Below are 576,716 nucleotides of genomic sequence, written 5' to 3'. Positions count from 1 at the left end.
ATTTAATGTTTTACAGAATTGGAAAAAAGAAGCGTTGCAGCAGCTTAAAAGGAGGGATAAATATGCACGCCGTCATAAAACAAATGCCGAAAAGGCATTGTTATATGATAAGGAAAAACATTCGGAGTCAGTTAAAAATATGGAAAGGGCTTTCTCACTCGGTATCCAGAAAATGTATCCCTCTAAAGATTTCCATGTTTCTGAAGAATTTATTGAAAAATTGTTAAACGAACGCAGGCCTGGTGCCTCTGCGCCACCTCCGTATGATCCTCTCCCTGGTGCTCTGCCCATTCCTGCTGTTATTCCTGCTGTTATTCCTGTTCCCCCTGTACAACCTACTGTTCCTATTCCTCTAGTTGTTGTTCCTCCACCTATTCTACCACCCCTTCCTCTTGCGCCGATAGTTGCACCCTCATTGAATTTGCCCACACCTCCACTCCCGAGTGGTTCTGTATTGACTGAAGTTGATCAGGGTGCGGGGTCAAAGATTGTCACTCGAAATACTGTTTCTGCAGACAAGAAACAGGAATTATTTGCATGGGCTTAGCACTGTATGGAGAAAGGTGATCAAGTTAACGTTTTTTCCACATTATCAAATATGGACAATTTTCCCGAGAAAAATGTTTTTATCGAAGGTTTGGGGACTCATTTATGTGTAATGTGGGGTAGATTACATAATACGGATCTCCCACAAGGGGTGAGGGATCTAAATACTTTAGCACTTTCGAGGGACACAGAGGAGAAAGTACATGGTCATGTTGAGAGATTGTTTGAGTATAGGAGGGACTTTGAGAAATTACGAGATGAGGATGGTGAAGACGACAGTATGGATGTACAGAAACGGTTCCTGCCGTGTCGTAGATCGGCACCTGAGGAAGTACGAATTTGTACCAAAGATGCGATTCGATGGATGTCGGATTCATCGATACCGCCAGACGAAGTATATGACACATATAGTTAGTATACAGTAGAAATGCAGAGGAAGGTGATTCAGGTAATGGTACAGTACCTCAGGAAGAATGTGTAAGGAAGAAGGTTAGTTGTCCTATAGAGTTATTGGGAATTTGTAAAAGGGCTTTCTCGCCCGACACTTCTTTGACTGCCTTAGCGCTCGACCTGGCTCTGTTGCTTAGTAAGCGGTCAGAGTTACCTATATCTCAGTTGCCTATGAGAGAGGTTCCTCCGACATTTGTCCCAAAGGTTGAGATTCCCGCTAACGCTGGGACTGGTGCACCCGCTGTGGATATCACTGCACATTATGTATCACAATTTGTTCACGTCCCGTTTTCACAACAGGAAGTGAACACTATTAGACAATCAATTCCCGATATTAGGAAAAACCCGACAGGATTCTACAAAGAGATAGAGTCCGTTTTGCAGTCCTCTCTGTACACCTTAAGTGATATTGACTTGCTATTCCCTGTACTCCTGCCTGTAGATTTATGGAAGCAGGTTCGAACAATACACGATGTGCCAGGGTTGGGAGATACGTGGGCTAACATAACTAGTTCTTGATGGGGTGTTTACACTAGTTAACATAACTAGTTCTTGACTAGTTCCTGAGGTGGTTTCTCACCAGCTGGTGAGAAACCACCTCAGGTAATACTTACCTTGCCTGATAGAATTGTCACGAAATTGAAAACCATAATTCCTGAGAAAAGAATTATTTGGGACAAGCTTACGGCCTGTGTTCAAGGAAAAACTGAAGGGGCCACCGAGTTCTTTAATAGATCCGAACAGGTATTCTCTGACTTCAGTGGACAGGACTTGGGCACAGAGTCTGGGAAAAGGTTGTTTGTGGACAAATTTGTACGTGGATTGTTGCCCGACATCCAGTCACAGATTATGTCCTCTGAGAGCGCTTGGCAGGCGAAATCCCAATCTGAAGTTTTGCACATGGCTCAGTATTATGAGAACCGTGTTAATAATGAAAAAGAGAAAATAGAAAAGAGGAAAGGAGATTTGAAGACTAAAGTATTGTTACAACAAATTGTTAGAAATCCCAGAGGAGGTACTTCACAGATCAGAGGTCAGTATGTCCCAAAAGGAAACGCTCCTTTGGGTCCTGTGAATGTTAATCAATGTGCCTATTGCCGCCAGGAAGGTCATTGGTGAGCACAGTGCCCGGTCCTTCGCCAAAGATCAAACAATGCATTTGGGAGTATGGGTAGACGACCTAGAGGTCGCCCCGGAGCGGGGGGCCCTGATAGAGGTCAGTTCTCGCAAGATCCTCAGCAACCTTTTTCACGGGAAAATCAGACTTCGAGTGTGGACACGAGAAACATATTTGATCACCCTTCTGCTGCCTATCTTTCTGAAGAGCTTCCTTCCGACGACATTTTATTTCGTTAGGACTGCCCGAAGCAGGGTTTGGAACCTTCACCTATTCCCGTTAATCGGAAAGGTCCCTACGTTGAATTGTTAGTGGGGAATAGGAAACATCAGTTGTTGATAGACACTGGAGCAAAGAAGTGCTCCATTGATCATTCCCGGGTTCCAAACATTCCACTGTCAGGGCAAACAAATGTTTCTGTAGGGTTTTCTGGCATACCAATTGCTTGCCCGGTTTCTTCGCCGGTGTCTGTTTCTTTGGGTCCCTTCACGGACCATTGTCCCTTCCTCCTGACTTCGAACTGTGGAGAGAATTTGCTGGGGTTAAATTTGTTGAAGAAACTGAATGCAGTAATTCATTGTTCCTCTGATGGAGTACGACTGACGGTTTCACCACAGCAACTTCCCAATTCTCAGTTTTTGACTCGACCATTGCCTCCTGAGTTTAGTGTTGTTCCGGAATGTTTGTGGGCGGTTGACGATAATGATGTCGGGGTGCTACAGATCGAACCCGTTAAAATAGTTTTGAAGCATGGAGTTAAACTACCACGCATTCCGCAATATAAAATATCAGTTGAGGGCGAGCGTGCTTTGAAGTGCATTGTCTCCGATTTTGTGCATCGAGGGGTGATTGAAGAGGTTGCAGGTAGTTTATGTAACAGCCCGATTTTGCCTGTATACAAAAAAGGCGACAATGCAATCCCATACATTTTCATAATTGATCTTTGTGCTATTAACAAAGTTGTCGCCCCACAATTTTCAATTGTGCCTGATGTAACAACGATACTAACAATGATCCCTGCTACAGCTATGCACTTTAGTGTTGTGGATCTAAAGAATGCTTTCTTTAGTATTCCTACACACAAGGAGAGTAGATATTTGTTCGCGTTCACCTTGGGGGGACGTTCGTTCACATTTACTCGTGCACCTCAAGGGTATACTGAAAGTCCAAGCATTTATAGTAGAGCTTTGAAAGAGCAGCTTGATACCCTTGAATTGCCACCTACTTGTACACTGCTTCAGTATGTCGATGACTTGCTTTTGGCTGCATATTCTGAAAGTGCTTGTAAAGAAGGCACTGTATTGTTGCTTGTTCATCTGGCTAAAAATGGTCATAAAGCTTCGCTCAAAAAATGTCAATATTGTTGTCAGGAGGTCGCCTATTTAGGCTACCTCCTGTCAAAGGAGGGGAGAAGATTGACACCTGAAAGAATAAAACACATTTCTGGCATGTCTGTTCCAAATACACAGAAGGAAGTCAGAGCCATAATAGGTATGGCTTCTTACTGTAGTTTGTGGATCCCGAACTTTTCACTAGTGATAAAACCGATGTTGGCTTTGACGAAGAAGGGCATTTCTTTGCCGCTGCCATGGAAATCGGAACATCAACGATCATTTGAGCTTCTCAAAACCGCGTTATGCTCTGCACCGGTTCTGGGTACTCCAAATTATGACAAGGCCTTTGTGTTGTTTGTGCATGAATGTGATGGATGTGCTTTGGCTGTGTTAACACAGGAACACGGAGGGAAGAATAGGCCGTGCGGCTACTACTCTTCCGCCCTTGATCCTGTCGCATGCGCTTTGCCAAGATGTTTGCGAGCTGTCGCTGCTGCTGCCGCGTCTGTAAAACAGAGTGAGGGAATGGTCCTAGGCCACGACTTAATTTTGATGGTTACTCACTCTGTAGATGTCCTATTGAATAAGACTCAAACGCAACACCTCACCTCTACACAGCTGACAAGGTATGAATTAATTCTGTTTGCCCCTCACATTCAAATTAGGAGGTGTTGTGTTCTTAATCCGGCTGAACTCCTACTTTTCCCGCAAAATACTGTTTGCGGTGACGAAGAATTACATGACTGCCTGTATACTACTGAACAGGAAACGAAGGGCAGGATAGACCTTATAGATACTCCTTTGGGCAATGCGGAGGGGAAGCTGTTTTGTGATGGCTCCTGCTTCAAACTCCCAGATGGTACATCTACAGCTGCCTACGCAGTTACTACGTTGAGTACGGTTGTTGAAACTAAGAGAATTCCGCATAACTCCGCGCAGGCCGCAGAGATTATAGCGTTGACCCGAGCTTGTGAACTCTCCGAAGGGCATACAGTAAACATATATACTGATAGCCAGTATGCCTTTGGGGTGGCTCACAACTTTGGGAGGCTCTGGTCGGAAAGAGGGTTCCTAACCTCACATGGGATCAAGATTCAGCATGGTCCCCTGATAGTGCAATTGCTCTCGGCACTCTCACTCCCTAGGCAGTTAGCGATCATTAAATGTGCAGCACATCGTAAGGTCATAGATGAAGTGGGAAAAGGGAACGCTTTTGCTGACCAGATAGCCAGGCAAACGGCCACAGACCTTAGCGCAGACATGTATGCTCTAAGCGAAACAAAAGATGCCTATGTAATGGATGAGGGTATCGGGTCTTTGCGAGATATCCAAACTGATGCCACAATAGAAGAATCTAAAAGGTGGGCCGAAGGGATGGGGAAACTGGATGACAATGGGTGTTGGGTGGATACATCTGAAGGAAAATGGTTGCTCCCTGATTCATATGTACTGGCGATGGTTACGATAGCACACGGTCCTACGCATGTGTGTGCTCAGCAGATCACGAAAATGTTAGAACAAGTCTGGGTGAATGATAAAATTTTGAAGATTGCACAGCGACATGTTCAGAATTGTATGATTTGTTTACAGCACAATGTGGGGAAGGGGACAGTGACTCCAAGTGGAAGCTTTGGGTCCCCTTCTGTTCCCTTTGAGGTCATCCACTTTGATTTTATTGAGATGGAACGGTGTAACAATCTAAAATATGTTCTTGTGATTATTTGTGCCTTTAGTAAATGGGTTGAGGCTTTCCCCGTTAAGGATGCTACTGCCATGACCACTGCAAAGACTATGGTAAAGGAATTCTTTCCACGATTTGGGCTACCTAGGGTAATTTGGTCAGACAACGGTCCCCATTTTGTTGCAGCAGTAATTTTGCAGATATGCACAGCGTTACACATTGAAAAGCGATTTCACTCGGCTAGACATCCTCAAAGTGCTGGGTTGGTAGAGAGACATAATGGTATCCTAAAGAATAAACTTGCAAAAACATGTGCCGGCACCAAACTGAAATGGCCGGATGCCTTACCTATTGTATTGTTAGCCATGCGTACCACACCTCAAACTAAGACTGGGCTCTCTCCATTTGAGGTAGTGATGGCGAGACCTGCTAACATTTGGGGCCTTCCGAAGCCCAAAACCTTGAGGGAGGTAGAAAATGTATTGCTTGTAGACTACTGTAACCAGTTGACTAAAAATCTGTATCTCATTTATCATCAGGTCCAATCAGCTTTACGGTTTACGGGCCCAGGACACAACATACAGCCTGGAAGTTGGGTCCTAGTGAAGGCCTATGAAAGGTCTTCCTGTCTCGCGCCCCGTTGGCGGGGACCCTACCAGGTGCTGTTGGTCACCTAAACAGCAGTGCGGGTGGCTGGAAAGAAGCATTGGATCCACGCGACGCATGTCAAGAAACTTCCTCACCCAACGCCACACGTTACAGAAGAAGCAGAACCCCTCGCTGATGCTACAATCTCTGATCCTGGAGTAGCAAACAGCGCTGTGAGTGCGTCGGAGAATTTCTTTGAGCCCGTGGAGCTTAGGGAACAGTCCATTCCGTCTCCGCACTCTTTGAAAAGGTCACTTCCGGAAAACACTGTTTCAAGTTCTGCGACTTCCGTCGCCTCCGATACGTTGCTTCCCTCAGGAAGTGACGTTACCCTATTTCCGGATCAAACAATACTGGGTACCACCAGGTACGACCTTCGACGAAGAAAATAGAACTACAGCACGGGTCTTTCCTGTGCATCTGAAAAGAAGAAGTGATTGAAAGTTTTCTCTTGTAAAAGAAAGTTCTTTTTGAACAAAAGGAAAAAAAAGGGATTCTGCTGGCTAGGGTTGGGGAAGGACTAAGAAGTCGCACGACCATAGTGTCGCCAGCAACGAACATTGGGGTCGTCGATTGAGAAACTACGATGCCTGCCACCTCCACTGCTGCTGCTCGCATTGGACTTGTAAATAAGGGGGTGACCAACTCGGACAACGAACAATGTGCCTGGGCCCCGAAAACGTATTGCTGTGTTGTGTTAATAATAATTGGAATTTGTATAGTTACTGCTGTGGGACTTTGGTACTTCGAAGAAATTTACCCTCTAAAACCTCTACTGCCAATTGAGATTGTACCTACTGCTTTGACTCCCTCTGTACTCCTTCACACTAGAGACTCCCAGCATAGACAAAAGTACCATATTAACACTTTAATGATAATAATGAATGCAACGGATGCCATTTTTAATAAGAGTAATTGCTGGATTTGTACCCATTTACCGCAACATGGGAACAAGGGGCTAGGATGGTATATTCACCCTTTACCTTTAACGACTGCTTGCTATGCCTCTCTTAGAGCACTATTCTTTGGCCGTTGGAATGATAGCATCTCAGGGAATTTTGATGGAACTAATTTAAATGATTTTGAAAAACGTGAATTGACTCCCCTGGGATGCTCGCTTTTTGCAAATAGAAGTAAAACTAATGTTGCTTCTATTAGGCCATCTGATAAACTAACTGTTCCTTTTCAAACTCTAATTTCCTTTAAAATGGCTCCGATAGGCAATAAGGACGCTGTGCCTCCTTCCTACTCTATTAATCATAGCCCCAATTCAGTCCCCTTTTGTGTACAAAGAAATGGCACTCGGTCAATGGGAGATTTTGAAGGTTGTGTGAACATTGTAAATTTGACCGGGGAGAACAGGACTCTGTATGTAGGGGGGGTCTGTCTATTTCGTTTGTGGTAGTTCAGCATTTCCCTGGTTGCCCAAGGATTGGCAGGGAACCTGTTATTTAGGAATCCTGTTACCTGGGGTATTTATAGCTAGTACATTGGAAGTTTCTAAGGCTCGCCCACGGCGGGACGAGAACGGAGATACCCCTGGGCAAGTATTGGGAGATATAGCAAAATCAGTTGTGCCATTTTGGGGACAGATAGCAAATTCTGAAAATATTAGGGGACTAGCAAGGGTACTGGAGAGAACCATCAACCGGACCACAGATATACTCTATAATATGACACTAGAACAGAAAGCAATAAGATTGGTAGCACTACAAAACAGGATGGCATTAGATGTCATCCTGGCAGAACTTGGCAGAGTATGTAAATTAGTGGGGACTGCTTGCTGTGTTTTCGTACCACATTACTCACCGACGATTTTCAAAGCAATTCAGAACTTGCACATCCTTAGTTCAGAAGTGCATATTCCTGTGGGAGATTGGAGTATTAGTGCTTGGTTCTGGGATTCTCTACGATCCTGGGGTTGGAAGGTGCTTTCTGTTATACTGGTTATTTTGGGAATCCTGCTATTCCTTTGTTGCTGTTTCCAATGTCTACCTAGTATATGTGCAATGCTAGGGGGATGATGTGCTCAGGCAGTGAGCACAGTAGGGCTCAAAATGTATGCCCCAGATACAGCATCTAAAGAGTTTGTGTTACAAGCGGTTCTGATGAACGTCCTAATGGCTATAGACATTACAGATAATGATTCAGGATGTATGGACGAAAATGCATGGTGTTATTTACAAAGATATTAGAAATGATATTAGCACTTGGCATAGGCCAAAAGGAGGGTTTGTCGGAATTGAAACAATATTATGCCTCCTACCACAACAATTGTATGTGTATTGGCCTACGCCAAGTTGTCTAAACATCGTATGCGAACAAACTCCACGGCAAGGTCTTGACCTTAGAGAAAGTAATGTAAGTCGCCATCTTGGATTAAGCCGCCATTTTAGGTTCTCTTGTTATATGGAAGTCACCCTGAACATCAAAATGGAGGCCGAATGGCATTCTGAGTAAGATTCTGGCCGTTGTGACCTCGGTACACATGAATAATTAATATGCCTGCAGGCCACTTGTCGGGGTCGCGAACTGAGACCTTGTCCTACCGTTGACCTATATGTAAATGTACAACTATATCAGTGAAACTAATCAAAATGCATATATTAAAGGATTGACCTGACAAGGAACCCATAGGCCCGGCTCACAGAATGGTTAACCCGCGGGAGGGTTGGCCAAGGGCTGGACAAACAGTATAAAAGACCCAAGTATTCCAATGTGCGGTCTCTCTCACTAACGCATTGAACTCTCGTTGAAGTTCGTTATGTTACTCTGAGAGCCGAATAGCTATCCGTTTGTCAATTGACTTTGGTAACTGTTGTAGCTTTTAAATAAAGCACTTGTATGTTCTTTGTAACTTGTGTTGGTGTGTTTCTTTCTGGGCTTCCCGGCCTCATATTATTTTTATGTTTTCACACTATCACGTCTCGATTATATTTTTTCATCTTGGTCTCTCACTAGCACTATTATTGATTCTTCTATTTCTAACATCATTATCTCTGATCATGCCCTGGTCTCTACCACGTTTAACCTTGCTGATATTAAAAAGCCTACTCCCGATGCAGATTTAACAATAGTCTGCTACATGATCAAGAGTTTATCCAGTTGTTTCACTCCTTTCATCAACAGTACTTCGCTTAAAATTTGGACCATGATACTTCTGCTGTCATCAACTGGGACGCCTTTAAAGCGACGCTACGCAGTCAGATCATAGCTTACTCCTCTAAGAAAAGGAAACTACATAAAGCACACTTCGATGACTTGTACCTCCGGCTTTCCGAAGATGAAAAATTATTTTATCGCTCTCCCTCTGATGCTAATCTTCGGTTGGTCCTCTCGTTGCGCTTTCAGATAAATAAAGAACTCACTTATTTGGCCACTGGTGCGCTGTTAAAATATTAAACCAAAATGTATCAGATTTCCAATAAGGCTGGTAAATCACTTGCCTCATATCTTAAATCTAGAAAGGAAAAAACGTTCATATTACGCATTAAAGACAAATTTGGGACTTTTTTGACTAAATAGGATGCCATTCTCAACTGCTATAAACAGTTTTACTCGGAATTATATACCCCCGAGACTTCCGTCTCTCCTACTCGTATCAACTCCTTTTTGGAAAAAATCAATAGAACATAATATCCTAAAATGTATCTTGCCCATTTGGAGAGAGAGGTTACTCTTCCTGAGATTAACCGCGCCATTAAAGGATTAGGCAGAGGGACAGCCGCTGGTCCCGACAGGCTCTCTATTGAATTTCTCAATCACTTTTCCAGCTCCCGCTCTCCCAGATTAAAGATGCTATAATCTTATTTTTGCATCCCAGCAATGCTTGTCTGGTTCCTTTTCCGAGGCACTTATTATTCTTTTTCCCAAAGCCAACAAAGACCCTGACTCTCCCCAAAATTATCGAGCAATCTCCCTCATTAATGTAGAAAGCAAGATTTTTGCTAAAATTCTGGCCAAATCAGAATTGAATCGTCTCTTCTCTTCCCGCCTTGATCAAGTGTGATCAAGTTGGCTACGTCAAGGGCAGGAACATCTCTGTGAATGCCAGGCTTTTACTGAATGTTCTACACATGGTGTCGTAGAACAAAAAGGACAAGCCAGGGTATTCCGTCATAGCACTTGACGCTGAAAAGGCTTTCGATGGGGTCAACTGGGATTTTATGTTTCAAACTCTGAGTTTGCATGGGTGTGGGGAAAACTTTATATCCCTTGTTAAACTTCTTTATTCCTGCCCCAAATCTTCTGTATGTATTAATGGCTTATCCTCGCCCTTCTTCCCTTTACTCAGAGGCACTAGACAGGGCTGCCCTCTCTCCCCTATTCTCTACATTCTATCTCTAGAACCTCTGAAGAAATGTATTAGGGCTGATGTAAATGTGCCTGTAACCCCATATGGAACATCCAGTGCAATAATTGCGGCGTGTGCTGATGATATCTTGATTCTTATCAAACACCCCAAGCTCCACCTTCCTTGTTTGCTAGATTCACTGCGTCAGTTGTCTTTGGTTTCCGGCTACGAGCATCAATAGAGATAAGTCAGAGATTCTCCCTCTTCATAACTTTCGCCTTAAGCATGAATTGGACATGTTTGGTTTTAAATGGTGTCAGGACTCAATTAAATATTTAGGTCTACGATTTGCCTCAACTGTAGCCGACACTGTTAAAAATAATTGCAGAATCACTAATCAATAGACTCAAAGAACTCACATTGAGTTGGTCACTCCTCTATTTATCCTGGTGGGGTCGTCTTGATACCATCAGAATGATGCTGTCCCCTTTTGTTCTGTACTATCTACAGCTACACCGATCCCATTACCTTCCTCACTTTTCAAGTCCATCAATCCATTCTTCTCAATTTGCTTTGGGGATCAGGGAAATGTAAAAGAACCGCTGTTCGCAAGTTAAGATCCTCGTATGAGTGTGAAGGTGTCAGATTCCCGGATTTTAAACTATATCACTCTGCCTTCTTACTCAAAGTTGCTGGTTCACCACCTCTGCTCCGTCTCACACTCCAGTTTGGCGTACATTGGAAAAAACCCTGGTACTCCCATATGACATTACTGATCTAATGTATATCTTCAGTCATATCTGTTCTACATTCTCAGATACCATCAAGGCCTCTATCAAGGCCTTAATACTGTTTCTCTTCCCCCACTGCAGATCCCCTGCCCAGAAGCTCTCTCCATTTATATGGCATAATAAAGCCATCACCATCAATGGCAGGGCACTCTACCGCAAGTCCTGGTTAAATAAAGGCATCAGATTTTTCTAGTGATAATGGCTCTCCTCTCTCTTTCCAATAGCTACAATATCTCTTCCACATCCCCATTTCAGATTTTAACTTTTACAATAGATTGGTCAAAGCGTGTCTGGATGCTCAGCATCGTTTTCCAAATTGTATTCTCTTACCTGATGCCTCTAGACTCCTGTTTGTAACCACAGCTTCTGATACCCCTGCTGCAAAGTTTTATAAGGTTTTATGTAACACGGCTCATCCTAGTACTAAATGGCATGTGCAGGCTAAATGGGAATTGGACTTTGGCACTACTTTAGAAGATAACACCTGGTCTCTATTGTTTGCAAAGTCCAGGGGTGTGCCCACCTCTGCTAACATAAGGCAACATGCATACGTGTTTACTCATAGAGCCTTCATTACTCCCCTCAAACTGTCCAAATCTGAACCTGGGGAGGGGGACACATGCTGGTGCTGTGGTGTTGCCCCTGATTCCTATGAACATATGCTTTACGATTGTTCCTATGTACTCAAGTTTTGGAAAGAGAAAAGGCGATTTCTTCATCTGATTTTTGATGTTGATATCCGCCTCTCGTTTCTAAATATCTTTCTTGGCAGTCATGCCGTCACTACGGCCAATTCATGAGAATCATCTAAGCTCTATGACCTTTTTATTGCTCTTGCCCTTAAGCGTATCACTACTAATTGGAAAAACCTGCAAATACTTCGGCTAAGGGATGGTGGAACAACATTTGTCATGTGCAGAGAATGGAACAGTGTATGGCCAATTACCTCGATACCATCCCCAAATATAATGCAAAATGGGCTTATTTCCTTTGCTATTTTGATAATTTCAGCTTGACCTGCCACGGCTCTTTAGTTGTCCTTTGATGCGCACTTAGATGTTGCTGCACCATCCTCTCTTCCTCTAGCGTTTGTAATGCTGTAATGGTATATACTCCCCTCCCTCCCTTCCTTGCTCTCATTCTCATGTTCGTTCCCTTGTCTGTTCCCCTGTTTGTTCATTACCTATTCCTTTGTATTTTAGATACAGAGTTTGTTGCTTTTGGCTGGTACGTGACACTGTTACAACACTGATGCACTCGTTAGTTCTTTTTTTTTCTTTCGAGCACATTTTCGACAGTTTTGCCCAATTTTTGTTCGTTATTTCTATACATTTTCTGTCTATATGGTATGTATATGATCTTCATTACGCTGTTATAACCTTCTTTATAATATTATTAAAAACATTCAAACAGGGAAAAAATATATTAAGTGCATTCCAGAAACACATGTTGTGCCTGGGTCAGTGTGTGGGATCTATCAATGCATTTTAGCCTGCAATCAGTTCACACAAACCCTGTATTAACCTATATGTGTAAATGTTGAACGTATTTTATACTATCTCTGAAGCCCTCTGTTTCTGGCTTTCCAAAGTGCTCTCCCGGATGAGGCTGACATATGTGTACGTTATTTCTCTATCAGTGCAGGTTACCCCAGGTGAGTGTTTGATGTTCCTTTCTCGGCACATTCTGCCACATGTAATGTAACCGTGTCTTGTTTAGAACGATTTCTGGTGTTGCAGAGGCTTATTGGCACTCAGGTTCTGCAAATGAGAGGAGGGAGTTGGAGTTAGTGTGAGGAGACACCGAGAAAGGGAGGGAGGGAGAGAGAGAGAGAGAGAGAGAGAGAGAGACAGACAAAGGAAGGGATGGTTAGAGGTAAAGAGAGAGGGAGACAGAGGGGAGACAAAGAGAGAGAAAGGGGGAGAGAGAAATGGAGAGTGAGAGGTAAAGAGCCACAGGTAAGGAGAGAGAAGGAGATAGGGAGGGAGAAAAATAGAGAGAGAGAAAGAGAGAGCGACAGAGAGAGAGGGAGAGAGAGAGAGAGAGAGAGAGAAAGGGAGGGAGCAAAAGGGGAGACAGAGAGAGAGAGGGAAATGGAGAGCGAGAGGTAAAGAGGCACAGGGATCGAGAGAGGGAGAGAGAGCCACTGAAGGAAATGGTAGAAGGCTAGGATATGGCAAGGCAAAGCTACCGAATATAAACAATGAACCCACTAGTGCTTGACGCATCAATCTGCAGCCTTCCCATGACATACACCGGCTGGAAGAGCCACCCAGTCCACGTAGGACGGCTAGCATCATGCTCTGTAAGGCAGTCAGGTTGCTCAAAGAATAGGCATACCTCTGTATTGGATTAGATGAATGCACTATATTATGAGCGATTCGGTTACTAAACCCTGTGCTGTCAACTGACCCCTACTGTGGCAAAAGTGTACCAGTTTCAGAACTGTGCATAGGACATCCATCGGGCAACTAGGACAGGCTGAGCTGACCCCCTGGGGTCTACTTGTGCCAGCAGCCCGCTCAGTGATCTGGGGTAGCCTTCTTCACCTGTGGCCAATGAACTGCGGCCACTGGCTCCACGCATGCACTCTGTGAAAGTGTGGTACAGCTGGCTCGCTGCCCGGGCTGCTTGTGCCCACTGCGTACATTGTACATAAAGAGGGGCTGCTGCTTTGTAAAGCTCTGTTCCACTATTGTGTTACACCTGCCGTCAGCTTTGACCTTAATTACTGTGAATATATGTCTAATGCAGTATTGCCGTATTAAAAGGAATGAATGGCATGGCATGGCACACCTGGGGCCTTAGTAGATGAAAACAACCCCAAGCAGCAAGTTAGTGATCCTTCAGCAAGCTTGTGATCCTCCAGCAAGCTTGTGATCCTACAACAAGCTTGTGATCCTCCAGCATGTTCGTCATCCTTCATCAGGCTTGTAATCCTTCGGCAAGTTTGTGATCCTTCGGCAAGTTTGTGATTGTTCAGGAAGTTAGTGATCCTTCAGCAAGCTTGTGATCCTCCAGCAAGCTTGTGATCCTACAGCAAGCTTGTGATCCTCCAGCATGTTCGTCAACCTTCATCAGGCTTGTAATCCTTCGGCAAGTTTGTGATTGTTCAGCAAGTTTGTGATCCTCCAGCAAGCTTGTGATCCTTCAGCAAGCTTGTGATCCTCCAGCAAGCTTGTGATCCTACAGCAAGCTTGTGATCCTCCAGCAAGCTTGTGATCCTACAGCAAGCTTGTGATCCTCCAGCAAGCTTGTGATCCTACAGCAAGCTTGTGATCCTCCAGCAAGCTCGTGATCCTACAGCAAGCTTGTGATCCTCCAGCATGTTCGTCATCCTTCATCAGGCTTGTAATCCTTCGGCAAGTTTGTGATCCTTCAGCTAGCTTGTGATTGTTCAGCAAGTTTGTGATCCTTCAGCAAGCTTGTGATCCTTCAGCAAGTTTGTGATCCTACAGCAAGCTTGTGATCCTCCAGCATGTTTGTGATCCTTCAGCAAGCTTGTGATCCTACAGCAAGCTTGTGATCCTCCAGCATGTTCGTCATCCTTCATCAGGCTTGTAATCCTTCGGCAAGTTTGTGATCCTTCAGCTAGCTTGTGATTGTTCAGCAAGTTTGTGATCCTTCAGCAAGCTTGTGATCCTTCAGCAAGTTTGTGATCCTTCAGCAAGATTGTGATCCTTCAGTCAGAACCACCTCAAAGCTGACCAACTCCAGATAGGTGCAGCAGTAGTAGAAACCCCACTAACCCAGTGATGTCAATGCACCCAAACATCCCAGGGGCCACAAAGGTTTTATTGATGTACTGGTACTCCTCTCAATAACATTACCAGGAGTGACAGACACCACATGACCATTGGACCAGTTACTTCTCATGAAGAGGTGACAGTTGTTTTTTTGACTATGATGACATCACTGAGAGTGACTTCACTGGAGCGAAAAAAAGGACTATAACTGTAAGACTAATAACATAGCAAAAAGGTACAAAAGGTAAAAAAAGATTATGATCATTTCTAACATTATATTAGCAACGACGTTGCTATGATATGGCAGGCATGCAACCATGCTGTGCTGGGCGCACACCAGTCAAAACGCTCACAGGCCAGGCAGAGCCTCATATGCCCGGCTATACTCTAACTTGGCAAGTCCAGTATCCTCATGTACACCTATAGCCTCACAGCACTAGCTCCAGTCTTCTGTGCCCATCTGCAGTGGCTTGTACTTAGGCCCAGGTTGTCCAACTCCAGGTCTCGAGGGACGGGATCTTGATGGGTTTTCAGAATATCCCTCATTAATGTTCATGTGGAGAAATGTGCATACGTGTGAAATCATTGTATGCAAATGTATCTCATGACTATTACTGAGGGGTATCCTGAAAACCTGACATGGAACCGACCCTCGAGGCCTGGAGTTGGGCAACCCTGTAAAGTGCTACTTTGGGAGGAACAGACTCATATACCCAAGAATAACTTTAAAGGTCATGTGGCAGACTTTTTTGTCCAGGAACATGAACAGCACCATGTACTGAGAAACAGCCTAATTTCCCCAAATTGACAAGTCCATGCAGTGTTCAGTTACAGTATCATATGCCCTGGTATTGTCATTGTACACTATGCATAGCCTCCCATGCCATTGTAATGTCATGGGACTGTATGGACTCATACCACTCAGGGAAAATGATTATTTTTTATATTCAATACTCGTATGGGGATACAGACCTTCCCAGACTGAGTTTTGAATAAGAATGAATTTCTCATTGTAGTAATAGGGCTGGCGTACCCACTCTTCCTATCCTGTTGCATAGGCGGTACACCATTGCAGCCAGGGGTAAGAACGCCCCGGATTGATAGGGTGTTCTTCTGGCCAGGGTGAGATATAGGGAACACAATAATAGTCTTTGATAATCAAATATGAGACTTAACGACCGTGTACCTGTCCTTGTTTTGTGTGATACTATCAGATTGTATGGCACATGGATCTTATGCTACCTACAGTGTAATGTACCAACATCCTAGGACAGGTGTATCTTCTTATGCCAGGTACAGTCATCATATGCTAGTTACATACATCCTCACATGCCCAGCCACTGATATCATGCTTGTTTATTGCAGTCTTGTATTGTGCTACGTGCATCAAAAGGTCATTTCAGGGCACCACTGTTAGAACGGGGGTGAAGTAGGGAGATAGAAATAGAAAACGTGCGGTCAGGTACTACTAAAGCTAAACACAAGGTAACAGTTCACTTCCTGTGCAGTGAGTAGAAGTATGGGTGGTCTATACACAATAATGACAACTGATAACATTCTTTGTCAGGGAAACTATGGGTCTAAATCCTCAGCTTCCAGGCTGGACATAGGTCTAAACAGATGGCGGGGAGGTATTGCATCAACACAGGGTGATTATCATTTTTTGGGGGGAATTGCAGGTGATCTTGCTGCCTCACTACTGGGCTCAGCTAGGACTATGCCTAGGGCCCCAAGGTTCAAGGGTCTTGCATCCATATACTTTAACGGCAGGTCCTGCCTTTCATTGGTGATCTGAAAATGCATTCTTGTGGGTAAGGATGCTTAAGTATTTAGGATTGCATCATTTAATGACTGTTAGCGTTAAACAAAGGGTATTGACTCAAATTATTGGTTCAACTGGCAGCCAGTGATCAAGTGAGTCAGACCCTTTTAAGGCAAGAGTCAATCTGGCAGTTAGATTCTGGCAAGATGATGCTGATCTAGATTTCTTTTGGGAAGTCCAATATATATAAAGTTTCACTAGTTCAGACTGGGCAATAGTAATGCCTCCATTACTTAAGAGAAGAGAAAGGGGCATTGTCCCAAAAAATGACAATATATGCTATTATTTCATAGAGCTTCATATAATTTGAAAACTCATAATTGGCACTTGAGGGTGACATCAAAGGACACCAAAGCAGTTCTTCTCACCTCTAAGGTTTTGTCAGGGTCCCTTCCCAGTCTACTTATTTTCAGTATTATGAAGAGAGGTCAAAACCTCCAAACCTATCCCTAACCAACCATGCCATATGTGCATCAGGAATGCGAGGCTTTGCTCTCGCATCCATTACCCCTCAAGCACACACACTACACCACGGAACAGCATCACCTCTTACGGCTACCCCTCACTCATGTCTGACACTGATAGGCCCAAACCTACCGCAGATAAACCCTCACCGCCATGCTTACCTAGTTGCCTATTCCCAAGTCTATGGAGCAAACCCTGTGCAACTCCAGTCCGGAACCAAAGACTAGCAACCAGATGTCACCATTGGTTCTACCACCTGAACACAGACAGTAGGGATAATTCCACCAACTCTACTAAGAATAAGACCTCTGCCCCAGCTGCCCTATTATCGGTAGAGGCCTCCCCAGCCAACATCCCCAACTCCCAAGCTAAACTCAAACGGGCGCTCATTAACGCCCGCTTTGTCCCTGCTCACGCCTTAGACATCGCTGACTTCATTGTGACTGAAAACCTTGACTTTCTGGCAATCACAGAAACCTGGTTACATGCAGTGTCAGGTCCTGCCCTGACCCTCGCCATCCCCGACAGCTATTCCATCATTAGGTGCGACAGGGACACCAATCAAACTAAGGGGGGTGGATTAGCATTCATATTCAAGAGTTCTCTTAATCTAAGAGTTGCCAACAGCCAACAGTTGCCCTCCGCGGAACTACTCCCGATTAAACTCCCAATCTCACCTAATCACACCGCCTCAGTGCACCTCATCTACTGGCCACCCAGTCCCACTTCCACATTCGTAGAGGATATCTCATCCATCCTAGCAGCTAGCACTAAGCCTAACTCCCAAATCATTATACTTGGTGACCTCAATTTAGGCTAACTAGATATGAACGACACCAAAGCCTGTGACCTAGCCAGTGTCCTATCCGACTTTGGCCTCACCCAGCATGTCATTGTACCTACCCATATCAAGGGACGCACATTGGACTGGGTTTCAGACATGAATTGCGCATTAAATTTCATCTCAGTATCACCATGTGCATGGTCTGACCATCATAAAATAACATTCTCTATCAACACTTGCCCACCCATTGCCAAACCATGTACTGCGCCACCCACCTTCGCTCGCAACAAGAAGGATATCACAACTGAGAAACTACTTCCACTCATCCTCCCAATATTAAACTCGGTTTCCTCCACCTGCGCGGACCATACCGTCCTTGTAGACACCTACAATTGAGCTATGTTAAAAGCCCTGGATTCCATTGCCCCACTTAAACAGCGCAAAGAAAAACCACGCAACCACCTTAACTCCTGGTTTACCCCACACCTACGAGAACTTCGTAAAGATAAACGAAAAGCTGAGTCTCTCTGGAGAAGCTCACCTACGCCAGTAAATAAAATTAACCTCCTATCCATCACCTTTTCGTTCAAATGAAGCCATACTAGTGGCCAAAAAAGAAGTGTATAACAACAGAATCATACAAGCTGAATCCAACACTAAGGAATTAGAGTCCCCAGTTGCCGCCCTTTACACGTGTACCCCCGACACTGAATGGTGCGCCAACATACAAAAAGCACTACTAAACAAAATCACTACACTCCAAGCTAAAATCAGCACCAAAAAAACCCATCTCCTTGATTTAGCAGGTAATACCCAATCCTACAATATCCCACCCCCTAAACATTCCTTCAAACCTTTTAGCTTCTCTCCTCTCACCATTAGGGAAGTGGAAAATATCATCATGAAGTTAAAACCATCCAATTGTCAAGGTGACGCCTGCCCATCACCAGTCGTAAGGGAAGCAGCGCCTGACCTCGCTCCCTTCATCACCTCCTTCATCGACTCCTCCTTTAAATGTGGCATAGAACCGAAAAACCTCAAGGATGCTTGGGTAATCCCATTAATCAAAACACCTAACTTAGACCCTAGCAATCCCACCAACTACAGGCCTATCACTACGGTGCCTTACCTCCTTAAAATCCTGGAACGTGCTGCATATTTCCAAATTCAAGATTATCTCGATACCAACAACCTATTAGGACTTAGGCAATCTGGTTTCCGTCCGAGACACGGCACAGAGACAGCTCTAATAGATCTAAAAACTCAAATTGAGGATCTGAAAGACAAGGGCAAACAAGCGCTCCTACTCCTTCTGGATCTGTCCACTGCCTTCGATCTGGTTGATCACCAAATCCTATGCCAGCACCTCAAAACTGCTGCCCACTTTTTTCTGATGCAGCTACCTCTTGGATCAGCTCATTCCTTGCTAACAGATCCATGAGGGTCTTCTCACCTCTTGCCGCTGCTGAGCCAGCTCACGTCCCCTGCGGAGTCCCACAAGGCTCGTGCGTATCACCTACGCTCTATAACGTATTTACTAAACCACTCTTTGATATTCTTGACCATCTGGGTGTTATCTACACAAATTATGCGGACGACACCCAGATACTCATCCCTATCACTGGTGATTATGTAACCGACGTCAAAGCTCTCAACGCAGTTTACACCGTCATCCAGGCGTGGATGGCCCACCACGGTCTCTGCCTAAACGATGAGAAAACTGAGTTGCTCATCCTAGGCTCTCAGTCCAAACTCTCTAAACTTGACACTAAATATGAGGCTTTCAACATTGATGGTAACATCATCAAGGTCACCAATGCCACTAAAACCCTCGGAATTTACCTAGACTCCACCCTCTCTCTCAACAGACAAACCAACTCAGTAGTCTCATCATCTGCGTATACGTGTAAACTAATCACTGCTTGCCGTCCCTTCTTAACAATGGACAACTGCCTGATCCTCGCCAGAACCCTCATCTTATCTAAAATTGACTACTGCAACGCCCTTTACCTCGGAACGAGCCAAAGAAACATTGATAAACTTCAGGTAACCCAGAATAACGCCATCAGGGCTGCTCTTAACATACCCAGGCGCGCCCACATCTTATCCACCAGACGCAACATACATTGGCTCCCCATTTCACGGCGTATCGCCCTTAAAACACTTGTTCTAAGCCACAAAGCACAGAACAATGCGGCACCAGCCTACCTCTCAACGCGCATCACTCAACACACAGCTTCCCAACCTTTAAGATCTGCAAAAGCACACACACTCATCATTCCCAGTTTCAAGCTTCAGACTGCCAGAGGTTCGAGCTTCCCAGTCCTGGCAGCGAAGCTCTGGAACTCCCTATCCAATGATCTCAGGAATGTCCCTTCCCTCCAATCCTTCAAAAACAGAACAAAACAATGGCTCTATGAGCAAGACGATGCTCCGGCCACTCCTCTGTAACATATGCGGCCTGCTGCGCCCTCTCGATTACCTTTGTATATATTGGATCTGACTGACACCCCCTTGTAAATGTATGTATATATTTATGTTTTATGTATATATAATTTGGAATCTGCAACTGCCTTCTGTAACACTTTACTGTAACCACCTTTCCAAACATGCGCCCTGATGCCCTTGGGCAGGCTGCGCAATATAAATAAACAAATACAAATACAAATACAAATAATACAGTACCATAAAGCGGCTATATTGGGCTTGTTTTGTTCCCATACATTCTGTTTTATAACAATAACACCCGATCAAGTGGGCCAGATCACGTGGTAACGGCCCAGTGCTCTGGCCTTAATGATGGGCCCGGTCCGTTACCACCTGATCCGGCCCACTGTATTGGGTGTTACAGCTACCAGCACCCCTGGTTTTAAATCTAGAAACCTGGTTTGCTAACAGCAATGTAGTTTGTTTGAATGCATCCCGTTCATTGAAACAAAATACTTTTCTAAGATGGCTGCCATGGAGGTGGAATACGCGCTCCATGCAGAGGCCCTCTTCCATTTCCGTGGTGGCTGGCGGGCCAGGACCAAAGCTGGAGCGGCGGTTGCCGCCACCAAAATAATCAGGCGAGTGGGAAGGGGGGCAGGGAGTGGAGGATATTTTGACTGGAGGGGAGGATGGGGGGAAGATGGCAGGGTGTGGAAGCAGCCGTCAGGCTGCTCGGAACATGGGCTGGGCCATGGGATTCAGCCCGCTATCTGAGCAAACTGATTAGTTGGCTACCCCATCCCGGATGTTGATTTATTACTACCTCCTACTTCTGTATTTCAAAAGCAAATTTTGCTTGACCCAAACCAACTGCATAAAGTTGACACAGATCTCAACTGGCAGTGACCAGACTCCAAACTTCATGTTTTCACAAGAGAAAACCATAATTTTATTAATTTCACAAAAAGATTTCCTAAGTTTTGGGCATTTTGTTTTAAAGAACATATCACAAACTGTGATTGACTAATTCACATATAACAATTGCTCTCATTTTTTCTCTGTTGGAGACCACACAGATAGCGTCTTCTAATAACATCAGCTACTTGTTAATGTTCCTGCAATTTTCTACACGGCTACCTATCCCTTATCGTATCATGTGACCCTCTTTTTTCACAGCATTTTCTTGTCTCTGTGGGTACTGATTTGTAATTTAACAAATGCCCATCTTCCTTTAGGATCTGTCTCTTTATGAAGAATTTCGTAGTTCATCCCTTTTCTAATCAATATTGCAACTGCATTATGTTTTCCTTCAGCTTGATTAGCAATTACGTCCCCAACCCCAAACGTTTTCATGGCTTCCTGTAGGGACAAATGTGTTTCCTGTGTACAGTCTACACACGGTTTGAATCTGTTCAAATATGCAAGCTCCTTTTGTCTTTTTACCGGGTTGTTCAAGTCTTTGACATTCCAAGTGATGCATTTAAATGCCATTGTCCAAGCAGTGTACGAGGGTTAGTCTTATCATTAGACCTAAATCCAATCAAGCCTATCTGAACAGTATATCTGATATGGACAGCCCATTGCAGATAGACCAAAAACCTATGACAATGTAACGACACAAGAGGAGAAATAAGGGAGGAAGGGAGAAGGATTGCAATACTTGACGCCAGGGTATTAGCAATCTTCAACATTCATCCTGTAATAGATGGACAGACAACATAGCAAATAATAAGCAACAAATATAACATCTTAAAAATACCTATAAACAAGTATGCAAAACAAAATTTGTATGAGGAGGTTGGGCACACCCAAACCCAGGGTGGAAAAGCAAGCACCCACAATTCCCATGCCCGCTCTTTATTCTTTGAGTTAATAACAGTTGCCAAAAGAACCTCAAAATATGATAATAAAAATAGTAGGGTTTCAGCCCGCTCACTTGACAGATGGTTGTTGATCCTTGGTTTGGCTTGAAGTATTCGTTTATTTAATCTTACATGTCCTTTTTTGAGATGTGTAGGATCATCAAATGGAGTTGTTTTGCCCTTAATAGTAACTATGAATGCACTGGGATGTAGCAAACCAAATCTGGCATTCATTTGCTTGAGAGCCGGTCGATATAGGAGGAGCTCTTTTCTCCTCTGCGCAGTCATTTTAGATACATCCTGTTATATGAACATTCTATGGCCAATCCAAATGAGCTGATGTATTTCCTTTATTTTCTTTATGATCAGTTGAAGCTGTGTGTATTCAAGGAGTAAAAAAATCATTGTCCGTGTGCTATAGTTTTATTGAGGATCGAGTCTTTTGAAACCAATCCTATGTGCCCCTTGTATTTTCAAAACAATAGAAGAGTGAAGTTTGAGACTGTGAGGAAGCATTTTTTTGAAACAGGGCCACATCTTTTCCTTCGGCTCCCTCAGGAAGATCAAATATACGTAGATTGTTTCTGCGATTTCTATTTTCTAAATCCTCATTTTGCTTTTGCAGAGCTAGAACAGAATTTTCAAAGCATACCACGCGATGTCTAACATCTTCTGCGTCTCCAACCCTCGCTTCCATCTGTTCTGTTCTTGCTTCAAAATTAGACCACTTGTCATCTAGTTGTCGAAGTTTATTGTTTGTACTTCTCATAAAATACTTAAGTGCTCTTAATTCTAATGAAATGGCTTCCATATTGGACTCCATCAAGAGTTGAACCGGAGGAGGAGAGTCACTTTTAATCCTCTACAAATTAGAGGTTTCTGAGGGAGAGAATTCCTTGTTCCCAGAGCCTTATGCTGAGCTTATCAGAGCAGCCATTTAAAATAATACCTCTCATCCGACTATCAGCAAATTTTGGTATTGATGCAGAAGGGAAAGAAAGATGGCAAACAGGTTGAGAATAAGCTATCCAGAGGGAGATGAGAATCGTTTTGGGAGAGGTCCTGGAATGGATCGATGTGAATGTTCTATTCCTTGAAAGCTGCTAACCTGTTGATACTAAAGAAGAGAATTGAAGTTGTTATTCTAAATTTGCAAGTTACCATTGAAGCACTTTTCTGTTTTGAAGTTGAAGAGGTAGACGGCAGGTGAGTATGCAAGTATGCAAGAAGTGCTGCACAGAAGAAACCTGGTGAAGGAGTGAGGCAGGTAGTACAAGGTGCAAGTGCTGAAGAGTGGTGCTATTAGAAAACAACGTGTTGAGTTGTGACATTTAAGGAAGAAATGTGAAAGCTTGTTGAAGAAAGGTTACAATTCTTTCTGAAGTTAATATTGAAGCTGACCATCCTGATCAAACTATTTGTTGTTGCCGCAAATTATGCCAGGAGGAGTGAGAGCTTATGACTTTGTCAAGATACGTCATTGAAACAAAAGAACTTTGTGTTAAATCGGATTTGCTTGTTTTTCCTTTGAACTGTGGAGAAAAAGCTTGTTTGGATCTGGGGATAGGAAGTTCGCCCAGACCACGACAAGAAACATTGATCACACTGTGAACCAGGTCATAGTTATATCTATTTGTTGAATTGACATCCCATATAATACCTTTTTGTTTTGATTGTTGTATAAGTGTGATGGTTAGATAACCTTTGGTTAGAGTGTTCTCTTTAGTTTACTTTAGGCAGCAAAATCATTGTTAGGGTAAGGATAGTGAGGTGTTAATTCAACCTGTTTTATTTAATAAAATGGCAAAAGTTGAAAACTCTTTACAAAGTTGTCCGCCTCCCATTTCTGACCCCTCACAACTCCTTCACTCTGTACATTTCAAATTGGCACATGAAGCAGCGGTTGCAAATGTAATTCAAATTAGCACATGGAGATTATCAAGCTCTCAGACATTCAGTGTCACACACTGCCTCCTTCCTCACCAACCGGAAGCAAATAACCCTCATCTCCCTTTATGTCTCAACTGCTCGCTCAACGAACACTGCAGTACCCCATGGCGCATGCCTGTCTGCTCTCCTGTTCAACCTCTATATGACCACTCCACCAGGAATCATCCGTATGCACAACATCTCCTGTTACAACTACGCTGACGATACCCAAATCATTCTAAGAATTCCCAAGTCAGGCACCAACCCCCATCCCGACTTTGAAGCCTGCCTCTGCGATATTGATCGATGGATGACACCACCTCCTTTTGAACCCTGCTAAAACTGAAATCATGGTGTGCAGCAATACTGCCCTTCTACCACATCCGGTCCCATGGCCCCCAATCTAGGCTGTACTATGGATTCAGGCCTGACCCTGTGCCGTCAGATCAACAACGAGTCAAAATGCTGTCACTACCACCTCAAACTTCTCAGATGCATTTTTCCCTACCTCTCCTACCCGAACAGACTTGCTGCAGTTATGTCTATTGTGATATTGAGACTGGACTATGCCAACTCCTATACCTAGGAGCCCCGGCATACCAACTCAACAAGCTCCAAAAAGCCCAAAACGCTTCTGCAAAACTGCTCCTTTCCCTGGGTCAAGGAGACCACATCTCTCCAGCTCTCCGAAGCCTCCACTGGCTGCCCATCAGATGAAGGCCCACTTCCAAGACCCTATGCATCACTCACCATGCAGTGCACAAGACCGGCCCATTATACCTACAAGAAAAGATAAAACCATACCTCTCATTTTGCACCCTAAGATCTAGCAACTCTGTGGAACTCGCTCCCCCCACATATTTGACAAACCCAAGTCTATATGACGTTCTGCAAAGCTCTAAAAACGTGGCTCTTTCCGTAATACCTACCACAACCATCAGAAGCGATTGGACCTTGCAAACCGATGACTGATGATCAATGAGATCCTGAGCAATGTCACCACTGAATATGCTTACTAAGTCACAGTTAAACAACCGCACGCCGAAATCCAGAATATCGATCTCCTTAGTTCATAAATCCATGCAAACACTCTCATGCCACATCACTATGCTTACTCTCTACTCTACACCATCACACAATTAGAATGCAGCTAAACCCCTCTATCAATTCGGCTTAGCTGCTCACATACGAACATTACCCCATGAACACCTCATCATTCTAATAAAACGCAGCTATACCCCATGACAAATCGGCCTAGCTGCACACATAAGCGTCCTACAGGCCTAACGAAGCCAGAACCCAGTCTTGGTGTCCACCCGCCAGACTGCACACATTCAACCAACATCAATATCACCACACCTAATGCTAGGATGCAGCTACCATCAGGCAAATACAACAGCTGCACACATAACCGGTGCACCCAAGCACCATACGACACCCTACTCTCTGAACTGACGTTCAACCTACCAGCGCTTTGAGGGCATCCCAATGATATATAGTGCGCTATATAAATGCCAAATAATAACAATAACAAAAACTCGTCGTAAAAACAACCGTCATAAAAACGGGTGTCGATGAAATGACATAGAACCAAACAGTGACCATAACTGTTCACTTCAAGGCTGTCATAGACAGTCACATGCATTCAGCAGAAAGAAGCTTCCAGAATAGTCTGCACCGTAATAGAGTGCAGGTTGGGGAGGTACTGCAGAATCATTGCAACGGCGCAATTAGCACTACGGCACACATTGCACTAGTGAAAAGAGATGTTCGCCCTAGTCCTAGTATTTTGCTCTGATTCAGAAATGCATTTAAAGAATGTTTTTTTGCAAACTTTCTGTAATAGCGCCCCACGTCTGAAGCCTTTTAGGGCAAGTCAGCCAAGCCACATGTTAAGGACTTGAGAAAAATAAATTAAGCATTACAAGTGCAAAACGTCCAAGCCACTGCTGTGTCCAGAGTCGAAGATGAGAAATTAATTTTCTTTTTTTTTTTACATAAGGTTAAGGTTGAAGAAACTGCTATTTGCGGAATGCAGAGTCTGAAAGGGGGGTTTGGAAAGCACGAAGAAGGAAGCACAGGTTTGCGCAATGCATTTCTGTTTTATCGAGCAGACACAAGCATGCATATTTATATCTCGAAAGTTCATGGCAGGTTAACTTACCAGCATAGCCAGCTTCCTTCCTGCTTCATATCTCCGTAGCAAAACGAAAAAGACCTACTTCTAGCATTTTTTATAGTCTGTGGCATCTAATTTTGTGCACAGCATTAGGATGTTCGTGTGAGGTAGACGCCATTTGCAGCCACCCAATTTCGATCTTGTACTGAATTGCATTTATCGCTTTTAAGGGATTTTTTGCTCATTTTCGTGTTTATTTAATATTCCTTTCATTGTATTGGGCATAGGGCCAGATTTTTATATTAGTTGGTCGTGTTGTGTCATTTCATGTTATATTATGTTAGGTTTTTGTCATGTGATTTCACATGAATGTCATGTTGCTTTGTACAAGGGGCAAGAACTTTGAAGCAGCCGGAAGGTGACATGTAGCATTTCTAAATAAACACATTAATCACATAATCAGCACTCAGTTCATGAAAATGCCCTTAATGCCTGAAGTCGAACTGCAAATGTAAATTGCTCATAAGGCGCTACACCTCTGTTGGACTTTAGATTTTCCTGTTGTCATCTTTGAACAGGACAAGGCATCTTCAGCCAGGTCAAGAAGGCTAGGCAAGGCAGGATTATGAACATTGCCACTTGAAAGAGCCTAGCCTCAGCCCAAGAGGAATCTCCTCTCCCACTCAACTATAACCCTCCTCATGAAGCCCATGGCAGGGTTTGAGAACTTCTAGCAGCTCGATCCACTGCATTCTCCATGAGGAGCGACATTTCAAAGCCCACCACCATTTAAGAGAGCCCCAGGGCGCGTGGCTTGCTACAAGCCGAAGCGGTAGCAACTCTGTGGGCCTCATTACGAGTCCGGCGGTAACGAGGTGGTAAAACCGCCTGGTTACCGCTGGACTCGTATTACTATTACGGCCCTGGTGTCCCGGGAATTCCGGAGGCGGAATTCGGTAAATCTCCATTCCCATTGAGTCCCATAGGACTGCCGGTGTTTCCACGTCTGCCTGCACGCGGGCGGTGTTAAACCCGCCAGGTCAGACCTGGCCGGAACATCACCTCCCGCCAGCAGGACTCGGGATCGGGCGGTCCGGAATTAACAGTAGCGGCGGGTTTACCGCCACTGTTAATTCCGGACCACCCGACCTGTAATGAGGCCCCGTGTCGCTCTGTGGAGCTGATGGTGGTGTGAGAGGCATCCCAGGTGCGGGCCCTGCCGTCCACCACCGCAGCAGGGATGTCCCAGTGAGTCTGCCTCTCGTATACCGGAGCATTCTGTCACTCGCAGCGGCTGCACCGAGCGAATCCACGTCACAGGTCCGCATTCCAAGATGGCAGATTGCCACTACATGTAGCCATTTTTCTGGACCTATGGCCCGAGCATCGTCGACTTCCAACTGAGGGGCATGCTGAGCCCATCCTGCCCTCCCAGGAATTATAGTAGGGCTTGCCAGTGACTGTTTATCTGGTCGGAAGACTCTCTGTTTCAGTGAGCCCCTTCCCCAAATGCTTCTCTCCTCGAGCTGGTGCTGGTGGCTGGATTGGCAGGGGAGACTCATTTCTTGCTCCCCTGGGCCAGACTACCTACGGTTGCTGTGGATTAGGGAACAGTGATCCCAGGCTGACGTAGTCTTCTGCTGCTGGCTCTGCCTCCTGTCGCTCTGGAGCTAGCAGCATCCGGGGAGGCAATCCGATTGGACTCTTGCATGGTGTGCCCTTCACCTACCACCCCATCTGAGCTGAACTCTGCAGTGCTTCATTCTCTAACATGCCTGGGGAGGTGGCAGACATCGCCTACAACGGTTTATCCTGCCTTTGCCTGTAGGCACCGCCAGCAAGGGCAGTGAGTCAGTGGGCACCTGCTGCTGGGCGCCATCTTCAGGTTCTTCATCTTTGCTGCCATGGCTGGGAAGGGGATCAAAAGGGTGGCAAGAGCAGCAACATGCTAGCCCTTAGGCATTACCAGGAGAAATCTAGAACCAATGAAATATCAACTGAGGCTTTCAGCATGTCTTGGCAATGAGGGGGGCAATTCAGCGGTCCTAACGATCAGAGCGGACCTGCGTCAAATGCTTGCTGACATTAAGAAGGAGATTCATGGCGCTATTGGGGAGCTTGCACAGAAGGTCTCGGAAGTTGGCAAGTGGGTGACAGCCACTGAGTTGTGCATCGAGGAACTGGAGGCGGGTGCTTGCGAATACACCTACAATCTTTCTCAGTTGACAGGCTGGGTAGAGTCATTAGAGTCCACTAGCAAACGCTTACTTCAGCAGTCCGCTCCTGGGGAAACAACATCAGACTCCGGGAGATCCCTACCCAGATTCCAGACCCCGAGCTAGCAGAGTATGTGAAGCCTTTGTTAATGATCTGCTTCAGTGGCCTGCAGGGAGAGAGCTTGAGCTAGATCGGACCCACAGGATTTTCTCTTTGATACAAATTCGGAACAACTTGGCGCCAAACGACTTGTCTAGGGTCCACTTCTACAAGCACAAGGACGATCTCCAAGACTCAAGAAGCGATGTCCATCATGAATCCTACCTACCGTCCAGCATCTACTGATCCGGACAGAGGTGATGAGCGGAACTTAGTTCATCCGACGAGAGCAGTGACCTGGACTAAAGTGACTAGATCAAGGAATTGCAGGCACACCGCATCAGTGTTGAGCTTTCAATCCTCTGTTGCTGTGGCTTCTCTGCTCCTTTTCCTCAGCCTGGGATGGCTTGGAACCTTGTCTCTGCTCTTTTATTGTGGTCCTCGCCTGTTAGCCATCATACCGGTGGGGTTGACAATGTTCAAGCTTTGTAGGGCCCTGTCAGGGTGTTCTCCTGGACTTTGCCTCTGATGGCCTGGCGGCATGGGTCTGCAGGCTTCTTTGGGGCTGTGTTAGTGGGTGGGAATCTCTGGGGCAGGAGATGGTTTGGTGGTTTTGTTCAGATAGGGTTGTTCTATTTTCTATGGTTCTTCAGAACGAAGTGCTTGGAGGAGTCAGATCTTCTCTCTAATCACGTTGATAGTTGGGTTGAGTTGCTCTCTGTCATTGCTTGTGGGGGAAGCTGAACCATATAAATTTGCTAAAATAAACGTGCAAGGGCTGAACTCCATGGTTAAACTGACATCAATGCTTCAGAAGCTCCAGACATCCGGGATATCTGTTGTCATGCTGCAGGAGACTCACCTGCTCCCTGAAGATGAACCTCATATGAGGTACAGTTTTTTCCTTAGGCAGTTCTATGGCTCTGCCAGTGTAAAACTGTAGTATTCCTTGTTTAGAATGTTTTCCCCCGCACTGCGTCGTCTTGGAATGTTTATGTTGAAAGAGCCGGAGGGTTTGAGTCGGTTAGAGAAGTAATGAGAAGACAAATAGACGGTCGCAGTGCGGGGCGCCGGTTTATGCAATCTTGAAATAAAGATACAGTTTACAAGCACTCACGTTTGTTTCCAGTGAATACTTCAATTGGCGACGAGGATACCGGCGTCCTGAGGACCCACGGGGCGAAGGAAAGAGGAGAGCGGTCGCTCCGAGCCAAAGCACAACGCTGCGCAGGCTTGTGCTGACATATCGCCACAGAGAAACATAGGATAAACGGAGAGCGGACGCTCCGAACCAACACAAAACAGTGTTGGTTTGTGCTGCTCTGTGGTTCTGGTCTGTGGGGGGCTACAGTTAAGAGCAGGCGCTCCGAACCAACACTCAGTGTTAGGTTGGTTTGTGCAGAGCTTCCGGACATAATCCCCTGCCGGTCCGGGAATCCCTTTTGAGCCCCACGGACTTTACTTGATTGGTGGGTTGAGGGAAAGAGATCGGTCCCTTTGAACAGACCTAAAACGCTACAAACAGAACTGCATCGATACGGGTAGCGGTCACTGCTGGGCTTATGCGCGTATGATCGCATCATCGCATGTGTTAAAGAAAAGGACCTCTCAATAAATCACGGTCACGTGATCCTGCCGGATCAAAACCAGGAAGTCTGGGAAGGGTGAAAATTATACATCTTCATCCTCGTCCCAGTACTAAAAAAAAAAGAAAAAAAAATGTCCTTCCATTTATTTGCACGACCATAGTGGAACCTCATATTACTATAGACATGTGCAAATGGAAAGACTGTTTTGATATACAAAAATGCAATGCATCAGTATTCAGCCTCCTGCAAGCTTTTTGCCGACTCCAGGACAACCAGCAGTTGTCTGGTCAGTTGTGGAAGGAATTTTGGCTGAATTATATTCAAGCTGTGGATCAAGAAGAACTCACATCCCGAAAAAAGAAACTATTATTATTACATGCACTTGGATTGGAAGGCCAAAGGAAGTTTAGAGAACTTCCAGAATTGACTAGAGCATGACAGAGCCATAAGACAATTGGACAAATACTATGCTCCTGAAACTAATGTAGCCATAAATAGATATACATTTTACACCAGGGTGCAAAAAGAAAATGAAAGTATTGAGGAATATGTTTCAGCATTAAGAGGCTTATCTAGGACTTTCAATTTGGCAATGGCATCACTCTGGATGAATTGATACGAGATCAGATAATAATTCACTCAAAGGATAATATAGTTCAGGACAGGCTGTGGTTGATTGGCAATCCATCACTACCTGAAACTATAGCCATTGCTAAGCGGGTGGAGCATAGTCAATTATGCTCAAAGGAGATGAAAGACAAGAAAGAAGAGGGTGTACAGAGCATGCAACAAAACACTACAAAGGTAGTACAGGAGCAAGAGGAAAAAAGCCAAGTTAATGCACTGCGAGCTAAAGACAAGGCTGAAGCTACTCCAGGAAAGAACAGCAAAACAAAAAATCCATAGTACAGAGGAAGTTCAAGTAAAGTTCATGGAAAGAGTTGGACTAAGAATGAACCTCGTACACATTATGATCAAAGATTTCAGAATTACCAACCAAGGGATGAAAACAGGTGTTACAACTGTGGCAGATTTGTTCATTACGCAAATGCAAAACAGTGTCCTGCTCTAGGACAGAAATGTGGAAATTGTGGCATAAAAGGTCATTTTGCAGTTGTATGTAAGAAAAAGAAAAGAGTTTCTGTCATCATAGACGAAGAGGAAGAGTCAGAGGAAGAAAGGGTGTTTTTCATACAGGAATCTCCACAAGGAGAATTAAAGTGCCCAAGTTGCTCGGTGATTCTAGATAATTGGAAGTTTAGGATGAAGGTGGATAGTTGTTCACCCTGGACAATTATCACCAAGAAAACTTGGCAGAACCTTGTAACACATGGTCTAAGAAGCGAATTGAATTCATCAGGCATTAGAAATCCGGGTGGATTTGAAGGGTCGAGGATAAAAATGATTGGGTGGTTTCCCTGTATCATTCAATTTAAAGACAGACGAGCCCAAGTTAAAGTTTATGTAGCAGAAAAAGGCGTTAACATCATAGGATGGAGAGATCAAGCTGGTTTGAGAATCAGGTTAGATCCATGTACGGAAGAACAGATTCTGTTGGTCAATAGTAGTCAACAACAGAGAAACGATGTGTCAGCGAAAAAGAATGAAGTCAAATCAGAGTTGGGTTTATTAAAGAATTTTGCGCACAGAATTCGCCTCAAGAAACTGTACCAGTTAGACACACGAAGTCGAGACCGGTTCCATTTGCCATTGGTGACAAAGTTGAGCAGGAGTTGACACTGTTGGAATCTGAAGGTATCATAGAAAAAATTGAATCTTCGGAGTGGGTGAGTCCCATCGTTGTGGCACTAAAGAAGAATGGCAAACCTAGGATTTGGGTAGACTTGAGGGACGTCAACAAGAACATAATAACTGATATATTTCCCCTTCCAATTATTTCTGAAATGTTGAATTGTATTGGTGATGCGGATGTGTTTTCAAAGTTAGATCTCTCAAAAGCCTATCATCAAATTTCACTCACTGAAGATTGCAGAGACATTACGGCTTTTATTATGCCACATGGTCTGTATAAGTATAAACACATGATGTTTGGTTTAGCTTCTGCGGCTGCTGTATTCCAAAGGGTGATGATGCATGTTCTTAAAGGAGTAAGTGGGATCTTTGTATATCAAGATGATATTATTGTATTTGGAAAAGGAATTGAGGAGCATGATAACAGGTTGTAAAAGGTATTAAAAAGATTAGAAGATGTGGGATTGAAAATTGAACAGAGCAAGTGTAAAATTGGAGTAGATGAGGTAGAATATTTAGGACATACTGTAAATGGCAAGGGGTATAAACCAAAAAGGGATGCCATGGAAGCAATCAAGGAGTCACCTAATCCTAAAAACAAAGATGAGTTAAGATCATTTTTGGGATTATGTGAGTATTATAATAGGTTTGTAAGAAACTTTGCAAATGTCACAGACCCCTTGAGAAAACTGCTGAAAAAGGATGCTAAGTTTATATGGAATGATGATTGCAACAAGGCGGTACAGTGCATAAAAAGTGAAATTTGCAATTCTTTGGAGTTAGGAGGGTTTGAGTTTGGTAGAATGGCTAAAATTACAGTAGATGCCAGTGGTAATGGTTTGGGAGCAGTGTTATCACAGGTAGATGATGATGCAAATGAGAGGATAATCAGTCATGCCTCGAGAGCCATTTCAGATACAGAGAGTAGATACTCAGTGATTGAAAAAGAGTTGTTGGCTTGTTCTTGGGCGGTGAATTATTTCAGGAAATATTTGTGGGGAACATAATTTGTGATTCAGACAGACCATAAACCATTGATTGAAGTTCTAACGGTCAAGGGAATGTGCAGAGCTTCGCCGAGGTTAGCAAGACTGAGTCTTAAAATGCAGGATTATAATTTCTTAGTGAAGTATGTGCCTGGAAAAAGGAATGTTGTGGCTGACTTTCTATCGAGATTACCATTGGGAAGTAAGCAGATAGCTGTGGAGATGGATGACGAAATGGTAGCTCTTGTGTTTGAAGTTACGTCCAAGGATGTGTGGATTGAGGAGTTGGGCAAAGATGATGAGCTTCAACAAATTGGCGAATACATGAAATCTGGATGGCCTGAAAAGAAAGCAGTTCAGGAAGCATGTTTGAGATTTTGGGAGGTAAGAGATGAATTGTCAATGGAGGATGGATTTTTGGTAAGGGGAGACAAGTTGATTCCCCCACGCAAGTTATATGATGAACTTATTGAGAAAGCACACCAGGGTCATCCTGGTATTACAGGCACGAAGAATAATATAAGATTGAAATATTGGTGGCCAGGTATGGATCTGATGGTAGAAAGAATGGTTAGGAATTGTTGGCCGTGTCAGAACAGTGATAAGAGTTGTAGGATTGTAAAGTCAAAGCCTATTGACATTTACAATGGTGAAGCACCATGGGAAATGGTAGGTATTGATATTGTTGGGCCATATGAGAAATTGATTGGTGAGAAGTTTTTGATAGCATTAGTTGATTACTATTCGGGTTGGCTTGAAGTCAAAGCACTAAGTAGGATTGATAGTCATGAGATTATGAAATTCATGATGCAAATCTGGAGGAGGGAAGGATTTCCCAAAGTGATAATGAGTGACAATGGAGTTCAATTCAAAAGCAGAGAGATAAGAGAGTTTGCCAAGAGATCAGGAATTGAATGGAGGTTTTCAGCTTTATATCATCCCCAAACTAATGGGTTAGTGGAGAGATGCAATCGCGTAATTGTAGAAGCAGTAGAATTGGCATTGAGTAATAACTTGTCGGTGGATGAGGTCCTCAAAGAGAAGGTGTGGAGTAGTAGGATGTCTGTTAAGAGAGGAATGAATATTTCAACTTTCGAATTAATGAGGGGAAGAGCTCCCAATACTTTGCTTAATCCGGAATGGGTTAATCGTAGGAGAGTTGTGCATGATGAAAAACATAGTTTGTTTAAAAATCAAACTAAAGATAGCATGTCTATCGGAGAACCGTCAATCGGAGAACCCAAATTGAGAATCTAACCAGGAGATTATGTGCGGATTAAGATTGGTCACAGTGTGAGGAAGGGTGACTCTAAATACAGCAGTCCGGTTAAAGTTATAGAGGTGTTCAGAAGAGCAGTTAGAGTTGCTGGGGGAGCGGTATGGAATTTGGATAGGGTAAGTAAATGGAGATGGGGAGGTAAACATGAAGAATTTAGGTACTTTGGTAAAGAGAGAAAAGCGAATGAATTGCTTGGAGATGAAATTCTATTTGGAATGGAGAATGTAAGTGAAATGGAGAATGTTGATGGGGACGTGGCCAGACAAGATGAAGAAATGAATGTGAATGTGCGAAAAGGTAATGATGTGTCTGGACGTAACATTTTGCGCAGTTCAAGAGAAAGGAGATTACCATATTGGTCCAGAGATTATGTTATGCGTAATTAAGAAAAATATAGTCTATACTTCGTGGACATTGCCAAATTTATTCACAAACTATTTTCATTCGAAATATATATATGTATTGTCTATAGGTCTTCAAAATGTTCATATGTGTTACTTATGTATTTGTTGTAACATGTTTATTTTCCTAGTACTTTACTTATATGTACTCTACAATGTTTATCAAGTATTTTTAATTAACATTGTAAGGGGGGGGATGGTGTAGTATTCCTTGTTTAGAATGTTTTCCCCCACACTGCATCGTCTTGGAATGTTTAGGTTGAAAGAGCCGGAGGGTTCGAGTCAGTTAGAGAAGTAATGAGAAGACAAATAGACGGTCGCAGTGCGGGGCGCCGGTTTATGCAATCTTGAAATAAAGATACAGTTTACAAGCACTCACGTTTGTTTCCAGTGAAAACTTCACAAACAAAGGGGGGTGGTGACTCTTTTGGCAAGGGACGTCCCGTGCCCTTCCAGGGCTGTGCTTAGGGATCCGGATGGAAGATATGTGCTGGTGAAGGGCACTTTGTTCGGCCACCATAACTTTGGCCTCTCTATACCTCCCGAATGATCACCAGCATGATTTCCTGTCTTCTCTCCTACCTGTAATAGCAGGTTTTGTAGACGGGCGCTCCTTATTGAGGGGGATTTTAACTTTTCCCTGGATCCTGCCACAGATAAATCATTGCTGCTGGCCTCAAGTGACTACAGGTGGTCCTTGTCACTGATGCGTTTCCTAACAACATGGGTGGTGACACAATCAATGGGTGATTGCTATCTCTCTTTGATGCTGAAGCCAGGTAAGGATGACACTTCTTGCAGCTCTTATCGGCCAACAGACCTCCTTAATACAGATGCCAAGATCTATGAAAAGGTTGTGGCCTCTCGTCTAATGGGGTGTCTCCCCGCCCTGATGCACCCGGCTCAGGCGGGCCTTTTAGCAGGAAGTAGCATGCATGATAATATCCGGAGGGTCATAGAGTTGGGGAGGAAACAGCTAATCACATTTACTTTGTTAGCGCTAGATGCCGACAAAATCTTTGATAGAGTCAACTTGGGATTCATCAGACTGATCTTGCAGTGGTTTGTGTCTCACCCTAACTTTACTGCTTGGTTCATGGCCTGCTATTGTTCCCGATGGACCAGGTTCTCCAGCAGTGGCCATTATTCATGCTATATCCGCATACGCAGAGGGATTTTCCCACGTTATCCTCTTTATCCCCTTATTTTCGCACTTGTGATGGAACTCTTGGCTGCCTATATTCAGGCTAAGCTGCAAATCAGAGGCCTGTGCATTGTGGGAACTGAACAGAAGGCCACTCTGTATACCGACAATGTCCTTTTTATGTTAACGGATATTCAAACATCACTGTGGTGGCCATGAGACTTCTAGCCAAATTCAAAGCTTCCTTGGGGTTCATGATCAATGTGGAGAAATCTAAGGGTCTAAACATCACACAGCCTCCGCACTCTATGTCCCAGATTATACAAGATTTCCCTTTCCAGTGGTATGACCCAGAGCTGGACTTTCTGGTGTTCAAATTGTGGTTATGGACCTGTTTAAATCCATCTTCTAGACACTATTTAGAGCTCTGGCTGGTGACCTGTCCCGGTGGGCCACTCAGGAGATCTCCTAACACTGCTGTTAAGATGAACATTCATCCCAGAATACTATACCTCACCTCGTCCCTCCCATTTCCAGTTTCCACAGCCCCTCTTCAGGCTCAACACCAAAATGTCATGCGTTTTATATGGGGTGGTAGAAAGCCAAGAGATAGTAAGCAGGTTCTCCACCCCAGTAGGTACTGCAGTGGCCTGGGTCTCCCGATCCTTCATAACTATGTGCTGGTGGCTAATATCTCTGAGTTGTTCTCTTGGGTGTGCACTGAGGGGGCTCCACTCTTGCTAAGCACGGAGCAATCAGTAATGGAATTCCCCTTGGTTACCCTCCCATACTTGGCCACAGCAGACATGTCCAGCAGGGGTTCACTCATATCCTCTGCCAGGTCTACGCTCTCTTATTGGGACAGTGTAGTTGGGCGTAGGGGGTTCTGAGGGGGCTTGGGCCCTTTTTCTACAGTGGTGGGTAACCCTAGGTTCTCCCTGGCCATGGAACATGGACCTTTTTTCTCAGTGGGAGGAGGGTGGCTTAAAGCATCTGGCACAGCTAAATTAGGAGGGTTCCCTGTTGACCTTCGTGGAATGCACGAACAAATTTGGCCTTCCCTAGTCTGAACGCTTCAATTACTGCCAACTGCGCCACTGGATTTTCAACTCTAAGACCAATGCAGTGGAAACACGAACCCCCTGGGCTTGGAACAGACCCTTCAGGATGGCGCCACAGCCAAGACAATCTCAAGGGTTTATAGATAACTCGTTACCTCCAACTCTTCCACCCGGCACACATACATAGCCCGGTGGGAGAGGCATCTGGGGTGCCTGATCGCTGAGGAGAACTGGGCACACATCTTGAGGAGGGTGGGAACCTCCTCCCAATGTGTGACCAACAAAACAATGGAAACTCATACTCACTGCTGTACAGATGGTATATGTACCCCACCAGCCTCCATAAATTCAATTCTACAATTTCACCCCTTTGTTGGCAGGGGTGCATGGAGGAGGGCAGCTTCATTCACATGTGGTGTGCCTGCCATCTGGCTCAGTCCTTTCGGAGGGAAGCAGTAGCTCTTGTAGCAGAGATAACGGGCCAATGAGTGGCAACAGAACTTCTCTGCTCTCTCAGTTGTTCTTGGCTGCTGCATAGCTTTGAACAAATCCTGGAAATGCCCGGAGGACCCCCATGTGAATATACGGTGGTACAAAATCTGGGTGATGGCGGCAGCTGAGGAGGTGGGGGCCTGTTCCATAATAAGTATGCGACACACCTCCACTTGGCTCCCGCTGCATGAATTCTGCAAGACGTACCCAGCACGCTCAGTTAAACCGCAAATGCTGTGTCACCTCGCCCTGATATCGGTTGCATGCACCCACTGCTTCTGCTAATAGAGGGTTTATCGCATAAGCCTGGTTATCCAAAGTTAATTGACTCCACTGTCAACCTACTCATGCTTTACTTAAAAAAGTTTTGGGTTTTTTGTTACCAACCCAAATTTAACCATGCGCCTGATTTATACTTCAGTTCTCAAAATGGTGTTGCAGGTGCGTGAGGCAAACAGAGGCAAAGACCCCAACCTCTTAGCATAACCAAGTGAAGTATCTGGCCACACACATTAAAAAACTGCTCTCAATAGTTGTAACTTTTGAACTGATTCTATGTTCTGTTTATATTTTTCCCTTTTCTCACTATCCCTAAAACCTCCGCCCCTTTCACCCTTCCTCAATATCTGTGATTTCAAAACAACAAAATTGATATTTTTCTTTTTGTGTTTCACAAAAATTCTTTTTTCTTTTTTCTGTTAATACAGTGATCAATTACTATTGTAAATTGTATAGATCTCATTTGCCATGATTTGAAAAAGACACTGATGTGTTGAAACACGCTTAATCTGATAGGGCGCTGTTTGTTTTAATTTATCAAGTTATATTGAACATGACCTTAAAAACTAAAAAGGATCTCTATTCACCTGTTAAGTGTGGCGCAGTTTGTTAATGTGTGTGGCCAGATACTTCACCTACTCACGCTTTACATGTATCTGTTATGCATTGCACCTTGTAAGCACTTCTGTTTCATTGTTTTTGTTCTTTCTTGTTTTTTTTTATTGTTTTTCAGAAAAACTATAAATAAAGCCTTTCAACCAATAATAAGAGTGTTCCTAGGTCTTCTCAGGCTTCTTGGCTATAGATGCTGGCCGTTCTTGGTTGTTTGTGGCTTAGGTGTATTCTTTCCGTTTCCCATGTGTGTTGTTTGAACACACGGGGGCTAGGTGCCACCAAAGCCAGTAGATGTAGGGCACGTTGCTGTTACAGTGATGATGCCCAATTAAATTGACCTTGGTCCCTGTCTCATGGCAGGGGACAATCAAATTGTTGCCCGCCAGGCCCTTTGATCTGCGATGGCAATGATCTGGCAATCCTGTCCCTTCCCAAACTTGTTTTGAGATCCTACCTAGGAGCACAGAGACCCCCCTCTACAACTGACATAGACTGAAGCTCTTTCTAGACAGAACCAAAGTCATGACCTGAAAAGAGAAACTTTCAGGGAAAGCATTAAATAAAGAATATTATAACCTTGAATCACACCAGCAACATCAGACAGTATTTCCTCAGCTCCTTTCAGAGACAGTAGTGAACTCTGTGGAGCTGCAGAAACAGCAGGGCAGATTTTTGACTTTCTGAGCACGGACTAAGAATTTGTGGGAGTAAACGTGTCTGCAATTGTTAGGGAGAACCTACCTGCAAAGACGATCTTCAGGCTCCCTTGACATTGTGCAATTAACATTGGCTGCCCTGGCTCCCTGAGAGACTCTTCTTATCTCTGTGCTTTCTCTTTCCCCCAGGAAAAGGTCAATTTACTGACCATTGTAAGGTTTCAAAACTACTTACCTGTTTATGAAATATGAGTTAACCTTGTATTCCTCTATTCTGTCTTTTGCACCAAACTCAGTATTGCTCTAAATGTAGCAGTGATACATCAATGGCCACAGGGTCCTAGCTATTTAAGCCACCTGAGGGCGTAGGACGTGTCTGTCTGCCATCCCCAATGGGTATCATCTGATTAAGAGAAACAGAGTGTGTTTTGAAGTGTACTGTACTTGTTACATATATTGCTCCTTTCTGAAGAAGGCTTAGATAACTGACTGTTAAATTAAATTAATAGTCGTTTTATCAATAAGCCTTGAGTGTAAGTGTTTATTTGGATAACTGTACTGTGAAGCTCTGTGTCACAACATTACTGCTCACATTGACCCCTCTTGTTTGGAGAGAGGACAGCAGTTGAAAAAGCACTGACTGGAAAGACAGGGGAGAGTGGAGGTGTGGAAGAAGAGGAGAGCAAGAAGAGGTGGTAAGAGCTATCGGGTGAAGTATGGGGTCATAATATCAGAGGGTGAGAATGAAAAGAAGGAGTCGGTGAGAGCAAAGGCAGTGAGGAAGTAGTGATAACATTGAGGTGTGAGAGTGAATAACAGGAGGTGGAGTGAGTTGGAGTGAGTAGAGGAAATCCAGGATAGAGTGAGAACATCAGAGGGTGAGAGTGAACATATGAGGGTGTTAAAAAGCAAGGAGGATAAGGAGGAGGCATTACATCAGCAGGTGAGACTGGACAGAAGTAGGTAGTAAAAAGAAAGGACGTAATAGCAATGGAGGTAAAAGGAGAGAAGGAGGAGGTGGTAGCAAATAAGCAGGTGAGGGGATAGAGGGGGAGGTAATATCAAGTGGAAGAAGGTGGAAGAAGAGATAGCATGCTTGTAGGTGGAGGGGCTAGTAACCTGAGTCCAGGAAGTCCAGGACATGGGGAGACCTAATGGAAAAGAGGGGTTTATAACATCAGAGACTGGCAGTGAACAGAGGAAGTAGAATTGGGGGAGACAAACAGTGTGGAGTTTGGACAAATAATATACAGTAAGGGAGATGGAGAAATTGAGATGGTGACATCAGGCAGCAAGGTATGTCATTAGGAGAGGGTTAGGAAGAATCTAGCGAGTACGGGCAGCCAGGTTCTAGTGCGCCTGGTCAGCCCTAGGCAGGTCCAGACAGTGGACAGGTATGAGCCTATGGCCAGTTTAGAGAGGTTACCCCTGGATGTCCGCTCTCAGTCTCCCTGTTGGCCACATCCACAATTCAGCCTGATCACAAGAATCTACAACAGAGTGAGTCATGGGGTGTGGGCTGCAGAGAGCATGCATCTATATCTGACCAGGTTGACAAAGGTTTTGGGTCACTTTCAATCCTGCAATCATAGGAAGGGGTGAGGCAACCCCTCTTATATTATCTGAACTGAAACATTTGCTGCAGAGGCCGGAAAGCCCCTATTATCTGCCTCCGGAGAAGGAGAAATTCTTCAAAGGAAAGTTCCTAGTGATAAAGGGGTTTACGCCATTACGGAGAAAGCTATCTTGACACCCATTTATTTCCGGGAGAACCTCGTTCATTTGAGTTGTGCAATCTTGTACCATAATCCATAATCTTTAATAAAAAGATACTGAACAACGACACACCACTGTATCATGCAGTCCTACTTAACCCCAGGTCTAACCCGGTGGCAGGTGGTGTCAGAGGTTGGATTTAGAAAACTTAGACTGCCTAAATGAACTATTACACCAAATGCTAAGAACACACCTTCAGGGCAGGAACCATCACTCACCTCCCTAAAACTAGAAACCAAAACTTCCCGGAGATATTTTCTGGTAAAATAAGCATAGTGAATAGTACAAGCCACCATTCAGGCTAATAGAAAACCCATCCACCCTATTAGAGCCACTCCTAGCCCAAATGCAGAAAGACCCCAAGCAGTGATAGAAAAGGGCTGTCACACACCCAGACAGCATTTTCAGGTGCTCCCTTCAGATCTTAAAGGTTGAAAATCTACTCCAACTGACCAACCGATGATGCAGATTCTGATGTCAAAGTTCAGGGCCAGAAGACTTTGCCAGTATTCTCAAGTGGGAGCTCTTTGGAGCAAGATCTCTAACTAAATCAGGGCCCTCATTCTATGAAACGCAGACGACGCAGGATTAAATACCATCTCTGCACCCCACACATCTGCATCTATACAATGCAAACCCATGCTGGAGGAAGACCAAGGGGAACTTGAAGGCCGTCACTGAACCCATTCATCAGTAATATTTGGCATCAACAACTGAATGCAGACCGAAATATAATCCTCAGCTCGGAGGAGGCAAAGAGGAAACCCAAACTCTATACAAATTGGCACTGGTGCACCGGGCCCTCCTGGAACACGTCCATTGTTGCGAATCAGTCCCACAAGTATCCCTCCTACAGAAATACACAGAAGGGGAGGATACAGAGGCATTATTTCAAACCTTCCAGAGATCCATGAAGACCACACAATGAAAGACTAGCTGTCCCCATTACAAACAACACTCTGCTACTTACCAGACACCAATAGGCTGCATATTAACTTCTTAACACCAATGGTAGAACCGATTAATATACCCTTAGGAATGGTATCCTCAAGAGGATAGGCCAAGATCCAGAATGCCATTGCCGCCATCTGAGGTATCTCCATCTATCGGCCCCAGAAAGCCAGAAGCAGATGACCTGTTGGATCAAGGTCCTGGTGGGGAAGTGGATGGGAAGGAAAATTGCCAAGAAAATGAAAGAGGAGCTGTTCCTTGTGCAGTTGGTTGCCTCGCTACACATACCCCTACATAAATCGGTTAGGCATCCTCACGAATCAACCCTAGAAGTAGCTACTCACTCCGCCAAAAGCGTCCGACGGGCATGGAAGAGGAGTTCCACAGGCAGCAACTAGCTACCTTGTAGACCAGCTCCTTCACAGATAGGAGAGATAACAGGTCTGTGGGAGGATATCATCCATAACTGGAGGCCCAATCTATGAACAGGAAACCTTTGGTAGGTTAAGAAAAGGCGGGGATCAGCCATGACCAAAGTCAGCTCCAGCAACTGTGTTCAGGATGTCCAGAGGAAAAGTAAAGATCGACAAGTCAGAACCGAATATTTCAGAGAGTCCCATCTTCTGGTGTGAAGCCTGCGCTTAGCCGCGACACGTAGCTCGTGTCTGTCGTACTCTACTAACACCTGAATTGATGAACATGAGCAGATGACAAGTGTCGGCTGAAACCAGAATGAGACAGCACGAGGGCAAATTCTTGTCCAGGGAAGATTTTGGCCCCATCAGTCTTGAGGGGAAACAAGTCTGCACCATGTTGGACAGTTGAAGCTTGCAAACCGCAATCTACTCAGATTGGTGCAGGCCAAGTAATTACACCCACTATGATTGGTGCCAGTTACCTGCCCCCATGGAGACGTACAGTCAAAGGCATGCTTAAGGTTTGACACAGGAAAAGAGAAGAGTGGGACCGAAATAGCAGTCCCATCCAGGCCTGAAAGAGGAGGCCCTATTCGGAACCATGGTGACCAAATTCGACCACTGGTTCTGAATTTCACAGATTGAGGAAACAACAGAACTAGCGAAGGGCTTATTTGGTTGGGCGTTGGACCAACTACTAGCCTTTCTGCATTTTTAGTTTTCCTTGTGTCATTGTACTTTAACACTGAGTCCCGATTGGTGTTACCGACCCTTTTCATTTCCCTTGCAGTTAGTTCTTTTGGGTAACCCTTGCATCTAATCTTTCTCTTAGATTATGTGCCTCAGTTTTAAAATCTGAGCGATTGGTGCTGTTCCTTTTTAGTCTGAGAAACTGACCCAGAAACCAATTACCTCTCACAGGCCGGGGATGAAAATGTGGGTAATACAACAAAGCATTCGGTCAGTTAGTTTGTGGAAGGGTTTAACTTTTCTTTCCCCTCGTCCAATTTGATGGTGATATCTAAACATTGACTTCAGATCTAGTAAAGTTGTGTGTACATTTCAAATATCTGTCCTGCATGCTCAGATTGCATAGCTTCTTCTTCGCTACCTTTCCAGATGACTCAAATGTCCAAATCACCACCACAGTAGTCTCAGAGCGCCTAGAGGCGTTCTTTGTGCCAAATGTTTAAGGGCATGAGAACATCTTTTGGCTCAGCAATGGCCAGGCTGTTAAGCCTTCCAGAGATCCAGGGTGTCATTGTGAGCATAGGTGTGTTGGAAATGTGCACAAGAAAACTGGAGAACAAATGGTTAGGCTCTGTAGACTGGCAAGCTGGGTAGAACTATGGGCACTAATAGATGAGGCTGGGTTTTGAACCATGGCTCTGCTGGGAGCAAAGCCCGGGCACGGTTTTCCTGGAAGTATTATACCAGTGACGCTATGGGGATGGGTACACTGGTGTGAGAGGCAGGACTCCTCTAGGGTTGAGGCTGGGCACTTCTGGGAATTAATCTGCATAATCCATCCTTCTCAATCTGAGCTGCAGTTATCTTATCCTGTTGTTAGCGAGCAGCCTGCAGATCTGAGGTTCAAACAGGAGTGTAGGGTCTGTTTAGCATTTTTTATTTGCAGGTCTACTTCTGGTGTTATGACCCTTTTCATAACCTGAGGGAAGCGCATGTGCATTATTTATTTAATTGAGTATTTTGGTGAGTGCTACCTTCCACCTTGTGACTGCTTCAACATGCGTGACATTAGACACTAATGTGAAACAGCAGCACACGAAATGACAAAACGTAACATGGCCTAACAATCTACTGCACCAAATCTGGCATAATTTGCCAAAAAATGAAAAGATGGGCTGAATAAATAAATAAAAAATGAAAATGAAGAACAAGCAAAATTCCCTAACAAAACAAGAGGTTCAAATTCGGTTACAAGATCGCAATTAGGAAGGGAGAATTAAAAAATGAAAACACAATGGTGGATCACTTTCAAGTTAAAATGTGTTTGGATTTTGGAACAAAATGCATAGATAATAACAGCTAACAGACACATGCTACACTACATCAACGTACACCATAAACATGACATTGTGTAGCATAACATAACAGTGTAGCATACAAAACCTGAGGAATCATAGCATTTCAAAGCAAGGCAGAGCATAGTGAAGATGGCGTGACACATAGCAAATACATGCATAGCTCAGCGTAACAAGCAAATCATAATGAAACCTAGCACTACAAATTCAGCAGGTCTCAAATAAGAAACACACACACACACATATGCGCGCGCACGCACTAGAAAGGGACTCATCCTTCATACACATCCTTTATTCCAGCTTGTGGACACAAATCTCTTTACTTTCATTAAGAGATGTTCTCTCCTGAATACTGAGAAGAAATGGTTCTATGTGATGTTAATGAATTGATTTATAACGAATGAAATGTTTCCAAAAACAAAATATAAAATGTTCTTTTTTTAAATTTAAATTGTGGGGTTCCCCCAAACCCGTTTCCCCATGCTTGTAACCCCACTACATGTACGTGCACCATAAACATGACATTCTGTAGAATAACATAACAGTGTAGCATACAAAACCAGCATTTCAAAGCAAGTCAGAGCATAGTGAAGATGGCGTGATACATAGCAAATACATGCATAGCTCAGCAAAACAAACAAATAATAATGAAACCCAGCATAAAAGCACTACACATTGATTTACAACGAATGAAATGTTTCTGAAAACAAAATATTCAATTTCCCTTTTTTAATTTAAATTGGTGGGCTCCTCCCAAACCCGTTTCCCCACCCTGTACCACCCCCATACCTTTTAACCCTTTACTCCCACCCCGTATATATTTATTTTTTTATGTTTGTTCGGTTAACATTTCATTCATTATTTTATTTTTGGTAACATCACTGGGTACCAAAGAAATATGTGGGCCCCCTGTGGTAAGTGAGCCATGCCTCATGCTTTAAAAGAAATGGTGGCTTTCATAAAATGTTTAAATAGCAATAACATGTTGCCTTGCATGTGCTTCCTAGGGCTTCGAGACACTAGCATATTGCAACGCCTAGGGAAAATAATTGAATATGATTTTAGAGAACACATGGTTCAAACAAACAAAAAAGAAATGTGTGCATCACAGGGACTGTGACAAGGCCCCAGGCCACGAGAGAAACCCTGAGAGGGACCAATGAAGTCGCCTGCTTGGTTCTGGATATGGACAACGCAGCCACTCAGGTGACACCCGGGCAAGTGCATGCTGTGTAGGAGGATGATCCCAGAGTCACCTCACCTTGGTCTCTGCCACATATTAGAAGACAATCACATTGTTGCTCATCAGGACAGGCCTTATCCAACCCCAGGCCCAGGAGGCCAACATAGTCCTGACAATTGTATCCCTTTCCAAATTCGCTTGTAGACCCTAAAGTGTGGACACATTTCCTCCCTCAACGAACAGAGCCTGATGCTCCCTCTAGACAGATCCAAATTCATGCTCAATACCAAAGCTTAGTAAAAGCAAGCAACTTGGTAAACAAGTGTCATAGTGGACCAGATATGTGCACAGGTATTGTTTACTACAGAGTACACGAATGGCTTTTCCACAGATATCTTTTTTCCAATGCCTCCACAGGTTTTCGAGTTCCAAAACTCTTCTTCAGGGCAATGCAAATGCATGTGGTTACTAAAATATAATTGACCAATTGAAATGTTATTATTCGTTCTGAGATGTCTGCGAAAAAGAATTCCTTCTTATATCAGTGACTCATCAGTGACTCTTGCAGGGCCTGCCTTAGGGAGGGTGGGCTGGTAGACCGCCCAGGGTGCCATTAGCCTCCTAGGGTGCCAGCATGGGGGAGCCTTTCAAGGGCTACCCCTAGCTGGTGTGGTGGGAGAAGTGTACGTTTGAAATTAAATGCGCTCGCGGGAGCGGTGCATTTAACAATAGGGTGCTGGCCCCCTATTGAGATAATTACCTCCCCGCTGTGACGCGGGAACAGGGCGGTTTTCATTAGAATAGGGCGCTGATGCTTACATCAGCGCCCTATTCTAGTGATTAACTCCCTGCTCCCGTGCGGGAGAGGGGAGAAAATCATCTTAATAGGGTGCCGCAGCACCCTGTTGTTGAATTCGTCCGCTCCTGCAAGAGCATTTAATTTCAAAAGGACGCCTTTCCCACCATCGAAAAGAAACATTTGGTGGCACCAATCCCCCACCACCAATTTATCAGGGGTGCGGCGGGGGTTGGCCGGGCTCCAAATTGTTCTTTTTCTGCTCAGAGCGCTGCTGCCACTAAGGCAGCACTGGACTCTGGTCATGTTGTAGAGTGTAGCATCAGTTCACAATATCATTCTAAGCGTTTTTTCTGATCCTTTGTTGTTTCTGCTGTTGATTAATATATTGTTGTTTCTGCTGTTTCATATATTGGCTCTTGAAAACGTAAAAAATGTTCCTCTTTTTCTTATTGAAATTGTGAGATTCAATTCCAAGAAAAATGCTAAGTTAATATCATATATGAAACCCTTGTACTGGGAGGATTACGCTGAATCCTAAAGAGCAGATTCATCTATGGAAGTCTGCTGGTACTGGCTTAACCCTGCATATTAGCTTCCCAGCCAGTAGACCACACAATGGAATCGCTGCAGAATTCAGCATGGCCCAGACATCACTGAGAAAAATGATAAGAAAAGAAGTCGGACGGCTTGCCCAACAATTCTTTTTTTGTGTGTTTTTTGTGTGTCTTTTTATTAATTATATGGTTGAAAAACGTCAACCTTTAGTCAATTATATATTACATATAAACTTCCCATATGTACATTATAAAAAGTATCAAAACCTTTAAAATAAGAAATGAAAGATGCATTACAAAAACATATCTCATTCCTTAATCAATTGATAATAAAAAATAATAGAGAACAAAAATATAAAACACAAAGAAAAGAAAAGGAGTAGGAGGCAAAACAGCTATTTTCCTTTTAAAAATAGAAACATTAAAATGTCAACGATGATCAGTATCCAAACTCAGTGCCCTAATAAATCCCGTAAGAGCGACTATTGAGAAGGTGGTTCAGCCAGCCAAAAGGAGGGTCCATATCAATGGATTGCCCTCTACTGAATTCATTTCATGAAAATCGTAAGTCCTTATATATATAGCAAGTAGTTGAGAGAGTGCCCTACAATCCAGCAGCCAGTGTGTTATAGTATCCATGCCACTTATACAGAATCTACAACCAATTTGATCTTTTGGAATCATACCAAATCTTGCCAGCTGTTGTTTTGTGTGAATTAAATTCCAACGAAAACGTAGAAAGCTGAACTGGGTTTCTTTTTACGGGTAAATACTGAGAAATTGAGCTAATTTACCCAATTCTTTATGTTCCCCATGCAGATGGCGAAGGCAACTGTAGGAGTGCAAGGACTCCTAAGCTTTAATCCAGTCCCATCAGAACAATCTAGATTTTACTTTCATCGGATTATCCCCAGGTTCCTCAGTTGAGCTCCCTATGTCCTCCAAAATACCAGAGCAGAGTTGATGCATACTCTTCAAGTGTATGTAGCCTTGACATAGATATACTTTTTATCAATCTACAAATATCGAATTCACTGGGGGACAAAGGATCTTTCTTACTAATGAAAGTATCTTCCAATATGCTAATGCTGTAAGGGAGACAATGCCAAACTCGTATCTTATTGCAACCAGCGGAAGAGACTTCGGACATGCAGCAATCTTTTCCAGATTTTACCCTCAAAGAGGGGACGTAACTCCCAGATCCTGAGTGTATCTACCTCAACTCCATATCGCAATTTAGGAACTATTTTGGCTTCATAATAACATAATGCGGGTTTTAATGAACATTTACCAAATTTAGAGACCACTCTGGCCAATTTATTGGTCAGATTAGAGGGTCTAACTCTTAGCCAAGTGAATACATTTGATAAACCAGGACCAGCATTCACCTGGAACCCCAAATACGTTAGGGATTTCCCCTTCGCAATTTCCATTTTGTTACTAAACCATTTCTGGTTGAAACATTTATTTGATTTAGTCAACTGAATGATCTTGGTCTTTTCAGGGTTGGCTATCAAAGACAGATCTTTCACACAGGTCAGCAAGGTGTTAATCAGTCTCTGTAAGCCAATTGCAGTGACATCAAACAGAAGATAATCATCCACATAAGCCAGCCATATAAGGTTTAGCCCAAGGAGTTTCAGAGAGACGAGATTAACAGATTACAGGTGTTTGCCAATATCAGCTAGTTAAAGGTTAAAAAGGCAGAGTGCTAACATGCAACCCTGCCTTACACCTCTACCCCGTTAAATACTTTGAGAAAGAGCCCCAGAATGATTCAGATCTACCCTTACGTTTTTATTAGAGTATAAGGCAATAATGACTTTCAGCAAGCAATGTGGAGTCCCCCAAAGTGCCAGTTTACACCATAGTTTGCCCCTCTCAACTGCATCAAAAGCAGATGTAAAATCAAGAGAGCCCACAAATATGCTTTCATAGGTTCCATTCCAGGCACGTGACTACAAACAGTTCACTACTGTGCCATTTAAGAAAGTACCCATGTTTAGCCTGAATCCCGACAGCCATTTCTCGATTCTCCCAGATTCTGTCATCCATGATTCTAGATCGGAGCGCAGGATAGATGAAAAGACCTTACTGTCTGCATCTAGAATCAGTATCGGGTGGTAATTCAGGGGACTGGACCTATCACCTCTTTTATAGATAGGAGCGACATGAGCGCTTGACCTGGTAGGAGGATATTCCCCCATCTTTACAATATTTTGGAAGAGAGATGGCAGAACCTCTGCCCATAGATGGGCCTCTCCCTTGAACAAATAATTTGATAGGCCATTTAGCCCTGGGGCATGAGATGTACTGATCTTACGCAGGCTTTCCAGAACAATTTCGGCACTAAAGTCTTCAGGTGTTAGATCGGTTGAGTTCTCACACAATGAGAGCACATTGTTCTTTCCTGAAAGACCTCTTTCAAAGACTCTGGTAAAATAGGAGACCCACATAGCCTCTGTGACTCCATTCATCTGGACATATGACTGGGATAGATTGACTGCATTTATAATTTTCCAGAAAGCCTTTGTGTCTTTATCTTTGAGGCAGCATAGCATCGCCTCCGATTCATCCTGGAAACGCATTGCTTTCTCTCTGCTATCTTTTTCTCTACCTATGGTGAACCTCTCTCCCTGGCTGTTCAACCAATACCTGGCACTCCTTGTCCACCGCATTCCTGCTCTCTGCCCCAACTTCCAGTGCTATGCGGTTGACACCCGGCTCATCTTCAGGCTACCTTCGGCCACATCTTCCCCCTCTATCATCTCTGACTGTCTGTCTGCTATCCAGGAGTCGTGTGCCGCCAATGACCTCTGCCTTAATGCCAGTAAGACTGAGATTCTCCTCATAGGCACACCCGCTCCCTCCTTTCCTGTAGCTCTCAGGCCAGCCTCCCTTGGCCCCCTTCCTGCTCCCACCTGCAAGGCTAAAAACCTCGGTTCATCTTCGACTCCATACTCTCCTTCTCTCCTCACATCTCTGACGTCTCTAAGAAGTCACATTACCAGCTGCACCTCCTCAGAGGTATTCTTCCATTCATCTCCTTCCCCCAGAAGCTCACTGTCTCCAGAGCTCTGATTCTCTCTAGGCTGGATTATTGCAACAGACTCTTTCTAAATCTTTCTGCCTCTACTCTCCGCCCCTTGCAACTCATCCAGAACAGGACTGCAAGACTTGCCCGGTGTGCAGTCATAATGTCGACATCAATAATGTCGACAGTCAAAATGTCGACAAATTAATGTCGAAAAACAATAATGTCGACAAACAAAAATGTCGACATTTTTCTATATTTTTTCGAAATTTAATTTATTGTATGAATAAATAAATAAATATATATATATATGATGTGTTGAGTATGAGGGGTGGTTGGGGGGGTGTGGGGGGGGGTGGCAGGGGGGTGTTGGGTGAGGGGGGGTTGGGGGGGACCCCCCCATAGTAAATACTATTTTTATTTATTTAATTATTGACTAAATAAATAAATATATAATTGTTATGTGTTGAGTATGAGGGGTGAAAGGGTGGTTGGGGGGGTGTGGCGGGGTGGCAGGGGGGTGTTGGGTGAGGGGGGGTTGGGGGGGACCCCCCATAGTAAATGATCCTTTTTTAGGTTATTTATTTATTGAATAAATAAATAAATAAATAAATAAATAATTGGTATGTGTTGAGTATGAGGGGTGAAAGGGTGGTTGGGGGGTGTGGGGGGGGTGGCAGGGGGGTGTTGGGTGAGGTGTTGATAGTTTTAAGGGTTTATAGTCATAATGTCAACAAAAAAAAATGTCGACATTTTTTTTTCGAAAAAATGACTTTTTACATTATAAGTATAGGATGTCGACATTATTATTTTCGACATTTTTTTCGAAATTTTTGTCTGTCGACATTTTTTTTTCGACATTATGACTATAAACCAACTTGCCCTTGGCCTCAAACCCAGGGATCGTATCTCCCCAGGACTGAAATCTCTGCACTGCTTCCAGTGCTGGGGAGGATGAAGTTCAAAACCCTATGCATTGTCCACAAGGCCGTCTGGGGCATGAGGCCCCAATACCTTCAACTCTCTCTTCCTAAATATCTTCTTCTCGAGCTTTCCGCTCATCCGCCTCCAACTCCCTCAGGGTCATTCGCTTCTCCTAGCAAAGAGTTGGTGGTAGATCTCTTTTTTCAGCTGGGGCCTCCCTCTGGAACAGCCTCCCTGCCTCCCTTAAACTTGAGAACCCTCTCCGGTTCCGGAAGCATCTCAAAACCTTTCTCTTTGCTTCTGCTTTTTCTCCTCCTCTCCCCTGCTGACCTCCTGGCTGTAACCTGAACTGCACTAGTTAGCTGGACACCCTCTGACCTCGGGCCCAGGTCTCTCCCCAGTCAGTCTCACACACTTGCACGGCCTGCCGGCAACCCCCTCACTTGGGGACTGTTTCTGTATCCCTAAAGAGCCCCTACCAGCACTTGACACCTGATGTCTGCACTTATCCTGCACTTGCCACTTATGGCCGTTACTTTTACTTATTGTTATTATCTGTTAACTTGTACTGCACTGTCCCTTCACCCCTTCCCACGCACTTGCGCGATCTGAATGATACGTTGCCTAGTAGGATCGCTGTCTGTCCTCCCTTTGTTCCCCCTTCTTGCCTCGTCGTACCTTGAAACACCTGCGTGTAGACACATTATAAATACCATATCATATCATATCATATATCATATCATATCATGGCTCTAGACTGAACTAACCAGTTCTTATAAGTTTGTCACCCCTTTCTGATTCCCTCCACCCTTTCAAACCCAAAGATTGTGAGTGCACTTTTAAATTGAGAGATCTTTAACCTCATTTGTTTTTTTTCCAGCAGCTACCTCTTCGTTTTATAAATGACAATGGGAGATGGATCCACACTGACGGGATCCCCTCTTCATAGTTCCACCATCCGATAAAAATGAGGCCACAAAATTCACAAAATATGTGGGAGTAAAGACTTGATATGTCCATGCCTCTGGGTTTGCTGTCAATAGGTGGACAATTGGCGATTGAGCTTCTTCACTGGACCCCCATTCCAGGAGATCCTATTGCCACGGCTGTTAGATATTAGGGCTTTAGAAACAGTTAGGATGGGCTGATCTTGTCCCAAGTGTAATTCAATCGAGAAAACTTTTTCTTGTAAAGCGCGATCACTGTGAGACATAAACTTGACTCTAAAATCAATACATCTCAAGAAGAGCCACTTGTTAGTGAAAAAATATTCCAATACTGAAGTTGTGTAGCCATTTGTCCAGGTGGGGGAAATTATTAAATCTGACTGGGATAAACCAAGACCCTCCAGACCTGAGGACCAAATCTTCCAATTTATTTTCTTTCCCTTACTTACTAAATCTTTTTTCCCCAAAGAATCCCATTCATCATTACAAGAGCAGTCCGAGTTTAAATCCCCTACCAAGATGACATGTCTCCTTGTGGTGATCGAACACCATGCCACTGTACACTCTTCGATACCCAACAAAAATTCTTCCAGCTCAACATGCTAGTCATTCCAATACACATTAATCAATAGCAGCTTCAAGCATCCCTCTTTAGTAATAGCTTCAATAGTAGTAGCTAATGCTCCTCGGCATGTATCATTGGAGCTCAAGAGTTTGAGCGCGAAATACGCCTTTGTTAACGTGAGGAGGCCCCACGAAGGACCGCCCTTAGGACCCTGAGTGGTTGGTTGCCCTGTCACAACATATCTCTCAAAGGTCGGAATCTGCATAAGCCACGTTTCTTGATGAGCAGTGATTAAGAACGTAAAGTCTTAGTGGCCTCCACAGATGAAAAAGGGCGTCCATGTCCTCTTGCATTCCAACAGACTAGATTACTTCTTCTTTTCCTCTCATTGGCCATAGCTCTCAACTCACACGCTTTTGGCGGGTGTCACCCGCCTTCTAAAGAGCTGACTCACCCGCCAAGTCTCCTGCACGCCCATTCATTTCAATGGGCTCTCACCCGCCAAAAACAAAATCAGGTGTTTTCACCCGCTTTTGTGACAGAAATGGTTGAGAGCTATGCATTGGCTAGCGTTCCCTAACCAATTCACTTCCATCTTGTCCTTCCCAGAGCAGGTATGTGTGATGAACATTTTCAAAATAGCTGGGTGGCAATGGCCATAGAGACTTGCAAGACCATAGGCAGTCACTGGGTGGGTATAGAGCCAAACGGCACCCACAGGATGAGTGCCCCTCCTTGCATCTCATTTCGCTCCTATCTTCACGTCCCACAATAGGTTTGGCTGATAGGTAACGCCTTCAGTGGCAACTAATAGCCAAAACTAAAAAGCAGTACAGAAAAGTATCTAGGAAACACAGCACAACCAGGTAAAGGTGGAGTGCACCCCTCGTCCACCCTGAAGCTTTATTCAGGAATTTGTTCACTCTAATCAATACAAAATAGTGCACCAACACTTTCCAGTCTCCAAGACTGAGACCATTCATTAAGACGCTTCCTGTTAGAATCACGTTCAATCACGTGACATGTATCTGTGCTGGCGCTCTATTGATCCACCCCAGGGCAGAAGCCGCCCTGGTCTCCAGGGGGCGCTCCCTGCTCCTTCCGGTCTCACGCCACTTCCAAAGGGAAGGTGGCGGCGAGGCACTGGCTGCCACTGGTGCGCGGCAGAAGCTTTGCCGATGAAATATTCATTTACACTATAAGGTGGCACTAATTAGAGCAAACATTAAACGGGGGTAAAGAAGGTCAACTGTTCCTGATAGTGCCAGGATCAATGGCTGGGCAATGAATTGCCACGGGGCAAGGGCACACAGATAAGATGCGGAGGGGGAAGAAGGAATGTCACGACTTGATAAGGTTGTAAATGTTTAACGAATGTAAATATTTCGGTGCTCGAGAACAGATTGGAAGCGTATATACCGTCTAATTTTAGACCGAATGCCAGGTTCCCTGCAACAGGGCAAGTCTCAGTTGATAAGCGCAGTGCTCAGGGTTGCGTCATTTGGTGCTTGACAAGTCAATTTTTCCAACTTAAAATTGCGTGGGACCCATGTGTCATGATATTGCGTCGCCCCAGGACATATTATATTTAAACCTGATGGACAAAGAATGGATTGACAAGAGGTCAACTTGTCCGAGGTATTATGCTGCTCACATTAGAGCAATAACCTATGATTAAACCTTGTACACCAGGCCGGGCCATTATCAATGCATAATGACCCGTCCCAAAAGTGCTCTGAAGACCTGTCCCTGGCCTCCTTCCTGTTGTTCCTTTTTGTCTTTTTGTTTGTTGCACCCTTAAGCCTATGGGTCCATGGCCTGCGCAATTTTAAATAATAAAAGTAACTATTGGCCAAGGTTGGGGAAGGGTCATTTTTCCAAGTAATATTGACCTCTCCCATGATTGTGCAAATATGAACCAAAGTTTTTAATGTTGTGAGGGAAGAAATGAGCACAGACAAGTAACTTGTAATGTTAATTCAATGACCATGGGGCTCTAACGATCAACGTTACACGTGTATTTGTGAGTTGAGAGGCTCGAACAACGCGTGCTGCTCCTCTCTGCCTTTACAGCTCTGAAGGCAATTATTTCTGTGCTTCTTGTCTGCCTGCAGCTGCTCAAGCCGGCCAGCATGTGTGGAATGAGGTATATACAAGAGATGAGCACCACTAGAAGGTTCATCTTCCAATCGCCTTCTGGGAAACAGGCGTTATTTGCCAGTAACAGCCCGCATTACCAAGGATGAATGAATTAGTTCTTCCGGGAAGCAATATGTTGTCGCTGTGACTTGGCCCCCACTGCCTCTTTCCTGACCTTGCTTCATCTTCACCTGCCTGCAATTCTATTCTTTCCCTGTCTTGTCTGCCCGATCCTGCTCTTGCCTGGCCTCTATTTTTCCCTGTCCACGCCGTCACCTAGGCCCATGTCCTCAGTGGGTGTGCACAGATCAAGCTTTGGTGTTGTTAGGTCTGGAAAAGATCCGGGGCTACGCTAATGTCGGGAATTTCGGGACTGGGGGCTACCTAGTCTTTCGGTGGTAGCCTCTGAGCTTCTATTGCAATTTCCCACGCCTGGCTCCACTCGCAATTTGTGTTACTTGAGTTTAACTTTTTTTCAAATAACTTTGCATAATGTCTCTCCCACTCATTTTCGGTTACCATATTTGATATTATCGCTTTTTCGGGGTTCATTGCTTCATTTATTATGGCCCAAAAGCCCTTGGAGTTCCTTTTATTTAGGGCCTTCAGCATTTTTTCGGCATCCCGTTGCTCCATTAAGGCTCTATGCTGTTTATGCCAATTAGTGTGTCGATTCTTTGCTTTTTTTATCAGGCTCCTTGCATCAACCAGATTTGTAGCGCTAATTCTTCTCAGAGTCTTCCTTCACTTTCTCTTTCTTGTTGCAACCTCGGGATCATATTGGTGCCTTTGGTATCTGGCTCTATTCGGGGCGGTCATCTTTTTAGTTTTGAAGATCTCTAGGAATTGTTGGTATTCAATCGGATTACACCTCCCCAACTCCTGATGTTGGTGCAAAGATTTTGTCACTGCCACTATGTCGGTATACTTTACACGCAGTCTGTTCTGTCCCGGAACCACTGAGACTGGTTGTCTCCATTGCTTCCGCAGTAGTGGTATGTCCATTTTCCATTCCATAGACACGATGTTATGGTCACTTTTATATGACTTAAACACATTCTTTGTAACAATGTCTTGGACTAGACTATTCGAGACAAAGATGTAATCTAATATTGATTTTTGTCCTCCTTGTTCCCATGTTGGCTTTGCTGGGATATCTCCTCGAGTTGTTCTGTTTTGCATTATCAAATTCCTATGTGCCATTTCGTCAAGCCAGCATTCGCATTTGTATCTTTCCTTGAATGTCCTAGGAGTCTTTACTAAGTCAATTTCTAGTAGTTTCATGTTGAAATCTCCGCACACTATCAGCGGGACTCCCGGGTTATTGCTTAGGATATTATCTATTGCTTCTAAAAGGTCGTCTTCAAATTTTTGGTGCATTTTTGGTGTTGAGTTCCAGTAAATATTTAAGAGATAGATAACTTGCTCCTTTTTCTCTCTCTGGTTTACTGAACTTACACTAATTATCTGTAGAAACGGCGAGATGTTTAATGCTGATGTGATTCTCATACCGGATGACCTTTTAATGAGAACTAGTTGGCCGACATTGGGTGGCCTTTTTTTTGTCTAATCGCTGGATTTATTGCCACTTCGAAACCTTCTACGCATGGTGTATTCGCGAGCCACGTTTCTTGGAGACATATCACATCAGCCTTTGCCAAAATTTCGGGTGTTGAGTTCAAAAGATGGGAAAAGCCTCTCGTGTTCCAGGAGGCTATCATCACCTTTGTCGCCTGCTTATGGCATTAACTCATCGTTGAACTATTTAGAGTTTTCGCAAGCCAAGCCCATTTATCACCCCCATCCTTAAGGGCATTCTTCTTCTCAACCTTAGAATCCATTGACTCTATCATCTCACAGTTTTGCACTGTTATTTTGATTTCTTTTAGTCTTGTCACACTCGACGAGCAGTGACTGGTCTCGTCACCCTCCTTCTCATTCACATCATCATACCTCTGAGCCTCTGCTCTTTCGTTTGTTATCACATGGGTGATCCCCGGAGGGAGGGTTCCTTTTTCTGCAGGTGGGTTGGAACCTGTAGGTTTTTCGGTTACTTTGCCCACCAGCGCATTGTCCACCTCGTAGACAAGGTACCCGGCATCCCACAGCTGTCTCTCACACCTCATGACCAATTCCGCATCCTTTCTGTCTATAATGTGTAGTAGTACAAATTTCTGCTTTGCATCTGTTATTATCTCAACTCGGTCGATTCGGGCACTTTTTATTGATCTTAGACCAAGGATTTTTTGGAATAGCTGCAAGATGGTATACCTATTTAATGGCGTGTCACTTTTTTTTATTTCTATTTTTTCTACCGATAGTCTGAACGCCTGGTGTCCCGCTGACGAGGGGGAATTGTTGTTTGTGGCAGAACATTGCTGTTGGATCGACTTCCATTGATTATCACTCCATGCCTTCTCTGAATTATTTTCAGAGCGCTCACAGGCTTTTAGCGTTTCAGACTTTGCGCTCTGTTCCTGCGTTGAGTCATTTATTTTCTTCTGCGGAACTGGTCTAATTTTCTTCACGGTGTTCGCTTTCTGCATTCTTATCATCCGTTTCTCCTCCAATGTATAGTATCTTTGTGTTTCTTGAGGCTTTGCGCTTTCCTTATCTTTTAAATCGTTGACTTTTTTTGGAGTCCTTGGCCACAAAAAGACTCTTTTACTTTTTGGTTGAGACCCGCTCTCTTTCTCAAGGACCTTTTGTGGTATCCGTGAACCAGTTGAGTCCTTCGAGGTCTCGGCATTGTCAACTCTCTCCTCGCTTTTTTGATTCACCTCCTCCATATTTTCACTCTCCATTTCATCTTCATCAGGTGAGCTATACGTTGACAGGTTCAATAGTTCCTCGGCCTCGGCCTCATCCTCTTCTGTCATCAGAGGAATATTCTGACTCCTTGGGTTTATGTTTGATCCTGAAACGGAAACATTAGCTTCGGTTAGAGGCTCAGTAGTCTCAATTTCTGATTCGACCACGACATCGTCACTTTTATGTTTGCTCTTTGATGATTTTTGCTCTGAGTTGTTCACTGTGATGTTCAAAGCTTTAATGTTTCTAAAGAAATTCGTTGAGCTTCATGGCTTTTGATTCTTTTGGGTTTGTTGGTTTTTCGACTTTTTTGTACCTTTACTCATCTTCTGATCGACTGTCTTTTTTTTGTTAAATTTCTTACTTTTCCCGTTTTCAAAATTGTCAAACCACTCTGCTTCATTCTTTTTTGTTGATGATGCTTTGGGATCGGTCTCCACACTCACTGAAATGTCCTCATTGCCTTTTCCAGCTTGGGTCAGATCAATTGTCGGCGGATTATCCCCTTTTTCTTTCTCCATATCCGTTCGGACTATATCTTGTAGGTCTGTGTTTGTTGGATTTGTCATACAAGTGGCAACTAAGTGCGTAACCGGATCTGTAGGGATACAATTTTCAATGAAACTTTTCTCAGAGCTTTTGCTTTCTACGGTGCTAATTGTAAGTTCTTTTCCATAAGTACAATTTTGAATTGGAATAGCCTTGTTGTTTTTTGATAATTTCTCTTGTTGCCGTCTAACACCTGATAAACTCATGCTGTTGTCAACAAGAACCAGATCATTGGTTATCTCTGCTCTTGGATAAATGCTGGAAGGCTGATTTATAGGAGCTATGGTATTCTTGTGTTCACGTTCATTTTGTAGCAGCGTCAGTGCTTGTCTCGTGACATCTGCTAAAAGTCTTTTATCTTCAGCCAAATTTTTTAGCGACTCTTTCAGGGCTGTTAAAGAGATTTCGTTACCTCTTCTGGACGTCACAACCTGAGCTGTCATGTCCGTTAACTCAGCCTCTAGCTTTATCATTTTCGAGTTGAGTATTGCAATTAGCGTGGTTTGATCGCGACAATTTTCATTTCGATTTTCGTATAATTTCATCAGGGGGGCCACCGCTATCGTTGCTGATGACATCAGGATCGGGCTTAGTTTTGCAACAACTGATTCAAACAAGGCAGTGCTAATTTTGGAGTTTTTCCGATCGTTAACCATTATCAGGTCTTCGATCAGCTGACTCTCATTTTGTCTCTGCGCTGTCTTCTCATCACTCTCTGACTCCGAGTATAGAGGACTGTTTTTATCTTCACTCACTCTTTTAGGCGGAGTGGAGGCTTTCGCAGCGGGCCCTCCTTTGAAGCGCTTATTTGGGCCTTCTGTTTCAATGTCTGAGCTTATATTTCTTCTATTCCTCTTTTGTGAGACTATGATTTCGTCATTTCTTGTTTCAAACGGTGGGGTATCGGCCTCAAGTCTCAGCACTTCACCGATATTCGTATCATTAATCATTCTTCGCTCTGCTTGTGGCCGAGTTCTCTCTTTCTCATAAGTTTGGGATGATTTTCGTGGTTGTGTTATTTTACGGTTCATCTCTGCAAGATTTTTCAATAGTTGGTCAGCAATCTCCAAGGAGTCTCTTCGAGTTGATAGTTTGGACACATTTTATACATTTTGTATAACGCTCCTTTTGTTCCAAACCTCAGGGCACATCCAGTCCTCACTTAGAACTTTCGATGACCTAACAGAGACTGTGTTCTCCAACATTACTAGATGGCTTCAATCCTCAGACTGCTTCAAATTTGGTGATGGTGAGTTTGTGATCATTCGTTCAGGCGTTTTGTTTTCAGGTTTATGCATTGCTGCCACTCTTAGTCACGCCAAGAGTTTTAAAGAGGATCCAGCTTTTGTTGTCTTTTCCATACTTAATACACTCTGAGAAGGTGACGAGACTTTATTGCAAAGCTCCTTCCCACACTTTGTCTCATTAGTTAACTGAGTCATCTCCGGCGATGTTAAATCTTCAATAGGATTTCCTTGATGATTCAACTCTTCTAGTCCCTGATGGTTTATATGCTTTGGGCTTGGGCTAGTATTGCTTTGATTTTTGAGGGATGACGGGATCTTAATGACGGCTGAGCAAGGCTTGAGCACCTCACTCTCTTTAGATGTAACAGAGGACGAACTTTGCCTCTGATCGAGATGGGAGGGGTTGTATGAGATGGGACAGGGACTCTCCTCCTGTAAGTGGTGTATCAAAACAGAACATTTGTCCTTTTCTGCACCAGCAGCTACCACAGCTCGTAAGGGCTCCTCCTGTTTTTTCTTCGTTGTTCGGTCGTCCATTTGTAATGACTGTACGCACCTTCTTGTTAGTTGTTCCCTGGGAGCAGACCCTTTCTCCCCATTCTCTCCCCTCCTCTCACTCACAGCCGTGCTCGATCTGTTGTCCTCACAATCCGCCACCTCGCTCGCACTCTCGTTCTCACTCATCTCTGTACTATCGCTGTCGCCGCTGTCGCAACTCATATCGCGGTCAGCATTCCGCATTCTATTTGTGACCGCTGCAGTCGCTTTCACCCCACCGCCGGATCGTACTCCCGCGTGAGTCATCCTCGCTGGGTGGGGGAACTATGAGTCTAGCAGAGCGGACGAAGCAGCGCGTCTCACTTCCCCATGCGTGTTCCTTCCTAATACCGCCTGCAGACTTGAAATGTTTGAAATATTTGCGGTTTCTATATCGCGCTTCGCCTGAGCTTGAGAACGGGTATTCGCCATGGCTCCAGTCCGCATTCTCGCTCGCTCACTCGCTCACTTTTAGGATTAGCTCGCGCGCGCTCTTACCCGATGTTCCGCCTATGAGGCGGGTCAGTAGAAAGTAGAAAGACACTTGCTGTTCTTTTTGCCGGAGTTTTCATATCACGGTTCGCAGCCTTCCACAATCACCACGGACCACCAGGGAACACAGGAAACACTCTGTACACTCCGCTACCCTTCACTTTCTTGACAGAATATATAGCCGTGTTGCAGGGGGATTGTGATGTCACTATTATGCCCTGCTGCCATAATTCCATGATGGTGTTATAAATCCCTTCATCTGCTCTCTGGATAATGGGTACTGTCGTATTCTAGGTAATATTGCACCCTGTTTTAGCTTTGTGTGAATGGCCCCTATGCCCTTCAATAAACCTACACTGTGGGGGTTACTGATCCACAAAGTGATGGGTACCTTTGTCATGCCTTCCTGTACGTGAGAGGGTACAGGTCTAGCAATAAGTGTAGTGTGCGGTACTTCTCTGTGCTGCACCATGACCTCACAAGGGATCCATAAATCAAAAATAATGTCTTCATTATTGTCAATATCTTCAAACAACTCTCTTAATGGCTGAGTGGGATCTATACATAGAAACCGTGCACCACTCCCCTTCTTCCTCGTCAGACCCTAACAGTACTACCATATATTTTTTGATGATTGTCACTTCTAGATCTAGTGTGAGGATTGTACCTGGGGCCTCCTCTTGAGGGACTGCTGGTCTAAACAAAAACTCCACTGGCACTCGCCACATTTTGTCTTTCATTCCTGGCATCCACCCCACCAACACTGTTAATCCATATAGAAACAAATCTGGATGTATTGGCACCCCTCTGGTGATGGTATAACTATAAAGTGTTTGTATTATCACAGCAGCCCTAGTATTTTATATTCCTGGGGATGAGCACACTGCACCATACTCAGCAAATGCGATAGTCATGTTTAGCTTGCTCAGGAGGTCCCAACCCTGGTGTATCTTTGAAAAATAATGGGGCTACCACCTCTTGGGTACCTACCTTGATGTGTAAGTCTTCTGTAAGCGGAACTGACATTATTGCCCCAGAGAACCCCTGCACATCCATTACTTTTCCTGATAAGGGGAAATTATCTTCCTTAATAGAGGACTTTGTAGCTCCTGTGTCTACCATGAAGGTGAATGTTTTACTACCTATCCTCACACCTACCTAAATCCTTTTGCACACCTTTGGAGAGTCCCTTCCATACCATATTGTAAAATATCACTATATTCTTGTCCCAGGGCTCCCCTGTCTCCACCCTCCATATTTCTTGAATCTCATTTATATACAGTGCAGTGTCTTCATCCAAGCTCATAGTACGGGCCTTTATCAAATTAATATCTGGTGTGTCTGGGTATGTAGACCTTAACTCAGTGCATACTCTTGCTTGACAGTCATTAAACTTTGCACCATACTGATTTTCATTATTCAGCTGTACGCCTGCGTACCCCGCCTTCCTCCATATGTCATCTGCCTGTTCTCCTAGCAGCACAGCAAATACAATGTTCATGGCCCCCACTGCCAATATAATCCTGCAGTCTGTTTTTCTAATGCATATCTCCATTTGCCTGCCCCGCTGTGAGATTAACGTCTTAATTAAATTGTTTCTGTCCATGTGTGAACACGGCACATATTGTGCCCTCCCATAACCCTTGCATAATAACAAATGCTGTGTTCCGGACTGTTTATCTCGTCTGGTACTCCCTCCCCTCTTGTCTCTCTGGTACTGATGGAATCTCAGCCTCCTAATTCTCCCCCTGCTTCTCCTCTGACGCCCTCCCATCTTCATCCTCTGTGACCTCTGCATCTCTGGCTATTCGAGTCGAGTCATAGTCTACAATGATGGCATGCAGTGGACCCCTGGCTGCCCTCCAGCATTGGAGCTATCTTCGCTTGCAGCTACCAGCATATCCCTGATCACTCTACTATCAATTAAAAACAGAATTTCACCTGCTTTCTGTCCCTTCCCCTACTCCTGCGATACTCGCGCCAGCTCTGCCTCTGTCCTGTAGAGCGCCGTTTCTCTCTGCACCCTATTTTTTACATGCAGCATTAGCCACTGAGCTGCATGTGGCATTCGCACTGGCAGCGGGAGCTTCCTGCCTTGGTGCAGGTTGGGGTGCATACCGGACGTTGGTATAACCTGCTGTGGGTTGCAAGGGGAAACACCCATATGGGGTAGGGATAACACTAGGTATAGGTATTACCACCTTTTGCTCTTTTCATTCTTCTGGGGCATCTTCTTAATCCTTGACCATTCTCCAAATTTCAAGGATACCCTCCTACTTCTCAACTTTCTCCCTTTGTACTTCACAGCCAGATGCGTATACACATATCCCAACACATGCTTGTTGTTTGAGCCACAGCTTGTACATTCCCCCTATGGTATCCGCGACCCACTCACAATGGTTTTTGAGTATTTCTACCTGGTATCGCGGAACGTGGAACACATATACTCGAGTGGGGTACTGATAACTCTTCCCACTACTCCTCTTAACAAAAATACTTATTTCTCAGATATCCGATCCAGCGGCACCATTCTAACCCACCCTCCCAATGATGCGCACATTCCCCATGTCACCTCCCAATGTCCCCTGAATGCAAACCATACCCCCCTTGTCCCTTCCCGCTCACACACTCACCGCCACACACCCATATTCATATCACTGGGCAACCATTGCCCCACACCAAAACAATTCTATTTACACATTAAACCACAATTTATACCAAAAACATCATCAAAAATAAACCCACACTTATTTATACAATGGTTTAGACCCTTCCTCTGACTCCTTGCATTGAGACGAGGGAATTTCCCCTCCTCACGCCTCTTTGTGCCGGGCAGAGGGATCCCTGGCCCTCTATATAATGGACCACTATTGTACTTGCAACGTTGCCTTCCCTCTTGTAAGAGGGGTTACCTTTTCCTCTCTTCTCTTTTATCACCATTATACTACTTAGGGCAGCCTCTTTCTTCTCGTCAGAGCAGATCCTATGGCCACTGTTATAAAACCAATATATTGTCACGTGGTCTGCTTTCTGCACTCACTCAGAAACACTCAACTTCACACTTCTTGTCCCCCGTTGTTTCTCCCGCAAAGGAGCACTTACGTCTATGCATTCTCCCAAGAACCTCTGATGTAGGGTCCCCGTCAATTTGCCTGCACAGCTGGGGGCAGCACCCTGCACCAAGGAACAGGCAGGGGTTCAGGCAGCACGGCGCCTGCAAACCTTCTCAAGTCATGCACGTGGGACTGGTCACTGCAGACGGAAGACCCTACCCAGGATGTGTGGCGGGGGGACCCCCAGCCTCATGGACAGTCGTGATCACATTGGGGATACCAATTTTGTAGGGTGAATGAAGAAAAACCTGATCAATAAAAACAATCACAAGTAGACCAAATAATCAATATACCGTTTCCAAGGTAAACAAGGCTAAATGATATGCAAAGGTGTCAGAAGGTCCCGTAGCACCGAACTAACACGGAACTCGCCCCACCGAAAGAAGTAGCATAATTTATAGGGAAAAAACGCAAATTAATAAAACTCTGCATAATAAAGATTACAACATGATCCTGAAGTCCGCATTGGCAAACACCTATATACAATTCTAATTGCAAGGCCAACTCAGCTTTGATAATTTAATGGGCCTCCTGATTATACCATACAATGTGGCAACACAACTAGTTCTCTGCCCTTGTAGATACATTTATTTGCTTCACCTCAGCTCCTTCCATCCCAAATCACTGTACAGCCCTAGCACGTCTTCCCCCCTTATCTCTCTGGGAACCCATGTGCCATTAAATGAGGTGATCGAGGCACCACTCATATGTTTGAATTTCGCTTATTTATTGATCCCTAGAGTGCAGTGCCTGCAATTCAACTAGGATGGCCACTCTTCGGGTGAGGGCAGCAGTGCTCTAAATCTTCACCAAACCTCTTGGCATCACAGAACCCTATGCCCTATTCACATGAATTGAACCTTCAAAAGGCGCATCCCTGCCCTTCCTCTCTGGACAAACATTCCTTTCTCAGCTCCTCCGAGCTGTGCAGCTGGACTCAATTAACTGTTCACAACACAACACAGCACAGCTGTCTGTGACCTTGACAGCAAAACCTCTTTCTGGGGGAAGGAAGGGTGCTCCACGGTAGACCTATTTTCTCGTACTTTCAAAAGCGCATCCTATGATGTGCCATAAAATCCAGCATGGTGGAACTCCTGCTACCTCAGCCCCCAGACCTTGCCTTTACTGCAACACTTCTCTGACTCCATCTCATACACCTACCTATGTCAGCTACCTACTCGCACATCCCTGAAAACCTAACACCATCCACAACAGCTTAATGCTAAATAAGGCCCCATCTTTAAACTCTGCAACCACAACGTGAATACATTGTTGCTCTTTCTGTGTAGCCATATTGTGTTTCTAATATGTGTCAAAGCTAACTACACATGGATACATATGCCTTCATGCGTTGCCCAGAGAGAACTGCTAGCACTAGGCCGCCAGTTTATATATTTTGCGTAGTCTAAATCTCTTCGCCTGACTTGGACGATCCACTTGCATCCCAACACCACCCTGAAAATGACAAAGGGATTTGTCAGAGTCACTTCTCCATTTCATCATGAGCTACACAATGAGAGAAGAAGATATGGCACCGGACGTCAGTAGGGTATGTTGGAAACTGAGGTGCAGGGGAGGTCAAAAGTATTTTTGCAAGAACAGGTCTGATAGTAGGTGAGGATACCAAAGGTGCTGGTAAGCTACTGGCACCGTTGTTACTGGACCGGCACACTCCATGTTCTGCGGGCGGGTGCCCTCCCGCCCACCAGGTCTGACCTTGTCCAGACTTTGACGGTGGCACCGGCACCATTATGAGTGGTGCCGGTGCTACCGTCTTCCCCAGTCCCATTGGGTCCTATGGGAATGGGGAGTTTCTTTTTTCGGCGCCTGGCCATAGGGACCGCCGGGGCTGCAATGCCCCGATGATTCCCCATTGCCAGGTGCAGGAAAAAAAGATGACTCTGGTGGCAGCCTGCCAGTTATCCGGCACGGCTACCGCCGGAGTCATAATGAGGCCCACTGGCTTCGAGAGTTTGGATGTATTTGTATGTTCTTTGCAGCACTTTCAGAATCGCACAATGCATGAAAGAATTGAAAAACATACACAGTTTAGTAAGCTACATCCAACTCCTGGTGTTGGTGGGCCTCAGGGAAGATTTCCAAGAGGGGGTGGGGTGGGCTTGGCAGCTCTGATACATCCCCAGACAAGCTACCATATTTTAGGCGATGTAATGTTAGTTTAGACATCTTCTAAACTGTACCAAATCAACACTGCTGTGGTCTGAAAGTGCAGAGGGTAGTCTGAAAGTGGGCACATTATGCACCTGCTCGGGCATCCAGACCACAGTGTGTGGAGGAAAGCGAATGGGTGAAAGTGGATACAGAGAAAACATGCATGGGGTTAGAACAGAAGTGAGGCAGGTTAAAGGAAGAAGGGCAGCGTTTGTGATAGCTTAGCTGCACGTCGATCCTTTACATTCATCAAGAAAATGCACGACCTTCTAACTCTTCAGTTGTTCTGTGCTTCACAGTGAAATGAATTTCGCTCCCACTTCCTCACTCCATTTGAAACCCAGAAGGAGATGGGAAAGTTAAGGGGAAAGCCTTCTAAAGATGGCCGAGAGGACCATGCGCGACAGTGTTTACTCATTGGCAGTGCTTAATTTGTAAAAATATAAGTTCCAGGGCCCAAGTATTTTCTAGCACTCCTGTAACTCTGCGGGTGGGCTGCTCTCTACCACAGCTACCACCACCCATAGCTGCTCCCCACGGTGTTGACATGTTTGGGGTAACACTACAGCTCACGCCTGCTCGTTGTGGTTGATGGATGCACTGACTATTGTTGGGAAGGGGAGACAAATCCCAAACCCTCCAACGTTTTCAGATGAGGTCGAGGCCTGGAAGTGTGCAGTAAGAACTCAGGGAGGTGACAGGGTGGTGGGGGGTAGTGCAGGGAGGATGGGGGAGGTTTTCTGTTCTACTGAACATAGGGAAAAAAATGCCTTCTTAGATAGTAGCAGCCACATTGGAATTGAGGCCTAACTACGCGCTGCAGCTAGGGCTGCAGGTCCGAGCCACACACACAGAAATAAGTGCATGCATGCAGCAATAGGGTGTTGCTTAGGCACCAGTGAGAAAGGCCAGAGCTAGAGAGATTCATAGACCCGTCACTGTTTCCTGTTGCCAACATTTCGTATCCCAGAAGGAATGCTCCTTGCAAGGCCACGATGGGGTTGAGAGCTCTCTGCCAAAAGTGATCCCATGAGAAGGAGGGCACGAGCCTCCGACCTTAAATGTCCCAGCTCTAAGTAACAGCACCCACAAGCCCCCGTCCCAAGACCCCCAGACTATCAAGGTACCAGTCAGTTCCAGACCACCAACCATAAAACTGTAAGAACACCAGTCGATCAGGAAAGATCAGAAAGCAGGGACCAGTTGCCCTTACCATACGTCACGTGATTTGTGCTGCCATGTGCGGGAGGGTTAAAACAACATAGTTAAAACGAGGGTGGGGAGCTTTGGATGGGCGCTGACGTGTCTGGAATCAAGCTAGTGTGTGCGATGCTATGGCCTCGAAGTATCCTATGAGCCCTTGTCTGCAGTACCAGGTGTACACCAGGTTGGAGATAGTGCCTGCATTGCACTGTCGATGAATGAACATAGAACCAGAATGGATGCGGATGGCCAAGGGTCTGGGGAACCTCTGCGCTCTGAAAGATGATATATTAATGCCCAGACAGATCAAGTCGGGATAACATTCATGGTTTGAAATGCCACATGTTGGAAAAAGTAAGTTTTACATTCTAGAAGAAAATGAGGTGGAGCTGCATGTGGAGAAAGTTTGTCTTAAAGTCTAGAGTAATCTGAGAAGTCATGTATTCTTTGAACAACTGCATTCTGGTGAAGTGAGTCACAACGCCCAGAGTGAACATTGAAAATTCGGAATTGCTTGAGATGCTGCATGCTAGGAAATTGAGTCTTAAAGCTGGCAGCAAGCTGAACATCCATTCATTGCATGAAATGCTGAATACTGGTAAACCGAGTCTTTAGTGTTACAAACACTGCATGCTCAATGGTCTATGCTCCATTAGGCTGGAAGATCAGGAACATTGATACTATGAATCAGTGAAGACATGACCCAAAGATGAGGTCCACCCTGAAGAGAGAAATCTCAGCAAAGTAACATTTTGTTTAACTTGTACATGAGTAGTCCATCTGCTACAGGCATCATTGGCAATAAGCACCGCCCCATGAGCTCCACTGCTCCGCTGCACTCAATCAGAACAACCGTAAACAATGACAATCCATTTTCAGATCGCCCCTCACACACATAGCGCCTCATTACGAGGCTGGCGGTAGCCGTGCCTGTAATACAGGCATGCCTGCCGCCAGTATTTTTTTTCCCAGTGCCCAGAAATGGGCAATTACCGGGTCATTGCGGCCTTGCCGGACCCGATATTTGCCCATTTCTGGGCAACAGAAATAATTTTTCCCCTTTCCCATTTGAGCCACATAGGGCTCAATGGGAATGGTGAAGCCGGATACACCGGCACCGTTGACAACGGTGCCGGTGCATCTGACATGCACTGCTCGCGGGTGTCGGTACGGCCGCCAGGTCAGACCTGCCGGCCGCAATGGCACCCGCGAGCAGAATTCGTAGTTTGCTGGTCTGGGAACTATGGTACCAGCATGCTTACCGGTACCGTAGTTCCCAGACTGGCAAACCTATGATGAGGCACATAGACTTGTTTCTATCTGTCCGGGGTCCACCCATCGATATCATCAGTAAGTTCCTGCATGTGCGAACGGGTGCGTGTGTCCACCACACCAATCACCAGAATGTACCTTCAATTTGTAAGGCCATGATTCATTTCAGTGATTAGGCCACACATCTTCCTCTTCCCCATGTTGACATTTCTGCACACATCAGATATCAGTTTCCGATCAGTAATCTCCATGCAAGGATTCGTTCGGAACATTCACCAGCCTCCAGCGACCCTCTCTGGACATATGTAGGGGTCAGTGTACAGATTCCCGTCCTGGACCGCATTCTCCAGATACCTCTTCCTTGATACCTCAGCCTATTGGTCTGGAAGGTCTTTTATGACCACCAACCCCCAGCTTTGGGGCTGTTGATGGGGTTGCAAATTTCAATGTCAGATCACTTCGGTACCCACAGAGGAGGATTGGCGGTCATTGGATGAAGGGACCACCACCCTTAGCATTTGCTTTGTAGACCTTGCGCAAGACCCTGTGAAATGGCAGAAGTCTGAGTAGCGCTTATCCACGGACGTTATTTCAACAAAATGCCAGGGGTAGCAGAAGTAATATCACACAACCCTTGACCTCTAATGACATGACAGGAAGTGATGTCATTTGACCCCACCCCGAACTGACATATCGGGAAGTGATGGAACATGACCTTTCACCCCTTTACAAAACAGGAAGTGGCATCACATAGCATTGTTCACTACGAAAAATATGGTTATGATATCACTTGAATGTGATGTACATTTCATACAAGAATGGATCCCCATATGTATCATTGGTATCAGTGAATATATTACCAAGTTACTATTAATGCAAGCAGACGTCAAAGGCCAAATGATAATGATGCATTATATAGCACTTATGGTTATGCCCTTTATATAGAACAAATATACATACAATATCACCCAACCTGTGCTGGTACTCATTTATCAACCTCAGAACAATGAAAGGTTGAGTTGGGAAAGCAAGGATTCGAACCTGCAACCTGAAGATCACACACACACACACAGATCGCTGCAGTGAGCGCTCAGCCAACTGAGCTATCTTACTGGTTATAGCAATCTTACCAGCTAATGTAATATGAGCAATTACATGCCTGAATGTTCTCAAAGTCAGAAAGCAAATGACGCTCTGTAAGGAATACCATTAAACTGGTAACAGATTTAACAGCAGCACATGACAAGCCTGCATGGATCTACTTTTCAGGCTTCAGAGGTTGGCCCCATATGGCATCCCGTACTCTGAGCACTCATTCACTGATACATGCAATAAACATCCTGAACACCATGCCAAAGAGATAGGAATGATAGACACATTACAACAAAGCATTAATTGTGGCACAATGAAACGAAGGGCCACTTTATGTGCTATGGTCAAACATTTCGGCAATGTACACAAGCTTTTAGGCACAATGATTTTGTCAAGTGACCGAGGACACCAAGATGAAATGTCGTGTGATGATCGCAACAGAGACAACGGCAGAAAAAACATGCTATAACTGCAACTTGCGAAAAGCAAAATACATATATCCGAAATGGATGCTTATTCTACTCTAAATGCTTTTTGGAATTTTTTGTCTGCATTGGGAATTTGAGGTATTTAAGAACAGACTAAATCAGTGACTCACCCCTGAAGTGTGCCTGAAATAAACCTTTAATGAGTCTAGCAATTTTTGTATAGAATTCCAGAAAGACAAGTTATTTGTTATTCCTATTCTTTCTTATTTAGGGTCATAGCTCAAAGTGTTACACTTGTGGATACCCCTGTATTTTTAAGAGGTATGAACAACAAAACCAGCCACTCCAGAAACACAGAGCCACATGGTGCTGGCCGCAGCCCAGGAGCTCCCATTAAAAAAATAGGGGTTGCAAGGGAGACCACAGGGGTAGTAAGGGAGTCCTCCAGGGTTGCAGGTGCGACCCCTGGCCACCCATAAATGACGTCCCTGGTAATAGTGTGAAGAAGGTGGAAGCGTACTGCCCAAGTTAGAGACGCAGATCAAGAAAGATGGCCGGATCACATAGATTGCAACGGTGCCGTGCACTTCTGCACCAATATCAGCCTCGGGCACCCGACACACAATGATGTTCTTGCAATGGTCTGTCAGTTTCCCTGTCTCGTTTAGAGGGGTCTTTAAATGCATATGTTGTTTTTGCACTGGCCTGTCAGTGAAAATGTCATTTCTAAACTGGTCTGGCAGTGCAGCTGTTTTTCAAATGTTGGTGCCAAATTGCCTTTCACCAGTGCGCGTTACATGATGCGAATGACACAGAGTGATCTCAAATATAAGATAGAAGGTAATTAGGAAGAATTCATCCCTATGACTGACTTCTAACCTCCTCTGGTAGTGGAGGATACCAACAGCAGAGGAAAGGTTGGGGTAGATGTCGGTTTTAGCCAGGTTTGGGAAAGAAATAAGGTTACTGTGGAGTGAGTTCACAACAGGTACTGGGGCCTGTCAGAGGGGAAAGTCAGTTAATGAGCAGTTTGAGTATTGAAGGTGGAGGGTATTGCCTACTAGGAATAAGGCCCCCCCCTGACTGAGCCTGGTTACCTTTCTGGGCTCTGTTGATGTCGAGCAGGAGCTCCCTCTTCCACTAGCTGCAGGAGCAGCTCATGCTGCCTGAAGCCCTGCCTGATCATAGGTAAGCCTGGAGGCTACACCTTCTGCATTTAGGCATCCCTGCCTCTTCACATTGAAAATTGCCCGATTTATTTTGTAATTGAAAGCCCTCCGCTTGTGCAGCCATATCAAGCATACCAGCCCGCTGTGCTGCATGGACACTAAAAATGAAGCCCACAACACCTAGATTTGATAATGCAAAAACATAAGGTTTTTGCCTTTTAAAGATGGCCGCCGCCACTTCCTCTCACCCACTTTGCTTTTGTGTGAAGCCCCAGAAGCATGCTGCCCCGTGATTGATTGCCTGCTGCATCTTAACCACTCGGGGTGCACCGGCAGGCGAAGCCGGCCCCCGACGAAGGCAACAGAAAAAGGCTCCCCCCCTGACTAATCCTGACCGAGCTTGGTCGTGCTCGAGTGTGCCTATCATCTTGCTTCAGCATAATACGGTGAGACCCTTAACTGAACTCACTATCGTGCCAATTCCAACGGTCTACCTACGTATACACAGACATCTGCCTACTCTCCGCTATTATTCTGCAATTCCTGCTTACTACATTGCGATCGGCACCTGAACAATACCATTACCATTGTCAACTAATTGTAATCGGTTTAGTTCTCCATGTATGCTTATACTGCAACAAGCCGCTAAATATTGCAGGCGTTAGACGTTGTTATGAGCACAAATGTACTGGTATCTACAAATGCGAGTTACCCGCTGACGTGCACCCACCCAATCTACCTACCATTACTGCATGCCTCCCAATGCTCCCCTACTGACCTTTAGACCTCCCATCCTCTCATCGCTGCTGGTGTTCGACTTGTCTAGTACCTGCATGACTCACGTCACATTTCCTATCTGCTCGCACTATTACGCATGTTGCTGATGCTGACCTTCTCATTGTCTCAATATCCTCCGTGCCTATTCGACTCGAGCTGTTCATTTCTTGCTACTCATGATGCACATTTACTCCGACCTAGTGGTCACTATTGACACTATTGTTAGCCAATACAAGCCGCTGTTTCATCTCAGTTTATTCTAGATATCGCTTAGTGCATATCATGTTGCCATTTGCCTATTAGATTACTGGTTGCTTATGTTGCCTATCTATCTTGCCCTAGAGGCCATCATTGCCTGTTAGCCAATGTAAGTTGCTTCTTCAATTTAGATCTACTCTAGATATCGCTTAGTTTATATCATGCCGGCCAATTGCCTATTTGATTTCCGGTTGTTCATGATGCATGTCTATCTTGCATGAGAGGTTAATATTGCCTGTTAGCATCCTGCCCTAGACCATCCTCAAATGCCACCCATGTGCACAACAACCATCCATATTCACGGTATCTGCCAAAATACAAGTATCTCTCCTTAGCGCCTGACCACTCACCTTCCATGAACTCGCCTATTATAACCATTTAGCATGCCTCCCCTGCTCAGTAGCCTGTTTGCCTGCCCCCTGCTCCTAAACATTATAGCACTGATTACCATGCCGCCTCAACACCTAACTACTATGTACTCGACCATACCTAATAATAAATCAACTAGTAGCTCACCTCTAATTATAAATGACGTACTTCCAGTGCTACCTACTAGTGCCCCTTGCCCCACCATAGACAGGAACCGAAGACTTAGAGCCAGACTAGCTAAAATCTATGAGCCACTTGCCCGATCTATGCCTGCCGCACTTAGACTAAGCTCCTCTTTCACCAGCCCAAACAACTCTAAACTATCGCAGAATCGCTATAATAAACCTCCACCCTGTCCCACCAACCAGAGCAGTACTAAAACAACACAGGAATCTACTCCCGCCACAACCACCATAACTATAGTAAGCCCCCAAATTAAGGGAGCCCTGATCAACGCTAGATTGTTAGTACCTCATGCAACAGAAATTGCAGACCTTATTCTTAAAGAAGACCTTGACCTCCTTGCTATCACGGAGACATGGCTTCATCCGGCAGCAGGCCCTATGCTCATGCTTGCAGTTCCTGAAAATTACTCTATCTTGAGACAAGACCGACCCAACTCTAGAGGAGGTGGTGTTGCCATTATTCATAAATGTAGTCTTACTATGAGATTAGCTACTATCAATGTCCCTTCCTGCAAACTACTCTCAGTCAAAGTTCCCATTACCAATGCCCAAACCCTCAACATCCATGTGATCTATCGCCCTCCAAGCCCAATTGGCACATTTGATGAGGATCTTAATACTATCTTATCCACCAACCTAAAAAATTCCACTCAGGTACTCACGCTTGGAGACTTTAACATGGGTTTCAATGACCCTGAAGACCATCTTGCTATTACCACGCTTAATACCCTCACTGAATTAGGATTTACCCAAAGATGTCGGAAACCTACCCATGACAAAGGTAGAATATTAGATTGGGTGGCCGACTATAATTGCTTAGCTAACATTACCAACATCTCACCACTCGCCTGGACTGACCACCTCCTGGTATCGTTCTCGCTCTCCACCACCAGACCGCCACCCATGCCAACCAGTAGGGATCCACCCACACTCACGAGAAATAAAAAGAGTATCACTGCGGAGAGACTCCTCCCGAATGTACTCCCTACATTCAACACACTCCCTGACAACTTGGATCCTGAGACTCTGGTCGAGGAATATAATAAAATTATGCCCACTTCCCTGGACCTTATCGCCCCTCTCAAACTCAGACCAAGTAAGCCCAAAATGCATCTGAACAAATGGTACACACCATTCCTTAAAAACTTAAGACAGCAACAAAGAAACTGTGAGGCCACTTGGAAAAAAGACCCATCTGCAGCCAACAAAACCAAACTCATTAAACAAGCAGCCCTGTACAAACAATAAATGTTCCTAGCAAAACGTACCTCCTTCGATTCCCATATTTCCCAAGCTAAATCAAACATGAAGGAACTTTTTTCTATCCTTAAAGAAGTAGAAACTCCCATAGCACCTCCGGATACCTGCATCAAAGACAAGAATTGTTGTATCGAAATCCAAAATGCCCTAGCCAACAAAATAGGTACTCTACAAAACAAAATATCCTGCAAAAAAGCCTCCTTGAATAACCCTTACTTGCCCAAATCACCTGAAAAGCAGACTTCAGGGGAACCTACCCGCTTCAACTTCACCGAAGTGACCACACTTGAAGTTGAAAAAATCATCCTGTCGCTGAAACCTTCTAACTGCCAGGGAGACCTGTGTCCGGCACAGCTTATTAAGACACTGCCCGCAACCTCTCCCCATTCATCACAAAGTTAATCAACGCCTCCTTCTCTACTGGATCCATCCCATATAACCTAAAACAACCCTGGGTATTACCCCTACTAAAAAAAACACACTTCACCCGGCTACGCCCACAAACTACAGCCCCATAACGACTGCACCATTCCTTCTAAAAGTCCTGGACAAGGTCGCTTATGTACAAATTCAGAAGTATTTGAAGAACATCACCTATTAGGAACCAGACAATCTGGCTTCCGTCCCCAACACGGGACTGAGACAGCCCTTATTGACCTTAAAACACAGATTGATCTGCTCAGAGATAATGGCCAAGCTGTCTTACTCCTCCTCCTCGACCTCTCTGCAGCATTTGACCTGGTTGACCACTCTGTCCTATGCACACACTTACATACATCTGCCCACTTTCCACCGAGGCCATTACATGGATAAGATCATTCCTTAATGGCAGAACCATGAGGGTTTTCTCGCCTATAGATGCAGCCAACCCCATACCCATCACCTGTGGCGTACCACTGGGATTCTGTGTCTCCCCCACATTGTACAATATATTTACCAAGCCCCTTTTCGATGATCTGGATCATCTAGGTATCACCTACACTAACTATGCAGATGATACCCAGATCCTCCTTCCGCTTTCTGGAGATTATGGGAAGGATTTGGCCTTGGTGAATAGAGTGTACATCATCATCCAGGCATGGATGGCCACACACGGTCTATGCCTGAATGATGATAAAACTGAACTCATAACCTTGGGCACCACTGCCAGCCTGAAGAAATTAAGCCCGGCCTACTCATATTTCATGATTGATGGCAACAATATTAGGGTGGGACATGAAGTTAAAACATTGGGCTTCTATCTGGACTCCAATTTCTCCTTCAATAGACAGGTGAACTCACTAGCCTCCTCCACGGCCTACACGTGTAAATTGATCCACGCAGCAAAACCCTTTCTATCTGACACTAGCTGCTTGAACCTTGCCAGAGCCCTTATACTGCCCCGTCTGGACTATTGCAATGCTCTTTATCTTGGGTCCCCCAAAGCCACTATTAGTAAATTACAAATTCTCCAGAATAACGCACTTAGAGCGGCTCTGGGCATCTCTAGAAGAGATCATATCTCAGTATATAGCCAACAGAACAACTGGATCCCCATCAAAGATAAAATCTCCCTTAAAACTGCTTCACTAACCCACAAGCCCCTCAATAATGCTGCCCCTATCTACCTGATTCACAGATTCCACAGACAGACTTCTCAGAGACCGACAAGAACAGTATACAGAGACTGCCTCTCTGTCCCTAACTACAAACGTTCCACTATAGGAGGCAACAGCTTCCCAGTGAAAGTGGCTAAACTGTGGAACTCCCTACCACCTACTCTCAGAATGGACTTACTCTACCAAAATTTCCAATCCAAAATTATCTCCTGGCTGAAGACGCAAACCCTCTAAACACACCGAGCCAAAGACTTGCACCCCTCTCTGCCATCTGGACATGCTGTATTCACATGTGTTAACCTGTATATATGTATACATTCCTTTGATACTATCATTTTTGTGTCTATGTGTATGTATATATCATTATTGTCGCAACTAAGACTCGCAAATTCCTGTAACTGCTGCGCCTTGTTACCCCAGGGTATTATGGCGCATTACAAATAATAAACAAATAAAGTATCACTAAAAGGTCTCTTTGTGTAGTTTTCTTGAGGATAATAGCCAGTCATATAACACTGTATGTGATTTCTTTGAAAGTATTTCACCTAATGGAGATTTCACTGAATCCATTTCACTGAAAAACGAAATCTACTTTTTACTTTTTATACTTTTTTATTTTTAATGCGGGGGAGACCCCCCTCAGCCTCCCCTTACCCCTCTCTACCCTAACCTATACCCCACACCCCATCTATTATGCATCACACATCACTCCTGTCCTCAACCACTCAACTCCTCCTTCTTGAAGACTTCAACATCCACCTGGATGCCTCCTCTCCCCCCTCTCGACTCTTCCACGACCGCTGTGACTCTCTCTCACTCACTATTCTCCCTCTGGCCCGACTCACTCTGCAGGGCACACTCTGGATGTTCTGATCTCCTCAGACCACCCCTTTCTGTCCCTCTCTCCGCCCCTCTCTCTTGGAGTGATCACGTTCTCCTTTCCTCCCATCTCACCCTCCCTACCCCTCAGGCCAAGCCACTTCCATCACTGCCACCAACCTTCTCAGTCATCCGACCCATGAAGCGCGTATCAGCTGAGGCTTTTCGCTGCCACCTTCTCCCCCTCCCCATTTGGCTGACTCTCACCCTGACACAGCCCTCTCCACGCGCCACTCTGCTATTTCTGATACTCTTGATATCCTTGCCCCTGTCGTGAGAATCTGCCTGAAGCCCAAAGCCAAGTGTAACTCCTGGTATGACTCAGACCTCGTCACCCTAAAACGCAAGCGCAGGGTGGCCAAGAGGAAATGGCGGGCTTCATGAACATGCTTTGACAAACTGGCCTGCCGCCTGCTCCAAAGGCAATACCGCTCTCTGTCCTCACCCACCAAGAAGAGAGCTCATATCCAAGCCCACGTCTCTGCGGGATCTAACAACTCGGCCAAACTCTTTAAAATCTGCAAGGAACTGGCCAATCCTGCCTCAGTCTGTACCTCTCCTGTCCCTTCCCTGGCCCTCTGCACAGCACTGGCTTCTCACTTCATCTCTAAAACTAAGGACATCCTGTCCTCACTCTCCTCATCTCTCCCCTCCCTCCCCCTACTCCCTGCTCTTCCACTGGCCCTTTTGCAACAACCTCTCATCCCTCCTTCTCTGCCTTTGCCCTGTTCTCCACAGACAAGGTTTCCAGACAAGTCTGATCTATGAAAGTCTCATCAAAACAGGTTCACCCCTGTTTCTCCAAAACCATCAAGGACCACATTGACTCCCTGTCTCCTGCCCTGGCTGGCTTCTGCAACCACTCCTTCGCCACTGGAGTATTCCCATCCCCCCCTGAAGCACTCCCTTGTGCACCTTTTTCTTAAAAGACCCTCTGCTGACCCTTTCTGCCCGGCTAACTATCGCCCAATCTCCATCACTCCCTTCCTGGGCAAGCTCCTGGAGAAACTTGCCATCTCCTAGCTTAATCTCCACACTGAATCTGTTGGTTGTCCTCATGACCATCAATCTGGCTTCAGAGCTGCCAGAAGCATGGAAACTGCTCTCCTGAACATCCGTGAAGTCCTGCTCTCCAACCTTGACTCTAACACCCCCTGTGTCTTCATGCTGCTTGATCTCTCTTCTGCCTTCGACACGGTCAATCATGCTATCCTGAGCAACCGTCTCCGTGATAATCTGGGCATCACTGGTCAGGCCCTGGCATGGCTGACTTCTTTCCTCTCTGACCGACCCTCCCATGTACAACTTGGGTCCTTCCTCTCTGCTATCTTTTTCTCTACCTGTGGTGTTCACCAGGGGTCTAACCTCTCTCCCTGGCTGTTCAACCAATACCTAGCACTCCTTGCCCACTGCATTACCACTCTCTGCCCTAACTTTCAGTGCTATGCGGATTACACAGGTCTGAAATCTCTGCACTGGCTTCCAGTGGCTGCAAGGATCAAGTTCAAACCCCTATGCATTGTCCACAAGGTCTTCTGGGGCACGGGGCCTCAATGCCTTCGACTCTCTCTTCCTAAATATCTTCCTTCGCGAGCTTTTCGCTCATCCGCCACCAACTCTCTCAGGGTCAGTCGCTTCTCCGAGCAATCAGTTGGTGGTAGATCTCTTTCTTTGGCTGGGGCTTCTGCTTTCTCCCCTCCTCTCTCCTGCTGACCTCCTGGCTGTAACCTGATATGCACTGGATTTTATTTATTTATTTATTTATTTGTATAGCGCTAAAGCCCGCGGGCATCAGAGCGCTTACAAAAAGGCAGGACAACAGCAAATTAAGATGGGACAAGGTGTGGAGTAACCAGTGTTGCATCATACTTGGTAAGAGCTACTTTCAGGATTATCTGGCCACCCTCTGATCTCAGGCCCACGTCCTTCCCCCACAAGTCTCTCACACCTGCACTGCCTGCCTGGCAACCCCCGCACTTGTGGACTGTTTCTGTATCCCTACAGTCCCCCTCCCAGCACTTGACATCTGCTGTCTACACTTCCTCGCAGTTGCCACTTGCTGACCGTTACTTTTTACTTATTGTTATTTATCCATTCCCTTATACTGCACTGTCCCTTCCCCCGTGCGCGATCTGAACGACACCTGGCATAGTAGGATTGTTGTCTGTCCTCCCTCTGTTCCCCCTCCTTTGCCTCGGCACGCCTTGAAACACTTGTGTATAGGCGTGTTATAAATGCCTTATCATATTATATCATATATAATTTCCCTTACCATTTTCAGTAGGGGAAATGGTATTCGAAGAAATCTACAGTAATGAACATAGTGAGCTAAGTCCTTGCCCTTGATATTTGTGCGCAGCCTGCTGTGGCAGGTTCGAATCCTGGCAGGGTCAACTCAGCCTTTCATCCTTCCGAGGGTGATAAATGAGTACCAACTTCAGTTGGGATAATTATTGTATGTAAATATGTTCCATGTATAGTGTGTAAGCGTAAGTGCTATATAAAAGATCCGCGCAGCCAAACCCTTTCTATCTGACACTAGCTGCTTGACCCTTGCCAGAGTCCTTATGCTGTCCCGTCTAGACTATTGCAACGCTCTTTATCTTGGGTCCCCCCAAAGCCACTATTAGTAAATTACAAATTTTCCAGAATAACGCACTTAGAGCAGCTCTGGGCATCTCTAGAAGAGATCATATCTCAGTATATAGCCAACAGAACAACTGGATCCCCATCAAAGATAAAATATCCCTTAAAACTGCTTCACTCACCCACAAGGCCCTCAATAACGCTGCCCCTATCTACCTGATTCACAGATTCCACAGACAGACTTCTCAGAGACTGACAAGAACAGTATACAGAGACTGCCTCTCTGTCCCTAACTACAAACGTTCCACTATAGGAGGCAACAGCTTCCCAGTGAAAGTGGCTAAACTGTGGAACTCCCTACCACCTACTCTCAGAATGGACTTACTCTACCAAAATTTCCAATCCAAAATTATCTCCTGGCTGAAGACGCAAACCCTCTAAACACACCGAGCCAAAGACCTGCACCCCTCTCTGCCATCTGGACATGCTGTATTCACATGTGTTAACCTGTATATATGTATACATTCCTTTGCTACTATCATTTTTGTGTCTATGTGTATGTATATATCATTATTGTCGCAACTAAGCCTCGCAAATTCCTGTAACTGCTGCGCCTTGTTACCGCAGGGTATTATGGCGCATTACAAATAATAAACAAATAAAGTATCACTAAAAGGTCTCTTTGTGTAGTTTTCTTGAGGATAATAGCCAGTCATATAACACTGTATGTGATTTCTTTGAAAATATTTCACCTAATGGAGATTTCACTGAATCCATTTCACTGAAAAACGAAATCTACTTTTTACTTTTTATACTTTTTTATTTTTAATGCGGGGGAGACCCCTGCAGCCTCCCCTTACCCCTCTCCACCCTAACCTATACCCCACACCCCATCTACTATGCATCACACATTACTCCTGTCCTCAACCACTCAACTCCTCCTTCTTGAAGACTTCAACATCCACCTGGATGCCTCCTCTCCCCCCTCTCGACTCTTCCACGACCGCTGTGACTCTCTCTCACTCACTATTCTCTCTCTGGCCCGACTCACTCTGCAGGGCACACTCTGGATGTTCTGATCTCCTCAGATCACCCCTTTCTGTCCCTCTCTCTGCCCCTCTCTCTTGGAGTGATCACGTTCTCCTTTCCTCCCATCTCACCCTCCCTACCCCTCAGGCCAAGCCACTTCCATCACTGCCACCAACCTTCTCAGTCATCCGACCCATGAAGCGCGTATCAGCTGAGGCTTTCGCCGCCACCTTCTCCCCCCTCCCCATTTGGCTGTCTCTCACCCTGACACAGCCCTCTCCACGCTCCACTCTGCTATTTCTGATACTCTTGATACCCTTGCCCCTGTCATGAGGATCAGCCTGAAGCCCAAAGCAAAGTACAACTCCTGGTGCGACTCAGACCTCGTCACCCTAAAACACAAGTGCAGGGTTGCCAAGAGGAAATGGCGGGCTTCATGTACATCCTCTAACAAACTGGCCTGCCACCTGCTCCAAATGCAATACCGGCTCTCTGTCCTCACCAAGAAGAGAGCTCATATCCAAGCCCGCGTCTCTGCGGGATCTAACAACTTGGCTGAACTCTTTAAAATCTGCAAGGAACTGGCCAATCCTGCCTCATTCTCTACCTCTCCTGTTCCTTCCCAGGCCCTCTGCAAAGCACTGGCTTCTCACTTCATCTCTAAAACTAAGGACATCTTGTCCTCACTCTCCTCATCTTTCCCCTCCCATCCCCTACTCCCTGCTCTTCCTCTGGCCCTTTTGCAACCACCTCTCATCCCTCCTTCTCTGCCTTTGCCCTGTTCTCCACAGACAAGGTTTCCAGACAAGTCTGATCTATGAAAGTCTCATCAAAACAGGTTCACCCCTGTTCCTCCAAAACCATCAAAGACCACATTGACTCCCTGTCTCCTGCCCTGGCTGGCTTCTGCAACCACTCCTTCGCCACTGGAGTATTCCCATCTCCCCCTGAAGCACTCCCTTGTGCACTTTCTTCTTAAAAGACCCTCTGCTGACCCTTTCTGCCCGGCTAACTATCGCCCAATCTCCATCACTCCCTTCCTGGGCAAGCTCCTGGAGAAACTTGCCATCTCCTAGCTTAATCTCCACACTGAATCTGTTGGTTGTCTTCATGACCATCAATATGGCTTCAGAGCTGCCAGAAGCATGGAAACTGCTCTCCTGAACATCCGTGAAGACCTGCTCTCCAACCTTGACTCTAACACCCCCTGTGTCTTCATGTTGCGTGATCTCACTTCTGCCTTCGACATGGTCAACCATGCCATCCTGCTCAACCGTCTCCGTGATAATCTGGGCATCACTGGTCAGGCCCTGGCATGGCTGACTTCTTTCCTCTCTGACCGACCCTCCCAGGTACGACTTGGGTCCTTCCTCTCCCCTATCTTTTTCTCTACCTGTGGTGTTCACCAGTGGTCTAACCTCTCTCCCTGGCTGTTCAACCAATACCTAGCACTCCTTGCCCACCGCATTGCCGCTCTCTGCCCTAACTTTCAGTGCTATGTGGATTACACCCAGCTCATTTTCGGGCTTATTTCAGTCACCTCTTCTCCTTCTCTCATTTCTGACTGTCTGTCTGCTATCCAGGAGTTTTGTGCCGCCAAAGACCTCTGTCTTAATGCCAGCAAGACTGAGATTCTCCTTATCGGAACACCCGCTCCCTCCTTTCCTGTAGCTCTATGGCCGGCCTCTCTTGGCCCCCTTCCAGCTCCCACCTGCAAGGCTAATTACCTTGGGGTCATCTTTGACTCCACACTCTCCTTCTTTCCTCACATCTCTGATGTCTCTAAGAAGTCACACTACCAGCTGCACCTCCTCCGAGGTATCCTTCCTTTACCCTCTTTCTCCCAGATGCTCAATGTCTCCAGAGCTCTGGTTCTCTCTATGTTGGATTACTGCAACAGCCTCTTTCTAAATCTGCCTGTCTCTACTCTCCGCCCTTTGCAGCACATTCAGAACAGGACTGCAGGACTTGTCCTTGGCCTCAAGCCCAGGGATCGTATCTCTCCAGGTCTGAAATCTCTGCACTGGGTCCCAGTGGCTGCGAGGATCAAGTTCAAACCTCTATGCATTGTCCACAAGGTCTTCTGGGGCATGGGGCCTCAATGCCTTCGACTCTCTCTTCCTAAATATCTTCCTTCGCGAGCTCTTCGCTCATCCGCCGCCAACTCTCTTAGGGTCAGTCGCTTCTCCAAGCAATGAGTTGGTGGTAGATCGCTTTCTTCGGCTGGGGCTTCTGCTTTCTCTCCTCATCTCTCCTGCTGACCTCCTGGCTGTAACCTGATATGCACTGGTTACCTGGCCACCCTCTGATCTCGGGCCCAGGTCCCTCCCCCACAAGTCTCTCACACCTGCACTGCCTGCCTGGCAACCCCCGCACTTGGGGACTGTTTCTGTATCCCTACAGTCCCCTCCCAGCACTTGACATCTGCTGTCTGCACTTCCTTGCACTTGCCACTTGCTGGCCGTTACTTTTTACTTATTGTTATTTATCCATTTCCTTGTACTGCACTGTCCCTTCCTCGTCCTACGCACTTGGGCGATCTGAACGACACCTGGCATAGTAGGATCGTTGTCTGTCCTCCCTCTGTTCCCCCTCCTTTGCTTCAGCACGCCTTGAAACACTTGTGTATAGGCGTGTTATAAATGCCTTATCATATTATATATCATATAATTTCCCCTGCCATTTTCAGTAGGGGAAATGGTATTCGAAGAAATCTACAGTAATGAACACAGTGAGCTAAGTCCTTGCCCTTGATATTTGTGCGCAGCCTGCTGTGGCAGGTTCGAATCCTGGCAGGGTCAACTCAGCCTTTCATCCTTCTGAGGTCGATAAATGAGTACCAACTTCAGTTGGGATGATTATTGTATGTAAATATGTTCTATGTATAGCGTGTAAGCGTAAGTGCTACATACCTAGCAAATCCTTATCATTAGCCCTTTTGTTATCTTGTTCTTATCTTAACATGTTACATTATCATCAGGCCTTGGCCCCACCACAGTTCTTAAGTGACGCCAGAGGTGACCTGTTCCATTGTGCATTTAACCATAGCAGATCCAGTTCCATTACCCCGAGGGCGTGGCCTTTTCCATGGACCGCACTCATCATGAATCTTCTACATATGAATCAACAGCAAACATCTTGAGTTGTTCTGCTGCAGATCAGGTTCTCAAGCCTCATCACCCTCAAGCTGGCCTCAACAAGATTAAGGAATAAACAGAGGAGGTTGAAGACCCCAATGCGTCTATATGGACTGGCAATAACAGCATGAGCAATTGATATACACACTAAGGAGGTACTTGATATTTCCAGTGTTTATTGAGTTTCACGACAGGCCTTGCAGTCCAAAGGTTTGATAAATAATCCTGGGACACATTGTAATTGGCCCCAATTAGATTTCCAAGGTGAAATTGCCAATCTGTTTTCCATTAGTTGGATTTTTTACAATTTGGTTTTAACAAGGTTGAAATTTGGAAAACGAGTTCCTCATGCAGGAAATATTGGAGAGGATACACAGAGTTCACACTTAAGGTTCATGGTGTCAATCAGAGTAGGCAAAGTTAATTGTATATCATTTGATGCAAATTCTACATTCACTGCAGACTGATCGATCAATTTATGAGATGTTTGTCCCGACTGGAGTTTTTTTTTACTTACCCGTTGTTGCGAAGGGGCTCCCTGGATCAAGTATCCTTTGATGGGCGTTGGAATTGCAACCTTCCTTTTTACCCACGAAGGAGATATTTTAAAAAGTCTCTATTAATGTGGAGGGTCTTAATTTCCCTCTGAAGGGAAAATATGTTTTGACAAAGCTGGTAGATCTTCGGGCAGATATAGCTATCCTTCAGGAGGCGCATCTCCTTGTTACTGGTATCCAGACACTGAAATCTAGGACGCTTTCTCTTCCATGTCTTTCTTTCTCCGATCTTAAGGTAATGGAATGCTGCAATTTTGATAAGCAAGGTTTTGGGAGTATCCATTTGTACCAGATGTTAGATACTTGTGTCTACAACTGAGCCTTAACAAGGTGAACTTATCAATATTTTCCATTTATGGACCCAGCAAAGCGAAAATGCATTTCAGAGAGATTTATTTCCAAAGATATTGCAATTTCCAAAAAGTGAATTGATTAAAGGTGATGACCTGATTGTTAAATTAAATCAGAACATGGGTACATTTAAAGGGCAATATAATGGTTACTCCTCCTTTTCCACCAGCCCTGTCAGATGCATTTGCCGATCTAGCTCAAATTGACATCTGGGCACTTGTGTACCTTATGTTTGAGGATTTTACATATTACTTGTACGTCCATAAGAGTTATTCCTTATGGGAGTTTTTGTGTGGTCTTCATATCTCTTATTTCTCGTGTTCAATCATAATCCATTGCAAACGAAATGATTTTAGATCATTTCGCTTGTTCTAAATCCCTGGCGGAGTGTGTGGTCTGCGAGGCATGGACACCAGTTACAAGATGATGAGAGATTATGAATCCAGGTGCAGCTAGAATTAAGATCAGGACATCCAGCTGACAAGAACTGGAGCTAGAAATAGGCAACTTAGAAACTTAACCTAAAGCTACTTGTTAGAAAAAAGTACTTGGCCCATTGTGTACCACTTTTGGCAAATTGAAGTCTCTGCCGTCAGGAGACACAGCCTATAACCTCGGCCATACCAGACACATTTGGATACGGCCCTAACATTTAAAGATGGATCCATGCTGACTAACCATAGGAAGCAGATTCTATTGAGAAAGGGCAACACCGAAATCTAACACTATTTTCCATCCACAACTGTATGTTAGGCCGGCATGACGCTCCTTAAAGGAGTGAAACATGCTGGCTAGGAGATTTCTCATGTGGACTTTTGGATTGTAAATTGAAAGCAATTAATTCAGTAAGAAAACGTCATTTTCAATTCATAGTCGAATACACCTGAGTTAATCCCCGTCATGGTTTAACCCAATTCATTGGTTTACATTTGTTTTCAATTGGAGATTTTGAGTTGGGAATCCAGTCACTTGTTTAATTGCCAATGATTAATGCACTTAACACCAAGACACCTCTTTTTTGTGTTTTAATTTAGGAAGATTTTAGGTGGTCATGGCTCTAACAGTGGTAGATTTTTTAGGTGAATTATTGAGAGTGTTAGTGTTTTTTAATAGTGCAAACCAAAATGAGGATCTTGCAGGTGATCTAATTTGAGTTAATGTTATTTGCCCAGGATCACACAATTTGAGGTAAAGAAGAAGCCAGGATGTGTGCCCAAAATCTCCATATTAGCCAGTAGGACCCATTTCCCCCTTCCCATATTTAGTTTTAAATCAGCATAGGATGACGCCTACATTGTAGTTTGTCAAGAACACACCCAGTTGTCTGTGTATAACAAAGCACTAAAGCTCATGCGACATGACCTTGAAATGGAGGCATTATAACAAGTATAATGCACTGTCTTATTTTTCCCATACACCATTTGCTAACATAATGTTTTCATTATGTAAGATTGGAAAAAACAGCAATGACTGTTTATCAATGTAATGATACTCAATATATAAACATGGTATCGATAAAAGGCTGAGTCGGCACTGTTGGGATTCAAACCCCTAAAAGACTGTACGATGAATACAGCTAGTAGCTGCAAGCACTGAGCCCTCTCCTTCCACTTCTGTGCACTGTATACAAAGGTTATTCATTACATTTTCAACAGTTCATTGAAAATATTGCTTTTCATAGTTTGCAATTAACATCTGAAAAGTCACAATTAGCCAAACTATAACAATGGACATTTAAAACACACATGAACGTATCAACACTGACCTAAATTCCTAAACAGTTATAGTTTCGAGGATGCCATGTTAGGTAACACAGTGTTAACATTCCACATTGCTTTTGCTAATAGACCAGTAGTTGAACTGCTGACCCCAGCACGCGCGCCTTGTTTTGCTGACTCGAGCATCATCACGTGAGAAACAAGGCGCACAGTCAGGGGGTGCCAAAGTCAGCACAGTCTGAGCAGTATTCATGCAACTCATTAAAAGCAGTATCGTCCCATTCTACACTCCATTTTCCTCCCTTGCCTGTAAAGACACAGGGTGGGCTCTGGGGAAAGGAGGTGGAGCCCGGGCCCTCAGATCCCAGCCTGTCCATGCCACTGACCTCAGCACTCATAATGAGGCCGAGGCTTCTCGTTCACCCCCCGTGATGCTTGATGTATGACCTTGGTGTGCTGTCCTCTTGATTTGACCCTGGAATTCAACATAGATTTTCCTTCTGGTAAATCTTTGGATAACTGCAGTTCCCCATAGTTCACAGAAATTCCCCCTTGGGAATTTTAATAGTGACATGTATACAGGGGCCCTGTTTCAATGTAAAAGGACGTTTACCTCAGGAGGTTTTCTATAAAAAAAAAGCTCCAGGTCTTGGAAGGAAATGCTACTTTTTCAATAGTTTAAATTAATTCTGATTGAGTTAGTCCAGCAATTGATTTCTCCAAATATCGAGGAGTTCCATCTCATATACATATATCAGCAACATATGTTGTCCATATCTTAAGATGCAGCATATAGGATGGTGCTGTGCTTTGCCACGCTGGTATTATTTTGGTCAATTCTCTAAGGATGCTTTTGCTTTTGGGGCTAAACCCGTGCATCACCAGCCTCATCCTGAGACCCTGCCAATACTATTCCAAAGTTCTATGAGGCTACCAGACAAACCAGACTGCAGTGTAGTTGCAACTGTTGCAGCTATTTTATCTACACATCCAAATCATGAACTTGCCCAAAGGGGTATATTTGGTTCATGATTACAAATACTTTATTTTTAGAGTGAGTTTATGGAAAACTAAAATAAGCACAAAACTCAGTGTGCATATGCAATTAATGATTCAAGCTTGTAACCCTTTTATCACAGACCTATTTGTCAAATAGAAATATCTGTGGTCATTCTTTAGTTCTCAAAAAGAGTTTTTATTTTATGCAAAGTAGCCAGGAACCCTAATTGGTGCCATTTGTCACTTTCCCGTTTCGTTCATGCAAGGTTATTTTCGAAGCCATGTTCCTGACTTTCCATCTTGGAATAATAACTTCCCATCGCAAAATGATATATATGGTTAATCTAGGTTTTTATATTGTGCTTTGCAGTAAGGCAAGTGTGAAGTTATGATTATGACTACAGTATACACTGGAAGTGACAAATACAAATTCATATTTTACATTTTTTTAAACAGCCAGTTTACAATGCTAATACTATTAAAACATGTCTTGTTTATTGGTTTCTTTAATTAAGCATACGCAACAGTTTGTCTCCTAAAATATCCTTCCTTCTTGGAAAGGGTGAAGCTCAGATTAAAACCAATGATCTCTTTCTTCTGTAATTATGAAGGCAATGTTAGACCCTGCACAAACACTAATAATTAAGAAAAAGAGAAAACGACAAATACAATAGACAACCTTGCAGCCTGGACCAGTGGTCTCTTACAAGGCTTTTCAGAAACCCTGTGTCCCCCCTGTGTCGGGCAGCATCCCCGAGTATGGACAAGTCTCCCTCAGTGTGATGGCGACATTCCTGCACGATGCATGATGATGCTTCTGTCACTGCTGCTCTGTTTCTAATTTTAACCACGAAAAGGCAGGATCCCCCTCCTATTCAAGATATCTGTGATTTCCTCTCGTTGAGCTACTGTCAGCAACGGCTGGGGTGGCTCTAACACGCGGGCACCTGACAACACGACTCTCGCCAAACGAGAGGAGAGAAAGACCGAGACATAGGGAGGAAAGAGAAACAGAGAGAAAGAAAGGAGAGAGAGGCAGAGAGTGCTATAGAGAGAGAGAGAGAGAGGGAGGGAGCAAGCTTGTGCTAGATCGGCATACAGAACACATGAGATGCATCTGGCCTCCATTGCTGCTCCAGACTTCTGCTTACTATAGAAATTGCTATTTGTAAAGATATTGCTCCTTAAATTGAATTCTAGCATCTTGAAATGCATTTGGTTGTGAAAACAATAACTAGATAATTAACTTTGAAAACAATATTCAATTACTCATAACTCAGATACCACATCATCGATGCGTCTGTGGATGTGTTCAGAGCGTACCAGTGATTATGATTAAATCAAAACTTTCCAGCCATCACCTTTCTGTTTTGCTAAAGTCACCCAGAGTGGGACGGGTATGCCCAGACGTAGGTCCCGACTCTGCTGGGCCTATAGACCCAAGCTACACCTCACTGATGACGACCAACAAGGCTGAAACATGTCTGGGGATGCTCGTGGTCTCGTGCAGAAGGGATCTGACCAAGCAGTTCGTGCTCAACTGTCCCTTTTGGGGTCGGACCAAGCCTGATTTGCATATGGTTTTTCCCCTTCTGTAATTGCTTGGCAGGCGAAGAACGATGGCCTGGAGGGTTGCCCAGAGCTGTGCCCGTGGTTATGATTAATTCTAAACCTTCCAGCCATCACCTTTCTGTTTTGCTATATCCAAAGTAACTACACCGTTCGAAGGTACCGAAAAAAATATGTTTTGTAGTTTGGAGTGTCTATGGTGTCTACGGTGCCTCTAGCAGATTCTTTTTTTGATTTTTGTTTACCAATTCGTCATTACATTTGGAATTTGATAAAGTGTTCTTCTGCTGATAAATGCGCACACTGTATTGCCTAGAGATTGATGGCCTTTCCCACTATTCTCTTTTCGAACCAAGTGTCAATGGGCTTGATGGGCTGGCGAAACTCCAAGGCACAGAAGGACATCAAAAAGGGGCATGCGAACTGTGATTTCTTTTCATCTCTCGGGACCACAATCTAGAACTGCTGAGGAGCCTGATAAGCCTTGCATACAATGTGTTCAACACACCTTTATCAAGTACAGATTAATCATAAAATCTGCTGGTACGAGAATATTCCTCAATACTCTTCTTTCGGCAAGAGCTTTTCTTATATGGAGAACTAGCAAAAGTACCCATACTCTGCATGGGTTCTGTAGACAGATATGATAACACTCTCATCAATTGTTAAAAATCGATGCTCCTGTAGTTCGCTTATGGCATGATGTGCTTAGCACTGTGAAGTAAACTGCACTGAGTTGGGCGTGTGTGGCTGGCTGGCATACCCCGGAGCAGATGTGGAGGGGAGGTGAGAGATGGCATTCTGCAGTATAATGGGACCTTCTGTGCACTCTCCCCACCTGTCGCGGTACAGTGTGTTGCGGTGCGTTGCAGTGCAATATCTCCGAAACGGTGGGTCCTAGAGCCTTGAAACGTGGTTTTCGAGCCCCCATTGGTCCCATAGGGACCGTGTTTTGTTCCTCGTGCTGAGACACTTAAAATGAACGTTGTCCTGTCCTTCTACAACCACATTCATGTTTCACCATTTTCAGGAAACCCACTCATGTGTGAAGAATCCTGGGGGAAAAGGGGAGGGGCTCCAAATGTCATGTAGCCAGTAATGTTCAGAGGTCCTAACAGATAACTATGCAACATTTGTAGCAGATTGCTGGAATGGTGTAGAATTGTACAAGGAGCAAACTAACAGACTTTCTGCTTCATATAGATAGAGATTACATGAGTTGTGGCAACAGAATCTGAACTGGAAATGAGTGAATGCCAGTCTTGTATCTCATTACTGATGTAAATCCCAACGATCTTAAAATGTCTTTTGCCAATTCTTTGAAAATATAAGTGGTGCTGTAGGCCACAGGTTTAGTGGGAGAGAAGATGCCATCATTGCTGGATGTCTTCTGGGAGCCCTTACCTAAAGCTACTTGTAGCGATGCTGAGGAGCGATGCCGAGTGGTCTGGGGTGTCTAGAAATGCTTATGTCGTTTCCAAACTAGAACGAAAGTTTTACTGAAAAGTGCCCCAAGTTCAAAGCATTATGGAAGGAATGGGCACCTTTAAGGTGTCCGGTCAAAGTGTCGATCCTTTTGATTTCGGTCCTTTGGTGTCGACCCTTTGACCATTCAATCCTTTGGTTGTTGATCCTTTGACCTACAACCCACCTTGAAGTGGACACCAAACTCATTTGGAGCAAATCCCTCACACCTGCTTGAAGAAAGCAGGATGGAGGCATTCTGTGGTCTGAGCTGAGCTGTGCAGGCCATCCAGCTACTTACTTCAGCGTATTTTCATGAGATCACATCATTTGCTCTGTCGAGTGCCTTTTTATTTGTGTTGAGTTCTTGTATCCATTTATCTTTTGACTTACAGAGTTGTGGATGAATGCTGCTTTGCCTAAAGGGGACAAGACGGGCAGAATCTCTTCCCCATCTGATCGACATGTTAAGAACTGATGTGGGACTGAAACGTCTTACACCGTCACTATGTTGTGGGTCCCTGTGAAGCCTCCAAATGCCCCTGAAGATATCTAGACCGCTGTGTCACTAAAATCTCCCGGATGAGTCTTAATTTAATGTCTCATTGGAGAATGGACCATTGTTTTCAGCCTCTGATGGACGCTTAGTCATCAGATTCAGGGTACACTATGAACCCTGTTGTTTGTCCCTCTAAGTAACCTTACACTGCTGGCTGGGAAGGCTCCACTGGCTGGCGCCAGTCTTTTCTCAGTTTAACTAGTTTTATACTTTTCTCAATTTACGGTTTTCTACGTTTACAACGGTTCCCCTGGGATGCACATACCACCGACAAACAGGTACAAAAGAGAAGGAGTGGGGGAAAGGTGCTTCTCTTGATTGGCAGCTGTCATGTTGATGTCTCCATGGACACAGGAAGGCGGGTAGTTGGGGCTGGGGAAATGACGCAGTGAAGGGAAGTGACGGGCTTGGGGAGGTGGGTCAGGGACAGTGTTAACTTGAATTGATCTCAGTCTCTCTCGCGCAAATCTCCAGATTTACAACACAACGTACAGTGTGTTAAAACCAACAAGACCCTTGCAGCAAAAGATTACTTTCTATCAGGCACTAAATGCAAATACATATGAAATCGAATGCACAGCGCTCAAAATTGTCTGGGTTCGTATTCATATTTGTATTTTATTTAAAGAACAGGTAACATAAAGGTGAATAAAGTGGGACATGGACCAGGGACAAAACATAACAAAAGGAAAACACGTTACCCATGGAGGAAAGTGGTACAAACTAAAGAGGATTATATGTACAAGAATGCAAACATTATATAACCATACAGCACTGGAGAAAGTGGTGGAGTCAAGTGGACATGCTCTCTCTTTGGCTGGTAGGTGAAGTTGTAGCCACATTTTGAAAAGATCCACAATTGGGCTGGATTCTATTGCATGGGGCAATTACGTTGGGATTACGATGGAGCCGGGCGAGAAGGGAGGAAGAGCCGAAGCGAGGAGAGGTATGTGTGTGTGGGACAGCAAGGTTGAGTGCAGAGTTGGAGCGGCGGAAACGAGGTTGTGCGCAACATAAGAAACAAGGTGGCGAGCAACAAAGGAAATTAGGTGGTGAGCTTTGTACGGTCCGGCAGATACTGAGGTGTAATACTGTTGATAGCTTTGCAGTACTAGAAGGAACTTGAAAAGGGATTGATTGCGCATGGAGAGCCAACCATAATAGTGTTGGTAGGTGGAAGTTGGGGAGGATCTAAACAGGCTGTAAAGACTGGGGTAGCGGAGCTCAGGACTTTCTCAAGAGGGAAGAATTATGGCCTGGGGGAAAAAACATTACACAGGATCAGGAGTCAGAAAAACCGTACTCAAAACCGGAAGTAAGTAAAGTGAAAGGCAAAACCCAGCTTTATGAATATCCAAATAAAGCAGTAACAGCATTCAAGCAAAAACGTTGTCATTCTAAGAGGTCCCATACAGAACAACATCTTTTAAGGTGAGCTATCGTCATAATTGACATCACATTACAATCTTGGTTACCAAAATCTATGAGATGAAGGTATTGGTTTATATGGATAACTATATATATATATATACATATATATATGTTCTATAGGGCTTAAACTTCTAATTGGATAATCACAATCTGATGACTCCACCTGAGATTACCTCTAAATTGATCATAGTGAATACACAAATACACATCATTTCTACACTACCTTATTGGTAGGTACCACACGTACTGGGCCTAGCATGGGGGTTGTGATGGGTTGGATTTCTGCTGACCGACCTTGGACAACTGACAGGTCGTCAATACTGCTTTCCTTTCAGTTAAAAAAGGTACAATCCCTTATTCCTAGGCCATGAGCCAGGGTGATTCCTCTCTAGTTGGCCTTGTATGTGCCTCGTGTCTAGGAATATGCATGAGGAGTAAGGCAGGTGTCCTATCTGTGCCTGTTGCTAATGAATAGACAGTGTTCTTTAATTATGGGTCACGTGTCGTGAGAGTGCGCTTGGAATTATTTCATCCAGCATTTCTTGGGATTTTATCTAATATTAGTGCAAGTGTTGTGGGGAACCTCTTGAACCGTTTCTCATGAAGTTTTTGGGTTTATAATTATCCTGCACCTGTCACAGAAAGGCTAGCTTTTCTTCTAATTAATTTAAGAATATATATCCTGCATCTTGGGAATTGTTATCTCATGTTCTCTCTAAGACATTCAGACCCTCCTTAATTTCTCAGTAACCTTGGCTTGGTCTGCAAAGCTACTGTCTGAGCTCCGCACAGATCTGTACTCCAGTAAATTTAGCATTTTGAGTTCTCGTGAAGCCTTGCAGTCTTTCATGTACTTAGAAACAAGTTGCAGTTTCCATTTTGGAATTGGTGGCAGCCCATTACTGTTTTATTTTCATTTTAGTACGCTATATTCGCATGCCTTCATGTTGCGTTCAGCTTATACATTGCTTATGTTAGTATTCTTCATTTCTTTATGGATGCCATGTTAGTGTTCCTTGTGTGTAAATGCATATTTGACCAAGTGTTTTCCTTCTTTGTGTTGTTTGCATATTTGCTTTTTGTCTAGTGCATGCACATGTGATGTTGCAATGTCAGTTTAGTTCTCCCGTGCCATCTTAAGTTTACATTGTGTTAATCTATTGCTGTACCTGCTTGGGATATGGACGGTACATTTTTCTTAATGAGCAACGCCTCTCACCTGGGCGGTATTAGGTGGTATTGGGCTGGGGAGGGGCTATAGCTATGCACATCTTATTCATCTGTCCCTCAACAAGTACAGTGGAAGACCAGGCAGAAAGGAGATAAGAGAGGGTAGAGTAGTGATGATGTTGGAAGACAGGAGAAAGATCACTTTATTTTTTAGAGTTCAGCATGAGGCAGCGGACAGTCATCCCGTGACAGATTGCAGTGCGACACTTGGTAGTCCATTCTGAGATGGCTATGGTGAAGGAGTGTCATCAGCAAAGAGGTGGTAGTGAAAACCAAAGGGCAGAGGTATAGAGGGCGAAGAGCAGAGGTGCAAGGACTTATCCTTTGGGGACCCCGACAGGAAGAGGAGTGAGATTTGTGTGTTGCACAAGATTTTCAATGAGCAAGTAGTAGACAATAGAGGCTAGAGCAGATTTGCAAAACAAGCTCCTGATGAGTGCAGAGGAGAGAGGAGTCGTTGACAGTGTCAAAAAAGCTGAGAGGTCCTAAAGGATGCCTCCATTATCATTAAGTCGCACCAGGGTGTCCAGCCGGGGTGTCTGAAGCTAAGGGCTAAGAGAAACAAACGGCAACTTTTAGGGTTGGAATGAGCGTAGGGCCAGAGTCCCTACTCAAGGCAGTGCTAACATTCTGGGAGTGAGGACGAGTGTGTTTCGTGTCCTGGAGAACATTTTGAGTATGTCTACACCGGCCAATACTGGGTGACCGCCTCTACACTGCCTGCCTACTAAACACCAGTCCCTAGCGGAGCATGGCGGAGTGAGGATGAGTGTGTTCCATGTCCTGGAGAATATTTTGAGTCTGTCTACACTGGGCGCTACTGTGAACCTGCCCCTACACTGCCTACCTACTAAACACCAGTCCTTAGCAGAGCATGGCAGGGTGTATTCCATGCTCTGTGCACCGGGACCTGGCCTTGGGCGTACACAGTGCTTTAAGAACAGCGTGTGATTGCATAACGTACTTGGTCTGGCAGTAAGCATACAGTCTAACAAGAGGCACCCGGTCGCCTGTACTGGGATCTGTGTGAAAAGACTGAAGAAAAAAGCCTAGGTCCCGAAAGCCCGAATTTCTTTTTTCTGTTTTGTCCGCATATATGTATCCGGGGGAGGACCCCAGCAGCTCCCCCACCTTACGCTCATACATTTTTTATTAACTTTACCCACCCACATATATATATATGCGGACAAATGGGGCTGGGCTGTTGGGATTCGGTCTTTATGCCCTTAGTCTTTTTGGGTGTTTCCGAATGTACTGTACTGCACTGCTACTTACTGACATGACCCAACCCGATTTTGTAGGAGTGAGATTATTTTATAACCCGGTTAGTAACAAGCTACCCTGCACCTCGTGTTTTTTTGTGCCCGGAGTGTTTTGGTGAGATGCTGGTGAGAAGTTGCTGCTCAAATATTTCTCGCCCGCTCACGTTTTCGGAGAGCATTTATGGCTGCGATTGTGGTCATGGTTTTGGTTTCATCCATGGCTCGGATGCGTACTTAGTTTGAATCTGTTATATGTGTAGTGGGTCGAGGGGGGGGGGAGTCGGACTCAGACAGCCCCTCAAGCAGTCGGGCGTACTTTGTGCCATGCGCGCTTATGGTATTTCTGGCTGGCCTGATCCACTGACATTTTTTTGCTCAATCTAAAAGTGAACCAAAGCAAGAAAAAACACAGGCTTCCTACAAAAGGGCAAGACAACGTTTATACTCACATAGCGATTAAGATCCAGGGAACGTGGCACTTGGCTACTGCAACACTGTGAAATTGTAAAGCCATGTGTTGATTTTAGTGACTTTAATGGTATTAGTGGTTTCAGGATTTTATTGACTCTTGATGATCTTTTTGTTGAGTTTTTTTTATCATTTTTAAGAATTTTTTAACGGAACCTCCTAATGCGCTTTTTTTTAATACAAGTTTTTTATTAGATTTTCAATTTATAACACATAGAGCAGTAATGATAAAACAGATCGATAGAGTTCTTCCTAAGTATATTCTACAAGAATAAGCGCAACAGTAGGTCTTCTCCTAAAGCCCTTGAACAGTTAATAGACAAGAATTGATTATCCTCCCCACTACACTTAGCAACCTTATTACATAGTCCGATTTGGCTTGAGATCGATTATGCAACCTAATGCGCTTTTTTAAATCAAGCATTCGTTTTTTTAAAAATAGATTGTGTCTAATTGTTCTGTATGTTGTATCTTTTATGGATTTCTTGTTAATCCAAAATAAAGAATTTACCTACCTACCTACTAAAATGATTTAGTAAAACATCTCTTTATCACTACCCAAAGCTCACACTTCACCAGACCCCTGCTTCCACGCAGCGGGATCCTTCAACCAATTGACCCTCTATTCACCACAGAGCTATTAGTACCTTGATGAACCAAGGGACAACCCTGTTTTAGGCCTGCTGACTGCTGCCTGGCCCTGCTACATTTCTATTGGACTTGTGCAGCCAAACTCTAGCCCAACTCGGAAGATTAACCTGCTCCTACCCAGCAAAACCTTCCTACCATACCCATTCACTTACCCATCACCCACCTACCCCACCTTAGTTGGCTGCACTGTTTATCCACTGTCTTCACTTGCACCTTCATTTACCATCCATCTGTACCTTCACATTGCTTTCCTCCTCCTCACACTCATTCTTACCCTCCCCAAACCCTTTAGCCTACAGCCAGAACTTAGTCTAATGTCTAGCTACCTCCCATACCTCATCTCCCTCTGTCTCCACTGTGCCTGCACTCCTCAAACACGATTCTCCTGTTCTCAGCATCTCTACTGTCATCTATTCTATCTCCCTAGCATATTACACAGCACCTGCTGCTTTCCTCCACCACCTTTCACTTATTTCACTCGGCCTGTGGAATGCACAATGCCTCTGCCACAGCTCTGCCTATGTCAATGACACCTTCAACGCTTAACAACCTCAATTTTGTCTTCTTCTTATCACAGAACCTGCATCTCCCTTAAAGACTCTGCAACATCCGTGGCTTTCCACACTGACCCTGCTACTTTTTTTCAACTCTCCCTGACCTGTTTGGAAGTGTGGGGGAGTGGGGTTCCTTATCAATAATTCCCTCACTACTACCTCACCACATCTGATGTACCACATCCTATTTTGAATATGACACTATTCAACTAATCTCTGCTACTCCTGTAACGATTCTGGCCTTCTGTTGATCCCCTAGCTCTCTCAACACCTTATTAGTTGAACTGAACCAACCGTATCTTTGAATCACTTCCACTGATATCCACATTGTCATGTTTGAGCACTTTAACCTTTCCAAGCTCCTGCCCTTAACTTAACTCCCTCTTATCTGACCACTCCCTCTCTCCTCAATGTCCAGCCTAACCACTCTTGCAGGAACTCTCCTGACCATGTGTTTCTTTCTTCTTCGCTCGTCTTATCTGACCTCTCCATTGATCCCTCTCCCTTCTGATCACTCTATTCACTGTTCCTCCACACTCTGCACCTCAGGTCCCCTTTTCAATGACCTAAAGGAAATTCAGGCAGGACTCCTGGATTTTCTTGGCCCTTACGTTGATGATCTGGGCACCTCTCCTCTGTTTTTCTCCCCTATTCATGCCTTTTCAATTGACTATGTTTTTCTGACTTTCACTATGCACTTATGACAACATTTCACCATCACTATCCTGTAGACACACGACCCTCTGGGACCCAATAAGAATGCTCAAGATAGCTTCCCGCCTTCCCTAGCAGGATAGCGGCAGAATCATTGGTGTTGCAAGCCAAGGCAGATATGTTTTGACACTAAACCCTCAGATGTTAATCAGATTTCTCTCAAATGGTGGGATTTGGATAAAAGGGCTTTAAAAGGAAATTCAAGTCACATGGTAGGGTCACATGACTATCTAAGAGGCCAGTGATGGCTCCCACCCTTCTCTGGCAGGATGCAAGCAGAGTCCCTGCTGTTGTGGGCCTGGTAAAGCTTTATGTTCGAGGCAGGATCCACCTATGTTGATCAGGACCCTTTGGAATGGCAGAATATTGCAAAGCAAAATTGCTTTAAAATGAAATTCCAGTCACATGTTGAAGTCACAAGGCCCTATGTGAGCCAATTAGAAAGCACAAGATGGCTCCCAGTCTTCCTTGACAGGATGCAGACAGAGGCTGTGCTGTTACAGGCCAATGGGAGATTTCGTTTTTCAGAAAGAACCCTCATATGTTGATCAGGATCCTCTGCAACGGCAGGATTTGGCAAAATCAAAACAAGTTTAAAAATAAATTCCATTTACGTGGTCTGGTCACATGACACTATGTATGTCAATCAGGATGATCAAGACGTCGCCCAGCCACAGGGGAGGTTCGTTTTATAGGCAGGACTTTCAGGTGTTAATCAGGATCCTCTGGAATGACAAGATTTGGCAAAACAAAAATCAAGTCTGAATCTGAATCTGTGGAGTTTGCCCAGGAAGAAGACTGTTAAGTGTGTGTGTAGAGGCCTCCACTGATGCAGTGGCGGGCAAAAATAAGACAGCCCTTTAATTGGTGCTTGGAATCATTCCCCACTCCCCAACTCCCTATTGCTGTAGAGGGATTAGTTACTTTAGCACTTTTGAGGGGTCACACAAAATAAAATGATGACATGGATATTGAATGTGAGGAAAGCCTGCTGGAGCATGGCACCTTTCCTGATCTCCCCTCTAACCACTGAGCTCTACTCGGCACCAAGAGGAACTGGACCAGAGTGAGATTGTGAATTGCAGCTGGCGAATGCTTAACTACAATGACTGTACCACCCTCTCATGATGCCCACTATCCGAGCAATGTTATTGTCACATGTTTATTTGTCACTTGTAAGGGTTCAGAAGTAAGGCTCGGACACAAAGGTGGCATAGTTTTGGTTATTAACTTTTATCAACCAGTAAAAGGGTTGGGAAAATGGCCTCTCTGTGCCAAAAGATAAGAGGGGTTTCCATGCCTCAAAGAAAACTAGTGAAATTATCAGGATGTCAAATAAAGAGTATGTCACTGTTGTGCCCTAAAGACTTACTTCTGACCCTAACACCATTAACCTAGATCAAATGTGCAAGAGTGTTCTCTTCCAAAGTAAAAGTGGTAATGACAATTCTTGCAATCAGAAAAGTTCCCAATATCTCGGGTGATTGGGTGTGTTTGGGTTTCTCTTCTCAGTGGTGGTCGCACTGCCAGTCTCTTCTCCCATCTTGGAATGAGGCTATGCTTTCCGGCGGCTTTGTGGACTTAGGGTTACCCAGCGGTTTGCTTAGGCAGAGTGCAAAGTAGCTCCTTCTCCTTAGATTACCTTCAAACTCCCATTCGCCTCTGTGCATGGCGTCTCCTGCTGCGATCCCCTGTTCACCGGTCGGCGTCTCACAGGGTTCCTCGTCAGATGATGGCTCTCCCCATGTTGGTTTCCCTCTGCTGTTTTGTATTTCCCTTAACCAATCAAATGCAGTGAGAGACTAGACCGTTCACTCTAGTTCTCTGGAGTGATCTTCATACTCCTGGTCATCTTCTTCTTCACAGTACTTGTATTGGAGTTAAGTGAGAAACAGTTGGTATTTTCAGGGCTGCTAGTCAGTTCTAACATACCAGCTTGGTTGACTTCACAATAGAAGACATTGGCACAGATTGGGAACAGGAAGGAGCGTTTGGCTGGGGGAAGGAGGGGGTCTAATAAATTGGAGGAATACAGTGTTCTCTGGGAATGGTCATCCCTAATCCTATAAGGGGCTTTCTCTCCTATGTGAACCTCTGCCGGTTCCCCGCCCCAAGGGGGCCTAGTGTACTGTGAACACACCGCCCTGGCCCCAGGGGAAAGGTCTCCCCAAAGGGAAGAAGGGACGACATCCTCAGATTCATCACACACTGGAGACAATCCGCGGCACTCAACCACCAGGGATCAGAACAGTATACAATGTTTTGCAGGTTCCCAAACACCACCTCCTGTGAACTCCAGCTGCTCCTTTATCCTGAAGAGCCATTGACAGCTGCCCTGATGCAGGAGAATACTTAGTGACCTGCCCTAACATCCCCTGAAGTCCCTAACCTTAACTGCAGAAAAGTACTTATCAACTCTGGCTAGTAATACCCAAGGATCCCTGGCCCAGAGTTAAAATTGACCATATTTTACAGAAACAAATCTTAGACTCAGTTTGCTTTGGCCAGGGAGGTAGTTGATACCCATGTGCCCCTAAAGACTATCTGCACCAAAGCCTAACACTCTTTGCAGTGGTACCTACCCGAATGCAGCGTCATTAAATTCTCAGTCAGGACCTTGGAAAAGTGGTGACTCAAAAACGGCAGTTCATATACCTCAAATCTCTTGCCTCCGAAAGCAAACACACGATTTCAAAGGCTTAGATTGCTTACTACAACTCCAGCTTTGAGGCAAACTCTAACAGGAGCAAAGTCTTATTTGAAGTGGTCAAGCTCTCTACCAAGCCCACACTCAACCCAAAGTGCTGCCTTCAGGAAAAATGGCACACAGTCAATACCTTCTTCACAAACAAAATGAACAAAATCAGAACTCTTTCATTGGCACCTCCAAGTTGAACAAATGTCTGCTTTACATCCCCTCCCACACTCTACCCCCTTGGACTAACTCCACATCCCACTTCCCAAATGATCTTGTAGATATTCTTGCATCTCTCAAACTCACCACTTACACGGACAATGTCATCCTAACCTTCCTGCGCCTCGGTAATGACGGACCGATCCATTATAAATGATCAAAACAATTCAAAGGATTTCTACCCTTGGATCAAGTGAAGCTGATCGAATCTTGAGGAGGCACTAATTACATCCATCCATGGAGACCCTTGGTCAGGTACTCCGACACTGATAACAGAGCTACTATCATCAAATAATATAAGCTACTTTCAAAGATATAGTAGGAGAGCTGAGGCTCCGCTCCATCGTATGCTAAAAGAATCAGGCTTGGATCCTCTGTGATTTCGGCGCTCAATTCAGTGCTTCGTACCTTTGTCGAATTATATGATAATATTCGAGATGAAGTCCTTGCACACACTTTGATATTGATTGAGATCAATTTTGAAATGGAACTGTTAGGAAGTAACTCAATGCCTGCCCCTCTGCTGAAAAACCAGGAGGAGCCTTGAACCAGGGCCTAAAATTCCCTTACGGGGAATGAAAACAGACATTGTACTGCTCAGGAACTACGAAGCGCAAAACAACGTGAGTCCGCAAAATCTATCCCTGTTTTTGGGAAAGTAATAGATCTGACGGGTTGGACCCCGAAATAGAAAAAAAAGGTGGGAAGCTAAAGAAAAAAACCAGCAGAAAATACTCACGAAAATGTCTATGCATCATTTATTGCACGAAAGAGGCTGCCAACAAGGCCCTAGAATATGTCTATGCGTCATGCATTGCACGAAAGAGGCTGCCAACAAGGCCCTAGAATATGTCTACGCGTCATGCATTGCACGAAAGAGGCTGCCAACAAGGCCCTAGAATATGTCTACGCGTCATGCATTGCACGAAAGAGGCTGCCAACAAGGCCCTAGAATATGTCTACGCGTCATGCATTGCACGAAAGAGGCTGCCAACAAGGCCCTAGAATATGTCTACGCGTCATGCATTGCACGAAAGAGGCTGCCAACAAGGCCCTAGAAAAAGTGAAGGTCCGGGATCTTGGAAAGAGATACGAAAGAAAGTACCAATATATGTTTCGCCAAACGGCCCAAAATATTTGATGGGGGTGCCCAATTAACTCATTCAGTTGGTCCATATGAAGAGTATGCAGTATCACAACATGGGCAATTAACTGCTGCAAAGACTCTTAGAGCCACGGCAAAGCATGATGCGTCTACTCAATATGTTGATGCCTTGTTAATTAATGTGGAAGATAAGACTTAAAATGGTGTAGTGAGGAGTTTGGGCCCACAATGCACCCCAACAGGTCTTCTGAACACGGGTCTGGGCAACCGGAATTGCGCACAACAGTTAACCCTTTTTAGGACTGAGAACGAGTCATTACCCTTTGAAGACAGCTCTGGGAACCAAGAGGCTGGTGCCAGCCACAGCAGAATGAGAAACAGGGGGCGCGACCTCCGCCTAGAGTCAACATGGCAGAACACACTTTTACATCTTCGACTGCATACTGACAAACTCCCCATAAATCACACCCAATCCCTCACTATCCACCTGATCTACAGACCACCAGGTCCACTTGGAACATTCGAGGAAGATCTACACAACCTAATCTCTAACAATGCGAAAACCACCTCACAACTACTGCTACTAGGGGACCTCAACCTAGGGTTCAACGACCCAGCAGATTTACATGCATCTACCATAGCCAATATGATATCATCACTCGGACTCTCTCAAAAAGTCAACCTACCCACCCACCTGAAAGGTAGAACCCTAGACTGGGTTGCTGATGCTAATTGCTCAGCGGTCATCACCGCCACCACACCACTACCCTGGACCGACCACTCGTTGGTCTCTTTCAACCTACTGACCTCTAGATCAACTACCACAACCATTTCACTGGCACCACCCTGCCTCACAAGAAACAAGAAAAATATCTCAATAGAAAAAATCATCCCAGCTATCCTTCCAACCTTAAACGCATTACCAGACAATCTAGATCCCAACAAACTAGTTCACGAATATAATAAAATCATGTTATCTACCATGGACAAAATTGCCCCACTCAAACTTCGCACCAGCAAGCCAAAAACCCATTTAAACAAATGGTATACACCCGAACTCAAAACCCTCCGCCTAAAAAAGCGAAAATGTGAAGCTGATTGGAAACTATGCCCCTCCAGTGAAAAGAAAGCCATCCTTGACACGATTTCTCGTCATTACAAAGCTGAAATCTGCTTAGCCAAACGGAATTCCTATAACATCCGCATTGCCAACTCCAATTCAAGTATGAAGGAGCTCTTTTCCATACTGATGGAACTTGAGTCACCCATTGCTACACCCGACACCTGCACTAAGAACCAGACCTGGTGCACAGACATCCAACAAGCACTAGCAAATAAAATAAACACCCTACAAAACAAAATTCAACTAAAAAAAGACTCCCTAAACCTCACTAACCCTCCCATATCTCCGCCTATTGCCTCACCAAGTACACACATCAACTCATTCACCTTCTCTAAAACCACCACCCTGGAGGTTGAGAAAATCATCCTTTCCCTTAAACCATCAAACTGTAAAGGCGATATCTGCCCCGCACACATAATAAAGGACGCAGCCAGAGACCTGTCGCCCTTTATCTCTAAACTCATAAACGCCTCTTTCTCCTCAGGCAGCATCCCCGCCAACTTAAAACAATCTTGGGTGCTCCCCCTCCTCAAAAAACAGACGCTTGATCCCCTCATCCCCACTAACTACCGACCCATCACCACGGTACCCTTCCTACTGAAAATCTTGGACAAAGTTGCCTACGTCCAGATTCAAAAATACCTAGAACTGCACAAGCTACTAGGCTCCAGACAATCAGGTTTCCGCCCATTCCACGGCACGGAAACAGCCCTTATCGATCTGAAAACCCAAATTGATGATCTTAGGGACAAGGGCAAGACAGCACTCCTCGACTTACTCGACCTCTCCGCGGCTTTCGACCTCGTCGACCACAAGGCCCTCTGCAAACACCTTGACTCAGCTGCTCACTTCTCCCCAGAAGCTATCAAATGGATTGAATCCTTTCTGAGCGAGAGAACCATGAGAGTCTTCTCCCCTTCAGCAGCAGCAGACCCCTCTCCCATTACTTCTGGAGTCCCGCAGGGCTCATGCGTCTCCCCCACACTATATAACATCTTCACCAAACCCCTGTTCGACGATCTGGACCATCTGGGTGTCACCTACACTAACTATGCTGATGACACTCAGATTCTCCTCCCACTTTCAGGGGATCACAGTAAGGACAGAGAGTTGGTGAATAGGGTATATCTCATCATTCAGGCATGGATGACATTGCATGGTCTATGCCTGAATGATGACAAGACAGAGCTCATCATCTTAGATTCCCCCGCTAATATCAACAAACTAGGCCTTGAATATGCCGAATTCAACATAGATAGCAATCTCATTAGAGTATCCAGGGAAGTAAAAACCCTCGGCTTTTATCTAGATGCCACTATGTCATTCACTAAACAGGTCAACTCACTAGCATCTACCACTGCGTACACCTGCAAATTAATAAGGGCAGGCAGACCATTCCTATCCAATGACAGCTGCTTGATCCTGGCAAGAGCACTCATACTATCTAGGCTCGATTATTGTAATGCCCTCTATAGAGGCGCTAACAAAACCATTATCCACAGGCTTCAAATCCTACAAAACAATGCCTTGAGAGCTGCCCTCGGCATTAATAAGAGAGATCATATCTCTACCACCAGACGCCAACAGAAATGGCTCTCCACAGACAACAAAATCAAACTAAAGTTGGCCTCCCTAACCCATAAAGCCCTCAACAATGCCAACCCCAGCTACCTGATGGACAAGGTAAAAAGAAAGTCCTCCATCCGACAAACAAGAACTATCAATTCCAACCGCCTGATAATTCCCAGATTCAAACTCTCCACCATTGGTGGGAACAGTTTCCCGGTGAAAGCTGCCATGCTCTGGAATTCGCTGCCACACAACCTAAGAGCTGACCAACCATACTTACACTTTAGAAGACACCTCATCAGTCACCTTAACTCTAATAACCTTTGTATGTAGCTGCACTTTCTATACCTAGGCATAGATAGTGATACCTTGTTCGCGACCTCGCCCTCGCCTCTAACAGCCCTTACAGCACACATCTGTACACTTACCTCCTGTATAGATATTGACCTTTTATGTATGAAGATTTGTATACATTTCCATACCTCCTATTCCTGTAATCCTGAATATTTTTTCTCAGGAGTACCCGCCTCTAACAGCCCTGTACATATTTGTATATTTGTATATTTACCCCTGCGTAGATATTGACTTTGTATGTATGAAGATTTGTACATTTCTTATTCTGTAATTCTGATTATCTCTATCACTACCTCAATGTGTATATTTCTGCAACATTGTAAGCTTCGAATTATCTTCTGCCTGCGCCCTGATGCCCCTGGGTAAGGTGCGCCATACAAATAAATAAACAAACAAACAAACAAACGATCTGGGGGCGAGACCAATCTAGTGCAGAGGCGGACTAGCCTATTGACAAGGGCCATACTGCATCCCAAGTACCCCAACCAATGCCTGGGCACAAGATGGGAACCATGTGGGCGCAATGTGCATACAAGGCCGTGAGACATAGCAGCAACCAGAGAAAAGAGAGGAAGCAGGACACACATAGGAGGACAGAGCACACGCCAGAGATACAGTGGAGTAGAGAACTGGGGCAACTTCACCAGCTGGTCTGCTTCTAGGAAGGAGAGACTTAGAGAGGACTCACAACCCATGGCAGAGCCAAGAGTCCTGAACTGCAACCCAAATGCACTGGCCACAATATCCCTGCAAGTAGTGTGTTGGGCACAACATCCCCGAAAGTAGTGTGATGGGCACTTTATCACTTAAAGAAGCTAGCTGAGCACTATACAGCCAAGAAAGTCATCTGGCACTATAATCGTAAAGACATTTCTGATGCACTATAACCTGAACAGGCTGATCTGGGCACTGTATTCTTATCAGTGAGATGGGCACTATAGACCCTGGGCACCCTATATCTGAGCCTCTGTATACAAGCAAATGAAGTGTCCCAGGAACACCACGCCTAGAAGTATTGCAATTAGTGAGTTGGCCGAATCTCACTGAGACTTTTTGTGAGAGACAAAAAGGGATCTGGGTGCTATACCCTGAGACTAAGTCAAGAACCAAGCTCAGCACTATATGCCTACGACTAACCTTGAGAAACAAGATGCAAGCTCAACGCTATATCCCTAAGACTATCCTTGAGAACCAAGATGCAAGCTCAGCACTATATCCCTAAGACTAGAAACAAGATGTGTGCTCAACGCTATATCCCTAGGACTATCCTTGAGAAACAAGATGCAAGCTCAGCACTATATCCCTAAGACTATCCTTGAGAAACAAGATGCAAGGTCAGCACTATATCCCTAAGATTATCCTTGAGAAACAAGATGCAAGGTCAGCACTATATCCCTAAGACTATCCTTGAGAAACAAGATGCAAGCTCAGCACTATATCCCTAAGACTATCCTTGAGAAACAAGATGCAAGCTCAGCACTATATCCCTAAGACTATCCTTGAGAAAAAAGAAGCAAGCTTAGCACTATATCCCTAAGACTAACCTTGAGAAACAAGATGCATGCTCAGCACTATATCCCGAAGACTATCCTTGAGAAACAAGATGCATGCTCAGCGCTATATCCCTAACACTGTCCTTGAGAAACAAGATGCAAGCTCAGCACCATATCCCTAAGACTATCCTTGAGAAACAAGATGCATGCTCAGCACTATATCCAGAAGACTATCCTTGAGAAACAAGATGCAAGCTCAGCACTATATACCTTAGACCACCCTTGAGAAATAAGATGGAAGCTCAGCACTATATCCCTAAAACCACCCTTGAGAAACAAGATGAGTGCTCAACCCTATATCCCTGTGACTGTGTCGAGAAGCATGCTGGGTGCTATATCCCAGAGAATGCCCCTAGATCAGAGGATGCAAAGGGAGACCAGCATCCTGAAAAGACAAGAAACTCATGTGCACTATAGTTTGCTCCCAACATTCATCTTTCGCTTTGTCAGGAATACTGTGTTTTGGTTGTGATAAACCTCTAGGTGTTTATTCCAAACCCATCGTGACAACGCCAATAAATACTCTTCAAACTAGCATACTATGTTGCATGTTCTCTCACTCTATCTGTAGACCACTGACCAGGTGCCCGGTCTCTGCAATGCAAGATATGATAATTTCAAAGGAATGAAAGAAATCCATCATTCAATGTTGGAGAAGAAGAAAAGAAGAAGTCTACGTAAAGCGGTCTCACCAGAGGTACGCAGTGCCGCTGTCCTAATGGCAGAAGGCAGACTGTGAAATGTTGCAAGGATGACACGTTTCCATATTATCAAGCCAACTAGCAAATGTTGGCGCCAAGAGGAGTAGTCGATCGATTTGATTTCCAAGAGTCAAACGAACAGCTCATATTAGGTGCTATGGCAGGAGTGAGAGCTAAAGAGGGCATGAAGGTGCAGCAGGTGGACAGGCCATGATACCCAGCGGGAAGAACCCCTTTCCCTCATTGGAGGTGAGGGGGACATCTCAGGTACCAGGATTGAGTCACTCTGGACTTAAATGCCTCTTTTATTGTTTCTGTTGCCGAAGCCCCCTTTTGATCCTCAGCGCTGCAACACGCCACATTTCCTTCAAGCCACAGGTATAATTGGCCCGCGTCAGCGCAAAGCCGCATCCACATACTACCAGCTCCAGAGCCAGTACGCTCATGCTTTTATTTGTTCTTAATTTACTAATGAATGTTTACACTAATTGTAACATAATGGATTAGAATAGTAATTGACGTTGCAGTTAACATTCATAGTACAAGTATTGGGCTTTGATCCATACCTGCACTCCCTTTTATTGCCATCCCCCTGAATTACTTTCCCATTGGTGCTCCTCGGTGCTGCAACACGCTTCATTTCCCACACAACGCAAGCATAATTGGCTGCGTCAGCCTGTTGTGCATGTTGTGCATGTTGTGAATGCGGGGCTGTGCATGCTGCCAATCAGCCTCATCCAAGCCGCTCAACATGCTGATCATATTTACTGGAAACGTCCAAAAGAACTGTATACATGGCACCAAAGACCCTCTCCACCTACCTTATCATCGAAATGGCTTGTACTTTAGCCTATAGCCTTATAAACCTGTGAGCACTAATCATTGTATTTGTCTTAATGTTTTCTACCTATAATGTCTATGGAAGAAAGCTGATGTTGCCATAGTGACAAGCTTAACAAATACCTCTCTTGCTATCAAGCTGGCTTAACTACACTACCCGTGAGTCCTGCTCCCAACCTATCTTTATCCCTCAATGTATTTCTGAATCTACACTCAAAGCTCATAATCCCTCAATGCTGCTGTCCACCTCCAGTGATTCATTGAGGCTGCACTCCTGTTCCTGTACACACAACCTCCACTTTAATACCACTAGGGATATAGTAGCGCAGTTTGTTGTACGACAGGTCTTTGCTCTACTAAACTAGACGTGATCCCTGTATTACCAAATCCTATTGGCTCTTGGCTATTTTATCATTCTCAAGACATCTATAGCCCTGTAAAAAAACTTCCTAGACACAAAACCTGGAGAACCTGTCTTATCTTTCCCTAATTCTCACTCTGGCTTATGTACAAAACGGCCTCTTGTAAATGCTATTCTCTTCCTTGTCACACTACAGATATACATGACTTCCTATTGGAACATGACTTAGACTTCCTCCCCATAGCGGAAACAAGGACTTTTCAGGGCCTCCACTATCATCCGCCGTACCGGAGAAATATGCAATTCTGTTGTCAAATAGATTAACAGGTAGGGGTGGCGGTGTAGCATTAGCCACCAAAAATATCTTTAAGGAACTGGAAATGTCCTTCCTCAGTGTGAGACATTGAGCATGAAATATTACATCATTGTTAACTGTTCTCCACCACCTCCCACCTCCATTGGAATGCTAATTGTAGCAATTCCATTATGAAATCTTTATTATTCCAGATGAAACCTAATACCCCATTACTCAGTTTAGGCAACTTCAACCTGGATTTAAAGAACAATTAAGAGAAATTAGCCTGTCGCTTAAAAAATCTCCCAACTGATTTGGATTTCAAATGTCTAAAAATCCTACCTTCCCATAACAAAGATCGCTCCCTCAACTGGGTTATTACCCACATTTTTCCATCACAATCCAAGGTTTTACATCCAATATGGACAGATCATGCAGCAATCTTCCTTCATCTTCATTTAATGACCCCTTCCTCCCCAACACATAAAAACACTTATTGAAATAGACATAGACACCAAATTACTATAGACTCTCTGACCTTTCTAAATTTACAGATATCATTGAGAATTCTTCCTCTCCCGATTTCATATTACAAAATTGAAAACAAATCAGAACTAAAACTAAACATCATTGCACTTCAGCGATACATATCTATGACACAGGATCGACATTGAGCCACATATCTGATGACCCTCTTTTTATTTGTAATGCTATCTCCCCCTTATGCATCTTAGCTATTAAATAATGTGCTGAGTTTTACCACAATCAAACTCCTAAATGCTCCTTTCACACAATCCTATACACTCAACATCCTGAAACAAGCTTGGGTGACCCAAATTCTTAGGAAAGAGACTTTGGACCCGAAAATCTCTTTCAACTATCAACCCATTACAGATGTTCCCTTCTTACTAAAAATTCTAGACAAAGCCGCCACCATCCAACATTCTTCTAGGGGACCGCCAGTCTGGAATACGCCCCACTAGAGGCACAGAGCTGGCACTAATGGATATCAAGGACAGTCTACTACAAGCGTAATGGCGAGGCAGGACTTCTTGTTATTAGGCCTGTCCTCCGCATTTGACACGCTGGACCATGATATCTTTATAAACAGATTCAAGTCTATAATGAGCGCTTCTGATAAAGCGGCCTCCTGGAGGGAGGCTGGCTGCTGGAGTATTAAACTTACCTGTCTTGCCTTTGTCTCCACCCATCTTCATTTCAGAGTTGCACCTGTACCACTGTGACAGGTGCACAGTCCTCCCTCTATCATGGAGCAGTGCCAGGCTTAACAGTCAGCTTATCATTCCGAGTGGCCTTCTACCCAGCCAAGTGCATGGCTTTTTATGCTTAACTTGCATATGAGGGGACATCCCGCAAATATTTGACTCCCTTGTCCTGCTTGGCGTGAGTACAGGGTAGTACAGCATTGCCAAATGTGCACTGTCGATAGTGGTGAAAGACACTGTGACAAAGACCCATGTCTTTGTCTAGAGGATAGGACTGAGGAGGCCAGGGGGGTGCAGAGAGCACCACCCGCTCCGTAAAGTGGCCAAGAATGCAACAGGCAAATGTTATGTCTAAGTAACCTTACAACTCCAGAGAGCAGTTAATGTGAAAAGCCCAAACAACAGGAAGGATGTGCCTGATGCCCATTTGTCTTAACTGTTGGCACAATTAACACTCGTTGAAATTAATTAATTCATCCTTCGATAGGAAGCAAGATATTTTTTTGCATAGAACCTGTACCCAGAACGTGTCCTACTATTGGGTCTATGCCCATCTCTCAGATGACCTAGACTCCAGTCTTCCTATGGCACCAGTTCCTTATAAATGGCGGAGACATCTGCAGTGATTTGACTCTGGTTTCCAGATCCAATGGCCCTAAACATTGTACTGGTCATCATTCGGGAGTCTTGGGAGGATAGTTCAGGGGCAACATGATTGCTTTGGCAGCAAGACGACGCAAAGCAACACAAGTTCGATCCCTGGGTCTGCGCTTAGAAACCTCTGGGAATTAAGCGCGTTATAAAAAGCCAATTATGAAGAAGCCTGCTGCACTGTGATTACCGTATCCCGCAACAGGTCTTCTCTGTAACACTTATCATGGTTCCCTGTTTATGGGCAATAGCAGGTGCAGACATTCTCTATTCACTAGTGTCATTGATAATAATGCTACCTTCTCTTTTGATAAAGGGTTTTCTTATGCTAAATCTGGTTATGATTTTCAGCCTATAGCTCGCCAATTATGGATTGGGTGGAAGCGGTTATATGGGTCATGTTTTACCTGCTATTAGAGAGAAAGGAGAAGCTGATTGAGAACCTTTCATTGAGGGCATGGGATATTTAATGCCTGGGATAGGTATCAAGCTGAACCGTGATACGATTCTCACATTATCCCTATTATTAAAGAGAGTTGCGAATTACATCTCAATTTCCTGTTCACTGATTACTCACTAACAGGTAGCTATACACAGTATCGTATTGCAGACATTAGTTGCCTTAAACACTATCCAGCCCTTGAATGGGGGTGTTTGTGCTCGTCTGTGATCGAATGCTGTACATGTATCCTAAACTTGGGAGATAACCTTACTGACATTGTTATCTACATTAGAAATGGAATATATATATACTGGTTGGTCCTTTTTGTCCCGGCTAATTGATTATGTTGTATCGCTAGGAATGTCTATAATACAAAGAGGTCTGAGGATGTTTCTATTTTTGGGGAATTAATTGCATTTACTTGCTAATTTGATATGTTTCCAAATGTTTGAAAACCAAAGTTGTTAATACTCTGAAAGTTCAAAAGATGAAAAAAACGTAAAAGTTTCTTGAGAAAGATCTTGGTCTTCTGGAGTTAATCATTCAGATTGCTCACCGGTGTTAGTATAGTGGTCATTAACCTCAATGTGTCGATTCTGTGGAGGAAATGTACATATATTTGTGAATGATTGTCTAAATAATGTTGATGAGAAATGTAATTGTAAGTGAATCCAAATGAATATGGAAGTGTATACTGGTGCAAAAGAATTAAGCCTTTACTTTCAGCATCCAGGCCCAATTTAGCTTAGAAAAAAGTCTGTTTTCAATGATATGTTTTTATTTATTATTATTAATATTATTATTATTATTATTGTATTTATTGAGCCTGGGCCTAGCTTCGAGAAGCAACCGAGCACTATACAGAGGTATGCAACAGTACAGGTGCATTACAGAGCACTTTTCAGAGGTAATAGAACAGATGTACAGGGGGGGTGGGATACAGACTGCACAGAGGAGGGGTACAGCTGTACCAGGTGCTGGGGATAAGAGGGGCACATAGTGTCTAGCGAGTCAGGGGGCGTGAGGGGTTATATGATGGCCTATGCGTTGAGGAGGAGAGATTCCTTGAAGAGGTGGGTATTGAGTTAGTTTCTGACTTGTAGGAGCATGGGGGCGTATCTGAAACTGACGGGAAGGAGGTTCCATAGGCCTGGGGCATAGGCAGAGACGGCTTGTTTTCTGGTCCTTCCCTTTTTGCAGCAGCAGATTTCAAGTCTGCACGTATCTTGGCTTCTGGTGGTGCGCTGTCCGCCGGAGATGCTGAGTTTCTTTGCAAGGTAGCTGGGGGACTTGAGGGTGACTGTCTTATAGATGATGCAGCAAGACTTGAAGGTGATTTGTGCATGCAGTGGGAGCCAGTGAGGTCGATGAGGGCCAGAGTGATGTGGTCATATCTGCATAGACCCTAGATGAGGCATGCAGCCACGTGTAGGACACTTCTCAGGGGCACAAGGGAGGAGGACAGGCGGGCTTCGAGGAGTGCATTGCCCCCCATCCAGGTGGGATAGGACCAGTTCTTGAACAGTGGATCCAAAGCTGTCCGAGGGAGCAAGGGCTTGACTTTCTGCAAGAGGGAGAGCTGATACCAAGCTGTCAGAATTTTCTTAACTATGTGTGTCTTGAAATAGAGGTGTTTGTCGATGTGGAACCCGAGGGAATTGGTGCAGGAGGTGTGCTCGGTGTGAAGCCCTCAGAGTTCATTGTTTATAGCCAGGTCTGTATGTCTGGGTGTTCTGTGTTGTTGGTGAGGAGTAGGACTTTGCTCTTGAAGTGGTTGAGTTTCAAGCACGCACTGGACATCAGAGACTGCATCAGCGAGAGGCTGGTATTGGACATGTGGATGTCCTTGATGGATTTGATCTTCAGTTATAGCTGTGTGTCATCAGCGCATTGGTGGATGCAGATGTTGTATGTGGCTAGGAGGAAACACAGCTGCTCCACGTATATATTGAAGACCGCAGGGGAGAGGATGGAACCCTGCGGCTCCACAGGTGACTGGTGTTAAGATGGATTTCTGAACTCTGTTCTGGAGGCGCAGAGGTTCAGAAGGCCAGCCTAGTTTCTTGGAACAGGGTAACCTCTGGACAAGCCAGACCAATCAGGGTAGCGATGGCGGCAGTCAAGACTAGGTCTCAAGAGGGCTGAGGGTGACTGAAGCCCACAATGACCTTGCTTTCAAGGACGCTTACAAATTACTCCAGACAGGTGTTATTTTAAAAATATAGACACATTTATTACAAAGCCTTTGTAACATCGACCATAGCAAAGAATCACTGTAAAACTCCAATAAACCAACACATCACAATCAATACAATATATATACAAGACCGAGGGGTCTAAAGAGTTAGAAGCACGAAATATGCAGACCACCTAGATGGGGAGGAAAACAGGCAGTGCAAGTAATCGTTAGACCCAGTTCGACATCAGAGGCCACCTAACTAGAAGGAAGTCCGAGCCCTACGAAGAGTGGAGCCTTGTGCTCAAAAGTACCTGCACACGCGGGTGCCAACGGGCAAAGGAGAGTCTCTTCAGGGAAATCAGGCAGTTCAGAAAGGCGGTCGAAACGATGGTGAACAAATCCCCGTGACTCAGGCAAGGCATCCACTTGGGGGCAGAAGCAGGGCGTGAGTGCGGGAAAGGGTTTGCTGTTTACAACAGTGATGGAAAGCCACAGGCCCCTGCGGGAGGGTGACCGGTTAGGGTATTGACTACTCACCGGTCCCCGATGCAGGCAGACCCAGGCTTCTCCGGTTCCATTTTCGGTACTGGCAGGTTCAGGTGCGATCAGAGGAATGTCTCGACGCTGTGTAGATTTCGTGACAGCACGAGTCAGGGTCGAGGGTGTCCCAAATGCAGCGAACACGCACAGGTTTGTTACCACAGCAGGGCAACTCGGCAACCACGTGTATTCCGGTCCCAAAGCACACATCTCACTTCAGACCTGGGAACGCCAAGTGTACGAATCGTGTGAGAGTGCCGAGGACTCAGAATTTAGCAACAGCCAGATGGCGGTGACAGAGCAAGATTCCTGTGTAGGCTGGTCAGTCCACTGGATGGCCCAGGGACGCTTCCGAAGGCTTACGTGCAGGATTTGGTGAAGATGCCGAGAATAGTTGTTCCCACTATTCTAAAGGGTCGAAGCGCCTTTGCAGACCTTCTCATTCGATCAGAGGCCGAGTGGTCTCGCAGGACGACAGCAGTGCAGGGTGCCAAACATTCAGCGGGTCGCCAGCGATTCCTCGACTCAGCTTCTTAGTTGCAGGATACTTGGCTCCTTACCCTTTGTTTTTGAGAACTCAGGAGATCGACCTGGTAGTGGGGTTTTCAGCCTCCTCTTATCCAAAGTTCCCTTCGCGCCAAAACGGAGAAGGCCCAATGGGAGATCCGCTCACAAACACTCACACCATACGTGGACCTATCACGGACCACGGTGGTCCCAGGCACTCAGGACACTCTAGACTCTCTGGCACCCACGATGTGTATTGGGAACAGGCATCCCAGCCCACATCCTGGAGGCTCACACAAGGCATGCAGAAGCCCGGGAAAGCATTGTGTTTCGCGGGAAAATGCATGACCAAATAAGGACTGCCCCGGGCCGGCTCGACTGGGGGGAAGGTGAAGGGGCAAGACGGTCAGCGGACAGGACAAAGAACCTCGTGGCATGGCCATTTTGGAAGCCAGGCCACCCATTTGGGCCAAACGTGGGAAGCGCTGTTAACATCGCAAAAAGGGGTTCAAAACACAAAGAAATGATAGCTGCCACCAGTCCCGTCCGTGACACACTTGCACATTTCATAATAAGTCCAGCGAGAGTTTCTAGGGCCTTTGGAATGACTAGAGACCCAAGAGCGCGGTAATGTAAGTTACAGTGCACTCTTGTTTCATGTTGCTCAAAAGCTGCAACATGAGGAAAGGACTAAGGGAAACAAAGTCTCTCGGTACTGACTGTCTTGAGGGCATGTCAGTTTCCCCGTAAGAATTGAGCAAAAGCCCAGAGGAGTGCAGCGGAAGGCTGCGCTTCTCTGGCAAAGTCTAGATCAAGGTGTAAAACAACAGCAAAAAGTTTGGGGGTTGCCACATGGAAGGAAAATTACCTACAATTATGAAATCTTTCGTAACAACTGGCAGCATTGGCGATCTAGAGGAGTCCATCTGAACAAACTCCTGGCAGTTGGCAAAGTAGGACTTGAACCAGCGTAGGACAAGGTTGCTGATCCCCATTCACTGATGTAGGGTGTCTGTACATATATGCAAACTTTAAGAAATCATATACACAGGGGAGAACAGTAAGAATAGATGTGGTAGATGTATATACGCAGAAACATAAGGTAGATAAGAAATATAGAAGCTTGCTGCAATAGAAAATATAATACGGGTAAAGTGGGCCATTTTGAGAAAATGGACGTCAACTCTGTATAATAGTAAGCAAGAAGTCTGAAGGAGAGAGAGCAAGGCTGCAGAGCTGACAGGCACTGGAATACAAGTTTGTGTAAGAACAAAAAATATTTGTTTGGCTGAGGATCAAGGATACCACAGCAAGAGGCAACTGAAAGGCACAAAAGGAGTCGAAGAAGATAAGCCATGCAGGCAGGACATATTTGTCTTAGATTAAGCAAAGGAGTGAACATTTGCGAATGCCAAGTATTGTACAATTAAAGCCATGGAAAGCACATGCAAGACGGAGCAACCAAGTCTCCAGAGGCCAGAGAGAGTAATAGCAGCCAGTTTAATTGAATCAAATAGCACTAAATGGAAGTACAAAATTGACAAAATCATGGTCTCCTCACACGTGGTGCAAGACTGGGAAACAAGGCCTATTCATAAGGCTTCAGACGAAGATAGCAATGTACCTTCACACCCTTTAAAGTTCCGGAGAAGAGAACAGCCAGCAAGGTCAACAATAAAGAAGAAACCTTGGTTTAGGGCCTAACAGATGAGAGATGTTAGGCTAATTGGCCAAGTGGGCAGTTGCCTGACGTTGTTCCTCACACCTGGGATTCGTTTTGCTTACGTGCTGCTAACAAGCCAAATGTCCAAGGTCGGAAGAGAGTGCCAACCAATCATGATGGACTATGCAACTGTGGACGATACATTGTTTAAGAAGCCAGCCTGCTGCTGTTATTCTGCTATTATCGGTATTATACATAGTTAGAGGTTGTTCAAGACATGCCTACTAGATAAGTGGCAGCCAATGATGTTATTAATACCTATATAAACTATAGGTATATACGTTCCCTTAACCAATCCCTGCGCCCGATAGGTTTTTACTATTTGCCACTTGGGATGATATCATAGCTGACGTACATCAAGGTGTAACGCCTTTGTGTAATCGAAATCTATTCAAGAGTGTGTGATCTACAATGTGTTTGTTCTCCAGGTTTCCCTACTTTATTGAATTGATAATACAATAGTGTTTTGCCATATTCTTTGAGTCTGTCCGGTTACTTGGGCCTGAGATCAATTATTGTGGTAATCCCATCTAGCACTTGGTATGCTCCAGGTGCTACTGCACAGGGAGTGGGGAAAGTGGAATGTAGAGAAAGGGTGGAGCGGGGAAGACAAGTTGTGAGGAAAGATGGGAGGGGTCAGGGGAAAAAAATAAGAGATGACGGGAACAGAAAGGAGGGTATGCCTGTGTGTGTGTGTGTGTGTGTGTGTGTAAGTAAGCAAAGGAAACAAGTTTGAGGAATTTCTCAGATGGATTTTCACAAGTGGTTGATTGAGGTGCAAGGCATGGCATGCCAGGCAAGGTTACAACAGTTTAACTGAATTTCCTGAAGCGGTCCATAGGAGAGAAGCAGATGGTGAGGTATTTAAAAGGATACAACCCCCAAACTCATTAGTAAGTGAATTAGAATTCTAATGATTCAAAATGTCCAGAAAGGGTAGACTGCGCCTTTCCTGAATTTTTATACAACTGAGTTGAGCCATTAGATATTGGACCCAACAAGTGCTAGTGATGACTGAGAACAACACCATTCACCAAACATGCAGCCTCGGAGGGAGGGGGTGTGCGGCAGAAAGTAGAGGGAGATAGTGTGGACTAGGAAGGGGTGGGCAAGCAGTAGAAATGTGAAGAGGGATTGGGCTTTCCGTGGGATCACACTAGTATGGAGACAGTATTTGGACAGAGAAGAGTGTGAACATTGTAGAATATGGGGGTGGCAAAGTTTAGTACTTTTTCAAGTGGTGGGAAGGAATAGGGAAGGGTACAAGGTAGAAGGCTGGAGCAATAGTCAAGACCTCTGATTACCAAGATCAGAGTGAGGTTTTAGGTGAAGGTGTAAGTAAGGAGGGGCAGGTTATCCTGATATGTAGCACTTTAATCCTGGTAGCAGTCGAGATAGACATAATAAAGTGGTGAAGGTTTAGATAACTGTCGAAAAGAACGCCAAGTGTGCCTGCTTTGGTGAGAGCAAATCATGAGGAAACAAAATGGGGGGAGGGTCATTGGAGGCAGGAAGGTAGCCTACTGCAGTCCTGGAAGAGTTTAACATGAGGCAATAATGCGCCCTCCAGTGGCAATATGGGTAGAGAGGTCGGGTTAAAGGTCGGAAAGAGAAGATCATCTGCATGTTATCCTCAAAGATGTGGCACGAGACCCCAAAGCAGGACGCGAGATTACCGACCGTGGAGGTGTATCGTAGAGGGCCAAGGATGGAGCCTTGAGGGAGGCCTACAGCGAGAGGTTTAGGATCAGCGGTTCCTTGCGCCATGAGATGGATAATCTCAGGCCAGTGCCTCGAAAACGAAGCAAGTTAAGGCAGGTAGTGAGGTTTAAAAAGACCCCACTCTTAGAATTCAAATCTGTGTCTCGAGCAATCAGCAGATATTCTGAGGTTCCCACTGAAGTAGAAGAAACATCTTCCCTAACCCCCACTGATCTCTTTTAGTCTCCAGCTTTGCCCTTTTACTTCAATGCATGGTTCTAGCATGCTTACCTCCCCACCCCTTTTCATTCACTTATCCCTAGGTGCTTCTGCCACCTTTTGCTTTTGGTCCTATCGTGGCAGTCCATTCCCTTGTAACCTAAAATGTGCTGCTTCTGTTACTACCTATTCACGCTCCTTCCGTGAGGTGTAATGGACAACTCATTCATTCATCCATTGGAAAATTTTAATCGCTTGTTCATTGACTGAGTTTCTACCACCATCACAGGCTCTTTCCCTGTAGTTCACACACATTATAATCCTTTGGGTTTTCCGCCTGTCTCTCACTATGGGCCATTCCATACGGTCTCAAGACACTCTTATCTGACCATATCCTAAACCGGTGAGATAGCTCAGAGAGTTGATCAATCACCTCAGACATCTAGTTGCAGCTCAGAGCTCTCTATAAAGATACTGGGGGTCATTCCGAGTTGGGCGGTAGCCATGGTGCTATTAGCACCATGGCTGCCTCCCAAACCGGGTCTGGGTCCGGTCTGGCAGAATGGGGATTTACCGGGTCATTCCAACCCTGGAAGACCCGGTAAGTCCCCATTCTGTAGACCATTCCCCATTCCCATTTGAGCCCCCATAGGGAATGGGGAAGGCGCTTATAACGGTACCACAAATTGCGGTACCGTTATTAGCTCCAAGGTCCCTTAATGGGAACCACAGAGAACATGTGGTCAGACCACATGTCATTTGCGGTTCCCGCTAAGGGACCTCGGAATTGGGCGGTGAGGGTTTTCCGTCACCGGCATCATTACCGATGACCGTTAACCCTTACTGCCCAAGTCGGAATGAGGCCCACTGTGTTTAGTCGTGTTATAAATGCCATATCATATCATATATCATATCATATCACATCATATCATACTAGTGTACAGGTCCATGCACATGGGCCAAAGTGCAGGTTTTCATTAACACAGTAGGACCGCTGTATATCCTAAGCCTAGAGCTCCCTCTAGTGGCGACAACAGGTGAAGCTATGCAAATTGGACTATTGTATATCCTAATCATACAGCTCCCTCTAGCAGAGCATTCTGTGCATTAGGGCAGCATCTAATGCGCATGACTGCATCGGACAAACATACACCTGGTCTTTTATATTATTAAGATGATACTATTTAGAAACATTGCAGAGATGTTCCTGAATTTGACAAAACTCACTTCATGTGGGATTTTGCTGCAGTGGCACACAGATGCACCACAAAATCCTTTGTTGTGCTCATTTGACTGAAGCTGGGGTTATACAGAGAAGAACCACACTTTATATTTTGGTAACTGATTCCTCTGCAGATGTGGTAATTCGTCACAGTCAGAAATGTGGAATGGAATTCAGACATCCTCTCTGGACCTCTCCATCTGTTCTAATTCACATATCTTTATTTCAGGGCACTCATTCTGATTGCACCCTCGCCGGGTACTAATGTGCTGTAAATAACCTGCATTATAAATGACCAAAAGCATGGTACTTAGTGTTCGACTTCAGATGGACGAAAGACTCGGACAGCACAGCAGGATCTCAATCTTAGGTTGTCAGGTCATACTTGGATCCTTGCAGCAGGAGATTGAAACCCAATGGGTCATCTTGGTTCTGTGTGGGAAATGCTGCCGTTTTTTTGCAGCCAGCAATTAATGCCAGCAGTGGCAATTGGCCTCCCCCTTCTCTGGACCACCCAGTCCACCCTAAGCCTTCAGTCCCCTCACCAAACAAACACATGACATTTTCCCCACAGTGCAGGGGGAGACTGAAAGGGATTTGCGCCACCTGCATACATTGCGGAAGTATTGAAAGAGCGGCACAGACACCTGACACTGAGTAAATGAGGGCGTGTGTGAGGGACTTGTAGGCACAGATGTCGGCCTGAGGCGCAGGACATCTCTGTTGTTAGGGAAATGGTACATAAAACATCAGGACCTAAAACCTGGACACTGAATCGAGTGTTCATGTGTAAGGCCAACGGGAATTGTGTGTCTCAAAATGGATGCGCGTGGTGATACAGGAAGTAGGTGCGGTGAAGAGTTGTCTCTGGATTCCAGGATTCCAGGATCTTCTTCCCCATCAGGAGTGTGTTACAGTTCATTCACTCAGCCTCTTAGCCAGTCAGATAGCACAACGAGGAGACCGCTCATCTCTCATGTTTTTGAGCTGCCTGCTGTGGCAGGGTCGAATCCTGACATGGTCAACTCAGTCTTTCATCCTCCGCAGGTCGATAAATTGAGCACCACTCTGTGGGATAATAATGTCATCTGTTATTTCAGCGCTGTGAGACCCATGGGTGTGTAATGTAGCGCTATATAAGAAATAGTTGTTATTGTTTTTAGGACCGACACTCGCGTAACACGCATAACTGTGCCATGCCATGCTTCCACCACATCATTCCACTCTGTCACACAGGCAATGCAATGCATTCATTCATTCCTAGACATTACAGCATTTCTTGCAGTTCCTGCTCGTTGTTCTATAAGATCTGCGGTGGCTTGGGCATTGCAGCAGTTCCTGCTGGTTGCCCTATTTGTTTCGGTGGTGGTTTGGGCATGGCATCAGTTCCTGCATTTCCTGCTGGTTGCCCTATGTGATCTGTTAGTGGCTTGGGCATTAGTGCAGTTCCTGTTGGTTACCCTGTGCCATCCAGGGGTGGCTTGGGCTTTGCCGCAGTTCCTGCAGTTCCTGCTGGTTGCCCTATGAGATCCGACGGTGGCTTGGGTGTTACAGTAGTAGTTCCTGCTGGTTGTAAGATGTGATTCAGTGGTGGCTTGGGCATTGCAGCAGTTCCTGCTGGTTTCCCCATGTGATACGGTGGTGGCTTGGGCATTGAAGCACTTCCTGCTGGTTTCCCTACGTGATCCGGTGGTGGCTTGGGCATTGCAGCAGTTCTCTGTGGTTGGTGATCCTGTGGTGGCTTAGACATTGCAGCAGTTCCTTCTGGTAGCCCTGTGGGATGCAGTGGTGGCTTGGACATTGCAGCCGTTCCTGACGGTTGTGCCATGTGATCTGGGGGTGGCTTATGCATTGCAGCAGTTCCTGCTGGTTGCCCCATGTGATACAGTGGTGGCTTGGGCATTGCAGCAGTTCCTTCTGGTTGCCCTGTGGGATGCAGTGGGGGCTTGGACATGGCACCAGTTCCTGCTGGTTGCCCTATGTGATGTGGTGGTGGCTTGGGCATTGCAGCCATTCCTGCCGGTTGTGCCATGTGATCCGGTGGTGGCTTATGCATTGCAGAAGTTCCTGCTGGTTGCCCCATGTGATACAGTGGTGGGTTGGGCATTGCAGCACTTCCTGCTGGTTGCCCTATGTGATCCGGTAGTGCCTTGAGCATTGCAACAGTTCTCTGTGGTTGGTGATCCTGTGGTGGCTTAGACATTGCAGCAGTTCCTTCTGGTTGCCCTGTGGGATGCAGTTGTGGCTTGGACATGGCACCAGTTCCTGCAGGTTGCCATATGTGATGTGGTGGTGGCTTGGGCATTGCAGCCATTCCTGCCGGTTGTGCCATGTGATCCGGTGGTGGCTTATGCATTGCAGCAGTTCCTGCTGGTTGGTGATCCGGTGGTGGCTTGGCCATTGCAGCAGTTTCTGCAGGTTGCCCTATGTGATCTGGTGATGGCTTGCGTATTGCAGTAGTTCCTGCTGGTTGTGGTATGTGATGCGGTGGTCCACAAAATACAAAGAAACTCCGGCCCAACCTCTCTTACTGGAGGATGTAATTTAGTCCACCCTATGCCCGGACGGACACAAACTTACTAGAAAACACAAGGGTGGATAAGGCGTTTGTTGACTTTTGCAGTCTACAGGGCATACAACCTATTTACCAGTAGAAATCAAATTCCTATATCGTAAGTACATTACATTTTATTCAACATATAAAACAAATCATCTTCATTATATACAGTTGCACAACCGACAAATATATAAAAACAACCTTACATTTCTATTCTTCACTATATTACCTACAGTACATTAAAGTGCTTATTGCTTATTCAGTGATTTATTTCCACCCTGTCTGCACTCTTTTAATAGCTATTACACAATCAGAGTCTGGGTCTAGAATAATCAGCATATCATCAATCGTTTTAGCTTGCTCAACATGTTTCTGTTCTTAAATCCTCATTGTGATGAACATTCTTCAGGAGATGCTGTTTCAGTTACCAATCATCTATTGCCAGAGGTTCCATCAACTTCTATCACTGAAAACGATTTCAACTTCCTCCTTCTATCTTCCCTTCAACTACAAAAAGGACAACACATATTAGCTCAAAATGCTTAATTTGAAACATTGATGTGAAGGGACATCCCCTATGCACCCCATCCCTTCCCTTTTCAGAAAGCAAAGTTTACCTTCTGGGGAGCATTTGGCTAGACCATCCGTTCAAAGATGTCTCAATCACCATGCCAAAATTCACGGAGTGTCACCTATAAGAAATACACGCACAATGAGCATGGATCACTTGTTTAGATTGTATACATGTTTTTATATTTGAGGTCGTTATGTTTTATCCACAAATTGGACTAACCAATTCTTCTGCCAGTCCTGCGGGCTACATTGCCACTTAATCAATCTCACCTCTACAAAGTTTCTTCTCAGTGAATGCTCAAGGTCTTTTTTCCCCACAGGACCTTGATCACTTTTCTTGTCCTCTGTATCCTTTATTTCTTTAAGGACACTCTAAGCAAAGGAGAACAAAAGCTTTTACTACGTTGCCCTTTGTTTCGCTTTTCAATTTCCAAAGTCCCTATTGCTTACCTTTAGCTGGTGTCCTCGCATCGCGTTTTCCTTGACTCCCTCGGTCGCTCATACTGTTATCTTCTCAGCGACCCATAATAGATGTCATATTTGTTTTAAAGGCAGCATCTAGTTGGCCTGTAACATATATATACGCAAGGGTATAACATTGTGCTGAGTGTCGCAGCACCCATATTCTTTGGCTGCACTTACTCCCATATTCCCTTACCGCCTAGTGCTCGTCTCCTCTGCACCACGGCACTCTCATTACCTGTCCTGTGCACGTCACAAACTTTCGTTCATCAACCTTTACCTCGATCTCTATGATCTACCACTCTGAAAAAAGGCGGCCATCTTAACACAGAATTATAACTCATGTTGTGAGACTAGCCGGGGCGCTTAAGACTAATCGATGCAATTCCAGTTCACCCCTTGAATTGCTCCCTATGCACAGAATATGTGCGGAATTAGGGGGCACATTATCATAACCTTTGATGACAACATTTTCATAACCTTTGATGGCGAAATTTAGCCGCCACACTAGCATGTTGTTTCATGCAATATTCCATATTATTAGCACATTCTAGTAATAGATATGAAGAAATGTAGCATCTAGTTTTTTATATTCACCAAAAAACTGGTTGCTCTGTTTTTCCTATTTATATTTTTTGTTATATTGAGAATTTTTCCCTATGCCATGTGTACTGTCTTTCTTTTCAGCTCTAATTAATATGGGCTTTGGCCTGTGCCTTACAGTGACAGCATCATTATGGTGATTTATAATGTTCCGATCATATTGATGTGGTGGTGGCTTGGGCATTACAGCAGTTCCCTGAGGTTGGTGATTCAGTGGTGGCTTGGGCGTTGCAGCAGTTCATTGTGGTTGGTAATGCGGTGGTGGCTTGAGCATTGCAGCAGTTCCTCTTAGTAGCCCTATGTGATCTGGGGGTGGCTTAGATATTGCAGCAGTTCCTGCTGGTTGTGCCATGTGGTGTGGTGGTGGCTTGGCCGTTGCAGCAGTTCCCTGCGTTGGTGATCCGGTGGTTGCTTGGGCATTGCAGCAGTTCCCTGCGGTTGGTGATCCGGTGGTTGCTTGGGCATTGCAGCAGTTCCTTGTGGTTGGTAATTCGGTGGTGGCTTGGGCGTTGCAGCAGTTCCTTGAGGTTGGTGATTCAGTGGTGGCTTGGGCGTTGCAGCAGTTCCTTGCGGCTAGTGATGCGGTAGCGGCATGTGCATTGCTGCAGTTCCTCTTAGTTGCCCTATGTGATCTGGGGGCGGCTTAAATATTGCAGCAGTTCCTGCTGGTTGTGCTATGTGGTGCGGTTGTGGCTTGGGCATTGCAGCAGTTCCCTGCGGTTGGTGATTCGGTGGTTGCTTAGGCATTGCAGCAGTTCCCTGCGGTTGGTGATCCGGTGGTTGCTTGGGCATTGCAGCAGTTCCTTGTGGTTGTTTTTTTGGTGGTGGCTTGCGCATTGCAGCAGTTCCTTGAGGTTGGTGATTCAGTGGTGGCTTTGGCGTTGCAGCAGTTCCTTGCGGCTAGTGATGCGATAGCGGCTTGTGCATTGCAGCAGTTCCTCTTAGTTGCCCTATGTGATCTGGGGGCGGCTTAGATATTGCAGCAGTTCCTGCTGGTTGTGCCATGTGGTGCGGTTGTGGCTTGGGCATTGCAGCAGTTCCCTGCGGTTGGTAATTCGGTGGTTGCTTAGGCATTGCAGCAGTTCCCTGCGGTTGGTGATCCGGTGGTTGCTTGGGCATTGCAGCAGTTCCTTGTGGTTGGTGATCCAGTGGTGGCTTGAGCATTGCAGCAGTTCCTCTAAGTTGCCCTATGTGATCTGGGGGCGGCTTAGATATTGCAGCAGTTCCTGCTGGTTGTGCCATGTTGTGCGCTTGTGGCTTGGTGGTTGCAGCAGTGCCCTGTGGTTGGAGATCTGGTGGTTGCTTGGGCATTGCAGCAGTTCCTTGTGGTTGATGATTCGGTGGTGGCTTGGGCGTTGCAGCAGTTCCTTGCGGCTGGTGATGCGGTGGTGGCTTGAGCATTGCAGCAGTTTCTCTTAGTTGCCCTATGTGATCTGGGGGCGGCTTAGATATTGCAGCAGTTCCTGCTGGTTGTGCCATGGGGTGTGGTGGTGGTGGCTTGGGCGTTGCAGCAGTTCCTTCTGGTTGTGCCATGTGGTGCGGTGGTGGCTTGGGCGTTGCAGCAGTTCCTGCTGGTATGGCTAATGATCAGAAAGCACACTTTCTTGCGGGGGTAAACATGTATTGACTTCACTCATGATTGGCACATAAGGCATGACACATTCTGTGCATATTATATCAACTTGGAATACTGTTATATTCCACCATTGCTTTACATTATTATAGAGATGCAGGAGTCTAACAGCAGATGTGTTAAAATGGGCACTATTCTGTATACCTGCGCCCAATGCACGGTGTGCGTTGCACATGCATGCTAATGTTGACGGTTTTACTTGAATAGCATGAGCCAAAGCCCAGTACTTATTCGGTCATGTTTCATACCAGAGATCTGCCAGTTGTGCCTTTGCTGGGAGCAGGTGTAAAGTCTGGAAGAGAGAAGCCACACGTTCCCTTCAGGGGCCAGTGGACCCGCCTTACTGCCACCCGCTGGAGGCGGGACACACGTTTGGCGGAGGGCCCAGTGGGAAGTTTACTGCGATATTAATTTCTCCAGCTAAGGGTAGCCGGCCACGGGTGTATAAACGGCACGATGGGCTTGAAACTATGCTTTTTGAAGACAGCCGCTCACACTACCTGCCCCGCCTGCGTCTTGAAGGAGAAGTCGGACCCCGAACCAGAAACCCCGCGTGTGCATTCCATTCCAAGGCCGGATCTACTTGCAGGCCACTCCCTTTCCAAGGCTCTTAACGCTGCCAATTTGTCACATACTCTGCAATTGCTCAACTGTTTACTTTAAACAGGACCGTGCTTGTCATTGCAAATCTGCTTTACAATGCTTGCATTTGGCGCTGGGATAGCGCAGGATGTCTTTCACAGCCCATCTTTGGGATTATTTAGGTTAAAACAAACGCCGTCTTCCGCGCTGTTTTTGCGCATTAGGAGGTGTGGTGAACCGGTGACAAAACTCACGAAAAATCATCTCACGATTATATTCACAATTTTATTTTTTAAACTGTCAGAATGGAATGTCTTCAATATCAGGAGAAAGGAAAGAAGTCCTTTTGCTGATTCTTTGGAAAATGAACACCATTTCCCAGAATGCAATGTGAAGTCCCTCTTTCACTCACAATATCTGTTTGGACGGGTTGGCACTTTCACTACGTTTCTCAGAATGCAGCTAGGGCTCCTCGTCCTCTCCCAATGTCTTTTAGGATGTTTTGGCACGTGCACTACATTTCCCAGCATGCATAGTAAGGCCTCTCTATAGAACACAATCAGCCTCATCACGAGTACAGTGGTTTGTGAAAAATGGCAAAAAAGTTGCAATCATTCGGTTACTGCCGCTTTACGGCATCATTACCGCACTGCTGTAACATGAAACCTGGCAGTAAGGTGGTAAATTTACCACCAGCAAAAGCTGGAGTTAATCTAAATGTTGACTTGCACTGTATCCTAACATACTAGTCAATGTTTTCAAGTGTCACACCTGGAGGGGATTGTGGACGCGGGCCCGTGTCGCTTCGAGGTTTGTGAACATCGACATCTGCCTCACTCAAATGGAATTAAGAAAGTTAGCATGTACCAAACCTTATAGAACTCTGATAGAAATGATAGAAATGTGAATGTTGGCATGCCAGACACTTAGATGGAATTCTTAACTTTGGCCTGCCTCGCATCTAGATGGGATTATGAATGTTAGTATGCACCACACTTAGATGAAACTGTAACTGCTAGCATGTGCCACACTTAGAATGAAAAACATTAGCCTGCGCCGCATCTAGACAGGACTCTAAATGTTAGCATGTGCCACACTTAGAATTGAGAACATTAGCCTGCGCCGCATCTAGACAGGACTCTAAATGTTAGCATGTGCCACACTTAGAATTGAGAACATTAGCCTGCGCCGCAACTAGACAGGACTCTAAATGTTAGCATGTGCCACACTTAGAATTGAGAACATTAGCCTGCGCCGCATCTAGACAGGACTCTAAATGTTAGCATGTGCCACACTTAGAATTGAGAACATTAGCCTGCGCCGCATCTAGACAGGACTGTAAATGTGAGCATGTGCCACACTTAGAATGGAGAACATTAGCCTGCGCTGCATCTAGACAGGACTGTAAATGCTAGCATGTGCCACACTTAGAATGGAGAACATTAGCCTGCGCCGCATCTAGACAGGACTGTAAATGTTAGCATGTGCCACACTTAGAATTGAGAACATTAGCCTGTGCCGCATCTAGACAGGACTGTAAATGTTAGCATGTGCCACACTTAGAATTGAGAACATTAGCCTGCGCCGCATCTAGATAGGATTGTGAATGTTAGCATCAGCCACACTTGGATGGAACTTGAATGTTGGCATGTGCCACACTTAGAATTGAGAACATTAGCCTGCGCCGTATCTAGATAGAATTGTGAATGTTAGCATGTGCCACACCTAGACGTAATCTTGAACATTAGCCGGCGTTGCATCTAGACGTAATCGTAAACACTAGCCGGCTTTGTACCTAGATAGGTTTAAAATGTCAGTAGGTGCCACAGTTAGATAGAATTGTGATTGTTTGAATTTTCCCAATTAACCAATGCACTAACGATTTCACCCCTCTGCATATACCCCTCAAACTCTAACCAAACACAACCACAAACCTATAGCACAACAATCCGCACAAACTTCACTATACTGCAACAACAAAACAAACCACACATAGACTCGCACAACACCACACGACGACTACCGACCAGAAAACACCCCAAGCCCAGCCAACGGAATTCCGGGTTGAGGCTGCCAACAGCACATCACTGCTCTCTTGTACTTTTCCAGCTTACTCCCACTAACTGACCCCCTACCCTCTTTTTCAGAGCCGCCAGAGCGCCAGGGGACCACACCGGTGGTGATAGTGCACGGTACAAAAATCCTTTAATATTAACATTAACATTAACCTTACCGCTTGCCCAAAATGTGGACTAATACGACCGTGCCACATTTCGTTACACCATGGTTCTGCCACAGAACAAGTGGCTGTAACAGTAAATTAATTTGGCAGTAAATCAGCAAATTTACCACCGATTTACCACCAAAATCATGATGAGGCTCAATGTCTTTTGGACACTGCTGCTTTTACTCAGTTTGCCAAATTGCAGCATCACAGTTCTCTCTCCCACAATGGGCCTCATTACAAGTGAGACAGTGCTGTAAAAAAACAACGGTAATAACATGCAATTAATTCTATTGCCTATCTTTTACTGCACCACCGTACTGCAGATTTGGCGGTGAGTTGCAGCAAAAGGCTGGAGGAAAATCCACCACCTTATTGCCAAACAATCTGCCAAATCGGCAGAATTACTGCCAGCGAAATTACCGCCAGTGGTAATTGCAACAAAATCCCTATGAAGCCATATCAACTCCAAAAATTTGGGACATACACTGCCTACCACCACCTGTGATTCTGTGGTAAATCTGCTGGACCAAGTGGAGGTAGTGGTAATTCCGTTTGCCGGTATTTCGGCGGATATACTGCATGGGAGATAGAATTTGAAAGGAGTGATGGTGTCAAGTGTAACATTAACTTTGAAACATCCTGTGTCCCTAGCCACCAGTGGTTTTGTTCAACATACTATACATTAAGTGTAGGCCCCAAACAATCTGTTTAATATACTAAGACCAGAGATGGAGCATTCACCAAAAATGTGACAGCCCCTCTACTGAGACAGAATATGGCGTAATAACCTACTCTATCAGAGGTTGTCCAATCACACGGCTCTATCCCTGTCACGTTTTAGGCTACTAAGATCACGTATTAGCTCAGCGTGCAGTGCCTTACCAGAGGAGAAATTCCAATCTGCATGGCAAACCAGTCTCACCCACAAGGACCGCCCACTCATAGATGCCAGCCAGTACCCCTCTCACCAAGAGTACCAATAGAGACCTCAGACACGTGTTTATGCCTCGTGGGCATCATCAATGAGGTGTGACTTAAGTGCAGCATCCCTCCAGACGCAGAGAGCAAGTGGTCCACCTCTGGATCACCCACACTAACTTAGGGTGACACCCGCTGCATCATTTGCCAAAGATGTGAGTCCCACTCAGGAGGATCTCCAATCGTGTTCATTCTCCGAGGTGGACTTTCATACTATTAGGGTCTCAGCAGTAATTGGGCTGTAATACCGCCCATTTATATTAATGTTAGCAGCGACCGGTCTGAAGGCATTACTGCCAGATCACGGGTTGGGCGCTAACTGTAAGTCGAATTTTCAGCGCAAGTACCGCACAGTAATACTGCTGGTGGTAATTGCGTCGAGAATGGGCTCAGAGCTGGGGGTAAATATTCCCAACTCCTGATGAAGCCCTTAGTGATATAGGCCTGCTAAGCGGGGCACCATCCTGCATAAATGAAGAACACCCTTACATGTGTGTTTAGCAAAGATAACCCTGACATGATTGGCATATCAGAAACACCATTCGCACCAAGCACACTCAGCCAATCAGGTGGCTGCAACAGCGGCCAAGAATATACATTCTCTGCCTACTGTTCCAGCTACCCGAGGCCCTTCCCTGAGTGGTGCCATTTTTTTTGGGGTAATCTGGCGAGGCAATAGGGATCCTCGCTCCGGCCTACCTTGGCTCAGGCTGGGGGCCATTAAAGGCCATGTCCGCCCCCACAGCAGGGGTGGAACCCATATTCACCAGTAATTTCAGCCCCTCATTTGATACCCTGTTACCCTCATAGATAAAACACATCATTTGTAGATGCGCCTATCAAATGCCTGCCGCATCTACTACGGCTATACTCACGGTTTGTAGACCCCCATGCAATAATGCCCTATTCCTACAATATAGACTAGTCATCCTTGGCGTTATACAAAATGCCAGTAATAATGTGATCATTCAGGGAGAGCTACATATCTAGCTCTAGATAAATGCCAAAAAACAGACACAATTTCCTTCACAACATGAAGGTATTGGGGTTCACCTATAAAATTACAGGTCCTACCCACAGACAAGGACATTGACTTGCCATAATGTTTACATGGAATTTAACAGTCACCAACTTGCAAGCCTTTGAACAATTTTGGACATACTACTACTAGTTGATGACTGGTAAAATAATGCTACCCAAGACTTGGAAACACAGAGGTTGGCTTAATCCAAACGTCATTATGGAGACTCCTCAGACTTATAAGTGAAGGAAAGGTTATATATATATATTCACTGACACCCCATGTCCTATACTCAAGTCTGGTTGCCAAGAGGCTATCTTGCTGGCTATCTCCAGAGAACTGGAAAACACTAGAGAAAGACTGGCACCAGTCACACGGAGAAATACATATGTGGTATACACTGGAGTTAGCCATGATGATGCGAAATTGAGAGACCCTCATAGCAAGGACGACAAAATAGCCTGCCTCCCCCATAGTAAAGGGTCTGGACATGCAATTAAAAGAGGTAAACAATTCTTCAATGCAAACAGGATTTTACATTCCCAAGACACAACTGGGAACTGTTTTCCATAGATAGTGAACTCACTAATCCAGAAAAAACTATACATAAACCCAGACCAGCTCCGAAACTGGCCAATGACATGACAAAAGTCTTTATTAAGACAATAGAAAACGTACAACTGGCCACGAAGTAGTGAAAACCGCCAGTGGGCTTTGGCGTAGAGGGGCCCCAACTATGAACTCAACTCTATAATCAGTTTTTCGCTATCTCATAAGAAGGCACAGCTAGAACAATAAAAACATCAACTGTTGTTATCTTGCCTTGCCCAGCCTCACTTAAAACAAGCATTGGCAAAGCCAACTGTTTTGGCCTGTGTATAAGTATTCAGCATTTGCCAGGACTGCGCCATTTTGCACCTGCGATAATCAATGGGCAATTAGTAGCACTACCACAAGATCATAGACTTTGTTCCCTTCCCTTGTTGTGTTTCATCAGCAGTGCGTGCTGCCTGTGTCGGGCACGGCATCAATGACCACTCTCCTCTTCTGGTCAGGTCACTGGCTGTGCCTTTTGATAATGCTTATCACCGGCATTGGTTTTGTGGTTGCAGCAGCACTGGCTGTTCATTTTTATTTTTGTTATTTATGCTGATTAATATCCTGCTGCTGCAAAGTCTGCTTAGGAGCACCTCAGGCATGTTCTGTATGTAATGAGGGAGGTTATGGGGAGTTCAATGGAGGCCAGATGACAGAAACCAGAACTAGATGCGAGGGGAAATTAGATTGGGTAGCCACTAGCACCTGAAGGTACATTTATGAAGCAATGATTGTGAAACCGACCCTCACGTATATTAATCAAGCATTACCATCAAACTTCGCACTCAAAATGCCTGCCAGTGTTTTTTTAAGCAGTCTTCTGAGAGTTACAGTCTCCTGGTGTGATAAAAATGTCTTAACCAGGTCTTTTTCCAGCCACTCTATTCATAAGCACTATGTGTGTTCATCACTGAAGTCCTTTATCAAAATACACTGGCTATGACTTTTGATAATGCCTATTGCCAGGTGTGCACCCAGGCAAAAATTTCATGGGGACCGAGGCTAGGGCAAAGCCTTCAAATGTTGAAGAGGCGCTAACTTCAGAGACTGTGGAAGAGGGACAAACGTACTTGTATGAGCGCATCTTTACACATTCTAATGAGGCTGTTCTGGTGAAGCTTCAATGTTACAAGCATTTAACTCTCTACTTCATGTCTGAAAATACACACTAGGAACGTTTGTGAGAATGAGCTGTCTCCTGTCCCCACTACCAATCACTCCCCTGACATGCAAGTACCAACACCCAATCACAATTTTAATTGCCTAAAAATGTTTGCATAAGAATGCAGGTGCTAACAGTGAAATGCTTTATGTTAGTAATTTCGGGTCTTTATTTAACATTAGTTCCCGGCACGCTCTGTCCACGGGAAATACTACATGTGGATTGGCTGTTTTCTGAGCCATACCAAACGGTATTCCCGTGGATGTGCGAGTGTGCCAGCGTTTGTTCCCGGTGGGGGGAGTGGCAGCCCCTTAGCCAATGAGGAGGTTCGAAACGGGGCAATCCCATTCCGAGCCTCCCCAAGGCTGTAGGCTGCCTTTGTCCCAGGCCGGGGATTCAGGTATGTTTTTTTTATCCCTCCACCCCCGTCCCCTGCAAACTTTCCACTCCCCTCACTCCCAACCCCACGTACCTTTTTTTTTCTTTTTCTCGGGAGCAAACGCGCTGGTAACAGTTCTGTTCCCAGCGTCTCCGCTCCCGATGGCCACCATGGAAAGGGAAAACAGACTACGTCTTCCCTTTCCCGATGGGCATTTTATTAGACTTTTTTTCTGTTTTGAAACGCGGCAGTGTTTCGGAACAGAAAAAATGCCATTAGTACCCCGGTTTAACGGGCCGGGGTACAAATGGCTATAAGACTTTATAAGGTCTTATTGCCACAGTGAAGTCCAGGCACCCTTTAACGTCTGCATCCTGTTCTGTCCAGCCATGGCTCTGTAGGTTAGCCAGGTGGAGTCAACATAGTCCATCATTTCAAGGAGGGGGGTTAGAGCCCGATCTGCTCAATGGTGGTGTGCTCCTGCCGATTGCCCTCTGTTATCTGATGGAGCGCCTTCAGCCGTGATGCCTAGAGAGGGATTCTTCAGTGGTATGTTATCTACCACCGTCTAGGTGTTATTGCATTTACTGTTTACTTTTGTACTTCCATTCAGGCATTTCTCCTTGTATCCAGGTGTCCCAAATCTTGTTGTAACTGCATGCATTGTCGTGCCCCCATTTTAGGTGTCTCTCCCACTATCCAGGTGTCCCAAATATAGGTGTTACTGCATTTATGGTTGTACTCCCACTTGGACGCTTCTCCATCTGTCCACATATCCCAAGCCTAGGTATTACTGTGTTTACTGTTGTACCTCTCTCCTAGTATCCAGAGGTCCCAAATGTAGGTTTTAGTGCATTTACTGTCTACTGTTGTACCCCCATTTAGGCGTTTCTCCCTCTATCCAGGTGTCCCAAATCCTGTTGGCTGCTGCACTTTTCTGTTGAAGACCCATTTTGGGCTTTTTCTCTCTCTGTCCAGGTGTCCCAGGGCCGGGTGAGTCTACATCTACCGTTGTGCCAAAGGTGGATATGCCCCTCTCTATTCAGGTATCCCAAATCTAGTTGTTCCTGCTTCTACACTTCCTCTATTGAGGTGTCTCTAAACTAGATTTTTCTGTTCTACACTCACCGACCTAACCCACCACCCCTACTCCCACACTTGACCCCAACTGCACCACCAATGTGTGACCTCCCGATTGGGATGCATCCCACCCACAGGATAGACACTATGCCACACATTGCCCAGAACGGAAATGAGCGCTGGCGCTCCAGTAGAACTGACAAGACCCACCACACCCTAACCCAACAATCCACAATGCACAGTCCAACCTCCCAACCCTTCACCTCGTCTTGCAGCCCCCCTCACCCTCCAAAACTCCAAGGTATACGCCCCTCCTCCACGCTTGTTCAACCCCGCTTAACCCGTCTGCTACATGCTTCATATAGATCTCGCTCGCACTCCCTACCCAATTCACTCAGAACAGTTCACTCCATCCACGCCTTTAAACATATAAATAAAATGTGGCTCCATGAACTTGATGCTTTGTCCGCTTCACCCTAATCCATGCAGGCATCATTCTGTAAGGTGCTACCTGCTCGGGTACCTCCTCATCTTTCCCTCCCTACTGTATCCTGTTTCTCATATCGCTTGGGCATTTACTATAGCATAATGTTATATATATTATATACTGTAGTACCTGTTCTATTCTCTCCTGATGTAATGCTTTAAATGTCTGTAACCTTTTTTTGTAACCACTGCCTTCAAATCATGCGCCCAGATGCCCCGGGGCAAGGTGCACACTACAAATAAAATAAATACAAATCCAATCGAGAGTGACGCGATGGAGAGCGGGAGTTGAAAATATTGACCTCGGAAGCATACTGCATGCCCCAGCCACCCAGGTATGCCAAGCCTCCCAGCCCACCCCCCTATTCATCTGTGCCCTCACCTCTCCCGAAAAACATAGCACCCCCAGCCCCAAATCACACTTCACTTCTCTTAGCGCAGCAAGAGCAGCCCTGGCCAAAACCCCATCCTCCACACCCCTCCCCCCACTCTCACTCACACCCCATGGGCCACCAAAAAATCAAGGAAGGGCACTGACCTAGGCCACTTCACGACCCACTTTGCATCACCTGTGCTCCAGATCCCAATCCCTGCAACCACACTATAGGGCCCAAGCATCCCAGCTGGAACCCAACCTGGTCTTAGCCCTATTCTCCCCTCCTCCCCATCCCCCCTGGTCCACCGCCACTCCCATGGACTCCCCCGCACCCTCCCCTGACCACCCCTTTCCCCCTATCCACCATGGCCAACCCATTTCTTCCATGCTCTGCCCTGACCACACTCTCCCTCCACCTACCACAATCACTCTCCTTCCCACAATGCCCTCCTTTGGCCACACCCTACCTCGACCCCCACCACCTTCCCATCCTCCACTCCCTCTCCTCTTACAATCCCCAACCCCACCCCTCCAGCACCTGCAAACACACCACAACAAACATATTTGAGCCTATCACAGACGAAAACCCAGACGTCCTTTCCATCACAGAGACCTGGTTTGCTGATGATTATGAGCCCATTGCACACAAGGCCTTCCCACCCACCTACTACCTTGTTGTTTGGAACAGAACACGAAGGGGTGGGGCACTTGTGATACTAAACAAACACCAATGTCCACTACTTGTTAAGGACACCTCAGCTACCACCACAGACTATGAATCCCTTCTGGTAAAACTCCAATTCTCACCCCTGGCCTCACAAAGCTTCCTACTCCTTTACAGACCCCCTGGCTACAACAAAAACTTTGGAGACACACTCTGCCATGCTCTGACAACTAACCTCAACCTTCATCCAACATTTAACATCCTAGCTCACCATCTGGTTTGACTCCCCTTCACCTGATCTCTCACAGACAACCTAGAAGCCTTCAACTTGACACAACGCCTCTTCATGCCCACCCAAACTGAGGCCACACCTTGATGCGGTTTTCAGCACCACAAACCTATCCACACTGCCTCCATGCCCCCTAACATGGAAAGATCACTCATCAATCTTCTTCCCCGTACCACCCTCAACCGTGGCCTGCGCCCAAAGCCACACCCACCCACCACCAACCTCACACTCCACTCTGGAACAAAGTCGTCATCACCCAGCATCTAGTCAACTCCCTCTTCACCTGACTACCAGCACTCACCCTCCAGGAAGGCCCCCTCCCCATCAAACTCTTCAACCCCTGGCTCTTGAGCGCCATCGCATCCCTCACCCCAACCAAACAACCATCTCAGAGATCAGACCTCACACCCAGGTGGTACACCAACAACCTCAAATTGCAAAAAACCCTCAAACACTGCCTGGAACGGACCAGAAGAACCAACCCAACCGCGCAGAACAAAACCTCCCTAGCAAGACCAACAAGAGCACATAGATTGAAAATTGTAAAAACCAAGAAAGCATTCAATGGGAACAGAATCCTCAACACTCGCAACCTAAGCAAGGAACTGCATAGAATCTGAATTCAATTCTCTGGGCAGCCCCCCCTCCCAGCTTCACCCAATTCCCAAACCCTATGCGACTCCTTATTAGAACACTTCCACAACATCGCTATCGATAGACACTCTGCCATCATCACTAAATTAGAAAGAATGCCCCCGCCCCTCACCCATCCACAGCCCAACCCCCGCCCAATCCCCCTCCCGATGCAAACAAACCTTCACCTCTTTCTCTCCAATATCACATCAGGAGTTCCTCTTGCTCCTAGCACAAAGCCACCCACCAGGCTCCCCTTAGGACCCTTGCCCACCTACCTTCCTCAAAAATATCCTAGCCTTAACCTGTGCAGGCAGTATCGCACACTCTATTCTCAACCACTCCCCAACATCCCTGGGTCTGCGCTTAAAAACCTCTACGTATTAAGCGTGTTATAAATAACCTATCATATCATAACATCAGGAACCTTCCCTGAAGCCTTTAAAACCTCCTAAATCAAATCCCTCCTCAAAAAACCTACACTCAACCCACTCCTACCCCAAAACTACATTCCCATATCCAACATCCGCTTCATGGCCAAACTCGTGGACCACACTGCATACAAGCAGCTCGGCCATTTCACTGAAGCCAACAATCCCCTGGACCCTGCCCAATCTGGGTTCAGACCGGTCTGAGAAACGGAGTTCTCCTTAGTGTCAGTCTGGGATGACCTCAAAAGAACAGCAGATGCAGAAAGCTGTGCTGTACTCATTCTCCTTAACCTCTTGTATGGCTTTGACACCATCAACCACACCATTCTCCTAGATAGGCTGTACCTTTTGGGAATCAAAGACACTGCCCTCTTTTGTATCTCTTCTTTCATCTCTAATCACTAACAAATCATGCTCCTCCACACTTTCACATCACCCTCACAACCATTACCAAAAGGGGTCCACAAAGAGCATCCCTATCCCTCCTCATATTCAACATCTATCTGAACCCACTCCCTGCACTCGTCCGCTCCCACAATCTCAGCTGCTACATCTTTGCAAACGACACCCTTAAAATACCCAAATTGCGAGGCTCGAACTGTTCAGACCTGTCATCATGCATCTCGGATATTTACTACTGGATGACAACCAACCACCTCATCCTCAATCCTGGGAAAACAGAAATCCTAGTTTGTGGGAAAACAGTGCTCCTTCCTCAACCTGTTCCCTGGACTCACTCTCTAGGTCCTGCCCCTCCACCGGCAACCGCCACCTCGGTAAAAAACCTTAGATGTGCACTGGAGAGATTTATCCCTCTCCCAACACATCAACTCAGGCGTATCTTCTCATACCTCACCTATCCTCACCATTTCTCTGCCTTCATCTCCATCATCCTCTCCCACTTAGACTATGCTAACTGCCTTTACCTAGGCATAATGACATTTCAGCTAACTAAACTGCAAAGAATTAAAAAACGCTGCTCCCTGACTGCTCATTAGCCTGAGCCCCAGAGAACAAATCAGCCTTACAAAGTGTACTCCTTTGGCTCCCTATTGGTCGACACACTACCTTTACAGCCATGTGCATCACTCTCCGGGCCATCCACAACATCAAACTGAAATTCCTCCAAGACAAAGTCACTCGCTACCACCGCTCAAGGACACTCAGATCCGGGACAGCATCACTCATAGTTGGCCCACATTACAACTCCACCAGACTGGGCGGATCATCCTTCTCCGTCCAAATGCTGATCGTTTGGAACCCTCTGCTGCTGCACATCTGCATCATTTACAATCACCTGGCATTCAGAAAGGCCTTCAAAACCAGGCTCTTCCCTCCCCCTCTTGAAACCCTCTGACATTCTATACTGTTGATGCGCGCACAGAAACACTGACCCAAACCCAAAAACACACCTATTCACCCATAACACCACAGATGCCGGCAGCGCTCGCAGCAGCACACCGTGACACATTTTCCCTATCCCACACCTCTTCACTGGCAGAAAATTGTACAATATCCCCTGTCCTTCAGGCTCCTATCCCACTGCTCAGACTTTCAATCTAGGGAGACCACAACTGGTGAGACCAGCCAATCGCGTCAGACCTAGAAAAAGGACATTGAAGATGAACTCCATCCACGTTTATGGTATGTATACCTTGCACCACGTCTGGGGACACAAGCCACAGGCACAGCCACCCATCCATGCACTCTAGAATTCAGCTATCGTTATGCTATTCCGGTTTAGCAGCTTGCATAGTCGTCCACACTAAAACCCGTGCCATACCTCAATACCTCTGCCATTATTCTACAGCGACAACCTACAAAATATGTCAATATAGCAGGGCACACATTGAATATCCGGCACTAGCACTCCATCCTAAAACCACCAACAGCATCCACCCACGTGCCTGACCACTGGACAGCTTATTGGAGCCTAGCCAGCCTGGCAAAATGCACACACTCATCTTCACATTATTTGTAATCGTTTTTTTTTACCTCTTAGAAACTCACCCACATGGAATGTGGTCACAAAGTGCATAGAGGCCATACAAATGGGGAAAGGTCTCCAAATAAATGATGAATACAATACAACAATAGAATACAATACCAATAAAAGGTGTACAATAGTATAAAGGAAATGCAGTTAAAGAACATGCAGTTTTCCTCTACTGTTCTTCAGTTTATTCAGGTGTCCAAATGAACAAACACTCCTTATAAGGAGTGTCTACAAACAAGTATATAACTACTGTAATTGCGTTGCCTGTACGGCATTACCACCTAGGGGAAAGAAACAGAGCACAAGACAATCCTTTTCAGCCTCTCAGTAAGTCCACTCACTGTGATCCCTGGCCGTTTATTATTAATTCAAATAACAGCGCTTCCTGACAAGTAGACACTGAGTGTAGAGAGCGCAGTCCAGCCAGAGCAATGGCATCTCCAAAGCAACAGAAGAATCGCAGCCAACCTGGACCGAAGTTTCTGGATTGATTACATATTAACAGAATTCTCCCCGATATCCTCTGCTGGGAAGAGGTAATGTGCTTTCTAAAATAATGATTATTTAACCATTATATTTTAACTCCGATATAACTGCTCTGTGCTGGCAGTCATTGAGACTAATCTGTAAATTTCAGCACTCCGGTTGTATCTGCTAACCTCTGTCGCGGCCCCTACCAATGGAAACACACATTGCGTTCTCTGCAGCTAAGTCCCCCCAGCTGCCCGAAAATACGTACAGCACATAATTCATCAGGGAGGCTGAACATTTCAGTTTCATCATGGCTTGTTGATGCACACTGACAAAGGGGTTAGGGGTGGAGGTTTCCAGAATACAATACTTGCAAACTCAAACCTACCACGTTAATGTGCTTGGTCTCTATTGATTATCTGCTTTATTCACTAGGATCTTTTCTCGTAATTAAATGTATTGCTGGGTGGCAGCGAATCTCAGACATCAAGAAATGGGACTGTCATGCTTGTGCTGCTCAGAATAAACGTGCATGCTGTGCTATATATCCCTGCTTGGTTTCCTGCTGCAGGGCCTGGGCAGGTAGGATGCTGTAATGTTCCAGTCTGCGAGTAGATGAGGAAAGTTTAGAGGGGCGACTGAGGATTAGACAAAACATTTTTAAAAGTCTGGGCAATGCACAAGCAACTTTACACACACAAAGCAACCAGCTGCTGCAAAATTCGGTGAAAAAAATGGCTGCCTTGGGGAGAAAATCACATACTGTATATCCAAACAACATTATAATGACATCACAACACTGCACATCCAATAAGGTACTGCTTACATCACAACACACTAGACCCACACCCACGAATAAGTACATGAACATTTTCAGAAATATTTTGCAACAAAACGTATCTAGAACAGTAACTTGTTTATTTTTAATGAAAAATTAATACAAACATATTACATAACTTAAAAGCTTTAGTACATATTTTTTGAAAGCATCAAACAAGTCAAATAACGTTTGAGAAACATTAACATATGGAGGCCACCATTTTGAAAGTAAACATGGCTCCCAAATTCAGCACACAATACAAATGCAGGGGAAAAGTGCAAAAGGGGTGTGGCTTTGGGTGGGTATGGATAGTAATGGTTGGAAAATCATATATATTTGACTTAGAGATGGGCATTAAATGTGTGGACACAAAGTCAAGCAACACGAAAAGCCTATGTATCCATCCTCATATATCATCTCCGTTGAATTGAAAAGCATTACAGACTCTCATTCAAAGCCCCTTTTTGACGCTCTTATTTTAAAGCTCTTATTTTAATGACAATAGTCTAGGCTTAAAGGTAGGGCTTTCAGTGTCACCTAACAGCCCACACTAAAAATGAGCACCCTTTTCCTGAGCCTCAAGCACCACTTTAATCAATCCCTCTTATTTGGGACCATAACCCAGGTAAAAAAAAATCTTCAGAATCTTCTTAAGGGAATCAACAGAGGACCCAGAGGTCTTGTCAAACCATAAACCTGTATGAAACATCCACTTTCAAGACAGCAAAATATATGTTCCTACCAGAAGAGTAAGTTCATTTAATAGATCCCTGGTGGCACTGGATTAGATTCTCTACAATAACCTCACAATATATCAAAGATGAGAACAAAACACCTTTCAAAATATCCCTGAAAGAATCCTTGCTCTTGCGTAAATAGTACGGTTCCATGTCATTCCATCGCCTGTTTTTATTTCATAGCATTTTTTGCCGCCTATTTTTGCTGCCGATTTTTGCCACCGATTTTTGCCCCAAACCCCCCTTCAAACCTATTTGCAATTGAGTCCCCAAACCCACCTACAACTTATATCCCTCTACCCACCCACCCCATATTTTTCGATGTTTTTTTGCGGTAAAAAATCAGCAGCAAAAAATGCTGCGAAATAAAACGCTGATGAATGGATGTCGTACCACTAGTACGTGCCCAAGTAATTCTGAGGATTGAGATGAACAGAAGATAACATGAATGAGTTATTGTGGTCTGTGGAGAGAAGAACCTACTTTAAGTAAATATGCTGGGTCAATCCGAAGACTGAGTCCATCACCCACAAATTGTATTAAGAGAAGAGAGGGAGGAAGAGCCCACCATGTTCTCAAATAGCTTAAAGAAGCAACTGCCACCAGAACACGAGGATACTAAACACAAACTGTAAAGGTACTTCTTTTGAGAGTTCAAAGGAGGGGTAGATGAAGGACTTCAAAACCGATGGGTACATTCCAGGGGGGAAAGAAGACATTAAAGATAGCAATAATTAAAAGGATAGTAATGTCCAGATCCACCACTGGAAGGGAAGGCCCAGATAGCTGCCCACGGATATTTCAGTGTAGCAACTGAGAGACGCTGCAGGAAAGTTTCCCCCAAGAACTGAATCAGGTCACATTTCCTATGTGCACACCAAGATGAGTAGTTTGACCAAGGATATTCTGGATTTTGCAGGGCTAGTGCTAGGGATTGGGAAAATAATGTATTCTAGTGACTTGGCTTCTTCATTTCCATGCCATCCCATGGAGCAGCGAGGGCTTTGGGAGGGGAAGAGGTGAACATTTGGTTGGGTGGCAAAGGTAGGGGACGCTCCCTCTCCATCTGACAAAGGAGAACAAGCCATCCAGGGACATCATTTAGGGGTTTCCAGAGGTCACAACTGCGACCTCTGAGGTCTCCCTTGTGACCTATTTGGTCTCCCTTGCGACCTATGAGGTCTCGCTTGCGACCTCTAAAAAAAATATATATATTTAAAAAAAACAAATTGTGGCAAGCTCCAGGGCTGTGGTCAGCACCATGTGGCTCTTTACTTATGGAGTGGCTGGCTTTCTTGTTCAGGACCCTTAAAAAAAAGAAAAATAACAACAGGAGTGCCAGAAGTCTAACACTTTCAGCACTGACCCTAAATAAGAAAGAATAGGAATACCAAATAATGTGTCTTTCTGGAATTCTATACATAATTGCTAGACTCTTTAAAGGTTTATTTCAGGCACACTTCATGGGGTGAGTCACTGATTGAGTCTGTTCTTAAACGTCTCAACTCAGTCTTTCATCCTTCTGAGGTCGATAAATGAGTACCAACACAGGTTGGGTGATATCGGATGTATATTTTTTCTATATAAAGCACTTAAGCGTAAGTGCTATATAATAACACATTCTTATCATTTGGTCATGGACGTCTGCTTGCATTCTCAGTAATTTGGTAATATGGGCCTATACACACTGATCTTAACGATACATATGGTGATCCATTCTTGTATGAAATGTACATCACATTATAGTGATATTGTAACCATATTTTTTTGTAGTGTACAATGCTATGTGATGGCACTTCCTGTTTTGTCAATGGGTGAAAAGTCGTGTTCCATCGCTTCCCCCAATATCACTTCGGGGTGGGGTCAAATGACATCACTTCCTGTGATGTCAGCAAGGGGTCAAGGGTTGTGTGATGTCACTTCCGCTACCCCTGGCATTTTGGTGAAATGACGTCCCTGAAGCCATCACCTGCTGGGACAACAAGGGGCTACCAGAAGTGTGACAGTGCCCTGCTCCAAGATTTTGATAGGTCTCTGGGAATTATGGAAAAGACGTAGAAGAGGTATTTTGGCCAGGGAAGCGAGTGCATCCGAACCTCAGGCTCTCTTGGCATTAAGTCTACAGTAAAACAGGGTGTTTCTTTTCATGCAGCTGCAAAATAGATTTAAAGAAAGGAAGCCCAGATGAATGCACATTCCTCAGAGGCCTTCCTGGAAAGACAATTGTTAGAGGGAGGCAGGGAAATTGAGAATGGCTATTAATTCCCGCTTGTTTAAAGAATGACCAGCATCTGATTCCATACCCTACCTATGAGGGATACGGAATACATGCCTGATCCACACCCATGGAGCCTTGCATCTGTTGAATGCATCTTGGAATTATAGAGAGATAAAGAAATTCCTGCTCTTAAATAGGCTGATAGCACTGCCAACCACAAAATAATTTTAAGCTAACAAGAAACCAGAACCTGAATTTTGAAATCCTGAGAGGTCAGTGACAGATGATTTAGAATGTGACTGATCAAATGGGTGAAAATGAGGTGTTGCACATTGGATTATAAAACTGACATAAAATGAACCCTGTGAATGGATCAGTATGGTATAAAAGGAGGGATGCAATGACAACATGATCTTGAGGACATGCTCCTTTTTGTTACCGATATAATTTACCGATTACTGGATCCTTAGATTAGGTTCAATGGATCTTTATCAAACACCCGATTAAATAGGTTTGGAGGTCTTACCTGAGCAGACTGACATTTTCAATGGGAAGCAAATGTTGAACTCAAGAATCTCCCCGACCAACGCGCCACCCTCTTACCCGGTATGAAAACCCTGAGCGAGAGGGAAACCCTCTGGGGAAGAAAACCCTGGTCGAGCGCGGGATCCGAAGATTGGAGTGTGGCTCGCAGGCTGATGTCGCCAATATAACGTGGCGTTGAGTGTCGGATGACTTCTTCTGGAGAGGGAAGAAATAAGAAGCGAAGTGATGAATAGCAGAAGTATAGAAAGGGAAATGGAAAACAGGTAAGAGACTAATTCCCCTAACCTCTTAACCAGCCGGATTGGAAATACCAGGAGAGAAGCCGAGAATATGGGACACAGAGAGGGCGACTGGAACACAAGTCTGTCAGTAGGAAGTAAAGGTGAGTAAGCCTGTAGAATCAAAATCCCACAAATACTCGAAGAAAGGTTCAGAAAGGGACTTGGACGGGAGTTTTAATATTACCCGGAAGACAGTAGCTCGAGAACTCAAAAGCGGCATTTCAGTATGAGACGCAAGATGAATCCGGGGGGTTTGTGTGTACAAAGAATGCTGAGTAGAGAATCTGGAAAGTTAAGAGAAGAGGGGTTAGTAATAGTCAGAGGTAAGAGGTTTCTGCTAAGGATTGGAATTGCCTAGTTGCGAACTCACGGAGCATCCGCTAGAACAGTAGCAACGCGAAGAGCTGGAAGTCTCCGTGTCCTATGAGGAGTCATGTGAGCGGTACGCCGTACCTCTGGCGAACGTGAGAGGACTGGAATGGTGATTGCAGAACCGTTCGCACTGCGATCCGCCATCTTGAAGGTACCACTCCGAATGGAGCCACAGAGCCGGCTTCTGGACCAAAGAGACCAGCGCTTCGTGAGTGTAACAATTTTGGTAGGAAGAGTCAACCCAAACCAGATTTCAAAGGACCTCTGATAATGGCTAGGGACAAAGATGGTACTAGGGAGTATTTATCTATGTTATGTCACAGATTGGACATTTGGGACTAAAGGGTAGACTAAGAACAGGTTCAACATTTTTATTAGGCACTGAATACAGGGGTGGCCCAACTTAATTATAAACAGGATCTTCCCAAAAATAACAAAAGATAGGATGGCCTTCTCCCAAAAAAGTCTCTGAGGACAGCTTTCACAATCTCGCGGTGAGTGGTTAAGCTTTCCACACTCTGCCATCAATGTTCAAAAGTCCCTGAGGGACGAGATCACTCCTTGCAAATTATACAGGTTTCAAGATCTAGCAGGCCCTTCTTTTGCTCCTTTGTGCCTAGGTGCAGGCTTCCCTGGGTCCCGGAGCCCAAGACTAAACCAGTCCTTGATGTTCTGCAGAAGCCTCTGGGTTCTCTTATAGGTTGTGTTGAGGTAAGCTAGGAGCAGGGCAGACATCCCTACTAGCCTTTCTTTCCAAATCCGCTTCCCTCACCCCCTCTTTAAACTTTCACTAGGTTCCCTGCTGGAACCTCCTCCCACCTGTTACACTTGCATATTACCTGACCTGGCCCTCTGGAAATTCCTAGCTCAAGCTGACTAACCTGCTTCTGAGTCGTTTCCTCCCTTTTCAATCCTTAGCTCTTTTCTCTAGTGCTTTCTTTTTTCTCTTCCATTCCTCATAAGCCCCTGGCCAATCTTCACTCTCCTCATCTGAAGACATCTTGTCCCCAGTCCCTGCATTCTCGCCTACCTCCTACTCCTGCTAATCTTTCACTGTTTCCTTACTATCATGATGGCCTGTTTCTGCCATCTCGTCTTTTTTCTTGATCTCACTGCCCTCTTGGCCTGTAGTCTAACACATTCTCCTTGTCACCTGTCACCTCAACTTCCTTAGTACTATTGCTACCTTACACTCCATTCTTGGTTCTTCCTTTCTTCTTACAGCCTTCTAATGATACACTTTCCTTCAACTTCACTACAATCTTTATTTCCTCCCTCCCTCCCTCTGCTTTTGTCTCCTCTTTCAACTCTAGTCCTGGTTTACCTTCCTCCTTCCTTTCACCGATTCTTACTAGAACCTTCCACCCCCCCACCCTAATCTTTATTTTACTTCCTACCCCCGTTCCCCTGTTTTTACTACACCTTCCACTCCACTCCTGTTTTTACTTTCTCCCTCTTTCCCACCTTTCTATCCCCTTTAATTCTCACAACTTTCTATTCTTCTGTAGAGATCACTCCCTCCTGCTGTCACCTCGCCAGCTCTCCTCTGCAAGACTCTCCTGTCTGCAGTCTTCTCCAATGTTTCTGCAGCACCTCTCCTTTCCAGCAGTCATCCCTCCTTTCAGCGTTCTCCAAACAAGAGCCACCTACTCCTATCTGCCACCACACTGGACTGGGCTGCTTGGCTCATAGTAACATGACCCTCCCCCTGTTCAAAATTAGGGCTGATGGTCTGCAGATGTGAGCATACAGGTTGTGAGTGTTTGGATTGGCTAGGTTCTCTTACTTCCTGATGGCAGGAATGAGGCTGAAGGGGCTGGGCTAAACCTATAAGAGCCCTGATGACCATTTTGATACTGTGTGCATGAAGCTGAAAATGCTGCTAGTGTGGAGGATATCCTGCTGTGCTGCTGTTGGGATGTCAAGTGTGTTAGGCGGGCTCTAGAGATGTTTCACCAAAGGTATTCCTGTTATTGAAAGTTTTTCCTATGGTATCCCCATCCGTGAAGGGCTCATTTCATTTCCTTGATTCATTCTGGGTGTTTTCAGATTGGAGAGAAAGGCATTGTGGGAGATGCAGTCCACCGGAAGATGGTTTGCCTGTGCAATTATGTTTGGGCCATGAGACAGGTGTCCTGATGTCTTTCCCGGCAGAAGTTACCTGGACAAAAAGAAAACCTTTGTGTGGGCTGTCAGCCATAGGAGCCATTCATCTAGTAAAGATTTGAGAGGCTGACTTTATCTCAAATGAGTTGACAGCAAACTGAACTTGAGAACCCCCAACTCAAAACCTAAGGAAGGTATGGTGAGTGGTAGAAATTGAAACATGATCATAATCGTCCTTAACATCAAGAGAGCCTGTGATGAATCCTATGGACTCATCACTAATTCCCTGCGTAAAGACAGACGCTTTCTGATGGGGGCGGCGTTCTACGGGAGGATCCCCTGGGAGGAGAAAAGGCCCAGGCGAATGAGACGCAGTATTTGTCTTCCTCTAGGGAGCATGGTTCCGCAATGCCAATGTATGTAATGGCTCAATGCAATACCCATCGTGCTGTTCCACAAGATACATTTGTAAATAGGGGTGCACACAATCTCAAACTCCAAGGCCTTGGGAAAAATGAAACCCCTTCTAAAATGCGGGAGGTCTGTAAAGCTAAAGTCCTCCCTAACACCCAAAGGGACAATGAAAGGGATTTTGGGAAAACGTAAAAGAATTTCCTTTGACTTTTCTACTTTTCTATCAAGTCTGGTAACTAACCCTTTTTCATATTCCCTTAAAGAATATAATAAGGAACAAACTAGGGTTCAATTGTATAACAGAAACTCACAAACCTAACTTTGTCATTAGGGACTTCAAGTCTCATAATTTCCAAAGCACAGGGACAAGAAGCGGGCTAAAAAGGTACAATGTTGCAGGAGTGGTGAGATCATTAATTCAAATAACCCACGCCTGAGGAAGACTGAGAGGCTTAAAAGGCCCACTCAGATGCAGGCCATTAGTGCGAATGAGGGGAGCAGAGGATGCAAGAAGCAGACGCAGCGTGGCTCGTGCAAGCAGCCCAGGCAGAAGCTGGAGGAGAGAGAAGACGCCGGGGCTACTGTTTGGCAGCTATCAGCTGCCAGTCCTATGTGTGTGTGTACAATATATGGTAAACGCTGGTATAAACTCACTTTTGCCAAAGACAAGGGAGAAACAGCAAAGGACCCTATCCCTATCAGTCTTTGGCTACTTGTGTAGTGGGTAAACAAGAGTGGCAAGAAGGCTACCCTTTTGGAAAAGGATATCCAGAAGGAGAGGAGCATTATTTACAGAAACTATTAAAGAGCACAAATGTGAATCTTGTTTTCCCTGAAGAGTTGTTGAAAGACGTGAAGCTGCAATTTGTTGAACATTGTGAAGCTGGTGTGAACCTCTTTCAGTTGATCTTAACCACAAAGGCACTTGTTGTTGTGAGATGATGTTTGGGCAGGGGCGTATACCCGGATGGCAAACCTTTAGAGCAGTAGGCCTGGCATGGGAGTAAACTGAGGCTTGAACTGGGGCTGTAGGTGTGAACTGAGGCTGTAGGCCCGGCATGGAAGTAGACCAGGTGGAAGTTGAAGAAGTTTTACAAAGTGGCACTGACAGAGACAATTTATGTTGTTTGTGGTGCTAAAGGAAGAGCTGTATAAAGCTGGTACAAGGAAGTTATATTTCCTTGGAATGTATCCATTGTGGCAAATCATCCTGACCAACACAATTATTGTTGCTATTGATGAACTTAAAACTTGTTAAAGGAAGAGGAAGAGCCTTTTATTTTCTGTTTTGGAACTTTCTGTTGACAAGTTGAAGTTGCACAGACTGTGTTGGAACTTTAGTTGCAAACCTGGATTTCCTGTTTTCTTTTCTTGAACTGTGAAGCAGAATCCTGTTTAAACCTGTGGAAGGAGAATTTGCCCAGGTTATAAAGAGAGACTGTGGTTATATTATTAATTCAATCACAATTGTTTTCAACTGCTCTGTACTTCTTTGTTTATCTATTGTATGTATTAGTGTGAGGGGCAGATATCATTTGGTAGAGTGTTTCCTTTAGCTTAGTTTAGGGAGGGTAATCCTCGTCAAGGTAGAGATAGTGAAGCATTCATCCAACGTTCTAATATAATAAAATGGCATTTGTTGAGAAGCCTTCACAATGTTGTCCGCCTCACATTTTTGACCCCTCACAGAGCCCCTCTCTAAACCACCATGGAAACTAGGGGAAGGATGACCTGAAGGGTCTCAAAGATTACCAGTAGGATTCCATGACTTGATCTGAATACAGAATAGGAACTATCACCCTTCCCTTGAGCCTTGTTCTGACAACAGAAAAGGGACTATTACCCTTTTCTCGAGCAATTAAGACATTGGGCCTCATTATTATTTTTTATCCAGCGCCTGGGAATGGGCAATTACCAGGGCATTACAGCCCCGGCAGACCCGGTAATTGCTCATTCCTGGGCACCGGAAAATATTACTCCCCATTCCCATTTGAGTCCCATTCACTCCCATTGGGCGGTTGGATGCACCGGCACCACTTGTGAATAGTGCCGGTGCATCCGACATGGTCTGCTCGCAGGTGCCGGTCAGACCTGGCGGGCGAAAAGGCACCCCGCTCGCAGACCTTGTAGTTTGCCGGTCCGGTAACAACAAAAGCTACCCCTGGGTGGCTTTTCCTTCATTGGTGCTGTACGCGGAGGAGGACGGGGACCGGAGACCAGAGCAGGAAAGCTGCAGCTGAATCTCGGTAAGTGCTATTTTTTTTTTTTTTTAATAAGCACTAGCTGCATTTTTTTGTTCTAAGTTTTCCCGGCTGGAGGAGCCCGGAATACTTAGAAATAAAACCGCAGCTTTAAAAACGTTGTATTTATGTTTGCGGTCGCTTTTGAAGCGGTAGCTTTTGTTTACTACAGCTGGCTGGCCTTTCCTTCATTAGTGCCGCAAAAGCAAAAGCCAGCATAGGCGGGCATCCATTTCACAAAATGGATGCGCCCATGTGCTTGCTTTTGCGAATTTTGAGCTTGAATAGCTCAAAATTTTACATAGGAAGTTTAAAAAAAAAGTGCTAGTATTTTTTTTTTAATGTTGCCTATCTATTTTTTAAATAAAATGTTAAGCTGGACTACCCCTTTAAATAAATATGACATCGACCCAGAACTGCAGCCCTGGTATCAAGGCCATAGCCCTAACAAAGTCTGAGGGAATATCAGTCAGAAGCTTCACCTGCCGGGACCTAATAGCTATCAGGTCTCTAGAGTTAGCACCTTCTTCAAGTGCAAGAGTGAAAACCTGAAATTCTCTGAGAAGAGCTTTGGAGATGTAGGTTGCATAAACATGAGCTCTTAGAGCCAGACTTGAACCTGCAAAAAAACCTTTCAAAATCTACCCCATTCCTTTTGCCCAATAGTCATGAAGGGACCCATTGGACAGAGATCCTCTGAGTCCACTGAATGTTTTCCTTAATGTTCTGGGAGCAGTGGGTCCAAATGGACTGACTGAGGGAAAACAAACGCGACTTTTTTAGGCTCAAGACATAGACACTTCATTCAATGAGCTATTCAGTGGTCATGTTCAGAGTTGGTGCCAAATGAGACCCCAATAAAGATTATTATTATTTAAATAGGTCTGTCCATTCCTTCCAGAGACTCCTCTCATGTCATGGCATCTTGAAGGTATAGCTTCAATGATCTTTGATGTCTAAACTGCCTGAAAATCCCTGGACACAGGCCAGATGATGTTGAAGAGATTGGAATATGTAGCCTTTCAGTGCTTCCTGTAGAGCAATCCATCCGCTGTTCTCCCCTTATTACGCTTGTGAGGCTGTATCCTTTGGGGTCTCAAGACCTTCTGATCATCCTCCTTGGAGGAGAAGGAAGAAGTATCTGCAGAACCCTGAGTTTTCTGCACGAGGATCTTTGTATTAAGTAATAGAAACCATCTGGTCAGTGTCCTGGGTACAATGGAAGGGAGTTCAAACGATGAAGGGGCGGGACAATGTCGGTGTCTCTGAATGCTTTTGCTTCATCGTGTAATTTCTAGTTGCGATTTTCGATGAGAAATACAAAAAAAACACATTAATCTGTGTCTGAGGCGGCAGCAATCTTTTTGAGAAAACGCTCACTGATTGGAATGACGCCACTGATCCTAAAACTGCAATAATGGCCACGTTGTGTTGTAAGGAGAGGATGGGGTCTCTGGCCATGGGAAACTTTACCTTGTTCTGGGAAAGGAAGATATCCCAAGCTCATTGGGGAATAATTCAGTGTTTACACTGGGCACGCCCAAGAACCTTTCTCATCCTGCAGAAAATAAGCTTTTGGGAAAATAAAAGAACTAAACAGCTGAGGAACACTGTTGTAAATGCTAGATACAAGGATGCAAGTGTTCTCTTTACTAAGGATAAGCTGCCCTGCAGAGCTCTAGTCCCTGTCCCAAATCACTGAACCACCACCTGAAGATATGTTATCTCCCCTTACAATCTAGAATGAGGTTTTGATCAAGGGAGGCAGGGAAAAGGTAGCATGTGTGACACCACAAACACATCTCCCTCCACTAAAATGGTCCCAAGTCCCATTTCATAGTCTCGAAAACTAAGGGGCGCTCTCCTCGTGCTCCTGGGTCAACAGCTACGCTTAGGGTTCACTTCCACCTCCATCATTGGTTGTTTTGGGGTGTGTCGGTGCTGGGAGCTCTTGAAAGTGTTCACACCTCACAACCTCCAGCTCAGACCTCTCCTTGAAGTTAAGTCATTGCCAAACTTGACAACTTCACTACTCTGTTGGGTTCTACATGGACTCATCTGCCCCCTTATGGCATTGAGTAGTGTTTGTGTGACAGTGATTGGTCTTGAGAACCTAGAATCCTACTTGCATTACCCTCTTAAACCTGACCTGGGCAACCTCTTCAATCCTCTCAACAGTCATTTGGTTGTTTGTCATATCAGAATGTATATTATCCTGCACTTTGAAATGTTCTCCCTCCCTTCATTGTGCGGCACTTCTTCCTCTTAGGATGCAATGTTCACCCAAGAGAGAATTCATTTGGAATCTAGGCTCCACCCTCATTTAAAACAGAAAGGTGACACTCCCGCAACCCCATGTTGTGCTTATCCCATGCTCCACAACATGTTGCTAATTGCTTCAGTTATTTTAGGGATGCTCCTGACCGCTTTGCCTACCATTTCATGACCTTTCCCCCACATCCCGATTGAAACATTCTATAGACTACTATTCTCTGGGTGATACATTGCAGTGAGTTTCCATTTGATTAAATGTTGTCATGTACATCAGGCAACATCAATGCTCCTGAGTTAGGCCCCTGTGTCACTTAATATTTCCTTGGTTTAACTTTCGCTCCTGAAGATATGTTCTAGGAAATGTAAAATATTCTGTCCATTGGTTCTCTCTACTATCTAGAATATGGGCCTCATTACATGTTTGGCGGTAGCCTTGCCGGTAAGTCTAGCCCCAGCTGCAAGTCTTCCTTTTAGTAAAAGTTATGCCAGGGTGTCCCTCATTGGGGGCCATGACTAGCCTTCCATTGACCATGAGTGGAAGCACTACTTGCAATCCTTGAACCAGTGTGCCTTCTTCAGTTCAGAGCCCACACTTCACTACCGGAGAAATAGCACAGCGGCTTCACTCACCACCTAATTCATTGGCCATCCATTACTTTTCGACTTCATGACAATGTTTAAGATCTCAACACTGTGCGATTCAATCAACCAATCTTCCCTTGTTGTTACCATGCCTGCCATTCCCACATTTGCTACTATATCGTCATCTTGTTCCCCAATTACAGTGTGGGGCACTGCAGGCATGTGCAACATGAAATCTGCCACCTTGTATTTCAGTACAGGGACATACTTCATGGAATAATTATGTTCCTGTAATCTTAAACTCAAATGTGCTTTTCTCGATGTAGCATTATATATGTTCCTTACAGTTAAAACCTAAAATAACAGCTTCTGGTCACTGTGGATGGCAAAAGACTTTCTCCATATGTAATTACTGAAGTACTCCTCTATGACGGAATAATGGGATTCAGCATTGATGACTGATGTACATGTATGTGCTTCTGTGTGTAGGCCCTTGCTTCTTATTCTGCGTAGAACCATTTTGCATTCGGGATCATGCTCATTTATTCCACTGCCATAGACCAAAAGGTCATCTTGGAAAACCATAGTTATTGGAATATCCATGAGGAGGAGTGACATCAACCTTTGGAAGACCACTGCCACTGAAGTGAGACTATACACCATTCTGTGGTGGCACTACAGTCCAGAGGTGGTGACGATTGATGTCAAATTTTCGCAGTCATCTCACAAGGTAATCTAGTGGTAAATGGTAGACAAATCTAGGGTATTAAATAATTGTGCTCCTAGCATGCAATCAACGTCTCAGTGATTACTGGCATGGGCTATTTATCAACTTGAATGTTCTTGTTTATATTTCTCAAGTCCACACACAGGCCAATCTTCCAATTTTTCTGTTTGGCTATTACTAGGGGCTTATGCACTCTGCAGACTCCACTCATATCTTCCTGAACGAGCCGCTATATTTCTTTTACTTTGACACTGCTAGTGTCATTCCTCTGACCTTGAGGCCAAATGGTAGGGATCCTTTCGTGAGTGTGATCCTTTGTGCACATCCCTGCAGTGTATCAATTTCTTTGGGAAACACTCTATGATACTTCTCGCACCAGTCCATCTAGCTAGGTGTATTACTTGCTATCCTTGAGGATTCCATAGGCAAGGGCCCGGCGCTGGGATTAGCACTCAGAACTAGCTCCATGTTGTTGGTGTCTAGTCTTATGTCTAGGGCTTCTTGGTGTCCCTCTCCATGGATGTCGACCCTCTGGTTCGTATACTTTTATAACGGCCACTTTGTCGTTAAACGCTTTTAATGCTTGGAAAACCCCAAATTATAAAATTTGGAATCCTTCCAAACTACCAGGACCCGGATATCTGGTTTCATTAATTGTCTTACCATCTTATGCCCTTGGAATTCTTTCCATCTCTCTTTTGTTAGAATGGTGTATGGGAGCCACTGTTGACCATCATGAGCATAGTTGTTCCATCGATTAACAACATACAGTTCAGTCGTTTAATGCAGATGGTTCTTGGTATGCTCTTCGATGCTCATCGCACGTTCATCATTTGAGCTTGAAACTCTTCAGCAGACCACTGTAAAGTGCCCTTTAATTTCACCGATAGTGCATATTTGCCCAAGCATTGGGCAAGATCATGAATTGCCGAACTGCCCAAATCTACCGCAATGGAAACATTTTCCATTCTCTTCTTTTCCTCAATAGCCTTTATGCACTGTTCTGGTTTTCCCTAAGTGTAGTGTCACCACACATCCAGAGATGGTCTTGTGCAATGCAGTTGATTGTGTGGTTATTACTTTGATCCCTGATCAATTCATCTTGCTCCATCCCTGCTATGAAGCCAAGGACAAGGAGATGCTGCTGTGTGCGACATATGGGCCTCATTACACGGTAGGCGGTAAACCATGGCGCTATTAGCGCCATGGTTCATGCCGGTAATTTACCGGTACCGCCTTGGAGGAAAGGGGAATTACCGCCCTATTCCAAGGTTGGTGGGGCGGTAATTCCTCCTTCCTCCATTGCCCTTCCCCATTCCCATTTTTGCCCCATAGGGCATAATGGGAATGGGGAAGCCGCTAATTACGGTACCGCAAATTGCTGTACCGTAATTAGCACCATGGTCCCTTTGCGGGTTGGATTTTTAACGCCTGCAAAAAGCAGGCGTTAAATTCCCCAAACCGCAAAGGGACCTTGTAGTAAGGCGGTAAGGATTTACCGGTACTGGTAAAATACCGGTACCGGTAAACCCTTAACGCCTACCGTGTAATGAGGTCCATAGTCTTTGATGGACTCACAATCCCCTGTTTTCTCGGTTCCATGTAAAAATGTCAAATTTTTTTTTTTTGCCCCTGTCGTCAAATATATGGTTACCCAAATAATATCGCCACAACATTTTCCCGGCGATATTATTTACGGCGACCATATATATGGCGATATTATTACCTGATACCGTTAGTAAATGTTGTTAGGCCAAGTGATAGCCATCCCGGTGGTTTAGTGTTATATCATACACATTCATGTCGCCCATGCCTTTTTCCACAGTGGAGAGCAAAGGTATTTCCTCTGTCATTCAGGGTCAACGGCATGATGCAGCAGGGCATTTGTGTCCCCACAGTCAATTCTTCGTGGTTTACAACAATTAAATAATTATTCCCCTACTCTTTCCATTCTCCCCATGGAATTGACGGTTCCCCTATGGTTGGTAAAAAGCACCCTCCGCGGGTGAGCAGTTAAAGCTTGCATGTCCAATAAGTCAGTCGAATAATGTTATTGAGTCCAGTTAGGTTTCACAATACAGAAGGTTCTTCACTAGAAAAATGCAAGTGGCGCTGATGACAAACGCTCAGCTTAAATCAACTTGTACAGTATTTTATCAGATGAAGGGCGTCATGACACTCATTGTCCGGTAGGAAGCGCAAGAGGGTATCCCCATCCCAAGTGATCAACAGGAAGGCGATTCGTAAGTGATGATGTTAGCACCACAAGGTCAAAATAGGCGGAGAAGGAGCAGAGGGTACCAGATGTAGTCAAAATACGTTGCAAGACTGTGTGCGCCATTGAGTTTTGATGATGCCTCTGGGGCGCACCCGCAATGAACGCTTTAATCGCACGAGCTCAATGACATTGATACTTATGATAGGTCATCTACGAGCACGACAGGGTAGAGGCAGCACAAGGTCTCTCGCTCGCCTGGTGAATGCTGGGGGAGTGCTGAAGGTGCTCCTCTGCTTCTTGCAGAAAGGGTGCTGTGGCAGGTCCGCGGAGGTGCTTTCGAAGCTTGTTACAAACGATCTGTTACCTCCTGAACAAGGTGGCTGCAAGTATCTTCTCTATTAGTACCTGGCGAGGGCCAACCAGAATGTAATACACATTCTCATTGGCCCTCGCCGGGGCTTTACCCGGCCGGGAATTCCTCGGCCAGGATTACACTCCTTTGTCTCGGGCGGGGGACGCGTCAGCCCTTCAGCCAATGGGGAGGCTCGAAGTGACGCCATCCCTGCTCCGAGCCTCCACGCGGGGGTATTAAGGTACGTTTTTTTCCCTCTCCCCCCTCTCCTGTACACAATTCCCTCTCTGCCCTCCCAACCCCACTTACCTTCGTATTTCTCCTTTTTGGAAGCGGACACGCTAGGAACACTTCTGTTCCCAGCGCGCCTGCTCCCGATGGCCGCCATGGAAACAGACATTGTTTTCCCTTTCCCGTGGCCATTTCCTTTCACATTTTTTTTTCTTTTCTGTTCCGAAACGCTACAGCGTTTCGGAACAGAAAAGAATGCTATTAGTACCACGGTCTTCCGTCCAGGGTACTAATAGCAATATGCCCCTTGCCACAGGGGCATTACCGAGTAAGGTAATGCCCCGGGGCCTTCGTTAAGGCCCTCGCTTCGCTCTGGCCTATAACTATGGGCCCCGGGCATTACCTGACTCGGTAATGCCCCCGTGGCTCACTGCATATTGCTTAAATAAAGAGAAGCGGCCCTGCAGAGCTCCGGTCTCTGCTTCCCAACGGCTCAACCACCACCCGGGGAATGTTAGCTCTCTGCACAATCAAGGATGAAGGGAAGAACGTTCCAAGCTGTGATCTTTTGAAGCGTGGCAAGGGAAGGACCGTTTGCCAAATTGCCTTGGATGCCACAAGTGTGTCTCCTTCAGTAGACCCTTTCCATCTGATGAGATGGATGAAGCAGGATGTTTGGTAGGTAAGGCCCTCTTCGTACGTCCGAGAGAGGTGCACGGCTCTAGAGACATTCCTTTGGTGGTGAGGTAACACCTGTCTCTGCATGCAGACTCACCTCATTATGTAATGTCTGGTCCCAAAGCAATGAATACAGTTATCCTAGCAGAAGTGGCTGCAAGTGAGCTAATGATTCTGTGGAGCTGTGCAGAGTCAACGGATTGAACCTGGCATCTTGGGAGATCATAAAATGCGTGCGGTAGTTGTCAACTAGTTTGGCAGTAATACTGTGGGGGAGGGTTTATCCTGTTGCTGAAGTACTGATTTTTGTTTTTGAGTTGGTTTATTGTGTAAGGGAAAGTGCAAGTGGGGTTGGGCTGGTGCTTTGCACACGTAGGTTCAGATCCCGTCCTCAAGGGCATAATGAAGAGAGGCTCCCCATGGCAATGCAGCTACAGTGTTTATTCAGGATTCTTGGTTATAGCGTAAGTGTGTTCATATGAATCCCAAGAGGTAGGGTCCACCTGCAGCCTCTGCTCCCATCCCTCTCCCTTCACACAATCCTCTGGAATCTATCGGAACATTGAGGTTCCATGGAAGCTGGCATGTCGAGTAAGGACAACACATCTTAACAGAACTATGTACAAGAAACATGAAACAAGATTGGGACTCATCATGTCATGTCAAGTTGGGCGGAGCTGTTAAAATGCAGTGGTAACGCTATTATTGCCACATTACCGCTCCACCCAACTATCAGTTGGGTGGTAGGTCACCCAGCTTTATCCTCAGCTTTGAGCTGGAGGTAAATCTGTTCAGTTAGCGCCCATTTGTGGCGCTGTTACTGCAGCACAAATTGTGGCATGGTATTTGCCCTCAATATCCCCCTTTGGGTCGAATGGACCCAATGGCAATGGGGACTCCCTCCCCACCCCCCTGCAACTCGGGATCTGGCAGAAATTGCGCCATACTGAATTGCAGTAACGCTAATAGTGTTGGCCAGTATACCAGCACATTTACCGCTGGGATACCGGCCAACTCCTGATGACTCCCAAAGTGTGTAGCTGCTGTGAAGAGAGGCTTATTCTTATTGTTGGCTGGTGTTATTGTGTTCCGGCAGCAGTAGTCCAACTTGCCACACTTGACCTTGTGATTACAAAGCATGTGAGTCAAATTGAGACTCTCATAGGCACCATTGTGTGTTCCAGCCTGCCAATCTCTCTGTTTTTAAATATTTAATTCAGCATTTTCCAAGGCACGTGTGATGTGGGCTTTATGTTTCTGGTAGAGGGGAGGCATAGATATCTGCTGCGATGGATCGACTGATATTGTGAGTATCTGTTAGATGTCAGTTTGTGCACCAGTGCCTATGGGTGGTGTTCCACGGGGATGTTTTTGAAACATCTGGTGTCGATAAGTGGAATGGGATGGCCAGTTATTTTTACACACATAAATAGGAAGTTATTCTTTTCAAACATTGCTGGGCACTGGAACCACCTCCTACCACAACTTGGGGTGCTGATTTGGGTGCTTGAGGTCATGTAGGTCAAGCATCATGCCCCTCTAAATATTCTTCCGAGAGAGAGAGAGGGCTCTCTTGGGTGGCTTGGTGAAGGGAGACTTGGAAAAGGGGTATTGGGCCTCATTCCGAGTCTGGCGGTAACCCTGCCGGTACTACCGGCGGGTTGCCGCCAGACTCGGAACAATCCTATGGGACTCTATGGGAGTGGGGACACGGGAGCACCAGCACCGTTGCTTGTTTGTTTGTTTGTTTGTTTCATTATTTATAATGCGCACCAGACCCGAGGGTATCTGGGTGCAGAAAGCAACAAGAATCTTTGCAGATTTGGTTACAGTGCTGTACAGTTATAAACACAGGAATGGGGTGAACAGGATGAAAGAGACAAATGGTCAAAAAGAAGAAAGAAACCATTAGAGTATATACAGACAGGGATGAGGGTGACATGAGAGGTAGAGTGGTAGAGTGGAGTCAGTAGGTAGGTGGCGTATTGTGTATTAGCGGTCATTTTCCTTAATCCAGTGAATGAAGTTATGTCTGAAGTGTGGGAATGTTTGATCAACCCTTGTCTATGTCTATGTCTTCGTGCTTATAACGTGCCAAAAGCCCACGGGCATCAGGGCGGGCTTGAGGCGGGGTGTAGGGAATTCCACAGCTGAGCGGCTTTCACTGGGGAGCTGCTTCCTCCAATTTTGGATAGTTTGAACCTAGGCACTGTCAGGAGATTGGAGTTGGCAGTTCTTGTTGGGCTGTTGGAGGATTGTCTCTTAAATCTGTCTATAAGGTAGCGTGGGACGGCGTTGTTTAGGCACTTATGTGTGAGTGAGTCTACTTTTAGTGAGATCTTATCATTTGTGGTGAGCCAATTATTCGATCTCCTTGTGTCTGAGATATGATCGTTTTTGGAAATGCTCATCGCTGCTCTAAGGGCGTTATTTTGGAGAATCTGGATTTTGTTAGTGGTGTACTTGTTAGCCCCCAGATATAGGGCGTTACAATAATCCAGTTTTGATTAAATTAAGGCTCTTGCCAAGGTGGTGCAGCTGTCAGTGGAGAAGAAAGGCTTGGCTGCTCTGATTAATATACAGGTGTAGGTGGTGGTGGAGGCCATGGAGTTGACCTGGTTATTGAAGGAGAGGGTGGCGTCTAGGTAGAAGCCTAATGTTTTAAGTTCTTTGGCAACTTTGATGGTGTTACCATCTATGTTAAAGCTAGTGTAATTGTGGCCGACTTTGTTGAGGTTGGGGGTGGTGCCGAGGATTATGAGCTCAGTCTTGTCATCATTCTGGCATAGGCCATGAGTGGCCATCCATGCCTGGATGATGAAGTACACTCTATTCACCAAGGCCAAATCCTTGTTCAACGGTGCTCCCGTAAACGGTCTGCCTACCATGATCACTGCGCCTGCCAGGGTCCGACCTGTCGGGCACAGCAGCCTTGGCAGGCAGACTTGTAGTTTGCCGGTCCGGAAACAAGGGTGCCGGTGAGCTTAACAACATCTTTGTTTCCGGACCGGCAAACTTATAATAATGACACCCATTGTCTTTTTTTAGAGCTCACCCTCCTCTCCTCGTTTGCCTGATTGCATATTGCTGTGCATCCTCCTCTTCTTGTCGACCAGGAGTACTTCCTCATACTCTCTGCTATTTTCTCCATGTATCCCTTTTCCTTTTTCTGTTAGACTTGACCATGCTTTCCATACTGTGAACCACTCTACTTTGCTTAATGAACTGATACTTTGGTATTGTAGGAGTGCTTCTCAAATGGATTACCTCCTTATTCTGTGACCATAAAACAGACGGGTAATATGATCCTTCTTTTTCAGGATCTATGTCTTCAACTGTGGAGTCCCACAAGGCTCTGTCCTTACCTCCTTACTCTTTAAAGTTTATCTTAAACCTCTCACTGTCCTCATTACTCCTTTCTCCCGTTCCTTTAAAACATATCTTGAGGACACCTGAATTAAATTCATATTACGTGGATAAACCCCAGACCGGCAGCTCATCGAATTATACCTCGTTCAGATCCAGAAATTGATAAAAAATAATGTTTCCGATACATTATTTGCAGAGGTTATCTAATGCCGCCACTTATGCCTTCCTCCTGGAGGTCCACAATGAAGCCCCGTCCAGCCCGGTCATCCATTCAAAAGCCTTAGGTGTTATTTTTGATGGTCTCCTCATCCCCCACACCCCTCCCCCAGATTCTACACCTTGCATGGCAGCCAAACACCTGCTTGCATTTACTTAAGCACATTCTTCCCCTCTTGAAATTACTTCAAAAAGTGGAAGTGACTGGAGATGTTGCTAAGTGTTGTGAAGCGATCAGAGGTCTTGACTAGAAGATGTTGCGAAGTGACTAGAGGTGTTGTTAAGGCTGGGCTATTGAAATAACATCTATCTGCGATTACATACATACCTTATCCATCAAATCCAACAGTTCCAAATTAAAGCCACCAAGTTGATTTTAGGACTGAAGCCTAGGGATCACATCGCCCCAGCCGGAAAAGCCCTCCATTAACTTCCTGCTGGTAGCTGGATTTTCCGAACGTCCCTCTGTCCTATCCACTACACGTAATGGGCCTCTGGAAGTGTTTACCTGAGGACAACAATCAAGAACTACTCTCCAACCAGGCTCATGAGATCAGCTAACTCCAATACTCTCATCAAAGATCATTTTAAGAAAAAGAAGGTTGGTGGCAATCCTTAGACACTGCAAGTAATGGCTTATGGAACGATTTGCCAGTCTCCACCAGGGTTTCTGGAAAGGACCCAGGACTTGGTCATGATACCCCTAGACCAATGAGGGAGATGGCAACTGAACTTTCAGGCCCCCCCCCCTTCCAGCAAGCTCTTATCTTTGGTATTTCCCAAATTGATCTGGGAGAATTGACTGAATGCCCAAATTGACCGAATTTAAAAGGTCCTTATTGACCTTTTGCACAATTGACCGTATATATACATATATATGGTTGGTTTGGGTAAATAATTAGTTAATTTTTTTGGGCGGGGGGTTGCGGGGGGTTTCCTCCCACATATATGTCCAAATTGACCTTTTCTATTCGGTCAATACGCCCGCGGGCAATTCTCCCGCGAGCATTTCAGGCACGATCAATTCGTATACAACCCCTACCTTTGATTTTTGAACGTAAGAGACACACTTATATGCTCTGCTATTATTTCATGGCACACCTGCACCGTGTATTTTACTGTGTATACCTGCACTAGTTACACACTTAGTCGCCCTCAGACTACTACTTCTTCTCTTCCGACTCTTCCCACTTTTACCCATCCCCTTCCTCTTGGGATGATAGGTGCTGCAAATCTTTGATTTGTTGTGAATTGCAATTTTGTTCAGATGTTCCTTTCTATCACTTAACCTACTTTGAGAGACCGAAATGTAATGTTCTTTGTGTTCACATTAGGCCTTTCTGGTACAACAACACCAAATCTGAAGTGCCATTTTTCAACATGAAAAGAAATGAAAGCTGCTTGAGGGGCAGCAGGTTTGTGATGCCTGTATGCTTACACATTCTGAGTGTCAACCTGCTGGTACACAACAGGAATCTATTGACTTTTTGCCATCGATATTTGGCATTACAGCGGGCGAGCCACTCACTAATATGGTACCACTGACACATTCTACGTGGGTCATGGGGAAGATCCTTGGAAGTAGTGACATTTATCACTGAGAGGCCATTAGGACTGCCTTTTGTTTGATTTTGTGAGATGTCTGCGTTATTTGTTTGTGTGATGCTTACTATAGTATGCAGTCTAAGGCTCGCCAGACGCTGTGTCTTAAAATTCCCATCGGTCCTAGCCAGCATGATAAATGGTGAGGGATAATGGTTGTCATTGTCCAAAACAACCAGAAAGCTGTAGCTTGCCTAATACTTCATTTGATATCACTTCCAATGAGGATGGAATGTCACTTCTGCTCCCAGTAGGCTCTAAGTGAACTTATGCTTATTATTTCATGTGAACCCTTTTGTTTCTGGGGTACACCTTTGGGCTGCTTCTTTCAGTAATGTTAAATAATGAACTTCATGTGTACTTGTGCAGTCCGGCTGCTCGTTCACTGTATCCCTCTCTGTGTTAACAGACTGTTTCTGCGTCCAGCTTGGAGTGGGGCAGCTTCCATCATTGTGCTGGTTGGAGTGTTTGTGGGTTAACTTGCACTTGGCTGGCCTCTGACGTTTGGAAAGCATGCACTTTGCAAGTACAAATCCTGGCAAAACTGTGGTTGATAAATTGAGTACCATCAAATTAGGTAACAGCTAGTAGCACCTGGGAGGAGTGGTGCTGACCAATCGAAAGGCCAGGAACATGGGCGTGAAGTCACAATTACAGCCCGTGTTCTCTCCTGGCCTTCGTTCCCACATCTCCCCCAGGACCGCCTTTTTTTCATCTGGCAGTTCCTTTAACCGCTTCTCTCCATGCCCTCTTCAATTACCTGCTAACGCCAAGTCATGCACTGTCCCCACTTATTTTTGCTGCCCCCCCCCCGCACCCGAACTGTCTCCCCATGCTCCTTCACTGGAAAGACAAAAGTGATTCCTTCCTTTTGCTGTTTTCTTATGGCAGCCATCTTTGATGGTCATTTTGTTTTAGGGAAATTTGGTACGCGCAACAGGCACAGAGCCCATTTCACTGGGAAAAAAAATCAAAAATGTGATTAGCACCCTGGGTGCAACCCCAGGGTGCTAACAGCAATAACCGATAGGGTTCTGGGTTAATAAGGTCAGTAAGGTGTTTGTTATTTGTATATTATGACCTTGCCTAGGAGCAAATCATATGCAGAATAAAAATCTGATGTTATTTTTATTTGTGCATTCTATATTAAAGCTCTTGATGAGGGTGTGAAGGGACAGTCTTTTCAATGTCTTTATGGAACGACAACTACTTTTCCACGAGAGAAACTTGAAATGATTTTATAACAAGAACGAATCATTAGTGACATCCAGGTTTATTAGTTCACTTATTACAGAGTCCAGATTTTGAACCTTTCAATGATACGTCCTGAATCACACTCCTGACACTAATGTTGCGTCATTTGCTTCCAGAAGGGTCCATCAACCTTGCAGGCTTTCAGAGATTTGTTTCTGAAAAAAATATACACTTATCATAAGTACAAATGAGTATTCCCATAAACACAAAAGACAATTTCCTTCAACAAAGAGCACCATTTTCCTCAAGTGTTATACAATGTGTAACGACGGATATCTTTTCCACCCTCCCTCACAGTCAAATCTCCCTTACGGCAAAAAAAGGTGATACAATATGATCAAAGAGTAAACATATCAAAAACATCACAGAATCAGCCATATCATGTATGCTGCAAAGGCAAACAATCACCATGTCCAAATAACTATGTTTTCAAATATTAAAACATGAATAAAATGGTTCATTTCCCATAACACATCTCTTTTACACCCACATCAGCCAATCAAACCGTTTGAGAGCCTCTATTTCTGAGGTTTAATGGTGATTTAAAAAAAGTGGGAGTTTACTTCTGTAGATGCTAGCAGCAGAGAAACCTGAAAAATATAATGTATATATATATATATATATATATATATTGCATAATATGTCTTATTTACAGAAGGATGGCCTTACATGGGTTCGAGAGTTCTTGCAGCAAGAGTTTTTTTCCCCTCTAAACAATTACAGTCTACTGTCAAATCCAGTTCACCCGTTATTTACTGAAGAGTCCTGAATGCACCATGGTACCATTGACCTACGTTATGTAATCAGAAAGGCCGTCATAATCATCCCATGGCCACTCAATACTCTTAACCTTTGTTTTTCCACCATTACCCGGATGTTGCAAAAGAAAGGTTGCCAAGGTGGCCACTGCCCAGAAAAATCTGTGAAGCATCACTGAAAGGGCGAGATTAGTGAAAAGTGTAGTTTGTAGCTCAGCGCCTAAGGGTAGCAGCCCATTATCTCCATGTTCGGCTATGATCCAGTAGCCTCATTAGTGGTTGGCCAACAGATGTTCTTTGCTGCTACAAGTCTCTGAAAAGTCCCTCGACTCATGGATCAATTTATTTCAAGGATCGGCGGTGGTGGTAAGGGTTCCTCCGTGTCCTGCAGAACGAGATGTTAAAGTGAAAATTACAATCCACACTCTCTCATGTAAAACAAAATGGACTCTGTACTCTTTCCTGACTGCAATGTGGCTAGCATTACCAGCAGGAGTGAACAACCCAGCCCATGAACAGTCTCACCTATGTTTTATTCCAGAGAAAGATGCATTTATTTAGGACACCGGAAGTGCATTCATTGTAAGCATGGCATAGACCTGTAGGGTTGGGTTGGCATCACCGAGAGGTTTGTCCACCAATCGTTTCTAAGTATCACAGATAACAAGATCAGCCTCAGAATCCGCTTTGGCTGGACCAGTGTTAGTTATGCCTTTTTAATTTGGACTGCTGGTATGGAGATCTTTAAGAGAGGACAGACATTAGGCTGCACCAATAGAGCAGAGAGCTCGAGGAGGCAGCTGCGAAGATTATGTTGACTTTAAGTATCTGCTGCAGGAGTCAAAGTCATGTCTAGCAAGTGCCCAACATCTGGCTGTACACTGCTGTGATGTCATTGCAGTTACACAACCTTTTTACTTTCTAATGCTGTGTTCAGTAATGTGTTAGGATCCTGTACTTAAAAATCAAGCAACCCACAGGTACAGTAGAACGTTATTAGGCTGACGGCATGGAAAGGTACCCAAACACCAAGAGGTCGGTATCCCAAATGGCTAACATTCAAACAACTACATCACCACATTCAAGATGTTTGTATGCATTCATTGGATTTATATGTTGCAATCATAGCTGGGTAGCAATGGAGCGCTGTACATCTTCATTAAACACTCACATCACATTCACTAACCATGCTGACAGTTATATACATACGCACGCTCACGGCACCCAAAGATGCTACACATTCTGCACACACTACCCCATTACAATTATAGCTCAGAGCATTAAGAAACAGCAGAAATTAGCATCTATTTGGAGGATCTTGTGTTGTTCTTTTACAGTGGAACAAAGCCATTCTTGGGATTTGCATTCTTGTTCTATATTCGTTGTTAGCATTCTGCAGTTGTTGATTCTTGTGCTGATGGAATTAGGGTCAGTTGGGCTAGGGCTGACTGGTGTACCGTGTACGCCTCGCTCCGCAGGCTAAATAAATAGCATTTACCCGTGCCCTGGACCGGCTCCATTATTTCAAATGTTGATGAGAGCGACCACACAGGGGGCTGGTCGGAGCCTGTAGAGGCCCCCTGGGGCTTTGTCACTGCTGTGAATGGAAACACTGTTGTGTGAGCACATGTGGAGTAGCTGTTCCTCGCAGCCGATCAGCGCTTCTCTGTGCAGTGCTAAGTCAGCATTTTCCACAGTCGATCAGCGCTTTGCTGTGCAGTCTTGGTGGTAGTGCTGCCTGCAGGGGGTGCAAGGAGTCCCCACGGAATGTTTATTTTTTGGGGGGAAGACGACTGAGCGCGACCATAACACGTGAAAGGCAGTAGAGGAAGGGACCTTGTAACGTGTGCGTGCATCTCTCCCGCATTGGTGTCCACGGCAACGTGACGCTTCTGGAGCAACGTCTACATTGCGCAAGCATAGGCCAAGTCAACAGTGTTGCTGTTCTCTCCTTTTCGAGCAAACGGGACTGTCAAAGGTGCACAGATTGTAGGATTTCTTCACTGAGGAACTGAATAATACTTAGTTCAGTAATGGCTGCAGCAGGGATTCCCCCACCGCCTCCTTTCATAGCAGTACCTGGGACACCTCAAATAAGATGGGAGAGGTGAAGAAAAATGCGATGGGATGTGACTTCATAGCAATGGGTGGGGACAAGTTTTCACCTGCCAAGAAACATGCTGTTTTGCTGCCCAATCTTGGTCTGGAAGGCGCAGTGTCTGCAATGGTTTGCCAGAACCATCAGAGGGAGGCTCAGGAGAGTTGGGTGACTTTGGGATTGGCGTCAGGAAACTTCAGGAACATTCTGAGCACAAGAAGATGACTTTTGAAAGACAGCCATTTTCCCAGAGGAGGCAGGAACCCCAGGAGCCTGTGGACAGTTATGTGGCTGTTTTAAGGATTTTAAGTCATACTTGTGAATTTGGGCTCTTAACGAACCCATTGATCAAAGATCAGCTCGTGTGGTGCACGAATAATCCAAGTGTACAGGAGAAGCTCTTGGCTAAAGATCTGATGCTGGAGCAAGCAGTTGAAGTGAAGATGAGCATGGAGCAGGCTGCACACTACATGAAAATATGAGGCTGGAGAAACAAAGCCAAGAGGTGTGCACCATTAAGCCAAAGAAGTGTGATGAAGGGAACAAGGAAATTAAATGTTTCAAGTGTGGGAGTGGAAGTCAGTAGATCAGTTTGTTTTGCACAGCCAGGAAAGCAAACTGTCTGAAGTGCAAAAGAAAGGGTCTTTTTGCTTGGGTGTGCAAAAAGGGTGTGATCAACCTGGTAGAACCAGTGGGTTCACGCCCCAAGCTGGAGGTGCTCCAAACCTCTCAGCCACAAATGCCAGATGCGAGTTTTCAACATGTTTTTGAAATCTCTGCCATCATTGGAGCAAGAAGGGACAGATAGATGACTTAACCTTGAATGGGAAGATTATATTCATGAAGGTGGACAGTGCATCAGCACGGAAAATCATATCGGGTGAACTGTTCACAGGAACCTTGGGTGGGCGTGTTGAAGATCTGAAGGAGCACGATATTCAACCTGGTGGTACAGTGAGGTGGAAATTGATTTACTGGGTACATTTCTGGCATCGGTTGAGTACAACAAGGGTAGGGAGTGCTCTGCTGAGGTGTATGTGGCCATAAAGGGGTCATCTCTGCTTGGTAGCGATGAGCAGTCAGAATTGGACATTCACATTAAGGACAATTTGAGTGAACCTGTAACCGTGGCTGAGGTGGGAGACAAGTGTGCCGTAGATTTCCCAGAGGTTTTCATGGATGAACTGGGAAAACTGAGGGACTTTGAGCATTGCATCAAAGTAAGGGCAAATGTGATTCCAGTGGTCCATTGGGTGCGGCCGGTGCCTCATCATTTAAAGAAGAAACTTAAGAGTGAGCTGGATACATTGATGCAGCACGGTATCATTGAGAGAGTGGAAGGGACATACTAGTTGTCTCCAGTGGTGGTTGTAACCAAGAGCAATGGGAATTTACGACTGTGGGCCTCATTACACGGATGGCGGTAAGGGATTACAGGTACCGATAAGGGCACCGGTACCGGTAATCCCTTACTGCTCCACTACGAGGTCCCTCAGCGGGTCATGTCCTTAACGTGTGGTCAGACCACACGTTAAGGACGGGACCCACGGAGGGACTTCAGAGCAAATAAGGCCCTGTGTGTCGATCTGAGAGATCGCAAGAAGAATATGTTGCTGGACCGTCATTCTTTGCCAATAATTTCATAGGTTCTAGCTATGCTGGGGAAAGCCAAGTGTTTCACGGTCATAGAACTTTCAGTGGCTTACCACCAAGTCCCATTAGCACCGTAATGACAGGAGATCACAGCTTTCATCACCACCAGGGGGTTGTTCAAGTGCTACAAGATGCCGTTCGGCCTGGCCTCGGCGGCAGTGTTATTCCAACGTGTGGTGGTGACGGTGTTGGACAATGTTAAGAACAATGTGATTTTCTAAAATGATATGCTGATCTATGTGAACTCGAGGGAGGAGCATCATAGGGTGTTGAGGGAGATTTTGGGCAAGTTGAAGGAGGCAAGACTTACTGAACAACACAACACGTGCAAAATTGATATGGAGAGTGTTGAGTACTTAGGTCATCAGATTTCAGTTGAGGGTATCGGTCCCAGGACCAATCTTCTAAAGGCTATAAGTCTGTCTCCACAGCCTAAGCATAAGGACAAATTGAGGTTGTTTCTAGGTCTAGCCAAATATTACCACAAATTCGTTCACAATTAATTTTGCGGTAATATCAACTTTGCTCAATTCTCCGCTTAAGAAAGGAGTGAGGTGGCTCTTGGGGTTGCAGTCCTATGGTTTTCAGGTGTGTTATTTGCTAGGCAACAAAAATTTTATGGCAGACGGCCTGTCGCGGCATCCAGTTGTGTCTCCGGGAGCAAGGGAGGAGGCGCATGGAGAGGAGGTGGTCATGGCCAGTATTTAGCATGAGGCTGTGAGTGAGGTAAAGTGGGAGCATGCTGAGAGCGAGGATGAAGTGTTGAAGTGTATCATGGAGTAGACAGTGTTTAGTTGGCCAAGTAAGGACGTGCTGGAGAAGAGGTTTGAGAAGTATTTCGAAGTGAGGATTTGAGTCTTTCATAGGGAGGAAGCTCAGTCGAGCTTCTGGCGAGGCAGGGAGGGAGAGGTTGGGGTGAACGGGTAGCTGGGGAGCAAGTGGTGAGGATGCTAAAAGTGACGATGTGGTGGTCAGACCATGGGGTGGGAGTGTTTCCTGTGATGATGAGTGGACAGTTGTGCTGCGCTATCCAGTCAAGCGTTCTACCCTGGGTGTGAGTTGGGCTAAGTATGGTGTTCTTGTACCCTAGGGCCTTGAGGGCAGAGTCAAGGGATTTTGCTGCTACGTCCTTACTATCCTGGAGCCCTATGTTGACATCCCCTAGGAGAATGTCCTTAGATTGTTTTTTGAGGTTGTCAGATAGGAGGTGGATGAGAGAAGCTTGAAAGTCTCCTGCTGGGCCTGGTGGGCGGTATACAGTGTGCACAGTAATTGTGCAGTGGGGGAGAGAGTTATTTTGACTTGGAGGTAGTCGCTGTTGTTGTTAGGGGATTTCTCTACCTTTCTGACTGGGAGGTAGTCCTTGGCGATGATTGCTACACCTCCACCTTTGGAGAGGCGGTCTTGTCTAGTGATGGAGTAACCAGGGGGCAGTGCGAGTGAGAGTGCAGGGCCGGAGGTCTCATGTAGCCAAGTTTCTGAGATCATGAGTAGATCTAGGTCTTGGGAGGTTAGGAGGTCGTGGATGTCTAGAGCGTGGGCATTGATGGATCTAGCGTTAATCATGGCACATTTCAGGTGGGATTCAGTAGTGGCTGTGGGGGGGTTGTGATGGGAGAGGGTGGTGTGAAAGGGCTAGGTGCATTGAGAGTGTCGGGGGAGGTGGCCAACATAGATTCTGCACTGGGGGGCCCATTTTCAGAGGTGGTGGACACCTGTGGCATAGCATTTGGCACAATAGCATTCAAAATGGTGGTAGAAGATTTGCATATCACAGATTTTACACTGGGGGGCTCATTTTCAGAGGTGGTGGACACCTGTGGCATAGCATTTGGCACAATAGCATTCAAAATGGTGGTAGAAGATTTGCATATCACAGATTTTACACTGGGGGTGGTGGTGGACACATGAACCTTTACATTCGTTAGGGGGGTAGGACAATTGTATGGCGGGTAAAGTACTTTGTCGGTTGCTGTGTTGGTGCAACTAGTAGTGGATAAGGTCTTTGAGGCTATGCGTGGGAGCCTGGCCTTAACAGCAGATATAGAGGGTTGCAGAGTCCGTGAGCATAGCCGTGTATTGCGGGTGCTCGTGGGGGTGGGATGTGAACTGAAGGCGGCTTCAAAAGTATGTGCACCCAATCTGCGGAGCCTTAAAGAGGCACATGGATTGGAGAGAAGCTTGTTTGGGTAGTGCTTCTTACCTTGTAGGTGCCGCATGGGCATTGGGCAGACGGCAGGCGAGCAGCGAAGAGCTGAGAGAGCACCGGAGGCCTTTGCTTACGGCCTTCGCTGCTCGGCTTCGCCTCTCGGCCCTCTCCCCCTTCATATGAAGCAGGAGGGGAGGGGCGGGCGGGGCGAGGCAGCGAATCGGGACACGGGCCCGCAGCAGTGATTTCCTGGGCATATTTTGTTGATCCTGCTTCCATGGTGACGGGGGCCATCTTGCCTGGTGCTTCCATGCACGCGGCTCGTAGCGTGAACAAAGGGGAACACGCGGCCGCTCCGAACTGGGGGATAACAGCTGATTCAGCGCTCAGCTGGTCAAGGATGCTTCTTGAATGCAGCAGAGCTGCAAAGAGCACCAGAGGCCTTTGCTTACGGCCTTCGCTGCTCGGCTTCGCCTCTCTGCCCTCTCCCGCTCCATATGAAGAAGGAGGGGAGGGGCGGGCGGGGCGAGGCAGCGAATCGGGACAAGGGCCCGCGGCGGTGATTTCCTGGGCATATTTTGTTGATCCTGCTTCCATGGTGACGGGGGCCATCTTGCCTGGTGCTTCCATGCACGCGGCTCATAGCGTGAACAAAGGGGAACACGCGGCCGCCCCGAACTGGGGGATAACAGCTGATTCAGCGCTCAGCTGGTCGAGGATGCTTCTTGAACGCAGCGGAGCTGCAAAGAGCACCGGAGGCCTTTGCTTACGGCCTTCGCTGCTCGGCTTCGCCTCTCGGCCCTCTCCCCCTCCATTAGCCTGTTCGCAGGCTAAATTCATAGCACGTACATGTGCACTGGGCCAGCTGCATTATTTTAGCCATCTCACCCATGAAAGGGGAAAATTATCGTTTTAAGGTGGAGAAATTCCTGCATAGCAAGTACTTGCTGTATTACTGTGAATGGGTGGAGAGCAGAGAATGTATGATTGCATGTAATTGCATGTGAGGAAGACAGGCTTTTCCCTGGAAACTGTCCAGCGAATATAGCTGGACAGTGTCGCAAAATCTTACTGTACATGGCCAGGGAGAGAACAACAAGGTGGCATAAGGGTTCATGAAATCTACATGTAGACTTAAGTTAGATGTGGGCCGCAGGGTTTAGTCTTGTCAGTCACACATAACTATGGGGAAGTAGGGGCTCATCACACTCAGTAGCTCTGGGAGAAAGAGATGTGTGTAAGAAGCTTATTGTAGACTTAATTACTCCTCTTTTTCCTCTTATTGTCAGAATGCTAATTCTGTTTGTAATATGCACGTGATTATCAAATATGGTGTAATATTTGTCCATAATACTTTAGTGGTTGGAGAAATGCTTTTTCTGTCCAGCATGCTAAGATTACATTGTATGTTTTCACCGTCATAAAGTATGAATTGAAATATACAAAAAAATGTTTACTCACTAAACAGACAACAAGATCTGCTTAAATAATAAAGCAGGCGCATGAATTAAAGCACTTCTTGTTGCTATATGTATGGATTGAGTCCACCCACTCACCACAACGTCAAGTGACGTCTAGCTTACTTTTGAAGCAAAACATATAAATTGATTGTAAATCACAGCAGCCATATAAGTTGCAATGTCTTGTCATGAATTTACTATGTGGTAGGAACAACCCTTTTTGCTTCACAACACTTATTAGGTATAAATCCTTCCACATTAAGAGCCATCCCTCTCGTTACCTGGTATGAAGCTGATGGTCTGACAGGTAGAATTTTACATGATTGCACAGGACAAAAGCTCAGGGGCAACACGTTTGTCTTGGAAGCAAGATAACACAGAGCAACACAGGTTTGAATCCTGGACCCGCCCTTAGAAACTGGTCTCCGGTATTAAGCGTGTTATGAACGATTAATTCATTGGCTTCAGCGTGTTGATGTCATAAAAAACTATATCCCAGGCGCACTCATTCCTTAGCATAGTCTCTTTGTAAATATACTGAGCAGATTCAGATGGTGGTTCATTGATGGCGGCACCTTCCGAGTTGTCTGGGTAGTGGAGTACACTTGCTTAGCAGTGAAGGACCGTGTAGCGAAGTGTGCCTGATACAAACTAGGTCCGAGGCTTCGTATGATATAGAGCACTTTTATTAGATCTTAGTGCTAGTTGTATTGAAGTCACAACTTAAATTAAGATGGAGCTATGAACATCCACCAGCCCCCATCATTAGTACTCTCGCCTCTCTCACCAACCGTCCTCTCTAGAACCTTGTCACACCATCATTCTAGTCCTCCATACATTCCACACCATGACATCACACTCAGTCCATGAACACAGTGCAATGTACCAACAAAGCATTTCCACTCATTACAAACCAAGGCTCCAAATCACTACAGACCGCCCTACGTGGACACATCTGACTTGACACCTATCAAAGTGAAAAGCTCATGAAGTGTTTATTCATCACTTTATTCATGACTTTTGTACAAAACCCTTATCAAACCTATGAACGAACTATGTGGTCTTTGTTTCCTTCTTGGTGCACGCTGTCCACTATGTGACAGTTGTTATAGTTAAAGTGTTGGACAGCGAAAGGATGAGTACTATGCAGTTGGAGTTTAGTGTAGGAGGAGCCTGCCTCATTGAAAGTTTCCAGAGGAGTGATCCCTGCAGGAAGGTCCCTGCTTGTACTGCACATCTAGAGGACTCTTATTAGGTGAAATTGAGCTCAGGAATGCATGTGTGTGAGCAAGTGAACTATAACTATAAAGCACAATATATCAATAGAAGTCAATTAGTCAGATGGTCATTTGGTCATTTGGTAGCACAAGCTCAATTAAGGCATTTCCATTGAGGCATTGAGGTACTTATCCGCTCTCGGCTCATCTACCTACAACTCTCTGACAGTCAGTCGCTTTTCAAAGCAGAGTTGGGGGCAGATCTTTTTCTTCCTCGGGGACTCCCTCTGGAACAGCCTTTCTGCCTCTCCTAAACTTGAGCCGAACCACCTACGGTTCCGGAAGCAACTCAAGACCTTCCTCTTCGCTTCTGCTATCTCTCTTCCTCTCCCCTGCTGATGACCCTTATGGTCCACACACTGGTCACCTGGCCACCCTCTGAACTCAGGCCCAGGTCCCCAGATGTCCAGTTGCACCTCACACTGCCTCTTTGCTCCCCCAGCACTTGTGGTCTGTATCTGTAACCCTACAGTCCCCCCTCTCTGTGCTTAAGAGCCACCTGTTGGCTGCACTTTCTTTCATCTGCACTGAGCCACCCGCTAGCTGCACTTTTGATTACCTGCACTTTTTCACTCCCCCTTCTAACTCGGCACTTCTTACCATCCACTTCCCCACACTTGTATGATCTGAATAACACAATGCCTAGTAAGATCGTTGTTTTGTCCTCCCTCTGTTCTCCCCTTATCTTGTCGTGCCTAGAAACACTTGTGTACAGGCGCGTTATAAATGCCTTATCATATTATAGCAGATATCATATCCACAAAGTATGATTGTATCCCACATGGGATATACATAGTGCAATATCTACAATCCAATAATCATATTACAGCCCGATTGTTCTAATCCCTCTGAAAGCTTTACAACTCATCAAGCTGAGAAAGGCATCTGTAAACATGGCAGCTACCTTGGTAGATAGAAGCCGGGTGCAGAGGGGCATTGCCATTGCAGTGAGTCTTATGCATATTGTCGTGTCAAGGAAAGGAAGCAAATTACCTGATTATTAGATTGAAGATGAAACTGCTCCTCCTCGATATTAAAGCGCTTTTTTGGCACCGGCGGTGGCATGTCATTGTCATCCTCTGGGGGAGTTTCTGAAGTAGGTGATGGAAAAGGCGCAATGTCCTTAGTATGTTTTATTTTGGTATAAAGAGCGTTCCTTTCTGGATTTTGAGCCTCTGTGCTACCTTCTTCGTCAGCTGCAAGCGATAAGTGAAACCTCCATGATAATACGCTATGGTCTGGAGTTGGAGTGGCGGGATCCCTTCCCTCCCCAGCGGCGCCATTGGGAGTTGAGGCTTCTGGTGGCCTTTCTTCTGTGACGATGGGCACGCTGACTGCCTGATGGGAGGGGGAACTCTTGCTCAAATCAGAGTAGAGGTTCTCCACCGGCTGGTTGAAGAGAGTTAGTGGTGGGGCAGCCGGCCATTCCTCTTCCACATCAATCCAGCTTTCATGCGTCAGACCTTGCCGGTCATGGGAGGAGAGACCTCCCACAGCCCCTTCTAGAGGTATGTCTTCAAAGATGCTTTGGCCCACAGGCAGCTCCTCGTAAGTTGGCGGCTCTGCTGGGTCAGCTCTGGTTTTCTGAAGCTCCTCTTCTGAGTTCTTGCCACTGTCAGGTTGGTTGACGAGGTCTATGTGGGCCAGGGCATGGGGGATGCTCGGAAGCTTCCGGTGCTTAAAGGATTCCTGGGGGGCTTGCAGGTTGCCGCTTGTGGACGCCCATGCTGAATCGCCAAAACCTCTAGCTACTTCTTGCTCCCGGGTTCGGGAAGTGACTTCTTCTGCGACAATGGCCGCGCGACCGTTCATTTCTGGTTGTGTCTTGGCTTCTTCCAATGCCTTGTCAGGTGAAAACGATCCTAAACAACGACAAATAAAAAGTTGTAGAAATGCCTTTCATCAAGTTACTTTGAAATTATATTGACTCCAAATACATATTTCAAAAGTGGTTGTGACTACAGCAGCTCTGTCAGTCATTGCAAAGTACCAGTGAAAGGAGTGGCTGTCCAGGCTTGCATTGTAATACATTCAAGTGAGTTTCTTTTGACGAAAAGTTTGCATTTGTGACCTTACTTTCCACAACTATAGAGCTTTTAATTACAGATACAAAGCATGGCATTTACATGCAACTTAATTAATTACACTCATCCTTGGCATGTTTAAATGAGGTTCCAGTCGGATAGAGCACTTGATATGCTGCTCATTCTGGTAGGGCAGCCCCCTTCAGAACAAACACAATGTAGAAATGGCACCCTAGCAGAATGCTGGCCTGACATTACATTGGCAATGATGCAGTGCATGGCGGTTCAGAACAATACCTTCGGGTGTTTATATAGTGTTTCATGCTGCATTGCTCGTGCTTCTATGTGCTGTAATAGTAGCTGTTATTATTACCCAATGTATTGGTGTGCAATGTGTGGACCATGGAAGAATGAAGAGCTGAGCCAGCAGTGCAGGATTCGGACTTGGGAAGCGCACACTTGCCGCAGGTCAGAGGTGAGCTCTTAACACCTGGGGAATCCACCCGGTAAAAGGTCCTCTGTTTAAGCGTGACTCAATGATGTACAGTTCTCTACAACTTGTGAACATTATTCTTGGAACTTTTCTGGGGTGGTGCTCCCTTTCACCTGCATCACTTTATATAATTTGTTTTAATGAAGGGTACTTATAGAGTGCGTACCTTCTTACAGGTGATTAACAGAGCACTTAACGCAACGTACTATATATAACCCTTGCAATGTTTGTGCAGTCCAGTCATTGGACAATCTACGGACCATACAAGCTGGTATAGACCGCAGATTGCCTACCGGTCAATGTTCCGTGTCTACGGGTGCCAATACAGGGTGTTCATACAGCCAATGTCTCGCAAACATCCATGAAGATTCAAGTGCTATCCACAGGCCATCGCATTCACTCAGACCACATACCGTGTCCAGCATTTGGGACCAGCAGATCTCAGATGTCATCGCTATGCTCTGCCCTTTATCGTGGCCTACAGAGCCCACAATGCCTGGCGCGGTTCTTGGTCCAAGCCTGTGAAGCTTAAATAATGTACTAGCTTGAGGAGACCTAACCTGTCAACCCAAGCAAAGGGTAACAACTCATGTCTCAGGACTATGCCAGCATACTCAGAAACAATTGATTTCGAGACAGAAAAACGTTCAATTCCCCCCGAATAACCATGAAAGTTGGGTGTGCCAAAGGTTCAGGCCACACAGTAGAAACTTTCTTTCTGTGTCCGGACTCTTCAGATTGCAGGATTCTCCAGCAAAAGGCTCACTTTGCTGCAAGAAGCTCTGCTACCTTGTGGGAGATGTCAATGTGCTGCCAGGTGTTGGATATTGCAATTTTTAAAGACCTTTTGTCGCACCAACCAAAATTGCATTGTCTCTGTCTCTCCTGTGTAAAACGAGAGATTGAACCACTGTATGGAATAAATTAGCAGGCAGAAAAGGCTTAAGCCTTTGAAGCAACGCTATTTGTTAATGCGCCAATTGGGTCTTTCTAGCAGCGTGAACATGCAGGGACGGTTTCTAGTCCAAGAGGTAGGCCAATGATTTTGCAAACTCAGTCACTCTAGCAACCCATCCCGCAACTGCAAGACTCCATGACTGCATTTGACTGGAAACCTTTTCAGGACCAGTTGCACATATACTGTGGCCATCCATGATTCATTGGCCAGGTGGTGGGGGCCATCTTTGGATGCCTCTGAAGATCCAGTTGCATATCCTCGACATGCTGATGAATGGACATGCCAACATCTGCAGCAAGATTCCCCAGTTGCTCTGTGTACACATTGAATATATCAGGGGGGATAGGATGGACCCTAGAGGCACACCACAGTGCATTGGGTTGGGGAACAATCTAGGGGACCCTATTTTAACAGATTGAAGCCCATAGAAGAGAAAACGATGGAACCATTCCAACAACGCAACAACATATTCATGCGTATGGAGAGTGTGGAAATAAGTTGTCAAATAGACCTAAAATAAATTCGGCAAAGTGGTGTTTGGCGAAAAATACTCAGCAAATATTCATGGATCCATGCTAATTAGTTTGATTTCACTTACTTCTTTTTAAGACTTGTGCCTTGCAGGAAGACCATAGTGTAGCCGTTCAGGCTGGACCCAATGAATGTGTACCTTGGTGCGCTGTGCCTACATAGTGTTTGCCCACTCTCATAAGGGCAGGGTACATGGAAAGCAAAGTGGTAATGATTTGCAGCTCAATTGGGTCACCAGAATACTACAATGCAAAGTTGAATGCGTTGTCAAACTTACTTTTGGATTTTGTTGACTTACTTTTATAACATGGAATCTTGACTAGACAAATCATCATCACCAACATCATCACTTTTCACAAAGAGGAGACAAGCAGGATACCAATGCACAGATATACAATTCACGCCTCATTACTTCGATTTCTCCCTTAGAGGATTCTAGGTCCCTAATGCTTTGAAATGTATTTTTATCTCAACTACTTCTGACCTACTGAATGATGTTTGGGTGCATCTGTGTATATATGGTACCTTTACAGCATTCCTCTAGCTAGCGAGGAACTGAGAAGGGAAAGGCCTCGAATAGCACAGTCTTCAGCTTTTTTCCTAGACATTAGGAGTGATGATGCCTTGCGGTCTAGGAGTGGGATGGAGCTTCGCAGTACTGATGCCAAGTACCAGAAGGCTTGTCTCCCGTTTATCCCCAAGCAATGTGTCTGCTTCCAAGTTGTAAAACATTATGTGATTGAATGTAAAGTTCTCCATTAAATGATAAAAGTTTAGAATGAAACTTTACTGTGAAATAGCCCCCAGATAATGTTAAACAGGCAAAACAAACAAAAAAGTGAAATCCACCACTCACTCTTCACAAAGAAAAACCTGCTATGTTTGGATACTAAAAGTTAATGTAACTTCAAGTACAGGTTTTGTCATATTCATAGCCAAAATAAATATGTGTTTTGGGAAAGGAGATGTTCGGTACAAGAAGGAAAATGATAGATTTCACAGTTATTTACAAATTTGGAACATGTATTATAAATCACAACACAATGTTATCTATGGACAGACCAACATATTGTTTAAATGCTGTTACCTGAAAAACTGGCTTCAATAGGACATTTTTCTTTTCCATTTCACAGGTTCTTCGTATCGTGTGAGCACTAAATTAACAAGCATGTTTGTTTGTTTGTTTGTTTGTTTGTTTGTTTATTATGCGCACCAAATCCGTAAGTAAGAGGGCGCAGGAGAATGAAGATGCAAGGCTTACATAGTTACAAACACAGGTTGCCAAATTTACATAAATACAGAGGTTGCATAGATACAGAAGGTCAAAATGTACAAATGTATACAGCAGTATCAATATATACAGAAGGGAAACCCTTTACTGATGCAGCAAAGGAGCCAAGCAGTGTGCCAGGGTGCACACATAGGTACATCATCTCCGTGCGTCATTACAGGCTCTAGGTTGGGCCCTAGTAGCAGGCATAATCTTACAGGTCACAGCTAAGGGTCTGTAGCGATGATATGTTTTAGAACATTTTGTTCTGAAATAAGAGTAGGGTTGGGCATCTCTCAAGTCGTGAGGCAGTGAATTCCAACATTTGGCGGCCTTTACAGAGAAGCTATTCCCACCAATGGTTGTAAGTTTGTATTTGGGTATGGTCAGACAGTTAGCATTGTCCGTTCTAGTAGGTCTATGAGTGATTCTTCTCTGGAGTTTGGCAGTCAGATACGTGGGTGCCACGTTGTTGAGAGCTTTGTGAGTCAAAGATTACAACTTCAGTTGTATTTTGTTATTTCTGGACAACCATTTATGATGTCATCTAAGGGGGGAAATGTGGGTTCTTTTATTTAGCCTAGGGCTGCTCTTAAGGCATTATTTTGTAGGGTTTGGAGCTTGTGGATAGTTATTTTATTAGCACCACTGTAGAGAGCATTGCAGGAGTCGATTCTGGAGAGTATTAAGGCTCCGGCCGGGATCACGCAGCTCTCGTCAGAAAGGGAAGGCTTGCCAGCTCTAAGAAGCTTACACGTGTAGGCCGTGGAGGAGGTCAGTGATTTGATCTGTTTATCAAAAAACAGTGTAGAGTCTAAGTAAAAGCCAAGGGTTTTTACCCCCTTGGAGACTTTAATGGTATTCCCATCAATGTTGAAAGAGGAGAATTCCTGCCCTAGTTTTTTAATATTGGCTTGTGAACCCAGAATCATCAACTCAGTCTTATCATCATTCAAACATAGGCCGTGGGCGGCCATCCATGCTTGGATGATAAGATATACTTTGTTCACCAACACTGTGTCTTTGCTGGCTGTGATCACCAGAAAGCGGGAGGAGAATCTGGGTGTCATCTGCGTAGTTAGTGTAGGTGACACCCATATTGTCCAGATCTCAAACAAGGGTTTGGTGAAGATGTTGTAGAGAGGTGGTGAGACGCAGGATCCTTGAGGGACCCCGCAAAGAATAGGGGTAGGGTCAGCCGCTGCCGAGGGAGAGAAGACTCTCATAGTTCTCTCGCAAATGAATGACCTAAACTATTTAATAGTTTCCGGGAAGAAGTGGGCAGCAGAGTCAAGGTGTTGGCAGAGGACATTGTGGTTGATCAGATCAAATGCGGCTGAAAGGTCAAGAAGGAGCAGAAGTACTGACTTCCCTGTGTCCCTCAGCTCGTCAATTTGAGTCTTTAAATCAATAAGGGCTGTTTCTGTTCCGTGTAGTGGGCGGAAGCCAGATTGTCTGTTACCAAGGAGTTTAAACTGTTCAAGGTGTTTTTGAATTTGAATGTATGCAGCTTTATCTAGAATTTTAAGTAAGAATGGAACTGTGGTGATGGGTCGGTAGTTGGTGGGGATACGTGGGTCTAAGGTTTGTTTCTTGAGGAGCGGTAGCACCCAGGACTGTTTGAAGTTGGCTGGGATGGTGCTTGTGGCAAAAGAGGTGTTGATCAGTTTGGTAATGAATGGGGATAGTTCTCTGGCAGCGTCTTTTATTAGTTGGGCTGGGCAAATGTCACCTTTAAAATTAGATAGTTTCAGTGACAGGATCATTTTTTCAACTTCCAGGGTGGACATTTTGGAGAAATTGAACGTGTTATTATGGACATTTGTTACAGGACTATTCGATGAGTGCTGTAGGTTCAGCACTTCTTTTTTTAGTTGAATTTTATTTTGCATATTGACAATTTTAGTGGCTAGTGCTTGTTGGATGTCTGAGCACCAAGATTTGTCCTTGGTACAGATGTCAGCTGCTACTATTGGGGACTCAAGTTCTTTAAGTATGGAGAAGAGGTCTTTCATATTGGAATTAGAGTTGGCAATACGCTCATCGTACGATTTTCATTTGGCCTGGGAGACTTCTTTCTTATAAAGTGAGGGCAGTGAGGATCATTTAGTCTTATTCTCACTAGAAGGGCAGAGTCTCCATTTGGTTTCACTTTTTCTTTTTAGTGTACGAAGGTCTTTAAGTTGAGGCGTAAACCATTTATTTATGTGGGCCATAGGTTTACTAGGCCTGAGTTTGAGGGGGGCAATTCTGTCCATGGTGGAGAGCATGATATTGTTAAATTCTTGAACTAAGGTACTAGGGTTAAGATTTTCTGGCAGGGAGTCAAGGGTGGGGAGGATAGCAGGGATACGTTTCTCTACTGTTATACTTTTTTTGTTTCTAGTTAGACAGGGTGGTGCTACTGGGAGCACCTTTGGGGTAAGTCTTGTAGTTGATAGGTCGAAGGACACCAGTGAATGGTCTGCCCAGGAGAGCGGTAGGATGGAAGAAATGGTGGCTGTGCATTTGGAATCCGCTATCCAATCCAGTATTCTACCTTTTTGATGGGTAGGTTTATTAACTTTTTGGGAAAGACCTAGTGCCTTAATTGTTGTGGCTATATCTGTGGCGGGTTTGTCTGTTCGGTCCATAAAGCCAAGGTTGAGGTCCCCTAATAAGAGTATTTGCGAGGATGGTTTGAGGTTGTTGGTGAGTAAGTTGTGCAGGACCTCCTCAAAGGTCGCAAGTGGACGAGTATATATTAGGTGAATGGTCAAAGTTTGAGAGTTATTTATCTGGAATTTGACAGAGAGGGCTTCACACGATTGTAACAGATGGGCAGGGGCTAGTCGTAGGCATAGGGATGCTCTAGAGATGATGGCGATGCCACCTCCTCGGGTACTGTCACGGTCTTGTCTGGCTATAGTATAGCCAGCGGGGATCGCTAGCATGAGTGCAGGTCCTGCTGCACTATGGAGCCATGTTTCTGTAATGGCTAGAAAGTCAAGCTTGCCCTCTGTAATAGGTTGGCAATGTCAGTGGCATGTGCGACAAGTGATCTTGCATTGAGAAGGGCCCCTTTGAGAGGGGGGTCTCGCTAGATGCCTTGGCAGGGGTAGATTTGTCAGCGTTATTAGCATGCGACTTGCGCTTGTGCTTGTTGTTCTGCGGGATATTTGTGTCCAGTGCAGATAGTGGCAGAGACAATTTAATTTTGAGATTAGTTTTGAGGTTAGTATTTGGAAGCAATCTTCTTAGTGGTTCGTATAATTTAAGTAGTCTAGCATGGAGACGCACATTTCTCTTAGTAGTGTCACATGGTAAAGAGGTATAGGGTGCTGTAGTGCAAGCCCTGTTATGTGGAAGTTGGCTCATAGTTACAGGGTTTGTTATCATGTTTGTTGGTGTAGGTGGGCTAAGAATTGAAAGTGGTGCTAGTAGGTGACTGATAGGCATCCAGGTGCATAACAGTAATACTAAGGTTACCATTTTCTGTAACGCTAGCAGCGAGAGTGATGACTAGCGCCAGGGGCGCTGGGACAAAAGTGTAATTTTTAGCTGGACAATTGCCGAAAGGTAGATTCGGCTTGGCTAGAATACAATACAGGGTAGACACAGATCGACTAGGCTAGAATGCACAAATAAATATGATCAGTTAGCACAGTATTCCTAAGGTTGGGCAAATTTGACTTGGCTAAAATACACAGAATAGGTGCAAAATCGGCTAGGGCTTAATGAACATTAGTTCGGGCTAGTTCAAATGCATAAACAAAGAACACCTAGGGCCTCATTACGACCCTGGCGGAATGGATTAAACGGCGCCGTAAAACCCGTTCCGCCACATTACAAGTTCCCCTCGCGGGACACGTTAAGCACGCCTGGAAAAACCATGCGTGCATACCGGGTCCCGCGAGGGGAAGAGGGAGCAAACAACGGGCCATCTCGTAATGGCCCTTTGTTTACTCCCTCTCCCATTCCCATTCAGCCCTATGGGGGCTGAAATGGGAATGGGGATGAACCGTGTCCGTGTCCTCGAGTGAGGAATTACCGGGCCATCTGGACTCGGAATGGTCCGGTAAGTCCTCATTCCGAGGACACGGACACGGATGCGGTTTAGCCGGCAGCCATGCCGCAAATTGCGGCATGGCTACCGGCATAACTTGTAATGAGGGCCCTAGATTTGAATTTTGCAGTGGGAGCCAGAAAGGCACTAGTTCAAATGCATAAACAAAGAACACCTAGATTCGAATTTTGCAGTGGGAGCCAGAAAGGCACTAGTTCAAAATACATAAACAAAGAACACCTAGATTCGAATTTTGCAGTGGGGACCAGAAAGGCACTAGTTCAAAATGCATAAACAAAGAATACCTAGATTTGAGTTAGCAACGAGGAGTGAGTATGGTGTGGATGTACAGCAAAATACAGAGTGCACAGGCAAAGGTGCATCTGGAATCAGGCTCTGTTGTAAACACTAAGTGGCATTCAGGTCCATCACAGTGATTAGTGTGCATGGCTAGTGCGGGTGGGGTAGTGAAGGGAACTGTTCCGGGTGGCTAGATATATAGAGAGTGCAGAGGCAGTAACTATAGGCGGACATAGATTACTCACAGTCTCAAGGAGCACGAACAGGGGGTATGGCCCTGGGCTCTGGTCAGCTCAGGACAGTCTCTGGACAGTTGTTGGCCTTACCCTCAGGGCCTTTCCAGGAAGGGCCGGCTTACACCTCCCGGCATCGGGTTGTCTAGTATCTTTCCTGATGTACATGGCATGCAGCAACAACCAATAGTTAAGCGCTATGTAAAGCCATAATCTCCAGACCCAAATAACATGGCACTTACACTATTACATCAATATAAGCAGAGCAGCTGTGTTTACCGAAGACAGTGGGCCCTGTTACTAAACTAAAAGAAATACATTTAAATGCAAATATTTTGCGTCAGAAAATTTAATCAGATGGTCTTGTTTTTTTTACAAACCATTCTGTAATTGATTGATGGGCTCCTGATCAGCGTTTAAGTGCAATTTTCTAAGAAGCAGATGCCTAGCGAAGGTGATTAACCATTAACCCTTAACCATGGAGCAAACCATGTTTCACAAAGAAGTGTGTCAGCACTATTAGCTGCCTATTAAAATGATAATGTGTTCAAGAGAATATGCTCCTCAAAACAACTTGTTGATAGAGGGGAAGCCACGCAAATGCTATTGAGCTAAAATACACAGCACAGAGTTGACTCTAAATTCAAAGTGACAATTAGAAACAGTTTATTCGTTATAATTTCAGAATAATTTGTCAGATTAGAAAACTGAACATGGAACTGGATACAGTAGATGAACATGGATAATATGAATGAAAACAATACATTAAAAAGTATGTCTTATGCATGACTTGCATATCTTAATAACTGCACTATACATGAAGTGGAAGAAACATAATTGATGTGTACCGATTCAGATTATTCTTACAAATCTATGTAGTCTTGACCAGCATCACATGTCCATGTAGACAATTATTTAAAACATGAATATTCCAGTTTAACGCAAATTTCTCACTCCTGCGGGGGACAGTTTTTAACAGACCAATTCTCTTATAATTCAATGGGCCAATTGGCGCAAAGGGGATGACCTGGTGGGTGTGAGAAAGTAAAGGGAACCTGTCAAAGGCTCTGTCCAGTAACAAATATTGTGTCAAATGATGGGTGGAGATTGCTGGGTATTTAAGGTTTAACACATAGGGAGAAGGGAGAGTTTTTTTGGCAAAGCAGAAAAGCAAGAGGGCCTATATGTCAGGACAGACGCAGATTTGGATTCCAACTGGATGTAGCAGAAACGCTTATCTCTTTAAAAGGTCCTATCCAGGACTGGAATGAATGCAGAGGTTTCCCAAAAGGAGGAACAGATTACTCGAGAGGAATTTTGGAGCAGGTGCACTGACTGATGGGAGGACTTACCTGGTGGAGCAGCCTAAGGCCAGTTGGTGTGCCTTCCTATCTTGGGCCTTAAGAAGACAAACCAAAAGTGGGTAACCCAGCCTCAGATTAGATAGACATTTTGCCAAGACTTATTTACACCCCACATAGGATTTTAAAGTATTTTGGGAGCCCTCTTTAAAAGCTATATCACTGAAAAGAAGAATAGAGTGCAATGTGTGTTAGTTTCACGATTTATAATTTAAATCGAAAACCTAGGGAGAATCATTGTAATAGGAATCTCTCCTGCAGTGTGGGATCCCTGAAACCTTTAGACATCTCACATTGAAATGTGGAATAAAAATGCCAATGATTGGTGTCTTCCGTAGTCAATAAAGTGATTCCAATGTATTCCTTAATGAACACAAGGAACTGGGATGTTGCCAGCGTGAACCTCATTCCTTGAAATAGTAGGTTAGGCTTCACTATCCCAGCATTCCAAAATCACATACAATCGCGAGAGCCCCAAGCCATTGCATTTATCTGGAAACAATCCGTCATCAGAAATGATTAAATGAAAGTGTGTCTATGCCTAAGCTGGGAACCAATAGTTTTCCATAGATAGTATCCAGCATGTTACAGTTAAATGAGCCCAAGGGTTGGTAAACTACATTGTGAAGTATGCATATTTCTCTGATGCAAATACTTGTCAATGTTTTCAGAGAAATGTAAGTACATTGACATGTTTTAAAGTTTATTCTGAGAAGTGCTTCACCTTTTGATATTATGTGTGGGTACGTTTAAGATACACATAATTCTCTACAGTAGGTTGATTGATTTAATTTCTGTGAAACCATCAGTATTAAACTGTGTGTCTACATCTAGTAAATCATTGCACACATTGTCCAGGATAGAAATGTATATTGGATTGTTTACAAATTCACAGATGTTAGTGTTATTCAGCAATATAAGTTGGATATTGTATTTTTAATGAAAACACCAGTTGAGACAACTCTGTGCAGCTTGTGGTGTCCTTTCTTAAGACAAGCTGCCTCTATTCATTTATAGTACTCTGGGCGATTTACCCACCGTTGCAAGTTACGGGACAACATTTAATACATTGATTTTTTGTTTTAAATTAATGAGAATATTCAGAATAAAACTGCCCGTTTCTCATTACAGAATGTGTGGTGGGATTGTGAAGTGTGGGATAGCACATCGGGGATTGCTGAAGTGGGGGCTATCGGATTCTCTGCAATGATGGTACCAAGGGGAAAAGCAAATCTATTCCATTGGTATATGTCATTAAACTGTCTTGCCATGTTGCATCATCAGGAACTACTCCAGCCTGCTGAGATGACCAGATTTTCTGTTAGGCACGGTGGTGACTGAGTGGCTAAAGCCTTGTGTGTGATACAGCCATTTGCGAAATGATTCAACCATGATAATCATTAAATCTGAATTGAATGCTTATCATGGTTGGGTCCATTTACCAATCTTTTCCTTCATCGGCTCCAGCTATGCTTGCCAACTCTCTGGTTGGAAAAAAGGGCTGCGGAATTACTTGAACCATATGCCTGTGCCCCCAAAGCAATGGTAGCCAAATCATTTGTGCAGTCTTTTTTATATACTTTTATTTAAATACCCGAGAGCAGTCATTTCATGGAATAGGATGAAATGTCCGAATAGAAATTACTGACGCCACCAAAAGACCTAAAACACACACCGCAAAAAGTTCTAACTACCAAAAGTTCAAACTTTTCATGGTATGTGTTTAGGTGTTTTGGTGGGGTCGGTATGAAAAAGAAAATTGTAATAAAGGCTGCGGGGGGGGGGCTGGGAGGGTGTCCCCCGCAACACCCCGCTCACTACAGTGACACCCCCGAGCTCAGCCAACAGAACAGGGAAAAAAAACAACAACAAAAAAACAGGGGCTGCCGGGGTGTCCCCCGCAACATCCCGCTCCCTATACTATACAGCATAGTGAGCGGGGGTTGCGTGGGAAACCCCTGCATGTTCGCATGGGAAATCTACGAACATTTTGTGATCGAGCATTTCCCATGCAAACCTTTCCGTCGCGGGAAATGCAGCCGCGGGCAGATCACGCAGATCCCATTCACAGGTTGCAAATAAGGTTTACACAAGCGCATGTAAAATTTTCAGAACTGCCCTCATGATCAACACTTGTTTTGTTTTCGTCTATTCATATGTTCAAGGAAAAGTCGTTATTCAGGATTTGTGGAGCGTATACAGACTGCATGTACAGGAGGCAGCCTGCCCCAGCTTGCCAAGTAGAGTTGGCAAATGTTCCACTCCCCTGGTTTGTGATATCCATCAATGTGAATAGATGATCAAGTTTAACAAGAACTTTCTTGCAGCCACTAATGCAGGAATGCGCTGGAGCTGGCAGGCCAAGGGAATACAAACAGCGGCATTCTACTTCCCCCGCTGGTATTCATGTCCCTTTCCTCCGGGTTGAGGAGGGGGGCTGAAAGGCTGAAGACCCTTGTCTGCTTTTGCTCAATGTTGCCAAGATATGATGGAGTTGGTAAGTGTCGGGACATGTCCATGAAGAAGTGCTGTGGAGCATGGCCTGCTTCTGCGTCCCAACGAGTCTGCTGTGGAAGACGAAAGGACATGTGAATGTAGAACACAGCTTCAGAATTTGGAGACGAGCATTGCTGATAACAATGCTGGAAGCTGCCCATTTTAATGCTCTGTAATAATTAGTGTTGTTATTCCCCAGTGTAAGAGTACTCAGTTTACAGCTCTTGTGAGGGTGGCACGCTGAGCTGGGCCTGCTGGGATTTGAACCAGTGACTGCAGGTGGTACACAGGTGAGTGATTAAGTAGTTCAGCTGTCTTACCCACCTGCAATAGAAATCTTCCTTGGCCCAGAACAGTTTTCGGTTTTGGCGCTTTGGTGGCCTAAGCTACCATATCGCTAAAACATTGGTACTGTAAATGTTAAAAAAAAGGAGAAAAGAGAGTTCAGAAGCAGTGTATGGTGCTGGCATAGCAACTAGCAGAGCGTGGCGATTTAATGGCCAAAGCGCCATCTGGGGTTTCACCTTCTCGCTCATCTCGTCTTGGCCGGGAGTTCCTTTATGTTTTATATAAGAGTTTCACATTTTTTTGAGGACGGAATTCTTACTATCAGCCATGCATTGTAACAGGCACAATCGGAAGTGGAGACAAAGGGCCTAATCCACAGAGCGTTTCCCCAAGGGGTTTAATCCACAGAGCGTTTTCCCAAGGGGTTTAATCCACAGAGCGTTTTCCCAAGGGGTTTAATCCACAGAGCGTTTTCCCAAGAGGTTTTGCTATTATAAAACGCTTCTGTGAATTAGGCCCAAAGGGTATTCATGTTTGAGCCATTAACCCCTTGGTGGAGACATTAGCTTTTCAAAGCCCAAATTTACACCACTTTGCAGAAAGCCTGTTTCATAAACGTTCTACATAGACCCACACTCTGTACCCCCAAAATCCACATTCTCTCTACCCCTTCGTCTCTACCCCCACCCACACACCCTCTGCCTGCCCACTCTACCCCATCCACCCTATCCCACTCTCTCTAACCCCACCCATTCACCCTACGCCCTGCTCTCTACCCCCACCCACACTACCCTTTCTCTCTGTTTGAACAACCACCCTACCAACACTCTCTCTACTCCCAGCCACCCTACCTCTGTGCTCCCTTCAGCCACCCACCCGACCTACGTCCGCTCTCGCTAACCACACACACTCACCCTACCCCCATTTTCTCTACCCACCGACCCATTCTACCCCACTTTAACCCCACCCAATATTTCCCCACCGTACCCCCGCTCTCTCTACCATCACCCACCCTACCCCCGCTCTCTCTACCATACCCCAGCTCTGTCAACCCCCCTTACCTCTCTCTCTATCCCCAACCACGTTACCCCACCCCATCTATTCCTCTTCCCACATTACCCTCACCTCACCCCCTCATCCTACCTCTCACACACACTATTTATTGCTTGCTCTATCTCTACCCCCACCCTGCCCCGCTCTCTCTACCTCCACCATGCTAACTGCACTCACGCTACACCCACCGAACCCCGGCTCACCTCCGCTCTGTCTACCCGTACCCACCTACCCTATCCATGCCTTTTCTACCACACCCACCCTCCTTCCAACCTCTCCACCCACACCAACCTACCCTACCCCTACCCACCCTCTCTACCAACACCCACCCTATTCCCTACTCTCTCTACCTCGACTACGTACCCTATCCCAACTCTAACCCCACTCATTCTACCCCTACTCTCTACATTCCCACCCATCCTACCCCCACTCTCTACACCCCACCCTACACCCACTCTCTACCCCCACCCACCTCACTTACCCCGCTCTCTCTACTCCCACCGACCCTACCGCCGCTCTCTCTACCCCAGTCACCAACCCTACTCCTGCTCTCTCTATAGACACCCACACAACCCTGCTCTCTCTAACACCCACCTTGCCCCCACTCTGTCTACCTCTACCCCGACCCTCACCCTCTGTACCACCACCTACACACCCCACCTCACCTCCGGGTCTACCCCCAACCGCTCTCCCATTTCCACCATTCAACTGCCCTACCTCTCTCTCTATCCCCATTCACCCTACCCCCCTCTTTGTACCTCAACCCATTCTACCCGTCTTTCTCTACTCAACCCTACCCTTACTCTCTTTACGCCCACCATGCACCGTACACCCTCCCTCTGGCTCCACCCTCCCTACACCCTTTAATCCCCCTACCCCCTTACGCCAATCTACCCCCTCTACTCCGTCATCCACATTACCCCCTCTCCCTATCCCCTCTCATCCTAACACTCTCTCTTTATTTGCTACCCTCTCACTCTGACCCATTCTCGCTATTTCCTCTTGCTGATCATCAATGACACGCACTATCAATGGCTTCCTCCCTAGCTCTATTCCCCTTCTCATTCTGCCCCCCTAATCGCACCCTCCTTTGAAACTTTGCACTCTCCTCTTTGCACCCAGGTGGCTATAAATGCAACATGCAAATAACATCAATAAACGCAAAAATGATTGGCATTGCCAATGCTTGTTTTTCATAACATTTGGCAGGTGGATTGTGGGGATCGTCAGGGCTCTGCCTTGCCACCTTTCGTGTTTAATATTCAGTGGCCTCCTTAATTAGATTGTTTATTTCCTTCTACGTCGCAGTTTATAGTTATCCTGCCGACATCCACGTGATGGTTGAAATACAGCATGGGAAGTGGAGAAGTGGAGACACTCATTTCCTGTCCGGCATCGATGAAAACGACAGGATGCAGAAGTGTGGCCTGATAAAGATCTCTCCGCTAAAGTCCGACGGGGTCTTCATGGATCCAAATGTGGCGATGGTGTGGCCTATAGGGCAATAGGCCCATGGACGTACCAGAAACGCAAACTGACGGTGTGCGCCTGTTTTTTTGGACAAAGCGGGCCACTTTTTTGGCCCATGTGGGTAGTTTGATGAGTTACTTCACCATGCGGCTAGTAGTTTTGACCAGTGTTGCTGAATAAAAAAATATTCTTCAAATTGTATAACTTGCATCACATTTTATCAACAATCTCCCCCTTGGGTACTACTCGAACAGTCCGTCGCAAAAGGAATTGCCATTTGCAACTGCTCGCCACTTTTTCGTTTGTGCTCGAGACAATTTTAAGTCCCAGTGTGAGTCTGGTTATGTGAATAGCTTAAAATAGCTTCCCGGTGACAGCTTCGCGCCTTTGGAACACACTATCACCAGACCTAAGGTCCTGCTCCTCCCTTGTGCTCTATAAACACCTAATTAAACCTTTCTGTTCGAATGAGCCGTTCCTTTTTCTGACTTCTGATTCTCTGATATGATGACCTATAATTGAGGACTCCCTTTTTATGTTATTTGTTGTATATCTTGTGCGCACTTCTATGCCAAAAGAACACTGTGCCAGTGTGTTACAAATACATTAATTCAATAAATTAAAAATAAACAAAACTGAAACAGTTTTTTCCCCAATCTGGCTTTTCCGGGCAAAGCCCAAGCAACAGTGAGGCTTGCGAAATCACACTTGGATTTTGTGAGCAGGATCTTTTTAGGGATAGCAACATACTTCATTAAATAGCTACAGAGAGTGTAGAACGCTGCAGCTCGCCTCCATCTGAGGATGACCCCTCGCTCTGCCCATAACGCTCCTACCTTGGTTCAGCTGCACCTGGCTTCCTGGGACCAGAGGGTTGAGCTTAAGCCAACGTCTATAACTCACAGAGCTTTCTACAAAATGGTTCTTCTTTTTATTGATCCGAAATTCAGGAAAATTTCAATGCCACAAACCCTCAGATCAGGACTAGGCTTGACATTTTTAAAAGCACGACGTGGGCAGTCGTGCCTTAGACCATTGCGCCGCCACACTGTGGAACGCCCTCCCTCAGAACATTAGACCAATGGAATACCATTCATGCTTAAAAACATGTGCTGTTGGCTGGATTTAGAGGCAAGAGGCCACCCACAAGATTCATTGTACAAATTCCTGCATAGCGTAACATGCATGGAATGGTAATAAGATGATTTAAGGTGTCATTTATTTGATGCTATGGTCAATTCAAGACCTGTCGCTGCTAGTGGAAGTGTGATCGTCGGAGAACGAGGGAATTGCCAAATCAACTGAGACTGAGGGTCAAGGGGTTTAAACTAAGAGTGGTCAGGATCTAAAGGGGTGGGAGCATACAGGGGACCAGAGGATATCCATGGCAGATTCAGGTTAAGTGGTGGGGGCATAACTGGGGGGACTTAGTAAGAGTTGGTAAACCTTAGCATTAGACTGTAGATATGTAGACCCATCCTCTCTGCCCTATCACGTATGCTCTTAAGGAATGCGACAGATACATGATCGCATGGGATCCAATTCAAATGTTGACTTCCAAGAACGAGGCCACTCCCAGTGAGATAACAATAGGTTCACTTACCAAAGCTTTGCCATCCTACATAATCAGAGCAGCCTTTTAATCTCAACCCCTGGAAGGTAAAGACAATGGAGCATAGGGGTCTTTTCCCTGTAACTTTGTTTGTGTTTTTGATATATAATCAGGTTTCATGGGGATTTAACTATTTTTGAACCTGGAGGCAGAAGTCTGTTTAAATGGGCAACCCCAATTATTTTAAGGACTGTACACATGGTGCACCAGTTTCTTTAGGGGTTACTGTTTATGGGCTTTCCAGGGATAAGTGCACCGTTTTTAAGGCTTTTTGTGCAAATAGATCATGAGCAGTACTTTCCCCACTCGGCCTGATTGGTTAGGAGCAAACAGTGACGTTACAATGATGAATCCTATTGGACTAGATTGACCAGCTGACTATATAACTGCTTGTGTAACTTCAGTTGGGAGTTTGTTTCGCATGCGCTTCCATATTGGTTGGATTGTGCCGGCACTACTAAGCCCCCAGATGCATTTCTTTCCACTTGCATGCATTACCCTGGGTCTGCAGCCCGAAACGTCATCAAGCTCGGTCGCCATCTTGTATTTCGCGGAGGCTCATGAAGAGAGATGCTCAATGGAAACCTGCGCCCAGTGCAGATCCTTAAGCCTTCGAGATCTGAGTAAACGTTGCCACCCCCTGCCCTCCAGGAACAGGTCTCCCATGCACAATAGTGGAGTTCACAATAGGGGGTTATGCTTAAACCAGTTTGCGACGTTGACAGTTTTCAAATGATGGGCGTCCACGGGAAAGAGCCTGCATGTTGTCGTTTAGACATGCGGAAATGCATAAGGCTAGCGTTGAAGGTCGGAGTACTCTTCCGCACACAAGGGGTTTCCAGTTTGTTCTTAGCCTATTTCACAGGAGCGGGGGTTGTTTTGGGGGGGGTCTACAAGCCAAGGAAGGTCCCGGTTTCCATTGATATTTTCTTTAAACAGGGCCTCCCTTGCTTTGCCCCTGCCTCGCTTGCTGGAGCACACATCTTTGGGTTAACCCCAGATTGAATTGAATTGATATTTTATTTCTATCGCGCTCATACACACGTTTTTCAGAGCGCGACAAGGCAAGGGAAAGGCAAGAGGGGAGAACAAAATAACGATCTTACTAGGTCCAGTGACATTGAGAACGTGCAAGTGCATGGGGGAGGAGGAGGGGAAAAGTGCATGGAAGGGGGAGAATATGGAGAGTGCGAAGCAAAGGAGAAAACAGATAAATAATAATAAATTAATAAATAATAAAGGCAACAAATAATGGTAGTACAGCCAGCAAGTCGCAAGTGCTGGGTTTAAGGCAGCAGACAGGGTAGGTCTGATAAGTGCAGCAAGATAAAAGAAAAAAAAGGGGGGCTGTATGGGTACAGATACAGACCCCATTGCAAGGGGTGGCCCGGAGGCAGTGCTGGAGGGTGGCAGGGTGAGCAGGTACTTGGGCCCGGAGGACAGAGGTTGGCCAGGTGCACAGTGCCGAGAGAGAACAGATCAGCAAGAGAGAGGGGGGGCGAAGACAGAAGCAAAGAGGTAGGGCTTGAGGTGCTTCCGGAACCGGAGATGGTTCTCCTCAAGTTTTAGAGTGGGAGGGAGGCTGTTCCTGAGGGAGGCCCCAGCCAAAGACAGAGATCTACCCCCAGCTCATTTCTTTGAGAAACGACTGACCCTGAGAGAGTTAGAGATAGAGGAGCGAAGAGTTCGAGAGGGGAGGTATTTGCAGAGGGATAGCTGAAGGTATTTTGTACCCAGGCCCCAGTAAGCCTTTTGGACAATGCAGAGGGTTTTGAATTTAATCCTTGCATCCACTGGGAGCCAATGGAGAGATTTCAGAGCTGGAGAGATACGATTCCAGGGCTTAAGACCAAGGACAAGTCTCGCAGTCCTGTTCTGGATAAGTTGCAGAGGGCGGAGAGTAGAGGCAGGGAGATTTAGAAAGAGGTTGTTACAATAGTCCAACCTATAGAGAACCAGAGCTTGGGAGACCATGAGCTTCTGGGGGAAGGAGAGGAAAGGCAGAGTACCTCTGAGGAGGTGCAGTAGGAAGTATGACTTTTTAGAGACATTAGAGATGTGGGCGGAGAAGGAAAGTGTGGAGTCAAAGATGACTCAGAGGTTCTTAACCTCACAGGATAGGTGAGGGGCCAAGGGAGGCCGGCCAGAGAGTGAGGGGAAAGGAGAGTGATGGTGTGCCAATGAGGAGGATCTCTGTCTTGCTGGCATTCAGACAATATCATTGGCGGCACACCAATCTTGAATGGCAATTAGGCAATCAGAGATGAGAGAGGGGGAGGAGGTGGCCAAGGGCAGTCTGAAAATGAGTGGAGTGCCGTCAGCATAGCACTGGAAATTTGACCAGAAAATGGCAATGCAGTGGGCGAGAGATGCCAGGTATTGGTTGAAAGGCCAGGGCGAGAGGTTATACCCCTGGGGAACACCACAGGTAGAGAGGAAGATAGATGAAAGGAAGGACCCAAGTTGGACCTGAAAGGGACATTCAGAGCGGAAAGAGGTCAGCCAGGCCAGAGCCTGATCAGTGATACCCAGGTTTTCACAGAGACGATTTAGCAGAATCGTATGGTTGACCGTGTTAAAGGCAGAGGAGAGATCTAGCAGGATGAGGACAGAGGGAATGTTAGAGTCAAGGTTGGAGAGCAGATCCTCACAGATGTTCAGCAGAGCAGTTTCCATGCTTCTGCCAGCTCTGAAGCCAGACTGATGGTCGTGGAGACAGCCAATAGAATCAATAAATATCCCCCTAGTCTCCTGTGATTCCTAATGATGGAATGCTATTTAATGGGGTGACAGAGTGGCATTGTCCTAAGAATGGATTCAATTGGCAGTTGTGGGGGATCCTCCATAAACTTTTGTCACAGAGCAGATGGTGGCACCTGGCCCTCAGCGAGGCAACTTGAGGGTGTTGTATATTTACCAGACACTCATCACGAGTTGGGCGGCAGCCCTCAAATGCGGCATCAATGGTATTATCGCTGCATTTAAGGGCTGGCCCTATCACGTGTCTTGCAGCATTATCCCCCAAAAATTGTCAATTTTGGTGCAATTACCTCCGGTGGTATTAGCGAGTGGTAATTGCAGTGAAAATGTCCCATTGGGTTCAATGGACCCAACAGGGAGTTAATACTACCGCCGAACCCATGATCTGGCGGTAATACAGCCAGAACGGTTGGTCGTAGCGCTATTTGCCCTGCAGTATCCCAGCGGTAATACAGCCTGGATACCGCCCAACTCATTATGAGGTCGACTGATTGCACCACCAACCTCTCAAAGGCAGGAGTAGACTGTCAATCAGCCTGTAAAAGGTGCTACCTGGTTTCGCCGACTCCTGTTTTTGAGTGGTAAGTTTGGTCAACGGATTGAGCCAACAAAACCACCATGTACCCCGAAATTTAATCAATCAACAGGCGGATCTGAAAATGCTGCATCTTCGATGGTTGCACTCAGCCCCAACACCCAAGTCAGAAGGCATTTTGGCTCGGTGGGCCAAACCTCTACCACTCACTCACTCAGCCACTAACTCGGCTACCCGTAGTCCCAGAATCTAGGCCTGCTGCAGACCTCTAATAACACTTAATCATATTTCAGGCATGTGCCATCACTGCCCACTGACTTTAGCTACTGCCTAGTGTAACACTGCAACCCTAACTTCCAAATGCGTGGGCTGTGTATGTTGATTCCCAGGTTGGTGGACACTATTAATACATTCGCATCATATTCCTTGGTCTGGACATTCATTTACACGCTATTATCTGCATCATACTGTGGCATGCATTTCTCACCATCCCTTGCAGGGTTAAGCCTTGAGCTCAGAGAGGAAATGATAAGCGGCATGTGATGTTTGCCATCTGCTGACCACACTATTTTAGAAGTACAATCGGTAATGTTGTTTATTTAGTCATATGACCATGATCGCTGCTCAAACGGTTGTTATATAGATAACACAAGAACCAAGAATATTTCTACGGTAGAAGTCTTTTTTGTGATGCCTGCTTTTTCTTTATTAAACACAATGTTCAACAACACAAATGCACAGTGTTTTTGACACATGTTTCCAGCCTTCCAGCTCTTTCTCAAGACTATCTTCTCTACACATTGATATAGTCGCCCTGGCTCCTGTGGTGTTTTCATTCAAAAAAGTCTGTGTTGAGCTAAGCCTTGAGGTCTCCCAACCTACAAAATGGTATAACAGGGCTACCTAATCGATCCTAGGTGTGGTTTTACAGCTCCACACCCCCATTTTGCAGTACATTTGTGCACTTTTTTGCAATTTCGAAATTAGGTGTGCCAACCAACTATGCATCCTCCATATTGGGCTGCTTTCTAGAGCTTTTTCGCAATTTCGAAATTGGAAGATTTTTTATATCTTGCATCCCTTGCCTACCACTTGCCTGCCTGAACTTCTCTATCTCTTCCCCCTCCCTCCCCCTCCTCTCCTTCATCTATGCCACAGCTCCTGCACTCTCTGGAACGCCGTCAGGCCGAGTTCGATAGTTTTGTCGGTCTCTTTCCCCTCTCTCCCCCCTCTCCTCCTCTCCTCCATCTATGCCACAGCTCTTGGACTCTCTGAAACGCCGTCAGGCCGAGTTCGATAGTTTTGTCGGTCTCTTTCCCCTCTCCTCCTCTCCTCCATCTATGCCACAGCTCTTGGACTCTCTGAAATGCCGTCAGGCCGAGTGCGATAGTTGTGTCTGTCTCTTCCCCCTCTCTTTCACCCTCTCCTTCTCTCCTTCATCTATGTCACAGCTCCTGCACTCTCTGAAACGCCGTCAGGCCGAGTACGATAGTTTTGTCTGTCTCTTCCCCCTCTCTTTCACCCTCTCCTTCTCTCCTTCATCTATGTCACAGCTCCTGCACTCTCTGAAACGCCGTCAGGCCGAGTACGATAGTGTTGTTCTATGTTTTTGTAAAACAGTCCCCTGTTGTTCTGTGTCGTGCCATTTTTAACACTTATAGCTCTTGCCCTTTCCGAATGACTCAATGCCCATTAAGAATATTTGATTGCATGTACCCCTTGTTCCCTCCCCTGCCTTGAAGCGCTTTGAAACACTCCTTTCTGTCTATAGGTGCTATACAAATGACCATTTAATAAAATTAATTAACCTTTCAGATACTTGGTTAATCTGCGTTCGCAAATAGGCTGTGCCCGGGTGCACTATCGGCTTGAGTATAGCACATTAACGCTGACTCTTTCTAAATTAGGATGACGATTTTCATGGTCATATTTAAACATGAAGGATATGCCAGTGGTTTGGATGGGGGAGCCTGCATCCATCATAGCTGGTATTCTCCCAGATCAGAAGCAATAGAAGCTATCAATTTGAGATCTCACATCTATGGCCTGCAGGGTGGTCAGTCATAATTTCGAAAAAATAATGACGAATGACAAAAATGTCGAAAATAAATGTCGAAAAATAAAATGTCGAATTCCGTTTTTTTAAATTATATATTTATTTTGGGGTCCGGGAGTAAAAAAAAATAGGTAAAACCAAAAAAAAATTTAAAAAGGGGGCTTGGGGGGTACCCCCCATTTAGAAAAAAAAACGTATTGAAAAAAAATTCGACATTTTTTTTCAACATTTTTTTTTCGAAATAATGATTTTCGACATTATTGTTTTCGAAATTATCACTATAAACCGGCCTGCAGGGCCCAGGTGCCTGTTGCATCACAGAGGCCTTCTGGTAAATGTACAAAGTTGGCCAGACTCTGGATGAAAACGGTATTTAATCCTGTGACTGAGCACTGGCAGGACATCTAGGCTTAAGATGGCAATAGAATGGAACACAGATGGGTAAACGACAGATGCTTTGGGGGAAGGTATGAGGCACTGTGACAAACTGACTTCTGCCCTGCCCCCTCACACTTCTACAAACCAAGAACCAACACAATCATAAAGGTAAGACAGACACAGTCAAGAGATATACCGCCTTTGCCTTTTGTGGTAACATGTTCCGAGGGAATGCTATGCTCTTAAGAGGGGTGTGAATGTGGTTCAGAAGCAACCTAAACAGCGAAGTATAACAGTCCAAAATAAAGGAGCGTGAAATCAAGTGTCTATAAAAATGTATACACTTTCATTAAACACAACATGTACAATAATAACTAACTAGAAAAACACTACACAAAATCCACCTCTCAGTAAAGAACACAGATTAAGCAAAAACAGTAGATCCAGCACTCTGGGTAATGAATCAGGGGTGAAAAGCAAGCAAAAACAGCAATGTTCTTGAAAAAGGATATGTATTTGTGAGCCCAAAGGGTAAAAAGTTACCTGACCAGTTTCTAGGATCCAGAAATTGAGTTAGCAGTTAATGGTACCTTCTTTGCAATTCTTGGTGGTTCAGCAGCGCCAGACCAGACTTCTTGCCAGTAAGTGAATATCGGGAAAGAGCAAAAGGAAGTAAGAGAGGGGTCCTACTGGTTCAAATTGTTTAAGAGTTCTAGAAACATGCTTCAAGTGGTTCAACAGCATAAAACACTAGGATCCTGACTGTCTTCGTTCTCAGGGCGCTTTGAGCCCCACTCCATGGATCAAAGGACAAGATGGGTCCTTGTTCTCGGGCTCCCAAATACAGAGGAGGCTGTCACACAACTGCAAGGGTCATTCAACACGGTGAGGTCCTGGGTATTGCTGTGGCTGGCAAAGAGGAAGGTCCTGTTACAGCAGATCACCCTCAATGGTCCCTTTGGATGGTTAGGGGACACAGCTTGCTTCTGCCTTTGGAACACCTGACTTCACCTCACAACTGAAGAACTTTAGAAAAGTCTGCTCTCCCTGCAGGGTCCAACGAAATCTTCAGGATTGTTCAAGATGATTCAGAAAAGTGGTGTGAGACTCCTTATTTTATAGGCAAACGTTTGCAAATGATCGGACTAAAGCAAGCCGGATTTACGGGGTCCAATCCGTGTTCTTGAAATGTGCGGACTTTGCCCTTATGATGTCACGGCCAAAGTGCTTTGCCCCAGAGGGAGGGGACAGGAAAGAGAAAGAGAGGCAGAGAGAATCAAGATGACAGAACCCTCCCAAAACTGTACAGATCCCTCTGTGGCTACTAACCCTGCCTCCTTTCCTTCTCAATAGGATCAACGGCCTTTAGAAATGCAACACCCTGGTGTGAGGCCTGGCTCTCGCTGAATGGGTGTGCCTCTTGGTTTCTGTTCCCAGGCCAGTGTCCTGTGGAGTGGCAGTCCTAGGGGAAAAGGTGTTACCTGCCCTTAAAAAGGAACAAAGAGAACCTAACCCTAAAAGGCAACAGTCCTGTCAGTGAACAGGGGTGGGCCTTGTCTGGGAGAAATGCCCATAATCCTTTAACAGCTGAACTGGGCCCACAGGGCTGACACATGTGTGAAATCCAATTGGATGTGGCTGTAGTAATTATGAAAATACAACCACCCTAACCTAACTCAGGTATCGCTTATGTTTAAAGATTAATCTGCCACCAGTATCTAGTCCCATAACTATAGGTTTTTGGAAGAGGGGTGCATACTTTAATTGCAGTGCCAGTGCTGGAGAGACTTGGATGTCACTGCAACTGTCAAGAGGGCACCTGTGACCTCTGAACCTGCTCTGCGCCACTGGTAGAGAAGGTGCCGAGAATTGGGATACTGATGCAAGAGGGCCAGTACACACCATGCTTTTGGCATGGAGCTTATGACAGGGCAATATGATTAGCAGATTTCTCTTTCAGAGATTGAATTACCCACATATTATTGTTACCTAATACAAATTAAAATAAATAGGGCTTTCACACCCTTGCCATATGGCAATTCACCACAAGCACCCCAAATCCCTTTAGAGCATTTTCACATAAAAAAAACAAAACGGGCAATGAGAAGAGGGCATACTTCAGTTTGCAGTATCTGGTGTTTGCTAGACTCTAAATCTTGAACTAGAATGAGTGATGTCTGTTAGCATAGAACCAGTTAGTGGTGGTTAATATTTTTTTTCACTGGAAGGGCTTTTGTGTTTACCACAAATCTGTAAATAACTGCAGTGAAGGTGTCCCAACCTAAAAGGGTGGCTCATGGGGGAATTCTCCCCCTGACAAATGTTCCAAAATCATAGGTTAAAATGGTGCATTTTACAACACGTGTAAAAAATGGGTAAAAAGTAATACAAATTATAAATCAATTTTGTAGGGTAAGAAGAATAAATTCCAAAAGATGCCAGTTCACCAACGGTACACAGGAGCATTTTTCTGCTCATGTTCATGATGCCTTTGCCTGCCATATATGCCAGTGTTCTGCCAGTGTAAGAAGACATTCTCATGTTGGCTGTGCCCAATAATATCAGTATTGCCCTTGTAAGAAGACAACCTCAGACTGCCTGTGCCAATAAATGCATGTATTCCCACATAAGAACACACTCATGTTGGCTTTGCGCATAGTTCTGCCAAACTACATTACCCAGTCATCCTAGCGACATCTTTCTTTCCTCGGCGGAGCGTCAGCGCCAGCACGTTTGCGAAAGTACGTATGCGAAGGCAGGTTTTTGCTAGTTTGCGATGGGTTGCAGTGTTCGGCAAGGCATTCCGCCTGTTTCACTACCGAGCCTGTACCTATGTCTCTGGATCAGCGCCACGTAGTAGGTGCGCAGCAGATCTACAGGAATACGAAACCATGGCCCTGCGCACGATAAGCAACAATGTTAGTGTCATAAAAAAAAATCCTTGCCACAACAATCATTGGTGCACACATTGTGCGTACAGGTGAATCCTAAACTTCCGAAACCTCCAGCTAATATATTTGTCATGATTGATGCACTCTCACTGCCCTTATTATCCGTGGTTGCAGAGCATGAGGTTAGAGGGTCGCCCGTTACCTTATGTGATTACAAATCTAATTCCAATACAGTTTGTGATAATTCTAATACTGCAGAGAGCAACACACTATCTAAACAGCCAATCGTGGACTGTGGTAACATCGGGGTTTCGGCTACATTAGTCAGTTACACGATGAATGGCTCAAAATGCCAGTTCTAATCCATCGATACACCCAACCACCAATTGTAATATGCAGTTCCACTCATGGCACCTTCTTCTAAAAGAGCTGTAACCATCATTAGTACCTGGTGCGTGCTTTACACCGGGAATACTATGTGCGGATTGGCTCTTTTCCGAGCCATACCACATGGTATTCCCGTGTATGTTAGTGCGTCCCGTGCGGGCTGGGTATTCTGTTCCCGGCAAGGGGCGTGGCAGCCCCTTAGCCAATGAGGAGGCACTGGGCAATCCCAGCTCTGAGCCTCTCCAAGGCTGGAGGCTGCCTTCATCCCCCGCCGGGGACACAGGTGCGTTTTTTTTTCCTCCACCCTCCTCCCACGCAAACTATCTCCTCCCCGCCCTCCCAACCCCACTTATCTTCTTTTTTCTTCTTTTCTTGGGAGCAAACGCGCTGGAAACACTTCTGTTCCCAGCACGTCCACTCCCGATGGCCGCCATGGAAAGGGAAAACGTAATCCGATTTCCCTTTCCCGGCAGCCATTTCTTTTCACTTTTTTTTCTATGTTTCGAAAAGCGGCAGCGTTTCGAAACATAAGAAAATGCCATTAGTACCCCAGTCTAACGGGCTGAGGTACTAATGGCTATAAGACCCTCGGTGGTGGGCCAATATCGCCCCCAATATCGCTTCGTTAAGGCCCTCGCTACGCTCAGGCCTGTAACTACGGCCCCAAAGGGCATTACCTGGGGCGGTATTGGCCCGTCGCCTTGGGTCTTATTGGGTCTTATTGCCACATTATTGGTACTGATAAATAGCTTAAATGCCTGTCAGTACTAGATCCCTAATGCGACATTCCATTGAGGTAGCAGAGCATATAGCCAAACTTAAGATTGACATATGCGCCATAACAGAGTCATGGCTGCACAGTGCTGAAGGCCCAACACTCTCCCTTGAGTAACATCCTGAGAGCAGATCGGCTTAACGCCAAAGGTGGAGGTGTAGCATTGATTTATGACAAGTCATGACAGGTTTGCAAGATTGAGAACATCTCGCTGCCCGAATGTGAAGTCATATATGCCAAATTGGCTTTTGATTCTAACACTACCATCAATATTTGTCTTATCTGCCGACCACCACAGAACATGACAGAGTTCCTATTGCACCCAAGTGACCTGATTTCTTGTCACCTTAAACCTCCTTCTAGAACCGTAATTTTTGGTGACTTTAATCTCAATTTCTCAGATGGTACTGATGCAACAGAAATTCTGGTTTGTACTACCCTACTGAATTTGGGATTTACCCACCATACGAGTCTACCTACCCAAAATAAAGGTAGGATTTTATACTGGGTACTTACCCATAACATCAGTATAATGGAGGTAGAAATCAACCATTATTGGCCGGCCCATTGTTTTAAGTACAGCCCTTATTAAAAGTAGAGCAACAAAACAGTGGGTCTTATTTAGAAATTATCGAAAGCTCATTCCATCAGCCATGACCCCTTATATTTCTTCTGTCACCCTTATCCAATCTGAATTCGGCCAAAGAACTGGCCAAAGCATATCAGAATATGCTTGAGGATGTCGCTCATAGCTTGGCTCCAGTAAAATCTCCCCTGCTAAGAGCACAGCCAAACAAATTCTGTGTTTCTGCAGATATTCGTAATCTTAAAAAAATCAAAACCAGAGCGCTGAAACAGTGGGCAAAAAACAAATCCCCCGAGGATAAAACCAGCGATTCCCTTGCCGTCAAAGCATAGAAACATGGCATTTGGGATGCAGAAAAATCACACTACGATCAAAGAATCTCAGGTGCAGCATCTAATTCCAAGGAGCTCTTAAGAATCATGAAAGAGCTGGAAGATCCATGCCCCGGTCCGTTTCAGGTGACTAAAGACTCCAATTGGTGCACGGCCATCCAAAATGCTTTCACAGACAGTTTGAAAAATATACAGACGGACATTGCAGCTAAGCATGTTACAGGAGACAACTATCATGTGAAGCTAGTTCCTACGAGGACCAGGATGACACCCCCTAATTTCTAATTTCAGGTGGTTAGTGAACATCAAGTGACAGAAATCTTGAAGAAACTCAAGCCCACAAACTGTAAAGGGGACCTCTGCCCTGCACTTATGTGCTCCGAAGTTAATACCGCTAATCACAAAATTCATGAATGTCTCTTTTAGAGAAAACTGCGTACCATCATGCATCAAAAAGGCATGGATCCCCCCCCTGATTTAAAATCCCGCTTTGGATCCTAACATGCCAGGTAATTACCGGCCCATTACCAATGTTCCTTATCTCCTGAAAATTCTCGATAAAGTGGCCCACCTACAAATCAAGGAGTTTCTCACTGAGCATAAAATCCTGGGAGAGAAACAATCTGGTTTTAGGCATGCACACAGTACAGCGTCTACCTTATTAGACTTGAAAACCAATATCTTCAATTCCTTTGAGAAGGGTAATACGGCACTGCTTGTACTGGTGGACCAATCTGCAGCATTCGATTTGGTGGACCATGCCATAGTAGCTGATAGATTACAGAATACAGACTCTTTTTCACCATCTGCGACTGAATGGTTAAAATTGTTTCTTTTGCACCGCAAGGCCGAAGTTAAAGAAGCAATGGCTGAGGAGTTCTCTGTAATTCGCAGGGTCCCACAAGGGTCATGTGTGTCGTCTACACTAGTTAACATTTTTATGTTACCCCTATTTGAACAACTGTATATTGAAGGCATTGTGTATGTCAACGACGCAGACGACACACAATGTATGATCCCCTCACTGGGAACCATGCCACTGACTCGCTTACCATCAATTCTATTTATGGCTAGTTTCAAACCTGGATGCATATCAATGGCCTCGCTCTTAACGACTTAAAGACAGAACTCATGGCTATGGGCAATTCTGGGCATCTCCAGAAGTTAGGCACAGAATATCAGAGCTTTAACTTTGCTGGTGGTACCATCACCACCCAAACCAAAGTCAAGACCTTAGGAGTTAGTCTTGATCATGAGTTAAATACGAAGGCCCAAGTAAATTGCCTTGTATTAGGAACATCTTATCATCTTAAATTGTTCGACCAGCTCAGACCATTTCTAAATTCCTTCAACTGTGCCACTATTGCACAAGCTATAATAGGAGCCAAACTCCACTACTGCTCTAGCCTATTGATGGGCATTGGTAAAGGCGAACGTACTCGCCTGCAGGTTATCCAGAACAATGCCATGCGCATCGTTGAGGGACTCCGCAAAACAGATCATGTGTCTTGCAGCTTGGATTACTTTAAACTGGCTCCCGATTAGCAGTAGAATCTTTTTTTGAGTACAGTGTATCACGCACAACTGCCTGAATGGTGAGAGCCCCAAGTGTTTATCGAGCAGCATTGCAAGGCTACCAGTCCGTAGAGTCATAGGATCAAATAACGCTTGCTTCCTAGACCCAAAACAGGCCAGCCTGTCCACTGTGGCCCAAGGGTCTGCCCTAAATGAAGTCCCTAAAATCTGGAATGCGCTGTCCCCTGATTTGAGAGACTGCTCCTCATTGGCTGCGTTCAAAAGAGGATTAAAAACCACTCTGTTCCACTAGGCCACCTCACTGATTGCACACCCACTCCCTGTCTCAGGCTTCTCCCATGATTGGCCCTTTTCTATTTCTTTATGTTTTGTGTGTAACTGTCTAGGTGCCTCTATGCTTGTTTCGTGTTCTGCAAATAAAATAAATTAATAAATAATGAAAATAATGCTCCTGTAAGAAGATACGTTCGTGCTGTCCTTGTCACCATATGCCAGTATCCGAAAAGTAAGAATGCTCATGTTGCTTTTCCCATAATACCTGTATTAATGCTAATGTAGGCCACTATCCGCACACAAAAACGCTCACGTTGCTTTGTCCTTAATGCTCATATTAATGCCACTATGAGAAACCATGCCCATGCATATTGTGCTAATGTAGGCCAGAAGCTGCCTGAGAGAACCCTCATGTTGCGTTGCCAATTCCAGTAATATTGCCACTGTAAGAAACCATGCCCATGCAGGCTGTGTACATGTAGGCAAATATCAGCCTGCCAGAACACTCAGTTGCTTTGTCATTTTGCTTAGGTTATGGACGCAATTCAAGGAATTCGACCATCCACACAGCGGGTGTACGCTCACCTGGGCTTTTTTGAAATTTTATATGAAATTGAATGATGGTAGATCAACCTCTGGAAAATATGTGGGGCTAATCCGAACACATTTTCCTATGCTCACTGCATGACATACACATAGACCTGTTTATTCTGAGTGGATACAGCATACAGGTGCAGTTGCCCATGTCATATTTAGTTGGAATCTGAGAGGTGGAGTACATGATGCATCTCCGAAGGGGCAGGGACAAAGCCTTCCTCCTGCCATGGCCAGCCTAATTAACTATCAAAGGCTCCATGGATCCACCCTGTCCCTTTGTTTACCTTCTGCAGATGGTGGCAGCATTTAACATAATTACCATATTAACAGAGTATCCTTAAAACAAGACCACATGGGGCATGGCTGCTAGAGGTTGATAAAAGACAGAACATCTCCAACATTTGATATGCACTGTGTCAACCTGAAGCCAGATCCCGCCTCTCAGTATCAAGGGCAGTGACCTGTCATGTCTGGGACTATGTGTTTACAGTAGGCAAACCCTGCAAGGGTGCCCCGTTCAGAAGGTACGAGTATGTGAATTGATGGAGATAGAAAGTCTGTTCTCACCGCAGCTTCAAGGGAGATCTGCTGCTTTAATCAGGAACCCCAAAGAGCTCCATTAACTAAAGAGACCCTTTGATCCACAACAGACAGGAAGATATGTTACAAAGCACTCAGGTAATGACCTCATGCATACAGGCGATTGTTGGTGGGGACCCAGGATTGATTCATCAAGGTAGGCTTAGCCTACACCAATCACTGTGGCCCATTTGGCTTTAAAAGAGGGCTGAGCCCCTCTTTTGGGCAGATCATCTTAAGACATCACAAGGTGCTCCCACCTGCAAGGCTAAAAACCTTGGGGTCATCTTCGAATCCACACTCTCCTTCCCCCCTCACATCTCTGATATCTCTAAGAAGTCACAGTACCAGCTGCACCTCCTCAGAGGTATTCTTCCTTTCCTCTCTTTCCCGCAGAAGCTCACTGTCTCCAGAGCTCTGGTTCTCTCTAGGCTGGACTATTGCAACAGCCTCTTTCTAAACCTGCCTGCTTCTACTCTCCGCCCTCTGGAAATTATCCAGAACAGGACTGCGAGACTTGTCCTTGGACTCAAGCCCAGGGATCGTATCTCTCCCGGACTGAAATTTCTGCACTGGCTCCCAGTGGCTGCGAGGATTAAGTTCAAAACCCTCTGCATCGTCCAGAAGGCCTTCTGGGTCCTGGGGCCTCAATACCTTCAAATCTCTCACCCTAAATATCTTCCTTCTCGAGCTCTCCGCTCATCCGCCCCAACTCCCTCAGAGTCAGTCGCTTCTCTAAGCAACGAGTTGGTGGTAGATCTTTCTTCGGCTGGGGCCTCCCTCTGGAACTGCCTCCCAGCCTCCCTGAAACTTGAGGAGAACCATCTCCGTTCCGGAAGCACCTCAAAACCTTTCTCTTTGCTTCTGCTTTTTCTCCTCCTCTCCTCTGCTGACCTCCTGGGTGTTAACGGAATGCACCGGCTATCTGGACACCCTCTGACCTCGGACCCAGGTCCCTCCCCTGCCAGCGTCGCACACCTGCACTGCCCACCTGGCAACCCCTGCACTTGGGGACTGTTGGTGTAAAAATGTGTATCGGCACCTTTTCCGGACCGGCATACTCTGAGATTGCTGGTAGGGGCAGTGAACTGCCAGAAGGGGGCTTCTCTCTACATTTAACATGTTCACAACATCACAGGGGGAAATCCCAGGGAATTCCGAGTGGTCTTCCAGACTCTGAATAGGGCCCAAAGTATCATTGTATCCCAATTCTTCCTGTCAGTTTCCACCAATTTCTATCAAATTCTTTTAAGGTATGATTGAACCGATCTACTAAACCATTGGTCTGGTGGTGGCAGACCGATGTTCGGAGCATTTTGATGTTAAGCAACTCCTTAAGCTCCTTCATTCGGTGGGACATAAAGGTGGTACTGTAAATATGGGAGTGCCCCGCCCCCAATGAATTACAAAATATCATTCGTGCAATCGCTATTAAAATGAGAGTCTTTCCATTCTATCAAATTAGGAATTGGTTCTGCATCACACTTATGAGCTTTCAAGCTGCTAAACACGCTGCAAAGAGAAGTAGCCGCACACTTAATAACGCTTGTATCTAGGAGTCGACCTCTCAATGTGCAGCCATTTTAGTTTATTGTCACTGCCATCTTTAATTAAGTTTCATTTCTCCTGTGTCGTAGAGAATTTTCAAGCTGCCAAATATGGCCACTGAGCACAAATATTAGTTATTGTTCTAGGAGTTGGGAATCTGGTACACTTTCACCTTGGATTTATTTTAGGGAGGCGAGCACACAATGAGATCACCGGTTTTGGCCTTGGCATACACAGACATGAATGTGATAGCGACACGGGAATGCTTTAACGTGGGAGAGCTGCAGGTGCAGGGAGTGACACGAGGTGCCAAGCTATCAGTTCGTACGGAGGAGAATGGCCTTGCATTTAGTTTATTGCTGGGGATAGCAGATTTCACTCTCTTTGCTGACTGAACATGATTAGGTCACCTGCTGAAGGATCTACAACAAAATGTAACAGAGTTTTTTTTATTAACCATTGGGCTGGGGGAAATGTACTAACCTATAGCATTGGGTAATTTTTGCTGACTTTATTTTTTATGCACAGGATCTAATAGGATTCTTGGAATTTAGTTATAAGTAATGTTGAGATTATATGCAAATATATTCTAATTTATATGGTTTTTGTCTTTAAATACTACTGAACAAAATGGGCGTGACAAGTTCTCAGCTTTTCGGTCATACGTGACTGATCTCTCTCAGCCATTAATTCTTTGTAATAAACCTGTGTTTTCTCACAACTCGTGCTTCTCATCATTATTTCCTGGAAATCACCAAGGGTCTTCCTTTTTAGTACCTTTATCCCTAAGGATCTCCTTTGGAAACTCCAGCCTGGCTAAGAAGGTTAGCAGATGTTTCATTATCTGTTAGCTAGTGTTGTTACGAAGCAGAAATGCCTCCAAATATCAGGTGGCATAGTCCACAATTACTAGAATATATTGGTTTCACAATTCAGATGTTTCCATCTGACCTACTATGTCCATCGCTATCCTGGAGCAAGATTCCTCAATAAGTGGTCTAGGTTGTAGGGGTGCTATTGGGATGGGAGTTGTTGCTATCTTTTGCAGATGACACATGCTAAAACATAGTTTTAACCTCTACAAAAACTCGTAGCAAGTAGAATCGAGGTATAACTTGACTGTGCTTTACCTACCCCCTAATGAGCGGCCATCAAGTGTGCATGGGCTAATTCAAACACTACTCTTCTATAGCTGCAGGTATCTACTAATTGTGTTTGGGCCAAGCCATCTGTTGCCAAATCCCCTTTATACAAAAAGCCTTCTTGAGGAAGAAGAAAGGTCCCTCTTGGCTGCACCCAGCTTCCTTGGTAGTTACCCTAGTGAAGGCTTCAGTAAGAGGCGGGTTATTTCTGTTGGGCAAAGGCTAGGTCTGGTAGTAATGGAACCTCCTCTATTTCTTCCTGACAGGTTTCTACTGGGGGAATGTAAAGTTTCTTCAAAACCAGTTGAACTCCTTTCGGTCTCTCCTAACTCTGGTGTTTCTTTGGGTGCCCGAAAGTATGTTTTTTCTATAATCCGTTGGGTATTTTCTCCCCTCTTTAACGCTATACGGATTATTATCTTGATTGAGGAGTAGATCTTTGATGTCTCCCCTAAAGTCATAATGTTTCAACCATATAGCCAGGCTAATCCTGACTTTGAGGCTAGCCTAATATAGGTACTCTGGGGTGGGGCAGGAGTAAGTCCCGTGGACATTAATCACCTCTCATTTGGAGTAATCAAGATTTCCTCAGTACTTTGTAAGTCAAAGCCTATGGACTATTCTGTGGCTACAGTAGGGGCTCTGGCTTTAGGGCTTACTTTGGTAACCAGCACGGGTCCCCAATTTGTAGCAGTTGGTTAACATCTCAGATATGGAGGGTTAGAATAAGGAGTCAGACACACTGAGGACATTCTTGACTATCTATAATTCAAATGATAAGAATAAGACCTATCTTTCCCTATTGCTAGAGGGAATACCCTACCTAGCAAAAGGAATTAAATGTGCTTGCCAGATGTCAAGAAGTCCCAAAGTAAATATGTCTTCCATCCAAACTAACTCTACCTGACCCTAACACTATATATAACTAAATTAAACAAGCCAAGAGAATGCCTTTTCTTCCCTTGGTCTTTTCTTATCTTCTGACAGTCTCTTTATATACAAGTTTCCCGTTGGTACAGACATTTCTTAGCATAAATTCCTTTGGTAGTCTGTTAACAACTCTTGTAGTTCTTCACAAATACTTTTGGGTTTCGTGCTTTCTGTGGTTGAATACTTGGAGTATCTTTCCTTCAAATAGTTTCTTGCACTCTTGTCATCACTTATATATTCTTCACAGTCTGATAATTCAGGCTTTCCTAAATTGTGTTTATCTTGATTGCCTTTTAGGCTTTCCTTGACAAAGATTCTCTTGTTGAGGCTTTCTCCTTTTTTATCTTGTTCACTTGCCAGTTTTATTTCCTCTCTCTCGTTACGGATTTCTAGGTTATACTTTCTCCAGTCCTCAATTCTGAATACATAGGTTGTTTTCCCTTACTTCCACGGTTTCTGTGGGCTCTCACTGTGTGTTGGTTAAATCTCTTTTATATGTTTCTCACATTTCTTGTTAACTGGTTTCTTTAATGATAACTCGTCTTTCAATTTTTTTATGATATCAGGATTGGGACGAGTTTCTCGCTTCATATGATACCCGTCTTCCCCAACTGGGTTATTTGTTATTTGCTTTCTCTGTTGATTTCAGTTCCAACCACACAGTCTTATATTTACTCTCTCGTCTTTAGGACTAGGTTGAGTACCTCTCGTTATGCGGGGCAAAGTTTCAGGGTTCGGCTCTCGCTTAAGTAAGGCTTCCCACACTTCTCGCACCTTGGTCTTCCATTCTATGGTGCTCATCTGATTCCTGCCATCCACGGGCCCTGGAAATTGGAAGCTATTCATGCATCTTGCCACAGTAGTCTCTGCGTCGTTGTTCGGGCGTCCTAACCACCACTCTGCAAGCGTGGTCACGACACCACCAGGTACAGTGTTCCTTTCTTCCTTCTCGTACAGCTATCTTTGCGCTGTACTCACTAGATTTTTGGCGTCTCACAATGGCTTACTGCAGCTCGTCCAAAGTTGCGGGCTCCACGAAATGCCTCGGCTCTACCTCCACAAGGTGTGATGATTTCAGGGGGCTTTCCCCTGTGCATAGCATTCCCTTCCTCTCATTCTGCTCTGACTTTTCCCATTTAAATACATCTCTCTTGTTTAAGAGACATCTTCCTTCCTTTTTCCATATGGGTATTTTATTTACATTGCCTTCAGCCAAAGTTAAAGAGGCCACACTACTCTTTATAGCAGAAAGTCCCATATATGCGGATATGGTAGGTGGTTTAGGGAGTTCCTCACAGGAATGGGAGACCTTGTCCACAAAGGGGGAGTCTCTCCCGGTGAGGTCCCACTAGCCTCGACCCTTAGGTAGGGTCTTGCGGAGTGGGCTCACCTCCCTAGCATTACCAAGGTCGCCTCCCCCTTGGGGAGAAGGGATGAATACCTGCTATTCATGACAACCCCTTCCACTTACTGTGGTGGCTTCTCCATCTCCAGTGAGAGGGAATCAGCTTAGAAAACCCACATTTCATTGTTCTTTCCCCTTACGGTGTTCTACAAAGAAGCAAAATGGCAGGGACGAATACCTGCGATTTGTCAAAGTGCCCATCCCCTTGTAATGGGGCCCGATATATAAGATTTTAGGTTCAATATGGCAGTTCTCTTGTGCCCAGACCCACACAAGGCAGCTGCGTGGGCTTTCCATACTGCATCAACGGTCCTACATTAACAAGAGCAGATGGGTTTTTAAGTGTTTCCCAAAATGGGGCTCTTTCTTGGCTGTTGCTGGGATTACGCTAGGCCCTCTGCCCTGATGTTGGATGAGGGATCCCTTTGACAACAGTTTTATATTAAAAAAACACGAATTCTGAAATTTCTGAGCATAGATACTACTTCCTGTAGGCCTTGCATTGGCTTTCAATAGTCATTGTAGTGTACAGGAATACACACACTGTGCCTTTAAGATTTTATGATGATGAATTTGATAAGGGTTCAACTGTATGATGAAATGACACTCAAATAATTATGTCAGTCTCTGAAGTGAGAGGTTCTTGCAGGGCTCTCCGATAACTATGGGTTGCAACACAGTATGTGAGAGCCAGTAAAGCGGGAAAAGCTGCCAAAGAGCCGTCTCGCTGCACCTCCCCTCTGAAGTTGGCTGCTCATGCCTGAGTACTTAAAAATGTTACTCAGATAAATGTTCTGGTGCAGAAGGCACAACCATCCTGCTTTACTTTTCTGTCTAACACTGACCGCAGTCGTAGATTGTCCAATAGGCTTCACATTATCTTTGCAGCAAAGATGTAGTATTCCCTTGCGACAGTGTTGGCCAGCTACTGGTGCTGCGTCAGAAGGCTAGGCTCAGACAAAATAACAAAGACTCATAAATTATACCCTTGCCACAGTGTTGACCAGCTATTGGTGCTGCGTCAGAAGGCTAGGCGCTGACAAAATAACAAAGACTCATAAATTATACCCTTGCCACAGTGTTGACCAGCTATTGGTGCTGCGTCAGAAGGCTAGGCGCTGACAAAATAACAAAGACTCATAAATTATACCCTTGCCACAGTGTTGACCAGCTACTGGTGCTGCGTCAGAGGGCTAGGCTCAGACAAAATAAGAAAGACTCATAAATGATTCCCTTTCCACAGTGTTGGCCAGCTACTGGTGCTGCGTCAGAAGGCTAGGCGCTGACAAAATAACAAAGACTCATAAATGATTCCCCTGCCACAGTGTTGGCCAGCTACTGGTGCTGCGTCAGAAGGCTAGGCGCTGACAAAATAACAAAGACTCATAAATTATACCCTTGCCACAGTGATGGCCAGCTACTGGTGCTGCGTCAGAAGGCTAGGCGCTGACAAAATAACAAAGACTCATAAATTATACCCTTGCCACAGTGATGGCCAGCTACTGGTGCTGCGTCAGAAGGCTAGGCGCTGACAAAATAACAAAGACTCATAAATGATTCCCTTGCCACAGTGTTGGCCAGCTACTGGTGCTGCGTCAGAAGGCTAGGCGCTAACAAAATAACAAAGACTCATAAATGATTCCCTTGCCACAGTGTTGGCCAGCCACTGGTGCTGCGTCAGAAAGCTAGGCTCAGACAAAATAACAAAGACTCATAAATTATACCTTTGCCACAGTGATGGCCAGCTACTGGTGCTGCGTCAGAAGGCTAGGCTCAGACAAAATAACAAAGACTCATAAATGATTCCCTTGCCACAGTGTTGGCCAGCTACTGGTGCTGCGTCAGAAGGCTAGGCGCTGACAAAATAACAAAGACTCATAAATGATTCCCTTGCCACAGTGTTGTCCAGCTACTGGTGCTGCGTCAGAAGGCTAGGCGCTGACAAAATAACAAAGACTCATAAATGATTCCCTTGCCACAGTGTTGGCCAGCTACTGGTGCTGCGTCAGAAGGCTAGGCGCTGACAAAATAACAAAGACTCATAAATTATACCCTTGCCACAGTGTTGGCCAGCTACTGGTGCTGCGTCAGAAGGCTAGGCGCTGACAAAATAACAAAGACTCATAAATGATTCCCTTGCCACAGTGTTGTCCAGCTACTGGTGCTGCGTCAGAAGGCTAGGCGCTGACAAAATAACAAAGACTCATAAATGATTCCCTTGCCACAGTGTTGGCCAGCTACTGGTGCTGCGTCAGAAGGCTAGGCGCTGACAAAATAACAAAGACTCATAAATTATACCCTTGCCACAGTGTTGGCCAGCTACTGGTGCTGCGTCAGAAGCCTAGGCTCAGACAAAATAACAAAGACTCATAAATGATTCCCTTGCCAGTGTGCCACAGTGTTGGCCAGCTATTGTTGTTGCGTCAGAAGGCTAAGGGGAAAATTCATCTAGATTCAAAAGAACACAGCTGAGGGAAAAACGCACTTAGAATGAAAAGAACACAGCAGATGGCAAAATGCACCTAGATTTAAAACTCACAGTAGTCGGTAAAAAGCACCCAGATTCAAAAAGAAAACTCGCTCAGAGGGGTTCCCCTCCTCATCATCTATATCAGCGATGCTGGGTTGTGTTTTACAAATCTTCCTGTTGGTTCTCAACAGAAATCATTTTGCAAAGTGAACATCCCGCGTCCCACAGCCCAGTGCACAATCCGCACACTGCGCCCGGGGTATTAGGAAGCAGAAAAACCAAGTGAGTGAGTCACCCAGCATCTGAAATTCGGAAGGATGTTGAAGAGGTGTTACTTGCATAATAGACCCCTGTCTGCTGGCTGCACCCGGCAGTCAATACCTCTGGCTACAGCACTTTAGACTCTCTCAGTACCAGTGAGCGACACATTACATTTGAATAATAGTATTGACATTGGCAAGGGCACACTAGTCACGTGAGGTGGCACAGCAAAATATTAGCACCGTTTTTAATGCCAAGGTTTTTGTGTAACAAACTTGTTCAATTTGCCTCACTTTTTTTTTTTCGCCGCCTCGTTCACCATCAGCACCGGAACTGATCAGGCATGACATGGCTGGGTGACAGGTTATTTACATGAATATGTTACATGATGAGCTGCACCTGTCGAAGGCCATCATTTCTAAGCACCTGGGTTACATTGTACTCCTTTCTAGAGCAATGCATGTGTTGCTTAGCACAAGATCGTCTGTCTTTTTCCACGTGTCTCCTTTCTACCAGTAATACCTGCAGCCCCTACTTCCTGTGTCGCAGTGCTCTCAGGAGCAGGGGCAGCTTTTGGATCAAGGGGGCGGATAATAGGGTGCCGGCGGGAGGCTGTGGGGTGCACTGGGCACCAGGGGTGCATAAAGGGTGGGTGGCCACTCCCCCCTCCCCCATTACCCCCTTCCTAGCTCTGCCACTGAGAGCTCTAACACGCTGAAGGGCCCCTTTGAATCTCACAAAAATATGTAAATAGAGCGCAGGCATTTACAACCTCTTGCTGAAAGTAGATCCAAAACATCTTATATATTGCGTCATTTCATGGGAGACAAGGGTGGGGCAGTAATAACGTTTATCAGGCCTATTTGATCAGCCCTACTTTAGCGCCCTTGTGTAAATTAAGAAACCTGTCGGGCCCATTAAATCATCGTTTCGTAAACCAGCGCGCCATTTTGAAAGGTTCACAGGCTTCTTCACTTGGGCATAAGCACGTGTTGCTGATTGCAGCGTTTAAAGCCAGATCTTTAAAGCGCCGCAGCTCTGGTGTCAACATTTCTTTTTCAGGAATGAAACCTGGCCCTGGCAGGCGGGTACTCGTTGCGCGGCCTGGTGTGAATGCGCTGCGGGCGCTCCTCCCTTCATGTGGATTCATTGAGCAAGGATAGGATGTGAGAGGCTGCCAGGAATCCGTCCCAAAGGAGGAAACCCACAAACGGTGCCCAGATCAAATTGCGAGTTTTAGTAAATGCCTGCAGGCTAATAAGCAATGGAAAGGAACTGGAAACACCTTACACGCATTCCCATGAGCCGGGAACGATTCCCACTCACCGCGCAGAACACAAAGCTCACCGTATCCAGTGGCAGAATGGAGGAAAAAGGGCCCCGTGGGAAAAATTGACAGAGGTCCCAGGGTAGGCGCAGCGTAGGGTGGGAGGAGTTAATGGCTGTCACACAGGACTTTAAGTGTGCCTGGTCCAGCTGGGGCTGAGCCCCGGCAGGCTCCGAAATCTCGTTTTGAGACAGGGCCCTGCCGGGGCTCACTAGTCTCCCCTGGCAGCACCAGCCACTACATGAAAAGGATTTTTTTCTAAAGCCTGAAGCTCTCGCTCGTGTGTGAGAGCTTCGGGCTTCAGAAAAAAAGGCCTTTCATCCATAATGGTGGCGCCGCACATGCGAGGCGTCCCTTCAAGCAAGTGATGCCCCTGGGCTGGCGCCACCATTATGAAGAGAAACCTTTGGCCGCTGGAAGCAGAAGCCTTGTTTGCTAAATCCTGAAGCTCCCGCGCATTCGTAGGAGTTTCAGTATTTAGGAAAAAGGCCTCTGCTTCCAGAGGCCTCACCAGCCTTAATGGTGACGCTGCCCCTCCCCAGCTGGTGAGGGCCAGCGCCACCATTAAGGGTGAATAGGCGAGGCGCTGTCCCCTGCCAGGCAAGCCTTTAGAAAATAAAGGCAGATATCAGCACTCTCTCCCCAACGGAGAGAGGGTGCTGATCTCTACAAAAGGTTGCTTGGCAAGGATGCCAGTAGCCCATTGAGCCGGGGCTCGTCAGGGATGCGTGGCCTAGCGGGCCAGCAGGCGACCCCTGCTTTTAGGCCATACCCCCTTGATGAGCCCCAGCTCATTTAGCAGTGCCAGTTAAGGCACTGGTGTCACATGTGCGTCAATGATGAACTTCAGAGAGAAGTGTTCCATGCATTGTAAGTTCTCTTCGCTACTATTAAAGTTTTGTGTTTAGGAGTATGACTGGCTGGAAACAGTCTGATCACCTCACCAGGTCTTGCTGACAAAGCGATTTGTCCAGGATCACTCAATTCTCTCAAGAGGAAAATCCGCTCTCCCCTTTCATCTGCTCATCCCTTCCAAAATCACGTGCACTCCTGTACCCCCTCCAAAATCTCCTGCTCTCCTCTTCCATCAGCTCTCTTATCTCCTTTCACAAGCCCCTCACCTCTTCACCTACCATTCTCTACTATCTTCATTCCCCAATTCCCCCATTCCACTAACCTTCGATCCAATGCACTCAGTTCCTTCCATCCATTCCCCTTTCCCTGCCGAAGACCCCTAAAAAGAGGCTGAGAAGTGAATCCAAATTATTAAACCCCTAAGATTTAAAGTGTCAACCTTTTATTACACATATATATGAATACAGCTGAGCATGTTAGAGGTGGGGGCCAGAGGAGTAAGGAACCCTGTCTACCAGTCGGACCCAGATCAGGACAGAGCCGCATCAGGGGAGACTACGCAAGCCGAGCGCCTAAATTCAGGATAGAGACGCAAACTAACCAACCCCGCTAACAATTTCCCTTTCTGCGTACACCTCTCAAACTCCAAACCAAACACAACCAAAACCTACAGCACAACAAACCGCACAAACTTCACTACATTGCAACAACAAAACAAAAACCCACATAGTCCTGCACAACAGTACACAACGACAACCGGCCGCAAACACCCCAGGCCCAGCCAACGGTCCCACCGGGCTGAGGCCGCCAACAGCACATCACTGCTCTCTTCCACTTTTCCTGCTTCCTCCCACTAACTCAACCTCCCCTCCTCTTTCAGAGCCGCCAGAGCACCAGGGGACCACTCCGGTGGTGATAGTGCGCGGTACAAATGTCCTTTAACATTAACATTAACATTAACATTAACATTAACATACAAAAACTGAGCTAAAAAACGCAATACAAACCCTGAGCAACAGAGAAGAAAGATAAGTAGTTTGGAAAACACTCATCTACCATTCTTACCACCGCTCTCCCATTTCTATTTCATCCACTCCTCCTTCAACTTTCACACTTAGTCACTTTCCATTCACTCCCCCTTACCACCATTCCCATTCACCACCACTCCAGTACACCCCACCATGCCTTCAAAGGCCTGGCTGGGGAGACTCGAGGATGAAGCCTCCCCCCTCTGCGAGGAGTGAGCAACGAGACCCCCAGTCCTTATTCCATCCCAGCTTTAGGGAGCTCCAACAATGTGTCCCCGAACATTGTGGCTACTGGCAGCAGGCCGCAGAGAACTGGCTTCGGGTCCCGGCATCTTGTTGTGAAAGACAGACCCCATAGAAGACTGCAGCATGGAATGGGACAATTTGTGGGTTCATAAATGGCATTTTGAAGCACACAATTGTATGTTTGCCTTATGTTTGCAGCACATGTGTAATTGCGTTTAGGGTGTTAGGAACGCAAGTATGCCAGAGAGAGAGCCAGGATGCAACAGCAACAGCTAATGCAACCAATATCCACAGGGCAAGATACACGTTTGGAAACAACATCTGCTGCTTTGTATGGTTAATATGAAGGGTAACTATTCTTATATATGGAGCAAAACTAGTCTATCAAAACTTCAATGAGGCTTTTTTTTCTGAATTCTGTACACTATGGCCCTCATTACAACACCGGCGGTAACCAATGGTGTTATTAGCACCATGGTTGCTGCCGGTATTGTAACGAGTCCGCAATGGTGCAATGGGGAATTACCACCCCATTCCAAGGTTGGCGGGGCGGTAATTCCCCATGCACCATTGGCCCTTCCCCATTGCCATTCTTGCCCCATAGGGCTCAATGGGAATGGGGAAGGCGGTAATTAGGTTAGCGCAAATTGTGGTACCGTAATTACCTCCAAGGTCCCTTTGCGGGTCCCTACTTTAACGGCTGGTCCAGACCAGCCGTCAAGGTCAGGAGCCGCAAAGGGACCTCGTAATTAGGCGCTAAGGGTTTAACGGCGCCGCAGCCTTTTACGGCGCCGTTAACCCCTTAGCGCCAGGGTCGTAATGAGGCCCTATGAATGGAATCACTTCTAGGGGCACCTCATTGTGGCAGGTATGGCACAGAAAAATTCAATGATTTGACCAGGTTCACGCACTTTGGTTAAGTGGTAAAGCCAGAATTTGAGATAAAAATGCAATGTTGGTACTTGATCAGGTATCTTCCTAGCTTGAGGTGGTACAAATATGTATTTATGTGTGGGTTGGAAGACCTACAACAATACTCTGTTTTATGCAGGTGACTTAAAGGGTGCACAAGCCACATGAAAAACCTATCTGACAACGTAAAGCCTATTGTACAAACATGTTGATCAAAAAGAGTATGAGTTTATGAATCCTAAGTTGCATGCTCGGGTTCACTTCTGTTTGCGCTTTTGTGGAATGTTAATTGTTTCCACCACGTTGTGGAAAAGTACCTTTACTCATCACTTCTCCACTATGTGCCAAGAAAAGTGTAAATGCCACAGGCCATGGAAGATTGTGGGAGCCATCTAGAATGGATTCCTGAGCAATATGCTTGCTTTGACCAGGTGCAAAGTCAGGTGGGTTCCACGTGATCCATTGGCTTTCCACCAGCATAAATGCTGCAGGCTGGTAGAAAAACAAGCTGATTAGTCAGACGTACCTGGAAGAGCAAGTAAACTGCCACATTATACAAAATTCAACATAAAAAGTGGTAGTACATTCTTTCACCACCCCTTTTTCCACTTTTTAGGACATGGAGAATTAGTCCACATGATTGGAGCTTTATTTTCCCCAGCCTGAATGGAAGCGTACAAATTCCAGCAGACGAACCTTCACAAAATACGTCGCCCGCTCACTGATCGGCGCAAAACTGGATTACTGTAATGCGCTCCTGTGGGGCACCTCAAAGAAAAACCTGAACAAACTGCAAACCATCCAAAACAATGCCCTCCGGGCGGCCCTTGGCCTCAACAAACATAACCATGTCTCAGCGGCAAGAAGGAATGCACACTGGCTACCTGTCCAAGAAAGAATAACGTTCAAAATACTCACAATCATACATCAATGCCTCTCTGATTCTGCCCCACTTTGCCTCTCCCAGAGGATATCCCGCACAACCACGTCTAGACCAACGTGAACCGCTTACTCCAACCGCCTCTCCTGCCCCAGGTTCAAGCCCTCCAAGGCGGGAGACTCCAGCTTTCCTGTCATCGCAGCTACCTTGTGGAACTCACTCACTCCCAGCCCTTACAGACTGTTCCGAAAACAGCTGAAAATCCACCTCTTCAACTAATGACACTCGCACCAGAACCCTAACATCACCTGTGCAAATACTGTTTATCCTGTAACACCTCACTTGTAATTAGCGCCTAGACGCCCCTGGGTTATGTGCTGTCCTAGAAATGAAATGAAATAAATAAATAAAACCCCCTAAAGACACAAAGTGAAATAAAATGCCTGATAGGTCATTGTTTCACACAGCTTCCAGCTTGTTCTGTGCCACCATAAAGTCTAATCACCCAGCAATTATAGCTTGGTAAAACCTTTATAGCATCATAAGAAACAAACGTGGCACGATAATGGCCACTGCCATTTACCTCTTAGCATCACTAATCACTGCCCATTGTAACTGGTCTGCAGGCTGAGACTTTGAGGTGAGAGATGCAGAGCAGAGGGTTCCTGTGGGTCTTTGCCACTTGTCGGAGTGTTAAATCCACCTCTGAGGGTATCTTCCCAGGACTATACCAAGATCAACTCCACCAATCCCAGGCAAGGCTTGTACAGGAATTCATGGCGCTTCGGGAGAAGTGCCATTATTGCCTCCCCATCCCACTGAAACGGTGCCATCTCTGCTGATTGTACCATCCGCTAGCATCTCTGGTGCCTTGCTGGTGGCACTCTAGGTAGCCACCTAGAATTGCCTTACTTTAGCAATAGCCTTATCTTACTAATAATCAAAATATGGTAAAAAACGCAATTCTGAAACTGAGCTGAACATTTTGAAAAACAATTAGCCGTATAGTGGACAAAATCTTTTAAGAGACACTCAAAAAGAAAGTTGTTTTAGCCCGGATGGGGCCTACTTTACATAGAAAGGACGCAGAGTCACATGTAATCACGCCGACACTCCTCCCTCCAGATCAACATAACTGGACACGCCCCCAACAGAGGGGCCTCATCCTTAAAGGAGCAGGAGCTCACAACAGTTGTCAAGAATACAAGTTCATTTTTAGTTTTGGCTATTACGTGTTGTGTATTCACCAGCTACTAGCTGAAACTATTGCATTGGAGTACAGCTAGGTGGGGAATGAGAAGTGAGGAGGGATGCTCAGCTTGATGGCTTTGTTTGGTTATTACCCACCAATTAACTGCTCATTCCCATGCTTATCCCTATGGCAATTCCCACCCACTAACTGCCCCTCCCTGCCCAAAACTACATCCTCCTGGGATCTATTTGAGCAAGCCCTATCAAGCAGTAACATCAAACGTTTTCGGTATTGGGTTTGTCACTGTTATTTCAAAGCAGTCTTCTGAGAGGTAATGGCTTAATTTCAGCTTCATCAAGGGTGCCTTCAGCCTGTCGATTTATAAGCAGTATTTGTGTAGTCCAGTTGCCACCTTAAAGTACCATTATGGAAGTGCCTGGAAAATGGCTGTCCCATGCCTACACAAAAGTCAAAACTGTAGGATTTGCAAATTCTTGTTTTATTGCATTTAATGAAAAAAAGTATAGATACTAATTAGAGCAATGCTTTCAGCCAGGACTATCTTCCTTGTAGGGCGATAATATGAATAGCAAACCTTTATATAGCACTTCATGATGGAGCCCCCACTTCTGTAATAGTGCTGCAACACTAGAAACTATTACTACTCAGTCTACCTTCTTCAGAAAATGAAGGGCTGAGTCAGATATGCCGGAATTCGAACTTGTGAAGTGCAGGCTAGTCCCACGTTTAAGGCAAGTATTTAAATTGCTAAATTGTCTTCCTGGCTATTGGACAGAAGTACAGATCTTCCTGTCAGCTTAGTTCTTTTTTTTCTTGCCTGGTAATAATCTGTGTTTCTCCTTTCACCTCATGTACATCTCATGTCTCCAAAAAGAATAAGGGGGTTGAAACAGCAGGCCTCTCTGCCCTAGAAGTAGCACTATTCATTGTCTGTGATGCAACAAGTTTGGAATGAACAAGTAATGGCAATGCCCCTGGCACCACCAACCACCGGTACTATTTCCACCCCGGCACCGATCACCTCTGCCTACACTACCACAGCTATATACACATGCATCTTATCCTATTGTATGTCAACTTTAGAAATATTCGGGCAATCACCAAGGGGAGATGTGCTGTTCACCCAGTAAAGCTTGTGTCCCTTGCAGCGGCAAGATTATGCATACAGCTAAAAATAATTCAGACTTTCATCCTTACATGAAGAAACGTTTAGCCCAAATGGGTGTATATGCAACACTTGTGATCAATTCTGGACTTCTAGAATGGGTCTTGCGCCTGGGCCAGGTTTTCTTCTCTCTCTCTCTCTCTCTCTCTCTCTCTCTCTCTCTCTCTCTCTCTCTCTCTTTCTCTTCTCTCTCTCTCTCTCTTTCACTTCTCTGGACGGTATTAGCATGACCTAAACCATTTGATCTAATTTCTTTGACCTTTTTTCGGTCACATTTAAATAAATATGTATATATGGGGGTGCGTAAGGGTATAGATCAGGTTGAGGGGAAGTGAGGGGGATTGCGGGGAGTCTCCCCTCCGCATTTGATATTGAAAATGTTCAAATAAATTCTATCAAATGTGATTAGGTGAAATGTTTTAGGTCAAATAGACCCAAACCCCCTGGACTTCAGCAGCTCGCTTGGTCGATCCTGCTCTGTAGGGCTGCCAAGCTCCCTTTACCCTTTCAGCTCTCTAGGACCAATCAGCTCTTTAGGGCTCACTAACTCTGAGGTATCTGTTAATCGCTCATAGGGCATTCCACTCTCTGCTGTCCTTCCTCTGGCTCCTCGCTGTTGTCGCCATCATGTGACCACTTCAAACTGGTGTCCTTCAGCCTTTTATCTGTATCAGATCTCTATGTCGAAGTTGTCACAGACTGAACATTTGGGACCAAGAAGTATGGCAAGACTAGGTAATTAAAGTGTAAGATTTTCATTAGGGACAGTATGTCAGATGGGCCAAATAAAACATAAATGGAATTCTCCCCAAAAATAACAAAACATAGGATGTCCTTTCTCCACTAATGTCCATTACGATGGCTTCCCCAATTTCAGGGTGAGTTGTTAGGCTTTTGAGTCTCAACTGTCACTGTTCCAAAGTCCCAGAGGAGTTAACTCACCCATCTTTAATAATACATGCTCCAGGATGTAGCAAACCCTTCTTCTGCTCCTCTTAGCTTAGGCAGGGAGGAATTTCTGGGGTCCCATACACCAAGACTAAGCCAGTCCTTGATGTTCTGCAGGACCCTGTGGGTTTGCATACATATGGTGTTGGGGTCAGCCAGGAGAGAGGCAATAGGACAATAGGACCAATCCCTGCTAGCCTGCCTTCCTGACTCTGTTCTTTCCACCTCCTATCGGAACTGTCACAAGTACCCCTGACCCAGTGCTGGCACCTCCTCCTGTTTGTGAGACCAGCCCACGGCCAGACCTGGCCATCTGGAATGTCCTACCTCTAGCTGACTAACCTACTTCTGGCTCGTCACATCTCTGGTCAGTACCTCAATAAAATCCTGATCTCTTTTCTCTGGTCCTTTCTTTGTTCTCTTACAGTCCTTCTAACCCTGTGATCCCCAACGTGTAGCTCGGGAGCAACACGTTGGGGATCACGCCACCCTAAAATGTTGCTTGCCGGTTGCTCTAGTTCATGTCTTGGAGGCCAAGAAGGAGGTGCTGAAAGGATGAGAGCTCAATAGCAGTGTAGCTAGGAACACGAGTTCTGGAATGTGCAAGCCAATGACAGACAAGGCACCTGCTGTGGTTCCAGTTGGCTTATATTTGTAGATGCAAGATTTGAGTTTGTGCCACCATGCCAATAATTTTTCAGAAAATGCCCTTGCTCATTGCAATGTCATGGTTAAAAGGTTGTCATCATCAGATACTATGCCCATCTTGCAAATGCATTAATGAGCAATAATTGAACCATGTGCCTATGTTTGTGTTCTGGAGGAAATGGTCCTCTGCTGTTCCTTAGCACAGCTGTAATTCCATAACGGGTAAGTAAGTGGAATGCGTACCCAACTTTCCTTTATTAAATAATTTGCATATGCTGCTTTTTGTACTAGTGAGGTTTGTTTATTGCCACCATGAATTATATCGATATGGTGTTAATCCCCCGTTCCTTGGGCTGGAACGGGTGATAACGTCCCAGCAGCCCAAGTTATTGGCCTGAGTAAAGCGAGGGCAGATAACGAGGGCTCTGGCCCGTTATCCCCTGTTCCAGCCGAAGGAACGCAGGATAATGGCTATCAGTACCCCAGGTTCCCAAAGCGGTAACCTGGGGGGGCTAAAAACAAAAAAAGGATTTTCCTTTGTACAATAGGACGCGCGTGCAGAGCCCCTCTTCCCTTTCCATGGCAGCCTGCAGGAGCAGAAAGGAAGGAGCGCTGGTGGCAGGGAGTGCCGCCACCGCAGAGATAAGGTAAGTTGGAGGGTAAGAAGGGGATAAAAAAAGGGAACATAGGGTGGGGGGGAGATGATGACAGGGGTAGCCAGCCACCAGGTGAGAACTCAGACTTTCACCAGTGGTTCAAGTCCACATTCCTAGCCACCTGATTGGCTGGCTCCCCCCGCCATGGTGCTAATCAGAAATATTACTTTTAGTGTCACCTACACTACACTGTCAGCCTTTGATAATCTGTCCGCCCTTTTGGGGAAGGAAGAGGCCCCAAATCCTTCAGAAAAATGTTGTTTATTCCTAATCACTTTTACAGTAATGCAACAGGCACCAGGTGCTTTAAAAAGCACTATTTGCCATTGCAGGTCAAAGCAATTCTTAGGAGGTAACCTCCAAAGCCTTAGTGAAGTAATCTGTGATCCTACTATGTTCCGACTGGTATTACTAGTCTTTGATGCTTAGGAATACACCATTTACCACTAAAGATACAACATTTTCCTTGGGCAGAACCCCATCTTACACCTGACGATCACTGCTCCATTTCTGACCAATTTTGCTGTCTAAACATTTGCACTAAAGTTTTTGAAAATATTTTGTGCGAGAACCCAAAGCCTCTGGCAATCTTTTAGTTCTACCATATTGTTGAACAACTTGACTGGCCACATCTGTCCAAAAATGTCATACTTGCCACTTAATTTCCTAAGCATTTCCTGTAAACAACCAGTTAGGAGGCCATGTTGATCTGGTCGTAATGAAAATGAAAGGCGTAAAAGCCTTGCATGGGGCTTTTACACCTCATTCATTCAGGTGTATGGCGGAGGGGCAGATGCTAATTTACAATTCCGCCACACCCTTCCTCTCCACCATGCAAATACTGCAACATTGGCGCCAGTATGCATTTCATGTTGGCACAATTACTGGGGATTCCTATGTAGTCTGCCTGAGTTTTGCCCATTGAAAAAGCAGGCATACTCGATAGGAAGCCATTGTAAACGCTGCCTTCCATGCGTACATGGCAGGCAGCGTTTTCTCAATTTGCTTAGCAGAGTGCAAAAGGGTGGCGTACAGGTATATACACTTCTTTTTTTTACCCTCCCCCTTTGCTCTCTGCCATACAATTGAGGAAAAGTAGGTGGCAGAGAACTGCTTACACAAAAGTGTAAATGTAAACGGTCGCTGACACCTAATTACAACACACTTCAAAACGCACTTAGGGCCTCATTACACGGACGGCGGTAAGGGTTAACGGTCACCGTTAATGGCAACGGTGACCGTTAACCCTTACCGCCGTACTACGAGGTCCCTTAGCGGGTTGGTGCTCTAACGCCTGCTTTTTGCAGGCGTTAAAAACCAACCCGCTAAGGGACCTCGGAGCTAATTACGGCACCGCAAAATTGCGGTGCCGTAATTAGCGCCTTCCCCATTCCCATAGAGCCCTATGGGGTAGAAATGGGAATGGGGAACGGCAATGGCGGAAGGGGGATTTACCGCCCCACCGACCTTGGGATGGGGCGGTAAATCCCCTTACCGCCAAGGCGGTGCCGGTAATTTACCGGCATGGTCCAGGGTGCTAATAGCACCCTGGATCACCGCCTTCCGTGTAATGAGGCCCATAATGTCAAATGAAGCTAAGAGCCATTGCAAATGTCCTGGTCTAGAATTGCAGATGGTCTAGATAATTGTTAAGTACTGCAAATGACTGCTCTATGAGCAATCTTAAGTTATAGGTTGTGTTTCAATAATTTTCCGAACTGTGTGCCGATTTGTTTCGTTGAAGAATGGATGTTTCTCACCATTTAATTTTATATGCTCATTCCACGGAAAATGTTGGGGACCCCTGTCCTAACCAATCTGCTTCACTCTCCTTGTCTGAAGACGTAACATCCTCAGTCTCCTTGCTCTCTCTTTCTAGCCTACCTCCTTATCGTGGTCTTTCACTGTCTTCTTTTCTTCTTGATACTACAATGGCCTGTTCTCGCCAGCTTCCACTCCACTCGGGGTCTTACTTCCTTCCTCCAGCCTTCTAATGTTATTCCTTCCTTCAACTCCACAACAGGCTTTAGTTCTTTGTCTTCTTGTCTTCTCCTGCCACTCCACTCCCGGTTTTACTTTCTCTCTCCTTTCCCATTCTCTTACTACTGCCGTTCGCTCCACTCCTGCTTTTTTACATCCTCCCGGCTTTTCCCTCTTACTCCGTCTTCCTCTCCCCATTACATCTCACCACTTTCTTGACTTCTGTAGAGATCATCTCCTCCTCTCTCCTGCTGCACCTCCCCTCTGCAGCACACTTCTGTCTCCAGCAGTCTTCCATTCCAGCCTTCTCCAATCAGGAGCCTCCTGCTCCTATCCACCATTACACTGGTAAGGGATTGCCTGACATATATAGTGACATCTCCCTCTCCCTGAATGGAACTAGGGCTGATGGTCGGCAGCTGTGAAGCTTAAAGGTGTGAGGGTTAGGATTGGCTAGGCTCCCTCCCTTCCTGATAGAATGAGGTTGAATGGGCTGGGCTATACCTATAAGAGCCCTGGTGCCATTTTGAAACTCTGTGGGAACGGATAGGCTAAACAGAATGCATGCGTGGTGAATAGCCTGCGGTAACAGTCATATTGTCTCCATATTTGGTGTCAAATGGAGCAGGGGTCAAAGGGGTTTACCCCGCTCCCGTTGAAAATAAATGATTTGGGGGTTGCAGGGGTGTCCCCCGCATGTTCCATGTGCGAATGTCCCTGCAAACATTTTCCAGGGAACATTTTTACAGGGACATTATCACATGGAACCTATCCTGCTGCACTGCTGTTGGGAAGGCATGCGTGTAAGAGGAGCTCAATCGGTGTTTAGGTTTCCCTCAGGGACTTCCTGTCCTTGAAAGGGTTTCCTTGTTGGGAGGGAAGGCTATCTGAGGATGGTTTGCCTGTACAATGTTGGTATTTGGACCCTGAGAGGGGGTTCCTTATGTCTTCCATGGCTTAAGTCCCCTGACAGAGTGTTTTGCCTGGTTTACCCTCTCCCCGGTCCTTAATTCCGCTTCTCAGATCCGGTCAAGGTTTTGTTTCGGTTCCTGATAGGCATTATGGGAAATGCCTTTTTTTTGTAACTGGCTTGACTTGGTACCTGTCTCCATGAGTCTCTTTGTTCATGGTCACCAGACTGAGTTCCAGGCAGGGAGCTTCGTCACACAGTAAGCTGTCTTGCTATTGGTTAATGCCTATTGCTGCATCTGTTAGTCTCGGGTTGTTTTTCTTGTTTAGTTGCACCGTGACCACCAGCATGCTGGTTTGAGCATTAGCATGGACCGGGGTGCCATTTTGGAGTCAGGCGGCAACTCCGCCCTTCATATACGGATCAGTATCCGCTGGTTGTTACGTTGCAGATATTTTCTGATGCGCTTTCCCTGGCCTGGTGGCCCCTGGTGGCGAATGCGTGTGGGGTCCAGGCCTTGTGTGGATGGCTGTGATTCCTAGGTGGGCCTTGCTGCAAGAAACAATCCCCCCACCCTCTATCTGTGGCTTCCATCTACTCCCTGGCTGGACTCCTCCTCCTGTATATTCTCTATGTGCTTCATGAAGCGGCAAGATACTTTTGAGCCAGTGCATAAAACACCAGCCCTGAAACGTAAGTTAAAGATGTAAGTGATTACACTGTACATTGAGAGCATAAGACACAGAGCCGAGCCAACAATATCGATTTCTAGAGAATGGGGCCAATCAGCTTGACTCTCACTCATCAGAATGACGCAGTTACTTTGTTTCCTGTCAGCCCGGCTCTCTCTCTCTTTTGCGCTCTACCCTCACAATGACCAGCGCCCGCGCAGCTGAAGTGTTTTATTCACTTTACAAAGCGCAGCTGGAGGTGCTTGACAAAGCCTTTTCTACCTGCATTTATAGCTGTGCATGTTAGCAACACTTGACTTTTGATGTGCGAAGAGCATGGACATGTCTTGCCGGGCCTGGGTAGACGATGGCGGGCCCTGATCACACCCGGAAGCACGGCTCTCGCCCACCGAGGAGCCGCGGGGCCGGACCCCCGATCATGCCGCAGCAGCCTCAGCAGTAATGAGTCACGCATCCCCTGAACCCACGCTCATGATGAAAAGGATGATGACGACAATAGAAAAGTAAAACCGTGTATTGAATTGAGAAAAACGGAAGTTCACTTCTTAAAGGCTGCAAACGTTGTGCCCGTGGATGTCACACTGTTTTGAATCCAGGCGGGTGCTTTCTCACTTGACGCCATTACTAGGTGAACTTAACCCCTACTAGGGTGAATCTAGCGCCCAGAAGGCATTAATGGCAGCTGTTGTGCAAATGAATATAACTTAACATGACAGAAAAATGCATACATGGAGGCTAACCCACTGGTGTTTAATGCCCACATTGATACATTTGAAAGGCCACGGGTTTGAATAATGGGGGTTTCTACTTGGGTGCAAGCTTGTACCAGGCTCACCCCCTTACACCTATTCTCTCAGTAAACAGCCAGGAAGATGCTTCTTTAATTTCTAAAAATGTTCATCAGAGCGAAGGCCTATCCTTACTGCATGGCGTGACAAGTGGCTACACGCCAGGCTAAAGATGTGTGGGGGCCCATTTCAAAATGATAGCTGGGGCCCCCCCGGCCTAACGCAGCAGCCATGGGGTACATACATTATAACGGAGACAAAACAATACAGCCAGGGGTAATAGCCGCCGATAATCACAAGACAGACAGCCAGCAGGGAGTTGAAACACTAAATGCCAACTTAAAAGCTATAACTCCTTCTTTGTCAGTAAATGGCAGATGTGGAGGAACCGGTGTTAAACTGCAACGAGGGGATGACAGTTCAGTATAACCTGATGGAAGTGACACCCTGGAAGGCTCCAGCGAACGCAGCTTGTAAGGTGAGCGATGCAAAGCACACATTTAAAGCCCTAGACCAAAAGTAATATAGAAAGAAATATATTGCTGTGTTATAAGACTTCTGACTGACAATATGGGGGCAGTTACTCGGGGCCCCCCTGAGGCTTGATGCTCCTCTCAACTGAAAACGTTGAAAGGCCTGACGCCAGGGTCGGACTGGGACAAGAAATATGCCTGGACACCCAAAAAAAAGTGGCCCACCCCTCGCCTCACGACCCTTCACCTCTGAAGACATCACCGGAAGTGATGTCATTTGACCCCGCCCCAAAGTGACATCCCAGGAAGCTATGAAATACGACCTTTCACCCCTTGACAAAACAGGAAGTGGCATCAAATAGCATTGGTCCTAAGTAAACTATGAAAAATATGGGTATGATTTCACTAATGTGATATACATTTCATACAAGAATGGATCACCACATGTACCATTAATATCTGTGTGTATAGATCCATATTGTCAAATTACTGCGAATACAAGCAGACATCCAAGGCCAAATGATAATATGATATTGTATAGCACTCATGCTCTTTTTTATAGAACAAATACGCATACAATATCACCCAACCTGTGTTGGAACTCATTTATCGACCTAAGAAGGATGAAAGGCTGAGATAACTTTGCTGGGATTGGAATCTGCATATCACACATACATCGCAGAAGCAAGCGCTCAACCCACTGAGCTATCATATCGGCTATAGTAAAATGAGCAATTATTCTGTAGTGGATACAATTAAACTGGATTTAACAGAAGACCTGTCAAGTTTATCTGCAGGTCTGGCACAAAGTTGGCTGCATGTCAAGCCTGCATGCATCTACTTTCAGGCTTCAGAGTTTGGCAAAATAGGGAAAGCAGCGCACTCACAGGACATCCCATACTCTGAGCACTTGTTACCTCATACATGCAAGCCAACATCCTGAACAGCATGCCAGGAAGATGGGAAAGATAGACAAATTACAACAAAGCATACCTTGTGGCACAATGAAGTCAATGGCCACTTGATGTGCTATGGTCAAATATTTCTAGACTGTACAGAAGCTTTTAGGCAGAAGGATTTTGTCAAGTGACCGAGGACACCGAGATGAAATGTCTTGTGATGATTGTAACAGAGACAATGGCAGAAAAAGAACATGCTATGACTGCTATTTGCGAAAGGCAAAATACATAGGGCCTCATCAAGAGTTTGGCGCTAAGCTGGGGCTAATAGCCCTACCACCAAACCCCCTGGCGCTATTAGCACCGGATCACGGGTTTGGCTGAACAGTAAGTCCCCATTCCCCTTTGGGCCCATTCAGGAATTTCCCATTCCCCATTTGGCCCAATGGAGAATGTCCGGCGCTATTACCGCCGGAAGTATTAGCGCCAGTGGTAATATCGCCAAAAATTGTCAAAATTGCAGCAGATTTGTCCCCAGCTCAGAGCTGGGGGTAAATCCGCCGAATCCGTTATTTGGCAGACCCTTAAATGCAGCAGTAATAGCATTACTGCCGCATTTAAGGGTTACCGCCAAACTCGTGATGAGGCCCAAAGTCCGAAATGGATGTTTATTCTACTCTATAATTGGTCATTTATCTTTAATATCACTAATACATATTTATCACTAATAAAACAGCACAGCAACTCCAGTGGGCACCGTGCCCCCCTGGAATGGCGGCCCGGCCCTTCAACTTTGCATGCTGCAGCAGCATGTGAATGATGCATGAATCATAATTTATGATGCACACATCATGCATGTAAATAAATCATCAAGCAAAGTAACATGTTATTTCTTTATTTAAAAAATCTTTTTTTTTAAATAATATTTTTTAAAATATTTATTTTTCCAAACCGGCCCAGGTGTGTGCAGATACCAGCCCCCATTCCCCAGGGAAGATTTCGGCCTGGCCACAGGCAGAGAGGCCGAGGGGCCAATTTATCCCTGCCTGACACGCTCCCTGGGTGGCTACAATGGGGGTCATTACGTGTTTGTTGGTATACCACTGGCATATCTGGTGGGATACCACCAAACAGTAACACCGTCACCGCCACTTGGTCTTCCGGAATTACTGGCAGATTACAGGTGGCGGCAAGGGTATGTTAATCCCCATTACTTGGAGTTCCACAGGACTCCATGGTTGAATTTGCCAGTATTACCGCTACCGGTAATACTGGTGCCGGTAATACTGGATGTCTTTTGTCGGTGGGGTGCCTAAATTACCTCCAGCTCCAGGATGGAGGTAAATCAGGCACCCCAGCGGAAAACATTTAGTTTGCTGGTCTGGAAACATGCCAGTAAACGTCGTTACTGGCACATTCATTCCAGACTGACAAACTTGTAATGAAGCCGAACGTCTGGATGATTAGACGTCAGTAAAAGTATCAATCAAGCAGTGTCCCACGCCACAATAAACTTGGCACAATGACATACACCAGTACATAACTCACATATATTCACACGTTTTATTAAGGGTAATATGCACACGAAGGGCCAGCCTAAAGTACATGAGGTCTTCTAACACAAGCCATCTGGACGCTCAAATGTTCAAGTCCTGAGTGAGCCACAACATCCTTCAGAGGTCAATAAAGAGTGGATCAGTTAACCAAGAACATGTTTATCTCCGGCAAAGGACTTAAAAACGTCCAGTCCACAAATAGAGCATTCAATGTTGGAGAGGCATTACGTCACCACTCATCTGCTTCTGGGAGCTGTAGGCTTCGGGGTTCCTGAACCCTTCTTCAGTGGAAAGTACCATTACCGACTTGAGGGTTGGCTGACTTGTAGCAGGCTTCCAGGGTCCTTAACTTCAAAGAATACCCTGGTACTTGAGTCCTGCCCACAGGGGAGCCAGTTGGTCCAAGAATCAATGAGGGAGACAAGGGGAGGCTTACAGGAGTCCTTCCAGGCCTTTCCGGTCTGGTAGACCTTCAGCTGTTCTCCAGCCGCCTCTCAACTTTTGAGTTAACTTACCTGTCCTGATCTCCTGCCTCCTCCCATCTTCTGGTCCTGCCTAGGGCAAATTTGGCCCACCAAGCAAGCCTAACAAGCTGGCTATGTACTTACCGATTTCCTGTTCCTCTGGATTTCTCATTCTACCCCTCTCTTTCCTCCACCATTTGTTCCTGGACACAAAGACCTTCTGCATGCACCTATCATCTCCTTAGGAATTAGGCGGGTGGCCTAAGCCTTCACTTGGCCTGTCCAGCATCCTGGTGCTGCCTGTGTTACCCCAACATGTGTTGGTATGCTGGAAACTCTGACTGCATTCATCATGCTGGCATGCAGTCAATTTTCCTGGTTGTGCCCTTGGTGAGGGAACGCTCTGCTGGAAGATCAGGGATTTTAAACTTTGTATTTCCAGCCAAGATGTTCACTGTTGTAAAGTAGCGAGCTTACGACAATAATCAGGCACTGGTTTTTGGAGTGCATGCACCATCACAGTGGGACTTTGAGGTGCTTTACCTGAAAAGGCAGGTTGCACCATAACAGTATCAGGACATATGGTGCTAGCAGCATGTGAATGAAATTGACTAAGGAGTGGATTTTGTCTTTTTCTTTGTTGGTCGTTGGATCTTCCTTGGGAGAGCTTCAGGCTCCCTCAGTTAGGGAGGGTGACTACAAAGACGTATGCTGTGACTGTGTCCTTCCATGTGGAGTGAACCAAGGGAGGGTCACTAGTGGATCCTTCCTATGCCGCCCCTGAGCTTACCATGCAGTGGCTCGCTGGGGATCTGGCACCCGGCTCCCGAGTCACTCCAGCGGTGATCCACAGAGCCAGGCAGGAGACTTCATTACACCACCAATGCCACAATATTAAAGTTAGAAAATCTCTAGACCCACAATATTCCAGAACTTGGGGGATAGCCTATATACAGACTGAGCCGAGCCTACTCACAAGCCCATGATTTTAGGCCATCATATTTCAAGGGACGCCCCTTGCTTTTTTCCATCTGCCTACTTGTCTGCACCTCACCTTTTAGCCTCCTTTTTGTGTGTAATGCATCCCTGCTAATATATTGCAAAAGTGCACGGTCACTTATCATTTCGCCTCCTAGTGCAAGGATTGTTTCTTTCTTACAGAGGTGAAATTTCAGAGGTTAACTACCGATTAAAATAGCTGTTTTGTGAAGCCCCACAGAAAGGAATGCTGCGTATTCCTATGGTACTGCAGCAGAGGATTACCCAGGTGAGGGGTAGAGAGGAAACAGGCTCTGCCAGCCAGCTGGTGCTGAGCCCCACCCCACTCAGCCTGCACATTGCTCTGTTGGTGATGCACACTACCTTATAATGAATGCATTTCTTCACTGGCACCCGGTGATGTAATTTAAGGACTGGGGTTATGAGACGATGCCCAGAGGATGTTGGTGAGAAACCAAGCTGATGCATGTTACAGTGTCTAGAGCTCTTAGTACACCTAGGTAGATTGCTTGTCGTACGCGTGAAGGCATACCGTAGTCCAAGGAGACCCCTGATATTTCACCACCTCTGAAGGTTGAAGGGAAGGACCTTCTGAAGAGACCAAAGGGTGGGAATATCCACATATGAATAACCAGCCACAAGAACCTCTACTTTGAAAGATTTGCGTTTTAAAATGCTTAGTCTCGTGTCATAAGACAATTAGTAACTTGCCTTTTTAGTTTAGCACCAGTGCCACCTTGCATGACGGTCTGTGTATCATCAGTGTGGTTGAAAAGGTCAGTGTCAAAAGCTTGTATTAGTAGGGTGTAGTATTAAGGGTTACATGCAAATGGTGAAGTGGGATGGGAAAGCTTAACCCTTCTTCCCCGCTCCTATTAAATACATGACACGGAAGAAGGCCAGGAGACACCGCGATCGCCCATTCTATTTCGGACCGATTCCCAGTGATCCTATGGTTGACAAATATGTCGAGAGGTACCCCCTCAGCCAGCCCTGCAGGCCAGGTGTGGTACAAATCTACCCCAGTGTGGACGAGGAGCCCCAGGCTGCAACTAAACACACCTCAATTGACAGTATCGATTAAAGCGCCAAGAAGCCATGTTGCTGACGTTGATAGAGACACCACGACCTAGCAGTATTAGACACGAAGCACACGTGCCATCCACACTTTGGGACACAAACATGCACTCAAATACATGAAGAACACAAGTGTACAGTTCTACAGTTAGAGGACAGATGCATATACATATTGTCATTGCTTTTATTATTTTGACATTAGCTAAACACAGCAACACAGAAACTGCTAGAAGCAAGAGATCCTGAGCAAAGCTTGCAGATGCTTACATTCAAATAACCTTATGTAACTGCAAGAGCACCTATGGGACCTGACAGAACCAAGTGTGACTAACCTAGGGAGAATATAGCATAGCACAAACACTGTAGATGTCGCATTAGGGTTTTGGAAAGTAACAGCAGGCCACAGGCCTCTCAGCAAGATCTGAGCTGACCTGAATTCAGGCTGAACAGAGAGCAGACGTGTGAGACAGGACCCGCTGCCAAGTCCACAAGATACGAATGATATTCCATTCCCTGAATGACAGTAGCACCAGCTGCAATGAATGCAAGTAATTCCTCATAATTCAGAGCTGCCCAACTACAAATCATGGTCTCCGAACATGTGACCCAGCCGACGCAGACAATGGACAGTAACTAGCCCTGGCAAATGGAGCTGATCTTATGCCACCAGACAGAGGACCACAACAAAGATGTTACAATGTGAGGCAAGTGTTGCACAGAGCAAACAATCACTCTCATAGACTAAGGTGGTACACACAAGTTACGATGCAGACACATAGTCATTCCTATTACATTGAAAAGGCACACCAAGAGCTGAGAACCTTTTGCGGATCCCAGGCCTGGGGACATCAGCTCTAGCCAATCACAGTTTGGTATCCTAGGGGAGGGTAGCAATGGGCAAGAACCAAGGGCAAGACCCTCACACTGCAAAATTGTTATAGATAGTGACTTAGGGATGGACCAGACCAGCCACCTGACATGCGAGGGCCAGTAGAATAATATGTATAATGTCCACTATAGGTGGTATAATACTCAGCACCCATTCGGTGGTACGAGAGGTTTTCTGGAGAAGGGCCCAGGTTGTAACGTCACTCTGACATCATTAGGGTACAAAACTGGCCGGCGAGCCAGGAGAAGTTGAGATGTCCATGGATTTCTTCTGTCCCTGTACTTATCCCTGTTGGTTTTTGCTGTAATAAATCTCAGTTTGAACTTGCCGTTTGACTGAGTCCTCCGTTTCTACTGTGGAAGGTGTTGGGCCGTCCGAGAGTCCAAGAACTCCTTGTGGCCTTCTGGAATACCTGGGAGTTTGTCCCAACAAGTGGAAACATGTTCTATTCCCCATTCTGTTACCTTCTTGGTAAAGCTCTGTGATGGTCCGTGTAGTCAGGTGCATGAGTATATTTAACGGATAAACATATAAATACAAATGTTAACATAGTGATATCTATAGACCTGGAAAATAAATTCCACAGACTTTCACAAACACTACAGAGGGGTTTACACAAGGATGATGATATCTGCATCCCCTGTCTCTCCAATGACGCCTCCTGTGGTGGCTACAACAATGCACCACCGGACACCAATGCACCCCATCAGCTGACTCAGAGGTCACACTGCTGCCAAAGACACCTCATTCTTTGCAATGCTGATGAATGGGACCATTAAAAGCATCACTGCTCCTTGCTGGTGCTGTCACAGGGACACGTGTCTGAAAGCAAGGGTTTCCTTCCCCTGCTTCTGTACTTCTTGACCGTGTTAGTGATTACAGATGTTTTTTTGAGATGATATCCCGTATCCTTCCGGTACGGAAAGGTGGGAAATCTACTTATCTAGGAGACAATTGTGTGTAAGAGATTGTCCAAAAATTGTGCACTTCGTTAAAGAGTGCTTCTGTGCAAGAGGACCTGCGTGGAGGTCGAAATTTGGAAAGTTATGCGTGCAGAGTTTCCTAGCACCAGACAATTTGAAAAATTAGATATGAGTATATTTCAGTACATATGCAACAACATTAAGTACATATGCAACAACACTAAGGTTAGTGCTCTCTGGCCACACAGTATTTTAAGATTAAATGAGTTTCTACCTATCAAATAGGCATTTACATGCAAGTTTTCGTTTATATTTTTGTTTGTAGACAGAGTGAACATTGAAAGCACAGGATTTAAAAAGGGATTAAATTCAATATGGAAATAAAGTGACTGTCCTGATGAAGGCCGTTATCTACATCATTGAGGGAACACGGATAGGATGAATGTATCTGAGTTATCCTGGCCGAAACATGATTTGTAGACATTTTTATATATAATACATCCTCAAGATTGGGAAATTGAGATCAAAAGAGGTTAAAACCAATGCAACAAGAACAGAAGTGACACTGTTGTTTGGCATGCGACACAGGCAAAAAAGACAGAAAAAAGAACTATGTATATGAATGATACATTAAGAGACAATAGATGATGGTTAGGTTTTTCCTCTCTTTAACCCAAATAGATTATAAGCGTTGTATGTATATATGTGCACAATTGTACTAACCCTTTTGCACTGATTTAAGACCATGGTGATGAACATTCTGTAGTATATATGTTTTTAATGCACTAAACAGACGAAGAAAATACATTTTTGTATACAAGAGAAAATAAATGATATTGAATTGATGAAAAACATTTTTGCAACTACTGACTGTTTATATGTGTGGGCCTAGAACATAGTAGTTCAAACTACTAGTTGAACTAAAGTATAAATGACGGTGCGGTTGCCTACTTCCTTTGTGAGATTCTATGGTCTTGGTCCCCTAGATCTAAGTAGACCCCCTTTTTTTAAAAAAAACTGGGGGGACCCATTGAAAAGAGAGTTTCTTGCATACAGGACAGAGAACAGTGTTCAATTCTTTGCGGTTAAGTTTGAAATGTCCATACAGTAAAGAAGCAGATTTTACATGAGAGCTGGGCGTCGCAGGCCACCACAGTTAAAAGGACTTTCATCCTTATGTGTATATCCAAAACACCGAAATTGTACCATAGTCCAGGAACCAAATGTGAGATTTGTCTGGAATGATCATGTGCTCCACTGGTTACCAGATTACAGCTGCATCAGGTTGTGATTTAGTAAGCGTGCTTGCCATGGCCAATGTAGGTCCAGAAAGTACTTCCATCACTTCTTACTCACCGGAGAATGAAGACCTTTGAAGTTACATCAAGATTCACCAATACTGTTTCCAGTCAATTGTGAGTGTGCAAAAGGAGGACTCTGATTATGTCATGTGTGGGGGGAATGGGCAGATCATCCGTGTCTGTTGTCTTCTGTCTGTCGTCTTCTCCTCTTCCCCCTCCTCTCATAGCTTGCTACTGTCTGGGAAGGGGCCCCTCTCCTTTGTTTCATCAGCTTGGTCATCAGCATCAATTTCACATCCTGCACACTGTTCCACTCCCTCAGCATGCACAGCCACCTCCCACATACCCCATTGCTTCATGGTGTACACTTGCAACCTGACTAGACGCTGGGAAGCTCTTCAGCCCTGTCTGCCTTGTGTACTGTCACATCTGAGACAGTGATCAAGGGGCCAGACATAATCAAATGCACTATATTATAGTGATTTATTATGTAACACTTATACCTCACTGGTATAATAAGAAAGACGCAGGCATGAACTCCAACAAAAGAGTCAGGATTATGCAGGTGGCTGTGAGGAATTAAAAGTTCAGGGAAAACTAAAAGTTCAAACTGGCTGTGTTTCAGCCTCGTGGAATTCCGAAGTTCACTTTAAGGTGACACAGCAAAGTCTTTCCCAAAAGTTGCGATCCAGAAAAAAAGGTCTCTCAACGCGAACAACATGTCTGGGCTCCCCAGGTCTTGAGAATTGCTTTATCCCAGGTTTCTTGGACAGTCTTCAGCCAGCAGTGGTTTCATGGGGACGTCTCCACTCATCTCCTTCTCCTCAGTGACTTGATCTCCTTATGCGGTGGGCTATTCTTCGTCAGGCCCCCTCCTTCTCTTCCAGGTAGTCGAGCACACTAGCAATATAGGGACCCCAGTCAGAAGAGTCAAGGGCCCTGTGTCGAAGTCGTGTCCACTCCAATAATCTTGGATGTGGATCAGGGGAGCTGGGCAGGTAAGTGTGATGCAAACTACTGTGCAACCTCCTTGTTGTTTCTTAATGTCAACCTGTATCCCCAGTGCCTGGGCTTTCTCTTACTGTCTTCAATGTCCTTCCACCATTCTGCCTCTTAGGCTTCCTCTTTCTTCTTACTGACTTCTATCAGTTCTTGAGCCTTTGGGCATTCTTCCTGCACTCTGCTACTGTCCCTCTCTCCTTCTCTTCATCTGACTTTCCCACTCTTCAGTGGTGCACTCTTCTATCAGTACTTTGAGGAACTATGTTTCTCCCCTACTCTGGACTCTTTCTTTCTGTAACCATCTCTGGGCTATACACTCCCTGCCTTGCTTCTCTTTCCTATCTTCTTCAACCTTTGGGTAATGTCTTGAATGTCTTTATTCCTCTAAGCCCAACCCTCCTCCATTATACTATCACCCTCAAGGTCTTCACCCCTCTGGACACCTTTTATAATCCTGTGAATACCACCCTCTTCTCTGCTGCTTTCACCCTCAAGATCCTCACCCCTATGGGCACCTTCTTTGCTCCTCAGAGACACTACTGTGTTCCTTTAGTGCCACCCTCCTACTTATGGGCGTTGTCCTCTTTTTTGCATTTTGCTCTGATATCTCTCTAAGCATCCTCTCTCTCTCTCTGTCTCTCTCGCTATGTCTCTCTCGTTCTCTCTTTCTCCCTTTCTCTCTCGCAAGCTCAGGCTTTCTTGTTCTTGCCCCGCTCTGGTGTCCTACTCCATACCCTCTTTTTTTCTTCTCCATACCATCCCCTGAAATCTTGGGCTTCTGGTTCAGTCCCTATTCTGACCTGGTGGACTGGAATGTGGTCCAGCTTTCTGGGTCTCTACCACAGTTCTCTGTGCTTTCAGTAGTTGCTGGCTCTCTGCTCCAAAAGCTCTGAATAACCACCTGTCTCCTCTCTCCAACCGGTAGCTCCATATTTTAACTCTCAAATTCACTGACTGTGGTCTCAGAGTTTGATAATACGTTCTTCCGTCCCACTGGGTGGGCCGTTTCTGAGAGTCTGCACCTGTGTTCTGAAATTGATACAGGCTGGGATTGACTGTCTTTCACAGATTTAGCAAAATTTACTTTGGGCTTAAGGGGCTGGACCAAGCCTTTCTCAGGACTGACCACAATCTAGCAATCCACTTCCCCTCTCCCTGTTATATCACAGCCCTACCATGGAGGGATAGAGACACGCCTGCCTTCCCATACTGTGAACCTGCTGCTCCTAAATTCATTGACAGTCTCGCTGTCCCTGCTGTATGTGAAAGGAATCCTGACTCTCTATACATCTGCAACTTTTCTGCCTCTGTGAAGACAATGGATTAGCACGTTTTTATCATTCCTGGCTCAATATCCTGCTGCAAAACTGCAAAGTGGCAATTTCGAACCATGCATGGTGTGAGGAGTTAGAAATGCGAGATTCACACAAAGGTACCCTTTTCTCACAAAGTCCCATTTATTCAACACAAAAGGGTAATACAAATGCCTACCGTTCCTTAACCTAACCTGAAGGTCCCTGCTTAACAAACTAAGACTAAAGAAAAACGACCTAGTATCCAAAAAGCATCTGTCCCTCACACTCAAATATACAACACAATTATACAAGGTTAGTTTGGTAGTCTTAAATCCCACAAAACAATATACTAGTTGAAGCCCGAGGCGTTACTAGGGGGGGCGGAGAAGGCTATAGCCCCAGGTCTTTTTGGTGTAGCCCCGGATAAAAGCTCTAGAGCTAACGCCAAAAGGCTAGCTAACCTTGAGTCTCGACACACCCGACATTAGCGTATCCCCGGATCTTTTCCAGACCTAGCAAGACCCTGGGTTGAAACACACAGATTGTGAGAAAGACTCCTTGTGACCAGGGTTGATTTCCCTTCTCCTGGATCAATTCAGGAGTCTCTATAGCAAAGTTAAATTCCAAGAAAGTTCTGTGCAAAAGTAAAGTTCCACTCAGTGTGGCATATAAAGTCTTTACCATTGAATATCCTTTCACTTGGCAAAGTGACTATCCCTCTTCCAACTGCTTGCCATATGATTGTTCATAAAACAAAGCAACTATCAATTTTCCTTGATTTCCTGCTTGGCAAAATAAAATAGTCTTTCTCTCAAACTACAAATTCATAAATCAATGCCAATGTTCTCTTCTAAAAAATCAGGCAAGTGTTGCCACATCTTATGTCTTTTTCCAAAAGAAACACTTTAGTCAGGATGGTACAATAATCACTTCATGCAATGAGTTCTTAAAATAAACAAAAACACTAATGGAAATGTAACAATTCATCAAGACCAGGTGATGGAATTAACACGTCCTCTTCCACCACACCTTTTTATGACTATCGTAGTACTTTCAATCATCTGCTTCTTTCCTGGTTCACTTGCCTGCGAGGGCTAACTACAATTAGTCCCTTACCTGGTTTACTCGCCTGCCAGGATAAAACGCCTACTACTACTATTGTATTTTGTGGTAATGCTTGTTCCCAAAAAGCTCTTCTCACCAAAATAATCCAAGAGGTTGGAAACAACATCAGCTTCTCTTCAGGTTTTCTGACTTTCAACAAAGTGCGTGTTACATCTCTTCCCAAAGCGGTACCCCTTAAAAAGGATAATTGTTCTCTTGCTCACCTTTAGGATGTAGGCAATGCAGGTTACAGTTATCTCCCCATTGGTCTCTCATACAAGGAGGGCTTTGATCCTGCTGCCTTTGTTTCCTGTGTATGCAACCTCTTGGCTGCTGGCAATGTGGGTTACAATTGTCTCCCAATTGGAATCCCTTTTTAGGAAAGTTGCGCCCAGTTTGCCTGAATATCAATCTTCTTTGACTTTGGTAATGTGGGTTACAATGATCGCCCTAATTACAATTTAGGAGAGCCTGTTGGACCTCTCTCCTCCCGGTGGAGTTGCACGTGGCAATCCGCATTGGAACTAGCGCTGCCATTTTTTTCATGACATCATAACGAGAATGACATTTCTCAAAGGATGTGAAGCATCATACGCGTTCTGTATTGGTAAACAAACCCACTCAGGCTTCCATTAACAACGGGCGTTTGTGACACTTCAGCAAAGTTCATTTGTTTTTTGTTAACCACAGGCTCAGGTGGATCCTAGTGCTCGTAGTTGCGATGCCTCGACCTCGTTTTGCAGAGTCAAAGAATCAACGCTCTCAGGAAGCCAAGGTTTCTTTGAGCTGGTAACGTAGCTATTCTAGACAGGTCATGGGAAGGCTGCATCATGCAGCGCCTCTCTCTGGCCAAGATTGAGCAGACAGGAGTTCACAATCAGAGGCAGAGATTCGCTGTCAGAGTTATTCCAGTGAGGATACATTTAGCAGGGGTTCCGCACAATCTCTGTGGGCTAATTCTTTGCTTTTTCCAGATTCATTCCCTAAATTGTTCGACTCTCATGGCTTGATGAAGCATAAGTGTAGATCCTGACGTCATAAAGGAAACCATGAGCTGAGTGGAGTCTTAGCTTCAAGTCTCAGCATTTGACGTCCACCTAATCAGTGTATGATTTCCTTGGTATCTATCCGGGCCTTTGCGCGGGCATGAGTTTTAAGTTGACTATAGACAGTGTTCAAGCCTCCAACCATGTCAGAGTCTGCAAATGGTAGCTCTTTCTCTTCGAGGCAGGCAAGGGTCATGGCCACATCAGTATTCCACTTACTCTCGAAGGACACAACACTGGGCTGCTGGGAGCCAGACGAGGCTCATGTCAGCTCGGGTTGTAAGCCAGGGTCTAGCTCCACCCGGGTTTAGAGCCATTGGCCCTGAATGACAAAAATGTTTTAACATGGGAAAGTCCCATTCAATTTTTCTTTGTAAATCAGGCCCTTTGTCTGTGCAACAAAGAGCTGTAGCCCAGAGCCTTAACCTGATGAAAACAAATAATACAAAATGAATATGTAGGACATTAAAAAAAAGAGAAAAAAGACCCAGGTGCAACCTACTCATAGCAAAAAAATAGTATGTGCCCGTCCTGGCCCCATCAGCGGCAGTCAAACCTGTTTTCTGCTTGTAGACTATGGTGTTTTGAATCAACCTTTCAATCACTGTGCCACTGTGCCAGTCCAGTTTTGCTCCGTGCTCTGACTGCCTTTCTACCAAGGACACGCTGTGCCAACTTTGACTGCTATTGGAATAACACAATGTTATCAGCATTTCATTGTGCAATGTGAGGGGAAGTCTCAGGGCCATTTCTAGGAGCGAGCGAAGTAGGCAATGACCTGGGGCACAGACGGGAGCGGGTAATGTAGGGGAAGCCAGCTGAGTCTCGCAGAGACTGCGATTGTTTAACAATCATTAACAGGCAGCAACAGGGGTCAGCAGCAGAAGACATAAGCCTGCCCTGCCTGTTTTCATCGACCCGGCGATGCAGGCAAAGGCTTCACTGCTTTGCTCCACGTTTTAGATTACACAAATCACCCGATATGTGGCATCCCTGTAAAAGGAAACATCCTTAGCAAATGAGCGCTCCTAATGATAGGCTGTGGTTTGTGGCCACTCCTAAGGGGCGTTGGGTGAATTGAATTGATATTTTGTTTCTATCGCGCTCATACACAAGTGTTTCAGAGTGTGACAAGGCAAGGGAGGGGAACAGGGGAAAACAAAACAACAATCTTACTAGGCCCAGTGACATTGAGAACGCGCAAATGCATGGAAGAAGGGGAGGGGAAAAGTGCATTGCCTATCTATCTATCTCTCTATCTCTCTATCTATCTATCTATCTATCTATCTATCTATCTATCTATCTATCTATCTATCTATCTATCTATCTATCTATCTATCTATCTTGATCTTATATAGCACCATTCACCCGTTGGCCTCAATGCCCTCATAGCCACTGCCCCTCTCTGTCAGCCTCTCACATCTTAACTGATGTCACGTCTGAGATTTACAAAATATTACATTCAAGATTTACCTGGCTGTTATTCTGCAGGCTCGCCTCACGTTTGACTCTAAGAGACAGACCGGACGCTGTTGCTAGGCCCTGTCCATGAATTCTCTGCCCCCCAAGCATCTATCTAAATTTTATACTGAGTTTACACAGGGGTGTCCTGTAGGAAACCCCCACTTGCTCCGGTACAGCAGGCGGTGCCCCGGCGCAATCATGCACCAGGAGTTGCAACCAACCAGACCACAAGCCGACATCTGTGCAAGGCACCACATTCTTACAAGGTTCCAGAATGTTCAGGGTCACACACACTGAGTTTAGGCCTTTGGTGAGGAGGACCCAGCTGGGGAAAGTTGGTGAACTAGAGATTCAGCTTAGAACGCTTGGTCTCACCCCAGTAACATGGATGTATCACCTTTTACACATTTCAAAACCCCAGGTACATACATAAATACATGCAATATGCGTGCTGTGTTCTGATATGCTATATTATGCAGGCAGTATACACATTTAACCCTGACATAGCACAGGCAGCTCCCTGAAGCTTCCATGAGCTAGACCCGTTGCCAGATTATGCATCCGTGGTGAAATGTGCTTCTCAAAATGAAGTGCATCATTGCCAGCATTTGCCAGAAGAACATCAGTGATGACGTCAAGCAGTCTTTTCTTTTTGCAGCCAGAATAAGGCGCTCGACTACTGGCAGATTTTAGGGATCACTTCTATTGCGAATAACAGATCTATTTCCAAATGGAGCAGTGTGTGTTCAAAGTCTAAGGGGTGGATTCCGAAAACGGCCTTATTGCGTTGTGTGGTGCACACGACGCCTCCTGCGACCGTCCCCACCAATACTGCTCCCCCCATGCATAACCAAAGCTCACATGCTGTGCATGCGCAGTGAGCATGACTGCCACTGGGGGCACTCTTCCTGCATAGGCTTAGTATCTGGGCTTGGATGTTGATTGGCTTCCAGCACTCAACGGTTGTGAGATAGACAGGGTTTCCTGACGACATCAGGTCCCATTGCTCCAAACACCTAGGGTGCTGGGAGCAACGCCCTTAAAGGGGACGCTCCCTAAAATCCTTCCCCACTGCTGACAACCGTGTGAACACGTAGAGCTGTGGAGCAACGCCTGTGCTGTGCATGACTGTTTACAGGTGTTTAAGACTGCCATGCCTGCCTTGCTCCTTCCCACACAGCCGCCAGCGCCAAACCCTCAGAGGCCAAGTTATTTGCGGGCCCTCCTTCCTCTATGGCCCTTCCCTTTAGACCCAAATTGCCTCTGGTGCCAAAGAGAGCAGAGGAAAATGTCCTCTGAGTATTGAAAATCGTGCCATTGCCTTCTCTGAATTGTACCAGGCGCAAGTTTAACCTATTTTTTCAACTTGCACCCCCACATTGCATGTGCAGTTTGGGAAACAGTTCTTCTGACTTGACCCCAAAGACCTTCTCTCTTCAACAATTAAGATAACAACACTTAAGAAAGAAAAAAGAGTTGGGGTCCGGTGGTCCTGGGTGGCAGATTACAGGAGTCAAATAATTAACCAGCTTTTTCCTGGATAAAAAAAAAAGATCACAATTAATGGCTGTGGAGTCATCCGACGCTTCTGCTCTGAGAATTCTCGGCAGCATTTCCCAAGGAGATTCCAACTCCCCATCGATGTTCAAATGCTATCGTCACTCCTCACAAAACCCTCCATTAATTGGGCATGCATTTTAGACACATGCTAGTGACACCCCAATCCTACTTTATTTGGATAGGCTGCCGTCATCAGCGGATTCATCATTCTCTATGGGTCTCCTCCCCGTTAGTAGCTGGATATGATAGGTTATTTATAACGTGCTTAATACCCAGAGGTTTCTAAGCGCGGACCCGGGAATCGAACCTGCGTTGCTCAGTGTCATTTTGCTTCTAAGGCGAGCTTTTTGCACCAGAGCTATCCTCCCGAGTACAATCACCTAAAAATTGATTGCTAGCTAAACTGAATTCCTTATATGTGGTTATTATTTGTCAGACTGGAACCCAGATGTTTGGCCTGATGTTTACAATCTAGGTATTACCATTGATAGTTAAATTGCCCGAGCCCCTCAGTGATGCCAGGTGGTTGAAAACTGGTCAAATTCGCCAACTCAGGCAATTCTTGCATTCATTTCCTTGTAGTCATCAAATTCAGTGGCAAATGCCTTGGCAACATCTCAACTTGATTATTGCAAATTGATCTATTTGGGTTTTCCCAAATATTTACTTATATAAGACTTCAGAAGACTCAGAATTCACTGGCCAGGATTGTATTCATTTGGAAATCCCACACCGCGTCTGCTTTTCTACAATTGCACATGGCTTCCAGGTGCGGAAACAGTTACAATTAAGGCCCTTTGTTTAGTGCAGCGAAAAGGCTTCCTCACAAACAATACATAAATAAATAAAAGTATGTTCCACATGTATCCCTCCCCTCAGGAAGGGCTCGCTTCCTAGCGCCCCTACCTCTCGAAGTTTCAACTAGTAAAACAGGGTGTGGCTGTAAGGGGTGGGGGAGGACTGCACATCTCCCTGTAAGACAATAAAATTAGTTATCGCTATCACTCAGGAAAGATTATCTGTCCTTTATGATATGATATTTTATTTGTATCGTGCCCTTACATAAGTGTTTTAGAGCGCGACGAGGCAAGGGAGGGGAAATAGGGGAGGACAAAACAACGATCTTACTAGGACCAGTGACATTGAGAACATGCAAGTGCAGGGGGGAGGGAAGGGGAAAGTGTGAAGGGCAGGGGAGGAGTGGAAAGTGCTGAACACATGATAGAACAACAGGCAGTGCGGCCAGCAGGTGGCGAGTGTGAGAATAAGGTGTAGACAACTGGTGTCTGATAAGTGCTGGAAGGGGCTGTATGAACGCAGCTCCTTTAGAAAACAGCTCACAAATCTCCTTTTACCAAATCGGCCAGGAATGATCTCCATCCTGCATTTACGCGTGCATTTTCCTGTTGCTTGCACTGCTCTTATTGGGGTTTAGTTTGTGATATGCCTGTCAAGAGCCAATGTGCCCTTTGGGGGCCTGGCTTAAGGTGTGCTATAAAAATAAACGTAAAAGTAAACTAAACTGAATTACACTTGACCCAGAAGCAATTATCTCTATAAAGCTCACACATCCTACTCATAGCAGCAGCCCGGCGTTTAAAAGCCTGCAATAACCCACACTTAATAGGGTTGTTGGAACAAGTAGTTCCTTCACCACTTCCTAAAATAAAGCAATTCCAGATGTCGATAAGCAACACACTGCATTGTTTAGGTGCTGGAATAGGGAGCACCTAAGAGCCGAACCAGGTGCATCGCGCGCTGGGAAAACAGTGGGCGTTTCCCTTCTTTAAAACGGATACATCCTTAGCCGGCAGCCGGGGTAACTTGCTGACTAGGCAGAGGCAGACTCTTGCACAATGCTGCATGCTATTGCCCTACACTGTATACCTGGCTCACATAGGCTCTTGCAAGAGTCGGCTGGTTACTGTGAACTGAAAAAAACATGAGCTGGCGTGTGACCCTTCCACCATGGCCTGAGGGCGCAAGTGATTTGGCAAAGCTTCCATTGCTGTGGTTCACTCTTGCGCAGCATCACGCTTCCAATATTGCGTAAAGCCACGACGGAAAGCCATGAACCTCGACAGAAGCTTGCGTAAGACTAACTAAAATCAATCGCGTGAATCCGTAGTAAATGAAGTGTTACTACATCCAAATCCAAGTCCAACAAGAACCCATGGAGCACAAAGACAATAACAAAATCCCGCATCAACAGCCAAAAGCCGATCAAAAATGGGTCTTACAACAGGGACAACATTGGTGCACTATTACAGAAGGTGGAAGCCCACGATGAACACATTGGGCCTCATTACGGGTCCGCCGGTAACCCGGCCAGTGCTACCGGCGGGTTGCAGCTGGACTGTTAAAAAATTACTGCTGCCTGACTTTTTGGTGCCACAGGGATATTACAAGTCCAGCCGCTGAGAAGTCAGGTTCCGGTAATTTTGTTAACCCCCATTCCCATAGAGTCCCATAGGACTCTGTGGGAGTGGGGACACGGAAGCACCAGCCGGTGCTTCCATGATGGCTTTGCCTACCGTGACCGGTGTGCCCGGCAGGGTCAGACCTGTCGGGCACAGCAGCTCCGGCAGGCAAACCTGTAGTTTGCCGGTCTGGAAACAAGGGTGCCAGTGAGCTTACTGGCAGCCTTATTTCTGGACCGGCAAACTCGGCATGAGGCCCATTGTAATCCATGGCGAAATACACCTGGTTGCCAGTGCAGATTGAGCAGTGCTGGGGGGTGTCGGGTTCTTCCTGTGTGAAAGGGGCAGGGAGCTGCACTTAGTGCACTGGAATGAACTCTGGTTTCTCCCACATTCCCACTGGTGGGTGCTTTCAGTGACGGTTCTCGGCCGCTACATTAACTGTATCCTCTCCAGGACACAACATCTCCCTCCTTCCGGTAAACAAAAGTCACTAACTGTTCTGTGTCCTCATCTCTGCAATGAGACGCACAGGCCATCTGATGCACCTGGTGGACCTGGTCTGATGTTCCTCATGCTGGTCCCTTGGCTCACCTTCTTCTCTCATTTGCTCTTCATGTGGCGCAGCAGTGCTTTCTTACTCTCGATCTTCTTTATCTTCGGCCTTGTATATCTTGAAGTGAGAGACGTTCCGAGTAACCACTCTCATGGTGGAGCGAGCAGTTATCATTATTCTGATCACATGAGATATTGTGAAATGCTCTGGATCGAATCTTTAGTCTATCTTTTTATCTTGTCGTCTGCATAAAATTACTTTGTCAGCTATTTGTAAGTCAGAGCTCTTTGCTCACCTTCTGTTGTTAGCGTACTCTTTCATCTATTGCTTCTTGCGGGCATCCGCTTCTCGAACCTGCTTCGCGTCTTCACTCACTTCCTCTGTTAGGTGATGCAGTCTGGTCCTTGTCTTTCTGCCAAACAGTAACTCTGAGGGACACTTTCCTGTTGTGCCATGTGACGAGTTTCTATAATCCCTCAGCATGTTGCACACAGCCTGGTTGGGTGACATGGGCCTTAGTTCGTTTTGTTGGAGAACCCTTTTCAGACTGCCCATGAATGGCTCCACCATGCCATTGACCTGTGGCTATAGTGGAGTCATTCTTCTGTGGTGAATGCCCACGTATTGCATGAATTTTGCAAACTACAGGCTGCTGAAAGGTGGACCATTATCCCACTTCAGAACTTCTGACATACCCCACGTGGAGAAGATATTGTCCAATGCCGATATGGCAGTGCTAGCTGCCACAGAGGATATCAGTGTACCAGATTAAACCAAGAGTACTCATCCATCATGACCAGCCAGCGTTTATTTAATTCAAAGGGGCCAAAGAAGCCAATTGCGAGGTGGGTCCATGGTCGTTCAGGCATGTCCGACATCACCAGGGGATATGGACGATTTGGTCTGGAGGTACGCTGACATAGGTGACATGCATCGATTGTGCGCTCTGCCATTTGGTTCAGCCCCGGGAACGACATGGTATCTCTCATTTCTCTTTTTGTGGCCACTATTCCGTCATGTCCTTCGTGTGCTAGATCTATGACGGATTATCGTAGGTCTATGGGAATCACTATTCAATGTCCTTGCATGGAAATGTTTGCAGGCCCAGATGACGGTGAGACCTTCCTTTTCAGGTTGCGAGTATCTGGTTTCCACCTCTGAAAGTCTTTTGCTGGCATAGGCAATGACTGTCCGGGGAGATTCTCGTCTCAGTCAATGTTGTGCTAGAAATGCTCCCAGACCTACAGGGCTGGCATCGACAGTTACCTCTGTACATAAATTTGATGAAAATAGGCCATGTGTTCTGTTGATGCAATGTCACTTTTAATTTGCATGAACGCATCTTTGCAGTGTCGTGACCATTGGAGTGGTCTTTATTGCTTGGTGAGTTCTCTGAGGGGACTGCTGGTTGTCGCAAAGTCTCAAACAAATCAGCCGCTGTAGCTAGCCATCCCCAAGAATGGCCTGACCTTGCTGACATCTTTGGGTGTGAAATCTCTGAGATGGCAGCGACTTTGCTCGGGTCAGGAGTTATATCCTCATGTGACAAGATATGTCAATAGAACTTGAGATGCGACTTATGGAATACACATTTTTCACTGTTAAGTATTAAACCAGCTTCCACCAGTGCCGCACACACCTGTCGGAGGGCTTGATCATGTTGTGCTAACGTGGGCCCGAAGATGAAGATGTTGTCACGATAATTGAAGCAATTGTTCACGTGGTGAATTATTCTCCACACACTCTCCTGAAATATTTCGGCAGCTGAGCAGATGCCAAAGCTGAGTCTCTTATATATCTGAAGAGTTCAATTGGCGTGGCAAATGTGGTAGTCTATCAGGCGTGTTCATCTATCATGATCTGATAATATCCCTTATTCTGGTCAAGCTTTGAGAACACCTTTGCTCTGTTCAGTAAGATGATCGTGTCATCCAGGTGCATTCCGGGATGCCTCTCAGTCAATTTCTTTGTTTGCTTGGTGCATGTCTACACATATGCAAATTTTGTTTGTGGATCCTCTTTTGGGTACACCAACTATGGGGGTAACCAGTAGAGTTTTTTTTTTGTTTGTGTTGTGAAGCTCTTGTTGCAAGTGTGTTTAGTAAGGAGGGAGATGTGTTGTGATGTGCTTGGTTAGTCTGATGTGGTTTGTCATGTGATTTATGATGTCACCTGAGTGCCTGTGGAATGTTGATGTATGAGTGGGAGAATGCTGTGGTGAGTGTTCTATGTTGTGTCAGTTGAGCCTTCCCTCCCTGGGTGATGGGTGCCGGTGTCTTTCTCTCTCTTCATTGCTTATGTCTTAATCCTGTAACTGTAACTTATGAACGGAAGTAAACTTAAGAAGAAGTAACTCAAAGCGGTGTGGACATTGCTTTATAACATTGACGACAAGGATTTCTAAAAGGAAGAACCCCTGGTGCAAGGAAAGCTAAAAATAGAGACCTGGAGGACTGCTGCGGGGGGTGCAGTAAACTTCAGGACCAGAAGGAAGACAACACCGCCCCCAAGTAAGCAAACCCATCACCCAGGGTGAATAAGGGAGGAGGTTTAATGGATCACTATTAAGGGGGTCAGCAGCCCGCAGTGGTGGGAGTGATGCATCCCTGGACATAAGATGTTATGGATGTGATCCATTATGTTAAACGCTGGAACAGCAGCTCCTCAACTAATAGGAGTGCTGTGTTGGGGGGCCTTAAGGCACTTCCAGGGACAGCGGGAGTTAAGTGAGGCTTGTCCTTAAGTTGTATGCGTCCCGTCAGCGAGGTGAAGTAAAGGGAAACAGGAGATAAGCCTGCTTTTCACCCTTCCTGAAGATTTCCTGAAGCGTTCATCTCAGCCGTCCCGTAATGGTCCATGGTGACAGTTGGAGCCCTGGAGCTCCATGCGGCCTCATCCCCAATCCGGTAGTGATGATGTCATTAACCCAGCAGGGGGACTCAGCGATTGTGTGGAATGCTGGATCATAAAGATTCTGTACTGTCAGAGAATGCCCGGTGCTCAGAAGTTTGTGGCTATCCAGTGAGCTGCGTCAGGGTTTCGAATAATGGACCCTGAAACGTCATTCAGTGTGTCCAGGAAATGATTTTACTTTCCGTGTACCGGGTTCCTATATTAGCTGCGTCGTAGTGGAGACTGGCACATGAATTGACTACCATTGCTTTGTCAGAGCGAAGGAAAGAGTGCTGCTTGAAATGATGGGCCAGTGTTGCGAGTATGCCTCTACTAGAGTGGCATTAATTCGAACTTGGACTCGAAGCAAGTAGGTTCTCATCGTAATGCAGCTGAGTCTGGTCTGGCTGTGGGGAATCCGGAAGAGACGTTGAAATGAACACTCGTGGAAGGACGCTACACTGTCACATGACGAGGTATATGTTGTGGCAATGAAGATGGAACCCCGTTCTTTTGTGAACTGTGAGTCTTATAGAATATATAGAGGCAGCCAACGAGGAGCATGATGAAGCAGGGATGGGCCCAGTTGATGCCGCTCCGTCTCAAATAGTGAGGTGTGAAGCGGCCAATGTATAAGGTGACTGATATAGGTTGTAATAATGTGATGAGCTACGTGCATTGTATTGAAAGTCTAAAGTCACCAGGTTTATAATGCGTTTCATACCAGTGTTGGGAAACAATCATCTTGTAATGCATGTTAAGATGACAGCATTTTTATTCTGTGAGATTTCTGTATTTTGGAAATGCATTAGCGAGAATGTCTTATGCCAAAGTATGAAGTGATATTTTCGTTATGTGAAGTTATTGCTTCAACAACAATGTCAGAAGTATATTCTAGGGCCATTAAGCATTCGTGAGGAGTTGAACGCAGTGGTCTTTGTGTTCATTTGAATATGCCTCGTACGTTTGCATATTTTGTAATCGTTGAGATTAGTTATGAAGTATAGTGCTAACAGGTTTTGAGGATTTGCAGGCCATATGGACGGTTGCTCATAAGAAAAATAAATGCATATGTAAATGCAGAAGTATGTTGTGGAGCTCATTTCGGTGTGAGTGGTTAGTAAATTTGCAATTATGTTAGGGACCTAACATATTTCAAGGATTTGCAGGAATGTGGACTTCTGATTAGTTACATTGCGCATAGCTGGATGCAATGCAAGATGATGATGCGAGGTAAAGCCTATGTGGATTGACCTATTTAACGTTTTGAGGATTTTTAGGAGTAAGTTGTTACACAACAACATGGACTTTTAGGCATATGTAACAGTCATATCGAGATGTGAGGAAATATTGCATATGCTACGTATAAGATGTTGGAGTTTAAAAAGAAAATGTTAAATGAAGATGTAGGAATGTCATGAATATCCATGCACTTGAGAAGTATGGAAGTGAGGGCATGTCACTAGTATATTATCTAGTTAATAGGTATGGATGTATAAAAGAATGAGTGGGTGCAGCATTCATTTTTATTTAAGTATACGTTTTAGATATTAGGGAGGTAGCTCCTCCGTTGGTATTAACAGTAGGTAGTTGCGCTGTTTTGATGAGTATTGTTAGGTGGTAGCGCCACTTAGTAGTGCACTCTTTTAGTGCTTTTAGTAGCACTGTTTAGGTCATGGAGATTGCCTTTTGTGGTGCAACTAAGGTGAGGTAGCGCGCCTCTGTAGGTTTTATGTGTGAGTAGCGTTTTGTGATGCAACTAAGGTGAGGTAGCGCCTCTGTAGGTTTTATGTGTGAGTAAGGTGAATCCTGAGGGTAGCGCCTTGTCAGGAATTTTAATGAGTGGTTAGTGAGAGTTGCACTAATGTGAATGGTACTGGAAAGTCTAGTGTCTTTGCTATAGCGGTAGTCTAGTGCCTTTGTTATGGCGGTAGTGCACTCTTTGGAGAATATGATTCTTATCCTAAGGGACAGCTAGTAGAAGTCAGATGAAGCGGGTTGCTGGTAGGGGACGCCCTCTAGTAAATACTATGTTAAAGTTGAAGATGCTGTTCGAGGTGAAGAATCGCAGGATGATTTGTTTATCTTTATGAGTTATGTGTTGATCCTGGAAAATTTTATCTGGTCAGGGTTTGATTATGGGACTGGATTGTACTGCCATTGAGAAGAGTGTTAGAGTCAAGCATGTTTGTGTAGATGGTCTTGGAGTTGACTGGCCAGCATCTCCAAGCTGTTTTAGGAGCTTTACACCATGGTATGGTTAGGTTTGTTTATTGGCTGGTCCACCTATATATATATATATATATATGTGTGTTTCTGAGTCATGCATGTTGCTGGTTTTGTGTTAGTGAGCTGCAGAGTTTTACTGAATCTCTTATCTGTCTATGGTGATTTCGTTGTCATCCTGGATGACTAGTATTGCGTCGGGATGACAAGTGGTGCTTCAGGGTGGCAGCCTGAAGGCTCGCCTGTGGCAGGGGCGAGCAGGAGGACCAAAGTTGTTTTGTGTTGGTTATGGTATTGTGGGTTAGGTATAGCCTTGGATCTGAGCTGGTTTGTGTCTAGAGTGGGAGTCTAGAGTCTGCCCGTGGCAGGGGTGGATGGGAGGTGATTAGTGTTGTTATTGATGATGTTTAAGAATGATAGGCGGAGTTCTGGAATTGCATAGTTGTGGGTTTTTCATGTAAAACTTCCATTGCTCTCTGGTTTGGATGTGATGTGTGTTGTTTTGTGGAAATGTTTGGTAAGGAGGGAGATGTGTTGTGAAGCTCTTGTTGCAAGTGTGTTTAGTAAGGAGGGAGATGTGTTGTGATGTGCTTGGTTAGTCTGATGTGGTTTGTCATGTGATTTATGATGTCACCTGAGTGCCTGTGGAATGTTGATGTATGAGTGGGAGAATGCTGTGGTGAGTGTTCTATGTTGTGTCAGTTGAGCCTTCCCTCCCTGGGTGATGGGTGCCGGTGTCTTTCTCTCTCTTCATTGCTTATGTCTTAATCCTGTAACTGTAACTTATGAACGGAAGTAAACTTAAGAAGAAGTAACTCAAAGCGGTGTGGACATTGCTTTATAACAGTTTTTGTATCTATTTATAGCGCGCACCAGACCCGAACGTATCAGGGCGCGAGAACAAGAATACTTTAAGCTTACATAGTTACAATGTTACAAGGTTGCTTATTTACAGCCAGGGGATGTTATTGAATCTAAAGTGCAGGTAGGATTGGTCGCTCCTTAAGGTTGGTGGGAGGGAGTTCCACAGTTGGGCAGCTTTGACTGGGAAGCTATTCCCCCCGGTAGAGGAAATTTTGAAGGGGGGAACTGATACGCAGTTTGTATAAGCAACTCTGGTAGGTCTAAATGTGACTCTTCTTTTGAACCTCTCCATTAGGTAGCTAGGTGCTGCATTGTTGAGGCACTTGAAAGTTATGGAGGCAGTTTTTAGTTTGATTTTGTCAACAGTTGAGAGCCAGTTAGATTGTCCTCTAGTTGTTGAGATGTGTTCTCTTTTTGTCATTCCTAGGGCTGCTCTTACGGCACTATTTTGAAGTATTTGAATTTTGTTCGTAATGTATTTATTAGATCCCAATTTGGACAGCACATCTGCTCTTGCCAAAGTGGTGCAACTGATTGTAGAGAGGTATGGTTTCTCTGATCTAATCAAGTTACAGGTGTAGTTTGAAGAAGATGCCATAGCGTTTACCTGTTTTGCCAAGGTAAGGGTAGAATTGAGGTAAAAACCTAGTGGTTTTACCTCCTTAGCGTCCTTGATTGTGTGGCCATCAATGTCAAAGGAAGTACACCATCGGCGGGTTCAATTATACCTTCGCTCAGTAGACATTGTATCTCCTCTTCCACAAGTGGCTGCAGCTGTACCGGAATCCTCCTCGGATGTTGAGCCACAGGTGGCACCGATTCTTCAATGTGCAGCATCACAAGGCTTTCTTTGAAGCATGCGATACCCTCGAAGAAGGTTGGGAACATCTGCTTAGCCGAGAACATGTGCTGCATGCTATATGTCAATGCCACAATCTCCATCTCGATGGCCCTGGGGCGACCGAGTAGTTTGCTCCCGGGGACTTCTCTGTGTAGCACATGGAACTCGGAATGGGTACACTTCTCTTTGTATCATAGCGCTGTGGAGAATTTTCCATGGTTATGCATAGGCCCTCTTGCTGCCCATTGGAAAACTTTCAGATTGGACAGTCTTAGCCCGGAGGAGACATCATCTTGTGGTATACTGACACTCACATGATATTCAGAGTGGCGCTGGTATCGATGAGAAACTTGGCCTGGTGATCTCCCACTAGCAAGTTGAGGTCACTTTCAGGCTGGGTCGTCAGGCCGTTCAGCGTGTATGCACAGCCGCACTTAGTTGTTTCTCTGGAGGGTGAAGGCGATGGGAACCTTTCTGTCGCTTGTCTGATGTGTCGCACAAGATCTCGCCTCACACTTGCATCTCCCCTTGGGCCATTGCTGCGTGTACTGAACTCTTGTTTGGGCAGTGTAGAAGTGTACCCCTGTGGCCATCCAGCCGGAAAGTTGCAGACGACAGCCAGGTGATTCTCCCTGCTGCATTTGGTGCGGGCACGTCTGAAACCGGACACTTCACTCCTTCCTGATGGGGGAATGGGAGCCCACACTGATAGCATCTTGCAGATTAAATACGTCCTCTGGACACGGTACCACTAGCGTGTCTGCTTTGGCCTGCAGGTGAGGCTTGATAAATTTGCTCTCGTCTGGGAACTTTGGAGATTTCAATCTGTGAGGCTTGTGCATCCGCCCTGGATTCTGTCCTTGCCATCTGCAATATATGGTCAGCGGGAGAGGTTCTCAGAGCACCCTTTTCCTGAATGATGATGACAGACATCCCCCTTTGATCCTCAGTCAGATGGCCTCTTTGTTAGTGAATTTATGGAAGTCACAGTTTGCCACCAGCTTGCAAAGACGCGTTGCAAAGGCGTCCATCGATTCACCCACCAGCTGGCATTTTCTATTAAAAAGGTGTCTCTCATGGTCAATGTTGCATTGGGTCAAAGTACGTGCTCAATGCTTCTTTGAAGCCTGTGTATGTCTTGACTTCTTCTCGTGGGAATGTGGGTATAAGGTCTTCTACCTCATCTCTGACCAGATTCACTTACAACCTTCTGGCAAATTTGTCAGGCACACTTGGGCATGGATGTTATTCTGAAACCTGATCATTCATATCAAAGGACCCAGATCGGCGAAAAGCTGCTGCACCGCACACATCCTCTTCACTTGGCTCACTTTCGGACATTTTGGAGAGTAGATGTCTTTCGAAGGCCTTAGGATTTAGTTGCTAGGGAGTCTTTTGAACTTGGGTTGCTCTTACTGGAATCCCACCTTCGTCGCCATTGTCGGGGTCTGACTATGTGAAAGGGGCAGGGAGCTGCACTTAGTGCACTGGAATGAACTCCGGTGCAATGAATAATCGCACGGAGCGGCGCATGCTCGATTCTCCCACATTCCCATTGGCAGCTCAGTTAACTGTGTCCTCTCCAGGACATGACAGGGGGGTTAGGAGGAAAGACACCACAACATTCCAGGGCAATATACTAGACCAACTGGGGTTTCTATCTTAGACAAACAGGAAGTTTTGCTCATTGAGAATTCCTGTGATCAAGACGCGCCAACACAGAGGGATGGGTTCATGGTTTCAAAGCTGTGCACAACAAGGTGGACAAAATCCTCTGACTGTCCTATGGTAAAAACCCTCCAACTCAACCAACTCATCAACCTGTCCATGCAATCGTGCCCTGCAGCTCCAGACACCTTAGGGGCAGAATACAGGTAGTCTATTCCTCACTGAGGACGACTGCCCCCTCCTCGCCACTGAGGTTCAACTATTAAATAATGGAGCAGTGTTGGTCCCCGTTTGCCTGAAACTGAAACTACTGCGACCGGAATTCACAGTAACAATGGCACTTACTATGAACACCTGAACTGCCTCCCCGAAACTCATTGCTTATGCAGCAACATGGCATTGCTGTGTCATCTGCGCCGGTCGATGCACTGAATGTGCATGTGGTCTGACCGCCTGCATCTGCCCTGGTTACAAGTGCATCTACTTCACTGATTCATTGGTGGTTGTGTTTCCACTGCCCGCATCTATGCCTATGCGTGGCTCTGCCTGCCTTGATTGCCTCTGTGTGCTCTCTCTGTGCTTTGACGATCTGCATGACCATCTCTGTCCAGAATGTCACGCTCATCTCAATCCGTGCATGCACGCAAGTCACAGCACACCACAACAAGCAGTGTGAGCCCTGCCAGCGGTTACTAAATTCCGTAACTATGGAAGGATGAACGCGTGATTCAGCTTGAAGAAGTGTCAAACCCTTGTCTGACCGGTAGCTCATTGTAGACACACACACTCCATCATGCACATTTTCGAGTTCCCCGTCATTACATGGTGGGGACCTGTTGCATTTACACTTTTGAGTAAACAGATCCCTGCCGTGCACATTTCCACATTTGCATGGTCGAGTACAAAAGGTGTGTGTAAAATGGTGATCTAGCCTCCTTTATGCCCCCATTTTGCACTCCCCTCGTGTATGTTTAGTAAATGCTGCCTGCCATGTACACATGGCAGGCAGCATTTACAATGGATTCTTATGGAATCTGCCTGCTTTTTGCTGGTGTAAAAAACAGGCGGATTCCATAGAAATCTGCACCGCGATGAAAATACATGCTGCTGCAAATAATGGAGTATTTGTATGACAGATATCAGGGGTGGCAGAATAAAAATGTACGATCTGTGCCACAACCATGCCACACAAATGGTTATAAATTAGTTGTGAAGTAAATATAATGCGTAAAGGTCTTACGCAAGATTTGTACACATTCCATTTACTGTATGGCTCAACGTGCATGAGCCCCTTTGTTCTGAGCTATACACACCCAGTAAGATCTGGATCAAGGTGAAATTGGCATGAGGCAATTATCTGAGAGGCACTGTAGAAACCAGCATGGCAATGCACTGAACAGGGGCAACACTGGCATACCATAACAGTTTCTGGGAGAATGTAAAACCTAGCATGACAATGGGCCTCATTACAAGTAACCCGTTCCAGAAAACATTTCGGCAAAAAATGCTGGTAATTCCGTCTCTGGCATGTTTACCGGACCGGGTTACTCTGAGTCTGTCATCAGGGGCAGTGAACAAACGGCTGGCCTGACCAGCTGGTAGTTCAGGCCCTTCCACTCCAAGGCATTTTCTGGACAAATCCCAACAGCAGGACATTCAAAGAAGTTCTGTGGTTTTTACAAAATCTGGCCTGCCACTTTTGGATACGTCCCGATACCCACCGCCAAGGCCTCTAGAATAGAATTCTTTGGGTTGTTACGATTCCCTTTCTTAAATATAGCGATAAGAAACATGGTGTGCCAAAAAACCAGCAAAATCCACAAGTCCATAATTTGCCTGAAATATCTTTCCAGAATCGACGCCCAGTTAAGAGGGTCCTCTTTAAAGACTATGGGGGTCATTCCGAGTAGGGCGGTAAGGGTTAACAGTCACCGGTAACGAGACTGGTGCCGTTAAACCCTTACCACCCTATTCCGAGTTCCCTTTGCGGGTTGGTACTTAACGCCTGCTTTTTGCAGGCGTTAAAAAAACAACCCGCAAAGGGACCTAGGAGCTAATTACGGCACCGTAATTTATGGTGCCGTAATTAGCGCCTTCCACATTCCCATTGAGCCCTATGGGGCAAAAATGGGAATGGGGAAGGGCCCATGGTGAATGGGGAATTACCGCCCCGCTAACCTTGGAATGGGGCGGTAATTCCGCCATTCACTATGGTGGAGTTGGAAAAATAACGGCGTCAATCAAGGCGCTAATAGCGCCTTGGTTAACGCCAGGGTCGGAATGAGGCCCTATGTTGGCTAATCCATAAGGCCCGGGAGCCCTAGAGATACTGATATTCCGAATGACAGCGAGGATACTCACCTCACTGGTATCCGGATACCAGTCACCTTCTTCATTGCTCACCACCAATGCTGGTGATTGGGCCGGCTCTCCGCGGATCTGAGATCCGGCACCAGATGTGTAGCCGGATCTCGGGATCCGGCCAGAGTCAGCCGCCCAAGCCCATGAACTGCGCTGTAAAAAAGAAAAAGAAAAAAAAAAGCGTCCGCGACGGTAGCATTGCCGTTTACCACGGCTTTGGCACTGATGTGTAATGCACAATGCTCGCTACGTGTACAACTGAAAGGAATCAGTTGTACATGTAGCGAGCATTGTGCTTTAACCACCAGTGCCAACGCCGGCGGTAAAAGGCAATGCTGCCCTCGCAGGTGTTTTTTTTTTCTTTTTCATTTTTTTGGCACAACAAAATGAGCCAGGGCTCATCAAGGGCGCGTGGCCTAACTGCAGGGGTCCTGCTGGCCCATTAGGTCACTCCCCCCACAAGAGCCCCGGCTCAATGGGCTACTGGCACCCCTGCCAGGCAGCCGTTTGTAGTAATCAACACCCTTTCCCCATGGGGGAGAGGGTGTTGAGCTCTGCATTTATTTTCTATAGGCTTGCCTGGCAGGGGACAGGGCCTCACCTATTCAGCCTTAATGGTGGCGCTGCCCCTTGCCAGCTGGGTCGGGGCAGTGTCACCATTAAGGCTGAAAGGGTGAGGCTGCTGGAAGCTGAGGCAGTTTTCCTGAAGACTCGCGAGTTTCAGTCTTCAGGAAAACGGCCTCAGCTTCCAGCGGCCTCACGTTTTCTCCATAATGGTGGCGCCGAACCACGGGCATCTCCTGCTTAAAGGGATGCCTCGCAGGTGCGGTGCTACCATTATGGCTGAAAGGCATTTTTTTCTGGAGCCTGAAGCTTTTGCACACGAGCGAGAGCTTCAGGCTTCAGAAAATAATCCTTTTTGTGTAGTGGCCGTGGCTGGCAGGGGAGATTAGTGGGCCCCACAGGGCCCGCCTCAAATCGAAATTTTGGAGCCTGCCGGGGATGAGCCTCGGCAGGCCCCGTCCCACTTAAAGCCCTGGCCGGCGGTAAAAGGCAATGTTGCCGTTGTGTGCGCTTTTTTTTCATTCTTTTTTAAGTATTTATCTGATCGGATGGCCACTACCAACCCCGCCCACTTTAGACCCCGCCCCCTCTGCCCCCCCAACTCCTCCCCCACCCCGGCACTTGTGGGATCCCCCACCACATTTTTTCCATTTCCACCACTGCTCACCACTTGCACGATCCGTACGCACCTTGCCTGAAGATCGTTTGTATGTTCTCCCTTGTCTTCACGCCTTAATTGCACTGGTAAAACTGCAGAATCGCTGTCAGTCCTATTTGCTGAATCTCAAACTGTTAAATGTATTTTACGCACTTACTCTGCCAGTGCAGACTATTATTGTGTCAGAATGTCAAGCGCTCTGAGCAACTGTTGTTTTCTTCCCCTGTTCCCACCTTCCTTGAGCGCTCTGAAACACTTGCCTGTGTATAGGCGCTTTATAAATAAACACATTGGGCCTCATTAGAACTCACGGCACGGCTGCCGCCGGAGTTGAATTTTTTCCGGCACCCGCGAATGGGCAAGAACCAGGTCATGCCAAGCTCAGCGAACCCGGTAATTGACCATTTGCGGGTGCCGGAATCAAGGGCCTCCCCGCTGAATGGGGATGGGTACGTCGGATGCACCGGCACATTCAGAGTTGTGCCGGTCCATCCGACGTGCTCTGCTCGCGGGTGCCGTTACACCCGCCAGGAAAAACCTGGCGGGTGAAACGGCACCCGCGAGCAGAGCACGTAATATGGCAGCAACCGCGAGCAGAGCACGTAATATGGAGGTCCGGGAACTACGATACCGGCATGCTTACCGGTACCGTAGTTCCCGGAATGCCATGCTTGTAATGCGGCACATTGTTTTCTCCCTCGTGTGTTTGTCCAAATATTGATTCAAAATACCCTACCCATTGATCTTCCCCTATCAGGTTTAGTTGCATGTCTGCTTGATGCCTAGTGTTTCACATCAATTGACTTGTCTTCTTTGACTACTTTTCTGTAAACAGTTACCCATCTGACATTTTTGTACTCATGAGACAGGCCTGAGAGTCAGCCAGTCTTGTGGTTGCATTGAGTCATCTGGATAATAAGTCAAGTCCAAATTGAGGTTATGAGACAGGGGTGAGGGGTAAGTGTTTACGGGGTTAAACTAGAAATTAGCCATCACACAATAGGTCGGTGGGGAACCCACATTTGACAAAATAAACAATTACCATTTTACAGTGTCAAGACACAGCTGGAGGTTTAAAGAATGGAAAAATAGGTGAGGGCACATCCAGTCAAGTAAATATATGTGGCACGTTGCCTGGGTGGGGCGAAGACAAATATTACAACAGAGTCCATTTTACGACATTTCTTTTGTTTGGGTGTGGCTTTTCATACTGTGCCAGTTACTACCTCTTCCGTACCATCCTCACACTACTCTCTCATTTTTCGTTCTTCCTTCCCATCCTCACTCACCCTCATTTTGTGAGGGCAGGTCTTATAGAAAAAGTATCCTACTTACCTCCTGATTATTCAGTCTGTAAAGCGTCTGTAAAGCCTGCTGTCACACACCCTACATTCAAAATCTCTCGATACACTTTATGTATTTATGGGACTTTTATCTGGTGCCAAATGCATTGTAGGGCAATTATGCAACAGGGAGGAGTAGAGATACCTGATCGTTCACAGGTTTTGGAAACATTTGGGTCAGTTAAGTTGAAGGAGAAGGAGCATGATGGAGAGCAAGATCAGAAAGGCGGAGAGGGGAGTGCAAATCATGGGTAAACACAATACAGTAAGCACCGAATAATTCATCAGAAAGCCAAAATCAGCCAATTCAAGGGCATTAAAGGAGACAGAGAGAGGACAAAGCCAGGCGGAGTGACCAGACAGAACCCACCCAGGAGGTCAACATTAACTCATTTAGGTCAGGCTATAAAGAGTTAGTTTATTAGTCAGTAAGGGTTTCTCATCCAATCTGAAAGATGTCCTAAAGAGCGAACATTACAGTTTTCTTCAGACCTGAAGATGGTTCTCTGGTCTGATGGCAACAGAAGCTCATTCCAGAGCTTGGCTCCAGCCACTGCCAGAATCTTAGCACCAGTTTTCTTTCCTTGAGCGAAGACAAACACCCAGAACCTGAAACCTGCAAACAGCAACTAGAACAGAGATTTGTATTCACCTATAGATGGAGGTAGGCTGGACCCAGACTCCAGTGGGCTCTAGGTCTGAGGGACAGAGTGTTGAAGCTTACGCCAATGGAAGGAAGTCAGGGAAAACTTACAATGGCCCAAGGGTTTTAACCCAAGGAATAACTTGGCTGCTTCTTTTCTGGATAGGCTGGGTTTGTAAAGTTAAGCTTTTAGAGGGGCTCAAGAGCAGACTATCACAACAGCCAAGGTGTGAAGGTACCAAGGCAGAAGTCACTTGAATTCTATGCATTATACTGAACACAGGAAGGGTGCATCTGAGGATATAGAGTTGAAAGTGGGGAATTACTGTTAGTTCATGAATCTGTGGAAATAAAGGGGAGGGTATTGTTGAAGATTACTCCCAAGTTCTTTGCTAACGAGGAGAGAGTTGGTACCCCAAAGGGGGGGAGGCAAATGGAAAGGAAGTGAAGGCAGGATGGAGGTAACAAAGATGATGATCTTGGCATTCATGTTGTTGAGGTGAAGGCAATTATCAATCATCCAGCCCTGGATCTAGCACAAACAATCGGAGATGTGATGGCGTTGAATCATCGGCAGAAGGGCCACTGAGCCAGAATACAATCTGTGTATCATGCACATAGGTTTGGAAAGTAGCAGTATGTGTGTCATAAGTAATGTTACTTGGTATCATCAGTACTAGTACTCAAGGTATCACCTGGGGAGGAGGGCTGTTTGTCTTGTTTCCTAGCCAAGCACGTTGCACTTGAGCCATGCTCCTTGCTGATTTCTCGATCCCTTCACCCGTGACCAGTTCTCTATGCAGCCTCCCCTGGCTTCTACAATAATTTAGACCAGTGCATATGTTGTGTGTCGCAGCTCTGCTCCGGACATCTCCAGCACTTTACATCATCAGTCAGCATTACTTCTACCAATTCCTTTGGAATCAGTTTCAGCTGCGAATAATTCCACATTGGCTAAAATCCCCCATCCATCCATCCATCCATCCATCCATCCATCCATCCATCCATCCATCCATCCATCCATCCATCCATCCATCCATCCATCCATCCATCCATCCATCCATCCATCCATCCATCCATCCATCCATCCATCCATCCATCCATCCATCCATCCATCCATCCATCCATCCATCCATCCATCCATCCATCCATCCTCTTCTGAACACCTTTCAAGTAGGGCCACTTGTGTTTACCTAGAGTACTAGGGTTTGTCTACATGTAATGCCTCTTGAATGACAAATTAGTATGTACTGCTTGGAAGGGCCTGGCTGCCAATGGGAAGTTTGCATCCCAGTTATGTGTTCGTAGAATCCTGCTGCCCTTATCCTGAGTGTCCAGCTGCCTAGGAATCTTGTTCTATTGAAGGTCAGGTAGCGGAGCCAAACATATCAAACAAAGAGAGCATTCTTGTCATCCACATTAAAACATAACATTGACCCTAATATATTTCGTGAATGCTCTCTTTTTCGGAAAAGATGCCCAGAGTGAGCATTAAAAGTAATGAAAGCAAGAGCTGCTCACCTCTCTGCTTCCTCTTTCCCATGAATTAGTGGATGTCGATCCCACTGGTCACTTCATTAATCATTTGATCCTCGTGCGTCCAGCAGCTCCTCAGGAGCGATAGTGTATTTTCACCCTAAACGACTCAGAGTCTTGGGTCTCTGACTGTCTCCTTAAATGTGCAAACTCACCTGGCTTGGTGTTGCTAAATAAGCCACTCCACCAGCGGCAGTCATGTGCAGCACGCCGTAAGGAACGCCTGGCTTGTTTTTAATCATACGGTTGAATTGACTTTGTTCCTTCTCCACATAAGCCACGCTACCTTAAGAGAGTCACACTTTGCGATTCTGCTGATTCCTGTCTACTAATTTGGAATAATGAATATTTTAATTACAAAGGTCTACTACTCCAGGTATGTGGTGGTCTATTGACCAATCTCAAGCACCACTTGTAGGCAGGTCTCCCCAGGAGGATCTTTCAGAAGATGTCCCAATTCTGCACATTTTGGATCTTGCTACGGTTTCAAAAAGCTTCAGATAATTGTTATTTTAGTTGTCAGATTATTGATAGGCTCAGACAACCATTGAACCTCGATCTCTATTGCACCGTAGAAGCAGAACCTTCTGTTGATATTGTTTGGTATCCAGAGTCGATATTCTGCTGAAAGCTGATGTACTGACTCTAGTACCTATGATACCCCCACCAAAGGAAATGGAGGCATTCATTGTAAAACTAAAACTTACCAACCACAAATATAACCCAATCCCGGCTTGCCTTGCAAAATGGCACGCTCCTTTTTTAAGTGATTTTACTACTGGTTTTATCAATGCTTTGTTGGCCCAAGACTGTGTGCCCTCTGATTTAAAAAAAAAAGTCCTATTTAACCTGAATACTTAACACACCCTCACTAGACCACAACCTACTTTCCAACTACCGACCTACTACAGGTCTGGTTTGGCCTGCTAATATTCTCGAGAAAGTAGTGACGGTAACTTTAGACTTTTCTGGAGGGACACAATATCCTCGATAGCTTGTCGGCTTACGGCCCGTCTTGATCCAAGGTGCTTTCCTCTAATATGGTGGCGGATGGCGGCTGGCGTGCTGTGCTTTCCTGTGCGGCTCCTCGAGTCTCCTGTTCCTCCATCTCGTTTCTGTGTGCCTCGTCCTGTTTGCTCACCGGATGCCGCTTCTCAAGACCGTGGGGCAAAGGGTGAAAGGCGAGGTGAGCTGGTAGTGGAACACAGCATGGGTTATTGCTTGTGTTCCCAGGCAATTGGTGGGAGTTCCAGGTGGTTCGGCATATAGCCATGGAGCCTATAGCCCTATGAGATATTGTTGCCCAATTTGGGTGGCTGCATTACTTTAGCTTTTTGTGAACAGTTTGGCCTGGTTTTGTTCCAGACACGTGAGTGGCCTCTTGCGACTTCTTGTACTGACGGGCTTGAGCTTGGCTTAGGGTTTTTATAATGCTTAGCACTAAAGCATGTGTACTCAAATGGTGGCCGGGTTTGTTAACTTAGTCCAATTCCCATCTTAATGATGTTGAAAAAGGCCTTTCCCCGGTGCATACAGTTATGGTTGGGAGTCGCATGTTAGAAGTCATAGAAAGTAGTGCTCATAGAAGACAGCGCCTTTGTAAAGAGAGCATAGATTCTTCGGATGAAGATGGGGGGGCTGGTGTGGATATCCCAGTGGCACTTTAAGAAGTCCTTAATCAATGTGGTACTTCTGTCCAAATCCCAACAATTGTGAAAAAGGTGATACAATACCCATTAAAAAGCGTGGAAGACTTGATTGCTATTACCCAGCCCCTTTCTGGAAATAAGGAGCTGTCTTTTGTCCCTAGCGGATCCGTGGTTTGGCAGTTTATGAAAGAAAAGATCATCCATGATTTGAATCAGTGCAAAACTAGTCTGGATTTCAGGGTTTGGGGGACCCCTTCGATGAGATTGCCTCACATACCCCTTCACACAGGGTGGATCTGGCATGTCAATGTGATCCGTTAGAACGACACTTGAGTACCAGGGAGGTAGCATGTCAAACCAGTTCATCATAAGTACCAGCCCGTCAGCTGCAGGGCATGGAACCAATGTATCCCTGTCTCACTCCACATGTCTTGACAGTGGCTGTGCTGTGGCTCTAGCTGCGGAAAATAGCACGGGTGGGCTTCTGATATCCTCACAACAGACCAGAAATTCAATTCATCCCTCACCCAGACTGGCCATTTCCCCCTACAGATAGGATATCCACACCAAGAAGTCAAGGATGCCTGTGATAACTGATATTGCCCAAGAGAGCTTGTTATGGACTGTAGGAATATTGCTATCACAAGTGTAGAAAAGCCAGATAGGGCTGAAACTAGAGAGGCCCTCAGGAATAAGGTCTGATCATGGCTACATTACAAAGTTGGTCCTGCCTGTGTTAGAGGGCAGCATTTTAGACTTCTGCGAAGGATGCATATTAAGGACTGATGCACCGGGAATAACACAGATTGTATTATTATAGACTGTGGACAGAGAAACCTCCCCTCATTTTTGAGCTCATATAAAAACCTCAATAACATGTCACCTGTCTCCAACCTAAGGATTGTGCTTAATTAATGCATTTATGTTTTTCTGTATCTTCTCATTGGTTGCAATTTGTATCTGTATAATTTTTTATTTTTTTTATTTTTCGTATGGTAATAAACTTTAGCACATATCTGTATTAAGCATATTTCAGTGTGTTACTGTCTGTTTTGTTTTTGTTCAGCACCTTAATGACTTTGGGCCTATATTGGCAGTATACAAATAAAGGAAAACATTTTTCTTTTTAAACTAGCAATCCAGCTTCAGGCCCGGTCACAGCACTGAAACTGCCCCTGTGGCAGTCTGGGAAGAGGTCCTTAGGGCTGCTGACGAGGGAGGCATGCACATGACAGTCATGCTTGACTTATCAGCAGCATTTGATATGGTCGACTTTGATATTCTCATTTCTAAAGACTGCCCAAGGTGGCTTTGGTATCTGAGAAATCCTTTAAATGGGTTTCCTCCTTTCTTTCTAATAGGACTCAACAAGTTAAAGTAAGATGCCACTATTCAGACTCCTTACCTGTTCTCCGTGTAGTGCCACAAGGGTCCTCCCTTTCCCTAGTCTTGTTCAATATTTATATTCGGCCATTGTAAATTATCTTCTCACGATTCAATCTGAGGTTTCATTACAATGCGGATGACACACAAATTCTAATTAGGCTTAAGTCTCTGTTGCGCTAAAAAATGTTTTAAGTTGGATGCTCGAAAAACAGATTGCAACTCAATCCTTCCAACACTGAGGTGATCGTGTTTGGTTAAAAAAATTGGCGGACTGTGTTTCACTCCTCTGTGTCCTGCCGAGCTCTTTTTGAAGCGCCAACCACTTTTTCAGCTAAAGTTACAAATTTAGGCTGCATCAGGCAGGAGAACTTAAGTTGCAACTTGCATGTCAGTTCACAACCTAATCAACTTCTTCTTACTCTTCCAGCAGGGTTACAGGTCCAGTACCCCACTAACTGCGTATTATATAACGTTGTTGGGGTTGGGGGGGGTTGTAATATATAAAATATATGTTAAGGACTGTTCCCACTCATTTAGCCAACATAACAATAATATAATGCATGAATAAAGTATGAATGCCAAAGTTCATCCTTAGAATGTGTGCAAAAAACAAAGTAAAAAAGTAGAGTATTGTGCAGGCAGCGTGAGGCGAACTCGTTCAGCTTTTTTTCATTGCTGATAAAGGTTCCAGACAGAAGAATAAACATGTTTATTTTGAGCATTCAACTCCAGGTCACCTGCGGTTATCAGCCTTTTGTCGTCATCACTGTTGGCGTAACCTCGCGGTATTTCCGACGCTGAAGCAATGCAGCCTGTGGCTCCCAGAGGTTTCCTTCGCTACTGCGCATGCGCAGCTCCCACAGGCATCACACCACAGGTCAGGTGGCTGAGGCAGTTACGAGGCGGCAATAGCTCCAAAGTTGCAGAAAAAAGTTGAGTCAATAAAAGCTGGGTGAGGCTTTTGCAAGGACTGCGTGCTCGCTGCATTTTTGTCCTGACTCTCACTATACTGACTGAGCGTTTAAAATCCTTGCAAAAATATGAACGCCAATAGACGGCCATTGGGCTTTAGCCTTCCCCACCACGAGATGTTGTGTTATGTTGATTTGACTTGACTGACATGACACAGTAAATAAGTGCCTCAGCAGCACAGCTAAGAAAATTCTGGCAATTTATTTTCTAAAGCATTTAATTGTTGGAAACTGTATTCGTATGCACACAATTTTAAGCAATTGAAATCGTGATGGGCTGTTAGCACATGCAGACGAATGGTTGGAAGGGTGGGGTTGGGAGCATGATTTTGCTCATTCTCTTAGTGTGCAGTTTGAGATGTGAAGGAGAGTTAACTGCTTTTAACATCCCCCTGCACTTCTCCGCGCCCCGTTCCCTTGCACTTGTGCGATCTGAATGTCACTAGGCCTAGTAAGATCGTTGTTTTTGTCCTCCCTCTGTTTCCCCTCCCTTGCTTTGTCGCGCCTTGAAACACTTGTTTATAGGTGCGTTATATATGCCATATCATATATCATATTGATGCTTCACCAACATAATCTAATTAGGATGGGCAAAGAAGTTAGTTACCCCCACACAAGTAAGTTTGCCCCTCCCCATAGACCCTGCAGTTATCCCCTCTACCAACATTTCAAGGGTTAGCCCGCAGCCCAATATTTTAGTCTATTTGCACCCCTGAGCGTAGATCAAGCGCAACACGCTCATCTTTCACACAGGAGGAGGCCATGCAACATTTCGAAATACCCCGGTCAGGCTGACTCAGCCTTTCATCCCCTTAAACCGCGTGAGGTTGACAAATAGAGTTATTGATTAATATTGATTAATATAGCGCTTGAAATTTCAAGAATCTGGTATGAAGTGCTATATAAATCACTCAAGTAGGAAACCACTTTTTATGTTTGAATATTAACATTTAATGAAAAAAACACGCATACAACAACATGTGCTGGTGAGGTGTTCATGAATGGTGGAGGACTGAGGCCCCAATTCAAGTAGACTAGAAAGCTAGCGTCTAAAAATGTAATCTGGGACCACATGCCACCAAAGTGCCAGGGGTAGTGGAAGTAAAATCACATGACCCTTGACCTCAGATGACATCACAGGAAGTGATGTCGTTTGACCTCACCCCGAAGTGGAAAGGTGTCACCCCCTTTAATTAGGTGCGCATATCTCGCCTAGCCTGGTCTTGTGCATCTCTCCCCTAGCCTGGTCTAACTAAGAAAGTCATTACTCCTGCTGCCTCATAGGTTATGAAGAAGCCTGAAGCATTGACTTTGTTTGCAAAACCAGGTCGCCTAAGTACGCGTCCCTACATGTCAGGGGCACAATGAGCGCTGCACAAAAGGCACAGAGCAAACTGTTGGGAAGCTGATGGGTGTAGGAAGTCTGGCTTTGATGGCCCCTAACCATGTGCCAATAGCATGCGTCCTCACACATGCTGACTGAGTGGCAGGTCATACAGCCCACTATTTGGTGGGTGGGACTGTAGGGAAAAAGGGGGGCTGAAAAAGGCAATGCCACTGTTTGTCTGTGTGTGTGTATGGTGTTGGGGGAGAGAGAGACGAGGGCAGCTGTTGCCATGGATGGTTGGGGTAGAAGGAGGGAGACCTACATTGGTGCCTCAGCTAGTAAGTGTTATTTTACAGTGGTGCAGCATGTTTTACTGACATTATTAATAAAGACAACATGTTGAGTGTTCTTATGTGTGCAATGTAGACAACACTGGTATTTCCTTCTGTGGCACAACTGGCATTTCATGCTTTATTGTCATTATGGCAAAGCCAAGACAATAAGTGTTCTTATGTGGGAATTCTAGCCAACATTGTTGCTTTCTTAATGTGGCATTGTATTTTGTACTGGAATTATAGCGAGGTAACACAATAAGTGTTGTTATATGGCCTTTGTAGCCCACATTGGTGTTTTCTTTATGGCATAACCGGCATTGCATTCTTTGCTGGCATTATGCAAAGCCAATATGCTAAGTGTTCTTATGTCGGCATGCAGACCTACATTGGTGGTTGCTTTCTGTGGAATTGCATTTATACTGATATTATTCTACATAACTTGGTAAGTGTTCTTAGGTTGGCATACTGGCCTACATTGGTGCAGCCACCATGGTCATAACTCTCTTGAGTGGCATGGCATTTTTTACTGTCATTACGGACACAACGAAAAGGAGTATGTTCTTATGGGGGATTCTAGCATATTATGCCAGAGCCAGCATTGAAATGTTTTCTAAAGTTTCATTATAGGCAACGAAAAAAGAAGTATGTTCTTGTATGGGAATATTGACATATATTTGTGAAGCCACCATGGACAAGTATGGCCACAGCCAGCATGAACATGTTATTGTATACTAGCAACATAATGTAATATATTGTGAACAAAGGCATCACGAAAACACATTTCAAAATGCTTCTGTGCACTATTGATGACTTGAAATCTGTTGGATTTTTTTTCCTGTGTTTCCATACTAAACTGATTATACACTGTATGGCGTTTTACCCATTTTGTCATACAAATTATGCAGTAAAATGCCCCATTTTTCACCCATTATTTAAAAAATGTTCTCAATTGTATAATACCCATGTCTCCCAAGTTGGTTAGATTGGGTTCCCTCGCAACGTTCAGTCGCTCCTGCATATTCATAGTAAATGTGTACGCCAGTGCTCCAGATAAGATTTGGAAATGGGAGTATTTTACTCCCTATTTTTTAAAGTTGGGAGTAAAATTATTTTTAGAGAGTCCAATTCCCAATGAGAGTATTTTATAAGCGAGTAAAAATATGTTTTAATTGAAAAAAGGAAATGTTTTTGTAAAAATTATTTCTTTGCACCTGGTTATTCATTTACATTAAAAGATAGACGTTTACTTCTTCCAATCAGGCAGTTGTAATAGTAGTTTCTTCCTGTGTTACTACGTGCACTACTGGTCCAAGCCTATTCAAGCAGCTGGGAAGGTGAAAGCAGGGGTGCAAGATTCTACATGTCTTCATCCTATTTTTTGTTGGAGTATTTTTACCCCCCAATTTTATTTTTGGAGAAGTAAAAGTGGCCGATACGCCCCTTATCTGTAGGGATGGTGTACGCCCTGCTAATGGAAGAATTCTCCATCCACCACTGAAAAAACCACAAAGCCTAGTTTTGTTGTTGTTGCTGGCAGATCTTCTGGTCACATGGTGCACGCTTGGCCAAGGCCCAGGAGGAAGGAAGCTGAGAAAGCAAGGTGCACAGAACAATGGAGGCTGTTCACAAGCAAACAAGCACACAGCTACTGCAGAACTAAGGTCTCGTGTTATCACATGACCTTTCTGGTCACACTGTACAGTGGAGATGTGAATGCACATGTGACGGCCTCGCCCATTCTGAAGATTGTGGTTTTGGCCAGAAGGGGCGTAGAAGTTAAGAAAGAGAACCACATCCAGCAATTACCCCCAAAAAAATGTTGCGCAGGATGGGGTTTAATAGGTTTGTTTTTAAATACTTCTTGACCATTATAGAAATAAGGATCTTCCAGTAGGTTGCGTGGGAGCAAAAAAAGTTACATTTAAACAATACCTGGGACACGACAGGTGGAGGGGAGTTCTAGTATTTGAAAAGAAAGTAGTTGTAAAGAATATTTTTCAACAGGCAGCTGTACAACTTTTGCAAGACTGTATCCTGTGCCAAAACCAGCCTTTCTTTAGTTTTGGCTGAGGGGTGGCGCATGTGCCACCTTGGTTGCCAAAACAATGCTGTTGATGAGGTTTGTGCCTGTGCAAGTATACAGTGCTTTGGGACTGTTTCGTCCATGTTGTACACCTCCTCCAGCCCTTCATATCTCCACCATACTTAATGGCGCAGCCATCTTTAAATAAAGATATTGCATTCATTTCTTTCAACACAGCAATTCCTTTTTTCAGGGTAAGTAAAAAAAGGCTGCCTGCCTAAAATGGGTGCTCCATTTCAGCTCAACCTGGGCTACCAAAACTCACTTGACTGTTTCTATGCATGCCATGTGCACAATAGAAAAAGAAGTTTCAACAATGGACATCTACAATATTCAGCACACCAGAAGTGTTATCTTTTAGCTGGTTAAAATAATGTGAAAGAAATATACTTCATGCTGAGGTGTCATGACCAATGGATTTTCAGATTTCACAAGAAGCCAACAGATGCTCCCTCTCCAAGATGGCTGCCTCATTCCAATATGATCAGACCTCTCTCATCCCTTTTGTAGGTCTACCCATGCCATATGCACCATGCAAAAATGCTCCCAGAAGTTAGAAATACACAAGCAATTTTTTCAAAGGTTTTTACTGTTTTATGGTTAATATAACGTCAAGGAAAAATCTTTCTGCTCAGACATCACGATGAAAGCATTTTCAGATTCAACAAGATGTCAAGAAAGACTTCCTGATTCTAGAACTGGTGGTTGGAGAGGTGGCTGCCTGAGGACTAAGCTCCTGCCCTGGAGATCCTGTTTATAGGGCCAGGATGGGGGGCAACAACCTTGATGAAACTGTGGAGAAAGATACCCCCACACCCCAGCAGTGCAGGGTCACCCTCCACCAGGCCCCCACTCATGTCTCCCACCACCCCCACCCCCCAGCCACCAGGGGCAGCCTCCACCAGGCCCCCACTCATGTCACCCACCACCCCCACACCCCAGCAGTGCAAGGGCACCCTCCACCAGGCCCCCACTCATGTCACCCACCACCCCCACACCCCAGCAGTGCAGGGGCACCCTCCACCAGGCCCCCACTCATGTCTCCCACCACCCCCACCCCCCAGCCACCAGGGGCAGCCTCCACCAGGCCCCCACTCATGTCACCCACCACCCCCACACCCCAGCAGTGCAGGGGCACCCTCCACCAGGCCCCCACTCATGTCACCCACCACCCCCACACCCCAGCAGTGCAGGGGCACCCTCCACCAGGCCCCCACTCATGTCACCCACCACCCCCACACCCCAGCAGTGCAGGGGCACCCTCCACCAGGCCCCCACTCATGTCTCCCTGCACCCCCATCCCCCAGCCACCAGGGGCAGCCTCCACCAGGCCCCCACTCATGTCCCCCTATCACCCCCACCCCTAGCCACCAGGGGAAGCCTCCACCAGGCCCCCACTCATGTCCCCTATCACCCCCACCCCCCAGCAGTGCAGGGGCAGCAGGCAGTCAGGCAGCAGCAGGTGGGAGCGTGCTCGGGCTCTGGGGGGCAGTAGTTCGGCCTTCCGGGCAGGAGCGTGGTATTCCGTGTGCGTACGCGTGGCCAGCTTGGTACGGAGTGATTTTGCACGTGAAAATCCTGCACGTCAGCGTGAAAACTGAGGAAAGGCCCTCAGCGCGTAAGCGCGTCTGTGACGTGACCCGCACAGGTGTTTCCCACACAGCACGTGATGACAGAGCACACGTGGAAAGACTGCACGTCAGAGTGTAATCGCGTGTGATTGGTGGAAATGGCCCTACACGCAGAAGTGACAAAGCGTGTAATTGGTGGAAATGGCCCTACACGCAGAAGTGACAAAGCGTGTAATTGGTGGAAATGGCCCTACACGCAGAAGTGACAAAGCATGTAATAGGTGGAAATGGCCCTAGCGCGTACACGCCGCGTAAGTGACGCTGGACGTGTGGGCCTGTATAAAAGGTACGTGTAGAACACGTTTTCCTTGTACGTGCTTTTCGTGGAGAGCGAGTGGGTGAATTCTGTACTTCTTGTCGTTTCACACGCGATTTACTTCACGGCGTTTCAAGTTCGTATTCCCTGTTACCTCTGACAGCTTTTTCTCTTTTTTCTCTTTTACTGGTTTACCTGGGCCTGTTCCCTCAAACAGTGTTCCCTTCTACTGTTGTCCTGTCTCCTCAGACAGCGGACAAATCTTCTTTTGGCGGGGGTGTTGCCAACCAAACGTGCTCCTTTTACACGCTCGTTTACCAGGCAGACGGTGAGTCACGCACGTATCTAACATCTGTGCTTGCCCCGTGTGTAGCCTACCCCTTCAGAGGTCATTCTAGGCTGCGTGTGACACGCATACGTTCATTCTTGTGTTTCTGGGTGCCACAGCGTAGTGCAGGTTTTTCTTTCTGCACACGTGGTCTAGGAGGGGTTGCGTGCACGTCATCTCCCTTTTTTGGGCCTCCTGTGCGTTGCGTGACCCGTCATCTTTCCCCAGGGGTTACATTCAGCCTTGCTAGAGCACTAGGGTACAATTACCATCTGGTACCCAACCCCTTTGACCCCCAATTGCCCAGGACAATAGTCTACATCCACTCCCATACGCACATTAACATCAGTGCCATGGCTGGGAGGCGAGGATTCCGTAAGGGTGGCAAAGGTGGAAGAGCCACAAGTGGTGGCCGTGGTGGATCCGGTAGGGGACGTGGTCGTAACTTGCAGGGTGAGCCTGTCCCCCCATGTGTGGAGGACCAGTCACGGGCACCCATAATCCCCCCCCTCCCCCCCTCCCATTGAGGCTGATGTGGCTGACACCATCCATGCTCAGCCCTTGTTGGACCAGCCCATTGTGGCACCAGACCTGGCTGACTCCATGGCTGACTTCCAGGTCAGCAGGGCTACGACACGTGCGCTGGTGCACGTTGATGCCATCATGCCACGTGGATCTGGGGCAGCAAGGTCATCTGCTGCACCAAGGAGGCAGGGCGGAGAGGCTGCAGGGGCAGCTGCGGCTCCATCCACCCCAGCCCTCACACACCCAGCCAGGACAGTGTCGGTCCTAGTCCATGCTGCTGACATTCCCCCTGACACCATCACACTAGAGCCAATGCCTGCACCAACTCCCATGCTGAGTGTGCAATCCCACACTCCTGATACAGAGTCCACCAGGGCTCCTGCCCCTAGTGTCCAGAGCGGCGCAGGACACTCAGGATCACCACCACCTTCCAAGCGGAAGAGGAATAGTGCTCGTCCGGCACAGGCTGATGCCCCAGACACGGCTACACAGTCCGGCCCGTCCAGGAAGCCCAGCTTCACGGATGACGAACTGAATGCACTTGTCGGGTATGTGTCCGGACATGACAACGAGATGGTCATTGTTGCAGGATCCAAGACCACACCTGCACAACGCCAGGCACACTGGCAGACCTTTGCGGACATCGTAAGTGCCCTTGGAATCGTGAGGCGCACAGCCAATGATTGCTATAAGCGCTGGAATGACCTAAAGCGCAGGGCAAAGAGTAAGCTGGCCTCAAGTCATGCCGCAACTCTAGTGACTGGAGGTGGGTCTCCAGTAGTAGACATGGAACTCACTCCACATGAGTCAGTTGCTGGGACCTACGTCACGGAGGAACAGATCCAAGGCGTGGGAGATCTGGCTGATTACGAGGCATTGTCCGGTGAGTGCACATGCATGTGTGTGTCATCCATGTGCATGGTGTGTGTGTGAGGGCTTCTGTTCGGGTGCCAGGTGAGAGTGTGTGCGCCTGAGTCGTATGGGTCAGCCATGTGCTTCATGCAATCCTTCCTGCGCAGCTGCATTTGGCCATAGCAGTATCCCTTCTGCCAACAGTAGACATCTAGCACAACTGCACGCCAGTTGCCCTTGAAGTGTCACCTTGCCACAACATATTTGCTTCTTTTTCACTGTTCATTCAGTCAGTTTGTTTGCATTCCACCACTTTCACTAGGCATGTCGCTGTCCACTAGTCACATGTCTGACATGGGTATGGCAAAGTGGAGTGACTTTGTTACCTGGATATCATTTGTACACAAATGTCCCTGTGCAATTTGACCATTTCAGACTGGCAGCTCCAGGTGAAAAATCTGACCTGTTAGAATTAGAAAAGCAATTACATGCGGGAACTGGACTGAATGAATAGGTGCTGCCCTCCTCTCCATCTTCACTCAATAGCAATGGTACATGCCATCTGTGTGATGGCATGTGTGTTTCACCTGCCAATCACAGGCCAATGTGTGATGCCACTGCCAGGCAGCATGCAGAAAATGTGTTCATCTTCCATCTTGGTGTCATCAGTGTGTGCCATTTGCCTGCACTTCATACGCAGTGAGGGTGCATGCATGGGAGGGTTTTAGTCATGTGGGACATGTGTCAATCAAGTACTGGTTCTCTTGCTTCTCAGCCCTCAATGTGTGCCATGGTGCTAATGCCTGTTTCCATTTCTTTGTTTTCATGTCTTTGCAGGGGAAGACGCACCTGATACTGCTGGGGTTGTGGAGATGGTGCAGACCCAGGAGGGGTCCGAGGGCCGACCAACCACCAGTGAGGGACGTGGTGTGGTGGTGGGGGAGAACCCACAAGTGCTGCAGGTCGTGCTCTCAAGGGGTGTCTCTGGCTGCACCTCCCCCGAGCTGTACTCAGGTGTTGATTCGGATGAGACCTACGTGCCGTCGCAGGTGAGTGTTCCAGGGAGGGATTCTGTTCTGTCTCACCCACCTGCACCAGGGTCAGAACCCTCCATGGGGATGTCAGTGTTGGCAGCTACGCCTTAGGTGGTTACGGATGCAGGGTCACACTCCGCGACATCTGATCCTGTTCCTGGGCCAGCAGATCAGAGGGGGAATGCAGTCCTGCAGCCTCAGGCAGTGCCGGCACAGCAAGGCGCAGTTCGCCTTGCCCCAGACAGGTGTGGTGCCCGCCGACGTGGTGGCCGTACGCCACCCGGCAATACCGCATGGGAGCAATCCATTTACGGTATGGCTACCCAACAGGCTGCATCATCCGAGATGATGGCTCAGGCCATGGATAGGGTGGCCACTTCCATTGTCCCCCCAGAAAGGCTGATGGAGCGACTAGAGCAGGCAACCGACTCCATCTGCCAGTCACACAGGGAGTACATGTTGGGGTCCAACAGGGACAGGCGGGCGGCACTGGCGACTCTGCAGGAGGCCATCTCCATTGAGTCCCAGGGCCACAGGGAAGCCCTGAGGCAGGAGCTCCTTCACCTCAGGACGACTCTTGTTGAGCTTGAGGCTTCAACACACCAAAGGACAGAACAGCAGCTGGAGCGTCTCACCCGTACGCTCTCAGCTGAGATGCAGGCAACGAGGGCGGAGGTCCGGGCATCCCGTGAGTTGTTGCATGGGGACCTCCGCACACTCATCCTCCAGAACCAGACCTACCACACCCGCATGCTTGCAGCCATGGAGGAGCAGACTAGGGCCTTGCGTGGGCTGCCTCCCATAGTGCAACCACCTCCGGATGCAGCTGCACAGGGTGATAACAGCGACAGCAGTGATACTCCCACAATAGGGTAGCCGTGTGGGCCATGAGCCCATGGAGGTGTTTTATCTTCCCAGGATCCACGCAGGTGGGTTCTGGTGTGCATCCTGTCCTCGGACCTCCTGGGTGGCCTCCCCAACCCCCCCGGGCCCATCAATGGCCATTTTTGATTGTTTCTTATTTTTATTTTTATTTTGATTTCTTTTATTCCCAAGTTTTTTGGGACGATCTGTTGGCTTCTGTGGTTCCTGTGGGCATACGCTGCATTGTGGCTGGGCACATGCAGGCTTGTAATGTATTTGGTTCAGATGCTTGGGTTTGAGTCACACACACCCCTCCTGCTTCCCGTTTCCATGGGCTTGCAAAGGGTGTGCCCAAGTGACAGTGAATTACACAGTGACGTTGGACTCCCATGAGCTGTGTGGGCAGTCTGTAGTCAATACTGTGTATACATTCCTAGTGCATATTGCTGTTGTGTTGTACACTACATGTTGCATTGATGTGTAACTCTTCTTCTGTGTCTACCTCCCAATTTGCAGGTCCCTTCCTTATGTCCACACAAGGACCTCTAGTCTGGAGATGGGGACCATGTTGGCAGCAGTGCACCTCCAACTCTACATGGCGACAACACTGCACAGTTGGTAGACTACTAATATGTAACATTTGTGATGTCATGTTAATGGTACTACGTGCTCAAGTATGTTGTTGGTCCGGCATTGCTGTGAGCATTTCAGGTGTTGCAGGTTTCTAATAGTGCCACTGTACATAGTGAGACTGATGTCATGTTGTGGGGATTACTTTGTTTACCTGCAATTAGCATGACATGGCACGGTGTGTCGTGTGGCGGTGCTGGGGTTGGGTTGGCTGACATGGCACTGTCCTCTTGTTGCATTTTGCAAGTGGGTATTCATTTTAGCTGCTTCAATGTGTAACTTCACAAAACTGCATTGGTGGTGTCTGTGTGGGTAGGGATGCACACATTGTGACACTTCCAGGTGAACAATCTCAGGCTGACATGGTATTCCCGGTTCATTCTCCAGACATTCAGGATCAGTGTCAGGTTGAGTCATCATTGATTGTCAGATGGAATGTGCCAGGGCAGTGTGCACTCCACAGGGGTGTGATTTCTATGTGAAGTAATTAGCCACTAGCTGTGTACGGGCTGCCTCCCCCCGTGCCCTTTCCCCTCCCATGCGCAGCGGCTGTGCATGTGGTTGGGGATGTGAGGCCACCACCATGTCCACGGCCAGGCCCCGGCGTGTTGCAACGTTGTGCAGGACACATGCTGCCACTATGATCCTGCACACTACTGGGGGAGCGTATAACAGCTGCCCGCCAGAACGGTCAAGGGAGCGAAAGCGTGACTTTAGCACTCCGAATGTGCGCTCCACTATGCCCCTGGTTGTAATGTGGGCTGTGTTATATCTTACCTGGGGTGGCGTGGTGGGGTTCCGAATTGGCGTCATCATGTGGGGGCTGAGAGGGTAGGCACTGTCCCCTGTGGAGGTGGTGATTGGTATCATTGGTGGGGTTGTGACCTTGCTCAGTATCCAACATGCATGCATGTGCAGTGGCATACATACTCACCAAGCAGCCATGTATCGCCATGCCGCTCAGCTTCTAGGTCCCGGCTTAGGGTGGACATTCGGTAAATGAAGCTGTCGTGGGTGGAGCCGGGATAGTTGGCATATACTGAGGTGATGATTCCCTTGGCATTACATGCTACCTGGACGTTGATGGAATGCCAGTGCTTGCGGTTCCTATAGATGTGCTCAGATGCCCTGGGGGGACGTAGAGCCACATGGGTGCAGTCGATGGCACCTAGCACTTTGGGGAATCGTGCCACAGCGTAAAAATCCAGGGCGGCAGCATGCCTTTCTGCAGGTGTTCTGGGCAGGTATATGTGCCTGCGGACTGATGGGCGTGCAGTCATGATGTTCAAGACCTGGTGTAGGCAGCGTGACTGGGTGGCCTGTGACACCCCACCCACTATGGCACTTGTCCGCTGAAATGATCCAGTGGCTAAGAAGTGCAGTACATTGAGGACCTTCTCCAGGGGGCTGAGTGCTTGGGAGCACAGGGTGGGTGATGTGAGGTCATCCTCCCACTCACTCACCAGGTCCAGTATGTTGTGTGGTGGAAACCTGTACCTCCCATACACCTGGTCATCAGGCATCCCGAAAAGGCTGGTTCTGGGTGTGAATATTCTGGCCCTGACTATCCTCCTCCTCCTCCTTTGGTAGCCCACTGCCACTGCTGCTAGGAACGGTATGTTCATCCTGGCGTCTGAGCTTGTTATTGTTAAAGTCCGCAAATTTATGCTTTGCGCGTGTTCTAGGCGAGCGTGTGACCCGCGCACCCCTGGAATCCAGTTCCCAGTCCAATAGCGTGTGGAAATTCACACGCACCACGGGATACAGCGTGTGACCCGCGCACCCCTGGAATCCAGTTCCCAGTCCAATAGCGTGTGGAAATTCACACGCACCACGGGATACAGGTTCGCTGACGTACTTGCGTGTGTAAGTGCCCGCGCACCCATTAAATACACGTACATAGGCCAATCGCGTGTACGCGCACTTTTGTCCAATTACACGCGATGACACTCTGACGTGCAGTATCTCCACGTGTGCCCCGTCATCACGTGCTGAGTGGGGAACACCCGTGCGGGTCATGTCACAGACGCGCTTACGCGCTGAGGGACTCTGGTCCAATAGAATCGCGTATGCGTGCTGACGCGCTTACGCGCTAAGGGCCTTTCCTCGGATTTCACGCTGACGTGCAGGATTTTCACGTGCCAAATCACTCCGTATCAAGCTGGCCACGCGAAAACACACGGAAGACCACGCTCCTGCCCAGAAGGCCGAGTTACTGCCCCCCAGTGCTCCGAGCAGCCTCCCACGTGCCATCTGCTGCTGCCTGCCTGCCTGCCTGCCTGCTGCCACCGTGCCCTGCCATTTGGTGCCTGCACATCAGCCATCTGCAGGGGTCCAGTTGCTGTGTCCACCCCTGCTGGAACTGAAGACTCCCGACTGGGATTACATCGCTCCACAGCCCAGCCCCAGGACCCAGTTGCCCACCCACACCTGCCTCTGGGGTTGCCATGTCGGGCACTTCCACATCTGGCACCAGTGGCAACCCCAGGCCAGAGGGGCAGAGGGGCACCAGCTTCACTGTCACCGAAGTTGGTGTCCTGGTGGAGCATGTCCTGGGGCAGTATGATGCCCTCTTTGGATCGTCCCGCGCCAGCAAGGAAGGACGGCAGAGGATCTGGGCCGACTGTGTGGTTGCCATCAACGTGGAGGGGGTGGCAACCCGCGACGTCCTGAAGATCAAGAAGCGCTGGGAGGACTTGAGGTCCAGGACCCTTGTGAAGGCCCGGCGCCTCGTGGAGGGGGGCCGGGGCCGCATGAGTTCCATCCAGATGAGGGTCCTGGAACGCGTACGCCCAGCGCTCCACGCCCAGATCCTTGAGAGGGAGGCCCGTTTGGAGTTGAGCGGTAAGTGTCCATGCATTACTGTGTGAGACAGGGCATGTTGCGGTGTGCTGGTTCTATGATACTTGCCTGTATGTGTGCCATAGGCCATGTATGCATGTATGTGTGCAGGGACATCATGGTAATGCATGTGCGACCAGTGATGTGTGATGCACATGGTTGTTGCATGTGTTGAAATGCCGCATGGGGAGCCCTATGCAGATTTTGAACATGAGAGCATGCCAGTCTCTGTACCTGGACATGGGTGGGGGTGAGGGATGGGTGCTGATGCCAGGTACATATATGGTAGCCATGTCTGTGTGCCTGACCTGCGTGTCTGTGACTTGTGCATGCCATGGATGCATGACACATGTGTGTGACAATGCACAGATTCAGTAAAGCAGCCAAATTACCCTTGTATCCGCTGTGTTTGGTGTGTTTGGGGCCAGATGGATGTGACTGAGGTGAAGTGTGTGCATGTGATGGGCATGAGCCATGATGCATGTGAGTTACATATCATTGAATGTTTCAAGAGTCCATTGGACATGCATGGAAATGTCCATGGCATGCACCATGCCTGTTACTGTGTGTGTTTTGCCTGGACTGACCCATGTGTTGTGGAGGGACATGATGGAAGTGTACTTTGACAGTGGTGCTCATCTGCTATTGCTTCCTGTCTAGGGGACCATTGTACAGTGCCCTGATGCTTGTGTTCTTTGTCTCCCTCTACGCAGCGGCTAGTGAAGAAGAGGGCGGAGACGGCGCTGTGGAGCAAGGCGGCGGGGATGCCCCCACGGCTGCAGCGGAAGGGGTGGGTGAGCCCCCACAGGGGCCTGCTATGGTGGGAGACGGTGAGGAGCCATCCAGGTTGGTGGTTTGCACAGAGGAGGAGGAGGCCGCCACTGGGGCACACATGGGGCCTGGTGGGGGCATCCCTGCTGGTGCAAGTGGTGCAGTCCAGGGCCAGGGGCAGGAGGCAGCACAGGTCACCGTGGAGGGGCCTGTGCATGTCGCTGTCCCTGACCCTGTGAGTGCACCACCATGCACCAGCAGGGATGCCCCGTCCCAGGCCTGTCCGCAGGTAGAGGGGATGTCCATGTCACCTGACTCCCCTCCACCTGCGGACGTGGGAACCCCTGGCCGTGCGGAGAAGGTCCTGATTGGGGTCGCGATGCGCACGGCTGTGATTCGTGATGCCGTGCGTGCTTCCCGGGAGGAGCACGCACGTCATCACGAAGTGCACCGTGCCGACGTGGCCCAATTGGGATCGGCCATGTTCGGGGGTTTCCTGCATGTGTTGGCCAATGTGGCGGCCCTCTCCTCCTCTGTGCAGGCTATCCACCAGTCGTTCTCCTTGCCGTTTTCCAGCCCAGATGCCACCAGGGCCCCCTGTGGACCTGCCCCGACCAATGCAGCCAGCTCGGTGGGGATCCCATCCCTGCCACAGTCGGGAGTCAGAGATCCAGCAGGGGTGGACACCAGAGCAACTGGACCCCAGCAGATGGAGGATGTGACGGCATCATCGGGCAGGGCACGTGCACGACGGCGTCGGTGGTTTCCATCAGCCTGGATGCCGTCGTGCTGGCACAGGCAGTTGCGTCGGAGGCAGCAGCAGGCTCAACGTGGGAGGCATCATGGCTCGGGGCCATCAACATCAGGGGTGCAGGCATCGGCCGGAGGGCAGGAGAACCCTGGAATGGGAGTGGCTTCCGTGTGGGAGCGGTTGTGCCAGCGGATAGGTGCGGAGCGGCAGCGGGCAGAGGAGGAACGGCTCACGATGGTCAGGGCGGAGGACTCCATGCGGAGGGCGCTGAGGCGGGCTGAGTGCCTCGAGGGTCTTCGCAGGGAGTTTGAGCTTGACACTGCGTTATCCCTGCGGGACCTCGGGGCCAGGGAACATGCCCGCCTCCAAGCCATTGACCAGGAGTTCGATGATGCCCTGGCCCATGACAACAACCAGTGAGCCGTCCGAATAGCCCGCTGCCTTTGTATATAGTTGTATAGTTAGGGTTAGGTTTCCTTTGTTTTTTTGATTTGTTTTTGGTTGCGATTGGACAATGCACCACTTTTTTGTATATAGTTCAGTTTTTAGTTAGTAGTCATAGTTAGGTTTAATTTGGTTGGGCTCATGGACCCAGGATGATCTTCTTCATGGTTCTTCATTGGCTTATTTTAATTTTTCAGATTATTTTCTTGGACATTCATCTTGTTTTGTTTGATTTGCTTTGTGTTTTTTCTTATTTCATTTCCATTCTACTTGCTGTTCAATACATATTATTTTTTTAATCTTCAATGTGTCGTATCATCTCATTGCTTTCAGGCATGTCATGTTGGGTGTTTTGTCATTCACTTGCAGCCATTGTGTGTGACAGACATGTGTTCAATTGCATTATTTAAATTGGGGGTGTAACATGTAATTGCCTTTGATATGTGGGTGGGTGTGATAGTTGGTTGGGCCTTTTGGCAGGGGAGGATGGGCATTACGGACATGATTGGGGAATGTTGGGACCCAGGTGCAGGGGGGCATGGATTGGACATGGGTGGGGGCCTGCTGGCAGGTGCCCCACAGTGCTGGGGGGGTGGGGGTGGTGGGAGACATGAGTGGGGGCCTGGTGGAGGGTGCCCCTGGTGGCTGGGGGGTGGGGGTGGTGGGAGACATGAGTGGGGGCCTGGTGGAGGGTGGCCCTGCACTACTGGGGTGTGGGGGTGGTGGGTGACATGAGTGGGGGCCTGGTGGAGGGTGCCCCTGGTGGCTGGGGGGTGGGGGTGGTGGGAGACATGAGTGGGGGCCTGGTGGAGGGTGACCCTGGTGGCTGGGGGGTGGGGGTGGTGGGAGACATGAGTGGGGGCCTGGTGGAGGGTGACCCTGCACTGCTGGGGTGTGGGGGTGGTGGGAGACATGAGTGGGGGCCTGGTGGAGGGTGCCCCTGCACTGCTGGGGTGTGGGGGTGGTGGGTGACATGAGTGGGGGCCTGGTGGAGGGTGACCCTGCACTGCTGGGGTGTGGGGGTGGTGGGTGACATGAGTGGGGGCCTGGTGGAGGGTAACCCTGCACTGCTGGGGTGTGGGGGTGGTGGGAGACATGAGTGGGGGCCTGGTTGAGGCTGACCCTGGTGGCTGGGGGGTGGGGGTGGTGGGAGACATGAGTGTGGGCCTGGTGGAGGGTGACCCTGCACTGCTGGGGTTTGGGGGTGGTGGGAGACATGAGTGGGGGCCTGGTGGAGGGTGCCCCTGGTGGCTGGGGGGTGGGGGTGGTGGGAGACATGAGTGGGGGCCTGGTGGAGGGTGACCCTGCACTGCTGGGGTGTGGGGGTGGTGGGTGACATGAGTGGGGGCCTGGTGGAGGGTGCCCCTGGTGGCTGGGGGGTGGGGGTGGTGGGAGACATGAGTGGGGGCCTGGTGGAGGGTGACCCTGGTGGCTGGGGGGTGGGGTGGTGGGAGACATGAGTGGGGGCCTGGTGGAGGGTGACCCTGCACTGCTGGGGTGTGGGGGTGGTGGGAGACATGAGTGGGGGCCTGGTGGAGGGTGCCCCTGCACTGCTGGGGTGTGGGGGTGGTGGGTGACATGAGTGGGGGCCTGGTGGAGGGTGACCCTGCACTGCTGGGGTGTGGGGGTGGTGGGTGACATGAGTGGGGGCCTGGTGGAGGGTGACCCTGCACTGCTGGGGTGTGGGGGTGGTGGGTGACATGAGTGGGGGCCTGGTGGAGGGTGCCCCTGGTGGCCGGGGGGTGGGGGTGGTGGGAGACATGAGTGGGGGCCTGGTGGAGGCTGACCCTGGTGGCTGGGGGGTGGGGGTGGTGGGTGACATGAGTGGGGGCCTGGTGGAGGGTGACCCTGCACTGCTGGGGTGTGGGGGCGGTGGGAGACATGGGTGGGGGCCTGGTGGAGGGTGCCCCTGCACTGCTGGGGTGTGGGGGTGGTGGGTGACATGAGTGGGGGCCTGGTGGAGGGTGACCCTGCACTGCTGGGGTGTGGGGGTGGTGGGTGACATGAGTGGGGGCCTGGTGGAGGGTGACCCTGCACTGCTGGGGTGTGGGGGTGGTGGGTGACATGAGTGGGGGCCTGGTGGAGGGTGCCCCTGGTGGCTGGGGGGTGGGGGTGGTGGTAGACATGAGTGGGGGCCTGGTGGAGGCTGACCCTGGTGGCTGGGGGTGGGGGTGGTGGGTGACATGAGTGGGGGCCTGGTGGAGGGTGACCCTGCACTGCTGGGGTGTGGGGGTGGTGGGAGACATGAGTGGGGGCCTCGTGGAGGGTGCCCCTGCACTGCTGGGGTGTGGGGGTGGTGGGTGACATGAGTGGGGGCCTGGTGGAGGGTGACCCTGCACTGCTGGGGTGTGGGGGTGGTGGGTGACATGAGTGGGGGCCTGGTGGAGGGTGACCCTGCACTGCTGGGGTGTGGGGGTGCTGGGAGACATGAGTGGGGGCCTGGTGGAGGCTGACCCTGGTGGCTGGGGGGTGGGGGTGGTGGGAGACATGAGTGTGGGCCTGGTGGAGGGTGACCCTGCACTGCTGGGGTTTGGGGGTGGTGGGAGACATGAGTGGGGGCCTGGTGGAGGGTGCCCCTGGTGGCTGGGGGGTGGGGGTGGTGGGAGACATGAGTGGGGGCCTGGTGGAGGGTGCCCCTGGTGGCTGGGGGGTGGGGGTGGTGGGAGACATGAGTGGGGGCCTGGTGGAGGGTGACCCTGCACTACTGGGGTGTGGGGGTGGTGGGTGACATGAGTGGGGGCCTGGTGGAGGGTGCCCCTGGTGGCTGGGGGGTGGGGGTGGTGGGAGACATGAGTGGGGGCCTGGTGGAGGGTGACCCTGGGGGGTGGGGGTGGTGGGAGACATGAGTGGGGGCCTGGTGGAGGGTGACCCTGCACTGCTGGGGTGTGGGGGTGGTGGGAGACATGAGTGGGGGCCTGGTGGAGGGTGCCCCTGCACTGCTGGGGTGTGGGGGTGGTGGGTGACATGAGTGGGGGCCTGGTGGAGGGTGACCCTGCACTGCTGGGGTGTGGGGGTGGTGGGTGACATGAGTGGGGGCCTGGTGGAGGGTGACCCTGCACTGCTGGGGTGTGGGGGTGGTGGGAGACATGAGTGGGGGCCTGGTTGAGGCTGACCCTGGTGGCTGGGGGGTGGGGGTGGTGGGAGACATGAGTGTGGGCCTGGTGGAGGGTGACCCTGCACTGCTGGGGTTTGGGGGTGGTGGGAGACATGAGTGGGGGCCTGGTGGAGGGTGCCCCTGGTGGCTGGGGGGTGGGGGTGGTGGGAGACATGAGTGGGGGCCTGGTGGAGGGTGACCCTGCACTGCTGGGGTGTGGGGGTGGTGGGTGACATGAGTGGGGGCCTGGTGGAGGGTGCCCCTGGTGGCTGGGGGGTGGGGGTGGTGGGAGACATGAGTGGGGGCCTGGTGGAGGGTGACCCTGGTGGCTGGGGGGTGGGGGTGGTGGGAGACATGAGTGGGGGCCTGGTGGAGGGTGACCCTGCACTGCTGGGGTGTGGGGGTGGTGGGAGACATGAGTGGGGGCCTGGTGGAGGGTGCCCCTGCACTGCTGGGGTGTGGGGGTGGTGGGTGACATGAGTGGGGGCCTGGTGGAGGGTGACCCTGCACTGCTGGGGTGTGGGGGTGGTGGGTGACATGAGTGGGGGCCTGGTGGAGGGTGACCCTGCACTGCTGGGGTGTGGGGGTGGTGGGTGACATGAGTGGGGGCCTGGTGGAGGGTGCCCCTGGTGGCCGGGGGGTGGGGGTGGTGGGAGACATGAGTGGGGGCCTGGTGGAGGCTGACCCTGGTGGCTGGGGGGTGGGGGTGGTGGGTGACATGAGTGGGGGCCTGATGGAGGGTGACCCTGCACTGCTGGGGTGTGGGGGTGGTGGGAGACATGGGTGGGGGCCTGGTGGAGGGTGCCCCTGCACTGCTGGGGTGTGGGGGTGGTGGGTGACATGAGTGGGGGCCTGGTGGAGGGTGACCCTGCACTGCTGGGGTGTGGGGGTGGTGGGTGACATGAGTGGGGGCCTGGTGGAGGGTGACCCTGCACTGCTGGGGTGTGGGGGTGGTGGGTGACATGAGTGGGGGCCTGGTGGAGGGTGCCCCTGGTGGCTGGGGGGTGGGGGTGGTGGTAGACATGAGTGGGGGCCTGGTGGAGGCTGACCCTGGTGGCTGGGGGGTGGGGGTGGTGAGTGACATGAGTGGGGGCCTGGTGGAGGGTGACCCTGCACTGCTGGGGTGTGGGGGTGGTGGGAGACATGAGTGGGGGCCTCGTGGAGGGTGCCCCTGCACTGCTGGGGTGTGGGGGTGGTGGGTGACATGAGTGGGGGCCTGGTGGAGGGTGACCCTGCACTGCTGGGGTGTGGGGGTGGTGGGTGACATGAGTGGGGGCCTGGTGGAGCGTGACCCTGCACTGCTGGGGTGTGGGGGTGCTGGGAGACATGAGTGGGGGCCTGGTGGAGGCTGACCCTGGTGGCTGGGGGGTGGGGGTGGTGGGAGACATGAGTGTGGGCCTGGTGGAGGGTGACCCTGCACTGCTGGGGTTTGGGGGTGGTGGGAGACATGAGTGGGGGCCTGGTGGAGGGTGCCCCTGGTGGCTGGGGGGTGGGGTGGTGGGAGACATGAGTGGGGGGCTGGTGGAGGGTGACCCTGCACTGCTGGGGTGTGGGGGTGGTGGGTGACATGAGTGTGGGCCTGGTGGAGGGTGACCCTGCACTGCTGGGGTGTGGGGGTGGTGGGTGACATGAGTGGGGGCCTGGTGGAGGGTGCCCCTGGTGGCTGGGGGGTGGGGGTGGTGGGAGACATGAGTGGGGGCCTGGTGGAGGGTGACCCTGCACTGCTGGGGTGTGGGGGTGATGGGAGACATGAGTGGGGGCCTGGTGGAGGGTGCCCCTGGTGGCTGGGGGGTGGGGGTGGTGGGAGACATGAGTGGGGGCCTGGTGGAGGGTGACCCTGGTGGCTGGGGGATGGGGGTGGTGGGAGACATGAGTTGGGCATGGGTGGGGGCCTGCTGGCAGGTGCCCCACAGTGCTGGGGGTTGGGGGTGGTGGGGGACATGAGTTGGACATGGGTGGGGGCCTGCTGGCAGGTGCCCCACAGTGCTGGGGGGTGGGGGTGCAAGGGGACATGAGTTGGTGTTCATTAGTTCAAGGAGACATGTGCCTTTGCTGGGGGGCATGCCCATGGTGGGTGGGCTGCCTGCGGGACATGACCAGGGATGCAGGGTAGTCCCCTGTGGTGTGGGCTGCCTGCAGGGGCCGTGGTGGGTGTACAGGGTACACCTGGGAGGACCCACACTGTCAAATCACATGTGGAACTTCCCGCGCACCCCTGATATACATGCGGCCAGGCTATTTGCGTGTGGAACTTCCCGCGCACCCCTGAAATACACGCGCCCAGGCTATTCGCGTGTGGAACTTCCCGCGCACCCCTGAAATACACGCGCCCAGGCTATTCGCGTGTGGAACTTCCCGCGCACCCCTGAAATACACGCGCCCAGGCTATTCGCGTGTGGAACTTCCCGCGCACCCCTGAAATACACGCGCCCAGGCTATTCGCGTGTGGAACTTCCCGCGCACCCCTGAAATACACGCGCCCCCAGGCTATTCGCGTGTGGAACTTCCCGCGCACCCCTGAAATACACGCGCCCAGGCTATTCGCGTGTGGAACTTCCCGCGCACCCCTGAAATACACGCGCCCAGGCTATTCGCGTGTGGAACTTCCCGCGCACCCCTGAAATACACGCGCCCAGGCTATTCGCGTGTGGAACTTCACGCGTACCCCTGGAATACACGCGCCCCCAGGCTATTCGCGTGTGGAACTTCCCGCGCACCCCTGAAATACACGCGCCCAGGCTATTCACGTGTGGAACTTCCCGCGCACCCCTGAAATACACGCGCCCAGGCTATTCGCGTGTGGAACTTCCCGCGCACCCCTGAAATACACGCGCCCAGGCTATTCGCGTGTGGAACTTCCCGCGCACCCCTGAAATACACGCGCCCAGGCTATTCGCGTGTGGAACTTCCCGCGCACCCCTGTAATACACGTAGCCCGCTCCCCCAGGCCCGATCGCGTGAGGAACTTCACGCGAACCCCTGTAATACACGTAGCCCGCTCCCCCAGGCCCGATCGCGTGTGAAACTTCACGCGAACCCCTGATATACACGTAGCACGCTCCCCCAGGCCCGATCGCGTGAGGAACTTCACGCGAACCCCTGTAATACACGTAGCCCGCTCCCCCAGACCCGATCGCGTGTGAAACTTCACACGAACCCCTGAAATACACGTAGCCCGCTCCCCCAGGCCCGATCGCGTGAATAACTTCACGCGAACCCCTGTGATGCACGTACCCTGCTGAAATCGCGTGTTAGACTTCCCGCGCACCCCGGTATACACGCACACGTATTTTTTGTCAGCGGGTGTCCGTGTTTGTGGGTACCCCTTTGCACGTCATTTTTCCTGGAGGGCCACAGTATGGGACATTCATCATGGCAGTATATAGGTGCTATTTGTTGGCGCACCTTTTGGCGCACATTTCTTACAGCCGCAGAGACGCTACCGCCTGCTTTCTTGTGGCGGTCGTGTTTGTGCCTGTGCGCTGGTTTGAGTGTGCGCTTTTTTGCCCTATTCTATTCCATGAATACGTGTTGTAGGCGAGCGTGTGGGCGTTCCGCGCACTTGTGCCCTGTACTTCCCCCGTGACGCCCGCGTTTTGGCAAGTTGTTCCCCATTCCGAGTGTTACGCCCGTGTTCCGCCTACTTTTGTTGCGTGCGCCGCGCTATGTGCGAATTTCGCTGTGGCCTGTGCGATTTTCGCTGTGACCTGGCGCACGCTGTTAGATGGCCTGTGCGCCAACGTGCGCCACGCACTTTTTTATCGCACATCCGCTGGTTTTCTCGCGCACGGCCTTCCATGAATCGACATGCGCTGCTTTTCGTGCGATTTTCGCAATTGCACTGCGATTTTCGCTATTCCACTGCGATTCGCACGTTTTTGCCCACTTCCGCCGCGCTAATTATTCCATGAATCGGCCATATCTGTGGGTTGGGATGCTTTAAGACATTTTCCATGGTAGAATATGAGCTTTGAACTTTATAAGAGAAAACAAGGGCTGGGGGAACTAGATGAATTGGTGAAGCCATATAAGTTGGCGGAAGAGGTTTATATATCGTTGCCTGTCTGTTGTTAATATGTCTTCTGTGATTGGTGCTAAGCAATCTCTTGATTCCGACTTACACTCTAGGGCTGAGAGAGATCTGTTTTGTACTAGACATGCTTCTTGAGAGCGAGGTGAGAAATCAGGCACATTATTGGCCAACTGGCTTAAATTCAGAGAAAAGGAAAAGCAAGAGCTATTTATTGCCGACGATGATGGATCGATCTTGAGGAGGAATGAGGACATTCTATGAATCTATATAGTGATGATGGGCATATTACGGAGATTGGGTTTCTGGGGTCTTGGACCGTGTTGTTCTTCCGAGGCTACAAGGACATGACATGCTCAATCTCGATGCAGATGTCTCTCTAGATGAGGTTATTGATTCTCTGGAGATAATGTCTTCTGGCAAGTGACCAGGGCTTGATGGTCTTCCGATCGAGTTCTATAAGTCCTTTAGTGGTGTTATTTCCCCTTTTTTGTGCGTTTATGTGCAGAAATTATACAGGAGGAGGCAGTGATGGATGCTATGCAGTCCGCACTGATCACTGTGATTCCTAAGCCGGACAAGGACCATTCCGTTTGCGCTAATTTTACAGCCGATATCATTGCTAAACGCAGATGTTAAGCTTTTGCCGAAAGTATTTGCAAGGAGATTTAATAGCTTGCTGCCAAAGCTTGTCCACACAAATCAGACAGGGTTTGGTTATGGCAGGAATAGCTATGATAATCTGATGGAGTTGTTGAACGTTAGCCAACCTAGGAAGGAAGCCGCCGAAGCTTTTGCAGCTGTCAGTACTGATGCTGGGAAAGTGTTTGACAGGGTGAACTGAACTTATCTCTGTCAAGTCCTGCTTAAAATAAACTGCAGGCATTGGTTCTTGCGTCTCTTTAATGCATCGTATAATGGGGCTAATGCTGCGGTGTCCATCAATGGTTTTACCTCAGATTTCTTTTGCCATTAGAAGAGGTACACAGCAGGGCTGTCCTTTGTCGCCTATGCTTTTCAACTTGTTCATAGAGCCGTTGGCTGCTGTGCTCAGAGCGCATCAGGGTATACGAGGGATTCCATTTGGGAGTTGTGTTTCTAAGGTGCTTTTACATGCTGGCGATCTATTTGTGCTACTCTCAGATCTAGAAAGCTCTTATGAGGAGTTGATGTTATCTTTGCACATGTTTGGCGAAATCTCTGATTATAAGGTTAAAATTGATAAGATGTTGATCTCCCCTATCTCGTCTTCATGTCACAGGGCCCTCTTTGATGCGGGGTAAAATGCTTGGTCCCCGGGTGGTTTTAAGTATTTGGGTTTCCAGGTCACTAAGGACGTGAATGAATTCCTAGGTTTGATCATTGGGCTTAAGCTTGCGGATATTGCAGTGCTATGTCTCTCTTTGTCACTTAATTAGTACAATGAAGGTGACCCCGCTGCCCAAGCTGCTGTATGTGTTTAGTATGGATTGGGGTCAGTGCAGAGCGTTCTGGACCGGGAGGTAAGTGGGGAGGGATGGAAAGAGTAGGGCAAGGGTGCACGATAACTTTGAGGTGGTGGAGGCATGGGGAGGCAGCAGGGAGAGTGCTCCTGTTGCCTCCATACAATTAAGATGGGGAAGGGACTCGGGTGGCTGAAAAAAGCAGGCAATACTCAGTGGGTTCTTGCCCGCTTTCCCAGCCACCTGATTGGCTGAGAAGCCCTTCCCCGGGTGCGAATGTCCATTATGGCTCTATTTTATCCTTTTCCATTGATCTTCATTGTCACTGCTGCTAGGTTTGAAATCGGAAGAATTTTCAACATAAAGGAGCATGAAGGAGGTCATTAAGAACTTCCCATTTAAGTGCTCTGCAGCGCCCATTTTTCAGATGGTTAGAACAATGTCTTTGGATTATCAGCACATTTTAAAGGACTTGTTAGATGACTTCTCCAAAACAAAGAAACAAATGCTGGTCAAGGGGCACAGCGAGTAGAGCGCTCGCTTTGACATCCGTGCAGAGCCTGCTAACGCAGGTTCGAATCCCAGCAGGACCAAACTCAGCCTTTCATCCTTCCGAGGTCGAAAAATGAGCACCACACACCATGGGTAATAATAAGCAGCACTCAGACACCTCAGGGCTCGTAGCGCTATATAAATGCCAAGTTATTATTATTATTAAGGGCCATATGAAAGTGTTCCTTCTCTGAAATATTATACTAAGCAAACAGTTGACAAGTATCGTAACTCATCATGGTGTACTTTATGACATATATTTAATAAGTAAGCAGGGGTTCAGAACTCTCAATGTGCCCCACATCAGACCACCCTAGACAGATTTGCTTTTAAAAATACACATGCTGGATTGACTCCCAGAATGACAATAAAAAAAGCAGGACTGGATGAGCTTCTCAGATGGAACATGGAATATATTTCAAGCTTCATCGCCCAGACTCTGCCCATTTTATATCACTTTTCTCCTGTGTTCAATTGCCGTGCTACTGTGACGTCACCCTAACAATCCAGCTCCTCGATCAAAATTCAACAAGAGGCTGTAACAAACCAGTGCCTCTGAGGAAGGTGATTTCGAAAGTCTTTGGGAGCGGATCCATTTCCATCAATAAAGAGGAGACATTTTCTCAGAGAGGGGCAAAGGTTTTCCTGGGGAAATGGGGGATCCCATTAAAGTCTATGAGCATTTTTATGATTAGCGTAAGCGTGGAAGTGAATTTGTGGAGACCAACAGAATCCTGACATTAGGGACTAGCGAACTAGGCACGTTGAAATGTGGTGTTATTGTACTAACTGGGTCTATAATATCTGACCTTATGGTGGTATTGGGACATGCCTAAATCTAGCTTTCTTCTGCATAATGGAATCTGGGCTTACTGGGGTAATGAAGTTAAATGCCTCCAGAGAGGTTTAGAGAACACAGAGACTCAGGGGGCAAGGGACATTGGCAAGCGGCGTGAAGGGATATCTGCAGGTGGTTGATGGGTGGCAAGTGTTACAGAGTTTATCACTCCTCGCTGGCCCCCTGTGCCAGATGGACCCAGTGTGGAAGCTGGCAAATTATCCCTCCTAAGCCACGCTCCCTGAGCGAACCCACCACCAGGGTCCCCTCAAATAGTAGATTCATCATGTGTTTGTTTATAAGAGTGGGATACGTCCAGACTTCTCATAGAACAGCCAGACATGAGCAAGGTCAGTACAGCACTTGCCACGTACACTAATAAAAAAAGGCTCATCCATGCTAAGAGGGGGGTGGAACAAATGGAGAGAATGTGGGGAAAATGAATCACAACCAATCACAGAGCTAAAACAGAATAAGAGAATTGCTCAAACAATCCCCTGCAAGGTTAGTCCATTTAGAAAGTTCCTGGCCCAATAATAGGGAGCATGAGGGAACAGATCTGGGCAGAGTGGGGCTAGGGAGATGGTTTACCCACAGACACAGAGCAGACAAGTAGGAGAAGCCACAACTTACTGAGAGCTTTAGCTCAGTCCCTGACCCGAGACTGTGTGCCAAGAGCACAATCTGCCAAGAGGCTGCTGGGGACAGTAGCCCAGCCACTGCTCGAGAACAGATAAATAAGAAAGAGTACAGTTACCCTGCTGAGAGCCATCACCCAAGCGCTAGTAGGAACCCAACACCACAAGAAGATAACACATCGAGTATGGTGAACGCTTCGGCTCTGGTGGGAGACATCTCGCTAGAGGGTGATCATTTCAGCCTGACGACAGTCCTGGCAAGGGTGAAGAAATGCTTGCTGGCAAAAGTCACTGCAAATACCCTGCATGTGGGAACTAAATCCCTGCTGGTACAGAATCTGCAAGGGTTCTGTCACTTGTTGCTCTCCAAATGTTTTACACTACAGCTCCCATGATCCCTCACTATTACCTATGCTGGCTAAGGCTGGCGGAAGTGGTAGTCCAAAACATCTAGGGAGCCAAAGGTTGCAGACCTCTGCGTAAGGCAATGAGGAATCCTGTGTTCTTGCTTATATGAGTGTGCTGTGTCTACACCAAGGAACCTGGTAAGGTGACCTATGTGATGAGAGTAACCAAAGAGGAACGAAATAAGCTTACTGGGCTCTATATCCATGAAACTGACAGTGCCATGAACTCCAAGGCACTGTAGCCCTAGGCCTGTAGGGTAGGGAATGTGAACTTAAACATTGCACCTAAGTCTTTCTCCTCCATCCTAACACTAGTAGCCACAGCTCTATGTTTTGAGATTACTTGAAACACTGAGGTCCTATAGGTATTCTCCCAACCCAACCTGCTGTTCAATAAAAGGGTTTCACTTAATTTTCAGTGTCCTGATTGTTGTGTTGGTCCAACACCTTCATGCGTTGCATAATGCAATCTGGTCTTACTGTGTTCAGTGGGTGTACAGACTTCTGGGCTTAGTATACTAACCAGGCATATTAACGTTGGCTTCACTGTGATAAACAGCAATAATGTAACATGATTTTGCCGTGATTAGAGGGCTTAATGGAATCCAACACTGCTTTGCTAAAGGGGCTTAATGGAATACAACACTGCATGGCTTGCTTTGTAATTGCAATTGGTTATTTGTAACGCGCTTAATACCCAGAGGTTTCTAAGCGCGGACCTGAGGATCGAACATGTGTTGCTCCACGTCGTCTTGCTTTCAAGACGAGCACGTTGCCCCGAAACTATCCTCCCTTTTGCCCAAAGGAATCTGGCATGACTTTCCTATTTGGAATTTGGTATCTGGGCATACCGCAGTAGACACTGACCTTGCTGTGGTGAGTGATCAAAATGGAATCAAGCACAACTGTTTCAACTGGGCACAATATAATAATATATGATAGGTTATTTATAACGCACTTAATACCCAGAGGTTTCTAAGCGCGGACCCGGGGATCGAACCTGTGCTGCTCCATGTCGTCTTGCTTCCAAGGCAAGGACGTTGACACTGAGCTATCCTCCCGTGCAATAACCAGTAACCAGGAGCTACAACTGGGTAACGAGGAGCTAGTACATAGCGTTATGCAAACCTAACTTCCACATAAAATGTAAACACATTGGGCCTCATTATAACTGTGGCGGCCACGGTATGAACGGCGCCAGTAAGTCACCATTCATACCGGGCCGCCACATTACGAGTTCTGCTCACGGGTCCCTGACAGCCCGCCAGGTCTTACCTGGCGGGCTTTGCTGCACCCGCGAGCAAAACACGTGATTGCACCAACACCCTATGGGGTAGAATAGGGATCGGCAGCCCGGCATTACCACCTCACGCGAATGGGCAATTACCGACCCACTCACCTCGTAATGGGCTGGTTATTGCCCAATCGTGGGAGGCGGTGCCGGAGGCGAGCATGGCGGTACAGGCCATACAGGCCCAGCTATCGCCATGCTCGTAATGAGGCCCATTGTATCCATTATTTATGAGCCCTTATGCTTTAAATGTCCCATCGATCTGTCCTAATGTTTATTTATAGATTGTCCCAAATGCACAGAGTTAAATTCACTTAGTTGTGTTTGTTCGGCATCAGTTGGCCTTGGTAGCCAAAAGTAGCTCCTGGTATCAGTTGGTTTTAAGCCAACAAGACTCTTCTAGGCTATAAGCAGTAGCTAAATAGCTCCCAGCTCCCCTCAATTTCGAACCATACGATACCATACCCAGTTCCAATCAGTTCAGGCACACAAAGCTCTTACTAGGGTTTCCTTTCAGAAACCCAGCAAACGTGCATGGCTCTATACGGTTATTTCCAACCTGAAAGGGCAGGAAGACTGACAACAAAGAAGAAAGTATTCAAAAAGGGATTATGCCTGTAAAAAAATGAGAGGTGCATGAAACTGCACAAGAAAAGCAGTAAAGAATAGCTCCCTGCACATCACAGAAATAACTACAATGGTATTTAGAGAAAAGGTAAGGGCCCATAATGTGTCCCTGAAGCACTCCAATTAAGGTGACTTGTGCTGAAATAAAATAAAAAATGCCTTTCCCATTTTCTTTATCAGAGTCTATTTCTGGAAGCGCTGCCTTTGCTCAATGGTGGCCTTTCAGGAAATAGAGCATGTGCAAATTGCCACAGGAACAGGACCTGGGCTGGTGGAGGAGGTTGGGCCAGTTGCCAAGAGCAGGTAAGGAGGAGGTGGGTTTGGAGGTCAAAGGAGGTTTGTTTAATGGGATAGGGATTGCGGGTGTGCCAATATGATGGATTGCCATGTGGTGAGGGTGAAAACACCCTGGCATGTTTTATTTTTATTAAATGAGTAAAATGATACAGCTCCTTCCATCTCTGAAAGAAAGGGAACTCTGCTAATCTGATCTCCCTTTCATAAACTCCATACCTAAAGCATAGTGAACACCTGTGCTCTGCTGAATCAGTGTCCTGATGTGCAGCTCCTGCTCTCCAGTGGCACACAGCAGGTGGTTCTGGGGTCACAGGTGACCTCTCGACAGCTACAGTGACAGCCAAAGTCAGTAAAGCGCAAGGACTGGATTTAAGACATGCACCCCTGCTATCCTGGTGGCATGTTAAACTGTATATTTATGGCATAACCGAATTTAAGGTTTCGCGGCTAGTATCCCTCATCTAAGCCATATCAATTTGACATCACACATGTGTTAGCCCTGTCTGCACAGCTCATCTGTGCAACAGTTATTGCATGGCCCCAGCTAGGCTGTCTTTGCTGCTCCCAGCAAGACTGTAGCTCTGGGGCTTTCCTCTCTTTGTTCCATTGTGAGGGCAGGCAACTCCCTCCCCAGAGAGACAGACACTCCACAGTAAGTTGTCCTGGGAAAAGGAATCAAAGGGCACACCCATTTACAAAAGGTGTTGCCTCACACCAGGGTGCTGCATACCAAAAGAGCCTTTGATTGTATTGAGAAGAGAAAGGGGGGTTAGTGTAGATAGAGGCAGCTCCTTACAGCTTGAGGAAGGGTCCACCATCTTGTTACCCTCTGCCTCTAACTTACCTTCTTGTCCCCTCCACTTCCACTTTGGGTGTGATGTTAGAAGCCAAAGTCCACTTGTCTCAGGAACAGGTTTAAGCCGAGTGGGGATAGGGAGATTGGCAGGCTTGCTTTTGTCCATCACCTCTACACCCTAGTCATTAAAAGAAGGGGCCTCCCACTTCTTCTTTGAAGCATCTCTAGACTTCAAACCGTCAAGAAGATTATTTTGTACCCTAACGGGAGAGCAGTCCTTTCGAACGTCCTCCAGTTGTGAGGTGGAGACAGGTAGTCCAAGGCAGAGACAAGCTGTTCCCTAACGATCCCCATGGTACATTGGGAGTGTCCTGCTGCTGGAGCACTAGTGCAGGCCACATTGCTGCCCAGGACACCACTATACTGAGGGACCCCTGAAGCTGTGTGCCAGCCTCTCTCGCGTTTGATAACCCGAAAAAAAGCACTACTCTTGCCACTGAGACTCACAGCTCTTGAGAGTCAAGACAGCTAGCATTCTTGTACTTTTACCACTGAACCACTCCGAGCTGTGATTTAAGCTTGTATTACACCGTTTTGAACAAACAGGTCCCTAAAGTGCTGCTTTTGGTAGATACTGATTTTCTAACCGAAGTTCAGCCCCTTCAAACCTGTTTGTCATTGCACTGTGCTAACTAAAGCGTGTTGTTGCCTCGACATGAACAAAGAAGCATTGCTGCACTTGCATTTCTCGAACCGCTGTTTGAACCACTCGTCGATGATTGAACTGACCCTAGTGCTCTTCTCGAACTGCATTGAACTGGCTCGCGTTGCACATTCTGACATCACACCGTCCACCATTGAGCCTCGACCATCAAACCGAACCAGGTGGTCTCCATGAACCACATCAATTGAGTAACGCTTTGAACTGCAGCATACTTCCGTTTGACCACGGCTCGACATCCACTGGCAGGCCACAACAGCCTTATTCTGAACCAAATCAAACCAGGCAACAGCGCTGAGAATCCTGGTGAACTGTTGTGAAACTGGAAAGAAACTGCAAAGGCTGTCCCCTTTGTACATTTTGGACCTAGAGATTGACTAGTTCACACAAATCCCTTTTTCCAACTCAAGAACATATACTTTTTGATCATTGTGGTTTTAATTGCCCCCCATACCCCTGTCTCATTACCCCGAGTGCTGCATCTGGCTATCTTGCATATGATGTAGTTTTCCTGCAGGGGTGGATTTTGTAAGTGTTTTCTATTTAATTTCATTGCACATGGAGTGTTTAATTAAAGTGTATATATTTTGTATAGAACCTTCTTTGGACATGCCTTTATTTTGGACTGTTATACTTTGCTGTTTAGGTTGCTTCTGAACCACATTCACAGCCCTCTTAAGAGCATAGCCTTCGCTCGGCCCACGTTACAACAAAAGGCGAAGGAGGTATATGTCTTAGCTGTGCCTGGTCTTCCTTTATGATTGGGTTCACTCTTAGTTTGTAGAAGTGTGAGTGCTGAGTAGCCTCATTAGTGTCTACTCATCCATGTACTCCTGAGCCCTGCAGGGCAGAATTCAATTAATCACAGTCTCCCCAACACAGTGCAGGCTCAGCATGATGGTGATTGCACGGGGTGTTCCCCATACCTACAGGAGGCTCACCATGATGTCCCGGGAAGAGGGGGGGCAACACTGAGGGACCTGCGGGGAGATTGCCATGGTGCATGGCCACAGCAGGAAAGGGAGGCCAGTGAAAATCAGGTTCAGTAAACCGGGCCTGCCACCTTGTATTATTGAGCCAAAAACAATGGCGGAAAGAAACTTGGATGGGCGATCCCTGCATGGGTAACCCAAGGGTATGAATGGTGCACCCCAAACAAAGTGATTTAAGAAGGGGAGTGAGGTTAAAATATCACACACTGCAGAAATCAGCCAGGGTCCAGGGCATCAGCCGATCGGAGATTGTATTGAAATCAATGAAGGAAAGTGGAGAGGAAAAAACCTTTCTTTACACACACGCTGACTACTTCGCATGTAGCCCCAGCAACAGTTAATTCAAGTGCTTTAATAATTCACTCTAATGATCATAATATGAAAGAAAGCATATGAAACCCACTAAAACTATTTTATTTGTAACAAAATCCGATTCCCCACTCATTTTAAATGAATTATTAACATGGAAATCTACAACAGGGCTGAACAACATTACAGTTTGCTTTATTTAAACATGCTCTAATTAAACATCTACCTTATTTAAAAGCAATCAACTTTTTATAATAATTAAAATAAATCCTTGGGTTTTTTACAGTTCCACTTTGGAAGGAATGCAAAGAGGTTGGACACAAGCAAGCTGTTATCTGGGACCTGAACGGGAAAGAACCCTTAACGGAAGCACCAGAAGAAGGAGTATATGGGAACTAATGTTTGAGTATTTAGGGGTGTGCAGTTAATATGGGCGACAAAGCCAACACAAAATCATGAACACAGTAACGTGGACACAGCTTTTGACACCATGACCCAACCCTCTAATATCCCTTGTTTTTAAAATCAGTTACAAGAAAAATATATGTTAAAATAGGAAAATATGTATTGCTTTAGATTATTCATTAATTTTAGGTTTTGTCATAATCACAGTATTAAATAAGCACTTGGTTCAGTACCTGTTCAAACACACAGGACACACATTTGGGATTACACTGCCCTGTATGACAAAGATTCGTGAGCGAAAGGATTGCGCTTGGGCTTGTTTGCATACTCAAAATGCTTCACCCTGTGTCTCTGAAGTGGAGGTGAACTTCCACTGGGTGGCGCTGTGGCGTGTGTGACTTGACTCAAATGGCTTATTCTACTTTCACATTTCAGCTGGAAGGGCTTCCTTCAAGCATTTTTAAACCCATCATAACTTTTCTGGTGTTTGCTACACATGCCCCAATGCTCCAACCACAGGAGTGTCAGGCCATACTGCACTTATGATCCCTAATAAGGATGAAAATTATATGATATGCAGTTGTCTCCTGTTGTCCATGAAATAATCTAAAATAAAAAAACGAAAGGACAAATGACCAAATTGTTTTGGTCGAAAAACAAAATAACTTTTCGCTTTTAGCATTTAATTTGTATAATTAAGTGGGGGGAGAACCCCCGCCCTTCTCATCTCGCCCACTTACCTTAATGAATACCGTTAACCCACCCCCACCTAATATTTACTTAAAAAAATGCTAAAATCCCAACCAAATTCGACCAAAAAGACTTAGTCATATCTACCTCCTTTTTTATGCATTTGGTCATTTTTACAGATACCGTTTTCTGCAATCATGAAAACTGTCTTTCTTGGGTTGATGAAGCTATGTATAAAATAGCGTTGCCCTCCGAAAAGAAAGACATTTTCAGGAGCGAAATGCTTAGATTTTGGATAATGTGCATACCCACAATGCTTTGCTCACATGGCACTGAACGAGAGTTTCATTTCTAGTGATTTGCTACTGAGTGGCGCTGTGGCATGTGCAACATGGCTTAAATGGCTTATTCTAATTTTACATGTCAGGTGTGGGTGGTTTTCCAAGCCTTTATAAAACCACTATAACTTTGCTGGTGTTTGATACACATTCCCCAAGGCTCCAACCAAACAGCTGTCAGACTATAATACACTGATGATCCTTAACATGGAAGAAACTGGAATGCAGTCGTGTGTAGCTTTGGCTGAAGAAGCTCTCCATAATGTAGCACACCGCTGTAAGGAGTTTCCTTCCATTTGGGCTAATTTGCAGAACCACAATGCTTTGCTCATCGGGTTCGGAACTGGAGGTGAACTTCCAGTGATGGCTACTGGGTGGAGCTGTGGCATGTGTGTCTATTTAAAGTTGCACTTATTGAGTGGATTATAAATTTGGTGGCATGCAATGACTACACATGAAAATTTCCCCAAAAATATGGACTTGATTGAATTGTTTTGAAAAATTGCATGGTTTTCATCAATGGGGAGCAAAGTTACTACATTGGAGAACATTTCTGTTGCATCTGCAGCCTGAACCGCCAGAAACATTTTTGGCAAAGTTTTATTATGAGTTGTGGCAATGTCGTCCCGAAAGTGTGCTTTCCCAAATATAAATATTGCCCTAAGTAGTCAAAAAAATATTATCTCCGTTCAGTGGACCCTCTCTGGCCTCTTTGCCTGGTGAACCACAATGGCGCTAAAGTGCCCACCGGGGCAGGCTGCAGTCCAGGTGCCGTGCCACTTTTGGTAGTTTGTTGGTGCCCGGGGCATGGCTGAATGCTATGGTATCTCTCACCCCGTCTTGGGGTTGGTTGGCCTTCATCCGGTCATTGGTTGTCAGGTGTCTTACCCCGCCATGGGGTATGCTATCTCTTACCCCTTCTTGGGTTTGTTTGACTTTTTCCCTGGTTAGGGTCTTCTGATCTCTCACCCTGCCATGAAGTGTTAACGGGTCTTTCCGCCCACCTCCTAGGAACCGCTGAGTACCTTCTGTGTCGTGGTGGCATTCCTTGGAGGAAGCCGTCTCTTGGCTGTTGCAGGACCATGAGCCGGCCTCCTCCGCCTCTACCCATGTCAGTCCATCACACCAGGCTCCTCTTCAGCCCTCGTCTGCCTGGTTCGGTGGTATGGTTTACTGCGGGCGCTGGATCCCCGCCTCTGTTTTGGGCGTTGCTTCTCTATTGACCTGGTCTAACCCATCTGCCACTGAACCGGTTTGGTGCTACGAGAGTTCTGCAGGCTCTTCAGTTCCTTTTCATCTGACACCTTCTGTGTCGGTCCACTACTTGACTCCACCCTCCTGGAGGACATTCTCCTCTCATGGCTCACTCAGCAGGACTTCCACTTCTCGTTTCTTCTCCTCTTTTGTTGCTCTTGCATCATCCTTAAAGTTCAAGGTGAAACGAGATTGGATTTTCCATTCACTTTGTGTTTGGCATAATGATTGTCGGATACAGGGGTCAGAAACCGTGCCAGCCATTTCTAAAGGATCATAGGAGCAATCATACTGCTCAATGTCCACATAGCCAACAAACAAATGGGACTTTTCAAATGATGGAGAATTAATAAAATCCCTTTCTGGGGATTCCTTGTTCACTAAGGTGGAGTCGCCCCAGTCGGAACCCGCTTGTCTTGTCACTTAGGGGTTTAAAGCATAGCGGGCTCATCTTCCTAGTTCCAAAGTGCGTGGCTCCTCCTTGGGGAGTGGGGACAAATTTCCTGCATTCATTGCAGTATTTTGTATTAATGTATTACAGATTGGTGTATCTTCATCACGGATGCGGACCTGATGGCTGGCCCTGCGCGATGTTCACTTGGCCCACTGCCATCCCAAGATGGCTGCCGCCATGTGCTTGCACTTGCAGCCTGCTTTGCTGTTTCATTCCTCTCCAGGCTGCTGGAGGCGAATTGGCTGCTTATTCTATATTAATGGCCAATCAGGGTGAAGCCGGCTCCCCACTAAGGCCCACATGAAGGCCGGTTCCTGTCTAGCCTGTCCGGCCATGGCCGGTGGGCGAGCCACAGCCCTTTCATCTGTGCAGCTGCCCCCATTGCATTCTTCAAGGCTCCCTCTTGCCGTCCTACAAGAATGTCATTTGCGGGTAAGCTTTTGATCTACCAAGTGCATTTTTCATTGACACTTTCTCATTCCCATGCAACCTCTTGCACCACGAGGTGTGCCCTGCCACTCTTGGGGTCTCTCACTGCGGTCCGCTGCTGCAGAGTGGATTCGATGCTCTGTCCGCATTACGCCTTTGTTTCCACTACAACATGCCTTTGACTCCATCATCTTGCACCAGCGCCACACTTTGTACTTTTGGGTCGCCACCATGCTAACTCAGCGTTATGCCACTTTTGCACAGCCCTGCTGCAATGCTTCCTTTTTGGCGTAATCATGCACTTTGCCACATGACTCTGCCAGACTTTGTACAAATTTGCAGGCACATGAGTGTTTGACTTCAAGTTCCATCCTGGGCCTGTACCCTCCCTCTTGGCCTGACGCCACTTTGACTACTGCGGCCCTTGGTGTGAATAATCTTCGAATTGTCTTCCTCTGTACTATCTCTCCCCAGTGTTGTGATTCTGTTATGGTCTTTGTGCACTTTTGTTCTCGAGGCTCTTATACCTATCCTCCCTCTCATTTCTCACCTCGTGTTGCTTTGAGTTGTTGCCCACCGTACCATTGTTGCTGGCTTCCTATTTCTGCTCCCTATGGTTTTGCGCCACTATGCATTCACTGCGTTCTTTCTATTGAACTGCCTGCGTCATCATGTCACTCTCTTCCTTGAGCTGTTCTTCCTACATATACCTGCTTACCTGTTGTAGTCCCTCACCCTAGGCGAGGCAGCCTATGGTTGCGTGTACCCTTTTTGTTCTACATAGTTGATGTAGCCCCTCTCACCTTTCAGTTGGCAGTCCAATTTTTGCACCTTGCACTCTTACCTGATGTCTTGTTGCTTCACTGGATGTCGTGACGTAGCCCCTCAGTCCACGAGGCAAGGCTTTCCCAGTCTGCAGTCACTCTTACCTGATTGTGTCAATTGCATGTCTGATTTTTTCATTAAATGCAGTTTACCCACTTGTTCCTTCACTTTTTACTTGTCTTGCTTTGTACGCCATCTCCTCCCTCCCCAGCACTTCCCTTCCTCCCTTTCCCATTTTCATGTTCAGCACTTGCAAGTTCTAAATCGTCTCACAACCTAGTCAGAGCATTTGTGTTTGTTTCCTCCCTTCTACCCCCTCCTGCACTTCCCCTCCTCTGCCTCTCCCCTGTTCTCATGCTTTAGCAGTTGCACGTACCGAATGCTTCAAGAACGTTTAAGAATGTTTTTGTTTTTGTTTTATTCCTTCTTCCCCATCCCTATTCCCCCATGTTCTGATGCGCCTTAAAACACAATTTTGCTGTATAGTGCATATTACAAATAACCAATAAATAAAATAAAAACTGTATTGCATATGATGGTTGGTGTATGAGTGTATGGTGTATGAGTGTATGGTGTTTAACTGAATTACATAGGGTGTTTGAGTGTGTGGGATATGTGTGGCATATGTCATGTGAGAGTATGCCATATGATTATATGATATATGTGCTTATGCCTTTCTAGTGAATGGCATATGAGCGCATGGCATATGCCTGTATGGCTTATGAATGTATGGCACATGGTGTATGGTGTATACGTGGCAAATGAGCGTTCGGTATGTGGGCATCTGGCATAGGAGTGTCTAGCATATTAGTGTATGGTGTATGAGTGTATACTGTGTGAGTGCATGTCATGTGAGTGTATGTTATGTGAATGTGAGGCATATGAGTGTGTGTGTTGCATATGAGAGTGTGAGGTCTAAATGTGGTCTGCATAGTTGTGTGGCATAAGAGTGTGTGGCATATATGTATGTGCTGTAAGGCTGTGTGCTCTGTAAGAGTGTTTAGGGCTAAAACTGTATGGCATAAGTGTGTGCCAATAGAGACAGCATTTATCACAAACGTGTGTGGCGTAACAGTGTGTGGCATAATAGCATATGGTCTAAGGCCATGTAGCATAAGATTGTGTGGCTTAAGTGTGTGTGGCGGAAAGGTGTGGTGTAAGTCATATGTATAAGTGTCTGACATGTGAGTGTATATCATATATGTAGCATGGAAGTCATATGAAATGCGTATGTGTTTTTATACCTGTAGGAGGCATACAGGAGTTTTAATTCTCACACATGTATGCACTTTACATCTCCTAAAGGTCTCACATACATATGAAAACTCACATCAAAGTCAGTCTTTGTTGTGAGTTTTCATATGTATAGTAGTGTACATGTGGCATACAAAAAGAGTGGATTCCCGTTAGGTCTTTCACCACCAGACTTTATTGGTAGTACATAACCACAATAGTGGGAGGCAGGCTGAACAGTTTCTGTGGCTCAAGATACTTCTAGTATGCTGGATAGGGAAAGGACCTGCTACGGGGAGTGAGTTGTACCATGACCTGAGGGAACAGTTGCCAGTCTTGGGGTGTTAGCCGGGAGCAGGTTCTCCAACAGTGGTCCAGACAGGGACGTCATTCATTTAGGGGTCATCAGGGGTCGCAAGTGCGACCCCTGAGGTCTCCCTTGCTACCCCTGTGGTCTCCCTTGCTACCCCTAAAATAAATGTTTCAAAACTAAAACATTTTCCTTTCTTTCTAAATGCAAACTCCTGGGCTGTGGCCAGTGCCATGTGGCTCTGCTTCTGGAGTGCCTGGCTTTCTTGTTCAGGCCTCTTAATAAAAATGTTTTAAAAAAACAAGGGTTCCACAAGTCTAACACTTTCAGAAGTGACCCTAAATAAGATAGAATAGGAATAACAAATAATTTGTCTTTCTGAAATTCTATACAATAATTGCTAAACTCATTAAATGTTTATTTCAGACACACTTCATGGGGTGAGTCACTGATTTAGACTGCTATTAAACACCTCAAATCAGCCTTTCATCCTTCTGAGGTCGATAAATGAGTACCAACACAGGTTGGGTGATATTGTATGTATATTTGTTCTATATGAAGCGCTTAAGCGTAAGTGCTATATAATAACACATAATTATCATTTGGTCATGGACGTCTGCTTGCATTCACAGTCATTTGGTAATATGGGCCTATACACACTGACCTTAACGCTACATATGCTGACACATTCTTGTACGAAATGTATATCACATTATAGTGATATTGTAACCATATTTTTCGTAGTGTACTTAGGAACAATGCTATGTGATGCAAGATCATGTTCCATCACTTCACGTGATATCACTTCGGGGTGGGGTCAAATGACATCACTTCCTGTGATGTCACCAGAGGTCAAGGGTCGTGTGATGTCACTTCTGCTACCCCTGGCATTTTGGTGAAATGACGCCCCTGGGTCCAGAGGTGGCAAGGGAATGCACAATGGGAGGCAGTGCTTGCAGAAAGAGATGCACGCTGCAACAAGCCACCTGGCAGGTGGTCTGTGATGGTGGGAGCACGTAGCAGGCAAGAAGCAAAGAGAGACGTCTGCTTTCGGGAGCAGCACTAAGATGGTCCCAAAGTGTAGAGCTACCAAACATCACTTGCTATGAAGCAAACTCCCCAGTGCTTCCGGGTAGATTCTGTAAGGCATGCGTTAGCACTGCATCCATCAATACGCTGTCCATCACCTCTGCTGTCTATACGCTGTTCCATCCAATTCCTATCCTTAAAAGCAGGGGGGCGGGGCTCAGTGGCTTGAGGATACTGAATCCTCACAAAAAGTATGAAACATGCATCTCCTATCCGTTTCCTATGTATATAATAAACTTGTGACATGTGATTGTACAGTTCAAATAGAAGATGCACATTCATTGTGCGAAAGCATGAAATAAAGAAAACTATAAAATCTTAAAATTGGCCTCAGTTTCAGAGATTCTTTTACGACAGCAGATTTTGATGAGATCTAGGTGCAGGCAAAACATCTCGAAAAACTAAGCAGCCAAATACGAGATGATTGGGCCAAACAATGTGTTTTATCCTATGGGAAAACCCCATGATAGAAAGTGTTCAAAATACAATTAAAACACATTCTGTTAACTATTCTGAAATGTTTCCATGTGAGGGGGGGATGCCTCGAAAATTTACTCTGACAATGCTTCTGAATTTTCTATGGAAAGGTTCAAATGTTATAATGATAATGATGTGTTATTTATATAGTGTCTTAATCCAAAGCGCTTTACAGAGCACATATTTACATACAATATCACCCACCGAAATTGCTACTCATTTATCGACCTCGGAAGGATGAAAGGCTGAGTTGGTCTTGCCGGGATTCGAATCTGTGACCTGCAGATCACTCTCAGATTGCAGCAGCGAGCGCTCAACCCGCTGAGCTATCTTACCGCCGATTATTAGGGAATATTATTTTCTGAAACCCAACAGATAATTTGACTTAACTTTAACTATGATATGCATAGCTTACATGTAATGTTACATCAAAGGTTACATAGGGAAAATGAAAAAATGATTTCGCTATATTCACCAGCTCTGGCAAGCGTCTGATAGTGCCTGATCCAATTAAGCACGGCAAATGTCAAAATGCATGGAATGGTTCGGAAGTTATGAGTAGTGTAGAAATATGCATTTTTCCACAAAGGAGATCCCCATATAGAAAATGAATGCTCAGAACACGATTTTTCAAAATGGTCCGACTTGATGGTTCTCATGACCTCATACTGTTTACTTGACTCTAGTGTAAACACTTTTAAAAATCGATTCAGCCGAACAGGAGACATAAACTCCAGAAAAAACACAAAATGTGTCTATATGTTTAAATGTGCAGTATAAAAAAGCTAAAAAACATTGAAATATATGCAAGACATTTCCTATAACAGCGAAGTTAACTTCAAGATGTACCCTTTACCAAGTCCCATTCTAACTAAAATGACTACAAGGAATCACTTGCAAAAATGTGTAGAAATTTTAGAGATATAAAACACCTTCAAATATATACGATAGGAACATTCAGGTCACAGTGTACCTTTTATTATGAAGCACAATTCCAAATACATTACTTTGAGGAATCACTTGTGTAAAAATATATGAACTGTAAAGCGTTGGCAAAGCCAATACATTTGCCCTTTGTAGTTGTTAATTGTCAAATGGCCACATATGTAATTGCTATCCCCAATCAGTTGTGCACAAATTTAGGAAAAAACAAACATTGTCAAAACAAGTAAAGTCGGAAGTGTTAGTAATCGAGATTTAAAAAAGGTTTAGAAATAAAATTGAGAAAAACAAAAGCTAAGGTTACTTATACAACTAAAAATTTACTTCTACAAACATTGGAAATATCCGCATTAAGGTTGATCATATTATTTAACATAAAAGTAACATTAATAGTAAACATAACATAAAATAAAAAATAAATTAAAACCAACACGCTGGAACTTTGACTCACACTCATAAATAACAACCAAAAAGCAATATCATCACATAACTATACCTTGACAGCACATAGGAAAATACACACCACACATGCAATCAATTTGAAAAATACACAATATCATGTAACCAATGTAAAAAATGTACACCTTTTATTAAATTACCTCAAAACATACACTCACAATCACAAATGATATTAAATAACTCCAGCACATACACCCACAATTACTACAATCACTAGCTCACAAAATCTTCATATCAATGTTCATGCCAGATACCAACTACCATTCACACTCTAAGAACAAACACACACAACAGAAATGGTCCAGCAAAACACAAAACATATTAACTCATGAACACATTTATACATTAACACCAATCCAAAAATAGAGGGTATGTTAATTTTCCAATAATGTTGGTTTTAATGTCGCTTTATTTTAAGTTATTTTAATTTATGTTCACTGTTAATGGTATTTATGTTTAATAATATGTTAAACCTTACCATTCATATTTCCATGTGTAAACTTTACTTTTTAGTTAGACAGTAACCTTAACATTTTAATACATATTTTCTCAATGTGTATATATAGTTAAGAAACAGTTAAGTTGAAACAGTTCAGCATAACTAAACCCTTGAAATTCCATGAAAATAACTTTAGTTGTAGTAACATTAAGGTGATGGTATAACACAACAAATCCCTTCAAATTCGGCAAGTGTTGGAAGCTACATCATGTTAACCCTGAGCTGCTTCCCCATTGTCAGCCCATTAGCACACTAATGACATCATAGATGACACTGCAGAGGATATCACTTATTACATCTTCAATTACATCAATGGAACCTAGAGCATACTTAAGATAGTCATATCTTGTCAGAATGCCAAGAGAATGGCCATCGACTAGACCCCAGTCCCTGACAAGCCACCCAGAATTACCACTGGGACTGTCGTGTGGCCAGGTCCAGTGGCCACTTTACCCCCATAGTGGGTCCATGGGCCACTGGCACTGGCCTATAGCCAAGGCCACTGCCACACTGTCAAGGTATGCCCCAGGCCCTGGCAGACCACCTAAAGTAGCCAGTGGGCCTGGCCTGTGGCCAGGCACAGTCACCACTTTAGCCTAATAAGGGGTCCTTGGTATATTATATCTCTGTTATCATGCATTACGCAAACACTTGTACAACATGTTTGTGATATGTATTACAATTGACCCTTCATCTCTTCTAGTCTGGCCAGGCAGAGGGTTAGCAGCAAAGCAAGGCAGACAGTTAGTGCTTGTAAAGCAGTGCTCATGCAGAGCACACTATAGGCTACAAGGGATGTGTGATATTTTACAATTTCACTGTCTCAAATGTCATAGTATTGGCCATTATATTTAATAGATTCCACAAAAATGCCAAAAACTAAAATAAAATGTAATCAGTAGACTTGCTGTAAATGAATTCTAAAAAAATGGGTGTTCGGAAGAGAATTGCTTGGCATGTCCGTGCTGGACTGCCATTGGGCAGGACAAAGACTGCTATGTAGTGGACATTTCTCTTCTGTGAAAGGATGGTGAGCTAAAGACTCTGGTTGAGACTCAAACCCGGGATATAGGCTGGTAGAGATAAGCTCCCAGAACCCCCCTTACGTATGCATATTAAGAAGCTTTGGGTTTTCACCCTAAGTTACAAATACAAGTTACTAGGGCATTCCAAATGTGGAACCTTTGTTCACTGTTCTTAGAGATGCACAGCTCCACCTCACTGACCAGGCTTACCTAGGGCGAAACACGTGTCTGGGGTTGCTGTTGGTACTCTTGTTCAGAAGAGAATTGCCAGGAATGTCGGTGCTGGACTGCCCTAGGGCAGGAGAAAGACTGATATGTAGTGGAAATTTCTCTTCTGTGAAAGGATGTTGAGCTAAAGACTCTGGTTGAGACTCAAACCCGGGATGTAGGCTGGTAGAGAGAAGCTCCCAGAACCCCCTTACTTATGCATATTAAGAAGCTTTGGGTTTTCACCCTAAATTACTAGGGCATTCCAAATGTGTAACCCTTGTTCACTGTTCTTAGAGATGCACAGCTCCACCTCACTGACCAGGCTTACCTAGGGCGAAACACGTGTCTGGGGTTTCTGTTGGTACTCTTGTTCAGAAGAGAATTGCCCGGCATTTCGGGCAGAACGAAGACTGATATGTAGTGGAAATTTCTCTTCTGTGAAAGGATGGTGAGCTAAAGACTGGTTGAGACTCAAACCCGGGATATAGGCCGGTAGAGAGAAACGTCCAGATCACCCCTTACTTATGTTTTAAAACCACACCATTGCTAAATTTGAAGTCAGGAAAGGAGCTGTTGATGAACATTTTGTAAGAACACGAAGTGAAATGTTTTGAAGTAGTTTGCTAACAAAAGCTGTAATGGAAGCCTATCTGCACTGTTTTCAAACACAGTGGAAAATTCAAGTAAATAGTCCAAAAAGAGTTTTGCCTACATTTTGCTCATATAAATCCTGCACATTTACTTTGCCATGATTTATTTTCAACAAACGAATTGTAAACTCGTGTTTAGAGCTTTTCGCTCATTTTGTAGATACAAAATGTTTTTTTCTGATGCATTTTTTTGTGCTTATAGTTTTATTAAAAACTTGAGCGCGACATGTAGTGTACAATTGCAATCATGACTAAAATAAAAACAACTCGAAAAAAGCATGGATTTTATTTTTTCAATAATTTCATCGTGCGAGAAAATCATTATTTCCACAGTTTCATGTAGGGAAAATTATTAATCACCCCTAGTTTTCGCACCTTTATTGTTGGTAGAAAGAAAGCTAAAACCAAACTAAACATTGTAGAAAGCGTCTCACTTAATGCCCAGCCTGTTGGGCTCCAGTGGATAGATGGGAGTATACTGGCATCATCAACGCCCAGCTGCCCACCCTATGCTGTGGACTAGGGTACATAGGAGGCTCGTGCTGCATAGCACCTATGAAACTCGCCTGTCCCTCCCACATCACAAAGGCGCAGTTTGTGAATACAGGATTAGCATGTTGTGACAAGGTGGCAGGTAAACTGTGTGCTGTCCATCTTCGACATGCCACCAACTCTTCTCTGCGATCCAACTGATATTAAGATTAGTTGACATTATTTGTTCTAAAGTATTTGCTGGCGTGTACAAGAGTTTGGCATAATATGGACAGAACTCTGCAATTGTTGAACAGAGGATAGCACAGGGGCAACGCGCTGGTCTTGGAAGCAAGACCCCACAGAGGTGTGAGCCCCGGATCCGTGCTTAGAAACCAAACTCGGGTATGGTATGAGGCGCGTTATAAAAAAACAATAAAACAATAAAATAATACAAATTCAACCCTCGTTGCTGTTGGAGACATCAGAATAAGAAGAACTTAAAAAAAAATAGCAAGAAAGCGAGAAACGGTCATGCATCTTACCATTAACGATGCCTTCTTTTGCCTTATCACCACCATTCAAGGTGACCCCGTCTTTCTTCTGAGTCTGCAATAACAAACCCATGATTTAGATGCACTCAAATAATTCCAGACTTTCTCTAACACATGAAGGCGGTGAATACAGACATACATTGATGCATGGAAGAGGTTTCCATAACTGCAACACCAATGATCTGCTAAGGCAAGCTGTGCATAGAGGTGGGCGCCAAGAAGCTGTCATTTATTAAATGAATAGATCCCTCCCATCATCAATGGTGGATACCAGAACAATAACATTGACAATAGAACCACCGATATACCATGACCCAGGGGGCAAACACAGCAAGATCATCCTAACTACAAGGCGGCCTTAAAAGCAGCTAGTAACTGAAGGATTCAGTATATTTTGTTTCGGGTTTCGGGTAAGGGCTGATTGAACTGTCAGGTGCACCTGTGCATATCACTAGAGATGGCCTGCTCACTCCCCAACTAAGGCAGGATCAGCCAAGCCCTTAGGGCAGTGCTGGAAGGGCCGGTCTGAACGAGCCAGTGTTCTTGCCTAGTGTCGGCCGCTTCGAGGACTATGCAGCTGGAAGGCTTCAACAATGTTACTTGCTCAATGGGCTTTAAAAGGCACACGTTCCCCAAAAAACAGGCACGGGGTACTACTCAGTTTGTACTAAAAATTCCTTATCTAAAGTATGTTAATATGGGCCAATTTATTTTGGTGCCAGCTACCTTTTGTCCAGTCCCGCCCGGGCCTCAAGTCTCATTCCCTCAAGTTTCAAGCTTCAGGAACACCCTCTGGATTAAGGCAGGGCACACACACACTCTTCTACATCACCATCATCCTCAACCACTCTGCTAAGTTTGGCAGTGCTGACTATCCTCCTGCTTTTCACACTTTCTCGCCTTTGCTTTGAGGGCTCTGCTCTCACATGCGCTGCCTCCTACTTGACCAAGTATTTGTTTTCATCTCATCGAGGAATGGCACCTCCTCTGCCACTCCCCACCCATTAGCAGTTCCCAAAGGACCAGCCCTCAGTGCCCTCATCTTGACACTCTGCACCTCCACTCTGTCAGCTGCTCTGCACCTTTGGCTTTTCCCATCATCCCTTTGCCAACGGATACCCAAACCTTATTCTCTCTCCCGCCTTCATCCCATAGTCAGCTAATCACATGGATGTATACTAATTGACCATTTCACAACTGATCCCAGGATGTATGCTAATTGACCATTTCACAGTTGAACGTGAAATGAAGATCAATTACGACATATATGTGGGGGGAGACCCCTCGCAACCCCCACCCAATCCAAAAAACCCCGCAACCTCCTACCCAATCCCATTATATGATTCAATACCCCAAGCCCACCCCACACATATATATAAAAGTAAAATAAAGGTAAAGATCAATTGTGCAGAAGTTCAATTAGGACCACTAATAATTAGGTCAATTAGGACAAAAGGTCAATTGTAAAAGGTCAATTTGGGTAAAACCAATCATATCTCTAACTAGCCATCCATCATCTGCCACTGGAGAGCTTTCCTATCCTGAATCTTAATTTCTTTAAAGAATAAATAAATGGTTGTTCCTACCATCTCCAATCCTATTACCACCAGATTTCCTCAAAACATCCGCCAAAGGTCGCAGCCTGCAGGTCTGCTTTGACAGCCACAGTAAACCTCAACAGTACATCTAATCTATGGCCTCATCAGTCAGATGTACCCTACTTAACGTCCCCAAAAATCCGCCCCACCCCCCCTTCTCTCTCGGAAAGCCTTGATCTCCACTCTTAGTAGACATGACTACAGCTCCAGCCTTGTTGTGGGAATACCCCTCTATTATCCTCCACAGTGCTCAATGATGCCACCTGCACCCTCTTCAATCTCCCACGTCCCTCACCACCTCCACAACTCGTCTCAACACAGGATGGCTCTCTATGCATGTGTGGTCCTGTTTCCGGGCTTTCGGTCTATCTATCCATGCGATGGCCCCTCCTTAACTTCTCCTCCTTCACCGCTGCTTGAGAACTGCAAGCTCAAGCACTCTTCAGCATTTCTGGTACCTGCCCACACTCTGCTGCCTCCTACGACTTATTGTTTTTTTTGTTACATTTATTTCAGTGCAAAAAAGCCCTGAGGCATCTAGGCCCTAGTGACAGAGAGTGCATGTATAATTGTATAAGAGCTTACAGCGTAATGAATACCAATGTAGATACCTCAGAAGTACAAAACCAGCAGAAGGACAAATCAAGTAGGTCCGCACAACTGGGAAAGCCTGGCCTCATGGTACGGGGGGCTACACCTGAAGTACAAAACCAGCATAAGGACAAAACCAGTAGGTGCGCACAACCGGGAAAGCCTTGCTTCATGGTACGGGAGGCTACACCAGAAGTACAAAACCAGCATAAGGACAAACCAGTAGGTGCACACAACTGGGAAAGCCTCACCTCATGTTAGAGGGGGCTACAACAGAAGTACAAACCAGCATAAGGATGTAATCAGTAGATGCGCACAACTAGGAAAGCCTCGCCTCATGGTATGGGGGGGTTACAAAAGAAGTACAAAACCTGCATAATGACAAAACCAGTAGGTGAGCACAACTGGGAACGACTCGCCTTATGGTATGGGGGGCTACACAAGAAGTACAAAACCTGCATAAGGACAAAACCAGTAGGTGCGCACAACTGGGAAAGCCTTGCCTCATGGTACAGGGGGCTACAGCAGGAGTACAAAACCTGCATAAGGACAAAACCAGTAGGTCTGCACAACTGGGAATGCCTCTCCTCGTGGTACGGGGGACTAGACCAGGAGTACAAAACCAGCATAAGGACAAAACCAGTAGTTGTGCACAACTGGAAAAGCCTTGCCTCATGGTACGGGGGGCTACACAAGAAGTGCAAAACCTGCATAAGGACAAAACCAGTAGGTGTGCACAACTGGGAAAGCCTAGCCTTGCCTCATGGTACAGGGGGCTACACCAGAAGTACAGAACCAGCATAAGGACAAAATCAGTAGGTGTGCACAACATTGAAAGCCTCGCCTCATGGAGGGGGGCTACACCAGAAGTACAAAACCAGCATAAGGACAAAACAAGTAGGTCCGCACAACTGGGAAAGCCTGGCCTCATGGTACGGGGGTCTACACCAGAAGTACAAAACCAGCATAAGGACAAAACCAGTAGGTGCGCACAACCGGGAAAGCCTCGCCTCATGGTATAGGAGGCTACACCAGAAGTACAAAACCAGCATAAGGACAAAATCAGTAGGTGTGCACAACCTCGAAAGCCTCGCCTCATGGAGGGGGGCTACACCAGAAGTACAAAACCAGCATAAGGACAAAACAAGTAGGTCTGCACAACTGGGAAAGCCTTGCCTCATGGTACAGGGGGCTACACCAGAAGTACAAAACCAGCATAAGGGCAAAACAAGTAGGTCCGCACAACTGGGAAAGCCTGGCCTCATGGTACAGGGGGCTACACCAGAAGTACAAAACCAGCATAAGGACAAAACCAGTAGGTGCACACAACTGGGAACGCCTCACCACAATATGCAAATCAGGCATGCTCCTGAAACCAATGAGAGGAGTGCAGCCAGAAATGCTAGGCCATACCCCCTCTGCATTTTGGATAACTGCTTTCATTCATGATTGAGAGCTCTGCAGATGCCTCCCTTCTCCCCTCCTTATTATTGAACCCTTTCTTGTATTATTATAATTGTTCTTTTATAATACACTGAATACCTACCAGTTTCTAGGTTTCGGGATTAAATCCTGTGTTGCTATGTGCTGTCAAGACACAAGAGTTGCCCCTGAGCTATCCTTTCCTTTACTCCACTTTTCTCACCATGTCACATCTATAACCTCGGTGCCTCAGACCAGGGCTCAAGCGGGGGGACTCAGTCCCCCCCCCCAGGTAAAAAGAGAAACATTCAATGTCCTTATTGAATTTATGCATTAATGTCGACCTTGGGGATCAAACCACAGTCGGCAGATTTGTCGGCCGGACACTTCACGAAAATACCCTCTCTGGGGGGAGGGGGGTGTGGGGGGGGGGGGGGGGGGTGTGTGTGTGTGTGTGTGTGTGTGTGTGTGTGTGTGTGTGTGTGTGTGTGTGTGTGTGTGTGTGTGTGTGTGTGTGTGTGTGTGTGTGTGTGTGTGTGTGTGTGTGTGTGTGTGTGTGTGTGTGTGTGTGTGTGTGTGTGTGTGTGTGTGTGTGTGTGTGTGTGTGTGTGTGTGTGTGTGTGTGTGTGTGTGTGTGTGTGTGTGTGTGTGTGTGTGTGTGTGTGTGTGTGTGTGTGTGTGTGTGTGTGTGTGTGTGTGTGTGTGTGTGTGTTGAAAGGCAAATGCCATTCGTCCTGTTCAATTTGCGTGGTTTTGCAAAGCCAATGTAATGAAATTTGCATATTTCACCACGATATGCTAATTTCTGGAGATGTCACATCCCATCGTGTTTGTTGCAGAGTCCCCCCACTTAAATTTGTACGACTTGACCCCTGCCTCAGACCAATAATAAATTAAATCATGCATCTGCCCGAGTTTAAAGATAAACCAGTCATGTATAAATACATTCTTTACGCTGTCTTTCAGGGCGCCTTCCAGCACTTTGGGGTATTGAGCCTGCACATCCCCTGCCGTCGAGGGCTGTTCACCTACCGCATCGCCAACGAAGCTCTCGGTCTCCTCAAATCGCCCAAAATGTGATGACCTTATGTGTCCTAGGAGCGGTAATCCTGGATCGCTTCACGTGTGACACCGGTGCATGGCTCCAAGCCGCCTCCAAGCCGGGTATGTTGTTTCAGGATCACTAAGGTGACCGCAGTTAAGTCAGAGCATCTCACCTGTCGACGCTACAATGCACATGTTTTTATTTTGTCTTCTGGCGCACTTCCTGAGCTTGAAGCAATTGAATATCCCTCAGAATTTGGGATTGGTCAGGTAAATGCAGGCTCAGATTTCGGAAGGACGTCTGCTAGTGGTACCATGCCATGTGCTATTGATATCTCTTAGCAACTGACTCAGTCCTTGAACCAGACATTTTTATCTTGTGTCTACTATAACGCTGTAATCTTATGATGTGGAATTTGAGGTAGTCTGCAAACATCTGAGCCATTGAATAGAGGACACAGTAAAAGTTATCAAATGTAGGAACCCCAGAAGCTGAAAATAGCTTGCCTAGTGTTGGTATTAAAGAGACAGCTGCTATGGAGGGAATGCCTTGAGGTTCTAGGAAGCTTGAGTAGGTATTGTTGGCCACCAGGATATAGGACCCTCGCCTTTAAAGGCCAAAAGAAATAATCAACTTCTTCTCATGTACCTGTCAAGAGCAGAGAAAGGGAAGGGGTTCAGGTCCGACATGACTCGTGCCACTTGGACAGTCATGGCGTTATCTGAGGGCCAACCAACGTGTGCACTGTCAGAATCCATACATTTTACCTCCTCTGGTGATTATCAGTCGCAATTCCTTAATGCCTTTCATTAGCCACGTATACCAGCAGTTGGTGTAATTGGGAGGGGAACTACCAGTTGACATGCTCAAAAAAATGAAAAACAGGTGCTTTTGACAACTCTGCCTGAATCACTTTCAATTTCGGAGCTCCTCAACATGGTAATATGTCCTTTCATCGACCGCAACTTTTACAAGGTTTTTTTTAATGAAGAGTTTTTGCAGGAAAAAACGTTTTGAAATTGTTTTGGGGGTGGGAAAGGGCATATAAAGGGTTGTGGGTGGGGGGGTCAAGGATAACAAAAAATAGGTATAGAATTGGGGGTTTGGGTGCGGAATCCCACCAAAAAATAACATTAAAAAATGTGTTGAAAAAATTAGATTTATTTTTTTGGCAAGAACTCTTTGTAAAAACACCCGTCATAAAAACAGGTATCGATGAAATAACACAGAACCCTCAACATTGACTACACGTGTTCTAGTCTTGCTACAGGTGTTCTAGTCTCTCATTTCATGGTATGCCACCACCTCTGCATGTGGACCACAGACGCGAATAATAATGGGGTCTTGTTTGTCTTGTTATTTCCATCAGTTCCTCCAGTGGGTGGAGAGAGGACCTGCACCGTGAACTTTAGAGCTGCTGGCGTGGATCTTGCACTGACAGAATTTTCAAGTGGTTGGAATGAGAAAAAGAAATCAACTGGGCTGTGACCTTTTCCGAGCCTGTGGATGATATTGAATATATATACCTGAATGTACAAACCTCACCATTGGAATCTTGGGGGCGTTTTGGGATGTGGATGTCTGTAGATAGTGGTGAGGGTTTGCTTTGTGATGCAATCACTGCTCATCTGTCCGACTCCTCCTGCTCCTCATCAAACTGCACCACAGTAACCCGTAGACTGATGGGGCAGGAATCAGCAACCAGTTCATGGCAAAGCCCCGAGTCCGAATAGGACAGGCATGCTGATCCCACAATCATTTGCTCAGTTCTATTGAATGCCTTATGGCACTGAGACGTTCACGCATAATCATCACCCAGTTTCATGAGGTCTCTAAGGGGAGCACTGATGAAGGCAAAATACTGGATGCATCTTGCATAGTAACTTGCCAGTCCAAGAAATTACCACGACTATGAAAACTGTGAAAACTGTGCAGGGGCTGGTTTTTACCGCTTCAACCACCTTGGGATCTAGTCCTGTTGGATCCCCTCAGCCTAGCTGGTCTCTTTGGCCCAGTCCTTGCGTGGTTTTCTTCCTTTCTTTCAGATAGAGCACAAACCCTATCTCTTTTTCCTTTTTGTTTGGCCCCTGTTTCTCTTTCCTGTGGTGTTCCCCAGGGCTCTGCTTTGTCCCCTATTCTTTTTAATGTATATATGCAGCCGCTGGTAGGTCTCATTCAACTCCCACGGCTCCTGGTGCTACTCATACACAGATTCTAGTCCAGCTGAATCTTATGTAAATTGACACGTCATCTCAGTTTATGAGTTGGTTTGGAGTTCCACACGGCCATCATTATAAAAATAAATATACAATTTGGTTTAGTTATGCTCGAGCATTCGCTGGGCTGCGACCTTACAAAGGCAGTAGAATCAACCTTTCTGTTGGAGATCCCCGTACTGAGTATGCAGTCTGTGCAGAGGGGCCGATTCATACACAGTAGGGGGAGGATTTGTCCTAGCAGCATCTGCCCCTCCATCTTGGTCGTCTGGACTACATTTTCCATCAGGTAGTGTTGTACAGCTGCTGTGTGCACCAGGAAGGAAGCTGTAGTAGTTCATAGGACTGAATGGGGCTTAATAACGGGCCAGTGCAGGGTGTCTCTTGGGTCTATAGCTGCTTCTAACCAGGGAGCATGGGGCAGTCAGAGACCTCGCCCGAAGCCCGGGCCGTGGCACAGGCGTCTCACAGAGGAGCACTGAAACTGCTGGTCATCAACTTACTGAACATTCCCACTATTTTGACTCTGGCCCTGAAAATACGTTTGGCGGTAATGGCAAACATCCAATATTTGCGAATACTGGATGTGTTACCACTGCATCCAACGTCGCGTTCTTTTACCGATTCCCACAGAGTCCTACGGGACACCAAAAATGGGAAACAACAGAAGTGTCCTCATGACTTGAAATAATGCAGACCCTTTCCAAGGACTGGAATTGTACTGCTTGCAGTAGCCGTAGAAGGTATTCCACCAAACTCATACTCAGGCTTTATATGAATGTTAAAGAAATCTCGCTTTCACTTCTTGCAAGAGACAGTTGGGACAGAGGCGTTGCTAGTGGGGAAAAGGGGGGCTCAGGAGGCTATAACCCCAGGTCTTTTGGTTGTCTCACCGGATAGAAGCTCAGGGGCTACATCCAAAAGCCTAGCTAGCCCCGAGTCCCGACAGTCCGGGCATTAGCTTAGCCCCTGATCTTTTACAAACCTAGCAAGACCCCTGCTTGGGGCATTGGCGTATGGTGAGCACTTTCCCCAATGCCGCTGCATCTCTAAGACTCCCCGAGACGGACATGCTCAGGGACGTGCCGACACAGTCTCCTCGTGCATGTGTTTGAAAAGTAGATTGAAGAGTTTTAAAAAAGAATTGTATAAAAAAAGAATTGTACATCCACAGTTTAAAATACTTTGGTAGTTGGTTATTCCCAACATTTCTGGAACAACGGTTGTACAAATAAGGGAAATGATTTGCCCCTAATAAAACACACAATCATGTTTATTTCCAACAAACGATGTATTGGACCTTATGAAGTTCAGTAAAACCCCTGAATCCTGCATTATTTCTCCCAATCCTACCAGATGCTTTCTTGCACTTTAGCACACGATTCCAAGAAGACTGAGCAGTACTGGGCCATTTATTACCCGTGATGCACCAATTGGATGCCAAAAATTCAACATAAACGTACAAGAACTGATCTCCCTATATCAATTGTGAGAGGTGCAGCCAGTCAGTGTTTCAGCTCGCATCCATGGAGGCCAGTATTTATAATGCAGAATGTACCAGAATGCACAGCGGATTAATCCAGCGGGATAATCCAGAAAGTCTGATCTGGATTAACATCTCAATCCTGACAGGGGCCTACTCGAGATGTCTGCATACTGCAGGGGTCTGTGGCATTTGGCTCTCCAGAGGTTTTGGCAGGGACGTCATTTCACCAAAGTGCCAGGGGTAGCAGAAGTGACATCGCATGACCCTTGACCCCCTGATGACATCACAGGAAGTGATGTCATTTGACCCCACCCCAAATCGACCCCCAAATGACGTCCCTGGGTTTTGGACTACACATCTGATCAGCACTAACCAGCAGAGTCAACGGAGAGTGGTCATGGGAATTGTAGCCCATAGCATCTGGAGAGCCGCAGATTGTAGACCCCTGTTTTACTGCATCCAAACCTTTATTTTACTTCTGGATTAAGGCAATACGGTTATAGTCTTACTGCATCCAAACCTTTATTTTACTTCTGGATTAAGGCAATACGGTTATAGTATATATAAAGCGTTCACAAGCGTGATTTACTGTCGTCACTATCTGTACATAATTTGACGCATCACTCTAGTCCCTTTCCTAACATACATCAATATCTAAGCTTAGATTTTCTTCCACTGTACATTATTTCATAAAAGTTAACTATCAATTAAATCATTTGTAAAACATGCATGCAATTATGAAGTGAAAAGCCCTATAAATAAAGTTGCTCACCCAGTAGAAAATAAAATGTCAATAGAAAATCCATCAACGCTATAATCAATTAGACTTGTGGACCTAACATAAGTCCATTCCAAGGCCCAGCTGTGGCAATAAAGTGAGTCCGGTACACACAGGGCCTGGTCCACAAAGGCCCTCATTAGAACCCTGGCGGAGAGGGTTTTACGCCGGCGTAGTGCATGGCGTACCTCTCCGCCAGACTACGAGTTCCCGTAGCGCAATGGATGATTTTTACGCCTGCTTTTTGCAGGCGGAAAAATCCATGGCGCTACGGGACTTGTTGTTAATTACGCCACCGTAATTTACGGTGGCGTAATTAACGCCTTCCCCACTCCCATTATACCCTATGGGGCAAGAATGGGAATGGGGAAGGGTAAAATGGGGATTGGGGACTTACCGCCCCGCCAAGGTCGGCATGGGGCGGTAAGTCCGCCAACCACCTTGGCGGAGTTGGCAGCTTAGCGCCATGGACCATGGTGCAAATTGCACCATGGTCCTCCGCCAGGGTCCTAATGAGGGCCAAAGACTTTTATCCCATTGAAGAAAAACAGAAACACATTGTGAATCAGGCCGGCAGCGTCTGAAACGTTCAGTCCTCATGTTCAGCACCCGATTGCAATGTAATGCAATGTCACGTGACATGCTTGAGCCTGCGCAGCTGGAGTAAGCATGTGCACAGTCAACCGGAGCAGTGGCCTCTTCTCCAAGTATGTCTAGGACCCGTAACGTCTAAGTTAGAGAGAAAATTAAATCAGAATCTCACGTATAAAGATTTTAGCTTGGGACAGATAAATTTGCATAAATAAGGAGATACAAACTCCTTATGGTCTGATTATCATCCCAGTCGATCTCCCATAACCCTTTTGTAGCAATGATGGATGCCAAGCTGTAATCTCCTTCATTAAATGATGGTCTAATATCACTGCTTCACATGGAAGATGTTACAGAAAGCACTCTGGCATCTCTGTAAATCCTGTGCATGATATGATAGGTCATTTATAAAGCACCTAATACCCAGAGGTTCGGACCTGGGGATCGTACCTGTGTTGCTCCGTGCCGTCTTGCTTCCAAGGCGAGCACATTGCCCCTGAGCTATCCTCCTGAGATGAGGTCACCCTATGGAGGAATCTCCATTTGCTTTTATGATCATATAGTATAATGATAATGTCTTCCATGTAATCAATGCCTTACATGGGGTGAGGCCAAGTTCGGCCCTCATCAGGATAATGGGAACGATGGAGGAAGTTTCAATAGAGCTCTTCAAATAACTTCCTCAAGGACCATCAGCCAACTCCATTCTGTCAGATCATTTTTCTCCAGTCCATCAATAATACTCAATTACAACTTTGTCTTCCAAAAGTTAATCAAAAGTGAGAGACAACAATATTTCTGATTTGACTTTTTGTATATGAGCTATTAAAGAAACGTTTTAAATCTAATTCTTTGTTTTTAAAGACATTTCTCTATTTTTATTGTAAACAGGAAAACCCAAATAGAGGAGTTGTGAGTTATCCTGTAATGTTATCTGGTCATTGCATCGACTGCCAAACCGTCGAATGCCATACCATTGAAAAAAATACATCTAAAAAAATGCATTCGATGCTTTTTTTTCAATGGTATGGCATTCAACGGTTTGGCAATCGATGCAATGACTAGGAACCTCCTCTAATAATAATTATAATGTATACATTTAGTGGGATGAACCAATAGATGATTAGTCTTTGTGCGTGACTCATTTTAGTTTACACTCCATTGGAAATCAATTGGCGTTGGTTCAAACTGAATAATGTCATTAGCGTACACAAGCCAAAGTAGATGTAGATGACCCAATTTTGTCAGAAAAGAATGGGTAGCTCAGTGGGTCTCCTGTAGATCTGAAATGCACAGCGTGAACAGGCAAGGGGCCCGCGCGCACCCTTGCCATAACCCTGTATGGGTTTCAATTTCCTTAGTCAATGTACCACCTGCATCTCAACAGACTTGTAAGCGGGTAATTGTGTGACATACAATCATGACCATAAGCAAATCTTCCAAAATTCCCCACTTATACAGCCGTGGCCATCGCCTAGCGTGGCCCACCCGATCAGAACCAGCGGTCAAAGTGAGGCAAGCCGAATAAGGGAGTGAACACAATTCTTATACTTCGCAACACCACATATGCCAACCATTCCTCACTTCGCACTCAGATGCCGTTCATTTCAAGTTATTTCTGCTTATGAAGCTAATTTGTGTAGAATAAACGATTTGAATGAATGAATCTACTATGGCTCCTGATCAATAGCACCTCTAACTATACCCAAGACCCTGACAGCTCCCAGGTCATTTAAACCACTGGCTGCATAAATCCATCTCTCTATCTAAAGTTCAATATCCAAGAATTAAAACTCCCAGCAAACCTTTAAATTCTGTTTTTTTGTGAACATATTGAGCTGTAGTCGCACATCCACCTGAGCCATTGTTTTTTGTGCAGTGGTACTGTACAATACACGCTCTCTCAACCAGTACAGTAATCTCAAGCACCAACATTGATAATGCCTGGAATTTGCCATTGGAACCTGAATATGTCACAATTTCTTTGACGTAAGCTTAGAATGAGGCCTTGTTTTACTCACAGTATTCTTTGAATATTCCTTCATCAGCCAGTGCCCCTTGAATCCTGGGGTATACTTCGCACTGTGATAGCTAGTATTTATTTTACCTTCATGAAGAAATATCAAAACAAAAGAGGTGATGGTTTAGAATTAATCTTGACCTTTGACCTTGCTCTGGGCAACCCTCCAGACCATTGTTCTTTGCCTGCAAAACCAATATAAAAGGGGAAAGACCATATGCAAATCAGGCATGGTCACACCCTTAAAGAGCCAGTCCAGCCCAAACTGCTTGGTCACATCCCTCTGCACGATAGCACAAGCATCCCTTTACGTGTTTCAGCCTAATTGGGCCTCCTCAGCGAGGAGTTACTTGGGTCTCTAGTCCTAGCAGGCACAGGATCCACATCTGGGTGTACCCATCCCATTTGGGGTGACTATAGCAAAACAAAAGAGGTGATGGCTGGAACATTTACAATTAATCTTAATCTCTGGCCTTGCTCTGGGCAACCCTCCAGACCATCGTTTTTCACCTGCAGTTACTTTTCAAAACAGACTGTTTAAGCATTAGCGAAGGTGACATTTTTGATAAACCTTGTTGCAAATAGTGCATTTGAAAACATATTTGCTTATTAACATTTATTAAAATTAGTGTAATTTACGAAACTGGCTCCCTCTGGGCAAAAAAGCTGTCCCACACTATAATTATGCGGTGGTACTTCGAGGCACGTTGCTCCTGAGCTATCCTCCCAATCATGCTTTTACCAACTTCACCTCCTCTGCTAAGTAATTTGCTTCTTTACCTGACACAGGTCATGCCTGTCAATAGTCTCATTTCATCTCCTCCTGATTATTGAAATGACACATACTTGGGGACACCTACATCTGCAATGACCATACTTCAATAACGCCAGAACTCGACGGCCGCACTGCGTCTGTAATTGGCGCTGGGAGGCCAGACCTTCCTCTCCTTCCACTGGCTCCCATCAAGAAACTGATAGAACGCAATGCACTGTCTCAGACATAAATCTGACAATTGCCTCCAAGAGATGAAAAATCTCCAGCTGACATTAAAGGAAAAAAACAATTGGGCACACATGATGAAATGCACCCGTCTTGGATGACTGCAGGAGGCCTCATGTAACATACACTTTTCCTTGTCTACGAACGCAAGCTAATCGGGAATGCACTAGAGCTAAGTCTCATTTACTTTTAGTACTGAAAAACTCTCAGGCCTCCAAACACTCTATTGTTTGTGCAAGGTCCCTTTTTAAGAAGGCTCTGGCCAGGAGAAAAAGGTCCATTGACGATGAGACATGGGACACATGGCTCAGAGCCTCCCAGGATAATGATGCAAAACTTATCTGGGAAATTGTGAATTATGGTCCATTTTTACAAATGCAATCAGAAGGCCTGAGCCTCTAATTTATTTGACCTGGGTTGGGTGGACCATTTTTCATCTTTATACACTGTACAGCGAGGGGAAGTAAATTGTATCCCTGCGACCTTGGAAAGCATAGGGAATTCGGAGAAGGGGGGCATTGCCGCAGGGAAGGTTTTCTCAGTAGCGTGAATAATTGAAGTCATTGTTTGTCAGCGTTGCAATCGGGCACCAGTACCTGACAATGTTTCGCTTGATTTGTTTGTCATGGGCCCAGAACTGTGGGTCCTGATTTTGACCCAGGGGTTCAGTGCTATTTGAGAGGAGGGGCTGGTACCCCATTCATGTTCCTGTGAAAGTATCCATCCAATGTATAAAAAGGGTCTGCGGGATGTCCCTGCCTCATATAGGCCAATTTCATTGTTAGACTCTCATTTTAAAATCCTTGGATGTGCACTCCTGACAAGGCTAGAGGAGTGGGTTGTGGGTAGTGGGGTCCTGTCGTTGGTCCAGCTCGGATTTCGGCTGAGCCTGGGTACGGCTGAGCAGTCTCTTAATATTTATATGGTGATCTCTCATTCCATCTGTATAAGGGAGGAGCCCATTTATTTGGCATTCATGGATCTAAGAACAGCTTTTGACCGGGTCAACCAATCCCTCTTGTGGGCCATGCTCGGATCCATGAATTGCCCGCCAGCGTTGGTGAGTCTTTTGGCATGACTACATGATTTAACACAGGCCTTTGTTAGGCGAGGGAGCTGTAGTGTGAAATTCAAGGCAATGTATTGCAGGTGTGCTCTGATCCCCAGGGTCGACAATTTCGACTACCTGGGGTCAGGTTCTCTTCCAATTTTGGGCCAAATCCACATGTGAGTAAACAGACGACCTCGCTTTAAACCAGCATTGAGAGACGTCATCAGGTCAATGGGTAGGTATAGAGCTGAACGAAATTGACTGGTTGTTAAAAGTGTATAAGGTCAAAGCGCCCTCCGTCGCCAGATTTGGTATGTGGTTATTTCCATCAAGCAGTAGAGTATCCTGGGTCTTCCATCCTCGGCTTCGAATTTCGGGATACATTTAGAATTGGTCTGTAAACTAATTGGGGATATGATCTCATTGCAGCCTATTATTCATTGGCTCAGGTTATGGGCCAATGAAAAAGCAGTCCTTACCCTTGAGCTGATGAATTTCATGATAGCCAGAGATATTGATGGGAGATAAGGTCCCGTGGTTGAGCCATATTAAGAAACAAATAATGGGACTATTACACATTTGTATCCACCTCTTAATGTTATATGTCAAGGGGAGATAAGATTGCTGACTACCCGCTTTCGTGGCCATTTAGGGGCAATGAAAGCGAGCCTGGGACTCTTGGAGCCTAGGAATAGATGGCTAATGACCATCACGTCAGTCGGCACCCAGAGGTACCTATTGTGGGCGGAGTCACCGTCGTACTGAGTCATCGTAACTAGGGCAAGGTTCGATTGTGTTTTTTTAAGGGCTGTGGCGGCAGCATGGTCTGCGGAGACTGGTAATCGGTCCTGTCCTTTGTGCTATGCCGCATATGTGCAGCTTGCCCATTTGATATTTCTTTGGCCAGCCTATTGCAGAGTGAGAGGTTCTTTGCTACGCTCCTTGTTGCACGAAGTAGGTTTTGTGCAATATCTACCTTTTTTATTATGGGCCAACTCTTCACGTGTTGGATGGACTCGTCTGTCTTATTTGAAAACAGCACTTTATATCAGAAAGCGCCTCATCCGGGATATGCTGTGAAATGTGGGTTTTGTATGCTTGTTATGGATTTTCATGATATGATAATTATGGGTTTTATTTTTTGGCATCTGCATTGTTAAGTATTTTATCTTGTGCTCTGTACTGGTTTTATGGAAAGCTTTGTACATTTCCGAAATACACATGATGATGATGGATATCACCTGCTCCTCTTAATAAATACATGTATAGTTTATCAGTGCAGGAAATTCTATACAGGGCTGTATTGCTTCAGAGAGGTGAGACCAAATGAGCTTCTTAGAAAATTGATGTAGGTAGAGATTTAATCCCCTGCCGATTTCCCGCACTGTGTCAATATTTGCAGGTGGGTTTCTTCAGCCCAGATCATCATCAGCCTGGATCCCATCATCGGGAGGATAGCTTAGGGGCAACGTGCTCGCCTAGGAAGCAAGACAACACGGAACAAGACAGGTTCGATCCCTGAGTAGGCGCTTAGAATCTTCTGGGCATTAAGCGCGTTATAAATAACCTATCATATCATATCATGGCACACACGCTTCACCTTCTGTTTTTTTTTGCATAGACTGCGACACAGTTGGCGTTGAGGACCAAGGTCTCCACAGCTGCATCGCATCGAACAAAGTAGCCGATTGAACAGCACAGCCATCCAAATAAACAGATGCCTATTCCCTGATGTTTTCGAGAAAGAACTCTAGAAAGGTTTTTTTATTTTTTTATTACATCTTAAGTGTTGCTGTGATGTTCTTTCAAAGTGGCAACTCGGTGCGATTTATACAGTTCTCTGCCTGAATTCATTGTTTTTATTTGCTCGGGTTCAGACGCGTGCCATCAATGTAGCATGAGCTGTTCCGGGACTGTTTGCTTTCACGTTAAGCTCATGTTTAAAGTGAATCTCGGGCCAGGAGGACCAGGTGACACCCCTACAGCAAAGCCCCGGCCAGGGTTCTGAGTCTGCTGCTCCCCCCAGTCTGGCAACAAGGCTTTGCCCGCAACCCAATGTGGCCCAGGGAATATTTTTCAAAATGGCCCCTTTATACACCAGTATGGTTTGGGGGTTCCGGCACAAGAAACTTTGAAATAACGGGTCCAAATAGTGAACTTTAAAGCACATTTTTACTAGATAATGATTAAAAAGTAGTTAAACACAACCAAGAGATGTGGGGGAAAGGAGCGATAGAAGGAAAGGGGTTGGGAGTAACAGAGAGGGGGTAAGAGGAGCATAAAGTCAGGGTAACCACACAAAATAGGCCAATGGCGCAGAGGCTCCCAGGGAAATCTCCAGAGATCCTTGGAGGTTAGTACACCTCTGCCTGGCACGCCCAAGGCAGCAGGATCCACGCTGTCTGACTGCCTGCTACAATATCCATTTCAGAAATCACATCACTTTTGGAGAGGGAGTTTCAATGATGTCTCTGTTCCGCTACTTTAATAAGTGGAATCAGCATGTCACGTGATTAGTCCCCTATATCTAGCAGTGCCATATAGCCCTGTGCTGTGTATCTTGCCAACACTGGAAATCGGGTATTTCTCTAAGAGCGCGTGTGCATTGCACAGGTGCTTTATTTTGTAAAACATGCAGACTTGCATGTGCTAAGGAGCCATCACACTTTATATGCTCTAGCGAGCGTAAATAATTACGCGGCTCGGGGGCGTAACAGGCACCTCTGCATCTCATTTGAACCAGGGGGCCAAGGCCATCACGTTGCCCTGGCGCCACCTGACTCGTCATACGCCGCATATGCATTTGCTCCCTGCCACCCGGTACAGCTGTATCCTACACCCCACTGTATATCTGTTCTGTTGTTCCCTCTGTAAAGCGCTTCATTATGTATATGTACTGTTATATACCTCTGTAAAGCGCTCCATGGACAAAGCAGTGGAATCCTGGTCGAGTGATTCGTGGCCGGGTAACGACCTGGCGAGAGTCAATCAGAATGGCTACTAATAATAACACTATTCAAAGGTCTCTAGTTTGCCCCAAGGCTTGTGTATGTGACGGATGGTGAACATTTCAGGACCCTCTCTACACATTTTGAAGTACCAGTTGAACGTGTGTCCTACGCTGCGTACCAGATAAAACATATCTTGTCAATGCTGATTGTGACATTGGCTTTTGTCGCCACTTTCCAAACTTATATTTAAAAAAGTGAAATAAAGCAAGAGAAGTAGAATAATAACAGTACAATATCCAGCACGCATTGGCAATACCCATAGGCTTGCAGAGAGTAAGACTTGTTAGGCCTGAATCACCGAGCATTTTTCAATGCTATTTTCCTATTGAAAAATGTTTTGCGAATCAGGCCCTTTGTCTTTTGAGGGTTTCAACCAACAACAAAACAAAAAGAAGAGTGTGCCTTCTATTTCTAAAAAGCCAGACCTAATAGCTTTGTCAATGCTTGTTTTATTTTCCTCCGACTAACGGCCAGTAGCAAGCACACATACACACTTTCACCCATAACCAGTGTACAGTACTTATGCTAAGTCCTAGTAACTACCACAGCAACACAGAAGACCCCCTCCCACTGCTCACACTGTAGTCCTTTGGCCCGTTAGATGCATCTTTCACCCCAAATCACCAAAGGCGGAGCAAGGATTGTGTAACAAGAGGGGCCTGGAGCTAATGTAGCAGGGCCCACCCGAAGGAGACCCCGCAGGGAGAAAGGGGCTTGTTTTGCCCCCGGCCGAATGCATAGGAGCGACCGAGCGTAGCAAGAAAGAGCAAACCAACCAAGAGGGGTTCGGAGAGCCCCACCCTAAGAAAAATGTGTAAATAAGGGGTTAAAATGATGAATTTTACAGTATGATATGATATGATATGGCATTTGTAACGCGCCTATACACAAGTGTTTCAAGGTGCGACGAGGCAGGGAGGGGGGAACAAGGGGAGACAGACAACGATCCTACTAGGCCAGGTGTCATTCAGATTGCGCAAGTGCATGTGTAGGGGGGACGGGAAAAGTGCAAGGGGGAAAGGCAGAGGGGAAAGTGCAGTACAGGGTTAGTAATGAACAAGATAAATAATAAGGGCCAGCTGGTGTCAAGTGCAAGATAAGTGCAGACAAGTGCTGGGAAGGGGGGCTGTAGGGATACAGAGACAGTCCCGCAGTGCAGGGGTTGCCAGGAAGGCAGTGCAGGGGAGAGTGGCTGGGCCAAGGACCGAGATTGGTGAGTGGCCCAGTTGCTGATTCAGTACAGTTTCAGTGATTTAGCAGGGGAGAGGGAGAGAGAAAGCAGAAGCAAAGAGGAAGGTTTTGAGGTGCTTCCGGAACCGGAGATGGTTCTCCTCAAGTTTCAGGGAGGCAGGAAGGCTGTTCCAGAGGGAGGCCCCTGCTGCAGAGAGAGATCTCCCCCCAACTCGTTGCTTGGAGAAGCGGCTGACCCTGAGGGAGTTGGAGGCGGAAGAGGGAAGTGCTCGAGAAGGAAGATATTTAGGAAGGGAGAGTTGAAGGTAATTTGGCCCAAGGCCCCAGTAGGCCTTCTGGACAATGCAGAGGGTTTTGAACTTAATCCTCGCAGCCACAGGGAGCCAGTGTAGCGATTTCAGTCCTGGAGAGATACGGTCCCTGGGCTTGAGGCCAAGGACAAGTCTCGCAGTCCTGTTCTGGATTTTCTGTGATACTTTAGGTAAAAAGCAACACAGTTTACAATCGGATTTGTAGGGTAAAACATGACAAAGGTCCATTAGATGCCAAGCCATGAACAATGCACAGGACACTACTTTTTGTTTGAAAGCAGGGGAGCTCCTTAATGGGAGAATTTTTCAAAAAAGGTAGCAGGCGCCCCTCTCCAGGAAGAACATGACATGATAACCTGTTCCGTGGTTTTTTTCCCACTTTAAGAGGCCGCAGTCACATTTTTGCTCACTGTACCTTTCACCGATGGGAAATATTCATTTGCATATCAGTATTTGTCCCTCCCACATGGGCAGTCCAGCACCAAAATGCTATCGCAATTCCCTTCTGAACAAGAGTATCAACGGCAACCCCAGACAGGTGTATCAGCCTTGTTGGGCATCATCAGTGAGGTCGAGCTGTGCCTCTCTGACTCTCTGAGCACAGTGAGCAGGGGGTCTACATCTGGGTTCCCCAGGTAACTCAGGGTGACCAACCCCAAATTCCTTGCAAACTTTTTTCAATTTATCGAGAGAATTATCCTTATCCTCCAGTCTTGACAGGAAAGCACATTCCGCATTTACAAGCCTTATAATACAATCTACGTACATCTGATCCTGTTCGAGAGCAAGGAGAATAGAGGCTTAAAGCTGTGTGCCAGTTTCCACCACACACTAACACAGCAATTTGCGAATAGAGGCGAGGCGAAGGCTCTCTTAGGTAGTGTGGTCGACCAAAGCTAGCAACCGGTATAACAGGAGGGGCTGCGGTATGTACTAGGGATCAATAAGCATCATGACGTGAAAGTGTGTGCCCCTTTGTGTAAGAAAACAGACTCCAATATGTGGAAAATGTCTTTCAAGTCCATGATAATGGAGCAAGAGAAACATAAGGAGGAGGAGGAGGAGCAGAAGCAGGAAGCAGGAGGTAAGAGTGTAGCTATTGATGGGTGCAAGAGGAGGAGCCATGCTGCACCTGCCGGAGGTGCTGAGCAAGACACTGCTACATCAGTCCTGGAAGTGAGAGGAACTTGAATGGGAAGTTGGCTTCTGTGTAAAATGCAATGCAACCATGCATCCTTGATTTGGTTTATGTGGTTTTGCCAGGATGTGCATGAAAAACAGAGGGAAACAACGAATGTAGAAATGACTGCATTTTTTTTACCTAAAAACAAAAATTAAATTTTATTGTTTGCACTTTATTCTGTTGATAATGCAGGGGGAGGCCTACCGCCCCCTTATTCCTCCCACTTACTTCCTCCCTTAACGAATACCCTTACCCCACACCACCCCTATATTTTAATTAAAAATTTCGAAAATAATTGGTAACAATAATTCGGTCATTTCTTCCTCATTTTTTTTGTATTCGATTATTTTTACGGATACCGGATTGTCAAAGTTAATAACTTTGTTGTAATTTACTTCGGTGGCATTACTTCAGTTTTTTTTAATTCTTTTTGTTTAAATGGGTCTCCTGCACACCACCCGCATCCCCCAAACCCCTAACCCATATATCCCCAAGTAATTTAGTTCAGTGAAACCACGATTTACCCTGGGTTCGCATTAACTGCATGAGAGAGGACAGGAGAGAAATCTGATGTTGCCATAATCAAGAGAATAGGTGGAGAGGAGGCTGGAGTCCCTGCAGAAAAGAGAGAGAACACATGCACCTGGCCAATGCTGTGTGATGGGAGCCAACAGCAACAGCCGCACACCGTGTCCACATGAGCAATAGTAATACCATGTCAGAGCGGCCCTGACCAGACAGAACGCAAGCCAAAAGAAAGTCACAGAGCCGAGTGTCACACCCAAAAATATACCACTGCATGTTGGCAAATGGAGTCCATGCCAGAGCAATCATGACCAAACGGAAAGGCATGCAAGTTTGCAAGCATTGCATATTGGGAGTCCAAAAAAACACCCAAGCTGCATCTATGGAACTACAGCTGGATGTTATGATATGATATGTTATTTATAACGCGCTTATTACCCAGAGGTTTCTAATCACAGACCCGGGGATCGAACCTGTGGTGCTTCGTGTCATCTTGCTTCCAAGGCGAGCACTTTGCCCCTGAGCTATCCTCCCGAGACTGTTGGAATATTGAGTCCATGTCACAGGGACCCGGACCAAAGGAACGCAGACTAAATGAGGAAGTGCTGCACATTGTTAGTCTCGTTGATGGTTTCAAGTATTTCTGACAGCATATCCACTGCAGTCTTTTCCCTCATCCCCCTCGTATCATGGACCGTTTGCACTGGCCAGTCACTTCCTGCTGCGCCACCAAAGGGCGGGTCACACTTCACCACCCAGTTTTGCTTTCCCCTACCCATCTGTTCACCCTCCTAGGCATTGGTACATAATCCCAGCCACTGTCTACCCCTCCCCTTCTTGCGGCTTTATGTCGTCTGTGGTAGGGATGAAGTCCAGGACTGTTGCCCTCTTTCAAAGTTGGCATGGTCTTCGGTCTGCCCCTCTGATCACCCCCCCCGACTGACCCCTCCCACCTTATCTGTGACACACTCCTCTACGCACACGGTATCTGCGATGATCCCGTGTCTGTGATGGCTTTACAACAATGACTCTGCACTGCATTACATTTACCATGATACAAAGACTTGTCTCCCTGGTGAGAAGTCAGGTGTGCAGCAAGGTGCCCACACGGCACCCATAGGAGTAGCCCAGAATGTTGGGAGAATTAGTATTTTCCAGAGAGAAATGGACCAAGAAGTAAAGAAGACTAAGTGAGGAAATGCTACACCAATGGTACCCTGGCAAGAAGTCTGGGAAAAAAGCCAAGCCCCAGCTCTGCACCATGAGACTCTTGGAGAGAGGTCTGGAAAAAGCCAAGCCCCAGCTCTGCACCATGAGACTCTTGGAGAGAGGTCTGGAAAAAGCCACACCCCAGCTCTGCACCATGAGACTCTTGGAGAGAGGTCTGGTAAAAAGCCACGCCCCAAGCTCTGCACCATGAGACCCTTGGAGAGGTCTGGGAAAAGGCCACGCCCCAGCTCTGCACCAAGAGACACTTAGAGAGAGGTCTGGGAAAAAGCCACGCCCCAGCTCTGCACCAAGAGACTCTTGGAGAAAGGTCTGGGAAAATGCCACGTCCCTCCTCCTCGCTCCCTCTCTTTTATTCTTCCTTCTCTTTGGACTGCTCCACAGCCTATGCTCTTTCTTTCTTCTCTGTCCTATAAGATCTCATCAACACATTGATTTGGACTGTTCATACTTTCATGGCCGCATCCGCATGGCCCATTATTGCCAAACCACACACTCAGCTTTGTCTCTCCCTGCAAGGACCATGGGGAGAGGTTCCCGGCAGGCTCGGGCTGGCATATGGGCAATACCCGAACCAAAAAAACGCAAAATGCAAGTGTAGGCTAGTTTTTTTTTCTCATATAAGTGGGCCTCTTTGTTGGCCAACGTTGGTCAGTTTGATGAGTTACTTCACCATGCAGCTAGTAGTTTTGACCATCAATGCTGAATAAATATTCTTTAAATTGCATAATTTGCATCACATTATATTTTTTAAAAACTCCCCCTTGCGTACTATTGAAACGGTCTGTCAGAAAATGAATGAATTGCCATTTGCAACTGTGCCCACTTTTACATTGGTGCACGAGACGATTGTATGCCCTTGTCCGACCCTGTTTCCCAGTATTCAAATGTGACGGCTTGTGGGATGTCTTAACCCACTGGTCCAAGCCCTTCAACATCACTGTGCATTGCTGGCAGCAGAAACCTCAGAAATGGCCGCTGGAAAGCATGCTGCTCGCTAGAAATCACCAGAAAGTGCGCATTGAAAATCTGAAAAATAGGCCACCATCTACTTTTGCCTATGTCAGTGGTAACACAGGAGACCACTGCCAAAACCCATCATTTGGCTGCCCACAGAGCAAAATCATTGCAAAAGAAACAGGGCGGTTTGAGAAATCTGTTTTTATTTGGTGTCAAATTTGCAAAAATCATGGCTCAAAAACCACCCAAAAAGATCCAACCTTCTTGTTGGGTGGTCAACATCATTCCACTTCAAGAATCTACATATATATAAGGTCCACAGAAGTATGTGTTATCTGAACAAAGTCGACTTTTGAGTATTGCTTGCTGGAAGAAAGCTGTCAAAAATGGGTGTAGTACCGTTACTCACCTCTATCAGAAGCCAGCGATTTTAAACCATTTTGTGTAAAGTTGTACATTGAACCCAAACTATGCCAAAGAAAGACTTGCTATCAGAAGCCTAAGAGGTGGAGACAATTCAAAACTATATTCTGAAAAGGCTTGAAGTAAGACATGGTTTGATGTATTTGTGAAAAATGTGAGTTATATTATAAGATAAGACAGTTTTTAGACATCGGGTTTCAGACTTAAAAGTTTCCCACACTGTGCTTCAAACACATTCCACACCTCTCCCTGAACAAAGGAAACTTCCCCTGCCCTTGGCTAAGAGATTGACAGGCTGGTGTCAAAAGGAACTGGGAGTGGCACCCTGGCCTGTTGCTCTGAGTGAAAACAATGGAGCCCTTGAGCTGAATAGAAATGCTAATTTGGGTGTGACTGACAACAAACTGCTCTGCCAGGAAGAAGGACATGTGACCTCTGAGTCAGCCCAGCTCGGGAGGCGGACCAGACTGAAATGTGGATTTAACATGGGATGAAATATATGTTTTAGAAAAATGCTTATAACAAATTGCACTGAACTGACAAAAATGTGAAACTTTGAGATTGTTAAAATGAATAATTCGCCCACAGTTTAAGACTAAGCTGGAATCTGTGCGATGTTCTGAGACCAAACCCCAAGATTTATTCATATTGTAGCTACTGTGTTTCTGCTAGGAACATGAAAAATTACAGAAATGTGCTCAGATGGGATATGCATGCATGTCTAAAAATTGGTGCAGAATTAATATTGAGAAACCCACCAAAAGCGCGAAAAAGTTGTAATTTCTGAACCAAAGCTCTTAGGAAGATGAGCGTTGAACAGAAATGTACCTTAGGCAATCTGTCATGTAATTTATGTAGTATTAACAAGTTGTGTATATTGTAAATATGTTTTTTATGAAAAATAAGATATACTGTACAGAGGCAAAGGGGAAGGGTTTTCCATAAACATGACACATGATGACACAGGATAACACACTGCTCCCTTCCCAAATAAGGGGACAGGGAATCCTCTGTCCTATCAGATCCTTAGAGGGTTGGGCATAGAGAATCAGCCTCCCCACCCACTTTGGAAATACATAAATAGGGACTGCTGAGGACAGGCAGGACACACACTTTCCACTTCTCAGCTGACTTTTTGGCAAAGCACCCTGCAGGAAGATCCAGAAACCAGACTCCAGAACCAAGCTCTAGAACCAAACTCTAGAACCTTGAAGCAGAGAGGCCTAACCCACAATCAGAACTCTTTTCAGCAGGCCTGCAGAATCTTTTGCAACCTGATTCTAACTCCTAAACCTCCAAGGGGCATCACAAAATCCAACAGCCTGGCTGAGCTGTTCTGCTTCTAGCTAAGAACCCTGTGCTAGAACTAAGATCCAGACCCTGAGAACAGAGCTGTATCCAGAACCTGTCAGATCCAGTCCAAGAGGCTGCGCAGACCAGAGTGCTGTGCAGAGAGAAGAACCCAGTGCCTGATCCTGCCCAGTGGCGAGAGAATCCCAGCCAACCCCTTGACCAGAACTATGACGGGGCCCATTCCACTCCATTCCAAAGCCATAGGAGTGAGTATCCAGTCTAGAACTGTACATAACCAATCTCTTAGTTTAAAGTAATCCTATTCCATCTATTTGAACCTGTCCAGAACTGCATTATAGAACCTCTTTTGTCTATCCTAAATTCTTCTCTCCTCCACATAAGTCTGTGATAATTGTAGCAATAATCATCTTTGCGCTGATATTTTCCTGAAGAGGGACAAGTGTTTTGACGAACAGAGATCAGAGCGGAGGCGCCACTGTTCTGGTGGCTGGCCGTTGAGTGTCTTTCTTCTTCATGGCTCCTTAGTATAAGCCTATCCTTGTTGGTAAATCTTTAAAGCGCATCTTTCATTTTGAAATCTTGACTCTGTTTCTAAAAAACCTACCTTCACAAAAACCTCTGTAACTTTTGAACCGCACGTCCTAGAAACGAAATTTAACTGTCACTTAGAAGCTAAGATCCTAAGCTTTCTAACAAACCTAACTAAATATAGTTTTTCCGTAATCGCTTTTCACGCACGTGGAAAAGTTGCCGCAAATTTGCAATTTAGCTCAATTTCACCACATGTCAGAATAGCTGTTTCTTGTGTGCAACTGCTGAATTTCGTTTTTTTCTCTGATAATCATATCATTCATGAATCATTGCTAATGTTGACCTTAACCAATCCAAAGTAACTCTCACTTATCCTGAATCTCCTTTAGTGAATTAAATAATTTTAGCATATTTTCCCATTCGTTGCAATCACATTCAAAAGCACTTTGGCCTGTTTTTAAAATCATACCTATTCTCTCTAAGCTTGCTGGGGGAACTGGGATTGAACTGCATTGTTGATTAATATTCCGAAACCTGTGTGCCCTCATTTCCATCTCTTCATATGGCATACTGGGGGGAGTGAGTAATAAAAGGGGGAAAAAGTGATTATATTGCCTTTTGTGGAAATCATATCAAGTTTATTTCTGTGCTGCATTCTTTCCTATTATTGCATTTCCTTGAATCCATATAAAGTATTATCTGCTACATTATTCTCCTATTCCTACTCCTAACTGATTAAAGAGATTGTTGATATTGTAATATTACCCATTGCTGATCACCGTTCATATTCATAAGTGTTCTATTCAGATATTATTCTATTCATAAAAGTGTGATATATATATATTGTTCAATTCTTCAAATAAATCTTTTAATTTGCAAAAGCAACCTACTTCTTGGCTCAGTGAGGTCGGGGAGATTCAAAGAGAGGGGCGTTAAAGGGTTCATCATCCAAATTTAAAGAACTTTTCACACAAAAATATATAAATAAGGGCTTCTATTGGGCATCCCATACTAGGCATTGACTTAGTTGGAGTGCTGGATTGAAGTCACTTACAATCTGAGCTGTGTCCATTTGGTATCTGTGGCTCTGTGCAGGTCCGTATATCGAGCCCTCATTAGAGTGCTCCGCCATCTTGCCTGTCAGTTTCGTTTTGCTGGCCTCCTGGGCAATGACGTGATGACAAGGGGTATTTGATCCTTGGGCCCTCGAGCATCCCTGACAATGGCACTTGGACTTTTGATAGCAAAAGCTTCATTTGATAACCATACCTGCCCTGTGATTTGAAGAGCTAGGCCTTTGATGGTGAACACCTATGCAAGAAGGCATTGACGCCCGCACCCCCTGCTTATGATGGGCTAGAGGGTGCATGTAGTCACCCACTCTCTCCCTGCCTTTCTCTCAGGGATCTTCTGCGATCTCTAGAAAATGTGTTCATATGCAGGTAATGTGCAAGTCTGTTTGAGGACCAGTGGGCCCAATGAGTGTTTTACTGCCCTTCCCTGGGTCCTTAAAAGGGTAAGAGACTGGCTAAGGCTAAGCTCTCTAAAGTTGAATGCCTCTGAAACTGCGCTTCTTCACCTTGGCCCGGAACAACTTTTCTGTTTCCGTCTCGGCTTCACATCTCTTTGGAAATGTCTGTTCCTTGCCGGACTTTCGATGATCAAATCAAGAATCTTAGCGTGTACTGGGAGGCCAATCTCAGCTTGAGCGCTCAGGTTTGCGAAGTGGTGAGGAACCTTCTATTCAAACTCTGTCAAATTCGCATAGCACTTCCCTTGAAACATTGTGTTGCACATTCTTCGTATTTGCACACATGTGATCTGGGAATATATATTTAGTGATGAATTCTGGAAAGTGATTGTGTTTTTAGCCCACTATATGATAATAGTGAATCATGGGTATCTTGATATTGTTGTGGGACTAGGTTTGTGCTTTGTATTGCATTAGTTAATGTGTTTAATTTCTTTTTTTTCTTTTTAACATGAAAAATATGTATTGTGTGTGTTATGATAGTTCTTTTAAATGCTTTGTGTAAGGTTAACTCGTTTCAACCAGATTCACAATAAAGAAATAAAGAAGTACAAATAGAACTTCCCTTCATACCAACGCAGTTCTACCCTGTGGTAGTTAGGTTACTCATTAATTCAAGCATGTGTTATGCTATTTCCCTATATGCAGGATTCCCAGTCTACCAAATGCTGATTGCAAGAAATAGTTCAAAAGGAACTCCTTCTCTTTGCTTCATAGACCCTTTCATTGGCTCCTGTACACCAATCAAATGTCTAGAAGATCCTGAGTTCAGACACCCCCATGACCCTGTGACCAGAGGATACAATCTATATTTATCAACCTACCAAGCAACTTAGGTCAGCAGGAGAATTTTGCTGAAAACTCCATCGGTCAATTTAGAAACCAGGAATGAGAAAATATTTGCTGTCAGAGGCCCAAGACTTTGGCAAGTCTTTGGCCTTCTCTGCCACTAGTAATTCGCTAGACAACACATTTTTTTAAAGCAAAATATTTGTATTCACCTAAGCAAGCGATAACTGTTTCACTCAGCTCAGTTCTGACCTCACTGTTTGTGGTGTTGCCCATCACAAGAAAATAAATTCCTGGAGGAATGAATAGCTTAACACGTCCACAGAAGCCAAGACTAGTGCCTTCCGAGTAAGGCAGAGTACAGAGTAGACAAGAGCAAAATCGACATCCATTGAGCAACAGAAGACATTGTGCAGCCTTCTGTGGAAGGAATTTGCTTCCAGCGCTGAACGAAAGGATTGGTATTAACCACTTTTGCCGATTGACAGTTTTGCTGAATTTTCACCCCTGCATTTTTAATCACTTTTTTTGCAGCAAAATTATAGATGTAAGTTTTGTTAAGGTATATAGAAGGGAGGATGGGGAAGTTGAAGGGGTGCTGCAGGGGTATCGCCTTCTTTTTTCAGTAAAAAAGTGGTTAAAATTGAGAAAAACCAATTAAGCTAAGTGTCGGTAAACCTTGGTAGATTGGATGGCTGGGTATGCAGTAACTGGGCAGTGCACCTTCTGCTCAGTAACTCTAAGGGAATCGAGCTGTAGTAGGTGGCTCTCTCACGAGCTAAGCGCTGACTACAGACGTGGAACCAGTCCACACTTCACAAGGTGCAATCCCAGCACGGCTAAATCACCCCTTCATCCTTCTAAGGTGGATAAATTAAGCACCGCTAAATAGTGGGTAGTATTGACACTTGTTATTATAGTGCTTAGAAGCATGAGCAATCCAGCATGACACACCATAAAAGAATGCCGCAACAACGCATTGCACATGGGCCAGGGGGTTAGTGCATGTATCTTGAGCGCCCAGTTCTTTCATCTGGGTGTTCTGAGAAGAGTGAATGACATAAAATAAGGGGAGGTCCTCTGTGCAGAAACACATTCCTTTCTCCTGAGATGCATGTGTGTTTGTGCAGTAAATGGTGACTGTTGCATCATAATAATCATGTATGTTAATATGTGCTATGGAAAGTGCTTTGGATCAAAGCGCTATATAAATATCAAATTATAATAATTATTGTTTACTCCCCTCCACAACCTGGTCAGAATGTCCCTCAAACTCACCCCATTGTAAGACGCTCGCCGTTACCCATCAAATCTGATTTATCTATTGTACGTTCTTTTGTGATCAAAGGAGCAGTGCTCCTCCTGTAAATAAATAAATAAAACGTATAAAGCAGAACCCTAACTGGGAACCATCAGCATCCTGTCCATAGGGGATCCACCAAGGGGGTCACTAGCAGGGGTGTTGCTAGGTCTGGGAAATATCCGGGGCTGCATTAATGTCAGGGCTGTCAGTACTCGGGGCTAGCTAGCATTTTGCTTGTAGCTCCTCAGCTTCAATCCAAGACTACAACCAAAAGACCCAGGGTTATAGCTTCCTCAGCCCCCCTAGCAACGCCTCTGCCCGAGGCTGTAGCCTCCTCACCCCCACCCCCCTCCCCAAAAGCCCCTCTGGTTACAAGCAGACTACGGGGCTCGCAGAAGCGCTGTGATGGATAGGGCCGGCATGGAAGGGGGCGCTGGGAGGAGGAGGAGCAAAGTAGTGCGATTACATTGTGCAATCAGCGTTTGGCGAGGTGCTCTTTGAAGAGTAGAGTCTTTGGCGCCTTCTTGAAGTGTAGGATGGCGTGGCCTTTTAAGAAAAGCAATGTACTGACAGCGGACTAGCAGGCGCTCTCCTCTCCCTTGTCCAGAGCAAAGTTTGCAGCTGTGGCTGCAACCTCTGCTCTATAAACGTTCCCTCAGAAAGCTACTCCTGTGCTTTTGTTGAGGCAGGACATTAAAAGCATAGGATGATAATAGGGGATTTATGGACGGTTGCTTCCCTCTAGTGGCAGCAAGCAGTTATGATAGTGACACAATTGGGAAGGTAACCCGAAGCTTTTCTGTCTCCATTTGCCTTCCAACTGACATCTGCAAACAATTCACTTAACATCTACTGTATATTTTTTCATCAAAGGACTTATTCTCATATATCTTTGCTATAACCTTGGAGCTTATCAGATTTACCCCATATTGTTTAAGCTGCAGCTAGAGTTTTGACCACGACGTTTAATTATTAATAAGTCAGTGAATCATGTTGTGTGAACTTGTTTTGGGATAACTCCTGAATTGCAACAGGTTCAAGGTCCTACGTACCTTTCTGGACATTCGTCTGGAAAGGTTTCGGGTTCACAAAGCCGTAAAAATAGTGGGATTTTGGCAAACTGCCACAGGGCGCTACAACAAGCTTCGCTGCCCTGCTGCCCAGCAGGGGGCGTCTTTTACTTTTTCCTACTTACAGTCTGTTGTGCTGGAGAAAGAAAAGCTTTTAAGAATTCTTGGGGTGCTGCGTAGGGAGGGATGAAGGACATGGGGGGTGCGCTGTGTTCGGCATAAAGGTCTGGACATGTCTATTTCGACCTCCTCAAAGTGACCTGCAAACATGGGTGTTCCACATGTTGGTGGATTACTAGTGCACAAAGTATCTAACAAAAAAGGGGGGTGCCCAGTTCCAACCTGGTCCTTCGGGCTACGCAATCTCTACAAAAGCAACAGTGGACCAGTGGATGGGGGTTCACTCAACGAATAGCCAAAGGGAACCAGAGAACATGGAATATTGTTGATTATAGTGACCTATATAAATGGCCACTTGTTGTATGAGAGTACAGTAGAGTGTGAGGATGGAAAGTGAATGAATGGTTGGAATTTGCTGTGAGTGAGCCCAATATACTGTTGTGTTTTATGGAATTGTATTGATAGAATCGTATGAATTATGTATGTTAATTGATCCGTTTTTAACAAAATGAATAATTATTAAAATTGATTTTGTATTATAATAATTGGTTTATCCATATATATGAAAAGATAAACTGGATATAAGGTGTCATCTCTCATCCACTGGCCCACTGTTGCTTTTGTAAGGATTACTAGTGCAGACATGAGAGAGGAAAGAAACTATACAGTGAATGAGTCAGTGAATGAGTGAATGATACGTTGGTGCGAGTAATTTGTCTCGGGAGGATAGCTCGGTGGTAAGGCGCTCGCCTTGGAAGCAAGATGACACGGAGCAACACAGGTTCGGTACCTGAGTCTGTGCTTAGAAACCTGTGGGTATTAAGCGTGTTATAAATAACCTATATCATAGGCGAGCATGAGTGTCAGCGATTGGTGACTTATGCCATCATTAAGAGTCAGTCAGTAATGGTAAAAACAGGCAGTTTTGCACCATTCGCTTTTGTTACAGACCACCTTGTTTTTGGGGTCATTAGGTATGTACGTCTTGCTCACCCTCGTCGTGATCCACGTGTTTTACATACTCCTTCCACACCAGTACTGCACCGACATGTTGATCCCACAGGGAAGGTGGGCAGAGCCATGCCCATTATCCACAAATCAGACTGGCTCTGTGCCATGCTCACCCAAATAGCCATACACGTTTTAGAGCTTCACTCGCACCATCTCCCACTATCGCTTACACAGACTGCCACCTTCTATCTGATCTACTGCCAGCTTTACAGGTGGGTGTGATTCCTCAGTGACGTTTCTGACTTCAGCATCTGGCAGGGAATCAAGCCACTAAAATCTGCAGGGATGCACTCCACCAACACATGGATCCACTGGACATGAAACACCACAACAATACAACAAACCACAACCACATCCGAAGGAACGTACTCAAACCTTACCATATCGGCACCTGCCCCGGAGGCAATGTTTTACAAATGTCCCATTTGGCTGGACATGCCATGCCACCATCGCCACCCTCCTCATACATCTCCTCCCATCCAATAAGGGACAGGATAAACCCACCAGGTCCTCAAGTCGCCCCGTTAAGGACTTTCTTGGAAGTAGAAGAGCACAAATCAGCAACTCTAACCAGCCCCACCACCGCCAATATCGATGCTCTCTTATTAACCCCCGAGCGAACCATAACGGATCTGGTTCAAGCCCCTTGAAACTACATCACGTCATAGTCCCTTGCATTTGCACGATCTCAATGTCGCCTGGCCTAGTAGGATCGTTGTCTCTGTCTTCCCTCTGTTCCCCCTTCCTTGCCTGGTCGCGCCTTGAAACACTTGTGTATAGGCGCGTTACAAATGCCATATCATATCATAGTTAAAACCTCCAACTGCTGGTACACGGGAGAACCAAAAATAAGGGCGACATCCAGTCATTCAAAAAATGCTGGCGTACACTGCAAAGGATCGAAGTCAGAACTGCATTTTGCACAATAACAGAAGTAAACTCACTGTGGTATCTGATAACCCCTTGGTCTACAGACACATGCAATGCCATTAACAACTTCCTATCAACAAGATAGAAAACATATGACAACCAATCGATACTGCAGAATGGGTCGGCCCCCTAGCTCTCGACCACCCAGCATATAGTACAAACCTAGACAGCTTTCCCTCCCCAGGGATCTTGCCTACAAACCTGTGACACTTAAATCAACTGAATACAAAGATGACACCCTTCCTGCTGTCATCGTTAATCAGATCAAGAGCGCTGTCCTCGCGCCCCTCCTCGAAACAGTAAATGGATCACTCGCCCAAGGCATCACCCAAAGCACCCTAAAGCAGGATTCATCGGTTCCCTCTTCAAAAAGCCTACCTTGGACCCAAACGATCTCACAAACTAGTAACTGATCACAAGCGTGGATTCATTGGAAGAAATCATTCAGAAGGTAGTTGGCAACCAACTCCATGATGGGATTGGGTTAGGATCAAAATTACCTAACCCGAAATGACCGACCTCACCAAAAGACCTCAAACACACACCACCAAAAGTTCTAACTACCAATAGTTCGAACTTTTCGTGGTATGTGTTTAGGTCTTTTAGTAGGGTCGGTCTGAAAAATATATATTTTTTAAAAGGCTGCGGGGGGCTGCGGGGTTCTCCCCTGCAACACCCCGCTCACTACACTGTACAGTATAGTGGTCAGGGGTTGCGGGGATCACCCATGCAGCACACCCGACAGAAAAAAGAAAACGTGGGTTGCGGGGGTGTCCCATGCAACACCATGCTCACTATACTACATAGTATAGTGAGCGGGGGTTTCGGGGGAAAACCCTACAGCTGCCCAAAAAAAAAAAGGACGCTGCAGCACTGGTTCCTGATCTACAACCTTGGCGGCCATCTTGGCAAAGTATTTTCATTCATTGAACAGGACTTACCACACTCGGAACCCGGGGTGCTAATGGTATTATTAACCTGATTCACAGGCTACAACGGGGGTGGGGGTGGTGATGTCCCGGAGCCCTCGTTGACCGCCCACGCATCCCACAGGCTGTTAACTTGGGCTGCCAGGCCGTTACCCCCCCGGTGTGGCCCATGGAACGGGTTGATAACGCCCTGTTATAGAACCTTCTGTGCATTATTTTCAATTACACAATCATCTTCCATCCCACCTACGGGAATGAACATTTATTTTTTTTACAGTTCCAAAACAGGGCATGTGTGTGTTTTCTGCAAAATGTAGTTCCGTTTTTGAGAATATCTGTATGCTTTACCGCCGGTAAAGCTTTACCGACCAAACACTGTGTAGACACTCAGATGGGCACATGTAGGAATGAAAATGACTGCAAAATCCATCAAACACATAAGATGCAACTTCCAGAGGGAGTAACGGGAGACTAAAGCCAATTGTCTGCAGCTGGACTTTAGGTGAGCACCGGCATCCCACGGCGGGCCGCCGACACGGTTTTAAATATTGCCCCAAGACAGGGCGCTGCCAGACCACGGACCCATCAGGAGATATTACCTCTTGTCCCAAGCATTGGCAGATCTGTGACACCTCTACAGAAAGGGGGGAATAGGCACCCTAACACCTCACTGCTACAAATCACTGGCGAGTGCTGCTATAGGGAAACCCTTTGCATTGCTAAAATGCCCCTTCAATCCAAGAAAAGGGACCTTGAAATGTGTTTTTCTTTTATGGGCCGTAAATCGGAGAATGTGTTTTTCAGTATGTGGAGTGGGCTTAATAGTCGGAGAGGCACCACTGTTCCGTTTTGGTGGAGGGATCCGGCCTGCATGTACAAACACATCTCTGCAGCAGGCACTTTAACATCTTGAGCTATCTTCTAGGGAGTGGAACCCTCACCTACCTTTTTAGATTTCACTTGGTAATTGTTATTTGATGGTTTTCATTTTGATATATTTTAGATTTGTATTGATTGCTGATAGTAGGTTAAACACACCTTCTAAAATAGTTTATCTCCTTATGCTTGGTAGGAAATCTGAACTGTAGGCCACTTTTGTATTTATGTAGGCCACGCCTCTATTAATAGTTCCTTAGTTACTTATGGTTCTTTGGCTGAGCCAGATGCTTCCTCGGTTCTGCTTCCAAATGGTGTTAAGTGGCTGGTTAAGGTCCATTCGATTTTCTAATAACTGTTTCTAGCTCATTCTGCAAACCACAAGAATGAAATACGGATAGGCCGTGTAAATCCCGTGCCTGACTCGCGGGCTAGTGGATGGGATGGCCACAGGGATCTTGCACTCGGTGCTGGGCCCGAGGTGAGGTAGGGATGATCCCATGGCTCAGCCCACCATGCCCCGGCAGTTTAGCGGGGGCACGTCACAGCGGCTGGAGACATAGCCCCGACCCCTAGTGGGACGCTCCACAACTGAGTAATGTGGCCACATTATAAGCAGCAGAGTATTCCAACTGGTCACAAAGTATGCCCTCTCCTTAGGTCGCGGTGCCACCATCTCCAGAGAGACAGCTTAGTGGGGTGCGTCCCAACCTAGCTAGAGTATTCCTAGAATCACCCCGAAAGGAGGGTATGCAAAGTCTTAATTGGGTAAAGGATTCTGCCAATGGGACGGCAGCAGCTGAAGAATACACAGTGAGGGCAGAGAGTGGCGTTCCCTCACGTTGTGCCACAAGCTCATCCGCAGGCCTTTGGTGAAGATACAGTCACCGCGGAGCAATCCTGGACATCTACTTGGTCCATTAAGCTCTGCGGAGGCAGAGCCTGGAGAGGAGAGGATGGAAGGTGTATGAGAGAACCCCTTAGATAGGAAACCATTGTGACTCATTGTGGAGGTGGACAAGGATGGGGTGTTGGGACAGGAGTCAGAAACTTAAAGCTGGAGGAAGAGGTTGCCTTCTCCTAGCCTGTAGAGAATCACTGATGGCTGACCTGTGGTTGGAATCTCTAAGGTGGCTCATTCCCACCTTGCCCAGCCCCAGCTTCCACCACTTACCAGGCCTAACATGTAGACGAACACATGGTCCCCAATACCAATATAAAGGAGTGTCCTAGACAAGACGCAAAGAACCTGACTCTAAGGCTTGAAGGGGCAAGAAAGGTATGGGGGCACTCACACCTGAGTGGCAAAAGAGAGAATACATCTCAGCAAAGGTTCCTTTATTTGAGGAGTACAAAACCCAGAGACCTATGTTAGTCATTGATTAGGTTTCCGTTTTGTGTGCACTGATTGCCAATAATTAAGTATCTTGTAATCGTAAACCTCTGTGTCTGTAGCCGGTAAGGAAGGCTCCGATCATAAGGTACATTTATGCCGAGCCAAACTAGGTAAGCCATCACTCTGCCTCTTTGTAAACAGTACATGTGACCTTTGGGAACAGCAATGCAGCGTTAAAACCCAGGATCCTGTGTGGGTGTTTGGACATGGAGCGGGTAGCAGGTATTCTGAGGAGGCTGGAGAGAAAAGAAAGAATCTGGAGGCAGTGGGGCAAAAAGAGAGAGAGAGAAAGAGACAGGGGAGTTTGGCAGAGGATAGAGATTGAGGAAAGAGTTTGGAGAAGAATGAGGGGAGGAAGAGGTATGAAGGTGGTTGAAGCATAGAAGGAGCTAAGGAACATGCAGGGTTAAAAAAGGGAAAATCAGGAGTAAAAAGATGGAGAACACCAGGGGGTGGAAAGCGGACACCATCAAGGGGTGGAAGGAGGCGATTGGAGGTGAACACCAGGAGGAGGCAGCATTAGAAAGTCAATTGGCAGTGGTAGAGGAAGATCTGGAGCGTGAAACCAGGAAGGTACAAGAGGCCACGCCTGGCCTAGGCCAGGGAGTAGGGGTGAAACCCTGATCTAAAGGAGTCAAGCCACAGTGGGAGGAAGTCTAATGCATGTGGTGTGGAGGCAGCATCGATGCAGGAGTGGAGAGATGACAAAGAGAGCAAGACTCAGGACCCTGAGGCAGAGAGGTGACTCAGGCCCTGTTAAAGACCCCCGAGAAGGTCCAAGGAGGCAATCCCTGTTGCCTCGGTAACAAGGCTAAAAAAGAAGAAGAAAGGTTGTGGGAATGTTTTAAACCTGGGACTGAGAATGCAAGGACGAGTCAACCCCAAAAACGAAAGAGAAGAAGGTCGCGGGAAACCCTAAATCCTGAATTGAGTCCTAAGGAGAATCCTTTAGAAGGGGTACACAGGACACAGGAACCCCTTTTACACCTTAATATGTGTTTCCGTAAATTACAAGAAGACTGACTTGCTTGTGAGGGACAGTCACAGTGCCCCATTTGTTTTTTTTTTCAGTCATTCAGTCAATAATTTTAGATCTGCTGGCTCTGCCAAAACAAGACTACATTGACAGCTGCAGTTACACCCTCTGACCACGTGTGTCCCCTTGGCGACTGGTTCCGGGTTGTGCACCTCAGGTGAAGGGAGGGGGTGGGTAGGTGATGGGGACTGCTACACAGGAGGGCGCCACACTCTGTGGACTTGTCGAGCCCCCTCTTGTTTGGATCTGTACCCATAGGGAAGGGGTTTGCAACATTAGCAGTATCCATTTATTCAGTGCCATCAAGGACCACATCTTCCATGAAAACAGCTGGGCTACCGGGGGCCCATGTAGTCAGTCCAGGATGAGGTCCCTCTATTATGGAGATTGGGTCCTCTATTTTGTCTCTCTTGGGGTATTTCCTGGCCATGGTTCATCTTCATCCAGGCTGGTTTCGATTGGGCAAGTGTCAGGCGGGTCAGAGATGGACAATAAGTGCTTAATGGGGAGTGGAGCCTCCAGACATGGGTTAGTTGAAATAGTGACAATTTGTCCCCCACATGGGACGGTGAGCCCAACCCCAGGCAGGTACTCAGGAGCTTGTGAGCCATCTCTGGCGTTTGTTTTGTTGATGTCTATAGGCCCGGGGACAGGGCTGCAGGGGACAATTCCATTGCTGGTGACTCTGCATGATCTACCGTTGTCCGCTGTGTCTATCTCTTTGGGCCCCCACTCATCCTGATTGGCGTCAAGAAACAGATTAATTTCTTTGATCAGAATGTATGCCTCCCCCGTAAGTCTTATGGGGCTGCGGGGCAGTTTCTTTTCGCCCCCCCCAAGTGAGGAAAGGTGGGAGGAGATTTTCCACCGTACTGTCAATATTCTCGGTTTCGACGTTGCATCGGAAGACATGGTGGAGGGAAGGGTGATGGAGGTGGTGGAGGGATTCCCATCTGTGTTGGCAGTTTCAGCAGTCATGGCAGCAGCAGGACCACTAGAGGGCATAGTCCCCCTACTGCCCAACCTCTCATCTGCTTGGGCGCTATGCACGCCACTTCCAGCTTGCTCTCCACCTCCAACATGACGTGCTGTCAAACTAGAAATTATATCGTGCCTCCTATTGCTATGAATATATGTATATTGGCCTACGCCAAGCTGCTAACAAGCTGCTTATAAACTACATGTGAATAAACTCGCATTGCAAGGCCCTGACCTTAGAAACCATGTAAACTGTCATTTTGGGTCAAGCCGCCATTTTAGGTTTTCTTGCTCTATAAAGTCACCATGTGAGCTAAAATGGTAGCCTATGTTATTCAGAACAGAACTCGATTGTCATGACCTCTGTACAGCTAATGTATAACTTGCCTGCAGGCCACTTGTTAGGGTCATGAGCTGAGACCTTGTCCTTCTGCTGACCTGTGTGCAATGGATTACCTGTATCACCGAAACTGACCTATAATTGAATGAGAACACCTGCTTAACTATATTGTATAAATTAAGTCCTGCATTGTAATGTTAGGCCTAGAGCATACATTATTACCATTTCTTCTTGTTAATGTATAAACCTAAGATGAACTAGATTTGACCTGGCAAGGGACCCTAGAGCAGTAACTTATTTATGGAATGGTTAACCTGAAGAAAGGCTGGACAACAGGCTGGAGAAATGTATAAAAGCCTGACTGTTTCAATGAATATTTGCACTCACTGAGCACACCGAACCACGCCGGAGTTTGCTGTGTTGTACTGAGGGTCGATAGCTATCTGAATTTTGTTCTGTTCTTTTGTAACTGGATTCAGTATAAAATAAAGTGCTTTGTATGTTCCTTTGTAACCTGTGTTTGGTGTGTTTCCTTTTTGGTTACCCTGCCTCATATTATTTCCTTGTTTTCACAGTTGGCGCCCGGAATAGGGATCTTCAAGATTGATGCCGGATTATTGAAGGTTGACGCACGCTATCGGACGGCGATCGGACGGTGTGACATAACGGGCCCGACTGAACGAGACGCGACACCTCAACAGCGCTGCACGATCCGTTCCCTGGACGAAAGCCGTGTGGTCTGAGATGGAATCTTGACGAGGGTCCCTTTTTTGAGGCGGGCAGATTTGCCGAAATCACCATACACAAGGTAAAATTTGTTAGGTAAGTCCTTTGTAAACCGATCGGTCCTCCTTAGGTTTGGTCAGGTGAGTCGTTACCCGACTCTTAATTTAACCCTGACAATTTGAATTTGGCGCATTGTATCTGCAGACACAATTATTGACCAGGTAACACCGAGTATTTGAGAAATGCCTAGGAAATTGTCTATCTGCTTTAGGGCATTATTCCGCAGCGATAGACAATCTTTGGAATTTAGCCGTCCGGCACCACAGGAGGGGTCACCGGCATGTACTATGTACTGTAAGCATGGCATTGGAAGTGTAGTATTTAATAAAATTTTGCACAGACAAACCAGAAATGCCTCCGAACTTCAGTGGCCAGTCAATGGTAGTTTTGAGATCCCTCGTATTGAATATTTAGAGTCAGTCTTGTTAAAAAAGAAGGCCAGACCTGCAGCATTTGATGTTTTGCAAAAATTGGAAAAGAGAAGCGTTGCAGCAGCTTAAAAGTAGGGAAAAACATGTGCGCCGTCATAAAACAAATGCTGAAAAGGCGTTGTTATATGATCAGGACAAACAGTCGGTTAGGAATATGGACAGGGCTTTCTCACTCGGTATTCAGAAAATCTATCCTTCTAAAGATCTTCATGTTCCTGATGAGTTTATCGACAAATTGTTAAATGAACGAAGGCCTGGTGCCTCTGCACCACTTCCGTATGTTCCTCTTCCTCCTGCTGTACCTCTTCCTGCTGTTATTCCTGCTCTTCCTGCTCAACCTGTTGCTCCTATTCCTCTGGTTGTTGTTCCTCCACCTGCTCCTCTGCCTCTTCCCATTGCACCAGTAATAGTACCTCCATTGAATTTGCCTGCACCCTCACTCCCAAGTAGTTCCGTACCGCCTGTAGTTGATCAGGGTGCGGGGTCGAGGATTGTTACTCGTAATACTGTACCTATAGAAAAGAAACAGAATTTGTTTGCATGGGCTAAGCATTGTATGGAGAGAGATGATCGAGCTAATGTTCTTGCCACACTTTCTAATATGGATAATTTTCCCGAGAAAAATGTTTTCATTGAAGGTTTAGGGATTCATTTATGTGTTATGTGGGGTAAATTGAATAATGCAGACCTCCCACAAGGGTTGAGGGACCTGAATACTTTAGCGTTTTCAAGAGACACTGTGGAGAAGGTACATGAGCATGTTGAGAGGATATTTGAGTATAGCAAGGAGTTGGAAAGGTTACGGAATGAGGATGACGAAGAAGAAAGTATGTATGTACAGAAACGATTTCTTCCGTGTCGTAAATCGACATCTGAGGAGGCGCGAATTTGTACAAAAGATGCGATTAGATGGATTTCAGACATATCGATAACTCCAGTTGAGGTATATGACACATGCAGTCTATATACGCTAGAAATGCAGAGGAAAGTGATACAGGTAATGGTAGAGTACCTGCAGGATGAATGTTTAAAGAGAAAGGTTAGTTGTCCCACAGAGTTATTGAGCATTTATAAGAGAGCTTTTTCACTTGACACTTCTTCAACTGCTTTAGCGCTCGACTTAGCTCTGTTGCTTAGTAAGCGTTCGGAGTTGCCTACATCTCAGTTGCCTATGAGAGAGGTTCCTCCGACATTTGTCCCAAAGGTTAAGATTCCTCCTAATGCTGCAGCAGGTACACCTGCTGTGGACATTCCTGCACATTATGTATCGCAGTTTGTTCACGTCCCGTTTTCACGACAGGAAGTGAATACTATTAGACAAACTATTCCTGACATTAGGAAAAATCCGACAGGGTTCTATAAAGAGATAGAGTCCGTTTTGCAGTCCTCAGTGTTTACCCTAGGCGACATTGATCTGCTATTCCCTGTACTCCTGCCTGTAGATTTGTGGAAACAAGTTAGAACTATAGACGATGTACCAGGGTTGGGAGATACATGGGCTAACATAGTTAGGCTTGATGGGGAAAGGCCAGCTGGTGAGAGACCACCTCAGGTGATACTAACTTTGCCTGACAGAATCATTGCAAAACTAAAAACTATAATCCCTGAAAAGAGAATTATTTGGGACAAGCTTACGGCCTGTGTCCAAGGAAAATCTGAGGGTGCTACCGAGTTCTTTAATCGGTTCGAACAGGTATTCTCGGATTTCAGTGGACTTAGGCACAGAGTCTGGGAAAAGATTATTTGTGGACAAATTTGTACGTGGATTGCTGCCTGACATCCACTCACAAATTATGTCTTCTGAGAGCGCTTGGCAGGTGAAATCCCAATCAGAAGTACTGCACATGGCTCAGTACTACGAGAACCGTGTCAATAATGAAAAAGATAGAGTCGAGAAGAGAAAAGGTGATTTGAAGACTAAAGTATTGTTACAGCAAATTGTTAGAGGCCCCAGAGGGGGTAGTTCGCAGATTAGAGGTCAGTATGTTCCACAAGGGAATGTGCCCTTGGGTCCTGTGAATATTAACCAGTGTGCCTATTGTCGCCAGGAGGGTCATTGGCGTGCACAATGCCCCGTCCTTCGACAGAGGTCGAATAACACATTTGGAAATATGGGTAGACGATCCAGAGGTCGCCCGGGTGTAGGGGGCCCTGGTAGAGGCCAGTTTTCGCAGGATCCCCAACAACCTTTTTCACAGGATAATCAGACTTCGAGTGTGGATACTAGAAACATATTTGATCATCCTTCTGCTGCATATCTATATGAAGAGCTTCCTTTTGATGATATTTTGTTTCGTTAGGATTGCCCGAAGCAGGGTTTGGAAACTACACCTATTCCCGTTAGTCAGAAAGGTCCCTACGTTGAAATGGTCGTGGGAAATAGGAAACATCAATTTTTGATAGACACTGGAGCACAGAAGTGCTCCATTGATCATTCTCGGGTTCCAAACATTCCACTGTCAGGGCAAACCAATGTTTCTGTAGGGTTTTCTGGCACACCAGTTGTTTGTCCGGTTTCTTCACCGGTACCTATTTCTTTGGGTCCCTTTACGGACCACTGTCCATTTCTCTTGACTTCGAATTGTGGAGAGAATTTGCTGGGGTTGAATCTGTTGAAGGAATTAAATGCGGTAATTCATTGTTCTTCTGATGGAGTGCGTTTGACGATTTCACCACAGCAATGTTCTGTTTCGCAATTCTTGACTAGACCTTTGCCGCCAGAATTCCGTAATGTACCAGAGTGTTTGTGGGCAGTTGATGACAATGATGTCGGTGTTTTGCAGATTGAGCCTGTTAAAATAGTTTTGAAACATGGAATTAAGCTGCCCCTTATTCCACAGTATAAGATCTCAGTTGAAGGCGAGCGAGCTTTGAAGAGCATTGTTTCCGATTTTGTGCATCGTGGGGTGATTGAGGAGATTGCAGGAAGTTTGTGCAATAGTCCGATATTACCCGTGTACAAAAAAGGTGATAACGCAATTCCATTTCGTTTTATAATTGATTTACGTGCCATTAATAAAGTCGTCGCCCCGCAATTTCCAATTGTGCCTGATGTGACGACAATATTAACCATGATTCCAGCTACAGCTACTCACTTCAGTGTTGTGGACCTAAAGAATGCTTTCTTCAGTATTCCTATACATGAGGATAGTAGATACTTGTTCGCGTTCACCTTAGGGGGACGCTCATTAACATATACTCGTGCACCTCAAGGTTATACTGAGAGTCCTAGTATTTATAGTAGGGCTTTGAAAGAGCAGCTTGATACCCTTGTACGTTGCTTCAATATGTTGATGATTTGCTTTTAGCCGCTGACTCTGAGAGCTCTTGTAAAGAGGGCACTGTGTTGTTGCTCATCCATCTAGCTAAGCATGGTCACAAAGCTTCGCTTAAAAAGTTTCAATATTGTTGCCAGGAGGTCGCCTATTTAGGCTATCTCCTGTCAAAGGAGGGAAGAAGATTGACACCTGAAAGAATAAAACACATTTATGGCATGTCTGTCCCAAATACACAAAAGGAAGTTAGAGCCTTGATAGGTATGGCTTCTTACTGTAGGTTATGGATCCCAAACTTCTCACTAGTGATAAAACCGATGTTGGCCTTGACGAAGAAGGATATTTCTTTGCCATTGCCATGGAATACGGAGCATCAACATTCATTCGAGTTGCACAAGACTGCATTATGTTCGGTGCCAGTTTTGGGCACACCGAACTATGAGAAGGCCTTTGTGTTGTTTGTGCATGAATGTGATGGATGTGCTTTGGCTGTATTAACGCAGGAACATGGAGGGAAGAATAGGCCATGCGGTTACTACTCTTCCGCCCTTGATCCTGTTGCATGCGCTTTGCCAAGATGTTAGCGCGCTGTCGCTGCTGCTGCTGCGTCTGTAAAACAGAGTGAGGGAATGGTCCTAGGCCATGATTTAACCCTGATGGTGCCTCACTCTGTAGATATTCTATAGAACAATACCCAAACGCAACACCTCACTTCCGCACGACTGACAAGATATGAATTAAACTTGTTTGCTCCCCACATTCAAATTAGGAGGTGCTGCGTTCTTAATCCGGCTGAACTCCTACCTTTCCCGCAAAATACTGTTTGCGGTGACGAAGAGTCACATGACTGCCTGTATACTACTGAACAAGATACAAAAGGCAGAGTTGATTTGAGGGACACTCCTTTGGATAACCCACAAGGGGAGCTGTTTTGTGATGGCTCCTGCTTCAAACTACTGGATGGTACATCCACAGCTGCTTATGCAGTCACTACATTAAGTACGGTTGTGGAGACCAAGAGAATTACGCATAACTCTCGCAGGCCGCAGAGATTATAGCATTGACTCGAGCTTGTGAGCTTTCCGAAGGGCTAACAGTAAACATATATACTGATAGCCAGTATGCCTTTGGGGTGGCTCACAACTTTGGGAGACTTTGGTCAGAGAGAGGGTTTTTAACTTCGCATGGCACCAAGATCCAATATGGCTCCCTGATAGTACAATTGCTTTCAGCGCTTGCGCTCCCTAGTCAGTTAGCAATCATTAAGTGCGCAGCACATCGCAAGATTATAGATGATGTTGGGAAAGGGAATGCTTTCGCTAATCAAATAGCTAGACAAACTGCCTCTGATCTCTTCACGGAGATGTATGTTTCAAGGGAGACTGTAGATGCCTATGCAATGGATGAGGGTGTTGGGTCTGTACGGGATATCCAAGCCGATGCCACATTAGAAGAATCCAAGAGGTGGGCTGAGGGCTTGGGGAAACTCGATGATGATGGGTGTTGGGTGGACATGGTTGAAGGGAAATGGTTGCTTCCTAATGCCTATATAGTAATGATGGTTACCATGGCACACGGTCCCACACATGTGTGCGCTCAACAAATCACGAGAATGTTAGAGAAAGTCTGGGTAAATGATAAGATTGCAAAAATTGCCCAGCATTATGTTCAAAATTGCATGATTTGCCTACAACACAATGTGGGAAAGGGGATAGCAACTCCAAAAGGTAGCTTTGGGCCTCCTTCTGTCCCGTTTGAAGTGATTCACTTTGACTTTATTGAAATGAAGCAATGTAACAATCTAAAATATGTCCTTGTGGTCATTTGCGCCGTTAGTAAGTGGGTCGAGGCTTTCCCTGTTAAAGACGCTACAGCCATGACCACTGCAAAGACCATGTTAAAGGAATTCTTCCCACGGTTCGGTTTGCCGAGAGTTATCTGGTCGGATAATGGTCCGCATTTTATCGCTGCTGTAATTCTACAGATATGTACGGCATTGCAAATTGACAAACGATTCCATTCGGCCAGACATGCTCAGAGGGCCGGATTAGTGGAAAGACACAATGGTATCATAAAAAACAAGATCGCTAAGCCGTGCCGGCACCAAACTAAAATGGCCGAACGCCTTACCGATCGTGTTACTTTCAATGCGGACAACCCCTCCAACTAAGATTGGGCTCTCTCCCTTTGAGGTGGTAATGGGGAGACCTGCTAATATTTGGGGTTTGCCTAAAAGCTGCGCATTGCGCGATGTAGAAAATGTACTTCTCTCCGACTATTGTAACCAATTGACTAAAAACCTGTTTTCAATTTATCACCAGGTACGAGACGCTTTACCCGCGCGATACGAGGGCCCAGGCCACAGTATACAACCTGGAAGTTGGGTTTTGGTCAAATCCTTTGACCAATCTTCCTGCCTTGCACCTCGGTGGCGGGGCCCGTTCCAGGTCCTGCTGGTCACCCAAACAGCGGTGCGTGTCGCAGGCCGGAAGCATTGGATCCACGCGACGCATGTCAAGAAACTTCCTCACCCAGTGCCACACGTTACAGAAGAAACAGAACCCCTCGCTAACGCTGCAACCAATGATCCCAAAGCAGTGAGTAGCACTGAGAGTGCGTCGGAGAATCTTTCTGAGCCCGTGAGGCTTGGGGAAGCTGCCATTTTGTCTCCGCACTCTCCGAAAATTTTGCTCCCGGAAATTGCTGTTCCAACTTCACTTGCCTCTGATACGTTGCTTCCAATGGGAAGTGACGACATCTTGTTCTCGGCTCAAACAATACCAGGCACAACAAGATACAACTTCCGGCCACGAAGATAGACATACGGCACGGTTTTGCTGTGCATCTGATAGACACACGGCACGGTTCGGCTGTGCATTCAAGGAAGGAAAGGATCATCAAGGGCTTGCTTTTGCCCAAAAAGTTGAGGAAGGGGATTCTGTTGGCTAGGGGTTGTGGAAGGACTAAGAAGCCGCGCGACCGTAGTGTCGCCAGCAACGAACATTGGGGTCGTCAATTGTTAATCTACAATGCCTGCTACCGCCACCGCTGCTGCTCATATTGGACTTATAAATAAGGGGGTGACCAACTCGGACAATGAACAATGTGCCTGGGCCCCGAAAACGTATTGCTGTGTTTTTATGATAATATTTGGTTTTATAATAGTCACTGTTTTAGGCCTTTGGTATTTCGAAGAAACTCATCCTTTAGAGTCTTTGCTGCTGACTGAAATTGTACCCACTGTTCCTACAGCTTTTGTACATTTGCATACTCTGTCACCTAGGGACTCACAGCATAGACAGAAGTATCACAATAATACCTTGTTGCTTATAATGAATGCAACACATGCCATTTTTAATAAGACTAATTGTTGGGTCTGCTCACATTTACCGCAACATGGGGATAAGGGGCTAGATTGGTATATTCACCCTTTACCTTTGACAACTGCTTGTTATGCTTCACTTAGAGCACTGTTCTTTGGCCGATGGAACGATAGCATCTCGGGGAACTTTGATGGCACTAATTTGAATAGTTTTGAGAAACGTGTTCTGACTCCCCTGGGATGCTCGCTTTTCGCAAATAGGAGTAAGCTCAATATTGCTTCTATTAGGCCTTCTGATAGACTGTCTCGTCCTTTCCACTCTTTGATTTCCTTTAAAATGGCTCTGATAGGCAATAAGGATGCCGTGCCTCTTTCTTATACTGTTAACCATAGCCCCGATTCAGTTTCTTTCTGCATCCAGAGGAATGGCACCCGGTCAATGGGAGATTTTAAAGGTTGTGCCAACGTTGCAAATTTGACTGGGGAAGACAGACCTTTGTATGTAGGCGAACCTATCTATTTTGTTTGCGGTAATGTAGCATTTCCATGGTTGCCCAGGGATTGGCAGGGAACTTGTTATCTAGGAATCCTGTTACCTGGGGTGTTTATAGCAAGTACTGTAGAGGTTTCGAAGGCTCGTCCACGGCGGGACGAGAATGGCGACACTCCAGCTGTCACGACCCGGCCAGGTTGGAAATTGCCTTGGCGATTATCCGAGCGCTATTCGGCAAGTAAAAGTCCCTGAGACTACAACTCCCACAACGCCTGCTGTCATAGCCGCGTGAAGTACGCGTGACGTTGTGATGATTTCATTTGTTGGGAACGATATATAACTCCCATCTACCCGGAGATCGAGTGCTCCTAAACTGTCGTTAGTTGCGAGCTCCCGGACCCGTTTCTTGAATCCTCGACTAACCCGCGCCTGAATCAACTTATTGCCTTCGCCTTGTCCGTACCTGCTTCCTGACGCCAGCCTCCCTCGATTGTTCCCCTTGGATATTCTGAACCCGGCTTACTCATTCTCGACCTCCTAATTCTAAATCCTTAAACTTTGGTGACCCGATACCTCAAAAATCTCCGTAAGGAAATTAGCGTGAAGTGAACGCTCACTTCCCAATTCAATTTTCCTTTTACTTCTGTTGCTTCGAACTATATTTTGGGACGCTTTGCTGTTTACCGTTTGGATTGCTTTTGAACCTTTATTTGGGACGCTTTGCTGTTTACCTTTTGGATTGCTTTGAACCTTTATTTGGGACGCTTTGCTGTTTACCTTTTGGATTGCTTTGAACCTTTTATTTGGGACGCTCTGCTGTTTATACTTTGGATTGCCTTGAACCTACTTGGGACGCTCTGCGGTCTTCGCCCTGGTGATCCTAAGATACGGGCAAACTTCCACTCCTCCCTCCCTACAATTTGATACTAGTAGGTTACTGGTATATTATTTCTACGGTGCAGGTAAGAGTGGGGATTGGGGGTGGTGTTGGCTGTTTGTTATTCCAACACTACTTGGCTGCATTTTTATGAACAACTGTTTTCTTTGTTTTGTTCTTTGTCCCTCTAGCTCTGACGATTCTGCTCCGGCCTTTTCGCTCAAGCCCCCAACCTGTCAGGTTTATTTATCCCTGAAGGCTGAGCTCTTGGGAGGGAAGTCTTGGGCGCATCTCCATAAAAGCCCAGGATTACTTGAGCAAAAGGAAATACTGCCTGCAACCAGAAAACAACCTCTGGGTTGTGACAGATTTAGGAGCCTAACATAACGCCTATTGGTTATGGAAGCCGCATCTGACCCGATGACAGCTCTCATGCAGGCTTTTTCCGCCTTGCGTACCGATATGGCATCTGCCCATGCGACCTTACATCAACGCATGGATGTATTACAGAGCTTTGTGCAGCCATTACCCCATGATGAGGAATTCGGGGATGGCGCTGCAGCGGCACCTCCTCCTGTATTTCCCCCAACTCCAGCTCCGGTGGTTCTTCCTGGGCCATTTCCTTTGGCCCCACCCGAACGCTTTTTGGGGGATCCCAAGGCGTATCGGACTTTCGTGAATCAATGTCGCCTTCACTTTCTTTGTCGACCTTTGGCGTTTCCAGATGCTACCACTAAGGCTGCCTTCGTTCTCTCCCATTTAGGCGGCACTGCTGCAGCATGGGCTAATCCTTTGTTGGAAGCTAATGATCCGGCTCTTTATGACTTTGATCGGCTAATTCTATCCATGAACAGCGTTTTTGATATGCGATACAAAGCACAAACCACGGATTTAGAATGTTTAGCTATAAATCAAGGCAAGACGGATCTGTTGACCTACCTGGCCCGTTTCAATCAGTTGGCGGCTGAAACCACTTGGCCAGAACAAAAGAAAGCGGCTGTTTTCTACAAAGGTTTGTCGGAGGACCTAAAGGACGCCTTGTCAGTGGTGCCCGCCCTTCCTCCTGGTTTTCCTGAGTTACTCGACCTGGTTCTCCAAGTTGATGCTCGGATTCGGCAAAGACGGGGCGAACGTCGGTACCCTGATATTCGTACCTCTTCCCGGTCAGATAGCACTACTACGATTCCTCAAGGCGAGGTTGAACCCATGCAAATTGGGGCCATCAGGGGTCCATTGTCTAAGGCTGAACGAGAGAAACGGGCACTGAATAACCTATGTTTCTATTGTGGCCAGTCAGGACATTATATACGGCTATGTCCTAAAAGACCAACTAAACCGGCGGGAAACGCCAGGACTCGTCCATGAACCGGGCCTTTAGGATGAGTCAAACGTACCCGGGCTCGGATGCATGTCTTCCGTCTCCACATGTATATCTCACGATGTGCTTCAAGGCCCCTGGTGTCAAATCTTTTTCTAACCCGGTAATGATAGACTCAGGGGCTAGCGGGAATTATATGGATTCCAACCTGGCTAAACATTATGGGCTACCTATAATTTCCAAAATACGACCTGAAGACATACATGCTGTTGACGGTTCCCGTTTGGTATCCGGACAAGTCACGGAACAAACCACTGCACTACAAATGTCCACATTACAGGGTCATTCGGAATACATCACCTTTGACCTCATTACGGCCCCCCAGTTTGGTATGATTCTGGGTCTATCCTGGTTGCAAACCCATAACCCTGTAATCAATTGGGTTAAACAAACCGTGCTGTTCTCTTCCTCTTTTTGCAGTCAGAAATGTCTAGGGACTCAAGAGGCAGCCGTCTTCTCCCCTTGCCTGGCCCTGGTGGCAAGTGTACCTTCCATCAGTGCTTTATCCTCTATCCCAGTCCCTGTACTTCCAGAGGAATACCGAGAGTACTCGGATGTCTTCGACAAAGGCTTATCAGAAAAACTGCCTCCACACCGAGACTATGACTGCCCCATTGACCTTATACCTGGGGGGGGGTCATCCCACATGGTCGTATCTACTCCCTTGCTCGAAAGGAAGAAGAACACTTGCGACAATACATAGACAAAGCATTAAGCTTGGGACACATACGTCCATCCCGTTCACCAGCGGCCTCCCCGATATTCTTCGTACAAAAAAAAGAAGGAGATTTACGTCCATGTGTCGATTATCGTTCCCTTAATAACGTCACAATCAAGAACCAATATCCTCTACCGCTCATTACGGAGCTTCTTGATAAAATGACCTCCTCTACCATCTTTACCAAGTTGGACTTACGGGGAGCATACAATTTGGTGAGGATGCGTGAGGGGGATGAATGGAAAACAGCATTCAAAACTAAATTCGGGCTTTACGAATACTGTGTAATGCCCTTCGGGCTTTGCAACGCCCCAGCGACGTTCCAACACTTTGTCAACGACATTTTCAGGGACCTGTTGGACTGTTACGTCGTAATATATTTGGACGACATCCTGATATATTCAGATACCTTGTCCCAGCACATACACCATGTACGCTCTGTTCTCCTCCGTCTAAGAGAACACTCCCTCTTTGCAAAACTGGAGAAGTGTGTGTTTCATGCATCGTCTGTGGAGTTTTTGGGTTTTCAAATATCACAAAAGGGAGTGCTTATGTGCACCTCAAAGGTCCGGGCAGTACTGGATTGGCCTGTCCCGACTTCAGTAAAAGCCCTTCAATCATTCTTGGGCTTTTCCAACTTTTACAGACGTTTCATCGCCTCCTTTTCTGAAATAGTTGCGCCACTAACTCGGTTGACCAGCCCGAACGTCCATTTCATTTGGGATGAACAGGCGCACTCTGCATTTCAGAAATTGAAGGAAGCCTTTACCACAGCTCCAGTCCTGCAGCACCCAGATCCGACCCTTCCTTTTATCGTGGAAGCCGATGCCTCTGCAATTGCTGTGGGGGCTATCCTGTCGCAAATTTGTCCAGCCACCCACCGACTACATCCTGTGGCTTTCCATTCTCGGAAACTTACGCCAGCCGAACGTAATTATACGATCATGGAAAGAGAACTACTGACGATTAAAGTAGCGTTTAATGAGTGGAGACATCATCTCTTAGGTGCTAAACATCCCATTACTGTATATACGGATCATCGGAATCTCCAGGCATTATCTCATATAAAATGCACCAATGCTAGGCAAATACGGTGGCATTTATTTTTTACCATGTTTAACTTCACAGTGACATATCGCCCCGGTCCACTACATGGAAAGGCGGATGCATTGTCGCGTATCGGTACGGATATGGTAACTACGAAACAGTCAACCCCTGTATTATCCTCAGGGACTGTGGTGTGTATTTGTTCGGTTTCTCCGTCCATCTTAGATGGATTAAGGACGTGGGCTAAGGATCATGCTCCTGTTCTTAAGGAGCTGGGCGCTGAACTCATCACCGGTCTTCCATATGTTAATGGTTTGCTATACTTACCTGATAACCGTATTCGACGTAAAGCTCTTGAATGGTCCCATGATCTCCCGTTGGCAGCTCACCCTGGTCGGGCAAAAACTTATGATCTTCTCCACCGATGGTGCTGGTGGCCTGGTATGAAGAACGACACCGAACAATATGTCTCCAAGTGTGCAGTATGTACACAGTGCAAGAGGCAACCGGGCAAGCCCCTCGGTCTTCTAATGAGTATGCCGTTACCCCCATATCCATGGCATACGGTTACCCTTGATTTCGTGGTGGAGCTCCCTTGTATCGGGGGTATGTCCACCATTCTTGTGGTTGTCGATGTCTTTACCAAAATGGCACGATTTATACCGTGCTCGGGTATACCTACTGCCTCTATGTTAGCGACTCTGTTTTTTGACCATGTGGTACGATTTTTTGGGCTTCCTACGGTTCTAATTTCTGATCGGGGGTCTCAATTCACCTCACGCTTCTGGCGCTCCCTTACTTCATCTTTGGGTATCGATGCCCGCTTGTCTTCGGCCTACCATCCTCAAACGGATGGTCAGACTGAACGTACCAATGGTACTATGGAACAGTTTCTTCGCTGTCTGTGTCTGCAGCATCAATCCAACTGGTTCTCGCTACTAGGTGCTGCAGAATTTGCCTATAACAATTCCATGCATTCCTCAATTGGTTGCTCTCCGTTTTATGCTTTATATGGTCTGCACCCAAGGACACTCCCACCTGTCTTGCCCTCCTTAAAGCAGTTTCCCGCCGCTAATGCTGTAAAAGACTCCTTGCTTGCCATCCGTAAATCGGTGTTGTCCCATCTGCAAACGGCACAACGTCGTACCAAAATGCAAGCTGACAAACGGCGCACACCCGCCCCTTCGTATTCTTGTGGGGAACGTGTATGGCTCTCTACGAAACATCTGGCCATTAAAGGAAAAAGGAAACTATTGCCATGTTACCTAGGTCCTTATAGGATTCTACGGTGTCTTAACCCTGTCACCGTTTGCCTAGGGATTCCATCTCATTGGCGGGTACACCCGGTATTCCATGTTTCCTTGCTTCGCCCTTTTGTACCTGGCACGAGATTGCCTACTGCCCCCACCCCAGTTAACGTCCATGGTGAAGATGAGTATGAGGTGCGTGCAGTCTTGGACACTCGCCTATGTCGTGGGATTCGCTCCTACCTGATCGACTGGAAAGGGTATGGTCCAGAGGACAGGTCCTGGGAACCGGCCTCTAATCTAAACGCTCCCCGTTTACTACGTGCCTTTTGGTCACACCGCTTGCGTAGTCTCAGGAGAAAGCGTTCTTTGTGGGGGGGTACTGTCACGACCCGGCCAGGTTGGATATTGCCTTGGCGATTATCCGAGCGCTATTCGGCAAGTAAAAGTCCCTGAGACTACAACTCCCACAACGCCTGCTGTCATAGCCGCGTGAAGTACGCGTGACGTTGTGATGATTTCATTTGTTGGGAACGATATATAACTCCCATCTACCCGGAGATCGAGTGCTCCTAAACTGTCGTTAGTTGCGAGCTCCCGGACCCGTTTCTTGAATCCTCGACTAACCCGCGCCTGAATCAACTTATTGCCTTCGCCTTGTCCGTACCTGCTTCCTGACGCCAGCCTCCCTCGATTGTTCCCCTTGGATATTCTGAACCCGGCTTACTCATTCTCGACCTCCTAATTCTAAATCCTTAAACTTTGGTGACCCGATACCTCAAAAATCTCCGTAAGGAAATTAGCGTGAAGTGAACGCTCACTTCCCAATTCAATTTTCCTTTTACTTCTGTTGCTTCGAACTATATTTTGGGACGCTTTGCTGTTTACCGTTTGGATTGCTTTTGAACCTTTATTTGGGACGCTTTGCTGTTTACCTTTTGGATTGCTTTGAACCTTTATTTGGGACGCTTTGCTGTTTACCTTTTGGATTGCTTTGAACCTTTTATTTGGGACGCTCTGCTGTTTATACTTTGGATTGCCTTGAACCTACTTGGGACGCTCTGCGGTCTTCGCCCTGGTGATCCTAAGATACGGGCAAACTTCCACTCCTCCCTCCCTACAATTTGATACTAGTAGGTTACTGGTATATTATTTCTACGGTGCAGGTAAGAGTGGGGATTGGGGGTGGTGTTGGCTGTTTGTTATTCCAACACTACTTGGCTGCATTTTTCTGAACAACTGTTTTCTTTGTTTTGTTCTTTGTCCCTCTAGCTCTGACGATTCTGCTCCGGCCTTTTCGCTCAAGCCCCCAACCTGTCAGGTTTATTTATCCCTGAAGGCTGAGCTCTTGGGAGGGAAGTCTTGGGCGCATCTCCATAAAAGCCCAGGATTACTTGAGCAAAAGGAAATACTGCCTGCAACCAGAAAACAACCTCTGGGTTGTGACACCAGCCCAGGTTTTAGGAGATGTAGCGAAATCATTCCTTCCATTCTTTGGGCAGATAGCTAATTACGAAGATATCAGGAAACTAGTGAGAGTACTGGAGAGAACCATCAACCGGACCACAGATATACTCTATAATATGACTTTAGAGCAGGAAGCGATCAGATTGGTAGCGCTTCAGACCCGGACGGCATTAGATGTCATTCTGGCTGAACGTGGTGGAGTATGTAAACTAGTGGGGTCCGCTTGCTGTGTTTCCGTACCGGATTCCTCCCCAACTATTTTTAAGGCAATACAGAATCTGCACATTCTTAGTTCAGAAGTGCATGTTCCCGAGGGAAATTGGGATCTTAGCGCTTGGTTCTGGGACTTCTTGCGGTCTTGGGGTTGGAAAGTGCTTTCAGTCTTGCCTATTATTTTGGGAATTCTGCTATTTCTTTGTTGTTGTATCCAATGTCTACCAAGTATATGTTCAATGCTAGGGGGATGTTGCGCTCAGGCAATAGGTACAATAGGACATAAAGTTTATGCCCCGGATAAAACCTCTAAGGAGTATGTACTGAAAGAGATCTTAGTAAAAGATCTAATGGCGATAGCTATTTCTGACAGCTATTCAGGGTGTATGGACGATGACACATGGAGTTATTTGCAGGGAGATCAGAAGTAGGTTAGCACTTGGCATAGGCCAAAAGGAGGGTTTGTCAAACTAGAAATTATATCGTGCCTCCTATTGCTATGAATATATGTATATTGGCCTACGCCAAGCTGCTTATAAACTACATGTGAATAAACTCGCATTGCAAGGTCCTGACCTTAGAAACCATGTAAACTGTCATTTTGGGTCAAGCCGCCATTTTAGGTTTTCTTGCTCTATAAAGTCACCATGTGAGCTAAAATGGTAGCCTATGTTATTCAGAACAGAACTCGATTGTCATGACCTCTGTACAGCTAATGTATAACTTGCCTGCAGGCCACTTGTTAGGGTCATGAGCTGAGACCTTGTCCTTCTGCTGACCTGTGTGCAATGGATTACCTGTATCACCGAAACTGATCTATAATTGAATGAGAACACCTGCTTAACTATATTGTATACATTAAGTCCTGCATTGTAATGTTAGGCCTAGAGCATACATTATTACCATTTCTTCTTGTTAATGTATAAACCTAAGATGAACTAGATTTGACCTGGCAAGGGACCCTAGTGCAGTAACTTATTTATGGAATGGTTAACCTGAAGAAAGGCTGGACAACAGGCTGGAAAAATGTATAAAAGCCTGACTGTTTCAATGAATATTTGCACTCACTGAGCACACCGAACCACGCCGGAGTTTGCTGTGTTGTACTGAGGGTCGATAGCTATCTGAATTATGTTCTGTTCTTTTGTAACTGGATTCAGTATAAAATAAAGTGCTTTGTATGTTCCTTTGTAACCTGTGTTTGGTGTGTTTCCTTTTTGGTTACCCTGCCTCATATTATTTCCTTGTTTTCACAGTGCTTCCTGCCTTCCCCCAGCAGGGGCCGGACACCCTGCTGGCACCAAACACCCACGCCCTTTCCCGTGGGCTTCACCCCGCAGGGTGCTCCCAGAGTCTTTGAAGCAGGAGCGGGTGTGGCTCCAGCCCTTTGCAGCAGGTGAGGCTCTTGGAAGAATGAGGAGGTGACAGCGGCAAACACCTGAGTCCTTTACCCTTTGTTGTTTTGCCCAACCTACGGTATGATCCCAATACAAAGAAACTTAGTTCAACCTGTATTCCTGTCTTGGCCTGCTTATTTATCCCTGTGATCCTCCTAACAAGGAGAAAACACAATAAAAGCGATAGTCATGACCAGGTAGACGGGGATAACTGTGACATTATCTTTTTGCCCTCCACAAAAAACTCCCAAAAGAAATATATCATGAGTTCAGACCCACATGAATATATGGATCACAATTAGATTTGATTTGTAGAGCTAACAGTATATTGCCGGAAGCACCAAACACATGCCAATGGTTACAGAAATGTAAATGCAATGTACAATTGTTTATTTATGCCCTTTTGTATATATTCTGAGATGTAACACTTTATGTTGAATTATCCCACTTCTCTCACCATGTGTTCTACAAGCACTGTGTAGCTCAGTACATTTTGTTGAATGTCTCTTAAGTACATGATTATTTAACGGAACAAGAGACATTTGATGCTCTTTTTATGTTTATTGTTGTCTTTTGACACCATATGTTGAACGATTTTGAGAAAAATAATTACTCTCAAACTTGAAAAATAGAAAATGAAAGAAAGGAATAGAGGCGGGAAGCTCTAGACCCACGAAAAATAGAAAATGAAAGAAAGGAATAGAGGCGGGAAGCTACAGACCCACGAAAAGTAGAAAATGAAGAAAGGAATAGAGGCGGGGAAGCTATAGACCCACGAAAAATAGAAAATGAAAGAAAGGAATAGAGGCGGGAAGCTATAGACCCACGAAAAGTAGAAAATGAAGAAAGGAATAGAGGCGGGGAAGCTATAGACCCACGAAAAATAGAAAATGAAAGAAAGGAATAGAGGCGGGGAAGCTATAGACCCACGAAAAATAGAAAATGAAAGAAAGGAATAGAGGCGGGGAAGCTATAGACCCACGAAAAATAGAAAATGAAAGAAAGGAATAGAGGCGGGGAAGCTATAGACCCACGAAAAATAGAAAATGAAAGAAAGGAAAAGAGGCGGGGAAGCTATAGACCCACGAAAAATAGAAAATGAAAGAAAGGAAAAGAGGCAGGGAAGCTATAGACCCACGAAAAATAGAAAATGAAAGAAAGGAATAGAGGCGGGGAAGCTATAGACCCACGAAAAATAGAATATGAAAGAAAGGAATAGAGGCGGGGAAGCTATATACCCACGAAAAATAGAAAATGAAAGAAAGGAAAAGAGGCGGGGAAGCTATAGACCCACGAAAAATAGAAAATGGAAAAAAGATATAGAGGCGGGGAAGCTATAGACCCACGAAAAATAGAAAATGAAAGAAAGGAAAAGAGGCGGGGAAGCTATAGATCCACGAAAAATAGAAAATGAAAGAAAGGAAAAGAGGCGGGGAAGCTATAGACCCACGAAAAATAGAAAATGGAAAAAAGATATAGAGGCGGGGAAGCTATAGACCCACGAAAAATAGAAAATGAAAGAAAGGAAAAGAGGCGGGGAAGCTATAGATCCACTGCAACAAATAAATATAAGTTAAAGGAGTAATACAAGTTGTTCTTTGCAGATTTGTTGTTGCTGGAAATGTTGGGAACCATTAGACATTCATCGTCATTGTTGGTCAACAAATGAATGCACAAACTTGTGCATAAGGACGTGGACTATTAGGACACCCCATGTTATAGAACATTATCTTCCTGGGCCTGGCACAGACATTTCGAACAATCCAGGATAAGCATCAGGCTTCATGCGATTGAAATGGAAGGTCACTGTCAATCCTGCCATGAAACGGCTGCATTGTCTCCAGATCACAGGAAAAGTCTGCGGTGGGCGCATGCGGTCCAAACCATGATGACTGTGACCAAACATGCCTGCAGCTATTCATTCTGCACTGCGTCCATTTCTATTGGCACTTTCATTTCTACTGGTATGCAGAGACTGTGTTTGGCTTTAGAGGCATGAAATGGTGCATAATTTAAGATGTAAAGCAGTATTCCACAAGAAATAACACCAAATAACAAGGCAGATGTGATTGGACAAGGCCGGGTGCCGTAGGACTGCTCCGGTGGTGATGGGCGCCCTCTCAATCTTGGATAACATAACATCAGATGGAGGAGTCACTGCATTCTTATTCTGACAGCCTGGGGATATATACTAGAGAGAATGAGGGACAGCGGATCCATGGATATAAAATGCACGTAACGAGAGAAGACGGGGAGCGTGACCGAGCTGGGGGACTGCTGGCCCAGACGTACCGGGCGTGGGAGAAAGCCAAGTCGTCTAATATCCCTCCAGCATCAACAATGCCTTATGTGGCTTCCATCGTAAATGATATGCCCAAACCACATCAGGAGGCCCCGCGCAAAGAGAAGATAATCTTGAGGAAGCACTGCTGCCCTCTCTAGCCGACAGCACTAAATTCATTCAGGAGAAGCCGGTTGCCCGGCAGGTGCCCCATTTACCTATTGAATGGCTGAATGATGTGAAGACACCGGACAGAGACAGGCTACTGTCTGAATTTGCTATGGCTTATACTGATCTACTGCTCCCTTTGTTATCAGGCTTTTACAGGGGCAGAGAGGCAAGATATCCTGCTGCAGACAATGAGAATAGCAACGGTGACACTGCTCCCTACACAGAATAAGGATCCATGCCCGACAACCTTCCATGGACCACTCTTGAGCATGGGAACTAAAATAATAGGTATTATTAATCCATGGCGAGTAAACTTTGTGATGGACACCGAGGTCCATGCGGACCAATCAGTATTAGCATAATTGACCTAAAAACATTTGACCTAAGACATTTGATCACATTTTGTTTACCTTTCTTTCGGTTAAATTTAATTAAATATATATATGGGGGTGGGTAAGGATATCGATTAGGTTCAGGGTAAGTGGGGTGGGCTTGTGGGGGTCTCCTCCCACATTTTAGACCGATAAAAAGGTATGATATATGATATGATATTTTATTTATATCACGCTCATACACAGGTGTGTCAGGGCGCGACAAGGCAAGGGAGGGGAGAACAAAACAACGATCTTACTAGACCCAGTGACATTGAGAACGTGCAAGTGCATAGGAGAGGGGGAGGGGAAAAGTGCATGGAGGGGGAGAAAGTGGAAAGTGCAGAGCAAAGGAGATACAAGATAAATAATAATACAATAAATAAATAATAAAACCAGCAAAAGTGGTAGTGCAGCCAAGTGACAAGTGTTGGGTTTAAGTCAGCAGACAAGGTGGGTCTGATAAGTGCATGAGGGGCAAAAAAATGGGGGCTGTATGGGTACAGATACAGACCCCAGTGCAAGGGGTGGCCCGGAGGCAGTGCAGTAGGGTGGCAGGGTGAGCAGGAACCTGGAGCCAGAGGACAGAGGGTGTCCAGATGCACGATGCCAAGAGAGAGCAGAACAGCAAGGGAGAGGAGGGGCGAAAGCAGAAGCAAAGAGGAAGTTCTTGAGGTGCTTCCGGAACCTGAGATGGTCTTCCTCAAGTTTTAGAGTGGCAGGGAGGCTGTTCCAGAGGGAGGCCCCAGCCGAAGACAGATATCTACCCCCAGCTCCTTTCTTAGAAAAACGACTGACCCAGAGGGAGCTAGAGGAAGAGAAGCGAAGAGCTCGAAAGGGGATGTATTTACGGAGGGATAGCTGAAGGTATTTTGGACCCAGGCCCCAGAAAGCCTTGTGGACAATGCAGAGGGTTTTAAATGTTATCCTTGCATCCACTGAGAGCCAATGGAGAGATTTCAGAGCTGGAGAGATACAATCCTAGGGCTTGAGGCCAAGGACAAGTCTCGTAGTTCTGTTCTGGATTAGTTGCAGAGGGCGTAGAGAAGAAGCCGGTAGATTTAGAAAGAGGCTGTTACAATAGTCCAACCTAGAGAGAACCAGAGCATGGGAGATAGTGAGCTTCTGGGGGAATGAGAGGAAAGGCAGAGTACCTCGGAGGAGGTGCAGTAGGAAGTTTGACTTTTTAGAGACCTCAGAGATTTGGGCGGAGAAGGAAAGTATAGAATCAAAGATGACCCTGAGGTTCTTAGCCTCATGGGTGGTGGTAGGAGGAGGGCCAAGGGAGGCCGGCCAGAGAGTGAGAGGAAAAGGTGTAGAGGGTGTCCCGATGAGGAGGATTTCAGTCTTGCTGGCGTTCAGACAGAGATCATTAGCAGAACACCAATCTTGAATGGCAGTAAGGCAGTCAGAGATGAGAGGAGAGGAGGTGGCCGAGGGCAGCCTGAAGATGAGTTGAGTATCATCAGCGTAGCACTGGAAATTTGAGCAGAAAATGTCAATGCAGTGGGCGAGAGTTGCCAAGTATATGTTGAAAAGCCAGGGCGAGAGGTTAAATCCCTGGGGCACACCACAAGTAGAGAGGGAGATAGATGATAGGAAGGACCCTAGTTTGACCTGGGAGGGTTGATCGGAGAGGAAAGAGGTCAGCCAGGCCAGAGCCTGATCAGTGATACCCAGGTTATCACGGAGATGGTTGAGCAGGATGGTATGGTTGATGAGATCGAGTAGGATGAGGACAAATGGAATGTTAGAGTCAAGGTTGGAGAACAGATCCTCACAGATGTTCAGGAGAGCAGTTTCCGTGCTTCTGGCAGCTCTGAAGCCAGATTGGTGGTCATGGAGATAGCCAACAAAGTCAGAATGAAGGTTAAGTTGAGAGATTGCCAGTTTTTCCAGGTGTTTGCCCAGAAAGGGAGTAATGGAAATTGGACAATAGTTAGCCGGACAGGTAGGATCAGCTGTGAGTTTCTTGAGCAGAGGATGCACAAGGGGGTGCTTCAGAGAGGAGGGGATGGATCCAGAGGCAAAAGAGTGTTGCAAAAGTCAGCAAGTGCTGGCGCGAGGGTGTCAATGTGGTCCTTGAGGTTTTAGAGGAACAGGGATGAACCTGTTGTGACAAGGTTTTCATAGATCGGACTTGCCTAGCGACCTCATCTGGGGTAAAATGAGGAAAGGACGAGAAGAGGGTAAGGGGGGGTGGCTGAAGGAGGATCAGCAGGCCTAGACAGAGAGGGCGGGGAAGGGAAGACGAAGGGACGGTGGGCTGGATGTCCTGGGTTTTTGAGATAAAGTGAGAGGCATGGGCATTTTGCACAGAGCCTGGGAGGCAACAGGAGAGGTAGAGACTGCAGCAGGGGTGGCCAACTCCTTGCAGATTTTAAAGAGTTTGGCCGAGTTGTTAGATGCCGCCGAGACACGGGCTTGAATGTGGACTCTCTTCTTGGTGAGGACAGAGAGTCGGTATTGCCTTTAGAGCAGGCGACAGGCCAGTTTGTCAGAGGATGAACAAGAAGCCCTCCATTTCCTCTCAGCCACCCTACACTTACGTTTAAGTGTAGACAGGTCTGAGTCAATTGCACTTGGCTTTGGACTTCAAGCGGATCCTCATGACAGGGGCAAGAGCATCAAGAGTATCAGAAATAGAAGAGTCGAGAAGGGATAGGGTTGTGTCAGGGTGTGAGTCAGCCAGAGGAGGAGGAGGGAGGGGAGAGGGCAGCAAAAGCCTCAACTGACACACGCTTCATAGGTCAGATGTCCGAGAAGGTAAGTGGCGGGGGGGGCTTGGCTTGGGGGGTAGAGAGTGAGAGATGAGAGGAGAGGAGGCAGAGGTAAAATACATTTGATCAAATGTGATTAGGTCAAATGTTTTAGGTCAAATAGACCCAAACCAACCAATCAGACTTTATCCCTGAATAGACCACTGCTATCGATCTCTGCGGGCTATTTGTGGTCCTAGAATGTAAGAGTTAGCTGGATGCACTGATGGGGCGTCTTCGTCTGGAGGCTGAGAACGCATTTGACTCTTGTGCTGGGATTTTTGTGATGCAAACATTGCAGAGCAATAGGTCTGGATCCGAACCAGTACACTGGGTAACATCGTTGAGCCATGACCCCGTAGCGTGGGCGGGAAGAGGGAGGGCCTATTCTGTAGAATGGCTGCTGCAAGGGGGGAATGCGGCAGTGCTGTTCCTATCACTGCCCCTGACTGCATGGGAAATTGAGCCGTTAGCCTCAAGATGGACATCACAATTCATGTGCAGGGGTCTCTTGTCGGCGGGCCTTCCTCAGGTGGCGTAACTTCATGCAGATGACATCTTCACATACATGAAAGGCCTGGAACACACACATTCCCTGATGTGCTGGAAGAAATAGAGAATCGCAGCAGGAGTGGGCATCACCTGCGCTAAATCATATACATGCCCGCTTGGCTCGATTAAGGCACTGATATGATATGATAGGTTATTTATAACGCACTTAATACCCAGAGGTTTCTAAGTGCCGACCCGGGTATCGAACCTGTGGTGCTCCACATCATCTTGCTTCCAAGGTGAGCGTGTTGCCCATAAGCTATCCGCCCGAGATGATCTGTAAATACTTGGTCATAAACCTATATCATGACCCTGTCGATCTATTACAATACAATCATTGAAAAAACGGATACAATTTAAAATACAGGTGGAGTTCGGGGTTAGGATGCCAATCTCCATGATGAGTTGGCAGGAATTCAGCAACATGGTACTATTGTTCTGTTTGCTCAATGCATTTTGGGAATAGTTTAAGAGTGTTTTTTAAGGAACTGGCCAAGCTACTGTCTTGTCCAGATCTTGGCTAGGAAAAAAACCAGTATCACCTTAGCCACCATGACATTGCAATATAGGGTGGGCGTGGGGGCAGCGGGGGCTCCTTTAATGGCTGTTCCGAAGGCAGCTGCTGAAAAAAAATTCCAAATCGTCTAGGGGTGGTAGGTCTTCCGCCTCCACGTGTTGTTTTAAAGATCTTGAAATCAGCTATGTTGTATTGTGTGAAGGAGGGCATTTCAGTGATATCTGCTACACAACAAACACTCTGGTCGTTAACACCTACTATTGCCCTTCAAATACCAATTGCTTATTACTCCGATCCCAGCAAGGATGATGCTGATAAGGGGACTTGACAGGAATTTGAATTTGTATTTTTTTTGCTGCTGGGGCAGCATAACAAACTTTGAGGTTATGGATGCGAAGAGGGTGGGCGGCCAGAGATTCTGAATCCCTAATTTGTTTGCTTTCATGGAACTCTCACAGCTTTCGCCGTCTTAAAAGCCTGCTACGTGCAACTGAGTTTCTTAGTGCTTTGGCCTTCTCATGTGCCCACTAAAGGCAGGTGGAGCTCAGTGTTTTGTCCTTTTCAACTACCTACTCAAACAAGTGAGTTCGGTGCTTTGGCCTTTACCTCCACCTTCTGAGTTCAGGTGGGGTTCTCAGTGCTTTGGCCTTCTCCTACTCCAGCAAAATGCACCTATGTTTTCTAGGGTTTTAGACTACTCCTACTTCTACTAAAGGCAGGCAGGGTTATCACTGCTTTTGTCTGCTCCTCTGCCTACTAACTGCACATAGAATTCGCACTGTTTTATCCGCCTTCAGCGCCTACTAAATGCAGGTGGCTTTCTCAGTGCTTTGACCTTCTCCTACGCCAGCAAAACACACCTGGGTTCCCAGGGCTTTAGACTACTCCCATTTTTACTAAAGGCAGGCAGGGCTTTCAGTGCGTTTACCTGCTATGCTGCCTACTAAACGCATGTGAAATCCTCACTGCTTTAGCCTTCATCAACGTAAATGCAGGTGGCGTTCTCAGTGCTTTGACCTTCTCCTACGCCAGAAAAATGCACCTGGGTTCCCAGGGCTTTAGACTACTCCCATTTTTACTAAAGGCAGGCAGGGCTTTCAGTGTGTTTACCTGCTATGCTGCCTACTAAACGCATGTGAAATCCTCACTGCTTTACCCTTCATCAACGTTTACTAAAAACCCCTTCACTCATAAATCATCTGATCCAAACCCAACCCCCCTGCAAAACAAATTATAAACCAAGTCCCCAATTCTTTCTAGCCCTATAATGGCCTTATTTCTACTCCATCCTGCACTGTCTCAGCTAGAATCCCCTTCCCTAATAATGCACAATCGATCTTCAAACAGCCACCACTGATGCCCAACGTTGCCACTCACCCGCCTTTATTTAGACGCAGGTTAGAACCCAGCAGAACCTTGTATCTCGAACCACAGGAGAACCCTCTAAAGTTTGGCCTCGTCAGGAATGCGAAGGGTTTGAGGTTTTCACGAACCGCCCCCACCCATTCCTAGTCGAATAGATCATCGGGTGCCTCGTCAATTAGCCCTGGCATTTTATTTCATGTAGCGGGGTCAACATGTTCAGACATCCTCTGCCCAGCTGGGCATGTGTTCATGCGTGCATTATTCAATACACTAACTAAATATAATGTTCCAATGTGCATTGAAGCCGAATGCGTAAGATAGAGCACACTCGTTACTGGCTCGTGTTGATCGGGGGCCACTGGACCTGTGATGCGGCATCAGCCAGAGGAAACGAAATCCTGCTGTTATCCCTTTTCTCTCACGACTATCGGAACCATTAATATTTACCTGTGGTCTACTAGCATCATGCGATAGGAGCTCTCACACACAGGTGCAGCATGGGAGAGACCGCATAAGCCTGGATTCCCTCCAGACTGGGAACTCCAGTCCACATTTTATGAAAGCAGGCCCAGCCGAGCCTGACTGAACTTGCTATGAAGCCTTCTATCTGCATTTTCTATGTGCATTAAGGAATAGAGCATGCCTGAAAGGTCATATTCTGGAAATTAACCCCCCCCATGCAATAGAAGAGGAAGTGGAAGGCTGCTGCAGAGGGTCTGCTTGGATAAGGTTCCTACCTTCAGGTCTGAGAGGGCAAGTTATTCCAAAAACATTCTCACAGAATGTACTTTCAGATCCGGTGCAACGAGTTCTCAGCTCACAGATAAGGTGTCATTTTAGCAACCCTCTTCCATACATTGTGACTATATTATAGCGATCCTCTCGTGTTCTGGCGGCAGACAGGGGTGGCCTGTGCCAGCCCCTTTGCCATAGATGCTACTTGATGACGTCAGAGTCAAATAGCAGCCACTAATGCCTCTGTGCTCAGAGTATCTTATGTAATGGCCTAGCATAGCCTTATTGCAGCACCGGCCCTAACATCATGCAAGGCCTGGTAAACAAGTGTCATCATGCTGTGATTTCAGTTCCTCTGATGTCACTTCCTGTCATGCTACTTCCTGTGATGTCACTTCCTTAGACATTCTTTCGCATGTTCTCTGATTACCACACTTATTCTGTGAAGATTGATACTGTACCTAGATCAAGCTTCTTTAATGTTGGCATTTAAACATCGGTCCGTGTGAGCTGCCTATGTATGCATCTCTCCATCAGCTGAAGACATTATCCAGCCATCAAGGCATTAGTTTAAAGTCCTTAAGTCTCCTACCAATGTCTGCACTGTTGGCTGGTGGAGCTAGGAACTTTGATATAGAGTAGGGTGTGCAACATACATAATACGGTCAAGTAATACACATACGATTGGCCCATTAATATGTAATGAAATCACGAACTCGTTTGAAGAGTTGGAGGGGCAAAGCAATGGAGGGGACGCGTGTGCCCAGCACTTAGTACAATTAATGAGTGACATTTTTAAACTGGAGCAAAATGGGGACCTCGCAGAGCCCCCATGTAAGGAGATAAAGGCGAACAACACATGATTGAAAAAGTGGATAATTCAAATGTGTCCCTGCAGAGCAGAAATATCCATGGCAGGTGTAAATGGCCTCCCACGTCCTTCTTTTCTTTGCATCCAAACATTCATTGTTTTGCTTCCTCGTCATTATAAACCAGGATTAAAAGTCCCTGGACTGGAGCAGCTGCTCACCGCTGGCATATGACAATGGAGGGCATAACGAGAATGTGCAGGTCCAAGAGAGGAGGCTGAACGCACCCCCGAAGTACACATGCTTTGCATGTTCTGGTGTACCAGTTTCCTATGTGTGGGCCTAGGTGTGCATGCAATCTGATACTGTGCTGGTGTACCAGTTTCCTATGTGTGGGCCTAGGTGTGCATGCAATCTGATACTGTGCTGGTGTACCAATTTCCTATGTGTGGGCCTAGCTGTGCATGCAATCTGATACTGTGCTGGTGTACCAGTTTCCTATGTGTGGGCCTAGCTGTGCATGCAATCTGATACTGTGCTGGTGTACCAGTTTCCTATGTGCGGGCCTAGCTGTGCATGCAATCTGATACTGTGCTGGGCTGTGCATGCAATCTGATACTGTGCTGGTGTACCAGTTTCCTGTGTGTGGGCCCAGCTGTGCATGCAATCTGATACTGTGCTGTTGTACCAGTTTCCTGTGTGTGAGCCTAGCTGTGCATGCAAATTGATACTGTGCTGGTGTACCAGTTTCCTATGTGTGGGCCTAGCTGTGCATGCAATCTGATACTGTGCTGGTGTGCCAGTTTCCTATGTGTGGGTCTAGCTGTGCATGCAATCTTATATTGTGCTGGTGTACCAATGTCCTATGTGTGGGCCTAGCTGTGCATGCAATCTGATACTGTGCTGGTGTACCAGTTTCCTATGTGTGGGCCTAGCTGTGCATGCAATCTGATACTGTGCTGGGCTGTGCATGCAATCTGATACTGTGCTGGTGTACCAGTTTCCTGTGTGTGGGCCTAGCTGTGCATGCAATCGGATAGTGTGCTGTTGTACCAGTTTCCTATGTGTGAGCCTAGCTGTGCATGCAAACTGATAATGTGCTGGTGTACCAGTTTCCTATGTGTGGGCCATGCTGTGCATGCAATCTGATACTGTGCTGGTGTACCAGTTTCCTATGTGTGGGCCATGCTGTGCATGCAATCTGTTACTGTGCTGGTGTACCATTTTCCTAAGTGTGGGCCATGCTGTGTGTTTCTTGCCAGAATAGCCTCTGTTTTGTTTTATTAGGTTACTTGGTTTTGCCGGCCACTCCAGGGTTAATGTTAGCCCCGTCGTTGGATAGGCGGGGCCAGTGACGTTGTTGTTGGCGAAATACGGAGTTATGGGTAAGGTGCGAGAAAGCGCCAGTTAACGGTTTGTACTCGGGGAATAAATACATGTTACAAACATCTCCGTGTGTGTGTCCTCCTTTGGCCTAACGAAAGGTAACACTGGCGACGAGGTCGTTCCTGCACTCACCGTAGTCCTCCTTCCAGCTGTCCGCTGCATTGCTCGGGCGTAGACGCCTCGCCGAGCCTCCTCCTTCAAAGTCCCAGAGCGTGGGTGCACCGACCTGGGCAAGCCGCCAGGTCTCCTCCTCCTCCTCCTTTGTCGCACACAGAAGCCGCGGCATCCAGTCACGGCAACGTGCCAGGCCCTCCACACCTCCTGCGCACACGAAGCCGCGAACGCGCTAAGAGCGCGCCGGGTCCTGGCAGTCTGCCAGAACCCACAAGGATACGCATGTGGGCGGTTCCCACCCACACAGTTCTCCCGCGGATGCCAGCACTTCCTCCTCACACCAGCGGCGTTTCGCTCCACAGGAAACAACTTGAAGCGAATAGACAGTGCCCTGAGATTCAGTTGGCCCACGGATTTCCCCTGCTACAGCTCATACGCACATGTGTGAGTGTGCCATCTGTCAATACCCAGAGGGCCAGACCACACAGTATCTTCGCAGCACGACAGGCCTAGCAGCAGGACACAAGGACACCTGCACCTGATCAGCCGACCGTCGTGCACCCCGAATCAAGAGCCCACGGGCAGCACTATCCCCATGACCCACACGCTGGTGGTGCATGCAAGACCTTTACCTGACCAGAAACATGAGCAACCCTGCGTCCCCTCAACCTGCTCGCGCAGCAACGTCCATCCAACTGCGGATGCCTCTGCCATTCACCATGACGCCCCAGGCCATGAAAGGGCCCAGGTGGACTGAATGGATGGAGGATTTTCAGCACTTCGTGAGGGGGTCAGGAGATGGTGACTCCCCCAACATTAGAGACATTTTTCTGAACCTGGTAGGTGGGGAAATAAAGACTATCGTGATAACAATCCCCTCAGCTGAACCGAACAACTTCACAGAACTGATCAAAGCATTAGACAAACTCCTTATCATCGAAGTGAACCGAGACTACGAAAGATACTTATTTAACCAATGCTCACAAATGCCACAGGAGACAGTGGACGAATTCATAACCCACCTTAGAGTAAAAGAGGCACACTGCCAGTTTGATGCGTTTTCCCTTGAGGAGGCAATACGGCTGAGGGTTATAGAAGGCTGCCTGACCCCCGCACTCAAAAAGCAACTGTTAAAAAGCCTCTCACCATCTCCGAGGTCAGTGAGCTCGCCCGCATATACGAGAGGGTCGATGCCCAGGCCGCATCCATGGGTGGCACCGGCAACCCCAAACAAGACACCAATGAACTCATTGCAGCCATACAACCGCCTCGCCAAGGTGACAGGCGTTCACATCCATACAGGCCACAAGGCCCACAAGCCCCACGCCAACAGAGGCAATGCTATCGCTGCGGAATTACTTTTCCACATTCAGGGTCATGTCCGGCCCTGTCACAGCACTGCACCAATTGTGGGAGAGAAGGACATTTTCATTCACTGTGCAGAGTAGGGATACCGTTCCCCCCGATGCACCCACAGGCACCCACAAGGACACCATTCCGACCATCAACCCCACAATATCGTCAACCAAGGTATTATCAACAGGGGCAACGGCGATAGGTCAGGGTGATCGATGAATACCAAGAACAAGGCTACCCGCCAATACCCGACCAGGTGGATCAAACTCGATACTTCGTGGATGAATACGACAATCCACCGGCAGAATACAGGGCTGAAGAGTTCTATCAGGACGATCCAGCGACTGCCTACAATACACCTTATGATCCATACAATCAGGACGAGTTTGTCAACCTCATACTCGACAACGAGGAAGCCAGAGAAGCCCCCAAGATTCTGATCAAGATGGGAAACTTCCAATTTCAATTCATGGTAGATTCCGGGGCAACTGTAAATATCATGGGTGAGCAAGATTATGCCAGGATGCCGAACATGTCATTCGCTCGCTTACCAGGAGCCGGTGCCTGCTCAGCTATCACATGGCATCTCGCCTTGGTTTAATTGAAATTCACGTAAAGTCAGGAGACACCATAACCGCAACTTCGAACAAACAGGACCTGAAAGACTCCATCGGCACAATCACGTGCAATCAATCCCAGAACCTCATCATGCAGGGAGACATCACAAGGGAATTCCCAAAACTGTGCTCACGCCTAGGAAAGCTCAAAGCCCCCCCCCATTAAACTCCATATTTACCCTGCGGTAAGACCGGTGCCACAACACCCCAGAAGAGTCGGTTTCCACCTCCAGAAGGCAGTGCCAAGTGCGCTCCAACAGCTACTCTCCGATGGCATCATTGAACCTGCAACTGGACCGACACCATGGGTGTCCCCCCCTCGTGATCGTACAGAAGGAAGGTGGCAAGATACGTTTGTGCGTGGACATGAGGGTAGCCAACACTGCTATCCAACGCGAGAGGCATCCATGTCTGTGCATCGAGGACATGATAGTGCAACTAAATAATGCCCAGATGTTCTCCAAACTCGACCTAATTCAGGGTTATCATCAATTGGAGTTTCATACTGACTCCAGATCGCTCACGACCTTCGCAACGCATGATGGACTATTCAGGAAACCGGAGACTAAATTTCAGAATCTCGTCTGCAGCTGAGATTTTCATGAAGCCATATGCCAAATCATCAGACCCATTCAGGGCGCCCTGAACTATAGCAACAACATCCTTGTGTTTGGATCATCAAAGGAATCTCATGACAGAGCACTGCATGCCACCTGCGAAGCATTGCAAGTGGCGGGCCTCACGCTCAACATTACCAAATGCTGTTTCAGTAAAACAAAGCTCAAATTTTTCGGCCACATCTTTTCCAGTGAGGGGATGATGCCAGACCCCGACAAAGTCGACACGGTCACCAAATTAAGTGAACCTCAGCAGGTTGCCGAAGTCCGCTCCTTTCTGGCCATGGCAAGGTACTGCGCAAGATACATACCTCACTATGCATCCCTCACTGAACCACTTAGGAGACTTCTACAAAAAGAGGCACTGTTTGAATGGACTCCTGCATGTCAACAGGCTTTCACTGACATCAAGCAAGCACTCACCTAGGCCCACCGCCTCGCCTACTTCAACCCCTCGTGGTACACGGAGGTGCTGGTGGACGCAAGCTCAGTTGGACTCTGAGCCATCCTGGCCCAAACCAGCGGTGCAGATATCAACGCGAGGCAAGTGGTTGCCAATGCAAGCAGGGGTTTGTCAACCCCGGGAATGGCCTACTCCCAAGCAGAAAAAGAGAGCCTAGCTGCAGTCTGGGCATGTGAACATTTTCACAACTTCCTAATTGGAAACAAATTCACCCTAGTAACAGACCACCAGCCACTTCTCTCCCTGTTTGGAAACCCGAACACCAAGATGCCCCCAAGGATCGAACGGTGGGGCATTTGTCTGCAAGAATACAATTACGACATCATCCACCGACCCGGGGGTGAACTTAACCCCACTGACTACTTGTCGCGACACCCAGTTGGAGCCCCAATAACTCAGAAAGCGGAAGTTGCCTACGTACATTACATTGCTTTGAACTCACTACCACCGGCTTTGACACTTGAGATGGTCGCTGCGGCATCGACTGCAGACCCCACAACCGCTCTCGCCATCAGCCTCACGATGACCAGAAAATGGAGAGACCACCAGAGAGCAATGCTGGCACACCCGGGAGTGAGCAAGCAGGAAATTGAGAGACTAGCCAGAGTGCACAATGAGCTGGCTGTAAAGGACAACAACATCCTACTCAGAGGGTGCCGGATCGTCATCTCAGAAACCCTAAGAAACGAGGTTGTTTGCACCGCCCACGAAGGGCACAGAGGGGCTGAAAACACAAACAAACAGCTGAGGCGCATGTTTGGTTCCCATTCCTAGACGCCGCAGTCGATGAGTGGGTGAAGAACTGTCACGCCTGTCAGTGTATGTCACCAGCCGAAACCCCTGCCCCGCTACAGCACACGCAGATACCTGATCACCCCTGGGAGCGAGTAGCCATGGATTTCTATGGGCCCACGGAAGTGGGTGACTATCTCCTACTCCTGATAGATGAACATTCAAGATATCCGATAGTCAAAAAGGTTGCCACCACAGCCTTCCCCCAAGTAGCAGCGGTATTGGGAGAAGTACTCAGCGAATGGGGGATTCCCAAAATAATCAAATCCGACAATGGACCACCGTTCTGTGGACATGAATTTGGGACCCTGGCCAAGCACCTAGGTTTCAGTCACATGAAGATAACTCCTCACCACCCGCAAGCGAATGGGATGGCGGAACGCTTCATGGCATCAATCAAAAAGACAATACAGAGGGCCAGGGTCGAAGCAGTCAACCCGCACCAAGCACTATTCCGACTCCTGCGAGAACAGGAACACACCACACGAGGCCACAAACAAGACGCCCGCCGAGCTCATGCTCCGTTATGAAGTGCAAACCCGCATCCCACATAACCCGTCAGGTGCGGAGCCCCCAGATGCAGAAATTCTCTGCAGAGACGCAGAAGCGAAAGAAAGTGCAAAACGAGACACTGATGCCAGGTGTAGAGCCGCTCCAAGAGACTTCCACATCGGCGATGAAGTGCTAGTACAACAGCCAACGGCCAAGAAGACAGACTCACGGTGCGCCCCAAGCCCCATGAGGATCACTGCAGTAAAAGGGAAGATCAAGACAAAGCCATAACGAGGAACTGTCAACAGTTTAGACATTACATCAAAAGAGAAGACACAGAGATACCTCGAAGACCTGTTACTCCGGAACCATGGGCTCCGAGGGATGACCTGTGGACACCCCCTGAGGGAGATCCTGGAGGGACAGACCAAGAAGTGGGAATCCAGGACACATCGAGGTCAGTAGCCCAAGATGGGTGACCTCGTCGGACAATCAAGAAACCGACGCGACTAGTCGAAGAATGTTAGGTAGATGTTCGGATCTATTTGTCCGGGGGTGGTGTTGCCGGCCACTCCATGGTTAATGTTAGCCCCGCCGTTGGATAGGCGGGGCCAGTGACGTTGTTGTTGGGGGAACAGGGCTTTATGGGTAAGGCATGAGAAAGCACCAGTTAACGGTTTGTACTCAGAGAATAAATACGTGTTACAAACATCTCCGTGTGTGTGCATCCTCCTTTGGCCTAACGAAAGGCAACACTTGGGTTCCAAAATATCAACCCATTTCCCCCTATCGTGTCCATACAAATATTCCTAAATAATATATTAATTCATGATGTTTGTTTGCAAGGACATCTCTGGGATGTTAATCAGTGTTCAGAACTCCTCTTCTTTACAGTCGTGCTGCACACTTCAGCGTCAGGAAACTCTAGTTCATCTGCACAGTGCACTGGAAAGGTCTCGCAAAGTCCACTGGCCCGCTGATAGCAGGCTCTCGTGTCGTGAACTTGGCCATCTGGTCCGCAGAGGCGTTGCTAGAGGGGGCTATAGTGCCAGGTCTTTTGATTGTAGCCCCAGATAGAAGTCCAGGAGCTGCAACCAAAAGGCTAGCTAGCCCCTAGTCCCGACAGTCTCAACCACGCTCGGAGGACCGGACCTATTGCAGACCTAGCCACACCCCTGCTTGGCAGTGCCGCTATTAAGTCTACAACAGAACACCCCGTTACCAACCTTTTCTCAGAGATACCGACTCTTGCCGTCCACTGATGGCACCCAGCTCCCACTCACCCTTCCAGTTACATGAACACATTTTCCTGGGACTGATACAGAATCTATCTAGGCTACTGGCAGAAGTCGAAGTGCACGAAAAGAAGTAGTGTAACTGTGTTCCCTGCTGGCCTGCCCCCGCTGCCTACAAATGGCATTGCCACGCCCATGCCCACATGCAATCCAAACCCCCAAACACATGCGCTTGCTGTTTAAGAGAAGGTCCAGTGCAGGGCACTGAATTGCACATTTCAACTTCTTCTTACACTTCTACTTTGAAACGAAACCATCCCGGAACTGTTTCTCTTTAAAATAAAAGTATAGGAACAGTAAAACTTAATTTTAAAAAGTAGAGGAGCACCGCCCTTAACCGCATCCCGCCCACTGGTCTAAGCTACCTATCACTTCATGTGACTGTTGTGAGCTAGTGCTGTAGTGTGATGTAAGGTGCATTGTGCAGCATAGGGACTTTGTTTAACCTGAGTGTTTATAGTAGCCTTATCATTACCATTCCCAATGCTTGTAGAGTTTACCTTTCTATATACAGCGTGTAACCTTAGCACTTTTCAAACAATGTTTCCACTGTTTCCTTTTTTTGTGTGTGTTTGAACGTGTATTTGTGTGTTTGAACGTGTATTTGTGTGTGTGTTATCCATATCCAGATGTTGGTTGGTGTGTGTGTGAGTGTATGTTAATATGAAGGAGAGAGTGAGTGAGTGTGTGTGTGCGTGTGTGATCGTGTGTGTGCGTGTGTGTGAGTGTGTGTGTGTGTGGGTGCACGCGTGTGTGTTTGTGTGTGCATTATCTGTATCCACGTGCATGTCTGGTGGTATCCTGTTTTCCTTGTGCTCAAGTGCTTGTGCAGGCATGACCCATTCTGCGGGCATGGCCTGGAGGTATCAAGTTGCTGGATGGTCCCCATGTCTGTGTGGTTTTGCACAACAGAGTTAACCCTCCTTAACTGCAGAATGTCTTTTTGTGTTTGTGGCACCAGTGATATGTGTTATGCGTCCGTGCTGTGGCAGTGTCTCTGCTGCCACCCCCATAAGGCTTTCTGAGGTCTCAGCCTGTTAATGTTTGCTCCTGCTATTCCCCCTGGACTAATACGATCCCAACCCAATCAGGTTTTATGTGGGCAGTTGCTTATGTTTTGCGTCACACCTGGACATTGATTGCGAATGTCCCACCAAAATATGGCTTTCAGCGGCCCTAGGCTGCTGTCAAGTCCAGCTCCCGGACATTGACCGAGCAACACTGCATCTCAAGGGAGGGCTATGAAATGCCTGGGGAGGCTTTTCACATCCCGCCCCAGGCAATTACTCTGTTAGCAGTTACTAAATGTGGGAATCCTCCCACATTTGTGCGTTAATTTTCCATTTTTAACTGACCTTCAATGTATGGGACAAAGTCACATTAGCCATTTTTCATCTTAAAGGGGCTCTGGTGACCAGGGATGATAACTCAATGTGCTACGATTGTTTTAGGTTATCTGGCATAGATATTGGTCAGAATCTCCAGCCTAGAGAGCCAACCTTTGGGCTAAGTATGTCCCTTTTCTATTTCCTAACCAGATTTTACCCACAGTGATCTCTCATATACACAATGCATCATACAATGGTGCTGTTCCGAAAAGGAGCACCTCCCATGGCAGACGCTTTTACTCCCACTCGCAAGTTCAGCCATTCATAGACGGTTGGCTCCCAGTTGTGGAAGGAATGCAGTTACTCTCCTCATGAGCCGAGGCCACACTCTGACACAATCCAGCAAGACGATACAGCACTACACTGCCGGGCAGCGGGCTAGCCATTTCACTCTCAGCAGATTTGTAAATGGCAGACGGGCTATTGGATCCGTCTGCTGCCACCTCAGAAACCTAAATTACTTTTAATTACCAATGGGGAAATAATGACCAGGGATGCTTCATACGTATTAGGCAAGTTAGGAAAACACCTGAGAGGGAGCAAGTGAAAAAAGAGGGAATAACCAATCTCTTTTTGCAACAAAGAGGGAGACAATGGAAAACCCATTGTGAGGAATTTGATCATCTGCACGGATGATGGGAGATCAACCCCTGAGCACTGTGTGAGGCCATTCTGCACGTAGTCCATTTGCTTCCCGCACAAAACGCCTAGTCACATGTACTCTGGGAGACACAGCCTACATGGGCCATCTTCCCCTATCATATTCAGCTGGAATGTGACAGCCCCGGGTACATCACAGCATATCCAGGAGGGGGAAGGCACACCTTCCTCCAGCCATGAGCAGCCTAATTTAAATATCAAAGGCTCCATGGATATGCATTCCTTGGCTACTCCGGTTGGTGACAGTGCATAATAACGAGATAATTGAAGCAAGCCTAGAGGAGAGGCTTGGTTGTCGGAAGAGACAACAGGAAGGGGGACTAACACCACTTTGGTATGAAATGTGTCAACTTAAAGCTCCCACCTCTCTGTATGAAAAACAGTGAATGGCCTGTCTGGGTCCAGCAGTTACAGCCGGTGTCCCTGCAGAGCAGACCCCTTTCCGAGGGAAGCCTGTGCTTTACTCAAGAGTCACAGATTGCTCAGTTAACCAGGGAGACACTTTGATCTAAAACAGATGGGAAGATAGGTGGGACTTAGGTATATGTTGCCACTCCTTGTCTGTCCTGTTGCCAAACACCTTGGTCCTGACCTCATGCATAACAGAGGATTGTTGGTGGGGACCCAGGATTGGTTCATTAAGGTAGGCTTATCCTGCACCAATCACTGGAACCCATTCGGCTTTAAAGAAGGGATGAACTCTTCACTTAGCAGATCATCTGAAGACTTCAAGAGGAGCAAGAAGAAGGACTCATTTAGACCTGAGCTAAAGGTACAGTTTACTTTACATCTTCCGCCAGTGAAGGGAGGCCAGGAGCTCCAAGAGGGAAGCAAGATCTCTCCCCTAAACATCTACCAGGGAACAGAGGGAAATACCAGACTCAGAGGAACTGTCCAGCAGCTCCAGAACCGGTACCCAGCCAGCACGCAGTGTGCCATACTAGTTTCTGCCAGCAAGCTTCCTAGGTGGGAAGTGCCAGAGAGTCTTTGGACAGAGGACAAGGTCATTGCCTGCAATCTCTCTCCTGAGCTTTGGGCCGGACACGAGTCGTGCGAAGAAGCTAGGAGGAGTGCCACATAAGCACCATCCCGCGTACATCTTTTAAGGACATTTTAAAGACAGTCCAGCCTTGAACTGCATCTGGCTGCACTGCGACTGTTGTCACGCCGCAGTCACAAGAGCCATCCGAGCCACCTCGACCAACATTCTAGATCCACTAACCAGCACAGAGACAATGATTCTTGGCCCTGAGCCGCCGTGCCAGACAGCCTGCAGACGTCGGTCCATCCTTGATTGCCAAACTGCCTTCCGCCTGGTACCCGCAGCTGTCTCCTGCCACTAACTCTGTCTCAAGGGCTGCAAAGTGCCCTGGAACCGTCTTGAGACTGTCGAGCACCAAGAACCTCTTCAGCACTAGGTACATTGTGGTTCTGCCCCCCTGGTCCTTCTACAAAGGCCCCTAGAGATGGGTACAATCCTTTGCCCCCTTGGTACTGGAACCAATTAACCTTGAACAGTAAGACTGATTACTTTACCAACTACCTTCCTGTCAGTATTCAGAGTGCACCCCTTTCCTTCGTGAAACTGCCTGTCCTCTGTGTTCCTTTACAGGATCTGTCGTATTTGTAGGTGCTAGAGCTGTCATGTTGTAACAATAATAAAGTAGATATTTCTATACCACCTTGACTGGACAGTCCCTTTTATCATTGGGTAATAATTGTATTTTCGCTGTTTTGCAACTAACCAACGATCGACGACCTTTGCAGAGATAAGCCTGCCGTTCCATCCACGTTACCAAAATTGGACAAGGAGGTCTTATAATTCACTTGTATTCCAATCTGTTCGGATCCCTTCTGGTGTACTAGAGGTGTGGGGTTCATTGATGGTTTAGAAAACGATATTCATCCCTGGGCCACTGGTGCCCCGGAAGGTGATTCGTCATACCCTTTCAGAATCGTTATTGCATAATTGCAGTAAACAAGAGTACTAAAAAAGTGACTGTGGCAGCCTGGGTTGCCTTTTTTGGTCTTTTATTTAAATATATTTCCCCCCAAGGAATATTCTTCAACTAAGACGGCCGCCAACTGGCACTTGACGTACAATCACGTCAACTTGGTTGACATGATTAAATGCTTGAGTCCCTCTAGAGCACCTGGACCGTATGGGATATCTAACTATATGTTAAAGGAAAATCCGGAACAGTGGGCCCACCTGCTCGATGTGGTGCTTCAAAACTTCCTTACTACGAAAACAAATCTGGCCTCGTGGAAAACAGCTCACGTAATCCCGATTTTAAAAACATTTTGCATTCTGACCCTTACAACTACAGACCAATAGCACTCCTTGATGTGAAGGGAAAATTATATGTGGCTCTGCTGGTAAAAAGACTCACACTATGGCTGTACTCAAGAGATCTAAATGATAGGTTTCACTCTGGCTTTTTAAGGGGACTGGGTACTGCTGCCCCCAAGATCCTGAGTTCGACCAACAAATTACATCTGCCATTTGTAGACTTTAAAAAGGCTTTTGACATTCTAAACCGAAACCGGCTGTGGGAAAAGCTGGCTGCCAAAAATTGCCCGGTGGACTTATTAGAACAAATCCAAAGCATATACACCAACACGTCTATAAGAATCCTCCTTAACACTTCTGGACTCTTAAGTGATGAAATACCTACTGGTAGAGGAGTCAAACAGGTTTGCTCCCTGGCACTTGCTCTTTATAACTTCTATATTGCCGACTTGGGAAAGTTCATGAAATCCATCTGAAGCTTCCCTCCTAAATCAATGAATATGAAAGTGACACATTTGCTGTATGCTAACGACCTTGTTTTCCTTGACTACACCGAAATAGGCCTGCAATGCCAGTTGGATCATCTCCAGAAATATGCTGAGAAGAACAATTTGGAAATGAATACACAAAAAATGAAAATCCTTACCCTACAAAAGGGGCCACAGTGCAAAAAGAACAAATTTAGATGGCATTTGAACCACGGGAAATTGCTAAAGTACCATCCTTTACTTATTTAGGAATCAAAATTTCAAAAAGCAAGGCAGAGACCCAGACATTAGAATCACTCACCGAAAAAGTAAATGCATTAGCCAGTCAAGCTTTGATCCTGAAAAGGAAATACTGTAGATATTCGCTGTTGCCCATCATCGAGTGTTATAGGTCCAAAGCTGTGCTGATCCTCACCTATGGTTCAGAGACATTGTTTATCCTTCCAGACAAATTGTGGGCTCTACTGGAAGGTGTTTTCTGGAAAAAGTCCTTGGCCTCCCACGTTCAATACCTATACAGGTACTCAGAAAGGAATAGGGGCTGGTCTCTTTGCTAATGGCAGTATGAAGGAGGAAATTGAGCTTGTTCGCCAAAATGTATGCAAAAGCGCCCTCCACCCATGATTGAGGGAATTCAGCAGGAACATTTAGATAGCGCTAATCAATCAATTACCAACTGGGTAAAATAATGTAAAATACTACTAGGGGACCTAGAAAGCTCATTGGAAGAGCAGCTGCTTACTCCAGGATTAACAAAGAAAAAACTCAGAGAACAAGCCTGGATAAAAACGATCAAAGGGGTGTACCCCCTAAAATTGCACCAACATCTAGCAGATGAATTGAGGAAACAGGGTACGGTGCAACCGTACCTAAGAAAATGCCTGGATGCAGGGTTTAGAGCCACATTTATGCGCCTTCGGCTCAACTTACGTAAGACGAGAGAAATATCATCGGTACTGAAGAGCTGAAAGAAACTCACAAACATCTGTTTACTGCCTGCCCCCTTTTTACTGAGGAAAGGTCCAGATTCTTCTTATGTTGGTCGGAGAGAAGACCTCAATGATAATTGCTATGGTGTTTTGATCTAAATGCTAGGCAGGAACACTAACCAAAGGTTTCTTGTGGCCCTTATTGAAGGCATTACGATGAAACAAGTTTGTTGTGACAACTATGGCTTTTGAAATTAATTACATTTGCTAAACGTTTCAGGTAAACTATGAATGCAAATAAAAAAATAAAAAAACATCTTGCATTTTGTCTAATGGTGTACAGGGCTGGTATTCACATTTGAATATGCTCTCCTTCTGTATCTTTCTGTGGATGTTGTATTTTATGTATGTGACCCACAGCAGTGCCATATCTTCTTACATTGGGTCGTTATCTCTGTCTGTCTATGGCAATGCCGCTCTGTCTGTCTGGTGGGTACAGCATAGCATGCTATTTCTCTTCTGTTTGTTATAGACGTGTTTTCACTTCTGGCAGGCTACCTAGCCTGGCCCAACCTGATCAGCCTTTCACACATCCTTGAGTGCTGGTTATCTTCATCCCCGCTCCTGCACATTGACTGAACAAGACCCAGCCTTATATGCCTCTCAGGGCCCCAGGCTGTTGCTAATCTTCACTTCCTCACCTGGACATTGACTGCCCATGTGCCATCCCATCAGGCTTCTCAGGGGCTCAAGTCTGCATTATTGATCAGTGTATATATGGAATGTGATTGTTTTTAATTCTGTGTTGTATTTAAAATGTTGGGTGGAGTTCAATTTTTATATTTGTTAAACGTATAGCACCTTGAAAACAGGTGGCTGACTTTCACATCCACAGATTTTGTTAATCTCTGGACCTATTTCAGAGGTCAAAATAGAGCTATAATATTTAAAACTTAAAAAGTGAATATCTTGAGCTTGGCTGATCTGATTTCCATAGTTCTTCAGTGTGCGCAGGTAACAGGTGAGAACTAGGTGCATGCTGAAGATCTCAAAAATCAAAGTGGGCAATTTTTGGATACGCATCCTGACAGCCTGTTTTTTTTCAGATGGTGGGAAACCGAAAGCAAAAAAAGTCACTTTCTTGATCCATATTTGTAACATGACAACATCCTGCAAAATAAAGCAGATGTGGCATTTTAGATGGGCTATTTTTGGTGCCACATTTGGTGACGGTTAATAGCCAAGGTTAAAAGTAGAGTGCAACTTGTTCTCCATTTCCTTTGTAAAGTGTCAAGTAACTTTAACTATAGCGTCACTACAGCACTATAATACATGGAAGGACAGAGCCTGAAAACATCAAGATGGAATTGTATCGAATGCATTATGGAAGAAAAATCTTTGAAGACTTTTGTATGTTTTGATTAAGGCGTTTTCAGGGTGAAAGGGGAATGGCAGAGAGTTTCATAAGGCAGCGCCTTGGGAATGAAGTATTCTTCCACCAAAACCTCCCTCTTCCTTGTTAAAAAAACAAAACCTTTGAAGTGTTGGACTGGCCCTTCAGCCATTCGGCCACAGGCCGATCACAATTGTCTTTGAGGTGGGCCCGGTTTAGAATCTATAAAGATGGGCCATTTTTAAACACAACTTTACATCCATATGTGTGTTTGTTTAAATTTGAACTCCTTTTTCTCTGGTGGTGTGTGGCCTGGTCTTTCTCGACAGTCACTGGCGTCTGGGTGTAGCCAATCTTGATACATTATCACTATTTGATTTAAGTAAATACATGACATTATTATTGTTATTGTTTACAGATAACCTGTGTTGCTGCACTGTCTTGCTTCCAAAACAGATGCATTGCCCCTGAGCTATCCTCCCAGCCTCCTTGCATGGGCTTCTCCCCGGAGGCTGTTAACTATTCTGGAGGAGGCAAGGTGAGCATATGTTCCTGGGATGGATCGACAGGCATGTCCTGCTCATCCAGGGCAAGGAGGACCTCACGAGCAACTGGGGTGCTGCACGAGTGCTGGGTGCGGAGGTCGCTCAGGCCTAGGGCTTCGCAATCGCCATCGAGTACCTAGGTAAGGTGTTGCCCCCCCATGCGGACCATGATGCGAGGTCACAGATTTTTACAACTATTATCATTGCTGTTACATCAATTATGATAGTATTGGTATTAATAATATTGTTAATAATGTTATTAGTGTTATTGTCGCTATCAGCATAATTGTGTCTGGTGTTGCCTTTGTTGTTTTCATTATTATTGTTTCCCATGATTCTGGTAATAGTCGCATATCCAGTTAAAAAAATGTGCGCTGATTGAGGAAAATGAATGTTTCAAAGTGACATTTTTTTCTAAAGACAGTGGATGCAAAAATGAAACTCTTTTGAGCTGTGAACTTTTTGGGTCAGCGGTTGGCTGATATTCGGCAGTGGGTCTGGTAAATGCGCAAGGGCGGTATTAACTATTCGAAGATTGTACAGGGTGGTCTGTGCTATGTTTTATAGGGGAATAATTTGAATAGTCTGTGGTGCATTTGCAGTGTGTACTCAGAGTCAATGTATGTGTGTGTTTCTCAGTATTGGTGTGTCAGCGACCCGCACAAAGTCGTTTTGCCCACTGGTGGCTGAGGCACAGAACACCAGCCGATAATTCTGTATCTCTTGCAAAGGGGCAAGGGAGAAGCTGCTTAATGTCTGGCCAACATTTACATACCCACATGATCAGCAGCAGGCATACATAGTGTACAGGCCCAGCACTGGGAACGAAGGCATGCGGAAACTGTGAGAAACACCCCATGTTGTTGTGTACTCTCTATGCAACTGAAATGCGTGCACATGCCAGGCAGTGGATCTGTGCTACAAGCTGATGTGGGGCACCCAGTCTGGTGCAGACTGGTGTGTTGTATATCTTCTCAAGGGTCAGCTGAAGTATAGGGTAGGCCTTGTATGCCTAGGAGGCACACTGGATGGACCTGGACCTATCTACAGTCAAACGTTGTGTCTTATGCTTCTGTGGCCCATTATTTTATGCATGTCAAAATATTCCACCTTTTGCTGTTACTAGAGCCTAGGTTTTCCAGTGTCTTCCTGGAATAGTTGATCTAGCAATCTCACGTGTGTCTATGTAGCACTTTTTGCCAAATGTCTCCAATTTCTAAGTGCCTTAACAGCATGCCGTCTTATTCCTAGATTGACCTTGGAGGGGTAGGCGGAGGCAACACTGGCGGGATTTTAACTTGCGATGCGCAGGCTGGCACATGTCAGCGGCGAGCTCTCCACATGCCGCACACAAATGCATGTGTGTGTTTTATCATCTATGAAGTGTGCCGTGCCCACTGACGTGCTGTGTGCTCCCTCTCGGTATGATTCCTGCAGGCGCCGCTGCTGCTGATCCGTCCACACTTGCCCTTTTCTTCTCCCTGGGCTCACTCTCATGTTGTGGCCGTGCGCAAGAAGGGAAATCGCGAAGTAATATTCAGCTTGAATTTATATTCACGCCTTCCACATTGTTTGGTGTACCCGTTATTCACACAGTATATCTTTTGCCCCAATCTGTATATTCGTGTTCCAATTGCCAGCGTGTTCTACCCATTGACTCAGTAAACATACTGAATGTCCCCCTTTACTTAACTGGAAAACCCACCTCATTGAAACCCTGTCACGGCTACTAACATTTTGTTTTGACATGCTGAATCAAAATGAACAATTATCCCCAAACACACTTCACAATTATAGGGTAACTCCTGCCATTCAAAGCAGAATAAACCTGATGCAATCTTAGATTCATTTGAATGCACCCCAATAATAAATAAGCACCTTGGTTGGAATGTTCTGATTAGCTGAGCCAATCAGGAAGGGGGATTCTGAGTAAATTCAGGGCACTATTTCCCTGTCGATAATCAGAGTCCTCCTTCCTTACTGGCGGGCCAAACCATAACACTTCCTCAGGGTGGCATTGGAGACGGACGGGGCACGCTTGGCGGCGCACTCAGCGTCCCTGGACGCCCCGTGGCGCTCACTCCCTTCTTCCCTTCGTGTACTAACGACGTCTCAGTCATCACATCCCCTATCTGGCTCAGTCTGCACTGGGCACCACTCCCCAAGCCTGGGCTTTTATTTAAAAAAAAAGGCTTGTGCCTTAGCCTAGCACTCCCAGACAATGGGCGCTATTAACCTTAGTACCCTCGGGTGGGGGGGGGGGGTGGGGAGGGCAGGTTTCACAGTACCCCAAACCCTCCTTAAAGGCCCTCTTTACACTCACACTCATGAAGTCATGCTTTAGGCCCCTAATCATTAGCATCCTATCCCCCGCAGACTCTAAGGCTAAATCAAAACACACCACTTATTACATTCCATTATGATCCAACTTATAGTAGTCTAGCATTCCAGTGCTGTTTAAACAAATGAACCTCATTACATTCTTGAAATAATCCGAATATATCCTAGTCACTTCTGCAATCTCAATGTCACCTGGTCTAGTAGGATCACTGTCTTTGGGGGTTATTACGACTTTGGAGGCAGCCATGGTGCTGTTAGCACCATGGTTGCCTCCAAAGTAGTGTCCGGGTCCGGGTTCTCTGAATGGTGACTTACTGGGTCATTCCAAGCTTGGAGGACCCGGTAAATCCCCATTCAGAAAACCATTCCTCATTCCCATTTGAGCCCCCATAGGGCTTAATGGGAATGGGGAGGGAGCTAATAAAGGGCCCGCAAACAGCAGGCCCGTTATTAGCTCCCTTGTCCCTTAGCGGCTCCTGCTAAGGACGGCTGGTTTTACCAGCCGGCCTTAGTGGGACCCGCTAAGGGAACTCGGAATGCGGCAGTAAGGGGTTAACGGCACCGGCATCCTTACCGGTGCTGTTAACCCCTTACCGCCGCACTCGTAATGAGGCCCTTTGTCTTCCCTCTGTTTCCCCTCTCTTGCCTCGTCGCGCCTTGAAAGACTTGTGTATAGGTGCGTTATAAATGCCATATCATATCATATTATCATATCATAAAACTAAATCTGTCACTACACGCATGTTTACACAGCCCATTTCATTCGGCAGATGCGAGTTCCGTCGGCTGTCTGGGACTTATAGCCCAGGTTTATCAAGGGGAAATTCAGAACTACAAGTCCTAGGATGCAGAAAAACCTATGACTGGACTAACATCTTCTGATTGGCATGTGGCATGTTGACATCCAGGCTTCTGTAGCCCTCCCATTGTCAATGCTCAAGCTCTGCTTACCCAGACACAGCACTTGCCCTTCAAACAAACACAGCGATCCTAGCTTGATACCGCCACGCCAATCGGAGTTTCTCACATCTGCGCAAAACACCTGGCCGTGTGGTCTGTCGTTTATGGCAACTTTCCAGATGGCTCCATGAATAATGGGAATGCCGTTTGTGAATGTATTCAGCCGTTGTGGGATCCTTGTGTATCCTGTCACCGCTTGCTGTCCTCAAATGTCGGCATGTAGGTATTTTTGACAGAATCCTCTCCTCCCCCCATTGGACTCTGCTTTTTTATATGTGAAATAGGGGATGGCCCATCCCCACTTCCATGACATCATTAAAGTCACCCCACACCCTTACTTACCTTGCTTACTTTGCTGCGGCACACTTTGCTGTGTGCCACTGACTCGCTGTGCCCCTGCAACGCCTGTTCCCTTTCACTTCCATGATTGGGAACAGGCGCCGCAGGGTCCTTTCCTTCTTTTTATTTTTGGGACCGGCTGTGCGGGACACCCCTGCAGCCCCCACTCACAATATGGTGATCAAGTGTGCAGGGGACACACTCACAGCCCCTGCCACCGAATGGGGGATTTGGTCTAACTTTTCAGCCGTTCAGTATTTTCGAACGGCCGAAATTCGGCCAAATCTCTCTTTCGGTCTTTATTATTCGGTCTTATTGGACGTTATCAGAAGCTCAGAGTCCTCATTGCAGAGGATGCTGGCATTTTGCTTCCCTTCTCACTAACCTCCTCCACAAACAGAGCTGTGGAAATCTCTGTATAGCAGCCGTTGAAGGATTTTTTTTCCCTCAAGACATCTCTTCTTGGTTCCAAATTCTTCAAAGCCTGCTTCATGAACAGAGTTTTCCTTTACTGCCCTGGGCACGCTCTTCACAGCGCAGATCAGCTTTACTGAATATCCACCAAACCCTTTAACGTCAAAAGCAAAGGAGGTAGGAGAACTGGTTTCATGCAGCAAAAACCTGGAAAATCCTCCCAGCTGCCTATGGGACATACAATCACTCTCAGTGCTAATAAGGTCAAGCTCATCTTCTTCCAGGAGGCGCAATAGGGCACCAGTGCCAAGAAAGCCCCTTGAAGGTTGAGTGTGCTATACAAATGCACCTTACACTACAATACAAGCAGGCTTGGACTGATCTATTGGGCAATAGAGCAGTGCCCGAAATGGCAGCCCATGAGTTTAGTGTGGGCCAGTTTCTTTGGCAAGAATGGGGCACTTTTTAGCCAGAGTGGGCTAGTTTCATAATTTGCTACAATAGTTTTAACCATTGTTGCTAAGCAAATATTCTTCAAATGCACTATTTTAAAGTAAATAGTTTTATATTGACTTATTTCAATAATAAATAAACTAGAACTGAAAAAGGGAGAAAGAGGGAATGAAAAAAGCTTAGACATTGGATGCAGGGGCTTCCACCAGCAAAGCAAAAACAAACAGCATCCTTAGGACCAACATAATAACTTGCATATATGGATCTTGGATTTTCGTTCAGATCATAATACCCTTAACCCAAGGAAAGTAACTCTACGGATGTGATCATTGTTTCAACGAAGCATTATAGATCGGAGGAGGAGGTCATTATCGTGTGATAATGACTTCTCCAAGTTATGGCCTGAGATTAAGCCGTGGGCTATTAGTTGGGGAGGGTGATTATCCCAAGAGATAATGACCCCACGGTTATTAGCACATAAAGATAATAGCAATGAAGTTGTGGTGGTGAAGCTAAAACGTTGCTAACAGTGATTACAGATAATTGTGAAAACGGGCTAGCAAATGAAATGTGGTTTTATTTTATAGTATTTAAAACACACGCTTGTCTGTGTAAGATAAGTATTTTATTTGTAAATGTGCTTGAACTGGAACAGTTTTGACACGAGTAGGCAATGGGTGTAACGTAAAAATAAACTGTTTTTCTATACTAAAGTGAATGCATTTTTGCATGTTTTCGCTGTCACTTTCGCGTTTAAAGTCCACTGAAAATAGATGCTAGCTGAAAGGGAGTGTCTTGTTGAAAGAAATCACGCTGGGGACCTGAACGGCTGGTTCTTGAATGCTGCTGCGTCTACTTCTGAAAAAGAATGCACGCAATGGAGTCAATATCTATAGTTACTGACTGCATTCCAACCATTCTGATTGGCTAAGAGGAGCTCAGTTACGACTTCCATGCGCTGATACAATTTGGAGACTGAGTGACTCATTGTTTCTCAAGAGCAGAAGCAGGCATGCCAGCAATGCAGCAACAGTACCCTTCCCAGAGCCCCGCGGCTCATGGAGGCTGCCCAACTGGCCTGGGAGCCTCATCCCTCAAACAACGAACTGATGCCCAGCACTTTTTCCCCTAACAGAAACAACTAATAAGTGCATGTACACATTTGAGGCAATCATTTTCTAAACTCATATCTACCAACAGTGCTTAAAATCCTTAACATAAACTGGAGGCGCTATGCAGGGAACCCTCTTCTACTAGGGAGATTTGTCATTGCAAGTATGGAGAGCTCTTAAGTGCTTTGTTTGCCCTTTGCGAATCAGTCCGATCGCTATTTATGAAACCTTCTGTAGCTTGCTCAAGCGTTACTTTTCACATCTGTGAGATGGTCTCACCTGCCCATAGTCATCTCTTGTGGCTAGGTGTACTGCATAATGTATAAGGAAAACTTACATGTCCAGTGAGCGCTGTCGAGTTGGTTCTCGCGTTGCCATTGCTTGCATGCAGAGAATGGCTTCTGTGCTTGCTGAAGCTGGAAGAGAAGATGCAGACTTGTAAGGCATTGGTCTTCTTGTGTTGCTTAACTTTAGGACACTGTGCCCTCCCCCTGGTTCCTCTAGCACCATCTCTACCTTGATTGGCCATTTACATTCAGCTGACTGCAACGATGTATTATCTCTAGAAACTTCAAGAAATCAACCACTCCCTTTCAAAAATCCAAATGCATACAAAAAAAGAATTTGGAAACATATTTGATCCCCATTAAATTCACGTTTGCACTAGCACAGAAATTGTATTGCACTGGCATATGTTTTCTGTAAAATAGAAAGACCATGTTCAAAGTATCTTATACCTGAGCTCAACTTTCTGAGAGTTTCCAGGGAAATCTTGGGGAAAGAATAACAAAATACCAGCAGGGCTTGAAAGGCAGCTACAAGACACATAACGTGATTAAGTCTTAATAAGCATATAATAAGCTCAACTATCACAGCATAACTAACTGTGGACTTAGATGTGCATAAAAATAGGGGAAACATAGGAGTAAGCGCCTGACTTATTTAATGACAAATCTCATTAAATCAAATCAAATTCTTTAATGTGATACAGGTTGAAAATAAATTCAAACTTTACACATATTTCATTTACAAACATACAAACATAGCCTACACATACAACCATATATATCAACATCAAATATTAAAACCGTTTCAAAGGATAATAAATTCATCAATGTACAATACATATTGAATTTGAAATAAAAATAAGGCAAACAAATGACTAGGCAGTTATTATTCAGATCTAATTAGGAACCTAAGCCTAATTTAGTCACTTGCCAGACATTATAAAGTGCAATGAATAGGTGCATGTTACAAGTGTTGGTACAATAATGCCAGAACGATAGTTCATGAATGGTTAATAGATCATGCACAAATTCACCCAAAATTTTTATAATCGGCTCTTTCATGGCCTGGCATTGTGTCAGAAGATGCCTAGCTGTTTCTGGGCACGATAGAGATTTACAAAGCCGACATGTGCGCTTATTAGCAGGGACATTCTTCCAAGCTCCTCTATTGCTTAGAGTAGGTAACTGTTCCAACCGGAACAGAATAATAAATCGTCGGAGTCTTCTGGTAGGGCAAAGATATAGGTAGGCCTGAGGTTTCATAAACTGATATGTTCGGTATTTCACAAAATTATATGACTTGAGACTACTCAAGTGGGAGAAATTTTCTGACCAATCCCAGAGTTCTACTTTTTTCTCAAGTGCCTTTAAAGTTTCATTTGATACACAGGTCTTTCGGAGAGTCCAGCCAATGTCGGTGAAGAATTTACTCATATCTTTAACAAAAGGTGAGGTAGTATGTTTTTTAGTTAATTCCCGCTGAATAACCGACAATAAGGGATTAGAGGAACCGCTTATCTTCAAGTAGAACCCAGCTCTTTTTTTCAATATCAAAGCTTTAAGTGAAGGTAGGCCCAATTCCAATCTTATCATAGCCATCGGTACCCCCGGGGGAAGTCCCAACATACGTCTCCAGAACTTGCCCTCGATCACTTGAAGCCACTCTAAATCAACTGTTAACAGCGACCCAATGCCATATATGACCATAGGAGCAAAGACTTGCATATAAAGATGGCGTGTCCCCCATAGCGTGAAACCACCCTGCTTGTTAGTAAAAGATGAGACTAATAATATTACTTGTAATGCACGAGTGGTCCGCCCCTGTTTACATAATGCATAATCACCTAGTGCTTCTATTTCCACTCCTAAGTATCGGTAAGAAGGGGCATATAGGATAAGATTTTTATGTACTACTAAATTTACGCGGGTTGCCCTTTTCCTGGTAAATCTAAGCACTTTAGTTTTATCCAAATTAATGGACAAACCATTGGTCTTAGCATAGACCCAAAGTATATGTACCGAGCGCCTAAGACCACCTATGGTGTTGTCTAGGACTACCAGATCATCAGCATAGGCCAAAACGGGACACAGTACATCCCCCAATTTTGGTGGCCAATTGTCCACATCTGTAAGAGCCGCAGGTATATCATAGACATATAAGTTATAAATAAGGGGTGCTGTAACACAGCCCTGCTTTACCTCCCTGTTTTGAGACACATTTCTAGTTGTATTGCCCTCTTGATTAAGTCTAAGGCGCACCGAGGTGTCATGGTGGTGTAATTTAAGATAGTATAGTAGTCCTGATGGGCATCCCATTATTTCCAACTTGATCCAGAGTCTCTCACGAGGGATGGAATCAAAGGCGGCCTTAAAATCAATAAAGAGGGCATACAACGGGGGTTGTCCTTTACTAAGCGCTCTGGTGCGTAATATGTCCATTACCAATAAATTATGAGATGTTGAGTAATCCCGTCTAAAGCCGCATTGGAATCTGCTAAGTATATTAGAATTATCAACCCAAATCTCATTAAAGACAAGAAGCCAAATCTCCAAGAACATTGAATGTGCCTGGTTTATGCACGCTTCAGCAATTCTGTGCATAAAGTGTGTGCATAGGTCGTTAGTAGTAATATAAAAGCAAGCACTGGCAAAGCCAATAGTTTGGGCATTTACTGCTGTTCTTTGCATTTTGCATTTATAGGCACCGGGGTGCAAGGAGGAGAGTGAAAAGTTTCCAAGGCGGTTGCGATTAGGGGGGCATGTGTGTAAGAGAATTTGAAGGAAGGAGATGAAGGGAGGAAACAATTGAGAGAGGGTGCCATTGATGATGAGCAAGAGGAAATATGAGCAAGAAAGGTGGCGCATTAGTGGGTAAGAAATAATGCAAGAGTGTAAGAGGAAGGATCAGAGAGGGCAGATAGTGGTGATCAGGTTGTAGAGGGAGTGGTGGGGGTAGAGAGGGCGGTAGGCTGGGTGGTGCAGAGAGAATGGTAGGGTGGGTGGGGGTGGAGGGAGTGGTAGGGTGGGTGGGGGGGTGTAGAGAGAGTGGTAGGGTGTTTGTGGGTCGAGAGAGTGGTAGGGTTGGTGTAGAGAGGGTGGTAGGGTGGATGGGAACATCAATTCTCTTGCATGCCGCTGTCTGCCATGCATTGGTAGAGATTCAGGGCCCCAATTCTAATGTTCGCCTCACCTTTCTCCCAGTGACCTCAGCCAGTGTGAGGTGTCCAGCCCATATATTGCTACTATACAGACAGGGCTATTATAGAAAGAGGATAATCTTACACTTCCCCCACAATAGCCCCACATGTATAATAGCTCTTGATAATAACTGAGTATACCCCACTATTTTTAGCACCCCCATTCCATAACAAAACCTGCTGATGCCAGCCAGCCCTAGGTCCCTCAAGACAAATGATATCCACGCCCCTTAGGCAGACAACTTGTCCTTGACTATTTGTAACTCATTCCCCACCCCCAATATCAAACTTTAATCTCACTACCTTTTGGTGCATCACCATGCACTGGTGGTCTGTGACTACAATAACCCCCTTCCCAAGCTGTGATCAGCCTAGAATATCTATGAACTCTGCATCCTGCTTTCTATAAGCGATCTCATTCCCATTAATTTCACTTGTGTAGCATTTGATGCACGCACCTTCTAAAAGTGAGAAATACCAGTCAACTTAAAATCTTGACTAGTGACTGCTTCGGGTTCTTCAAGGCTATCCCTGAGGATTACTGGCCATCGTCTAGTCTTCGGGTTCTTCAAGGCTATCCCTGAGGATTACTGGGCATTGTGTAGTCTTAGGGTTCTTCAGGTCTATCCCTGAGGATTTCTGGGCATCATCTAGTCTTTGGGTTCTTCAGGGCTATCCCTGAGGATTACTGGGCATCGTCTAGCCTTCGGGTTCTTCAAGGCTATCCCTGAGGATTACTGGGTGCCATCTAGTCTTCGGGTTCTTCAAAGCTATCCCTGAGGATTACTGGGCATCGTCTAGTCTTCGGGTTCTTCAAGGCTATCCCTGAGGAATACTGGGCGTCGTCTAGTCTTCAGGTTCTTCAACGCTATCCCTGAGGATTACTGGGCATCGTCTAGTCTTCGGGTTCTTCAAGGCTATCCCTGAGGATTACTGGGCATTGTCTATTCTTCGGGTTCTTCAAGGCTATCGCTGAGGATTACTGAGCATCGTCTAGTCTTCGGGTTCTTCAAGGCTATCCCTGAGGATTACTGGGCATCGTCTAGTCTTCGGGTTCTTCAAGGCTATCGCTGAGGATTACTGAGCATCGTCTAGTCTTCGGGTTCTTCAAGGCTATCCCTGAGGATTACTGAGCTTCGTCTAGTCTTCAGGTTCATCAAGGCTATCCCTGAGAATTACTGGGCATCGTCTAGTCTTCAGGTTCTTCAAGGCTATCCCTGAGGATTACTGGGCATCGTCTAGTCTTCAGGTTATTCAAGGCTATCCCTGAGGATTACTGGGCATCATCTAGTATATCACTAGATCTAATGAAATAGTAGCACTTCTGCATGATCTGGAGCTCTTAAACTGAAAGTAATAATGAAAAGTTAAGAACTCAATTTCTCTATTCACTATTCTTTTTTAAATTTCGTTTAATATTTCTCAGTGTTTGTTTTGCAGTCAAATAAGAATGAGGTATGTGTCTGTTTTCTGAATATCGATTTTTACTGGTCAAAAGTTTGTACAAAGGCAGGTGGAATTATCCACCTTCATATATGCTATGAGAACAGATCAGAAGACAAAGTAGCAATTGGATTAGAAATATATTCAGTATCTTTGGGGAGGGAGCAGTGTTCTTGGAATACAAAAACACAATCAGCATTTTCAAGAATACTTTCAAGCCTCTGCAAATGGAAATCATATTTTAAATAATATCCAACCCACGGTAATGTTTGGCTAGTGAATTTTTGGAAAGTTGTGTCATTTTTTCTAAAGCTGAATACGTCCACGGAGCTTAACTGATCAACGCCCTCTCGCCAATGTTGTCCATTTTTCCAGCAAATGATTAAAACTGCCCCCCAATCGGGCTAGACGCCTTTGCATATAGTTAATTGAAATGCCAGAATACATCTATCCGTAGAAGTGTAGCAAGGTGCAGAGAATGTTCAGCTCCAGGATGCTTCATAAAGGAAAGTGAAGTATGGACAAACAATAACCAGAGGGCAGGGGTAGGTAAGCATGCAATGAGTGCACCACCCGGGGATACTAAAGACACCACCCGGGGATACTAAAGACCCCCACTTGGTTCATCGTTTGATTTGTACCAGTCAGAGGCCGAATGATCATATTGCTAAACCACAGTTACTGGAAAGTGCCCACCCTGACATTGCCACAGCCCCCATTGTTGCCCATCACTCACAGGATGGTGGTCCCCGTAGGGAGTGTCCCTGGTAGTCTTTTCAGTCTGCTCTGGCTGCAGTCGTTGTGCGAGGGTCCACGGGGGCAGGGCGCTGGGCATGAGATGGGCATATTAGAAGGTAACAACAGAAGTAGCATCAGGAGAGGGGTAACGGGAGGTGCCGCACTCTTAGCTCTCAGCGTAGCACAACAAGGGGCTGACAGAGGCGCGCGGGTCACCAAACATGGAAAATCATATCCTGTCCAACAGGTGGAGAAGAAAAATGGGTTGAAGGGTGGCAAAAACTCAGCCTGCACCGAAGATGACTCGTTACATTCCACTGAGTTCCAGACTGCTAGCTCTTTGGCGGCATAGACACAAATAAAGGACTCTATCCGGCCACGGTTCCCGAGCAGTCAGACTACACAGGAAGCAGAAATGCTATCCCTAGATGGAGACGATGATACATCAAGCAACCATTTCATAGCAGTGAATTTTTCCTGCCTTATAAGCAGACCTACAGAGAAATAACTCTTATTTGGAAGCTTTTTAATGATTATAAAATACATTTTGAGAAATTTATCCTTTTTATGGATAGCGTCCTCATGTTTTCATGATAAACATTTTAATAGAGATTTATAAAATGTCTGTAATGGATTCCTTTTTTACAACAAAATCAAAATGATGCTAAAAAACGGTGCAATTATAGAAGTTATTTTATCAAAACATAACATCCTAAGTTTGGATGTGATATACCAACATAAAACTGTAAACAACTACATTTCAAGATGGCGGCTCTGTAGAAAAAGAAAACGGCTGCCAAATTCAGCACAGTAAAAAGCGCTAAAAGGGGAGTGGTTTATGGTGGAGATGGGTGAGAATGGGAGGAGAATCATATATATTTGACTTAGAGATGGGCGTTAAATGGGTGGGACACATAGCCAAACAACACAAATACATCCTCATATGTCATCTGCACTGTAAAGCGTTAGAGATCCTCATTCAAATCGCCTATTTGAAGCTCTTATGTTACAGCTCTTATTTTAATGACACTAGTTTTGGCTTAAAGGTAGCGCTTTCAGCACCACCTAATAGCGACCTAATAGCCGCAACTAAAAAGGGGGTATGAAATGTGCCTGGCATATGAGCTTGATTCACAAGGATTATCACTGGAGGAAACGAGGAGCTGCGAGGCCTGTGCGCACCACAGATTTGCACCTGCTACTAAACACCTGATGTGCAAAGTTTTAAACTAGAGCAAATCGGGAGATGCATGGAGCACCTTCAACCATCTTACAGCTAATCAGTGCCATCTGGTCCCCTCATATGCGCAAGTACATAAAAGTACATCAATGCGGCAGCCCACTCAGTCCTCCACAATTGTTTCCACATTCATTCCAGGCAAAGTAAAGCATCCATCACTGTCATTCCCAGAGCTCACATAGCACTCTGTGTTTCTTGGCCTCACAAATAAAACCCATGAAATGCATTCACAGCCCCAAATATACATTAGCAAAAGCATTTATTAAATAATGAATTATTATAACCTTTAGCCATTTGACTATCACCTCTGAGAAATGTATAATTCATCTATTTACAAGAACTCATCTTCATGTGTTGTTTGTTGTTTATAGCCCCCTTTTTTTAGGTTCCTTTTATTGCTATGTTTTTTTTCTTTTGTGGGAATTCTGGTTTGGGTACGTTAACAACCGAACAGCTATGTAACATACCATTTAACGGGCGCTAAATAGATTTTTGTTTCATTTCTGTTTGATTTTATGTCTGATTAACTACATTTTTTCAGAAACAGAACTTTGATGGAGTCATCACTACCGATTGTGTTATGTTTTATAGCCCTGATAAAGAGCTAAGCTCGAAACATGCGAAGGCTCATTCTAAGTGAACAAAAGTGATATATATCCAAGGCACATTTTTATAGAGCTCTGCAAAGAAAATATTTAATATTGGCTTATTTTTACCAGACCATTTGTGATCTATTTGCTTTAATACACCTTTCAAACAGAATGGTTTGTGTAAAATGAATAAGAGAAATTAATGTTTCCTAATCACAAGACATATTTGTGCAAACGAGGCACACATGTCACATAAAAAACTATTAGCCTTTGTTTGCAGCATTACAGCTTCTCCGGGGTCAGACGGAAGAGATGAAGACCTTGAATGATATGGGTACAGGCGGTGCACAGGTGTGGAAATAGGTTGGGTTGGACACATGCAGTTATTGTTATTATTATTATTGTATTTATTGAGCGCGGACCTAGCTTCGAGAAGCAACGGAGCGCTTTAAAGAGGTATACAACAATACAGATGCATAACAGAGCGCTTTACAGAGGTATACATCAATACAGATACACAATGGAGAACTTTACAGAGGTATACAACAATACAGAGACTGATGCTGATGGGGAGGAGGTACCATAGTCTACAGTTGGTGCTTTATATTTGCAAAGTATGTAGTCATTGAAGTGTGGCTAAACTGCGAAATGCCAGCTTTGATGACAATGTAATGTAATGGGTTATTGATAACGCGCTTAATACCCAAGGGTTTCTAAGCGCGGACCCGGGGATCGAACCTGTGTTGTTCAGCGTCATCTTGCTTTCAAGGCGAGCGCGTTGCCCCTGAGCTATCCTCCCAAGACTATTGGATCTGTGGCAAGGGAATGCAAAGCAGGCCTCTACCACTTCATGATCATGCCTAGTATCACACAGGATTCGAAGTGATAGTCCAAAACACAGTTTTCCCTCCCATGCCAAATGTGGCCCTTCCTCTTAATCCCATCCCCATCCACCTCCTCGAGAGAAACAACACACTTCGTCATGAGCTGCCATCTTGCAAAATGTTTCTGATGGGATCCTCCCGCTGTGGTATTACTCGGGCCTGCACTGGAAATGTATAAGAAACAAAAGATGGACATTTGAGGAATTCAATGGCTCTGGCTTTATGTGTTACCAACACCTGTGAGAGAGTTACTTCTTGGCTGTCCCTCATCATTTACATTGACAGCCCTTGAACCCCTTGCCAGGGGTGTTGCTAGGTCTAGAAAAGATCTGGGGCTAATGGCGGGGCTGTCAGGACTCAAGGCTAGCTAACCTTTTGGCTGTAGCCCCTGATCTTCTATCCGGGGCTACAATCAAAAGACCCGGGGCTATAAACCCGCAGTCCCCCCTAGCGACGCCTCTGCCCCTTGCACACCGTTCTGTGTAGGAAGGTTGAACAGTAGTACGGGGTAACTCGTTTGTGGTTCAATGTATTTTTCAGTAGGTCAAGGCACGGGTTGGTCTACAGGAACTAGACGAACAACCATCAAATAATCAGGAGTAACTGTAGCACAGTGTCGGGGATGTAACAATACAAAGTGGGGTTCCTAACACCTGGGTATGATATCAATATACATAAAGCCTCAATCCTAATCTTTGAGCCGACCCACACACTCTTAGACTTTTTGCTTGAAGAGCTGCTGTGCTCGCACGTGTGTGTGTATGTTCAGATGCCTGCGGGTAGTTATCAAAGATAGCACACGTATTTTTTCACTGGCCAAAATGTCCTCTTGAATAAATATCTGCACTATTTGGACTGCGAAATATTACTCTTCAGAGACCTCTGTGGTTGTGCCAGATGCTATCTAGATGTTTGCCAGCCAGTATCTCCCATTCAGTCAGTCATTGCATTGGCCTCCAGCACCATATCGCCTTATGGCGGTCTGTAGACTTTGACCAAAACAAAATGTTAGAAGCAGGTTGGAGTGAATGCATTGCTCTGTCACTGCTCTTTTGTGTCTCACCTTTGTGCTCTATCCTCCTCGATATTGTTTATTTTCTTTCTAAGGCCCCTAGAGTGAAGTAAGTACTAACCCAACACATGTTAATCGCCTGACATTTGAAAAGCACACACCTGTATTGGAATCCAGCTAGTTTGCTACTTTTCTCAAGCGGCCTCGCCCTGATTTGCCCCTCGGCTCAAAAGCACATTTCCTCTGAACGATAATTGAAGTTTAAGCATTTCACCAACGTAATTCAGACGTAGAGTGAATTCCACAACATCTCCCTAGACATTTCGGTTTAAAAGAACATTCTGGGGTCACCCTGGAGTCATGGTAACTGCCTTGCCATGGAGCCACCAAAGCTGATGGAGAGGATGGCTGTCTTTTTGGCTTCTGTACCCTTATCCCACTGCACATGGCATGAGCCTCGCGGTGTGGCTGTAGTAGGCCATCTTGGATTGCTGTGTCTTGACATGCACAGTCAACATACACCATCAACTCAGGCAGGGGCTTGCTAGATGCAATACCTCTTCAAGAGGGTCTAGTATACCCACACCTCTCAACCTTTTAGGCCTCAATGCGGATGAAAGTAGACGATTTTGTTTTGGAGGGGTGTGAGAGCCCATCGAATTATATGGTCAACAAGGAGCTTTGCGGGTGACTGAACTATTTCCATGGTGGGTGACACCCACCTAAAGCGTGTGAGTTGAGAGCTATGCATGCCAACATTACTTGAGGAATGAAAGATGTGAGTCCAGAAATGCCAGCAATGTAACAGAGATCTCAACTGGGCCATGCCACACAGATAGTGATTGGGAAGGGAGGCTGACGAACAGGAGACAATCTGGTCCTTCCGGCTTCTTGAGTTTGAATCCCATGGCAGAGCTGACTCATCCCTGCATCCTTCAAAGGTTGATCCATTGAGTAGTAATAGCAGCTGCAATTATAGCAGTTAGAAGCGGTCAGAACGTGAAGGGAATACAATACAAGCACACATAATATTATTATCATGAATGGGGCAGGAAAGGTGGAGTGCAAAAGTGAATGCTAGCACTCTAAGGAACATACAAGGCTTGGGAGGATAGCTCAGGAGCAACACGCTCGCCTTGGAAGCAAGACGACACAGAGCAATGCAGGTTCAATCCCCGGGACCGCGCATAGAAACCTCTGGGTATTAAGCGCTTTATAACTACCCAATCACATCACATCATATCATGCCATGCACTGTGCTGCCCTACCAGGTTCCTTGGCTGTATACCTGCAATGGTTGGGCATTATCTTTGGAGCCATACACATGAGAAAGTACTTGGCAATGTGTGATCTGTTCTGCCCCTCCACCGGCACCTGGCACATCAGAGGCCTCCTGCGTGCTCTACACACATCTGCATCACCTTTGGGTGTTCAAGCGCTGATGCAATTCGTGCACTACCTTGCTAAAGCTTTTGCAGTCCAGCTTAGAGCTGCTGACCTGCTGTATTAACATCAGGAGTGTAGTATATGGGGGTTTCTAAGGATGTTTTAGGCCTGTAAGAGAAGGGCTGCTTTCCTCCCCTTTGAGAAAAAGTGCTGACCTTCAAGACTTTGGATGCAGTTATCTGGTCCCCTGAAAACCACACACTGTTATCTGGTCTCTATATTATATTATTATTATTATTATTTATATTATTATTGTTATATTATGTATTGAACATGCACCTAACTACGGGAAGAAACAGAGCGCTTTACAAATCATAGGGTGAAGGAAGCAGAGAATCAAGGGATCGGGGAGGGGAAGGGCAGGCAATTAGGTAGCAAGGGATCTACGAACAACCAGGGGAGGAAACCGTGGGGAGCAGATCGCCCACGGCTAGGTGGCCAGTGCAGGGTGTGTGGATCTAGGCAATTGAAGTACTAACCAATGATAATGGAGGAAGCAGTGGGGAGCAGATCACCCACGGCTAGGTGGGAAGTGCAGGGTGTGTTGATCTAGGCAATTGAAGTACTAACCAATGATAATGGAGGAAGCAGTGGGGAGCAGATCACCCACGGCTAGGTGGGAAGTGCAGGGTGTGTTGATCTAGGCAATTGAAGTACTAACCAATGATAATGGAGGAAGCAGTGGGGAGCAGATCACCCACGGCTAGGTGGGCAGTGTAGGGTGTGTGGATCTAGGCAATTGAAGTACTAACCAATGATAATGGAGGAAGCAGTGGGGAGCAGATCACCCACGGCTAGGTGGGCAGTGTAGGGTGTGTGGATCTAGGCAATTGAAGTACTAACCAATGATAATGGAGGAAGCAGTGGGGAGCAGATCGCCCACGGCTAGGTGGCCAGTGCAGGGTGTGTGGATCTAGGCAATTGAAGTACTAACCAATGATAATGGAGGAAACAGTGGGGAGCAGATCGCCCACGGCTAGGTGGCAAGTGCAGGGTGTGTGGATCTAGGCAATTGAAGTACTAACCAATGATAATGGAGGAAGCAGTGGGGAGCAGATCACCCACGGCTAGGTGGGCAGTGTAGGGTGTGTGGATCTAGGCAATTGAAGTACTAACCAATGATAATGGAGGAAGCAGTGGGGAGCAGATCGCCCACGGCTAGGTGGCCAGTGCAGGGTGTGTGGATCTAGGCAATTGAAGTACTAACCAATGATAATGGAGGAAGCAGTGGGGAGCAGATCGCCCACGGCTAGGTGGGCAGTGCAGGGTGTGTGCATCTAGGCAATTGAAAACATCTAGGCAATTGAAGTACTAACCAATGATAATGGCCAAATAACGTTCTTTGAAATTCACCATTCTCTGGCAGTGTTCTCAACAACAAACTGGTGGTGAGGGGCGAACACCTAAACTCCCCAGTGAAGCTGTTTTATGTGTATCCAAAGGCTAATGGGGTCAGCCGCTGTCAGATGGGAACAGATACTTTACTTGTCAATCGAGAAGGTGAAGGGAATTGCGGATTCTGGTTTCGTTTTCATATACGGCGGGACCATTTTATTGCATTTTGGGTACAATAGGTCCACAGGTGCCCGAGCAACTGCAGTCAATGTACGCTGTGTGGAGAATAAATAGTTCAATTAATACGGTACATCTAAACACTGACAGTAGAAATAGAAAACGGCAACAGACAATGTGAGGAGGGCCATTATGAATTTACAAAGTAGCCAAGAAACCATTCAGATTCCTATGCGTTTAACGGGTCTAGGGGAACATTTCCCCTGGAAAAAACCGCCAGGTAGGCGATTCCTTTCCCCGTCACTCTAAATCCCTTCCCCCACATGCTCTAGGACATATTCTAGGACGAGTATAATTACTATTCTAACTCCAGCCCTAGAATATTTGGAGAAAGCGCTTGATCTTGATACATATGTACTCAACCAGCAGCCGGCAGGCGCAAGCCGGCATCTGCACGAAGGCGTGCACAAAGGCAGATCCCTTGTCTTAGCCTGTCTGTGCTTGCTCACTTGCCACTTGCCTGGACCCCTGCCTGTTGCCGGATCACAAAGAAACCTGAAGCTACTGTAAGAGTGCACCCTCCTGATAGACTCTTATCCCACTTGTGTCCTGCTCGACATTTTGACAATACCAATTTATCATTAATCCCGCTAACGGCGATATTATCAAACGTTTTGCACTAGATAAAACTGTATACTGCTGCTTGCAAGTCCTTCCTGACCTACCATAGTAACATGTTCCGCCGACCAGTACTATAACTGGCCTGCACACCTAGAAACATTGTACCTGCATCTCCCACTGGTTTAGGCTCTGCAAAACTTCGTGCTTACGTTAAATGTTGCATGTTTAATCTCCTACCTGCACCGGAGCCCGTTACTAATGCTTGCACGTTGCTACGAAAGTTGTGCTCCGCCTCCGCGCTAATTGTCTAGTGTTTACTGCATAGGTGATCCAGGCACCGACAGCCCCCACTATCATGGTCCCTTAACTCCCCATCTGTGTGCATAGACTTACCACGCACCAGCCATCTTCCTCTTTCTTTGCAAATGCCACCTATTACTCCTAACGTTATTAAATGCTTGCATCTATTACTTGAAGGCACTGCACAAGGCTGCTTGTTGCTTGTTGTTCTATCAACTGCATATGATTGTTCTACTCACCCCCAGCTTGTAACACTTTATGCTTGGAAGTTTTGGTATACTACTAAGCGGCCAGTACACTCTAGGTATGCTGTATGCGAACAGTTATAGCCCACGTTATTAAACTGTATGATGCATCTTGCTCCCCGCGTTGAGCACTGCCATAACATAGGACAAATAGCCTTTCTGTGCTTACTTAGTCCATAGTTTCATTCCCAAACCTGGGTGAGCCTGTGCTGCTTCTCAGCCGAGTGTGCACATGTACACATTATGTTGCTACACCACTAGTAACCAGGCTCGCTGCCACGCTTGTCTAGCTTAGCCTTACTTCAAGACACAAACTGATTATATTGACCACTGTGCGCGGCCTTTGCTCTCCTCGCTTGCCCTGCTGTACCTCGCTGTACCACTACAGTCCCGTCTGCTTGAGCCCCAATCTAATTCAAAGCATCAGGGTGCTCCCACCTTCACCTACTGTGTGACCTATCTTGCAGGTATCTTACACCTAAGGTCCCAGCGCTACCATCATGCTCGGTAGTGCGCTCCATATACTGTACTACACTCTGGCCTTACAGGCTGCCTCAGTTGCTCAGATACTCACTGTGATAACTTTCCCCCCATGGGCGAAACTCATTCAGCCACTTGATAGTCTGGTTTGTCCGAGCCCACACCGCCAGGTACTGTCCAGTGGGATTCCTATAATGAGCCCCGCGCCTCCAGCAACCACATCAACCAATACCTTAATGACCCTGCTCTCTGGTTGGAACACTTCTCCAGGAAACCCACCCCTAACCAACCCTGCTCCCTTTCTCTCAGAAACAAGAGATTAGGCACTAGATTCTGCCTACGACACACCCGCAGCAACACCACCAAGCAAACTTTACACACACCAGCTTGCTCACCTTCGCTCACCACTACTTGCAAATCCACTATTACAGTGGTTAGACCGCCTCTGATCAAGGGCGCCCTTATCAACGCCAGATCTCTCTCAGTGCACGCACTAGACATTGTTGACCTCATCACTACCTCAGATCTTGACTTCATTGCCATATCCGAAACTTGGTTACATGCCGCATTTGGCCCCTCAATGTCCTTGGCTTTACCGCCTGACTACGGCATCACGCAATGTGACCGTATCACTGCCCAATCCAGAGGCGGTGGTGTGGCCTTCATCCATAAAAACTCTCTTGGTCTAAGAGTATCGACCGACTTCAAACTTGAGTCAGCTGAATCACTGTCAGTCAAACTATCACTAACGCCTAATCAAACGGCCACCCTCCACCTTATCTATAGGCCCCCAGGTCCTGCACCCTCCTCCTCGACAAAACCAAAACTAACTCGCAAACTATCATCCTAGGCGACCTTAATCTTGGACTTGGTGGCCCGAAGGATCCCACTGCATTAGATCTGGAGAACGTACTAACCGACTTCAGCTTCACTATGCACATTCCAGAACCCACTCATACCAAAGGCAGGACCCTTGACTGGTTGGCCGGCTCCAACTGCAATATTAATGTCCTCGCTAATACCCCCTGCTTATGGTCTGACCATCACGTCATAACGTTTAATATTGAAGCAGCCCCTCGGTAGCTCCAGCCCTCCCCACTAGAAATAAAAAGGACATAACCAAGGAGAAACTCCTCCCATTGCTACTCCCATCTCTCAATGCTGCCTCAGACACCTTTTCTGATCCCACCTCCCTAGCAGACACCTACAACCGTACTATGCTTAAGGCTACAGACTCTATCGCCCCTATCAAACTCAGGAAGACTAAATCACGGGCACATCTCAACTCCTGGTTTACCCCACAGTTAAGAGTGCTCCGCAAAGCTAAACACTGTGCTGAAAATCGCTGGAAAAGCCACCCCTCTGATGAGCATAAAGACGGTTTCTTCCTTGCTTCACTCACATATAAAGATGCCATTATCACTGCAAAAAATAGTCCCTTAATAACCGTATTCTGCAAGCTGACTCGAACACAAAGGAACTTTTTAAGATCCTAAAAGAGCTTGAAACTCCAGCCACCACCCCCTGACACCTGCACTAAAGATAGTAAATGGTGTGCCAACATTCAGTTAGTCTTACTGAATAAAATCTCTACGCTACAATCCAAAATTAAAGACAAACAAGACAGTCTGAAGATGGACAACTGTCCACCCACCCTTGCAAGGGCCCTGCCTCTAGACTCGTCTAGCATTAAATCTTTTGCCTTCTCACCGCTCTCTATTGCTGAGGTAGAAAACATCATCCTGAGAATCAAACCATCTAATTGCCAAGGTGGCCCATGCCCTGCTCCCAACATTAAGGACTCCGCACATGATTTGGCCCCATTCATCACGGCCTTCATCAACTCCTCCTTTAAAACAGGTATTGTCCCTGACAACCTCAAGGATGCATGGGTGATTCCATTGCTTAAAAAAAACATCCCTAGACTCAAGCATACCCACTAACTTCAGACCTATAACCACTGTCCCGTTCCTGCTTAAGATTCTGGACCATGCAGCATACCTTCAGATCCAAGATTACTTGGAATCCAACAATCTTCTAGGTCTACGACAATCTGGATTTCCTCCCAGACATGGGACTGAAACGGCTCTGATAGACCTAAAAACCCAAATTGAGGTCTTGAAGGACAAGGGCAAACTAGCAATGCTACTTCTCCTCGACCTCTCTGCGGAATTCCATCTGGTCAATCACCAGATCCTATGTAGGCACCTCCACTCTGCTGCCCACTTCTCGACCTCAGCCAGGGTCTGGATCAAATCCTTTCTGAGTAACAGATCCATGAGGGTCTTTTCCCCGTCCGCAGCCGCGGACCCCTCTCCAATTCACTGCAGCATTCCTCAGGGATCTTGCATGTCACCTTAACTCTATAACATCTTCACGAAACCGCTCTTTGATTTACTTGACTATCTGGGTGTCTCCTACACAAACTATGCTGACGACACCCAGAAACTCATTTCCATCACAGGAGACTATTTATCTGACTCCAAGGTCCTTAATGACGTCTACCTGGTCATCCAAGCCTGGATGGCCCAACACCAGTTATGCCTAAATGACGACAAGATGGAGCTCCTCATCCTGGGCACCTCGCGACGCCTTAGCAAACTAGAGCCTTCCTACCAGTCATTTATCATAGATGGTAATACCATCCAAATCTCGAAAGACACAAAAACTTTAGGTTTTTACCTTGACGCCACCCTATCCTTATCTCGACAAATAAATGCAGTCAGATCAACCTCTGTATACACTTGTTAACTCATTGCAGCCTGCAGACCGCTTCTGACCACTCCTAACAGTGTCACACTAGCCAGAACCCTCATCATGACTAAAATTGACTATTGTAGTGCCCTTTACTTAGGAACCAGCCCAGAGAACCTGAATAAACTTCAAACCACCCAGAACAACGCTATCAGAGCTGCCTTAAACATCCCTCGAAACCACCACATCTCTGAATCCAGAACTAACCTACAGTGGCTACCTGTCAAGCAGAGAATCTCACTGAAAACACTTGCCCTCACGCACAAATGCTTGGCTAACAAGGCCCCCCTTTACCTCTGCTGTCGGCTGTTCCGTCATTCGACGACCTGACCTCTAAGAACCGCCCAGACCCACTGTCTATCGATCCCTAGGTTCAAACTCCAAAAAGCGGGGGGCACAAGCTTCCCTGTTTTAGCTTCCAAGTTATGGAATGTCCGCCCCGTCTCAATCAGATCTGGAGACTCATTTAACACAGTCAAGTCCAAAACGTAATCATGGCTCTTCAACCAGCACTAGACATGTTCTGTACACCTTACTCTTACATACTCTGGCCCACCGACCTGCATATTAAATACTGTACACTCTTGTCGTTATGTGTCATGCCTACATTTGCATTGTAATTTATGTATATAGAAATGCTCGTTTATTATCCTGTTTATAATTTTATGTATGTATATATGCTCTGTATGTAACTTTGCAGAAGTTGCGCCCTGATGCCTCCGGGAGCCGGATGGTGCGCGTTACAAATAAAACAAATACAAATAATGCAATTAAACACGGGGTAAGTATGTTGAATACAATTGCATTCTTCTGTTCTCTTTGAATGAAGGGGCATATTAGAAACACCAGCCAATGAACAGGAGCCAGCTCCTGTGAGCCTGTTTACGCATCACTGCCCAGCGTGTGTTGATCCTGCAGCCCTGGAAACTCTTGTGCTGAACTCCTGACGTGGAACCTCTGCACACCCTCAAATGCACCTGAGCAGACTCACAAGCACAATGGGTTTCACGTGCACCACGTGTCCACCTGGGGCGAGGGGAGGGCTCGGCAGGGTGGCATGAAGAATGAACAGGTCGGTGCATTTACAAGCAGTGGGATTTTATAGATATATTCCCGAATGCAACACACATTTTCTGCTCGATTCTCTCACATCTGAGAAGCAGGGTGTGCATTAGGTTGACAATTATGTGCTGAGGACTTCCAGGTGTGTTCATTAAAAATGTCATTTCGGTGATACAAAACACATTATTTTGAGAATTCCGTTTTCAAAAATAGTTCAGGAAAAGTGCAGGTATGAAAGTAAGAAATCGAAATACAAATCTGAACATTCTTTTTTAATATACTGGGCTGTTGATGTTTTTTGTTATTACATTCCATAATTTGAATGTTTGACATTTTTGTTTGTGAGGTTAATGTATTTTTTCCGGCCAGACGGTGTGATCGATACTAACTTTGCTCATAATGTTGGGGGGCGTGCATGGCAATGTTGTGCATTTTCAAGTACACAGGCATTTGCTTTTTCTAAAACTGATACCCAAGCAATTAAATACAGTATCAGAAGCCATGGGCCAGCCATTTCCACTGGGTGAGAACCCATGTCCAGTTTAGCAAAAGGCTTCTTATCCACATTACAATGGACGAACATTGCAGAGGGTCGCTGTGACCAGTCGCGTAACACATAATCTAGGGGGCCCCCCTGCAAGCCCTGCTGAGCCCCCCACCCACCGCCAAGCTTCTCAGCCTTGTGGGGGGGTGACCCTGTCACGCCAGTGGCTGTGATAAAATGAAGGCTGCTCTGCAGGAGTGTAGGGGTGAGTAGAGAGTAAAGCGTCTTCTGACACTACTACTAGACCAGCAGTGACCTCATTCATAAAGGTAAAGCAAACACAGCCCAATGGGTACGCCTCCTTCACCTTTTGTCGGACGTGGGCCGAGGGTGGGGTATGAAGTGATCACAGTAGCAGCCCAAAAAGCAATATTAGAAACACTGCAACATAAAAGAATGCCTAATCAAGGTTCTATAAAAATGTATATAATTTAATTAAACAATCAAGAATGCAAATAACTAACTAGAAAAACACCAACGAAGACCGGTAAATGCAGAACCTTTAGAGAATAGCACACTAGGTACTTGAGCCGGGGTGAACAGGCAATCAATCGCAGCAGTGTCACTTTAAAGGACATGCCGTTCCCTTTAGAAATGTTCAAAATGGGGCTTACAAATCTCTAGGATCCCAGAAAGTGGACAAAGGGAACTGTGCCTCTTAACAGTATTCCTTGTTCTTCATTTTAGTTGGTTCGACTGTATCGATCTGGGCTTCTCTTCGTTGTCATTGCAGTTGAACCGGGTCTGAGATGCTGTGAGTTCCGTTAATCCAGCTGTTGAGTTAGCTTAGATACACGCCTCTTTGTGATTCAATGCAGCATTTGAAGTGATGTGGTTCGGCAGGCCAAACAGGTTTGGATCAGCGGTCAAGTCAATTCCATACGATGTTACCTCTGCCTCAAGTTAGCATGTGACGCAATGGCTTCCAGAGCTTTGCATCCAGGTTCGAGTCGGATCGAGGAGATGTCATGTTGATTTTATGCAGTGCTCAAAGATACAGTGAGTCAAATGTTTCCACAGCAGCGAGCTGGTGTTGGAGCCGAGGCAGCGATGTATGCCGTTGGAGGGATGCAGCTTCAAACCAGTTCTAAGGTTGCAAGCAGCAGTTCAAAGATGCAAATAAGTGCCAAAGGCAGCTTTTGGGTCCAGTCGGCTCCAAGGGCATCAAACATAGTCTGGAGATGGTTCAAAGTTGTGAATATAAGATTCCAGCTGTTTGTGGGTTTCTGGTTGCTGGCAGTCCCAATCCATAAATTACAGGACAAGGAAAGTTCTTGGTCTGCCTGCCCAGTCCACGGAGATTGGATGCCAGTGAGAAGTCTGGTACTAGTGCAGCTGACAGAGACACACCTTGGTCCACAGTATTTCACCCCCAATGTGCCATGGGAATGGTTAGGGAGCAGAGGTTTCCTCTACCTTAGATAGCACCTGTCTTTACCTCTACAGCAGAGGACTTTGAAATGGACTGCACTCCCAACAGGGATCCAGAGAAGCATTCTTCTTGGTGTCCAGGAAAGAATCAAGAAAGGAGTGATAGACCCCCTCCTTATAAATGTATTTATTTATTTATTTATTACATTTATATAGTGCGCAGGCAGCCCAGGGGCATTGTGGCACTGTTACTTGTAGGGGAACTTAGTTACAGGTACAGGTACAGGTTGTGCCATGGGTTACAGTAAGGCAAGATCCTGTGTTAAGCGATAAGGAGTATCATACACCATAATACATCATACACCATAGTACATCATACATGTTAGTCATGAAGGTTTAAACATGTGGGGTTGGTTAGGTGAACAAGGTAGTTTTCATGGCTTTGCGAAGGCAATTAATGAGGGTTCAGCTCGCAGAGAGGTGGGAAGGGTGTTCCAATGTAAAGCAGCAAGGTAGGGGAAGCTGGCGCCACCTGTTCTAGCTCTTTTTACCCTGGGTACGGAGAGCATATTGGCATAGGGTGTCCTGGTAGGTCTTGTGGAGGCGGCCGGGTGGATTCTCTGGGATAGGTACACTGGGGCTGAGAGGTGGATGCATTTGTGGGTGATGCTTAGCGCTTTCAATAAAATCCTTTCCTTTATGGGGAGCCAGTGGGACGCTTTTCTGGCAGCAGTGATGTGCTCTCTCTTGGCAATGCCTTGTGCAGCACGCAGGGCGCTGTTCTGGATTACTTGCAGCTTCTCGAGGTTTTTGTTAGAGGTCCCTAGAAACAGAGCATTACAGTAGTCTAGCCGGGAACCAGTTATGGCTCTGGCTATGTTGGTGCAAGTGTCTTTGGACAGAAACGGCCTGATTGCATTGAGTTTTGTATGGTAAGCCGCAGAGGAGGCGATTGCATTTACTTGTCTGGTCATGGACAGTTGGAGTCAAGATAGACCCCTAGTGTTTTTACTGTGTCCAGTACTGGAATTCTGATTGAGTCAATGGTAAAGTGACTAAACTGGGCGTCAAGTTTCTTGAGGGTGTCAGGGGAACCTACGAGTAGGAGCTCAGTTTTGTCGGAGTTGAGGCAAAGGCCGTTGATGGCCATCCAAATTTGGATTGTGTTATATATGTTGTTGAGAGTTGCGCAGTCTGTGTCATAGTCACCTGTTAATGTGAGAAGGATCTGAGTGTCGTCGGCGTAGTTGGTGTATGAGATGCCCATGGCGTCGAGGATAAGGAAGAGGGGGCGGGTAAAGATGTTGTATAGGGTAGGGGAAAGGCAGGAGCCTTGGGGCACACCACATAGCATGATGGTGGGTGATGCAGTGGCTAGGTCAGAGAAGACCTGCATGATCCTGCCTTGGAGGAAGGAGGTGATCCATGTGGTGGCTTCTTGGGAGAAGTTGGCTGTGGAGGTGAGGTGATGGCAAAGGATGTCGTGATCTACAAGATCGAAAGCTGCAGAGAGGTCGAGGAGGAGGAGCAGGACAGGTTTGCCTTGGTCCCTTGCATCATCCATTTGGTTTTTGAGGTCGAGCAGGGCGGTTTCTGTCCCGTGCCTAGGCCTAAAGCCAGATTGTCTTAGTCCTAGGAGGTTATGCTCTTTGAGGAAGTGCTGGACCTGCAGGTAGGCTGCCTTGTCTAGAATCTTGAGGAGGAATGGGACTGTGGTTATGGGGCGGTAGTTGTTAGGGGAGGTGGGGTCAAGTGTCGGTTTTCTTATGAGAGGTCGGACCCATGCTTCCTTGAGGCATGAGGGGACTTTCCCCGTGGTGAAGGAGGCAATGACGAAGGCTGTTAGGAAAGGGGCAAGGGTGTCTGCGCAGTCTTTGATGATGGAGGCGGGGCAGGGGTCTCCTTTGCAATTGGATGGTTTAATATTTTTCATGATGTTGATCATGTCTTTCTCCTGAATGGTTTTGAATGAGAAGGTAGGGGGGCCTCTGTGGCTGAGGAGAGGGGGGGGTTGGTGTTCGAAATTTTGGTTTGGAGAGAGCCGATCTTGTTTTGCATGGCTGTTTGGATGTCATCGCACCATGCTTTATCTTTGGTGAAGTTTTGGGGGTGGGTGTAGGGGTCTCAAGTTCCCTGAATATGGCGAACATTTCCTTGGAGTTTGATTTGGCCTCAGAGATTCTATCTTCAAATGATTTGGCTTTGGCTTTGATAATGGCTTTCGTATAATCATTTGCAAGGGATTTGAAGATGAGTTTGTCTTTATCATCACAGAATGATTGCCATTGGGCTAATGCTGCTCGTTTGTCAATGCGCAATTTGAGAAGGTCTTGGGTGAACCAGGCATTGGTGTGGCTGGTAGGTTTGGGTTTGCGCGGTTTAAGTGGGGCGATAGCATTGATTGCTGCCGAGATAGCAGAGTCGTAATTCTTGGCAAGAGTTTCTGGGTCGTTGGAGAAGGGGGGTCTAAAGGCAGGTCCCTGTAGGAAGGGTAAGAGTCTTTCTTTGGTTAGTTGGCGGCCACTTCTTGTGAGGGCTGGTGGTAAGGGTTGGTGGGGGGGATGGGGTGGCGGTGGGGATGTTGAAGGTGATGGTGTGGTGGTCGGACCACGGGGTGGGGGTATTGCCTGTGACTGTGAGGGGGCAGTTGTGATGGGCTATCCAGTCTAATGATCTGCCTAGGGCATGAGTGGGGTCTGTGATGGTGTTGGCGAATCCTAGAGTGGCTAGAGCTGCGTCAAGTGATTTGGCAGCAGGGTCTTTGGTGTCATTTAAGCCTATGTTGATGTCACCGAGGAGAATGGCTTTGGATGACTTTTTTAGGTTGTCAGCCAGGAGGTGGGTGAGGGAGGCCTGAAAGTCTCCCAAGGGGCCTGGTGGCAGATAGATGAGGTGTAAAGTGATGGTGCAGTGGTGTGAGATAGTGAGTTTCAATTGAAGGTAGTCATTGTTATCGTTGATAGTTTTGTCTACTTTTCTGATGGTGATCAAGTCTTTGGCTATGAGAGGGACACCGCCTCCTGTGGTCAGGCGATCTTGTCTCGTGATGGCATAGCCTTGTGGGAGAGCGAGGGATAGAGCGGGGCCTGAGGCTTCATGTAGCCAGGTCTCAGTGACCATTAGAAGATCTAGATCTAGGGTGGTGATAAGGTCGTGGATGTCTAGGGCGTGAGCATTGATGGATCGGGCGTTGATGAGGGCACATTTGAGGTGGGGTTCAGGGGTGGCATTGGTGGAAGTGGATCGCATGGTTGTGGTAGAGGAATTGCACATTGCGGTATTCACATTCAAAGTAGTTGGGGGCACATTTTCTGGGGTCCTAGACACAGGTAAAGTAGCATTTGCATCAGTGGGTAGCATGGTTGTGGTAGAAGAATTGCACATTGCGGTATTCACATTCAAAGTAGTGGGGGGCACATTTTCTGCGGTCCTAGACATAGGTAAAGTAGCATTTGCGACAGTGGGTAGCATGGTTGTGGTAGAAGAATTGCACATTGCGGTATTCACATTCAAAGTAGTGGGGGGCACATTTTCCGGGGTCCTAGACACAGGTAAAGTAGCATTTGCATCAGTGGGTAGAATGGTTGTGGTAGAAGAATTGCACATTGCGGTATTCACATTCAAAGTAGTGGGGGGCACATTTTCTGGGGTCCTAGACACAGGTAAAGCAGCATTTGCATCAGTGGGTAGCATGGTTGTGGTAGAAGAATTGCACATTGCGGTATTCACATTCAAAGTAGTGGGGGGCACATTTTCCGGGGTCCTAGACACAGGTAAAGTAGCATTTGCATCAGTGGGTAGCATGGTTGTGGTAGAAGAATTGCACATTGCGGTATTCACATTCAAAGTAGTGGGGGGCACATTTCTGGGGTCCTAGACACAGGTAAAGTAGCATTTGCATCAGTGGGTAGCATGGTTGTGGTAGAAGAATTGCACATTGCGGTATTTACAATCAAAGTAGTGGGGGGCACATTTTCCGGGGTCCTAGACACAGGTAAAGTAGCATTTGCATCAGTGGGTAGCATGGTTGTGGTAGAAGAATTGCACATTGCGGTATTTATATTCAAAGTAGTGGGGGGCACATTTTCTGGGGTCCTAGACACAGGTAAAGTAGCATTTGCATCCGTTGGTAGCATGGTTGTGGTAGAAGAATTGCACATTGCGGTATTTACATTCAAAGTAGTGGGGGGCACATTTTCGATAGTCTTAGCCATTGTTCCAGTTGCATTATGGTCAGGGCCTTGCATACTGTATGGGCACGGGGTCATGGTGTGGCGCAGCCTATGGGATGTATGAGTTGATGAGGGAGGAACGTTAAGGCTGGTGGGTGGCTTCAGGGATCTGGATTGCAGGCGTGTGTTGCGAACGTCTGCGGGCATGGGTTTTGAGAGCAGTGCACATGTGAGGGTGCGGCCACGCAGACGCTGAAGTCTGGAGGCGAGTGTTTTGAGTGGTGGTCAGTCATAATGTAGAAAGCAATAATGTAGAAAGTCAAAATGTCGAAAACATTTTTTAGAAACCAATAATGTCGAAAAACAATAATGTCGAATTTTTTCTACATTTTTTCGAATTTTTCAAAAAAAAAAAATAAATATATATATAATTAAAATGTGTTGAGTATGAGGGGTGAGAGGGTGGTGGAGGGGTGGCGGGGTGGCTGGGGGGTGTTGGGTGAGGGAGGTTGGGGGGTTAGAGGGTGGGCCGCCCCCGTAAATGATACTCTTATTGTTTATTTATTGATAGTGCTAATTGACATTTTTTTTTTCTACATTTTTTTTTCTAAAAATTGACACTTTTCATTATATGTATAGGTTTTCGACATTATTGTTTTCTACATTTTTATTTCGACATTTTTGTAAGTCGACATTTTTTTTTCTACATTATGACTATAAACCGTTTTGAGTAGCTCAGGAGTTAAAATAATAAAATAAAGGCAAATTGTCACTGGGGATTGATCAAACGAAATCCTGGTGTAAGGGCATCTAATCTCTGTTGCTGTAACAAGGGACCTGTGCCTTTTTACAGCTTACCCTGGGGTGAGGCTGGCCATTGTTATATGAGTGTCCCTTTGAAGCGGGGGTTCCCAGGAGATGATCTGGTGAGAGCTCATGTGACCTGAGGGGAGGGATCATCCTTACTCCCGGGGAATCAAAGGAAGCTAGCATCCTGGTTATTGTTTCACTGAGAGCAGTGCAAACAGACAGGCTGCCATGAATACACATTTCCTTCACATAGCTGGTCTGGGCTCAGAGAGCTGCTGGCACTGGTATAATAACACATTGGTGTGGCTTTAATAATTGTATGCTCGTATCAGTCACCATAACCTAACTACATATGATTTATTCTTAGCGTTCACCCTGTCATCAGATGGCTCATTCGGCAATTACGATATTTTGAACCACAGGTGCAGAAGTTAAAAAGCCACTTCTGGCTAGAGGGACTTTGGGTCATAGCTGCAGTCATGGATGCACTTATGACCGTTGAACCTGCCCTCTGGCCCTGAAAAGCAGATGCAGCGGTTGTCAGGGGAATGGTGCAGAAAGGCCACAGTATGCATTATGCTTTGGCATGAAGCTTTATGAAAGGGCGTTCTGATTAGTAGACACCCCTTTCAGAAACATAATTACCCGTATCTTTGTTTATTCATATAATTAAAAACACCCCAGGATTACACACCCTCTTCAGATGCCATTCTCCACAGTCACAGCAAATATCTCTTTTTTTATCAAGTAAATTAGGATCTGACAGGATTTGGACCGACCTATGCATTATTACAGTGCAAGCTACGATATAATATGTCAGGCTTGGTAATTAGTCAGTGCACAAGCCTCGTTCACTGCTGCAATGCTTGAGTAACTAGTAAAATGAGATACTGTGCACTTAATTAACTCTAATAATTTAATGAGTGGTCTGTGAATTAGAATACATGTTTACGTAAACAGATGTTTGGTTCAACTTAAAAAGAATTCAAATTTGTAAATTTAAAATGCTTCATTACGAGTTTACCAGAATTAACTATGACAATTCCACCAAAGTAGCTGACCTTTTAACACCACTGATTTGGTGGTTACATCTGACATTGTATGAGTATTGAGGAGTCAGCGTTATTCCCCATCATGGAGTCGCACCATAGTCCAGTAGGGTTTGGAGGACATACCTCCAGCGAGGTGCAGGTGATATTTCCTCCAATTGTCTGCGGAAAAGCATGAGGACCTGGCTGAGCCAGAACTAATATCTGTTTTCTCTGAACTTCTCCAGTCCCCCTTGCGCCTAAGAAATATAGTTGGAAATAAATGTATTGCCCACACATCAGAGCGAGAGGAACCAATAGTAACAGGTCAGCTTCAATTTGTGGGATACGGCAATGGGAGCCCCACAGCCATCTGATCGCAGGGATTTGGCACCACGGTTAAGCAACATTTTCATACAGAGTATAGTTATAAAGTTGAATCACTGGCCTCATTTATTTGAATACAGTTACCCATTTTGTCCACAAGTTCCCTTGTGCTCTGAAAGCACCTGTATCCTCATGCCAATCTATCTGCCCCGTATCCTCATGCTACTCTATCCGCCCCGTATCTTCATGATACTCTATCTGCCCCTGTATCCTCATGCTACTCTATCGGCCCCTGTATCCTCATGCTACTCTATCCACCCATGTATCCTCATGCCACTCTATCTGCCCTGTATCCTCAAGCTACTCTATCCGCCCTGTTTCCTCATGCTACACTATCTGCACCGGTATCCTCATGCCACTCTATCTGCCCGGATCCTCATGCTACTCTATCCACCCATGTATCCTCATTCCAAATCCAGAATCCAGTTGAGATGCCGTCCAAATTGACCAAACCCGCACAGCTGACTGATCCCCCCAGAAGTGCCCTGCTGCCGGTAGATCTGACCCGATCCACTGACCAGAACTCTGACGGTCCAATTTTAATTACAAGGGACTGTAAGTATCAACAAGAATAACAGTGACCCATAGTATATTTGCCTTGTCTATCCCAATCTCAACCCATCCCATGTTTAACTTCAGAACCCTAGTATTGTCAGAACCATTCTTGCACTGATTTTTCTCTCAATTGTCTCATTAAATCATAACCCATTAGTGATTTGGATTAAATAAAGTAATTCCCATACAGAACAGAAACTAGAGTATCACACGTGAAGAGTTATGAGCGGCCGTGAGTAACTGTGGAGATTCATGGGTGGCATTCTCTTTTTCATAGTCATTAAAATAGTGTAATAAAACCAATCTGTCATTTTTAAAACCGAATTTCTGTTTTCATTTTTGCTCCTATTTTTCAAAAACGCCTCTCACTAAAACTTCCATACCTTCTTCAATTTTATAGATAGAAACCTAATTTCAACACTCACTGATACCTAAGACCCTTAGATATATACACAACCAAAAACCACATCGCGGAACAGTGTAGTTCACCCGTTTTTATCACAAATCGCATAGTGAAATTTTGCTACGAATTTACAGTTTTCAAAAGTTTCCCACGTGTCATTTTCTCATTCAAAGTATTTCTACACTCCCATCCTGATCTAAAGTGTGTACTGTTGTTTATCTTACAGCTCATGTGTGTTAAGACCTGTTTAGTGTTGCTTTCCTAAGGATATTTATCCATTTAAGCCTTGTTGCCCACTTTGCATTGTGTCACAAAGCCATTTTCACCTGTCATTTTGAAAGTGTCAATTTCCCAAAATGTATCTATTTATTTTAATTTTTGTAACGCGCCAACATGCCCGCAGGCCTCAGGGTGCACACAGAACAAACCAAGGACGAACACAACAGGCATGAAGACAGAAGGATAGAAGAGTCCGATTATTCCAAGTTGAAGAAGTGAGTCTTTATAACATGTTTGAACACAGTATAGCTTTGGATGTGCCGTATCCTTGCTGGAAGTGTGTTCCAAAGAAGGGGACCCTGAGCATCAAGGGTAGTACCTCCAAATTTGGCTGTCCTGAATTTAGGATGTTTGAGAATGATCGCAGAGGAAGAGCGAAGGTTCCTCACATTGGGTTTGGTGCTAATGCGGGATGACAGATAGATGGGGCTGCTTAGACTGAGGCATTTGTGGGTCGTGGTAAGCATTTTATGTGTTATGCGGTGTTTGACTGGAAGCCAGTGGAGTTTTTTCCTGAAGGTGGAAATGTGTATACGACGAGACTGATTGAAAATGTTATGCACGGCATTATTCTGCGCCACTTGTAGAGATCGGATATTAGAGACTGAGGTGCCCGCTAAGAGACTGTTACAATAGTCCAATCTTGAATTAACCAGGGCAGCGGACAAAAGAGCACAGTTCTCTTCTGAGATGAATGGTCGAATATATCTTATTCTCTTGTTTAATGCTGGAAACATGATATGTCATGGAGAGTTTGTCATCAAGAACTACTCCTAATGTCTTAACTTTCTTTTGAACGATAATGGTGTTTTTGGCTATGTGAAACTGTCGTAGTTAGAATCAAGTTTCGCTCGAGTCTTTTTAGATGCCACGATAATGAGTGAGGTCTTTTTATCGTTCAAGGCAAGAGAATGGCAGGCCATCCAATCTTGTATGGCTTTGTATATTTTGTTGATGGTTTCCGTGTCACTGCCATATGAGCCACCCAGCTGTATAACAACCTGAGCATCATTGGCGTAATTTTTATATTGCACTCCTAATTTGTTCAGGAGATCAAGAAGGGGACGGATGTAAAGATTGAAGAGCAGCGGCGACAGACAGGAGCCCTGAGGAACTCCACAAGTCTGCGAGATTGGAGAAGATTGATTATCACCAACGCAAACCCTTACCATTCTGGGACCCAGAAAGGAAGCAATCCATTTGGATGCAATCGCAGAGCAGTTGGAGACCTCTCTGAGCCTTGATACCAGTAAGCTGTGATCACCCAGCTCAAAGGCTGCGGAGAGGTCCAATAGCATGAGCAAAGCAGCTTGCAAGTGTAGATTTGAGATCCAACTCAGTCCCGTGACGAGCTCTGTATCCGACTGATGGGTACCCAAGATGTTGTGTTTTTCAACATGGGCCTGTAGCTGTAAGTAGGCAAGTTTGTCAAGTATCTTGAGCACATAGGGCACGTTGGTTATGGGCCTGTAGTTGTCATTGTTGGCTGGATCAAGGTTTTCCTTTTTCAATAGAGGAGTGATCCATGCCGACTTTAGCATGTCCGGCACCAGACCCTCATCAAAGGAAAGGTTAACCAGTTTGGTGATCCATGGAACCAGGGAGTCCAAGGATTCCTTAAGAATACTAGTGGGGCAGTCGTCAGCGGGACAGGACGTGGCTTTAAGATCCTGTATGATTTTGAATACTTCGTCTTCCGTATAGTGCCTGAATGAAAATTGAGGGATAATGTTTTCATGGGTGTTAAGTGGTATCGGTGAGAGATTGTGTGGAAGTTATGTTGCCTGAGGCTTTACTGATTTTTTCTTTGTGAGAATCAATCTTGAGAAGAAAGGCATCATGAATGCCCTGACACCACTTGTTATCCCTGATGATGTTATTAGTGGATGGAGGCTGATTTTGAAATTCTGCTAAGATTTTAAAAAGCCCTCCAGTGCTAGATTTACCATTCACTATTCTTTCGTTATAGTGTGTGGCCTTGGCTTCTATAATGAGTTTTTAGTAGTTGAGAATGGATTTTTTATATTTTGATCGGGTGTTTTAATTAGGGTCTTTCCTCCAGGCTCTTTCAAGAGCTCTCTTTTCTTGTCTGGCAGTAAGAATTTTGCAATTGAACCAAGTGTTCTTTGCGGTTTCGGTCTTAATTGCCTTCATTTTCAATGGAGCAAGATCGTTAACCGCTTCCTTGATGTTAGTAGACAGATGGTTTATGAGTTTTGAGGAATCAGCAAAATTGTCTAGGGGTTGAAGCTTGGTAGACAGTAGTGCAGCAAATGTAGGGGCTGTAAGATTCTTTAAATTATGGGACATTTTTTGTATACGTGGGTTAGTGTTAAGTTTGGGAGGAGGAGGTGGTAGTGAGATCTTGGCTTGAATGAGAAAATGGTCAGACCAAATACATGGCGTGACTAGGATATCAGATATGTTAGTGTTTTGGGACAGGAGCCAGTTTAGAGTGTGACCCTTACTATGCGTGGGAGACTCCATCCACTGGGTAAGGCCAAAGGAGGTGATGGTATCCATAAGATCGGTACCTACTTTGTCCTGTCGGTCATTGGCCCAGTAGTTAAAATCACCCATAACAATAACAGGGTCCTTAGTGGTACTGGTCTGGGCCAGTAGTTCACTAAACTGTTCTTGAAAAATGGTTTTCTCGCTTGTTTGGGGAGGGGAGATTGCATTCAAACTCTAGACATTGTCTTTCATTTCTGAATACCTGCTGATTACTTACATCTGTGTAGGATTGCTCATTTGTGCTTTCAGAACTTTGCAGAGGGGAAATATTAACCTAAACGCTATCTATTCACAAACTGTTATTTTTCCTGTGTTTTATATTCTGCCTTATTATAAGTGAATTCAATTGCTACACTTATTTTTGAATTGTATTGTCACCGCTTGGTGATAGCTGCCCCATATATGTATATTAAAACTTATGTGTGATTTGAATTTAAAATAAATAAATATTTACCTTTACAAACTAGCGTGATTCCTGGTCCAGTGTGAACTGGGGGGTATTTTGAGACGGGTGTGATATGAGTGGTATATCATTCAGAATATTGAACATATAGAAAAAAAAAAAGAAGTATTTCATTTGCGCACTACATGCTAGGCGAGACCCGGGTGTGTGCCTGATTGAAATTCTTAACAGTATCCTCATGCCACTCTATCCGCCCTGTATCCTCATGCTACTCTTTCCGCACCTGTATCCTCATGCCACTCTATCCGCCCCGTATCTTCATGCTACTCTATCCACCCCTGTATCCTCATGTCACTCTATCCGCACCGTATTCTCATGCTACTCTATCCACCTGCGTATCCTCAAGCTACTCTATCCGCCCTGTATCCTCATGCTACTCTATCCGCACCTGTATCTTCATGCCACTCTATCTGCCCCGGATCCTCATGCTACTCTAGCCACCCATGTATCCTCATGCCACTCTATCTGCCCCGGATCCTCATGCTACTCTATCCACCCATGTATCCTCATGCCACTCTATCTGCCCCGTATCCTCAAGCTACTCTATCCGCCCTGTATCCTCATGCTACACTATCTGCACCGGTATCCTCATGACACTCTATCTGCCCGGATCCTCATGCTACTCTATCCACCCATGTATCCTCATGCCACTCTATCCGCCCCATATCCTCATGCCAACCTATCCGCCAGTAGTCGCCACCAGCATAGTTTGTGGGAAGTGGCACATGGATGGAAAGGGCACTGATAGGAGCCAATGTAATCTTTAAGCTTTATGCCCGTGACCACTCTAGGTGCCCTTGATGTTCGGAAAGAAACATAGCAGCAGACTGGCAATGCCAAGAGGTGCAGTTCCTTTTCTTTCAGTCATATCCAGACACCAGACCTCAGAGCTGTTCTACTCTGTCCACCATTTGCCTACCCCCCAACATTGATTGTGAACCCCCAAAAAAGGTGGACAGGCGATGAGATAAGGGACAGAAAAACAGATGCCAGATGTGCTAAGCAAGTCAATAGAAATGCGTCCAGAGCATAAGCCCCATAAGAGAAACATGCTAAGACATAAACATTATATAAGCATTTAAAACGTCAATAAATATAGATAAAAGCACTGCACAAAAAAGCAAATCTAACCTTAAAGAGATGCCTATCTATGCTCATTATGTCGTTAGGATATTGCCAAAAAGTGTCTTCTTATAATGCAAACTCTTCCGGGCTCTTTCGCGGGCCCTTTCCTAACCTAACCAACTCAGATGCTTCTGCTCTAGTATGACTGCTGTTATGTTGCAATATGTACTCCTGCATTCAATTCTGTTATATTGCAACGTCTGTTTTCATAAATGTTTTGCTTGTACACCACTCCAATGGCGGCTAGGCCTCGTCCTGCATTTTAGGAAACTTCATCATTGATAAAGTACGAGTGCATACACAATCACTTGTATCCCTTCGCCCATTTGGTCTATAGAGGCACTTGCTGGAAGGTATACATGTTTGTGTATAGATGACATACAGGCAGAGGATGTGGTACATAGTAGACAGAGGAAGGAACGCCGGGAAGAGAAGGGAGTTTCGGCCGTCAGTGTCCAGTAGTCTTGATATGTTGCAGCTCAGATAATTCACTTTCCTTCATCATGATGCAAAATGGCCGCCTCCAGGCAACTGGATCAAAGTGCCCATTGATTAATATTATTTACCACTTTGCGTATTTTGCACAAATTGATCTTAGAAATAGATGGATCGCCTTGGCAGCCACTGAATGTATGAGCATAAGAATTGCAACCATCAATTTTTTAAAAGCCTTGAATATGGAATGAAGTTAAAAAAAAAGAAAAAAAAAAAAGGGTGCTTAGTTTATCTCTTTCCGATAAATCTGTATGATAATATTTTAGCATTTTGTGAATTTTTATGAATCTTATTTCTACTTGAATTTAATGTTTATGGATTTTTCTATTTCTTATAAATTGAAAAAGTTGATGTAATTTCAACTATATTCAATAAATAATAAAAAAAAATATATATATATATTATTTACCCTATTGTTGTAATGCCAGTTAGTTAGTTAGTCATGGTGCACTTTTTAAAGTATATTACAGTTCACTGTTTGTATAAACATGTTGTGGGGCTGTTAGCTGTAAGGATAAACATGTTGTGGCGGGTGCAGTTTTCAGTTGTGCATTTGCTTCTCTAGTTGCTGCCCATGTATCCAGCATCAGAGAAACATGTTGTGAAGTTACCAGGGAAACATGGAAACAGCCAGGGTTCCAAGGCAATGTGTATATTAAGGCCTGGTGATTGTGCAGAGAGGTGAGATGCAGTCAGGACAGGAGGGCCTCCTTTTGCTAATAAATACTTCTTTCTCCTGTGGCTCTTCAACACGTCACCTGTCTTTGCATAAACCCACAAGTTCTCGAATCTATCCCATATCTCTTGATATGATATGATATGATAGGTTATTTATAATGCGCTTAATACCCAGAGGGTTATAAGCGCGTACCCGGGGATCGAACCTGTGTTTCTCCGTGTCGTCTTGCTTCCAAGGCGAGCACGTTTTCCCCTGAGCTATCCTCCCGAGATCTCTTACTAAAATGACATCATTAAAAATAAATGAGGTTGAGGTTTTTAAAAGATCTTGTCCTGGTATTGGCATATACTTCTAATACGACCATGACCCAAGTCGAGGATAGACCCGGGCGAATGGCATCTGCCCCCTCTTCTTAGAGGGCAGATGCCTCCCCCTGTGTATTTTAGAGTCTGGAAGAAAAAACACGTTTGTTTACACTATTCAGACTTATTTTACAAGTTTACTTGGTGGGTGGGACAGCGTGAATGCTCAGGAGTTCAACCGCCATCTGCAGTGTACCGCACTGAACACTTTCCCAATAGACCGCGTGACCAGAAGAAAGATTAGCAACAACTTTAGATAAATTATGTCTCATTGATTTTTGTTTGTAAAATGCGCACAACTTTTAGATTTTTCACGCACCATTATAACAAAATAACCTCTCTTGATTTTTTCGTGTGTTGACATCTTGAATGGCAAAAGCCCGTTCATACTATGCAGAGCCCATTGAATGAAATTTGGATATTTCACTGATATGTTAATTTTTAGTGATATCACCTCCATTGTGTATTTTAATGAGTTCCCCCCCTTTTCTTAGCCCTGAATACGACTCACCCTTGGCATAGTTCGCAAAGCACTCTTGGTACAAGGTTTAAGAGTTGGCATTGGTATTTTTGTAGGATTCAAAAGATCCATACAGAGATCTGATTGTATATGAATGCGGTCAGGAAAAAAAAACATTAAAGGGGAGAACAAATGAGCCCTGTGTAAAACCCGTTAGGCTGGTTCATGGACTGGAACCATGTGGCCTTTAGCATTGATAGCAAATTTAATTATGTGTGTGGATAACATCTAAAAAATTTGATACAAATCAGCAAACAATAAATGTTAACAGACCTAGATTTTATGCAGAAAAAACAGTAAAGAATTTGACAAACGAAGGCCACTATTGTACTATGAAGATTTGATTTAATACGGTGTAACTGGTTCTTGTATAGTGCTAGTTGTGCCCTACTTGCGATTCCACACAAAAGAGGACTTTCTTTTAAAACACAGTTGACATTGGTGTCAACTGTGTCCAGAGGCGTCCAGAGGCGTAGGGCCCGCCCAAAATTTGTAAATGGCTCGACAGCAGTACTGTGTGGCCCTTTACAGATGTTAATATCACTGTGGTTGGTCCAACTACATTAGCTTCAGGTTCAACTTGTTAGACAATCCTGGCTACACCTCTGATGGTCTCGTGCATCAGTGTGTGGATTTCTGCGTCTGAATCCCTGTATTAGTCAATCCGGTTAGGATTACCCAGTAACACTCAAAAGCAGTTACGTCTCAGCGACGGTTTTGAGGACAAGGAAAGGAACCCATGTCGCTGCATTTAGTCAAACTATGCTGTATGTAGTATTCAACAACACTTGCTAAATTCGCATTGCGTTGAACATGCATTAGGCACTATCCCCAATGACACAAAACAGTGTGCCTCATTTTGAGTACTGTAGTGCATTAAAACGTGCCGGTAAAATGGCGATAATTCCCGTATGGCCGCTTTACTGCCACATTACCTCTCCGGCAAGCTATGAGTTTTGAGGGAAAAGTGTAAGGTTGATCACTCATGATCCCTACGATACTGAATCCATGTAACGGTACTGGATTTTGGCAGTAATTCTGCAGATTAACAGCAGAATTACCACCAAACGTGTAATGATCGCCAATGTGCTTTGAAGTAATTGCAGTGGAATCCTACACTATGCTTTTTATGACATTGGACATGTGTCTATTGAAAACATTCAAATACATGGGCTTTCAAAAAAAGGCCACAGGTGTGAACCAGGTGTCAGCCAGAGCACACCTAGACACAAGTGGAGGCAGATATAGCACTTTTAATTACCTCAAGAGCCTCGTCATTCAGGATCTATCTCATTGAAAAGTGTGCGAGTGGGGATTAACAAAAACAAAAACATTGAAAGTATATTCGCAGTTATCGTATTAAGATTTCAAATCTTTTATACGTTGATGTCCAGATAAAGACCAGCCTAGGTACCCAAATCTTTTGTTAATATTAATTTTAATTTCTGGTTTGCTTGGTTTTGTGGACTCTGGTACCTCACGCTAATTTGCATGAATTAAAAGTATGAGCTCTTTTAATGTATGTATTTCCATTGGTGTGTTTTGCACAGTGTTCAGTCACACTTTTATACCATGTCTGCCTATTAGAGAAACGGGTACTATGTCAGACCTTCGCTGTCCCGGCATGGAGCCCACCTGCACAGCCAGCGTGTCCCCGTGCACTCGAAATGAGTTCAGGGACCGGGTCCTAGGTCGTTCTGCCAAGCTCTGAATAATTTTGCATTATGGACCTAGTACAAGCCCCATGCGACCTTGTGGGGCCTCACATATCGCCTCCTGATTTACCAAGAACTACCCTCTTCAACAAACTTCGGCTCATGTCAGGAGTGCTATCGTGGTAGGCCGTTCCCCTCTGTCTTGTCTATCTTGCCCTACCTGTGCCTGACTATTCCTCCGCCCGCCTCCCTTGCCTGTTTTTCACCTGAGCTGCATTTGGACAGATTTCCTTGTTTTTTAACCCAGCTGTGGAGCGCCGGTCTCATAAATTGAACTGAATTTTTGCAAAAATCAGTCAAGAATCAGGCAGAGGCGTGGGAGCCAATGGGTGGGACTTTGATAACGTGCGTAAACTACGCTGCAGGAGCTCTCACGAGCTGATGTGGCATGCAGGTGGAAAAACAAGCAGCGTACGCATCCTGTTATTTTGGGGGTGAAGCAGCCCGTTCCCCTTTCCCTAGTTAGGTGTGCGGTCCGCATGTTTACAGGACCCTGAAGTAAGTCTGACCAAGTGGTGGCAACAGTAAATCCATTTGTCAGCATTCTGGCAGATTTACGCCAGAATACCGCCAAACTCATGATGAGGCCCATTGGGTTTGATAAGGCTTTGCAGATTCCATGGGAATCAGAAGCGAGGCAAGTGCGACGTGGGGAAATGCTGGGAACGCTGCTTGTTAATGATGTGCATGCACTGCAAATGTGCAGAAGATGTGATGATAGGAGAATTTGTGGACATTAGGGGTTATGTGGATAGAACAAATCAACCATTGCAATGTCATCAGTGTCGAAGAATCAGGCATTAGGCTAACTTATAGACAATGTCCAGCGAGGGAAAAGGACTGTGAAAAATTTCACAATGTTGGTCATTTTTCAAAAGTGTGTGAACTGAAAAGCAGCAAAGTAGCCTCTGTCGACACCATGGAAGACAAACTAGATGAGATATATTCAGAAGAAGACCTCATGCCGTTGACAGCAGGGGTGGACTGGCCACTCGGGCATTCAGCCTTTGGCCGATTGAGTTGGCAGTCATGTGGGCTGCTTTATACAAGGAGCATTGGGGGCCGAAGAAATGCGCACCATATTTCATCCACGTGTTCTCTTAATAAGCACAACTTTTTTCTCAGGCTCAGCAGCCCAACAGGGCTGCCTTCCGCTGCGTGCACATTTTTCTATCTTTTGTGATGTGTTTACTTATTTTTTCCGACTGACATCTTTTGACCTTGGCCCGCCTGGGTTACTGTCTGGTAAATTACAAATGTACAGGCCAGAGGCCGATCTCTATCGGTCCCACCCTGATCTGTTTATCTCGCCTCTGCCCTGCCCCCCGCCACTTTGGCGCCAACATCGTCACCCAGGCTGCCTGCAGAGCAACCATTCGGCATGGCACATCGCATTCGGTTTCGTTTCCTCCTTTAATTAAGTGAGAAGCGAGCCAGAGCCAAGCAACGTTTCTGCTGGGTATGGGCGCCAGGAACCAGCAGGGCGTTGCAGACAGGCACAAGGCCAGCCAGGTCCAGATCTAGCTTTAACCAGTCTGCAGTGCAATGCATTATGCAGCAGCAGGAGAGAGGGAGGCAGGTGGCAACGCGCATCAATAGACTACTCGAGGCTTGACGCCACTAGCTCAGGTTAGTAGTGTACTGAGAGGAGCTGAGGTTGGAGCACTGTGTGCATGATTAAGTCCTCTCCACTCCATTGTGGAGAGGACTTAATAACGCATGCAGCGTACGCATCCTGTTATTTTGGGGGTGAAGCAGCCCGTTCCCCTTTCCCTAGTTAGGTGTGCGGTCCGCATGTTTACAGGACCCTGAAGTAAGTTACCGTCCTTCCGGTCCTTTCGAGCTGGACCAAACCTAACTGAGTCTTGGAGCCTGGAGGTGGTAACACTTTGCAGATTCACTGTGGCTGCTGGGGAGTGGGGGGGGCTCAGACCGGAGCATGCAGCGTTCTGAGGTCTGTACTTATTTCCACTGGCGTCAGAGAGTGTAGCCTAGCAGATCTTAACATGACCGCCACTCACAGTCACCGCCAGCACTTTTCATATTCAGTGGCATGCACAAGATGAGGTGCAGAAGTACAGTGCCTGGGGTGGGAAGCATGGGGCAGAACAGGTTGAGCACCTCACATTTGACCTGAAGTAACTGTAGGCCCCCAGTGTTCCCCCCAACACACACACACACACACACACACACACAGGACGAGAGCGACTGAACCCGGCTCCTGCTTGGCTCTTGATGTTGTCTCTGTTCTTGCCACAGAGGTCTTTCCCCCGGTCCCTGTGATCTCTACCCCGGCCTCTCATTCTTCTGCCACAGTTCATGTTGACTCATTCACTGGGCTGAGAGCTCTTTACTATCTCCACCCCAGCCCCTACTGTCTGACCAGCTACAGAGGTCTCTGCAGCCAGCTCCCTCTGTGTCTGCCCCTGCTATCTGCATTCCCGCCCTATACTCCAGCTCCCACACACATGCTGGGTTTGTGCTATAGCCTATCCCTAAAGACTCCAAGACCTCTGCTGTGCCGTTGTTTATTTTCAAGTGAAATTGCACTACAGTTGGCACCATTTGTATCTGCACAGCCTTTTCATGCCATTCGATTATGTGGTATTTTCATTGTGTTATGCCTGGAGATTCCACTGGCCCACTTGTCCCTAAACATTACACCAAGCAGGTTTACATTAACCCTTTGCCCTGAAGATGATTTATTTATTTATTTACATTTATAAAACGCACCAAACATCCCAGAGGCATCGTGGTGCTGTTACGTGGAATCGGCTTAGTTCCAGGGAGAGGGCAATCACCACGTGACCACCTTGCGGACGTCGCACCTTATAGGTGTTATAATGTGGCTTGTGCTGCTGGCGATGACCATTCATGTATCATAAGGATTAATTGTATAATTTGTAAACAGTGAATCAAGTTTCTGTAAGTGTGGTCTGCACAACTGGATAAGATGAAGTGTGGGGCTGATTCACAAAGGCGTTATCAGGAGTAGCCTCTGACTTACTCTTCTTGTTCGGAGCTTTGATCAGTAATTTATTTGTGAATCGAATCGTTTCTCTGAAGCAGTAACTCACGGGTTACTTCTGCTGTAATCTTTTAAATCGGTGCCCACCTTTTCTTTGGTCTCCATATCATTATCAAACTTTATTGATCTAGAAACATTCCAGCGGCATCTCCCTGATATACACCAAAAATGGCAAAGCGTGTCTGTAATTGTCAAATATGTTTGAGCAATGAATTTTGGCTGCTGGTGGCTGACCATCCCAAAATTAGAAGTTCACATTTTTGCTTGGAATGGATACATCCAAAAAGTGGGGGTCGGTTGTGAGTAGACTGCCATGCTTTTTGTGTGTGAGGTGGGTCTTCAGTGAAACCACCACAGCAATGCCGTGATGACCTGCTTCAGTGCTTCCTGTAAGGTCCCTGACCGCTATTAATGCCGGTTTGTGGGGCCGGGCTGGCGTAATCATGCTGTACCCCCTTAATAGTCTGTGCTTGTTTTCCTACGCTTTTTAAAGTACAGTGGGACTTTCATGAGCTCGTTTTAAATACAGCATTAAGCACCTGTTCCTCGCCTCCATCTGCACATTTCCTTAGCTCACATAGCGTCTCCCGCCTGCCTGAGGGCACTTTCACCTGTATCACCCCACACTTTTGAAGTATTTAAATCCTGGTGGTTTCATACTTGGCCGCAGTTGGTACAAGTGCAGAGCATTGGCGCAAACCCGCAATAAATAAATTGCTCCAAAAGCAGAAAAGGCATTGATGAGGCTAAAGAACCAGAAATGTGAAAATGTGCAAAATAATAATAATTATTCTGCATTTGGAAAACATAAGGGCATAAAGTGGGGAAATTCACAGGAAGGCAGGGATCAAGCTGCGGTAGCTGGCAGGCCTGAGTGCGCGATTGCCTCCTGGGAAGTGGGAGCGTTCATTGTTCATTCAGCACAAAGTAGGGAGGAAGATGGGGGTCCATCCAATAACAGGCAGCCCAGGGCTTGCGCTCTATCCACTTCTCATTGCAAAGGAGGCACCCCCCGCCCCATTATAATCGACTAGTGCAGAGGATATGAGAGCCGGCTTCCAGTGGCCACAGGATCAATCTTGCCGCAGTCCCTGCTCAATGCAAGACTTGAGCCCGTGCAAAGTAACCCGGCTTCTCCAGGTCATAGGAATAGCCCTAAAACTGCATCCCAATGAATGACGCAAGGGCCCCGATCTGAGCTGGGAGAGAAAATGGGGGTAGATGGCTACCCGACATGCTGGTAACCCCCACATGCCCTGTGAGTAGAGTGTGGTCACCCAACTGATGAGTCATTTGGTAATTTTACAAGATCGCTTCAGCCAGATCTCTGCAAACTAGGGGTGGCCTCAGAGCCGGCCTTAGGGGTGGGCCAGCCGGGCGACTGCCCGGGGTACCCTGCCATTAGTCCCACATCACGCCAGTTCAGGAGGGTCTTTCAAGGTCTCCTCCGAGCTGGCGTGGTGGGAGAAGGAAAGCGCTCTATTGAAATTAAATGCGCTCTGCTCTCGGGAACTGAGCGCATATAATAACAATAGGGAGCTGATCAGCACCTATTGAACAATTTGGACCCCCCCCCGACCGGCCCCGTATGACCACGGGGCACTTGAGGGGGGCACATTTTTGTTTTGCCGTCCAGGACTCTGCGGCCCCGGCGGCCGGCCCTGGGTGGCCTTGAACCCCCAGCCTTCCAGTCCCTGCCACATGCATGAAGGATGACCCTAAAACCGACATACTCAGCAGCAGCGCATGATCCTCTGAGCTGTACTCCATGCACTTCACACAACCTTTTGACCAGGACAGAGCCTACATGAGAGTAGTATGCATTGATGAATACATGTGACGTGTACCAAACGTGTTCCACGTTCAGTAAGCCTGAACTATTGCAGGGACTCGAGTCTGCTGTTAACTAAACATGCGTTTTAACCATCGAAGTAAGCCACAGTGCGGGTTCAACACTGCGCACACCCTCCTTGCATTGTTTCAGCCCAGCCGAGATTCGAAATGGAGGCCGGAAACGAGGTCTTTCTTCAGTGGTCGAAGTGTATGAAAAGAAGTAGTGGAACTATGTTCCCTGCTGGCCTGCACCCACTCCCCACAAACCCCATCACCACGCCCCCTCCCACACACAACACAAACCCCCAAACACATGCACCTGCTGTTTAAGGGAACGTTCAGTGTGGGGAACTCAAAGTGCCAGTGTCAACTTCTTCCTACACTTTTATTTTAAAACAAACCCATTCCGGAACGGTTTCATTTTAAAATAAAAGTATAGGAACAGTAAAACTTAGGAGTCCCTTTTACGGCAGTGCTGTGCACACTCGACTCGCAGGAGTCCCTTTTACGGCAGTGCTGTGCACACTCGACTCTGAGGAGTCCCTTTTATGGCAGCGCATACTCGACTCGCAGGAGTCCCTTTTACGGCAGTGCTGTGCACACTCGACTCGCAGGAGTCCCTTTTATGGCAGCACTGTGCACACTCGACTCTCAGGAGTCCCTTTTACGGCAGCGCATACTCTACTCGCAGGAGTCCCTTTTACGGCAGTGCTGTGCATACTCGACTCTCAGGAGTCCCTTTTATGGCAGGGCACACTCGACTTGCAGGAGTCTCTTTTACGGCAGTGCTGTGCACACTCGACTCGCAGGAGTCCCTTTTACGGCAGTGCTGGGCACACTCGACTCTCAGGAGTCCTTTTTACGGCAGTGCATACTCGACTCGCAGGAGTCCCTTTTACGGCAGTGCTGTGCACACTTGACTTGCAGGAGTCCCTTTTACGGCAGTGCTGTGCACACTCCACTCTCAGCAGTCCCTTTTACAGCAGGGCACACTCGACTCGCAGGAGTCCCTCGACTCGCAGGAGTCCCTTTTACGGCAGTGCTGTGCACACTCGACTCGCAGGAGTCCCTTTTACGGCAGTGCTGTGCACACTCGACTCTCAGGAGTCCCTTTTACGGCAGGGCATACTCGACTCGCAGGAGTCCATTTTACGGCAGTGCTGTGCACACTCGACTCTCAGGAGTCCCTTTTACGGCAGTGCTGTGCACACTCGACTCTCAGGAGTCCCTTTTACGGCAGCGCATACTCGACTCGCAGGAGTCCCTTTTATGGCAGTGCTGTGCACACTCGACTCGCAGGAGTCCCTTTTACGTCAATGCTGTGCACACTCGACTCGCAGGAGTCCCTTTTACGTCAATGCTGTGCACACTCGACTCTCAGGAGTCCCTTTTACGGCACTGCACACTGTCGCCAAATGATTCTTCCAATTGCTGAACTGATCAGGCAGCGCTTCGCTTAGAACCAACCATTGACTTCATCGGGAGTTTTAACTTCAGCACAACCAAAAGTATCGATACTGATCAATCAGGAATCATATATGTTCTCACTGGGCCTCTCCAAGAAGAGCATTTTCAGGATGCCGTTATATCAGCACTATCCACCCACGTTTGCGAAAACCTGTTTGTAAATGTTTTTGTGGAAAAAGGAATGTTACCACTGGTTTTCTCAAGCGTGTACAAAAAACATTACATGCAACAAAAAGCATGAACCCTCCATAAGTAGCATTTTCTGTGAAGTCATGAATTGACATGATTCACGGATGAGGTATTGAGGGCCACTTTTTTTTAGGCGCGGCCCACTTTTGTTTAGGTGCCCGGGCTTATTTCTTATCCCAGTCTGACCATGCAAGTAAGGGATGTTAAGCACATTTGTGCTGTTATATAATATATGGCATGGGATTCTGGGTTCAGAGTTAACTGTAAGAGTACCCCCAAATAAATATTAAAATACACCAGAAAAAGACCAAGTCACAGTGAAAAAAGACCAAAGAATTTGGAGGGTCCAGCATACACCTCCTGGGCTACCTTAAGTGCTGCATTGAATTCAAAAGACGAAACGGTCATACCTAAAGTGGAACCAGCATCCCTGGACTGTGATGACCAGTCCTAACTGGACATTAGCACCCCGGGAGAAGGTGGCAGCCAATCAGGTACTGAGGAACACTGGCTGAATCTCATGAAGCCACCCTGCGTTCCATCCTGTGGCAGGCATCTTCCTTCCAGAGTCGCTGTTGCTCTGCCATGCCGCAGTGCCCTGGTGGCCACCCCCACCTCCTACACCCTCTTAAATCCTCCCCTCTTAAATTCCTACACTTTTATTTTAAAATAAAACCTCGTCGGAACAGTTTCTTTTTAAAATAAAAGTATAGGAACAGTAAAACTTAATTTAAAAGTAGAGGAGCACCTCTCCCAACGGCTCCCGCCCACTTCAACCACTGCTGTAGAGGAGGACGTATGCCTCTATAACAAGCTGCACAAGAGGAACTACAGAGGCACGTGGAGGCCAGGTCCCTCAGGAAGTGAGAGTTTGGAGGGCCTATCTGATTCCACAATACTTGAGTGAGGAAGAGGAAGCAAGCAGCTAATGTAATGCATGGGTCATAGCTGCAGGCCTGTTAATGGGACAGAACAGGCACTTTTACAAAATTTCCAAATTCTGATTTTTGAAAATATTTTCTTCAATAATTTGGAGGAAAAACTAAATTACAGCGGTGAACATTGTTGGTAAGAAGAAGCTTTCATAACCAGTTTTATTGACTGCACTCTGAGCATTCCCATTGGTTTAGAGGAAGTCAATAACGATCTCCATGTGCTAAAACATAGAGACAATGATCTTTGCTTACCGCCTGCAGAATCCGCAGAAAAGGAGGAGAAGGATGGTCGGAACCAAGGTGACAACTGAGAGAAGAGCCCACTGAAAGCTGCCACTGGCCGCCCCTGATGCAAGACTGCCTGCCATTGCTGGGCACGTGGTATAAGATCACATGCGAGAAGGTTCAGCATCCGGGGAAACTAGAAAAGAAATGACAAAAGTTTGCTCAAGATGTACGTGTCTGGCAAGAACACGTGAATTTCCGAACTGTGACGAGCCTTATTTCTACGTCTGCCGCTCATATTGCTTTTCTTTTTTTAAAAACATTCTTTATTGAGATTTTACAATAGAAGTCAGAAGAAACAATATAATATAACAGTCAAAGAATAAAACAGGAATCATACAAACACATTTTAACTCAGATTTTGTACAATATTTACAGGGAGCACAGTGCTCAGACGGTTGAGAAAGGAAAGGATGGATAGAACCTAATGGTCAAAAGGGAAACAAAGAAAAGAAGGAAAGTGATAGGAGAAGAGAGAGAGAAGAGAACGAAAAAAGAAAAAGAAAAGAGAAGATTTTCTTGTTTTTAAAAGAGGTGAAGGGGAAGGGGAGCTGAGGGATATCACACGTATAATTCATTAAAGACATTCCAAATTGCTAAGTATTTGTCTATTCTTTTTGACCACTGATTGCTTGTCTTCTTTCTGCTCGAAAGAATAGTCAGGTCTTCTAGCCAGCTATCAAGTGTTGGCCTGGCGTCCCTCTTCCAACACTTCAGAATCTTTTTTTTTTGCTATCAGAAGCACTCTGTAAAACCAGAAAAGTTGATCAAGAGATAATTGGATACCCACTGGGAATAATCCTAACACGAAAAGACAAGGGTACAGGGGAGCGGGAGCGACAGATCAAGTACAAGTTCCATTTGCTGCAAGACCTCCTCCCAAAAGCTCACAACTTTTACACAGGTCCAAAACATGTGCAAATAATAACCAATTTCTATCTTGCAAATCCAGCACGTGTCTGCTTGCATAAGCTTGCATAAACTTGCATTTCTTCATTTTCAAAGGTGTCCAGTATACACTGTGTACAATTCTCTGTTGTGTGAACCTCAGATTCATATCAACCTTGTGTCTAGACGATCCTGCACAGATTCGACTCCAATCTCTTTCTAATATTTCAGAACCCAGTTATAAAGACCACAAAGCCTTACCTCGCTTTGAAGGAGTATTGCTACTTGCTTGTGTCAGCAACTAATATATAGTGGAGGCTGAGAGCGGGGAGCTCTTGGAGAGGTGGATTAATGGAGGGAAATCATGCAAGCAGGCCTTTAAAGGTGCTGGTGAATTCATGAATACTTCACAAAGGACTTGATAGCGGCCAGCCTCAGAAGTTGTAAGCTTATATTTGAATTTAAAGAAATCAAATGAGAGCATTGAAGCACCATCATGCACTTTCCCCAGGCACCAGATGCCAGTAGTCTGCCAGGAAGACCATGATAAAGTGCGGTTATTAAAATTTAGCGCTGCGTTCCGCCAAATTGAGGAAGTGGAGCTCAGCAGAAACTTGATTCCAGAATCTACACAGCACTTTTCCCAATCTTTCGAGATGTGTCTGATAAATGGGGTAGACTTATCTGGTGCCATTCTTTTTTCTATGGTGAGCAGGCAGTCCAAAGGGATTGGCCAGACCACACTCTTCTCTATTCTTACCCAATTCGGACAGCCAGTAACATCTTCCCTCAACAAACAGTGCAAGGTTCGTAAGGAGAATTCTCTAAGATAAGAATCAATATCAGGGAAACTAAAACCACCCAAGCGTACCGGTTTCACTAGTACATCCATTGGAATCCTAGACTTCTCCCCCTGTGTTACGCTCACCTGGTCTCTACGGGGACGTTGGGGCACGGTTGGTGATCTCCCTTGACTTTGCTGCCTTGGATAGACTCTCTCTCCAAGCTGCTGCTAAGCCTGCTGTTCTGGACGCTGGTATTGCCCCTGAGAGAAGATGAGAGGCAATGAGAATGGCGTGGTGGCGTTGTGAATTCCCTCGACCCTCTCGTGCCAAAATGAAGTGGGCAAGCATTTTCCCATGCAAGCTCACCTTTGGTTTTGTAACGTTGAGCTCTCCGTCCTGCTTCTTGTAGCAGGGGCGCATAGAGTGGACCTAGTTGCTTCACTAGTCTGTGGAAGTGGTGATCCAGACCGGCTGCGACCAATCCACTTAGAAGGTAAGTCTTTTGATTATGATTAATGTTTGATTTCTTTATAATGTCTTTTGCCTTAATTACTAATGGTAATTCTTGCAATGTCTTATCTCTTTCCCAATAGGTGTGAAGATGGCCAATCAGAGTCGTGGAGCGAATCCGGGGATTCCCTTGAGGATGATGGAGCTCCCGAATTAGCTGGTAAGTTGGCCTTTATAATGGAACTCTAGACTCAGGTATGGAGCGGCCAAGCATTCGTTATTTATATGGTTTCTAACCTGTTGTGTTCTTTTTCCCTTGCAGGAGAAGACTGGTGGCGTAGAGCGGAGTTTGGAGGCTTGGGAGTAGCTCCGCAGCTGCGGCTGAAGGTACCATGAAGATGAAGATAGGAAGTGGAGCTCTGCGTTGCTGGAAGCCCGGATCAGGTGAGGAAAGGTTATGACTCTGATATCGATGGGATGCAGGTAAGATGCGAGCCCAGCGATGGAGCGGCTAGAATCAGGGAAGGAGCACCTTCAGCGATGGAGTGGCTGGAATCGGGTAAAGAGCGCCTTCAGTGATGGTGTATCTGGAATCGGGTAAGATACGCCTTCTGCAATGGAGTAGCTGGCTTCAGGTAAGAGGTGTCTTCAGTGGTGGAGTAGCTGGAATCAGGTAAAATACGCCTTCAGCGATGGAGTAGCTGGCTTCAGGTAAGAGGCGCCTTCAGCGATGGAATCGCTGGAATCAGGTAAGATGGTCTTCAGCGATGGAGCAGCTGGAATCAAGTGGATGCACGATGAGATGAAGAACAGGTAAGGACAGCAGTAAGCGTTACGCTGCTGAAAGCAGAATAACGCGAAGCGGAGGCCTGTGAGTGGGTTGGCCTTAAATAGGCTGGCCCTGGCACCTCCCTTTGGCCCCGCCTTGTGGCTCCACCTTGCCCCTCCCAGGGACTCTTGCATGTGCCTTCCAATGATAGTCTATGGCCACGCCCGGCCCTGATGCACGTGCCCCAGGCACAGAGTGTGCAAAGCACACTTTTCCATGAGCGTGGCGCCAGAGGCGCCAGGACTGGGTCCATTTGGGCCCTGAGGGTGATGAAGGCCTGGACCCTTGTCCAATGGCCATGACACTCTGCACCCACAGAACATTTCGTAGAACTCTGTTTATGTCTCTAACCAGGTCTCCTGTCAAAGGTAAAGGTAATATACTGAAAACATAAAATTATTTCAGAAGCAGGGTAATTTTAATTACATTTATCTTCCCCCATAACGTGAGATTGAATCTTTTCCATTTTAAGCACAACATAGCTATCCCTGCAATCTTATTGCGAAAATTGGTTGCTAACAAAGAATTTATGCGCCTAGGTATTTGTGTACTTGGGTACCTGAATTCATTCTCTGTCCAGCTTTCTCACCCAACTTCGAAGAGCCCCTGTGACACAAGCTTGAAATCGGAAAGATTAGCATTTTGGATATGTTAATTTTGTAATCCGAGACTTTGCCGAAATTTGTCAAAGTCGAAATTAGTTCTTTGAAGGAAGATTCAGGATCTGGGATCAAAATGAAGAGATCATCTGCATAAAGAAGAACCTTAGAAGTACTGTTACCCACCTGGACACCACTGATGTTAATGTTCTCCCTAATTGCAATTGCCAAAGGCTCCATAAAGAGAGCAAACAAAAGTGGAGACAAAAGGCACCCCTGCCTGGTTCCCCGACTGATCTGAAAACCATCCAAAAAGCATCCGTTCACTGTAAGCCTAGCTTTCGCATCTTTATAAAGGGAAGCATATCATTTCAGAAAACAAGGGCCAAAATTCACTTTTATTAGTACTTTCCGCAAATAAGCCCAACTAACCCTATCACATGCTTTTTCCACGTCAATGCTGACAGCAGCATAGGGCTCTAGAGATTCACTCGTCAAAAATATAACATTGTAAAGTTCTCTTAAATTGTCACAACTGTTCCTATCCATGATGAATCCCGTTTGATTTTGATGAACGAATTTCGGGAGCAGGGGATTGATCCTCACTGCACAAATGTTAGCCTAGAGTTTCATATCAGCATTCAGAAGCGAGATCTGTCTATAATTACCACAACTTTATTGACTCTTACCCGGTTTGGTGATCATTGATATTACCATGGCCCACATGAAATCAGCCACCTGCTCAGTGGCAATGATCTCTCTAAAGAGATCCACTAAGATTGGCACAAGTGGAATGCAAAACGGAACATAGGCCCTTATTGCGATACTGGTGCTAAACCATGGCGCTATTAGCACCATGGTTGGTGCCGGTATCGTAACGAGTCCGCCAATGTTCAAAGGAGAATTACCACCACATTCCAAGGTTGGCGGGGCGGTAATTCCTCCTTTCTCCATGGCCCTTCCCCATTCCCATTTTTGCCCCATAGGGCTCAATGGGACTGGGGAAGTCGCTAAGTACGGTACCGCAAATTGCGGTACCGTACTTAGCACCAAGGTCCCTTTGCGGGTCCCTACTTTAACGGCTGGTCTAGACCAGCCGTTCAGGTCGGGTCCCGCAAAGGGAACTCGTAGTAAGGCGCTAATGGGTTAACGGCGCTGCAGCCTTTTACTGCGCCGTTAACCCATTAGTGCCAGGGTCGTAATGAGGCCCATAGAATTCAATCGGGAAGATGTCAGGACCTGGGCATTTACCAGTGGTCAAGAGATTCATAGCATTTGTGATCTCCTGCACTGTGATTTCTCTATCTAAGGAAATCATATTGGCATCGCTTAATTTTGGAATTGGAAAATGGTCTAAAAAACGTGATATTCCATCCACCCTTGCAAACCATTCCTCACGATATAAGGATGCATAGAATTTCTTAAACACTTCACAAATATCATAATTTCTCCTTAAGAGCGGTGCATTGTCCTCCAATATGGATAATACCTGCCTCCCACACTCCCTACCTCTCAACCTACTAGCTAATAGGGCACCAGCTTTATCCCCTCTCTCCCAAAATGCTTGTACATTGTAATATACATCTCTTTCTGTCTTCCTATTAATTATAACATCCAAAGTATGCTTGGCTCGCAACATAGCAGACAAAGATGCATCAGAGGGGGAGGTGTTATGAACTTCTATGTTGCGTTTGTAAGTAGACTCTGCCTCTATGTACTCTGCCTCAACCTTCCTTTTTTTGTACGAGGCATAACTGATTATCTTGCCACGTAAATGTGCCTTAAGTGTGTCCCAAACTATAGACAAGTGACTTACTGAGCCTACATTATCACTCACAAAAAGCGAAATTTCAGAACTTATTTGCTTAACGAAGTCTTCGTCAGACAATAGTCAGTTATCAAATCTCCACTGCCTACTCCTCCTCACATCTCCCAAGGATTTGCCAAGCTCTAGAAAAAGAGAAGCATGATCAGAGAGCACAGTCCCTCCCATCCTTGTTGAAGACTTCACAGTACCGTAAGGATCTCTACTCACTAAACAATAATCAATCCGAGAGGAAGTGCTATGTGGAATAGAATGCATCTTGTCTGGATTCAGATCACGTCATATATCGTGCAGATCCCAGGTTTGCATATACTGCAGTAGACCCTTTCTAGTTTTATCTTCCGTTTAAGATAGTGACAGTTCTGACCTATCTAACACTTTATTCTGGACAGTGTTAAAATCACCACCTAACAGAATTGCGCCATCTCCCACATCCATCAAGACATCGTCCATTTCACCAAAGAAGTCAGACTGGTCAAAATTAGGAGCATAGATATTAATTATTATTAGGCGGATATTCTCCACTTATAGTTTTAATGCCACAAATCTACCATCTAAGTCAATGTGCACTTTGTCTATAGAGAGCTTTACATTTCTCATAAACAAAATAGATACCCCTCTCGAATTACTTGCAAAAGCGCTGGAATACTCTTTCACAAAAACAGAATTCAAAATGTAATCTACCTTATCCTGTTGAAGATGAGTCTCTTGAAGTAAGACAATATCAGGTTTATTCCAAATGAGAACTTTCCTTCTCGTTATTTGACTATTAATTCCCTTTACATTCCAACTCTCTACATTTAAAATATCAGTCATACAGTCCTAAAGAGTAGATATCACACTGGACCAAAACGTTCAACATATTTTCTAGAGCCTTTATTCCATCTGAGCTTGGTCATAGCGAAGTGTGATGACAAGCAAAGTACCATGCCATAACGCATTTAACATTAATGTGAAAAACAAATTCCCTACAGGAGTAAAAAAAAAAGGAAGATACAGAACAGAACAGAGAAAGCGCTACAAGGAGTTAAGAGTAAAATAAATAATCTGTACAAAAATATAGAAAGATAAGTAATTTTAAACTTGAAACATATTTAATAACACAGTAGAAATGACTACTCTCCCCCTTCAAGTCTCTATATGTCTGAGAAATACAAGACAAAACAATTTACCCAACTAAATTCCATTTGATTGCAGTCAATTATTTAGTCTGGAACCAAGTTGGCAACCCTGCCTGCTAACTCATAACATGTAATGCATATCTCCTAGCTCTGAGGCTACCGTAGACAATTCCATAATATTATCCACCTCAAATTATCACTATCACTATTTTCACCCCCACATCCTGCCCACTCCCTACAAATGATATCTAAGGGAGACAAATATCCCCTGACCCTTTGAATTTTTGACCATTAGGGCGTATTGCAGGCTCTTTATTCGCAATAAAACACTCACCGCAAAATTGGCCATTGCTAAAGAAAAAGAAATAAAGGCAAAACTAGTTAACTTTCATACTAACCCTGTGGGAGTATATAAAAGCAAAAATGTAGGTCAAGAGACTATTCCCTTTATCTACAGACCTCTAACTACGTTTAACCATGTTCATTTTTCATTCATATAGCATTTTGTATGATCAATCCCAGACTAAAACACTTCACTTTTGGCATGGTACTTGTTTAAACCTGGATGCGCCAGTTTAGAGTACGGAGCAGACTGTCTCTTGCAGCTTTCAGGGTGAAAGGGCTTGCGAAAGGAATGTCTCTAGTGATTTGCCTCGCACTAAAAGGTAACCATTTAGTTTCTACGTAAAAATTAACATATATCATTCCAAAGCCCTATCAATTTCTTTAGTGTACATTCTCTATTGCAATTATGTTTCCCTTTAGCTGCTCCCTGAGGCTGCTTTCAGTGACCTGCCCTGATTTACAAACCACAAAGATGCATCCAAGTATCTTTAGAGTATATATGCTCAAGTAGTAAATAGTTTGTCTGAAATGCATGAGCAGCGTACTGCCGTATGGTAGCTACTTAGTTTCCACATCACTGAGCGACTACCTAGAGCCATACGACAACATGAATAATGCAGAGTTTGAAAGTAGTAGTAAAGTTACATTCTTCAAAACCTAGCATGTGCCAAACACACTCCATATTGAAACTGTGATGTGAAGTGGTTAAATGCATACCGTACACTCCTAATGAAACACATTGTCAATCTGGAAAAGTGAATGCCCTTCATTTGAATGACAGACGTAACTTGATGGCCGTAGGCCAACCGTCTTATGCACCGAATTATAGAAATACAGACTGCTATGCTTGACCAACAAGCGGCCATTTTAAACGTAGCAATAATCGCCATTTTGCTTGTTAACCATTGCTCATTGCTTTCTGTCTAAAACTGCTTTGCAGCTTGCAATTCTTGCGAATTCTGCTTACTCTGCTCAACTGTTAACATTGTTGTCTGAATATGAAAGGGCAAGGTCGCAGGACTGAGGAGTTCGTTGAAACTCCTCATGAGTAGCCCAGAAAGGAATGCCCATGCTCCCTCTCTGTAGCCTTGAGGGAGAGCTACAGGGCATTTAATCATTTCACACCTGCCAGCCAGTCTCGTACTGTGGTAGAATATGTTAGAATAAAGCAGCTAAAGGCTTGAATTATGCTCTTCTTACGGCCCCCCTTCGCAAAACACTTTAGAGTGTGTCGGCTCCCAGGACACGAATAGTACCTCATAGATAGCAAAGCTTGGAATGTGACTCTTCCCCCGTGTGCAGCTTGCTTCCAAGAACAGAACCACCGTGTTCTGTTCAACAACTAGAAGATGCCTCCGCACTTTCTAAATTGCACATTGTTACTAGAATAGACATCGAAAGTGTCATAATTGTCATACCCGTCGGAAATGTCCATCGTCATCTCGAGTTCAAAGAAACTTAATAAAGGGGGTGTTAAACATGACATAGCTGATTGTATGATGTGCATTTTGTATATATGTAACTGATGTATGTAATTCGCTCTTTTGCGTCCCTCGAGGTCTAGGAAACTCACGTCACGGTGCGTGAGACCACAGTTGGCCAATTGGGACTATTTTTGCTTGCAATAAACCCTAGCATTGGGAATTTGAACCTTGTGTATGGTTATTGCCTTGTTTCCATATCGCGAGGGACCCCTAGGGGCCCCTTTCAAGATGGCGCCTGAATAGGGACCCTCCCCCACTTGCCCCATCGTATACGTTGTAACGGAGTAAAGGCGGAAGAATGGGGAGGACGGGACGATCAAGCCGGGATCAAGAGGTGTACGGGGCACCCTGTAGAAGTGAGGAGAGATTCCTTCACAGATCTGCACACATCTGATCCCTGATCGACGTACCGGGCCAGAGGGCAAAGGAGGCGAGGGTCCCGAAACGAGGCAGAGGCCAGAGAAGCGCAGACACAACATTGGGAGAGGTTGCGTCAGGACAGGTGACTTGTTTTATCAAGTGAGTCATTCCCAGATTCAAACGAAAACCTGATTTTTGGTAGAGTGTTGATTTTGCAAATTCAAACGTCCAGGTAAAGGTTAGTTAACCAAAGGGGAAGGTTAAAAAACATGCCTGGAGTACTGTCCACTTTAGCGGGGCTTTTCCGCTGCGGTAGACAGTCCTTGGAATATGGCCAAAGTGCATCGCCTGGGGGAACGCCGGCTTATGACATGTATGCAAAATATGGTGTGGGTGCGATAATATTTTGTGAAATTTGGCATAGGCAAACTAGAAAGCAACAGGACCATCAGTGGCTGATTAATGGTAGCTTTGAGATTGCGAGGATAGATAACCTAGAAAGGGTGTTGATAAGGGAAAAAGCGCGACCCGCAGCTTTTGAGACTATCAAAGATTGGAGGAGGGAAGCAATGCTCCGACTTAGGAGTAGAGAGAAGCATGCGAGTAGGCACAAATCGAAGCTTGAGATAGCAGAAGAAAAGGAGGAGGAGGAGTGGACAGCAAGTCTAAGACGGGAAGGGAGACGTGAGCAAATGAACATAGAAGGAATATACCCGCAGCGGGAACTACACATAGCAGACGAATTAATGGAACATTTGCTAACTAATACGGGTCGAGGCCCAAAACCAGAATCGAAACCAAACACGCCAGTAGTAACTGCGCAGGCCCAACCAGTAGCTCTCATATCCCCTCCCAAAGCCCGAGCACTTCCCCTCACGCAAGCATTAACCCACGCCCCAACCACAGCTCAAGCCCTCCCACAAGCGCAGACCGCAGACGCACAATTTCCCAGCACCCAGGAAGGCCCTTCACAGATGCCACCTGTGTCACTTGTCCCATCCGCACCTCCCGCTCCAGAAACAGATTCAGCACCATCCGCGCCTCCCGAAGTCGAAATTGAGACCGGGGAGGCGATAGGCGGGGCTGAAGGAACAGGACTTGGACGGGTAACTCGCAGCGCGATCAGCAAAGAAAGAAAGATTGAATTACAGCAAGAGGCAGAAATGTACATAGAAGGAAATGATGGGACGTCAGCATTGGTCTCATTGTATGGGTACCGAAGAAGCAACGAGAGACAGGTAGTGTTGCAATGCATGGGGTAATTTTTGGTGGGAGAATGGAAAAAGATACTTGGGAATTTACCGCCACAAGGATTGTTAGATTTGAATAAGTTAGCACGCAGTGAGCAAAGAGATGAGGATGTAAGAAAACATGTGTACAAACTCATTGAACTGAAAAATGAAATGGAAGATAGATATGCTGAAATGTTTGCTACACCTGAATATAGTAAGAAGAGTATTAAGAAAGGTAGGAAGGAGGCGTCGAGGCTGTATATGCAAAAATCGTGGCCGACAGTTTTTTCAGGTGGTGCAAAGCATTTGCCGGCACCGGGACAAATAGGTGATAAACAAAGATTGCAGGCATGGGTGGGGGAAACAATGCGATGGATGTCAAACAAAAGAACGTCAGTGAAGGAAGTAAGTGAGATATGTAATGGGTACCCATTGGAGATGAGAAAAGAAGCGATGCGAACGATAGTAGGAGTGTTACTGCAGCAGGTAATTGGATACAATAGAGGTAGAGGAAATGCACAAGGCAGGGGAAATTTGAATAATATGCACGGGGTGTCATTGGGATTAAATCAATGTGCGTACTGTAAGGAGGAAGGACACTGGCGAGCGCAATGCCTGCACCTACAGAATAGAGGTGGGTTTGGCCAGAGAAGGCCTCATAGAGGACATCAGGGGTCAAATGGCCCAAGCAGAAATAGCATGCAGCAGCAACAGGGATATACCAATGGAGGTAATCAAAACCAATCCTATGGTCAAAACCAAGCTCAACAGAACCAGGCATTGAACCAAAGTGTTCCGAACCAAAATCAGGGCTGGCAGGGCCAACAGAGAAATGATCAGAGTGGAGGACACCGAGGGGGAAATGGGAATATTTTTGATACACAGCCAAACACGTATTATAGCAGCAGTGGTGACGACACATCGGACGATGTGTTATTTTCGCAATAAGACAGCCCACGACAGGGGTCAGAACCAGTGTCTATTCCCGTGAATCAGAGAGGACCCTACGTAGAAATGAGAGTCGGGAATAAGGAGCACCGTTTCTTTGTAGATACAGAGGCACAGAAGTGTTCGATAGACCACCACTTGGTTCCGGAGATGCCACTGTCGGGGCAAAAGAATGTTTCTGTAGGGTTCGCAGGTACACCAGTAATTAACCCCATGTCCGAAGCTGTCCCAATTACAATAGGACCATTTACGGAACAGTGTCCATTTCGTCTGACAGAAAATTGTGGGGAGAACTTGCTAGGATTACATTTGTAGAGAAAATTGGGGGCAGTTATACATTGTACGGCAGATGGGGTGTCCCTCACGATTTGGCCTCACGATGCACCGGTGACGGAATTTATGTCAAAAGCGTTACCAGAAGAGCTAAGTAGAGTACCAACCTGTCTGTGGGCAATGCATGATAACGATGTAGGATGCTTGAAAATAGAGCCAGCAAAAATAACTTTGAAAGAAGGTGTTACATTACCACGAATTCCCCAGTATAAAATTTCTGTTGAAGGTGAGAAGGGATTAAAGCGTATTGTTACTGACCTGGTGAGATTGGGGGTGGTTGAAGAAATTGCAGGTAGCACGTGCAACAGCCCGATTCTTCCAGTTTACAAGAAAGGAGGCAATGAAGTACCATATTGTTTCATAATCTGCGCGCATTGAACAAAGTGGTAGACCCACAATTCCCTTTGGTCCCAGATGTCACAACAATACTGACAATGATACCGGCCACTGCAGAATACTTTAGTGTAGTTGATTTGAAGAACGCGTTCTTTAGCATTCCAGTGGATAAAAGCAGTAGATATCTGTTCGTGTTCACTCTAGGAGGTCGATCATTCACATTCATACGCATTCCACAAGGATAGACAGAAAGCCCGAGTATTTACAGCAGAGCGCTAAAAGAGCAGCTAGACATGTTAGAATTACCCGAAGGTTGCGTACTCTTGCAGTACATAGATGACTTATTACTAGCTGCTGACACAAAAGAGATCTGCAAATAAAGTACTATATTACTATTGACACACCTGGCGACCCATGGTCACAAGGCGAGTTTGAAGAAATTCCAGTATAATCAAAAGGAGATGTCTTATTTGGGTTACCTACTTTCGAAGGAAGGGAGAAGATTAACACCAAAACGCTTAGAAAGTATTTCTAGTATGCCTATTCCAAAAACTCAAAAAGGAGTAAGAGCTGTAATAGGCATGGCCTCTTATTGTCGGCAGTGGATCAGTAATTTTGCGTTGATTGTGAAGCCGATGATAAAATTAACTAAAAAGGATGCAGTGATGCCTTTACAGTGGGATGAGGAATGTCAGAAAGCGTTTGAGCAATTGAAAGCTGCATTGTGTGCTGCGCAAGTTTTAGGCACTCCTAACTATAAAAAGATCTTTAGACTATTTGTGAGCGAGAGTGAAGGATGTGCATTGGCGGTTTTGACACAGGAACAAGGTGGAAGAAATAGGCTGTGCGGCTATTATTCTTACGCGCTGGACCCTGTAGCGCGCGCACTACCACGATGTTTGCGATCTGTTGCAGCGGCGGCTGCGTCAGTGAAGCAAACAGAAGGAATGGTATTGGGGCATACTTTAATTCTGATGGTGCCACATGCCATAGACGTTCTATTAAACAGAACACAGACGCAACACCTCACCTCAGCTAGACTAACAAGATATGAGCTCATCTTGTTTGCACCCCACATCCAAATTATGAGGTGTAGCGCATTGAATCCTGCAGAATTAATGCCACTGCCCATAGCAGAAATTTGTGGCAACGAATCACCACCCCATGATTGTTTAATGGTCACTGAAGAAGAAACAAAGGGAAGAGTTGACTTGAGCGCCATCCCACAGAAAGAGCCAGATGGGGAGTTTTTTTGTGACGGCTCTTGTTTTAAATTACCTGATGGCACATCAACGGCTGCATATGCAATTACTACCCTAGAGAGTGTTGTAGAAAGCAGAAGAATCCCCTACAATTCAGCACAAGCCGCAGAAATAATAGCACTGACCCGAGCCTCTGAACTCTCTGAGAATTTGAACGTGAATATTTATACTGACAGCCAGTACGCCTTTGGCGTGGTTCATAACGTTGGCCGACTCTGGGCTGAGAGGGGTTTCTTGACACCACATGGGGCCTTTGATTGTGCGATTGTTGTCTGCACTTACGTTTCCAAAGCGCTTAGCTATAGTGAAATGCGAGGCGCATAAAAAAGTAACATGTAAAGTGGGAGAGGGAAACGCATTTACAGACAGGATTGCAAAACTAACAGCCACAGATTTGGGAAATAAAATGATGACAGTACAGACTGAGGAAGTACCTTGCATGATAGAGAATGGAGTTGCCACAGTCAAAGAAATGCAGGCTGAGGCCACGACCAAAGAGATTCAGGGGTGGGCTGAGGGCTCTGCTGAGTTAGATTTGGAAGGATGTTGGGTGGACAAAGAGACAAAGAACTGGATGTTGCCAAATTGTTACATAACCGCAATGGTTATAATGGCGCATAGCCCTACCCACATTTGTGCGAAGAAGATGATACAGCATTTATCCACAGTATGGAAGAATGAGCACATAAAAAAGAATGCAGAAAGGCTAGTGCAGAATTGTATTATGTGCCTGCAACACAATGTAGGGAAGGGAACTGTGACTCCAGTTGGTAGTTTTGGCCCACCCTCCATGCCATTTGAGATGATCCATTTTGATTTCATAGAAATGGAAAGGTGCCAGAACTACAAATATGTGTTAGTGGTGATTTGTGCATTTAGCAAGTGGGTGGAGGCATATCCTTTAAAAGACTGCACTGCCATTTCAACGGCAAATGTAATGTTGAAAGAGTATTTCTCCCGGTTCGGGCTGCCCCGTGTCCTGTGGTCAGACAACGGCCCACACTTTGTGGGCGCAGTAGTACTACAGATCTGTGCAGGTCTGCAGATAGAGAAATGATTCCACAGTTCCAGGCATCCCAGTTCTGCCGGGCATGTTGAGAGACATAACGGTATCTTAAAGTCAAAGATAGCTAAAATCTGTGCTGGGAGCAAGTTGAGTTGGGTGGATGCATTACCCCTAGCGCTATTGTGCATGCGCACATCTGTGCAGGCTAAAACTGGGCTCTTCCCCTATGAAATTATAATGGGGAGACCGGCAAATGTATGGTGCGCACCTCAGCCCAAATGATTATGTGAGGTTGAGCATCCTGTGTTAAGCACGTACTGTGGCCTTTTAATGCAGAAGTTGCGTTTAATTCATCAGCAGGTGCAGGAGGCGTTACCAGTGCGATACACCGGACCGGGGCACTCGCTGGAGCCTGGAAGCTGGGTCCTGATTAAGAACTATGAACGGAAGACAGCATTAGCACCCAGGTGGCGCGGCCCCTACCAAGTACTTTTGGTGACGCAAACGGCCATTCGAGTGGACGGACGGAAGGCATGGATCCATGCGACACATGCCAAAAGATTCCCAGGACTGCTGACAACTTCTGACGACCAGAGAAAGGAAACGGTCTCGGAAACGAAAGAAACTGTTGCCAGTCCACTGCCACAGCATCAGCCTGAGCGAGAAGTGAAAGTTGAAACAAAGTCCAAGCGAGAAGTGAAACCCGAAACAGAGCCTGAGTAGGCTGCGAAAAAGGGGAAAGGGCGAAAAGTGCCCCAACGCTGCTCAGCAGAAACAACATCACTGCCGAGCGACACAAACTCTGTGTTGCAAACACCAGCAGAAACAATGCGTGTACCCCTTTGGCACCCACCAGTTTCTGCAAACGCACCAAAGCCAAAGAAAGAAACTACATCATTGCCACGGCACTCATCGCTACCCATCATTGTGCCACAGGCTGACACTGAGCCTGATACTGAAAGTGCAACGGCACTATTCACGGATCATACAATACCAGGAGTGAAACGGTATAATGTGCGGCCTCGACAGGCAAAGTGATCCACAGATCTTTGGTGCTTTTCTTTTGCCTTTGGTTCCACTCACGGATGGAGTAGGAGCCAGGGGCGTAGAGGAGAGAAGTGTGAGAGTTGTGCAAGTTGGGCAATTCAAGACTCACGGCTCCTCGGTGCGCTTATAAAAAAGTACATGTGTCAGGAGCCAGAGCAGGACAAGCTGGACGCACATAAGTACTAAGGCTGGTAGAGTACATGTGTCCTAAGCCAGAGCAGGACAAGCTGGATGCACATAGTACTCTATCAATAAAGAACTGTTCAGAAATCGTCTGAGCAGTGGGAGAAAGAACAAACTAATCTTGCTCGGAGTGTATAAGTGATCTAGGCTGTGAAAGGGCTGGCAGAATTGAACTGTGACATTTTCGTTGAACTTTTCTGGCATCAAGAACGAGAGACATTTGCGACGAACTTTGTCAGCAAGAAGAAGGACGATGAAGAACAAATCAAGACCGGTTTCAGCCTCCTCCTGCACCCCTTCTGAAAAGATGATGGTTTTAGAGACTGTAAATTTAGGGAAGAAGCATGGTAAAAGGAATAAGGTACTGATTTGGACATTGGTCCTGTGTTTCTTAAGTATGGTAGTACCAACAATAACAGCTATTACACTATGGTTCCTGGAGTCCACGCACCCATTAGAAACACTTTTGCCAAAAGCAGCTACTGAAAGCCCGGTTCATGTAATCACTGGTACTTTGTCCCCAATGGAAGAAAGACATAGAGAAGGATATGGCAACAATACATTGTTGCTCATCATGAACATGACCCATGCGGTTTTAAAGAAAAAAGATTGCTGGGTTTGTGACCATTTACCACAGCCCGGTGGGAAAGGGATAGGCTGGTATGTACCACCGTTACCATTGGTTTATTCATGTGAAGTATCGTTGAGTGCAATGTTCTTTGGGAAATGGAACAAGAGTAATACGGGTCAGCTAGATGAGACCAATATGAATGAATTTGAGGAAGTGATCATGAGACCTGTGGGTTGTTCCATATTCCACAAAGCTTGCGTGTTTTCACCAGATCCCATGAGGAAGAATCCACGAAAGACAACAAGACTAGATAGATTACATAGGCAGAATAGACCGACCCCGCCAGCAGAAGAAACATCAGTAATGACATTTCGAATGAGGGATGAAAGGAATAAAGATGCTGTGCCCCCTGCCTATACAGTGGATCACAGCCCCGAAACTGCTCCCCTATGTTTACAGAAAAAAAGTTCCTATAAAATAGGAACATTTAGCAGCTGCCTGAACACAGTGGTTTTAAAGCACGAAATAGAACCTGTGTACGTAGGGGACCCTGTTTACTTTATATGTGGGGAAAAAGCATATCCATGGTTACCTAGGAACTGGGGGGGTACATGCTACCTAGGTCTACTGTTTCCAGGAGTGTTCCTCTTGGAAACAGCAGAAGTAGCCAGACGAACAAAAGGTAGAACTCAAAGGAGTAGCGAGGATGGAATGATAGCAATACATATAGCCAAATCATTTATACCATTCTTGGCCCAAATAGAAAATTCCTATAATATAAGAAAACTGTCTAGAATATTAAAAAATACAATAGATTTAACAACGGATATTATATTGAATATGACGTTAGAAGAGAAATGAATAAGACTAATGGCACTACAAAACAGGATGGCTCTCGATATAATATTAGTTGATCGTGGGGGAGTTTGCAAACTCGTAAAAACTGCATGCTGTGTGTATATAGATGATTACTCCCCTACGATATTTAAAGCAATCCGGAAATTACATGTCTTAAGTTCCACACTCTCTACTGAAGAATGGGGTTGGGGGATAGGATCCTGGTTGTGGGGACTATTGCGGTCCTGGGGATGGCAGTTAATTTTGATACTAATGGTGGTACTTGGTATATTCATAACATGTTGCTGTTGCATACAATGCCTGCCAATAGTTTGCACTGAAACAACTGAGGGATGTACTAAGGGATGTATGCACATGGTGTCGAGAGGAAAACAAACGCATGGCCGGAATAAGAGAGACACTGATGAAACAAGAACAGTAAAACAATTCATGGCTATAGACATTAATGATGAAGATGATGCTCATGATAGCATGAGAGGTTCAGACATAGATACCCCAGACTTATCCTCATCGGAGGAGGATACAATGAATGAATAAGACGTTTGGCACACGGCCAAAGTAGGGTTTGTCAATCTGGAAAAGTGAATACCCTTCATTTGAATGACAGATGTAACTTGATGGCCGTAGGCCAACCGTCTTATGCACCGAATTATAGAAAACCAGACTGCTATGCTTGACCAACAAGCGGCCATTTTAAACGTAGCAAGAATCGCCATTTTGCTTGTTAACCATTGCTCATTGCTTTCTGGCTAAAACTGCTTTGCAGCTTGCAATTCTTGCGAATTCTGCTTACTCTGCTCAACTGTTAACATTGTTGTCTGAATATGAAAGGGCAAGGTCGCGGGACTGAGGAGTTTGTTGAAACTCCTCATGAGTAGTCCAGAAAGGAATGCCCACGCTCCCTCTCTGTAGCCTTGAGGGAGAGCTACAGGGCATTTAATCATTTCACAGCTGCCAGCCAGTCTCGTACTGTGGTAGAATATGTTAGAATAAAGCAGCTAAAGGCTTGAATTATGCTCTTCTTACGGCCCCCCTTCGCAAAACCCTTTAGAGCGTGTCGGCTCCCAGGACCCGAATAGTACCTCATAGATAGCAAAGCTTGGAATGTAACTCTTCCCCCGTGTGCATCTTGCTTCCAAGAACAGAACCACCGTGTTCTGTTCAACAACTAGAAGATGCCTCCGCACTTTCTAAATTGCACATTGTTACTAGAATAGACATCGAAAGTGTCATAATTGTCATACCCGTCGGAAATGTCCATCGTCATCCCGAGTTCAAAGAAACTTAATAAAGGGGGGTGTTAAACATGACATAGCTGATTGTATGATATGCATTTTGTATATATGTAACTGATGTACGTAATTCGCTCTTTTGCTTCCCTCGAGGTCTAGGAAACTCACGTTGCGGGGCGTGAGACCACAGTTGGCCAATTGGGACTATTTTTGCTTGCAATAAACCCTAGCATTGGGAATTTGAACCTCGTGTCTGGCGCATCCTTTCGTGTATGGTTATTGCCTTGTTTCCATATCGCGAGAGACCCCTAGGGGCCCCTTTCAACATGTAACGCAGGATTCATAAATCTCTTCAATCAGATTGCGCAGACTTACTTCCTCCTAATCATACAAAAGGTGAATGAGCTTAGAGCTGAAGCAGCCAGTGATCCACACTTGCCGGGAATTGTATACATTTGGGAGAACAAGAACAGCAATACATATATTCACATTTATACAACATTCAAATGAGTAAACTTATCATAACACAGTGTGGTGGTTTTGTGGCAGACATAGTGCACCACAGCAACGTTCATTACAGGCTAGTCTGCCTCAGCCCATGCTGAAGCTGCAGGTTGTACACAAGCCTCAGCCCAGTCTGTGGTTAATGCAGTTCATGGGATTTTAACACTGACCCTGCAGCAATCCCGTAGATAAAGCCATTAACACGTTTCATTAATCCTGGGAAGTTCCATATCCAATACATTTGAAATCCGGTACAAAGCGGTGAACACTTGGCAGTCATATACAGTATCAAAGTTTTGGCTATGCACTGAGTTCGTCAGAGACTTGACTGAATGTGCAGATAGTTTGACAAGTATACGGGGCGTGAGCAATATCAGTTAAAAGATCATCCAAACGTTTATGTTTATGCTTCCCTTTGTTCTTATCAGGCATTCACCAGCTAGCAAATATAACGGTGGAAATGCAGCGTGGGGCTCCGGAACAGTCGTGGAATCATCAACGCGCTGATTAGAATACCAGCATAGAATACGTGACTCCCCGTCCTTTTCGGGAGCGTACCGGTGTGTGAACTCCAGTTCAGATACAACAATCCGCTGGGGAACTTGCCCATAATGCCTCCGCTACCACGAAAGCTTCCGGATTAGGAACACGGAACGGATTAGGAACACGGAAGTGGATTGTTAGAGGAAAGGACACATGATGAGTCATCAGAGGCTTGAGGCAAGGAATGATTTCAACTGTGTTTCTGCAACGGCAGTAATTCATGAAAAAGGAAACAGTGTAACGAATTAACACTTTGAATTAAAAGACTTTGAAAGTGAAACAAGAGCTGTGTAAAATAATTAAACTCTTTTGCAAATGAGTATAAAATTCAAGACTCAGTAACAGGTGTCAGTTTCTTGTTTTTGCAATGGGAGGTTTCCCTTTTCTCCCCGCATTAGGAGCATTTAAAAAGCATATTGCTTTACGATGGTCAGTGAAGGTGAGTGTTAGCCCTTCCACCACAACCTTAAAGATTGCTTGGTAAATCATGTGATGTATAAGGTGTTTCTCTCGCGCCATCCGTTTTGAATCCAGAAAAAGCTTCCTTTGTGCTGCAATGTCACTGCTATAGTCCCTAAAAAACATGACCTTGTGGTCATTACATTTGAGATCTCCAAATTCCCTTGCCTTTTTGAGCAGAGGTTCCTTAATGGGGAATCTTAGGAGTTTCACAAGAAAAGCCCTGGGCTGGCCCAGTGCAGGTTTGGGAGCCAAGGTACGGTGTGCTCTTTCAATTTCCAATGGTTATCCAGGCTGCTGTTTCAGCAATGTAGGTAAAGTTTTCTCCAACAAATTCAATGGGGCGCCCATTTTCAGCACCTTCAGGTAAGTCAGTTATTCTCAGGTTTGAATGACTAGAGCAATTTTCCTGTTCAGAGATTTTTTTCTGAGCAGCATCCAAGTACAGGGCTAGTTGGGAAACCCTCTCTTCCAGTGCATAAAGGCGCTCATCAGAGTCAGATACTCTGGTTTCCAAAACCTCTGTCCTCTTCTTAAACAGGGCTTGATCGTTCATCATCTCCAAGACAGTCTACTTAATCTTCTCAATAGATAAAACAACACCATCCATAATTTCTGTGAAATAGTCTTCTGCAGATTGACCCTCAGCTCTGCAGGCAATCACACAGTCTTCTTTAACTCTCTTTGAATGTTGGGCACTCCTCTCATGAGGTTCTGGAGATTCACCTCCCTGCCTGGATCTTCTGGAGGAAGATTGGTCTGCCATTTCAATAGAAGCTGGATCTGACATTTTCAGTATCTCAGGGCTAGAGCAGAGCAGAGCTCTCAAGCAGCCATCTCCTTCAGCAGACAGTTCTAGAATCATATGATGCAAAGAAATAAGGGAGGGTGGTATTGACTGAGTCTCTTTATCGGTCCAATTCTCGTCTTCTCTCGAAACATTGAAAGTAAACCTGTATAGAGATGGAATCGTGAAATGGCTTCAGCAGCCCCCAACTCCTCGTAGACATTTTCTGCCCTTCTCTCAATCAAGATTTAATACTTGTTAAAGGTTTGAAGCCCATCGTGTCAGGATCTATGCTAATTGCATTACTAACTGGTAGTGCCTTTTGTGCCAGACCTTCAACTTTTATTTCAGTGTGATGTAGGGGATGTTTGGGTGATTGCAATGGGCAGGTTTCACAGTTTGTAGTGAATTGATGGCAGTGGGTTACTGTGGAGTAGGTTTATTAAAATACTGCAACCTCTATCTGCAAAGGAAAAGGTACTGCTCGGTATATTGTCTTTCCAACTAAAACTTTCCAATGAAGGTTTTTGCATCGAAAACCTAACCATTGAAAATATTTGCATCAAATGCATTTTTTATATTTAGTCTCTTTTTTTGGGGGGTCCCCTAAACCTGCCGTTTTTTACCCTTAAAAACGCACCCCAACGAAAATTAACCCTTTACCCATCATATTTATGCATTTGATCCATATATTTACAATGGATAGGTTTCGATGGAAAAGGGTTTGTTGGAAACCTTTTCGATGGAAACACTAGATACGGCACTGATCTTACCACGTGGTTAGCATAGCATTCTAGACAGGATAGTGTAGAGGGAGGCAAGAGAGTTTATTGCTGCATATTAGATAGGATTCAGAGTATGCCACCATATCACCCAAAAACATGATCAGAACATGACCTCCCATTTCCCATTCCAACTCTTTCTACAGCTCAGAGTATGGGCCTCTCAGTATATACCGCTTGGAGTATTAGTTGGGGACACCAGAAATGCTAAAAAAACACTTTATTATGAGATCAAATACTCCCAAGAAATCTGGCAGATTTTACGTACGTCAAAAGGTGAAGATAGAAATTGGAAATGTCCCCATGTTTTTCAAAACATTTCTTCACTTATAAGCAGGAATGTGTAAGAACTTGGAGAAAAAAAATTGAAAGGGGGCTGAACCTGGTTGAGCTATCTACCACACCTAATCAATCTTCAACTGGATTTGGCTATAAACTACTATTATTGGCCCTTGGATATTGGTGGGCAGGCAGGGGCTACGAGGTAGTAGCAGTCTCAGACCCAAACCTGTACAAAAACACTATTAATCTACCCGGCCGCCTGCGTCGCTACCGCAAGAATCTTAATGATTTGAACAGCATTTACTGTGTTATACACGTTGTTGGTACAACCAGCCTACAAGTGTTTCAACCTTTCAAATGTCTTCTTCAGGACTGTGTAAATATAGGCAATTTACCAATTAAATTTGGTTTAAATTGTCAATAACCGAGAAATTCATCACAAATTGTTCAACCACACAAAAAAGAAAACAAATCATATATGGTTATTTGTCATTATTTAATGCTAATTGTCAAATGTAACCCCATCAATACCAGCAACCAACAAAACCAGGGAAGGGAGGAAAAGGAGACAAGGGTCAAGGGAGAGAGAACAAAAAGAAAATATACTTGAGTCTACTCAGGCATCGGACTCTTTTATCTTCCCATACTCAAATGATTGCATCTAATTACCAAATGATAATTTATCTTACTATGATTAGGTGTCCACCACCAATTTGTGTACACCTTTCTGTGACTCTCTTTTTATATGCTAGTTGCAGAGAGCAGCAGTTACGAGAGCAGAAGTGAGGCTGCATGTCTGAGTCCAGCAGGGCATCCCTTTTTGTTCCTAAACCAGTTTATGCCAGAGAAAGAGCAGCGGGAGCGACATGCCAAGAAGCAGCAGAGGATCCCAGGGCTGATATGTGTGCACAAACATGCAAGGTGTTGTACAATTCTTGTTTCAGATTGATACAACTAAAGGTGTTGCAACGGTATCACTATATCACAGGTCGACTACATTCGTTCTCTAATGAGGTGACTGGGGCATGTCCAGGCTGTATGTTTCCGAACACGAAGTACATTCATTTGATATGTGACTGCCCCCACCTCACAGCCTTTTGAACAGATGTATGTGAAATATTATCTGAGATGACTTGTAAGACTGTTGATCCACTACCATTACTGTGCTTGTTCCATATCTCTGTCCCACCCGCGAGTAACACAAGTACATTTGTATGATTGTGCCTCCTCTTGGCTAAACGCTGTATCCTACTGAGATGGACGAGTGCGGATGTGGTGTGGGCTAATGATATGGAAGAATAATGGGCACATATGCAACCACCCGAATCTCGCCCAAGGGATATATGGGCACCATTCAAGTTGTACCTTTTACGAACAATGTGAACTTCTGGCGAAATCTCAACCACACAATCCTTGTAATCATCTCCTCTGTTACTTAACTTCCCTAGCATTAGCAACGATATCCACATCACCGTCTATCCATGTCTCATCCATCTAAGTGTGTTACTACGCAAACCAGAGCCAATCTGTCCTGGCTCCTCTGCTGCTACTCTAATTTTGATGTGATGTGACATGTGTTCCCAAGTGTGCTAATAAAGAAAATGTTAAAAAAAACAAAATAAACCAAGGAGGGGGGGTGACTTCTTGACCGTTGGTAATGGCTCTCGGACTAAGTTAGAGTCCTGATCAAAACGAGGGCCTTAACAGAGGCCCAGAGCCATTACCAGCTGGTAAAGTCCACCTTCAAGGATTACACGTCTATTAGCAACCTGGGCATGGAAGTCATGGTGCCAATGTTTTTTTTTTCTTTTGGAATTCAGTTTCACGTGGTTTGTGCACCAAATTCCCTTAAAAATCTACATACAAAGACAGCCACCAAAGACATAGAAACTGAATGCCTTTTCTATGACTATGGTGGCTGCAAGGGAAAAAAGTGAGGTAAGTGGGTTCTGGCTGACATGGAGAAGGGTTGGGTAAGGGGCCAAAGGAGCATGTGAGGGGAGGGTTGGTGACCCAGGGGAAGTGCAGGGGCTGGACTAAAAATAGCAGCATCTGGGAGAGATGCCAGTGCCCTTTATGAGTGTAGGCTTTATCCTATATTAGTACTCAGTGGAGGGGGCGTGGCAGCCTCTCAGCCGATGGGAAGGCTCGGAACGGGGGCATTACCAGTAGTAGTCCCCCCGCTCCAAGCCGCCTAACGGCTGAAGGCTGCCATCTTCCCCCACCGGGGAACGAGGTAAGTGTGCCAGAGCGTTTCGAAACAAAAACAAAAATGCTTTTAGTACCTCTGTCTTATGGGCCGGGGTACTAATAGCAATAAGCCCCAAGCATGGGGGGCATTACCACCTCAGGTAATGCCACAGGCCTTCGTTATCTGTAACTATGGGCCCCGGGGCATTACTTAAAGTGATAATGCCCCTCCTGCTCAGAGCTTATTGCTTAAGTGAAACCTGTATTCCTGGTCACTGATTGGCTCTCACCTCTCTGCCAGCTGAATTCTAGAAAAAGTGGTGGAACCACAATCAAGGCATAGAGACTTATAATTTGCAGGCAATGGCTCATCACACATGAATGTAAGATGATCTAACTCTTTGAATGGGTTGTAGGTCAAAGGATCGAATCAAAAGGATCTAAATACAATAGGGTAGAATCAAAAGGACCGAAAAAAAAAATATCACTTTTTTTTTCCTATACGGAAACCCAAAAAAAAATATACATTTAAAAAAATGTGACCCTTTTGTTTTAGGTCCTATTGACTCGACCCTATTGCATTCGATTCTTTGACCGGACACCCTTTGAACGCTCACAAATGTTGGGTGCTGGAACAGGATAAGCAGGATAATAGTGAAGCTTTGAGTCATCCGGTGAGAAACCTTCTTTCATTTCAGTTATAAAGAAAACAAGGGCCAAGGAAATACAAGATGGCTCCCTGCCTGAGGGCAGCTTGCAGAGTATTCATCCATTTCTATTTTTTCTATTCACTAAACAGGGTTTGCATAACTCGCATAAATGCTGTTTCTAAAAATAACCTCATCCTAAATGAATCTATAAATCATAACTAGAAGCCTTGACTTGGGATAAAAATGCAAAAAAAACATGAGACTGAATTCTAATCTTAAAATGTAATATGAGACCCCTACAGAAGAAAGTACATGTAACTAGTAGAATGAAAGCCATGCACAGCCTCTTCAAAGCCATCAAGTGATGGCTCCTAAGCTTCAGTGCATTTACCCCATTCCCTGGATGCTCCTGTCACGAATTGGATTCTGCCCTGCAGAAGTGCAAGGATGAGTAGGGGCTAAAATGCCCACTCAGCCCTCACACTGCTTCAAAACAAGAGCCAACACAGTCATAAAAGTAAAACAGCCACAATTAAAAGAGATACCTCATTCGCCTTTTGTGGTAGCGCTGGCCAAGGGGTTGTGAATGTGATTCAGTAACGACCCAAACAGCAAGGCATAGCAGTCTACAATAAAGGGACTGTCCAAACAGGGTTCTATATAAAAATAGAGATACTTTAGTAAAATACACCACCCAACTAAATAGAAAAACACTACACAAAACCCACCCATGAGGAAAGAACAGAGAATAAGCAAAGATGGCACAATACAGCACTCTGAGTAATGAATCAGGGGTTAAAAAGGATATGCCTTTGGGTGAAGAAAAAGGCGCAAAAGTGGCCTAATTGTGGCTGGGAGGCAGTTATTGTTCAATAGAATGTTGTTTTGCTTCTTCGGCGGTTGAACAGCATCAAACCTTGGCTTCAAGCAATGGTGCGAACGGATCAAAATCAGTTTGGGTCCGGTGGATCGTGTGTGTCCAAGCAGCAAGCAGATGTTTAGCAGGTTCACATCTGGTAGGTCTGTGTGTGTTGAAAGCGGATTTCAGTGATGCAGGTGAGGGTGCTCACCGGGATCTCTTAGAGGTCGGGCCGAGTTGAGTCCGGTTGTAACCACCAGGAAGGGTTGATGAGTGATACTCCAACGGTTTGAGTTGGAGGGCGATGGTGATAGAAAAATGGAGGCTCTGTTGCTCTGATGTGCAGTTCGGCGTAACCGCTGGTTTGAGTCGGAAAGTGACTCTCCAGTGGTTCGAGTCGGTTCCCAGTGTTTTGAGGTCGATTTGGGCCTAGGAGGTTGTTGTAACAGGCTCAGCAAGGGCACAGTGCAGCGTCTAGCAGGCTCAATGTGCAAGCAATTGTTCAAAGGTTCGGATGATTGCCAGGAAGTAGCACCTGTGGGATCACTCTGCATCAATGGTATTGAGCTTAGATTTGATGACGTTGAGCTTGGTTTTGACGGCAGTTTGGCCGATTCCGAGGCGGCGGAATGGGGAGCCTTAGCAAATCTGATCCAGCAGATGCGGAGAGACCAAATACAGGGGATCATGGACAGGGTGAGTCCTTTCAGGGTCTGCTCTCCCAGCACTGTGAGATTCTGGTGCAGGATGGCAGGTCCCGGTCCACAGCAAGTGACACCCCCCAATGTGCCCAGGAGTGGGCAGGAGGGAAGAGCTCTCCACTACCTTGGACTGCTCCTTCTTCACCTCAGTTTTGCGGGCTTCGTGAAGTGCAACTCTCCCAAATTAGGTCCAATGAATCCTTCTCAGGTGTTGTTCCAGAGTGAATCAAAGAAGTGGTGAAAGACTCCTTCTTTTAAAGACAAAAGCCTACCGGTGATTGAACTAAAGCTAGCCTGTCTTTGTTGTCCAATACCTGTTCTTGACAGAAACAGACTTTGCATTTCTGACATCACACCCCAAGTGTTTTGCTCTAGTGGAAGTGGAGGGGACAGGAAGGAGAGAGAGCGGCAGAGAGATAAAGATGGTGGAAGTTTTCCTCCACTGTACAGAGCCTTCCTGTCTACTTTAGCCCAGAGCCTTTACCTTCTCACTTAGAACAATAGTCTTTAGAAATGCAGCACCCTGATGTGAGGCTACTCCCTTTGAATGGGTGTGCTCCTTTGATGCCTGGGCCCAGGTCAGCTGCCTGTGGGGTGGCCATCTGTGGTGGAGGATGTTATCTACCCTTGCAAAGAGATCAAAGAAGAGCATGGCCTTTCGGTTTCCTGTCCTGTCGTGTGACAGGCTCAGCCTCCATGACCCAAATATACATCACCTGTTTGATGTGAATGTTTAGACCCAATCAACATTCCATGTACCCAGAAAGTGACATGATTGCTTGGCCTGAGAGTTTCGAGCCAGTCAACATTCCATGTGCCCAGTAAAGCCACTTGATTGTTTGACCTGAATGTTTAGACCCAATTAACATTCCACATACTCAGAAAGTGACATGATTGTTTAACCTGAATGTTTAGACCCAGGCAACATTATGTGTACCCATAAAGTGAGATGATTGCTTGACCTGAGTGTGTAGACAAATACAACTTTCCATGTGTCCTAAAAGAGACAGGATTACTTGGACTATCTTCCATTATTTATTCACTGTCCCTTCATCCTGACCCACATTCAATAATCAGGGTGTTTTAACATAAGATCCCACCCATCATAACATATTGAGGTCCAAAACATCCAGACACAAACAAGCCCTACCTCACACCTTTGTTCTTTACCTAATTCCCACCCATAGCACTGATCTGCTCCCTTTCATCCCTCTGTTGTGTACCCTTTCCAAATCTCTTTTTCACTACCACAGACTCAGGTCTGGACAATCCAGTGATGTTCCCAATATGCACTTTGGACGTAGCGCCCAGAGAATACGACATGGTGGATGAGCAAGTATAAAATGCTATATATTATTATCTGCCACAATTAGGGTATTTTTACTTCTTTGGCCTTTTTTAAATTGCAGTTTTAAACCTTTTCTAAAAGGGAGGCATTAATGTCACTTGGTAGGAGCAAACAAATCATTGATTAGGTAAAGGAAGATCGCAAATGTGTAGGAATGAACATCTGCCTTAGTCGCTCATTTTTGTATTTTCTGGCGTTTCCATTCGTTGAAATGTGAATATTTTGTGTGTGTGGCTTTGTTGTAATTGGTTGTCTCTGATATGCAGATAGCTCAGGTGCAACGCGTTTGTCTTGGAAGCAAGACAACGCATAGCAACACGGGTTCTAATCCTGGTCTCACCCTTAGAAACTGTTCTCCGGTATTAAGCGCGTTATAACAGAATAATTATAATTATCAGTCCAATGGGAAATATTCCAGATGTCCACGGTCATAGAAAATTTGGCTGTTTTTTTGTTTTCCGTGGGTTCTCACTTTGTGTTAATCACTGCAAGCATTGGTATCCCTTGCAATGGCCTGAGATTCATTGTGCGTCAAAACAGTCAATGATTACCTGAACATTCCTTCTGGCTACTGACCTATTGCCAACAGCCTCTTCCTTGGAAAGAGTCCGGACAAAGTAGCAACTCAACAGTTTTCATCCTACAGCGAAGCTCACCATATCATAGACAATCTAAATCAGGTTTCAGGCCACCAGCTAGGGACATTAAAATGGTGAGATCTTGCAGTCCTCGAGGACACCAGTCATTCTTATCCTCCTGGGCCTCTCAACAGCATTTGATATTGTCAAGCATTCCATGCTGATGGACCACCTGCACATCTCTTTTGGCATTGAACGCACTGCTCTTAAGTTGATCTTGTTGTTCCTCGTCGCCAGGGATCATGGATCCCCCCTTGTACACCTTGCTTTCACCATGTGGACTTCTGTACCCATGTATCATATCTTTATTTTTGTTCAGCCATACCTGAAACCAGCTGTAGACCTCATTTCTCCAATCGCTGCAATCGATTAGGCATACGCAGATGATACGCAGATTGATATCAGTCTCAGTGACTTATCATTGACTTGCACCCCATTTACACATGCCTCCTGCATCCACATGACTGGATGCACAACTCCCTCTATCACAATGCGCCTAAAACAGAGATAACATACTTTGGCTCCTCCATCCCATCAGATCTCCACTTCTCCTGACCTTGTTGTTCTATGAGATGACCACTCTTTTTCATCCATGCTGCTAAGCTTGCGGCGTGCTCTTCAACATTCTATGCTTTTCTTCTTAAACCCAGGACGTCATCAGGAAATTCCACTTCCGGCCGCACGTGCATAAGCACAGGCATTCGCCCTGAATCTCTCACAAAGGATGCAAGAGACTGAAGCCATAGTGATTTCAAGGTTTCACTATTGTAACAGTCTGTTTCTGGGGCTAATAGTAGTGATATCCAGGCAAAAATGCACTCCAACAAGTGACGAAATGGTAACATTGAAAGTATTAGGCTTTAGTAGCCTTCATGACACACATCCAAGCTTGAATGTCATATGTTTAGGTGTACATGACTTTGTTAATGTGTACTGTACACGTATAACACTACAGACAACATGTGCTTCGACCTATAACCAGGTCTTCTTCAAGGCAAACATTGCTGTCCTGATTAGGACAGAGTGAGCAAACATTTAATTCCCTACATTCCCCTCTCCTATCTTCTTCCCACCAGACCATCTTGATCAAGGCTTGAAATTTTGGGGTCCTATTTGATAGCAACCTTTGACTGCAACAATTCTTCACTAACACTGGCTCTGCTGCTTGTATAAACCTCCTTGGCATTTAGAAAAGGTGTCAATTTCTTACTAACCACTCTATCTAGAGAAAACATGCAGGTTGGCTATCCAAGCACAACCGTTCCCTTTTCAAGTTCCTTCAAGTTCTTTCAAGTTTTAGGTTCCTTCTCCTAGTCTACAAACCTACCAATGCTCATGCTCCTCAGTACCCGTCTGATTGTATCCGTGTTTACTCACCATATCGTTCCATCTGCCCCTCCTCTACACTCATTCTCACTGTCCCATGCCCCACCCTTCTCCTCTCACATCTGCTCTTTCTCCCCTCCCACCCCACTGGAACCTGCTGACATCACACCCAAAGCCAGCACAACCGTGGACCTCTTCAAAGCTGGGCTTCAACTTCACTTACTTGCTAAAGAGGGATCTCTCCCTGCTCTCGCCCACATCCCCGCTACCTGGCACCACCAATCCCTCCAGTGACGCCTAATAATGGATATTTAAATAGTACTCCTTGTTAAATTGAAGCACTTGATCCCTTAGGTCGTTGTTACCTTTGTAAAGCACCTGCTTATATATATATATATATTTCTTCTGCTTGTTTTGTTACATGCCCCACTTTTTACACCCTTTAAACTGGCTCACCAGTTGTTTCCATTATTGTGCTATTGTACAGGCACCCTTCATGGGAATGCCTCTGCCATCTGTAAATGTTTTATTGGAAGTTACATCTGATCGAAATTGCCATCGCTGTTCTGCTAATGAATACCAATACAAGTGGTGCTGAATGGTAATTGTTTCAGAAGTAGTAGCTTATCTGAAGTTTAAAAGGTGAAACAATACAGTTAAGTGTCTGGTGTTTAATCATTAAGAATTGTATTGAATCATTTGTGTTCCTATGATGGTGACACTATGTTAACAAAGCATTTTGAAGTCTGCAGGAAATGTCAAAGGAAGCTGATGCTTATTGCAGGTGAAGCCTCTATAAATTAATTCACACGTGCCATGATTAAACATCATGCAAGTTACAAATCACCGAAAAACCCCATTTTACAAACACGCTAACTAATGCACAGATTTTTTTTTATTCATTTGGATTACACGTGGCTGTTTTCAACATCCACTCATGTATTTATTTATTTGGAAAGCAATGCTTGCATATCAGCTAATAACTTGCAGGCTGACATTTGAAACCAGTGCAAGTGTTTTATCTCAAAGGGCCAATCTAAGTGCACATTGCCCCTCCTCAATGCTCAATTTTTTTGTCTCCGGGAACTCACCACACACCAATGCACGAGAGGCCACAGGAGTAATGTAAAAGAGACACTAGCGGAGAAGGTCAGTATTTACAAACATACCACTGTATCCTTTTATATCCAAAGCTGCAAAACGCAGCCACTGAAATGACAACATGCACTTCTTGCTGTGACGTATCATAAACGGATCATTTTACAAACGATTTTCCAAGGAGATCCTTGAGAGGCACAAGTGTGGTCATGGCTACAAAAGCACAATGACCTGGTCTTCTCCTCTACTCCTCTACCTTAAACAAAGTACTAAACTTGGGTCCGGGGACCCTCTACAACGTACCGGGTTCTTCTCGCAGGTCTGTACACCGTTCCTGACTCGCCATTGATCTCCATACAAAATCACTCTCTCTTGGGATTGCTACTCCTCATCTAGCAATCTATCCCTGCTCGTGTCCCCCTCTACTTAGCTGTCTCCACCGTACTCTACTTTCCTTTTTGAAGGCTGTGATCTTCACGTCTCTGCCCGCCACCCAGTGCTTAATATGTGGGGGTGTTTGCCAGGGCTCAGCCCCGGCACTTATTTCTGATGCACGGCACTTATTGTCTCAGACTAAGTTTGGTTATGATGTGGTGTCAGTCACATAATAAACACCGATAGAATCAGGGTAAAATGTAAATGATGATGTGTTTGAAGACACACTTAAAAATGTGTCTCATGTCTGGAGACAACGAGTGTGTCATTTTATGTGTATGTTGATTGGGATTTGTAAATCACACATCTGCCGTAGTGACTGATTAAATCCGTCAACGCCAATAAGATGGTGGGAGTTGCAGCTTTAACCCCATATATGTTGACAGCATGGGGAGCAGCCGTGGGTGGTGACCACAGGGGCGGAAAGCTGCCCATCCTGGTGTGTCATGGGCGTGTTAGAAAATATGTGAGCCCCGGCACTTATTTGTTTACAAATTAAGCACTGCCTCCCCCCCTTTTGCTGGCTCCCAAATTCTGATCCTTTTCGTTCCTTCGGGGATGCCCTTCCCCAGGACATAGAAGCCAGCCCATCAGTGGCCCCCACTTACCAGGGAAAGGGTGTTTCCCATTTCCTCATTATCCCCCACCAACTGAGACCAGCCTCTCCCTCCTAAAAATGTGACATGTATGTAAATATGTATATTCATCACATAATATGGCAATGGCACTAGGTTTACTTATGTGTTATCTTATGTATGTCTGTGCCTAATCTCCGCCCCCTATCCACGTACCATTTTACTACTTCCATGTCGCCCGCTGCACTCCCATCCAGACATCAACCCCCTTGTGTACAGACTCCCTCCCAGGGATTGCCTGTCATCCGTGTTTCTAAAATACAAATGCAAATGTGCAAATGTGAAGATGCAAATTTACGGTGCGACCTGCCACACCATAAGATACTACATAGCAGAGCTTATTCAGAGCTCTCAAGTTGTCTCATGTTAGGCGCCAGTAGATTTGATGAAATCTGCATTCTTCTTAGCTTTCAGGGCCTGCATTTAAATGGCAAGCACAACTCCACAAGTATCCGCAATAAATAGAGAAACAAGACTGGATGAGCAACTCACGCCCAAATAATGCCTGCTTGTCTACAAAACCATATAAAAGAGAAATGTAATCAAAGAACTCTCAGATCTGGAAATCAGAATCTGACAATAAAGCCTAGCTGTAAGACCTCAAAGGCAGGAAATGGGGCGTTTAATGTGAAGGCTCCTTCACTTTGGAATAAACTGCCTGTAAGACTAAGGAGCCATAACTCTCTCCAAGTCTTTAAGAAAGAATTGAAAACTCTTCTTTTCTCCTAAGACCTTTTCGATCTGGTTTTTCACCAGGACTCAGGACTCACACCACTCCGACTTCTAGTTAGTCAGTTTTGATGCGATGCCCTGTTTTGCTCTCTTGTGGGGGACCCAGTAAATAAATATTGGGGGTTATTCTTTTTTGTCCTTTCTGTGTTTGTTTTCCTGTTGTATTGTATTTTCTTTCTAGTTCGCGCCTTTATGCCTGAGGGCCAATAGTGCACATAACAAATGTAATGTAATGTCATAGTATACCTGGAGAGGGTATGAGTTGCTTTATCAGAGTAAATTCCTTTGAATTACTTTGTGGGCAAGTAATTATGTAGTTGTATTTAAGGGTCAGGAGTATAATGGGGTGGGGAGGGGTCAGTGGTACGGGTGGAAGGAGAGTCGTGGGGGAAGGGAAAGATTTCCCCCCTCCCAAAAAATAATTTCGGAATAATAAAATAATTACATAGAAACCCAGGAGAGAGTTCGGTGCACACAAAAAAAAACGACCTGATCATGGCAGTTTGCATACTGGCGCTGGGCACTGCATCTGCTTAGTGTTTACTAGAGCCAAGGCTACTGTAGCCAACATGTCAGGGGTGAAGCAGAAGAATGAAGGGTGCTGCTTTAGTTTTTTAATATTCCTGTACAGGGGCTGCTTTGATTTGCCGCCATTTTGAATTCTATTGTACTCTACTCATGGGAGAGGACAAGCAGGTTAAACCGAGTGTATGGTTAGGCAGGTGCCGTTATTTTTGCAGCATATTAAATGCATGTTGGCCTGCTTCCAAACCCATGACTGAAAAATAATGCCAGCCTTGGGCGGGTTTTAATTCTGATGCTGTGCCAGGCATAATTCCAGAGTCGCTTATTTCATTCCTCTGCTGTCGTGCACTTTCACATCATCTTTAGGAATATGCATCTCAAAATCATAAAAAAGCAGGCTTGATAAAAAAAACAAAAAAACAGGGTTCGACAGGTAGAGGCAGGTATGTGTTCCAAACTGGGAGAATTAATGTGTGGAGGAAATTTGGAAATCATTTCACACACTATCAGGGATTTGGCTGACTGATACATTATGAAGTTGGGCGAGTCAGCAATAGCCACGTAGCTGAATAGCACTTGGTCTTGTATAGAGGAATGCTGGCAATGGTTACAACGTATTTGAAAAAACCTTCTCACTTTAAATAAGCATTCCCTTATGAGCTGAGATAGTTAGTGCCAGGGGTAGTTAGATATAAAGTACTACATGTAATATATATTAACCATATTCACACCAGGTAGTACATTCCTCGTAGTTCACTGTGGTAATTCAGAATCAGGAGATGGTGAAGGTGGCATTTTGGGTAAAGTAGTTCTTTATTTGCACAACAAAATCCCAAGCTGTGCCTGTGTTTCTCAGCTCTCCTTTTACAGAAAAGGTAGTCTAAAAGAGTTTTTTTCAGGATGTCCTACAAAATAAACAATGTTTAAACCCTTGACAGTCTCTTTGTTAGCAATAATTGACTTAGGTAATACAGGTTCAGAGGCCCCTCTGTAATCTCGCTCAATGATTACAACATTGCAAGGACCTCTATCTATTTACATTATTCCATGCAGTTACTTCCAGGTATTACATTATCCATTCCTCTGTTTTACCACTATCATCTCTCACAAAGATTTCAATGTCCCAGATACCTCTATTCATTCCCAAATATCCAAACAGTTGGTTCCATCCCCATTGTTCGGTAGACATATTCCCCATATGTATGATATGTACCTATAATAGCGTTATGCTGGGATTTACAATTGCATCCAATAGTAATACAGATGAATGGTCAATATAAAATGTGAATGTACAGGATTGCATCAGGTAATCATGCAAAAGCAATTTCAAAGGATTACTCTTAATTAATAGGGTGACCAATAACCCATTCAATACAATAATTAGCACAATATTGGGGGAATACACTTATTCAAAATAAGGACAATGGCTGTTGTCTAGGCGCAAAACACATTTAACAGGTGATGGATAATGCTGTTAATGCATGGGAGGGTAGGAGGGACCCTAACGGAATTGACTATATGTATCTAAATGGGAGATTTAGTTGAACTCAGCACAAGTATTAACTATAGTACTAAGGTGACAAAGAACAATAGTTGGTGAAGGACCCAATAGCACACCCATCATCAAGTAATATCTCTGAACATCAGTGAGCCATTGCTAATTTGAATGTATGTATTTTCTGTTTCTCCTCCCTACCAATCCTCTGCTTCCCAACTCCTTATTTGCTGGTTTTATTTTGATTTATGTATTTGATACCATATCGTTTTTTTATTACAATTTAATTTTGGGCACTATTGAAATGTGATGATCATCGAATATGATATATGTCATAATAGCCCTGTCTTTAAAGACCGATTGGTTGAAACACGTGTTGGTATAGGGGCAATTTGATTACAATCCCACTGAAGCGACACAATATTGAACCAAGTCAAATTATTGAACATTCTTGAGATAGTATCTGGTTTATCAACCTACAAAAGAATGCATGCAGGCGCTCTCAAGGGCTGACAGATTTTGGCAAATTATAGGTTGAACAACAAGGCTTCCCTGCCTCTTAATCAGATTACCAGGATTCTCCATATAGACTCAGTGCAGCACTGTGAAATATTCCTTAAAGAAACATGAGGTGAAAGGGCATTGGCTGACCAAAGGTGGCTATGGTGAGCAGACATTCTGATTAAGAGTAATCTTGAAGACCCTCTACAATACAAGTCCCATATCAGCATTGGTCATGTAGGAGGAATCGAACTGAAGACATGTGTGAATGACATCTATTGAAGCATTTTTGGGATTGCGCAGGCTCCGCTCGGCCAAGCGCCCAATGCTCAAAAATGTGCGCCAGCTTTTAGGTGCATACTATTTAGCAATATTAATGGTATATTCTCAACATGGGTGCACCCGCAATTTTCCTCCCCAGAACAAAATCTCCACATAACTGGTGCTCTCCTTCAATCCCTTCTATGAATATGTTTGTTAACTTACAGTCATGCCATCAGCATTTAACCAGTACCGTTGTCAAATTGTTGTTATAAAAAAAAAAAAAAGAGCACGTCGGTGAAGCTCAAACTCAGCATTTTTGATGGCTCATACCTTCTGAGGTGCATTTCATCACCATTTTGTACTCATCCTTTAAGAGATTTGCCCTATTTGTTTTTGAAGTGTATCTTGAGTGTATAGACCCTTCGAGAAGGATAGCCCATATCTTCTCCCATAATTGCCATTTCACAAAAGTGAATTCTAGAAACCTTGCCTCTTGCTCGGGGCTGATAGGTCCCATTGCTCTTTGCCCCATCTTTCACAAGGCTGGGTGGGTGGTGCATTGAGGTGCTAGTAGCCAGAAAGCTGGCATCCGCTCACCTACTCCTAATATCAATGTTTAGAGGATCAAGATGGAGAACGCACAGGTGTGCAGTTTCTCTAGCTCCTAGCAAAACTGCTAGATATTCATATTATGTGTAACGCACACAGCAATGCTGATTTTTAACCAGTCTCAGTGAAATCACTTAATGCCAGCTGGGCTTGATTGTTCAACCTTTTACATGCAGGTCAATGAATGAAAAAACAGTAGCGCTCCTCGTAATCTTGGACATCACCAGGTTGCAAACCAGGAAGAATATAAGTGAGAGGACCAGGATACAAGTTTTTCAACTATGCACCAGGAAAATGGAACAGCATTTCGCCTGGAAGCCTGGCCCACCCTCTCCTGCAGATCAGAAAAGGGACTAATATACAGCCCTTCAAAAAATCTTCAAAACCTCTCCAACACAGCCGGGATGCAACTTCCCCTCCTGCATCCTCTGCCTATAATTCTCTCTGAATCCTAACTGTTGCCTCAATGGTTTATCGTTCTAATTCTAGCCATATTACTCTATCCTATTTCTATATTCTAATGTTCTACAGTGGTAATGCTCCATTGCTTCCAGGCTTGGTTTGCGCTATATGGAACGCTGTACATACATAACTACATACATACATACATACATACATACATACATACATACAATTGAGGATAACAATGGGCAAGATTGAATCTCACTAGGGGTGGATGTTAGACGACCTGAAGTCAGTCTTTCTCCGCTTCTCATTACATGATGACCTTTTCCAAAATGTAAACCATTGCAAAAGATACAGGTAGGAAATGGTGCTGAAAGTGTTAAAAAAGATACCTAGGAGGAAAGGGGTGTGAAATCAAGACTGTTGTCTCCACTAGTACAAGTGTTCCTGCCTGTGAAGAGTTCAGTAGCCTTGTGCAGCATATCTCTGTTTCCCCTTCTCACACAGGTGTATGGTCACAAGTAAGCTTTCAATTGCATCCGTCGTTAAACTAGCACATTCCACCAAGACAAGGACAGTATTCAGGAAGACACAAATGGAATGGTAATGTAAATGCTTAGTTGCGGTTAGTCAGGTGTAGCTAAGTAGTGTTAGGTTCTCTGCCCTGTTTAGGTATGCCTTTATAATGTATCTTTAGTTATGTATCATATTTGTTTTTTATTTTATTTTATTGGTTTTATAGTTAAAAAAGTTAACTTTTAAACATTTAAGAAAACAGTGACTCTGAATATTAAAATCACAAATGTTAAAATCCAAGTACACATAACGTTCATATAATTCACACTATGTTCACAATTAAAGATAAGACAAAATGTAAAAACCAATAGGTACCATAAAATCTTGTACAAAAGTGACTAATTGATTTTCTAAATTCAAACCTGTAGGGTAAATTGAACAATCAAGAGGGTCTAACTGCAAACTATCTAAAAAACCTACTATAGCTATTACCATTGAGGTAGTTTGACCAGCAAGACAGGTTTTCCTAAATTCCCTCCCACCAGAGTCATGGAGCTTTCTCACATTCATGTGTTTATGAGAGAAAGTCAACCTTTTCCCTTCCAGGGCAGGACATTGTATCATTAAGTGATTTACGGTTTCCTTGGCATCGGTTGATTCACAAAATGTCAAAACAGTTTAGCCCCTGGACGCCCCCATAATATTTGCAAACCACTTCTCTGGTTAGACACAAATTGAACTTGAATTTTAAAAATGACCTTCTCTGATGTCTATTAGGATGTCTCAGCAAATAAGGAGCAATTGCATCTAATTTCTTATGTTCTGCTATTTGGTGGAATTGAGAGTGATAAGAATGAAATACTTCGATCTTATGTGTCTAATTCCCTCTTTGCAATTTTTTTCATTCTATCATGGTTGTCAACATGATCATTCTCAGACATGCCAATTTTACCCCAAATTTCAAAGAATACAAATACAAATTCCTTCAGATATTAAACATTCTGCTCATTCTTAGCCAGTGACAGTTCCAAGAATAGGGAATCATTTGGTGGGTCGAGTATTTTCCTATAAACTGATGAAAGTCTTGAGTGCGCTCTACTAACTAGAGAGCACAGACCCAACCCATAGCGAACAACCTAAATCCAAATAGATTTTTGTAAGCAAAGAACATTTTTCGATATTGAACCAATCTAAGCGTTTTAATTTTTTTAAAATCCACACAAAATTAGTTTTGATTCCATATAAAGGCCTGGGATTTAATTTATCTTCATAATATTTGATTAATGGTTTCACAGAGAATTTCCCAAATTTAGAGTCAATGCGCTTCATCTCATTTGACATTGCTGCCACACGTTCACTCACCCATGAATTTATTTTCACAATATTCGGTTTACAATAAACCGGGAAACCCAAATAAAGCTTGCATGACTATTAAAAGCATCCAGCAAATATTGCAATCCCCTTCCGTGCAGCTAAACAACAAGAAATCATCTGCGTAACTAAGCCATGTTACATTAAGATGAAGCAATTTAGGGGAGGCAAATATTGCACACTTTAGATGTTCCCCAATGATTGCGGTGTATCAATTTAAAAGACACAGAGCCCATATACAACCTGCCTGCTGCCTTAAACCTAGCACTTGCAAATTTCTGGCTGCACTAAAACTGTTTGTTGCCTTTATTATTTATTTATTGTTATTTATCTGTTTCTCCTCTGCTTTGCACTTTCCACTTCTCTCCCTTCCATGCACTTTTCCCCTCCCCCTCTCCCATGCACTTGCGCGTTCTCAATGTCACTGGGCCTAGTAAGATCGCTGTTTTGTTCTCCCCTGTTCCTCTCCCTTGCCTTGTGGCACTCTGAAACACTGTGTACGGGCGCGATAGACATAAAATATCATATCATATCATACCTCTTTGCACAGCTATCCTTCGTGACAAGGCTCCATCCTGATTTAATCTGACTTGCATGACAAAATGCTCATGCAAGCCTATTAAAAGCCTCAATAAACCGAAAGGTATGCCCCAACTCTGCCGTTTTCTCCCAAGAACCCCCTATTAACTCTGTCAAAGGCCGCTGTTAAATCAATCATTGCTAGGCAAATAGAAGAGTATTTTTTAGCCCAAGCAGACAATTGAAGGAACTTCACTAAAAAAACATTGAATGTAGTTCCCATAATCTTTCATAAGCCTGTTTGCCATTTTGTTTCATTCTACCCTTCTCCTTAGTCCAGATCTCCAAATGACACAGCAGTAAGGCAGCAAAAACCTTGCTGTCTGCGTCAGAAATGGAGATCGGTCGGTAGTTCTTCGGGTCCAATCTTGTGCCCCTTTTATAGATTGAGACTATGTAGGCAATATGCCTCATTTCTGGAAAGGTATTAGAATCAATCACATTCCTAAAAGGACAGGTCAGGATACCTGACCATAACCAAGGATTACCACAAAAAACAAAATTTGATAACCTACTGGGTCCTGAAGCCCTGGATGTGCTGATTTGACCAATTATTTCCATGATAATTTCTTCATCAATCTCAAGTTTCCAGTCTTCTGACATCTCACAGAGCATAACATTAATATTTAAGTCTTCTAGCGAGAAGATCTTTCCAAAGCATGCCACCCAGACCGGTTCTTCAACCGCATTTAACTACTTGGTAGTTTTGGGCTGGGTAGTACCATTCATTATTCGCCAGAACATCAGGGCGTTCTTAGTACCCAGAGTTTCTGACACATGTTCATTGTCCCTCTGAAACAGTTGGACTCCTCTTATCTTAACCCAGCTTCTGTACCTTAACTGTGTTTTTTTGATAAGTTGAACTAGTCTACGTCTGTCCCCACCCTGGGCATTTTTAATTGCCTTAATTTCGGTCCTTAACGTCTTTTTACGTTCTGCTAGTTCTGAATCATATTTATGCAGGTGAGGTGGTAAATTCCATTAGGGTAATGCTGTGTAGGCCTAAAGACTTTAGATAATATCCTTTCAACGAAGGGATTAAATGATTCCACTGTTAAGGTGTTCAATATCCAATTCCCAGAAGTAGAGTGACTCCTTTCTTCAAATGCTTGATTGACCTGTAATACTTTAATTAGATTCCATGAAATCTGGTCACCAGCTCCATTTACCTCGATGTTCCGAGGACCACCCCCAAGTGAACTCCCCATGCATGGTTTATTTCAGTTGTTAGAAAGGAATGGTCACTCAGGGTAGTTCTGGTGACTTGCAGTGGACAACAATGTCTCAGAATGCCCACGTCCACAAATATATAATTAATAGTTGAACTGGCCAAGAATGGTGATCCACCGGATTTGTTGGAGACGCAATTCAACATTTGTAAACCAAGGCCCTCCAAACAGGTGCCCTACTTCCAGTCGGCCAGATTCCTTTAATTTTTACTAGGACAATTCCCAGTGGACCGGGCAAGCAACTTCTCTATACATGGGGAATTCAAATCCCCTACCACCATAACAAATACCCCCGGGTTTAACTCATGCCAGCCATTTACACACGATGAAATAGACTTCAACATCACTTCCACAACGCATATACCCCGATGCCAATACAATAGACATTCAACAGCAGAATTTGCACCATTAACCCACCTACAGTCAATTCTACATGCACAGACAGTATACCCCTCCTCGAAGCATCTGAGAAGACAGTTCCCACTCTCAAATTAATTATTAATATTATAAGAAGTCTGCCCACAGGGCAAACAATTGTAGTAGGAGTTGCCAAATGGGACACAGAAACATAGCCATCTGTGTGGACTGCCTTAGTGAGCCACTTTTCGTGCAAGCAGAAAAGGCTATGGTGTCTCAAGTTTTCCCCTAAGTGCGGGTCACTTAAAAGTTTAGTATGGCCCCTAGTCTTCCATGAAAGCATATGAAATGTCGTGTTTGACTAAACGGGTCACTGGGCCAATTGCTCTCTTCTAGGTTCATTTAGGGCACCTCCTATCCAGGACCAATCCTGCACCCCATACCCATGATATGATATGATAGGTTATTTATAATGTGCTTAATACCCAGAGGCTTCTAAGCGCGGAATCGGGGATCGAACCTTTGGTGCTCTGTGTCATCTTGCTTCCAAGGCAAGCATGTTGCCCCTGAGCTATCCTCCCATCATTAACTGACTGATTTATAGAGGTAACCCTTTGTCCACCTTCAGTATAGTGAAGCAATTTTGGGAGAGAATCCAAGATCTCCGATGCCGTCCTATGATTTGGGACCGAGTAAGGTGAGATGCCAAATCCTGCCTGCCGGAGGGAAAGTCTTTCCTGAATAATAAGGTCAAGAACGACCTTAGAATTAACATATAGCAGGAATTGAATCTGTGTGATGAAGATCTTTAAATTCGATCCTTGCAATGTCTATAGTTGAAATGTCAGTTAAACTGGGAACAATTCCAAAAGGTTTTGGAATATTTAATCAATTTAATCACATCCCGATACTCATGTTACAGGCATTCCACCAACACATAATATAGTCCACTTTGAGGGGCATTCTGCTTTGCAAAAACAAGGGCAGGACCATCCTGCCGTGTGCCCTTCCACCTACTTGCCGTACTCAGTGTAGTGGGGGGAAGATCCAAGCCCCTCTCACCCTTTAGGACAATGGACACCTCTATATGTTGGTTCTGGTATGTAACCCTGGCATTAAAATTATGCTCCGTATGTATTACCATGGGTTGAAGAAGGAAGGCAAGAGGAGCAGACTTATAACAAGACTGGCCACCTAAATCAGTGTCTCTGAGCAGTAGATGCTCTGTGGTTTGGTTCCCCACAGCTGATGCGTTGCTGCTTGAGGAGCTGGAGGATCAGCAAAGGAAATGCTGGCCTCATAGTGAAATATTTTTCCTATGCTTCAGGTCGCTAAGAAGATTTCCACATTCTTGCAGACCTTTACACGGAAGGTGTATCTGGGATGCACAGTTTGAATACGAGCCCACATGGGAATTCTCGGTCTTCACGGCAGAAGAGACTTGCCCGTGTTCAGGCCTCCTTGTTGTAGAGCCATACGATCTCCCACAATGACCTCCTGAAAAGGGGATGGCAGTGTACCTCTATCAACCCCATTACTTTTGGTCATATTCGTATTTTGCAAGTTTGTTGCCAGAACAGTACCCTTTGCTGATCTGGTTTGTCTTTGGGGTGGCTGCTTATTTCTGAGTGCCGCAATTACTGATGGCTGATTTGTGGGAGTACTTAAAAATGTGCGTGAAGATTGTTTTAGAGCTTTCTCGCTTATCAATGCGGAACTGTGTTGAGTTTTAGTGGTAGTTTTCTTTTTTTTCTGCTTGTTTCTTAGTTGCTCATTTTGGGGACGCATTTTGAAACCTCCCCTCCTCCGACAGGTTCGTAGAGTTGTCAGAGGTAATGTAGGCAACTAAGGGCTGCAGATCCTCATTCGATACAGATGCATCGTCCTGCACTAGAGGCGTCTCCACTGGTATCATGGATTCTGAATTACTTCGCCCTGCATGTGTTGCGCCACCTTCAATGTGCAGTTTATCCTCTTGACTTCTCCACTTGTATCATGGATTCTGAATTACTTCACCATGCGTGTTTGGCTCCATCTCCAATGTGCAGTTTATCATCTTGACATGAACCACTAGAGGGGTCTCCACTTGTATCGTGGATTCTGAATTACTTCGCCCTGCATGTGTCGCGCCACCTTCAATGTGCAGTCTATCATCTTGACTTGAACCACTAGAGGGGTCTCCACTTGTATCTTGGATTCTGAATTACTTTGTCCTGCATGTTCTGCGCTGCCTTCAATGTGCCGCCTTCAATGTGCAGTCTATCATCTTGACTTGAACGGCCAAGGTTTCTGTGACCATTGCAATACCACATACCGCATTCTAGTGGCGCCCGGTCTGTGGAGCGTCTACAATAGATTTTTCAAACATTTAAGTATTGGCCAGGAAGTCCTTTAGCTTGTTTTGTAGTCCCACGTTGTTAAATTTAAATGATAGGGACGCCAACAAAGTGGTTTGCAATTTGACATCCACTTATAGGCCTTCATATAGAGTCACCAAAACACTCAGTACTTGATTTATTTCCTTCAACACAAGGGGTTGACTCTTGCACCTCCATCCTCCACTCTTTGGTCCGTATACGGTGCCATTGCCGGGAGACACTACGGCAGACGAAAGGCCCGAGTAGATGCACCTGAAGAGGGCCACCCTCAGTCATAGGCTGACATTTCTATCATGTCTGGCGAATCCTACCTGCACCTGGAAACACCATGGTGTATAGGCGCATCATAAATACCCAACAAATAAATATATACATTTCTGTAGGGCTCTGACCCTTTTCCTCGTATTACCCACTGGAAATGATCCGTATAAGACTTGGCTTCACTAACATGGATGTCACGCTCTACTTGATTTGAAGTGGGTAACTTTGCCCTACTTCCTGAATCTGTGTGGGCACATGCGCCACCGGAAAGTAGGCAGTGATCGTTCCATAGGGTCTTACCCCGGGGGCCCAATTTAGTCATAGGTCCATTGATATTTGTTTCCGCATTATGCGTACGGCAAGGGTCTTTTTCGACCCGATTGCTCAACTGTTTGATGGGCCTTCAGTGCGGGACATGAAGTGGCAAATCAATAGCCAATGGTAGAAGCTTTTTGTCGGTTAGTGAGCAGTACTGGCTCATAATTTCACAGGTGGGCAGAGGCCCCTTTGTCCCACTCTGAAAATCATACATTCGAGTTTTTACTGGTTGTTTCTAGAAAGAGATATGGTCTGAGCCGCAACAGTGGGCTAATTAAGGAGTGTATGACACAGTCGAATTAAAGTACCAAAAGTTATGTCCAGCTTCCGGGGCACCGGAGTGGGGCACTGGTTTCAGGATCACCTGGATTGACTGCGGTCATGCAGTCCCTTGTTGCAGAGGGGGCACCCTCTGTCAGCTGGATCACCAGCTCAGTCTCCAGCACTGGGGGCACCCAGCACACTTGTGCCTCGGCCCTGTGGGCTCACGGGCCGAGGCAGTGTTCACGGCTGTCGACACACAGCAAGCCAACACAATAAAGGACGACAGTACATAGGAGTTGCCGCTGACCGGGCCTCCACTGCAGTGCCGCACGTGCCTGCAGTGGCCCCTTTTATTAACATACATGACGCGGTCGTGACACATGTCTCGTCACGACCAAACACGCCCTCATTTAAAGGGGCACCACATTACATCATAGTCACACTCACCGGTTCCAGAACAATTCCAGTCCTCTAGTTCTGTGTCGTCCAGGCCTCTGCCCCTGTCGTCAAAATTGCCGCTCTGTCAATTACACACTTCACACACCATCTAAATAATATTAGCAGTAGTCGCCACAAACCAGAGACTCACGTGGCACAGTCACCAGGGGCAAACATGAACTCCAACCATATAGATGGTACCAATAGAATCGTCCGCAATATGCCAGTGCGTTTCCCACAGTGACTGTTCAGATGTACACATACCTGCAGACCAGCGCGCCTCCGATGATTCAAGTCCCAGCCCTAATCCGTTAGCCACCACAGCTGCCGGCATCCACGCAGCCCGCTGACTGCCGACTGCAATCACTTCTCAAGCGCGTGTGCACGCGCCACATCATACCATATTTACGTGTTATGTTTAGTTATATTATTGTGTTATTATTTTGTCATGCTTATGTTTGTTAGGTTTAGTTGTGTCCTTTCCGTTTAGCTATGTGCTGTCTTTAGTTCTGTTATTGTAGGTTGGGTCATGAGTGAGAATAAGTTAGGTTTAGTTTTGTAATATTTGTTTTTGTATGTGGTGAGAGTTCTGTGAAGCTCAGCCTCCACCATTTCCGTGGACTCTCAGCCTACGGGGGCTTCTTGCTGCTTCATGTCAACAGAAAACGGTTATAGACTAAAAAAATTACTAATTACTCACATGCTTTGCCTTCCGACACAACAGCTAAAAAATGTAGGTGGACAATTAGTTATTGTGTGTGCTTTGAATGTCACAACCATTGTGAAAAAGCTTAAAGCAGAGGCGTAGCTAGAATTGAGTAACAAGTGGGGCCTGGAGCTGGTGTAGTACGGCCCAACCTAAGGGCAACCCACAGAGAGAAGGGGGCTTGATCTGCCCCTGGCCGAATGCGCAGGAGCGACCGAGCGAAGTGAGTGAGTGCAAAACCAATCAAAAGGGGGATTCGGGTGTTTTTTTAATTTTTAAATGGTGCTTTAACAATACACTTTCTGTGATAAATTAGGTAAAGGTCACCACAGTGTACACTCGGTTTTGTAGGGTAAGACATAAATAGGACCATTAGATGCCAGCTATGAACAGGAAGATTTTCCAATAAATGCTCATAAGGCCTTTGCCCACTATGTGCCAGTACTCTGCACCACCGCTTGCCGCAGCTTCAAACTACTTGCAATGATACACCTCACCGTATGTACTTCTTTTGAGATACTTACACAGTAACGTCATGCAGACTATGTCATGGTAGTTCCATGTTCTTTGCCGACGCACACTTTTTCGAAGTAATTTTCTACAAAGAAATTGTTAACCAAAGTTCCAACAATAGCAAAACCTTTCTTCTTGGTGAAATAAGGACTTTCCACTTCCTCAAAATAGCAATCACAACTTCCAGTTAGCCAAGAAGAATTTGTCACAGTTCAAAGAAGTACAACTTCTGTAAATGTTAATGAAACACAGTTCTTGGTTAACGCTTAATATGCAGACTCCTTGTTTTTAAAAATTGGAACCCAAGACAGGTCGACAAGATTAGGAATCTTTGTCAGGAGGACTTCACAGCACTTCTACTTCCACTTCAACAACTTTAACTTCTACAAGAGTTTACCATGAGGGCCTACTCCCTTGCCTCATAGTAAACCACTTTTGTTCATGCTACTGATGTCTCAAATCTACTGACAACCAGATACACCACCACAGTTTCAGTACTTTGTGACACAACCACAGCTTAAGTACATCAAACTGGTTTTGATTCTGACAAGATTCACTTTAGGGAACTGCAACACCTTCAAGTAGACAAAGCACTCTTCCTCTAAGAGGGGCAGCCTCTTTGCCTTTCTTGTCTGCCTGCCACAACAACAACCTAGAATTGCCTTTGGGAACCACGTTCCTCCTGCTCCTTTAGTCTTTTGCAATGTAGGCTGTATCAACTTCAATTAATATTTATAAGTAGCAGGTTTCCCTTTTCCAACCTTGCCTTTATCCCTCTGCCAACTATTAGCCAGGATAATTACCCAGAAGCCTTGTTGCCACTCTGTTGCCTTCAGGTAATGCTTGCACATGTGTATCTTAGGCAATGCTGAAATGTTATTTGGCTCACAGTACTGTTTAGACTGTTGTCTGCCTTTAGGAGAGGTTAGTTGCAGCCTCAATTGGTAAAATACCTTGTTCCCTCTTGGCTTGGGTAATGAATGCTCTCTCCAACTCCAAATAACAATGTTTAAACACTTGACAGTCTCTTTGTTAGCAATTATTGACCTTGTTAATACAGATTCAGAGGTCCCTCTTCCTCCTCGTATCGTAATTAGGCGCATGCATCCACTTCTTCGTGTGTTTTACAAGATTTCATGTTAAACAATTGTTTTTCGTAGCGTTTCTTTCTCACGCAAATGAAAGGGAGAATACCTGATCCTACGCAAGTGATACATTTCAAGTGTTCCGTTGTTAAAGACTCAGCAATTAACTTCACATCACTTGTATGCATGCCCAAGTGATTATTTAGCTGGATACTGTTGCCGGCAGTGCTCGCGCAAGGAATCAGAATACCTGGGTTTGGTGTTACTTTCTCTGCTTGCGACGCAACTTCTACAACTTCTGACTTCACTTGGGACCCACACCCTTCCTGGCTAAAGGTGTCTCTGGTCTGGCCACTCAATTAAGTAGCCACTCTCGTTCCTGAGACCCATGGCTTCACGGCAGCTCCTCGTCATGGTCTCCGGCATGCTTCCTGCTATGCAAACTCTGCAATTAGGCTCACATGGGGAAAGACAGCCCTCCTGCATGCCTTCCGCTGTGCACCCGCTGCACACCACAGGTGCTGGGAACAGGACCCTCATGGGATAAGCAGGTGAAATCTGCTGCATCAGAATCCCACCGTCCATTTGTTTCTCCCACTTCACCCTGGATTGCCAACACTGTGCCTTCTTCATTCTGTCTCTGCTACTACTGCATACACTCCAACCACAGCTCCAGCTTCTCCTAATTTCCTGCACATGAGTGGGCCTTTTAAGCCACTCAGCTTCCCTCAGGTGTGGGCTATCAGGCTTAATTGCCTGACTACTACTACAGCATGACGTTTAAGCCCTCTTCCTCGTACCAGTACTTATGAGATTATGGGACTTGTAGTCTTCAACAACAAAATCAGTTCGTTTCAGTAACTGCTTAGTTTTAAGGGTAGATTTATTTCCCTTAGAGTCATTTAAGGATGAACCATTAGAATGTGTTGTTACAGCAGAAAACTGTTTATTTAAGGCAATGTTTCTAAATTCCTTTCCATTATTTATTTATTTATATTTATATAGCGCACAAGCAGCCCACAGGCATTGAGGCGCTGTTACTTGCAAAAAACTTAGTTACACAGGTACAGGCATAGTGGCGGTCGTTGATACATTATGAATACTACAGAACATCGTTGATACATTATGAATACTACAGGACATCATGCTGGTGTTAAGACATTGCAGTTGGTCATTGTGTTACAACTTATGCATTTGGGTCATGTGGTGAGTATTCATGATAATGTGCGGGGCACATTATACCTTTGGGTAGTAGGGAGGATATTTATCCTGAAGTACCTTGAATGATCTTTCTGTTGTTAAGGCTTGTTCAGGTTTTATGCCATTGGTGACCAGAGCCACAGATCTTATATGTGGTTCAGATACATCATAATGACAATAAGCCATTACCCGTTTTGGCAACTCTAAAAAGGTTCTCCCTTTTAAAGGAAAAATACTGTGTCTCATCCCACGGGATCTACTAACTGACCTGGGCCTTGTCTCCTCCCAGGTGATCCTCCCGCAGAACACCACCCCCAAAGTCTGGATCAAGAAGCATCTGCCTTTCCCTGGCCACCTGGGAGGAGACTTTAGGCAGGGGTTTAGTGAAGGATCCATAGGATTCATCACAATTGCAAGGCACTTTGTCTCAGACTCGGGTCATCTTCCATCCTTGGGAACCCTCTGGTTCTTAAGTGCATGCCAGGTACTTTCCATGGGCTCCCCACCAGGGAATTTCATGGTGTTTTCTCCACGCAGCTACCTCCTGGGTTCCACCCCTGCCTCGGTCTCGGGTCTAACACCCAACCTTTAGGTCTGGTTTCTTTCAGCCCACCTTGGGGTTGGATTTGTCTCTCCCCGTCTCAGGTCGATTTCAGTCACCCCGCCTTATGGTCTGGTTATTCTCACCCTGTGCTGGTCCTTATTGCTCTCACCCTGCCATGGGGTCTGGATACTCTCAACCCTTTTGGTGTTTAGTTTTTAAAATCAAGGGGTCTATAACCGGCAGTTCCACAAATATTTTGGTCTATTATTCCCTAGATCCCACACCATTGATTGTGCTTGCCAGGGCTGATGGTATTTGTAGTCAAAAACATCTGGAGAGCTTAAGGTTGCAGATCCCACCTTAAACTGTCCTACACAGCTAAATAATTTCAAGACTTCTACAACCCAGAAGAACCTTTGTGATAACCCCATTTGCTTGCAGTCATCATTGACAAAGGTATGCATCATGTACACAACCATTGCACATCAAACATTATCTGTAACACTTTATGAGAGCTGAGATTTTTGAGGGGAAAGAGCTACCCCAGTATTGTTTGCAATGCCTGCTGTCAGGGGCACAACTATGCCAAAATGTCTAGTGGTTTGGAAAGACCAATGCATCAAATAGTGGCTTTGCCAATTGCTAGTTCATGGCGCATGTCCTTCTGCACTTTACCATAATCCCATGCAAAACTGAGTGAAAAATAGTTAGTGTCTTTGAGGTGTGAGTGGGCCTCAGAAGGGAGGTCTTGGGCAACTGAATTTGTGCTATGGCATAGTGTCAACTACCGTAGCAATCCTTAGCCTAAAATCATACAATATTGCAAAATAAGGTGCAAAAGCTGGAGGAAGAATGTTCTGTAAGGATATCTAACAATATAATAAAAGGCCAGATGTATGTTTTTCCTGTATGTTTGCCCGCTTTGAAACACAATTTACTTGATGTATAAGCGCCTTACAAATGCCCAATAAATAAATAAATATGCTTGTCTGATGCACATGTGCAGTAGAGCCACATTTGCATAACTCTGCCTGTTGTCACTGGTAGAGGGAACTGTTGCCTTGGCTATGTAGTGTTCCTACTATGTCAATGAAAATCTGCACTGTGGCCCAGCCCATGTACACAGGCTCTTACACTAGTAGACTAATGAAATGTGGCAAACTGTGATGCTTCCAAAGTGGAAATGGTTGCCCGAGAAATTGGGTGGTTTGTTAGGCGTGAGATGATAACAATGACCATAGAATGCCAGACAAAAATGTTCATTAGCAACCAGGAGTGGGCAGGACATTGTATCACTAAGTGATTTACGGTTTCCTTGGCATCGTTTGATTCACAAAAATGACAAAACAGTTTAGCCCCTGGACGCCCATGATATTTGCAAACCACTTCTCTGGTTAGACACAAATTGAACTCGAATTTTAAAAATGACCTTCTATAATGTCTATTAGGATGTCTCAGCAAATAGGGAGAAATTGCACCTAATTTCTTATGTTCTGCAATTATTTTTCACTCTATCAGGGTTGTCAACAAGATCAATCTCTGGCATGCCTATTTTACCCCACATTTCAGAGAATACAAATACAAATTCCTTCAGATATTAAACATTCTGCTCATTCTTAGCCAGTGACAGATCCAAGAATACGCAATCATTTTGTGGGTCGAGTATTTTCCTATAAAATGATAAAAGTGTTGAGTGCGCTCTACTAACTAGAGAGCACAGACCCAACCCATAGCGAACACCCGAAACCAGAATAGATTTTTATAAGCAAAGACATTTTTTCCAGATCGAACAATCCAGGTGTTTTAAAAAAATTGAAATCCACATCAAATTTGTTTTGATTCTGTTTAAAAGCCTGGGTTTTAATTTTTCTTCATAATATTTGATTAATGGTGTCACAGAGAATTTCCCAAAATTTAGAGTCAACACGCTTCATTTCATTTGACATTGCTGCCACATGTTCATTCACCCATTAATAAATGTTCACAATATTCTGTTTACAATAAAGCAGAAAACCCAAATAAAGCTTGCATAACTATTAAAAGCATCCAGCTAATATTGCAATCCCCGTTCTGTGCAGCTGAACAACAAGAAGTTGTCTGCATAACTAAACCATGTTACCTTAAGATGAACCAATTTAGGAGAGACAAATATTGCACACTTTAGATGTTCCCCAATGTCTGAGGTGTATAAATTAAAAAGACACAGAGCCAATATACAACCTTGTCCTACACCTCTTTGCACGGCTATCCTTCGTGACAAGGCTTCATCCTGATTTAATCTGACTTGCATGACAGAATGCTCATGCAAGCCTATTAACAGCCTCAATAAATCGAAAGGTATGCCCCAACCCTCTCTTTTTCTCCCATTAAGCTCCCTATTAACTCTATCAAAGGCCGCTGTTAAAACAATCATTGCTAGGTAAATAGAAGAGTATTTTTAGCCCAAGCAGGCGACTGAAGGCACTTTAGTAAAAAAAATATTGAATGTAGTTCTCATAAACTTTCTGAATCCTGTTTGCAATTTTTCTTTATTCAACCCTTGTCCTTAGTCCATATCGCCAAATGACGCAGCAATAAGGGAGTAAAAACCTTGTTGTCTGCGTCTGAAATGGAGATCGGTTGGTAGTTCTTCGGGTCCGATCTTGTGCCCCTTTTATAGAATCAATCACATTCCTAAAAAGACAGGTCAGGATACCTGACCATAACCAAGGATTACCACGAAAAACTAAGTTTGATAACCTATTGGGTCCTGAAGCCCTAGATGTGCTGATTTGACCAATTATTTCCATGATAATTTCTTCATCAATCTCAAGTTTCCAGTCTTCTGACATCTCACAGAGCATAAAATTAATATTTAAGTCTTCTAGCGAGAAGATCTTTCCAAAGCATGCAACCAGACCGGTTCTGCAACCTCATTTAACTACTTGGTAGTTTTGGGCTGGGTAGTGCCATTCATTATTCACCAGAACATCAGGGCGTTCTTACTAGCCAGAGTCTCTAACACATGTTCATTGTCCCTCTGAAACAGTTGGACTCCTCTTATCTTAACCCAGCTTCTGTACCTTAACTGTGTTTTTTTGATAAGTTGATCTAGTCTACGTCTGTCCCCACCCTAGGCATTTTTAATTGCCTTAATTTCGGTACTTAACGTCTTTTTACGTTTCGCTAGTTCTGAATCATATTTATGCAGGTGAGGTGGTAAATTCCATTAGGGTAATGCTGTGTAGGCCTAATGACTTTAGATAATATCCTTTCAACGAAGGGATTAAATGATTCCACTGTTAAGGTGTTCAATATCCAATTCCCAGAAGTAGAGTGACTCCATTCTTCAAATGATTGATTGACCTGTATTACTTTAATTGGATTCCATGAATTCTGGTCACCAGCTCCATTTACCTCGACGTTCTGAGGGCCACCCCTCAAGTGAACACCCCATGGAAGGTTTATTTCAGTTGTTAGAAAGCAATGGTCACTCAGGGTAGTTCTGGTGACTTTCAGTGGACAACAATGTCTCAGAATGCCCACGTCCACAAATATATAATTAATAGTTGAACTGGCTAAGAATGGTGATCCACCGGATTTGTTGGAGAAACAATTCAACATTTGTAAACCAAGGCCCTCCAAACAGGTGCCCTACTTCCAGACGGCCAGATTCCTTTAATTTTTACTAGGAGGACAATTCGCAGTGGACCGGGCAAGCAACTTCTCTATATATGGGGAATTCAAATCCCCTACCACCATAACAAATACCCCTGGGTTAAACTCATGCCAGCTATTTACACACAATGAAATAGACTTCAACATCACTTCCAGAACACAGATACCCCGATGCCAATAGACATTCAACAACAGAATTTGCACCATTAGCCCACCAACAGTCAATTCTACATGCACAGACAGTAAACCCCTCCTCGAAGCATCTGAGGAGACAGTTCCCACTCCCAAATTAATTATTAATATGATAAGAAGACTGCACATAGGGCAAACAATTGTAGTAGGAGTTGCCAATTGGGACACAGAAACATAGCCATCTGTGTGGACTGCCTTAGTGAGCCACTTTTCTTGCAAGCAGAAAAGGCTTTGGTGTCCCAAGTTTTCCCCTAGGTGCGGGTCACTTAAAAGTTTAGTATGGCCCCTAGTCTTCCATGAAAGCATATGTAATGACGTGTTTGACTAAATGGGTCACTGGGCCAATTGCTCTCTTCTAGGTTCATTTAGGGCACCTCCTATCCAGGACGAATCCTGCACCCCATACCCATGATATGATATGATAGGTTATTTATAATGTGCTTAATACCCAGAGGCTTCTAAGCGTGGAATTGGGGATCGAACCTTTGGTGCTCTGTGTCGTCTTGCTTCCAAGGCAAGCATGTTGCCCCTGAGCTATCCTCCCATCATTAACTGACTGATTTATAGAGGTAACCCTTTGTCCACCTTCAGTATAGTGAAGCAATTTTGGGAGAGAATCCAAGATCTCCAATGCCGTCCTATCATTTGGGACCGAGTAAGGTGAGATGCCAAATCCTGCCTGCCGGAGGGAAAGTCTTTCCTGAATAATAAGATCAAGAACAACCTTAGAATTAACATATAGCAGGAATTGAATCTGTATGATGAAGATCTTTAAATTCGATCCTTGCAATGTCTTTAGTTGAAATGTCAGTTAAACTGGGAACAATTCCAAAAGGTTTTGGAATATTTAATCAATTTAATCACATCCCGATACTCATGTTACAGGCATTCCACCAACAAATAATATAGTCCACTTTGAGGGGCATTCTGCTTTGCAAAAACAAGGGCAGGACCATCCTGCCGTGTTCCCTTCCACCTACTTGCCGTACTCAGTGTAGTGGGGGGAAGATCCGAGACCCTCTCACCCTTTAGAACACTGGACACCTCTTTATGTTGGTTCTGGTATGTAACCCTGGCATTAAAATGATGCTCCGTATGTATTACCATGGGTTGAAGAAGGAAGGCAAGAGGAGCAGACTTAGAACAAGACTGGCCACCTAAATCAGTGTCTCTGAGCAGTAGATGCTCTGTGGTTTGCTTCCCCACAGCTGATGCGTTGCTGCTTGAGGAGCTGGAGGATCAGCAAAGGAAATGCTGGCCTGATAGTGAAATATTTTTCCTATGCTTCAGGTCGCTAAGAAGATTTCCACATCCTTGCAGACCTTTACACGGAAGGTGTATCTGGGATGCACAGTTTGAATACGAGCCCACATGGGAATTCCCGGTCTTCGCGGCAGAAGAGTCTTGCCCATGTTCAGGCCTCCTTGTTGTAGAGCCATACGATCTCCCACAATGACCTCCTGAAAAGGGGATGGCAGTGTACCTCTATCAACCCCATTACTTTTGGTCATATTCGTATTTTGCAAGTTTGTTGCCAGAACAGTACCCTTTGCTGATCTGGTTTGTCTTTGGGGTGGCTGCTTATTTCTGAGTGCCGCAATTACTGATGTCTGATTTGTGGGAGTTCTTAAAAGTGTGTGTGAAGATTGTTTTAGAGCTTTCTTGCTTATCAATGCGGAACTGTATGCCACTGCGATTTGAGTTTTAATGGTAGTTTCCTATTTTTTCTGCTTGTTTCTTAGTTGCTCATTTTGGGGACGCATTTTGAAACCTCCCCTCCTCCGACAGGTTCGTAGAGTTGTCAGAGGTAATGTAGGCAACTAAGGGCTGCAGATCCTCATTCAATACAGATGCATCGTCCTGCACTAGAGGCGTCTCCACTGGTATCATGGATTCTGAATTACTTCGCCCTGCATGTGTTGCGCCACCTTCAATGTGCAGTTTATCCTCTTGACTTCTCCACTTGAATCATGGATTCTGAATTACTTCACCCTGCGTGTTTGGCTCCGTCTTCAATGTGCAGTCTATCATCTTGACATGAACCACTGGAGGGGTCTCCACTTGTATCGTGGATTCTGAATTACTTTACCCTGCATGTGTCGCGCCACCTTCAATGCGCAGTCTATCATCTTGACATGAACCACTAGAGGGGTCTCCACTTGTATCATGGATTCTGAAAGACTTCGCCCTGCGTGTTTGGCTCTGCCTTCAATGTGCAGTCTATCATCTTGACATGAACCACTAGAGGGGTCTGCACTTGCATCATGGATTCTGAATTACTTCGCCCTGCATGTGTCGCACCACCTTCAATGTGCAGTCTATCATCTTGACTTGAACCACTAGAGGGGTCTCCACTTGCATCAAGGATTCTGAATTACTTTGTCCTGCATGTTCTGCGCTGCCTTCAATGTGCCGCCTTCAATGTGCAGTCTATCTCTTGACTTAAACGGGCAAGGTTTCTGTGACCATTCCAATACCACATACCGCGTTCTTGTGGCGCCCGGTGTGTGGAGCATCTACAAGAGATTTTTGAACTTTTAAGTATTGGCCAGGAAGTCCTTTAGCTTGTTTTGTAGCCCCACGTTGTTAAATTTAAATAATAGGGGACTCCAACAAAGTGGTTTGCGATTTGACATCCACTTATAGGCCTTCATATAGAGTCACCAAAACACTCAGTACTTGATTTATTTTCTTCAACACAAGGGGTTGACTCTTGCACCTCCATCCTCCACTCTTTGGTCAGTATACAGTGCCCTTGCCGGGAGACACCACGGCGGACGAAAGGCCCGAGTAGATGCACCTGAAGAGGGCCACCCTCAGTCATAGGCTGACAATTCTATCATGTCTGGCGAATCCTACCTGCACCTGGAAACACCATGGTGTATAGGCGCATTATAAATACCCAACAAATAAATATATACATTTCTGTAGGGCTCTGACCCTTTTCCTCGTATTACCCACTGGAAATGATCCGTATAAGACTTGGCTTCACTAACATGGATGTCACGCTCTACTTGATTTGAAGTGGGTAACTTTGCCCTACTTCCTGAATCTGTGTTGGCACATGCGCCACCGGAAAGTAGGTAGTGATCGTTCCATAGGGTCTTACCCCGGGGGCCCAATTTAGTCATAGGTCCATTGATATTTGTTTCCGCATTATGCGTACGGCAAGGGTCTTTTTCGACCCGACTGCTCAACTGTTTGATTGGCCTTCAGTGTGGGACATGGGAAGTGGCAAATCAATAGCCAATGGTAGAAGCTTGTTGTCGGTTAGTGAGCAGTACTGGCTCATAATTTCACAGGTGGGGGGAGGCCCCTTTGTCCCACTCTGAACATCATACATGTGAGTTTTTACTGGTTGTTTCTAGCAAGAGATATGGTCCTAGCCGCAACAGTGGGCTAATTAAGGAGTGTATGACACAGTCGAATTAAAGTACCAAATGTTATGTCCAGCTTCCGGGGCACCGGAGTGGGGCACTAGTTTCAGGATCACCTGGATTGACTGCGGTCATGGAGACCGTTGTTGCAGAGGGGGCACCCTCTGTCAGCTGGATCACCACCTCAGTCTCCAGCACTGGGGGCACCCAGCATACTTGTGCCTCGGCCCTGTGGGCTCACTGGCCGAGGCAGTATTCACGGCTGTCAACACAATAAAGGACGACAGTACATAGGAGTTGCCGCTGACCGGGTCTCCACTGCAGTGCCGCACGTGCCTGCAGTGGCCCCTTTTATTAACATACATGACGCGGTCGTGACACATGTCTCGTCACGACCAAACACGCCCTCATTTAAAGGGGCACCACATTACATCATAGTCACACTCACCGGTTCCAGAACCTTTCCAGTCCTCTAGTTCTGTGTCGTCCAGGCCTCTGCCCATGTCGTCAAAATTGCCGCTCTGTCAATTACACACTTTACACACCATCCAAATAATATTAGCAGTAGTCGCCACAAACCAGAGACTCACGTGGCACAGTCACCAGGGGCAAACATGAACTCCAACCATATAGATGGTACCAATAGAATCGTCCGCAATATGCCGGTGCATTTCCCACAGTGACGGTTCAGATGTACACGTACCTGCAGAGCCGCGCGCCTCCGATGATTCAAGGCCCAGCCCTAATCCGTTAGCCACCACAGCGGCTGGCATCCACGCAGCCCGCTGACTGCCGACTGCAATCACTTCTCAAGCGCGTGTGCACGCGCCACATCATACCATATTTACGTGTTATGTTTAGTTATATTATTGTGTTATTATTTTGTCATGCTTATGTTTGTTAGGTTTAGTTGTGTCCTTTCCGTTTAGCTATGTGCTGTCTTTAGTTCTGTTATTGTAGGTTGGGTCATGAGTGAGAATAAGTTAGGTTTAGTTTTGTAATATTTGTTTTTGTATGTGGTGAGAGTTCTGTGAAGCTCATCCTCCACCATTTCCGTGGCCTCTCGGCCTACGGGGGCTTCTTGCTGCTTCATGTCAACAGAAAACGGTTATAGACTAAAAAAATTACTAATTACTCACATGCTTTGCCTTCCGACACAACAGCTAAAAAATGTATGTGGACAATTAGTTATTGTGTGTGCTTTGAATGTCACAACCATTGTGAAAAAGTTTAAAGCAGAGCCGTACCTAGAATTGAGTAACAAGTGGGGCCTGGAGGTAATGTAGTAGGGCCCAACCAAAGGGCAACCCACAGAGAGAAGGGGGCTTGATCTGCCCCTGGCCGAATGCGCAGGAGCGACCGAGCGAAGTGAGTGCAAAACCAATCAAAGGGGGATTCGGGTGTTTTTTTCTATTTTTAAATGGTGCTTTAACAATACACTTTCTGTGATAAATTAGGTAAAGGTCCCACAGTGTACACTCGGTTTTGTAGGGTAAGACATAAATAGGACCATTAGATGCCAGCAATGAACAGGAAGATTTTCCAATAAAAGCTCATAAGGCCTTTGCCCACTATGTGCCAGTACTCTGCACCACCACTTGCCGCAGCTTCAAACTACTTGCAATGATACACCTCACCGTATGTACTTCTTTTGAGATACTTACACAGTAACGTCATGTAGACTATGTCATGGTAGTTCCATGTCCTTTGCCGACACACACTTTTTCGAAGTAATTTTCTACAAAGAAATTACTTTGGAAAAAATCAACAACATTATTTTATTAATTTTGGGGATGTCTACCCCCCAAGCCCAAATTCCCTATATTATTAGCCCTAACCCAACCGCCTCCCTGCCTCTTTTTTTGCCTTACCCTTTTGAGTTTTATCAAAGTAATTTTTCCATCGAAAATTACTTTGGAAAAATGTGCGTCAGTGAAACAATGCGATACCGTCACGGTGCCACCGCCACCGCGTTGATTGCTAGTTGACGTACTGTGAGCAACGGTGTGCAATGTAAGTAAAAAAAAAGATGCACAAATGCATAACACAGTGGCGTAACAGCCTAAGGGAGTTCTGTGATTGTGGAGGTGCTTCGGCACTCAACAAATATATAGGAATAACATAAATAAATGCATTTCCATTTACCACCACGAGAACAAATGTATCATGTTATGCTATAATCAAATACTCAAAGGGTGCATGCACAAGGCAACAGGATGTGGCATGAATTGGAAGGAGGCGGTTAAAAAACGTGTATTGCCCATAGGTTCACACCGCATTCCTCCACTGAGTAGTTATCCTGTATGGGATGTTGTAGGACAGGGAACCTAATATCTAACGCTTCCTGTCCGACTTATAAGAGGAGGTACAGCTGGGCCAGGAAGGCTTATGGAACAGGATACAATGTAACAAGTGGCTGGACAGAAAACGCTATGATCAGTGGAAGCAGAAAAACAGGTAAGGCCAGGGTGGCAGGCTTAGGATAAAACCATCTGAGGTGCTTCGATCAGGCTTGTGCAGGTGGTCTGAGCCAGTGAGATTAGTGTAAGTGTTCCATAATGCAGGAGAACGAATTGTACAAAAATGTCCACCTGGGAATTGGGACGGCCGAAAATGCCGATTTTATTATTTTTTTAACCCCCCTCTTACACCACATATATATGTGGGGGGGTTTAGAGTATAATATTAATATGGGGGACAGCGGGGGGTCTCCCACTGCATCTATATGTGGAGTAAAGTGTTAAAAAAAGTCTGCATTTTCGGCCCTCGCAGTAATCACATAGATCCCCGGAGAACAGCTGATTGAACTTTAAATTATGAAACTTTAGCAGGTTTTGCCCATGTAAGGAGTGGGGTAATACAACAGAGGCTGAAGCGAGTAGAACTTTACAGGGCAGCAGGAGCTATGGAGCTACCGAACCACGAACCATCATCCGGAACCGGCAAGGCACATCTGGAGGCCCAGCGGTTTAGAGCACTATGTGCAGACCAGTGTATATAGTTGAAACTTCCAGGCAGGATCTGGAGGGGGGCTTTGGTTCTGCAGTTGGGAATGTTAGGCATAACTCATTGAATTTGAAAATGTGAGATGTGCGGCACTGAATGTCTCAACGTTAACAGGCTGGTGACTTCCACTACAACATTCTGCCCCTGGAATGGAAGGGGCTCTGGGACTTTGAGGGAGTGTCTCAAGTGAGACTGTTGGAGGCAATGGCTGCCCGGCATTATCCGCAAAGTCCTTGCCTTGGCAGGAGAGCTCAGGGGCAACGCAATCATCTTGGAAGCAAGATGACGCGGAGCAGCACAGGTTTGACCTCTGGGTATTAGGCGCGTTATAAATAACCAATTACAATTCCGAGTATCCCAAATAAGGTGTCTATACTCACATCGCAGTGACTGCTGATCAATAAACTGTGCCATGTGGGGAGGGATTCTTTCAAAAGGAAGGATTAAAGCCTTATGGAGAGTGCCACGTGAAAGTGGTTGGCACACACTAGCTAATTTATCTGGTCTTCTTCCTAGTGAGTCCGTAAAGCGATATTGCAAAGTTCTAGTCCAAGGAAAGAAAAAACCTTTCAACCTTTGCTTCGTTAACAGAGAAACCCGTTACTCTAACAGTTTCCTCTAGAACATTAGTCCCTCATTAGACGACGCCTTGTAGGTCATGTGACAATCGCTTGAGGACCTTTAACGTCAGAAGGAAGTACGGCCTTCTTAAACTTAACTGTTTCCCTGAAAAGAAGACAACCCCTTCAAATGAGATTGCCATCTAATTTCTTTTTTAAAAACTAGGCCCTGCTCTCGTGCTCTTTTCCAGCTCCTGGTTCGTGACAGGCCTCCACCAGGAAGAAAAAACTACAGATTCCAGAATAATCCAACCATCAAGCAAGATAACAACTCTCAACCAAGCTTGCAGAAAGAAGTCAAAAATGCAAAGAAACCCTATTGTTCAAAACACACACATTCCTCAATCCAGTCCAATGAGCAGCACTTTACGGGAACGTCAACATCCAAACTTTCTGCCCGTGACCATCTTTGACTTTTAACAGAGTAAACGCGAGGGTAAGAGTCTGATAGTATCGGTGGGAAGGTATTTAGCCAAGGGAACCCTGAGCAACGCCATTCAAATCTGAATTCCAGAAAAGTGACATTTTTCTAACACATACCAGAACCAGATTGCTATCAAGAAGATCTCAGATTAGAGACATAACTTCTCTCTCTGCCTCTCTCTCTCTCTCTCTCTCTCTCTCTCTCTCTCTCTCTCTCTCTCTCTCTGTCTCTTGCCCCATTTTTAAATATAAATGCTACAGAACTCCCACACTGTATCAAATAAAAAGGATGTTACCATGTTTAATATTATCTTCCCTGACTTCTGGAGTCTATGGAAAGCCAAGCCAAGGGCAATGGCTGCCTTGGCATGCCTACCCGATGGCAGAGCAGCTTTCCTTCTGCTTGTGCCATTAGATCTTGTGCCAGAATGCAATACAATTGGCTGCAGGGTCCTGCCTTAGTTTGCCTATGTCCTAAAAGACCAGTTCTAACAGGACTTGATCGAGCTGTAGGTCCACCCCTCTCCGGTACTTACGGTGTACCCATCGCCTGGATCCACCCACCCAGGAAATTCAGCCTCTGCATGGGTCCTCTGGGAGAAAGTCTAGACTACCTGGTCATCAGTGCTTAGTAGCACGCAGATGATATCGAGTGCTACCAGAGTGTCATTCTTAGGCAACATAGGACAACTAATGAAATACCTAAAATAGGTTCCAATGTTTATTCCTGTGCCACCAAAACACCTGCCAGTTAATACCTGTCTTCGAGATCATCCCAGTCACACTTGTCTTTCACAGCAAATATGTAGAAGGAATATACACATTTTATTCAGCAACGCCATTAACAATATAATACAATATAATATAACATTCAAACTACATATATTAGAAATTATGATAACCAATGCACAAAACAAGATATACGTGTACAGACTTTCCATATATCGCTAGTGCCGTCTACCAATCTTTAAAAATGATGGTCTCACAAATTTGCACATATCTCTTAGAACATTGATATCATTGGTACATCACTTGTGTAAAGGTCCATGATAACTGCCATATCATATCATATCATATCATATCATAAAAGGAACATCATTGCCCCTGCAGTAGTTCTAATTGCATACTGAACAAAATGGTCCCTTAACCACGGTCTCTCAATAACCACCAGATGTTTGCAGATCAACATAAAATGGAGCAGACACACAGCTTAGTTTTTTTAGCCAACTCGTGTAGGGTTCCTTCTGGGTCGCCAAACGGCTGATAAACCTCGCCATATATACATGATAGACTGGATCCATGACTTAGTGTGTGCACCCTAAACCCAGACAGGCCCCTCGAAAAGCAGAGTTAAAGAGCGCCAGCCTGCATTACAGTCTGCCCGTGCCACTCGGACTACAGATTCCTGTTGTGCTACACTGGCTCCCCTAGAAGCTCGCCCGACTTTTAAGGCAGACATTCTGGCACCCGTGCAGCCTCACCGAAAACTAGGAGGCCGATTCCCAATTCTCCACTTGCGTGCGGGCAGGGATCACAGCACAGGCGAAAGCACCTGCACACCACAGAGGCACAGGTTCACAACAGAGGACTCGCGTAGTGTTGCGAAGCACCGCGGCTGCAGAATGTGGGTATGGTGGCGCTCGGGAGTGTCTGCCGCAGTTGCAAGCACATCCCTTATTCATGGAGCACGATGCTAGCAGATGGACCAATGCCTGTCCCAGATCCTCAGCTCCTAGTGTCTCCTATCAGAAACCAGTGCAATAAGGAATGCTACCAGTGGTCATTTACAGACCCAGGGAATCATTGTCCTGCTCTGAGTAGAATGCACGATGTGTGCAAGGGAGTGGATGTGGATCCGCTGTATGGGGGGATCAAATATAACTTTGGTGTTAGCTCTGGCTCGTCTATTGGAGCTTCAGTCTAAGGTTTAGACAGTACAACAAGCATATGACTGGGGGATACTGATCTAATGGCATACTGGTTAATTCTCTAGTGTACAGGGCAAATTTGGACACATAGTACATGGGTGCAATGTTCTTCCTAAACATAGGTTGCTGAAGTATTAGATTGATGGTGTACACCCACAACTCCAACCACATATGAAGGGGAGCCAGTGCAACCCAGAATTATTGTCCATATAATCTCCAAGGGGAATTCAAATGCAAGTGGAAAATGGGTATGTCCTAGCAACAGTTCCTTCCCCTTCCAACTTGCTATAAATGTCTGTTTGTAATGCTATAGGTTGAATTGATGAAATTAGTCACTGAATATAGGCAAGCAGTCACATGAGATAAACAACTAAGACAGTGGGGGGGAGGGGGTACTCGTAGATGGAGTACTTGTGCCATCACTGACAATGAGCCAGTGAAGTACTCGGAGAGGTACATATGAATTGGTTTTATATATTGGTGTTTACTAGCAAATTGTGTTTAGTAAAATAATTATATGAAAATGTATTATGAAATCAATTTGACTAATGATGAACCCAACTCTCTGTTTTTTAATGTATACATTCCTGTGAAGTGTATAATAAAATTGGTGTAAAAGTTTGTTAAACGAACTAAAAACAACAAATAAACAAAAATGAATTTAAAAAAAAAGAATTCGCAATGTTTGTCAAACTGAGGTGGAAATGCAAAACATGCCACTGAGAGTGACGGACATCCATTCAGCTAAAGCTTAGTGCCTGGATCTCCAATTTCACCTTCCACCTTTTAGAGTCTCCCCTTAGCACAGGGATGCTCCCCTTATTTTAGAATTGTTACCTCTTTGTTACAGAGCAACATTTCCCAGCATTCCACCATTCATCTCAAAAGTCACTCCTTACGCCTGAGCTGTTCTGGCAACAGTTCAGGGGCTGAACCATTCTGGCAATAGGGGACTGCCCCATTCTGGCAATAGTTCAGGATACTTTTCCCATGATCCCAACCAGTGGCAAAATTAATTTTTGATAAATTCCATTAATGCACTATAAAAAAAAACTATGATCGAAACAAGGAGCCAGCTCACTTTCTTCATCATTCATTAAGAGGCAATGTAAAAAAACGAATTTATGTAGCTCATACAACCCGCAAGCTATTTCTATATACATGTTATACAGGTTGGAAATAACAATTGTATAACACATTTAGTTAATTGTAGTGCAAGCCCTAGTTCGAAACAAGGCTGAGGATGAAAAAGTAATATTTTAAAGAAATTAACTAAACCTCTCTTAAAATGTAAAAAATAGTGTTAATATAATCGACTGTATGTGGATGCATGTATGACTGCAAACAGAACATTGAGGAGGCAAAGGGATGGAGCCTTGAAAGGGGGGCACGGGATGGGGGAGAAACTGGAGGGAATCGCTGGACACATTGGGTAAAATAGGAACCTATGAACATTTCCGGACTAATGGTACTACTGGGTGACCCCAGATTGAACTGCACTGGCTCCTATGATAAGTTGTCGGATCAGTAGCTGGTGGGCCATATAGCCAAGAGCCTGCTGTAGGGGCAGATACATGATATGTTTTGGGGTGTTGGGAGGGGGACGAAGGCCCTGGGCACAAGAGTAACTATTACATAGCCATGAACTGGCATAGGAGGTCCATCTGTTTTTGTTGGAATGCAACTGTTTTTGAGAGGTGCGCTTTGTGTTACGTTTATTAAATACCAATAAAGTGTATTAAAACTATATATATATATATATATATATATATATATATATATATATATATATTCATATTCAATGAAAAAGCTTTGTTAAAGGGACGTTATGGTTAAGTTGCATTAATAAAAACGTATGAAATTCAGTTAAAAACGTTGTTAAAAGGACGTTATGGTTACAAGTAAAATCGAAAAACCCCTGAAATTAGCCAGTTATGTAAGCTAAACAACCAAATCTCGCGCCACCACCATGCACTGCTAAGACTAACACCGAGGACATCAAAGATGACATCACAAATATCATTGATGACATCACTGATGACATAACATGTGCATTTCATTTTCATACAAGGGGTTGTGAATGTAATGTTGCCAAAAAAGTATTAGGGATTATCGGGAAATGTGTAATAAACTACATACTTCATTCCCAAAGGAGGAACCCAGGGTGCTAAAACATAGATTTCTCTTCCTATAGCGGGACGCCTGTGGCGTCCCTCTGTAAGAAGGAAGGATTATTCTTCCTGCGGCATCCCGCTGTAGGAAGGAAAATCCTTTTCCAAGACAGCCAACATGGAAAGAAAGGCGGGGCTCCGTACACAGCCCCTCTTACCTTGCCATGGCAGCCTGCAAAACCCTATGAACATATTACCACAAGCACTTTTTTCCCTTTCAAACCTATCCTACCTTTACCACATAGCCGGTCCCAGGTAGACATAGCCACTTTAACACCATTTATAATCCCTAGCGGTCATGGCCAGTAGCCACATTGTCCGCATCATGACTTTATGCCATGACCCAGACAATCTGGCTACTGCCCACGGCCACAGGCTATACCTCAGTCACCAAAGGTACATGACTATTTTTCGTACCTACATTATTACACTTGTGAAAAAATAAAACACGGGCACATTTGCAAAACCATGCTTTAATGTCCTTGCCAATGCTCCTCACGAGTTTGCTCGAAATCCGCCCATGTTTTATTTTATAAAAATGTCAAAATGTATGTACATACAATAGTCATATAACTTGGACCCCACTTGACAAAATCCATTCAGTCTTTACACAAACATTGAAGGTTGGGTCTATAATCTTTCTCAATACTTTTGTCCACATTCGCCAAATAGCAACAAAGTTATAAGCCATCTAAAAATGTTAAGACCCCCCTCTAATTTCGTCCCCTCTTGAGAAAATCCCACCAAACATTATAAAACCATGTATATCTAGATCCAAAATCGTTTTGCCAAATGTTGTGCAGATTCATCAAATGACACCACATTTATATGCCTTTACAATATTTTGGGACCCCCCCTCTAATTTTGCCCCCTCTTGACAGAATCCCACAAAACTTTGCAAAACCATTCAGGATTAGTCCTAGTATAAAATTGCTGTTTCATTGGATGGCGCAAAAGTTATAAGCCATCCAAAAACTGCTTTTCCCCAACCCTGCAATGCAGAAATAGGTACAAATGTCCTAGGACATCTGAAGTGTCAGTGAACACCACAACACTTCCCCAGGACATCTGGACTGTTCACTGACTTTTGGGGGGTGAAACAACCCATTTTTTGGCTTCTTATGGCCATATCCAATCCTCATCCTCCCCCACAACCCCAGAGATTGTTTGTTGAGTTTGACAAGTGAAATGCTGCTTTTTAAAAAATGTTTTCACCGCGCTGTCCGAGGACCCCAAAAAAGTCGGCGAATCCAAGATGGCGGGTGCTTCAGGAAAACCGAAACATTTCACGTTTTCCCACCAGCCAATCTGCGAGCGCGTCCCAATGTCCACGGACCACGCAAATGTCTGCGGATTTTCCAGCCAATCAGGGGCCAGTCCGCGGACCGAACAGGGAAGTGAGTCCATGTAGCAGACATAGATATCACTAAATGTTTTGCCTCACGTTTAGTCATTTATGAAAAATATTGAATAGCTAAAATTATACAATTATCAAAGCGATTTCTCTTCAGAGTAGTAGTGTGCCTTGTGGTCACCATGGAGACAGCAAGCAATGGGTAGAGGGTGATTTTTTTTTAAAGTTATGTGCAGATTTAAGAGTGGTGATGGAAGGTGTGGGATAGGGGAAAGGGGCAAGTTGATGAGAAAATGGCAGTTGGAGGAGACCCCCTTCCCCCTGCTTGAGCTTTATTTAGAACAGTTAAGAAGAGCAGGGCAAAGGGAAACTGGAGGGGATGATGGAAAAGGATGAGGAAGGGCAATCAGCATACATAGGAGAAGGATAGGTAGGAGTTGGCAAGGGAGGTGACAGAGTAATCCCCTGGTTTAAGGCAATTTAATGTTTAACAAATGACCTTATATGTTTTGAGGACATTTTTATTTCAGCTTTTTGGTGGTCTCGTGTTGCCGTAAGGCATAAGATCAGTGGGAAAAAGCAATTTTCAAATAAAAGTTCAGTTTGCTATTTATAGAAGCTTAAGATCTAAACAAGTTTGGAATGCCAATGTTAAGTTTTAAATATTATCACGAGTTACACAGAAAACAACATTAATGAAACCTTTATTCGCCCTCCTGTGAAGGATTCTGATTGGTTATTTATAACGTGCTTAATACCCGCAGGTTGCTAAGTACGCAACCGGGGATAGAACATTTGTTCCTCCGTGTCATCTTGCTTCCAAGGAAGCACATTTTTCAAGTTGCCCCTGAGCTATCCTCAATTTGGAGGTTTTTTTTTAGTTCATTTAATATATTGTGGTTGTGCTATTTGAAGTCATTTAATGCAAGGTATATCTTTACCATTTATTTACTTTTTTGTGTGTATTTCACAATGTAATATATTGCATGTATACTGCATATGTTATTATGTTATTTGGTTGTTGGTTTATGGTGCAAAGAGACAGCTGATGGCACATTTAAATTGTGTGTGTGGGTAAGTTAAAGTTCTAACAGTGTTGGTTTTAATGTTGGTTTTATTTTATGTTGAGTGTTTCATTAAGCAATACACGCCAACGGGCAGGGGCCTTACTGGACCAGGTAATGCCCTGGGCCTGTTAGAAGCCTGAGCAAAGTGAGGGATTTATCAGAAGCCCGGGGCATTACCAGACCCGGTAATGTCCTCGCCCAGAGGGGTTTATTGCTGTTAGTATCCTGGCACATTGTCCCTGGTACTGACAAAAAATGTAATTCCAAGTTGAGAAATGGCATGTTTGATTGTTTGTTTGTTTAAAAAACAAGATGGCTGCCATGGATCAAGGAGAAGGGAACTATACTTAGTCCCTTCTCCCTTTCCATGGTGGTGATTAACACGACTGAGCTGTGCTGGGAATACTCACTGGCAGGGATGAAGGAGCACAAGTTAAGTGGGGACGGGGTTGGGTGTGGGGTATATGAAATTTGGTGTTGGAGGCTGGGGGAAGGATATGAAGGTGGGTGCGGGGGCACACCTACCTCAGTTCCAGCGGGGAAGATGGTGGCCTCTCGCTTCCCAGGAGGCTTGGAACAGGGATTTTACCATGTGGCAAAACCCCCTTTCTGAGCCATCTGATTGGCTGGGAGGCCGCCAGAACCCCCCCAGCCATCTACTAATAATGCATTAAGACATAGCGCTGGAAATCCCAAGGTTTGTAGATTCTAACTTTTAATAGGTTGGGACCTTTTTCTGGCTCATATTTCGCAACATTACCACTGTAGTTCTGTCTTATGACGAGAACAACCAGCCCTTCCAACCTTCCCATCCGCCCCATCTTCAATCCTCGCTCCGCTGATCAAAAGGCACACATTGAGGATGCTAAAGAGTGTGGATGAACAAAACGTGTCCTTGCCACGCTGTTTTACACAAGGCCACGGATGGACACGCCCATCTTTTATTTCATGGCTACTAATTGGCCTACTCATGGCCACTGATGATGATCTTGCACCATCTTCTGTTTTATGTAGACGCAATCTAGGTGCTAGGCAGTGTGATTCTTGCCCTTTCTGGACTGCAGTGGAGAGGAAGAGTCCAGACTCGAAAGGGCCAATGTGTTATCTGGTCTTACACAATGGTGGGGGGGGGGGCTGTAGATCAGGGCAAATTCTTGGACATGTCTATTGTGGACTCCTATAGTCACACATGTTTCCGCCATAAGAAGACAAGTTGGTGAACAAGGGAAAGAGGCAAATGGTTGAAATGTGTACACCAATAATTTCTAGCTCCTTCTCCACCATCCCTTCCCCACATGCCTTGCAGGGCAAAAGTGGCAGAAGCAGTACCGCCCCATAAGGAACCAGAGCGCAGCGTGGAGAAGGGAAAAGGTTATATTTTGACCGCCATAGCTGGCTGCATGAAACCGAAATGCACTTTGAAGACTACACCTTCACCAAGGCAACAGAAGATCTGAGGAGCACCACAGCGGTCATCAAGCGGGTACGCTGAATTTTTAAGTATTCAGTTCTAAGATTGTGTTAAGTCAATGTTGTACTTTCTATTTATTGATGAGAAGACAGGTCTTTGCACCAGATCATTGTACATATGCAGGCCAGTGAGTGGAGCAATCGGCTGGGGACATTTTCTACGGTAATTACATGTATGATCATTGATGTGTGATGGAGGGTGAGGCTGAGGCAAGGGTGGAGGGACAATGCCACTCTTGGACTCAGGAGCCCCCTGCCCGGGATAGAAGGTCGTTTTCTAGAGCAGTCTTGAAGGTCTGTGTGGTGGCTATGTTCTTAATATCATAGCGCAAATTACACTTTTTAACAAAATAATAACTTTGATAAAAACGACATTTCCGTGTTCAAAAGAATAGTGCACATATTGCCTTTAACGCCTCAGAGGACAATCATCTACTTAAATGCAGGCCCCCTCTGGCTGGATTCCCTTTCACTCCCAACTTGAATTCCAATTCCTGTGTCTTATTTTCAAATCTCTCCATGATCTTGCCCCCCTATCTTTCTTCTCTCATTCTACACTCCCTCCCATTCTCTCCTTTCTGCTGATCTCTTCTTACTCACTGTTCCCCCGTCCCCATGCGCCTCTTCGCGTTTCCGTTCCTTTCAGCTCTTGGCCTACCTACATTGGAGCTCTTTACCTCTCTCTATCCACTCCATGCCCACCTACTCCTACTTCCACGCCTCCCTGAAATCTCTTCTTCTCCATTCCCCCGACCTCCTTCACTCCCTTCACTCCTCTCTTACTTCCCTATTCTCCCTCTGACCCACCTTTCCTACCCTCTCCTTTCCCTTTATGCCTCCTCCTATCCCCTTGAAACTTCATCTTTCCCCACCCCTCGACTCCCTCCTCTTTTCCCTTACTCCTCACCCCTCCCTTCACCTTTCTTCTACCAAGGTAAATTGTTCTACATATTGTTTCATTGGTTTGTTTCATGTTTGTAAATATGCTTCTTTCATTATTCTTGTATCATGTTGTTATATTGTAAAGCTCTTTGGATTAAAGCGCTATATAAACCTAATAAATACAAATACAATTCTAGCAGACCCCACAAAGCTGTGGCCATCCACGTTCTCTGCGAAAGACAATGCATACACCGGATGTGGGAGGCCACTTCCTGCACAAGCCAGAGTTTAATGACTCTACACCAAGGCCTCCACAAGGGCCAAGTTAAAATGAATGGGAATCAGGCCCGGCATCATTAAGGCAAACAGGAGCATGCAGACCTGAGGGATGGCAGAGGGAGGCTTCTCAATGTTTGAGAATGCCAATTTAGGCCTGTTTCGGTCACAGCCGGGAGGCCCCCAACCACTCATATTCGGTGCCCCGAGGCCTTTGGGTGTGTGTTGCTATATACAAAAATAAAACGATCGAACATAGGCATGGTGATGCAAAAACAATTCAGAGGTAGCAAGTGCTGAGAGAAACCAGGGGGCCAGATTTAATGAGGATACGCACAACGGAGTCTGCGCTGCACCCTTTATGGAGGCCTGCAGGTGTCCTGTATTTAATAAAGGGCAAGAGCAGCTAAAGGGCATTGCACGCGCGGTGGCGCATCAATAAATCTACCCGCCAATTAGGTGCATCACGGGGTGCATAGGCGTGCAGGCATTTGCTTTGTCCGTGATGACAGATAGGACAGGTGAAAGACAGGAAACAGGTGCTGGTAGCTTTAATTTTTTGTATTAAAAACACTCGTTTTCTACGCTGATGCTTCAGAAAATGCACCATAATTATTCACCATGGTACTACGCATTATATATGGGATAATGTACCCGCTACCATACATTATAAGGTACTGCAAGTCACAGAGGAGTTCCCTGACCAAATAGGGGGCGAGGCCGAAGGTCACGTAACTCCAAGGTCACTTGCAATATCCTTTTTATGTATGGTGGTGTTTTTTGTATTGCTATAAACGGCCGCACACAGTCATTTCCTGTAATACCTGGTCTCTTGCTTCATTTAATGTAAGAGATCTTCCATTCGATGATACATGTACTCAATATAGAATCTCTTCCCTAACCTGTTGCTGAAAAATAGTTCAAGCAGATTAGGAAAATGTATTGAAAAAACATTCAGATTTCTGCTCACATGAGTTCAACTCCAGCATCCAGCAGTGCACAAATTAAACATTCTGCCATAAACAGTTCCTTGTCAATTACCGGTGGCAGTGTGCCACAGGAAACTACTCTGCACGGCAGTTCAAAAGCTTGTCACGGCTTTAATTAAGTGCTGCTGTGACAGCTGAAGTTTCCTCTGCTGCCTCTGGTATTGTGATGTCACCACTGAAGCGTAATAACTGATTACAGAGCAGTTGTGATGTCATTTTCTTGTTACAGATCAGTTTTGATGTAACATCTAGCCTGTAATGAGAACTTTATTTCCAGGCTTGTATACAGAGATGGCAGGCTGCCATGCATTATCATGAAATAAAACGGATTTGGCAAAAAAGGTGGACAAAATAAGGTGATTTCATTCTGCAATTAATCATGACCTTGCCGAATCACTGCCATCATTCTTGGCGGCTGACAGAGCATTGTTTTACTTTTTAAGCTCTTCTTCTTTTGTACAGTTGTGTGTGGCACAGTTATGGCACCATATAAAAATGGTACTAACAGTGGCACAGAAAACGCTGCAGAATTTCTGTTTTAATGTTCATTAAGTGTTATGACCAATGTGTGATGTTAATTACCACACAAACTACCATGCATTATATTGAAATGTGTTAAGGGCTCCGAAAGTTGGCGCAGACTCAAATATATCTAATTTGCCCCAGTACCGAGGATGATAGCGGGTTTATAGGTTGACCATGACTGTAAGGTGCAGCTGTCCCCGGCAAGCCACTATAACAGATTTGTGTACTTCAAAGGGATATTATGCCACCAAGCAAGGGCCTATAGGTACAACATGACAATTGTACAAACTAGAAAACACATGACTGTCACTGAACAAATATGGAACCAGCCAGTTGTGTGAATTCAGCCAGTTGAGTGGGCTTCCTCCTGCATACCTGCCATGTTTCCCAGTTCCATGCGTGAGACTTTGAGCCAGCCCTGGTTTTTGCTTCCAAATGCATGCTGGAAGTTGTAGTTTCATTTTTCCCATTGCAAAGGTCTGCCTACAATTCCCATCATGGAGTGCAAAAAAAAAAGCAGGTCTGCCTCGAAGTGACCCGCACGGACCATGCAAACTTGGCAACTATGATCATGGGGGATACTGAACCGCGTAGGAACTTAAGTGATGGATAAAGATCACCTAAAAGAGACCTCAAATACAATGGTGTTTACAAAATATATAACTAGCAGCCATTTTATAATCCAGAATATTAGTGGGCTCAATTCTAACAGCAGTGCCATTATGTTTTTTTTGGGGTTTTTTACATTAACACATTAACACAATACCAGAAGGCTCTGCAATGTCACCAAGAGTAATCTATTTATAATGTAGGTTTCACTATTCAACAAATCCAAATCTACAATTCTTTCCCGCGAATCGGTAAAACAGATCATCTGTCGAAGCTGTAGGACATAAACACGTTTCAGAATTCCCATATTTAAGTGTGATAATTTCTGCAACAAACAACATCACCCGGTGACCCGGAACCCACCCATCATCAACTATTAAGAAGGCAGAGGTTTCAGGTGGAGCAATAACCAAACTCATCCGCTGGTGTTCACTTGTTGTTGATAAAAGGAGTCTATACAGGCGAACGAGCCTGCAGGAAAAGAAGCGTTCAATGAATGTGTAAATGTCTATATACAAATGCCAATAAAAACATTTTAAAATAAATACCCAACCTCACCCACAAACATAAGAGCATCATGTCTCGCTAGATGATCACAGTCCCTAATGCAAATTTAGGGAGTCAAATGGCCTATGGAGCAGAGTTACATGGCTTTGTTAAAAGTGCTTGTATCATTGGCGCAAGCACAAAGATCCTTTTGGAAAAATCTACTCTTATTACCAAAAATATCCCTGGTAGCAGACGTTAGCCACTCCTCAAGACACAACAGAGCCAGAAATAACCCCGCCGGATATTCACCGAAAGAGATGGAGAAGGTACTTAGGCCTGGAAGTACCAGGATGCTCACCCGCAAGGCCCATGTGACACTCCTAATGGAGAAAGGGAGGAGAATAATGAGGCAAACATATTGGCAGATCTGGTCACAGGTGTGAAGATCCCGTGGCGGGATATGTTTAATCGAGACAGCCGACAGCGGCCCTCCATCAGGACGGTGTTCAAACCCCAGGAAAGAAGAATGCTGCTTTGGCAAGAAGAGATAAGCTTCCTCTAGCCTACTGGTCTTCTACTGCGGGGCTGCCCCCCCTCAACCTCCCACGAGGAACCTGAAGGATGTCCAAGTGGGCGGTGAACCTCTTTAAAAAGGGATTACTGCGATTGCGTTTAATAGAAGGTATAAGTGACTATTTCTTGTGGTGGGACCCAAAATAACTATTTTTACTCATGGGGGGATGGGCTCAGAATGACCAGTTATTTATTTTTTTGTTGTCATTATTCTTTACACCATTACAAAGGGTAATAATGGGGTGGAGCACAGGTCGGGATAGGCAACTGGATTTTGAAAAACAAATATATGAGCAAAGAGGGTGCCCCCCCTAAGCATTATAAAATGGGTGGGCAATGGCGGAACGCATTCTAAATATAGGCGCAGTACTGCAGGGATACAGTAGGGTGAAGTTGGGATGTTATTTGCCAGGTGGATATTTTCCAGGGAAGGGCTGTGGTTCACTCCTGCGGGGGATCAGTTGCTCTAGGGCAGGGTTGTCCAACTCCGGGCCTCGAGGGCCTGAATCCCGGCAGGTTTTCAAGATATCCCTCACTAATATTCATGAGGAATATTAATATTCATGAGGAAACATGTGCATACATTTGTAATCATTGTATGCAAATTTATCTCATGAATAATAATGGGGGGAATCCTGAAAAACCAGCATGGATCAGCCCTCGATGCCTGCAGTAGTACAATCCTGTGCTAGGGGGTGAGGATTGAGTGGGGTGGGAGGTGGGACAGTAAAGAGATTTAAGATGTGCTATGTTTCCACTACACAACCTTAACACCAAGAACGAAGAGGGGGAGATTGATCTAAAGTGGTTGTAGTTTTACTTTATCTCAATGAAATCCGTATTTGTTTTTAAAAAAGCGGTCATACTAACAGCAATTGCTGCAGTGCTTAGAAGCAAAAGAAATCTAGTATGAGGCGCTACACAAGACCTGATGTTCCGATTATATTTTCAAAGTGAATGCGCAATATGTATATTAGTTCCCTAGAGAGCAGGTTCTTTGAGAAGGATAGTCACTTTCCCATCTGTTGACCAAAACCCCTGGCCAATCCGTGGCACACTCATGAACCTGTAAAGTGAATGAGGTTCCCATGTAGAAGTGTGGGAGCGGGAACAGGGCACACCCTTCCACTCCCACCCCCGGACCACGGCCACACACGCATCTTCCCAACGAGAGTAGGCCATTTTCAAGTTGCAAAAGTTGTTTGTCCTAATCACACCAATGCCCCGCTCTTTCTGGAGTAATGACTTGGGCAATCAGTAGATCAGCGTCCTACAAACTCCTGCTCGCCAAATGTGCTGGACTACATCTACCATGATCCCTCACCATTGACTATGCTGGATAGGGCGGATGGGAGTTGTAGTCTAAAACACATAGGTAGCTAAAGGTTGCAGGCCCCTATAGTATCTCAAACTGGTGAAATATGATGCCATCTCCCAGCTTCACAGAACAGCATCATGTGTGGGCAATGTGTTAGTCTGCAGTCCAACACGACATCTGGAGACAGAAACCTTGCACTGATGCAAGTGCAAAATTGCACAGTTTAGCACTAGGGCAAAGTGAGCCCTATTTCTAAAAACACTTGGACATATTAGAAAACCATTGCGCCATGACAAGTGCGGTTTGACATGGTATAAGAACTAGGGCAAAAATTGCCCTAGTGCAGCAAAGATACATTTTCGATGTATTTTTGCACCATGGAAAAGTTTGCTTATGTTATGTTATGTTAAAGGTTCCTGTACCGCGCACTGTTGCCACCTGTGTGGTCTCTTGGCGCTCTGGCGGATCTGCAATGCAAGGAGGGTGGCAGGGTTTGTACCAATCCGCATTTTGCGTCCGTATCTTTTTTGCACTAGTGTAATTTTTGCCCTTGTGCATATATAATGCCAAAGTGCACTTGTCATGGTGCAAGGGTTTCTGTAATCTGGCCCCAGATAAACAGGCCTAAAAGTGTTGGCTACTATACATGCAAATACTGGGGCTCATTTACCTAAACATCCTACAGAACTACAATAACTCTCCTGCTACTGGGGTCAATACACACTTCCGCAACAGCACACGTATCCAGTCACAGCGATTCTGTAGATTTAGGGGAGGGATTGGCCAAGAACAATGGCACATTTTTGTGCACAAGTGTGCATACTTTTTGGACGCCTGAACATATAACTGTGTAAAGTGAAAGGGGAGAACAGACAGGACTGGATGCTTCAAAAACCTGGACCTACGCAACAGTACCCGATTGGACCCCAGTTCTCAATTCTCCACGCCCCAACTTCCCAAACATGACAAAATGGCTGCCTAGTTCAGGATCTGAGATGGATTACCCGAAATCAAATAAGCAGGCCTTCAAACGTGTTCTTTCAGAATTGGTGAAATCTAAAAACACCCTGGGGGACCAAGGCGTGTAGGCCCAACTTCAAAAACCCATCTTGAAATCGCAGTGTGCAGGCACATTAAGTGGAGGGTGCCCGCAATCAAGTCCTTTAATTTACAATGTTCGCCCACGGCCTATTAACCAAGCTCTATGGAGACCCTCTTAAAGGCTATTAGTAATTACATTAACTGTGGTGATTTAGAGACAGTCCTTGCCAACATCCTGAAAACCCTGCATTAACCACCTCTCGCTGAGTTGGCACGAGCTTCCGCCTAAAACAAATTATTTCCTCCCAAAATGATGCATTAAAATACAAACTAGTTGGAGGCTTGCTGCGAGATGAGAACTGGCAGTTAATCCTCATGGATCTGCCACGCTGGCATTACGTTGAGTAAATTTACCATCTGACTTTCAATGTTTGTGAAAGGCAAAAGTTGCCGCTCTTTCTGAGTGGTTCATGCTCCCCAGCGGTTGCAATAATATATGTACAAAATCACACTCAAGAGAGCTCACCATCACCAAAAAAGAGAATTAATTAGATGCAAAAGGTTGGAGTGAGAGCTGACAGCTCAAAGATTCCGGTGTGCGGGTATTGCCAAACTCAGAAAGACACATTAAGCTTTATACTGCTGCCAGGTTCCCTACATAGGTCTGGGAGGAAATGCTGGCCCCGACCGGTATGCCAGAGTCCTGGGGATTGGACACTGACATTCAACCTATCAAAAGTCTGGATCTACAGCCAGCCTAGATAGAGCTTTCTTATTGGCAAAGCACTTGCGCACAACATGGAGCATTTGCAGGAGGCACATATCACTGTGGCTCTGGTCCTGGTGGAGTGTTGAGATGTTTCAATGTTGTCCTGTCCTGCTGGCCATCAATGCATGCTAAGAGATAGCTCAGGAGAATATTGATGTGTGTTTGCTGGTGAGTGTTCTGAGAATGTCAGTTGGGCACCTAGTGTGTGAGAGGATGGCCGGTGGGTGGTCTCTGTCCTTGTATGTCTCAGACATAGGGTCTGGGCATATCTGTTGTAGAATAGGTTAGACAAACTTTCCCCAAAAGTGGCCCACAAATTGTCGTAGGTGATATATACATATGTTCACTGACCGGCAAATATTCAGGATTAGCTCTTGGGGGTTGTGACCCACCCCTCATGTCCCTCACAAGCAACCACATTACTCTTCCCTTGATCCCACACTGGTCTCAATGGCTTTCCTCCAGTCCCTTAGCACTGCAAAGAATAATGTAAACTTTTTCTTTTTCCAGGCGCAAGTGCAATGGAAATAGAAAGAAAATGTAGCATACCAAGGCACAATGGGCCAGTAGGGCATGTAATAGCACTCTATGGGCAATCGCTGCAACCTGACCTCACTTCATGGACCCTAGTTGGATCGGGCTAATGTTTGGCCTTGCACCACCTATAATCCGGCGTTAGACTACAGATAGGGAGAAGTGGCATGTGAGGAGGGACACAAAGATTGTAAGGTGTTGTTTGGTTATTTGCCCACCCATTGACTGCCCATAGCCAGCCTAATCCCTATGGTCCGCCACACCCAGTTCCTGCCCCTCCCTACCCAATATACATACTCATTGGAACTCTTTGAACTTGCTTTAATCAAGCCCCTACTTTGCACTCAAAGTGCCTGCCAATGTTTTTACAAAGCAGTCTTCTGAGAGTTAATGACATAATTGGCATTGTAAACACGCTGCTGGTGTAATGAAATTGCCTTGGTCAGGTCTGCCTAGAGCCACTCGATTTATAAGCACTATGCGTGTCCTTCACTGAAGTCCTGTTCAAAACAAACATTGGCAAAGCCAACAGTTTTGGCTTGTGCATAAGTATTAGACATTTGCAGGCACTGCTATTAGATGCACAGGTGCTTGGAGCATTTTGCAACTGGTACCATCAATGGTCAGTTAATTTTACAATGGCAATGTCTGACCAGTGCCTTTCCCATGCCTACACCAAAGCCCAAACTGTTGGCATTTCTATTGCTGATTTTGTTACTCTACGTGACCACGATGTGTGTTGGATGAAACTCAGTGAAGTTCTAAAGTTTGAGGCACACCATAACATGCACCACAACAACATAGCACCTCCCGAACTAACCATCTCCACTGTCGCTGAGATTGCGGCCTGGTCCCTTGAGAACCTAATAGTGTCCTGGCCATCTGCCCAATCGCCAACAGTATTTCCCCTGCACTTGCCATGGGCCTACACACGCCTGGGTTGTCTCAGGCATGCACTTACCTGGTGGGTGGCTGGCCTCTCCCTTCCCTTGTGATGTCTCTGCCCTTGCACTTACCTGTTGCTCCTGAGACTGGCCCCTTTGGCACTTCCCCTCCTGGGGGACCCTCCAGCACTTACCCTTCGCCCCTCTCCCCTTCTCTTCCTTTGCACTTGAACGCTCCGAATGTCACAAGGCCTAGTAGGACCGCCGTTGTTTTATGATTAATTGTTTGTCATTTTATTGTTCACTTGTTGCCTTGCTCCCTTTCTCTTTTGCCTTGTGGTGCTTTGAAACACTGTCTTGCTGTATAGGCACCTTATAAATGCCCAATAAAACAAATAATTCATGGGATTCCCACGAATCCCATACATGCTCACCCAGGTGTACCCAAATGTACAGATTAAGGTACACAAAGAGGGATGGGTGAGAGGACTTACCTTGCTGGTTGACTTAGGTTTCAGCTAGCACTTAGTATGGAAAGAACTACCTAGAATTATAGATCCTTATCAACCTAATTACAGTACAGAAGTCATGGAGCAGGTGAAATCATTGGGTGTAATACTGGACTTGTCTTTGTCCATGAGACTGTGGGATGTTTCAACCCACGCATCCAAGCCCTGCAACATCGCTGTGCATTACTGGCAGCGGAAACATTCTAATGGCCCCCAGAAAGCATGCTGCTCGCCAGTGATCATCCAAAAATGCGCAGTAAAAATCTGAAAAATAGGCTGCCACCCACTTTTGCCATGTCAGTGAACACAGGAGATCACTGCCTAAAACCATTAAAATGATACAACTTCTTGTTGGGTGTTCTACATTACTCTACTGCAAGAATCCACATCAATACAATATGAGCGAGAATCCTATGCTACCAAGCTAAATCCCCTTTGTAAAGATGTTAACTCAAGACAGCTGTCAAAAATGGGTGCAGTACTGGTGTTCGCCACCGACCGGCACCGGCGATCTAAATTCTGACAGGAGACCTATATTTCAGAAGCTAAACAGTAACCTGAGTTAGCTGAGACTTCAAAAGGCTTGCTAGTCTATGAGAACTCTTCCCACTTACTCTTCCCAGGCCCTACACCAAAAGGCAGGAAATTGCATGGTCCTGTTGATTAAGAGGGAGGAGATTTCCCTGCAGCCTGGAGGAAGGAACAATGGGGGCTTTGGGATGAATAGAATATGCTGATTTGAGGTGTGACCACAACAACTGCTCTGGGAGAAATAAGACATGTGCCCTCTGAGTCAAGCCAAGCTTCTAGGGGCAAACCAATGGATGTACTGAATTGGAGGCAAATGTATGTTTTATTAAATTGCTTATAATATATTCATCAAGCTGACAGAACTGTACAACTTTGGGATTTTTAATATGACAAATGCACTCACAATTTGAGACTAAACTGAAATCCGTATGATGTTCTGACACCAAACCCCGGGATTTATTAATATTGTAGACACTGTGTTTATGCTAGAAAAATGAAAACTTAATGTAATATGCCCAGAGAGGGGATGTACCTCTGTGTAAGATTTGGTGCAAAACCAATATTGCGAAACCCACTAAAATCGCGAATAAGTTGTCATTTCTGAACCCAAGCTCTTAGAAAGAGCAGGGTTGATCAGAGACCGTCTTAATTAATTTGTGATGTACACATGTATTCTCAACAACTTGTGTATCTGGGAAGCATGTTTGATTATGAAAAATTGATTTTCTTGAGAAACCAAAGGGGAGTGTTCTTTCCTTCAGCCATAAAGATGATACCTGATGACTCATTCTGACTCACTACTCCCTTCTCCAGTCAGAGGACAGTAAATCCTTTAACCTATCAGGATCCTCAGAGGGTTGGGCATAGAAAGTCAGCCTCCACACCCCCTTTGAGAACACATAAAAAGAACCACTGAGACCCGGATAGGGACACTCATTTTTCCACTACTCATCGATTCCTGCGCAGCACGCTGCCCGACCATATCCAGAACTTAGACTCCAGATAGACTCCAGAACCAAACTCTAGAACTAGACTCTAGAACCTTGGAGAAGCAGAGGCCTAATCTACAAGCTGAACTCTTCTCAGCAGGCCTCAGAATCCAGAAACCTCATTAAACTATTCAACAGCCGGGCAAGCTGTTTTGCTTCTGGCTTGAACCCTGTGCCAGAACCAGACCCAGAAAGCAGAGCTGTATCCAGAACCGGTCAGACCCAGACCATAGTGCTGTGCAGTGCCGATAGCAGACCAGAGGCCACGCTGTGAGCATAACCAGTGCCAAAGACCGTCCGGTGGCTAGAGTGCAGTCCCAGGCCCATTCCAGTCCAGAACTAGGAGTGAGTATCCAGCCTAGAACTGTACAGAACCAATCTCTTAGTTTAAAATAATCTTATCCAAACCATTTCAACCTGTCTAGAACTGCATAGAAATCGTGTGTCCATCCTGTTGATTCCAAATCTGTAAAGTGCCATTTGACAGTCTGAAACCTTTATTTTATTTCTGAAAATCTACCTCCACAAACCGTAACCTGAAACCTAAAACGACATTCCAACTCCTTATAGTTTTTCCGTAATCGCGATATACGCACGCGGAAAAAGTGCAGCGAATTGAAAAATTAGCTCCATTCCACCACCTGTCAAAATTGCTGTCTTTTGCTTGCAACTGCTGAAATTCATTTTCAACCTGATAATCATTCATGAATCATTGCTAGTGTTGACCTGAACTAATCTAAAGTAACTATCACCTAACCTGAATCTTCTTTAGCGAATTAAAAAACATTTTTAGCATATCTTTGACCTCATTGCAATCACATTTAAAAGTATTTTACCTGTTTAAAATCATATTGATTTTCTCTAAGCTTGCTGGGGGGAACTGGAACTGAACTGCATTTGATTATATTCTGGAAACCTGTGTGCCCTCCTTTCCATCTCTCCATATTGCATAGGGGGGAGTGAGAAGTCACAGGGGAAAAGTGATCATATTCTCTTCTGATTGAATTCATATCAAGTTTATTTCTGTGTTGCATTCTTTCCCATCTTGCATTTCCTTGAAACCATACAAAGCATTCTCTGCTACCTTATTCTTTCTATACCAACTCCTAAGTGATTAAAGAATTGTGCTATTGTAATATTATCCATTGTCGATCACTATTATATTCATAAGTGTGCTATCAAATATTAATTTATTAATAAAAGTGTGATATATATATTGTTTTATTCCTCCAATATATCTTTTCATTTGCAAAACAAACTTACTTCTTGGCTCAGTGAGGTCAGGGGGATTCAAAGAGAGGGGCGTTATATAAGGGTTTATTATCCAGATTCAAAGAATTTGAGATAAAAATATATTAATAAGGGCTTCCATTGGGCATCCCAGACTAGGCATTGACTTAGTTGGATTGCTGGATTGAAGTCACTTACAAGACCACAGGTCAGTAGTCTAGTTAGCTCTACTCCTTTCCATCTTAGGGCTCTGAAGGAACTTTGACCACGTCTATCTGGATCCGCCTGTGCCACTCTAGCAAGGACAATTGTTATGGCTAAACTGGACTATTGCAACTGTTTATACGAAGGTCCCATTAAGCATCCGATTAGGTTCATAGAATGGCTGCAAAGCATTGCCGCCCGTATTGGCACAAAATTCTGGTAATGATTCATAAAACCTTGTATGGTTCAGCTCTGCTTGCCGGGTATAGCACCATGAGGCTAATTAGATTGTTGCTTTGCATTTTCATCCCAGTCCATAGGATCCTTAAATCAAGGACTTTTAGCAGATCCCACACAGTTGCTTGAATCAAACTCTAGAACAGTGATATTTAAACCTTTTCTTACGGATCCCCTTAGCCCCCTGCTGGAGTAAAAATATTGTTTCTGGGGCCACCCACTTAGGAGTTGCCCCCTTTAAGAAGCCCAAAGGATGTCCAGGGAGGTGCCCAAGATCTTTAAAATAGGAACAGATGCGGTGGATTCGGCATCCCCGACTTTGAGGGATATTGGATAGCCACTCAAGCCCACTATGTGTCTTATTGGTTTATCTCTGCTGACCCACCTCCCTATGTCACACTCAAACGACTGGCTGAGGAGGACTGCAACCTTTGTTCATTAGTTTTCCCCTCCCAAGGCAACAAATTTGAACCCCTTGACCCGCTGGAACCACAGCACTGGCCATGAACAAGGTATGAGAATGGGCTAACACCCCACACCCCTTCCATGGGGATCACCGCCTTTGGAACCTCCTCCCGGAGTCTCCCCGAGCTGACCCGGCAACAACATGTCTCTGGGCAGACGCAGGTCTTGGGCCCATGCGCAATGTCTTCAATCAATGTATTTTCGTGGAATGGCCTGACCTACCAGAACCCCTGCGGGGCAGGCCCTCCCACTGGCTACATTATGCAGGTCTGCGCCGCTCTCTCAAGCGCAGGGTCCCAGACTTCCCATCTGTCCCTCCAGACAACTCAATATATTTTAAATCTTGAACACCACGAACTGCAGGGGGAAAGTCTCCAGAATGTATGCACTCTTTCAGGGTAGGGCCTCCCCCCTGTTCACTAAATTCAGAGACTCCTGGGGTGAAGACCTAGGTATGGAGGTGACCGACCAATGCTGGGACCGCATGTGCGCCCGCATTCACGACATCTCATTTAATTCCCGGTTCAAACTGATCCAATTTAAGATATTTGATTTTGCGTGCGCAGTGTGAGAGCAAACCCAGTGTTCCTTTCCAATTTAAGATACTCCATAGATTTCACTACACTCCGATCAGATTGAACCACATTTCCAGAGAACATCCCCCCATATGCCCAAGATGCGGATCCAATGACGCAAACTATTTACACATGATCTGGTCCTGCCCCTCCATTTCACGGTTTTGGGAGGAGGTATGCACTACCATATCTGACATTCCCCCTGTCCCTGTTGGTCTGTCTCTTGCATGAATTCCCCCAGCTGGCCTGGGGCTGCAGGAGACAGGCCGGTTTGTGTATGCTACTAGTGGCCCATTGTATCCTACTGAAATGGCTTCGCCCTGGTGCTCCCATGCATGCTCAGTGGCTTCGGGATGTTACATGGGCCTCTGACACCGAAGAGTGCTGGGTGGGTCTACAACCCATGGCCTCTAGACCCCGGAACATTTGGACTCCCTTCCGTTTATGTCTCTTCCTTATCTGCCGACTCCAAGGACGATAGTAGTGATTGAATGTCCCCAACTCCCGGGGCTGCCTATTTTATGTATTTGACCTGTCGTTGCGCCATTTGTATTGCTGATAACTGGTTTATTCAGCTTTCCAACTGTACCTTTTATGCCAACGTTTAGTCTTTGCAAACCTGGCACTGAGCCTGCTGTGAGAGATTTTTTACCGCTGACTTTGGCCGGGGGGATAGCTCGGGGGCAACACGCTCGCCTTGGAAGTAAGATGACACTGAGCAACAGAGGTTTGAGCCCCGGGTCAGCGCTTAGAAAACTCTGAGTATTAAGCGCATCATAAATAACCAATTATTATTAATGGGGCTGATCTGCTGGTGATGGGAGTTTGCACCCAGATCCTGATCCTAAGGCCCAGCGCATGGTCTCTTATTGTCCGGGGAAAAGTGGTTGCTTCATCCGGAAGGGGTGTCACTAAAGCCTGGCAGTGCCCCCTACATCTGGACAAATGCATAAAGACCAAAACCAGAAAGAATGTAATAGGGTGGGGTGGGGGGGTGCGCATTGTGTGCAATGCATCACTTGGGCCACAGTAGTGCTAGCTGTTGCAGCGCCATGACACACGGGAGCCATTTACGCTCCTGCTATCTTACCGGGGGCAACGATTCTACAAACTACTGACATTTCTAGGATACTCAGGACTTAGGCAATGCAGGCCACGGTGTTCTGTCATGTATATTATGTGTTATTGACAAAGGTGGGGGCCAGAGTTCAAAGGGTGAATGTTTGTGGGTGCAGAACTGTATGAAGAGGATGGGTTAGAGGGGGAAGGACTTTGGGAATCCTGTCTATGACTGGTGTGAATGTTCAAATGAATAGGAACAGTTTGACTTTTAGACTCAGTCGGTCAAGAGCCAGTCCTGGGGTGATGTAGGCTAAGTGGATACGAGGTTTGCATGCTCGCATCCAGCACCGCTTCCCGCGATTAGGCAATAACCGGCCCATTACGAGATGAGTGGCCGGTAATTGCCCATTTGTGGCAGGCGGTAATGCCGAGCTCCCGAGCCCCATTCTGCCCTACAGAAGATTTCTGTTCGCGGGTGCCGCACAGCCCGCCAGGTAAGACCTGGCGGGTTGTCAGGAACCCACGAGCAGAACTCATAATGCGGCAGCCCGGTATGAACAGTGCCGGTGCCTTACCTGCACCCTTCATACCGCAGCCACAAGCCTCATAATGAGGCCCAATGTGTCTATTTAATGAAATAGGAAAGGGTCATTAGGGTTAAAGTGCAAAACCTAAAAGTTAATGAAATTCGCCAGTTTTGGTTAGCAAAGCAACTATTTATTACCTGACACCCTCATGCACTGATGTCACACAGAACATTACCAATGACATCACAAATGATGTCGCCATTGACATCATCAAAGAGAAATAACAATATGATCACTCTTCATCAATCAAAGACACAGGGGCTCATTCTAAGTTCCCGGGCCGGATGAAATGCTGGTAATTCCAGCACCAGCATTTTTTCCGGACTAGGGAAACACAAGATTGCTGGTGTGGGCAGTGATCTAACGGCAGGCCTGACCTGCTGGGAGTTCAGGCTCCTACCGGCAAATACATTACAGAATCTCTTGCATCGGCAACTACCGGTGCCGATAATTTTTTCGAAATTCCATCCATCGAGTCGTAAGGGAGTCCATGGAATGAGAACTTACTGGCGTCTCCGTCGCCCATAATATCTCGGTAATACCAGGATGTCGTGCGGCAGAAACGGTAAGGCAGTTTTGCCGGTATCCCCCCATGCTGGCAAAACTGTCATGAGGGCCACATGGCATGGTGACATGGAGTCATAAAAGGGCAGAAATTAGGAAAAAATAAATGTCATCCAGGAAAGAGAATGAGGGTGTGGAGGAGTGCATGGAGTGCAACAGTTGTGCGTGGAGACTCACACGATGACATCAGTTATACAGTCTCTCCAGAAGGCGCCTGATCAGAAACAGTGCAAACAATTCTCAAGAGTGGTGCACGTGCCCTCATAGGACACGCAGGCGAGAAGACTGGCAGCCAAAATACATTCAGAATTGGCAGCAGTTCAGGGCACATTTAGCAAGATTGTGCGCAGCATGGATGGGCGTTTACGAGAATCAAAATAAGCGCACGTGCCAGAAGAGCGTGCGAGGGAGTACACAATGCAGATGCTCCGTGTCTGCTCTATGGTCATTAGGGCCAATACTGGGTCCTGCCCAGGATGGGGATAGTGGTCAGGAAGGATCCAGACGTGGTCAAAATAAGCATGTGTACTATGCTAATGTCACTGAGTGTGCGATCTCACTAATGAGGTCATCAGTGCTGTGGCTGGCGGTGTCCTGTGATGTCACAGGTGACGCCATTGATGAGAGCAGGAGCAGTGCACAGCGCAAGCGTGGTAACAGAGGAACCCCAGTAGTCATATTTTGGGGATTTGGCCATTGGATCATGCACTTAATTTCACTTCAATTGAAGAGCATTCACTCAGTTTGTGAATTATACAACTGGATGTTATCATGCATAATTGTGGACTATGGTCTTGGACATGCATGTTGTCTCTGTCAGCGCCCTTAAGCCCCCGGGTCAGTGGCCGCGCTTTATGAATTATTATAAATAAATAAATAAATAAGTACTAATAATAATCATTCAGCGGAAATCATAACATGGCTATGTTACTAGCATGCGATAAATAAAATCTTATGGTGGATGCAGAGAGTACAGCCTTCAAGTGCTTTCCTAACTAAGGACAAAATGCGGAAAGTGCAAAGGTGGAACCCATCCATACACAGTGAGAGTAACACCAACAGCGTGGGAAAGTGTTGCCCTTCTCTGCGAGGCCGCCGAAAGATAAGACTTAGTCAGAATTGTTAACCGAGGGAGTTGGCGAAACCTGTTCAGCTTTATTAAATACAGGAAGTCTGGTTGAAGGCTGTGGCCGCAGATGGAACCAAGTGTATCCCTTACATACTGGATGACACCAGCTGGCTGGTCGCATTCTCGTCTAGAAACTCCAGCTTGCTTGTGTGTTGGACCCAAGCACGTTGCTAACCTCAAATAAAGTGAAGCTGCTGTTCAATCAGTCTGCATTCAGCTTGCATATTTTGTGGAACGTGCTCAGTGAGAAGGTTGAACTCAGTGGTGGTGGCTCACAATACTATGTGCTATTCCGCAGAGTCGCAGTGCACATGCACACAACATGTAAGTCCATGTATTCAGAAAGGTGACCTGCGCATGGTGGAAGAGTCTTGCAGCCAGAGAAATGCGGCTCAGCCTGTTCTCTGTGAATTCCGGGCAACCCTGCCCATAATTTAGGCCCATTGGCTGCCAACATGCAGGTGGGTGAAAGGCTAGAATCTGCATCAGCAGGCCTGGCCTTTTTATGCAGTGGACGAAATCCACATTACCAGCGTGAAAGGCTGTGGCCTATGTGATGAAGTACCCTCCTTAACAGAGCCATGCACAGAGTCTGAAGTCTGTCTTCCCTCTCTATGGTCAGGTGACAAGGGCCACATCATGACAACATGGAGAAAAGGGGCAACAGAGCGGAAATTGAGAGTTTATCCTGGGCGAGTGGTGCAGGTCTGCTGTACTGCAAGTGTGAGCAAGAAGTTCTTGGACAACCGTCGTGGTCATGGAGCTCTGGCGAGAGTTGGCACATGTCAGGTCTAGAGCTGCTCACCGGCAGTGAGGGAGAGACGAGAATGCCAGCCTGGCAACGGGAGTCCAGTACAATGCAGAGAAAAGGCAATAGGTGGGTGAGTGTTGCCTGCCGCAAGGGCTCAGTGGAGCCACTATGGTGTTTCTGGATTGAAAGGGGCGTGAAAGAGAGCAGACCAAGAAAAGTTGCCAACTGACATAACTGAGACTGGAGAAAGGATTTGCAGACGGATGCCAGGGATGAGAGAGACACACCATGATGAAGACCATGGGATCAACAAAGAACTTCTGGAGTCAGGCCATGACAATGCAAGCGAGAGAAACGGAAATTGAAGGCAAAGGCTGAATGCTGGAACTTGTACTGAGAAATTGAATACCAGGAGAAACGCTGTAGGCTGGCACTTGCAGTCATAGTTCACAAGGAGCACCAAAGAAGTGAACAGTAAGACAAGAGTTTCATGCTGGACGATGGAGGTAAAATTTGAAGGGTCATTGAACAGCTTGAGAAAGAAATAATGAAGACAACTACGGCCTGGTGGAACTTGATGTCACAGTTCCTAGAGTGCATTGAAAATGGGAATATAAAGAGAATGGGCCTCATTCCGAGATTGGAGGTAGTCATGGCGCTATTAGCGCCATGACTGCCTCCAATAACGGTACCGAAACCGCCCTGGTTCAATGGGGACTTACCGGTCTATTCCGACCTTTGCGGGACCGGTAAGTCCCCATTGAAAATGGCAATCCCCCTTCCCATTTGAGCCCCCACACGGCTCAATGGGAATGGGGAGGGCGCAAATAACGGCCCGGCGCATGCCATGGCCGTTATTTGCGCCGTGGTCCCCTAACGGGAACCATAAGGTATGTTTGGTCCGACCAGTATATATCCAGCATATACTGGATAGCATATGCTATGCTATCCAGTATATTAATAGGGCAAGCAAAATAGGTGGAGAGATAGCTATTATTTATCGATCCCACTTAAAATTCGAGTGCCTGAGACGCTTAGATTGGGACAAGTTATCAGAGATAGGTACGTTGTCCTTTTCTCTGAACCCTAAGCACTCAATACACATTTTATTAATTTACAAACCACCAGGGTCAGCAACACTCTTCTTGAAGGGTCTAGATGACTACCATAGCACTATTGGTAGTAAATATAAAGAGTTACTGTGTATTGGTGACCTCAATATATGGACAGATGATCCTACTAGATCTGATGCCAGACTATTACATGAGGTTTTAGCACAACATGAAGTCATATCATTGGCCGTTACCTCCTCTCACATAAAAGTCACTGTCTTGACTTAGTGCTAGCAAGGGGAAAGGGGATCAGCTTGGCTGACACTCTGCCCATTCACTAGACAGACCACTTTCTTAGGTTGTTCCATATTAAAACAGAACAGCACGAGGTCCCTTTTGAAACTTCCGCAAGTACTAAACAGATGCGGAAAAATAAAGATCTGGAAGCCATACCTGGCAAGGAACTCAGTACAGCATTGACTAACTGCATTCAGTCCAATGACTGTAATACCCTTTTTCGAGAAGGTACTCAAGTTATGAGCCTTATCTGCACTAAATATGCACCCATGAAAAACATGGTGTCCAAGAAAGCTTCCAAACCTTGGTTTACTAGAAAGCTTCTGGAGCTAAAGAAGGAACACAAATACCATGAAAACAGATGGTGTCATTCCAAATCAACTGAACATCTTAATCAGGCAAATTTAGCCCTAATTAGTTACAAAAAGGCATTGTTTACAGCTAAGTCACTTTTTTTATTGACTAAAATTTCATCTGCAATAAATCACCCTCAGCAATTATTTAAAACCATTGCTGATTTTGTTAACCCAAGTACACATGCACCAGTGAAGACCTCATCTGTGAATCATGCTAATGGTTTAAATAATTTCTTTAGAGATAACATTTTGAAGATCCAAGAAAATATCAGGTCTCATAGAAAGCGAGATATAATCCCAGAACTTGTGGCTGCTAGCTCTTCTATAGACTATGTGGGACAAAAAATCCACTATGATTTTAGGCAAGTTTTAGCTAAGGACATTACACCACTCCTATCCCAGCTTAAACCCACAAACGATTCTCTTTTCCCATTGCCAGCTTTTTTTGCCAAACGACTTCGCCTGGAACTTACACCTTTTATGGCTAAATTCGTCAACCTTTCACTTGTTCAGGGATTTGTCCCAGATGCTTTAAAAGCCTCGATTGTTACTCCCCTGTTGAAAAAACTGGTCTGGATCCGGAAGACTATGGCAATTATCACCCTATTGCGGGTCTTCCCTGGCCAGGCAAAATCCTGGAGAACGTAGTGACTAAACAGTTACAGGACTTTGTTGAGGGTCACTGCCTACTCCACCCTTTACAGTCTGGTTTCCGCCCATTACATGAGACAGAGACTGCACTTATGGTAGTCTGGGATGACATGTTGCAGGCAGGAGATGCTGGGAAACTTTCTGTGCTTGTGATGCTAGATCTCTCAGCCGCATTTGATACGGTGGATCATAGTATTCTGCTAGATCGCCTATAAAATTTGATCAATGTGAGTCCTGGGGCACTTCAATGGTTTACATCTTTCCTGACCGACCGTCAGCAAAGTGTTCGAGTGGGGGGATTTCTTTCAGAAATACTCTCTCAGTGCTGTGGTGTCCCCCAGGGATCGGCTCTCTCTCCACTTTTGTTTAACATTTACCTTCGTGCCTTGATGAATATCCTGGAAAAATATCATCTCAGGTTTCATTCCTATGCTGATGATACTCAGCTGTACATCAGGCTTGATGAGGTAGAAGATGCTCTTGATTTGGTTACCAGATGCCTAGACGAGATAGGTACTTGGATGGAGGAAGATTGGCTCCAATTGAACCCAAAGAAAACAGAGGTGATACTGTTTGGGCCGAAGCATTTGCTTGAAGGAGGAAAATGTCCCCCTCCTCCTCATTTTCTGGGAGCTAGCCTTAAATATTCAACCAAGGTAAATAATCTGGGCTGCATTTGGCAGAGTGACATGGGATGTATTGCCCAGGTCTCAGCCAAGGTGCAGTCCGTGTTCTATAATATTCGCCTCCTGCGCCAAGCTCTACCCTATATGCGTAAAGTAGATTGTGCTGTAGTGGTGGGGGCATTGGTCAACCCAAACCTTGATTACTGCAATGGACTTCTGGCCGGAGCACCGAGTAACCAAATCCATCATCTCCAGAAAGCACAAAATGCCGGAGTCAGATTGGTGTTTGGTGTGTCCAAAAATACCCACATATCCGGTCTCCACCAAACACTACATTGGCTGACAGTCGAAGATCGGGATAAATTTAAGACTGGTTGCCTGGTTTATTGATGCCTGCATGACATGGCACCTGTATATTTAATAAACAAATTGAAACGATACCAGCCTACTCGTACTCTTAGGTAGGAGGATGATCTCCTCCTTGTAATTCCCAGGATGAAGTACAAGTCCAGAGGAGATCAGTGTTTCTCAGTGACTGGACCCAGATTGTAGAACAGTCTCCCACTATATCTGAGACAAGCAAACTCCTTGTTGACTTTCAGAGCAGATCTCAAAACTCATCTCTTTAAATAAACTTGTGACTCTGGATTACTCTTTGTCCGTTTGGTCCCGTCTTTCCCAGTTGGTCCTCCTGGCCTTCTGAGCCTTATTGCTCTGTTCCATCTGCGCCAGGATACGATTTGGTTAGTTGTGTGTGCATTTACAAGTGTTTCAAAATTCAAAATTCAACACTTGAACAGGTTTTCATTTATTCTCTAAGCTGCCTCTGTATGCCTAGCTCCTTGGGTGGAAGTCTTTGGCATCTATCTGACCTAAGTATTTCAAGACACATATGAAGAGTTAAGCCCTTCATCCGGTGTACAGGAGGGCGGAGAGTCCTCTGACGGGCCCATAGGTCAGAGTTCACCCTCTAGTAACTGTAAGACAAGATAGCTGCACCTTGAGGAGGTTGGGATGCAGGATTCTCTTACTCTGACACAATTCAATAAGGACAACTCAATAGTTTGGCAAAGGGAAGTCTGTTTAATGACAAGTACAAAAAACGGGGAAACAAATGGTAATCAACAGAGTCGCGATCGCCTGTCTCACTTCAACTCCCCCAATTCTTCATTCAGACAGCAACTTTTATGGGCAAAATTCGTCATCATTTGACGTGTAAAACTCATAAGTTTGTCATGCAATTCTATTGGTCATAAAGGTAACTTAAGTATAGGTGCTATATCTGTATTTGGTAACAGAGTATGCGGATTGGATAACTCTTATCGGGTGGGCGTCTACGCCCATCCCACTACATCACTCATGATAGACGTCACTACAACTACGATGTCTTATTGGTTCTACAAGCTATAGGACCCTAGATTATTTGGTCCATTGTGATTGGGTGGGTTATACCCCTAGGCATAAATCTCCACTTTAATTAGCAGCATGCAGAATGGACACCCAGATGTGGAGTGCCCCAAGATTCACCCTGACTCCCTTCCATCAATCAGTACCTTTAGGGCTTTCTGTCAATTAGTTGGCTGAGGATGGCCTCGAAACTGTAGCTTCTTATCAGGAAAAGTTATGGCATCCTAAGTACTGGGTGACATCAGACGTTGGTATCTCTTTGCCCTTGGCTGGTCACGTGTCTGTTCACCGTGAATCTCCTTCATTTTCCTTCTTTTCGTGTATTTGATTCTTACTTAGCATTGCCACCTGCCTGGAGCCTCCTTATCTCGACCTTCACTGGCTGGCTGGTATGCTCTGAAGTTTCGATTCTCTGAGGTTGCTGCTCTCCTCCCATCCTTAGGTTGACCTCAAATTCCCAGGCATGAGCTACTTCTTACTGAGTTTCGATTCCATGCTTTCCTTTGGCTTTGGCTGGAATATGAATCTTGGCCTTGTTAGTCCTTTGTAAAATGGGCTTAATTCTGTTTTAGAAAATGGAGTCGCACTTGTATAGTGTGCTTCATTGAGGTAGATATATGATTGGCGCTTGCCGCTCTAAGCTTCTACTAAGCATTGCAAGCAGTACCGTTTACTTAGCTTCTTGCGTTCCGAGCCTATTTACATGCTTTCAGTCAGTTACACAATTCGATCCTGGTTACGTTCTTTGTGCTGCAACGTTGTATCTTCTTATACGCCTATCACATCATTATTCTATTCCTTTCGTCCTTGTGTATCATCTTTTGCTTGTCGTTTTATGGTTATCTGTACGTCACGTTTGGGCTCTTATGTCATCACCATTTGCCTTCCATTAAGGCTCTGTGGGTCTCCACGGGGACAGTCTGTAAGTAGTCTTCATTTCGTGTTAGCTGCTGGTACGGTTGTCTGAGAGGGTACTGTGCAGCCCATGGCTGTCTGGTTACAGGCATTTCAGCCGGTATTGCTCTTCTGATGGGCACCAGGCATAGGCCCAGTATAGCTCTCTGCTGGTTCAATTGCTCCTCGCACGTCACATATTTTGGCGAGTATTTTCCTGGTATCTCAAAATGGGGGGTAGGGGTGCAGGCCATGTCTGGGACCTCCTCTACACTCCTCCCTCTGGTTGGTTCATCAACCACTTCTGATTCCTCCTTTGGATTCATCTTCCTTGGTTCTTCTGTGTCCTGTTCGTCATCTTCAGGGTTTGTACACGATGGTGTGCACGTGTGTATCTTTGGAGTCCATATTTTTATCACTCCTTGCAAACTTCCTGCTGTTTTTACATGCTCGTCCTTGATCCAGGTCATTAGCTGGCATTGTCCATTTGGGCTGCAATAGATCAATTTCCCTTCATACTTCCTTTGTTTCGTGGGATACGTGAATTTTGTCCTTTCTGGTACAAATTCACTGGCTCTCACAAGTCTCTTATTTCTTCATCCGTCCGGTCTCTGGGCTTCCAACCTGGATCGACATCGACCATGATTTTCATCCCAATGGCTTTCTTTGCAGTTTTCTGCCACTGTGTGATGATTATCTTGATAACACAGAATCCTAGCAGTATCATTACTATTAAGGCTCCCAGAACCTTGAATATATCTGCCATCCATTGCGGGACCCATGAGAACAGTGCTCCAAACCAGCTATCATCATCCACTTCGTCAGTTTCATCGATCATCTGGTTCTTTGGGTTTGTCAACATACTTATGGCTTCTGTTAAGGTTCCATTTTCCTCATCATGCAAAGGTATAAATCTGCAACATGATTCTCCAATTTTTGCGCAAACACCTCCATCCATTGCTGTGATCATGTCAAGTACATATCTGTTCTAGAGGGTCATTAATCGGATTGCTCTCAGTTCTTCTTTGATCGCGTTAAATCCTTTTATGGTAGTGTTGATGGTCTGCAATAACTCCCATCTGGTTATCTGCAACCATTTAGCATTCACTCCAACTTGGATGTGTGGCAAGAGTAGTGTTGTGAATACTGTTGAGGTGAGGCTAAACAGCCTGTGTTCGTATGGGATTGCATAGAATGATTCTTCTGATTTGGCAGAAAAGTAATTCTCTCTCTTCATCTGGGATACCAGTTCCACAGATCTCTTTTTCCTTAGATGAGCATCTGCTTTCGGGTAACTGTCAATATTCTGGTCATTTTTTGGGATCACTAGTGCAGGAACGTGGACTTCACTATTCTGCATATGCCTGCCCGGTTTTTCGGTAGTCTTATATATGCTTTGGATCCACACGCCCAGTAATGATCCATAATTACTGCTGTCTCTTGCGTCATTCCTGGGGCTTCAAAGATTCGTCCACAGTTTTGATTCTCTCCCATCTTCCTTGTGCCATTGTTCCTAAAGCACAATTTTGGGCTTTCCAGCGGCACTATCTGCAAGGGTCCTCCTCTGTCTTCGACCCATGTCAGCAGCTTTACCAACCTCTGCCATAGCGGTTTGCACAGTTTTTGTGAGTTTTCTATTGCTTCCTTGCAGGCACCAAGGACCATCCATGCTCGGCATATTACTACTCCTCCTTCCGATCCGTTTGGAGAAAGCACTGTCCCCCAAATCTACATTTGGCCTCTGTTCTTCCAACTTCGAGCCTCCTTTGGAGAATTCCTTGGACACTTAGCTTCTGATTCACCTCCCATCTAATTTCAGGCCCTTTCACTCCAGGGTTCTCGTATCTGATTACATGATTCTTAGTATGAGCTCTGTTTCTTGTCTTTATGTCTTGAACATAATCATCCTTGTCAAGATCAGTTGGTTCAGTTGACCATTTCAGGGAGGCATCACTGCACATGAACTGGCCTCTGGTCTTGCACATTGCTACGTGCAACATACAGTGTGCTGTCTGGACATCAATTTCTACAGCAACAAAGATCTTGGATTTTCCCATGCTGTACGGTAGAAGTGCACAGACGAAGCATTCTCCTTCAGCTTTTCTTCTTCCGACCTCCTTCATGTGTTGGTACCAAATGTTGTTTCCCAGATGTGCTGTGCTATCCAGGTAGTCATTCAGTTCATTGTTATCTTCGTGTTGCCTTCTCTTTATTCTTAGTGTCTTTCTGTAGTTTGCTACAACTATATCTTTAAATGCATCTGTGCTGCTTTTCCTTGCTGGGGGTCTCTCAATCATGCTTGTCGGAGGGGCAGGGTTCATTATCTGTATCGCTGTGGTGGGAGAAGGTTTTGTGTTTCTCTTCTTCTCCTCTTGTATTCTCTCGTAGAGCTCCTTTAACCACCACCTGTGTACCGTCTGTCCAACGTGTGGCCACATCGTGGGCCTGGTGCTTGCAGGAACTGATGTGATTGCTGTGATAGTCACTGTGGTTCTATTTTTCAGTTCCTCATGCAGTTTCTTCGCTCCAACTATAAACGGGAACAAATGATCTATCAGCATTTGTGTCTTTGCAGTTAATTCTTGTGTAGCTGTCTCTGTCTTCTTGAGTGCTTTGGTTATATCTTCTTTAGTTGGCCTTTCGCTTGCTTCCTCTCTGTCACTTCCACTATTTTCTGGAACTGGTTGTTCGGTAGGCAGTCTCTTACTTTCTGTTGCCATTGTTCGAGGTTCTGTAGCCATGACACTTGCCCTTGTTCGTGTGCATTTAGTGTGTGTGCGCGTGTAGTGGTCAGTGCTACGTTTTCATTCATTCCGCGCTGACCCTGTCTCCAGCTTTTCTCTTCATTTGTTACCTCAAGTGTTTATGAATCACTGCTAATTACATTCAATTTTAGTTTTTGTACTTTATCATCAGGTTTTCTTGGAACCGGAATCACTATATAGGGTCTGGGTGCTTTCGTGGGATTCGTACGTACATTATCTGGTGGGTGCACTGAAATTGGAACGCCTCATGCACCAATAAAGAATGCAGTTCTAATTGTTAGTGACAGAAAACCAATAATAATCACTATACATATGCATATTATCGTTCGATATGACAATTTGCAGCATTTTCTTCCAGGGAAGTGGGGGCACCCCTCCGCCTGTGGGAGGACTAGGTTACTGTTCTGGGCCCCCATTTCAATCATATCAATTGTTAAAGTTCTATAAAGTTCTCTTCTTTTCATTTACTCCATTATTGTCTTTCAGAAAGTTTGTAACATAAAGTGTCTTGTGCTTCGTAATCGTCCCCCCTCTCAAGGGTGACAATTGTCTCTGATTACGGGATGCAGTTCCCTTGCTAGACTATGGAAAAAGATTAGACTAGCCCCTTTGGTGAGCCACATTTATTGAGAATATTCAAAATAGGTAAATTCTCAATGCATTCCCCGAATCTGCTTCAGTCCTAAGGACATGCTGGAACCTGTTAGAATGCAGAAAAATGGAAATAAATTGAAAAATAGAAAAATGGAAAAAATGGAAGAATGGAAAAAATGGAAAATTGGAAAACATGGTAACACTCAAAATCAAATAAAAAAATACGAATACAAATGAACATAAAAATGAAAAATAAGAATAAAACAAAACAGTGAAGTTCTCTTCTCTAAGTACTGTCTCTCTGTTTGCTCGATCTGTCCCTTGGCAGGAAGATGAAGAACTGTGTCTCTGTCTCCTGGATCTGTCCCTCGACGGAAAGATGAAGAACTGTGTCTCTATCTCCTGGATCTGTCCCTCGGCGGACAGTTTCACTGGAATCTCCTTAGGTACTCTCTTTGAACGTTGGACAGCTCCACCTGGAGCATGATGCCATGGAGGAGTTTTCCCATGTGTGCAGTGTTAGCTAGATCTCTGAGCAAGGTGATGACATCAACCTCTGCAGGCCTTCCCACCAATTCTGGATAGTCCGTGACTAAACGAAACAGGACATTATGTGCCAGACGGCTGTCCTCGGGTGACAGGGACATTTGTCCTGCTTTGCTGGGTTCTGGATCACAGGCCTTTCTTTTGACATGAACAGTCTCTGCACTTTCCTTCTGCGTGAATTGCGACCACGTAGTTTAGCTTGATCCACAGTTGGTTCAGCTATTCATTGTTTCGTGGATCTCTGATGTACGTTAGTGTATCCGTGGTTTTCCCGATGAGTCCTGGGCACTCCTCTATAATGCGAAAGAGAAGCGTGTATGTCAGGTCATCGATGATCACTTGTGGTGGAAGCATTTGTGTCCTTGTTACTGTATTCGGGCAACTCAGCGAGGGCTTCCGCGATGACAGTCAGTATTTGCCAGATTACTTTCTTATTAGCAGGATCTTGTATAAAGTATGTGACACTGGAGACTCTCCCTACAAGTGACGGTTATGAAATTACCACTAGCTGAAAGTAGGTCAATACATCCCATGTGAGATTTCTTCCTTGAGATACCATGTAGTCTGTGAAACAAAGTCTTGATATTGGCTGCTTCAGGACACTGTTTTGCTTGTAACTGGAAAAAGTCTTTCGCTCACAGTCTATCAGAGTCTTTGTTTTTCAGCAATGCTTAAGGATGGCTTGATTCAAAGGTTCATGTGATCAGTGTGTTGTGGCTTGGATGCACAATTCTCTTCTTTTCCCTGCAACTGTGATGTACAGAGTGTCCATTTTAAACCCTCATCCTCTTTTCGTTCTTCTTCACCCTGCAACTATATTTCACAGAGTGTCCGTATTATGTCCTTATTCCCCCTTTTTCCCTGTGGAAAATGTCACTGTTTTTAAGCCACAACTTGCGCAGGAGTTACTTTTCTGGGCTTTGCTGCTTATGCTTCCTTCTTCCTCGCAATGGATCATGTCTGCACGTGCTGAGGTTCTTCCCCCTTGTCTGTGGTTTCTTCGCGGTGGGGTGCAGCTAAAGGGATCTCACAGATATAAGGTTTAATTTCATTTAGGAAGATCCAAGCTCTCCTGCCTTGCAATTTGAGGGCTGAGGGAGTGCAGTCTTCTACGATGAACAGGCCCTTAAATCTTGGCTCGTCCCACCTTTTCTTTGTGTGGTTCCTTACCAGCACTGCATCACCCGGGAAGATGATTGGCGCACATAGACCTTGAGCTATGTCTCTTTCAGCACCTTCCGCTGGGTCTGTTGTTGTGCTACACCCTTTTCGTCGTCGCTGCAGTTGGTCTGAAATGACAGCGAGGCTTGATGTCATGCAGTTCAGATATTCCCACAACTCAGTTCCCAGGACCTCTCGGGTGGACTAGGCATCACATCTAGCTCTATCTTGAGGGATAAGGGGGGTCATCATTCTCCTTCCCGTGACGGTGTAAGGTGATGGTCGGTTCCGAAGAGCATACAATGCCAGTGGTAGACAGTGCCGCCATCCCTTCTTTAGAGTAAGCTTCAACTTGGCTATCCTTTCCTTTAACAAGCTGTTGAGCCTCTCGCATATGCCATTTCCCTCTGGATGATACGCCAACGAGAACTTGTGCTTTATACCAAGCAGCAAACTGATCTGTTCAAATACTACATTAACAAAGTGAGCCCCATTATCTGACCTCATTACCTCGCACACCCCCCATCTAGGGAACACTTCCCTCATGAGGAATTTAGCAGCAGAGGTTGAGTCTGGGTGTGTACAGGGACCCGCTTCTATCCATCTGGAGAATGGACACACCACTACAATTAAGTACCTGTACCCGTTACATACTCGAATCATGTCGACATAATCAACGTGCAAGTGCTAAAAAGGCCCATTTGGCCGGGGGATGACTCCTCTCACTACTTTTAATGTGTGCCCAGCGGTGAACTGCTGGCATATTATGCAGTTCACCATAAAGAATGAAACATGCTCTGCTAAATGCGGTATAAACCAGTCTTCTGCGAGCGTTGCTGCTAGATTTTCTTTTGTCATATGGAAAGGGTAATGTAATTGCTCCAGTGCTATCTTTAGTAGGGCTACAGGCATTACTGGTTTACCAGTGCTGTCTTGCCTCCACAATCCGTCTGAGGGGTTTAAAGAACACCCTCTACGCTTCCACAGGTTCTTTTCGTCCTGTGGTGCCCCCCCTTGAAGCTCCATCAATTGAGTTTGCCCGATATTACTATAGCCCTCTGGTGTAGCCCGAGCTATCATCATACGTTCATGGTGCGTGTCACTTCTACTTCCATGATCGTCTCATTTTTAGATGCCATATGCTTGGCTTCCATGTCTGCTGCGTGATTTCCACGTGACATGAAATCTGCCCCGTGGGTATGGGCGGCGCATTTCACGACTGTTATGCCCACTGGGAGCTGTAGTGCCTTAATCGGCCTGTCCAATAAGGATGCGTGCTGCACTGGCGTGCCGTCTGCTCAGAGGTAGCCCCTCCTCTTCCAGCGCACTGTCATGATGCCTACCTCTAAGGAGCCAGGTCCGACCCAGCAACCCCAGAGGCAGGCATCATTCCCCCCAGGGAAGTGCCAGCGGGCCCAAGCTGGGGCCCTTTGGACACAGTCCTGGCGCCTTAGGCGCCAGGCTCATGTTGGACCCCTGTCCTGGCTCATAAAGCTAGACCTGGCTCATAAAGCTAGGCTCATAAAGCTAGACAAGTGTTCAAGTATTTTAATGTGCACTTACCTGATGCAGACCATGCTGCTACATCCAGGCCCTCTTGAGGCCTGAATGGAACTACTTTACCTGTGGGACTACTTTCCCCTGGATGTGGTCGGGGAAGGATACATACCTGATCGGTGGAAGGATACATACCTGGAACTTCTTCCAAAGCTATTTAAACCACGCCCGATCAGCAACTCACGCTTCGCGTTGTTCTGCTCCTCGCAGCTGGACGCTCACCGTGTCAGCTCCTGCATCTGGACTTCAGCCACGCCTGTCAGCATCCTGGGTCACCTGCTAAGAGAGAATTGGAGAGAAAGAAGACTTAACCTGCTAAAGCTGCATCACGGAGACATCACTCCGACAATCCTGAAAGGGAAGACATCATTTTAAAAGCATTTCGCTTCGATCGCTGCAGCGCTGCATTTCACTCACCTTTCCTGGGCACCTCCATCTTCAGCAGCGATCATCCGGATCCGCAGCCACTTCCCAGAGCCTAGAGAGAAAAAGACAAGAACACAAGGTGAGAGAAGGAAGGGAATAGGAAAAGCTCAGTTTCCTTCTAAGACTTACCTGTTGGGTCATTCCCATTTCATTTCGGGTCCTGCCGCTTCCTGGCATTCCGGACCCCGGCCCCTATGGGGAAAAAAGACAAAGACATTGAATGAGCGAATGCAAAGACATTACCCGAACGCTCATCCAGAACTTACCTGTCATTTACTGGAACTGCACGTTTCACTTCGGGTCGGCGCCATATCTCTGGCATTCCGAACCCCGGGGCCCCTAAGGGGAAAAAGACATAAGCATTAGCGCTTGCTGCAATAAGACAATGAACATTATTATTAAGCTTGAACTTTTGAACTTGCTACAGAACTCTTACAGCGCCTTACCTGAATAGTCAAGCTTATTTGAACTCCCATCAAACCTCAATCCAGTGAAGTAACTGGGTTTCAACGCGCCCCTGCATCAGAAGCAGGATGGAGAACTCATCCTTCCAGACCCTAAGGTGAGACTTCACGGGGAATCGAGGAAGGGTATCGTGGAGGGTTGGAAGGGAGTGGGAGGCTTGAGCATTATTCCGTCAGTGGGTAATACTCCCTTTTCACGCACAGGGGAATATTCCTGCGAGCCAGAGAGTCCATCTTCAGAGCCCTGCGCTTCACCATAGAAGAAGCATCAGCACTCGAAGCCAGACCTGCGCCTCCGTGGGAATCAGGTGAGCATGACAGGCGCTAGTCCTGCGTGCACTGTGGACGTCACATAGGCGTTGTCGCTGTACACCGTTACTGCCTGATCTGCATGATTCTCAATGGCGAGTATCAACGCCAATAATTCTGCAGCCTGTGCTGAATAATGAGATGGTATTCGTGCACTATCGAGTACTTGAAATTCTCCGTTTGCTATGTGTTTTATTTTGGCAACGCCTGTATATCTTTGTCCGTCTTCTTGGTCGATTCTTGAAGAACTGTCAATAAAAACGATTTCACCACCTGCCAGGGCATTTTGTTTCACCCTGGGTATTTCATCATAGAATTCTTCATAATTTGCACAGTCATGTATCGGCTCTCCTTCAGTGACTGGCTCTGCTATGAACGTGGCTGGGTTCACTGTTTTACATCAAACTATTTTGATCGATGGATTTGATATAATCACCTCATAGGCAGAGGCCCTTTGAGATGTCAGTGTACCTTTTGGTTTCTCTAATATGGCAAATAATGAGTGCTCGACGTATAACGTCATGGAGCATCCCATTAAAATAGTTGTTGCTTTTTCTATGGCAAACGCTGCGGCAGCTAAACTTTGTTCGCATGGGAAGTGGCCTCTCATGACTGGGTCCAGGTTCCCACTGTAGAACGCCAGGGGCCTATACCCCAACGAGGTTCTTTGGGCAAGCACTGCTGTCATAACTCTGCCATCTGTGTGAGAGAACAGGTAGAATTCCTCTTCAAAATTGGGAATCCCGAGAACTTGGGCTGTGCAAATTGCTCTCTTGAGTTCAGTAAACCCTTTGTCTATAGCCTCAGTACATTCAATGTTTTCCTTTGTCGCCTGGGCCTTCTTTAGGGCCTGGAGTAAGGGCTTGGTATACGAGCTGTAGTCGAAGACCCATGCTCTAACATAATTGCACAGGCCTAGGAAGCTCTGCATTTGCTTTATCATGAGCGGCTTTGCCGTGTGCATGATAGCTTCAGCCCTTTCTGGGGTTACCTTTTTCCCCTCGTGTGAGATTAGCTGGCCTATGTATAGCACCTCTTGTTGACAGTATTGTAACTTTTCCCTGTCAACCTTTTATCCTTTCTCAGCCAGTATAGTCAATAGCTGGATAGAGTCGCGCCTGCATTGCTCTTCAGTGGTGCTGCAGATCACAATGTCATCTATATATTGCAAAACAACACTGTCTACTGCAATATTGCTTAGTTACATTTGCAGGACTCTATTGAAAATGGACGGGGCCTCACAATACTCCTGGGGTAATCTCGTACTTTTTGGATGCATCTGTCTGAAAGTGAATGACGTCAGATCTTGTGAGTCACGGTGCAGCAGGATTGAGAAAAAAAGCATTTTTCAAGCAAATCACTGTGAAATATTTTGCCTCGCTCGGTCCGTTACACACGATCGTAGATGGATTAGGGACTACAGGGAACTCGGCTTCGACTATGTCGTTTAATGCTCTTAAATCTTGGATTAAACGCCAAGACCCTCCCTTCGATTTTTTGACAGGGTAAATCACTGTGTTACAAGGTGATTCTGACGTCACTAGGATGCCCTGTTTCATCATAACGGAAATTGTCTTCACAATCCCTTTATCTGCTTCTCTGGACATAGGATATTGTCGTGCTCTGGGTAAAATTGCTCCTGGTTTCAGTTTAATTTTCACTTCTCCTGCCCCTTTCAGGAGGCCTACGTCGTAGGGTCCTGTAGTCCATACTGAGACAGGTACCTGGGCCATATTGTCATCAAAGTATGCGGGGCGGATCAGCGCCATCATCATTCTCTGAGGCACTTCTTGTTTGATCATTTTGACTCAGAATATGAGACTTACTTCTACCCTGGTCTTTTCTAAGTCCGGGTGCTCTTCGACCAGATCATCATCGGTGACGTCAGTTACTCGGTACCCTTCTTCAATGGCGATAATTGCACACCATTGTCTGCCTTCATTGTCGAACCCTTCGACCATTACTACTTTCCCTCGTACTGCTGCAATATGTATCGATAAGGGAAATACTAGTCCATCTTCTTCATGCATAGGTATTCTTGGCCTGCACAGGAACTCATCAGGGGTTCTCATAGTTCTATCTGAGGCTGGCAATCCCCCCATAAGCACACGCACGCCATATGCGAAGACTTCTGGTTCTAATAGTATAGCTCTCATGGCTATGCGTCCGGAGTACGCTCTGATCATTTCGCACACGTTACAATAATGCATTCCTGATTCCTGGAGTGGAGCATACTATGCCCTCCTCTGTGAACGATATAGTCATATTCAACTTTGTCATTAAATCTCAGCCCAAAATGTTTACTGGAGTCTGACATGAATATAATAATGGTAAATTCATCTCACAATCCCCTACAGAGACTGGGAGATTGTCCGTAAAGGGAACTCTGCTGTGAGCTCCTGTAAAACTCTGAGTATCTATGGCCCGGCCGGACAAGGAAAACCTGTTTTCTCGTATGCACGTGCGTTTTACAACCATGTCAACTAAGAAGGAATATTCTTTCCCCCCCTATGATGACATTTACCCTAGGTTCCCTGTTAGGGTCTGGTGTCACTGATAGGATAGAACACATCAGGGTTCCCAGTGAGCTGTCCTATTTCATGTATAAGTTTGGTCCACTGTAAACTTGTGGATTTCTTCCATTTCCAGGGTTGACTCCCCCTCCGGGGTTTGTTCCCTGTGATATTTGTGGCGGTGCCTGTTGGGATTGCCCCTGTGGCAAGTTCCCCATGTTCGAGGGTTGAACGCCTTGCTGCACGCCCGGTGCTTGCTGCTGCACTGTGTGATTCTGTGCACCGCCCTGTTGCGGGAAGGCAGGTTGGTTCACCATGCCTGTTCCCATTCCTTGTCCATTTTGCCATGCGCCTTGGTTTCTGCATGCGCGTGCCACATGTCCTGTCATTCCACACAGCCAACACACTGGCGGTGGTCGGGCCATCTGTCCATTTGGCATATCTGGACTGCCCATCTGCATGTTTTGAAAACCCCCTTGATTATTCTGGAAACCTCCCGGATTACTTTGAAACCCTCCCTGATTGCACTGCCATCCTCTTCCTCTAAATCCCCTTCCCCTCAGGTAAAATCCTGCGTTACCCTGGTTATTCTGCGATGGGTTAGTTGCTTGTTGTGCACTCGGTTCAGCTGGGCTTGTCAACATGGCTCCTTCGAGAGCATACTTTGAGAGTTTCTTTTACACCAGCTTCGCTTCCTCACCCTTACGAGTTGCCTCCTTTTTTTGATTCTTTTCTTGCAACAATCTGCGGTAGTGTGCAATTGTCAACTGTATTTCGGCCCATGGTTTAGCTTCTACTCCTACCAATTTCTTGAGCTGTTTTTGCACCGGTTCAGGCAACCCTTCGCACAATATATGTTAGAATACAGGGATAGATTTCGACCAAGATTCATGCGTTTCAGGCACGCATGCATCTTGAAAATTCTGGATATAAATCAACAGATCCTCTGACTCTTTCATTTTCCGAGGCATTATTGCTCCCACATCGGCAGTGTCTGGGTACAGCACTCGTAGCGCTTTCCATACTGCTGCTCTACAATTATTGAATAGTGCTCTGTCATGGGTAGTGTTAATTATGGTTATCCCAGGGTTCCCAGCCCACTTCCACACATCGTCTGCTCTCTCACCAAGTATGGCGATCAGGAGACCCTTAATGTCCCCTATAGCTAATGTGACACCCCCTGTCATTTTTTCTAGCTCGTGTATCCACTTCCTGGCTCCCGATGTCAGCATTGGAAGCTTGTTTTTCAGGTTCTCTCGATCCATGTGTGGCCATGGAATATATTGTGGTCTTGCGCCCCCCTTTTCTAGCAGCGGGAATTGAAATGTGCAGTCTTCCTTCTCTTTCCCCAGAGCTCTCCTGTCTATCACTGGGGTAGCATTCCCGCATCACCGTCTACCTGGCAATGTCCTCAATCTGTCTAAATAGGCAGGTGCTGGCACCCCCCTCTGACCACAGGGTATTCCCTCATGTCGGGCAGGCTGCGCGGCGGACTCCGATGCCCTAGGTGCGGACTCGCTAGTGTCTGACTATCGTACCCCTTGGTCCCTTGGGAGCCGCTTCTTGCGCCATCTCCCTTCTTCGTGTGTCTCGTCCTCCGTCTCCCCACCGGAGTCGGACGCTGATTGTTCCCAGTTCCTTGCATCTTCTTCATTCTTACTAATTTCTAGCCTATCCAGGGACAGTCCCCTGCTCCCACTACTTCGGGTAACATCCTCAGTGACATACAGTTGAGTGCTTTCCAAGCGCTCGTTTTCCCTTCCCCCTTGGGAAATTTGTTCCAGCCCCATTTCATCGTATATTTTATCAATCGTTTCCCCGATGCTTCTGGTGTCGAAGTCATCTTCAATGTTTGCCTCATTCGTGCCTGATACTGACTCATTTGCAGGGAAGAATTCTTCAATATCTTCCCATTCTACTACAGGATTGGGTTTTTTAAATTCCTGCTCCAAATATTCAAGATCTTGTGCCCTCTGTCTACGTTTGCGTTCTATATCATCATCGACTTCCTTTCACTTCCTCGCTTCTTCTCTAGTCTTATGTTCTTCCCTTCTTCTTTCATTTCTATGTTCCTTTACCCTTCTAACTTCCTCACCTTCCTGTCTCCTTATTCTCTTTTCACGTACTCTTTGCTCTTCTTCCAACCTTTGCTGATTCTGTCTGTACTGGTCATAGGCTGCCTTCTGTTTGCGATCGAGCTGTTTCTCTTGCTCTTCGTGATGTAGTTGTTCTCATCTCAGCCTATCCTTCCTTTTTATCTTTTCGTCCCTCATTACCTTCTCCTTTTCTCTCTCCCTTCTTTACGTCTTATCAGACTTCTCTCTCGGTCTCACATCATCACTTCCTTTACCATCGAGTTTCAACAATATCTGTCCTCCCATCCATTCGTCTTTTGCGAATGCTATCTCATCATTCTGCCTTTGCTTCTTTTCCATTTCTTTTCCTCTCTCTCCTTAAAGAGAGGTGCACTAATCTGTGCCTCGTCCTTCCATTCATCATCGTGTCTCTTTTTGTCCCTTGGGACTGTGGAGTTAAGATCAATTTCCTGCTCCTTCTCCTTGATTTCGTCACTACTGTACGTAGGTGACTCATATGCGGGGTTGCTGTACCCTGTAGCTGCCTTAAGATCTCTTAATGGGGAGAGTCCCTCTGACTTACTCCACTCAATCTCTGGCTCAGGCGGGGCTGGTGGTGCGGTAGGTGTCTCTTCCCCCTCCTTGCATACGTTTAGTATCCAGTCTGCAGGAGGCTCTTCCTCCTTTGGCTGTTCGAACATTTTCCACAGTTCTAGAACAGCAAGATGTTTCTCTAGTTTCTTGCCTGTGTAAGTGGCATGTAGATAAGTCGTCAAATGCTATAAAACAGCTTTAGACAAAGCCCCGTTCTGTTGCCATGGCATAACATTTTGTGGGCGGTACCCTTAACCCACTCTGTGCTGTATTTTTTAAGCTTGGGTGCATGTTTGGGCAAGTGCTTGCACAAATGGGCAAGTGGGGTTATCTCTTCCATACTTGAATTTCGTTACCAACAATATTTTATGCAATTGCACACGTCCACCAGTATGAGTAAGCAGCAAATACGCAAGCTCCAATCCAATCTTTCCTGCCAAAATTCTATATCATCAATTTGCTCAAGAACATCAATCCATTGGTGATTCCCTCTCTGTTACGGAATCGCGTAAAGCCCAAACTTCATTTCAAACAATCAATGATATAGTTCTTTACATTTGATATATAACAGAATACGCATGACAGACATTTGACAGACTAGGCGGACACCAGCTGGACACACATATACCTGCCTTCTAATCAATACCCCGACATGGGGTTTAAACAATCCCCATTAGTGCCGTCTTTAATTGTCACCGTAGTCTAATTGTCCCCCATTGTGTGGGATCTGAGTTCACGTTTCTTCTGACCACTGTTTTAAAGCACAGGAACAAGGTGAATCCTCTTACTTTTTTCTCTCGGGTGCCCTCCCGGTAACCTACTTTTTCCTCTCGGGTGTCCTCCTGGTAACCTACATTTTCCCTCGGGTGTCTATCCCGGTAAGCACTGTTTTCTCTTGGGTGTCTATCCCGGTAAGCACTTTTTCTCTCGGGTGTCTATCCCGGTAACCACCTTTTTTTGTATTCTACTCGAGTCATTAACCCCTAATATATATACAGTCTTCTCTACTTCTGACTATTTTTATTTTTATCCACCAGCCCCCGTTACCTTTCCCTTACTTGTTCTAATGCCTACAAGACATTTGCCAAAGTAATGAGTTTATTGTTTCACTCACCGCTCGCATCCTTTCCTCTCTGGAACTTCAGGATTACCGCCCCTCCTTTTTCCTGTCTCTTGTAGTCTTTTGTCCGCTCTCCTGCCCGTGGGAATGAGAAGGGTTATGCTTTGAAAGGCAGGTTCCTTCAGACCCACTGCAGATTTTATGGACTTACACTATCATTGTCCACGGGAAGCTTCTCAGTCTACTCAGCCGAAGGGCGAAGGACTTGTGATATTGCTGAAGGCCTAGAGTTGCTTCGTGCCGTCGGTCTATGGATGTCTTAGTATTAATTAATCAATAGTTGATGGTTGAACCATCCTCACGCTACCAAGTGTACAGGAGGGCGGAGCGTTCTCTGACGGGCCCATAGGTCAGAGCTCACCCTCTAGTACCTGTAAGACAAGATAGCTGTACCTTGAGGAGGTTGGGGTGCAGGATTCTCTTACTCTGACACAATTCAATAAAGACAACTCAATAGTTTGGCAAAGGGAAGTCCGTTTAATGACAAGTACAAAAAACGGGGAAACAAATGGTAATCAACAGAGTCACGATCGCCTGTCTCGCTTCAACTCCCCCAATTCTTCATTCAGACAGCAACTTTTATGGGCAAAATTTGTCATCATTTGACGTGTAAAACTCATAAGTTTGTCATGCAATTCTATTGGTCGGAAAGGTAACTTAAGTATAGGTGCTATATCTGTATATGGTAACAGAGCATGCGGATTGGATAACTCTTATCGGGTGGGAGTATACGCCCATCCCACTACATCACTCGTGATAGACGTCACTACAACTACAACGTCTTATTGGTTCTACAAGCTATAGGACCCTAGATTATTTGGCCATTGTGATTGGGTGGGTTACACCCCTAGGCATAAATCTCCACTTTAATTAGCAGCATGCAGAATGGACATCCAGAAGCGGAGTGCCCCAAGATTCACCCTGCCTTCCTTCCATCAATCAGTACCTTTAGGGCTATGTGTCAATTAGTTGGCTGAGGATGGCTTCGAAACTGTAGCTTCTTATCAGCAAAAGTAATGGCATCCTGATTTCTGGGTGACATCAGACGTTGGTACCTCTTTGCCCTTGGCTGGTCACGTGTCTGTTCACCGTGAATCTGCTTTTTTTTCCTTCTTTTCGTGTATTTGATTCTTACTTAGCCTCGCCACCTGCCTGGGGCCTCCTTATCTCGACCTTCACTGGCTGGCTGGAATGCTCTGAAGTTTTGATTCTCTGAGGTTGCTGCTCTCCTCCCATCCTTAGGTTGACCTCGAATTCCCAGGCATGAGCTACTTCTTACTGAGTTTCGATTCCGTGCTTTCCTTTGGCTTTGACTGGAATATGAATCTCGGCCTTGTTAGTCCTTTGTAAAATGGGCTTAATTCTGTTTTACAAAATGGAGTCGCACTTGTATAGTGTGCTTCATTGAGGTAGACATATGATTGGCACTTGCCTCTCTAAGCTTCTAATAAGCATTGCAAGCAGTACAGTTTACTTAGCTTCTTGCGTTCCGAGCCTATTTACATGCATTCAGTCAGTTACACAATTCGATCCTGGTTACGTTCTTTTTGCTGCAACGTTGTATCTTCTTATAGGCCTATCACATATTATTCTTTTCATTTCGTCCTTGTGTATCATCTTTTGCTCGTCGTTTTATGGTTATCTGTACGTCACGTCTGGGCTCTTATGTCGTCACCATTTGCCTTCTATTAAGGCTATGTGGGTCTCTTCAGGGACAGTTTGTAAGTAGTCTTCATTTCGTGTCAGCTGCTGGGACGGTTGTCTGAGAGGGTACCGTGCAGCCTATATTGCTCTTCTGATGGGCACCGGGCATAGGCCAAGTATAGCTCTCTGCTGGTTCAATTGCTCCTCGCACGTCATGTATTTTGGCGAGTATCTTCCTGGTACCTCAAAATGGGGGGTAGGGGTGCAGGCCATGTCTGGGACCTCCTCTACACTGGGACTGTGGAAGACACCTGGGCTGCGTGAAGGTCCTGGCCAGGTTAACCGTCTCCCTGAAGAGTTTTCACGCAGGATTGAGCATCCTGACTGGAGCCCAAAGACGTTCAACCCTAGCCTCTCTGTCAGCATTGCAGAGCTTAATTTGTGGGGGTTTTTGCCAAGGCTCAGCCCCAGCACTTATTTCTGAGGGCCGGCACTTACTTTCTCAGACTCGGTCTGAGTATGATGTGATGTTTTGGAAACTGTATTATTTTAACTCTCATTCAGTAGTTGCCACGCAACAAGGGAAAACAGACTGCACTGGGCGCAGTCTCTTCGTCCTGAGCCGGTTCTTTGTCATTCCTGAACCTACTGACCCAGATGGGCAGGACCGGCTAGTTTTCATGGATAACAACTGGTTGGAAGGTGGCAATGCTTGGTGTTCCAGTCATCCTGCATGGTGCAGATCTTCTCCTGCAGTGTGAGTTGATAATAAGAGGGCAGTGACAAGCCAGCAACACCAACACAGGGGCAACGCCAGGGAAAAGGCCTCTGCCTAACGGAGTGGCTGCCATGAGCGCCAAATTATTCACAAATATTTTCCTGCAGCGTTTCCCAGCCAAGTTCACCAATTTACCAAAAGAGGAAAGCATGTTTACTTTGTTTTCTGTGGATAGATGGTCAACATGTTCCTCTTGCCACCTTATGAACCCAAGCAAAATGTTAACAATGATGATGTGTTTAAAGAATCACTCAAACATTTGCTTTAAACTAGTATGTTATGTTATTTTATGTCGATTTTTATCTATAAATTGCACATCTTCCCCAGGTAGTGCCTCCATCACCTGCAATAGCCTGTAAGAGTTGCAGGTTGCAGGTTTCATCCTAAATATGCTGACACTTTGGGGAACAGCTGTGGATGGTGGCACCAGTAGGCCGTGAGTTGCCTGCCCCGATGTGTCCCAGATGCGCTCGAAAATATTTGGGCCCTGGCACATATTATTTTACTGGTGGTGCCTGTTCCTGCCAGCATCCCATTCTGGATTTGTCTCTAAATGTGCATGTTCTCTTTTTCATCTGTGTCTTTTCTTGGCTTGTATTTGTATTCTTTTTGGTTCTTCTTCATAATTGTGTACAGTGCTGGGATACTTCTGTGAAGATGAATTTGCTGCTCATTAAACCAATAACACAAAATAAAACAATACATCAAATCAAGTGGCCTGCTGGAAATTGATGTCACAGGTTTTAGATGATATTGTAAAAGAACAAACCGATGAAAATCTGAAGACTGGGATCTGAAGCCTAAGATCCCAAAAATCATTGAGAAAGAGGAGCCTTGTGACACTCGGAAGACAAGATTGAGTGTTCCACCCCAGATCCTTTGACAAACTAAACTGGTTGTGCAAGCACTCAAATCCTTGAACTCTATGGGGTGACTTGTATCAAAATATCTTGAGTTTATCACACATGAAATTTTATTTTTTAATGCCAAAAAGGGGCAGTTGTAGTGGGACCGCAGCATGTCACCCATTGCTTTACAAAGGTTAAACAATGGCATGAATGGCCCCAAATGAACCTTTGGTATCCCATTGCTTTCTCAACAGTAATTACTTCATCGTAATTTACTACAAAGTAATTACTTTGAAATTACTTTGGAAAATATGGGTATTTGTGGGTTAAGGGGCAAAAAGTAGTTGGGGAGGTTTTTCCTACCCCAAACCTTTATTCACTCAAGTCTCAGGCCATTGTCAGCTGGACACCCAAAAACAAACCTGGAAGAAGGCAACTGGGCGATGCTGTTTTGATACTGTTAGGTCTTGGGTCAAATATCAAAGGTAATTCACCATCCCCACGCTCACAAATATGCACACAGCCGACCAGCAAGCTTCCAAACACCTGCACAGAAACCCCGTACACATCCCACTCACCACCTCTTACACGACAGCAAGCAAATATCACCTCTGATGTCATTCATGCTCATTCAGCCATCCAGTACACATCAAACATCACTTTCCAAGTGACTGCCCAAAGACTCACTGCACTCTGTGACAGAAACCATGTTCATGCCCTCATTAGCCAACATGCTCATACACCAACTATGCTGATGACACCCAGGTGCTCATCCCCCTCACGGGTGACTATGAGACAGACAGGACCACCCTTAATTCCATTTATTGTACTATCCAAGCATGGATGGCAGAAAACTGGCTGTGCCTCAACAGTGACAAAACCGAGCTTCTGCTGATCGGCTCACCAACCATCTTGGGTAACCTTGACAAGAACTACTGCTCTTTCACCATTGATAATATACCCATGGCTATGTCCCATACAGTTGAGACCCTGGGAGCCTATCTGGACTCTAATCTCACCATGAACAGGCAGGTCAACGCCATTGCCTCCTCGTCAGCAAATTACGCTAAACTGCTCAATGCAGTAAGACCCTTCCTAACAACACAGAACTGCCTCACCATTGCTAAGGCTATCGGCTCAAGACTGGATTACTGCAATGCACTCCTCGGAGGGATATCCTGCAAAAACATTGCCAAACTCCAACTTGTCCAGAACAACACCCTCAGGGCTGCCACAGGATTCGCTAGAAAGGACCACATATCTGACCTGAGAAGACAGGTCCACTACATCCGAATGGCCATCCAGACTAGCCTATACCAACATGATCACCAAGCCCAAAACATGCAGAGTGCGTGCAGGGGGCTCTAGCTTCCCAGCCATTGCTGCCACCCACTTGAACGCCCTACCCTCGCATATCAGGGGAATCGACTCTCACCTAGCGTTCCGCAAAGCCATCAAAACAAGACCATTTGCCTGAACTGTTAACTGTTAATTCCTAAACTCTTACTTTGTACACTACTGTAACCAAAGATGAACACCCCCAACTGTACTTTGTAACTTAGCGCATATGTTGTAACCAAGTAATCGCTTGTCTTAATTGTGATCCTGCTTACGTACACTTTCTTGTAAAAAGCACCTCAATGCCTTTGGGCTGTAGTGCGCTCTACAAATGTAAAAAAAATAAAAATAAATGCTTGATACATGTAGCCCCACGGAATACATCATCACACAACCTCAGAATGCAGGCAGTGGCCACCAATCAGCTCTGCACCCTCCTAGCATTGCCCTCCTGGAACCAACCTACCATCCTCCCATGAACTAGCTTTCCTCACTTTCCAAACACACTGTTGAACGCTATTACCATCTGATGTGCAGGACACCATCGGGCCATGGGCCAATTCAAGTCATATTATCCTTGAAGAGTCCATTGTGCCATATGACAGCTCAACTAAGAGGACCAAAGAATCTCCATTTGATCTCTTCCACACTCAACATCTGAGAGCTCTTATGAGACATACAACAAACAGGAGAACCCCCTAGACCTCATCTTCACAGAAATACTGTCCATCAATTGAAATCCGCCAATTCAACTTGACTATATTGAGCATGCGGCCATTCCATTGCCATCCAATAGTTAGGAACTACTGAGTACTCCTTAGTACACTGCGACAGCAGCCCATCACATTCTCTTCAACAAAGTACACAGTGAAACCAATGTTTACAGCCTTCAGGAGTCACATAACCAGTTTCTGAACTTGACAGCAGACATACACACCACCGAAATGTTCCTGAGCCCACACGTAGACAAAGGAATTCACAGACAAAATAAGCACAATGAAAAGAAAAAGCAAACATTGTGCAAAACTCAATCCCAGGACTGTTTAGCAACACTCAAGACACTTCGCTTAAAAATACCAATACATATTACCTCCATAAAAACAAGTCGCAATAGAACAAGCCTCAAAGAAAAGTAGCGCCATCTTCAAAGAAGTCAAACAACGCGTGAAACTGGTCCAGGGGCAAACACAAAGCCATCAAGCTATTTTTATCTAAAAATATCAATCTGTCAATCTGACATCTTATTGTCAAGATGCAAGGGAAGCATCCACTCTCACCAGGTACCTCAGTGCAACCACTCAAGAGATCATCTGTCAAGAGTCCCTCCAACTATGACCACTCCAATATCATCTCTACCCTCAAATCTTCCACATGCAAGCATGACATCATTACATTCATCATAATGACATGTTTCACAGTCGAAGTCTTTAGCCCTTCTAAGAATAGTAATTGCCTCCCTTACGAAAGCATCTTCTGTGAAGCACTCTAGATTATGGGCCTAGATGACATTAGCAAATGTTATGCTTTGACAGCACCCACTCACCAATTCTAGGCATATAATCAGGAAATCAATTGCCGTTCAATTACATGTCTGTTTTAATTCAGCCTCTACAGTGCCTCACTAAAATCTGTCAAAGCATTTTAGAGCAAATCCTACTGTTTTATGATATTATTCACGATGGAACTCCCCTTTCCACTAGTGCTCATGTTTACAGAGGAGACACAATAAGGTTTGCAGGTGAGTGGGTATATTTCATGGTAGAGCGAGGGAAAATGTGAATGTGTCTCTCTTCTGTGGAGTGCGCCATTACAAAGTCTAGATGTGACTCTCCATAGTGGGTTAGCTGGGAAAATTGTATATGCGTGTCTCCTCTTTCAGATTGGACTTTAGTGGAGGAGGATGCAACTTGGGCATATGCCCACACCTCAAGGAACTGCTGCTGGATATGCAGACTACTGAATTGGCAGCACAGTGCCAAGAGTCCATATATTTTATAAGTAGGCACTATATATATATATATATATATATATATATATATATATATATATATATATACCTAAACTAATTCACTTGTACTCAAAGAGAATTCTTTCATTCTCTGCTTGAATATCTCTTGCGAAGTCATTTGTCAGATGTGAACCCATGTTGTGATGTTGTCACAGCCCCAGACACACTCAGCAGTCCAAGCACTAGTAGCATGTAACGCAGGGATGTTCTGCTGCCAGCAAAATGCAGAACAGGGTTTCTCCCAAGAAACCGAGGTGGAAAAAGAAGACTGAAAGATAAAACATTCCTTGTTATTTGAGTATTCTACTTCACTGCCTTTGTGTAAAATAAAATCTTGTCTTTCAGTTGTGCTTCCATGCCTGTAGGCTGCAATGCAGACTCTCTCAATGTATACAGTGTTTCTGAGCCATGTATAGATGCCAAGAGAGGTTCAGTATTTTGCTTCATTGAGTTTACAAGTTCATCTTAAAAAAAGTCAAGTCTGAAGCAGCACATCTGATGTAAGTCCTGTGGCAGGTATAGAATGGCAAAATCTCTATGGAATCCAAAACAGCAGGGTCGACATATTTTATGTGTAGAAAGGCCCCTCCATTGTTCTGTTGTGACTAGTGGTTTAGTTATCTGTAGTGCTCTCTTGCTTACAGGTGCAGTCCAGCATATGTAACGTGGAATTCTAGTGGGTGGATTCTGAGTCTGACATCTTCGGCAAGAATGTGGTTAATTGAGCACTAGGCACATGCAAATGATTGCATTTCCCGTAAGAACTACTTCAACAATGACAGATATAATGTCATTTCATGCATGTCATATGCTGTTTTACATTCGCTTACAAAATGTTTCACCAGAAGGTAGAGTATATTTGTAAAGCCCTATTCCTTGGCTATTGACAAGATTTTGAGTCATTATTGGACAGTACCATTATTGGCTTCCACAAAAACACTTGTAGTTAACAGGTCTCTACATACGTCTCATATCCGCCCCCATTAGAAGGCACAAGTTCCTTTGTTTGTTTTCTTATCATCATTTCTTGTATATTCAAGGACAATCCCCTTGCTGCATTCCCATTTCTGCTAGTAGGGGTCCTGTGGACTGGCAGTAAAGAGGATGCATAGCCCTGTTAACTGTTATGTCCAGGTGCAATCTTTTCTTTAGCCACTGGTCTTGCCTAGCCTTAAAGACATCAAGTGTTTTTCCTACACTAACACCGACTTTTTTTTAGAAAGATTGTATGCAAAACTGTATGTATGTAACTGTTCTGTTTGCCCACTGTTCCTTTGCCTGTAACTAAGCATTTTGTCTGTAACAAGTGCCACAATGCCTCCGGCCGGCTGCGCACTCTACAAATTTGAATAAATAAATAAATATATACATAAAAATGCAAGCTCTCTCCAGCCACACGCCTTGCCAGTGAAGCATCGAACAGATGCATGCTATCATGACTTTTGTGATATTTTTGACCTCACTCAGAAGTCTTGATGAGAGTGGCTGATTTATGAATGAGCTACTGCTGGCATGCCTGTGTGCAGAACACCTTAGGGTGCTTGTAATGGGGGCAAGTGATATTTTGAGGGCTGTTTATATGAGAACGAGTTGCCATGCAACCCTGTGGCTGCTGCTATGAATACGCCTACATTGTAAGTCTACTCTTAACCCCTTCATAGTTTTGCTTCGTGTTTAATAAAATGCAAGGTTCTTTACTGGCTTGAAAGGTTTGGTACACATGGACAAAGTAAAAAAATAAGGCTATATAAAATGTTACATTCTCTCCAATAGTCGTCCATTTGGTTTCTAAAAGTCCATACTGATACTTTCACTGTGTCTATTTTGTTAGCATACATCTACATATTTTGCTGTTCTTGCTGCTAACTCTGGTGGTTGTCCAAAGACGATTCGGAGCTGTTCTTGTCCTGTTTTACTTGAAAATACTTTGTTATATTACAGAATATCAATAAAAGAAGTGTCACCAGTCTAAGCAAAATAGGGCAGGAAAGTTAGGGTGACCAGATTTCCAAAACGAAAAACCGGGACGACCAACAACATAACAGAGGGACTACTGCATTGCAGCCCACCAATTTCCTTCCCTCCCCCAATACGCCCCCACAACCACCACCCAATCATATTTCCAGCACATCTCTTTTCTATAAACTGTATGTGATCTCATTTGTGCCGTTTTGTCTGTGAATCTTGGCCTGTTCATTCAAAACAAGTGTTTGCTCTAATTGATATTACATGGCTTGCTGTACAATCATTTCCAGGCCAGTCTCTATGGCACAGTCAGTAAGTGTTGTGACTTGTACCTGAAAGGTTGGGGTTCGAGGCAATCCTCCAACTTCTAAATTTTGAAAGTGTTGTGAAAAATAATTATAATTTTAATTACCGTAGCCAGCCTACCATGCAAACCCCGGACAGGGTTTCTAAAATGAAAAAACTCCCGGGACCCCAGGATGGAGGGTGATTTCCCCGGACTGTCCCGGGGAAGCCGGGACGTCTGGTCACCCTAAGGAAAGTTCCTCTCCTCCTCTACTTCTCCTAAGTCATGCAGTTGGCAGATTCTGTCCTCACTGAGCATCTTGTTTGAGGTGTGTCAGTCAATCTCTATTGCTAGGTCCTAAAGGGCAGCAGAAAAGCAGTACTCATGTTGGCAGCCTTCCCGGAACCCACCATTTTCCAAAAAACAGCAGGTTGCCCAATGGCTCTTTTACTTATCCAGCATGTTAACATTTCACATTCCAGATTTACACTGTTGATTTGCGTGCACCAGTGTCTGTTGGTAGACACTGCCCTGCATCACTGAAAAATTGAAAGAGTCTGCCTTCTTGCAGAAATCGCTTCCGGTCACTTCCTCCGGAACCAAGTGTACACACGGGAAGTGGGCTCCAGCGTCACATTGTTCTGGTTGTATAGTTGGTCCTATTACTGACATTTGTGCAACCATGCCTTGATCCACATCTTTGCACATTCCATGTGAGGCGTCAAAGAGGGAGCGCAACCTTCCCTTAGGCAACACCATCACAATCTTCATTTTTGTGATCATTTGTCTACGTCTCTGTGAAAACCAAAGCTACCAAAATTGCATTTCACTGGGTGATGTGGTGGTAGTGGTGCCTGGAATCAACATGCTAATTGTAGGTGCTTGGTGAACTGTGCCACACATTATTCACACTTCTCTGCAGTGTTCAGCATCGGTCACAGCACTCATCACTATTGGGATAAGACACCTTTTCCTTTCAGCCCAAAATCTGTGTATGTTGAGTCTCCTTCCAGAAAGCAAGGGGCCCGCACAAGGCAAGTGCACCCTCACAGAGATGGGGATAAGGACCGGGAATCGAATATCAGCCTGCATATTCCCTACAAAAGGTTCTCTTCAAAATTCCCACCTTCAAGCACACTAGAAAGGGAGGATAGCTCGGTGGCAACGTGCGTGCCTTGGAAGCAAGACTACACCAAGCAACACAGGTTCGATCCCCAGGTCGCGCTTAGAAACTTCTGGGGTTTAAGCGCATTATAAATACGCAACTAAAGAATATAATTCCTGTAACACCGCGGGCTGTGTGAGCGCTTTAAAAATGTAAATAAAATAAATAGAAAGACCATGACCAATAGGAAGAACTAGGAAAACAGAAAACCTGCTACCTCCTTCTTAAAAGGTGGGTTAGACTAATTCATGTTATGCAAAGGAACCTGCAGCGGGCACCCCCCCCCCCCCCTTGGCATGTTGTCCAGCCAGATCTCATAGAAACAATCTTAGAATATTTGTTGAGACAATAAAGTTGTTGAAACCGCATTTACAAAATAAAACTACCAGACAACATGAATGTTTGTGGGGTGTGAATCTTGCAACTCTACCAGACCTCCTGAGAGCAGGTTTTCTATTCAACTCTTGTTGAGAGAAACAGTTGGAATTGCTGTTATTGAAAGTTATTTTTGGGCAACCAAGTTATTAAACGCTCCAGAACTTGATGAAATAGCAATCTGTCACCATGTCACTTTCCGCTTTTTCCCTTCTGAACTTTGAAGCAGACCAGCCACAGTTTGTGAGTTGCATAAGCATTGACAACATGACATCATATGTTTACACTCGTCCCATCGATGATCTCTTATTTGACATGCTCTTCCAAGAAGTTTCCAGGCTCTTTGATCGTGGACCGGTCTTCTTTCTACAGCAGGGTCACCTGGAAATCCATATTCAGATTTCCTTGATTGCTATAAACAGACTTTAACCTAACAGAACATCCCTGGGGACTTAATTCACAACACGCCTCTGGTGTCAACTTGGGAACAGGTCGGTTCACCTTAATTGGACACCTACAGTATAATCAATTTAGACAATAGTTGAAGGTTGCTAATTGGCAACAAGCTAAACACGTGCACAAAACACGAGAGGACGGCATGGACTTGCCAAATCAGGTGCTGGGGGTGTGTAACTTGACTTATTCCCCCTTGATCATGAGTCACCCAAGCTGACTCACCAATGTACGGATGACTCATGCCGCTCAAAGCACACTTCTAGGTTATTGTTGCTAAGGCAAACCTTTTACATTTCTCCTACACACAGCCTTTGGAAGGGTTCTCGTGCTTGTGGCTGAATGTATGCCTCTGCGCGTGTGTGCATGCGTAGACACACACAGCAGCATTCTGTGGCAATACGACCTTCTTATGTGAATGCAGTGAAAGGGGGGTTTAAAAAGCTGCACCTCCACAAAACAGAGTAGCATCAGAACTTCCTGCAGGCTTGACCGGCCAGGTCAAAATGACAAAAGGCCACCACGGGCAACCGCTGATGGCGGTGCCGGTACGAATGAGATCATTCTGGAACCACTGGTTCCTTTCTTGGTGTGGGTTTTCGGATGATAATCAGATAGTGATTCTGACTGGGACTCAGTTCAAGAGACACCACTGCCTGAATTGGGGGGTTCTGATCACTGCAGAAGCAGCATTAATACTAAACTCTCAACCCTCAGTGAAAGGCACAGTGAAGGGCACAGGCCTGGTAACAGAAGAATGGACCATGAAAACTAAGACCAGATTCCAATGAACTTTTTTATTTGTATTTTGTAGACATATTTGATTGATATTTCAGCATAAGTACAGACGTATTGTGGCATAGAAAATAAACTATAGAATATGTTCATACTTAATCAGGAAAAGGCCTAGGGCAAGGATTTGGTTGCAACAGGAAAAGTCCAACCTTCTTGCCAGAAGGCTATGCAAAAAAATGCACCACCACCTTTGGCTTCTGGACTCTTCTAGAAAGTATGCTAAGCACTTCCATGAGAGGGCCAGGAAAGGCAATTTTTAGCACACTCCTATTAACATGATACTGACTTAATCAACACCCTTCCTCTAGTTACCACAGCTAACACTCGGACTCAGTTCTTTAGAAACATAAAAGAAATGTGATATATATTATACATCATAAAATAAGTACATAAACAAAACAAGCTTCTGTGTGGGGGTTAGTATGTGAGACTGATTCCTCAGACCCAGTTTAACAACACGACTGGGTATCACAATTTCGAACTCCTTGTATCCGCGTATGGTCTTCCACAGCACATTTAAATCACTCCTTCCACCCAACTGTTGATGATCTTTGCACCAAATAATATCGTCTCTTAGCAGTTGTGGAACAATCACTCACTGGCATGGGACATTCTTGCCCGAGTTCCAGGCTGCATGGAACTTGAAGCAATGAGGCACGTCAGGCTCAAATTAATGGTTCAAACCATATCTTATTTACAGAATGGTCATATTTATTTATTTATTTATTTATTTATTTTTACATTTGTATAGCGCACAGACAGCCCTTGGGCATCGCAGCGCTGTTACTTGTTAGGAGCTTAGTTACAAGGGAATAGTTGCAGGGTTACAAGGTATTAACAGTATACATAGAAGTTACCTATCATGCAATATTCATTTTCATACAGGGTATTAGTAGTATGCATAGCAGTTACACATCTTGCAATATACATTTTCGTTCAGGTATAATTCCAGGCTAGAAGAGTGTGGTGAGAGGTAATCAGCGAAGATCCACGTTTTTACCGCTTTTCGGAATGCTAGGTGAGAGGTTTTTTTAAGGCTGAGGTTCTCAGAGCAAGATGTCTTCCAGGGCCACGCTCGATTAGGGTGGTCATTTCACAGCATGATTGGTAGCTCCAGTTGCCCTCCCTCTCTTTGTTCAGGGTAGTGTCACGAGGGGCAGAGGGCTAAGCTCAGTAACTTAATTGTGCAGTACTTTGTAAAAGCTGAGTTTGGAGACATACATGTCTTCCTTTGGTCAGGCATTACTGAGCCCAATGTTATTGTATGTTATGTGAAGGAACCCTGAGATGTTGTCACTTATCCACGAGGGGGAGCCCCTTCCCATGTGGGCAGGGTGGTGAGGCTGCTACACGATTGTCTCTCTTGGGGTGGTGGACAGCAGGAGGAGCTCATGGAGAGAGTCGCCCCCTCTGGGGACAAGGGAGAACATCTCGGGAGAATGCGGTATGCCAATCCTCCACCAACACCATATACGGAGGGTCGGAATGGGGCATGCAATTGTCTTGGGCATCAATGAGAAAGTTGCCCACGGTTGGAAATGGCAATTTATTCTGTTTGTGACAGACTGTTTGAATAGTACCCAAGGGAGAGTTTTTTTAATAACATGTGATGCAAATTGTGCAATTTAAAGAATATTTATTCAGCAACAATGGTCAAAACTACAAGCCGCATAATGAAGTAACTCATCAAACTGGCCCACAATGGGCAAAAAAGTGATCCACTTTGACCCACAAAACTGGCCCATGCTAGCATTTTGCGTTTTTGGTTCGGGCATTGCCCTATTGCCCGATAGGCCAGTCAGAGCCTGCCAATACATACAGCTTCCTATTCCATGAACAATCACCTCCATATACCACACTTTCATGTATCTTTGTGAGCCATAAGACTTAACATATACTGAGACGAGGAAAAGTAGGGATTACTTAATAGAGACACACTCACCAAAGACTGGGACAAGGAGGACGTGCAGAACAATGAAGAACACTGTTAAGAAGCTGTATGGCATTCTAGTTGTCCTTCCCTCTTTGACATAGAAAGGAAAGAAGTACTGGTTATGTTTTCAAGCCATCCCTGGAGGAGCCACTAGCGGTGGACGCGGAAACAAGAAGATGTTGCTGACCGGAACACTAGTGTGGAGGTGGAGACGTCGCTAATTGGTATGAAGTGGAAGGACCAACTCCGAAGCCATTCAAGCAGACGTCCAGAGTGGAGAAGAAGCTGGACCACGTGGTCAAAGCCAGACAGGCAGTCTGTGAGGAAACAGAAGCTGCAGAGCCGCCATATGATTTCAGAAGGCGAGGGAAGCCCTGGAAAGAGTGAATCATAAGAAGAGAATACCAGAGACTGACTGTAAGATGCCGGTGAAAACCCAAAAAGTATTTGGGTTGCTGGGATGGTTGGTTGGTTCCTAAGATAGTCAAGGGACACTCAGAAGAAAAGAGCAGACACGTACCGACAGAGCAGGGGCAATAAGGGAACCCCTGTGGGACAAGTGAACATTGAGAGAACACAAAGAGAGTGAAAAACGTGTCTGGGACCCGCACCCATGAGAAAGAAGTACAAATCCCCTTCTTCATTGTAGTACCTGGCAGGGGAGTAAATCAGGTCTGCCAACCAAAGCAGAATAGAGACACAGTTCTGGGACCACACCCACAAGAGAGAAGAAGTACAAATCATCTTCTTCGTGGCAATGCCTGGCAGGAGAGTAAACCAGGTCTGTCAGAACAAAGCCATAGAGAATCTCCGGTCTGTGACCCCATCTACAAAAGAAGAGCAATCCAAGTTATCTTCTTTGTGGCAGGGCCTGGCAGGAGAGTGAACCAGGTGTATCAGAAAAAGCCATACAGAAACTCAGGACTGGGACCCCATCTACAAAAGAAGAGCAATCCAAGTTATCTTCTTTGTGGCAGTACCTGGCAGGAGAGTGAACCAGGTATGCCAGAACAAAACCATAGAGAAACCTGGGTCTGGGACCCACGCCCACATGCGAAGGAATGTATAAACCGTTTTCCCTGTGACAGAACTTGGCAGGGCAGTGAGCCAAGTCTGCCAAACTTTGGAGATGGGGAAGCCTGGCTCTGGGTCCCTCAAAGTGAAAGACTGCAAGTGGAATTAGGAAACCAAAGTGAAAGAGAGGCCAGGGGAAGGAAATCATTCCCCCTAGTTATATTCAACTTTTAAGTCAAGATACCAGTAGAAGGGAGTCATTTTCCTTGTAGCCAAGGCCAGGGAAAAGGAGTCATTCCCACTGCTTGCGTTGAACTGTGGACCCAAGATACCAGTAGAAGGGAGTCATTCTCCTGGTAGCCAAGGCCAGGGGAAAGGGGTCCTTCCCCCTGCTTGTGTTGAACTGTGGACCCAAGATACCAGTAGAAGGGAGTAATTCTACTGGTAGCCAAGACCAGGGGAGAGGAGTCATTCCCCCTGCTTGTTTTGAACTGTGGACTCAAGATACCAAGAGAAGGTCGGCATTCTCCTGGCAACCAAAGTTGGTAAAGACTTTCAGATACAGAGTGTTAAAAGATAGACAATGTCCCTGCCAAGACGAAGTACTGGAACGTTTGTCTTTTATGCAGAAGGACATTTAGATCCAGGGAAGGGAGTCATTCCCCTAAGAAGAAGTAAAAGCCTGGAAGTGAACTTTTATCCCCAGTCCAGAAGAAGAGAGTCATTTGTCTGGACCAAGAAGGTCTACTTTATCTCTAGTTTAGTTTTAAGTGTAAGGGACAGAAGTAGTGTTTTGACACAGGACGGTGGACTATTGATCTACATGTACATTCTGGCAGAGCCCTTATTATTTAGGTTGAGGCAGGGAAACCCCTCTTAGAGATAGGGAAAGGTAGGCTTTCAGGGGATTACCTCAAATTAAAACCTGCACCATTTTTTTTGTCTGAACCAATACAGACAGACATATACATCTCAAGTTTTAGAGCAAATTCAAAAGAAAATGTACAGAGGCATACATATTTTGAAAATAAATACTACTTAAAGCAGTCGTATGAAAACTTTATATAGAAACACAATGTCCCTCATTACAACCCAGGCGCTAAACCATGGCGCTATTAGCACCATGGTTGGTGCCGGTGTTGTAACGAGTCCGCCATGGTGGAATGGGGAAATACCGCCCCATTCCAAGGTTGGCGGGGCGGTATTTCCCCATTTCACCATGGCCCTTCCCCATTCCCATTTTCGCCCCATAGGGCTCAATGGGAATGGGGAAGGCGCAAATTGCGGTACCGTAATTAGCACCGAGGTCCCTTTGCGGCACCCTACTTTAACGGCTGGTAAAACCAGCCGTTAAGGTCGGGTCCCGCAAAGGGACCTCGTAATCAAGCGTGAAGGGTTTAACGGCGCCGACACCTTTTACGGCGCCGTTAAACCCTTAAAGCCAGGGTCGTAATGACCCCCAAAGTGTTTGGTCTGCCACAAAGATACAAGCCCGGTGACTTCAGCCATCTGGTGATTTCGAGAGTTCTCTATCAGTGCACAGGTTAGTGTTTGGTTCTATTGTTTCTATTGTAGTACTGCCAAGAATTGCATTGTCCTTACTATTGCTCTTCTTGCAGTTGCCTGGGGTCTTCGCCTGTGCTTCTGGGACACATCTTGTCTCATAATCCTGCTCCCTGTTGTTCCGGGTTCATCGTTGGCATTCCATCTTTTTGCCAATCGACGGTTCTGGTTGTTAATCTTATCAGCCAGTTTGGTAGATTGGCGAGAAGAATTCCTCGGCTACACTACGAGGGCAAGAGCGCATCTGACACTTGAATCCTCAGAGGCCCAGAAATGCTACAGCCTCTGCAGAGCAGGGCTTAACCATCAATGCTTACAGGCCTAGAGAGGCTGCAGCCTCTGCAGAGCAGGGCTTAACCACCAATGCCTACAGGCCTAGAGAGGCTGCCGTCTCTGCACAGCAAGGCTTAGCCTTGAATCCTTTGAGGCTCAGAAATGCTACAGCCTCTGCAGAGCAGGGCTTAACCATCAATGCTTACAGGCCTAGAGAGGCGGCAGCCTCTGCAGAGCAGGGCTTAACCACCAATGCTTACATGCCTAGAGAGGCTGCAACCTCTGCACGCTAGACTTAAGCATTAATGCCTACAGGCGTAGGGAGGATGCAGCCTCTGCATAGCCAGGCTTAACCTTGAGTGCCCAGAGGTCCATAGATGCTACAGTCTCCATTTCACATCAAGGCTTAACCTCCAATGCCCAGAGGCCCAGATATGCGTTGTGGTTTGCCACAGCAAGGGCTTACCTTGAGTGACGAAAGGCCCAGCGATTCTTATACCATCATTCTCTAGGATCGACAACGAGGAGTGTCGATTCTCAATGCAATGGACATTTTATCCTGAAACATTCCACGGCTGAGAGTTTACGTGGTGTAATGTGGATCCGAGGGGGATACTATGCAATTACCTATAATGTTGTTACTTAATGATGACTGATTTTCATATGATAACCCCAGCGCCACTCGTTTTTGCCACTTTGTAGCCCAGCAGATGTACTTCAGAACCAAGTTCATGGTATTCAAAGTGTGGACCTCAGAAGGACGAGTTGCCTCTGCTGGGACTGGGCCCTCTGATCTGTATGGTCAACACATACCCCAATAGCAAAAACTCAACTCACTGAGCTTTCTTGCTGGTTGCATCTATGCGAGAACAGAATTACCGTTGGATGTCGAAGGGCAGGAATAGAACCTTAGACTCATTATACCCTACTCGAATAGGATAGTAGAGTACCATGATTCTGAAGCAGAGACTAGGCTTAAAAATAATGGCACAAACTTCAACAATGTATTCTGTCCTATTCTATAGATTTTATATATTGCGCCACACGCCTTCAGGGCGCTCACAAGACAACAAAGCAAAAAAGGAGAGTAAGAGCAAAGGGTCAGAGTCCCAACTCATGCCCAATCCTTCAGTGAAGCCATTTCTGGGTGTTAAATCCAGAAAAAGGTTTACAAACTAATTAAAACCTAACTAAATAGAATCCAGGAAGTCTAAAGCTTCCAAAGATTGACTTGTATTTGAAATCTGTTTTCTGGTTGTGGAGCTATTGGTATTTTTATGTACCCGGTGCGTTTACTGGTGTCCTTGTGTCCACGTACCTACATTGGGACTTTTACAGGTCCACTTGCTCGTTTTCCGTCAGCTTTGTTCTTAGTCTAACCAGAAAGCTGGAGAATGCTGCACGCCGTCTTGCGCAACAATGGGCTTTCAGGAGGCACGACTGTGCACCAGTGTTGTGCTCTCACTTCAATCTTGATGTCTCTGCCCTCTTTGCACAGCACCCCATAGAATACAGCTGAGTCCCACGAAAGATGTGTTCCAGCTGCAAGCATAAGGGCACGTTTTCGAGTTCCCGGAAATTACGCAGCCGGGACCCGTTATGTTTACACTTTTGCATAGGCAGGTTCCCGTTGTACTTTTCCACATTTTAGAGTGTGAGAGTTAAGTGTACAAAGGTGGTACACACACTTGGGCTCATCATTATGCCATTCTATTTTCGTCTTCCTTGTGCTCCCAATCTAAAGTCATAGACGCCGAATCATTATCAATTCATTCTTTTAAGAAGATATCCCCTGAGCATTTGTCGTATTTGTGTCTTCCTTTCGTAACACATCTTCCCTTTTTTCTCCAGTGTTTGTAAACCTGAATCTCATCCTTCTGTTCCGTGGTACTCCTCTTCTAGGGTGACCAGATTCAAACAGTAAAAAACCAGGACAGGGCAACTAACATAAAAGTAGGACTAACTCTTGAAAGTGACTGTCAAGGCACTACACCTCAGTAGCGGTTGCAGGAGAAGGGGGTTTAAGTGTTACTGTTCAAATAAACACATATTAAAATTAATTTATCACAAACGAACACTATCTTAAATTGCAAAGTGCATCATTTCTTATGTGTCAGATTGTGCATTCATGCCTGTCATCTATAAAGACGACTACCAAAAACCAGGACCACTCAAGTTTCCAATGGAAACATTTATGAGTCAGGCGTTAAGGGGTTAACGGCACCGTAAACGGCGCCGACCCTTAACGCCTGATTACAAGGTCCCTTAGCGCCATGGTGATTTTGACGCCTGCATTTTGCAGGCGTTAAAATCCATGGCGCTAAGGGACCATGGTGCTAATTACGCCACCGTAATTTACGGTGGCGTAATTAGCGCTTTCCCCACTCCCATTATGCCGTATGGGGCAAAAATGGGAATGGGGAAGGGTAAAATGGGAAATGGGGATTTACCGCCCCACTCACCTTGGAATGGGGCGGTAAATCCGCCAACCACCATGGCGTAAACGTAGTTTACGCCATGGTGGTAAGGGTACGACCCAGGCGGTAACTTACCGCCTGGGTCGTAATGAGGCCCATAATCTTGAGAAAGGGGGACAGAGCACCAAAACCCGGGACAGTCCGGGCAAAACCAGGACATCTGGTCACCCTACCTCTTCCCTTAAATCTACAAGACAAGCTATTGGCTGCATGAAATAAGTGGCGTAATCTTAATCTCCCAAATTTCACACCCAGCTCTTTTTGTTCCATTCTACCTAAAAACGTGAACTCCATGATGCTAAATCTAATTATATTCAACTTGAACTATTCAGGCTCATCAAGCAGAGTGTAAACCTCTGTCCTCTTAAGCTGCCTTCTTGTTCCCCTAATACAGGTAAATGTATGTCATAGTTATTTTGTTAAGAAAATCCTCTACATTCAAAATTGTATTTCTGCTTAACTTCAACTTCAATCCCACCCACCCGCCTGTTCTTTCTCGTACTTGTAAAACCTAGAACACTTTTTCTTCCTTTTCAGAGTCCGAAATTCTTAGAATTCTGCCTTAAATGAAGGCCGCTTTCTATTTGGATGACCCGTGTTTATTTATTTAATATATATAACACGGCCATGGGCAAAGAGGCGCAAGAAAAATAAAACAATAAGAACAACAAACAGAATAAGTGCAAAAACACATAACAAGAAACCATCCATCAAGACTTCTTCAAAGAAAATACCAATTATCCAATGTACATTATAAGTCCAGCAAATCAAGAGACCAGTAGAGTGAAGAAGTAGGTCTTGAGAGCCTTCTCAAAGGGTGGCAGTGGACGTCTTTCTCTTAGAGCTGGCGGAAGATTATTCCAGAGCCAAGAGTTGCGGGGTAAAAGGCCAGTCCCCCAGCTTTTTCAAGTTTGACATGTGGGGTAACCAGCAGAACAGTGTAATTAGAACACAGTTAGCGAGGGCAGGATTGAACTCTGGGGAAAGAGTATCTGGTCTATATTGAGTGCCATTCCATTAAAAGCCAGCCAACTTCGGATGATGTCATAAATTGTATTAATGTTGACAGCAGCATGTTTATAATCAACTGAAAGCTGAAGCAATATCTGCGTGTCTGCGTAATCAATATAAAGGACACTAAGATCATCCAAGATGTCAAAGAGGGGTTTAGTAAATACATTTTAAAGAGTAGGGGATTGACAAGATCCCTGTGGATCACCACATTCCAAATTAACTTGTGCGGCTGCGCCGGATTCACTAAAGACTATGGCCGTGCATTCGGACAAACAGGAATGAACCCAGCTTGCGGCTTCAGGTAAACAATTTGCTGAGGAACACAACCTATCAATCAGTATGTTATAGTCGACCAGGTCAAATATCGTAGAGAAATCCAGGAGCATGAGCAAAGCTAACCACTCTTATGAAGGATCGGTAACATGCTAGACTCAAGGTCTAACAAAGCGGTCTCTGAGACATGTTCGGCTCTGAATCCGGACTGCCTACAACAAGTAAGTTGTGCCCCTTGAAATAAAGCTGAACCTGTAAATAAGCACCTCTATAAATGATCTTTATCAAGAAAAGTACAATGGTTATAGCCCGGTAATTTGTAGCCACATTGGGGTCCAGAGAGATAGGTTTTTTTATTAACGGGGTAACCCAAGCCTATTTGATAGATGACTGCAACATTTGATGATTTTTTGCTGAAAATCTTTCAATAAAAAAACTCATTGAAAAATATAGGGAGGTTAAGGGTATATAAGGGGCAGGAGGTGGGGAATAGGAGTAAATAATAGGGGAGGGAGGTTTGGTGGGAAGCCCACCAAATATTAAAAAAATTAATTCAATGAGATTTTCGATAATAATGTTTCAGTAAAAAACTAAGAAAAAATAACAGGGGATGAAAGAACATAGAACCTACTCTTACGGAGCGAACGTAAGGTTTGTACGCATGCGCAAGCCTCGTTCTGGCTCGCGCCTGTCAGTTAAATTAAAAGGAACCCGAAGGCGTCATTTGCCGTCAGGACCCTGAACTGCATAGACGTGTGTGTGTGTTATTACTACATATGCGTGTGTGAGTTTACGGGCGGCCTGGGGCAAATCCTAGAAACCAGCATTGGCGATGAGGAAGACGCTAAGCGGGGTGGGCGGAATTCTCGGAAGGACATTCCCGAATGCGGAAAAGGGTTCCGACATGCTCACAAAGCGCTGATTCCTACGCGACTGGTTGGTCGCCATTTTGGCACTCTGTACACAATGGTTGCGGCCAGAAAGGGTGCTCATGCGCTGCTCGTGTTCTTCATAGATATAATTTTTGGAACATTCACAACTATCAGACACCAAAACTTAAAGTGTAATGCTGTCCTCACACATACCATGATCCTGCTAAAGTGAAGATCCTGGCCACAGGTACTGTCAAAGCCTGGCACAGTGGAGAATCACATCACCGGAGTGAATTTCGTCGTGAGGAGGAGACAGACTTGCGGCCTCACACACTGAAGTGGGGTGCTTGTGCGGTCTGACATCATGGGCAACCAGGAGGATGCCACTGTTGCCCCAGCACCAGTGTCAAAACGACAACAAGGTACTTTGGCACCCATGCCGGAGTTTGATCTATCAGGGCCCCCGTCCAAACTCGGTCCCAAATGGTTATTGTGGGTAAAGAAGCTGGAAATGTTCTTTATGGAAACCGGTGAGACAGAGGACGATGCTAAGGTGGCAACCATGCTGTACTCGGCAGTATCGGAAGTGCATCGGATCTTTGAGTAATTGAACTCACAGGCGACAACATATGCAGCTGTTAAAACTGCCCTGCAAAACCATTTCCTACCTCTAGCAAATATGGATTATGACAAGTTTGTCATGTGTGCGGAGAAGCAGTCTGGTGATGAGACTTTAGACCAGTTCTGTGGGAGGTTAAGACATTTGGCCAGCAAATGGAGGTGGGAGAATGTGGAAGGCATGGTATGCAACCAACTTATTCAAAGGTGTAGCTCGGGGAAGCTGAGAAGACAAGTGCTCCGTGAACCAGGCCTGACACTCGCGCAAATCTTGGACATGGGGCGTGCATATGAACTGGCAGAGAGCAGGGGAGCCAGGATGGATGCAGCCGTCCGCCCAGGGAAGTGTGAAGAGGCTTTTGCCATAGGACGTTCAGACTCTTAAAAAACAGCGCTGGAATCATAAAAAGCCTGAAGGATTTCAGAAATCTAACATCACACACCCATGTATAAACTGTGGTTATGATCACCCAAATGCGGGCGAGTGTCCAGCAAAGACTAGAATTTGTGGCTGCTGTAGGATACCAGGCCACTACGCTAGAGTGTGCAGAGCAGTGGTGCCAGTGACCGCTTCCAGGGGCCCAGCGAGGGTTGGCAGTGGTAACCCAAGGAAGTCTAAAAATGTGGCAGCGGTAGAACAAGGTCTGCAAGAGCTGGACATCACAGAAGAAGAGGAGGAAGAGGAAGAAGTGTTCTTTATATCAAATATAGCATCTGGCACAAGGAAACTTAGGCAGCCAACATGTTTGGTCAATTTTGGAGAAACCCCAACCCATGCATTAATAGACACCGGAGCATCTGTATGTGTTTTAGCGGTGGAACATTATGAGGCTCTACCAGGCCCACCGGCGCTTGACGACACCAAAGCAAGAATGTACACCTTTGTGGGAGATATACCTCTACCAGTAAAAGGGGCATTCGTGGCGTCAGTCACCCATGGACAGAAAGCCATCAAGGCCAAATTCTTTGTCACGGAAGTGAGCTCCCATTCACTACTAAGCTGTTCAGCCTCAGAGGCACTGGACATTGTTTATTTCGCCATGTCAGTGTACCTGAGGGACATTGGTCACGTCATGGAATGATATGCTGACATTTTTACAGGCGTGGGCAAGCTCAAGGGGGACCCCATATGCATCCACATTGACGAGTCTGAGAGGGCCACAGCCCTGAAGCAAAGGAGAATCCCGTTCCACCTGAGGGCACAAGTTGAGCAGGAGTTGTAAGCTCTCATGGACATGGACATTATTGAAAGGGTGGAAGGCCCCACTCCATGGGTCTCCCCAATTGTGGTAGCGGCGAAACCCAAGCAGCCGGGCGCCATGTGCATTTCTGTCGATATGCGGCTGCCGAATATAGCAATCAGAAGAGAGAGACACTTAACTCTGACATTGGTTGAAATAGTGGGCGAGCTCCAGGGTGTAAGAGTGTTTTCTAAATTGGACCTCCGCTCTGGGTATCATCAGTTGGAGCTACACCCTGAGTCCCGCTATATAACAACTTTCGCTACCCAGGAGGGCCTATATCAGTTCAAAAGGTTGAGCTTCAGCATCTTGTCAGCTGCCGAAGTTTTCCAAAATGCCACACGAGGTGCCCTGGCCGGACTGAAAGGCGCCATAAATTTAAGTGACACTATCTTGGTTTTTGCTTCCTCAGAAGCGGAACATATGCAAAGACTAGAAAAGACATTGGACAGAATCAAGAACGTAGGCCTCACGTTGCATAAAGGTAAATGTGATTTTTTCAAAGACCGAATTTAGTTGTTTGGGTTCATTTTCCATGCTGGGGGCATATCCCCGGACACAGAGAAAGTACGGGACATACAGGAGGCAGCTTCCCCAGAGACACCCTTGGTGGTCAGGAGTTTCTTAGGTATGGTGAACTACTGCGGAACGGTTCATTCGGGATTTGGCATCTCTGTCAGAACCGCTGAGAGCACTAACGAGAAACAACGTCTTCTGGGAGTGGACCACCAGAGAGTAGAAAGCATTTGAAGACATCAAAGCGGCGCTGACGAGCAGTGAAACAATGGCATACTTTAATCCAGAGAGAGAGTCGGAGATCGTGGTGAACGCCAGCCCTGTGGGACTGCGCACCGTGCTGCTGCAGGCAGACACCCAAGGACGGATTTGTCCAATTGCATATGCCAGCAAGGCATTAACGGACCCCGAGACAAGGTATTCGCAAATAGAAAGAGAGGCGCTTGCCATCCTATGGGGGTGTAAACACTTCAGACTATATATCCTGGGGAAACCTGTGGTGGGGTTATCACGGACCACAAGCCGGTAATACCCATCATGGCAGGCGGGTTGTGGAAGCCACCCTCTCGGATAGAGCGGTGGATCTTGTCCCTGATCGAATATGGGGTGAAACTACAGTACTGTCCAGGTACCAACAATCCCGCTGACTATTTGTCGCGACACCCCGGGGCAGGTCGAACTCCAGAGAAAACAGAGGTGATTGAATGTGTCAAAATGGTCCGTCATGTGGTGGATGCAGCAATGCCCATGGCACTAACAGTTCAAGAAATAGTGGAAGCGTTGAGAACTGATAAGGTGTTTCATGTCATTCAGGCGGCCATGGACAGCAGTGATTGGAAAGGGTACTAGCCAACAACACCAGGAGGGAGAAGGGGGCCCAACAAGACATGCAAGCACTGTGGCGGGCCCGCAACGACGTATCAATGTCAGAAGATGGTCTGATGCTGAGAGGATGGCAGATTGTCATACCTTGCGCCCTCGTTCCCAATGTACTGGACCTAGCTCACAAAGGACACCAGGGCACGGCCAAAACAAAGGGATGCTTGCGAACCAAGGTATGGTTCCCGGACCTAGATGGACACGTGGACAAATATGTATATCTATGTGTTCCATGTCAGGCTGCCAGCCCTGCCGACAGGGGACCCACAATACGATTGATGGAAAGAACCAAGCAGCCGTGGGTAACCCTGCACGTGGACTTTGGACCCATGGGGCGGGGCAGGTATTTTCTGGCCGTGGTAGACCATTGGTCCCGGTACCTGGAGATTGAACTGGTGGATTCTACGGCCTGCGATCATACCATACCAGCTCTGGAGAAGATTTTTACCACCCATGGGTTCCCATACGAACTGTGCTCGGACAACGGCCCGCCGTTCCAGGGTCAGCAGTTTGCTAATACATGGAGGACCGGGGCATCAAACATCGAAAAGTGACACCCCTCTGGCCAAGGGCCAACGGTGAAGCCGAGAGGTTCATGTGTACTTTGAACAAAATATTTTGAATATCTCTGAATGGGGGAGGGGAGCTACATCAGAACTTGTTTGAATTCCTCAGGGAGTACAGGTCAACACCACACCAGTCCAACGGAGTTGCACCTGCGGAGGCATTGTTTAAGTGTTCTCCCAGAGGTCTCATACCTGAGGTGGAGGGAAGAGAACCAGGTGTAATATACAACGACAGAGTTCGAGAAGAATGCAGGTGCGGAATGACAAAGAGAGCAAAAGGAGAAATCTGCAAGACAAGGTCATTTCCTTAGGAGGAGACACAGTGTTAGTGCGAAACAGACATCCTGAGGGGAAGATGTCCTTTAAGTACGAACCCCAGCCCATGGGGGTTACACATGTCAAGGGATCCATGATAACTGTGGCTGATGGACATGGAACTGTGACACGGAACGTGTCGTATTTCAAAAAAATTGAGGGCGGTCCGTCAGAAGGAAGCCAGGGAACCAACGAGCAGGGGGAAGCCAGCAAGGCCTCGACGACCAAAGGGTACGATGCTGGAGGGGACCCCCCCACCAGTGAACTCGCCACAGCTGGCCCAGGACGACAGCCGGAGATACCCGAACAGGGTAGCGAGGAGGCGTCCAGCCCGCTTCCAGGACTGTGTTATGGACAACGATGCCTGAGCAACTGCAATAGTAATACAATGTGACCCACGTTGGGTCGTTGCACAATGTTATGTTATTGTTCTGTTTTCGTTTAAAGAAAAGGAGGAATGTTACGGAGTGTACGTAAGGTTTGTAGGCATGCGCGAGCCTCTTTCCGGCTCACGCATGTGAGTTAAATAAAACAGAACCCGAAGTTGTCTTTCGCAGCCGGGACCCTGAACTGCATAGACGTGTCCCTGTGTTATTACAAGAGGTGCTCGTGTGAGTTTACGGGTGGCCTGGGGCAAATCCTAGAAACCAACACCTACCACAACAGAAGTGAGACAATAGCTGTAGAGCCAGAGAGTCGCCTGCAGCGTTTCTAGATCGTGACATTTATTTTAAGCCTTGTTAGCAATGTTACATATTTTCAGTGGCTTTCATTAAGTCACTTGAAGTATGACATTCTTTGAAAGGTGTGCATATATACACATGCCCTTTCCCGGTGGAGTCTATTAATTGCTTACCCGCAAGCCGACCGTACCCTGATTTGTCAGATATACCTTTGATCTGTTGTTGCCTGAGCCTCATGGGTGTAGGGACGATCTTGCCCGGCCTCCCAAGTCCAACAACACTTGCAGGGTGTTGGCTGTTTTAGACATGTCTAGGAAGCTCGTCACCTGTCTTAAGCCGCTGCTCAAAAACTTGTGAATTGTAAACAAGCATGTGAAAGTCGAATAATCCATTTCAGCTAAATCACACATGCAACAGCCCCACTCTGGAGCCGCCAATGGACGTTGGCCTCCAGTTCCGAGCCACATACTCAGTCCAGTGTGGGTAATGCAAAGGAAATCAAATGCATGCCTTTTGCTCCAGAAAATACATTATATTTCTCTTTTAGGGCAGTTCTCAAAGATAACATCACTGCGGAACAGTCTGATATCCTTGGTGTTGGAGCTTTGGGTTATGGTTAGAAAACACCAGAACCATTACAGTGGAGTTTATAAGGGGAGGAAGGCTAGCTCGGGGGCAACGCGTTTGTCTTGGAAGCAAGACAACAAAGCACAACACAGGTTTGAATCATGCTTGTCTTGGAAGCAAGACAACACAGCACAACACTGTTTTGAATCCCGATCCCACGCTTAGAAACCACTCGCTGGTATTAAGCTTGTTATAAATGAACTATAAAATAAATAAATATAAAGGCCACAGCATCACGAGGTGGCCATCACTGGAAGTTGGCACATTTCATTTTTTTCGTTTTTTTTTTTGTCAAGTCTTTATAAACCCACCATAACTTTGCTGGTGTGTGCTAGATACGCATGTGCAAAGGCAATAGTTTTAGCTTTGTAAACGTAGATAAATAATCTGTGTCTGTGTTTGTGCAGATAGGTCTTTCCAGCTATTTAACAAAGCTAGTCTTTTTTAATGACCCCCCCCCTCTATCCCCCTGGTCCCAGTCAGAGAGAGAAACATTGCCACTTCCAACACATTTTGCAAAGGCTCTTACAGAAGGCAAGAGCACAGGCCACAGGCCTGTAGGGACCTGTCCTCCACTGCAGGACCACAGACAGCACTTTAGATCTAATGATATCTCTTCACTCGGAGCATATCATGTTTTCTATTTCTATGGGACATGAAGAATTTGTTAAAAAAAACATTACAAATAATAGTTTCAAAGTCATCATGTCTTGGGTCCTGCAGGCGAGGGTGGACACCCGTGGGCTGTGGGGATGTTTTGGCGAGGGATAAAGATAGACCAATGAGAGGCAGTCTCTGCATCACAGAGCAGCTGATAGCCACCAGGGTCCTTCTGAGACATACCTCTAATACCTGTGGAGAGAGCTGAACCCTTTCTGGCCTGACTTATAAATACTCTGCAAGGACATGTCAAAGTATTGTCAATCACACTGGCAGCTTTTGCCAACTTATTTCATCCACCGCCCAATTCAAAACACCTGTTTGCTTGCTTCCCTATTAAAAAAAAAAATCTCTACTACTATTGAGGCAGCAATGGTGAAAATAGTGAACGCTGCCATCTTCCTATTTGTAACGTATCCTTCTTCAGACATTTATTTTACTTTACTTGATTCCTGATAATTGGGTTGCATTCTCTTAACCCTTTAATAGCAAATGCTCTGTAGGTTTGATGATTGAAGGCAATGATAATGATGTGTTATTTATATAGCGCTTACGCCTAAGCACTTTACAGAGAACATATATGTGTACAATATCACCCAACCAAAGATGGTGCTCCTTTTTCAACCTTCGGAAGGGTGAAAGGCTGAGTTGGACTTGCCAGGATTCGAACCTGTGACCTCCAGATAACAAACAGATCGCAGCAGCGAGCGCTTCACCCACTGACCTATCTTACCAGTTTATTTCAGAGGTGAAGTGTTCATTTATTTATTTATTTATTTATTTATTTATTTATTGTTTGCTTGTTAGGTGCTTATACAGCAAGTAAAATACTGTTTCAAAGCTGTTTCAATACTGTGTTTACTCCTATTCCCCAACCGTTTGCATACTATAATGGTATTGTAAATTGACACGTTTAGGAGAACCGACCCCCAATTACCATATGGACGCGTGCGTTGTGATGAAGCAACACTGTTTTTGAAATTCATTCATAATATCTTTTTGATGGCCACCCCCCCCCCAACTCCTTTGAAAACAAAGGAAATTACGTCACATGCCTTTTGATCGCGCTTCATTCATAAGAAGGGACTTCGATCCCAAAGGATTTGCCCAGTAGAACATCTCAGGAAATAAAAGAAAAACAATGAGTTCGGAATTGCTACAAAATATTACACTCGCACAGAAGCAGATAAACGCCAAAACCATGTGGTCCCCAAAAGCAGAGGCACTGCAAGGGAGGGGCTTGGGGATATAGTCCTGGGTCTTTTGGTTGTTGCCCCGGATAAAAGCTCAGGGCCTACAACCAAAAGGCTAGCTAGCCCAGAGTCCCGACAGTCCCGACATTTGCGTAGCCCCGGATCTTTTCCAGACCTAGCAACACCCCTGCTCAAAAGCCTCACCTTCTACAAATTAGTGTGCAACACAATGTCTACTGATCTGTTCTTTACTGGTTCTTGTGCTGCAGGGGGGGGAATGTTGTGCCTGTCCCTACCCGCCACCGATGGTTTATGGAGAATCAGGAAACAGCTACATGAATGTTCAGTGTCTCAGGATCATAGATGCTGCCTGGATAACCATAAAGTCATGATTGGGTCCTCTATAACCCCTAAAATGACATCCACAATAGTATGTTTAAGCCTTAGCCAGCCACAGGGGTGAAAGTCCTTGGCATTTGGTGCACGCAAAAGCCTGACTTAATGGCCCCAAGTAAGTGAGGGCACTGACGGAGGACTTTGGTGCAACGGAAATTACTGCCGGAAATCACACACAAACCCCCCGCCCCCATCCCTCCCGGCAGGTAGCAAGGCTTTTAGTGCCAGGGGCAGGGGATCATGTCTGTGCCCAAATACGAGAAAGAATTTGGTGGCGACTGGTGGCGTGCAGCGTTTTTAGGGTAACCATGCAGTGGTTAGCTAGAATGACGTGGATTGGATGCAATAGCGCAGAAAGTGTCAGGGGGGCATGGGATGGGAGGATCAAGGGCTACAGAGAAAGCACAGCAGGGGAGTTTGTGTGGTGCATCATGGGAGAAGGGGAGGCCAGAATGGGCGGTGGCTGGAGAACGTTAACGCCAGAACTGTCAGAGTTGGATGTGGGTCAGTCTGATGGCCACATAAAGGCCTAGTGCAAGCAACTGTGGATGAGGGAGAGGAGACGCCAAGAGCCAGATGAGAAAAGACAAGGGAAGAGCGAGACATTCAATGACATTCTGCTGGCACGGCCATGCAGGAATGAGGATTTTAAGCACACCGGCTGTTGGTGCCCATCATTTGGTTACAATTCTCTTTCCGAATTGGATGAGTCAGTCAGAATGTTCCACAATGGACAGTTATTAGGAACTGTTTTCTCCAACTGGGACTATGAAAATTCAGAGTATTGTCTAAGATGTAAAACTGTTACTGAAACACTAGCCCATTTTACGTTTTTGTGCCTGTTATATTCCTCTGCCAGTGGATCAAACCAATTTGAAGGGTAAATGGAGGGTGTCTTGTGCTTTCTAAAATACTATAGCTCAAATATCAATGCCTATGCCAGCTACCTTTTTACACACTGCGCTTTTAATAAGATCTTTGGTTTTAGCCAAATAATGTTTTATGTTTTTTACATTCAATATGTACAGGGAGGATGGCAAAATGTATATTAGGCAGTTATTTATGAACTTATCGTTTGAACCTGGTACCATGGCCATAGCTGCATAAAATGCATGAGATGTGTTTATTCTTTTTTTGTATGTTGTTCAATGTTATTGAAAATGAACTGATATTATGAATTTGCATTATTGCACTTTTGCACTTTAATGGCTTTTAGCTGAAAATAGTCTTTGCTGAATTGCATTGTATGCTCCAATGAGCAGGCATTCCACATAAAACATCATATTTGGCTCACCATCATCACCATCTTTCGTAACACTACATTACCATCACTAACAGGGTTTTTCATTTGTTCAAAATTCAATTGCGTAACTTAGAGAACCTAAAGTCCGGCCAATTTTGTGTCCAAAACTGAACTTTTGGAGCAGATGTCTAAAACCTTTGTCATAGCCCAAAACATCTTGAGGCGGACAGGTTGCGGACTCCTATAATGGGTAAATAATAGATCCTGAAGACAGGGCCGACCTTAGGCATGGCCAGTCTGTGATGTTGCCCAGAGCCCCATGCTTATGTGGGCCCTGCAGGCAGCCGCTAAAACATGTTCACCAAAGGAACAGAGATTGCATCTAAGAAGTGCAGGGGTTCCAGGCCAGATGCTTTCTTTTGCACCTATCCCAGTGAGGCCGTGCTAAAACCTCCCAACCCCCTATAATGCTCTGGTGACCGATAGCATGATCACTCCCCACCCTACACCCACCTTCATGGTGGCCACACAGATGCTGCACTGCAGGCCTCATTGGAGCCTCACAAATATTCTACTACCTTGTTTTCACACAGCATTTAAAGTGGAAGCAATTTATGAGTTATTGTTCATTAATTAAGAATTGTTTTGGACAAGACGCTCTTAATGTTTCAGTGATTAGAACTGCAAAAGGGGAATTTTTATTCTGAAAGCACCTATAAACGAACAGTTAGCTGCCCAAATCTATGCCGCAACCCAGAAAATTAAAATATGTTACACCAAAGAAGTTTTAAAGTATTTTCCTTATGTACATGTGTTCTTATTTGACACTCCAAAAAGTGTTCATTTATTGTACAATTGAAGACGGAGGTCCAAGAATGGCCCTCGTGACCCCTGACTCACAGCGGAAAGGAAATGAAATGACAGATGTACATCACTCTTACGCCCTTCATCACCATCGTCAATGCATCGCAGATATGAGAAACGTTACTCACTCTGACCACCATTCAAAGCTTACCCGATGGACAATAAGGAGGAGAGAGGGTTGCCATTGTTCGAACAAGTTGACGGACTATAACCTCGAAAAGCTAACTGACATCACGACATAGGTGCACATGGACATGAAGCATTTAGGCATCCATGCACGAAGCTACACAAACGCTCATTAGTTTATTACTACTAGACATGAAACAGTGCGTATGACTCATGCAGCTAAAGGACTGACACACACACACACACACGCACACATATGCTTTGCTAAGCAGAAACAGCTAGATGCAAAGAATACATATATCCAGCTTGAACATGCTTAACTGTGACTAACACAGAAGGCTATAAGAATACAGATGGAAGACATAGGTGAACTCAGTGAATGGGGCAGGTGAGACAGACTTTGAATACATGGAGAAGATAACAGCCTGATTCACCTAAAGACAGACAGAGTGTCCATTACAGGCACGGTGCACATCCTAGCCAAGGACGAGCAGCGACGGAAAGTTTTTAGTTTACCCAGGCGATAATACACCTGCAAGGAATGTAGCTTAAAATCCTAATAATTGCAAGCAGGAGTGCTCCATTTCGTGGTCCCTACACTTGTTTCATGGAAGAACAGGACAATGCCTAATCACTCAAGGCAGATGGGGGAAAGATGTTTGCATCGAACCAGAGGTGGAAAGATACAACCACTACACAGGTTCAAAGCTGGATGTACTCTCTCAGGGCTCAGGCGATCAGAGATGGGAACATACAACACCTTCATGATCGTTCCCATTGCCTTGAAAAGGTTCACTCTGCCTAGTAGCTGTCCAAGGTCCCAAGGCTGGGAAGAGAAGTTCTGTCCAATCCTTAGCTACCTTTCACGTTAAGGAACACTATGCTGCAGAGGCCAATCTGTTAACCTGCAACTTTGTATTGGCTACATTTAGAGGCGGCCCTAGGAGGAGCCACCAGATATGGCGGTCCAATAACCAAACTAACCCCTATGTGTTATATATATCGTTTTTATAAACTGACCAATCTCCTTCAATGATAGGTGTTGGGGAATGCAACTCGTTCTTGTGATGTCATGTATGGTAAAACGGTGTGACACACGTTTGGAGGACGAGAGCTCTGGGAACGACATGTTGTTCTAGTGTGAACCCTGTCATTTTGTTTGATAATATAGACAGTAAACTTTGACCTATGGTTGAGTCTTCTGATCTTGCGGCTGGGATTTTCTTGGGACCCAAGTTCCCTCTTGCTGGTAATCGGGGTAACTGCTAAGAGTGCCCCTCCCACTCCTTTGCACAATGTCACATTTTCTGCAAATCCTATATGAAGCATGCCTTTGTGAAACAATAAAAACAGTCAGGTTACCTTTGCAAACCTTTGCTTTTTTTATGAGTGAGTAAATCTTGAAAGTACGTTTACCGAGCTCACAGGCCATTCGTTTGTTTGGCTGCTGAATTGCATTCTGGTATTCGTAGTCTTCCCTACCAGATGTAAGGGAAGTAATGCTACAATTATACTCTTGTTTGCAGGCCATATTAATGTAAGAATGTATATATTTGCGTGAGTACTTTATCTATACTTGTGGCTTTTGGGGCCAAAAGTGTGGATGGGAAAGGAGGAGAGGGCAAGTGAACCCTCGTGTTTTCCCAGATCCAGGGATTATGGAAGAGATGTTGGTGGCCTGGAGACTGGAGAGCTAGTTTTCCTTCGTCCTGGCCTGCGCTGATCTTGTTGCGGGTAGCATGGCAATGCGTTCATCCAAGATGAGCCACACAGCCACACAGGTTCAAATCCCGGGTCTGCGCTTAGAAACCTCTTCGGTATTAAGCGCGTTATAAAAAAAACAATTAGAATTATAACATTCGAGGACCCCTGGCCTCCTGAAGCCTTCCCTGGTAAACTGGCTATGCTCTGATTGCAATTATAAGGCAGACCTGCAGTGGGGGCACTTTGCCCTGTTTGCCCCGGGCACAAGCCTTGCAAGATGTCCTTCCAGGAGACATACTTCAGGAATGTAGCTCACCTTGCGTAAAAAAAAAATATATAAAAAGCATTGCTCGGAGATAACGTTTCTTTTGATAGTCAAAATATTCCTCTAGTGTTCTTAAATTAAAAGCACAATCTTGATTTTGACAATGTGTGCCAATATATAGACCTTGCCATTAAGAACATTTTATTACAGCTAGCAAAACACAATTACAATTCTTTGGGAATCCATTCCATAGTCAGATGGTGTTACAAACCAAAGTTGCAAAAAGAACTATGTTGCAAAGACTATTCCTATGAACGACACCTGGGAATGTGTACAAGTACCTACATTGCAGACAGAGTTTAAATCCCAGCGCGCAAATCATTTATTCTCACTGTGCTGTATGTGGCAGAATTAGAAGTCCCTAAAAGCGATTCAGCTCACGCTGCACCACTAGTCCAACAAAACAGTCGCACACATGCTATCGCCACGTATGTCATAATAAGAGTGGCCATTGGTAGTGGACATCACAAAGTGGTTTTGTCTCTTGACTTACTTCTGGCAACTTCTTTTAAGGTAACTTCCCACAATCCCCTTGAGTTTCAAAGACTCGTTATGTGACGTCATTGTCTGGGATGTCACTACCTATGCAAGGTAAGAGCCCATGCCCATCTCTTTGCACCCAAGGACATACAGATTCTATGCTCGGACATGACTAAAGAGACATGCATGCCCCTGTTTCCAGGTCCTCCATTCCATTGGGCAGGAGTCTGCAACCTGCAACTCGCTTGATGTTTTGGAATACACATCCCATGATCCCGCTCCATTGACTATTCTAGTGAGGGCTGATGGGAGTTGTAGTCAAAGTCATCTGGGGAGCCAATGGCTGCAGATTCCTGCCATATGGAATAAACTTGACTTCGTTTATCTTCACACCTGAGACCAGTCAATATCGCTGAGTAACTGACTGGTACAGATTTCACCTGTTGACAGGAACTGACAATTGGAGTCCATTTATTTTGCATGCGCAAACAGTTTTCATCTGCAGTGTTTCAACTTACAACTGCATCAGATTACTTTTTGCGGGAAAGTGTTTGTTTTCAGTGGTTTGAATTACTGTGTGGGGCCATGGGCAGTCAGGCCGAGAAACGAGATGGCACAAGGCGAGGAGGGACTGAGGCCTGCTTGCATCCAGAATGTAATGTTTAGGTCCATCCATGCGGCTTGCAGTCAGTCCTGCCTTTTACGTTAGCGCTGCTTGCATGCTGGGACTTGTAGTTCGTTTTTTCCCCTCCAATATAAGTATGTACCCTACAAGTCCTAGATGCCAAGTGCTGTTCGGTAAAAATCCAGAACTGGAAAAAGATGGCCATGGTCTTATAGGCCAGCTACATGTTTAATATTGTAAAGAAGTTTGTTGAGATTTAAAGCAGCACAGACAAAATGTTTAAGGGGACGTGTTGTTCACGGTTGCAGGCCCTTAGCAGTTGAAGGCATTAGGAAGGCAGCAATCCCACCCGGTTCACATTTGAAGTCACTTCTTAGGTGTTAATACTGATTTTGGAACGATAATGGGTGTTGGAGTGATTGGCACATTTTGGATTCAGGAAAATAATAGTTGGGTATTTTGTTTTTTTAGAAATCAGAGGGATCAAGGTTCACCAGCAAGTAATATTTGCGATGCACACGAAGCTCTATTTTCTTCTTACATCTGTATAGAACCTGAGGTTCGAGTCCCAGCAAGGCCGTTTCAACCCATATTTCTCAAGCTGCTAAACTGAATACTAACGACTTGGGCAATTACAGCTATCAATACAGCGCCTAGAAAGCAGCATCCGGCATAAAGTGCTGTATATTGCAGACACGGTGGTAGAAACAAAAGCAGACAATGTTTTATATATTTGAAAACCTATTCATACAACACAATACAATGAACATTCATAGTTAGCATTTTAGATGTTGCCGTTCTGTGTCCCTTTTTAAGTATGGATAACAAAAGTGTGTCAATTAATGTGTTATTTAAAGAGCACACTGTCCCCTCCAAGGAGGGCTACAGGTTATGCCCACTTGCAACCTGCTATGCTGGCTGAAACTCCAACACTGGCTCCTGGCATCTTGGATACTTGACAGCAATGGGTAGGTTAGCTCGGTGGGTTAAGCACAGTGTGACAGGATGACTCGACGTTAGCGAGACAGCGCTATACATCGCTATTCAGTCAGCAAACAAAGCACCCTGCACGTTGTTGACAACGTTAACACCAGTCGCACACATTGCAACCAGTGCCAAGGTCTTAGTGAAAGGAAACCCCGGGCCTTGGAAGTGGTGTCCTGGAAATACGGAGCTACACCAACCACTGCCAGGATCGGTTGGCAACGGTGCAAGTTCATACCATAGGCTTGAATGTCAACTCAGCTTTTCATCCTCAGGTGGTTGATAAAATGAGTACCTTTTGGTCGGGCTATGTAAGACCTGGCATCCAAGCGCCAGTGGAATACTCGGTTATGTAAGAGTGCTGTGCACGTGGTTATTATTAAACATTAATATTGTCACCACAACCACACGATGACGACAACGAGGGTGTGGAGCCTCTGTACAGGGAATGGGCGCCCGGCGATGGCATGTCCCATGTGCCTCCAGACTGCCAGCCGATGCCCCCTCTCACATCCTACAGAGGGGTAGGACTTTGAACCCCCGGCGCCGCAACTTCCGCATTTTGTTGAAAATCTCAGAATATCAGCTATCTAGGAAGGACTTTTTTTAATGGGATGTTAACCGGATGTCACCGCAGTTGAACGAGATGGCCCGGGACCCCCTGAAATCCCGCATTGTTACCACCTAACAACCCCTCCCCCTCCAAGCAGCGCACAGAATACACGCCGAACCCCAAAAGCTGCCCTTTCCCCCGCCACATCCCATAAGACTACCAATTGCACAGTGTCATGCAGAAGCCATGGCAGCTTGAACCCAAGGAAAGGGGCTGTACTTTTCTGTCACGTGGGAGTTTTCAGAACACCAGAACAATCCCCCCCAGCCCCTTCTCGGGTGGGGGGGAGTGATCACCTGTGGGTGCTGAGCCTGCCCCCCTGTGGGTGCTGTGGCAGCTATCATATGTTTGCCAAGTGTTTCTCCTCACCGCTGCCGGCCACAGGGTGAAGCCTGCCTGGCATAGGGGGGCGTCTGCTCCCCTGTGGCGGGTGTGCCAGCTAACCTGTGCTTGTCACGGTCCACCCGCTCCCCGGTGGGTGCTGCGCCTGATCCTGTGGGTGCTGTGGCAGCTATCCTATGTTTGCCGCAGTGTTTCTCCTCACCTCTGGCGGCCACAGGGGGAAGCCTGCCTGGCATAGGGGGGCGTCTGCTCCCCTGTGGCGGGTGTGCGAGCTAACCTGTGCTTGTCACGGTCCACCCGCTCCCCGGTAGTTGCTAACTTGCTTCAACACACATAGGATGTGATCCCGTGGCTGTCAGTTCGCCTTCTCACCTGTGGCCGCGGTATCCGCGCTCCCGTGGCCCCCGCGGGTGCCCCGTCACCTGTGCCCCCTTCTGGCGCCCGGTGGCTACTCCCAGCCTTCCACGGGAGCCGCCGTTTGCACCTCAGGAGTCCTGCGTGCCCGCCGCTCTCCGGCTCCCTCCCAGGCTGGTGCCAGCCCTTTGCACACCCACAGGCACTGCTGGCAGGCCACTTCCTCGTTCGAGGCTTTGACAGCTGCGGCCATTGAGCAGCGTAACGAACCAGAAAAAAGTCTGACGAGCCCTGGGTCCCACTCGGCATACCCAACATTCCAGAGAAAAGCGAGCGCAGGTGAAGTTACTGGTTAAGCTGCATGCCCGAAATGTCTCCACGTTTGCCCGCGAGAGGAGCGAAAAGTAAACAGAAACTGCATTTCTCTACTTTTCAACCCGGGTACATCTTCCAAAAACCTCAAAGAGAGCGTGAACTAGATGGCTGTCTGTCACGGGACACCCACATTTCCCAGCCATGGAATTTTTTTTTTATTTTATTTTTAATGTGATACAGTTTTTTAAACAAACACTTTACACATAAATCAAAAAATAAATTCTTATTACAATAATGTGAAACAACAACTTAGAATAGAGCAACCAATTATAGAATGTGGAACTAGAAGAAGAAATATATTTAAAATATTCACTTGCATTTCATTGTTACAAATTTCATGGGTCACAAGCACCTTTAAGTTTTCAGATAACTTCGTATGACAACTCGTTTCCTACTGTTATTTACCAGGAGGTTGGCCTGTCCACCTGTTACAGGTTTCAAGTTTTAAATTTCGAGTTTTCCCTTAACCATATACCATACTCTATATAAAGCCAGATGTAGACTAGGATTCAAAGTATTGATACATATATTCCAGAAGTCTTTAGATTTGATATGGTCAAGATTATGTACATATCTACTGTAGTGTTTTATATAAATTAAGCTTAATCTAGGGCATAATGTGAGGACATGTCTCGCAGTTTCAAGTGAGGCTTTGTTCCTACAAATCCTACAGAAACGCTCAATTTTGGGGATGGCCCGTTGTGGGCCCAACCCCGTTAGAGTAGGAAGGTGGTTGATACGTAGAAGTAATAGAAAACGTCTCAGATTATTCGAAGGGCAAAGGTTTAAATATCTTTGAGCCCTTCTAAAAGTGTATAATACATGAGATGTGAACCCATAGCAGTGAAGACTCGCAAGATGTCTAAAATTATTCTACCAATCCCAGATTTTAAGACGTTCGGCCATTTGGGCCTTCAGATGTTCATAATTATCTCCCCAGTTAGGGATCCATTCGATCATCTCAAATAATACAGTCATTTCTCTCACAAAATAGACCTGCTTATTCCCAACAATGTCTTAATTTACCGTCCTCAGGAGAGGAATAATCGGGGTGACCTGCACCTTAATGTAAATTTCTGCTCTTTTCTTTAATACCAGAGCTTTTAAGGAAGTTAAGCCCAACTCTAATCTTAGAATTGCCATTGGAATTCCCTGTGGCAGACCCAGCAGCTTACGCCAAAAACGACCCTCCAGTACCTGAAGCCAATCCAGATCTAAGTGGACTAGAGCTTCCAGCCCATAGGTTACCATAGGAATTAGGCACTGGATATAGAGTTGGCGAGCTGCCCACACAGAGTATCCACTTTTATTGCGCGAGAACTGACATATCATGGAAGTTAATTGTGCTGCTTTTATTTTATGGGCTTGAACTCAGGAATGGAAATTTCTCTTACAATCAAATTCAACTCCCAGATATTTATAACAGTTGGTATATTGTATTTCCTGTCCTCTTACTATCATTCTGGGGCGGTTCACTTTGCCATGACTATACAGGATCAATTCAGTTTTCGTTTGGTTAATTGTGAGTTCGTTCTCCTCCGCATAATCCCAGAGCCGCTTAGCCGAGCGTAAAATGCCACTGAATGTGTGGTCGAAAATGACCACATCATCCGCATAGGCCAGGACTAAGCAGTGCTGAGCACCAACTTTAGGAGTGCAATTACTCACAATTCCCAAATACCCAGGGATATCTGAGACGAACAAATTATATAATAAGGGCGCAGTGACACATCCCTGTTTCACTCCTCTAGTTTGCTCTACCACCCTAGTAGTAGATCCACTTCCGTCCAGCCTCAATTGTACAGAAGTGTTATGATGTAATAATTGTAGATAATAGAGCAATCCTTCAGGGCACGCCAGGCTCCTAAGCTTCCTCCATAACTTCTCTCTATTCACCGTATCAAACGCAGCCTTAAAATCAATATATAAGGCATACAGAGGCAGGTTATTAGGGGATAAGGCTTTATCTCTGAGGCTATTCATAATATAAAGATTCTGGACAGTAGAATAACCGACTCTGAATTCACTTTGGTAGCGGTCCAGAATCCCTTCTTTCTCTGCCCAGAACTGTAATTTCTGCAATAATAAGGAGGCAAATAATTTGCCAGAACAATCTAACATGGAGAGCAAACGATAATTACCAGGATCCGACCTGTTACCTTTTTTAAATACCGGCACTAAGATTGCTCTTTGCCATGTCTCTGGAATTATCCCGTCCTTTAGGACTTTTTCAAAAAGAATTTTCAGAAAATTAGCCCAGAAGACTGGATTACTCTTCATAAGAAGATTGGAAAGACCGTTTGGGCCCGGGGTTCGAGAGGCTTTAAGTTTGGTAATCTTGTCTATCAGATCTTCCAAATGAACAGGGAACAACCCAGGGGCATGGTAAGCAGTAGCACATATTGCAGGATGAGCTACCGTCGTGCCATTGCGTGTCTCCAGGAAGTTAACCCATTCCTCGGCATCAATTGGGTTAATCTGGGGGGTTACCCTATTCCCCCTAGCTTCTCCCAGAAGTGCCCAGATGTTCCGGGCATTTCTTGAACAAATAGTTCTCACAGTTTTTTGCCAATTAGCCAATTTCTGCAATCTTTTCCAGTATTTTAACCATGTCCTATATCTGTTTTTTACCTCTCTAACCTTGGTATGTATATCTGTGATAGGGTATGTATTGGTTCTAATTCTACGTATATCCCTTCTGAGGGTCCGTTTAGCATCCCGAATTGTCTTATCATAGACCTCAGTCACGCCCCGTTCTTTAATGACAAATGATGATTTCCTTGTTACATATTTAGCTGTGAAATTATAGATCCATCCTTCTAGGTCTTCAGCTGTACACTTGACAAACTTAGTATAATAATCATTATTCCACTCACCACAATCGTGACAAGCTTTCAATATATTTTTCTCAGACCAAATTAATCGCGAACAGGCATGGTTAACCAGCAGGTTTCCTACCGCTATTCTTGGGGGAAGATCAACAGCACAATCTAAACTCAGACTTAAGCCTCTGTGATCACTCCAATCGTTATCTATAATTACCATGTCATTAACTAAGGATGCCACCTCAGGGCTGATGAAACAGTAATCTAGGGTGCGACAAGCAACACCTGCTCTCCAGGTGAAATGTCCCGGGCGGTCACTCATCGTTCGACCGTTCAGGCATTCCAATTCCCAGCTTTTCATAAAACACAACCACTTCTCACCTTCAACGTCGCTGAGATCTTGAGACATGAGGGGGTGCGGGTATAAACGCTTATTATTAGTCGTTCCTCCACCCCCTTTCATAGAGCAATTAAAATCCCCAGCGAGGACAATGAAACTATTTTGACATTCATTAGTCCACTCGACAAAAAGATCATGCAGTTTGTCTTGTATTTGATCGCTCTTTGATGCATCGTAGGGGTTATAAATGTTAACCAGCAAAATTTTAGTCCAGTTATTCTTAAAGGGGATAACCACCTCCACCGCATTGATGTTATCCTCTGAATCGGTAGCTATTTCTCTGGATGTTATAGATTTTCTTACCCCTATAATCAGTCCCCCATAAGGTCTCCCCACCGGACCTTTTTTGGCATGGGTCTGGTACAATTTATAACCATCTATTATGATTGGTGCAATGCTGTCACGTTAGGATTAGTGGTGCATAAAGGTTCCACACAAGAGAAATCCTCAGATCTAATGAGTCTTAATTGGGGTATTAAGTGGAGTTTCTCAAACATAGCTGTACGAGGTAGCCATTTATCACGACATTGCTGATTTAGGTTCTTCACAATGCAGATCTTATTTTCCTCTCTGTTCTCTTCCCTCTCAGGTACCTGAGTATCCCTTGCAGAGTCTGTACTTTCAAATGAACTGTTAGAATTGTTCCGTTGAGGAGTGGAAAATTGATTAACTGCAGAATGATTGTCTATAAGAATGGAGTCTTGGCTCGCATTACTCACAGCTGAGATTTCTTTAGCTTTCTCCTCTAATATCCAGCTAGTGAGTGTACCCCGGCCTTTATTTCGATTGTTCTTTCTTTTGAGTGCCCTTTTTTTAGCCTTTTTAGATTTCTGCTGGGGAATTGCTGTATCAGGGAGTGGGGATGCCGTCTCTGCAGGGACATTTCTTAGGGCTGCTCTTTTTGCCATTCTGCGCTGTTTCTTAGTCAGATGGATAGTTTCTTCGGATGTGGGTTGTTTAGCCTCCTCAGTATTAGGTGGCTCAGCCGGCATCTCGGGCTCCTTTGCCACTGCAGGCGTTCCTTCGTATTCTACATCCGGAGTGGAAAGATTCAGCTGTAGAACTGTGTTCACATGTATTATCCCACATAATTTAAGGAGAATTTTTAGTGCAAATTGAAGGGAAACTAAGGAGGCCTGTATCTCGGTAATAGCTACCGAGTTAAGCTGAGATAGCTCGTAAGATTGGTCAGCCTTGGTTTGCCCCTGCTCGTCTGAATCAATCAAAAGGTTTGGTGATTCAGATAAACGACCAGAACATATAGTTCTCGGTGAGGAACTCGCGGGTTGCAAAACTTGTGCCTCCACTGTGATACGTGTAGCTTTCCTGGCTGTCCCCATCACAGTAGTCCCTTGTTCTTCAGAATTAGGTGGAGGAGCCATAGATTTCTGTATGGACAGACATAAGTCTAATAATGAATTATTATCGATGTCGTCAAAGATCGTAGTGTCCAATGGTCGACTTCCATTATGTGCTGCCGGTACCCTCTCCTCAGTTTGATCGTTAATACATGCAGGAAGGATTTTTTTAAATAGCTCTGGAATGGTGGCTCCCCCATTAGCTGGGAATTTTAAACTCTCTCCCCCAATATCATTGCTAGTAGGCATATGGGGATGGTTTGTCCTACCTTTTCTCAGGTTATAAGACGCTTTCGCCCCACTTGTTTTAGGAGGCATATAGACTTAATTTAAAGTCCTAATAGAGAGGTTAAAAATATATAACCGGGGGAGAGAGAGTGTTTCACACAGAACAAATTACTCAATAGTCAATTACGTGGAGTGGTAGAGCAGAATACCTATATTGCTAGATTATCGAGATCGCCTTTGGGATCAAAGGAGATTATATTCTCCCACAGTCTCCCATATACTATACAAGTGTAATAGAGCGCGGCTTATAGTACCTGTGGGTGGCAAATATCCTCGCCGAGCTGATCAGGCGTGGGATACGAACTCCAGATGGCACAGCTGAATATGGCGCCCCAGCGCCGAACAGCCGCACAACAGCCAATGGGCTTTTCACCATCGGGCTTAACGCCGCAAGGGTGGATGTCAGTGGGCTTTGAAGCTCAGATAGATCACGTGATAGGTCACGTGCTGCGTGCAAGCCCCGCCTCCTCTGGGCTGCGTGCAATGTCCTGCACCTGCAAGAGCCCCGTCTCAGCTCGCAGTGCAGGTCAGGTCAGGAAATATAAAAACGAACGTTCTTTCCACATAGAAATGCACTTTTCCTTGAACAGATACGCGCCGCTCGGGCGGATGTCAGTGTGCTTTGAAGCTCAGATAGATCACGTGATAGGTCACATGCTGCGTTCAAGCCCCGCCTCCTCTGGGCTGCGTTCAATGTCCTGCACCTGCAAGAGCCCCGTCTCAGCTCGCAGTGCAGGTCAGGTCAGGAAATATAAAAACGAACGTTCTTTCCACATAGAAATGCACTTTTCCTTGAACAGATATATATACAGATATTTCCTTCCCCCTCAAATCACTTTCTGGTATCACCGCTGCCACAGGTAAGGCACGCGA

At 45.6% G+C, this 576,716-nt stretch overlaps 2 protein-coding genes across 2 annotated transcripts; both read right to left on the bottom strand.

The window, feature by feature from the left end:
- Nucleotides 1-118,295: 118,295 nt before the first annotated feature.
- LOC138452811 (basic salivary proline-rich protein 1-like) lies at nucleotides 118,296-119,240 on the bottom strand. The gene has a single exon (XM_069605151.1). The coding sequence runs from the start codon at nucleotides 119,238-119,240 to the stop codon at nucleotides 118,296-118,298; it is 945 nt and encodes a 314-aa protein (XP_069461252.1).
- Nucleotides 119,241-159,278: 40,038 nt separating this feature from the next.
- LOC138453129 (uncharacterized) lies at nucleotides 159,279-570,859 on the bottom strand. Its single transcript, XM_069605687.1, has 6 exons — nucleotides 570,616-570,859; nucleotides 430,522-430,690; nucleotides 387,922-388,000; nucleotides 304,136-304,199; nucleotides 169,665-170,533; nucleotides 159,279-160,419 (listed from the first exon to the last, which is right to left on the bottom strand). The coding sequence occupies exons 2-6, from the start codon at nucleotides 430,635-430,637 to the stop codon at nucleotides 160,372-160,374; spliced, it is 1,176 nt and encodes a 391-aa protein (XP_069461788.1). The 5' UTR covers nucleotides 430,638-430,690; nucleotides 570,616-570,859; the 3' UTR covers nucleotides 159,279-160,371.
- Nucleotides 570,860-576,716: the final 5,857 nt, after the last annotated feature.

This window comes from Ambystoma mexicanum, chromosome 4p, assembly GCF_040938575.1.
Source record: "Ambystoma mexicanum isolate Mex_15411 chromosome 4p, UKY_AmexF1_1, whole genome shotgun sequence".
NCBI classification, from domain to species: domain Eukaryota; kingdom Metazoa; phylum Chordata; class Amphibia; order Caudata; family Ambystomatidae; genus Ambystoma; species Ambystoma mexicanum.
The sequence above is the reverse complement of the archived record's forward strand: the minus strand, read 5'-3'. Positions and strand labels throughout refer to the sequence as shown.

What these genes read in the sequence shown, in the direction of transcription:
- LOC138452811 (XM_069605151.1), bottom strand. Translation starts at nt 119,240, where the DNA reads ATGGCCAAGCCACCACCGGATCACCAACCAGCAGGAACTGCTGCAATG.
- LOC138453129 (XM_069605687.1), bottom strand. Translation starts at nt 430,637, where the DNA reads ATGGCAGGCAGTCTTGCATCAGGGGCGGCCAGTGGCAGCTTTCAGTGG. An exon ending in TTCTGCGGATTCTGCAGGCG is followed by an intron (nt 388,001 to 430,521) that starts GTAAGCAAAGAT and finishes CTTCTCTTCCAG; the next exon opens with CTTCAGCAAGCACAGAAGCC. An exon ending in CGACAGCGCTCACTGGACAT is followed by an intron (nt 304,200 to 387,921) that starts GTAAGTTTTCCT and finishes TTGTTATTGCAG; the next exon opens with ACTCAGAAGAAAGACGGGGT.